The sequence below is a fragment of the Anser anser genome (genome assembly GCF_964211835.1).
Source record: "Anser anser genome assembly, chromosome: 2".
Lineage (NCBI taxonomy): Eukaryota > Metazoa > Chordata > Aves > Anseriformes > Anatidae > Anser > Anser anser.
This window is the reverse complement of record NC_139721.1, coordinates 151782872-152359587: the sequence shown is the minus strand read 5'-3', so window position 1 is coordinate 152359587 and position 576716 is coordinate 151782872. Positions and strand designations below refer to the sequence as shown.

The following is a 576716-nucleotide window of genomic DNA, read 5'->3' as shown; positions in this document are numbered from 1 at the left end:
AAACTGAAGAGAACATGCACAGAGTTTTCTTGCACTTCCAGCAAGTAAACCATATTTGGGTGCTATGCTCTGAGATGCATAACCAAAATTTTGTTTGAAGAAGGTTTACAAGAAGATCACAGAACTTGGCATATTGATGCAAATGCAGAAAGTCAGAGTTCTGGGACACACAGGAGACAAAAGAAACCGCTAAAGCTCTTGATTGTGGCCAACTGTCCAGATTGTAAACAGAATGACTACAAGGTTGCAGACAATATAGGACGTATGAATAGATTTCTTCCTCTTAACACTCTTCATAACCCACTTTGAGGGAAACACAAACACACAGAGCATGAATAAAGTTTCTGCTGTCTTTCATCTTCCCACTCTTCAGAAACTGGGCAAGCTTTCAGCCTGTGGCTGCCTATTACTAACTTTAGCTTGTTTAGTTGCTTGTTTGTGCCCAGCTAACCGATTCATCATGAGAAATGCTCCATGCTGGCTCCAGAGCTGGCACCTCTGAAAAAAATTACTTCCCTTTTTCTTTTGTTATTGTTTAGTCTCCTCTATTATTGTCAAAGTCATATTACACACAAGAGATGGGCTAGTCTCCCCACTGAAGTATAAGATTGATACAGGAATATGCTTAAAGCACATCTACTCAGCACTCTCAGAAGCAGATATTTAGAGTACTGATTTATATTTTTTATTTTTTGGTCCTGAATGTAGCATTTATTTGCTTGGATGTGAGAGCTATCTTGAACTCCTTCATATACTTATCAAGGCCCAGTTACTGCACAAGTTGATTCTGTATGAAAAAAAGCGTGTAATTGTCAATGAGGTCCCACCAGCAGGTTTGCTTTGTTGACTGGGACCTCATAGTTTTTCTTAGTAGAGCAGAATGTTTTCAAGACTCCTTTGACCCTATGAACTCAAGTCTGTACTTAAAAATATTGTAATTGATGTAATCGACGCAATAGATTGTTTTCTGAAAACCAAGGATGTTAATATTTAAGACAGTCTTTTTGCAGATTTTTTGCTAAAAAAAGGAAGTTCCATGTGATGTTCATTAGAAATGGCCCAAATCTACGTGATTTGATTTTCGAAGCAATGTGAACACAAATTTGTTTCTAATCTTCTGTGAACCTTCAGTTCTGGAGCATGTAACAAAGTTTTGGATGAGATATTCTCATTTTAAATAAGAATCTTACTTTGGATGAAATAATCTCATTAAAAAAAATAAATATAAGACCTTACTCTTATTTTAATTACCTCATACAGATCTAGAATACGTGCTCTGATATAAGAAAAAAAAAGAGATTTTCTTTTCTGGAATTGTAACTTAGATCCAGATTTGTTCTTAAAAGTAATATATCTGAAACAAGCTATCTGCTTTCTCCTTTTCCTAATCTATAATATCTAAAATAATACATGAACAAACAGAGAGAAAAGGTTGCAGCTGAGGCAAAAAGATTGACTTGTTTATCTCTAAGGACCGTAAGTGACATAGACCACAATCTTTGTGAGAACTGCACAGGCCATTCAGGAAATTATAAACATATTATGATAGAAATATAGTAGATACAGTCATGGTAGCTCAACAATACTGCTGTAAATATTTTTTTCCATCTGAACTGTGTTCCATTTCTTCTTTTCAATTCCTTCTCCCTCACTTCACTTTAAAGAAGCCTAATAGAAAAGACAATAGAAATAATGGAATTCACTCAACTAAAAGGAATGTTTTCACAGAAAAATAAAAAAAATATAAAAATCAAAAAAGCTATTAGGATGAAAGAAAAACATCTCAAAGATGCCCTTTATGATGACCTCAATCATAAAATAAACACTGAAATATCAAGAATGTGAAAATGAATTTTCAGTCAAATAAATAAATAAATAAATAAATATCATGTCTTTCCAGATTGGAAAAAGGAAGAATGAAAAAATAATCCATTCATATTCGAGCCATATGGAACAAAGTGAAATAAAGGATGTATCTTGACATATTTAAGGCCTAAAACCACAGGAATTTCCACATTTTTCAAGACAAATGGCATTCAGAAGGAACTTAGCCCTGGAGCAGGGTATATATTTATAGTTATTCCATAGACTTTTCCAGCACAAAATAAAACACTGGACTACTTTCTTCATTAGCAGAGCAAGAACTGATGCACTTAGGGCTGATAACAATAATGTAAAGACAGAAAACCCCTGAAAGAAAGTGGAAACAAGCTCTTTGGCATGCCAGTCAGTGTGTTCAGGTGATTCTGTCTCAGCTCTAGGCTCAGGGCTTATTCATATATAATGTTTGAGTGACCACAGCAGAGGCAGTGATACCACCTTGGATTTACTCCTACATAAGCAAGCAGGGCAGAGGACCAGCTTGGCTGAACAGGGAACTCCTATTGAAACTTCGGCAGAAAAAAAAGGTATATGATCTCTGGAAGCAAGGTCAGGCCACAATGAGATCACAGAGCTGCAGTTCACATTTGTAGGGAGAAAACAAGAAAAGCCAAAGCTCAACTTCAGCTGATAGTAGCCATTGTGGTGTCAGACAACCAAAAAAAAAAAGGCTTTTTTAAAGCATGTCAACAGCAAGAGGAGGTCTAAGGAAAATATTAGTGATGATGAAGATGGTCACCAAACAAGTAGGGATGAGGAAAAAACAGTGGCATATAAAGCCTTTTTTTGCCTCAACTTTTAATATAAATGATAGATCTTAGGTTGCCCAGTCCTCTGATTTTGAGGACCATGACCGGGAGAACAGTGATTTTCTATTTGTGGTCACCAAAATTGTAATGGGCCAGTTTTATCAGATGAATGTTCATAAGTCCATGGGGCCTGATGGGGTTAACCCCAGAGTACTGAAGGAGTTAGTGGATGTTATATAAACCTCTTTCAACAATTCCTGCTGGCTGGAAGCTAGCCTGTTGATCTACAAGAAGGGTACAAAACGGAGACCCAGGAAACTACAGGCCTGTTAGTCCAGTCTCAGTACCTGGAAGTTATGGAGAAGATTATCCTGGGTGCTATGATCTTACAGATGGATGGGACTTTCTGAAGCTCTTCTGTTACTTCTCTGACCTGTCTGGACATAAACTTTCTCCAGGCTGGAAATCATTTTAGGAGAGCATACTCCGGCAGGCTTTTAGTGCGGCTGGCCCATACTGACAAAACCCAGGTCTTCAGCTCATCCACACTATACGTACAGACGTACTTTCAGTCTTTAGTACCAGATCAGAGCCTCTCCAGAGTGTAGACACCATTTCATTTTCATTCTCCTGCTCCAAAAATAAGGGACTCTCAGACCTGGCCATTTCTGCTGAAAAAGAAAGGGAAGAAAGCATGAGATAATCCAAGTCAGACCAAGGGAGTGATAAAACACAGCAATGGAGAGCTGCCTGCCAGTAACAGAAAAGGTTACTACTGCTTCTGGGGACAGGAAAAGGGGTTACCAGAACCCCTACCTCCTGCCACATACCCAATGGTCCATGCAGCAATGACTGTATTTTTTTCAGGGCTTCAGGGCAGAAGTAAGCTGTGGGCCTACAGTGGTTTTAGAGAATTTTATCTGTGCCTAGAAATTACCCTGCCCAGCACGTTACCTGCAAGGCCAATTCTGCAATGGCATCTGCATACCCTGATTTCCACCCACTAGCTGCGTGTGACTGTGGGGCTTGGGCACTAGTGATTGGCAACAAAAGCAAGTCTTCTGGGCTGCATATGAATATTTGCAGGTAGAGGGGAGGAAGAATGAGCTCTTCATTTCAAAAAATAGTTCCTCAGAAGGATAATCTAACCCTAATGACTTTCAAAAATTAGTATTGCATATTGCCAATAGAAGAGGCTAAGAACTTTCTATGGGCATTCTAAAGTGCTACTTAGCACTATAATTCAACCAGCAATTCAATTTTCCAAGGTATAAATTCAGGCTATGATGTGTAAAAAAGACACAATTCAAAAGACATATGAATGGAATTGGAAATGTAAGCATGTGTGATTCATTCTGCCAGCATCATCAGCTTTATAAATGCAGGTTCGAAATACCCAAGGTCAGTATTTCTGTCAGAAAAGTGAAAGGAAACCGCATTCATGAAAAACAACAACAACTTCAAAGATATAATGAGGGATTTTGTGAGAAGTAATAGTTTCTTTCAGAAATTAGTTCTCCCCATGGCATAAAATGTAACAAAAGCAGTGCAAAGATCTGAGTGTCAAAATTGTCAATGGTTTGTCTCAATCTGGATTCTCCCATACAATCAGATGAGATCTAGAAATAAACAGCTTTTCTATTACTATTTCTTCATCCCCTTGATATTCTGTAAGTTTCCCCCACACATTGCTGTACCACAAATTGCTTTGCTCTTTTCCATATTTTCTGTCAGGTATTGATACCCCTGTTATAATATCTCCATTGCCTAATTCTTAGCGCGTACTGAAATTAGTGCACTTTTTGAAAAGTCTACACTTTTGTTATAAATTCATTTATGTTCAGTATTTACTATTTTCCTGAGGCATTTACTTTTAAATTTGTGGAGTCAATCATACATAAATGTTGAAATAACATATTTGAAACAAAGATTAGTTTGATCTTGAGTTCCTAAATTTGCAGAGACAAAATTTCATTTGATTTAATGAATAATGCATCTGACTTCCCAATTCATAATATCATGATCATCTGATTATTCTTTGTATCTGCATGTTACAAATAAGGTACATGAAAGCAAGTTGTTGCCCTCTAATGGAAAGCCAAAATTAGAAAATATTGGGTGCTCAGTATGCTCAGTATTGTTTTTTTATGACTGCTTATTAGCCCATCCTTTTTTTTTTTTTAATGATTGAAACTTCTATTTTGTTTGCCTGCTAGCTGATTGTGTTATAAAAGAGCCGTATCATTAGCAAAACACAAGCAATGTTCTGCTGTCAGACTATTCTGTTCACATTTTATGTCTTGACTTCATCTCCAAATCTTACAAATTCAGTGCTAAACACCATGTTGAGAGAACCTCTCTGATATTAAAATCCGTAGTGTGCATTTTAAATATTCATTCCTGTTTGATGAATCTTTGATTTGTCTTCTATGGCTGAAAATGTGTTTGAAAAGAGGTTAAAATCTACCCTGTTCTCACTAAGCTTTGTCTTTATTCTCTTAAAGATATTTTTGTAACATATTTTGGTTTATTAATTCTGTTGTTGATCTTTTCTCAGTTTGAGCTTCATAATTTATTTAGCCGTTATAACTTAGAATAGTATAGATGAATATAGCAAATCTTGTTATTTACTACCACCTCTTCCAACAGTTGTATCAATTTCCTTATAACTCATGTAAATCCTCTTGGATTGTTCTCTACTGCTTATATTGATGTGATTTTTATTGATTTTGCTTCACATTGAAGAGTTGTGGTTCTGTTGAAATTTTTGGAAATGTTTTTGAGAAAAGAATGGTTATTTTGGCTAGTTTTGTTTTGTTGATAGAGGTCTGTATATTCTCATTTATATATGTGAGGGGATTACTTCTGTATTTAGACTGTATTTTTTCTAGAATTTATGATACTGTCAAAGAGGAAGGGCTTGAAGATGATATCCTGTGATAAGTCAAGACTTTCTGCATCTCAATCTTTTTTTCAGTTTGAAATTGCTGCAATAAATGGCACTATTCTTGGTCCATTGCAGTCAGATCTGTTTTACTTTTTGGGATTTTGTTTTCTTTTATTTTATCTCCTTTCTTATCACATATAACTTGTTATATTTAGTTATGATGATCTGGATATCCAAATATTCATGTACACGTTTTCCTATATATATATGTACCTGATAGCTCTGTTGGGAGAAGTCCAAATTTACTTTATGAATATCTTCATGAGGAAACAGATATAATTCATGGGCCTCTCTACCAGAAACAATTCAGACATCTATGCATCATTCTGTTTTGGAAACTCATGCTATATTTGTACATTTATTTCTGGTTGTTTTCCCAGCCACTGGGTTTGAAGTTCCTCATTAGCCAGTTTGCTGTAGGCTTATCTAAACAAGATGAGGTTGAAGCTTATTTGAAAACTGGAAAAGTTCTTGCCTTTATTCTTTGTTTAGTTCAGATTTACTTCTTCTTGCTTTTTATTTCTTTGTTTCTTTTTATTTTATTTTATTTTCTAGTCCTCAAAAAGTTTCACACAGTTAGATTTAGACCTAGATGTTATTATAGGAATGGAATGAGACACAGTAAGACGTTAGATATTTCTTTAATTATGTTCTCAATGTCATTGAAAGTACATTTTTACTTATCTATAACAATTTTAAAAATATAACTTTTGTAAACAGGAGTGTGTGCCGGTAAGAGGTGACATGCCTGGTGTACTAGCAATCCGGGTTTAGTTTCCAGTAGATCCTTACTGCATATCCTTGCTGTCAAGTTGTGCTTAAGCCTGCAAAGTAAACATTAATCTCTACTTCACAGGAATAACCAATGTTTCCAATTCTACTTTAAAACATACGCTTTAGTTGAATTTAGAGGTAAACCTTACTTTCCTTCTAGCTAGGGACCTAGCTAGTTGCTATAAACAGAGGTAGATGGCAGAAGTACCATTCCCATAACCATGTTATTTTCAAATATTTTATAACTTTTTTTAGTACTATATTGTTGATATGAACTAGGGGTTAGTAGCACATGTTTTTGTTTTTCTTATCTCTAAGTGACCAATTTTCATCTACTGCAGTACATGATAAGAATATATTGCCATGGATTGAATAGAGTTAAATGAGAGAAAGTGAAATTGGAATGAGACCTCTTAAATTCAGTTATGTTCACCATATGGTAAGAATGATTATTATGCAATTTACAAAGGTAAAGTATTGTTTTAAGATAAAACATTTAGAAAAGCCTTCCTAGAACTCCAAATGCCTTTAAAAAATTCATCCAAATTCCTAATCCCTGAAACGCCTTTTTGACCATTAATCAAGCCATACTGGCTTTTGCCCTTCACATTTTTCTTCCGACTAATCCACAGAAACAAGCAAATAAATTACACATTAAAATTTATGAGTACAAGTTTTTCCTTCCTTCTAACTGATGTGTGTGATTTTCCCTGGAGAAATTCCCTCCTGCATAAGAAATTAAAGCTTTTAAGCAGAGAATAGTTCCACTGTCAGAAAGAAAAACAAAACCATTGCCATAACCATGTTATTATAATATATTTCATAGTTTTGAATACTATGCTGTCCATATGAATGAGGGCTTAGTAGCATATATAACCAGAGTTAGCTCCTGACTGTTGCAGTATAATACAGGTCGAAAAATCATTTTGTAGTTTAAATGTTTTTTTTCTGCCAGCAAGAAAATTTAGTGATGGTTTATTGTGCAAAGAAGCCTCAAAAGAAACAAAACTCTCAAAGCAGCAAACCTTTCAGTTCTTTTGCTCCCCTGGCAGTTGAAATTAACACTTGCAGAGTCTGCAAAGACTTTGGTTTCCAGTCCAATCAACCGCATTTGAACGAGATTATCTGTTTATAGTGAAAGGACAGAAAAAGACAGACTCATGACTTGAGAAGACTGTCTTGATTTAGAGGAAAATTTTCTTCAGTTTCTGAAGACTTTTCAAAACCCAAAGATAGGTTGTTATTTTAGTCAAGAGTAACACTTTGAGGTCAAAATGGACCTTCTGAAAACCACAAAGACGAAGATGTCTGTGGCATTGTAAACTCCTGCTTACCTGACAAGTTACAATGGTATTGCTGATGGAAGTTACTGCAGCATACTTGCTAACATCATTTTTGCATAATAAGCTTTTCAAAACCAGATTATTTATGCAGAAAAGTGAGGACTTTATCTTGGCTTCCAAGAATATATCCAGTGCACAGTTATCTGCTACACTATAAATACACATTTTTGCAAGTGAAAGAAAGCATAATTGTCTACTGCCAGTAGAGCTGATTGTGAAAAAGATAGTGATTTTTTTTTTGGGTCACATCAAGATGAAGCCTTGATTAGTTCTATATTAAGCCAAACCAAGCTTTGCTTCAAACATTTCAGCCAAGAAAGCCTTAGTTTTAACATAATGTATGTAAGAATGTTATCTATACATTCCCAATGTCATTTCTCCAGTCATAGAGTGCTACAAAGGAAGGACAAGGCCATGGCTGCTAAAATTTCACCTGCTGCGCACCCAACATTTTAAGAATGTAAATCTGATTGTAGGCCCCTAGCAACGAGCTTTAACAAAACAGAAAGCAGCAGAGTAACATTCTGTTTGCAATCAACCTGTTTAACGCAATTATACCTAACAGTTGCTTAGGTAGGTTCATTCTTCTAAATGACAGAACAAGGGGCACTACTTTTTATTTGAATTACCTGGCAAACAGCTTTACTGAGATCAGCTGGATATTATTCATAGAAGAAATAAAGTTTTAAAAAAAATCCTAATTATAGATTAGGTTTGAGTCAGCCCTGCAATAAACTGGCAAATAGTTTTATTCTATACAGCACAAAACAAGAAAAGTTCACTTTTTCTGATCAGAAAAAAAATAAAAATAAAAAGCATGAAAAATACAATATTAGAAGTTATTAGAAAGCTTGTATTTTCTCATTTTATCTTCAAGACATCTTACCTGGAGGACTTGACTTTTCCAAACTAGGGGGTATTTTAAGACTGGATTATCAGAGGAATTACATAGACTTTTATTTAGCAGCCAGACACAAAGGTATTATTTAGAAGAGAAATGCAATCTGTTTGTAAAAAGCACTTCTACTGAGTCTTAAAACTACAGTATTCAGAATATAACTCCCACTTTGGCCGTGGCTGCTTAGCTCCAACATTTCAATTTCAAGGTAAATTTGATTTTTCTTTGCAAAGCAAAGGTTTTCCATGTTCCGCAATGTTCAGAAGAGAGCCTGCTCTGCTCCAGAAATGAGTACTGATGCTTTCACTGGAACCTTCAAGTTGTAGTCAGTGTCTGGATAAGTTGAAAAAATGCAGAGTCTGTCTTGAGTTAGTTGCTGAGCTTTCACCCAGAAAGAGATTTAATGGACCCAAGAGATAGCGCAGCTTCATGCATTTTGAGGGAAAATAGTTTTTTGGAAAAAGGGGCTTTGTTTTTGAAATAACTCAGTGGCACTTCAGGGCAGGTTGGGAGTAGAAAGGTCTTTCATGTCAAAAAAAAAAAAAAAGATAGAAAAAGGAATGGATAGCCAAATAATTGCATAAATTTATTTGACATATCTAAATTCTCAACTTGACTATAGACAGATAGAATTGCATATCTGAAAAAAAAAAAAAAGTACATTCATTTTCTACCTTTTAGTCTTTCCAGGTCTGCTTTAAAGACTGAAAAATTTCAGCAAAGCCACCAAGATTTTGGATGTTTAGTCTAAGCCAAAATTTACTGCCAAAATGTTGATTCCTAGCTCACGACAAGTATTGGAAAAAAAGCATGACCTGAATTGGTACTACTTGTTCTCATAATCTAGAAGAGGAAGGTGGGGAGGGTTTGTTATTTTGCTTTGTTTGTTTGTTTGAAAACTTAAATATGAAAATTGCCAATGACTATGGGAATGGGTACTCATAATAGCAGCATTTTGTATTTCTCTTCACAAGCCTAATCAAAGTATCTGATTATAACCCTTCCCTTAGTACTTCATGCATTGTCTCCTTGAGAGCACAATAGATGTAATTTTACTCTTTCAGACTAAACGATTTTCATGCTAATTTCATTGCCGTTATCCATCCCACACGTGGTGCTTTTCTATATAAATGTGTCTGACCCATGGCTTCTAACTAGCAGTCTGAAAAAAAGCAGCTTTCAAACACAATAAAAGGTAGAAGTCATAGCAAGGAGAGTTAATAACAGAAAGTACAGATATAAAGGCACATCTTGGACAGCACAAATTTGTTAAACAGAAGCTGAGTTAGAGGAGGATTACAAAACCATACTTGATTACTCTTCACTTGAAATAATTCTTGTAAGCATATCATATATATTAACTCCTGCTAGATAATTCTGCATATCAACAATTTCATTTACATAAATGTCTGAGGTGTCACAGGTGTCTCTGTGTCTGAAATTTGTGATTCACCTTTGTCTCTGCTCAAGTATTACAACTATGGAAAAAAATTATAAGGTAGCTGAACATTAAGAGAGCACATCCTTGGAAGGCAGCGGAAAACAGCAGTCCAGTTGAAGCATTCTGATGGTAGTCATGTAAGAATGCTCAATGTTACTGCTTAGACATAATCACAGAATATCTCTTTCAGTACAAACATTGACTTCTTCTAAAACGTAAAGACGATAAAGTAGAGTGGTACAAAAACAGTGTGGAAGTACATGGCAAGTTATAACATGCATGTAACAAAACCAATTTTGTTTGTTTATTCACTATTCAGCTATGAAAAAATGAAAGAAAATTAAGCTGGAAAGGACCCCAATTCTAGAGGAATTCAAAAATTCAGGATCCCCTTCACAACACATGAAGTTCCTGTGGAGCAGTTAACTTTTGCTTTTCCCCAACAGTGTGAAGCATCACAGCTACCTTGGCATTCCCAGCTGGGACCTGTCTCCTGCAGTTAACCACCTGTATTTATTCAGATCCTTTCTTGTAAGAGAGACCCTCACCTGATGGCAGCCCTCCAGTACATAAAGGGGGCCAGGAAAGTTGAGGAGGGACTCTTTGTCAGGGGGTGTACATGGAAATGCTAAAAATAAAGCTGGCCAGACAAGCTTGATAGTTTTTTAGGCAGAAAATCAAAGTGAGGGAGTGCCACGGATATACTTGGATTTCAGACAAGCATTTGATAAGGTAGCATATGATAGTCTAGGGAGAAAATTAAATCAATTTGGCTTAGACAACAACATAATTAGCCCAATCAGAAACTGGTTTGTGAGCTACTGACAATGGAAAATTATAAATAATTCATTAAGGAGAGAGAAATTGGCTGGTAATGTCCCACAAGAATTGGTATTTGGCTACCTGACTGATGTCTGGATAAATATACCTAGAAAATTGCATAAAGAATAAGGAGTTTTCCAAGACACACTTAGAGGAGAGAACAATTTGGACTGATTCACTAAAGTAGTGACTAACAAATATGAATCACCATACTAATTGCTGTGAGTAGTGTGTGTTGAGGGGAGGCTGATGAGAACGCATGACCAAATTTTCCAGCCTTTCCAACCCAAACACTTTGGGCTTTTGCCTGCCAGTGCAACCTTTATGCAGGTAAGCCTGATTTTACATGGCTCCTTCCAGCAGAATTGGGATAATGGCTCAAAGAACTGGGCTTTAGTTTTATTGGATGGAGAATCAAAAAAATCCTTCACTCACACTTTTCTCACCTTCAGACCTACATTTCCCAACATTTCCTTCAATATCAACCATATTGAGTAGCAGCATAACAGCAGGCCAGCACAGCAGGTCCCTGGGCTGGTATCCAGCCACGTTAGAGAACACACAAACCTCTTCTCCATTATCAGGTAGCTCAATATATAACAGCAACTTTATTCAGAGGTGTGAACATGCATGATTAAGCTAGACTACTGCTAGGAATGTCTATAACAGAAAAAGTAATTATTTTATTTTACCCTCTTAATAACAAGAATATTGTTACTGTCTGATCTCCTGTAGTGACACCTTTACTGCAGAGAGCACAGTGCTAATAAGGTATTACACAGAAACATTTAGGATGGCTGTAGTTATTCAGTCTCTCACACTATTATTAATCATTGAAGTCATCCAACTTTTGCAAACATCAACTTAAAATAAGCACCAGCAGCCAAACTTATAAATACTTCAGAAGTCAAGACTTGTTTATATTTGAAAATGTGGTGGAATAGTCAGAATAGCTGTTTCAATGTAAACCCTCAAACCACTATTTTCTTAAACAGCTATTTCACTTAATTTTTGAAGATAGGCAACCTCTGAGTCATCAAAATTGTCTCCCCTGTCACTGAACGGGGTTTTTCAGATAGCCAGTTTTATTTTAGATCTTTTCCTCATAGTCTGTTGATTTATCTATTATTCACGTAACTGCATCTTCCTCTGTCCTTGAATTATTTAAACTGTTGTGCATCTGGAAAAACACTCTTTCCACTCTTTCCAGTCAGATCCTATTATAAGTAGATATTTGCGTCTAATCACAGGTATTAGTGAACCTAGAGACTTAATATATCTAGTATTATGATCTTTCTTGGATGCAAAACCCCATCAATACTATTTATAAAATACTTAGAGCTTTCAAGTTACATTTTATTTGGCAATAATTTTTTCCTTGTTGTTGTTATGAAACCAGACTGGCTGTGCTAAGACCAGGTTCTCCCACAAATTGACCTATAGAACCTTGGGCTGAAGACAAAATTTATATTTGTGAATTAAAACTGCCATCTTAATGAGAATATTATTGAGTTATTACCCTAATGCTCAATAACCCATTTCTTGGAGATATTTTAAATATGAATCAATAGCTGATTCCCCTGAGATCAAATAAGTTAAGGAACTGAATGATGCAAACAAAATCTATTTCAAATTAAATTTGGGAGGCGAGTTGGTTATCAGGACACAGAGCTACCCAATGCACAGCCTCTGCATTAAGACCCTGTCTCCTGGAGGACCAGGACCCATCCATCTCTCTACTGCAGGCAAGTGGGCAAGGAGCATCCTGCTCAGCACATGCTCCTCCAAACCCACCTTGCATGAAGAAGGGGTTCTTTTTTCCTAGTAGCTCTGAAGTTTTAAATTCCATTGCACTGAATCAGTCTCATAGGGTTTGATGTCAGTACATAGGGGGTCAGATCTGCATGCAGTACTCCAGCAGGGTCCCAGCCACAACCTGCACAACGTCATTAAAGCTACTCTGTCTCTAAAGAAAGTACACAGCCTACAGCAATCCTACCACTGCCTTTCATTTCTGATGGGTGCACCATAACAACAGATCAAAGTCATTCTATAATCAACTAATTCAGCTAGATTTCTTTTTATTTCAGTGCAAAGAAGAGATAAACAACAGCCAGTGAACTCGTTTGTATTATCCATATTATACCTGTACAGTGCACGTTCAGCTCTGCTCCCAAACGTGCTACTTCTGCACTGAAAAAAGCAGTTAAAAACCTCAGGACCACTGCAACCAACCTACACAAAAATCCAAAGCAGACTGAAGGTGAAGGCTACACAAAAAAAAAAAAAAAAGGTAAAACAAGAAACCTTATTTATAGCAAGTCACAAAGTGCAGTTTATTGTGGTGTTTTATCCTCCTATGCCACACATTATTGTACATACAATAGCAATGTGCATGTAATAACGTAGTTTATTTATAATCTCACAAAGGTGCATTAATGTAAATGAACTGTGAAGTATTAGGAAAAAAAAAAGTTAAATGTACTAAATATTAGCATTCCATTTCCACAGCCCTGGATTCAAAGGTGTTCGGATATTTTAAGTAGAAATATAAATAATTCAGTGTTGTATAATATAATACAGAAAAATTCTGGAGGAAAGTGCTATTGTGATGTTGCTTTATAATTAGGAAAACATTTTGAAATTAGCTTCCTTTATGGCATGAGTAGTTGTGAGTATGAAAAGAAATGCATTTTGGCTTTCAAAGCAAATTATGCCCTCATCTTAGAGCACAAATTGATGTAGGTCAGTCTGCAGTTCTCACGCACTTGTGTGATTCTCTGAGGTATGTGTATCCAGCATGGCAGAAACAGGTTTAATTTCAAAAAATATTATTGTTTTCACTGACATTTTCAAAAAGCTTGGAAGTATTTGTATCCTGAGTAGTCCATTTTAGGAGAAAATCTAAACCTCTGGGTCTTAACGTTGCCTGAAAACTCTCTTATCAGTGCCTATGTTACCAGCCGTAATCCAACCAGAACTTTCACTGTTGAACTAAAGAAGGAAAACAAGGATTTCTATTTTAAGAGATTCATGAACCTTGTTGGAATTAAAATACACTGCAAATGTAACCCCTGAAGTTACAAGGAGTCTTTTAAATTGCTTTCTGAAGTTTTAATGGAGCTGCAAATATGAATAAACTTACTGAAATTCTGTTGAGTCTTTTTAGCCTAAAATTCAATTTCCCTGCATATTTTTTTTTTGCCAAAAGGGTAGAAGGTGACAATCAACACCTGAAGAGAGTTTCAAACCTGAAGGCACTCACAAGTCCCCTGCCAAGTAGGCTTACAGCCAACAGCACGTTATTTTTAGCAGAGAAGAACCAACATCAGACTTCTGCTTAAAGTCTGAGTTTTCCCAAATTTGAGGCATACCCGTAGTTTTGCTCTGAACTTTTCATTCCTCCCATAATACAGAAAGAACAGTTTGCTTAAGTGCCTGGATCAGACTGAAACTGAAAGTTTTTACCATCTTGCAGTGAGAAGAATGACACTGTTACTAAATACTAGTGCTGTGCTTTAAAAATGGAACAAAACCATCAATGCCTCCCACCCCAGGAAATTCAGAAATGAATGGTGGGATACACATTTGAAACAGAACTGTCATTGCTATAAAACTTCATTTCAATTTATCAATTATGCTGGAAAGAAGAGAATCCTGATTCCTAATCTGTGCTGCTTGTTTCAAGCTGAGCAGCTTAGTTTTTGCTACTGGAAAATCTTTCCTCATTGCTTGTGACGTCTATGTTCCAGAATAGTAATATATGGGCAACAATTTGCCCTAACCAGCTTTATTCCTGGTGTATCTGTAACAACATCCACCTCATCCTTTTCAGGCTTTTTTAACTGCATCCAATGAACAGTTAAGCAATTTTTCCTTTTTAGGCTGTCTCCCTAAAGACAGAGATAGAAGACAGGAGAGACAGGAAGGATGGAAAAGAAACAAAATGAGGAGAACCTTCACGGAAACACGATTGCTCATGTGCACCATATGTGAACTATGGCATAAAGTGAATGAATCAAATTTTGCGTTGCCATATTATACTTCATCAAGAAGCATCGCACACTACAAAGCGTGGCCTGGGAGGAAACAAGAGTACATTGGTTCATCGTAACAGAGCAGCTGGGGCAGTGCAATGAGAAGCAAAATGAATTAGAAAGTTCTGCTAAGGACCCAGAATGGCTCTGGCTCCTGCTGTCTGTCGCCTCCAGGAAGAGTATCTCCATGCTCTGCAGTATGATTCAGGATACAGTATTTGCTGTGGTCCCATTTTACAGGTATGGAGACTGAGCTCTGGAAAAGCTAAAGAATTTGCTCAGAAACTTGACCCATTCCTCAAATCTTCCTTATGCTTCCTTATCCTCATTTATATATTCCAAGAGAAAGCTGACAAATTCTGATATGTTTTTCCCTTTATGCTCATCTCACCACATCTTGTCCTCTTTCCTGTGCTTTTCCCTAATCTCTAGTTCTTGACTTCAGTAAATAAACCCTCCTACCTTTCTAACTGTTCCTTCAGAAAGTTCTTCTGTGAATCTTTGTCCTCTTCCATCCCCCTCTGGGGATTCCCTACAGCTATATTTTCTGTGTACATCTTATCTAAGTAAATGTCATCTACAAACATAAATTCTTCCCTTGTTCCTATGCCTCACTTCTACACCTGTATTCTGTCCCTATAGATGGGATTCATATCTACAAATATAGATATTTCTGAATCAACAAAAACAGGCTCTCTGTGTAGTCTGAAAATCAAGCCAATAATATTCAAAGAACTGTAGGGTTCACATCATCCTACTGCTGAAGAGCATCTCTAAGATAAAGCACCTGAATGATATCCAAAATGTCCTTGTTTTTGTTTACTGTAAAGGGTAATATCTGTATTGTAGCTATATAAATGTAGGTGAGATTAAATTTACTCTTTTTTCCAAACTAAAATCCTAGTCTGTCTCTAACACTTTGTAGATGCTTAGGTTCAACATGGCTAATTTAAAACTAACATTCTCCCTGGTATTTTTCTGCTTGTTCTTGTGGACAGACATATCAAGCATTTGGTTACACAAGACCATAGCCTGACCTTCATGTTCTTGAGCACTCAGTCTAAGCCTTACAGTGTCTTTCTGTCTGCCATCTCTAAATACACCATTTCTGATTCATTCACGCAGCTAATATTTCAGTACTTGAAGAGGACTTATAAAAAAGATAGGGAGCAACTCTTTGCTTAATCAGATAATGACAGGATGAGGGGGAATGATTTTAAACTAAAAGAGAGGAGATTTAAATTAGAAGTTAGGAGGAAATTCTTCACTCATAGGGTGGTGAGGCACTGCAACAGGTTGCTCAGAGAAGCTGTGGATGCCCCATCCCTGGGGGTGTTCAAGACCAGGTAAGATGAGGCCCTGAACAACCTGATCTAGTGGCATCCCTGCCTATAGCAGGGAGGTTGGAACTGGATGGTCTTTGAGGTCCCTTCCAACCCAAGCCATTCTATGATTCTGTGATAAGATTGTCATCAGATTCTTCTCTCATGAATGTAGCATGCTTTTCTTGGGCCTGAGTAAGTCCCTTGTCTTGCATATATACCAAGAATATCTTTGCAAGGATAATTTTTCAAGTCTGTTTATCGATGCCACTAGTCTCTTTCTGTCTCTCTCTGAAGTTCCTCATCTCTATCATATCCAAGAAAGGCTTTTGAGGACCTTCCCAGCCAATAATATCTTTTTTTTTTTTTCCTTTTTCTTTTTTTTTCTCCTCTGAAGCCAACTTCAATCTTTGTTCAGAGGATGTGGCTAGCCTGTACTTGGCCAGATTTTCAAATAGCAGCTTAGTGCTTTCTTTCCAGCTGCAGCTCGTGTTTGAGAGCAGCCTCCTACAAATATGTGCAAAACTTACCAATTTATCTTCAAACTCTTTCCTAAACTTTCCTTTTCCACTATGATTCAACAGACCTTTGGTTATTTTGGTAATTTCATGGGATCACCATCCTCTGCCTTGTTTTCATGCACTTAACTGAATTTTATTGATCTGCTGCCTCTTCCTGCAGGTTAGATTCCAAGTTTTCAGGGCTTTAACCATGTTTCTGTTCTTTTATTATTATTATTATTATTTTCTGTACAGAGGCTACAACATCAAAGTCCCAGCATGTGCATTCAAGTAGACCACATAAGCTCCTCCAACTCAGCAAATGTGTCAGACTGCAGACAATTTTTCTACTAGAAGTATTCATCAGACACAAGGATTTTGACCAACATGTTCATGAAGCATCTATATTATGCCATAATTGATTTATTTATACTTATTTCTTTTCCCAGCAGAAAACAACTTACCCTTGCAGAGCATAAGAGACTGTCAATTTACAGAACAGTTTTAAAAGTATAAATGATTTGTCGTAAGACAATAGGCAATAAGGGAAAGGATATTTATGTATTAATATGACTGTCAGGCACAAGGGAAGGAAAGGAAACCCCACTTGTTTATTTAATTATTTTTACTTGGCTTTATATTGCATTCTTAATTAACCAAATCCAATAACAACAAAAAGCCCCTGTGAATATTCTCCAGTTAGGTTGGAGGTATAAGGACATTTTGCAGGTGGATTTTCTAAAATAATTTCCCTTGTGGAAATAAAGCTTTTAGTGCATAGTGCATTGAGGCAAAACAAAGATAGAGACCGATGCTTTTAAAGTGTTTCTTAAGTGGACAAATGGCTTTTGTTACACAGTAGAGACTCAAAGTGTTATTTTGTAAAATCTGTGCAAAAGCTGTCATCCAACCTTACCTGGGGGAGCTGGAGTTTCAATTCCCTCTTGTGTTACCAATTCTGGGCAGCAGCAGGTTCTGAAAAATACAAAGTGATCCTCACACAGAATCATTAAGGTGCTACTTCAGTGGTGAACAAATGCTGAACATGGCTAGTAAAAGGAGCTAATTGAAGGTGAACTGAATGATGGAAAAAAAATAATAAAATCCATTCCTTAGCTAGCTCCAACTGTTGAAAGTGCTAGTTCAAACAATCAAAAAAATTAGTAAGAGACTAAAAGGAAGTATTTGTAATATTGGCACAAGAAAGACACTGTGCTTCACTCCTCCCTCTGTCTACTTCAAAAGCACTATGCCTTGCTAAATCTGTTTTATTTCTCCTCCTGTGCTACTTGGAAAGGTCTGATTACCAAGTAGACAGTAGTTATTTCTCTTTCCTTTAGTTCTGCAATGTGTCTATACAGGTGTAATGATGCTTTCAGCCTCATTATTTCCACTTTATCTCAAGACTTACTGCTGAAAACAAGATGAATTCAAAACAAAGAGGTGTCCTGTTCTCCTCTACAAATGAAGCACAGATGATAAACTGAAGCGATTGTAAGATGAAGGCTGCTATAAAGAAGAAATTAAATAAAATTCCTTTTAAAAGAAATCAAAACATATTAAGGCAACAAATGTATGGCAGAAAAATATAGAACTAAAATAACCATATGTTTGCCTGGAAGGAAACTCACAAAGAGGAAATATCCACTTCTTCTGAAATACATAATCTAAAAAGTACGAATAATAAAATGCTCCTGACATGATAATAGGGCCATTGCATGTTTTCACAGTAGACTAAATTTACAATTGCCCTGGTACACTAGATGCCATTTTCAGATTTAACTTGTTTAGATTTTTCCTTACAGTAACCTTTCTGAGCCCTTAAGTGGAGGTAAGTAATGATAACCTAGAGTACTGTGTTCAGCTCTGGGGATCCCAACACAAGAAGGACATGGACTTGGAGCAAGTCCAAAGGAGGGCCATGAGGATCACCAGGTGTCTGGAACACCTCTCCTACAAAGACAGGCTGAGGGAGTTGGGGTTGTTCAGCCTGGAGAAGAGAAGGCTCTGGGGAGACCTTACAACAGCCTGACAGGGCCTAAAGGGGGCCTACAGGAAAGCTGGGGAGGGACTCTGTGTCAGGGGGTGCGGTGATAGGGCAAGGAGTGATGACTTTAAACTAAAAGAGGGTAGGTTTAGATCACCTTTAAGAAACTCTTTACTATGAGTATGGTGAGGCCCTGGCACAGACTGCCCAGAGGAGCTGTGGCTGCCCCATCCCTGGCAGTGCCCAAGGCCAGGCTGGATGGGGCTGGGGGCAGCCTGGGCTGCTGGGAGGGGTCCCTGCCCATGGCAGGGTGGTTAGAGCTGGATGGGCTTTAAGGTTCTTTCCAACTCAAACCATTCTAGGATTCTAGGATTCTACAAAGTGTTTTTTTTTTTAATCACAAATGCAAACTCCATGTTCTTAAATTTAGCATCATATTCAGTGGGCGTGGGTAATAATGTGAATATCGGTGCTTTAAGAGGTGTAAAAACATGCATAATGTCAAAGAATTTGAAGGTTATTTGGTTCTGATAAGAAAAGACGGACAATTTTCAAAGAGGAAAATCAATTACGATAATTTGAAATTGAAAGCAACCTTGTGAATCTAATAGCTCAGAAAGAAAGGGTGAGATTAAATGTAATTTTTATAGTGTAATTACTATCCCATACTCTTTTCTTGTTATACTTTTTGTTAATCTTATTGTTCATGTGCAGGTATTGAAGTCTGACTACATTCCCTGGATGCTGAGAACCAGTTTGAATCCAGAGAAATTAGCCCAACTCTGAGTTGAGCTTCCAAGTCAGCTGGGGAAATGTTCTCAAGTGACTACATGGAGGTACTGTGGAGAACCACAAGTGTAGCAGTAACCTGAGGACATCTCAATTATGAAGAGAAAATATAACTTAGATAATTCTAACCTCCTTCAGAAATACTGCTTGGTGTTTACTGTTTCTTCTCTTGTGTATCAGCACTGCAACCCTTTGGAAAAATTAATGCCCAGAAGATTGAAGGGATTTGAATTTGAGCTTGAACCCCAATTCTGTTTTGAATCATTCATAGCTTGTTCCTGCAGGTCAGGACTGAGTTCACATTAATTTCAGGTAAGGAGCTATCTACAAAAGCCCTCTGGTGTTAGATGTTATGTGCCAACTGAATAAAGATTAGACAGACATCCAGCAGGGAAAGACCTACAAGTTCATTTATCTCTCCAGTGGCAAAAACACTTTTACATGTGAGGGCTCCACTGGGCAAAACTTGAGGATGCCTTCAGGAATCAAAAGATCTCAGGAGTTAGATGGTTTCTTGGTAGACCACTCAGGAACTCATAAACACATGAGTTGCGCTTAAGCTCCTTTGCGTGATATACCATCACTGAAGCAAGGAACCAGAAAAAAATGAGTCTGGATTAAATGATGATTTTCAAATCCCCAGTCCCAGATCCAAGCACTGGAAACCTTCCCATCATGTAAAAGCAGAGCCCAAAACTATAAGAATACACCAAACTACAGCAATAAGATGCAGCAGGTGGTAAGTCTCAGTTTGTTGTTCCCCTTTCATTGAATTGTTCTTATCTATAGGCATCCTGTATTTAATGGGGGTGTTTCTTTTTACAAACACATTTGTAATTAGCCTCTCAGTAGAGCTCGCGTTGACACCCCAAGGTTGTAGCAGACTATATGTGACTTCAGTTCTTTTATATTATCATTATGAAGCAGAGTGGCAGGAGGCCAGCAAGTCGTGAATAGGTGGGCAATAGAGCTAATTACAGCTAACTGCAAGCTGAGCAGTCAGCAGAACAAAAATTCACTTTCATGGCTGAGCCCCATCCTGAATTTCACTTCAACCTGTTCTGAAAAGCAAAAAGTTGGAACATAACAAAGTCCTTGCCAGGACAGTTCCTTGTGCATCATTTTACTGACTTTTCTGATTACAAGTTTCATGCATTGGTGCAAATGACAGGACGTACAGTATTCTGCACACCTCCAGCTGACATCCTGGTTTACTACCCAATACAACTCTCCTTCATTGTCATGCATATTAAATCAAACACACACCCAAAAAAAAAAAAAAAAAAAAACCTCTATGCCACTAATTTTTCTCTAGAAGAATCCAGGGGTTTATTATTACCACTGATTTAAAAAAAAAGCCCTAAAAAATAAAATAAAATAAAATAAAATAAAATAAAATAAAATAAAATAAATAAAATAAAATAAAATAACATAAAATAAAAAGCACAGGATAAGGATAACAAAGTTATATCTTGGGCCAATAGGCACAGAAATTGCAGATTTGCTGGGCTGGAGCCTCATGCCACAACCCCATCCTTTCCTCAACACAGAGCAGGGTCTACAGCAATCCTGCCTGCTCAGAGGAGTTGAACCTCCTGGTGAACCCCCTCACTGACATATTCTGGCTCCAATGCTCATGAGTAGGCCCCATATTTGATAACCTAGAGGACTGGGCTTCTTTCAGTAGTTTTAAAAACCACGGGAATCCAGAAACACATCCTCTATTGCAATGAGACTTCAGGGCTAGAAAAACACTGCACAGTTTTCATCAAAAATCTTTAAAAAAGACGTGTCATTATTTGGCTTCCCTCCTACTGTCCTGAGTCCCTTTTTGAGGCCTCATGGGATATGTTTGCCATGCTTTGTGTTAAAAAAGTAAAGTCATTGTGAATATAAGAGGTATGGTTCAGTATCTTTGGTTGGTCACACACCCATACACATATTACATACACACCCATACACATAACCATATTAAACCAGTTATTGCAGTGGTTACAATGGGACTATTGGCTGAACTAAACCTATGAAAATGACTATTTGAGACCATTTACAGGAGAACAAACAAACAACAACAAAACAAACAAAAAACACCAAAGGGAATGAATGCATATTCACCTTCTTTGCTATCTTTTAGACAGGCAGTAATAGCACATATAACAGTTTGACCTTGTAGTATTCAACCAAATAATGTGCTTTTTAATGATCAATTTTTTTTAACATCAATCAGTGTTTCAGGCAGAAACAGAATATTCAGTGAGACCTGATTCAGGACATTTATTTTTATGAGCTTAATACCAGAACTTATCTGATTTTTTTTTTTCTCAGAAATATTCAAACAAATGGAAAGCAGAGAATTCAATACAACTTTACGAAAGAATCAACGTTTATCATCCTCTAGACATAGTTGACAGGACCCTGGGAAACAGGACACTGCATAATGCAGTAACAGTGGGCACTGAAAAAATTACAATTTTTTTTTTGTGGTGAATAACCTGTAAATTAGTCCTTTCTTATATTAGATATGACTGTTATAAGTCCCTGGGGTATTTTAACTTGAGCTTTTTCTTTTTTTCTTTTTTTTTTTTTTTTAATTCAGTGCCCTCTAGGCAGGATAACCGATTTTTCTGGAAAGTTTTCATTTACCTTTCCAAACAGAAACAGACAGGGCTGCAATTCCACAGCACACATTTTCATTTAAATAGTGTGCACAGGACTTTGTTAATAGAAGATTGCTCTTATTATTTCAAATGTTATTCCAGGTGAATTGAATCATTCAGTAGGAAAATTTGCATTTGTTTTCCTCCTTTTGGTGTGCTTGTCTGACAGGAAATGGCCATACTGCCAGGGTAGAATATAGCTTTTGGAAAACAGAGCAAGAAAGGAAAAAAAATGCTGCAGGTCTGGTTAGGAGTCTTGTCTTTATGAAAACTGAATCAAAATAACCCTCCATCTGAATGTATCACAGAAGTACAATGAAGTATCATTCCCTACATTTTTTAAGCTACTGCTATATATAGGTAAAGAAAGGGGAGATTACTGGGTTTATTTTTCTGTTTATCAAAAACTAGATAAAATACTTTACTGAAAGAGCTAGGTTTCAAATGTAATCAAGAGTAAAAATAATTGTCTTCGTTGAGAAAAACAGGCCTTTTTTCCTCTGTTTTGTGTTGATGAGTGCATATGAGATATTCAAAGACACAGTTAAAAGGAGCAATTTTCAGCTTGACAAAAACCCACTACTGCAGGGGCAGATGGCTGACCTTGGCCAGTTCACCTCTTAGCAAAATTAGGCCTTTTTTCTATACCATGTTCCTTTCAGATAGCACCTACATTACTTACAGACAATAAAAGCTATGAAGAAACTGGTAGAAAAGCAGCCTATTTGCTTTTGAATAATCTACCATGTTTCCACTTCATCTTTACCAACAAATATATTTGAACGTACTTCTCTACATATTCTAGGATTTAATCCTCTTTGAAATATCTATATAAATTAATCACATAAATAAACAGCAAATATAGCAGTAAATACAGCTTAGAAACCCTGGCAAGGGATTTAAAGAATATTTATTGACTCTTTCTTGTTACCACAGGGCTGATGCCCAGGCTCAGTGAATGAAACAAGTAAATGTAGCAATAATAATAACACTCATGGATTCTCTTTTAGCTCCCCACAGCCCAGAAAAGGAAAATAAAGTAACCCAAGACTGGTTTATATATGATTTAGTTGTACTGAAAGATGTGTCATGGAACTTGGCAAACTTTCTCAGGTCACAGACTTTGTGACCGCAGTGCAATGTGAGCGGTTTAACTGATCGAAGTAAAAATAATCATTTCCTATCATTTAATCATAAAAAGTTCCTAAATAGACCACAGATAACTTCCCCAACATACTACAGAAATGCAATTCAGATTTTTTAAGCACGTGAAGTAAGAAGGCATACAGCTCTGTGGTTTTTTAGGATCAATTTGTATTTCCAAGCACAGCATCAGATTAGGTCATTCACTTCCATAAACTAAAGAGGAGAAACCTGGAGATGCTCCCTGGGCTGTGGAAAGCTCTTCCCTAGCAGTGTCATCCCTACCTTGGGGCTCTGCTAACCTAGTTTCTAAACTAAAGGAGGAAAAGCCACCTGGAATATGTTGGAGTTTAGGCTACTGTCTGGATTAATCCCATTGGAATAATGAAGTTAAACTGTCCTGTACACCTTGAAAGATGTTATTATCTCCGCAGATCCTTTCTCACTTTGAGAAGTCGATAATCATTGGCGTAATCACCTCACTGTGATTTGAGGACAGGTTGGGATTGCAGCTGCTTGCAAACCATGTAGAATGGGAAGGCTGGGAAAATTCATCTGGGCTTTAATTACAGACAAATTACTGCTAATGTTGAAAGACATTTAGCAACAAGCTTATCTGATGAAAATTTCTAGTCTTATTTATTTATTTCTAACAACTTTAAGTATTTCACAAGCAGCAGGATCAGTTCGGCCTGCATGTAAGAGTGTGATGACGGCCCTGTAAATCATCCAGAAATCATCTGCTTGGGACATTGATAAATAACAGGCCAACTACCCAGCCAGCTCTTGGAAGCAGAGCCCCTGCTTTGGAACAGTGTGAAACCACAAATACTATCCATGTGCAAACAAATGTGACTTGCAGTTTATCATTTATATTCGAGCCGCCCTGAAAATGTCTTTCCTCTTCCTGAATCATTAACTTGTCTGAAAAAAAATAGAATCAGACACATATTAGAGGAGGTCAATAGAAGAAAGTCAAATGACAAAAATTAAACAAAACAATAGGCTGTGTTATGTTTCCATGGAAAGGCAGCAAAGGAAAAAAAAAAAAAAAGCCAAAAAAAGAACGCTGAAAGGATTAAACAGAACATAACCAATATTTCAGTAAGCAGTGGCATGTTTCGAAAATGTTTTCTGTGTCAATAGCTGCAGATCTTAGGACAGGCAAGCAGGATGTGCTGGGGAGAGCTCACCCTCCTGAGGGCACCCCCTCCCCGCTATACAAAGATGTATTTATTTTGCAAATGGATTTGAAGATAGATTTTTTCATTTCTGAGGACTTCTGCGTGCATTCAGAATTGTGTCAACCAAAGAGAAAAAGGGTATTTCCTACCGGAGTGACAGACAACCACTGCTGTCATTACAGCCAGAGGCTGCACGTGCAGCGCATGTCCTGAGAGACTGAAAACAGCTAAGTGGGTGCTTGCCTTTACATGGAGGCCTTGATGGAGCATCTAGGGCAGATTTCACAAAATATGTTAACCTGGTGTTTGCAGAAGAGGCAAACAATCTGCAACTGTGAAAACAGTATCAGTAGGCAAATATGAAAGGCAACCGTTGAACACATTGTGGTATCGAGACTGTGTGAAAACTGGACCTGACGTGACAGCATTTACTGTGTTATAGGCTTGTGCTACCCATTCTGGTTACACCAGGAAATCCTTTTTTTTTTTTTTTTTTTTTTCCCCAAGGTGCTGCTTTGACTTTGTATGTGGCATTAACACAATTATATTTTGAAGACACAGAGCACAGTTTGCATTTTTTCCACATGCACTCAGTTTTGGGGGCTATTTTTACCAAGAATTAAAGCCATAAAGTAAACACTATTCTAAATATTTGTAAAAGATATTTTCCCATGTTGCATTTATGTATTTTCTTTTACATTTGATTTCCATTCTGCGTTTCCCGTTCAGAAAAGGAGCTAAAGGGAAGAGAGGATGATAAAAAGCAGATATCATACAGATTGTGGTTTTCTTGCATTCTATTTTCATTTGTCAGCTATGCAGAAATAAGTCTGGCAATGAAGATTTGTCTTCCTTTAAGAATTACAACAGAAAACCTGGTGCAAGTTTGCATAGAGGTGATGTCTATTTCTTGTGGGTTGTTTTCCAGCAGGTAAAAGAGATGGGGCTTATCTGCTGTTCTGATAGCCTCACAAAAATATGCGTCCTGAAAAAGAGAAAATTGAGTGTCTCTCAGATCAGGATGCATGCTGTAACTATAGGAGCTATGCCCAACATTATTCTCAACCCGCCGTTACTAAACTGCCTCTGCTGCAGTCTTCGCAAGGGTTCTGACTCCAGCCTGGGGTCTGAGGACCAGCCCCTTGCCATGGTAAATGGTCACAGCCTGCTGCAGTCAGAAATGCTTCCGTAAGTCACACAGCCTGGCCTTTGGTTTAAAGAATCTTGAAAAATATGTACTTTTTTTCAGTAAAATAATACAAATACCCACGTGGAAAACCCTTGACAAGGAGGTTGAATATTACTGTCTGATCCACAAAAAACTTCCTCCAAGGCTAAATTAAACAGCTGCTCTTAAACATTCACTGTCTAAAAAGATGAGCATGACTTTAATAAATAGCAGGATAAATTAGCATATATTCTATATGGGATATTTGAGTTTATAATAAATGTAACAAGCCCACAGATTTTACACTAGGCACAAGATCATGCTTAGGAGTTGCTGTATAACTTATCAGAGCAAATTCATCTGATTGCTCATCTCAGCAGAGTAGGCGTTGGTTTCCAGGATTCTGCCAGCACGGAAAGTAAGGAAGTCTTTTCTGGGGTAACATGGGAAGTGGTCACTTTTCAGTACTGTGGGAATCCTCAGATAATCATATTTGTGTTACATCTGTGGACCAATACTGGCACGTCTGCTTTCTGTTAAAGGAGATCTTTTCTGCTGTCAAAACCCAGAGCGCCATGCATAATGCTGTATTACAACTGCAGCAGGCTGCTGGAGTTACTTTCCGAGAGCATTTCTGTAGCAGGCCATGAGGGACCGGAAGAATGAGAGGGGCTGTTTCTGAGAGGTGCTGCCAAGAAATCTCGGCAATCATGAGCTGTCCAATGCGGCACCTTGCATGAGAAATTCAGCATCTTGGACCCGTGGTAAGGATGCTGTGAATTGTTCAGTCATCTAACTTCTGAAACAAGGTTTGTACAGTGCCCCTGCCAAATGCCACCTAATGATAACACTATTAACTTTAGGGTTTTTGGGGAAAAAAAATGACAAAAACCTCCAAAGAAATCACAACTTCCCTTTTTCTTTTCCACTCTTTTCCTTATGGGCACAAAAAAAGCAAAATGCAATCCCACAGAGTAGCAAAAGACATACATTATAAACCACCTGATAAGTGTAATCTGACCATTTTACTGTTTTTACCACGATTCAAACCTGCGTGAAGCACACAAAGAAATCAGCTGTTGTGCTGGGAACCCTCCTAGAAGAAAGCAGAACTTGGAGGAGTTTGCTGTGAGGAGAGGTAACACAGCTCCCAATGTTAAGTGCCCGCCCTATCTGAAGGAGTTGATTTCAGGGTATAACAACTGGGGATATTGCTGCATTTTAAAAGCACAGGGTGGTTTTTTTTGTTTGTTTGTTGTTGTTGTTTTTCGTGATTTTAATCTAGATAGATAGCACTTTACATGATTACAGCTCTGATAGGGACAGAAAAGATTAATATTCCTGTAATGGTTTTCATGATCTGTTATACTATTTTTCGACTCTGTTAATCCTAAAAAGCAAAGAGGCATCTGCAAAGCTCCAGCAGCCCCCCTTCCCCTCCCAGGAGCGCCTGCAAGCCCTGACCCCCGATCCCCACACCAAGGATGGCTGGATGGGGCTCCAGGAGGAAAGGGCTGCACCAGGGCTGCTGCCCCAAGAGAGGTGTGGCATTAACTGGAGACAGCCCCAAGGCACCTGTACACATGCTTGGGATGACCCACACTCAGGTACCAACACCCTGACACAAGATGCTTCTAAAAAACTAGCTGAGGCAGTATGTGTAGTCCTTCATTTACACCAGCGTGCTTCTCACCAAAGCACCCCAATGAGGCTGTCACTAAGAGCTCTGTGGTGGTGATGGAGCCTGCCTCGGCCGCATGGCTGGGACCCGGCATGCTCCTTGCCTTTTGGCAGCATCTCTCTGCTCTCTGTCTGCTCTTTGCCCTCATCTCACAAAGCAGAGAGGCAGTCTCTGGTTTCAGCACTGCAGAGCCCAGCCCAGCTTACCCTGGAGGTGCCTTGCTCTCACTGCCGCAGGAGCAGCCAGCCCAGACGAGCAGGGTTTCCCTCAGGCCACATGCAGCTGTTTAAAGAGAAAATAGATGGACAAAAGGTTTAAGATGCAGCCTTGAAAAAGGAGATTGCTTGTTTATCCTCTTTCTACAGAAATGTTTTCACTGGACTTTCAATTGTGTTTTAAATTATGGTAAATAATGGTTTTCAAGAAGAATACAGCTCTATAAATACCAGGACTTTATCATGGGATATAGTGCTACATGCTCCAGTAGCTGGTAACTGCCAGGAGGCTGAGAGAAGCCCCAAGACAGGTAACCACCAGGTCACTTTCTTTAAATATATTTTTTTTTCTCTTTTTTTCTTGAAACTAACTTGCTCTAGGCACAGAACTAAGTAAAACTGAGACCAACCCATAAGGACAATACAAATGCATTTGATCCCTCTAGTCACCTGCCTCATAGGAAGGGCTCTGCTTTGGAACACAGCCTTCCTGTCCCTTTCAAGGCACCGTGTGAAAGGCAGTCACACTGATAGAGAGGAGTGCTGGATGCCTTTCTTCTCAGCCCCAGTCAATGCTGGTTTTGAAATTGCCACAGGATTGTACCGAGCGATGTTGCAGATGTTCGTGTTCTCTTCCTCTAGTCCAGAGCTCGGCCTTGTTGCCATTCCCACATGGCCTGTGTGAGAAGCTGGTTACTTCATTCTGTTTTAGATTTTAAAGTTTAATTAACTTTAGACATACTTTAACTGAGGTGCTCGTGTGGCATCTCAATAAAATAACTTATTATTTACAACTGACCACCTCCTTCAAGAGCTCCTGTCACTGGATGATCTATGTGTCAGGTAAAAGACCTCCAAGTTAATAAATTCTGACATTAAATGTTTTATCTTGGAGAATGTGATTTACTGCAAAGCTCCAGTAATAGCTCAGAAAATAGTTTATTTCTTCAGTCTCTGTGATCTTTCTGAAGTCTTGAAATCAACTTTGAAGGAAAGAAGAGAGTAAGGAATGGGATGGGGGAACTGCTTGGCACCCTTATGGGGCAGAGACTCTTCACTTCTTTGGGCTCTTCAGTCTGCTGAGATTTGAGGTTTTTCTTTTGAAATCTATGTATGCTCCAGATGTGCCTTGCCAAATTCAGAATAAAAGGTATCTATAGTCTGGATTCATACATCTTAGGAAACAGACTGTAAATAAAATGCCACACTATGCACACAGTAAGAACATGAGAATTTTAGGGTAGACCTGTGTGGTGCCAGGAGTTGGACTTGATTTCCTTATGGGTCCCTTCCAACTCCAGATATTCTATGATTCTATAATGCCTCCATGACTCTTCTAGCTCAGCACCTTGAGGCCAGTTCCTATTGACAGCAGATGCCAAGGAATGACTATGGGAACAGGGGCAGGCATAAAGTGCGTGCTCCTGTGATGTGCTCTCCTCCCCTCCAGCATGCTGCTTTTGGAACTTGTTGACTCAGATGTTTTCTGTGCCATCAAAAGGCGTGGCTTTTCTTTGGGACATTTGTTCCATTGCTTTTTGCTCTTTAGGCATTCATAGTCTTGTGACAGAGTCATATTATGTAGAAACAACAACAACAAAAATCCACAACAATTCTTTGTACATGCTGAATCTGTCATATCATATTACATGAATTAGGGGCATTAATGCAACTAAGAAGAAAGGTGAAAAACAATTTCCTATTTATCTAGATTTCATGTGCCCTTCCTGATTTCATATGCTTTTTTAGAAATGTTTTTCCAGACTGACTAACCCCGGTTCGTTTACTGATTTCTTACACCGGGACCATTCCATAACTCTGAACATGACCCTCACATTTCTATGTCCTTTTCAGGCAGGGAATGTCCGCATGCCTGAAACCAGAACTCAAATGATAAAACACCTCAACAGCTGCAAATTCTCAGGAATGAAGCTGAAGAAGACAAAAACTGCAGTAACATCACTTTCTTGATTTGTAGTTTTTCTAAAAGCTTTAAGGTTTCCCTTTAAAATCCACTAATTATAAGGCTTTTGCTCGCACCCATCTATGGAAAAAAATAGGTTGGAACAATGCATGGAAAACCATTCATTCATAATGGAAAACTGTTGTTTTCCATACATTCATTCATTTATATGATGAAAAACAATGTACGTTCTTTAGATCAAATGAGAACTTTTCAGTTTATATGTAGTGCATAACATGTATCATAAAATATTATTCGTAGTCCAGTATTATATGTAGCTTAGTATTGTCTTAGTACTTGTCTTTCTCAAGGCCGACTATGAACTTTCCACCTCTCACCTGTAACATTAAAGATATTTGGTTAAAAATGTCTCCTGACAATGGAGGGAGGAGTAGGGGTCAGCATCTGTTCACTCCTGCAACTCTCATTCATACAGGGGAAAAATGAACTAACATTTCTGGATTCTTGGTCCATCATAACCTGGAGATCATCATCCAAATTAAGAAGCTTATTTTTTTCTGCAGGAGCTGAAAAACAAACAAACAAACAAACAAACAAACAACAAAACAGATATAATCCCTTACGCACTAATTTATTCAGTGAAGTGCTTTTCTTTTACCTATTAGTTTTTTTTCCAACACATCTTATTTAGACCATTGCCTCTAGTCCAAGAGCCATCTGTGACTCTCACGAATAACAAGTGAATTCCCAAAGAATAAATAGGAAAGGGGTTATTCACGACAGATTTTTCAATCACATTCATTTCACTTCCAGGCTTCAATAGTAACCTGGAATTCAACTGATGCTTCTATTAACTTACCCCTTCATATTATATCAACAAAGCAGTTATTATAATTTTAACTAATAAAGATAATGGACTATGGGAAAATAAAGAACAATCAGAAGAAATATGTAATCTATACAGATGCTAAAATAAAGTTAAACAGAGAATATCTCTTTTCACAATTGTGAAAATATTGGGAATGGGTCACTGCAGAACCTGTTAAATGTTACCTGTGGAGATGAGGGGTCTAATAATGGATGAATCTTAATGGGTTACTTGCTCTTAAGTCCTTCCTCTTCTTGTTTCTTTGTCCTAAAACAAACCTGACAGTATTATTATCAGGTTAATGAAAGATGCATGTGTTGTGAAGGTCAGATAAGGTCTCTGGTTAAAGAATTTTCAACACAAAAGCTTGAAGCAACCTGAATTTTTCTTGTGCTTCTGATTTCCTAATACATCCACTAAAGAGGCAGTTTGACAAACACAAAGCACTCAGGGCTTTTTGTCCACAGTTGTCAACTGCTTTTTGCTCAGTAAAAGCCCAGCAGAAATAAAGGGCTTTAAATAGTCATTTTGTTAACATAGAATTTGGATTTAATATACATGCATCTGTACCCAGTGGTGCTTTTTGCACTCTTCTTTGTAAACTGTAAGTCGCCCATATGAGGAATTTGCAATCTACGCATGGGAGCTCATCCACCTTCCCCTACTGTTTTTGCTTTTTATAAAAAAAGCTTCTGTTTAGCAGTCATTAAGGGGAACACAATGTGCAAAGGTTTTTAAAAGAAAATAAGTAGATTATTTGAAGTATTCATACTTGCATTTTCCTAATGAACTTTGCATTTCTGAGTGTATACATTAACACATCTATTTTTAAGTTTTATTTAAAAGATAACTAGGCCTGTCTGCCAACATGCAAGGACAAAAAAAAACAAAAACAAAAACTGTAGCTTCATGAACATCATTTAAATCAATGGTTTTACAGAACTGTCAGTAGGAAGAAAATAACTCAGTGCTTTATTCCCTGTTTTTTTATTATTATTATTATTATTTTTTTATTTCAGTCTTTGTTCCCTGGTTCTATTCATGCAGAAAAGGATACATAAGAACTGATCTATCAAGTAAGAGTAGTGGTTCATAAACATACCTTCCTGTCTCTTCCAGAGACAAATGTCAAAAGCTGGCATAAAAACCCAAGCCGCTTAATTATTGATTTCTTCTTATTATTTTATTTTATTTTATTTTATTTTATTTTATTTTATTTTATTTTATTTTATTTTATTTTATTTTATTTTATTTTATTTTATTTTATTTTATTTTGTTGTTGTTGTTTTTGGTGGTATAACCAACTGCTGGGGAAATACCAATTTACTTACACACTTCATTGGCATCTAGGAAAATGTTCAGAAACTTCCCAGGGGCCCAAGACAAAGTTTGTAGGTTAAAGACAAATGGCAGGCAGTGGATGGGCTTTGGAGACAATTGTCCTCTGGGCATAGGGTACAGTAACTAAGATCCACGCTTAAAGGATTAGGTATTAAATTTCAGAACAATGATTTCCACACTGTGGCAAAAGCACTGCAGAGGGATGCTTTGCATGGGCTTGGTATGTGCAGAACTTTATGATTTTCGGTGGTTTAAAATGATTTGGTTTTGTCGTTCTTCAATGCAAATACCTATCAGGATGGGCTCTGGCTCTGGCACCTAGATCCCCATTCAGGGTGGCATCTAAAACCCTGTCAAGACTGCAATTGGGCAGTGGCTGTATTTTTAATCCCAGTCAAACCTTATTTTGGCAGCAAGATGTGAAATCCTGGGGAATGAGCTGGCTTGGGAGGAATCCATAGTGCTTCCCAGGGCTTCTAGACGCAGAGATTTGCTGCGGAAAGACAGCATCTAAAGTCTTGTCCTTGGAGAGTGAAGCCCATCATTATAAATGAATTTTAGTTAAACTGCCACCAGGCAAACACATTTTTCCGACCCACATCAGCAGGACTTGAAGAGGTGTTAGAGGGGCATTGCTAATCTCTGTTAGGAGAAAGAGAGTGAGGTATCTTCTGATCATTACAACAATTGAACTTTTACATAGAAATAAAGACTCAAAAACTGTAACTCGACTTTTAAGAAAAACTGCACTGCTGAGTCCAGCTGTCAGATTGATTTACCAAAAAACTTAAACTATTAAATGCATTTTCTTAAGAGAATGCTTAGTGATGGTTCACAATTCTGACTTTGCTTCTTCTGGGATTGCTAATGATTCATTCCCTTGTTTTCCAGAGGAAGTGAATTTTGCAAGAGCAAATGATTGAAACTGGCTTTTAGACCTTCTACCTCTAGTGCCATAAGGGGAAGACGGTGATATCAGGTCATGTCAATGGATGGTGAATCCATTGTTCTCAAATAATGATGGGGAAAATCAAGGAGTAAAAGTCTATTTGGGAAAAAGGAGAGAAGAAAACCGGCCCAATCTCTAGATCTCTAGATCCGGTCTTTCCTGCATAGTAGCTCATTATACCGACCTAAAAAGTGTGCACCAGGATTTATTCTTATTAAAACGTGTCCTAATTTGGGGGCTTTTTTTTTCCTCTGATGTTTTTTTCTCTCCTTTCTTCTTCCATAATTCTGATCATATTACACAACCTCCTGATAGTTCCTCACAGCTTCACATCCTCTGTATGTTTAATTAGCATTCTTGCTTTCCATCCTTCCACAGCTAATAAGGCCAGGCTCTGAAGCATCCCCCTTGATTATCAGCGCAGAGTACCTATTCCCAGACTGTTTTACACCTCAGCCTGTCAAAGTTCTATTTAGAAACTTATTTTCAAAGCATGCTTGTGAAAATGCTCTATAAAGCATTGTCAAAAGCCTTATTACAGGCACAGACAGGGAATCTTCTACTTCTCGCTCATTCACAGAGCTGCAGAAGGAAGTTTGAAAGGTCTGACATTATTTGTTCGTGCCAAGCCCACGCCAGCCATCGCTCAGCTCTGTATTCAGCTCCCCGCATTCCTCCTTTTACTCTGGCTGCTGTGCAGCTGCTCTCACCTTTGCAGCTTTTCTGCCAGCAGGCTCTGGTCCCTTCCACTGACAAAACTGTTTGCTCTCTGTGGGATCCCCCTATTACCCCTCTGATTTACCACCTTCACATTTTGATTTACATTTTTCTCCCCCTTTTCCAGATATATTAATGCTTTTCTATCTGTTGCGACAACTTATGAAAGTCTCTAATTCTTTGCCTCTAATTATATTCCACCTCTCAGGCTGCATCCTCAATTTTTTTTCTCACTGCTGTGCCTATGTTTTCCCCTCTGCCTCTAGTCCCTCAGACCACCCTCTGATTTCCCTTCTTTCTTCTCTTTCAAGAGCCCCCACTGCTATTTCTATCATCTTTTCTTGCCATTCTTGCTAGTTCAAACCAACAAACAAAAAACTCCTTTCACCTCATCTGCATCAGATTATGCTCCACAACTGAAAACTGATAGATAGAAACCTTTTATGTATCTTTCTAACTTTTGAAAATGAAGAGGAAAAGATTAAGCCACTTTTACTGATTTAATTTGGGACCCATGAGTGTTACGGTAATGCAGGATTAGATTCGCACAGTTGTTTTTTAAAGTACATAACAACATTCCTTTGTGTTTGTCTGACATCACAGTAACATAGTCATAACTTTTCAAAAACTGACAATGATCCTAAGGCTTCTGCCTTCTAAATATAGCCATTCCAAGTTTCCAGCTCTTATAAAGTAATTATGTTTTGTGCTACATTTACAATGGAAATGGATGAATTCAGTCTAAAGAAATACGCCTTTTCAAAGGAAATCAGATGGAGGGAAAGTGGCTCTGTAATCTGAGAATTCACACAAAGAAAGCAGCTGATCTTGCCTACACACACACTGGGAATTTCTTTTAAAAGGAAAGGTCTAATTACAACTGGCACTTTGAAGCCAAAGAATTCTGCTTTGCTGAAAAGTGACATAATTTTTCTGACACTGGAAGTATGAACCACAATATGCAGTAGTCCCCATCCTCTCACCTCCAATTCAAAATAAATAAAATATAATAGGATTTCTGTTTAATTTTTAATGTAAGAATTTCAGCATTTCCCTCTACAGCATTGTGTCAGGGAGAGGGTTTAGAGAAAGATCAGGCCAGCCAAACTGATGGAAATCAAAGGGCTTGTTTAATTCCCTACACAGTGGTCATAAACGCAGTGCAACAGTATTTATGCTTTAAAAGTATCATTTGAAGAATTTGCAAGTGGTATTTTTAAAATTTGACAGATGACCACCAGAGGTAAATCCACTTAAACAAATCATATCCTCTTAAAACAAATGTCATTCTCTCTACTCACAGCAACATGCCCCATTCGCTTATCAGCACTTTCTCTAGCACTCCAAAAACTCTTCAGCTGATGCTGGGATCAGCAAGCAGTACGAGTGGGAAAGCAGACGATAGCTGTATGCTCTGAGAGGAAGGTTCCTTGTGGAAACATGAATTGGACTTTTCAGATCATTTGGGTGGGAATCAGTCAAGGGCTGCCTACCTGGCCCAGTCTTAGGACAGGGAAAACCCCAGAGTACCAGCTATGAAAAGCAAGGGTAACAAAGCCTACCAGTGTATTCATGATGAATGGATGAAAAAGGATCTGGGTAATTTCACCCAGGATCCTTTCCTGAACTTCCTCTAACTCCATATTAAAGCCTGATACCTCTATTTAAAATGTGTTTCTTATCCCAGTGAGGTGTGACATTTCTCTCCCTTGCTATTCCAGACTTGAGTACCTGATTTTCTTCCCCATTCATCTCTTTCCACAGTGCCACCATATTTTATATAAAAAAGACTTCAACAATGTTTATCTGTTATATATGAATTTAGAAGTCTCCAACCCTATAGAACAATGAAACTACCAAAGTACAGACTCTGAAAAATGTTACTCCGCTGTCCTACTCACTTTCCAGCACCCAACAGCACGGAGGTAAACCTCGAGGTGCCTCTGCATCCTCTCTTTGCACTTGGGTTCTTCACTGAACACTGGCTTCCATTTTACGTTCATCATTGCTTCTCAGTTTAAAGCAGCCTGAATGGCAGAGTCAGCCCATCTCCACAACCAGGCTGCCTCTGAGCTGACTGAAAAGCAATCAGAAGTACATTGTTTGCAAAAGTCCAAGCTTTAAAATATCTTTTTGGTCCTTGACAGTCAGACCGTCAAACAGCTGCACAGCATTTACACAAGAGAATTGCGAAAGTTTATATTCTTTCAAGCTGATAATAATAATCAGTTTCTTCCCTGTCTGCCAGATTTATCAGTCATGAATGACAAAATGAGAGAGCAGAGGGAAAATAGGGTGAGAGAGAGAAAGAGAAGGAGACCCAGCTTCTCTCCGTGTATACAGCTCAACCAATTTATTTCATGGTGTGGCTCACTCCACCTGTGCCAGAGGCAGTGTGGCAGGGCATTTCCAGGAGGGACTTACTGTTACTACTTACTGCAAGCCCTACAAACAATTGAATTTAAATGCCATACAGAAGCCTCTCAGACAGGTCTATATTAAGGACCAGTCCCCTTGCTGAAATGGAATACGTCTATATATCAGTTCAGATGCCACATCCCCTTAGAGGCAACATAACCCTTAAGTTTCCTAGTTCTAACCGAGGAAACTTTTGGAACTAAATTCTCTAGATTCCAAAAGCTGCAGAGCCAGAAAGCCCATATGTGCTTTGTCCATGCCCAGAAAAACATGTCTCAACAGTGCTGAGCAATTAGGTGTTTAGCTGATCACAAAGCCTTGAAAATATCTCAAAACCCTCCCGAGGTCTGATCTGGAAGTCCTGCAGTGAAAACCCCAACCCAGCTGGACTCCTGCAATGCTCAGCTATGGAGAAAGAGCATCCATACTGCAGGGTGGGAGGTGAAGGAACACTTCTCTGACAGGGCATTTGAACCCACCTCTTCCGTAGAGAGTCCTAAATCACTAGGTCAGAAGATAGATGAGGATTGTGACCTGTCCTGTGGATGAAGTGCTTTATTGCATGAGAAAATTAGATATGCATTCACGCATATGATAAGGAAAAGAGGAAAGAGAAAAGAGGAAAATGACTTTTCATCCTCACAGTTCATCTGGGACCAAGAATATCTGTTATTCTGTCCCTGTTCCAAAGAATATCCACATGTTGTTTCAAGATGCTGTTGTTCTGGCTTGTAATAAAATGTGATTTTAAACCCAAGAATTGTTGGACTACACAGTGAATGTGCACTTAAAATTACTGCATTTGGGATACGATCATTTTTAAAGAAGATAACATCTATTTGAAAGCTGAACAAGAATTGAGCTCATGGGTTTGCAGGAACTTATTAAATAACATAAGACAGATTATCTTTCTTTCATACAGACTTTGCTTGCTTTTTTCTTTTTTTCCTTCTTTGAAAGGAGAATTACAAGCACCATGAGAAATGAAGTCAAAGGCTGCTAACACTTCCACACTACAAAGAGTGTTTGATAGTATTTACAAGATCAAGCCAGTATTAGTCGTGGTGTATCCCCACTGAAATAACAACCACGCAATTTTTAAATAGTATATATCCCTATATCATTGCATCTTGTCTCTGCAGCCTTTGCTAGCTTTAGCTCTGTCTGTGTTAGCAGAAGTAGTGTCTCTACACACAGCTGGCTGCACCAGAATTTCAGCCTCCTCACTAAGGTATTTTTTAAAACTCAGAGATGTTCATTTCATATCAATACATCTGTTGAGTTTTACAGGTGTGATGTAAAGAAGGGGGTAGCATAAAGGTATTTTTAAAAGACTTCCACTAACAGTGAGAAATTAGTTTCTTCTCTTAAGCATGTGATGATATATTTTGTATAGTATTTTAGGTGAGAACAGTCTAATCATCAGCATAAAGTGGTCAGTTTAATGTGACATTTTGAAGACAAAGATGGGTGAGACTTCTGTTTAGGTGGGCTGTAACTCGGCACCCTTGCTGCTTGGAGCACCACAACAAACCCAGAGCTGTCCCAGGAGAACAGCATGCTAGGTAGGCCCCGAGGAGGCTCAGGCTGATGGTACAGGGAGGGGACGCAGCTGCCTTCCATTGGCAGCATGGGGTCTCCTTCTGGAAGCCTTGGAGTCATCTTTCTCTCTCTATTGACTATATAGAGAATTTACATATTTCATTTATGCTCACGAGAAGTCTCAGTGTGGGAGAAAATTGGTTACTTAAGCAGGCAGATGGATCCTTCAGTAGACTCCAAGCCTGTTTTTTTTTTGTTTGTTTGGTTTTTTTATGTATTCTTTCCTTTTTCTTTCTTTTTTAACCTTATTTCTTTAGTATTTGCACCCAGAATATTTTTCACAAATTCAGTTGCCTGCCTGTGGATGCTTTTCCCTTCTCTTAGGTCAGTTTGCACCAAAATATCAGAATTTCACTATTTTTGAGGTTTCTCCCTCAGTAGTCACAGGGACCTATGACTTTGATGTGCTCAGCAGAGAGGTGCACAATGACTCCCAAATACGAGAACAACATTAGCAGAATGAACATCCTTCCAAGGTCCAGGCCAAGCAGAAGAGGATGGGATAGGGAGAGGTGGTGAAAGAAGGAGGGCAAAAGAGAAAATTGATACAGTCAAGCCCACAAAATAAAACTTCTGATAATCACCACACTAGAACACACTTCAGTGCCGGGGAAGTTCATCACATTCATGTAGTAGCACAGTGATTCTTCATATTGTATAACAAACACTGTCAGCTGTATGAAGTGACCACGTCTGCAGCTCTCAGGGAGAATTACACTGTTTTCTCATCAGAAAGCAAAAATATACATCGGACAAGAACAAACTGTGAAACTTGCACGTATTTATTTTAATTCATTAGTGTTATCTTATGGAGCTTAAGAGATTTTCTATATAAAAACAATAATAAATGATAAAATAGATATGAAAAGCATTTTTTTTCCTGCTAAGTACTTTTTACTGCTAAGTTGTTCTGCTAACAACATGTGCAAACAAATCCAAGAGTTGCTTTTATTTTCGTTCTATCTCAAAGACAAGCCTCTCTCCTCTGTCAACATGACTGGCAAGACCCAGCAAGCAGATTCATTTTTTTCAATAATGCTGCTCTTGGTTGATTAGTTTGCTGAAGTTTTAGTGGTATGTTCCCACTGAGGACTACAGGCATTGCAGTTTTTCTTGTACAAGTGTCGTATTAGGTTATATTTTAGCTCTTTCATGAAAACTTTTGTACACTTGAGTGTTTGTGCATTAGAGTCAGCCATGCAAAAGCAACGCCCAGCATTATTCAAGGTCATGCAGAGCAACAAAAGGTACTACACACCTGCCAATACTCTGAATAAAGGAAATGCTAAAATCTTTAATTCAGATGCAGAAAAAAAGCCAAGAAATTCCCCTTCTCTGAACTACATGCCCTCTGCCTCTATTATTTAAGCCTCTTCTAGCCAAGGGAACTAAGCTATCCATTTCATAATGTTTTATGAAGGCAACTTGTTAGCTTTGTCATAACTGTGTTTAATGGCAGTTTGCCATTATTCAAGTTTTGAAGGATCCTAAACTACTTCACAAACCATAACACAAACTGTTAACTGGGGTTACTCTGTTAAGCAGCTACAGGCATCTGTTCCTAAGGCTGTCTGCTGTTCCTTCTCTTCCATTATGTCTATTTTGGCCTAACAGGTGGGTTATTTTTGTTTGTTTGTTTGTTTGTTTAATTATTATCATGATTCTGAGTCTCAATATGAGAACACTCCAGGCAGGATGAAGAAAATTTTGCCTCTAAACATAAGATTAATATGAACTACTCTAATACTGTATCTTGGAATGCATGACTGGAATAAAATGTACTTACCTGCTAATATAAACACCAGAAAGTAGTGCTCCCAATACATCAGTATTTCCCAGAATAGAGATAAGAGAATTAAAGTGTCAAGAAATCTCTATCCACATGTTGTTTTTAAAGCAGTGGGTTTGGCCCATTCCACTGGCTGCAGACATTGCAGACATTTTTCTTTCATCTATGACTTCATTAATATAGTACTTGATTGCCAAAAGGATTACTTAAACCATTTATCTTTTAACGATAAAAATACAACCTGTTTGCTACATCTATGCCATAGAGCATATACAAAACCTTCACAAATTTCACCTCTGCAGTTTTCCAAGTAGCAACTTTGTATGTTGAGAAAAAACAGGTCTGTAGCTCCTACCCATGCTATGCTTCTACCAGCTTTCATTAATTATTACTCGTTCATATTTTTTGATCAGAATTATTTACCTCTCATTGTCCTTTCCAAAGCAATTCAAAATTCCTAAATTTCTAGTGCATTGCAGTCACTCTGTCTAGTTACCTACTACATTACCAAACCTTGCCACTTTAGCCAAGTAACCTCTCCATTTTTGACGTATGATATAATTAGTTTCTAGATAGTTACATAAGTGACTGGAAATGTCGTCATGATTCTCATGAAGCTGAACCCATTAAATTATTTCTTAAAGGAGTGAAAAGGTCACACTGTGCCTTGTGGTAGCATTGTAAATGGAGCTAGCATTGTAATCTTTCTAGGCCCTGAGTTCAAAAAAAGTAGCCTGGCATTGGTCAGGTATTATATGCCACCCATTAACAAAGCATCAAAACTCAGGTCACCTTTGAAAAAAAAAGGAAAAGGACTTTATCTTTGCCTAAATAACTGAATTTACAGCTAAGAAGGTGTATATCTGTATATATAAAACATACTGAGGTGTATCAGTCCCAAGCAAAGTTTGCAAGTTGTTCTAAAAACATTTCTCCTTGTAGTGCACTCTGGACTCCAGTTCTCCTGCTGAGAATGTCTGTAAATAACATTTATTGGGGTCTGAGTCATCACAGGTCCAAAAATTTGTCTATGGAGCTGATTGAGGACACAAGGTATGGGAAGTCCATGCTTTGGACAGCAGAAGGTAAAGATGTACTGTGCAACATAAAAATACTCAGAGGCAACTGAGAAAAGTCTTGAATTGAGCACCTGTGTGCAACAGAGAAATAATTTCATCTGACGCTCTCAGTTTGGCTGATTAAGCTTGTGGTGGCTCTAAATCCCCTTCTTTGTCCCACTTAATATTTACTTAAGGCATAGCAATTTAGGTGTCCATCAAAACATTGTAAATTTTTGGTGCCAGATAGCAAACATTAGGAGTTGCAGCACTGAATATTTCATTGGGTTTTTGATTCCTTTCCCAACAGAAATCTTAGTTTTGCTAAAGGATGCTGTGACCAGGAGTCCCATAATTAGTCCCCCTACAGTTGTCAGCTCCTCTAATACATAAATACGACCTAACTAAATAGTCTGCTTGAGCCTTTAATCATCTGTTTTGATTCTGTGATCCTACCGCTCTCTCTATGGTGATTGCGTATTGGACCCTACAAGTTCCCCTGGCTGCGTGCCATACCAAGAGAAGGGATGGTTACTAAATTCTGTACAGCTCCTTGACCTCTCTGAGGCTACCAGCAAATTACCGGTGCAGCTGTCAGCTGGGTGGTTTGTGTTTGGCTAAAAGTGAATGTCAATAATCATCAGCATCTGTTGTGGGTCCTACACTACTGGGCACATCTTCAAGTGAGCAGCACAGCTTCAAGCGAGGGCACTTATTTAGCTGCCTAAATATGGATGAGGAGCTCCCTTTTTCTGCTGTTGATGTGTTTTTTTGTCTGTTCCTACCACCTTGGAATAGACTTGACTAACACATGGCTAAAAGGAAAAGTTATTCAATGAAAAAGAAAAACTTCTTGTAACTTGAAATTTGAGATAGGGACTTGAAGTTTCTATTAAAAGGATTAAGTTTTAATCCACAGTGAACTCCCTGTCTTACATGATGCTGAGTTATGCCTGATCGTTATCTGTCCTTTTCTGCAGAGCGGGTGAGGTCTCGGGGAGAACTAACTGCGCTGCTTATCCCTCAGTTAATCTTTAAAAACTCATAAAATTTTATGGAATTTCAGACTACAAGTAGCTGTTTTATCAGTTAGTCTGACTACTTGTATAGCACTTTTCACTGAAGTTTTGAAGATATTAAGGATTGAAATCAACTTTAGAAAAGAGTCATGGCACAAAGGTAACAGGAGACACCAAAACACCTCTGGCCTCCACAGTGGCAGAGAACCAACTGGGTCAGATCTGCTTAATTGATCCTGCAGGCCTTTACACCTCATGGTGAGGACAGGAAAAACCGATGCTCACATCCAGACTAATCTTGAGTGAATAGAGATCTGTAATTAGGGGAGAGAGGGACAATTTCAAATCTTGCCAGTTGGGCCTTAGGGCAGAGATAGTCTCCTATCTCATGCATCTGCCACCCCACAGCATGAAATTAATTTTTTTAAGAGCTGGAAACCTCAGGAGAACATTTCTGGCAAAACAGAACAGTTCTGCTCTCCGCAAGAGCTGAGAAGAGAGCAGACAACTTTCACAGATAGCCTTCACTCTCCTGCATTGAATAATTTCTTCCAGAAGTCTGCAAAAGCATTAAAAAGAATCTCTAAAAAACATCTCTAAAAAAAACATCTTTAATCTGATGTAATGCTGTCTACTTCACTAGCACTTTTGCCTCCCAGAATGTCCCATCATGCAGGGACATCCCAGGTTACTTCAATCACCCTCCAGCAATACACTCACCATACACCACATTCACTGTCCCAGAAAAGATATCAATCTCTAGAACATCACATTTTGCAAAATATACCAAGGATAAAGCTTCTCTTAGGAATGTTTAGTAGGAACTATTATAGGAATGAATGATTTCTAGAGAAATTCCCTCTGTTCCTGTGAACTGCCTTTCACCCATGGAAGTCCCAGTCAATGCAGTATACATTTCTTTAATCTCAGTTTCTGGTGTCAGGGATAAAACACTACTACACCTGGACATAAATGGAAATAGAATACTCTTTAAACTCAGATGGATTGCAGTGCTGGAGGAGTACTTTGTGCTCGCGCACTACTCACTGCCAGGATTTACAGTTATGTAATAGACCTCAGGTTGCTTAGACAAGGATTCCTGTGATATTTTTAGCCTTTTTTTTTCCTCATTTTTTTTTTCTCCTTCTTTTAGGTCAGAGATTCAGAACTCCTGCAGTTTTTAACCTCTGTGTAGGTTTCCTCCACATGTCTTTCTCCTTTAAATAAGAACATTTGCCTTTCTTTCTTCCCTCCTGCCTGTTGAACCGTTCCTGTTGATAGGATATGTTCTCAGCAAAACAGGAGGCTTTTAAAGCTCTTGAAGACCTGCTCACAGCTAAGGCATTTTGCTCATGACAAATATAGTTGAAATTCTTTGAAAATTGAACATCTCATTCCCACAGCCTTCTTCAAAAACAAAACAAAACAAACAAAAAAAAAGAGCGTACAACTGTTCTAAACATCACACTGTGCTGAGTTCATTCTTCCTACTGCACACTTACTATACAGGCTCAGATACAGCTGCATTGCTAGCCTACAAAAAGAACATGAAAAGCAAAGAAAATGACAAGTCATCCAATAAATATACACGACCTGTATTTCTCAAGATAGCTGAAGAATCACCATCCTATCAATATTTTAATTACAGCTAGACCTCAACTTCCTCCCATTTCAGCTGTTGTTAAATTTTATTACACTGCCATTTTTCCATTGCCAGTTTGACTGATCACCAAAAATATAAACATCTCCAGATTCATTTATCTGAGCCTTCAAAATCAGTGTAAAATTTTAAACAGGAAAGTAATAGAAATATCTATAGCTGGCTCTCCATTAGTGTTCATATACCACCCACTTCAGTTCCAAAGGTATTTGTTATGATCTCTGTTATTACTGAGAACACCACATAAATTAAAATAATAAGACAGCTAAAATAAAGTGTTACCAAATCTTAATCTCTAAAAGTGTTATGAAATATTTTCCAGTAAATAAAAGCAGAAAGAAGTAATGATCTAGAGCTTTCATCCTATTTCTGTGAAAGACTAAAATAAACCTAGATACTAAGCTTTGATCAGTGATAAAAATGTGTGGTCTAGAAAACAGGCAACATAATGTATGTATATGTTGGGTTCCAGCTGAAAATGGGACATTTGTTATTCAAATACTTTGGGGTGGGATTCACTCTGAAGTTTGGGGGGCTCCTTGTTAGCTTCAAAGGAGATGTAGCTATTTCAGTTTGTTATTACAAGAAATCATTCATAGATCTAGACTTCTTTGGAAAGAATTCTAACAATTTCAAATGCCATAGGGCAGTACTGATACGCTCTTTGGAAAAGAATCTCATTCTGTGTAAAATATAGAGTCGAGACCAGTATTTTGGCAGCCACAAAAAAGGTGAAGGTCTTGAGTAATTCACAGGTGTTTTTTGTTGTTGTTGTTTTGGTTTGGTTTGTTGCTTTTGATTTGTTTTGTTTCTCTATACATAAGATCATTGTGGAAGAATGAGTGAATTCACCTTCCCATCAGACAGAAAGAGGAGAAGCATTTGGTTCATGATGAGGGTTTTGGACCTTCTTTTAAAGTCCTTCCTTAGCTTTGCAGAACGTACAAACTCAGAAGAGATGATGCTTAAACCTTGGATGCTTGTGACAGAAAGAAGGCACAATTTTTTAATCTTTTCACTCCCTATTTACGGTGCAAGTAAAAGTCACCCCATAGAGTTTTTTCCTAGGACACAGTCAGATCCTTCCTAACATCCCGATCAGCACAGTTAACTCAGAAATGGTGAGGGAGAGGACAGCAGGGTGATTTTCTCCAGGAAGTTCACCACATCCATGAGGGAGGTGCTGGTGACCGCTGTCGCAGAGGAAGTCCTGCAGGAGGGACCGTGCTGCTTTATGCAGAGGAGCACATTGACAGTCAGGCTTTATGGCCCACAGGACACCTTCAGCTGAATGCAACGGTTGGGTTTGACAGTCTCTGAGGCAGAATGCTCCTGAGCAGCATCAGCATCACACCAAATCTTCCAACATCAGAAAAACATCAAACAGCTGACTCTAGTGTCAGCTGTTGGCTGGAAACATGGGGAAGACAGGGCAAGGGGAAGTCCAGGTGACATAGTCCAACAAGCCATCAAAGTCACTACAAGACTATGCCTAAACCTCATCTTAAAGTTAAAAAAAAAAAAAAGTGAACTATAAATTAAAAAAAAAAAATTATTCTTTTTCACATTATTTTCACATTAAATAGTGTCAAGTGTCTGAACATCACTTTCATACTGCATTCTCAACAGGTGGTCAGCCTCTGTCCCTAGGTACAAATCTCTCAGCACTCAATTCAGCTGCCTGGCAGTCACTTTGTTATGGGATTTGAGATGGGGCAGGACACCCAGGTCACCTGCATGGGGCTGGGAAGACCTGTGGGGATATCCATGCCCTTCTGGAGCCAAGTGGGTCCAGGGCATCCCAGATGTCACTACACACCTAAGTGAAGGCAAATGAATTGAACATTGACTGTCACTGTTTTAGACACAATGGAAAAACAAAATAATTTTTATTTTTAAAAACATGGTTTCAAAATATTTTTCTTCTAAGTGTTGCACTGAGAGTCTTGGAGGGTTTGTCTGATGTCAGTGATGAGCTGAAAATCTCAGTGAAACAAATTCCTTCCCTTGTCCCCTTCAGTCACTTGCCAGTTGTTGCTGCCTCGCCAGATTTTGTACGTTTTGCATTTGTTCTTGGCTCAGTAGATGAAGATGAGTTTAGAAACAAATGAAAGAGGAGTAAAATACAGATGCTAAATAAAGTAATGCATGTTAATGGGCATCCTACAATTTCTCCTACTTTAGCCAAAATTGTCTTGAACGGTGAATGAAAGGAAGAGGATGGGAAGCAGCTGCTTCTACTGTCTGTAACGATTGATTGTAAATTGGCCTGACACTACCCCCAAAGATTTTGTCAAGAACATTTGATTCAGTGAATCAGTCCCAAACCCGGAGCTGAACACCAGAGTCTCAGTCCTTCAGCCAAAGTGACCAACCACCTGGGCTTGCTGGGGGATAAAAAACAAACAACCAATCAGATAAAATATTTCAGCTTTACAGAAACATATTTCTTTTGCCAGAGGCAAAGAATTAAAATAGTAAGATAAACCTTGTGGGATAGCTACATCTCATATGGGTAGCCTTGGAACTTGTTGATCTCCATAAATCCAGTTTAGGCTTCAAACAGGGGTGAAAATAAAATAAAATAAAATAAAATAAAATAAAATAAAATAAAATAAAATAAAATAATAAAATAAAATAAAATAAAGTAAAGTAAAGTAAAGTAAAGTAAAATAAAATAAAATAAAATAAAATAAAATAAAATAATAAAATAAAATAAAATAAAATAAAATAAAATAAAATAAAATAAAATAAAATAAAATAAAATAAAATAAAATAAAATAAAATAAAATAAAATAAAATAAAATAAAATAAAATAAAATAAAATAAAATAAAATAAAATAATTTAAAAGGTTTCTCTAGAATGTATTCCCTTATAAAGTAAAACTACCATTTGGGAGTACCTGTCACCTCTGCCCAGATGAGGTACAAGACAGGAATAACAGATCCCACAAACCAATTGGAGGGAATGTGTTGAACTAAATGAAAGAAGAAAATGAAGAGGAAAAATCAGTTAGAATTTAACTAACATTTAGATTTAAAACTGCAATTTAGTCATTAGTATCAGGTTTTACTGAAGGTGCAGAAGTCTTACAATGAGATAAAGGTACGGTCTAGGGTTAGATCAGAAACAAAAGGTATAAAATAGAATAAAATTATTTTAATGCAACCAGTGATTTTAATTTATAGCAGTGAAGATGTACAGAGACACTACTTCAGTTTGTCAGGAAAACAAGTTGGAGTAATAGTCACGTTTCCCATAAGGAGAACCTAAATACATGCACCCACAGGAAAACTAAGAACCATATGTCCATATTTTGAAGGATGAGGAAAAAGCAAAACAGCTGACAAAAGGATAATAGGGAAAACAGCACAACGAGAAAAAATAGTAAAGAAATGTGTTATTAACTGTATTGCCAGAACGTTGCGCAATGGTCACTTGTATGAACAAACAGAACTGGGACTTGCTTTCCAAGAAACTTCCAGCGAGTCAGGGCTGTGACATGGCTGGAAAGGAGGCTGGTCTCTTCCCTCTGAAGCAGAGGAAAAGTGGGAACTTGTTGTGCTCTGAGCAGCAGGCATGCTCTGCTAGCTTTTCAAGCCAGCCTCGTGTTCTGGCCATTTTCTGTCCTCGCTGGGGAATTGAGCAAAACACTTTAAAGATGATGGAACTCCAGACTTCATCAAATTCAGCTTTCTAGAGAAATAAATAATGCATTTAATAGAGTCTGGAAGTATATTTCTTTCTCTCAGCAACTCTGAGCATTAATTTGATGTTGGCATTTTGTTTTCCTGCATTTTCCTGGTCCCTGTTTCTTTCTGAACTGAGATAAGAGGGAAAAGAGGGACTCCACAGGGGAAGGAAATGCTGTTCTTCTAAATAAAACCAGTGCAGATCAGTGTGTGCCATGCCCTGAGGTACAGCCACTGAGGGAACTATTAGAAAACCAAAAGAAGATTAAGGTCTGCTAATAAAAGCTTGCAGCAGTTCAGTCTCCAACCAGTGGGAGAAGAGAGAAGAGGTACTGCTGCTGCTGTGGGTGCAAGCACAAATTCTACCAACTCCTGTCCCATCTCCCCTCCTTGCAGAAGAACTGCTGGCTGGAAAAAAAAGCTCACCGGTGGGCATCAACCTTGCGGCCAGTAATTACGGGATGTTCCTGGGCAGCAATTTAAGGTGGTGCATCGTAGTAGTCCTGGCTTGAAGGCCCCCCACCCCGTGTGCTCCTCTGCTTGCACCAGCACACCCCCATCTTTTTACATGGACCATGTCAGGAGAGCTCCTGTTGAGGTTAGCATTCCCCAAAATGCGGGTCACAATGATGGAAGAACATTTCTATGAAGGCTCAAAATATGAAGGGGACAGTGAGTGCTGGGCTAGGGAAGAGGTGGTTAAAGGAAGACAAATGTGGAAGTAACATACCTTATCATGTTCTTCTGGCCTGGCTGGGGAGCAGGATGCTTTCTCATTTTGAAGAATTTCCATTTGCACAAGTGCTGCTACCCACAGCAGCCTAGCAGAAAGCATTAAATAAAACAGGTCGTTGAGGTTATGCCTGTGCGTGTAAAATAACTGGTACGTCTACAGCAGTAAATAGCACAGACCGCTGCTGGCTCCAAGGGCCCAGTTCAGCTCTCTGTCACCTATCGGAGAGCTACTACCAGCTGCATCCAGTTCCCTCAGCGGTGAGTTGCTCTGGTCTGCATCACGTCCTACACAGCGCCTGGGCTTCTCACAGCCGGAAACAACTGGGAGAAGCTGCAGTCATGCCAGGCCAACCTTTACAGCACAGTGTTTGGAAGAATTGCATTGCTGGGTTCCTATCCCCTGGCCCTGCTTCATTAGCAACAGAGACATAGCTAACAAGGCTAGAACATTAAATTCTCAACATGGTTTTGACTCAGCACTCTCCTAGGCAAGGTGTACACAGTTCAGAGGACAGGAAAGACCGGTTGCAGTTAGCAGTATGGACCAGCATGGGCCAGTATGTGCCACCCTTCTTCAGGGCTTAATAATGTGCTAATGCAGGTAAAGCAAGTGCACGAGCTTGCACTTCCTGCGCCTGGAAAACGGACGGCTCAGAGATTACTGCAGATGGGACTGACTATATGGGCTCCACAAACTTTGAAAAAGACACATTTTTCACAGCTGCTCCTAGGGAAGCAATTGTCCTGCAGAAGTAAACGTTTTAAACTTATTCTGAAGGCTGACATGGGATGAAGTAAAACACGTACATTTTACACCTTCTACAAAACAGCGATTTAAATTCACAAAGGTATGAGTTTCTGGTCAAGCCACTGAATAGCAAGATACTATGTTTGGAGAGAAAATAGGTCCAATTGCAGCAAGAATAGTCTATGATGGTTTATTTTACAAGAAAGTTCAGTGAATTTCTATGACTAAGATTACACATATGTTAGTACTTTAATCCAGATCAGAATGGTGCTTTGTTGACACCTCCCGTGATTCTATTCACTTCACACAGAGGTCTCTGAGAACATAAAGACTTTCCTTTCAATGAAACCAGAAGGTGACTCCAAGCACATTCTTGGGCTCCAATCCACAGGGGCAGTTCAGCCCAACTCAAAACCTAGTGAAGTGTGTATGGTGTAGGTTTACGTTACTTATCTGCTCTCAGTATCTACACTACTTGCAGGTGTCAACATAGCCTATACAGCTTTCATTCCATACCTTATTAGTGTCTTTTTAACGTTTTAAAAAATAGGTTACACAGGTGAAACAGAATTTTAGTATGTTATTTTGACATTTTGGAAAGAAGAAAGCCATAAGCACTCTACTACAAACACTTAAGAAAATCCAGTCCTTTGATTCCTTTGGGTTCTCTATTATTTTTTATACTTTTTTTTTTTTTTTTTTTTTTTAGCCTGAAACAGTAGATTTGGTATTACATCCAACCAGCATGTTGCCAAATAGTTAGCTTTACCATTCCAACTGACTGTAGTACATTTGGCTTAGTCAGATACCCTGGCTGTTTATGCATTATTTGTGTTGAATGCTGCCATCTCTGTGAAGCATTCGTGGAGTACCCACGGTGCAATATTTAATTTCTGCAGATCAAAGTGAGGTGTGATACAGCAGTTTGTGAGGTTGTATAAAAACCACAGAGCTTAGGGTACTCTCCATCCTAATTTCTTCATTATTTAAATATTCCCACTAAATAGTAGCCAAAAATGCTTAAAATCTACCTAATGGACAGTGGGAGAATAACTCTTGATCCCCCGTGTCACACATGAGCATCTGAAATGACAAATCTTAGCGTTTTAGGGCATTTGGAAGTCTGGAGAGGAGAACAGAGCAGGCACCCAATGTGTATCCCCTGTTTCAGCAGCTGCAGTAGCTGGTAGCAGATTCTTTGTGTCAGCGCAGGAACCACAACTTAGAGTTTCATAAATTAGTTGTTAGCTGAAGGAAGAAAAATATTATTTTTTCAATATCAAGGAGTTCCAGCTGTAGAAATGAAGCCAGTCAGAGTGGTTAAATATTATTCTCTGGTGACTTTCTAAATACTGGCGAATGCATCACTGAGCTTTACTTCTGTACAAACAGGATACTGGCTGAGCATGGTACAAGTGAATCCACCAGTTAAGCACTTAAATGCTTGCAGAATGCATCTGTCTGTGAAGAGAGGCATTATGTACTATTCACAGGCTATAAAAAACAAGAACTGACTATGGAGTCTATTATAGTGCCTCACGGCACAGTGGAAGCATATACTTTTTTATAAGGGCACAGTAAAATTTGAGATAATGATGACATACAGTTATTAATGCTATATATATGTACAGTATTATTTTTCACTTTTTATTGCTAAGCAGCAAAAAAAATAAAAAAATAACAGTGAAGGGTCCTTTGCTCCCTTTGTATCTACTCCTTTGAGTATTTCCCCATATTTACACTTGCAGTATTCAGAGTCTGGAATCAAACTAGAGGAGACTATGTCTGAGAAGTTGGAATAGTCAAAAACCAAAGTCAGATATAACCAAAAATTTGTATCTGGAACGGCAGATGAAAGGGCAAGAAGTGCAGACACATGAAACAAAGCAGAACAGCAAGGCTGGAAATGACTTGAGGATGAGCAAAGTGCACAACAATCGAGGTGTTGAAACAGAAGACCATACAGCATCTACAAGAAAGACATCCTGTACACAGGACGTTGAAAGAAATCAAATGAGCATACTAAGACAGACTTGGGGTCTACTTTCCAACTGATCTGTATGCATATTTCCTAGTAACAAATGACTCTGAAGAAAGAATATACCCTGGGCTACATTTTTTCCAAACAAAGGAGACAGCTGAATGGAAAACTGGAGCATGGAGTGAATCAGGGATGGCAGGGAAAAGAAAAGGGAAAACAAAACTGGAGTAGGCAATATGATGAATGTAGTGCAAAGGAAGCCTGATTAGAAAAGTCCAAATGATGCCAGATGACTTATTGAACTAACATGAATGCAAATAAAAACCAAAGTCATTCTTCAAAATATTGACGTACATATCTGTTGCATTTATGTTCCCTAGGTGGCGTGCTATAAATAGCCCAGAAAAGGTAGTTGGAGGTCAGACCTGCTGGAATCTTCCAAGGGCAGGGACGAGGCTGGGAAAAAGCCAGGCTCTGCAAACTAAGGAGAGTTGAACTGGGGTAAACACAGGAGCACAGTGTAGCATCGGGAACACCCTGCTCACAGGAGGGAGAGCTACAGCTGCCCAGCACCACTCTGGTTGCTGTGTCCCCTGAAACTTTCTCACCACCAACACAACAGGTACAGCTATACTGTGTGTATATATATACTACAGCTATATTTCAGACTTGAATTATTGGCGGTATGTTCCTGTACAGATGTTTTATCCATAATTCGAGTTTGGAGTATTGTCAAAGTAGAGTAGACAAGATTTTGATGGTTGTTTTCCTATGTCCTGGATCCATTCAAGAGATCTTATGCTGAGATCATTTCACGGTTGCTTTAGGAGTTCTGCAGATTATTACACAAATATTTACTCTTCTGAAGGAGAAACGAAGTGCATTAGACCCAAGTCTCAAAAGCTTTTTTTCTTCCAGTTTCTTCCTGTGAGGGTTTGACAGGCTGAAACAAATGAGAAAGATGAAGACAACACTGTGCATGGTGCTGAGTGTCATTAAAAGGTCGGAGCATCACCTAGGAGCTGCAGGGCTGCAACGTCCCAACAGCCAGCAAGGAAATGATGCAACTAGGAAATGCCATATGGAGGTCCTCTCTGGCCCCAGTAACTAAGAGCTATTTACAGCAGTCATTTGGAAGCAGTCTTTAGCACCGACCAGTTCAGTCCAAGTGAGACTCAGATGCACGTTCCTCTGTAGGGAGATACATTCTGATCCGTGGTGACGTGCCTCTGCTTTTCCACCTCCTCGCAGGAGAGCAGGGCATGAAAATGTTCAAAATCACTGCATAGCTTAGGAGCCAAAGTTTCACCTTCAAGACAACTTAAGATTTAGAAAAACAAGGTCCAAGATCTTCTATCATCTCAACAGCCTGAAAAATGTTGAGGAGTGCTCCAAATTGGGGTTGGAGTAGATGACCTTCAGAGGTGCCTTCCAACCTCAACCACTCTGTGAATTTTGGGAGTGAGAAGCTGGGCACCTTCACATCACTGAAGACAAACAAATGTAAGCTCTGGAAAAGCAGGTCCCATTAAAGCAACTTGAATTTGCTCAGGCTCTGAAAAATCTCCCATTACTGACTGCTTTTGAAAACTTGTGGCCAAGCTGCTGTTTTCTGGCTGTAATCATACCTCACATAAATCTGGATCACAAAACGATATCCTCACCACACAGAAAGAGGTCAGTCTGAACTGACTCCAAGGGCTACATTTAGGCATTTCTTTTCATTTAAATCATATGCAAACAGTGTGATCTCAGGTTGCTATGAATAAAGGCAACTCAGAGCACACAGTAATGGATGTACAGGAGAAATGTCAGCTGTTTTTCTTTCTTAGGTAGACGTGCTTTTGTAGTTAAAAATAGATAAGACAATTAAGTAGATATTATTGGCTGTTAGAGGCTATGTAAAAGTCATTCTCTCTTGCTATATCAATACTTTTCCACGGCAGCCACATTTGATTCTGCCCTGTGAGTAACAGTGTCAGGTACCTGTCAGTGTATTACTGAGCTGGAGGAAGTGAGAAGTCCCAGTATGGCTTTAGGGGGGTTCATAGCGTTTGCTTTTAGAGGACTAACTTTCAGTTTGAAATGTCAACAAACTTTATATGGAATGATCAAAAGAAGACACTTCCCTCCCTCCCCCCCCCCCCTTTTTTTAAATTCTCTCTGTTGATTAAACTCACCTTGCAAAGTTACAACGTTCTGCTCTATGTCTCCTCTAAATTACTTCTCTGCAGAGGCATAAGAAGGTCACTTAAGGCATCCAACAACTATAGCAACAGAACAAGTAGCATCTTCCAGGCCAGGATGACTACCTTACTAAGAAACTACTGGCAACAAGGGTGACTATCTACCATTGGTCTCAGCAGTTATCTTTTCAAGAACCAGCAACGCCAGACACTCATTTATATAACTTCACTGACCTGGATATTGAGGTTTCCAGCTTAGCACATGCATTCTCTTTATATGAAAATACTGATATATTATATCTTAAAAATAGCAGTAAAATATCACCCTACTTTTTTATTAAGAAGATTGCAGCCACATCATCTTGTAAAGCTACACTCCTGACACCCACCTTTCAGAGCGTGGTGGAATAGCAGAAAGAGCAGAGCATGGCACTGACTTCACGTCTGCCAAATGCATGCTGAGATTGCACGGATTTCCCACAGAAAACCCTGCGAAGAGCTCCCTGCCAGAACTGCTTGGGCTGGAAAGCCACAGTGTTGTTTTGATTCCCAGCTAGAACAGAAGCACAAGAGACAGAATTCACAGGGCTGAATTCAGCATAGAGAGACGGACTGTTACTCTGTTGGCTGTGAGATGTAAATAATTTTTGCTTTTCAGAATATCCTTGCTGATTCTGTCAAAATCCATCATGTGCAACTGCTTGTTCAAGCAAAAGGTAATACAAAGTAACACTAAAAAAATCCCCCAAATGTATAGCCTAACAGTGAATATCTGAATTTCAGTCTGTTGTTCTCATGACACCTTTGCAAAAAAATACTGCTTTACCAGTATCAAGCTGTCGTGCACAATGCAGTAACACAAACTACGGTTCAAATAATTAATTTTTTTGAAAATGAGAGGTCCAACTTCTGGTATCCCTTACAAACTGTTCATTTGAACAACTGCACTAGCCTCACAAAGCAGGTTACCTAATTCTTAATTGCAATCAAGAGTGCAATTAATCTGCTCTCCAGGAGGGTGACTACATGCGGGAGTCTCCCCTCTGCCTTTGCAGGGGTGGGGAAGGGAGACAAGAAGCAGCAACAAGACAGAGCCTTGCCACATCACCATCTGGGACATCTGCCCTGCGAAGGGCTCCTCCAGCTGCCAGAAGAGCAGAAGAACCTTCTGTGTAACCTTCATTGTCACCCCCTGACAGATCCCACAAGGATTTTAAATAACAGGGGACCATTGCCTTATGTGAGCCCAGGCACATGTGGTTCAAGAACTGTATTTTGTCCAGGTCTTAAGCACAGTTTTCCCCACTTTAGATTCCCAGACTGATTACTGGGAAAGCTGAATTTGATTATATTTCAAAGATGCGAGGTGGTATGAGAACACACACTGTTGGATGCTTTCAACGGTCCAGTCCAATGGAAGCTAGAAGGCTGGACACCTAGAGAAACACTTCAATCTCCTGAATTGAACACAAATCCAGAAGCATGTACAATAATATACATACATATATAAATATTCTGTTCTTTTGGCTTTCCTATCACAGCAGGATACCTCTAGCAAGAGTATGACTGTGAGTTGTTCAAGATCATTGTGGATTCTCTTTCATGGAACATTTAGATTAAACATTAATTTCAAACTAAAAGTAGGCTCCCCTGAACCAAATTTGGATTTATTAAAGAAAAAAATAAAAAGTTACCATTAACTGAAAGGTGGAAAAGCTATGAATTCATATTAGATTCAGAGACCGTAACAGTTTTAGTAATAGAAGAAAATAAATGCACAGAGACAGTGAAAAGCAGCTAAATCTGATAAATAATTCATTGGAAAGATAAAAGACAAAACTTAATCTGAATATCTGTTTAGATATTAAAGTTGTCAAAAAAAACAATGCCTGCTTTAACAGATAAACTGTGTTCAGACATCACTGTGGTAATGTATACAGAACCAAATAGTCTCCTAGATATCAGGACTGAGCCTGCTTTTCATCTTCTCTTTTCCATTTTTGTCTTATTGGTTTGTGCCCCAGATTATCTTACCCTGTTACTGACAGGCTCTGACAGGGCATCTTTACAGAAGCTGTCTAACTTAACATTTTGATCAGTGATACTGAATGCTTTCTTTAATCTTGTACCCTCAGAAGGGAAGCAACTACCGCATCCCATGGCAGCAGCAAAGCAGCAGCTGTCCAGATTAAGTGTGATTGCTGCCATCAGATTTCAGAAAACTACTTCTATCCAGATTATTTCTTTCATAATTTTCCTCAATGTGCAAAGCATATTCATATGACCCACGAATGAATTCAGACTGTCACTTTCGATTATGAATATTGTTGTACTGTTGTTGTACAGTCAGAAGTATGGTTATTTTTTAAACAAAGAAGCAAAGAACCAAGCAACGTGTTCTGACTCACAACATATTTTCTTTTAGGGAGAAATTAATTAATTAATTATAATTAATTTTAGAGACAAATTAATCTTTCCTAACCAGTCTTGCTGTATGTGCTTCAAGCACAAAAGTTAAATCAGACTTAAAACTCAAATCCTCTTGCCTGCTCAGTCATCGCCTTAATTAAGCATCCTTAGCTCCCCTAACCACTGACTCAGGCTCCCTAGCTGGGACCTGCCCCAGCTCATGTAACTGATTAACTCTGAGGTTAATAAAATTCTTTAAAACGGTTTCCAGTACCCTTCTAATTGCATTTTGATACAATCGTGCTTACCCAAAAAAAAAATGTGTTTCCATATGCTTCCTCCATGAATTTAAATATTCTTCCAGCATTCAGATTTCCCTTATTCTGTGTTTTTTAATAAACTTGTTAAGGCTACACATTACAATCATATTTCATTTACAGACTACACATTACAATCATATTTCATTAACAGCTCTTAGATTACAAACACAAACATTTTTGTCACTAAGATTGTTAATACCGCAGGTGATGCTAGAGTTTGGCACAGACTTTGGCACAGAACAGTTCTTGCTGCATAAAATTAAAACAATTCAATCCTGTTGACTGAATTCCAGAAAAATGGATCCATCTGCTGAAAGGAGAGGCTGTGTTGAGTTTGCCAGTGTTGCCACAGGTAGCTGCTATTTGCTGCTTGAAAGGCCAAATGTCATGCAACTAAATGATGTGGGTTTTCCCCCTCGGATGATTAGATTTGCCCTGGGAATCAGATTCTTTAAAAATAAAAATCCAGCTGGATAATCCTTTTCAGTTAGTGTTAAACAACCAGATTACAAAATTACTCTTGTTCCTAATTCCACCAAGGCAAATCTACTTAGCCATGGATGAGGTGGTGGTGGGCAGGCAGCTGGAACCACAAAATTAAGCTTTAATGAAGCCAGAGTGTAAGTAATCACTTCATTCTCTAATGACAAATTAAAGTTTGAAAATTAGTATTTATTATGGATTTTTTTTTTTAATGAAGTGACAGTGTTTATACTGGTATTGTAGTTAGGAGCTCCAGTTAGTTTGTCAGAGATTAATCTAGACAGAGGTTGCATGGTAATTGATTTTAGACACTTCTGGATTTTTTTTTTTCCCATTTCAATAGCCGGCATGAAAGACTACAGTGGAAATCAAAGCCACAACAGTAGTAATACTATACCACAATACAGAATGGGCAGAGAGAGCACACTGTGAGCTTTTAACAAGGGTGACCATTTATTCACACAGTTGTGCAGGTGTTGGTGGGGCCATTTGCACGAGGTTTCACCCATTGTTCTCACTAGAATTTCTGGGGCTGGGGGGCAGGAAGAAGGAATGGCAGCACTGGGTGAGACATAATTTTGGGAGTCCCATTATAATGTAGCAGACTCATTGTGGCAGGTGGAGATCTGATGCAGAGAAGCTTGGAGACACGAATGAAAAAAGCCCTTTTTAGAAAATCTTTGCCATTAGCCCCAGTGTGAGAAACCACATGGATCTTCCAGAACGAGTTAGAATCATTCAGGTTGGAAAAGACCTCTAAGATCATCTAGTCCAAACTTTAACCTAGTACTAAAGTCCACCACTAAACCACGTTACTAACTTCTACATCCACACGTTTCTTGAAGACCTCCAGGGATGGTGACACAACCCCTTCCCTGGGCAGCCTATTCCAATGCTGCACAACTCTTTCAGTAAAGAAATTTGACTCAACTCCCTCCGTCTCTAGGTGGGGTCAGGGATTCAGAAAGAAATCCCTGTATTAAGTTGTACACAAGTTCCCAGTATTAAAGCATGTAAATTTGCTCCTGAAGGTAACATCAGATGAGTGTTTGAACATGGGAGAGCACTAGGTACAGAAAGAGGGAGAGAAGGAGAAAGAAATGCCTCTGTTGTCTCAGGCAAAGCTGTCTCAAACAGTGTTTCATCTATGCTTCTTCTGAACAGTGGAACTTGGAAAAAAGGGAAAAGCAAACTGCTTGGTGGATTGCTTTGAAAACTGTGGGCTGCATCGTGGTTCTGGGTGGAGATATTTGAGGGTATCCCCTGCAATCCCAGTTCCCTGCTCTGGATATCACCAGAGCTTGCCAGAAGGGCTGGTTTTCTCCCCATGGAAAGCAGAGGACAGGGACAGGTACGGGGCTGCGGCAGCATACTGAACCCCAACGTGCCCTCCAGGCTGCAGGCTCAGACACTCAGCCCCATGGGCACAGGTGGATCGTGTTATTCTCACTTTCAAACAGCACTGCAGAAAACAGAGCTTAGCCTCAGGTTGCCGATATTTGCACCGTATTTTCCCTCCTTCCTTTGTGTAATTAAGCACCTGCAGGGATCCAGCCATTATTACTTACCCTGCAGTGCAGGTACCACAGCATCAAAACTACACAAATGAGTTCTTGCTGCTTCTGTTGCAGTTGCCTTGCAGTAACACGCTCCAAACCAATAGCATACCCCACAAAGCAAAAGATAGCCAACTGATGCAACCTGTGTTTTACATTTAATAACAATCTAATTAAAACATTAATTACATTTTTTTTCCTTAGTTTAAATATGCAGCTGCAATCAGAAATCAGCCACTGTGAAAGTATCACTTCTCTGCAGTTTGCAATGAAGAGGCCATCCACTTGCGCACCCACGTCAAATCAAGGAGCTTCAACTTCATCATAACAGTGCTCAGCATTTCCTGGTTTTCTTCCAAGTGTTGTGCAACCACTCACTAATTAATCCTCATAACAATGAGAAACAGAAACATAAGATTTACTTGGTGTTGTACAATGAATGAGATGGCAAGCTGGCAGTCGGATTTCTGGGGAAGTGGTTCTTAGCCTTTTCCTCAATTAAGTTTCTTTTAATTTTCCTCATATAATTCATTTGTTAATTTTGCTCCCAATTCTTTTTCTTTCATTTTTTTTCCCCCAGTAATTACTATCAGCTGGTTTAGTGCCTACAATGTTGTTGACACTTTCCAGACATACAACCAAGAAAAGTAATTTTTACAAGGCTGTCTATAAAAATACATCACATGTCTGAGATCGTTTTGAATTAGAGAGGCTGGGAGATTTTAAACATTGGTATGTATAATGTATTCAGCATAACTATGTAGATAGTTAACAACAAAGTTCATTTTTTACTCTTGCTTGAAGTGACTGGAACTTGTTGCTCTTCCAGTTACTTAATACAAGATGACAAAAGTTAGTGAAATTGGAGTTTCCCTAACCATGGAAGCTCTTAAAAGTACATCTTTTTCCCCATTTCATAGATTGATCCTAGACTCACTCAATCACACCTTTCTACCTGTATAATACTAAAGACTGAAGAAACTACCGCCAACTTACTAATGTAAGTAGTTTCTTCAATCTTTAGCATTGTAGAAATGAGAGGGAAATATGAGTCAATTATTATATATATATTTTTATATATTTATTTATTTATATATATATATTTATATATATGTCTTTCTCAGGTTTCTAGTAGGGCCAATCAAAATTTAAAACCAAATCAATTTTCCTCATACTTACCAGAAATATATATCTCTAAATGCATACTATAAATATATATATATACATTCACTATGTACATATATTTTATGCTTATATTTAAATACTTCCAGATGTTTATATATTTTAGTAGATAAATATAGAAAATACTTTACAGAAATATCAAAACTTGCTGCTTCTCATAAGTCAGGCTGTCAAGTTGTGTCTGCAGATGTCTGTTCTCTTCTGCCATCATGCGGTTATTATTGAAGTGCATAGTTACAGCAGCCATAAAAGAGGTACCCCACACCTCTGGGGTATCCTGGGCAAACAGCTGTAGCTGCCTTTTCATTTCAAAACTATCTGGCAATATGCATGAAATCTGTAACTCTTTTCCATAGCCTCAGCTCTTTTACTATCTGAGAAATAAAAATAGCCAACCACTTTTCTGCAGAAGTGTCTTATTGGAATACAATGCCTTTTGGGATACCTGATATTCAGGGTGTTTCTTCTAAAGCAGCCCATGACCTGAATCCCTCCAGGGATGTTCTTAGTCCCATCCATGCCTCCAGAGCTCCATTTCACCAGACCCTAAGGGATGTTATATGAATATGCTCTGAACATGTGCCTCTCAGTTTAGCTTATTTAATCCTATCTCCCTGTGATTATGCTACTGACAAAATATATCAAATAGAAGATGTATACAATACAGCTACTTTAAATACAGTATCTTTTGTCCTTACAACTAACTAGCTGAACAAGGAATTTTCTATCGAGCTCCTGTCTCAAGGATGTTCTGCAAGTTTGCACTCCTCTAGTAATCCTAAAAAGGATATTTTATTAAAATTGTATCTATTAAGTATTATTTAAATGTCACCATCTCTCAAGAATTCCTGTACAATGGCATTCAAAGTCACTACAGTTTTCCACATAACTGGTAGAAAAAAAGAAAAAAAAGCATCTTCTGGACAATGCTGAAGGATTGTTAATACAGTATATGGGCGCTTTTAAATCCCGCATTTGAAGATTCAGAGTGTGGGGATTTCACCCTCGCATAAACACTAGTATTCTGGTTAAGTGCACATTTTGTCTTTCTATTGAAAATAACAAAAAAGGAAAAAGTAAACTTACGTCTTTTCATTAAACAAGGGATAAAATAATGCCTTAGAAATAGGCTACAGAAGTGTTTTTTTCTTTTTTTTTCCTGAATGTATCCTAAGTTTGTAAATAGTTAATGTTTTCTTTAACACCAGTTAATCTATAAATATCTTTTTGACCTCTGGATAACAGCAGGCTTAATACATCTGAATGTCAAACACCGCAAGTTTTACTTTGATTCACCCACTTTAAGATAAGCCATCATGTGTGCCAGACAGCTGTTTTCTCTCATAGCTTCCCACATAACTAAATCTTCTGCATAGTTACAAAGCAAAAAATGACACCAGAATCACAGAGATATATGTGCATTACTCAGGACTAAATGGCTTCTGCTTACTTGCTTCAGCCAAGTGTAAACCATGAAAAAGTATACTAGCCTAGCTTCTAAAAGTGAATTTCTCATCAGTGTTTCGCTCCAGTAGTAAACACTCCATATTCAGATTTTTCCTCCTTTGCTGAGTGTCTGAAGTAAACAGCAGAAAATATGCAACTTTTATTCAAGGTGGTAAATACTATTTGCACTCATAGCTCCCTCTGTTACACAGACTGCTTTCCACAACGTGGATTGTCCAATATAATCATCACATATTTTAATGCTAAATAATTGGCCACAAAATTCTCATGGTATGTAGCAGAGCCCTCTATATCTATTCTTACATATCTGCAAGCACTTCACAGACCTTAACACATTAACATTATGAGAGTTAATATTTTAACACCCCTTAAAATAACACAGATAAATGATTGCCATCTTACAAATATTATGGACAAGAAGACACTCTGGAGCTTGTGTGCTTCCAATTTAGGTCTTGCAGTGCCTAAAAATTAGGTGGCTGGAGTCAGAGGATGATTTAAGAGAGCCAGAGGCTGGTCTGCACAGTCGATGGGAAGAGTGGAACCCTTCCAAAGGTCAATGTTCAGTGACTGAGAAGAATTAAGTCCCTTGGAGGGTGTTCCACAAACAGTGCTTAGAGCTAGACAATAGGAAATTATTGAAAGAAATCAGAAGGAAGAAGAGGTATAGAGAGCAAAGATTGTGTTGAGTGAAGAAGCACAACTTGAAAATAATTTGGCTTCTGGTAGGTCTAGGAATGTGTAACAGAAGTAGGAATTACTTTTAACAATGCAAAAATAGTTTGTTAGAATGAGATCATGTCCCGTAATACCTAAATTTGGGTGATCAGGGAGTTTAAGGAAGACTTTTGTTAGAGCGTACAATTTTGAAAAGATATCAAACCCCCAAAAGTTTGTAAGCTCTTCAAGACCTACATGATGTTAGAAATCCAGCAAAATGCACATAGAAATGAAAAACAAAATTATTCCATGTGTACCATGCAATATATACAAATATATACATTAAATGGTTTGGATTAAAAACAGGTTTGGCTTGTTGGTTTTTTTTTATTATTTTTTTTTTTTTCCCCTTAGAAGTTTCACCAAACTGGTAGGTTTTACATCTGTTCCTCATCTTGTTCTGCCAAATACGTGGAATGCTTTAGAGGATGGTAACTGCTGCCAAGGTTTGCTTAGCAAAAAATGCTTTGCCTGTTTTAGAAATAAATAATGCTCAGTCTGCTGCACGTTTTCTAAGTAAGGTTGTAATTTCCTTTCATCTCAGTTTGGTGAGACAAACCAAGAAATATTAATAAGGGTTAATTAATCCCTATATAATCTCAGCAGAATGTAAAAATCAATAGGAAGCCAGAAGCAGCCTCACCAGAGAGCAAACACTTTGGTGCTACTCGCTGCCAGCATCTTAGCTCATGCATTTTACATGCAATCAGCACTATATAAAAAATACAGTGACTAGGAAACACAAAAATAACCATTGCAAAAAGAACCGTAAGGCCAAACATTCCCTCAAAAGGAGGCTAGAGTCAGTTTACTCATTTTTTTTCCTTTTATTGTGCATTTCTTGTGTTTGAGATTATATCATGGGTCAATTTTAAGGGGAAAGTTGTGTTGTGAAGCTTCTCCCATGACCTGGTGATTTGGGCAGGCTATGGGCAATCCCTACCACAGGGCATCCCAGCTTTCTTGGTTAGTCTGTGGAACCAACAAGGTCATTATGAAAGAGCAGGCAGTGGTGTCTCCTCTGCCCCTCTTCTGGAGAGGAAACAGAGGCAGCGTCCATGTGTTGTGCTGGATTCAGGCACCCTGCTGTGTACTGGGATGCTAGAAGAAAACTTTAGAAACCTGGTCTTTGATGGAGAAATGTAGGCACCTGCTGGTGTGAATCACAGCAGGGACCAAGGCATCTGTTTACCCAGAGGACTATTTCTGCAATTACTGAAATGTCAGGACAAAACATGCAGGACATTTGAGAATCTCTGAAGCACAATTTACCAGAGCCTTTTGTGGATTTTGGACGAGAACTACTGTGGGCAGCCTTTTGTTCCCACTTTGAGTGATTTGTTCTTGTTAACAGAGTTAACGTTGAGTTTGGCTCTCTCCTGAATTTCATGATCATCTTTTGCTTACTAGGCTAGATACCTTCTTCATTTTTCTTACTCAAGTGTAGTTTTCCATGATGTCAGCAAATTGTGGGGAAGCTGCTCTGCTGATCTTCTCCTTCCAGGACTGAATAAATAAGTGGAACTTGCTAATGTTACATTATTATTATTTCTACAACTCCCAGAGCTATTGGACCTCCTGACAGCTCACGCAGAGCACAAGGCTATTAGTAGTTATCTTTCAATATAATATACTAATGAGAAAATTTCTCATCAGATCTCAACAAGTGTTTTTGTTCCTTATAATGTAATGTTGACATATTTGTGGGCTGCTGTTCTGGGCCTGGACGTCCAAGCATATTAGGCTTGTACATTGCATTCATGAATTTGGTTGGTAAAGAAATAAATTAACACTTAACTTATGCAGTTCTAGCTGTTGATTTGGCATTTTCAGTTCCACTGATATTATATTTACAACCAAAAGTCAGGAAAAATATTGGTATAGGTCAGTTAAGGTCATCTCCCTTATCTGAAAATCACCAAGTATCTCAAAATCCAGTGAAGGTTCAGAAATGTATTTGAAAACAGGCCAAGTTCAACTACAGATTCTTATCCCAACTCTTTAATTTATTAAATACCTGGAAAAGCAATGACCTCAGTTATTTCACTAACTATACGGATTAAAAAAGGATTCATTCTGACTTTAGACTGGCAACTGTGAATGTTTTAGCCTTCATTCATAAACTTGTCGGAGTTCTCACGTCTTTTCACCCTGGGTAGTAACAACTGCAAGGACTGAGCATGAAGTTCTTACCTTAAGTGTATTTATTATGTACATACAACCCTTCACAAAAACAAAGAGTACATAGCACGTGGTCAGTCATGTACATGGTAACTAAAACCAGGATCTACTCTGACAGTAATGAATTCTGACTGTGAAGCAGTAGTTATTTCTGTCCAAAATGACAAACTGCCATGTCCTATTATCTGGAATCTTTAAGGCCTGACACACTCTATTTTGTCTAATGATAACAGTTTAAAACTAAAACAAGTTAGCATATGCCAGTAGGAATGGATATGGAGCTATGTTTCCCCAGGTAGCCAAGAACTAAATACCAGTGATTTTTCCAACCATGGCTGTTCATTTTATTTCAAGGTGTTCTTAAATTTCAACCAAGTACTTGAATTAGCATCCCAGTAACACATTACTTTTCCCCAAAGATAGAAAAAGGCTAAAGTTATCACAAGGAATTACCCCTAGCAGAGCAAACACTTTACCAGAAATATGACAACCACAATTTATTTTCAAAAAAAGAGAAAGTGAAAGCTGACACCTTGTTGCTTCTATGTTAGGAAAGGATGGTTGTAAAGCAGTTCAAACTAGGAATGTCCTTGTAGAAAAACCTCACAAGACAAGAGAGTTACCCTTTCCCAGGGGTAATTCAATTTAGTAGTTAGCTCTGAATCAGCCTTTTGCCTCTTGTATTTTGCATTTTCCCTGCTGTAAGGGGATGTCTGCATTTTTGCTTTGGTTTTCTGCAGTGCTTGAGCCATGATTAGGGCTCCTACAGCAGCTGTCACTACCACCACTGCATACCCAGACATTCAAAGCCCCCTTTCCAGGGTTTTCTCTGTCTGACTAGCATTTCCAAACTTCAGCACACAAGCAAGAATTTGGCTCTGAGACCTAACTTCAACACTGTTATCATAAACTGTAGGAGTACAGCATGCCCTGGAAAGATTATGTGCCCTGGTTTGTCTTTAAAGACTCACACTTTTAATGGAATTCTATCTTCCCAAACATTTTGAAATTTTTTAAAAGGAAAAGTACTTATTTTGGGTCCCTGGAAATAATTCATTAATTTGTACTTGAAATAAAGGATTAATGTTATAGTAACTAACTGTCAAAAAAGGCTGCTTGCTAGAAAGGCTGCATTCTTGAAAGGCAACTGAGGAGTTGCTTGAATTAACAACGCTGTGGATATTAACTTCTTCTATACCAAACTAACAAGGGCCAAGGACCCAGAAGTGTGGCTTAATGATGGGACTAAAGCTTTATAAAGCTTCACATTTTTCTTTTCAAAATTGCATAAGCATTCCTTGGGGCAAGAGAAGACTATGAATCCATTGGGTGGAGGTGAACCCCACAACTGCCAAAAGGAAAGTTTTTAGCATAGATATCACAAATGAGCGAAGTAATTATCAGTTACTAGATGGACAGCCTTCAGGTAGATGACCAAAATTAAATGGACATGTATGAGAAGGTATTAAATGCTGTTGGAGGGTTCAAACTGCAGGCAGAAATAAAAAAAACATCCAGTTCAGCTCTTTGTGATAGGGCCCGCCTTCTGTTACGCACCCACCATGAGGTTGCAAAAAAATTGTCTGCAGAAGCGAAGAAACAAACGCTGTTGTACACTGTAGCAAAAGATAATCAACACTATGCACAATGGGTATCTACCTCAGTAACAATCAATTGATTTCATCAAAATTTATTTCATCATTTAATAGTCTCAATACAACCGAGCAGAGAGCCTAAATGCAGCAACGCAGCATGGCAAACCACCAAAACCATAGTAACTACTCTAGTAACCTCTAGACCTTATCTTGTGTGTTTATCTGTATTAGAAAGAGCAAAAAGAGGGTTCACAAAAGTGTAGGTCCTGCAAATGGGATGAACCAGATGGGCCAGGAATACCGGACGGCCAAAACACAAGTCCTCGTGGTAGGATACAAGTCTTCAAACTGGAGAGGTTTGTTTTCCTTCATACATAATGGAAGGGGTAAATTCTGCCTGTCCAGGCCACAACTTCCAGAAAATCTAGAAACATTTTTGAAAAAGCATCTACTACTTCAGCTTTGCCTTTAGCAAGCTCTACACATGACCAGGGTTAATCAAAAGGTTTCCTTACAGAGAAGAATCTTTCCATATTCCTCTGTCCTCTGTGTTCTTGTGTTATTGAGATATTGAGTAACTCTCTTCAAAAAGCACTTTGTCTTTGATTAGGCGTTTTAAGAAAAAAGTGTTTTGTTTCATTTTCTAGATACCAGTGGTTTTTTGTCTCTGCATACAGTATTTCTGTTTCTATCTATAGATACTCTGGCTTAGAACAAATTTGGCAGTAATTCTGTGGAGACAGTGTTAAGGTATTAGAGCACTGAAGTATAATATACATCCTTCGCACATGTCACAACATATGAATTTGTAGCTCTCAGGCTCTGCTTGTTTTAGTTTATTTCCAGTGCCTGGATTTGTATACACTTTCCTGGAGGGCATAATAATATAGCGCTCTGAATCTGCAAATAGCTTTACTAGATTTTTTTATTAGGTTTTACATTTAAACTAAGATTCTCTATTGCATAACTCGTATTGTTTGCCATCTGCATGTTAATTGAATAATTCAGTGCCCTAAAATTGCAATACATGTGCGCTAACACAAAAAGTAACACAGCTGCTAAATGCACTATTTATCTGAAAAACGAGCCTAAGTCATAACATTTACATCCAGATCTGCATTCCCCTGTTTTTTTGGGTGATGCAGGGCTCTTTTCTCGGAGCGGGGCTTGCTGTCAGCCCGCATCAGGCTCGCCGCTCCCTCCCTGGAGCAGCCAGGCAGCGCCGCGCTCTTCCACTTGTAAACTTGCTTCCGATGTGATGGGAAACAGTGAACGCTTTGGCTACAAATTTAGGCTCCTCGTCCCAAGAGGTCCCATCCGATCCCAGACTCGGGGACAAATCCTGGCTCTTTTTTCATGTCCCCTGTGTTCCAGAAGGGTAATTCAAGACATATGCGTTCGCCCTCTGAAAGCCATGAGAACAGCTGCTCTGTCCCTGTGCAACGTGAGCGCTGCTTCCCCTCACATGGCTCGGAGGCTGTAGGACTAGCTGAGGACCAGGAGGGAATAAATGAAGGATCAGAGCATGTATGTTATTATTTGCTGCGTGTTGCTCTCACCAGTTTGTTTATAAGGCTTTGGTCTTCCCAGATTGTGTGTAAATACAGCTCTAGGTATGATAATTGCTACAAAACATATAAGAGATTGCCTGTAGCCTAACAGACTATAAGAGTCTGAGAGTCCAAAGGTACATTTCAGAGAGCTCTCCTGGTCTCTTTGGACTGTCCAGCAGCAAGAAATCGACTGAGAAACACCCTTCAAAGTGCCATTACCAGCGGATATATTTATATTTAGTTAATACCATACTTTTGCTTTTAAGCCCTTTTTCTTTGTTATTTCTTATTTTAGAAGCGTAACTGAACTTAAAATAATAATAATAATAATTTTCAGCTACTGTTGTTTCCAGGAAGGCCTGCAGTGCACCAAAGTTTGCAGAAACAGCAGAAGGCAATGTGCTTTGAGACAGCACATATATGAGATTTTTTGTAAAGGAAATGATGCATGGTGTGGAGGGAGGTGAGGGAGGAGATGCAGCCCAATCATTCTTCTGCCCAGCAGATCATTCTGCCAGGGTGACTGTTTGAAAAAGACAGCCATTATCTTCTGAAGAAGCAGTATGGATGGGAGAAGTCCAGAATTATTAGAATTATTTTTTTTCCTCATGAAACTGAATGATAATGAGGACTATCAGGGCAGGAATACCACAAAAATAGCTGTTTCAATGTCCTCCCTAAAACTGTGCTGTTTGCACTGCCCAGGAAAGCAAGAGAATAATTATGAAGAAACCAAAGGGAAAAAAAAAAAAATCACTAAACTTCTTCCAACCAAACCCAAACCCAAAGATATGAGCAAATAAACTTATACTAATAAAGCCATGTTTTAACCAACATCAGTTCATTGTCAGACAGGACATTGTTTGTATCCTGGTTTCTGAAGCAGCTGGAATAAATCACCCAAGTAGCAACTGTTTGAAACACAAACAAACAAAATCTTCTTACAAGTTGACCTGATGTATTATGACAAGAAATATTTTGGCTTCTGCACTCATGATCGCTTGAGTTTACAAACTGTCAGCTGCTTCCAAGGTGTAAGCTTATTACCTCCAGAATATTAAAGTCCCAGAAAAAGAACATGTCTAAGATGTTTTAGCAGAATATTTATAAAATGGATTGCTGGCAAAGTTGCTGTTGTTAGTTTTATGCCAAGGAGGTTTATGGGTGAAAACCTGTCTAGTTTCTGTATATATATTAAATGAGAAAGATTAGTTAAATGTCCCTTTTAGAGATGGATTATGTGAACTCTTAAACATTCTTAGTATTCATTTAGAAAAATAAGTCTGACATAAGCGTGCCATTAACATTGCATTTCTCCAGGCTTGCTATACACACACACACACACAAAATAAAAAATAGAGAGAAGGGAAAAAATAAATAAAAGATGTATGATATTCAAAATCACTGCAGCAGTAAGGTTAGGAATTTTACCTTTTCAAACATTCACTAGTTCATCAGTGTTCATACTTCTCACTGGTGGAGTGTTTCTACCAAGTAACCTCAGAGTTATGTAGAAGCAAATCGGAGCAAAACATTTTAAGGAAAGGAGTGGATTTGTCTTGCCAGGCATCAAGACAGAACAAGGACCATTTCTCAAAACTGTGTTTAAGCTCCTTGGAGCTGAGCATTGGTGGAAATCTTTACCTCAACAGCGATTACCGCCTGTTGCCACTTTTCCCCCCTAAAAGAAATCTGGTACTTGTCTATTACTGCTAGGCAGGCCTGAACATTCAGGACCAAAACCCTTGTAAATTTGTTCTGAGAGTACAAGGAGTGAAATCCGGGGTTTGGCACAATGTCTGTGCAAGGAGGACACACACATACCGCTGCGAAGTCCTTAGCAGTGCAGCCGCGAGCTTACAGGGTTTTCATATACTCATGCGTGAGGAATGCAATGCCCTGTGAATTCAATTGTGGGTCAGATTTGTCTTTTGAGATTAAAACTCTCACTAATCTGCTGGGAGCATATGATTTCAAAGAGTGGGTCTGACTATGATGAATGCCACTGCTACGTGCTGAGCACTCCTGCCGCACACTTCAGCAGCATGCATCTTGCAGACATTTTTCTTGTTCTAAACCCTCCCTGAGCTTACAGAAATCTGCCACATAGTTAGTCACGTTCTAAAAGTTTCTTGAACTTGGAAAGATTTTGCTGGTTTGAAAAATATTCTTTGAACAATCTTCTGGCCCCACAGGTGTTAACAGGAGTTCTTTCATTGATTTGAGCAAGGCCGGAATTTCAACCCTGTTAACTGACGGGATATCCGCAAAAAAAGAAAGTATTTAACCTGTTAACAGTTACAGCTTGCACTGATCAGGTCTCTGTGTGGATACAGCCTAAATCTACAGCCTTCATTAAAAAAAAAAAAAAAGATTTAACTTATAAGGACTTGGTTCCTGCAAAGGTATTTTCTATTTTCACCAGTGAAAGTATACAAAAATGTAACTTATTTTGTTTTGGGAATTTTATTTGAATATGTAGTAAGTGAAACAAATAAATTTGAACCTTAGATTTTACTTCATGTGAACTAAATGATATTAAGTATTGCTCTATTTTTCCAAACACCATTGCAGAGTTTCTTCAGCAGAGAAATAGACAGTTTTCATCAGGGGAAAAAAAAAAAAAAAAAAAAAAAACCTGTCCTGAGAGCTGCATGAAAACTTGAGGACTTTGGGTGTCCCAAATATAAACCCTGCCTGCCCTCTTCAGCATCTCTGTATCTCAGAAAAAACTACAGGTGAGTGAAGGTTATTGTTTACTGTATCAATACTTCACCTATGAGACAGTGGCTGTGTCCTGATGGTTAACAAGGGAAATACCTAAGCAGATCTGTACACAAAATTCAATGGTAAGAAACGTCACGCTTACTTGCAGCATGGTCTTCGTTCTTGTGGAGCTTTCACTGAGTGCTCTCCACAACCAAGATTTGTGTTGCAAATAGCTGGGGAATAAAAAGTCTTCTTAATCATACAAGATGCACCTGTTAGCCCTTCAAACGAGGAGCCTGACACTGAGGACCCCCATATACAGAGCATGTTTTGTTCTTAGAGTTGGTCTGACTTCAGGGTTATAATAACACTTTTTATATGTGATTTGGCTATCAGTAAGCATTAAGCTGTAGAAATAACTTCTTGTGTCACAGTAATGCTTGCTCGAAATTTGGGGTTAGTAGGATATTTTGCCTTGAGGCTCTAATATTAAAAAAAAAAAAAAAAAAAGAGCACTCAGAAATAGTGTAGGGGTCCCGATTGCTGTTGACTACTTTCCCAAACTCCCCTTGAAACAACCCCTTCCTTTGTAACATCTTTCCGAAAGAGTGTGGAAATGAAGTTAATGTCAGCTACAAACTTCATAACATCACTACCAGGAAACTGGATTGCACATTTTCAGGGAAAAAAGATTCAGCGTATATTGCATTTTTCATCCTGCTTTTCATCCTTTTTCTCCATGGAAAATATTCTCATCTTGGCTGCAAACTTAGATAAAGTTTCAGCATGCTAGAGGAAAATAATGTGTTTTTCTTTTTCTGCTTTTTTTCTTTCTATTTGGGTTTCTTTTAATCCTTTTTGGACAACTGATATAATCTTAGTTTCCTACATTTTTGCACTTGACTCAAAGATCTGACTGTGATAAATGGTCAAAACGAAGCTCCTTGGAAAGTCTGATGGTATCACTCCTACCTCTATTGGAGAGCTCCTAGTTTGCAACAAGGATATAAATGCTTTCTCCTGATGACTCCAGCTCCAAGAAGAGGAAAAAAAAAAAAAAAAAGGAGAGAATTATGAAAGAAATGTATTGAACTTGTTGCTTCTGTGCTTAAGATTTGTTATACTATTTAGGTGCATTATTACTTTTACATGATTCTTCACTTGAAAACGGCTTTATGAAGAATTCAGTGCAGCTAATCATTGAAAAGTAACTGCAAAAGCATAACTAGCTTGGTGACAACAATTTCCCACAGAAAGCAGAGGAAGACGGAAAAAAGCTAAACAGTAAGGTCTGATTTATTTTTGTGATTAACTGCTGATCTCGGTGATACATTGGAAAAATTCAGAACGTGCAGAACCAGCACTGACAGGATAACTAAATGCAATTAAATGATATTCCAGTGCTCACAATGAAACATTGCACACTGTTTACAGCTCATGTTAGGTTTTCAAACCTCAGAAAGAGAGAGGAGTGATTCAAACGCCAAGCTCTTTTGAAATTGTGATAGACACTCGGACTTAAAAAGATGCAGATTTTGACTCAGGTTCAGCTCCCATCAATAGGTGTGGGTTTTGAGCCTGCCATTTTCAGGCATTTCTAACATCCTTTGACATGCATCTTAACAGAATGTAATGGATTCAGAAAACCTTTATGAAATACAGAACATTTATGTAGAGGGAGATACATATTTATATGTATAGAGAGCTAACAGGGTGCCCACAACCACACAGAAATCTCTTGGAGGTGGTGTCTGTCCACCTTCCTCAGAAATTGAGCTTTACCTTGCCACCCTCTTCCAATACCTTACAGGTAGTTATAGAGAAGCTTCTCATTCTTCCTAGGATGAGAAGAGCTCACCGTAGATCTTCTCTAGGATGCACAGTAACAGGACAAGAGACAACAAGCACAAGTTGTTCTATGGGAAATTTCATGTGGATTTAAGGGAAAAAAAATATTAATTCTGAGAAGAATTAAACACTGGTATAGGCAGCCCAGAGAAGTGGTAGAATCTCATTTGCTGGAAATATTCCTTGGCTAGACAGTGCTCTGGTAAACCTAAGCTATGGCCTGGCTTTTGGCTGGTGGTAAGATGATCTCTAGAGGTCCCTTCCTCTAAGAAGATGAGAAATAAGATGAATAAATTATGTCCATAATGTTCAGACAACAGATGTTCCCTGGAAGTCAAAGAAAGATATTCACCCCTCACTGGGGCGAGGGTCTAGAAATAGCAGTCTCCAGGGCCGTGTCTATCCCAGCTGAGCCCAGCTGAGCATGCTGGGGCAGGTACAGGCAGAAGCAAGGAGCTATGTAGTGAACTGTCCTGTTCTCCAAAAGAAATGCCTGCTAGAAAATGTTTATTTGGGCTGGTCCCTGCCCGGTCCTCACCACAAATGGTCCCTGTGCAGGGTCTGAGTAAGGTAAGTGCTACCATTACAGGCAAAGCTCCTGCTAGAGAGCGTGCAGACAGCTTATGTGACAGATAATGGTTGTCCAGGGTGCAGAAACATTTCTGGGCAAACTGGGATTTACAGCCTAAAAGTACCAAAAGCATAGGAGTAAACAGGCCCTTATTCTGCTGCACATGGGCCAGCAATTAAACATTGTCCATACAAGGCACAAATAGCATAAAATGTCAATTCTTTGCACTACAAAAGCACTTTTAAAACAAAATGAATACTTAACTTGTGGAGCAGATGTGATAAAGGTATTTTATAAATATACAGAGTGTAAAATTCCAGGTTTAATTAGTCAAGGGAAGGGTGGGAAATTAAACAGAAAGAATATTTGTGCTGTCTCGGATGAGATAAATTGCTTGCATGAGTACACTCAGTGTTACAGTGCAGCTATGCTATCAGTTTGACTTACCACCCTTTTTTCCCTGGGACCTGGGTCATTGTTAACAATGCTACATAACATATCTGGATATTGAGCTAGATATTCCTGAGAGGAAACCTGCATACTGGTTACAAAATAGTCCCCTCTGTGGTCCAGAGAGAGCATATTCACATGTGGCCACCACATTCCTCTGGCACCACCACAAAGGTCCCACTACTCCTGATGTACAGGCACCCCCAAAGCTGCAGAGCAGGACTCTGGATGTTCTGAGACAAATAAATTTGCTATCATCATTAACACAGGGGCAGAGTCATCCTTGAAGGCTGGACATCTCACAGAAGCCTGTGAGCAAATCCCCTTCATCCCCAAGATGAGGAGGCTGCCCCTGGGCCATAGGAAGGCACAACAGCTTAGTGCTATCGAACATGGCCACAGCACCAAGCCATTTAAAAGCCACTCTCAATGCTACTTAAAATTCAAGAGATTAAAAAGTGGCCTTTAAGAAAGCCAGGTATGCCCAGACAGGGTCTGGTGACACATCTGTACCTCATGCCACTCCATGGCCTCCAAAGCAAACCCATTGGCAAGGTTCTGTTGTACCCCGAGACATGTTTGTACCTTGTGTTAGAGCACTCCACTGCCTCCAAAGCAGACCTGCTGTCATTTCAGGTCGGTGGTCTCAGAAGCTTTCAACCTCCTTGACCATTAAAACTTCTGGAGGAGCTGTGAGAGGGACCATCTTTCAAGGTTTCACCATTGCCAGTAACATGATGGGAGAATGTAAATGGACCCTGTGCAGCATGGGGGCTTTCACACAGAACTTTTCACTTGGCCATGCTCTTTTCATCTGCCTGTTTTACAACTCATTATCAGGCTCAGGATACTAAGGCACCCTGTGCCATGGCCACCGCTACCATGAAATGAAGACACTTCCCAGCAGGTAACAGACTAACCTCCAGAGAACTTCCTAAAGGTCTGGGCTCAAGAAATGTGGGATGATGTGCTGGGCCGATTCTTTACTGCAAGAAATTTGAATTTCTTACAGGCTCCATGTACACTCATTAAGGCATCCCTCAATTGTATGGGGAATTGGTGAGACCCCGTACTCACGTTGGACGTGTTGTGAGCATGGAGCAGAGCTCTGCACACCTTGTTCAGCTTTAACTCCAAGAGGTCTCATAGACAGCAGCTTGCTATCAGCCAGAACGCTCATCCACAGACAAAACCCCTTCAGGGAGACAGCAATGAGACTGTCAGGGTCTGAAGGATGTATAGGTGGGTTTGTGGCAGCATTTTGTGGCAAGGGAAGCAGGGTGTGCAGATACAATGTGTGTTCATACAGTGCCATCTTGTGACAGGCAAAGGAAAAATTTGTGCACTCCGGATTGTTAAATGTAACAGATGGAGTATTTTAAATAGTAAGTATTAGTAAAGTGTTAGTATTTTAAATAGAAAAGTATTTTTAAATAGTGCTTACAAGCAATTTCCAATAACATGCTTCTGAAAATTACTGCATGTGGTCAGCCTGCTAATTAGCCACATGTCCTTCATTACTTTTAATTTATTCCTCTGGAATTTTGGAACTTCATGAATCACTGTAATTTTGAACATTCCTCAAAGAAATTCAATAACAATAACTGTCACATAGTCTTCACAAGTCTCCATATCCCATTTCAGACAAGGGTCCAGTCTGGGAACAGTAAATTAACTTTTAAAAAGCCATGCCAATTAAAATTAAAAAAAAAAAAAAAAAAAAAAAGAAAAGCCATTTAACTTTTTGGTTTGTTTTGTCTTGTGAGGGGGCAAAGCTGGCAGAGTTTGAAGACTTAAATGCCTTTCATTTTCTGAAAAGGATCTTTCAGAGTGCTGCTTTTCTCATAAAAGATCAGGCTCCTATGTTCAACAGATCTCTTGGTAGTTTCTTTGGACCTTTCTAGCTGCAAATGCTTTACTTCCAGCTCTCTGATGCTAGTCTCACGCTCTGTATTGTTCTGATGGCACATTGCTGATTTAATAGTTTGAAATATAATAACTTCCTTCTTAATGAAGGTGAGGGGCCTGAGTCTTAGACTGGCTGTTTTGAAAAGTACCACTAAAACCTTAAAGTGGTGTTGGCTAGAAGCCAGAAGAGGGAGTATAACCTGAGGCTACTATTCTTACTGTAACGTAAGCCATGGGAAAGGCTCTCTATCAACTTCTCATTCAAATTCAAATACCAGTAACCTGTTTCAAAATTTTCAGCAAAACCCTAGCAATGCTGAGATTTGAGATGCTTTAGATCAAAAAAAAAAAAAAAAAAAAAAAAAAAGACTAATTTGAACAGCAAAAACAAAACCAGTTTATGAGATTACTCAAGCCAAAAATCTATAGCCTTTTGCAGCAGCTGCTAACTTCTAAGCTATTTCACTCTACAGGACAGTATGCCTGCATTCTGAATCAGTCAAATTACCTGCAAGGGCAAACTGATACACTCAAAATCAGATCCTTTCATCCGTTCACCTGGATCTCTCCAAGTGATTAGATATGTCCAGCCTGTAGCTGTTCTACAGCTGCTGCTGCTTTCTCTGAAGAACTTCTTTTTTTCCATTGCCAAAAAGACCTAGAGATGCTCTGCCATGAGACAGTCAGCAATATGTACTGTCCCATCCCAGAAACTCAAGTGGAGGGATAGCAGGTTGCTAAACGGAACTGGGGAGGGAAGGAGTGGGTGAACAACAGAGGACTGACCATTTATTGCTTCTTCACATTCCCATTTGGAAGGCCATTCTGGATAATTAATACAGAAGTCTCCCTGCCTTAATGAGTTCCAAATAGAAAATTATTTCCTCTTTATTTTAGTGATTTGTGACATCTTTATTTCGAGACCTAAAATGGTAGAAAACATACCTTTAAAATGAAGAAAGAAAAAAGACTTTTCTACTGATCTTCTCTTTTCTACATATCTCTGGTAATATAAATCCTTATTTCCATGGTAAACTTGCATGAGTAATCAGATGCATCTTCCTAGCATTTTTTCTTTTGCACTTGGATTTGATGTATAGTTTAAAACTGAAAGAAAAGAGCAATACCACATCTATACTTCATATGTGACTATAAAATTTCCAGTTATATTGATATAATTAATTTGTAAATTCATCTATATTTTTACTGGTTGTACATACAGTGCCCAGCTTTTCCTGATGTACATTTTCGCAGACCTGAGTTGTCTGACTCTTTACTGCTGCAGTATATAAAGGTAAGCTAATATCTGCTATGGCAGAGTTTGGGATTTGTCTTTTCCCACTCTCCCAGAAATCTAGAAAACCTATTGGTCCCTTGATGTCATTTGGCTGTAAAATAAGGAACATACAGCCACATACAAAGTCCTAAACTTTCAATAGAGAATACCTCAAAATAAGAAACTAATATTCAGGATTGAGGTATGGCATTCATCTCACCCAACTTCAGACATCAATAGCGTAGATATTCACAACTAAACTAGTCACTCCAGAGTCTCTTTATAGGTTAAGAGGTACTGTGGGATGCCATTCTTCCGATATATTTCAGCTATCTACCTAAAGAAAGAGATTCATTTCCACCTAGACCATACCGACAAAAGTAATTACTTCTCCATGGACTGAGGTAACTAGCTCAAAAGAAAACCAGCCTTTAGTTAGATGAATGCCATCCTCACTGTACAAAGACAACAATGCATTAACGATGTAGCAAATTAAAGAACAACTCTCAGACATCTTTTTAGTCAATATTGTATCACTGTAACATCAGTCATTTTTCTCAAGGCTTGTTGCAAGGTTTACACTACCTAAATTAGTTTGTCTGATAGACAGCACAGCCACATTCCTGGATCTTTTTCAAAAACTTAATTTTGTAATTTACAAATGTTAGCTAGAGTCAATGCATGGTTTTACAACATTTGACTGTATCTCAGTTAACTCAGAAACAGAGAGGAATTTTTTGCATGATGTGTTATCTGCTTTGGTAGGTTAAAAATCTAACAAAGACTTTTATTTCTTAATGAAGAACTCTGTCTCCTATGGGTGGGAAAAGTGTAAGAGAGCATATTTTCCTCATTATTTGGGAAGAAAGATGTTCAAGAAGATAAATAGTTGAAAAAATAGTCTAACCTCCTCTTGATCTCATGTATGTTATTAATATTGTTAGCTGGAATTTGGTAGGATTTTAAACCATAGTAACTGGTTCACAGAGAAATATTTAGAAATTCCTGCAGAAATGTTCTGCCATAATATACAGAATATCAGAGGCCAGATGTGCAGTGTAGTGGATTTTTTGTCTCCGGAATATGAGGCTTAGACTTTACCAAATTATTAAAAAAAAAAAAAAAAAAAAAAAACAGCCTCAGAAACACTTCCTATTCCCTTGCCTTGCCTTGTCTTCATTTCCGTTCCGTTGCCTTGCCTTCATTTGCCTTCATTTGCCTTCATTTGCCTAGCCTTGCCTTGCCTTGCCTTGCCTTGCCTTGCCTTGCCTTGCCTTGCCTTGCCTTCCCTTCCCTTCCCTTCCCTTCCCTTCCCTTTCCCCATTTCCTTTAATTTCCTTTTTTTTTTTTCTTCTTTCCTTTTTTTTTTTTCTGGAAACTCACTCTATTTTAAATAAAAATCCCTTCATCTGCCATTATAATTAATCTAACGCTGTTGCAATATTACGATTCTCATCTAAAAAATGATCAAAATTGTCCTCACAATTTGTACAGCACAATTGTAATTGTAGTGCCCTTATAGTATTTGATATCCAGTGCCGAATTTCAGTTTATTAGCAACTCCTACCTTTATTGATTTTCTCTGTGGAACCTTTTGACCAGCACTCTGAAAGCTGAGCAAACATAATTAATTTAGTCTCACTTCTCACTTTCAAAATTAAATCGAAATACTAAGCAGATTCTAGAGACTGAAAAACTGAAGCACTAGTGTCTCATCTTTGCAAGAATAAAACTTGAGTTCTCATAATATGTTATGAAGTCAAGCTAAATAACATAAGGTATAATTCAAGTCCAGACAGTTTGCAACCTTGACATGAGTTTGCAGGTCAACATAAGTTCCTAGGTGCAGCTTTCACCCGATCTATTAATTGATATGAAAACTGAAAATAGAGTTCAGCTTTCAATAGAATTTAATTGCATCTTAGTTGACTCAATTAACTAAAGCTAAAATATTTTTTCCCTGGGAAAAATATCACCTGGATTAGTTAGGAAAAAAAAAATAATCTGTAATTCAGTTTCAATTCACTTGAAAGAACAGGGCTTAGCAGTCTAAAATGGTTAGTCAGAAATCCAAGACAAAATTAGGAAGATTCTTTCTGATTTCATGAAATCCAGCTTTTGCCTTAACCTACGTGAATCTGGCATATTACAGCACCTGCTGAAAGGTTTTAGCTGAAGTGTTACTTTAAAAAAAAAAAAAATCAATAACTGAACTGCTGATTACGAAAAAAACATGGTCTCATCTAATCTTTCAGCAGCCTGCTTTCCTTCCATTGCACATGGCATTATCTCAGTAGCGCTAAAGGGATTTGGAATCACAGAGAACATACCTTTCTTTGAGAATGTGAGCTATTAAGCATCTGCAATTCTCAATGCCCTTACCAAGAATTATCAAGTTTGGGGTCTTAAACACAGCAATTTTTAGGTCACATATAATAGCATGTTGTGGCAGAAAATCTGGACTGTGAAAAGAAAGTGGAAAATTTTAAAAGAGGTCTAAGCTTACAAGTTTTTATGTATGCATGGTCTCTATGTATGCAAGTAGCCACACAAACTTGAAGACTGCATAGTCAGGCAAAGATCAAGAAGAAAAATAATAAAATTAAATAACAGTTAAAAAAAAACAGTAACATATTATTATTTTTTTTTGCATTTTTTTTTAATTTTAATTTCCCCACATTTCTGTTCGATGCCTCTTTCTTTGAGCCTCATCCAGTAAGGTCTCCCTCCCACTCCCTCCGTCTGGGATATGAATCTAATTCTTCATGTACTTTCTCTTCCACTTACTTTTCAACTCTGTCCCCAAAGCTCCTGAAATTTCAGTGATTAATTGAACAGAACCTGGAATGCCGCCAAGCCTACCTCGTCCTCATTGGCTTGACAATGTTCCTGTGCTCTGGTCATTAGTACAGCATGACCCTGCAGGACTAACTCAGCCATGAAGCAAGTTAATCAGTAAATGAATAGAGTTCTTGAACAGAGAAGTTTTATCCTGAGTTCACCAAAGCAATTATGTGTTAATTAATTCTCTGCCAGGCACAAAGTAAGACAAATATAGGAAGTATGATCTTCAGAGAAATAATTTTCTGGGGAGAAGGTCAAATCCAAAACTGATGTAAACCGTCATAGCCTGCTTTACTTCCATTGAGCTGTTATCATTTATACTTTCTGAGGATCTGGCCCTATTATAAGAGGATTCACTGTTTTAATTTTATTCTTAATCCTAATAACCAATAGAGATTCAATGCCAGCTGAGCCTTTCTTCAAAGAAATAATGAGTTTCCTCTGAAAAATTGCTCATAGGACTTAAATTATAAATAACAAATGTGGTATGTCTCCTTTTTCTATATATGCATAGCTGTCTCATATCAGACAACATATAAATACCCTGACTTTTTTAATGTTCAGTTTCTTACAGATTTATACATGTAACTTGCTAAAAAGAGACAGCATTAAAATCCCCGGGAATATGCAGACTAAGGCTTGAAAGAAAGCTTTTGTATTTTGGATTTTGTATTTTCCTATATTTAAAAAATAATTCCTATGAGCATAACTCAAGTAGAGCATAGTTCTGAATGCTGAACAAGCAAAACTGCTTGCAAATCTCAAATGAAAAATACATCAATTTTCTTGTTGTTGTTCCTATTTAAATCAGCAAGATTTTTACCATTGATTTAAATGGGAACCAAGGCAGGTTTTAAACTGAGCAACATCTTCATTATTTCAGAACATTAAAAATGCACACTGACAAGGGTATCCTAATTTTCAGATGTCCCTTTTGTGACACTTAGAAGGGATTTAATGTTCAGAGAATTCCAAAGTTTAGTCAATAAAATCTCAAGGTGCCATTATTTGAAGTCACCGGAAAGAAGAGTCCATCTATCTACCAGCAAAGCACCGACTGTATATGCCTTGTTCATCCTATGGATAAGAGGCTAAGTAAAAATTGGTCACTATTAGATATTCTTCAAGACAAAAGCATTTCATACACTAACCATACCAAAGGCGCTGGTTGATATGTTTGTCCATGCACTGTACTTTCTCAGGAAGAAAGATGTCAAGTGTTTGTGCTCCATTTCCATCAACATTCAGGCTTTATTGCTCTTCCGTTGTGCTTTCAGTTCTATAAACATAATTATATGAGAGTGAGATGAGAAAAGCATTACATACTGGACTCAGCTGAATAGCAGAAGTGTAGCTGAAAGCATACCATTTCATGCCAGAACTTCATATAGGATGTGCCTAAGGGCTTATGATTAATAAAACCTTCTCAAAAGTGTAACACTGAAATGTCTTCACCGGAAAATTGATTATAATTCCTCTAAGCTAAGCCAAGTCAGACATTATATATATAATACATAATCTATTTTTCCTGTAAAATCTGTAGTTACCTTTCAATATTTTTTGCAATCTGGACAGTCAAACATGTACAAAATAGTCATGATAGATGTGTTTTCTCAAAAGCTATTATTACTTCCAAGCTCATTGAAGTGCCCACAGAAGGGTGCTTTGTAGATTCTTATCTCTGTAGAACAATGGGGATGGTATTGTTTGCAGACACAACAGGTTGAACAGTCAAAGGTGACACAGAAAGGTGTGTATATGTATATATGCCTGTATGCAATCACAATTAAGTATCAGTAATAGCCCTGACAATATACCTGTTACAATTATTTGGATTGCTTGTGATGATGTGGTTATTTTACCACTCCTGGTGATTTTCAACACGTAATATTTATCTAATATTATTCTTTGTCCTTCATTTGTGATTAATCTCTTGTTGAAGGATGGTGTTTGCTAAGGAAAATTAGGGTGTTCTAAATTTTAAGGAACAGAGAATTACTATAATAATTCTGTCCTACTGCATATTTAGATGCCATAGTTCTTTGTGCAGAGTAGGTAACTGCATTTTTAAATAGCCAGATAGATGTATGAATGATCATTAAAACTACAAATAGATGTTATATGCTGAAACAAAGTGCCAGAAGAGTAGAAGTTTATCAGTATGCACAAGCAGTTTGACATACAGCAGAGCTGCTTCCTGTGGCCTTTTGTAAAAACATTGCTCCAGTGTGTAATAAAGGGTTCTGTAGACCCTTTATTAGGCTCTACCCATTTTACCATATACTTCCACAAAACTTGTAACAACAATTTATTTCTCTCCTGTCCTCTCTCTCACAGAAACTAAACGGGATCATGTCTCATTTCCGTAGGAAACAAGGGTGAAAAGAGCAGTTAGGATTTAGTATTTGTATGAGAAAGTAAGAGTGAAAAAGGGTAGGAAGTACCCAAAAAGCACATGAAAAAGAAACCATTGTGTAACAATATAATGAAATGATAAGAATAGTTTAAATATAATTCAGCATAATCCAATTAAAATCTAATACAGAAGTTGCTAAATTAATATTTCTATGTACATAATAAAACTTTTCTCCCTGCCTTTTCTGTGTCTGACCCTAAAGATAACAGAGTAAGATCTTCAGGGAGGAAGAGCATTTTTCTACATATCCTCAAAGAATTTAGCACAATGTGGACCTAATCCCTTTATGGTTTTGGAGATTTAAAATAACACATAACTCCTAGCTGTCACTGTAGTAAAATGAACTGAAGCCAATGAAAAGACTAGAATATTTACAGGGACCGTTGTGAATAGGAATCGACAAGTTTCTTGGGGTTTGACTTGTTAATATGTGCCAAAATGTCATGTTCCTGCTTGTTTATAATTTGCTTAACATAAAATAACTTCCATTATTTTTTTTCCAAAAAAGTTCTGAAGTGACGTGTCTCTTCTGTGCACAAACCAGCCTGCTTTTGTGATAACAAACTACTGTGGTAAAGAAATGAAATGCCAAGAAGACTTTCTTCCAACCATATAATTTGTCTAAGTAAAGGTAGTGGAAGATTACTGAAACTCACTGTTACTTCCCTATAACCCTGTTATGCTGTTAAAATAATAGTATTAATAAAAAATAATAATAATAATAAAAAAAAAACTATTTTAGCTACTCGCCTACATATAGAGTAGGTTAAAATATGTTTTAGGTTCCTTTTGCTCCTTGACCATGCCATAAGCAGGCTTTCACAATATTTTTTTCAGAAGAAAATGCACGTTTCTTCCAAAAAATGTCAAGTTTTCTCCTTTAACAGATGGTCAAAGTAGTTTTTATCATATATTCTCATCCTCTAAATTCCTAGCAAAACATTTTGGCAAATCAAGAGTTATAAACAAAGATTCAGACGTTTATTGAAAAGCACATAATTGAAATAAATCATATTTATAAATGTCTGGCTGAGCAGAAGAATTGATTGCCAACACATCCCCTTTGGGCCTGGGTTTGTTATCTGATGTTTATCTCAAGCTGGAAAACACAGTGCTTGAATCATTTATCCATTTTGTACTTTGCTTTCTCTTGCTTCTTAATATTTTCCAAATGACTATTTAAAAATAAAAAACATTTATTTGAAATATACTAGCATGCCCGTTGTTTGGCATGTGGGAAGCTAAATAATTAAACCATAGTTATCAGCAAATAAATGATTTGAATAAACCCTCACTATATGCCCCATTCCCTCTCCAAATAATCATATACAAAGAAATTCTTACATTGCAACATGGAGTTTTCAAAAACTTGTATTTTTCAGTCCATCAGCAGCAGGCTGCAGAAACAGGACCCCTCTGCTGAACAAGTTCTGAATTCCGTTCTGTCAGGTGTAACGCTGGGAACATGCTGCTCCAGCAAAGTGGACAGAAGCAAATGCCATGAAGGAACACAAGATGAGCAATGATCTTTCAGATCACCAGACCTGAGACGATTCTGAGTCTGTAAGCAACACTGGCAAATTCAGTAGGTGCTTTCACATTCTCAGCAACACTGTCATTGTATCTGGATTGACCTTGATTACGTGGTTCCCATCTGTATCATCAACCGATCTAGTACAACATTTCCAGGGTCTGGACGAAACAGAAGAAAAACAAGCCACATTTTCAAGATGGAGGGTAAGATCATTGCACTGTCACTAACAGTAGCTTGCAGGATAAGCAGTCTGTTGGCCTGAGAAGAAATTTCATATAGTCCTTAACTTTCCTGTGTTCTTTCAAAGACAGGAAAAATAATCTTACAGAGACTGTACAACTACCTCTACGAGGTATAAGAAACAAATCTTCGAACCACATAGTGACCATCTTATTTTTATAACTTCAGTTGTAATGAAAATCAATAGGAAAAATGAGTAGTTTTTGAAGATGCCCATGCAATTAAGGTGCAGCTAGGGTTTTGTTTCTTTCTTTCTTTCTTTCTTTCTTTTGCATTGAATGATGCATGTTAAATGACGCATTCATAGATGGTAAACTCATATATCCTGATGTGCATGTTTTAGTATCCATATCAAGAATTGATTTCCTTCTCATTTACATTTAGATATGTCTATTAAGTGGATGGAGTATACATTTAGCAATATCTCAGGCTGTTTAAAAACTTTATGTTCTGTTTCCATCTTTGATATATACCAAGTCTGAAGTCCTTTTCTATTACAAAGCTTTCATAACTGCAATTATGAGTGTCTCCTTTCTTATCTCCTCCTAAAGTCCCCCTTCATCACCTCCTGCAATCTCTCATTACATAATAGTTTTTATATAAGTATTGCTACAGAAAACTTCAGTCTTTCAAAAATAAAAATTCTAGTTGTTGGTGGTTTTTCTTCCTTTTCCTTTTTTTTTTTTTTTTCCTGCTGTCTTTCTGGAATAGTTTTAAAATTTATTTCAGATAAGAGCATTTAAAATAGGATCTACTTCAAAATGAATGTATTGCCATCGGTTGAAGCTATTTCAATACTGGAAGAGCAGCAATTTTCTTCAATATTTAAATCTCCAGCCAGCAAAATTAAATCACATTGTTCTCACCTTCATGTTCCCAAGGCTGAAGAAGAAAATGTTGAGTATGCCCTGGGCGGCAACAAATTTAACCAACTTCTAAAGAACTTTTCAACAAAGATTTTTTTAAAGAAGGCCTTTACACAAAGAACATCACTAGAAGCTGCTCTCCTTGGTTAGCAAACTAGTCCCACACTGAGCTGTAGCACAGATGGAGGAGTCACACTCTGGTCTTTACCAAGGAGATCAGAGAAGCCACTGGTGTCTTATCCTTACTGCAAATAGCTCAGGTAGTAAGGATGCTGCTGAATACCTTTCTTAATGGATTTGAGTTGTATGGTGAATTATAATAGCATAATCTCATGTACTGGTTTTGGCTGGGATAAAGTTAATATTCTTCACTGTAACTTGCATGGTGCTGTAGTTTGGATATATGATGCAAGACAGTGCTGAGAACACAGGGATGTTTTAGTGGTTGCTGAACAGTGTCAGGGACTTCTGTGCCTCCCGCACTGCGCTGCCAGCAAGGAAGCTGGCATATTCCATGTTGTAGCATGTCACGATCAGCAACAAAATCTGTGAGGAGAGAAGGAGGAAGGGGGAATGTTTGGAGTGATGGTGCTTGTCTTCCCAAGTAACTTACATGTGATGGACCCTGCTTTCCTAGAAACAGCTGAATATCTGCTGCTGATGAGACGTTGTCAACGAATTCCTTGCTTTGCCTTGCTTGTTGGTGCAGTTTTTGCTTTACCTGTTAAATCGTCTTTATCACAACCCAGGAGTTTCCTCACGTCTACCCTTCTGGTTCTCTTCACCATCCCAGCGCAGGGGAGTGAGCAAGCAGCTCTGTGGTGCTCAGCTGCCTGCTGAGGCTAAACCACAACATCTTAAAACGAAAAAAAAACTACTCATTGTGATAGAAAAGTATGCAACCATTCACAGACAGCATAATCAGGTCAGATTTCTATTTTCAGTGACTCAACAGGACATACCAAGCATTTGTTTCAAATGTAGACCTGGTGACAGTTAGTCATTCTTCAGAGCCAGCTAGGAGAATGATGTCTTAGACTACATTCACTAGGAGCACGCGCTTTAAGGACATAGCTATGGCAATGAGCTCTGTTTGTCCTTATTCTCTGAAGTGCTCCTTCTTTTTAAAGAGCTCCTTAAAAAAAAAAAAAAAAAAAAAGTTTCCTTTTAGCTGTTCTTGAGTGAAAGTCTTGTGATTTTCTTCCTATCAAACTCAAAGAGGCTTGGACAATCATATTTATGTGCAGGGAAATCGAAAGCAATGGTTTGAAAACAATCATCAGTTTACTGTGGCAGTACGTATTCTGTGTTTGCCTGCAAGGCATCTGTTTTACATTTTTCAGAAATATACAGTGTTTTGTGCAAAAGGCCTAGACCCCCATAAGAACTGATTGTCCACCTACGGCCTGTGTGATGGAAGACTCACATGGTCAATGGAGTTAAAGGAGCAATTTGAAGAGTAATAACAATAAGAAATAAAATCGAAAAAAATATATATTAACGGAAGAAAGTTGTTGAAAAAAAAAAATTACTCTACTGATCTTTCTTTTTCCTTGTGTACTTCTGTTTTCTCTGCAGTTGCTGATCTGTAGCTGAGCAGGCTCTCGGGACCTTCTTGTCCTCACCTTACTGGCTGCCACCAATATCACTCCATAGCAGATACAAAATGAATACTATTATGTCTCAACATATGTTTTCTTCTTAAAGACTCGCTCCCCTGTTCTCATACCACATGGGCTAAGTACTGTATATGCTTTGCGATCTCTTCACGGTGTGAGTCACAGGACTCTCTCCACACAGTTTCACTGGAATACAGATTAAGTTCTTACTGTAGCATAGAGTGGTTTATTGCCTCTCACATTCATTCAAGCAGTTACAAAAACTTCCCAAGGTAAGAAGTAGGCCCCAGCTCATTTACAACTCAGAAATTCAACAAACTTTGGAGCTTAGGAGAACTGGAATGATTTATTGAGTCTGCAAGAAAGAAAGAAAGAAGTTTCCTGTTCTGCTGTGCTAAACCACTTCTATAAAATATTAAAAGTGGGCTCCTATTTCTCTTTTGTATGCATGCCTGTAAAAAAAAATCCTGCAAAACCATGACAGCATTTTTTTAGGTTTCATTGTAAACAAAAGAAATAGAACAGCCTTTCTAAAGGCCTCACTCAACCTAAATTTTCTTAACTTCAAAGTGGCTTCAAAGTCTCTCTGATTCAGGGATATAGAATGCAGCTTCACAGAGGGTCCAACACTACAGATGACATGGGAATATGAAAGCATAAGGAATCATACATGATTCATTGTTTTTGACTCTCAGAGTTATGCTTACAAATTTTGGCATTGCAGGGACTCTTACTACATTTTACAAAGAGCATTCAAAGTTCTAAACATTTACCAGTGGTTCTCATCAGGTAGTGGAAAGCATTTTAGAAACTCATTGTAACTTGAATTTTCTCAGTCTCTACATATATACCATGTTTAGGGGTTTGACATCTCAGTTTCTGGCCAAAATGTATATGTGATTCCTTAAACTCATATTTTTATACCTTTGTTTAGACACCTAAGTAGTACAGCCTTTATGGATTTAATAAATGTCAGATGGATATACCCTTACTTGATATGTTCAGACCAAGTTGTTGGGGATCAGTTCCTTCTTTTCCCATTGCCCCTATCACAAAATCCAGTAATATGAATTTGTTGTGCCTTCTCACTGAGTATTTAGACTGTGACAAAAAAATATTTTTCCAAAAAGAAACTCTGGAATAGGAAACAATGAGTAATACTTCTGTGTAAAGAAATAATCAGTATGATCTGTCTTCTATTGTTAAACTGAAAAATTCACAAATATGTTCTTGTAAGCCACATGCGTGATGTGGCTTACAGCAATCTTTCAGTGGGTGTTGGTGGCTATTACAGTTTGAATACGACAAACAGCAGTACAGTTTCCCTATTACTCTCTATTTCATAGAACCACAGGAGGAATACTACATAATCACAGCAAGCATTTTTATTATAAGCCTCAATTTTAAAAATCTGTAGCTTCTTGGATGAAATCTGTCATACCTGCTTCCTTTCCAGGGCAGTTCTAGAGAAAAGTTTAAACAAGAAAAGTTTAAACAATTCTATCTAGCCCTTTTTAACATCTGACAGAGACAAAAAGAAATATATGATAGCTGTTGCTATTACTACAGACCCTATTTTTTTCCCAATTTTTCTAATTGTGTTCTTAAAAAAAAAAAAAAGGTTTAAGGACCTTAAAGTTGTATCAACTTTTCTTACTTATGAAACTTATTTTTATACTTTTAACATCTCTAATGTTGTTAATGAAGGAAGGCTGTATACTTATGCTTAAATAAATTATTCAGATATTATTGTTCTTGCTAACTTAAACATGTCTTGACAAGTTAAGAAAACTTGTTTAAGAAGTAGTTCCTACTAGCACATTCAAATTACCCTCTTATTGCTTGCTAGATTTGTAGTTGCTTTATAGTTTGCTAACGTTAGCAGTAACAAGTTTAGTTTTTTAAGGCAACAGTTACAGGAAATCTGCTTTGATTTCAGGGTGGTCTGTGAATCAACTTATTCTGGATTAAGAATTGAGCTCACATAAAATTGCATAAACTGGAACATGCAGGTAGTATAAATAAGAAACAATGTCTATATACTGACAAACTAAGCGCTAAGGTCCAAGTACATGGTCACCAATTTTGTTAAATGGTGAAGAGAAGAGAAGAGAAGAGAAGAGAAGAGAAGAGAAGAGAAGAGAAGAGAAGAGAAGAGAAGAGAAGAGAAGAGAAGAGAAGAGAAGAGAAGAGAAGAGAAGAGAAGAGAAGAGAAGAGAAGAGAAGAGAAGAGAAGAGAAGAGAAGAGAAGAGAAGAGAAGAGAAGAGAAGAGAAGAGAAGAGAAGAGAAGAGAAGAGAAGAGAAGAGAAGAGAAGAGAAGAGAAAGGAAGAAAGGAAACAAACTCACAAACAAACAAAAAGAAAAGCAAAACTCAGGGACGGTACAAGCCAGACACAATTCCTAGTGGGCTGTTCAGATGAGGACATTGTTTTTTGGAGGTGACGCAGTTTAGGAATCTAAATGTAAGCCATGCTGTGTCAGTTGGTTTCAGGGCTAGAAAACAGGGAAATTATTTTATTTACTAACACAGACATAATGTTTTTGGTATGATCAAAATAGTAACCCCAACTTTTATTCAAAGATTTTGTAGAAGGCATTCTGCTTTTCACTAACTCTTTTTGAAGCCTCAGCTGCGACAAATTCATTTAGCTTCTCATCAGTGACTACGTACACCATCTAAACCTTCAGTCAATGGTGTAACAGCATTTCTATAGACTTCCAACTCAAATACAGTAAAGGGTTTTTGTTCCTAATTTCACTTCTTACTCTTCCTCTAATCCATTCTACTTTATTTATTGCAATAATATCCTCCTTTCATTAACTACACAAGTTATCCAGTTCAACTAGTTATCCAGCACGAATGCCAGGTCCTTTTAGAGTTACTAAACTATTGAGTCACAACATAGATTCTCTAGCCTTATTACTGTGATCTGTATTCCTTGGGTCTGAAAGGAAGAATGATTTATTTTATATATTTTTTTTAATAATATGAGGTCACCTGTCAGGAAAGTTGGAAGAATCTCTTTACAACACTTCTGGCGAGCTTGTGAGCTTCCTCATTTTTAAGGTCTTTCTTATAATTTTCAGTATCATACTTGATCAGGTATTCCTAGAAGGATAATGAAATTACATTGCTGTCATACAAATTGTGCTCAGGTTTGACTTTTACACTCCCAGGAACACTAAGCTAGAATTCAAGAGCAGAATTTTGTCAGTCTGTATTGCATCAAGTGAATCTAGTAATATTACCCAAACCTCAGAAGGTACATCTCATTATATTTTGTTTCTGTGAAGACGTTCAGACAAACTGCCACCATGACTTCACGGCAAGGTAACTGCTCCCACCTCCCACTTTCCTTGAGCCTGGGAATTCCACAGGACTGAATGAAAATGCTTGCAAATAGTACAATTTTACAATACAATTAACATTCTGCAGGAGTTCTGCAGATTATATCTTTTTCCTCCATGGGCTTCACATTTTAGAACTGTATGCATAACTCTGTTATATTTTATCTTTTTTACCATCAGGAAGACTTGAATGCTTTTGCTGTTGTAATGAAAAGGCAAGAGAAGTTTGCTGCTAGCACTCTGTCAATCTATCATCTGTGTGGACTTACTACACAAATGTGAATACAAATTTGGGATACTTTACCTCAGAATTCACATATATTAAAGCACATAACAGCCATGCCACTATCAGAAAAATACTCTGAGTTCATCCTCTAGTCACTGAAACTCCCATGACAGGAAATATTTTACTCTTATAACTCTTGATTGAACATCTTGATTGATTCATACACATTGGACAGTACTTCCCACCTGACAGAAAGTGTTAATTTGTTCCTTCATGTATCCCTACATCTATATAAAGTTTGTGGAAAAAAATCTTTTGGCCGTTTGCAAAAAACATTTTGTCTTGGCCTTAGAGTTTTTGGTGGTTTTGTTTGTTTGTTTGTTTTTTCTCTCCTAATATTTTTCATTTCCTGTTGAATCACTGTTCATCACTGTCCCTTGATTTCCAGAAGACATGTACTATCCTGTTTCTTCCTCATATGTAAGGTGTTCACTCCCACCTTTTATGATCATTGTGCAGTAGTAGGAAGCAAATACAACTTTGTAAGTAAATCATCACCTGTTCAGCAAAATATGTGATACAATGTTTTGTTTAAAATCTCTGCAAAATTTTCTTATGGACACAAGGAATAAATTAGACCAGAAAAAGAATATAACCATAGGCTTTGCTGTGTGTAGATTTGCCCTGTTCTCAAGCACTATGAATTTAATTATAAAATATAGCATATTAAATAAGAGGACAGGGGGAAACTCTGCCCCAATGTCAAATAAAGAATGAATTTGGCAATTCAAATGCTTTTCCAATAATAATATAACAAATTTTTACAATGCTTTGCTGCTTACTCTTTATTAAGGGATCCTCCTTGAACTTTCATGCAAACATCTTGAAGCTTCCTAAGTTTTTACCAGCAGAATTGTGCTATTCTGGAGTATTAAAAATATTCTAAACGTAAGGAAAAGATGACTGTATATCACTATTTCTCTCCAGTGGTTGCAGTTTTCAAACACAATTCTGTTTTTGGCATTCCACAATTTTTGTGCTTATGTCATCCAGAGATTTCAGAACTACCACTGTGTTTTATTCTTGTCTAAAAAGTAACAGAATTTGCTTAGACTCAAATATGACTCAATATATACCAACACTTCATGTTTAGCTTGATCTTATGCAATGCAAAGTATTTCTACTAGTCTAACACTAGTGTTTCTGCGATTTTTAGAGGAGCTGAGCTGAGACATAAAATGCCTTAAGACCTGTGCAACTACATCGCATACAATGGAGATGCAGGGGAGATGGGAAGGAATCAGAAGAAAAATTATTTAGGATTCCAATGATTTGGAATTTCTTGGTCCAGAGTAAAAAATTTATCCAAGTTCTGATCCCAGGGTTACTGAATTCGGTGGGAGTCTTTCCGGAGACTACAGTGGGCTCCATTCTCAATTTTGCATATAATGATAAGCTTCAAACTTGAATGAAGAAAATGGGAGCATTTTGTACACACAAAACTTAATAGTTTTATATATCCTTTTTAAGTTAGAAGCATGAAAAAAGTGCTTGCAGGATTGGTGGCTACAGCTTGTTCCCTTGGAACAATATTGAACCTTCATCCATCTGTATTTGCTGAGGGAAATATTAAACGGCAGAGATAGTCCAAGGAGACAAATATGTTGGATTCAGTATTCTGCTTTTGAGCCACAGTCTTCAGAGAAGTATAGTACATATTTCCTAACTTGAAGTGTTGCTGTTGTTGTTGATTTTAAAAAAAAAAAAATTAACTTGTACTTTAGCAGGATTCTTTAAATCTTTAGAGACTTCTGGGAGAAAGAAGGAGAAACTGATGGCTGTATGTCTGTGCCAACACCTTGATGCTGTGCTAAACTTCTCAAAGGCAACTTGAGCAAGTTTAGCAAAGGCAATTATTGCCTAAATGAATGTAATAATCATTGTCATCTAAAAGTTGTCATCTATGACATTCACGTAAATAACTGAGATGAAAAGTATTATAACCTAGAGCCAAGGACTGTAACAGTTTAGGGCTAGGGATAAATCTATTCTTTTATGTAAACAAATAAACAAAACTGGCAGTAGCCCAGCACTAAACAGAGGCTATAAAACATGCAAATACCGGAAATAAAATATCCGGGTTTATTTCTTAGCATGAAGAATTTAGTAAATGCAGGTATAGAAAACAAAATGGATTATCAAGATTACCATGAGTGACACACACTTTTTATGTGACACACACAATCTTTTGTTCAGCATGGCAAAATCTGTGTTTTTGTTTGTTTGTTTTCTTTCATTTTTGTTTTTGTTTTTAATTTATGTTTTTAAGATAGAGGAAATGGAACTTTTTTAATTCAGCAATTGGGGATATTCAAAGTTACAAGTTCAATGGTAACTGTTCTTTATATAACCTCTTAATAGCTAACCACGACTTTTGAATAGTATGCCTGGTTAATATAGGAGATAAGTTAAAAAAAAATTATTGTTATTAAAGTTAATAGGATGTTATTAAATTCCTGTTTTAATATTTCTTTTAAGTGATTGCAGTGGCATCTGCTGAATGTAATGCAGCTATTGGGTAAGATAAATAGGAAAGTACATAAATAGTATCTATTAATTCTTGTACATATTACTTACCCTGCATTGCATTTAAGATCAAACAATATATAATCTATTTGTCCCAGCACTCTTTTCAAATCCTATCTTTTCAAAGAGTCGCATTTTAAGTTCTACTTTGGTTACTTGTCATGACATTCTCTTCCAATTCTGTCAGTGTAAGAAGGTTGTTAGTAATAGGAAAATTAGACTTGAATATTATGATTGGTTTTGAGCAGGCATTTCCTTGCACCTGCTCAAATTATTGAGCTTCTTCCTGGCAAATTCTTGCTTCTTTCTTGCAAATTAAATTGGTGATACTGGATCAGAACTAATTTATCTTATCCGTCATATTATCTTAAAATCTGGATTATAAAAGATGTTTTCAAATAAGGGGTCAGAACCACAGAATGACAAATGTAGTGTTGTGTGTGTTTTTTTTTTTTTCCCTACATTAGCTTTCATCTTGATCATAACGGTTCAAAACTGACATAAATGTTGCTATTAATTATGACTATCCTGTGCAGCCAATCAGTGATATCACGAGGAGGTTTATTCAAGATGCAGATGACATCAGGCTACATCAAAGCTGCAAACACATCATCGTGGCTCCATGCCAGGCCAGCTTCAGTCTGGAAGGGATCTTTAGCTCAGGCAATGTGTTAGATTCGAGAACAGTTCTGTTCCAGAAACAATTTTACCACTTTTGCGTAGCATCACAAGTGGCTAATAAGCTGTCTGAGACTGGAGCTAATGCCATGCAAAACACTGAGTTCCTGGAAATTGGAGCTTGGGAAAAAGCTGTACAGAGCCACAGCTGGGTAGCTCTGCATATGATCAGCTTGGGTCCAACAAGGCTTATTAGCTTCAGTTCAGTACTAGTGATAACACATTATCTCTTTCAGAAACATTTGGATGTCTCAGCTCTATACACCACAGAAATGTGTTTACTGGAAAGGCTTGTTAATCCCAGTGAAGTGCCACATGAAAGGCTGCACCAGCTTGGGTCCAGCACTGTGTCGGGGCTAACAAGCCAACTTTGAGCAGGGAAGGCTTTGAAGCGCGGGGTAGAGACAGAGTAACCCTGCAATAATTAGCTCAAAGCCAGTGCTGGACCAAACTCGATCAAGCCTGGCTTGTCATGAACTGACTCTTGTGGGCACTTGGAAGTCTCTGCATGCTCCTAATGTATGCTGTAATAGCTCCTGTACACAGGTTTTTTCACTGTCTGGCAATGGGAGACCCCACTTACCTGGAATAGAGGATTTTATTTATTTATTTATTATTGGCAATGCTGGCATTTAATTTGATGCACAATGTAATTATAATTTCCCTGCAGTTGTGACACTCATGTCTCCTTGCTTAAAAACTCCAGGTTTATAATTGCTTTTAGTAACAAAATATAGCATGTATTTCCTCACAGTGATAGCTGTTTTTCTGGCATGCTACATCTCCAGTCACTGCATCCTCATAAAATAAGAGTAGATCCTATTTGACTCCTTTTCAATCTAACAGCAAATTTCATTTTTGTGCATTTATTTTGCATATAAATAAATTATGTTAGATATTACACCAAGAATAGACAAACCTGTGTGAGATAAATTCCGTATACACTTTGAGGCATACATTAAAGCTTTTTTTCGTGTCACATGTTACAGCACCTGCTCCTGAATCTAAAATACAGTAGCCAGATGACACAAAGTATGAAACCGGTACAAACTCACTCTGTTGTTTTGAATTAGTGAAAAAATATTGAGATAAGTTTCCTTTGGCAGACTGTATGCTGAATCAGGCATACAGTTTTCATGAAGCATAATGCTGGCATAAACATGTGTCGTGTCATATGTCATAAACATATGTCAGTTTACTCACAGGTAAACTTTTTAGGATAAACCACTATTCCCAGCTGTACATGAAAATCTAAGGAGAGAACACAGTGAAAAAAAAAAAAAAAAGTATTTTGTATCTTAATCTACATCTACACTTGGCAGGCTTTTCTATCTGAATTATTACCAGTGATAATACCTACAAGGTTCTCATACAAATATAAGACTGGCCATACGAAGTCAGACTAAGGTTCACCTCTCCATCAAGTACTGTCATCAACAAACACCCTAACTTCTGACTCTTCCAGAAAATTTTTTTTGAAATTCCTCCTGTACTTTCCCCCCCACACCTTTATATTTGCACTCTTCCTTTCTCGTGCCCCACTGAGTCACAGAATTCCTCACCAAGCTCCGAGAGCCGCACCTAGCAAGCACTGGACAGACATTCTGCATGGCCAAGGGCAAAGCCAGGAGAAGGAAGCCAAAAAGAGAGGATCCTTGCTGGTGCGGGGTCCACTTCATTCCTCATCATATCAAGTCTGTAAGGCCAGCACCTCTGGGTAGCATGTTTTACCCTGGGATAGCTTCAGAGAACAGCAGACATTGCTGGAGGTCCTCTGCTCTGTGCCCTCCTCCAGAGACTGCTATTTTCTTTTCGATGCCCAGGGAGAAAAAAGGAACAGTATAAGCTTCTCCCTATGACTCTCCCATCCTCCAACTGTTTTCAGCTCAGTGGATTTCCTGAGTCTGTTGTTATTAAGGTTTTGTTCCCTTCCCCCCAACTTCCTAAACAAAATGCATTGCTGAGATTTTTACTGCAAAGAAAACTATGTTGCTAAGCTTTGTTCTGATGAAAAATTTACACTAATTTGCTGCATTAATACTTCTCCGATCACAACACAGCACAGACCTGCCTCTCAGGAAACACATTTAAGCTATGTTTGTTTCAGTGTGGCTGGGAGCTGAGCATGCACTAAAGTGGGTTGGCACCATCTGCAAGAGGCAGCTCTCCTACAAAGATCTGAGCACCTAATGGGTAGCTTTGGTTCAGTCAGGAAGACGGTAGAAAGTCCTGGAGGAGAAGGTTGGGCTGCACGTTTTTTAGCCTAGCACATGGTCCTGTGCAGGGAGGACACAGCAAAACCCTGCTGTACCAAGTGCAGCATTCAACCAACATTTTCACAGTGCTGAGCCTGGTGTCTGGAACCCTCCAGGTAAGGTGGACTTTTTTCAGCCATGTTTGTTGTACCACTAAAAAAAGAGCATGGTAAAAAAAAGTGAGGTATGAATAAAAGGTCCCATCCACACATTGTAGCATTGTCCAGTACTAGCACTGAAAGCAAAATGATCTCTTGAAAAGGAATAGTATTGTTTAAAAGGAAACTGCAGGCAGCAGCAGCCTTCTTGTGCCCAGAACGTGTTCTGGCCATAAGAAGGTACCTCAGGAACACAGCACCAGCCAGGCACATATGTATTTGTGCCCACTAGTGTTGCTTCAAACTGCTTTCGGCTCAGGGACTTCCCAAGACATGTGGATTGTGTGGCTCCAACCTGCAGTGGATTTCTTTTCCACGAACCTGTCCAGTGACCCCTTTAACTCACTGCAGCAAATTACATTCTTAGGCTGGACACACGTGCTGGCAAAACTGTGCTTCTGCCTTCTCAGCTTCTTCTCCTATCCTCCAGTACTGCCTACAAGTGAAACAAAGCCGACAACAATGCTGCAGTAGACCTGACCAGCACATTACTGGCACACGTGTAGCCTGATGTATTTCTATTGTATGTACTTTTACTTGAAAGGAAGCAACTTTATTGTGTTTGCTTTCTAACACTGCAGTAGTGGTGCATTTTCTTTTTCCACAACCAAGTAAGAAAAGAGAGAGATGTCTGGACCCCTCACAATTACACTGCGAGCTATTGAGTTTTGACAGGTAAACTCGTTCCCAAACTGAGCTCCTTCAGCCTGAGACGAGCCTGTCCAGCTTCACACACCCAGCTCCGCGTTCATCCTTTCCAGGGACCTTCGAGGCCGAGGAGGGAGGAAATGCCTCAATTTCCCCCGGCCTCCCTTCGCCTCTCGCCCGCTTCGGCAGCCAATCCTCGCCCTGGGGAGGGGGGGGCTGGAGACGGCCCCAATCCAGCGTTTGTATTAACAAACATTTCCCAGCGCCTATGAGGAAACATACTGCTGCCCAGTGCTGTGGGAGGGTGGGATTTCCTTCCTATTGTCTGCCTGTCTCAGCCTGCACGGCTTGGTAGTGGAGTTGTGCGTTAACTGTTTAAAGCTCTTCGCTCGCTTTGCCGATGGAAAGTTAATGGCCAAAAGGGCTCCGCGAAGCGTGCATGGGAGATATCACACTAAACGCTGATAAATGCAAGAACCGAGGCTAACCAAGACCAGCTGGAGTCACTTCAATTCTTTATCTGAATGAACGTAAAAAAAGTCTTTCCAATACAGTGAAAAATAAATCAAAATGATTGGGAAATGCATCATTTTTATCCTTCAATATGCACCACGAAGGCGATATAATAAAACTGGCTAGCTGAGGGATCTAAAGAGGATATCAAAGCCTTTCAAAACAAGGCCCACCAACACCCATATATAAACTATATGCCTGTTTCTCTACAGTTGATTTAATTCAGTGCCCATCAGCTCACACAAGGTAAAGTAGTTATGGTTGTAGACACTCCCTAAATGTTTGCTTTAGGATACCTTGTTCTTTACAAAATCAAATATTTGTATCCTGAAACAAATATTTGGAGACGGTCCAGACTACCCTTTACAAATATGTTAACTACAACAAATTGTTGGCAAGCAGTGGATTCCAGGAAAAAAAAAAAAAACCCTGTAAGGTAAGGCAAACCATAAGGATTCAATCCTGCATATGCTTCCGCGTTCGTGAAACTGCGGCCTAAATATTTATTTGACAGCTCTCTATGGGACCTGAGAGATAAAGGGCTAAAACCTTTTTATACTGAAGATAGCTGAACTTCTGCCTTAAGTAAATATTTGTATAGGTAAGGAGAAGGCACTGTGTCAGAGTAATGAATCTTCTCACTAAAGAATCAGAGAGTGGAATTGGAGCTTTGTCTTGGATGTATGCCAAAGAATCCCCCCAGCCAACGCGGTTGTATGGGGTATCTGGCTGGTTTAGCTGAAGAATTAAAGACGGTTCTGTATGCTGCTGGGTACCTTTCTCTCCTCTTTGCTTCTGGTTGCAAAAATTGGTATGCCTAAAACACACCTGCTTGAGTAGACCTGCCAGCTTGACTGAATGGTAGAAACCGTAGAAATGATAAGCACCCAAACATTTTCCTTCGTATATAAATATAGCTCAGATACAATTTGTATAGGGCAGGTTTCAGAGGAACTTAAGGCAGCCAAGCCACCAATATCCTCTGGAAACTTGGCATATATTTCAATCAAGCGTCTTTTGAAAATTACAAGTCTTAACAAAATCTGAGCCAAACATCACAACTAAATGCTTAACATAAGGTAGCCTTTTTGTAATTACACTGACACTAAATCTCTTCCTGAGTGTCCTTCTTACTTAAAAAATTGCCCATAAATCTCATTTGCTTTTTATTAATGAAAGCAATATAATGCAGTTAATAAACTATAGTATCACTGTTTGGTATCTGCCCAGCCCCTCAAGTACCCTTTGAAAACAGATTACCAGCACTTTCTTTCCTATCTATTTATTTTAGATAATGTAAAATGTTCTTTCATATTTAAATACACAACATAAGTAAAGCTTTATCACTGCCATTCAACAAGCTCTTATTTGCATTTTATTTTTTAAAAGTGGAGGTGAAGTCCTGATGTAGCAGTCTCAAACAAAATGTGGTTTTAGACACTACTAGAAATTTTATTTACTAAACACACTAGAGAAACCTTCACTGTTCAGAGTGTAAATTGTGTTAAATTCTTTGACTGAACAGGCAGAATGGATGCATCTTTTTTCATTATTAGTATTCCAAAACTATTTTAATAATACTAGTGACTACTCAGGTGAGTAAAATTATTTGCATGCATAAATTTTACGGGATTAAGCTTATAGTGTATTTTAATAAAGTATGTCACAGTGCTAGTCGAGTTTAATCAATTATAAAATGTGTTACTGTTCCATTATTTAATTCCTTGAGTATTTCAGAAACTTTAGAATGCATTTGCTTAGACATTTATGAATAATTAATATTTATCTCATAGTCTATGTAAAAATAGTATTAAAAGTACATGTTTTCCTGCTACTTACATATGTATATATATATACCTCTACAGTTTCATATTACCTAGATTTTCTAATCCTGCAGTGAAAGTGTGGACCCATAATTGGAACACATAGCCAATTCTGGGACAGAACACTGTTTCTATATGCTTTAGTTTCTGTTGCCCAAGGTGTGTATCCACTTTTAAAGATGTTTTCCAAACTGGGTTTCACGATAAGAGGTCAGATAACTGGTAATTTTTTCCTCTGCAATAAGAGAGGATCCAGATCTAAGAGTGTGATAAAATACATATATAATAAATAGTTAAAGATCCGTTTCAAATGTATTATTAAAAAAAAAATAATAAAAGAAACAAACAGCAACTCCAGCAGACACCACTAGAGTTCTCCTTCTCCCAAATATCCCTAGCACCATCCTAAACCCTGTTTACCCCAGAAACCTGAACTGTGGACAGACAGAAGAGGAGAGAGAGAGAGAAAATTCAGACACAATAAAACTCTGAGGGGAAAAATATGTGGAAGGAGGAGGCAGCAGCGGCCTGGGGAAGGGATTGAAAAGTTTCCCCTGGCTTAACTTCTCCCCCCCTGCAGCAGCAGAAGCAGCGGCAGCAGCACAAGGTGAGAGAGACTTTTAAGTCTGGGGAGGAGGGGTGTGTGTGCGGGAGGGGGGGGTTGAATTTACAGCCCTGTGGATATTTCTCTGTCTGCCTTCCTGGCTTTGGGGTGCGAGAGACACCGTGTCTCATGCTGGGTGGATTTTTTTTTAATATGATGGAGGATTATAAACATGGCGCCTTAAAAAAACTACAAAATCATGTACACACTGTTCCAAGGAGATGGGGGAGAGGGGACAGGGGAAGGGCTGGGCACGAGGGGAGGGGGCAATCCTGCCCCGTGGGGGAGCATATGGGGAGGGGGGAGCAATTATACTTAATAATAAAATGTGTGGGGCTGCGGGGGGGGGGGAGCGTGGGGGGGGGCCGACGGGGACGGAAGGCGGGATTTTTATATATATGTATATATATATATATATTATTTTTTTGGAGTGGGAAGGATTATCTCGCAGCCCGCTTGGAAATCGAGAAGAAGGGGGCCGGCGGCGGGGCGCGTGTGATTATTAACGGCGATTATTTTTGTCCTTACACGCCTTCCCCGGCCGGCTTTCGGCTTCCAATAAAAAAAAAAAAAAAAAAGCCGGCGGTTTCGCCAGACTTTCAGCCCGGGCCGGGATCGGGTCGGGGCGTGAGGAGGCGGTGGGGTGGGCAGAGGGGCAGAGGGCCCCCCCCGGGGGGAACGGTGCCCTCAGCGCTCCGCCGGGCCTGCAGGGCGCGGGGGAGCCGGGGACTCGCGTGAGAGGCGAGGCCGAGCGGGGTGTGGCGCAGCCCGGCCTCGGCCCCGCCGCCCCCCCGGCTCTATTCTCACAAGCTTTGCTCCCCGCTTTTCTCCCCCCCCCGCCCTTTTTTTTCCTTTCTCTCGCTTCTCCCCCGCCGCCCCCGCGTTTCCTCGCTGGGGTTTGGGGGGGGGGGGGGGAATGTCTGCTTGGGTCTCGGCCCGAGTAATGGCAGCTGCTCGACAGCGCCGAGCCTCCTCCGCAGAGGGGAGACGGCGGCTCCCCGCAAGCCGGGAGCGGGGCCATAACTCCCCTTCCCCGCAGGCGGGCAGGGAGAGGGCCGGGGCTGGGGGTGAGCTTACAGCCCCGGCCCTCCGCCCCCGGGCGGGCTGCGCCACCCCCGCGGCGGGGACGGCCTTAAAGCGCGGCTCTGCCGCGCCGGGAGGGCAGGTTGGGGGGCGGCCTCCGGCTTCCCCCGCTAGCGGGGTGCCTCGTCCTCCGGCACGGCCCTCGGGCTGCCCGGGGCCGGGGTGAGGGAGGGGTCGTTGCGGGGGGCGCCTCCCGCTCCCTCCAAGAATAGTTCACTCGCTCCCCCCCGGGCATGAAAGCCTGGACTGCTGAGTCTTTGGCGATGTGGGTTTTTTTTTTGTCTTACTTTCCCCCCGCTCCCCGCCCCTCCAAGCCGCGTCTCCGCATAACTCCCTTCCGTGCACTTTCTGAGGCGTTGTCCTTCATCATCCCCAACCTCAGGGATTGTCCAGAGGCCTATCCATCTCCTTTCTTTCATGAGGAAAGGATGAAAGCATACGTGGGGGGTGTCCTGTGGCGGGGATGGTGGGGAGCCTTTCTGTGCTTCCCTGACCTTCCCTGCGTTTCAGAGAAAAGTCCTCCCATAAAATATTGATGTTACAGACTTGGAAAACTTTGCACATCTTTTGGGGCTTACCCTGAAAATGGCACGCTTAATTTTGGAATTTGTATTATTTATTTATTTCTGCAAATGTGGCAAACAGAAGTTTGCGAGCGCTGGAGCGAGGGGTGACTCAAAGAGAGGAAAAGGGATGAAAAACTCTAATGTGGTGCTGGTTGGTTTTATAATTGCATAATTTGGCATTTTAATGTCCTGGGATCATCTACCACAGTCTTTGTATTGTAGGAGCAATGCTGTTTGTTGTAAAATAGTTTTGAAAGATCTTACTGCAGTGGAAAGGGACAAATGCAGAAAATGCTTTCTTGTCTTAGTGATACTGGTTTTTGTCTTTTGTTTGTTTTTGTTTTTCTTTTATTTCCCCAACTTTGTTGCTGTTCTTTGTAGGGAATTGTTTAATTCTTCCAGGCTGATCACTGAGACAGGTGTGGGGGGGTAGAGTGGGAGTGGAAATGCCAGTGCGTGGTTCGGGTTGCAGTCCCTTGGGTACTTCTAGTCCCTCATCCTTCAGCATGAAGGACCTGGCATCTCTCCATGCTTTTTTTTTTCTTCATAATTTTCTTATCAACCATTCTGAGCATGCTACAGAAAGCCTTTAGGGAAGTAGACTGTTTGCTGACTGCTGTTTTATATAAAAGTGAGTGTATCTTCACGATAATTCCCTTTGTGAATTTTTGGTTAATGCCAGCTTTTCCATGCCTAAACAAACCTTTTCTGTTTTGACCAGATATTTTAATGGAGAACGGGATGGGGTAGGGTAGGACTGCAGGGTGCACCTCATCTTTCTGATTGTGAGTTTGGTTTTATGAATGGGGAAACGAGTTGCTGTCTTGGTTGACTGTCCTGTGGGTCAGTAGTCTCTGCAGTCATGGAGAGGCACCTGCGACTTACACTTGGTGTCAGGTTCAGCCCCTAAAGGACAAAGAGGGTCTCCTGGAAAACTCCTTTACCCGTCGAAAAATGACTCTTCTAATGAGCCGGATAGTGTGGTGGAAATTACCTAGGGATGAAGTCAGCAGTAAGGGAAATTCTGAGTGTGTGGATGTTGGGTTGAGGGTCTTAAGATTTTGCTGGTGAGCTAGGAGAATGTTCCTATTCCACGCTTCAGAGCTTTGTCATGCTAATTTGACAGAGAAGTGCTTTTTGTGGATAAGTGAAAAGAATCAGGCTAATTCTGTCCATGATTTTTTTTTCTCTGTGTTAGTAAACCAATTTAAATTGGCTCATTCATTTTAGTTTATGGATGTACTTCACGTATCAGAATACAGGAGTTTAGCTCTGTTGACAAAATTACAACTGGTTGAGTTTTTCCACCTTCACACACTGCTTGTTAACGTACTACACTACTGAGTGTAGTAAGTTGGAGTGTGATCACTTCCATGCCATTGTGAACAAGAAGTGCAGGGTGCTAGAAGTGTCTTCCATTGCAGTTAAACTGGTGTATTTTTTTTTCTCATCTAAACAAGTACTTTACAGATTCTTATTTTTTAAATTTGCATTTAAAAACAGTAATTTGGTCCCCATAAACCAAAATTCTTAGTAGTTTGTCTTATCCCTTATGTATTGTGAGCTAAGGCAACATTTCTTAGTTCTTCGGGAAAAATTGAATACTACCGAAATAACAAGAATTTCATGGCTGTAATCACTGTGCTGACAACAAATGTAACTGCTGGGTTGTTTGCTGTGATCTGTGCTGTGTCCATTCTGTTTGGAGGTAGGAGGAGGTCTGCATGCAGCTAGTGTTCAGATCCCACCTGCCCTTGGAGCAGAGAGAAGAAGGAGCTTAGAAAGGACTTGAGGCTTCTGTGGGAAAGGAGCCTGGATCATCTTTTCTGCCTAACATCATCTCAAGAGCAAATGAGCCAGTGAAAGGCTGTAAAGTGTGTTCAGCATTTGCACCTTGTTGAGATGTACAGCCCACTGGGTGCAGACATGGTGCTCCTGGAAAAGAAAATGCGGTGGATGGACAAGGAATTTGGCCTGAAACTCCCCTGGAAGTGGCTTAGGCTACATGTAGGCTGTTGTGCATTTCTATCAGCAAACTGCAGCATGGGGACCTCTGAACTGTGCTAGCTGCCATCTCTGAATTAGGATGAAATACTTAGGTAGATAAAAGACAAAATTTGAAGATGTTTTCTTAATTTTAGGCATCTAAACCTCTCTGTAATTGTCTGCATTGTCTAATTCATTATAAAATTCCAGTGTTTCACACAACTTGAAAATCAGGGAGAATTCCAGAATCAGAATCGTTTCGGAATTAGCTATCTAACTCCAGTTGTGAGTTCACAAACCTTGGACATAACTAACTATTTTTCATAGTTACTGCCTTCTACTGTTTTACAGAGCGTTTAGCTCTCGGAGTCTGTAAGGACTTCAGACAGTGAATCTCTTCAGGATAAAAGTCCTGAAAGAGGAACAGTGTTCTAATAGCAAATGTCTTATGGGAACATCAGATTTTCTTCTTAAACCGGTTGAAGAGTTTTTAGCTAGATTCAGAGCAGCATAAATATCAGCAAAATAAGTCTTTTATCCCTGATGTAGGTTGTTACAAATACTAAGTTGAACTATAAACAAAATTAATCTATCCAAAGTATGTGTGGCTCACATACCAGTGATAAACTTGGTTCACAAAATGCTGAGCTGTTTAAAATCATTGGCCATATGTGTGTAAGTTTACTTTTTAAAAAAGTCTCTGGATGCGGTGAGCACTCCCATAGAACTCGTGTAGTACTTGGAGCGTGGTGCCCTTGGTAGCTGGGCAGTGCAACATACGTCATCTTTTATGTAGCTCTTACATTTTGGTCTGTCAGAGTTGCTTGTGCTAAATGTTGTGAACAAAGATTGTTCTTGTCAGGTTCTGGATGATTTTCGATCAGTTGAATGTAAATTTAGCCCATAATTGGGTTATTGTTCTAAGGTCTAATCTGCCAGTTGGGAGAATATAGCCTGCAAAATAGGTAGTTTATAAGATGAGGTCATGATTCCATTTTGCAGGAATTTCTTAATAAGTTAACTCTTACATTCCTAAAAATAAGTTTTAAATAATCTTCAGTGTGTTATGAGGATGCAAATTCAGTAGCAGTGAAGGAGTATCTTGCAATCTATACAAAATGCAGAACACGTTTCAAACTTTTTTTTTAATACAACTCAAATTTGTCTTGAAACCGTGGGGGGCAAAAAAAAGTTTCTCCAAAAAGCCTTACTTCCTAGATGTAGTGTACGTAACTGGGAGTGGGCTGGTAGGTGCTGGAGTGGCCGTGCATGGTATAATAAACACTGTGGCCTCTGGCTGAACGTGTGAACCCTTATGGCACACAGAGCTCTTTGATTTCAGAGGCCTGTCTGCATGCATCGCTCTTGGAGAGCAGGGCTGTGTTGGGCCATTTCTTTTTTTTCAGTATATTCAATTCTGGGCTTTAAACATAGCTTTATTATCTGTTTAAACCAATGTCTGTCATTGAGCTAATTGGGCAAGTCTGAACTCTGTTTGTTTTATTATTTATTTATTAACTAAGCCATGAATATTGAATCCATGCAAAGAGATGTGTTTTAGTGGTAACTAAATAACTGCATAGTGGATTTCTAGCGTTATTTGTGTTCCAGAAAGAGTAAATAAGCTACTTGTTCTAGCTATGCTGTTTCATCGAGTATCTAAAGTCGTAACACGTGCAGTTGCAGTTGATTTGATATGCATCGATACAAGATGGCTGCAATCAATTTCTTTAAATATACAAGTTATTAAGGGGTGAACTTATTTGAATCATAGAACTGTACAGTCCTAGAGGCTGACGTTCCTTACGTTTTAATAATATTTCATTCATATTTTTTTTATGTCCCTGTTTTGTTTTCTTTCCCCCTGAGACAAACAGGATCTTTTAGTCTTGTTGGCAGATGACAGCAGGCACACTAGTGAGGCACTGTGACATGTCCATGAACCCAAGCTAAAGCTCATGGCATCTAATTTTAGGCCACACAGCTTTGGTAACATCCCGTCAGAGCCTGACCTATAGCTCTACCACGCAGATAAATCCAAAGCGTTGTTATTGAGAGTTTTGTATACAAAAGACTCTTTGATTTTTTTTTTTCCAATCTCTCATTTTCCACTCCAGTCACTGAAGTGCAAAAGTTTCTGCTGTGCAAGTACAGAGACATATAATTTGAGTTTAAAGTACATTACTGGTTAAAATGGCAGGACCATAGTATTTCAAAATTACAAACGTATTAAAAATTGTAAGTGAAGTATTGTTATTAGTGCACCAACAGAATAGTTTTGAGTATACCTGTATACTATATTCAATATTTTATTCTAAGGTTAAATAATTGCAGAATAAACATTTTAAATCAAGGATTATGACTCTACATACAATTTTGAATTGCAGTATGGTATAAAACAAATTCTTAACAAATAGTTTTAACACCAGAGGGTGAAACCTTAAGTGTTATCCACTTATTGGCTAAAAAATAAAGTGGAGTATACCTGCCAAAATACCAATAACATCCCATTCGCCCTTTCTGTGGGAATTACATTTTTGCATGCAAACAACTGGTCTTGCTCTGCTAATTCATTTTTGTCCATAATAGGATATAACCAATTTAAGATCTAGTTACTTAAAAAAAGTTAAATATATTGGTGTTTACCCATTTCTCATGTTTCATTTCCTTTTCCTTTGTTAGCATGTTAAAAATAAACATGAAACCAACTTGCCTTATATTCAAATATATGATTTTATTGCAGCTGACTTAACTAATGTTTCAGCTACAGACTGTAGGAGTCTGCTAGTAGGTGTAGGGCTCAGAAGTGGCATTTTGGAAAGTGGGTATTTGTACTTTGATCTCGTGCACTTACAGTACGGCATTATTATCTGGTCTTTTAAAGATAGGTGGATGGGAGTAGCAGGCGGTGACTCATGGGATATTGTACTTAGTTCACTAATTTTAGCAGAGTGATTCTTATCTTACAACGTTAGGTTTTATTGGAACCTTCTGGAGCGGCGATGAAGTGAAACAAAATGGAGTTGTGGGAAAATGATTAGTGGAATCCCAAAGTAGCTAGAAATAATACACAAAGAAAATTATGTTGGATACGTTATTGCTCAACAAATCTTTGAAAAGATCGGAGAGACGAGAGCTTTCTTAGCAAACTCTCATCGTTTTCAGTTAAGTCTCAGACACCGTTCAGTATTCAGCAAGAGATCCTCTCTTCTGCAGATACCTGTTTGCAATTACAGATGTTTCTCAAGTCAGAAGCCAAGTGACAGCCAAGCCTGCCCTGACTGTTTGTGCCTTGTTGCTGTTTTCTTGGTGTCGTTGCTGGTAACAGAAAACTTCCAAAGAGAAGAGTGTCCCTCGCTGAGCACCATTGCAGTGCGTGCATTCACAGACACAAGTTAAAGTGGAAATTTGACCTTAGAATGATGGCTTTTTTTTTTTTCTCTGATTTTTCCTTTTGGTCGATTGTTAATCTTGAGATCGGTACCTTCAGAGCCATTATTGACTCTGGGGGCAGCTTAAACCCAGTGTTTTTGCATAAACCCCTCTCCCCAAGCAATTACTTAAGATTCAGGTTCAAAATTGTACAAAATCAAAACAAAAGAATTGCTATTTCATAAAGCGTAATCACAGGCTACTGATTGTTCACTGATGAAAATTGATGATGTTCACTGCAGAAAATTCATTGTTATCGGTAGATTAATATTAATATAACGATGGAGACTTTGGTCATATAAGCATTTGTTTCAGACTGACATAAAAATGCATAGGCCTTGGAGCATGCTGATGAATCAAGCTTATTTTTCATAAAATATGCAAAAATTAAATCTTTACGTGGAACTCCAAATATCAAGGAAGAGCACAGTTGCAATTTGTTTTGCCTATATAATTTTTACATAATATTTGGGATACTTCGGCTGGAATACTCGATGTCATGTTGGCATTTTTCATGCCTTTTGAATATCAACTGAATGAGTATTGTTATTTTAAAAAAACATTTTTACATGCTAAATTTTACATAGATGATTGCTCCTATTGAAATTAAGACAATTTACTACATGAACGCCAGTTTTTAAACGAATTCACAATATCCAAGAGAAAAACAGAGGAAATCTGGATAACATTTTTCTGTTAGTGGCTTTTTACATTTTTTTTTGTTTCTTACAGTCTGTATAGAACAGGAAGAGTTAATTATTAATAAAGGAAACTGGTAAAAGAAGAAATGTAACTGTTATTAGCTGTTTTCACAGGAACCAGACTGGCACCATTTTTAGCTTCATATAAATACAGTCGAGGCTCTAGGACATTCCTAAGAACCGACTGCGTGAACCTTTTCCTGGGAAGCTGGATGTTCCAGTGTCACTCATCGTGCTTGTCAAGTGACATTTGAAGATAATACAGCACACTGAATAATACAGCGTTGATAGTAACGTTCTCTGAATTAAAAAAAAAAAAAGAACTTTATTTTCACCGATGAAAATAGCTTTCTGAAAACTTTTCTTGGTCTTGGTTAAAGGTGGGGGTGGATGAGAGGGGTTTTGTGCTTTAATCAGCAGTAATTCCCATCGATCGTCTGACCTCTAGAATGTAATGTCAGGTTGTTCAAAAGTAGTCCTAAGTATTAAAATCTTTACTTTTTTTTCCAAAAAATTATTTTGCTGACGCATCTTTTTGAAGGAGAGGTTGCAATTGAGCTGGTCCTGATGCATACCTGGGAGCCTTTCGGACCTGCTGTGGGAAAGCAAGAAACCTGGCCGCTCTCAGCCTACTAATTGCATCTTTCAGTTCTGTACCTTTGTCAGCCTCTTCTTACATTGACCTGGAGTAAATAGACTCACAGGAAATACTTGGTGTAAGAAAGATTCTTCCTTTTCCTGTGCACTTTCCACTCCTCTGGCTCCCAGGAGGCTTCTTTATAAAACCTTCTAATTGGAAGCATACCCCTGACTCCTTTCGGATTCCAGACCTGAGAGCTCCTCTTACTCAACTCCTACCTTTTAGAAAGCAGGGATTAGCAGTCAAGTACCTCCAGGTGTCAGTTTTATTAGGTTTTCTAATCCACATTGACTTTCTTTATCTGAATAATTTTAAAGAGAGAGTTCTATAAAAAATAACCCATTTACAAATCGTCCAAGTGCAAGCCTAATTTGTATCCCCAACTTCTGAAGACGTGTGGCTTTCAATCACATGAAAAAATTCTTGCCCCTCGTAGTGGCACAGGAAATGCTGACAAATAGCAGCTAAAGGTAACCGAAGGCTCAGATGCTTTGTGTCCTGGTGCACCAAGGAGCAGAACAGCGTTTGCTTTGCCAGGTTTGTGGGTAAGCCCTTGCAGCCTTTCCTGGGCCAGTGGGAAGGAACGGTGCCCAAATTCCCACTTGGCTCCTCTTACATGCCAAGTGCCTTTCTTGATCAAACTAGCATGACATGTAATCCAGAGTCTGGCAGTGGCTGGAGACAAATTTCAAATGTCTCGTAGAAAGGAGCCAAAAATCACCAATTTTCTGATGTAGGAGGCTCTAGAGAACATTTTTTTTCCCTCCATATTGGCTCCCCAGCAATGAGCATTTAGATGTTGGTTTCTGTTGTTATGCAGAAAAATAGGTTTTTATTCCAAAACTTTTTTTTGAGAATATTTAAAATTCTCTTTCATATAATAATTGAACATTTGCGCTAATAACATTAATGCCTGCTGCTTTTTGGGTCAAGCGTATTCTTCTGTCCTCTCCGAATGCCTTGCAGCCTTTGTCTGCAGAGCTCTTTCTCCTCTGGTATTTATCTAGAGCTTCCTCCCCAGCTGCAGGAAAGAGCCATGTGTACCTGCCTCTTCGTGCGCTATTTGATGGAGATAAGAGATGTCGAGGTGTGAGCTAATGAAAGCCCGTAGCGGTTGTCTGTCGAGTGCAAATAAGAGCTGGGAAACGCACATATGAAAGGAAGAAAGAGAAAATTTGATGTGAAATGTGCATTAAGTGTAAGTCTGGGTACACACGTCACAACGTGTGTGTGAGAGGGCCAGTTACTTTGCTAAAATAATTTGGTGACTTTAGTGCAGCAATATTAGTTTACACCTGCAGAGAATTTTCTCCTGAATGTCTGCGAATGAGAATATATAATGAAGTGTTTGTGTATGAGTGACAGAGAGCGAGCGTGTGGCAGTGAGAGTGCATGCATGCATTTTCAGGCCTGATTGATTATATATATATAAAAAAAAAAACACCTAGAGTTGAAAGAACATTATTTTAAATTAACATTCATTATCTTCATGCGTGATGTAACAGTTCACTTTGGACCAGATCCTAGCACCATTATGTTTCTTGAGCAGAGACTGTGTTTGCCTTGAATGAGGTTATTCAGTATAAGAATTGCAAAATGTAGGCTGATTTTTGACACTAAAGATACATTGTTTGGTCACCATATATTAGAACTGCATATATTAGTGCTGCATTATTTCTGATAGGAAAACGTGGATTTTTTAAAAATAAATAGTTACATTTCTTTGAAATATAAAATAAAAAGCAGGAGGAACCTTTCCTTGGGTCTCTAATCTTATGCTTGGAGATGCTTGCAGCCATTTTAATTTGTGCTGCGTGCATTGATCTAGCAGTTAGATTATTTACTCACATTGTGGCTAGGTCATCTACCTATCAGACACTGGTAAGGAGTTAATATTGTTGGGCTTAGTGGCTTCTAAGTGGCATATCTGCAAGAAGAAAGGAAAAAAAAAGGCAAACAAAACTAAATATCCCAGTTAACTTATATACAGTATAAAGGAAAACAATTGAATTCATGGTCTTATCATGCAGGATCTTTTTTTTTTTTCTGTACATAATTTAAACTGAAAAAAAAATGCATACCAACGCAAACAAAGGGGAAAAAAGATTTTGATCTTCTTTGGCAGTTCTGCTTTTATATACAGAGTTTTGCAACATTAAGTCATGTAATTAGGCATCAGCTTGCTGTTACATATTTTCTCAGGATACATAGCTTGCAAGCATGAAAATGAAAGCCACGTTTTTAAAATGATGACCCTAAATAACTTTCTAAAGCTAAAAACAAAAATTCTAAAAACAGCTTATTCTTTAATTTTAAATATCACATTAAAAAAAAAAAAAAGTGGGAAAAGTATTTTATGTATTCAGCAGCAGGAGGAAACTAATTTCCTGGACTGTAAGTGCTGCTATTGTCCTATAGCAGAAGGACAATGATCTAGATTTATAAAAAGAGAGAAGAAATGTGGCAACAGCTAATGTGTGGCAGTGAAGAGGAGGAAAAGCGAGACGTGATGCTCTCAAGTGTCCGGTATTTTCTGAGAGGGAGCTACTCACAGTGGAATAAACCTTTTCTTGGTATGCAATAGGCAAGCATATTGTATAAAAAGAGACGGTAAATTCTTTGGCAGTGATGCAGTTGGCAGCAGTGGTTTTTAAAGGGTCACCCTTGCACTTCTCAGTTAATTCCCTACAGAGATGAAAAGAAAAGTTCATGCTCTTCTGAGGTGTTGTTTTGTCTGGCTTAATGCAGGTGGAACAAGAAAGTAATGTTTCATATGAAGATGGACTCGCTGCACAGGTCTGGGATCTGTATTTCCCACTTGTTAAAAGAAAGCTAAGAATCCAGAGATGCTAATTTAATCTGTCTGCATCCCTTGGTGTATTTCCCTATGCATTCCTGATGTACACTCAAAGCTGAGTCAAACGACTGGATATGATCATGTTAAGTATCTCTCTGTTGCTGTACCTTCATCAGAGATACTCTAAATGTGTGTGTGTCAATTGTTCATCTTACTTACAGTGTGTTCCTAATAAGCACAATGCTCTTTGGCTTAACTCTCAGACTGTTTTAATAGTTTTATTATATTAGTTGATGACAATTTTGGTACGACTTCTTGTTATACTTTCCTCTGGGCTCTCTGGGTAGTGATTCCTTTCTGTAAGTATCAAAAAATGATGTACATACACGAGGAATCTGACAGTAGAGGAGGAATTTGACGGAAGGTTTTATGAATGTCATCCCCTTGCTGGGCAAGAGCTGTGTCGCAAGGCACTTTCAATGGGGATGTGATACTTCTGCTCGCTTCTGGAAGAGCATTGCATCAGCTGCAAATTCGGACGGATGTGCAGTGCCTATTCTGTGTGTTTCTTTGCCAGTAAATGGGAACTTCAGTCATGGAAGACAACTCAGCAAGATAAATAAATTGCTGCTGAAACCCTGCTGCAAGACAAAGAAAAAAATTCAACGAGAATCGAGTGATAATAGAAGCAAAAAGTCTGTTTTAATGCAACATACTTGCATTTTTTTTCGGGAGCTGAAGATGTCTGCTGAAAAAGGCTTGCAAACTCTGGGTGGCTGAGTTAGGGCTTGGGTGCCTTCAAGGGAATGCCGGTTTTGCTGCCGACCACGTGGGCTGGAGCAGGAGAGCTAACAGGTGTCAGCGGGATCGCAGCCCAGCCTCACCTTCTTGTGGGTGTAGTGGCCAGGTGGCTATCAAACAAAACAATAAAGTGCAATACGAGGTTACAACGGGTACCAAACCTATTCATGTCTGCCTTACTAAAGTTAGGAAGCAAAAGAGCTCTTGACGGTTTGAAATTTCAGCCCCATCTTTGAGCATTTCTTCGGAGTTGCACTTTATTAATGAAATTAACTGAGCAGTTGGGACTGGTGGAGAGCTGCCTGTTAGCCTTCGTTACGGGAACATCCCCGGCACGATGTTCTGCTTCGCGATGCCTTTGTCTTGCATTTCAATGATGACCTTCGCTTCCCGCATCTCAGCCTACCTCCAGCTGCCGTGGGAGGTCATGGTGGGAAGGGGTTTGTTATCAAGGCTGTAGCACCCTCGGCAGGTACATAAGGTAATTAGGTGATAGATTATGCTGTACTCTTTTGATACTCTGTTGGAAGTGTGTATTTATGTTATGATTTTGACTAATCCAAGCCATTTTAGTGATCCACCGTCACTTTCTATGAGAATAGGTGTCCTTGCCCTCTTGCCCCAGTTCCAGTTTGGGTAGCTGCATTCTGGCTACCTATGTTTTTATAGTTTCACCTGGAGTTTGTTACTGTTGTTTATTTACATAATAATCCTTGTGTACATGGCAGTTTACAAATTAACAGCACAGGCTAAGCAAGTTACAAGAATCCCTGGTTCAAATTAAAATCAGTATTTGTTTGAATGAACATGGTGTGGCATGATGCAGTACAGAAAAAATACAAAGCGCTATGTTAAGTAATATCATTGACAGAAGAGGTGGGTTTTCAGGCTTTATGAAACAGAAGAGAGTGCAATCCGTGAAGTGCAAGTGTAAAAGAAAAGAGCAAACGGGTGATGGAGAGAAAGGAGAGGTGAAAACTGCATAGATCTGGGATGGATAAGAAAAGAACATGGGATGAGGTATATATAGTTCAAGAATGCTTTGTAGAAGGCACTCCTCACAAAGCGGGTACACAATGGGTTAAGTTGTTGAGTAGTGCACACTGGTATACATATGATGCATTGTGCAGCAGAAACGGATATAATTCTCTGGTAGGAGAAATAATACCTGTCTATATTGTGGTTAAAACTATATATATATTTATTTTTGTTACAAGGTTATTCTAAGAAAATAAGATTCAAAACAGTGAACAGTGGCTTTCTGCCCAGCATGCAGTTCACTTAATGATAAAGGTTTGATTCACGGCTTTACAACATGAGGTTGGGCACCCATTTTATGTGTGTATCAACAAGGGCAGAGTCGATTGGGTGTATGCATGTGCCTAGGATTTAGTCAATCATAGATCTGCACGTGGCAATCATTTACTGGTGCAGAAATGTTCCTCTTCTACATATGAAGGCACATTTTATCACTGGCCACTCGATGTCTCGGGATCCTGTTTAAATTGCAATAGGAACAACTTGCTGCCTGTTACTGTGGAGTAACAGGTAGGTCAAAAAAAGAACTCAAGCCACATCCTGTTGTGGAGAGCTGTTCTGTAGAAATATGAACTTAACGAGCTCTGAGGCATTAAAGCTGTGAGCTGATTCTTAAAAAAACAATATTAATAATCAATTTTAACTTGGAATGGATTTCCAGAGGAGTTCAGAATAATCCAAATTAAGCCATATAGCATAACCATATCAGACTAATATTTACAAGAACTCTCCCAATGGTCTTCCAAAAATACTTATGTCTGCTCTAGAGGTGCTTTGTCCACAGCCTGAATGTACTCCATTTGCCACAGACATTAGGAGTGCATGGAAAAAAAGTTGTAAACAATTTTCATCTTGAAAATGCTTTCAAGAAAAATGTTTTTGAATAGCACTTGTGAGTGAAATCATACTCATCTCGAATAAACTGGCTACAAAAGGAGATTTTTGGGTTTTGTTGTTCTATTGTTTTTGAGAAATGGAGAAAGGTTTTGGAAAAGTATTTTGGAAATATCTTGGAATTTGCATATTCACACTGGTGTTTCTTACTGTTATTGTTCTTACATGACTTCATTTGCTATTAAAAGCAGTACATAATGTACTGGATGAGGGTATTTGTGCAAAAGACTTCAGACGATGCATGCACTCTTGAAAGTTGTAGTTCTTTCTATTTTTATTTGGGGCTTTTAAACATTTTTTTTTGGGGGGGGGGTATCTTGCTTGGCAGTATTTTGGAAAGAATTTCAACAAAAATATTACTCACTTTAGGTCATGCATGCACAATAGTACCAAACCTTTAAGCTGTTATCTAGCAGAACTGTACTGATTGTTTATTCTGTCCTCCTTTAGCTCTCATGTAACCCAGCTTAGATAACTTTACCTGTTTCTCCTGGACTGGGCCCACAAAAAATTCCATCATGAGCCTTAGTAACAGCAATCAGTCTCTGTCATGTTTACTTGAAAGAGTTGAAAACCAGTCTTTCAGCCATGTGGGGTAGACAGATCTTAACAATTTAGCAGTCTATGTCTAGTTGGCTCTTTTCTGTCACTTTTTTTTTTTTTAATGGAAGTAGGCAGGAATACTTCAATGATGAAAGCTATCCATCACCCACATGCTGCCCATTCTGGGAACGAAATCCATGTGCTTCTTACTATTTCTTTTTTCTTTTGTATCATTCATTAAAGCTGTTATGGAATATTTGCATAAGGCTAAAAGAGTTTGGACTCTCAGTCCCAAAAAGGTTTTGGGCTTGGTGCTTAATACTTGTACTTTTATCAAGCTGAGTCCCTCAGAGGCTTTTGAAGGAGATACGTACATTCTCTTGAGTGAACTTCTTAGTTTTTCTGCCTAAAATGGTGGCAGAACTATACTTTTTAATCAGCAGGTTTTATTTACTCTCCTGTCTTTTGCCTCTGCAACAAAACTTGATTTTTACACTTTTATGTCAGGAGGGTGTCTACTTCTGTATCCGCACATTCAAACACTTCAGGCTATTCATGTGTGCTTCTGAAGGGTTTAGCAGCTCAGCCATTTCCACGCAGACTGTCAGAGTCGATTGGAGACTGTGTCAGAATTTGCTATTGGACTGTTGAGATGAATCTCCTGCTGTGACTACAGAGGCTAATTTTCCAGAGCACATGACATTAATGGCATTGTTATGAACAGTTGAGTTATTCGAGAAGATGTTATCTGGGCTTCCATCCCTACCTTCACCATGTGCTGTGGCATCACTCAGACCTGTATGCTGTTAAAGCAGTGCTAGAGTGGTTGGTACCAAAGACTCCAGGACCTCGGGTACTCAGTGGTACAGGTGTAGTTGTTTATGTCACTGTGCTAAACTATGCTTGTGCTCTGCTCAAAAAGAGGAAAAAGACGTGATTTACCAATATGCAAAGTTTTGGTATGTGTAGTTCACATCCATGCTTTCTTCTTGACTGCTTTGTTCTCCCTCAGAATTTCTAGCTGTTCCCCGAGTTTTATGTCTATCGCTGGGAGGAAATGAACAGTCTTTGCCTTATACAATCGCAGTGAAAAAGCATGTAAGACTAGTTTTAACTGAAAGAACATATATGTACCCTGTCAGTTTGACTGCATGTGAAGAATTCATATCTCAAAGAATTCTGGTTACTGGTAAACGACCTCTCTTTTTATTTTAACTGTAAATTTAAACTTTGACTGAACAATGAATGTGCTCGGAATAGTGATGTGCTTATTAGATTGAAAAAAGAACAAGCTTTTAATAGGAAAAAATTATCACAGGGCAGACAGCAGGGGATTTCATTAGCATTTATGGATTGCTAAACTGCAATTTAAAAGTCACATTTCCGCCTAAAATTTTTTTCCACAATAGTCATACAAGGAACATTAAAAAGTGTCTTTTTAGTTTGTTTACTTGGGGTCAAATTTTCACTGGTGTTTAAAGTGATTAAAGTTGCAGAAACTGTCTGCACAGGGTACACTACATAGCTACCATTGATATTAATGGGAGTTCAGTATATTCGATAAATACTTGTCTGAAAATCCTACCACGTAGGAACCTAACCTCTGTCTTTGGACATCCTTGAAAATCTGTCCCTTAGGACAGTTAACAGCATTCCCTAAGTTTTTTTGACTGGTTTTCACTTCTCAGTTCCCTTTTTACTCTGCTTGGGAAGGTCCATTGATTCTAGACAGGGTTTTGTAGTCATTCCTGGATGTATGGTTCATACCTGTCAAGAGGCATAGACTGGCAGAAGAGACTTTGCCCTGTCTTTTCACATGGTATTGTAGTTCTTTTTTATAATAAAATAAATAGTTCTTAGATTAATTCTTTTCATCCATAAACGTTTAAGTGCTACACAAGGATTAGTGTAATTAGTTTTGCATTTGGCAATAGTAATACAGAGATGCGCAGTGACTTGCCTGAGGTTAACCAGCACAGGAAGAAGCGGTACCAAGTTAGGAGCCCTAGCGCTCAACCTACTTTCTTCAGCAAATGCAGCTTCAGAGTGCTTGATCTATCCCTACAAAATACCCAAACCACAATCTTCTAACTGCAATGATTTGGTGCTTAAGCAGTGTGAGTCATGTTCTGGGATGCTGGCAGTGTTTCTTTGTGATATTTCCGTTTCACATTCAGCTTCAGGGGCTCAGCGGGGGCTTTTGGTCTGGTTGCCATATGAAGTTCATCAGGGGTGACAAGCAAAAGCAGCTTAATGTGCTTATGTTATTTTCGTCTATATTACAAGTTTGTGATGGAGACTCTCTGTTTTGCATAAAGATACCAAAATAATGCGTTGAGCTGCGAGCCAACTGGAGATGCCCTGGACTATTCACAGCAGAATAGACTGGAGAGTGTTAGTTGTTGGATAGAATTATTCTGATTTCACTGGGACGGGCTAAAAATCACGTGTCAGACTTCTGAAACCACAAACCTTGATAATTGTGATGCCAAAGTTAGGTACTTACACTGGGCCTTCTGAACACAGCTGTTTGTGTATTGGTTCCTTGACTGTAAAATGAAAAAAAAAAAAAAAAAAAGGAAAATGAATCTTCTAAAGTGCTGTCAGCATAAAATGTTCAAGGCTGCAAGATCCTCAGCTGAGATGGCTTGTGGAAAAAATGCTAGCAACCTTATCCAGCTGCCACTCACTGTGGTCTTATCACTCTTCTGTCCTTGCTTTCTCAAAATTGGCCTTAGAGGAGGGATGCAGGGCCACACTGGATGTGTGTACTGTAGGTGGTACAGGAGATCTGGGCCCAATTTTACTTCCCTCTACCCCATCACTTACAGTGGACTACAGTTGATATGTAGTCTGTCTCCTTTGAACTGATTCCTTCACCTTGCCCAGCTGAGGTTTGTTCCTGATCCCAAGGCCGGAGACCATTTCCTCCAGGGATTCAGTTGGCCAGTGCTTTCCTCAAGAGCTCCCAAGCTTAGCGTACATCTCTCCTTAAGATTCCTTCACTTGGGCACAACAAAAAGGCTCCCAGAAAAGACTTGGGATACTTCATGTTGTCTTCAAAGTAAGATTCTTGAAATTCCTCACAGCGTACTCAGTCATTCCAGTCAGAGCTTGATTTAGGGAAAGAACGTGTATCTGTGGGCCATATAGGTATGTTAGATGAGGAAACAACTGGTTGAAACTTGAATGTCATCTTGCCGAGGCAGTAAAAATATCTAACCTTTATTACTCCTATTTGTTGTCTGCTTATATTAATTAGCTAGGATTTAGATTTGTTATGGATTAGATGTTGACATTTCTGTAGTGTTCCAACAGAGAGGCGGAAGCTATGTTGTTACCTCTGTTACCTTCTCCATGTTTAGCACATGGGTGTCCCATGTCTTTGAGTAGATTCATGTCTTACTCAGGGAATTCAGTAAATGTGTCTTCAATCAATCCCTATGGTTTGTATGATCTCTATAAATATGTCTAGAAGGAGGTGACTATGAAAGAAAAGTAGAAAGCCACTTAAGTCACAGAACAATATTGATGTGAAGATAACTGTGTAGAGCCAGTCTGAATAAATGCTGTCTGGAAGTTAGGTGTAGTTTCTAAGCATTAGCATTTCTGATGTCTATATTAGATGTGTGTCATGTCATGGCTGTTTTTCAGTGTTTACTGTATTGGGCAAGCGTGGCCAAACTTACTCACTCTGTGGATTACACACTAAAATTCCTATACGAGAGCCAAAACCCCCATAACGTGTACTTTGGAGAGCTGAGGGCTCCTGAAATGCGGGTTTGGGCTCGCCTAAGCATTGAGTGCTAGGTTGATGTTTGCTTCAGCAGCCCTTGTTGACTTGTTTCTTCCAAATCCAGCAACTTGAATGTATTCAGCCACTGCTGCATCAGCATGGCCATGCTGCCAGTTACGTGACTGGCATTCTCGTGGAGCCACACCTGAGGTATTTTGAGGCAGGACTGGTTCAGAAGCTGTGCACTGGCCACCACTGCATTAAGAAGCAAGGCATCTGCAGCTCTGAGTCGTGAGTGGGAGAACACCTCATCAGGTTTTGTGAAGTTATTTGCCAGTCATGCCTTCTCACTTACGTGCCTGTAGCAGATTTTGAATGTGATTCTCTATGGCATGATTTCCTCCCTGTAAAGGAGCAGCAGCACTTTGCTATGTCATGAGGCATTTGGAGTATAAATTAGCAGGGGAAAGTTGCACAGTGCTAAGGCAAACACTTCCATTTTATTGTGGGGACAGGTTTGCTTCTAAGGCCTGAAGCAACTGAATGTAAAATACCGATACTTTTAACACTAGAAGAATAGAAAATTAGAAGTAAGAATTGATGCATGCTATTTTGTGGGTGCAGTGGATGGAAAGAATGTGGTTTTGATAAAAATGAATGCAAGGGCAAAAGTAAAAGGCAAACAGATGTAGTACACTAAATTGTTTACTGGCTCTATAAACGTGGCTGGAACCAAGCTGATGGTACCTCTGTAGCAGCAGGAAATTGTGCTTAAGCCATAGAAAATGTGAAAAATGCTTGCTACTATGACTTTTTTATTAGTTTGTAAGAATTACATTAAAGGTAGCAAGTTTTTTACTTAGTAACTAGATAGATGTTATTTTGCAGTTGAAAAACTGCTAATAACCTGAAGAAAGAATGACACGAGAAGTAGCATCACCTACCTCCACAGAGAAATACGCCTTAAAATCCTCAAGAGGCAAAAAATCTCGCTAGCAATTTCCTTACCAGTAATCTATTACAATTTCTTTATTCAGAGTGAACATCATCTCTTCTCTGTGAAGACTGAAACATATTTCAGTCTTCATTTGGATACAGGCCATTCAGAAGTTTTGTGCTTTTTGCCGTGGCGTCAGAAGTTCTGTTGTCATCATGAACTGAGGCATTCACGGCAATAAAATCTGGAGCTGTCCTAATAGCTTTCCAGAGAACTGCGTATTGCTGTTCTTGCAGGTCAGTTGTCAGGTTTCAAATGTCAGCACAGAGGGTGTTTGTCCTATAGAATGAGACCCACACTTGTATTTCTTGAGTGATGTTAAACAGAAGTGATATTAAACACGAGTGTCTTCTTCAGTTTTCACTCATACAATCTGAATGCTCAACTTTCAAGTATGCCTAGAGAGTATTATCATCAGAAAGTATGTTGATTTTTTCTCCTCAGTCTTACAAAAGTGGAGACAACTTACGAATTGCTAAAAAAATAAAGCTTTGATAACATTTTTTAGCTGAAGTTAAGAAACTTTCCTTGCGTCACAGTAAGTCTGTAGCATTGCCGAGAATTGAACGTGGCCGTACCTGCAGACAGACCTTCTTAAACAAATTTATTTGCTGCACTGTTGAAGCTGACCGTCAGCTACTAGCCATGCATTGTCATTTCTGCTTAAAACAGATCGGACTGGCACGAGAGGCAGGAGGCTTAGTACCAAAATAGTCCGTGCAATCTTCCTGCAGCTCAGCTTTTCTGTTTCTTAGACTTCTAGCGGATTCTTCTGGAGTGTTTATCAGGTCAGGCAGTCTTTTTTAATTCTTTCTCAAAGAATAGTAGCGTGGATTTTACACAGGCTTTTCCCTTTCTGAAGAAAAACAATAACAAGAAGTAGATAGAGGGGGGGAGGGAAGAAACAAACTTTTTTGTCTAAGCATGCAAATTACTAAAAGTAGTGATTTAAAAAAAATTTTTGAATAAATGAAGACAATATAATTCCTCTTTATACTTCTTCATGAAGCTCACATGAAACAGCTAAAACACTAGCTAAAAAGAAGTGATAACAGTTTTAAATAATCAATTTTGCTTTCTAATACGTACTTCTGTTGCTTTCTCTTTTCTGGCTGCAAACTGGCAAATTGAAAACACAAGTCAGTTTATTTTTCATTCCTTGTAATTAGCATTTTCATGTTCACTGTATGCACTAAAGCCTTCACGGAAGTTTTTAGATGATTAAGAAATATATTTTTAATTTATTCGCTGATGCTGCTTTTCAGAAAACCATTGGCCTCTTTCAGGTGCTGACAAATGGAGCTTCGGTTCCTGCCCTCGTGGGGGGAAGGACTTTTCGTACCCTTTCCTATATCTCTACCCCCTGTGTATCAAAAGCTGCTAAACGTGAAGATCAGAGGAAGTGAAGACCACCAAGAACATCAGGCAGAACAGAGATGAAGTGCCCCATGTCCCTTTCCCACGATTACAGGAAACAAGATATAATGAGGAATGGGGAGGATGTCAGGGGGGTGGCCTATAATCCATGAAAATTTACAGCAAATCAGCTGGACAACCAAAGGGGCTCTTGGTGTGGGAAAGTGACTGCAGAAACTGAAGTCACCAGAGAAGTACACAAACTATGGCAAAGGAGAACAGCAGTGAGCAGTTTATGGATGTTAGAAGCGTAATAAAGAGTACTAATAATAAAGGGTACAGAAGTCTCATCCGTGTGAAGGATTATCTAAAGGGAATTAAGCGCCCCTGATTCCCCCCCCTCCCTTTTTTCCCTTTTTTTCTTTTTTTTTTAAATAAAGATATCCAGAAAAATACCTAATTGAGTAGAAGCAAAATCTGTCAATTTTAATTACTAGAGAAAAATGATTAAGGTCCACCACTCCCATATAGGATGAGATCTAAGAAAGGTAACCCCAAATTTCATTTGCAGTTTTTATAGTGATAATGTGGCTGTTGTGGACGGTTCTGAATGTCTTTACCCTATTTATAATTAAAGTAGGTCTGCATCTTGTAGCATCACAGTCTTGTTAGGAAAACATACCATAATGCAACTCACATCTTAGCTGTTAGTGCCTGCTTCAGTCCCTTTCAAAGTAACTAAAAAATCCTTGAATCTTCCAGCTAGTTACCTGATACCAAGCATTTTTTTTTATCTTCCAGAGAAAGAAAATCAAGTGTTTCAATTTTCTGTACACTTGTGTTTATCATATAAATAAGTCCAATTCAAAATACATATCATCCTTCATGTCATATTTCTGATTTCACCATCTACTTACCACCTTTGCTATAAAAGTGCAAAGTCTCTTTGTTAGACACTTTGGATACTATTTTCAGATTGAGCAATTCAAAGTTACTATGTGAGAGAGAAGCAATTTTTGTGACATGGCTATGTTCTTAAGCTCTAACAATGATAAATTAGTAACAGTGCTTTACAAGTTTGTAGTGATTTTGCTTTTGATATGATTTGAAAAACTGTATTCCTTAAACTTTTGTTCTTCACAAACTATTTGAACAGAACCACACTATTAAACTTCTATTTTTGGCTGAATTATGGCTAGATTTGTTCTTTAGCCTGGTTTACTGGAATATATTAATGTACAGATATCAAATATAATTTATTTCCTTGGCAGTGCTGAACATTTGTATTTGATTTATGTTTACAGAGCCAAAATCTTTTAACAAATAATAAAAGCAAACTACTTCCATAGCTTGCTTTTTGATCTTTTTTCTGATCTGCATAAAAATTACTGCAAGTGCCCAGGGTAGTACCTGTGGTAAATAGATGTTTGATGTTATGTATTCCTCTACCATCTTACCCACCTGGTTATCTGGCCACAGAGTCTGGTGTCTCTCTTACAAAACATGCTTATTCATAGGAGCTACTAGTGTCATGATATAGACTTGAGAGCTGTTGACAATGTTGAAATGTGAAACTTCAAACATCTTTTTTTTGAGATATCCATCCACCTATTTTGCTGCTGTACCAAAAATAGTGTTTGTTTGTCTTTGTTATTTTGCAATGAGTTTGAGTTTTTTGTAAGAAAGACTATAACTGGTATTGAGAATTGAACTGAAACTGTGCTGTTCTTAAAATCAAATTATTTAGAACACATTGAGAATTTTTTATCTTCCCCCCCCCCCCTATATGCAGTCTTTTAAAATAATTTCTGTTACTCCAGTTGGTATAAGGCTCTGGTGCGGAATTGTATGTGGTTACAGTGGAGCAAGGGAAGAACAGGAGGAGAGGTTGAGCTTGGAGATTTCTCTCTGCTATTTACACATACTCTGATCTCCTACAAGCCATTTAACCTTTCAAAGCCTTAAGTCCCTCTGCTTTAAACTGTGGGCAGGATGTGTATCCAGTGTTACGAAGTTCTTCAGATGATCTAACAGAAAATCCTACTTCTTTAGGTACTAGGAATTGTGCTAGAGGAACTGATTTTCTCAGTCATCAAGTCTTAGTTTCTCTTCTTGAAAGGTTACCTATGAACTTTGGAAATTAAATATTTCCTTGAGGGTTTGATGATGCTTTGTAACTCAAAGTTAGCTCTGCATCCTAGGACAAGTCCAGTACGAAGTGCATTGGCCAAATACATCCAATTATGGTTAGAATTGTGGATTTTGTGTTGGAAGTGGCTTGTGGACACAAGCTGCCTGATGCAGTGGTGGAGGATAACATTTTTGCTTGAATTTAGCTTGTACTGAGTCATCCTTTAGAATACTTCTTCTGCCAATTTACACCTATATGCAGCTCCTGTTACCATCCCCATCATCACCAGCTTCTTGAGGACAGTCACGCCATGGTGTCTCCAACAAAACCATTTTAGCACTCCCTGTCCCACGGGGACCTACCAGAGGAGCACTGTCCATGTCGTGCCGTGTCATTGTGAAACCTTTCCTTAGGCAGAATAAGAGCTTTTCTTTTCACTTTTGTCTTTGTGCTTTAGCACGGTGATGGGCATCTCACAAACACCTTGTTCCCTCCCAAACAGGTTTGGGCATGCCAGCTTTGGTCCAGGCGTAACTCAAAACGCCAGCCCTTTGCACTGCTTGCACTGCTTTCTTGCAGTGCAGTCATGAGAATTGTCACTTTTTGCATTTAAAATGTGATGAATGCAGGCCGTTCACGTTTTTGCCTTTAACAACGTATTTGAAGTAGACATCCAAGCGCTAGTGGATAAGCTTTTTAACTAATCCAGAGCTTTGTGTTAGTAATTAAAAAAATGAGTGGTGCCAGTTTTCATCAGAACTGAAGGTCACCGGAGGCATAATTTATTAAGAATATGTAGCATCTAATTTCCCTCCTCCAGATTCTTTTGTGAAAATTGGAATGTGTATGTTTTTCACAAATACCTGGGTTTTACCAGAATTTTGCTTTGTTTGATTAAAAATAAAATTAAACATGTAATTTTAATACTTTCTTACTCAAGCATGAGGAAAAATGAAATGCCAGATGCAAACCAATGGACAATATCACAGTGATGAATGTATTTACAAAGCAGTTTCTATAATGTACTGGGGAGTTAGTTTCTCTTACCTAGTATCATCTTGACCTTTTCTGATAAGTGAATAAATGAGACACACACACAACAGGTTTCTAACCTTAGGGAGAGTGCAGCCATCTAGGACATGAAGATGTGAATCACGTTAGAATAAATATTTCCTTCTTCAAACAAGTGGAAGGAGTCCAGAGGGGCACCTGAGCTCTCCCCAGCCTGGGCTGTCCGTCCGGCACTGGTGGGGAACATCTCCTTGCCGTGGGGGTTGTCCGAATCCTGGGTAAGCCGTATTGTAGTCAAGTGCCCTGGCGAATTTGGGTGAAACCGCTCCATACGTTTTCAACATTAGGTGCCCCAGTTGGCAGGTGCTTTTGTACATGTTCACTAGGAGAAACTGCGGGGCTTACAGTGTCCAAGTAGTGGCCGTAGGCTGCGTCTATGCTACTTCATGAGAAAAATGTCTTTGAAGTAAAAGGAGGACTGGGAAAAATCACACCTTGAGAACCCAAATCTTAAAGGGTCCTGTTTTAATTCAGGTAAACGATTGCAAATGCTCAGCCAGAAGCTCTACAAATATTTATTCTGAGGTGTACATCTGTTGGTTGTCCTACAGCAATCCATAAATGCTTGTACAGAATGTAGATGCACGTACACAGTTGTTAGTCACTTTGTGTTGGCTATTTGGCAATCAGTTAATTCAGTCACTGAATTAATTTTATTTTTTATTTTAAATCTCAGCCATGTTTAGCAGCATTTGTATGACGTACCTTCATACCCCTGAAATGTGGCCTTAACTCCCACTGCACTAGGATCCACCTCTAATAGGGAATAACTATCAAAACTGTGTTTACCTTTCTGACACTAGAATTGTAATGAGGTTTTAAAATATTCTCTGTCTTCAGTGAAGACAGGCCGTGTGATAAACCATTACCTTGTTAACAGACTTCTGCCATTCTGTCATGTTTTAATGTAGGGACAATAATGTTTGTCCAAATTCACCACCTGTAGAGGAAATTTACCCTGGTGCTGTGTTTAGCTCAGCACTGTGTATGCAGAATATTTGTGTGCAAATACACCAGATGCAGTTTTCCAGTGTTACTGTACAGTACTTCAAAGGATTCCCTTGTATCGTTTCATGTAGCACTTAGTCATAAAAAAACTACTTGAATATACATTGTGGGAACCTCAGAAGAGTGTTAATTGTATTCTGCTGCAGTGGTAGCCAGAAGGTCAGACGCTAAAATTAATATATTTCTGAATAATTAAAATTTTGTATCAAATTTGATTTTTCATGGATGCTATTCAAAGTATCATGCTAATTTATGGGTAATACATTACATTTTTCCCTGTAAAAACAATGAGGGCCGCTCCCCTCTCCTCACAGGCAGAGGCATGTTATATAAACATTTTATACCTTTAAAAATAATTGAACATATTGGTAAAATCTTGGACTAACCTCAGATGTGTGCAGAAACCCTATAGAATTAAGAAAACCTTTCTCTTGAAAGGAATCTGCTAGAGATCTTTAGGTCAGTTTCATTAACTTTTATTCATACTATCAATATGTACGTCTGAAATAATTTTGAAAGAATCTTTAAATAGTTTATTCCTTTAAGGAAAACACTGTATATTAGCTGAGTTCCAATACATTTTTTTGGAGAACAGTTGAGTATAATTATCTTTGGATTAATCAGTTTTTGAAGTCTTTTCCAATGATATGTACAGAGAGGATTAAGAGAGAGATTACTAAAGCATTAAGAATTTTTTTTCTGGTTGTTTTTAAGAAGTAATCCTGGCCTTAAGTCAATTACAAAATGATTTTCTCATAAGAAACTGTTGACCAAACTAAAAAAAAAAAGTAAAATCACCTATAGCTATATTCTTGTGTCCTGTGGCTTGAGAGGAGATGTGCAAGCAGTGAGGGCCTGTTCTCATCATGCACCTTCTTTTCTAACTCTTTCTTTCCTGGTTACATGTTAAACTGGAGTTGTCTTTTCCTTTTCCCAATACAAATGTTGAAGTTCCTCTTCTCTGGCTTTTCTTCTGTTCAATGAGGAGCAATAAAGGAGAGGAATAACATCCCTCCTCACATCCACTGCTACCATGTTTCACTGGGGAATAGTTTTGTTTTTCTTGTGCTCATTTTTCATGGGTATTAACTTGCTCCGTAGTGTTCTCTACAGTTTGACCTTTATTTTATGTTTTGCTTTGGAGTTCATCAGAGTGCTGGTACAATTTAAATGCAGTTCTGCAAGATTATTTTAATTGAATGTTTGAGTAGCTCTGTGTGCTGCTGTAATGAATGAAATTAACTTGATCTCGAGCTTGGAAGGACTGTCCCACGGACGACTTCATAATCAAAACCAAACAAACAAAGATCTCTAAATGACTATAACATTCTGTTGAACAGATCTTGGATCACAGTTCATTTGCTTTTGGCTTTAGGGAGCCCAGTGCAGCCGCACCCTGAATTCCTGCTGCTCAAGTGTTTCTTCCAAGCATCCCATTGCAGCAAGAAATGACAAGTGACGTAGTTCGTGCTCGGAGAGCCACAATCTCACCCTCTCCTATAGGAATGTGCTTTTGAGTTATGGCTGTTTCTTCTTCTTACCTGCCTACTGTAATCCTGGCTTAGCACTGGATTGTATCACATCAGACAAGCCTATATGGATATTGTTTGGTAGATCTGTAATAATACCTCCATTACTTTTGTGCCTTCAGGGTTTCTTGTCTGGGTTTGTTTTTTTTTTTTCTTCTGCTTTCAAATTCATTGGAGAGGCTGAAGAATAAAGGGCTAAGCGTGGTCTAGAAAAGTTACACCGAGTTAACTTTGCAGGGTGCTGGTGTGGTCAATGATTTTTATTTGCTCAACAAAAAGAAGCTCTGCTTATTTAAGCCTTTTTTTTTTTTTTTGTTAGCATGACTGCATCCATGTTTGCATATGAGAAGGAACAAGCCTGCTGTTGTCATTACGCTTCCACAGTGGTGAAAGTTTCTATCACAGATCAGTTTTTGTTGCAGCTTTCCAAGAGCAGTGCTCTTCTCATCTCAAGGAAATACCACCCGCTAAATGACACAGCGTGCTGAAGCAAAAGCTGGGTATATATGAGTCCTGAAGCCTATAAAGGCAGGAAGAAAGAACAATCTGTCATTTGAGACATCAGCCAAGACTGATTTTTTTTTTTTAAAGGTCCATTGGACTTGTTTCGAGTCGTAGCTGATTGTAACAGAGGGCCTTAGCCCTTGTCTGTAATTCATAGCTCGTGACAAGTAGAAGGGAAAAGCAACTGCTTTAGGTGAGGTTTGCCCATGGGTCTAGCCAAAAACTAGATACAGCCAGCCAAGATGGTTAGCAAGAGGTAATATTTGAGCTGGGTCATAAACCTTGGAAAGGCAGCCATAAATCATAATTAAGGTTTTTCGTTTCCTTGGTGGTGTAACTCCTCGGAGACGGAGACTGTAACTGTTTACCAAAGCCCATTTTTTGTCTTCGGAGAAGTGTTTAGGAAACCTGAAATGGGGTTTATTAGGCATATCTGTGCGAGACAAAAGGGGGAATTGTTGGTCTCCAAGCAGCAAGCGGCACTGACAGGCTGACTGGTGTGGTCAGAAAAGATATTTCATTTCAAAGGATAAACTACAAGATTCATTTTTTTCTTTTTTATCTGAAGTTAAGCTTATCTGGTTTATGCCTTATCTAATTTAACTTATGAGAATTGTAAATTCAGCTATGTTAAGCAAACAATTTATTTTGTTTTAATTCCAGCTTCTCTTTGTTTTAATAAACCTTGGTTTTTGTTAGGATTACTGTTGTGTGGGTAATTTCACACAGATGTCTTCAAAGAGTAAGGAAAAATCCATAACTCTTTAAGGGAATAGCTGAAGGGAAAAGGATCTCTGGAACTGCTTTTCATTCCTGTGCAGTCCTAGTGGCAGGGTTTGGATTAAAGCGGTGTATCAGGAAGTTGTCTGGCTGCAGCTGGCGAGCGTAAGGGACGGCCCGAAAACTGAAGAAGAGACAAAGAGCTAATGGTTTGGGCCTATAAAATCTAAACTTTTAAAATTGTAGTCGTATTAGGACTGCTAAATGGTATAGAGAAAAGTAACAGGTCCTGTTTGTGTTGTGATGGGGGGGAAGATGTATTTCTCTTTCCATTTTAGAAATGAAATAGTTAAAAAAAAGAAAACAAAAAACTGTTTTGAGATACATAGTAATATGAAATGTGAGGTGAAATGATCAGGTTGTGTTGTTCTCCTCCTTTTCCAGCTTCATAAAATAGTATCAAGAAATCAGCTATTTAAGAGTAGCTTGTAGTTTTAGAAGGTATAAATATTGTTCTCAGACAGCGTGCATTTGGCCTGTAGACTTCGCTGTGGAGGTCATCCAGTTAAATATAGCGGTTCAATTTTCACAAAGGGCTTCATAATATAAAGGCTAATAACAGTGGCAGCAAGGCATGCTTAGAGACGGGTAATCAAATCTCGTGATTTAAGACATAAGCACATTACCTGTGAGCATCTGCAAAGCCCTCATTTCTCTCTGTCACCTGCAAAGCCTTCTGCAATTAGCAAGGTTCATCGTGGGTATTTGTAGTGTCTAATTTCTTTGAAGCATTGCTGCTAGCCATCGTTCGGGAGAGGATACAGCCTTCTGTACTTCATCGTATCGTATCGAACACTTCCACCGAGCGTGGCCCTGCTTTTCTTGGCCATGCTGGTGAGTGACACCAGCATGGGCTTGAAACAAAAGAACCCAGAAATGTGGTGGTGCTGGCCGCAAAAGCACAAAGTTGCCTGATCCACCAGCAAATCCAAGTGAACTTGAGCTGTTTTTACATGCTACTTTGGGATTTAATTCAACTCTGTATTTTGTGAATCAGTTGAAGTTAAAAGGATCCCTCAATTTATATGCAGTAGTAAGATAAGAACTGAAGGCATGGGAGTAGACAATTTCTTTTGAAATAAAAATGGAGGTATTTTTTATTTCAAAATTTTTGCTCTTTTATTTCTGAAGTTTGCTCTAAATAGCAACTACTGAAGTTAAAATATTTTCTAAAAAATACAATATGAGGAGCATACACAGAGTTGTATCAAACTTGAGCTCATCATTTGCAAGTGAAACCTATGGGTAGGAATTCAGATAGTTTTGTGTTTTTTTTTTTATTTAGCATGCTGGAAAACTAACATGTTTTAACAGGTAGAACAGCTTGCTGTTTCCTCTAAATAACTCATAGAAAGAGACAAAAGCAGCTTCCAAGGCTGAAGGCTTGAATTACACTGCTAGATTGATCCAAAATGACTTGAACGGCTTTTCCAGCACCCTGTAAACAGGAGTCCCTGAAGGGACCGGGGTGGCAGCCTGGGGCAGGGCTGCTCCTTGGCGCGCTGCTCACTCCCGTAGCAAAGCATCCCCTACAGCTCCTGCTGGTGGGGAGGCTCTACCTGGGCTTTCAACATTTTCCTGATTAATTTTACGTCCCATTTTATAACTTTCTGCGAGCTCCATAAAATTCAAGGTCAAACCGAGGGAACCCTGGTGAATAACGGGAGGCGTTTATTTCAAATTGATAAAGACAGGGACATCAATATTAAAAATTTCCATTACTTACATGTTTGCAGCTTCATTTTATTGTACTTCTTAAACTGGTCGGAAGTAGTCATGGGAAGTGCATGTAGAAATCAAGCTCGGACTAACTGAATAAATTTGATTAGCTGCATGCTGAGAAAGTCAGGAGGATGAGATTGCATTTCCAGCAGTGATGCAGTATTTAGGTCAAAGTCCAAAAAATTAGAAAAAGGGATGAAAAATTTGTACTTTTATTTTAAACGTAGCGACTACTGATCTGAAATCATCAGAAGCCTTGTGACCCACGAGATAAAGTTAGCAAAAGCTACCCTCCTAAAGTCGGTACGGATATTTGTTTTCTTCCTTAGCTTAGCTTCAACTTGATCAAGGTATTATCATAAAACACTGAAGAAAATTCTGCAGTTACGCTTTCATGGTTTCATTTTGCCTGGCTAGATAGCTGCATTTATAAAATTACACTTCTTGAAAGAAAAATGAAAAAAATCTCTTACACTGCAATTTTTCCTTAATTAAAAACTCAATCTGTCAGGAAACAATTAATTCAAAATATACATTATTCAAATTGAAAATTAGAATATATATCAGACGTTGCCATTAATCAGTTGCCATTTTACTAGAATTGTAATGATATTACTAGGGTTATAATTGAAATGTCTCTGTTTATTTTTTATTTCTGAGGAAAAATATGCAGTTATTTAAGCCTTTCTCAATGAAAAACACAACTGCATTTCTCGACCTTAAACAGATGGGGTAAATAAGACATCTTCAGCTATTCAGAGATGTCCATATGGAAACTGAAAACGTATCGATGAAATTTGTCATCCAAGAAAGGCAAAGTAGCAGGAAAAAAAAGCAATAATATGGTGGCTAGAGCCCTTAGCTGAGATGGAAGAAATTCAGTTTCAAGCAGGACTTTAAACTGGGTAAGCATAATTGCTGGTGAAAAAGGATGGCCTTTCTGAGTGGAGCGTGTGTGATTTAACTCCAAACGTATGAATTGGACATCCTAAGCTCACTTTATCTTCCGTGGAGAGAAATGGTTAATTTCAGGGCTTAATTCATCTGACCTATTTGCGATGTCTGCTCCACAACAAGATGAATTGTCGCACTGAGTAGATCACATCAAGTGTGAAGGGAGCATGGAGTGATTAGCTCAGAAATAGATGTCTGCATTTAATCAGTTTTTTTTTTTTCTTCCCCCCAGCCTCTCTCTCATGTTGGAGGTTACATTAGAAAATAACAGATTTGCTATAGGACAAGAGACAGATGGACACTGCCTTTATAACTCTGCTTCTACAGCTATGCCTATGATGCTGGAGACTCCAGGTCAGGTGGAGAGATGTAAGAGAGATTCCCAAGTACATATCAGATAGGACTGGTGTATTTCCACAACCATTTTGCTACCAATAAAATTGGATTTTTCTAAGGAAAGAGCTTTATTAGAAGAATTTCAACTCGATGTTCTTTTCTATTCTAGTGTGACTATCTGCTTCACTGGAAGGATCATAAAACGTTTGGACTAGGAGGAATACACAAGCATTCAGCAGCCTTTCCAAAAGTAAACATTTCTTGATTTGCGGAGATGAAGTTTCAAATGTCCTCCTTTTGAGCGATCAAGCTATGGAAAGAATATCAGTTTGTTTGTCAGCATTATTTCCTGTTCTTGAGTTGCTTAATATGTGCTCACTTTTGCAACATCGAACACAGGGAAAAGATTTCTTGCTCTAGCAGCTCTCCTCTTTCTTTACTACAGAAAGCTTTTCTTTTCAGAAAACTGAAGCCCCAACAAACACCCAGTTGTAGGTTGAAAACACCCCTCTGAGCATTGCAGTAGGTTGAGGGGAGAAAATAAGTGTGTGCTTTTTTCTTTCATGTTTGTGTATTTCAGTATTTCCTGTCTCTACCTAGGAGACATTGCCATGCAAAAGTAAGTTTTAGTGAAGTTTATGCTTTTACCTTTGAAAACCAGATTTGCAGCCTTCCCGGCGCGTTTTGGGATAAATCACGGCTTTCTTCTCTGAACAGGTTAGGTAACTTTTGGCCACATTTTTTCCTAGGTAATTATACTTTAGGGGCCCTGCATTACAACTTCTGCCTTGAATTATTTTTATAGAGCAACTGGCAGTGCTGCTGAATAAGGTTTCTTGGTGCTTTCCGTTCTGGTGCTCTTTCCTCAAATGCTCGTGCTTTTGTTAAATGCTATCTGTTTGGCCGTTACCTAGAAGAGACAAATGTTTTATGCTGTTATGTGGTGGACTTTTTGCCTAATCCTTAATGTATTTTTCTATGTGAAAAGTGCTAGTCAGAAAGTATTTTAGTTGTTTTGCCTATATGAAATAGTTGAAAGACCCATATAATTGTTGAAAGACCGTTCATAATGCAGTCATGAAACCTATTCAAAACAGGAAGCACAAAGGAGGGGAAGAAAAATGGAAGTGCAAATGTAAATGCCTTTTTTTTTTTTTTTTTGTCATCCTCTTGTGGTATTATGTAGATCCCCAGCCAGATGGCTACTGGCTATAAGCTGTGTGTGGATTCACAGGATTTTAACTCCTCTGTTGGTTTCCCATCTGTCATAAACTCAGAAGCTGCAATCCAGAGACTGACATGAATGTCAGTGGCTTCTGTAGCGCTCTGAAACTGTTAAGCCCGAAGGCTGCAGAAGTAGCATGAACTCGAAAGAGGACAGGACGTTGTCCCTTGTAACAGCCACGCTGCTAGACTCACAGTAAAGTTCCTTGTGGTCAGTTTAAAGTGGTGCTTTGAACCGAGTGCGACTGCTGCGGTGACAGCAGCCTCAGACAAACGTTGCCTGAAAAGTCTGCCCCAGAAGGAGGTTTTTCTGTTGTTGGAGCTTGGCGAAGGTTTTAAACCCACAGTCACTTTTGGTAGGAAATCTCATGTCTTAAAATAGAACAGCAGACAGTCTTTAACAGAGAGGAGGTGCATGGAAAGAATAGGCCTGAAACAGCTAAAAACATTACTACAAGTCATTCTTCACTTTAAAATGACCAGTTTAGGTTTCTCTACTTCTTTCCTTCAGCATATGTCACCACTCAATGAGATCCACTCTGTCTTTGTTAGTGGAGGCGAAAACAGCTGAAAACTTCTCAGATTTCACGGTGTACGGGAGAAAAAGGCACTGGTCACTTAGATGACGCATTCCTACTGGGGCCTCATTACCACTGAAAACAATTAAACTTGGCTCCTAAGAGTAAAAGAAGCTCTCAGAGTCTCGCTTTAGGTCATGCCATACTCTAGAATGTGAAATGAACAATTAATTTGCACCTTTATGAAATGGGCAACAAAAGAAATAGTGTGCTCAGCCCCTGTTTCTAAACCACTTTAGAATTAATCATGGCGGGTAAGCCTGTCAAAAAGAAACACGTGCGTAAGTCTGTAAGGAAATCACTGTTACTATGAAGTCTGCCCAAACTTATACTTGTTTTTCTTTATTAACATATTTGACTTATGTGAGAATAAAAGTTACATCCCCCCAAGAAAATAACCGCTTTCCTAAGGAGTAACTGTCTGAAGTAAAGCAATCCGGTAGTCCAGCTTCAAAAACGCAGCCATGAACAAACGAACCTTCCCATTCCACTTCAGGCTCAGTTCTGTAGGATAGGGAATAGCTGAAGCAGGTCAGGCAGTGTCAGGCTGCGCGTCAGGTCCTTTCTTTTGCTTGGTGAAGTAGCTGGGAGTTAAACACCCCTTTCAGCACTGGGCATCACAGCCAGAGCAGGTATGGGCAGGTGCTTCAGCGGCACAGCAGACTCTGCATCTTCTGCCCAGGTGTCCCCATGACAAAATAGGATGCTGGTTGGAAGACTTGCCCTGCATTATAACGCCATAACATTACAATCCTCTTGCAATTTTTTCTTTGTGTTATGCAGAGAAGATTTTCACAGAAATCAGAATGGGGCTGCTATTTCATGAGTGATACTTTCTGAAATTTATGTGAGATTGATGGTAGAATTAGCTAATTGTGCTGGGCTTTAACTTTGGCTGGTAGCCACAGCAGTGGCACGCTATTCAGTCTTTTCCTGCACTTCCCTCAATTTCCCTCCTCCTCCTGTGGGGTTGTCTCTGTGTCAGAGCTCATTCATCTGCCTCGAGGTTAAAGGAGTAGAGTCACAGCCCAACCAGATGTTGGCAGAGGAATAACTGAAATAATCTGAAAATGAAGCCTTACTTCTGCTGACAAAATTATTAATCCTATGTTTCTGTGCCCGAAGGAAGTGGCTGAGAGAAGATCGGTATGGTCCTGTTGCCTTTAATAAACCTCAGTCCTACATAATGATATAGCAGGAAGAGCTCTTGAGTGTTCAGGAAGTAATTTCCTCCCTAAAGGGCCTTTGTAATCTGCTCTATATCATCGCCATCATCATCAGTGCTTGGAGAAATAGGTTTCAGGTGCACCTGCCACAGGAGAGGGAGAACATAATTTTGCAAGTGAGAGGTGTCATAATCCTGCAGAGCTGCAGAGCACTTTTGTCTCTCTGGCCTCTAGCTCTAGCACACACCATGGACTTGCATATGAATATAATAGCAAACCATTGGTCAAAGTAATAAGTTTCCTGTGGAAGTAATGCAGAGCAGATATAAAATGCAAGACTCGTGATGAAGTGAAATGGATTTTCTGTTACAAAAAAGTGCATAATTTAGTTCACCTACAAGTGGTCCTGGAAGAGCCTTGAGTCGAATTCTCTACATTAAAAAATAAAGACACATGTTATAAGTTGGCTTCAGGTAAGAGAAGATGAGAAATATGAGTTGGAAGCATCTGAAAGTCATAGGTAGTAGAAAATATATCAAAAGAGATCACACTGGTTCTCCCACCAAAATCTTTGAAAGAAACTGCTAAAGAAATTCAGGATTGCAGTCTAAGATAGCATGTACTGTACTGGGGGGAAAATTGTAGAGTAGAAAAAGCCATTTGCCAACATCAGCCACACCAACAGCTGGTTAGAAAATGAAGGGATATATTCCTCCTGCCCTCACTCTGTCTCTTTTGAACAACTTGTCGGAAGGAAATGCTAACTTGTAATGGTAGGACAAAGTTTTCTTGATGTCAGCTGTTATCTGGGTTTGCTGAGAAGCTGGCATTATCAGAGGTTCAACATGTGTTCATCACCTGACCAGTTTCTTTGGTAGATCTTTGTTTCTTCAAACCATTTCTTGACTTTTAAGTTTCTCTTTATAAAGTCTGTGTTTTTCAAAACTTCCTTTTTGTCATTTTTCCACTTGCAATTTATCAACTTCTGCAACAAAGATAAAAACACAAAGGTCCTTATTGTACTCAGCTGTTTTCCACTTAAGGATTTGTTTACTTATGAATCCTGTTATTTAGTACATCACTTTTATTGAAAACTGTTCTCACATGTCTGTAAACTGTCCTCAAGGCAAGCTTCGTCCTTGTCCAGACATGAACGTTTGGGACTGGTGGGAGGAGTGGGGTGGAAATTGAGGGCAATCTGAAGTAAGTACGTGCAAACAAAATAAATTACTCATTTTTTGAGGTTTTTTAAAAAAATCAAAATGTCAATGGAAAAAAAATCAAAATGGGTCTTTGAAATGGATAGGGATAAAGGCTTCACAAAGGAGTGATGATATACTTGGTTTGGGGCAGGATGAGAGGAAAGTTGAATTGAAATGTATATAATTAGTGAGCTTGGGTAATGGGAAGGACAGAACATATTCAGTTAGTGTACTTCAGAGTATACTTTTAAGCCAGATGTTTATGTTCAACATAGGAAATTCACTTTAAAAACATAGAAGAAAACAAGCGAGTTGGGAACTTGGGGAAAGGCTTCCGGTTGTACAATATATTATTCTTTCTGTTGATCTTGTTTTGATGAACTGTCCCACAGCTGGGGGGAGCATTGCATGAAACTTTCAGTTCCATTATTTCTGACATTCGTCTTGAATTTCAGAAGCAGGATCTAAAGCCCAGATTTTACAATTTGATCCTCTCCCTGCCTTAAAGTTTCTTTTGATTAAAGCTGTAAAAGCCTGTAAGCTTTGGCACTGTTTATCTTTGGCTCATCTTACCTGCATTACAGATCAATGCATTTTAACTCTGGAAGTTCTGAGCAGATTTCAGCAGGTTTCCAAGTTTTGGGCTTGAATTAGCTTCAGTTTGGAAACTTTAACTGGTTCAGAATGGCACTCGTTTTCTTCATATAGTATCAACTCAACCTGAGATGACTTTTGACAAGAGGGAGTCTCTTCTGGGCAAATGTTATTCATGGCCTGACTTCTGGAGCAAAGTGCTCGCACATGACTAATATGCTGATATTCAAATAATTCAATATCTGGACAGTTTTAGAAGTTGTGTAGTTGTGCTTTTATTTATGGAGAGGGAGAGGCCAAAGAGAATAGCTTGGAAAGAAACAAGTTCAGACAGTCTTGGTTTTTGTTAAGGAGCAACAAAAATTGATTCAGCTGCCTTTTGTCAATAAAAATGCAGCCTGCTGGAGGAATAGTTTTTACAAACATCTGAGGTTTAAGTCATGCTGCTAGCAGCAGAATCACAATTTGTACTTTAAAGATACTGTCAGTTACATGTAGTTCAGAGAAAGAGTAGGGAAGAAAAAACAGCAATTTGAAATCTCACATTACATCTGCAAAAAGTCAACATCCACTCTTTATTTTACCATATATCTTGCATAATCTGAAATGAATTTACATTTTTCCGTGATTTAGCTGTTTTCCATACATTCCTAATTCTCTGACCTGGGAAACGTGTCTCTTTCTCTTCTGGTTTAGTGTGAAACTGACCTTATGTGGAATTACATTTCCTGGTAATATACCGTGAAAAATCACTTATTTATTTATGTCATCATACCTTATTCATTATACTTTACTTACTGAGGGGGAAAACGTATTGCATCAGTTCAGCTGAAGCTTACAGAATAACCAAGCTCCTTAGCTTTTAGAACAGCAAGGAAGATGATGATCAAAAGATTGCTGTTGGAGGAAGAGCTACTCTTCTCATTTACATTTCTGAGCATTTTCTGAGATGTCTTCCACCTCTCGGTTTTAGCAGAAAGAGTTGCAGAATCAAAGCGGCATCTATTTTATCATCCAAAAGAAAATTCCAGCCCTCACTGTCAGCCTTCTTTGGCCATGGTTTTTCCCCTTTTATGACCAAGTGAGCATTAGAGCCTGTCAGGATGCACATAGCTGCATTAATCATCTCCGCTGGCTACAGCCAAGCGAGTGGACAGGAAGTATCTATTTACTAAGGGCTTGTCTACACGGGGAAGTAGCTCTGCTCATTAAGCGTTAACTCCTTCTGTGGATTCTCCTGGAGCACCTTGCCGTGTTTTAGCTCTAGGCTGCCTTGAAAAATACGGGATTTGGTAGCGGGTGTAGTTAAACTGCAGAAAGCCTGTATTAGCATGCAGCGTGGGTTCAGACACACGATCCTGCCTGCCCCCATGTGTCACCTAGTCTTTTGTAACTGACCCTCTTCATGCTCGTCGTCTGTGGCAAATGGAAGGTAAGATGTGTCGGTTCAAGCCTCTTACATCAAGCCAAGGTGATTTGCTTGTGTGTTCATGCTTCCCTGCATTCACAGAAACAGCATCATTGATAGCGATTTGGGTGCTAGCATTACATTGATTATTCCCCAGTTAAATAATTTGGAAGAGTACTCGTTATTTTTTCAGCCATAATAGTGGACAAGAAGCATGCGGGACGATAATCCACACCTCGCATGAACCATCTATTATTTAGTGATGTTGAAGTTAGTTGGGTTGAACTGCCTTTTGTATAGAAGATTTCTGTGAACAAAGATGAGTAGTCTTTTGGAGAACAGTCTCTAAGTGTGCAACGTAAAGGCTGTTCATACCAGTGTATCATCATCCTGGAAATAAGGGCGTTGTTACCATGGCAGCTAAAGCTTATCTTCATGAGAAAGTTGCATCACTTTAACAAGAGCCATATTTTTAAAAGGAATTTATACTAGTGTAAGTTCCCTCGTGGAAACTATTTAGTGTAGCTTAATTTCATTAAGCAAGCCTTAGCTAAACCGCACTAAACTTTTTTAATTGAAATTGCATTAATTCAGAAGTTTGCTGAGTACATTAACAGTGTATGCATTTTCAGTGGTGGTATTTTCTCATGCAAACAAAAACTTCTGTGGTTCTACTCTTGATATTCACATTTAGCTGTTAATTTTGTTACTAGCTGTAAAAAGAATAGTCAAAATAATAGTCTGTAATATTAAGCAAAATACCGTTTATTTCAAAAGACAAATGTGGAACCAGGGCACATGAAAATTATATTGAGACAAGTGCTTATCAGAAAATACGTTATGTGCTTCAGCTTGCCTGAGCACATTACCTGAGTAAAAACATACCGACCATTCCAAAAAAAAAAAAAAAAAGTAGTAAACTGAAGGAAGGTGATAGCTACATTGCTAGTAAGTGAAAACTTTTTTTGCTTTCAGCTCCTTTGACTGCATTGCATTCTTTGGCAGTTGTGTTCTTCTCTTCTACAAACTTACATTGCTAGATAAAGTTTTATTCAGTGAATTCTGCCAGATGGGAACAAAGGGTCGTTTCCTCCAAGTTTTTAGGACGACATTTGCTATTGTGTGTGAAATTCCAGACTGGGGTTGGCTTGAGGGATAGCAGAATGCAGGATTACATTTTAGCCCTGTACATATATTTGTACTAGGTAGCAAACAAAACGACTTTGACAGCCTTTATTTGGGGTGTATGGCTATTATTCTTTCTCAGCAGCTGTCGTTGCTGCTTCACCTCAGGTTTTGTTATACTCTGTTTACGCTGACTTACACTTGCACTTTCTTAGAAATTCTTGTTGTGTGATGGAGGCCTCACCACTTCACAATTTTTGTCGAGTTCTCTCTAGCAGAGTGAATTAAGTAAACAAGAAAGTCCAAGTTTGGTTTCAAAAGAAAGAGTTCAACTATTTGAACACTGACAGTTCAGAATGTCTGGGCTTAAAAATTCAAGTATCCTGTGCCTTAGCCTCAGTGAAAGACACTATGATTTTGAAATGAAATACAATAAAAATGAACTAAATGCAGTATCAGGGATTAAAATAGAGCTCACACATATGTGTAGTGAAAGTATTCTTGGGGCCTTTAATTCTGTAGTGTCCTTGGCTCTGCTTTCTGCAGTGGCTCACTGCCATCTTGGAATGCCACAAGGTAAAAGCAAAGGCTTTCTTGTGTTCTGCATACTGAAGTTGAAAAAAATTAAATTGCAAAGAGAAAGAAGCAGAACAGCGCAGTTCTGTACTCATGTAGTCCTGCTTTTTGTCTGTACTGCACTTTTTGGAGCTATGCAAAACCTCAGTCAAAAAGTTGTATGATGTCAAGGTTACAAATTTAGCAATCAGGAAATGCAGAAGTTAGGGCCGTGCATAACAGCACAATTATTTCACTTGCACATGAGAGGTAGCTAGGATAATTATGCTAATAAACATCTTTTTTGGATATACTGTGTGCAATTTAATATAACAGTGAAATGAAAAGATTTTCATGAGGAACAATACACATTGAACATCCCAAAATCTTCCCTAGTCTCATAACTTCCAAAATGGCAGCATTACGACATAAACTAATCTCTTACTACAAAAAAGAGCACTGAAGAACTCAGTAATTTTCCTTAATTTACAGTCTAATTTTCTATCTACAGATAGCTTAATTAACAAAGAAATTTCTGCCTATTTCAGCCACAAGTCTTTGTTACATCTTTCAGCTTCTTTAATGTCATTGAACACCTCCCTAAGTTTTTCATTGTGAGGACGTAAAAGAGCAGTCAGCAGTTAAAAGTTTACTCCAAAAATCTGGAAAGTCAGCAGAAAGGCATTTGTTGATTTTAGTGGATTGGGATTAAGTCCAGTATAAATATCTAATGATACCAAAACACTTGCTTATTCTTAAACATTTGCAAATGAATTCATATGCAAAATCTGTATTTCTGATTATCTCCAGTTTTGTAAAGAGGGTCTTCTGCTACTAGGTGCCCAGCTAATCGTTAGGCTATGTTTGTAATATCGCACCCTCAGGAAGGCAAGTAAATGATAAAGCAAAATCTGGCATTGCCCTTGCAAGAACTTTCTTCTCACCCCAGCAGCTACTCACCATGCTTTTGGATCACAAGGTTTAGACGACAGACCTGCAGTTAAATCTTCTCTTTTTTTCCCAACATACATGACCTCCACTGCTGCTCAGTCAAAACATTTTCACATTCACATTCCATATGTTAAAATAGGGTAGTTATTACATTTGCTCTCAGTTGTCCTAGGAGAGGAAAGACTGAAGAGTTTACCCTCCCACTAAACTGGTGATGAAAGATATGTTTTAACAGCAGTTTTAATTGTAAACTATAAACTCACAGAACTTCAGAGTACAATAAAGATCTGTATAAAATCTACTGACCCCCAACTCTACATCAGCTCCCAAATTTGTGATCTGGACTTTAGTAGGAAACTCCTATTTAATACAAGAACAAAGAACTAAACATTTGGAACTACTTGTACCACTGATGTATATGGTTTTATACTTACTATAAAAAGTTAGCCTGTAAGAAATACTAGAGTACATCGCATTATAAAGTGCATATAAATATCTAGTGAAGTCTGTGTCCAAGTTTCCTAACTGCCCAAACTCAGCCAGTCTCACAGCATGAAAGCCACAAATACCTAGGATTGAGCCTGGCTTCTTCCTTCTGTTGAGCCTGAAATCTTTTCACCGTGTAGCAAAGATGAAATAATAGCAAGCCCCAGGGATGCGGTGCTGAAAGGCAGAAGCTAGCAGCTGAGCAATGGCAAGGATCAACTCCTTAAATTGTCTTTCCATTGCAATTAACTGCATACCAAATCTCAGCCAAATGGTGGCTAATAGCAGGGATGAAGTTTAACCTGTTTGACTTTGCACTGAAAGGGACGAGCGCCACAGGTAGCCTTGCTTACGGTGAAGTACAAGCAGGAGATTTAACAAGCTACTACTTGTCAGCTCTTAATTAGCAGCTCCCATCAGAGTGGCAGCACCCAACTGCAGCGCCGTCTGCTTCAGTGCAAAGTCCAATTCATTAGTTAAAATTTTCAGAGGCGTAGTATTTTGCTTGGGTGATGGTATTTAACAGCTAAAGCTAAAGATTTACCTATCTTTCAGTTGTTTCTGTCAGTAGGAACAGTTTCCAGCTAAACATAGTACTTGATGGTATCTGCTAAATTGGACACAAACAGCGGGTCAGGAGGTTCCCTGCGCTAAAACGCTAGACGTGTTGCAAGGTGATTTTTGTTTATTTTGTTTTGACTTGCAGTGCAGATTTCCATATCTACTACTCTTTCAAGACGGCTGTAGAGCATTTGATTTGGCCGAGTGTGTCTCTAACAGCTAGTAGCGGTGCTGTTTTGACAGTTAAGTCTGGTTTGCCTCCGCTGTAACTTTGCCACTGCACGGCAATGCATGCTTTGCTAGGGGCTTTGCCGAGCTTGAGAAGATAACCAATGCTGTGTGTATCCACAAGATAAAGAGCAGTTTGTTGAGCCTGCCTGTTCACCCTTCCTGGTTAGTAAGAAATGTGGGTGACATTTAGCTCTTGACTAAAGTTGTGTGAAATAAAGTGGTATACTTTTCGAACTAGCACATTCAAGAGGAAATTAAAAGATAGTAAAACCTTACTCAGATTACACCGAGGAACAGTTGGAGAGTTGGAAACTGAGAAAAATGATTTGCTTCGGGCCCTGTTGTGAGTGTGTGATTGAAGCGTGTAAGCTGGCATGTCAGCCACACAAAACTTCCTTTATAAGGAGAATACTTCCTATATTTTCCAGGTCCCATGGATTTCTGCAAAATCTGAGACACATCCTGCTGATATAAATTCTTGGATTTTTAGCAATCCTTTAGTTTTCAACCTTTTTCCAAAAAGCTGTATCCTACTGTAAGCTTGTTAGCAGAACATGACAGAAATGGCATGAAACAAATACATTTGTATGGACAGCTAAAAAATCATGATGGCTGGCAAATCACAACTGGAAAATTAATGTTTACCTCAGTTTTTAGTTTTTCTTTCCAAAATATTGAAATGAATGCTGTAGTGAAGGAGGGGGATGAGAAACATCTTCAGGCATTTCTCTGTAAACGTACATTTCTTTTTTGTAGTTTTAAAGAATCTTTGGAGTTCAAACTTCTTGAAAACATTGCATAGATGAATCGGCCTCTTTCAGCACTTAACCTCTAAGCCTTAGATTTGTGTACATACTTACACGCACTGGAGTTTATGCTTGTTGTCTCACGTGTGTACCCACTCATAAGCAAATAATCAGGGGTGATAAATACAGTTTTAAGAATGTAATATGGCTCCCATTAAACTTCAAACTATTATTTGTATGAGGAAGTTGTGCATACTGTAGTACTGCGAGCATTTTCTATTGCTTGGAGGTAGTGCTATGCAGTATTTTATTAACTATTAACTGTCTGATAAAGGTTATTTTTCAGATTTTGTAATAATATAGAAAACTGCTTAAATATATTTGCAGAAATGCAGAGAGTGTACTGTTCTGGTTGGTTTTACCATGTGGGAAGGGTGACAATGCAATGAACAGGAATAAATATGCCACAATCTTTTTTATCTTTTTCTTTAATGCCAAAGGCTCTTTGTATTTCTTTTATACCATGCAATCAAAAGATGAAAATAATGTTAATAGTCTGGGCTTTTTGGAAAACAAACAAACAAACACACATCCCGTTTTTCTATTTTTGTAAGCATGATGTACGAGACCCACTGTTGTTATGTTCTTGTAAGAACCTCTGACGTTCTACAACACTAGTGGAGCGTCAACTCAGTGCTTAACAAAAGTGCCCTTAAAGAGTAAACCAGAGATGTAAAAATGAAACATGTATATTATTTGAAGGTAGAATAGCTCCTAAAATTATTGTATCACATGGGTGATTGCTGTATCCTGGCAGAAGGACATGGTGTTTACATGCTTCGATCACATAAAGTGTTACAAGGGTAGGTAGAGGGGCGGCAGGAGATTTGTTCCAAAAGTGTACTCCTGATCCCAAATAAATGCTTTCTTGCAGCCATCCAACTTATTATGTAAGGGACACTGGAGAAGGTAGAATAAAAATGGTGGGAAAATGTCCTCCTCCCTCAGCAACAGGCAGGGGAAGAACTCGGTAGGGCCTTTCCAAGGAGAGGCCTTCCTGCCCCCCACGGGCAGCCCTCTTAGGTGCAGATCTGCCACTGCACAGCCTCAGAAGCCTGCAACTACATCGATCCTTTGCTCTCCCTCTCTGTCTCCCTAGGACATCAGCTTCTTTTCCTGCCCTAGGTACACAAGAGGGAGTTTGCTAGTCCCGAAGGTCAGGCCTTGCTCAGATGTGGGGCTGCATGGAGGGTGGGTTCCCAGCCCTGCACTGGTGGCCCTCAGGCCGAGGCATCGCCGGGGTTTGTTTGAGAGAAAATCCACCTCCTTGCCCTTCTGCCAGAGCACTGCTCTCACATGGGCAGCTATATGGCAGGCCGCCAGAAAAAAATAAATAATAATAATGTTATTTTTAAAAGAGTTGGGATAACAGGAACCATTTCATTTGTTACAAAATAAAATGAGAACTGGTCTGTTGTTTCACACTGTTATCAGGGTTGAAGAGGATGAGTGTTTTCCTCCTTGATCCTCACATGGTACTGTGTACAAGGCTCCGTGTCCAGCCTGTCTGCTGCAATGTTGGCTATCAACCATTAAAGCAGATACTTAGGAGAGAGCTAGAGTACAGAAAACAGTTTCATTTTTAGTCAGTTCTGCATTAAACAAGGAGTTTTATGCTTCCTTTAAGATAGTAGGGCTGTAAAGATTGTCCTTTATATTGTTAGTATCAAACCCTCTTTGTTTGTTTTGGAGGTCTATTTTCCTTAAGAATTAAATTCTACAATTAATCATATGGTTCTCTTACAAATTAGGAGGGGTTTCCAACTTGCAATGTCCTCATGTTCTGTAATATGAATGCAAAGGAGGTCAAGGGGATGCAGAATCTTTTCTCCTGCTATTCCCAACAGAGACTTTCTCTGAATCATTCTTAGGTGATGGTATCTACTAGCTGTCATTCTTTGTTGTATTTCTGTCATATTGCCTCTTACCATTCCCTCAAAAATGTATTCCTAGCCTTTCTTTTCTGGGAGGTCCATCCAGTTGCCCTTGCGTTAAATCCCAGAGGGAAAAGATTTCTAAAGCAGAAGCGTTGGGCTGATGAGACCACACTGTGTCTGTGACAGCCCTGTGCACTTCAGCTCTTCTCTGGTATCTCCAGGAGCCAGAGGTGCCTCACATACAATTGCAGCTGGACATACATATCACTTCACATGATCTTTTTTTCCTTTTTTTTTTTTTTTGAAGTGAAGTACGTAATAGTGCTGTTAAATCATTGATTCTCCCTAATATACCGTGCTTTATTTCATTATACCTGTAGAGTGTGTGAGTGTTGCTGAGATAGTACCAGATCTTGAAGCTTGACAGTCCTCTTAGACAAGTCCCTCTTAGTCCCACAGACCTCTAAATTGCATTTCTGCAACTGGTGAAATACTCAAATCTGTTTAATTTTTGTGAATTTGAGAGGAGGGACACTTTTAATACTTAAATTCCCATCTTTAGCATTGCACAGATGGTGTAACGTTTTTGCATTTTTATCTTATTTTGGGTTACTGAAGTTAATATTCTGCTAGTTACAAGTATCCGCATGCTCACCACAGAGTTCATTTTGAGGACAGAGCTCTCGAATAAATTATACATGTTGGTAGCAGTCATAAATCAGTCATTTTTTCATTCAGAAAGTGGTGGCACTGGAAGAAAGTTCTTCAGTGATCAAAATGCATCGTTAAGCTTTTAAAAAGAGAGTCTATTGCCTGTTGTAGAGCCGTAGGCGATTTATGGCTTATCTGTACTTATTGCCTTGAGCTTTTGGAAAATTTGTAAACAAAGCCAGATGCTCATTATGTTCCCATTCAGGGTTGGTTAGATGGTTAAATGCCATCAGAAGAACTTTGGTCCTGTTGGGTTTTAGGATGTTACAGAAAATGGAATTGCTCCAAACTATTTTTTTTTATATTTATCATCCATGAAAATATACTTCTACTTTCTGCATTTTTCTGGATTTTTTTTTTTAATTGTTGTAAGCGATAAAAATCTGAAATTAAAAATCTGAGAACTATACTGTAAACTAAACAGTGGGTACAGCTTTTTCTCTGTGTCAGAGTTCGTACTTACACAGAATGATATAAGTCAAGCGCCACTGGCCCTTTTTAAGGGTTTAGAGCAATGCAGGAGTTTGTTAACACCTCAGACTAGGGTGATTTATGCTTATGCTTTTTACCAAATTATAGGGAGTAGAAATGTGAACTAAGTGACTTTTCATAGCCAATTTGATAAGTCATTTGCTATTGGTTTGATAATTTTTACTGCTTACCTTTTGTCTTTTGTATAGATTATGTGATATGGAGGGAATTCCGGTAAACTACCTTTTTGCTTTTTTACTGCTCTTTAAGCATAAGAAAACATGATGCTGTATACAAATTGGATTGCTGTTAAGAATTTTTTCCTTGTATTTATTGTAAGATGATCATGTAATCCATTTCATAATTCATGATTAACTTTTTGGTGTATTTTTTTTTATTTATTGGCTGCAGCTGACCAAGTAAACAGGTCATGGCACGCTTAACGAAGAGACGACAGGCAGATACAAAGGCTATCCAGCATCTTTGGGCAGCTATAGAAATAATCCGGAACCAGAAGCAAATTGCTAACATTGACCGTATTACAAAGTAAGTGATCCATTCAAAAAAAATCTTAACGAGGAGAAAGTTTGATGATATTAAAAGCCCTGAGAAACAGAGACATTAAACTTTATGAGAGATTGTGAAAAAGCTACATGAACTGCTGAGTTACTAATTATAACAGAGTACCTAAAGATCCCAAAGTGAGATATAATCTATTGAGATGAGATTTTGTTCACCCTGTATTTGTTTTGTATAAGAGTTTGTAGGAAATATGCAATCTTTATAGTACTTGAACTGAATTTATTGTGTTAGAGTTACTTGCTAGCTTGGCCAAAAGAGAAGAGGTCTGTCTTGGGACCAGTACTGTTTAATATCTTTATCAACGACACAGACAATGGGATCAGGTGCACCCTCAGCAGATTTGCAGGTAACACTAAGCAAAGTGTGTACTTGATACAGAGTGGTGCACTTGATACAACATAAGTAAGGGATGCCACCCGAAGGGATCTGGATAAGTTAGAAAATTGGGACTGTGTGAGCCTAATGAGTTTCAACAGTCTATGTGTAAGGTGCTGCACCTGGGTCGGGACAATCCCAGACATGAGTTACACACTGGGAGAAGAACTTATTGAGAGCAGTGGAGAACTCATTTCTGGAAAACAAAGATAAATAGGAAGTCAAACTGCTTGGTTGCACAAGCCATATTAGTTGAGATGGACATAGGATGCTATTAAAGAAGACATGGGTGTATTATATCTATAGTTAATACTATTGTTAATATTAAAGTATTCTTCATGATGTAGTAGGTGCTATATATACAGAGAAATATTTATTGTTTATTCTGTTGAGCTTGCAGTGTTCAAAAAGGTCTAACATATTAAAATAGCTTTTTGAATAACTTGTACTACTCACTCTAATAAAAGCTGAAGGTTTTGTGCCTCTCTGCTTTGTCTGCATTTCCAGGCCAACATGCACATCACATTCGTCCAAGTAATCAATATGAATAATTTAAAAGAGCAAAACTAACCAGTTGGCAGCTCTTCAGTTGCTAGAACCGATGTGAACTGATAGTGAGGGCAGAGACCACCAAAGGGGAGAGATATAAACAGTGCAGGTGACTAATGAAGTGAAAATCAGTATAATATGGTCCGCTGACACAGTTTGGAGTCTGTGGGGTGGAAGTGACAGGCAAAACTGGCTTAATAAGTAGAAGTGGAACAGTTTAGGTTGTCCAAGCATAGCAAATAATAAACAGGAAAAAGGAAAAAGATGATGTACCAAGTGAATTAGTATGTACTTGGCTCTTAAAACAAAAATAAATGCACTATTAAACCAAAAAGTACCTTCCTAGAGAATTCCAGGCAGGCTTAAGAGGGAGATTGTATTTTAGGAAATTTCATTTTTGAGCTTGCACTTGAGCTTCTGAATGCTGTAAAACATTATGTATATTAGCATCATGTCTACAAGGAGATAAGTAGGTAAACTAATGCTATACACTTTCCATTTTAACGTTTCAAATGACTCGCTCCAGGCCATATATTAGCTGAATTTGGTAGCTGTTTATGTTTTTTCCTATGTAATAAAGAGAGACAGGCACGTCTGGCGAGGGATTCATCCCACTCTTATAAAAGATGCCTATTTTAAGATGGTGCAAGTAACATTTAGCTGGGTGAAGTTAGGGAAGAGAAATCCTATCATTACAAGGTTGAGAAAACAAGTAATTAAAAATTAGAAAAAGGGGTACTGCTCTTAGTAACTGAAGGGTAGCTTGATGGTTTTTTTAAACAGTCTCGATCCAGGTTGTATGACTCATCTGTAATCAGAAGAAAAATACCTTAAATGACTAAACAGAGATACAAGCAGCTGTAGTACTTTGAGAAAGATGAATATTATAAAAGTTTGGAAGATCATTAAGAAGTTCGAAATGGTTTGTTGTCTCTCTGGTGCAAGGTGTTAACAGTAAAGAGTTATCTAAAACATGCTAGGACACTGTAAATGCTCTACATGCACATCAGTGACAGAAGTTATTTAGTTTCGATTATGTGATATTTTAAAGGAGATAACATTTGACAAGGTAGGAAAAGACAGAGGTCTTTGAGTTGCTTTCGACTTCTAGTTGTTGATGGAGAAACACAGATGAGTTAGAAAATGAGAATGCATATCACATAATATTCAAAATAAAGTTCTGAAATTAGTGGGGTATCAGAATATCTCTTCTGATTAGAACTGAGAAACTGATGTATTCTTCCAGGCTCAAGGATCATTTGGTCAAGTAAAATTGCCATTCCTTCAGAGATAAATCAATGTCTTTTGTTTTGTTTTGGTTTGGTTTTGATTACATATTTAAGGTAAGTGACAGGCCTCCTACCATATCATATAGCAGTTTACAAGCTGAACAGATGATTCATAATTTAATTTTGCTGTTTGCTTGTGGTGGTTTGGGTTTTTTTATTTGTTGCTGGAGACAGGTTCTCCTGTATATTTAGTGACTTGCTAGTCCAAATACCATTAGACCATAATCCATGCTGCTGGTTTCTTCATCAGATAGTTCGCTACTTTTAGGCATATCTATTAATTGTCTTTTCTTCTAACTGGAAACTCAGCATGGGTCTCTCTCTCTCTTCCTATTTTTAAAAGTTTATTTCATTTAATTCTTGCTTCTCCTGGCCTTCTAGTGCTGAATAGAAGTATGCCACTGTACATATTAGACAGCATTTACTTCTTATGATCAAGGAAGAAATGCTGGTAGTGTAAAAAGAAGATTCATGGTTTATAGATAACAAACTGTTTCAACACAGTATAAAAAAAAGATGAATCCATGTAACACATTAAAATCATGTAAAATGTAACCTGTGTACTTTATATAATTATTAAAAAATACCTGGGGTAAAGAAAGACTTCCCTAAGATACTGGTAATGGGAAGGAGGCAAGAAAAATCTATAGAATTAGACACTCATTTTCTGTAGAGAACATAAGAGTAGGAGGATGGTGTAGGAGGAGCCAAGAGCACTAGAAGGTACTTCTGATATTGTCAGAAAAACCTATAAGGAAAGAGGCCCTTTAATTAAAAGTCAACTAAATCAAGTACGCTTTGCTATTTAAATTGATGAGGGGGAAAAGCAAGAATAGAAAAATGCATGATTAGTAGCTGATTGAAAACTGTCTTACATTGAGGAAAGAGTTTTCACTTGGAAAATTTCAAAATACAAGTTAGAGCCTTTAAGCAATTCATTATTAAGCTTATTGAACTGTTGGCGATTATTTTGATAAGTTCACTGCATACAGAGCAGTATTTAGAAACAGAAAAATGTATCTGTTTTTGAAGGAATTAAAAATACGTGTGGAAAAAATGGCAAGAAGATGACACTAATAATTGGAGTATTATATAAAAACTTAAATAAAAGGATTGGTAGGAAAGAGACCATATTGCACAGACTTGATGTCTCCAAAACAATCACCAAATCATTATATGAAAGGAATTCTGCAATTTTAGTGATTTTACGTAGGGGTACATTTTACTTGGGAAATTACTTCCCATTGATAGGACATAAGTGTTCTGCCGTAGATTGAAAAATAAGTGAAGGACTGAAAACCAATGCTAACAAGCAATAACTGCAGTAAATTTGAAGGAATTAGTACGAAAATTGCAAACTGCCTTTTGAGAAGAACTTTAAAAATATATTTATATGTAATTTCTTCTGTTGGTACATAGGGTCCAGTGTGTTCAGTGCATTTTTATTTAAGGGTAAAGCTCATTTGAAGGCAATGGTAACATGTTTGTACCAATACGCAAAATAAATATTCTGACCCAGCGTATATTGTCATAGTTTATTTTGAGTCATTCAATTATAATCATTTAAAAATCTAACTACAAGAAATATCTGGCATTTCTAAACTGCCAAATCACTTACTAACAAAATGAAATTTCTAAAAGGTATTTATCAAGAAATGTGACTGTTTTTCTTTCTAGGCCTGGTATTGCAATAATTTAACCTTAATATGACTATTATTTAGATTAGTATTATTGGGATTAGTTATGCTGTAAACACTAGCAGAGAAATAGCTTCCCATATCTTACGAATTCTCTGTCAAGAGCGCAGCTTGACAAATTGTTCATCCTAAAAGTGTGTTAAAAATGATAATTATGCTTTGACTTTCTCAGTTTTTTCCTCATTATCTTCCATCTGTTTTGGATTTGGGGTAACCTCAAAAATTGATTCTATGGAATAAAATGCATTAAAATACACTGGAAAAAAAAGGCATGCATATTTAAATGAGTAGGATAAATTATTGACAGTCAGTTGCATAGCAGATTGGTAAGTATTTCTGTACACATATGTTTTTAAAGTTCCCTTTCTTTGGCTACTCTAGGCTTCCAGTTTCTTTTGAAGTATTTTCTTTACCCTGAGGGTGACAGATCACCAAATCAGGTTGCCCAGGGAGGTTGTCGAGTCTCTTTGTCTGGAGATATTCAAAACCCGCCTGGATGCCATCCTGCGCAAGGTGCTCTGGGTGACCCTGCTTTGCAGGGGGGTTGGATTAGATGATCTCCAGAGGTCCCTTCCAACCTCAGCCATTCTGTGATTCGGTTATAATTTCCTTACAGGTAATCGGACTCCTAAGATTTAATTAACTATTAATTCCTTTTTTGCCCTTTTTCTCTCAAGGTATTGGGTCCTCGGTAGCAATTTATGAACATTTTGTGATCTTTATGATTAGTTCGGAGTTCATTATCCGTTAAGGTAATGTTATTAAAATACCCAGTTGACAATTATGACAAATAGGAGTTTGCCATTGTAAACAGAGAGTCCTTCTGGTTTCTAAACCATTTTATGGCTTCTTCACTAATGTGAAGAACCAAAGTGTAATTCTTTTCTTCCATACTTCCTTCCCCATATTTTTTTCTCTCTCCCTTTGATGTGATACATGATTTATTTAGTTGATTCTCTTCTCTCCCTGTCTCTTGTAAAGGCTCTGTCTGTACTGTCTTTGTGTACTGTGACAGGGAATGCCCTGGCACCATCTGGAGCAGATATGATGTGACCACACTGCGTTGCCTTTGGCTCATAGAGTGTTTCTTTGGCTGTGACATATTCTTTGTTTGTTTTATATGTGTGTGTGGTTCTTCAGTTCTAAGCGCCAAAAATAACACAGCCCACAGCAACGCTATTCTTGAAGCTGGAGGCTTGTGTAGTTTGCCATCGGGCATGGCATGAAGGCATCTGAGGACACATAGCATGCTGGAACAGTGCTGGAGTGCCCTGGGCAGAAGGAGTCAGTCTTGGCGTGATTTAAGTCCATGTTCTCTGTCTGGAGCAAACTGACCTCTTGGCCATGCTTTGCCTTCTTCCCAGAGAGAACAAGTTGGCTTTCTCCAGAATGGAGCCTGAGAATGGTTTAATTTGGGAATGAGACAGAGTGACTGTAGTCCCCAGGGTGGAGGTATCCCAACTTTTTGGGAGGATGAAGCTGATGGAAAGAATATTAGCTGGGATAATATTGATATGCTGTAATTGGAGAATTTTAAACTAAAGCAAAAATGAAGTTTCATCAGTCAGAAAGCTGTTTCACAACATCTGTGATACAAAAATGTATTTTCCACAAACAGGTACATAGACTCTCATCTGTTTTTTAATTGACATACAAATGTCCAGTACCAGGTCCTTGAATGGACATAACCAGTTTTGCATATTTGTGCTGTGGACTCATTTTTGTTACATTCTAATTTGATATAAGTGCAGCTAAGTCAGGTCATCTAAGAGAACCGAGCAGATTCTAAGCCTACAGACAGTAGTCTCTGTGAGTCCCTTGTTAGCTTTGTGCAGACTGACATTAATCAGCATTGATGGAATAGCATCCCAGAAAAGAATTACTCAGTATGAAAGATTACTTTAAAATGATGAGATTTTTCTGGTCTCAGTTGAGGTGGAGTCACTAGCAGATTGAGTATGTGACCCTCTTGGTTTGACATTTAGTCCTATGAGGAGGATTTCTTCTCCAAATATCACTGTATGAAATTTCGGTAGTCAATCCCTGAGGATATTTAAAGTTAAGGGCCTCTCCCATCCATAAATCTGTTTCTGTTGCCTTAATTCTCCTGCTGTTCTCTTTCTAGGCTGTCTGCTTTAACAGAAATCAATTTCTAGAAGCACTGATTAGAGCAAAGATGAGAATGAGCAATTTGAACAGGTAGAGAATAATCATAAGAGAGTATAAATAAGAAAATGAGCAATTTGAACAGGTAGAGAATAATCATAAGAGAGTATAAATAAGAATATGTAATGCAATAGCAAGAAAAAAAATGTAAAATCAAGATACTTACAGTATTGCTTATTTGAAGCTCAGAAAGTTGTTAGAAAAACTTGTCACTATTTATAGTACATCTGATGAGAATTTAAATCCCCCTAGTATTTTGCATGTTGCAACTAAATAGTCATGCATAAACAAAAATAGTAAGCCATAAGAATGATTAGGAGAGCAGGATTACTCTGGATTTAGAACTAGATAATCCTGTTTTTTAACTTTACATGAGCAAAATTATTGTAGCACCTGATATTTCTTTGACTGAAATGGAAACTTAGATACGTTTTCCTGCTCTGGTGGTTTCTTATCCTTTGTCAAGCCATTCCCTGCCTTTTTGTTACTGAAGAGTAGGCTTATCTGAAAACAATGGTTCAAAATAAAGCATCCTCCTGTTAGCCATAAAAATGCAGTGGCTGCTTGAGTTCACTTCTAATCAGTGTTACTGGCTCCTTTTCCACATTTTTACATTATCCCCCTATATGTTTAAAATGCGACCACATGGAGCAAATAGTGTTATTAAGAGCAACTTTTCAGAGTCCAGTATGTGTTAATCAAACCGTGGCCAGTTGTACTGTGGTGGAACAGGTGAATGCTGAAGGAGGTGCTCAGAAAGCTCACATTTTACCAGCTGAGAAAGGAGGAGGAAGAACAGTGCAGTGAAGTCTTTTCCGTGCCATGCAGTGTAATAGCAATTCCTGATTATGTGAGGGTAAGCTAAAGTGTGGAGTCCTACACTAAGCAGCGTGATGCTACTTCCTCAGCAGCCCACAAAGCTGCTTCTAGTGATTGTGGGTCTCTTGAGTATTCACCTCAGAGAAAAGCAAATTCAGTTTGTGTTGGGTTGGCTCGATTGTAGATATGTGCATTACAGAAAACAAACACAGAAACACATCCCCAGGTGATGACAGCATGGAAAACTCTGTTTTAAATACTTTAAACTTAAACTTAAAACTACTTTAAAACAACCTTTTAAAGTAGTTTTAAATAATACTTCATGTGCTTTCTGTTACAGTCAAAGACAAGTTACTTCTTTCAGTGTGATTCCACTAAGTCAATCTCCCTTACTGGGTTTCTTTTACTGCCCTTCTCTCTCTTTTACCCTAATAAACTTCTTCACTTCCATCTTTTAGCCAGAAAACATTGGATTTGTTTGTTTTTCTGTTTTTATAACACTTCTTACGTTAAACCAAGAGAATACACCAAGTCTGGAGTTTTAAAGCTTGTAAATCTTTACTCGTAGATCATCCTAGAAAAAAAAAAACAAGTATGTCCTCTTTTGATCAGGTTGGTTAAAAATCATTATATTTATAAAAGAAAAAAACAATCTAAAATGGATAATTTAACTACTTCATAACATAATTTTCAGTAAAATTGCTAGTTTTGTCATATATAAAATCTCTGCATTATGTCGGTTACAATCATAGCAATACATTGCAGAGAAATACCAAAGACGTCAAAATATTTAACTTACTGTATATATTATTTTTTATATTAGTGGTTTTGCATTGAAGTTAAATTATACATTCAGGTTGAAATTTTCAGAAATCTTCAAAATGTCCAGATAGATACTATGAAGTAAGAAAGAGAACTGTCAAAACTGCATATATACAGGGAATGTAACCATCTTTTGCATCATAACTGATACACAGTTTTACTTGTAAATTTGTACGTAGGGTGACCATTGAGGTAATATTCAGGAAGCTAATAAGGAATTTTAACATCCAGATTCACAAAAACACTGAAGAGAAGTGAGGAACTAAGTAAAACATATTTTGTAAGACCCTTAAAAAGGAATGACGAACTTTCAGTAGTTGCACAAGGAATGTTCACAATGGGAGATTTTCATTATATTTCACCCTTGTTACCTGTAGATAGCTACAGTGGTCATAAAGCTTTTATCTCTTTGTTAATATTGGTTTAGTCTTAATTTTGCTTGTGAGTTCATCATGATTTTCTGGTTTGGATGGTATGTGACATTAATGTTAGTGGTAGCGATGGTCCAGTTTAAGATCTGCTTTTAGATGTTTTTGACTTAAGGAGGGTGGAAGCAGGGATGACAGGAAAAAATTGTAAACTTGTCTTGGATAAAGGCTGTGAAGAGCATAGCTACGTTTGCTCTGGGTAGTAGGAAAATTAAAATTGCTGAATTAGGAGCTTTGGTTAAAATACCATCTTGAGTTTATAATACATGTTAATAATTACTGTTTCCCATCAAGCTCTTCCCTCGATAGACACCATTTCTTGAATTTGTGATTTTATTTTAATTACATTAGTTAAGGTGTTTAAATAAAGACATAAAAAAATTGACTGACCCAGTGAAGCAGATGGTGGACGGATAGTTTTCTTTTTTTATTTCGAAGGTCAGTGTTCTTCATTGGGTCAGTAGGTGAAGTCATCTCTGGTCTGAGCAGAAATAAAATGATTCGTTTTAACAGCTCAATCATATGGTTATTAACAACAATGATACTCCATGTTTGATGCTTGCCAGTGACTGCAAACTCATTTAAACTTTATTTACTGTGCATGCTGCTATGAAAATTGTAATATTCGATGTTTAACAGTTTTCCTGGATAATACATGCAAACTATTAATTCCAGTGTAGCTATTCAGAAGGAAAGTGGTAGAAGTATTTCTGACCTGAAAATCACCATCTCCGCTTTCATTTATACACAATATTTGACGTACTCCATGCTTCTGTTAGTATTCCTGTTGAAGTTGTGCAAGCTTACACAGAAGAATACTTAACAGACTATCTTAATTTCTAATTACTAAAAGAAAGCCAATTTCCTTTTTATGTCACAGGCAGTATTGATTTTTGCTTGAATCATAACATCTTTATAATATTTAAAAGGGAAACTTCTAGCTTTTTTTTTTTTGCTGTAAATAAATGCGGTTTTCTGTTAGAAATGAAAGATAAAAATGAGTGCGATATGGCTATTTAACAGGTTGTTATCTGGTCTAAAGTGCTCATCAAGCCTTTCTCTGTAATCAGTGGGGAGAGAGTGATCTCCAGAGCACTCCTCATACCAACTATTTTAGGCTGCAGTTTCATATTTCCATTCATACAAACAATATCATCACCAAAAGCAGCAGGCCTGCCCTGATGGCTTTTCCAGCTGTTGTGCTGTTCCCTAGCTGGTAATTATGTGAACATTTGTGTGACAGTGTGATGTGTTTGAAACTCAGATAAGAATGGAAATTAAATTAGATAGAAAACTCTGAAAAACCGAATCACAAAAGCACTTGAATGTGTATTTTTTAAGTGTGTTTTGAATTGAGACGCTCAATATGAGCTGACTAAATATTTCATCTGCAAGGTATCAGCCAGGATGTTGTATTCTGAGTCATGCATTATTTGTTTGTCTCTGCAGTACTTCCCCAGGAAAGTGCTGGCTGGCGCTGTGACCGCGTGTACACGAGCAGTTGTACATATTTACGCAACGCCACGGACTGGTTGGTGCTCCTCCTTGCTGGTGGCGCTCAGTGCGCACGTGTGTGTACACTACCAGCGTATCACATACAAGCAGTTTTTTGGGTCGGAAAAGTTGGAGCAGAGCCCTTTTTTTAGATAAGTTCCTCCTTAAGAAGGTGGTGGTAGTTTTGAAAGGGAGATTATTCTTTTTTTGATAAGGACTGAGTAGCTCAGTACCCTAATTACTTGCTTTCCATGCTCGTGTTGGTGGGTTACACAATCTTAAGTTGTATAAGAGAATTTAAATTACTGAAACAAGGAATTACTTGAATTGAAATTACAATGTTTTTGACAGAAATGACCCAGGTGATTAACGTTATAGGAAACTGCATGGTGCCTGGGGTATCTAAAAGCATGCACAAACAAGATTACTCCTTAGCTTTGTTGCAGCAGGAGCAGAAACATCAGGCAGAGCTGAGTTTTCCTGAACTGCAGTATTTCATTGGATCACTATCAAGTTTGTGTGTTCTTTTTTTTTTTAAAAAAACGTTGTACAAAATCAGTCTGTATTCACGCAAATGCTATATTTCTAGAATATTAAGGAGAGATGAAATTTTAAAAACCCACATCCTGCTTGGGTAGTGTATGTGCCTTCAAAGTGGGTGTTGCAGGCACTGGTGTCAGAAGGAAAAGAAAATTCATAATTTCTGTATAGTTCAGTTTCTCTGTGTCCCCCATTTGGAATTATGGACTACACAAAATGTAGATAATCTAAGCAGTGTTTCCTTGCACTGGCAACATCTCTGTCAATGGCCATGTGGCCCATGCAGGGTGCTAGTGCAGTGTGGGGTGCCGTGGAAATCAAACGCAGCCTGTTCCTATACCTGCAAGTCTCTTTGTGGAGTGGAGGTACAGAAGAAGGACATGATGTTTTGGTCGTATTTATCTTAGTGAATTTAATCCATAATCAAAACATCCATAACCGTAAACATACCAAAAAGTAGTTTAGGAAAAAAAAAAAACAAAAAAAAACCAAAAAAAAAACACAAGTGTGCTGCTACATTCCCAACGTAAGCAGTTCTGCTTTTCTCCATGCGTCTATATTGCCTTCAGCTCTCAGATCAGCTCTCAGTTTCTGGCAAGGACCGAATATCTATTTCAAATATGTGATCTTGAAACACAAATACCTATAATGCTTAGCCCGTGTGTTGTGAAGGTTGATTTATAACACAGCGCTCTGTCTGGGTGTAGCAGGCAACCTACACTTCGGAGCTGAGAACTTGAGGTACACAAGAGAGAGCAGAAATCTTCACCTGGCTCTCCACTCGGATAGCTGGTAGGATTCCTGAGATTTGGGCTTCAGCATTTTAAGTTCTTATGCTGTGTATTTGTTAAGAGAAGTCACAGCCATCTCTTCCGTTTTTACTTTCAGTATGACCAAGTGACCTATTCTTTCAAATTAAAAAAAAAGTCTGAAAAAATGTGTGTGAACCCTCTGTAAAACTGCTGTCATGCTCTGAATCTAAAGCAAAATATATCACCAGAAGTAGGAACACAGTATAAAACTCAGAAAGGATTTTTGACTCTTTCCTTTCATTTTATGTGTTATTCCTTAAGCTCTGTCCCTCTATCTAGAACATTTCTATATACCTGCAGGTAACCTGTAGTATAAATGGCGGTGTTTCTGTTGAGTTTAATGGGATCTGCCGTATTTTATCAGATCTCAGTTGGGAGATAAGATTTCTGTGTAGGACAGCCCAAGACCTCTGTTTTTTCCTGGATGAGTTGCTTAGCTGATGGAGAGCTGCTGCCAGCAGCCTGCTGCTTGCCTTCGTACGGCGGAGGGTGGAGGCACCCACCATCGAGATAATTGATCAGACCAAGATTACAGTGTTTGCCACTAAAATTAGCATCTACCTACACTTGTCACGCTGTGTTATTTTACGTAAGGCAGCTGTTTCCTATATGTATTTTACTTTGGCCTTTTACAGAGATGTTTGCATTTTTCCAGTACTTGCCGTTTGATGAGTTCAGATGGCTGAAAATACAATTCTTTATGAGTCCATACAACTGAATTTTTATTTATTTTTTAATACCTTGCCAGCTCTCCTCCTGAGGTAACCTTCCTTCCTTTGCCAGCTTTGTTTTTTTGGGCCACGGCAAGGGGCCACCCATGTAAACCAGTTGCTGCGTCTCAGGAGACAAAAGCTGCCTTCAAGAGGGCTCTTCGAGGGCGAAGTTCGCTATTCCTGTGCATTGCCCTGTGGCCATGTATATTAAGCTCTTTGGGACAGCGTTTGGCTTCGTGTTGTGTCTTGTACGGCACCGGGCGAAGGAGCTGTGAGCTGTACGACAGCTGTAGGCAAAAAGTTCTCCATCTGATCCCCTGCAAGTGCCAGCTACTTTTGTGTCTGTGTTGTGCTCCCATGGTGATGGCAGCTTTAGAGTCTGCTGCCTCCCCACCCCTGGGATCAAACCAGGCCTTTCCCTCAAGTTTTAAGGTATGTTTTAAAGCATGTGTATGAGATGGAGGCTTTGGACAGAAAGGCATGCTGAAGACTGGCTAGTTTGAGAAAAAAACGATTGGAGTTCTAAGCCTGAATTGCTCCTGTGCAGACAGACCATGTCGCTTATGATGTCTCCTTTTGCACATTGAGCAGGCAGGTGGATTAGAGGTGGGTTTGGGTTCTTCTGTGGTCCAGTTTGGATCAGTGAAGGGAAGTGTCAAGATCCAGCTGCCACTTGGTTGCGGCATGGAGCTTCTGTGGTTTGGTGCTGCAAAGGAGAGGCCACGGGATGGCACGTACCAGGTTCCCTGCATCTCAGCCCTCCCCCGTCGTTGCGACACGGCTCGGGTGGGGCGTGCAGCAGGTAACTGCGGGGTTCGGGGTGCTGCAAGGCCTGTGAGAACCGCTCGAGTGCCAGCCCTCGCCTCCGGCTCTGCTGAGCCTCTGGGCTGTCTGAGGTGTCGGGGTGATAACTAGAACAAGGTACATAAATAAAAGAAAATGATGGTTTCTTGCTGCTAGTTTTGAAGAAAAGTCCTGACTTCTGTTTATGCGCAGTCCCAAATAAGCTTAAAAATTATCGTTTCACATTTTTATAATTGGTATTTTGGGTATTAAATTTTTGTGTACTATTTCAGTGTACAGGCGAGTGCTCACACTCACGCACGCACTATCTGCAAATAATTAATAATTATCCTCCACTGTTCTCCTCTCAAACTTCTCTTTTGCTATCAGGTGTGCACGTACGTTAGCTGTGTGCACGTGTGCGTTTATCTGATTCTTTTGGCAGAGGCTTGTTTCTGAAGGTCAGCACATTTACATTCAATGGGGTGATGTTGCGGAGCTTTCTTTAAGGGTGGTAACGAACCACAAACAGGCTGAAGATTCTTATCCCTTGCTTTCCAAGTGGTGTTGCAATAATTGAAAACACATTCTAGCGGGCTCTCAGAAGTTGATTACAAAAATTGTAATTTTGCTAGATACTTCTATGCTAATTTCAAGGAGGTTTCTTCTGCCAGTTTGCGAGCAGAGAAGAAAATGACCTGTAAATACTGTAATACTGAGCGGCAGTTTGAAGATTCGTCAGTTGCTTCTGTGTCCTGCAGACTGGCAGCCTCATTTGGTGAGATTCGGAATTTAATATTCAGATTATCAGGCCAAGCCTCCTCTTCTCTTCAGACAGGCCCTCATTTTATAGGGGAGGGATTAGCACAGTTAAATTGTATTCTGAAATGGTTGTTTCAGCCCCCTTGCTGATTAGGGCTGCTTTGCTGATTTAGGGGATTTCACTTTGTCTCCACCCCATGTTCTCTCATCTGAAAGCATATTTGCTATATTTGCTTTACTTCTCGTGGTTGGCTACATAATAGCAGGGTAGGGATTGGATTACACCTCCCAGCCTGGCGATAGGGAGGACTGGGCAGGAGCATAACAAACCAGTATTGCTTCAACTCCCCGTCTCCGCGGTAAGGCTAATCAGCTCCTGTTGAAAACAGCGATCAGGAATTTCTTTATCTCTCTCCTTTGTTTCTTAACTTCTTGGTGCCACACGCTTCAGTGCATGCGGTGCCAGGAGAAGACTTGCACTCCTGGGATTCGTACTGCCACTTCTGCACAAAGACATGTCAGTATTGTTTTTGCCCTGATCCCGTTGTGAGTCTGATGGGGGTAGTTAGGACCTCCAACATCATGTTTGCTGTCTCTAGGCTAGAGTTTAACTTTGTTTTTATATTCGTCGTGTTTCATACCTTGTGACAGTTTCTCACATTTCATTATTTAAAAAAAAAAAAAAAAAAAAAAATTCTGATTAAAATCCCGTGCCTTAGTAGTTTCTTAGTTTCGCTGCTGACTTCTGGCTGAAAAGGAACAGATATGATTTCACCCAGGTCCTGCCAGTGTTGTTTTACAGTCTGTGAATATCTCTTCCATGTACACCACGCAGGTTTTAATAAAAGTGAAAATTCTTTGGGGGTTTAGGGGCGGAGCACTTTTCTAACAGCAATTCTACCCTTCCAAGTAAAAACGCTCTCTCTAGCCGTGTGTGCTTTGCTGTGAAAGCTGATAGCATCATATTTAAAAAAATTGAAAACATGGCCCTTTTGGATCTCCAGACAGCACAGTCTGAACATTGACTAAGTACTCTACAAAAAGCCACTGGGGATTTATTGCTCCTCATTTATAGCTGAGGAAAATGAAGACAATGTTTGGCTGGTGGCAGTACTTGCACTGTGGTCGAGAACACAGAATGGATTTGAGAAACTGGGGGTTCAGAGCCTTGTCACTAGTGCACACACTGCCACAGTTAGAACAGACAGATTAAACCTCTTAGTTGACTAGAGTGGGTTTAAGGCTTTTTTTGTGTGTGTGTGTTGTATGTCTGCCTGTTCAGGAATGCAAATGAGAAATATCACAAAACGCATTGCTTACATTCAAGAAGTTTATTGGATTGTGGTCCTGCAACTCTGGGTGCTGCTACGCAAAATAAGTGGTTTCTTCAGCAGGATGCTCTGGAGACCACGGCACTGGGTTAAGACTGGATTTCTGTTCCCACAGTTTTACCAGCCTGCTGTATAGCTGTAAGAAATCACTTCTTTGCTCAGTGGCTGATTTTCTTCCATCAGTAAAATGGGGACAATGATAGTACCTATGTTCTGCGTTTTGGGAACTATTAAAGACTTGAAGAAACTGCAGAAGACAAGAGTGCTGTGGTTCTGATTGGGAAGTTATTAATCCAATGTTAAAATGGAAATTTGCTCAAAATCCAAAAGTTAGCAAACATTGACAAAGATAATTTTCACTTCAAAGATCTCCTTGCGTGTATTTGCATAAATAGGTGGGTATATGCACATGCATGAAATGCATGTAACATGAATATATAAAGAGTTGAGTTTTTCTCCTTATTTCAGGCAGTTTGGAAGCTTCAGCGCTGTATTTCTCAGCATACTGATGGTGTTCACTTGCACAGTGTTTGAAAGTGAAGTAATAGGTTTGAGTCTCTGTCTGTTTACACCCTCCTTGGAATCTGGAGACCTTGGAAAACTCATTTGTGATGTTTAATAGCACTTGAACAGGTTCTTCTGTTGAGTTTCGATTTCTACAGAAGCAGAGAGTGATCAGGTTGGGCAGGTGAGCATCTGCCCAGCATGATACAGAGCTGAAGTGCTGTGCCTGGCATCTGAGTCATTGCTTGGCCCGGGATCCGTGTTGGTAGCCAGCATAAGATTCGTGTGTATTAGCTTGGATCGCAGACTCGCACTGTTGTTCTTTATCTATTAATCTCTTTTATTATTACTTATTTTTGTGTAGTGGCAACATGTACAAACCAACCAGACTTGGACCACATTGTGGCAGATATTCTGAAAGCATGTGAAGTAAATGGTAGCATCTGCCTCCAAGGGTTTTTACACTAAAAAACCTCCCAAGGTCCTCCAACATGCTACATTTACTTAAATGCCTCTGATACCATGCAGCAACTTATCAATTGTCCTGTGTTGCTCTGATTATTGTGTGATTTACTACACAAACATATACTTCTGCTCAAACAGAAATTTACTATATGATTATATGCATTTAGTTTCCTTTAGAGAAAAAAAAAATAGGCTAAACGAGTTCTGAGCAAAAGCTTGAGAGAGAATGCAGGACTAGAAAATATGTTTATGCATCCAAACCAAGAACAAGTTAGAAAGTAACATGTCCTCAAAGGGAAGGGTTGATTGGAGGGTTCACCACAAGGAAGGTCTTCATCCCCTTTTGTGAGTTTACAACTTCTAAGGCATTAACAGTTCCTGTCAGCCCTATTACTAAAAAAAAAATCTGAACTGATGTAACTATTTTTTTTCATGTAATGCTACTGCATTAAATTACGTTTTCCTTAAATTTACTCATGATATTAAATAATTATATTTTGGTGAAGATGGTGGTGATGACAGTCACAAAAGAATCATGGTTGCTGGAATTCATCGTCAACCATGGAACTGAGGATACTTAGCTGATGGCTTTGTGTTAAAGCAAGCAAATACAGATTTTTTTGCTAGGAGATAGTTAAATACAGAGCACCTAGAGAAACCATAAAAGGGAGAGAAATTCAGCTAGCTCTGTAACTGTAAGAGAGCTATGACTAGAAAAATATGTTCACAAAACAGATATTTCCAATTGATTCCAAGTCAGGACCCAGTCAATTCACTTACCTGCTGATTGCGTGCAATCACAGCTCTCTTTACTTCTCCACGCGTAGTGACTCAGAGGTATGTTCTTGGGATTCTGCTAAAAATGTATAAAGTGTAATGATCTTAAAACAGGAAGGCTGCCTTTTTTTGAGGGAAGATCGCTGTAGATTGTTTATTCCAAGTAAATATTTTGTGTTGGTCTAGAAGCAACAAATTATACTGGGTAAAGGCCAACATTTCGCAACTGAACCTCATGCATATACAAACATTAGGCTGTGTATGTTTTGTTCTCAGCAGTGGAGTTCATCATAGTGTGGTCACTGTAGTTGTCTCAAGAAAAGGAGAAAAAACACCTAGTGCTGTAACTCTAGCTGTTGGGTTTCATACAAGACGCACGAATTTCACATTCTTTATAAATGCGTTGTACTCACAGTCACGTCGTAGATTTATTGGCACATTTCCAGGCTCATTCTATAATGTGTGTGCTACAGGATATAGCATTGTATAGAAACATTAAAGAAATTCAAGTTTCAGTGAATTTATAGGAGTGCAAATGTAGGTGGAAGTTTAGCGAAGACAAGTCCAAGCAACATGCATGTCAATCTTGGGGTCTGATCATTTTCTCTGTAGAAGACTTACTGTGCAGTAAAATCCTGTACATCATAGCTTCAAAGAGGTGAAAAGATGATTTTGAATAATGGGGTAAGTTATATAAATATTGAGAGTTTATAAACAACCTAAAACTTAGAATGTGTGCAATTTTACATCATTTAAGAAGAGTATTTATTTGCTGATATATTTTATAACTTAATGCTAACAGTTAAGGACTTTTGTGCTTTGTGTGCAGGTATATGTCTCGAGTCCATGGTATGCATCCAAAAGAAACCACACGTCAGCTGAGTTTAGCAGTCAAGGATGGTCTTATTGTTGAAACCCTGACGGTGGGGTGTAAAGGGTCAAAAGCTGGTATTGAACAAGAAGGATATTGGTTGCCAGGAGATGAGATTGTGAGTATAAAATCTTTGAGAAAATAGATCACGATTTCTGATATCTTAGCATGAAACTTGTTTTAATTTCTATTTGAAGTTATTTACAGATGCTGTGTTGATGCTTGTGAACAGGGAAGTAATGCACTCTTAAACCTTTTTAACCTTTTCTGTTCCATAGGAGCTCTTCTCAAATTTGAGTTTTCTGCTGTGAAAAATTGTCAAAGTCTTTTGCTCAGTCGTGCCTAATTTATGTAGTGTTACCTCTTCTACAGTTGCACAGGAAGATAGTATATATAATGCTATTGGTATTACTTGAAATCCTCAGACGTCCTTGAATCCCAAAGATGGTATGTTTTGAAACAGATCAAATGAAGAATTTCTGATTAATATTGCTTTAATCTGAATCTGAGGAAGGAAAAACTACTCCATTTCAAAAGTATTCGCTTTCAAAAGTTTCAATATTCCTCCCTTTTGAAAGTACCACAAAATGTTGTACATTTTGTCATATATAAACACACACAAGAAGATGTGTTTTACAGATATCTGGAAACACCAGGGCATTCATTTAGGAACAGTTTTCACAGTAAATTAGTTACAGGCATCCAGACATTGTTCCGCTGGATTTGTAAAATAAATTTTTAAATCCAGTTCTACAGGTTGAAAGTTATGTATAGGGAAGAAAAGCATTTTTTCTCAGTCCCTACATAGCTAAGTTGGAAAGTACGTACAGTGCTAACTGAGAATAGTCTAATAGACCAGGAACAAAAGTTGCACAATTATTTTGCCATGTTCAGAAGCCTGCTCTCTGTATTTACAAGACCATGTTTTCCTAATAAAAAACAGTTTGGCAAAGCTTTAAAATACTTGAACTAGGAACTGTTGCTTTGGAATATAAATTGTATTAAATACTGGTGAAATGGACAACAATGTCCAGACATAGATAAAAATGTTGAAGAAAAACAGAAAAACTCTACAGGAAAATTAATTCTAAAAGGCACTGAAATACTCATTGCAGTATTGAAGCCATCAATAAGATCCTGAAAGAGAAACAGTAGATTATTTTTTCTTCTAAAGTGAGAGAAATATTAAATATCTATAATAGAAAGCATTAAGTTTAAAATTAGCCCAGTTGTACTAATTTAGAGTATTGCAGTATGTACATTATGTCCCTATTAAGATTTTCATTCTAATTTCATTAGAGATCCTCAAGGGAGCTTCCAAGGTGTATTTAGTTTTGTTTTCGCAATTCTCCCTGGGAGTAAACATTCAGAAATTCCAGCTTAGCTCTTCTAGGTATTTCTTATGTCAGTTTTATCTGTTTAGAGGTGATGTTAATTGTGTAGACTCAACATGATACAGTCTGAGATCTGCAGTTATCTTAAGTATTCAATGTGTTTGTTTCCTATATTACTAAGACCAAAAAAAAAAAAAGAATCAAAATGCCTCACAATAGTTATTTCTCAAAGAGTCTTTCAAAAAATACCCCTAATACTTATAAGCAACATTTATCTAACAAAACTTAGAAGATAATCAGTATGTAAATTCCTGGTGACCCATTAGAATTAAGTCATTATTTTATCTCAGAATGAAAAGAGTTGTCTTTGATTTAACCTTAAGTCATGTTATGAATAGCCCTTTGGTCAGAAATACTGTCTGTATTTACAGCACGACTGCTAAGCCCTGATGTTGTGCTGTGTCCATACGTCTGATGGCCATCTCAGTTGTTCAGAACACCAGTGCACACTTGACTTAACAGCTTTATGCGTTAGTAGGAATCATGTTCCAGTCCAGGCCATGCTTCGACAGTACCCACCTTCCAACTTCATGATCCTAATACTGAATCAAAACACTGCAGACACATCAAGCAAAATGTATTGACTTGGTTTTAAATCATTCTGTTTGTTCTTTTATTCAAAAATTTTTAACGAGCAACAAAGTGTCATTGACATCAGATCAGTTATTTTCCATTCTCCAATAACTGGCTCAAAACGATGACGTTTGGTGTGTTCTCTACGTTGGACAAACTGGGTAGTGTTACATGTGCTTTTTACTGGGTCAAGATGCAATTTGTAGTTCTGTGTAATCCAGATCTGGTATTAATGACTGTTGAACCATAAACTAAAGTTACATTTCATTCAGGATAAACACACGGGATTGTTTTCAGAGATCCACTTGTAGGAGATGGAACTCTTGAAATACGTCTGTAATGTTTGAACAGCGACTTCAGACTCAGCAAATTTCAGCAATTACAGACAAATCCTTGACCCAATTGGCAAACTCAGTTTGGCTGGTACTACAAAAGCTTCAAAAGCTCATAAAATGAAAGACTGGAGGACTGATCCCCCACATCAGTGCAAAAAATGCCATTAGCTCGTTTTCTGGCACCATGCTCAATGAATAGCACTAAGAACCACCTGTTTCAAGGAGTTAGCAAAGGGAGACATGTTCCTCATGTTCCTCCCTAGACACTTTTTATCTGAATATTTGCTTGATGATTTGCTTTTTTTTTTTTTTAATTATTTAATTTTTAAATTTTTGAAGTTTTGGACCTTAATCTTAGCATTTTAAATCCATATTCAAATAAATGAATGAGTTGTCTGTTCAGGTACCGCTGAGCACCTGTTTAATTTATGTAGGTACCTGACTACAGGCTGCCACAAGGCCTGAAAGTACTGGTTTTAATGATGACTGTGGATTGATTGCTCAATGGTAACAATAATTAAAAGCATGTGGATTATGAAAGCACAGCTTTGTTCGGGAAAGATTCATTAGATAGTCCGTGGTGGTTGCTTATGTATTTCCAAACATTTGCCCCTATCCAGTGGGTTGACATCATGATAGATTTATGCAGTGAGGACATGATCTCTGACAGGGTTACTTTCAACCTTCACAGGAAAGTGTTAAAAAAAAAAATGCTGTTTTGTTATCATTGATCTATCAATATGTTGAAGAAGCTGTGGTTTAAAAGAAAAAAAAAGTGAAGAAGAAGCGAAGTATCCTGTACTTAGACATGTCATACAAAAGAGCTAGCTGATGTGCAAAGATAAAACAGTTTGGGGGCATCAGGAGGAGGCCCTTTCAAAAGGGACAGTCATGTGAAAATGAATGTTCTGAAAAACTGGAAAAAAAAGAATGATCAGATTTAAAACAGCATAAAATTGTCCTGTTTTTCTCTCAGATATATATAGGAGAGAGATTTTTATATATGTTACTAAAACTAATTTAATGTATGGAATCAGCTGCCAAACATACTATATTCCAACAAATATTGAAGGGTTGGTAGCTATGCAAGAACTTTGCTGCAAATATTTTACTTCCTGGGCTTGTGCAGGTACTCATTTTGTTTGCTCATTTACCATCTGTACAGTTGTTTTGCAAATTTTCAAAATGTGTTCTCATCTTACAGGCTGTCTCATCTTGCAGATGATTAATGCATTTGCCACAAAATAAATGAGAGAAGAAATTATTTTCCATTGTTATCCAGCATTTTAGTTAGTAATTTTGCATTTTCACTGTTTGTCAATGACATTCTTATGCAATTCAAAAAAATCTCTGCAGCTTCTTGCCTTGCAAGGGAAATGTCAGTCCTGAAATCTGGTAATGGACGTTTACTTTTCCTTTCTAAAAGCTTTATTTCTATTTCTCACAGAACTTTTGGAATTTGGAAGTGTTATTTATTATCAACAAAAAAGAAATGATCTCTTTGCTCTTTGGGTTTAGAAAAAAATTGCAAATAAGTGTTGTTAATAATGTTGTCAATGCAATGATAAATACAAGGGGAGTGTAGTTGTTGAAGAAAATAGTAATGAATGCCCTTACCTATTCATTTATGTTTTTAGTCATGCCATGATTTTTATGTACTTCTATCTTTGTAAAATAGTGGTCAGTCTAATCCTAATGAAAGAAACTGAATTAAAGCACCAATGCCGTGTAGCTTTATGGGGGTTTAGCTATAGTTCTTAGTGTTGGTATGTCTTACTCATTTACATATTTTTGATTTTTCTACAGACAGTGTGCATGGAGCTATTTTCAGCATTTAATGCGCTAATTCTTCTCCTCATGATTAAAGTCATAAAACTGCAGTGACCCAGCGAGAGGCATTATGAATGTATAATTTCAATTTACACGTGTTCATAAAGCCAGACAATATTGTGTTTTTCTAAAATGGAGATCTGTTAGTAACACAAGTTCCATTGTTTGCATTTGAATGCAACTTATCTCATAGCACTGCTGTGGTTTAAAGTTCGTAGTGGCCAAATTCTCTACTGAGATGTGAAGAGCATGGCTTCACACTTAGTTAAGGCACTTGGAGCTGTTTCTTCACTGCCAAAATAAATCAAAGGTACTCATGTTTTTGAGAGATCGCTCTTTTATAGAGGTCTATTTTCTGATCATTTAAATGATTGCTTATGGAAAGAGCCAGCAACTCTTGTGGCCAGTTAAGTCTGACTTTGGGCTTTAGTTGCAATTATTTTTCTGTGCGCTTGGTCCTCTCCAAATCTCTAAATTGTTGTCTCTCCAATTCTTCCCTTGTAAAGATTTTTTAGTTTAGTGGAAGAGCATGCGATTTGGAGGGGCAGTTTGCTTGCTTTCCTGTTCAAAGAAAACCTTAGAAGAATGTGATTTTCCCCAGTCCTGTATTCAGAACTTGCTAACTCATACTGGGGATTTTCTGATATTTTGTATTTAGAAAGTACTGGTGCTTGCTCCAAGTAACTCCGGATACTTTCAAGTCTCGAGTCTGTGTAAATAATCCATCTCTTCACACTGTCTGCTTTATCATCATTTTAACCTTTGTCGTAACCCACTGCTAGCACCGTGAGTTTTGTAGGTTATTTTGTTAACCCTAGGCACACACTCAGTGATTATTGTGATTTGATGTGCTGCCGCTTCATTTTTGCTGGGATCAATCTACAGGAAAGGAGTATTTTGTTTGTTATGTTTGTGTTAATGTAAGTTGCTTTAGATTGAGCAACGTCTGGGTTTCTTGCTTGCTATGCTTAATTGCTTTTGTAATTGTATTGATTTTTCTATGCTAGGTAGCCAGAAGCTGTTTTGAACTGGCTATGTCATCTTGAGTCTCTCCATAAATATGAAGATAATTGTGAAAAGCTTAAGAATGGTCACTGTGAGGGTTTCAACCTTTTCCGGCATCAATTCCACTTTAAATTTAAAACAAAACAAAACAGCTACATAGCTACCAGTTATTGCTAGCATACGAGGGGCTTCTAACTAACTAGGCTGAGGAATGATTTTAATGTGCATCCCATTCGTTTCACTTAGGGGCAGAAGGATAATATGAAACAGCAATAGTGACAGCCAGTGGTTTCATCATGAATGCTCTTACTACCAGAGAGCACAAAGAGGAAGAACATGTCATACCAAATGAAGAAAAATTTTCTTCAATATTTAAAAAAAAATCTATTTGTCTTCTCCATCTGTATTGCCTTGAATCTGAAGTCCTGTATGAATTCACTGATCCAAAGCCAAACACAGCCCAAACCATGACAGTTATTGTTCCTCTCATGTTGTAAGCAATTGGGGATTTTCCAGGCTGGAACTTTCCAGAGAGATTCTTAGTTATTTTGAAAGAACCAGTGTTCTTTACATCTGCTACGCACTGATCCAAAGAGTTAATGAATGTAGTTTAGGGAGAGAAAAGTTCAGACTGGCTTCCATCTCTTATTCAACACCTCAGGGAAAGTATGAGGAGACTTTGAGGCTCAGGGCACCTATCAGTATGGTCACACAAGGGCACTCAAGGGAAATGAGCATCTGGGGTTCTTTGACTCTTTCTTTGCTGTCTGTCTTTTCATCCTCTTAAGGTCCCATCATTCAGAGCTTATTTTGCCAAGAGAACAGCATCATATCAATCACGGTGCACTAAAAGCAAAGGATTTTCTAGGAAATTATTATCATAAAGTGCACTAGCATAAAGTTATACTTATTACTGAGCAAAAATAAGTGTCCACTAATGTAATATCCTGGTGTGGATTTGTGAAAGTTCAGAAAAAACAAATTTTTTCAAGTCATCAAATCAAAGCATAGACTATTTTGTCTTTGAGAAGCAAAGTGGACCTCCGAACTCCCACTTTATTGATGAGAAATATTATACTCTTGTGTTAAACCCAAGGCCCTCTTTTGTCTTTACTTTAAGACTATTAGCATGTAACGCATGAGAATGGCTTCACTGTCCTTCCAGTGGCCTTTCTTTCCCCAGACAGGTTAAGAATCATGAACAATTCTGTGCATTCCTTTTCCAACTTTGTTTTTCTTTTCCTGTGCATTCAGGAGTATTTCTTCCCTCCACTCTTCTTCCCTCCAAACCCTCCTTAGTTTTCATCCCCTAAAAAGAGAGTACCTGTACCTACCGAATGTCAGTGCAGAAGCTCACATTGTTTGAGGATCTTCACACTACCAAAGATAATAGTGAAAGAGTCCACCTAATTGCATAGCTAAGAGATGATACTTCTTTTAAACTGGTGAAACAATCCCATCAGCATCTTCGCTTGCATCTCCCAGCTTTACCAACTTGACTGTTAAAAATTCAGTCAGTCTAGTGCTGTTTTCTTCTTTAAGGTTTTCACTCACTGCTCTGTAGTTGAGATACTGATGTTGTTGTTCACAGATTTCACAAAATGTTTTTGCTGCCTGAAAGGGTGTTCAGGAGAATGGTAGTTTACTTCCAGGTTTGAAGCAGACTAGTCAAACTAGTGCACATAACGCTTCCCCCATGGGACTCAAATTATTTTAATAGATTAGATGACTTAGACCAGCCCATCTTGAGCTTGTTCTGAAAATGTGCATTTTGTGTTTTTTGTTTGTTTGTTTATTGTTGTTGTTATTCACTTCTTTTGTGCCAACATGGTAGCATTGTTTTCATTCAGTTTGTGGATGCAAACTGCTGTGCATCTCTGGCAGTTACGTTGGTTCTTGTGATGCCATGCTGGTCACTGAATGAAGCTTTGTTGAAGCTGATTAACTTATTAACATTCATGCTTCATTCACAATAAATGCAGACCTCATTCTTTCATATCACTCACAGCTGGAGCCGTACCAGCCACACCTATGACACAGGGGAAAAAGACAAGAAGTTGGAGTTATGTAGGAAGTTTTGTTGTTGGTTCAGATAAAAAAGGTTGGACTATTGTTTGAGGAAACTGTGTGTGGAGAAACATCAACTAGAAAAACAGTACAAAATCTCATGGAGAAGATATGGCCAGGAAAGCAATGTAAACATATGCTAAGAAAGAAGAGTGGAGGGCGAGCCCTTTTGTGCACAGTGCTTCTTGGAAAGAGGCTTGGAACTACAAGGAAATAATGGTTGGTTTTTGTTTTTTGTTTCTTTTTTCCTGATCTGGATTCATCTTGTGTCAAAAAAGAACAAAACCTTCACATACATAATAAAAATATGTGGAAATAAAAGGCACTGCACCTAATAAATACTTCACTCCATCACTGATTTATCTCCCTAATGAAAACAGCCTACAAACCTCCTCTTGGTTCAACCTAAGTAAAAAATGGTGACATTAATAGCAGAAGTGAATCCAGTTTCTGAGCAGATAAGTTGCAAGTTTCTATTAACCTTGAACTCACTTGGAACGCGAAGAAGGAAAAAAATTATTTTCATTTAAGATCATATTCAGTTTCTAATATCCTGGAGGAGAATGTTCGCATTGCCTCACCTCAAATAATATATACTACTGCTACCCAAACATGATCTTCTGGGGAGGGAAACTGAGATTTATTCATTGCTTCAGGAACACAGCTCATAGGCTGAGAAGATAAACACAGAGGGATTTTAGCAGTTGTTTTGGCTGCTGGCATGCTACTACACTTCTTGGAAAAAGTTCCCGTCTTCATTAGCTCTGGGAGTTAGAGACAGGCTCTGTACTTTGGAGCCAATCACCTTGAACTGGCCAGAACATAACTACAAGATAGGAGAGGGAATAAAAATCTACCTGTCGTGGCAGGCATCCAGAGAAGATTTCGGCGGTTTCTGCCAGAAACAGAAGACTTCTAAGACAAACTGGCAATAAATTAATTAGACAAACTTGGGCTTGCAGATTAAACTCAGTGAAAGAAAGCCAAAAGAGTACGGAGAGGCTCTGGAATTCACTGCAGAACCTGAGTCTTCTTGCATGTGTGCATCAGAACTGGAAGCAGTTATCAGTGAAGAAAACGAAAATGGATTATCACGAGCCTATAAACGCATCTGTGTTTAATACATATTACGGAGAAAGAGATTTTGGTCTGTCTCCTGACTGATGATTTTATGTTCTTTTCAGGATAAAAATGATCTCTAAAGTGAGAGAAATTAAAAATAATGGAACAAATTAGTTGTTGGCTGATATTCTGAAAATCCGTATAAAATGAGCCATAATAAATAAATAAAGTACTTGAGGTTAAGCAAGATGACTAGGTAGTTGTGAGGACATGTGAAGTCATTATTGCTTTGGATTTCTTTTTGTGATAAAGTGTAAGTAATGAATACCACAAAGTGTCCTACAAAGTCAGTTTGTGGAAATCCATTTTAAAGATGAAGCCCAGGTCATCAAAGGAAAGGATCTATAAAAAGGCAACTGATTTGCAATGGACAGATTATCCTGTCTGTAAAAGCACAGATCATTGTAGCTACTTGCTGCAGTAGGGTTTTAGAAAAGGAAGGAGAAGATAAAGTGAAACAATTTTCATAAAGGGATTCTAGCTGCTGACATCTTTTTGGCTTTGAAGGAGAGATGGATGCTTGCTTATTTGCTGAGCACTTCTGATGAGCAAAAGCAGCAGGAAAAAAAATACCAAGCAAAACAGGAGCCAATGTGTTTAGTAAATACATATATACAAGGAAACTACTGGGGAGAAAATGAGCTTACTTTGATGCTGAATTTACTCTAACATTAAATGTAAAACATGGGATGATCTAAGAAGCTTTATCACTGTAAAGCAATCATCCTGATCAAGTATGGATCCTGTACAGCAATGATAAAAGGGAAATACTTTATTAAACAGCTAGCTCACTATTTATCTGCTGCAGAGATGGATAAGTCCTCGGAGCCATCAAGCAATTAATCTTGCCTTCTTCAGTTCTGAGCCTTACTCGTCGTTGTGATGAAGAAAAGAGAAGAGCAGATTCAGTGGGGTACTGAATGCAAGTTTACAGGAGGATTCTTGCTCACTGAGAAATAGATGGAGCCGAGGATGTTGTGTCATGAAGAGAAGGCTGACCCAAAGGGCAGGAGGAAGACTGCTCTCACAGCAGGCTAGGACCTGTGGAGAAAAACATATGCAGTGTCTCCACTGTGTTCGAAGACAATGGGAATGGTGCTCCATGACGCGTTGCATTTGTTAGACCCAGGTAGTATTTAATACACTCTACTGTCTGACTGAAAACCAAGACATCTGCTAGTGATTCGTGGTAAGATTTCTTACTGGGGACTGTACCCAGTGAGATACAGCATGCTTAAAAAAGAGGCAACTGTGCGTGTACTAGGTGCCTAACTGCTAGTCTTCCTCTGAAGGAAGGAATACGGATCTGCCTTGTCCAGCTCCATAGATGAACAGGCACATTTTGTGAAACTTTTATTACAGAGCAGTCACTTGGAAGTTCAACAGCAGTGCAAAAGCAGTGGATAGTGGGAGACACTTCAAAATTGAACGTGGTTTAGCATTTCCACAGTTCTTAAGGGCTCTCGCACCTAATCTTGTCCGTGCTTCTTTCAGAGTGCTTTAGTATGGGACACAGTTTCAGATATTTATGCTCTGAGAGAAGTGTCGATGAACAGACCAATCATTTAAGGGTGTAGTAGCTGTTTAGAGCAAATGTATAAGTAAGAAGCATTTCCATCAGGTTTTGTACCGGAGGACAGGAGTGCTGTAGATAGTGCACCCCTACAGTAGTTTATTACATTTGTGAATCATCAAGACTGAAAAATGCACTGCAAAGTTTTAACAATTACCTGTAGCAAAGCTCGTGTAGTCAAAAAGCTTGGATAGGAAAAGCTCGGATGCTGCCTGAAAAAGACAGAAAGGAACAGGTAGATTAACAATGGAAAATTTGTTTAGAAATAGCTATTGCTTTGAGGTTTTGTTTAAAGTGCAGCATGCCCTGGGACCTCTTAAGGAGAGGACTCAGATACTGAAGAAAAGTTCGATTGAGTGATGGCATTGTAGATACATTCATGCTAGAATGCAGTACCACCTCTTGCTATCATAACAAAGGCTTTCCATTTGCCTCAGGAAGTTTGAAATATGAAAGATTAAGTACAGAAGATAGGAAGTTCTTCCCACCAGCAGATGATGATGGATATAGGTTGCAAAACGCAAGATGTGAAAAAGGAATGTGTAGTCCTTGTGGGAGGCATTTCTTTTGATGTATCTGTCTGCTTGATACAGACTGGTAGTCAACTTCTGTTTGATTCTGGTGAAGAGTTACTGAAAGCCAACTAAGAGACGTGAACAGCAGAATCCAAAACTTAAAAAGCTTCTCCCTTAGCTGAAGGAATCAGAGGAAAGAAGTGTTCCTTGTGACTGTTCCTGAATCCTGAAATACACCTGAAGAAACTGAATCCAGAACATTTGCCTCGGGAATAGCATCTTCAAATTGAGCATGGCCCAATTATCTCATTAGATGTCAGAGGAATCATAGGAATTTATTCATTGAGATTCTTTCCAGTGTTTAAAGGGTTACAAAATAATCAGGAAAAGATTCCACTAAAGTTTTGGATTGGTGATTTGAAAATGTCTTGAAATAAATATAGCATGCTACTATTTTCAAATAGGTTTTATTTTGGAAATGACTTCTTTCTGCTAGCTTGGACCTTGTTGCCATTCTAGATTCCTGTACTGTGACAGACCAAAAGTGTTGTTATGATACAGTCTGGGTGAAATCTTACAGTGTATCCGCTAATACTCTTCCTCTAGACTAAATGTTAAAAAAAGGCTGTTTTAAGTTCTTTATTAGTTAGACAGCTGGAGTTGTCGGGACTGTTTAAAACGCAGACACTGTACAGGGCTGACCATGACTTTGTACACAGGTAGGTCTGAATAAATATGCAGTGATTTGGAAGGAGCTGTGTGTGCACGGGTGTGTATGAGAGTTATAGAGAAACACCACAGCAGCACATAGGTAAGCAGCAAAGAAACTCTGGAGAAGCACTTGAAACAGAACACCTGGAAAAAAAAAAAAGTTGAAAGAGTGCTATGGGACAAAGTGCCACACAGGAAAAGGCTGGGAACCATGAGCTCCATGGAAAATGCTTTCCTTCGTTTGCGTCATACTGAATTTAGGACAACAGAACTGTATGTATGTTATTCATGAATAAACATGATTGCGCCAAAGAAATAACTGACTTATAATTGTTTTTCCCATCTATGTGACCCTTTTTTTTTTTTTAGCTTACTGTTTGGGTCCAAAGGATAGCCATAATTTGGATGGCTTGGGAAATCTAGTTCAACAGTGTGAAACCAGCAAATCCCCATAAAGGGGAGTTTCAAGAATAGAGTTTTGCCTTTTTTCCCCCTCCCTTTTCCTCTCTCCACCTGATAGTAGAGTGACTTATTACCGAGTATCTGGGCTACCATTAAGGGACTTGGAGAAAACAGATTAACAGGTAAGAAATGAGTTATGTTAATGGCATATGCATTATAAAAAGGCAAAGTGGTCCTTTTAGACAAAATCTAAAGAGGAGGTTATGTTGTTTTCATGTGCTATGACTACTTAGAAATTATAGGAAGATAAAAATGTACTGTTTGTTTTTCCTTTTTTTTTCATTTTTCTTCAATAATTACGGGCTTGGTAAGGTATGGGAGTGACCTAATTGTTCCAGTTGTGACCTCTAAGTTATTGTTAATTTCACTGTCAGTATGTGCTTCTACATCTCCTACTTAATGGTATGCTAATTGTACAGCAGATTGTCACATTCTCCAACATACAGATTCCCTATTTCAATTACAGCTAAGTAAATCTCCATTACTAATGAGTAAGCATTTCTTTTCCATGTACATTTGCATTATAATGGACATTTTCTTTATGCACTAAAATTATTCTTTCCTTGACAACAACTATATATTTTATTTTACAGTAAAGGCTACGACATGATGATTCATTCTTTTCTGTTGGGTTTATCTGTATTTAAATTGTCAAATGTTCTGGATAGCCTGACATTTTTTGTCCCGTGTTATTTTTCTGTATTTCCAGAATTAATTTATGTATTTGCTTTAAGACAACCAACTTAAGACAAATCACAGAAAAGTAAGCTTATGTGTCAGTCATCAATTAAGCCGTATTTCAGAATTGTTGCATTGCTTCATTCGTGTTGCTGAGAAATTTCAACTGCTGTTCGTGTCAGCGCAAAGTGACCTTTATGATACCGTGTTTGACTGATTTGAATGTAAAGAACAAGTGACCACAAGTGACCCATATCACCGCCAGATCCCACTCTGCTTAACAGAGCATAGCTCTTTGGCTATCAAATACAATCCCCCAAACAGACATTTGCTGCCCTGCTAATGCATATATCTACAAATGCGATGGACAGCTGAGTAAAATGAGGGGGAAGGCCTCCTGGTACATCCGAGCTATGCAGCTCTGCTGCCAAATCCGCGCCCTCCGGAGGGTTGCAGCCAGTCGCTGGGTGCCGCTGAACTTGGGCAGCCGGCTCCTGCCGGCAGAGGATTCCCTTCGTCCGCCAGCACCGTGACCCAAGGGGCTTTCGCTGCCCTTCCTCGGGGAACGAAGGGATTGGCAAATTGAGCCCCTGTGGCGGAGATCCTTCCTTTGTTCTGCATGGCCCTGGGAAAATGTATCACCTTTTGTAAAAAAATAAGGACCGTGAGTCTTGTCGAGAAAGCGATAATTTAATTCTTGTTCGTATGCATTGAAGAAGCATTGCTTTGGTTTTGTTGGGGTCACTGCCTACACAGTAAATTACATTACAGGGGTCTTTTTTAGATGCCCAGCGCAGATTTATGTATCAAAGAGGGTGCGTTAATTAACAATAATTAATATGATTGAAGATTTTTAAGTTGGCCTGGTGGTGGGTGTGCATATGGGGCAGAAGACGGGGTGCTGGGTTCTTTTAATCATGTAAGTACGTGGGATGTTGAAAAGAAACAAAATTTGGTTAAAGCATTAGGTAGCATTCAAGAAGTGCAGGAGGAAATGTTTGCAACCAGATGTTAGAAGTAACAGATTGATTTCCTGGTCACTGTGCATGAATTCTTTCTAGCCTTGTGTATATCCTGATAATCGGATGGATCACAGTATAGATACAAAGTTTGTTTTGTTTTTATTTTGAAAGGCCTACGGTATGCAGCCTTTTTCCCAGACAGCAGCAAAAAACAAGGTGAACAATTTTTGCACTATGTGGTTTTGAATTCTGTCATATTTTCTATTACGTTTCTGTCTTCCATTAGGATAGCTTAGTTTACTCTATTAACCACCACCATCATCCACATCACTTCCAATTCTGAGTTTAGTCTACATTATGTATGTATATAGTTTGCTGATTTTTTTCTCTCTCCTGGGGGCTGGAAGTGGTTACTCACACGTTACAGTTCAAGATGTTGTTACAATGGTTGCCCTTTAATCAGTCATTTTTGGAGTGGCTGATGACACCTGGTGGTGTGTTTCGTAAATGCAGACTTAACCGGGTTTGCAGCTGGCAGAGAATTTTGACCTGGCCTAGCCCGAGCACTGGCAGTCAGAGTTTGAGCTATTTTAATGAATCTGACCTCCTGCATGAAAAAAAAATAATAAAAAAATCTGTTGGGAGCACATTCTCCTCCCATCCAAACCAATGTAAACCAAGAGAAGCAATAAGATTGCACCGCTGTTGGAGCAAAATTAATGCCTCTGACCTTGCTATTGAAGTCAATAGTATAGTTTCTCACAAGGGCTATGTATCTTTTTTATTTTCTTAATTAACTTTACCGATATATTGCATAAATGAATGTTTTTATATATATTTACGCACTAAATATACTGCATTAAACTAAAAATCTTTCCTGTGAAAATCCTAGGTGATTATATTTAGAAATAATGATGTTTTCAAAACTTTGGAGTGGGAATACTGAGGGAAGCTTCTTCTGGTGTTTTATTTAACGTCATGGTTTCTGGCTTGAGTGCATGATTTTTCTTGCCAGCAAATATATTTCCGTATGTTTATTAAATTCCACATCTCTTTGCCAGTATATTTCCTAACAATGGAATATCTGGGATCTACCAATAAGTAACTAGTACGAATAAAAAAAAAAATCCTGGAATCCTGATTATTTGGTAAAATTCCTCAGTAGCCAGAACCTATTGGGCTCTTCACCACTTGATTTTTATCTGGATAAAACTTTAATCAAAACTGATTCTCTTTCTTGCTTAATTGGCCTTTTATTGCTATCTGATTTTTATTATTTTTTTTTGTGTAGTTTCATAAAGAAGATAAGTGTCACACTAAATATAAAAGAATTATAAGGCAATACTTTATCCTGATTTTTTTATCAGCCTACAGAGAATTCAGATTCTACAATGCAGTATCTTTAGTTATTTCTAAAATATTGCAAAGAAAGGATTCCCAACATGTTCTGCCACCGGACTTTGTGGAAGGGGAAATATTTTGTGAAATGAGAATACATTCTTTATAGCCAAATTAAGTGGTATTGTTCTACCATTCTGAAATATATAGAATTGACATAAAATTAAATGAGAAAAAAAAATGGTAGAAGAGTCAAGTTACACTGTTAATCTGAACAACAAAGGAGGGCAAAGTTCTGAGTTAAAAATCATAGGTTAAGGGGTTGTTGTTGTTTGTTTTTTTTTCTTATTTCCCTATTTTTCTTATTTCCCTAAGCTTACTGCCCCAACATTCATGGTGTATAAACTTTAGTGTAGGCAATTTGGGTTGAGACTGTCCTGAAATCTCATTTATTTGTGGGGGGCTCTGCTCAGACAAGTTACAGGACACAGCTGCTCCTCAGCCTAAGGACTGGCAGCTCCGCTTCATGTCGCTCTTACCCCAACCTAGGTGACAGCACTTGCCAGGCATGGGAAAGGGAGAATGGCACAGATGCCTGGTCTGGCCACTGGTGGGAATTGCTAACTCCACCTTTACAACATGACATTAAAAATACCTTGGCCAGATTTTTATCAAGATAATTTAGTGAAGAGTAGGAGTAATTTCTTTCAGAGATCTGAACCCATTGAAAAGTGACATTTGACATTAAAAGGCATAGGGAGTTTTATCTGAGATATGACAGTTATTTTGTCTTCCAAGTGTAGGGAAAAGTGTGGCATTTCAGATAACACAAATATTTAACGGTGGCCACTGGCAATTCTGTCTGGTTTTAGCGCTATAGATTCCTAGAGCAAAATTCTTCCTCCAAATTATATGCATGCTGCTCTCATTTACTTCAGCAAAGCTTATGCACATGTTTCAAAGGTCAGAATTTGGCCATTGGGGCTGAATTTTCAAGAAAGAGTGTATTAAAGACATCTGTGCATCAACAGAACCATATCCTTTGTTTTGTGTAGGACATTTCAGGAGCAAGCCTAGTGCTGTTGGGCACTGCAAGTGAAACTGTTTCTATTTTTTGAATTGTATTGGGATTGCTTAGCAGAAACATTTCTTGCAGTAATAGGTTCATGATTTCATTTATTCATTGTGACTCAACACTTTGATACTGAAAAGTTGTCAGTTTTAAGAGAGTAAAGACTGGAAGGGGCCACCCTTCCGAATATTGCAGTTGACAATATACTGTAACAATCAAAATGAGGGGAAATAGTCCAAGGAAGTAGGTATGGTCTATTGAGGTGCACAGACTTTTGTTTGTAGTCTAATACAGAGAGGTCGACAACAGTGTTTTACACAAAGGTAGAAAAGAAACCCACTTTTCACTGTGGACAGAGCTCATATTTGAAATTATGTTACTAATCAGACACTTGAAAAAACTAAAACTTGGCATTCACATGCTATTGGAGTTAGTATGTATTAAATTGATGAAGATCTTTAAGCATGTAGATTTTCCCGTTTTTTAAACATTATATACTTCTTAAACTGTTTATAATGTCTAATTGCTGCTGGATTTCAAGACATATCAATTTTGTTCTTAGTTCCTGCAGATTTTGACAGAATATCATACCAAAATATTTTGTATTTTTTGTAGGACTGGGAAACAGAAAATCATGACTGGTATTGTTTTGAATGCCATTTGCCTGGAGAGGTGTTGATATGTGACCTGTGTTTTCGTGTGTATCATTCCAAGTGTTTGTCTGATGAGTTCAGGCTTAGAGACAGCAGTAGTCACTGGCAGTGCCCAGTTTGCAGGGTGAGTACCTATGAGCTTTCATGTGCTGATTAGAGGATTGATATTCATTAATAGTTTCATTAAGGTGTCCAGATGATCTGGCCAGGTTAATGGATAAAGAACCAAATATTTAAACAATGGTACATATCTAGAGCATCTGTACAGAGATACCAAAATATGGTGCATGTAGCAGATGGTTATTTTTGAAGACTCCAGCAAGTTTTACATATGCATTTGAAAGCACACAGTATGTACTGTGTGGGTATGTGTGTACGGATGTATGCAATGTATGAATGCAGGATATTGTGGAAATCTTCAACACAAGTAAACAAATTGCTGTATAAGATGCTACTGTTTTTACTTAACTTCATTTTAATGAATCACAATGTATTTTTTTATATTTTGATGACTGCATTCTTAATATTTCATTGGAATCATATTTCACATTACAAAGCCACAATCATGTTACTGACAATGGCAGTATCTAAAGCCATGGGGTGAAATCCTGCCTCTCACTCTGTGCGTTGTATTGGCACAAAAACAGCCAATATGGATTTCACCCATAGCATCTGTATCTATACTGCTTTTTCTTTACAATTGCTGTTCTTACAAATGTGGTAGGGAGATAGTTATTTCATATATACCGTAGAAGAATGAGCAGGTATGTTGTCTACATGTTATTAGAAGACTAGACATTCGTCATGGTAGTGCTTGCTGGTACCTGGCCTTGAATCAGCCAGATACATCTCCTTACGGCTGTCATCTCTGTGTAACCTCCCACAGTGCACCACATCTCTAGGCCTCCTTAAATAGGGAAAAATGCATACGAATGATTAAAATAAAATTGTTGGTATTCAAATGCATAAAACTCTGCCAGTTGCCCTTTGCCTTGTCTTGCTGGAGGGAAAGGAAGCTCCCTTGGAAAAAGCCTAGATCTAGCTGTGGAGGACTGACCTCTGCGCTGCAAGCAGTGTAAGGCTTCGGGTGCTTCCTAGTGCAGAGAAGCAGTTTTTTAAAACATGTGGTTTGTTTTGTTTCAAAACAATACTTTCTGACTGCTGTTGCCTTAGAACCAGTTGTAAAAACCTGACACTTCTGCCTCAGATTGGGAGCTCTCAGGGTTTAAGGAAATAACGAAAATAAGAAAATTGAGCCTGCCTCAACGAGTGGAAGGGAAGGAAGAAGTAGTGGTGGCAGGGAACAGTTAAGAATAAGGAGGCAAGGAACAGTTAAGAATAAGGACATGTACTGTATCTTCTTGCATTGAAATACCATCATTTAATTTAGCTACTCAATATTCCCTCTGTTAAAAACAACAAATGGTCATATATAGGTGAATTGCTTTTAGATTTTTAAATAAATCTCTTTAATAATTGTTGGTTCTCATAATAAATATCGATAGCTCTTGTAAATGCTTAGATAAACCAGATCCTGTCTCCATTCTAGTTTACAAACAATTTTAGATGACATCTGGTGAAAGGAGAGACTGTGATTTAAGCCACCTTAGGTGGTGGCTTATAACATCCATCTTGTAAGATGGATGTCATCAGGGTGGAAGAGCTGAATCACTGCACGCAGCATGCACAGATATGTAGAGGGGTCAGCTTTGAGATCGGTTTGGCTTTCATACCTAGAGCTTTGAGATCCTCTATGGCAATGATATTAAACAAATGTTTACCTTTAAGAAAAAGCTATGAAACTTAGGCCAAAAATCAACGTTCCTTTTTTTTTTTGCATATTGGTTCCCTTTTTATTATACAAAGTCTAAGGAGAGGTTTGGGGGTCTCTTACATACTTCCTGCCCCAGAGACCTTTGGCTTGCTCAGTGCCTGAGATAATGATCAACCTACTTATAAGGATATTGCCATCCTGAATACCATGGCATCCCTTTTCCCTTTGTGCTCATATCTCCTACTCTCCTGGTAATTAATCCAACTCATTTGAAGCCCTAATTTTGCAAACTGGGACTTGCACAGTCCCTGGAAGCAAGGAAGAGGTCTTGTTGGTCATGGGAATTAGCATCCTGGTGTCAGGTTGCAGTGTCCTTCCAGTACTTTCCCTCCACCTTCTGAGGAGCTGACTGCTCTGGTTTTATTTTAAAAGAGATAGAGAGGCCTATACTCAAAAAACTATGGTAGTTTAGAGAGCTCTGGCTGATATCCAGAGGACATAACAGAGCTTAACTATCTTGCATAAGGGCAATGGGATTTACTTTGCATTATCAGCAGTAAATACGTGTGTTCAAGAAAAGTAATAGCTGGGACAAAGAGATGCATATATTTTTATAGTTTATTCTTGTGACTGGACATAGCACATTTTACCAGGGGATCTCAAAGCTCTTTACTGAGGTGAAGCAGAAGTATGTTTGAAACCTAATATATTGGGAGAAATAGTCTAAGAACACTTCATTCTTATGTAAAGATTGCTTCTGTAATGCTGCCAAGGTCAGCAAGCCTTTGGGTTATTCGTTTCACAATTGCTGGTTGTACTGGTTCAATCAACCTGTGCAGCTTTATCTTGCACACTTGACTACTCAGAAACACTGTATAAAGGACATTGCCAAGGATTTGTTCATAATTTTGAAATATTTTTCCTCCCATACTGTTTATAACAGTTCATTGCAAGCTGTGCTCTGAACTCTGTTTCCCTGCTGGCAGTTTTTCTACACTGCATCCATAAGCAAGAATGTCTAATTCCTGGCTTTTTTTTTTTTTTTTTAACTTTACCATACCAATCTGAATATTTTGTACCCTACATAACTCTCAGCAGGAGGCAAGAGTCAAACAAAGTTCAATTCAAACCACATTGCGGTGATTGAAAGTTTTCCCTGGCTGCTGACTAATCGTTGTCTTAAGTTAAATAAATTGGTATTATCAGCAAAATTCCTGGTAGACAGGTCACAAGAGGAAAACGGTATCAAGGGAGCTTAGAGATTGCATTAGACTTTTCCCACTACTGGAATGGTCCATTTAGTACAGGTTTAGTCTACTGGGTCTCTGAAGGATGCAGGAGACTTGTACATTTATTGCTGCTCTTTGGTTAGATAAAAACAGAAAATTAATTTTCTCTAGTTGTTAATTTAGCACCTCAAAAGTGCAGAATGTACTGCAAAAATGCTCAATTTTTTGCTTGAGAAAATAGATGTATACAAAAATTTGAATAGGAGAAAACTGATCCCGTGCTGGGTGACTCAGTATGATTATTTCTTTAAAAAGATAATTAAATAATTTTTTAGAAAAGAAAAATTCTGCATAGTTATTTTGTTTGACCGAGAGGAATACATTTTTATTTGTGAAACAGAAAGTAAGAAATATTCATATGGTTTCACTTGACTCCTGGTTAATTTTTTGCAGTCATCTGCTCACGCATTGATCTCCCATGCATGTGCTTTACAAGGAACTATAACCAATTTATCTATTGTAGTGGGTGGTTCAGTATTTCTCTGTTTTATGTATATGCAAGCGAAGTAAACCGTAGATCTTAAGATATCAAATGCTGTGCTGATACATATTCTATAAATAGGTTGTTTCTGAGTTCTGGTACTGTACTGAGCATTTCATAGGGTACATAAAAATACACCATCATGCAGTTCACAATCAACATTAGACAATGTGACAAGTGAGAGTGACAAACAGTGGAAGGTTACAAATGTAGAAATATGAAGAGTACTTAAGTGAAGCAGATCAAATAGATGGGGGATCAGTCAAGATAGCTAATATAAAATACAAGAATGGAAGAGAGAATATGGAGAATGATGTTGACTTTATGGGGTGTTACGGAAGAGGCAAATTCTCTGAGTTTGTTAGATAACTCTTGAGGGTTGACCTCTGCAGGCAGCTGAGCCTTGAAGACCCACTCGCCTCCCCCCAGTGGGATGGGGAAGAGAATTAAAAGAGCATATGTGAGAACACTTGTGGGTTCAGCTAGATACAGGTTCATAGGTAAAGCAAAAGCTGTGCGCACCAACAAAGCGAAATAAGGAGTTCATTCACCACTTCCCAGCAGCAGCAGATTTCAGCCCTTTCCAGGAAAGCAGGTCTTCATCAGGTTTAACAGAAGGCAAACAGCGTAGCTCTGAATGTTACCACTTATCCCTTCCTTCCCTCCAGCTTTTACTGGTGAGCCTGATGTCCTGTGGTGTGCCATGTCCCTTTGGTCAGCTGGGATCAACTGTCCTGGCTGTGTCCCCACCTGCTTTTTGTGTGCCCCCAGCCTCCTCACTGGCAAGGCAGCTCAAGACATAAAAAGTCCTTGACTGCTTACATTGCTCAGCAACAGCTAAAACATCCCTGTGTAACCAACGCTGTTTTGGTCACAAATCCAAAACATAGCGCCACAGAGATACTATGAAGAAAATGAACGTATCCAAGCCAGACCCAGTACAAAAACTGCATGACGAAACATATTCCGTGAACAGGACCTGGCATTTGTACACAACAAATAGCAGTGAACTGGGTGGTGAAGGGAGGGCCTAGTACAGGACCGATGGTAGCACCACCTGGTTCGGTGCACGGAGCCCACCTCTGAGGAGGTGCCAGTGCTCAGCAGGCCTCTCCCGTCCACCTCACAGCCCCGTGCTCCCTGAAGTAAAACAGGGAGCCAGCAGAACTGGACACTGCGTGGGGCATATTTACTGAAGTATAAAGGAATTTGTCCACAGCAGTGGGAAAACTGGGAAGCTTCCACTCTGTGCACATAAAAGCATATTTACTGTATGTGGTGCTTCTTACTCAGAGTTACTGAAAGCATCGTACAAACTAACTTGTGGATTCAGCTGTAATGTCTCCAAAAGCACCTAACTGTCTGAAAAGTCTCATGTAACTGCATGTAGTCTTGAAAGAGGGAGGCCTTATGCTGTGTTCTTCCCAGGCAGTTGTTTTGGTGATCAGGCTGTTCCCTGTCAGGGCACTGGTTGCTCTGTGACCCGTCCTCTGTGTCTGCATAACTTTGTCACTGGTGCAGAAAACCTGAGGGCCTGACTCAGGGCAGAGAGTTTGAGAGGATGGCAGAGAAGTAAAGCTTTCCATATATAGCACCGAATTCCTCTGTAAATTTAAGCCCTAAAAAAAAATAAAAATCCAAGGGCCTGTGGGGGAAGCAGGGAGTTTGTAAACAGCAGCGATGGATAAATGTTAGATTTGTACACATAGCTCTCTTCTGTGGATGCAGGCCTGGAAACCTGAATTGCTTCTGAAAATGGAACTGGTGACTTAGTAATGTGTATCTGTCATTGAGCAGCCTTCACCTAATCCATCACTGAACTTTTTCTCACCCATACATGGAGTTCTTCAGTGCATGCACACGTGACAGTTGAGAGAGGAAGGGAAAAAATTTGGTTAATGGGAGACTGTAAGGCAAAAATGTCGTTGTGTTGGTTATAGCTAGACAGAATGCTGCCACTAACTCTGCACTTGTCAGACCTATACCATGCAGTCTCTATTTTTTTTCCTTCTCGAAAGGAAAATTGCAGCAACTGCAGCATAGTGACCTAGTCACCCCAGCAGTTGACAGCTACATGCTAACTCGGGGTGCAAAGGACAGTCACTTCAATCATAAACAGTGCTCCTGCAGGACAGTGCCTTCCTTGGGAGTCCCCCTAGCTGCTACGAACCTCATGTAGTTGGTAAAGTCTTGTAGTAAATTCCTGCACTATAAGCATGCCAGAAGTGACTGTCACTTACAGTCACACCTGCACACTGCAACATATTGCTACCCTCTTTAACAGCTAAGCTGTATTATTAATTTGGTATATTGAATACCAACAGCAATGTAAATCCAACCTTCAGGTACCAGCTTCTAAGAAATAGATGGGGCACAGCCAGTAAAGCATATAAAAGTATTTCCTGCACCCACCAGCAAGGGTAGGTTGTAGCCGTGGCCTTCCACCTACAGGTCTCATGAATCTTCTACATGAGGATTGCTGTTGTCAAGTTTATGGCTTCACTCCTGCATTCACTATGTAAACATGCATGCCTGACCAAGCCTTTCAGTTTACTGTGATTCCGTGGATTTCTCTAAAAAATTGGTGTGATTTAAAAATCCTCCTTGCTGGGGGCTCTCCCTGGTGGGCAGCTAAGCACCACGCAGCTGCTGACTCTCTTCAACCCCCTCTGTTCCTCAGTAGGGTAGGAGGAGAGGAAAGGAGGAGTAAAAGCAAGAAAACTTGTTGAGAAGTGGAAGAAGAGAGAAAATAAAACAAGGGATGCAAACAAAGGCTGGCTGTTACCAGAGCAAAAGATGGCTAACATCCCTAAACAGCCAGTTTTCTGTTTTTATTGCTGAGCATGATGACACATGGCATGGGCTATCTCTTCGGTTAGTTTGGGTCATCTACCTGGTCGTATCCCCTCCCAGCCTCCTGCACACTATTCACTCAGGAACACGGTGAGAAACACAGAAGTCCTTGATGCTGTGCAAACACTGTTGAGCCATAGCTAAAAGATCAGTGTGTTATCAGCATTGTTTTGGTCACAGATCTGACACACAGCACCATACCAGCTGCTGTGAAGGAATTTAACTCCACCCCAGCCAGAATAAGTGCAAGCCTTATATTAACATGGTATGTCCACAAAGAGTATATCTGCAAGTATAAAGATCCTGAAACTTCTGTTTGAGTTGAAACGAATCTTAGCAGCCTCTTTGAAATAAACTTGTACTTACACAAGGGTTGCAGTAGTGTGCCTTAGTAGATCTGACTGGGGGAAAGGATGTGCAGTGGATCTTACCACTTGTACAAAATTACAAGCCATCATCATTTGCTTTTCCCCAAAGTAGGAAATTAAAAGACCTGATTTGCATTTGTACTTGCTTTTATATCACTCTGGCTATAAAGGGGCCCAAAAGTGGGTACATTTTCTTGTGTCAGAGCAAAACAATTAGATTTTATGTAAATCATATGTCCCATCTAATGTTGTCTATTTTCTTGCTTGAAGTTTTTCTAGTTTGACTTCCCCAAGAACACTTCAAGTCTTCAAAATACATAATTGTTTCATTTTTTATTATTTTGTTTTGTTTTCTTTTTATTACACATTTTCAGTCATAGCTTCCAAACAATGTGTTAGTGGTACCTCCTAGAGGGCTAATCTTTGCTGAAAAGTGAATAAGATGGTTTTATTATAACTTTCTACAGAGGGTGGGTAACCTTGCCATAAAAAGACATTTTGCTTGCTGATGGGCTTCTATTCCCTAAATTCATTACCTTTCAATATTTAGAACCTGAAGATCGATTTTTTCTTAAAATATATCAGTACAGGGAATTGAAAGAAAAGTGGAGAAAATCAAGTTTGCCCGAATTGGCAAGCTAATTATATAATTTTCATTGGTGCTTAGGACGATATTAATTGCTGACATCAGTAACGATACAAAAGCAGCTATCTTTCTTTCATTACGATCTGAAGGATAAATCTGTAAACCATCTATCTTAACACATTCTCTTACAAACTGTCTTGCCCAGCAGGCATGAAAAAAGGTTCACATGAATTTCGAAATACTTGTAAAGGATGATAAATTCAGAGCCGTGTCACAAAAAGAGGACTAGTCTCTGCAAGTCAATTTTATTGAGTCCTAATAAGTCTCAGTCTGTTAAAATGCTGTGTCATTAGCAAGCATACAGCACTCTGTTGTCTAAAATGACAAAATGGCAGTGGCATTTCATAATGCAGAAAATTTAATGCACCTTTGGGTTTCCAGTTGAGTAGGAATGTTGTTTTATGCAGAACTGACTAGGTGAACTGAATGTAAGCATCATGCACGTTCTCAAGGCAGACTGCTGCGTGCCGTGTTTACTTTCAACGTGAACATACAGAAGGTAATTCAGACATACGGCACAGAGTAAAAGTCTGTCTCATTCCAGAGTTTGGGCGGAAGGTCTGGGAATGATTAACAGCGTGAAAATAATGCTCAAATGTGATAGAAGTGTTAGAAAGCCCTGCTGCTGGCCCTTTCCACAATACTGCATTTTACCCAATAGTGGCAGTGTCCTCTCAGGAACAAGCTATCGTGGTATTCTGCATGCTGTAGTACCCGTGTAGGTTCATCATTATGGGGCAGAAGCAATTAACAGTACAGCATATGCCATGTTATGGTGAGGTAGAAATATTTCAGCGCAGTTTGAAATGATTCTATGCATACCGTTAAGCAATTGAATAAACGCCTACCTTGGTAGTGCTATGTGCGATTTTGATTTAATTTTAAGAGGTAGTAAGTACAATCCTGAGATGAATAGCTTACACACTAGCTGTAGCACAAAGGCCAACCTGTGATTTCAGGGTCGTCAGTGTCTTTCATGAGGAATATAAGCAGAAGAGATTTGGTCAAATTTCTTTTTTTTTTTCTTTATTTTTGTATTAGTGTGTAACTTATACTCTGCTAAGAAAACATGTAACAGTAGCTGCTCTGTACTCAACATATCTCCTCCCTCTATATGTTCAGGGTCTGATACGAATGCTTCAGTTAAAAGTAACACACTCCTAGTGATAAAATAGTTCATAAGCCTCTTACCTCTCTTAGCTACCTATTAGGACATAGTAAACTGGATTCTGTTTCTTCTTGTGCATCATAAATAATATTGTTTGCCAAGCAGCATCTGCGTAAGTGTGCAGATCTTGCTAAAGACCATGCAAATCTGAAGAGGCAGGTGTGGCAGAAAGAGTATGGTCCCCACGGTTTGCATACAGGTGGTGATGTGATGCATGAGAAGGGGAGAACTCAGCTTGGCACTCAGTGTATTCAGACGTGTGAGGAGGAGTACACATTTTTGAGAGAGATTGAGAATGACTGCGGGATAATAAGCCTGGAACCAATGCTGTTGATTCACTGCACTTTTGTTTTGGAGAACTCTTGTAGGCAAGAGCAAGGAGGAGATAGCACTTCAGCTAGCTGTTGTAAGGCCACACAGAGCTTTGCACACAGCCCCTGTGACCAGAGGTTGGAAAGGCTGGTTTGTAGCAGCACACTTGGCATTTGAGAGCCACCTGCTTTTCAGCAGCATGTTTTCTGCTTCCCACTAGCCTGGATTGACTTTGAAGGGTGGGGATGAGACTCTGTACTAGTCCAAGATGATGAAAAGTTCTGGATTCTGAGCTGCTAAAAACAAGCAGTCTGTGCTCCAGAATTTGGGTTAGATTTCGTGAGGGAAGAACCACAAAAAATAATAACTGCAATATTTCTTGAGCAGTAGAAAGAGTTTTTACTGGCTAGAGCAGTATTTGAGTCTGTCCTAGACAGAGTCTGTTTGCCTAGTAAGCACATAATTTATAGATAATAATGGATGTTCTTTTAAAACTCATTTCTTACTTTACTGAAAATAATAATGCCTTGCTAATTAAAAAATAATAATTAAAATACTCCCTAAAATGCCTTTCTTCATTACTTTATTCTAATACATTTTTTTTACGTGAGAGGTTTTGACAAAATAGTATGAATATAAGTGGAAATAAAACCTGTAATTCTATAGTTGAAGTCCTCATAATTCAAAGCAACACGTATGATTGTTATGACGTGTTAGTGTTACCGATTTCCCAGAAGAGATTTTCCCTAAAAACATGTCTGATATATACTGTGATCCAAAGTTACCTTTTCAAAAAATGTTGTGACACTGATAAAATTTTTGGTAGATGAATTTTGAAGTCAAATTTAAAATAATAATATGATCCTGTTTTTCTTTGACAGAGTATCAAGAAGAAAAACACAAGCAAACAAGAGATGAGCACATACCTGCGGTTCATAGTCTCTCGTATGAAGGAGCGGGTGAGTCTGGAACAGGAAAGTTTATCCAAGTGTTGGGTTGCACTGTAGGGGATGTAACTGCAGTTGGTCATGTGTGACTGTGCTGGAATGAAGGCTACAAGAGGGTGTCATTTAATTTCCCTTGTCATAAGCAGTGTGTGTATTTCAACATACGTTTATCATGTCTCATTGCTTAGAGTAGTATCATTCTGGCAGGAATAGCTTATGCCATGGGCATAAACTCTTCTGAAGACATGGGTCAGCTCTTCTGAAATGGACATTTTTCAGGTTTGAGATGCATGTAATGTGTAAGATTGTAGAGGACTAGTTGTGCTTTGTGTGTTCCCCACCTGAAATATTCCAAGCTATTCCAATTTTTTAATCTTTTGTGTATGTTTTAAGCAGATTCTCAATGCAATAACTTGCAGTGTCTCATGGTCCTTTCAGGCTATAGATCTAAACAAGAAAGGGAAGGACAACAAACACCCAATGTATCGGAGGCTGGTGCACTCAGCTGTTGATGTTCCTACTATACAGGAGGTAGAGTGATTTGCTTTCTAACTTTCGCATTGTTTATGGTGTCTTTTATCAGTGAAGATAACCTTAAGGTCTAAAACAAACACTAATCTTGTTTAATTCTCCTCATGATGAGTATTTCAGTATTGTAGCCAGCATTGAATATGGGATCTTAAAATATCATGCTTCTCCTTATGAATAGGTAACCAAGTGAAAACATCTTGACTGGTGCCTAGTTTTCAGACACAGAATGTCCTCAATCCATTTTGTAGTAAGGTTTTACTAGGAGCTGCAGGTAGCTGAAATCTTTTTTTTTAAATATGCCTTATCTAAGTCACTGAGTATGGGCTTGAGTGCCTGTGTTTGCATATCTGGCCCAATGTTTTTGACCATATTCCAATTTTAGTCCCTGAGACATTGTATAGATGTCAACTGTATAAACATATGAATGATTCATAAAGAACCAATCATTTTGTTGATCACAAAAAAAGTCTTTTTTTTTTTCATGTTTTGCATTAATGGTTCCAAAAATAAAGTTCTAGTAGATATTTTTTCCTTTTTTTCTGAACTGAAGGTCTGATGGTGACTCATGGAAATGAACTATATATGACCAAAATGGATAGCATATTCATCTTGTTCATTGCTGCAACTCGATTGCTATGGCATGCTAGTATATATTGTCCTTTACAACTACAGGTGTAAAAAGCCTTTGCTTTATTATTGTTATTGAAACATATGGATAAACAATAGCCACACTGACAGTTTTGGAGACAACCACTACTGGCTTGCTTGAAGTACTGGCAATACTGGTTGAACCTGAAAATTGGTCAGGCTTCCCTTTCACTGTGTCACCTTCACCCACTTCCACAGAAGGTCTTTTTGGCCTTGATAACATCCCAGAAACTGAAGATTTTTTGTTTGATGATTGGAATTCTCATATATATTCTTCACAGAGCATAACTGAAAAGACTGCAATCCTTACTAGACCACACTAAGAAAATGAACTGCATGGCTCCCCGTAGGTTTTTGTTATGAGTTTGGAAGACTAAAGCAATCAGCCTTCATCAGAAAGCACTCACTGTCAAAGGAAGATCTTGGAACTATAAAAGCAGTCAACATTGATTTGAAACTAGCATGTAGTTTAAGGTATAAAATCTTTACTTCAGGAAATATACTTTCATATGAATAAGTGTCCTAGGTCACATCTTATGATGAACCTGCTCAGACTTAGCCCCATTATAACTGAGAGGATGTAGTGTTTTTGTTTTTTTTTAACTTAATCAAACATGAAAGCACCTGTTTTACTGCTAGGCGTTGCATAAAGGAACCTCTGCAGCCCGTGTTCAGGTACTACCAAACCATGTCAAAGAGATACGAGTGTTACTTTTGTATGCAGGAAGGGCAGCGTCTGATCTGTATTGCATAATGCAGATTTCCATGAAGGCTTCTTTGCATAAAACAAGTACAACACTTTGACAGTGTTTTCACAGTCTTGTGTTTTCTTTTGTATAGAAAGTAAATGAAGGAAAGTACAGGAGCTATGAGGAGTTCAAAGCAGATGCTCAGCTGCTTCTACACAACACAGTGATTTTCTATGGAGGTAAAGTGCTACATTTACTACTTGCATTATTTGATTTATCTTATTATAATATAATCTTAAGTGTAGATAAAGTCATCTGAGAGCCCTTACAAACCAAAGTAAGTTGCAAGGGAACTTGACTTACTGCAGGGTTTGCTCTTGCCCACCTGCTACACTCCTATTTTCGTCCTTTCTGGCTAAGCCTATCAGTGGGAATGTACAACTTTGACATCCTGTTTCTTCTGCTAAGTCAGTCTACACTACAGATTTCTTCCAGTGTACATACATTGTTCTAGAGTGGAAAGAGGTACAATCTCTAATGTGCTGCATCAGCAGAAATGTGCACTACAGGTGTGTGTTTTTTTCACTTGTGTGCAATATCTGCCTTAATGCAGTAGCAGATACAGCTACATCCACACTAGAAGTGCCCTGCTGGTGCCATCAGGAAAGGGGTCATCAGAAAAGCTGCCAGCCGCTGGGAAGGTTTTAAGTGATTATTTGATAGGGTGGGACAGTCTGGCTGGAAGGGAAAAACACCACCACTACTTCCAGAAGCTATATCCAGGTCCAGTAACAAGGTTCTCCAGAGCCATCATTTCAGTAAGGATGTGGTTCTCCCCCACAGACGTCTCAAGGAAACTGGGAGGAGACTGAGATCAGGCTATTCCTAGTGTCAGACAACCCACACTGTTGTTGGCAGGGAGAGATGTGAATGTGCTAATAGAGAAATACGCAGGTGTAAAAGGAAACCCATAGTGATAAATACTTTCTGAAGCATTACTTTGAGCAGAAATTGACTGTACAGTGATTTGAGCAGAAATTGATTGTACCTGTGTTCCTTCAAGTGGTGGTAGCAGAGAACCATGTTTTAGGGCAATTGTTAAGACATTAGCAGAGAAAGAAACTGGATCCTTATTAAAAGCAACCCTGTATCCCTGCTGCTGCTCCTCAGATTTATATTTGTATTGTTCAGTTTAAAAGCTCCCAACAGTATTTTTGCATATAAACATAAAAGAGCAAGCAAATATAGAACTGATCATTAGAAAATTTGAAATGGAAGGGTTATCCAAGTGGCTGAATTATGTTTTGTATTCTAAAGCAAGACAATTGCAGCATGAAAGTCATAGCAGCTGCAAGTCTTTTTAAGCATTGTGATCGTATTGTGATTGTTTATAGTCTTTATTTTTAATTTATAGCGGACAGTGAACAAGCTGATATAGCGAGGATGCTTTACAAAGACACATGTCATGAAGTAAGTAGTACCAAATAACCACAATATAGACAAGCTATTTGTTTCTTTTGTTTCAGAATCTAGGAGGATGATTCCTTCCCATTACAAATACAAGAAGGATGTGAAATTCGTGAAATTCTAACTGCTGATTCAGAATAGCTTTTCCTTTTTTTTTTTTTTTTTTTTAGTTTTGAAATAGTCTAGTAATACACGATTGGACTAGAAATAATTGTACTTGCTAGTATAATTTCAACTTGAAGTGGGATTCCTACCAAATTCTGTAACTGGCGTTGAAACATTTATCAATGTTCAGAGGAGACCAAAAATATAGCTAGGGGCAGCTGTCACCCTTACTCTGTTTGTACAGTTGAATTATTTCTTTCAGAATCTGCTTTAAATATTGATGAATTTAAAGAACTATGCTTTGCATTTTAGCTTTAATAAATCATTAGGAATTCAATTAGTCCCTCCCCCTCCCTTGTTTTTCAAAAGCATGAATAATGTTTGTGCAGCTTGTCTTTCATCTGCTCTCAAGTCACTGTTTCACACCTCATTTACGCAGACAGAAGTAACTCCACCCAATTAGCAAGCAGGACTGAAGAATTCTACCACTTAAGAAAGAGTTATACTAGTGAGGTCGTAGAAATAGGATTTTTGGAGCTTATTTATGTGTTCTTGTTTTTCAGCTGGATGAACTGCAGCTTTGCAAGAACTGTTTCTATTTGTCAAATGCGCGACCTGACAATTGGTTCTGCTATCCTTGCGTATGTTGCTGACACAGATTTTTATTTGTTTGCTCTTCTCTGTAAATACCTGCAGTTTTGGTGTCATTAATGCATTGAATATTCAATTTCTCTAAGCATGTTTCAAATATATAGTTAAGACTCTAAGTCTAGATATTTTACACAAACAAAATGTTGATTGAAGTTCAAAGCTGTAACAATGCAGATAATAAAATTTAGTTATCAGGCAGTTAAAATGCTTTTACAAGAAAATAAGGAGCTTACAGAAATAAAACTTTACTCCTGCAGAAAGCTATGAAGAAAGACAAGTTTAATTTTGGGGCGTTTAAGATCTCTGCTTTCAATAGACAGTTACACCCTTTTCAGACTTTGTGTTTTTTTGACTTTGATCCAACCAATATATCTAACAGGCAAACATGTATTGTAAGAAAATAAAAATGAAAATAAGCATTAGACATAAACGGCAACCATGTTCTTAAGATGCTAGTATACTATTACAGTAAAATATTTGTGGGAGGAATTGGTGTAATACTTCATATCCAATAATAAAAACAACATTTTTTGCAGATACCTAATCATGAGTTGGTTTGGGCCAAAATGAAAGGCTTCGGGTTTTGGCCAGCCAAAGTCATGCAGAAAGAGGACAATCAAGTCGATGTTCGCTTTTTTGGCCATCACCACCAAAGGTAATTTATTAATTCCATGTGCTGCTTTTTACAAACAATACTTAAAAGAGTTTATCTCATCTATCATGTTGTAAATCCTGGCTTAGCTGGTTGCCAACACTAGAAAGACTGTGTATGATGCCATAATTGTTTCAGAAAGTTTAAAGCTCAGTCTAACACATTCGAAGTTGCCAAATGGCTCAGAGATTCCCTTTCCACAGTTGCCATAGGGATGTTACTTAATGCCATTTTAATTAAAGAAAGCTAATGAACTTCTGTCCACAGAACTGTTTTGTCAAATCAGTAGCGGTCTGCTAATCCATGCCAAGGTAAAAATTGGACAGAAATGTACTCCTACTACCAGCACTATTGACTTTGTGCAATGTTCTCTTCTGAGCAGGCACACTACAATTTTATGTTTTAGTAACATAATACCGCACTAATGTTTCAATCTCAGTGCTAGAACATTGATGGAGTTCCTGCTGGGAGGTGTTGTGCACTTTCAGAGAAAAAATCTTTGGATTGGAAACTTCACAGCTTTTATTTCCAAATTCAGTTGCCATTTGTTCAGTGTTTGGGGAGGGTTATGGTAGTGTTACTACAGTGGATGTACTGATGGTTTGGTTTGGTTTGGTTTGGTTTTTCCTGTTTGATTTATATGCTTATAAAGCAGAGGAGATATTTGCAAACTAACTCATGGTTGTTGGGAAAATGGTGTATTTTGGGGCATCCCAAAAGAGCCTAGAGAATTCAGTAATGGTATTATATGAGGCTGTTTATTTAAATTGCCTTTAGCATAACTTGCACGCTATATAACACGTTTTCATTTGCTATGAACTACCAAGATTTTCTGATAGGCATAAAGTGGGTAAAGGATCTTTATTTGCGTCACAATCACAGAATGTTTTACTTTGAGTCTGTTTGCAGATGCAGTTTCCCTTATTAGTAGTTCTGACATTAAGTTCACACAGCTTCGAACTATTAAGTAACATGACCATTGTGGGATGAGGTGCTTGCAACTTTTCTTAAATGTGTGCTGGTAGAAAAGGCAAAATACCTCTTACTAGAGAGTCATTGCTTATCTAATGCACTGAAAAATGAAAGGCTGAATTCCCAGTTGGTATACATTAGATCTGTTTCTCTAACTTCTCTGAAGTGATATTTATGTTACAAGAACTGAGAATCTGACCACAGACATTTAATTTGTTACTGTATTTACTCTGTTATGTAGATGTGCATGGCAGTAACTCTTTTTCTTTAATATCCAGTGCTGCTTAGTATAACCTTTCAAAATGTCAAGAGCTGCCCATCTAACTCTGTGAGGACTCTCTGAAAATATTTAAGAGGACAAAGTAGCTTTGGAACCAAGTCACTGGCATGAATTCAGTTCAAAAGAGCATGACGATCCCTGTATGAGCTCTGTCCTGATGGACAGGATCAAGCCACAAAGTATCTATATTCAAAGTGATAATTTGGTACATACCTTGACACTTTTAGGAGAGAGGTCAAGGGCTAAATCAGATTAGCAAATGAACCTTCAGTAAAGATGCTTCTGTGTCTGCCTCAGGGCATTTAGCAAGAGAGCAGGGAGATGGGAGTGCTATTGGTGCTGGGAGAGGTTTGTGGCTCATCAAAAATGAGAGAGAATTTCAGCCATAGCACCCACAGCTAGTAAGTGCTTATAATAACACAAATGTCTCACAGTATGCAGCACATTTTTTCAAACATGCAAGACTCCGCAAATAGGAATTGTCAGCTATTTTGAAGTCAGTTTTTAAAGTCAAGATCCCTCATCTGTATTTAATGTTTCTGAACCTGACTGTACTGTGTATTTAAAAGGGCCTGGATCCCCTCTGAAAACATCCAAGATATCACAGTTAACATCCATCGGCTGCATGTGAAACGCAGTATGGGGTGGAAGAAGGCCTGTGATGAGCTGGAACTGCACCAGCGTTTTCTTCGTGAGGGAAGATTCTGGAAATCAAAGAACGAGGATAAAGGGGAAGAGGAGGCAGAGTCAAGTATCTCCTCCACCAGCAACGAGCAAGTGAGTGCCACCGCAATGTTAGCAACCGGGGAAAATTTATTATAGGGTACAAAAATGACATACATTTGATTAATCTACTTTTATATTAGCCTTGTGCTCTGTCTGTGGTTTTATGGTAACTGTAAGAAGGTTCAAAGGCTTATTTTCCCCATGTTTTGTAGCTTAGTAATAGCAAGAATATAAAGTTTTTCTCTTTCCTCATTTTCTCAGACGACCTCTGGAAGGTTTCAAAATCTTTGTCACCTACAGCACCTTGATGAGACAGACCGAGATTTCTAAACTTAAACAGGCATGTTCAAGTTAAATGTCACGGATATCAGATGGACTGCAACACTGCCTTCTTGGACTCTCATCAAGGGACAGCCCCGTAGCTGTTCAGCCTTTTCACAGCTGGAGTGTGTTCCCTTTGGACTGTATTCTGTGTTACAGATCCTTGAGTAACACCAACCATGACATTTTCAGCCAGTCCAACTAAAGTTAGGTGCAACCATGGCACTTCAGGAGCATGTGACCAGCAACTGCTTAAAGTAATTCAAAAATAATTCTGCAAAACAATAAAAAATTATGATGCTTTAACAAAGGTGAAGAGCACAGAGGCCCAAGATAGAAAACTTTGCATTGCCACATGGAAATTCCCGTATCAAAGCTGGTCCTTGCTAGTCATTCATTGTCCAAGAGCGTGTTACGTATTCACTATCGCTGGCTTGGCAGGAAGATTTTCGTAACTTGCAGGATGCTTCTCAGTATTTCTGGCGACCTCTTCCCTGGCAACATCTTTCTTCATTTAAAAACACCAGCCTCTCTCTAAGTCTGTATTTTAAAAGATCAGTGTGTTTTGACCCACTGCCTCTGCCCTTTGGTCCAACAGGTCTATCATCTAATTTGTGGCTAAAATCTTAGAGTTTATTAAACTGGATGTTGCTTTAAGGGGATGCTTCTTACCAAATCTATTTTCTCTTTTTAGCTTTGTTTGCTTAGCTAGCCTTTTGTAGCCCCTCTTATTTAATGTTGTGCATGTAGTTGTGCAATACTGTAGAATGAAACGGGAAAACAGTCACAAATAGCATTTATGAAAGGTAACAGTTTTGCCAGTTTTTCGAGTGTCCATTTGCATATTTTCTATCCTGTCGCACCTGTTCATCCTTCACTTGGTTAATGCTTATACCTTTTCCACTGGTTTCCCAGATGGAGGAACATAGGAGTAACCATCAAACTCAGAGCTCTAAAATAATCTGCAGTGTTCTGTCACTAACACTAGCTAGTACTGGATGCTTCAAAGTCAGGAGTAAGAACTGTACTGTAAGCAACTGTAGGATAATATACCATTCACTTAGATCTTATCCTTGTTTCTACTTGCTAGAGATTGGCTTTTTTCTAAGCCATGACATTTAATGACCCTCCATGTATACAATTACAATAAATTATAGCAAGTCTAGATAATCTTACTGTCTTTCCTTATATACATTTTCTTTTTGATCATTGCTACTTTCTGGCTTCAACAAGATCTGCTACCTAATTATGAGTTGCTGATATCAGAATATTCCAAAAATCAATTGAATTTGCGTGTGAAATGAACACAAAGAACAGTTAAGGATATTTTAGCAAATAGATATTGAATATTAGAACTTGTGAATTGTATTCTTTTATCAGATTATAGTCATCACTGATAATGTAGAAGGTTTACATGCTTCTCATTTAATAACTGTATTCAACTTTGTATTTGCTAAATTAAACAATTGCAAAACTCACAAAGAAAATGTATATCAGTCATGTTACAGTGAATGCTACTCATATGAAGTGTTGTTTGGAATGATTCAGTATTCTTTTCTTAATGTTCACAGCTGAAGGTTACTCAGGAACCAAGAGCAAAGAAAGGACGACGTAACCAGAGTATGGAACTCAAAAAAGAAGTAAGTAACCTCAATTGCATGTTTGCAGAGATAGCAAAATACTAAAAGTCTGAAATGGTAATAGACGCTCCTTTGGCTTCTGTCACTTTTTACTGGTTTTATAGTATTAGTCTTAGAAATTCCAGACCCCAGAGCTTGGTCCTCCTTGCCAACAAACATAATCATACCTGCTACACGCAAGCCTCTGGTGTCACTGTGGTAATATTCTGTATCATAAATAAATCAACAGTCAGCTTACAACTTTTTCTTTAGAGCAAATTCAGCTAGTTTAGTAACTAAAACAAAAACAGCAATTTAAAAGTGTCTTGTGAGATCAAGAATATTAAGTTCATAACATGTCATATCCAAACTTGCCCACAGAAATTCTTTCCTCATCTATCCAACTCACAGACTGAGTGAATTGGGGGAAACAGTAACCTATGATCATGTAACTATGGAACTGTGTTATTATGCTTGTACACAAGAGGGCAGTTGCTGAGACAGCCATAAATCTAGCATTTCCTAACTTTTGAGTACATTTTCCTGGCCTTGTTTCAGCTGCATTATGAACACTAAGAAAAAGTTGCACATATGCACAGGACTCGGGGCCCCACTACAGAGTACAGGGCAGGCTTCGGCTATTTCAGCACCAGAGCTATGTGGGATTGCCCTTGTGCCTGAAGTACAATTACTGCCACTCCTAGCACTTGCTTCCCTGTCATATCTGATGCTGCGGGGCTAGCTCTGCAAGGCACCTTCATCAGTGTGGTGGTAGTGGCACACCTCCCTTGTCCGTAGCTCCCCAGGGCACAAACTATATTTGAGTGCCAGAACAACTTTCTTGGACTACACTTTAGGATGTCTCATCATTTTAATTGCATTTTCTATCAAGCAAATTCTGTAATTTGCTTCATATATTTTTGCCTTAACGTTTGCTTTCTTAGCCCTGTTTATGTTTGATCAGTGATCCAGAAGTCATTCAGAGTGACCTATTAAAGAGAAAATAGTTGTTGCAAAAGGGAATACACAGACTCTCGGTTGAGGTAACAAATGCCCCATCACACAGACTGCAAGTTAAAGGAAACAAACAATGTATACCAGTGTCTTCAGACACATCAGATATCACCAAGAGTTTGCAGGGATATTACTTCTATCTGTTCTGAACAGCAGAAACAATTGATGTTACACTGTAATAACATGAGAAGCTAAACTCGGTACAGTACACTACGGTAACTATGATTTCTTTCTTGATAATTGTGTAATTACAGAAAGCTTCTGTGGTCATCCAAGTCTAGTTCTATATTATTGGAAGCAAGACCTAGACGCTCATTAGTCTTTCATCTTCAAAGCACCTTTGAAGTACTAATCAATCTTTGCAGCAGTTCTATGAAATAAATGGAATATTGCAGACTCCAGCAGAGCCTGTTGGGCCAGAGTAAGCCCAGAATTTGCCAAAAATGTTCAGGCACCTTGGCCACACAGTTACAGTTTCTTCAGAAGTAATGGTAGGGGGGAAAAAACTGTGGAAACCCTTTACTGGTGCCACTGGGTCTGCAGCGATTCAGCATAGCCTCTGGTATTCTAGGAATGTGGTACTTTTTGTTGAGGTTGGAGAAGTGAGGGTGGTGAGTGTGGCATACTGATGCCATGTGTGTGCTTTCTTCAGGAGAGCTCCTAGCCGAGGTCAGAAAAGCCTGACCAGAGCCTCCCCAGTATCAACAAACACCTTTCACATTAGTTGCTCTGTTGTTAGTCAGATAACATTTTTTCTCCGGGGCAGCTGAGAGTTAACTTGTTCAGTTCTGATTTGCAAGTTTGTTCTTTCTCTGTAGGAGCCAGAACCTGAAACTGAAGCAGTAAGTTCAAGCCAGGAAATTCCCACAATGCCTCAGCCCATTGAAAAAGTTTCAGTCTCAACTCAGACCAAGAAGTTAAGTGCCTCTTCTCCAAAAATGCTGCATCGGAGCACCCAGACCAGTAATGATGGAGTGTGTCAGAACATGTGCCATGACAAATACACCAAAATCTTTAATGATTTCAAGGACAGAATGAAAGCTGATCACAAAAGAGAAACTGAGAGAGTTGTGCGAGAGGCAGTGGAAAAGGTAATACTTGTCGAACGCTCTGGTTTGAGGAGAGGAGGAGTGTTTTTTGTTTTTTATTTCACATTCCTTTTTGCTTTTGTAACATCCACCCTTCAGAAAGTGGGTAAAAACCCTTTTTCAAAGAGACCATATAAAAATAGTCATCGATATTGCTTTTCAGGCCATTTCTGTACCAACAGGCCTTAGTTTAAACAGAAAGCTTTTGCTTTTTTTTTTTTTTTTTTTTTTATTCTAGTCCAGTGGAATTAGTTTGTGATCCAGAAGTGAAACTGATTGTTCATTCATGATTACCCTTTTCCAAAGCCTTCCTTTGTCTCCATTGTCAAGTGTGGTTGTAAACAATGATATTGTTTAAATCCTATTTGTAAATAATTTTTCTGTCAATCTTCTGACCTAAACGTTAAACAGATTGGCTGAAATTTGCTTGAATTTTCTCATCTAATGATAAACTGTCTAAAAATTTGGTACCTAAGTCTGAACTGGTCACCTTTGGCTGGAGAAAGCAAGACAACTCAGAGGATGATTTATCTGACCTCCCTTAGATGCCTGTCTCAAGATGAGAATTTCCTCGTGGAGGAAGGACTATGAAATGAATGTAGGGGGTTAGATGTTAATCCTGTAGGACTAAGATACCAAACTTTTACATACATAAGCAGGGGCAAAGGAATCCCACTGACAATGAATATTAAAAAGGTACCTCTGAATTGAGGCATGTTCCATTTTGTATTTTCTCTTGTGCCCTTGCTGTAAATTCATATGCACTTGTAGATTTAGAAAAGACAAAGTATTTGAGATAAATAAATGCATAATTTTTTAAGCTGATCTTTAAGAAAATATACATGGAACCTGTGTAGCTGTTTTTGTAGTTGCCTTGCAGAATAGAACTATAATGGCATTTTTATTGTGGACGTCTCTTACGGGATGGAAGTTTTGTTATAGCTCTAAAGGAGATAACTTTTTGCTTTCTAAATAGAAGAAATCTCTAATTATGTTACCTCCACCCACATCAGAAACAGAGGTTTAAAGATGATAGGTTTATTCCAATAGCTATGCACTGACTTGCTTTGCTGAATTACTTTCTTACGGCAGCTGCGTACAGAGATGGAAGAAGAGAAGAGGCAGGCTGTAAATAAAGCTGTGGCCAATGCACAAGGTGAGATGGACAGAAAATGTAAGCAGGTAAAGGAGAAGTGCAAAGAAGAATTTTTAGAAGAAATTAAGAAGCTAGCAGGCCAGCACAAGCAGCTGATTTCCCAGACCAAGAAGAAGCAGTGGGTAAGTCTCAAAAATTTATTACCAGACAGTAACTGGAAATGCATAATGCAGACTGCAGGCCAATTGAAGGTGTTTTCTTCCTTACTTTTAATGGTGTTGCCTTTTCACTTGTTTCTCAGCTATAAGTTTGGTTTTTTTTCCTCTGTAGTTCAGCTTTCGAGTTTTCTTCACCTCCAAATTTGAACTCCAGGTTCTGTTAACTTTCATCTTACTTAGGTAGTGTTGATAGGACCATCTTCTTGAGTCTAACCAGTTGTTTGTATCAAAATATTTTTTCTAAGTGTTGCTAAGCACATGTAATTGTACTCCATGTCAGATAAACTCTACATTATGTTCACACTACTTCGATCTCACGGCCTGGAGAGTACCTAGAAAGTACAAACTGATTCCCCTGCTGAGAATGCTGATATTGATATAATTTTGGCTTTTTCCTCACCTAGCTTTCTCTGCAGCTCTTCTATGTTCTTACATATTTAAAACATGACTTTCTAAAATAAATTTCCTTTCCTTTCTCAGACTTAAAACCGTATCTGTGGCATTGCCTGCTAAAAGCATGTTTTCATGTCCTTTAGAAAAGTGAAACCAGGCATCCAACTTACCATTCTGCAGTGCTACATGCCACAAACTTTTCCCTGTCTTTTGTTTGTTTTGTGATTTCTTTTCAGCCCCAAAGTGCGTTCTCCCAGATGGCTGTGCAGCATCTGGGCAAACACTGCAAGTACTAGAGCACTGTCCTGCTCGTCTCTAGTAGAGTATGAATGGAAACTCTTTTTCCGAGGATCACTGAGCCTGGCACACGTACAACATTGTCTATTTCTTCGATAATTTTCAGAGAAGAAGGAAATTAAAGCTAATGTTCACACTGCATTGTAATAGCTTTTGAGCTTTCGTTTTGCCAAGTGTAGCTGAGAAATGTGCCGGTGCCTTGCCACAAGATGGCACGCTCAGCTGAGCACCGTCCCAGCTGCTGCTGCTGCCTGGGGACAGCCTGCCCTGGCTCAGGTCTGCAGCACAGTTTTTCTTCCCCTGTACAGGGCTGTTTGTGTTCAGCCTCGTTACTCCTTGTTCTTACAGAAGAAATGATGCCCCCTGCAGAGAAAACTGTGTTCTGTAGAGGAGTGAGAGAAGTACTGAAGTGAGACAATAGCTTGCTGCCTATCACAGTTACTAATTTATTTTTTTTAATAAAGAGAAAAGAAATTACTTCAAATACCTTTTGAGCTCCTGTAGAGTTTTCATTTCTGTTCCTAGGAGAGTTTTACTGGGTGTGTTACGATACGGCAGTGCTTGGGTCTCTCAGTTAGCAAATTCCTCCCTACGTACCTGTCTCTGCAGACCCCAGAAGTTATTTAGGTCTCAAACTTGATCAAGTTACTGTGTTTAATTAGTCACCAGCCCCTGGTGTCTGTGTATGTGTTTTTGCTTGTGATACATGAGAGGGAAACTGAATTGGCTTTGACCACTATAAAACGATGTTAAATCTGCTCCACTCTGTGTGCACACGGGAACTGTTGCCCCGTTCAGCTGATAAGCAGTAATTCAATCACAACAACTTGATTGTGAGTCCGGGCTCTTTACTATAGCTGGCTTTTGGTTTTGGTTTTGTCTTTTGAAGGCAGAATTTAGGAAGGACACTCCTGAGGCTTCCATTTGTCTTCTCCAATGTGTCTTTACCTTGTCCTTTAGAGTGCCGCGGTACCACATCACTGCGTCTTGTGATCATGTGCGTGATGCCTTTTTCCAAGCAAGACAATTAAAGATACAAGGAGCGTTTGACGCTCTCACCTTTTCCTGTGGGCCCAGAGCTGTCAGTTACCACCTTAAATGATCGCCTTGTACAGGCAGCTGGTTTTCATGTGGTGGGAGAGGGAGGGAAGGATAAACACCTTTGCATTCAAGCTGATGGATCTGCCTGCCAACACACAGCCTCAGGCGGCTGGAGCTGGTCCAATTACACAACTCCCCAGCGATTTGTCCTTCGGTGGTACTAATGACAGTCCCTGGTGTGTCTGTGGTGACAGTACCACTGTTGTACGCTGGTATTATAATAATGATACCTCCTTACTAAAATCTCATGTAATTAACACGTACTAAATGAGTTTTGGTGGCTTTGCTTTTAATTAGAACCAGAGACCTCTGGTTTTGCGTAATGCAGATGTCTAGGCTTGGGAATACAGCTGCTATTATTCATACTCTATCTGTATACCTAAAAAAAATAAATCTGGTCAGAATAAAGGGATCATTTTGTTGGTGCTAGACAGGCACACGAGCAGACGCACTCCCAGCCCTCAGGAGCTAACGCACGGTTAAAGAACCACATATTCTGTTTCCCTAGCTGGTCCCAGTCCCCTTGGCTTAACCGAATTTCATTTTTAGATCTTCAGAAAATTTGGACTTCATGCAGATGCCTCAAGTGAATAGCAAATGAAAGGAAGAAACGAAAAGGCAGAGATAATGGTCATGAGGTTCTGCAGTGTGATGGTCTACAGAATGCAGGCTGGAGTGCTGCTCCTGTTCTGTTTCTTTTGTAGTTTCTCCTGGTTATTTTACTTGCATATAAGCACCGCTTAAAAGTGGTGCATAGCTCATTGTTAACCACTGTCTCTTCCAATAAGGCTTACATGTATATTTATTCTAACTTGCAACAGGTTGTTTTGAAGCGGATGAGTTTGTCCGTGAGGGGTGCTGTCTGAAACAAACCCCCAGGTGACTGATAACATTTAGAAAGAGGAAGATTCAAAGGGAAGGAGGCCTGAGGCCAGCTGGCATTTTGCCTTCTCTGCCACATGTGCTGGTACCAGCTTGGCTGACACTTTATTTTCCTTTTTAAGGGGAGATACACATCCCACACGTATGGCCAGCATGTGTAAAAGGAACTGCAGGATCTGCAGATCAGTTGTCCTCTCCTGCCTTAGCTATTTTTTGATCTCTCCAAGCAAGCAGATGTGAGCTGGTCTCGGGGCTGAGGCCCGTGCTGTGTGTAATGGAGAGGTGCAGCTGTTCCCTGCACCTTTCCAGCAGATGATCCTAATGGCTCCCACAGGCTCGTGGGCAGCCAGCAACGTGAAAAAACAGGAAAACAGGCCTTGAGAGGACACTTGTTTGCAGACATTTGTACATATAAACTTCCCTGGAGCTCAGATATAAAAACAAAGTGGGGAGGTTCCCTTCTCCTGCAGCTCGGGCAATCCCTTTATCGCTTATGTAAATAAAGTTACTGGTTTAGTCAATGTAAAAGCCAGCTTTCTTGTACCTTTTAGTAGTGTGTAGGTTTGCTAAGTTTCAAGGCAATTGGGTTTGTTTTCTTTGTAGCACTCTGTTTTATTAATGCTGTAGCTAGACTGCAAAAAAAGTAAATTCTGTGTTACTCCGTGGTGTGCACACAGCCTGCACATTTCTCCACCCGTTTCCCAGCATACAGTGGGTGTTTCAGACTGGATTCTTAAAAATACTCCCTGATTCTGCGTGTGACAAATTCCGAAGGACAAATCTCAGATCATTAGATTCTGTTTTTCAAGGGTGCTGAGTTTAAGCAGCTCCCTTAGCAGTCACGCTACCCAGATTTATGGGTTTTTGTCAGAATGTTAGTTAATGCTTGTGCAGCACTCCTTTAAGTGGTATAAAAGCAGCTGGAGACAGAGCCCCTTGCCCGTCTGGGTGCCGTACTTCCTCGTGGACTCCCAGCAGCGTTGACCAGCACATTGATCCCCTTGTTTAGTTCCCCAGAGGCCACAGGGTTATTTTCAGCTACCAGGGAACTGGGGGCACTCTGCGTGTCCCAGGGTCTTTGCCATGGCACTACCCAGAGCCAGGTATTTCTGCAGAAATCAGGGGCTGTGCAGCGTGTCTTCTTACAGGAATTTTGTACTATGCAGGCAACCATGCCAAGGCCCAAGAGCCCGTGTTCCTCCTGTGTTCTCCAGGCCTTCCCTGGCTCCTGAAAGACGTGAAGGTCAGGGCACTTCCTTGCTATTCCCAGTAGCACCGGTGTAGCAGGAGGTCTTGTTTTCACCAGACTGCAGCGCCATCATCAACCTCTGGACAAATCAGGCTTGTAACAAAACCTCAGGAAAGCAGATCTTGAAGTCTGTGCAGAAATTGCTTGCTCCGGGAGTGCCTGTTGATCTATCATAGCTTTTAAGACCTAGATCAGGATGCCACTATACAAATGTAGAGTGAAAGATGGTTCTTGTATTATGCAGCTGAAAAATCTCAGTCCACTGCCCTGAGAGGTAAGTTTTCTGAAACGAGAGATGGATTTTTCAAAAGCAATAATCCAAAGTATGGAAAATATGAAAACATTGTGACTGTTTGCTACAGATTGCTGCTTTTCTCAGCATGTGTGAAAAGTGCCCTGCTGTGTTTGGGTGCCCCAGGCATAAGTACAAGAGAAGTATTGTTCCGTGGGCACTGGTGAATCCACGAGCAGGTGAAAACACGCGTGTGTTTTAAGAAGGGGTCCTGCGAGGGCAGTAATCTCGTCTCGTTTGTTCTCTCCAGTGCTACAACTGTGAAGAGGAGGCCATGTACCACTGCTGCTGGAACACTTCCTACTGCTCCATCAAGTGTCAGCAGGAGCACTGGCATGCTGAACACAAACGTACCTGCCGCAGAAAAAGATGAAAGAGCTGTTCCTCCCCTAGTAAACCACCCCGATGATTGCTATTCTCAGACACAGCGGTTTTTGTTTCCAAGAAGCCAAAATTGTTTAGAATTTGCTTCCCATTTTGCACCAGCCTTTAAACACTTTTCGTAAAAGAAATTTTGCACAGTAATTTCAATCTTCTGTTTAATGCTCCTCCAAAATTTTGTCAGCAAAATGAATTTAACATCTCTGGGAGCAGGTTACTTTAAATAATTTTAAACTAGAGAATTTGTTGCATTTTCAGCAAATTTTAAAACATTTTTAGGTTTTACAGAGATTTTAATCTTTAAAAGCAGCAGATCTAAAAAATAAAATACCATGCAAGTTTAACAAAAGGAACATTTAAAAACTAGATCTGAATGTAAGAACTACAGGACTGTTTCAGAAAAACGAAGCATACTACCTTGTAACATTTATTTCTTAACCTTGTTGAGCTGGTTTTGTTCAGCTTAATTTTACTGTTTAAAGGCATTATCTATTGGTTATACCAGTGGGTACATGATTGAATTTAGGGAACAGGGTTGACACAGCAGGTGCTAGTCCTGCGTATTTTTTCTTAAATATTTCCCAACTGTGTTTTATTTTCATTATTTCTTTTCAATATATAACTTTTATAACAAAATATTAGCTTTGATCTTGTAGTTTAAAATCACAGGGAACTGGGGTAATCTTTTACTGAGCTGGATCTTAGAGAAAAATGAATATTTAAATTTTGAAGTTTGCACATTTCATCTTTGTCCTAACATGAGTGCTTGTAACAAGAATAAGAAAAGCCAAAAAAAAAAAGAAAAAAAAAAAACCAACTACCTTTATTCATATGTGGAATTATGAGGCATACAAATTTCTTTATTGCGCCCCCTTCAGCCTCCCCAATCCAATGTCATTTGACTGCCTATGATCTGGTGTCACCTGGTCCATTGTAACTTGATAATAAAAGGAGAAAAAGCACTTAAGTTTCACAGAAGCCGTTATGTTTGTAGTAATGGGTCATTGCCTAATAATGAGCTCCATCACTGTACTCAGAATGAAGAATAATGCATGTTAATTTTCTTGTATTAAAGATGCCGTGATTTGTAAAAAGTCTGTATTTTGCGGAATGTCTGGATTAAGAAGCATTACCAATAGGAATGGATCGATAGTTGAAAAATGATTTTTTTTTTCGTTTGTTTTATATATAGATATATGAATTGCATCCATGTTCAGAGACAATTTTTTAAATAGATGTAAAGCTTACTTAAATAGCTTTTCTTTTAAAGTGTCTCCGCATTTTAGTTTCTTTCAAAGATTGGTCTTAGACTGAGTCATATGCCCATTAATCATCCAGCTATTTTTTGAGAAGTTAGAGGAATAATTTGTAAATATTTATTTAGATCTTTGATATTTATTGAAAGCAATTACATGATGGAACGATGGAAGCTGAAGAATCAGGAGGAAAGCCTTTAAAAAAGTTTTCTCTAGGATTTGTCAGGGTCATTGTAAAGATGAAAATATAACTAAGACTTCTGTGAACTGCCATTGAAATCCTGATCTTTTTTACTTACAGTGGTGATATAAGTTAATTGACTAGATACTGCCAAATAACGCCCAATATGTTGCAGAAATTAAGTGGTGAGCTGATTGGAAAAGAAAAATAGTAAGTAGATGGTAACTTGTATTACCACAGCTACATTATTGCCTGATAAATGTGTAATTAACTTTTGTCGCCTCTGTGTTGTGACTGTAAAACACTTCACAACTAAAAATCAATCTTGTTCGATTACTTTACGAGTTCCAAAACTTCGATCCACCCCTATGAAAGCAAGTTATTGTGGAAATATTTTTGGTGTAAAATCATTCCAGAATATGTAATATTTAACTGATAGCTGCATGAAAGTAAGATTCGTGTTACTTTGGCTTTTTTGTCTCTGTTGACACGGTTGCACATTTCCAAGTTACTACAGTGTGAAAACTGTGTGTTTTAAAGAAAAAAAAGAAAACAAAAAAAAAAGATTGTGGCCTGGTTTTGTATAAGTTTTAGGTAAAATTACAATTGATTGTTTTAGGAATCATGATTTAAAATTAATTTTTCTGCAAATCATAAAGCTATATTAAAGTGTTGAGCTTAGCCACTATGCACATTGTAATTATTCATTGTGGCTGTCCAGTTTATGATGCATTCTGGCATTTTGTAAGCTGCTCTGACTAGCAATATATAGAGTCATTTAATGTGTTAACATTGGGTAATAAATGTATTTAAAAAAAAAAAAAAAGAGTTGCTGAAAGAGTCTGTTAATTCTGGCCAGTTGTCCCAGGGTCCTTTGGCTGCCGTACGCTGGGCCGATTTTTTTCTTTTCCTCTCCTAGAAAGCTGTGGCTTTTCCTCTCCTAGAAAGGGTGGCCGTGTCTGGGGTGGCTGTGCCTGGGCTCACGGAGACCTTGCTGCTGCCTGATTCAAGGACCACCGGCAGGTCCATGCAAGGGCTTGGACATTTAACCACAGCACTTGGCACCAAAAAAAGAGTTTTTTTAGCCCATTCAGGGTCAGCAGCCTTCAAGGGCCGTGTCCATCAAGTGCTGGTTTTAACACCATCTCCTTTGTGCCTGCAGCTCACCGACCCCCTGGCCCTGCTCTGCCTCTGGCCCCAGCCGCGACTGCCGTGATCCCGCACCTGGGGCAAGAGCAATAAAGCAAGTTTACCTGGAGGGGCTGAGGGGACTTCCAAAGGTCCAGCCGTAACTTGCACGGCAGCAGCACTGCTTTCACAGGCGCAGCCCTGAGTGGGAACATCTCGTGCTTGCCTTCAGGACCAGGACTTGCTGCCCAGCAGCCGCACAAACTATGGCACAGCCCCACGGGTGCTGCTGCCTGCAGGGCATGGCCACGGCACCCAGCAGAAGGGGTCATCCGGGGACAAGGCTCCAAGTTGTCCTAGAGTCCCCCTGGGGCTTCAGGGCTGCAGGAGGGGTGCTGAGAATTAGGTTCCCAGTGTTTCTCTGTGGGAATCAATACCTGGCAAGACCTGCTTGTTGCAGGAAAAAACAAACATACAGAAAAAAAATCCACACTATATTTTAAATATTTAAAGTTACCCCCAAAAAATCTCTTTTATTGTTTTGCTATCCAAACTTCTCTGTTCTTAAATGCGTCCATTTTATGGAACGTCCTACCATTGCTATTCGCATTACTATGCGTCCTACCATTTTACCCAAGACTGCAAATTTCACTCATTCGAATTGCTAAAAGTTATTTTATTTAAAAAGTTACTAAGCACAAATAACCAACATAGCTCACGTATTGCAAATTAAGCATTTGTACCAAATCAAAGCGACAAAGCGAGATCAGGAAAAGGCAGTAACCCTCCCCCAGCTGCCTTTTCCAGGCCTTTTCCCCTTTCAGTAGCTGCCGTCGGCCTCCGAGCCCAGCACCAGCGTGCCACTGGCAGAAATCCCTGGTGGAAATGCCGCTGGAATGAGCAGGGTTGCTCCGAGCAGCCACCTCCTCACAACGGCAGGCAGAGCTATGCACCCAGCGCTCCCGGAGCATCACTCTTGAAGGCATTATTTCTCCTTTTATTGGCGTTTTCCTGTTATTTTATTAATTCTGGCTATTACTTTATTTTAAATCGGGAGTTTTCTGCCTCCTGCTTCCTTTAGGTGGAGCGAGCTGCCCGGCTCAGGGCTTGTTTGCTTTTCCAGCCCTTAAAGGACTATGTGAAATATGTTTGGGATTTGTTGCCGGTAGTTAGGGGCTACCCGGCCAATTTTAGCCTCACTGAGTGAGTGCACACACTCAAGCTATACATGTGCTTTCCAAATGTGTTCATAAATCAAACCAGGGGCCTAAGTATCAAAAGCAGAAAGGCCCTTCCTTCGTTGTTTAATGTTAGGGAAATTCAACTGCAAGTGGAAAGGACCATCCTTTTGTGAGAAAAGTAGAGTAGCGTTAGGTTTAAGTAGGGGATGTTCACATTTAATGTAAAAGGAAAAACAAAAAGACGAAGAAAAAAAAACTATCTTCCAAAAACTCTGAAAAAACTGCCATATTTTATCTTACTAAAACCTATTTCCAGAAGTCAAAAGGATTAAAACTACTTTATCCTCTGACTAATGCTCCTTCAAAAAGAACTGCTGGGCTGCTAAGCGTTACCAACTGGGCAGTCAGAGCGAGAGGGAGAACCCCGAGAAAACAAAGTTTTGCTTGGCTCTGCTGCTCCCCTGGGGCTGGTGGCTGAGTGCTGAAAGATTGCTTAAGGCAAATGGTGATGGACGGGCTGAAATGAAACACAGGGTTTACTTCGCAGGTAATTTTCACATAAAAAGAGACCAATAATTCATAATACAGAAGAAAGGCTGAGGAACTGGGGAGAAGGAGAGGGAGAGAGAGAGAGAGAGGAAGCACATGCCATGCCAAAAGGGCAATACGTGTGTGCTCACAAAGCCACCGGCCGGCTTCCGCTAACTGCCTCGAAGTGAAAAATAAGCTGGCGTGAAGCTTCAGTGGAAATAGGATTTGTCCCAGAAAGGCACCTAAAAATAGACCCAAATTCTGCATGAAGACACTGTGGAGCTGGTTGTGTGGAATGCTTTAGCAGTGCTTGGGCAGGCATTTCTGCAGCAGGAAACAATGCCTGTTAAAAAGCCAGAACACTATTTATGTTTTTAAAACTCCTTCGCTGACAGGAGAAGTGCCTTCAGCAGGCAGCTCGCTGCCCCGAGGAGGCCGCACGATGCCACACGCAGCCTTGGGCCCTGCCTCGCCTCATGAGCCACAGCACAGGGGGCACGCACTCATCCCTTGTGGCAGGGCCTGTGAGGTGACAAGTGGCTTCGTTACACACGTGGACGAAGTCAGTGCACTGCCTGTGGCAGCTCCGAGCCCCTGCCGGCAGGAGGGAAGGTGCCTCAGGCACCCTGGGGTGAGCCTGGAACAGGGCTGAGCTGCGGCCCTGCCCGCTACAGGCACCCAGACCCTAGGGGATCGCTGGGGATTTGAGCCTGAGGCGCCACATGGGCTCCTCCTTGAACAAAACACACAGCCCAAAACTCTGCCATGCATGGCTCATGCACTAGATCAACTCTTTTTTTTTTTTTTTTCCCTGCGCTGTCACTTGACCAAGGGACCGAGCCTTTCTCTAACTTCTCACGATTCTGTAAAGACCACAAGTGCCACGAAGCCGTTTACTTTTCCCCTGAAGAAAGGGAGGATCAGCAGATCTTCCCTAATGCAACTGCTTGTGATTCTGTCCTGTGGCTGCCATACCAGCAGTGCTCCAGCTCTGGGCTGGTGCCACCAGCCACCATGGGGCTGCAAACGGAGCCCTTGGAGCCGGCACTGGGGTGCGGAGCTGCAGCCCCAAGCCGATCACTGCTGACACCAACAAGCACCCCATGGCTGCGGGAAGGAGCTGCTGGGAACTGGGAACAGCTCCACACCACCGAGCTGCTCCCCAGCCCAGCACGAAGCCCCCACGACCACCGTGCCCACACACACCTCCTAGTCCAGCCCCAGCCCGCACTGCCGAAGGGGTTCGGTGTGCTGCCTGCAGCCCTGGGCTTGACGAGGAGCAGCAACCACCCGAAGCTGTGCCACCGTCCCTTCCCCTAAAACCCTGCTCTGCCTGGGGTGGGCGGCCTCTAGGGGGAAGACAGAGCCGCTTGCTGTGTAGCTAACAGCCTGTTGCAGCCCCTCCCGCGCTCGCTCCATCACCCTGCCTGGGGTTTCGTGAGGCACAGAAGCCATGGCCCAAAGCAGAAGGTCCCTGGGGTCACTCCCTGTGCAGAATGCGCTGCAGAGATGTAACCAATTCTCTGTCTTTTCTGGTTACAGCTTCTTCCAAATATACTGCTGCTTCACCCAGTTTTCCCTTCTGGTCAGCACCTCCCCAGGCAGGGGTGTGCTCCCGTCCCTCCTGCCGGCTGCAGCCACTGCTTGGTGCAGCAAAGCAGCACCCAGAGGGGCCTGTCCTGCAGCAACCCTTGTTTAAAAATAAATGAATAGATAGACTAATATAAAGTCTGAATCATTTCTGGAGGTTAGGGCTCAACTCCTCAGAGCAGGAATTGTTGTGACATTTTTATGTTGGTTTGAAGTCTTCCAGCTTGCTGACTGATGAGCCCTGCGAGATCCTGAGGCCTGGAGGATCTCTGCCAAAAGGCAGCTGCTGGGGCTGAAACACAAAGCGCTGTGTCAGCACCTGGAGGAGGAGGAGGAGGGGAAGGAGGAGGAGGAGGAAGGCCGTTTTGATTTGCTGCCCATCCAGAGGCTGCAGCAGGCAGATGGCAGTTCAGCACACTGGTGAAGTCTGTCCTTTTACAGGCCACTGCCTTCAAACTTTTAACAGACATTTTTAAGACACCACAGCAGTGGCTGGGGGCTGCGCTTGAGCAGGACTTGCAGCTCAGCAGTGGGGCTGCTGATCCCCTTCAGGACACTCCTGAGCATCTTTCACACAGGTCTGCTCTGTAATCTATTAACGTGACTTCACTGGGGCTGACTGTACAGAGAGAGTGCAGAACTGGACCCAAAGCAGTACCAAGCTTTTTGTTTGGTTGGTTGGTTGGTTTCTGGGGGGAGGGTTATTTGCTCTGACATTCTTTTATCCTCTGTTTTTTTATCTTTTCTTAGCAACCTCTTAATCTACCGTTGGGTTGACTTGATCCTCTGTTCAGAGCAGGATTGCTCCTGTGCAGCGCCACTCACAAAGGTCAGGGGAAGTTTTCCAAAGACTTTTGTCAGAGCAATGCTGCCCTGAATGGAATTTCAGCCAAATTTCTTGCTGTTTGCTGAGCTCAAGTTCATTGCATGGTCACGTCCCTCCAACCTCACAGGTCATGTATGACCCCAAGATCCTCGTGTGCCTCCTAATGGGAGCTGTGTGGCCACTGAGAGGTGGCCACACTACTCTTGCTGCTCTCTGAGGACCCTGATGAAAATGCTCTCCCTTTGGTATATGGCCAACCTACACTCAGGTCAAATATGGGCTCAGTTTTATTTATTTATTTTTATTTTTTTATTTTTTTTAAGGGTAGGTCTTGAAATGTAAATTGCAGGGAGCAAGTGCCTTCAACAATTATTGTCCTTTCTGCGGCTCAGCATTTCCAAGTCAAAACTGGATAAATAGAATGCATTTATTATAATATTTACCTAAAATGAAGTTGAACTGCCCATGAGACCAATTCTAACTTGAATATGTAGATGCTTTCTCTGACACTTACACTTTGTCACATCTCACTTGGGCGGATGCATTGCATACTGACTTTCTTTTCTGCAGATCTCTTGGCTTTAATGTGCTGTAGAAGCAAATGACTCCGTTAGTTATAAGGAAGCTGAAATGGAAGTGCACGTGTCTGCATGCACATGCAGCAAAACTGTGATGACGCTGTTTTCACGGTGAGGCTGCAACCCTGCTAGGTGAGCCGCTGAAAAGGGAAGCATTACAACGACAGTTTTAAGAAAAATCTGGTTTTGTTCACTTCATCTATTTTTTTTCTTCCGGTTTGCTAACCAAATAGCTGCATGGGAAGGGAAGAGAAGGGCCTAAAGGAACCGTCCTCCATCCTGCTCGTCAGTGCTATTCCTTGGGCTGCATATTGCCGCTGCTGCTCTATACGCAGCAACCCCAAAGCCACGCTGTGTGTTCCCACAGCCACGGGGCCTTGCAGCCACGCAGGTACACATGAGTGCGTATCCTCACCCCGTCACGCAGCACATGTGTGGTGGGGAGAAAAGCATTCATGCAAAGAAAAATCCTACTGTAGATTTCAGGACACTATCTAAAGGCAAATGCTTGTGGGAAGCATCCTAGAGATGTTAGTGAACAAGTGGGTCTGCAGTGGAAAGTTTAATTCCTTTGTGTGGCCGCCGATTTCCCCAGGGCAGTTGCTGGCTCAAGCTCTCGCCCTCCTCTGCTTCCCAGCACGCTCCCCACCTGACCTTGCCTCACGGAAACGTTATTTGTGTCCTGTGTGCAGCTGCTCCTCTTACCCTTGCCTTCTCCAAGCACGTTCCCTCTTCTGTCCTTTTGCCTGATACAGGGATGGGTTTTCAAGTTTCCTGAACCTTTTGGATTGGGATAACTGCTGTACTTCTCTTGCACAGTGTCTGTCCTCCAAACCCCATGCATTTCCTCTCTTTGTTCCTGTCTTAATCTCTTTGTTCTTATTTCAAAACCCCTACATGGCTGCGGTCAGCACGTAGCAGTTCATCCAAGCCTCTGGGCTGAATCTGAGGTTAACACCAGGGCCGGGTGCAGGCCCCTGGAGCTCCCTGACTTGAATTGTACCCCTTGGTGAGAAGATCAAACTGTGGGCACCTCAAATTACGTGCCTGAATCCACCAGGTCTCAGCTGCTGGACCCTTACCTCCACCAGCACCACCTTCTCTTCTCTGGCTCTGCCTCCTTCTGCTCTGTTCTACACCTCTTCCTAAAGCTGCCCTTCGTTCATGGCTCTGTCTTCTGCTGTCTTCTCCTTTAGGGAAGGCTCAGTGCAGCTCCTCGCTCCTTGCCTCCCGGAACCCTTCCCACACGCTGCCACCTGCAGCTGGAAGCCATTTGGTGGCACCTGCTTCGTCCCCTCCTTCGGACCCCTCCACCGGACACTGCCTTGCACGAAGCCTGCCACCAAAGCATGAAATTAAACCAAGATCAGTTTTCTTGTTTTTGTTGTTGTTGTTTTTAACTATTATTAGTTGCATTATGGGATCTCCTGGGACAAAGCCTTTTGGTTTCCCCGGGTGGATCATACAGATCACAACAGGGCTTTGGCTTTGAAGAAAGCTTGGCTGTGTAGAGCAGAAAGGAGTGTGAGCTCTCCTGGCACTGCTTTTGAGGGGTGGGCAGTGCTGTCACCTGCTTGGGGAATCTGTGGTTGCTCTGAAAGGCCACGCAGGATCCAGCACTGGGATGTGTGCTAAAAAGGCACAGAAATGAGCTGCTGCGGGTTGCTGGGTGAGGAAAGAAGAGCTGCTGTTTCAAAGATGGTGACCTTCATGAGGTACAGCACAAGTGAGGCGATGCCTGGGAGGCTTCCTGGAAGAGCATTAAGGTGACAGTTCTCAAAAGGGAACAGAAAAACCCTGGAAAGAAAAGCCTAAATCTACCAAAATGACAGCAAGGTGAATGAGGGGTTTGGGGAAGGCAGTCTGCCGAGGAAGCACCCAGGATCACACCAATAGCTCAGGCTGAACTCTTTAATTTTCTCCCCAAATGAAATAAAAATAGAAAAACAGAGTGAGGGCCGGCTCTTGCCCTGGGGACAGGGGGTCCCTGCCCATGGTGACTTCAGGCCGCCCCTCCTGGGCCTCATCACCCGGCCCTGGCCTGCTCGGCGCTGCACTGAGGCCTCTGCCGGGGCCTAACAGCGCCTTGGGCCGAATGGGAAAACCTCTGTGGGAGGTCAGCCGCATCCCCAGAGCCTCTCGTTTTGTTTTTGAGGAGCCTGGTGGGAGCTTGTTGATCTCTGTGCTCCCCTGATAAGTAAAGGTGGATGAAAGAGGTGGATCTTTCTGTTGAAACCAAGCTGCCCAGCGTGTTGTGGAGCTCTCGTGTGCTGTACCGCACTCTGGCAGCTCAGGCCAAGAGTGCACAGAAGAAGCCGCAAGGTCTTTTATCAGACTTTTTTTGTTGTTGTTGTTGTTTTTGCCTTAATACTATCACCTAATAATGAATAAATTGTACAGTTCTTACCGTGTAGGAAATGATTCACAGAACCTTACTACATTTTTTTCCTGTTGAGATTCCCCACCAGTTTTTCAAGCATTATGGCATCATTTGCCAAAATGACTTCTAAAATGTGTACTCAGAGCATTCTGACCTTTTAAAAATCCTAATCACCATCATCATAAAAACATCAAGCCCTTGTTTTTTTGTAATAAAACGCTTTATAAAATTGAATCAGGAACTAAGTACTTGCTGTCCAGCCGTCCTCCCCTCCCACCCTCGACTTGCTGCCTGAAATTTGACCACCGGAGCTTGGATTTTATACCCTCGGCTTTTCAGATGGGCTACCCAACAAACAGGGACTCCGAACCTCACCCTTTGAAATCACACGTTGAAAACCAGGGCTAGGTCCAAAGCTGTTCTCTGTGGACACTGCTGCTACTGGCTGCAAACCAGAGAAGCCCTGAAATCATGTTTGTTCGGTTGGTTTTGGAAAGGGCCAATGGAAATAAGTGGATCACACTTCCTAGTGTTTTTGTCTGGCCAGCCAAAGCGTCTGAACTGATAGAGAGGTTCAAGCCCACGTGTGACAAACCAGTTCCCCATGCATTTCCACTGGCAGAAAGCTCCAGCAGCAGAGATGTAGCACCTGGATCAGTAACTTAAACGACTGATTAGAAACGTGCCAGTATCAAGACTTTGCAACAAAAGTGATGTGACAAATTTGAGGAGTTTTACAGTACTAATGCTTGTTATTGCTTCTCACAAAATGTTACCAAGCTTACAATAATCTTTACACTTTCAGCAAAAATGTGAACAGTATATTTGAATATATTAAAAAGAATTAAAAAAACATTTCACAAAAACATTTGTTGCCATATGAAAGTCTTTCAGCAATAAATGCCCACACCAGTATTTAAACATTGTTAAAAGTATCATGATTTGTACTAATAAATTATGCAACAAGAGAGGTAAACAAAATAAAATTACAGTATAGCTCTCAATGTTCCTCCACTGAGCTTAGGCAGCTCTAGGAAGCTCAATTTTAGATGACTAATTAAGAAACTGATATTTTCAGAGCAACAAAAATAAAAGCTTTTATTTGTTCATTTGAATATAAAACAGGCGTTATCACAGATGTACAAAGCGTACTGGTGGTTTAACATACAAGAAGGTTGCTGTCCTTTGCACATAAAAATTTTTGTTTGAAACTGTGATTGGCTGAGTTACATGAATTTCTCTAACCAGTCACCACACTCTATGAAATAACGCTGCTAACATTCAACTGATAAAAGGGACAGTCTTCCCTTGGGTAAAGTGTCAAGCAGGATTAAATATATATAATAAACAAGCACCATGAGGAATCTGCTCCTGTTTGATTAGTTTTGTGTTTAAATGTTCATTGTGTACCCTCTGTTTTGTGCATGTGCATCAAGTTGATTACATGGTTTTGTCTGACTTCAAAAGCACAAGGTCACAAGACAAACATTTTATACATTCTCATGAATGGTTTATCTACAGTACGATTTCTAATACAGAACAATCCTTCTTTATTGCTCAGTCTGATGGTGCTTAAATGTTTCCTTTCTTTTGCTTGCACAACAAAACCAGAAACTCAGTTTATCGTTTCTCTTAACTCAGAATTTAACAACCACGGATGACAGGTTGCAGAAGAGAGCTGTTATTAACTGCGCTTCACAACTGCATTGCAGTTCTTTTTTTTTTTTCTCTACAAATGCAAAGTTGACTTCGTGAAGGTTAAAGTGATGCTTTAAATGACAGCTAAATTTGTTTTGCAGTACTGAGATCAGCGATAGCAGGACTTCACAAGTTAGTTCACACACTGCAATTATGTTTGTAATCAATCAACATCTTGTCTGAAACCTTACAGCGACTTGCCATTAAAAACAGATTTTATTCTTTTTAAAGGGAGCAGAAAATGAAGTTGACAAAATCTAGGATTGGTCTTCAGAGCATGAATAGGGATATTCACAGGACAGTGAAGTCTGAAAAGATGATTTGAAATAAAACAAGTCTGACATGGTGAGATGCTCTGTACTGTACATGCAGACTAAAATGTCCCCACCTTTTAAAAAGATTTTAAACAACCAGCATTGAGACTCAGAAGCCAAACAAAACTACTATCGTTAGCAGGGGTCCACTTCTTGTACAGCATTCTGCAAAGGCAGACAAAATATGTCCCTTATACGTGATATAAACGTGATTACGTTTGCCCTGCAACAATCTTAGTCATGCATACCTGGTAATGAGAGCCAGCACATGAACGTAATTTTGGACAATAAGAAAAGCATTCTTGGACTGCAGCTGGTAAATCCCACTCTTGACCACAACCGGGTCAATTCAGTTACAACCACATGAAGAAAGGGGAAAGTTTTTAAAAAAAGGGGTGTGGGGTGCAGGGAAGACAGCAGAATTGGGAAATCAAACCTCTCCTTTATCCAAAGGTAGTAAAATGAAGGCAGCTGTGATGCATGTTTTCCTACTCTTCTCCCACTGACGGCCTCAGGTCAGAGACCCTGGGACTGTGGATCTTAAAACAGGCAGTTCAGTTCCTCTGATGTTTTAATTGGCTTAGGGACTAGTTAGCAGATGCACGATTTGTGCTGAATTGGTTGTAGTGACTGTACGCTCCTCTCCGTTAAGGAATAAATTAAAGACCATCGAAACAATCGTTTTCTGTAAATGTAAACTGGATGCCTTGGCCACCGAGCTATGTGTCCTAGCTGAGAGGCAAATTGATAACTCTGTGCAAATAACCCCAGAAGTTTTCCTTATAGCAATAAAAACACCAACTAAAACAATGAAAAAATTGTGCAACAAAGTTTTGCAGCTAGACAACAGTGCTATTCCTCAACCTGCCTTTTCTAAGTCTAACAAGTGTATGCACATGCCAGCACGAATATTTATTGTTGCCTCCATGGCAAAGAAAAAAAAATTATTGTAGTGCATTTTTAGTCTTAAATTCATTCACTGCCTTAAAGGCAGCAATAATTCCACTTGCTGGTATCTAGAGGATTCTTTTAGACAGGGATACTTAGCAATCCAGGATTGCTTTTTTTTCAAAAAATTTGTGAGTAACATTTGATTATCTACAGTGGGAGACACCATGCAAGTGACAAGTACTGCATTTTAAACTTTAAAATCTTTTGTCATTAGTGAATTTATATTTCATATATATATATTTGATGTGATACTATCCACTCAAGATAATACAACACTTTGTTTTTATATTAGCAAACATTTCAAGAGTTTAATATTCTTGAATGTTTCTTCTCTTTTATACTTCTAAAGAGATCAAAATAAATTAAACGTTTTTGTACATAATTACAGAAGAAGTAGTTAACTTATTTTATCTTTTTAGTTTAGTACAAAGATATTTGCAAGTTCATTGCCGAAATACACCTTATTTATAAATTTCTTCCATTCTAATGCTAACAGCAAAGGCTCTTTGGCCTCTGTGCTTTCAGCATCTCTGACAGAAAGCTGCTAGATTTCTAATTTAAAGGTGCTACTTTGGGTATTCTCCTCGTACCACTACATAGTTTCCTAAGATGTGGGACCTAAAATGGCTTACGTTAGTAACAGATTTGTGTTCATCATCCTTTTACGACATATTAAAACAAATGAAGAAAACAATTCTTTGTATTAGTATGTAAATTGTTTTAAAAGAATCCATTTGGAGGGCAGAATAATAAAAAAAATCTACTTCAGCTTACTTAATGTAAAATACAAAGCCACATTTACTCAAAAAGCAGTATTGTCCAATAAGCAAAAAAAAAAAAAAAAGTTTAAAATGGGCTTTTCCAACAAACTGAAGGGCCTTACCCCATAGTCCTTCTTTTCTAAAATTTAGTGGTAAAAGAAAACATTTCACATTTTATTTCCTGCCAATCGTGACTGCTTTGAAAAGTTCCAAATAGAAACAGTTCCGTTCTGATGAGTGTCAGCATATTATCTGCACATTTTTTTTTTAGTGGACACCAAAAAATTTTATACATCTATAGTAAAGTCCATGGAAGCTTTAAGGTACAAGACTACATGTTGTAGGCCACATAGATGGGATCTAGCTGGTCTGCCAAAAATCCATCTCGTAGGTGCATACGTTGTTTCTCTCCACGGGAGTTGATAGGAATTACACCAATGTCCACAACCACCACCACCCCTACAATCAGATAGTGTTCCTCCAGGACCACGTTGGTGACCAAAGGAACCAGGTCCAAAGCTTCTTGCTCCGATCCATCCAGCTCAACTACAACGACCAATAAATTTGTCCAGGTAAACACCGCACTGGAATCAAAGAAAAAGAAGTATTAGTTGCTTGTTTTTTTTTTAAATCCATTTCATCCCAACTTGATTACTGCTTGTTTCAACCGCGATGCTTCCTTCTGTATGCTGAGGCACAAGGCCTAAGTGGCAAGAGGGAACGTGTCTGCAGGCAGGGCAGAAAACCAGCCCCCCTAGCTCTCACAGTATCACAGTATCCCAGTATCACAGATTTCTAGGTTGGAAGAGACCTCAAGATCATCGAGTCCAACCTTCGACCTAACACTAAGTACTCCACTAAACCGTATCGCTAAGCTCTACATCTAAACGTCTTTTAAAGACCTCCAGGGATGGTGACTCCACCACCTCCCTGGGCAGCCCGTTCCAATGCTTAATAACCCTTTCGGTAAAGAAGTACTTCCTAACATCCAACCTAAAACTCCCCTGTCGCAACTTTCGCCCATTCCCCCTCGTCCTGTCACCAGGCATGTGGGAGAACAGACCAACCCCCACCTCTTTACAGCCTCCTTTAAGGTAACTGTAGAGAGCGATAAGGTCGCCCCTGAGCCTCCTCTTCTCCAGGCTGAACAAGCCCAGCTCCCTCAGCCGCTCCTCGTAAGACTTGTTCTCCAGACCCATCACCAGCTTGGTCGCCCTTCTCTGGACTCGCTCGAGCACGTCCACGTCCTTCCTGTAGCGAGGGGCCCAAAACTGAACACAGTACTCGAGGTGCGGCCTCACCAGAGCCGAGTACAGGGGCACAATCACTTCCTTAGACCTGCTGGCCACACTGCTTCTTATACAGGCCAGGATGCCGTTGGCCTTCTTGGCCACCTGGGCACACTGCTGGCTCATATTCAGCCGACTATCAACCAATACTCCCAGGTCCCTCTCGGCCAGGCAGCTTTCCAGCCACTCATCTCCCAGCCTGTAGCGCTGCTTGGGGTTGTTGTGCCCCAGGTGCAGGACCCGGCACTTGGCCTTGTTGAACTTCATGCAGTTGACCTCAGCCCATCGCTCCAGCCTATCCAGATCCTCCTGCAGAGCCTTCCTGCCCTCGAGCAGATCGACACACGCACTTAGCTTGGTGTCGTCTGCAAACTTACTGAGGGTGCACTGGACGCCCTCATCCAGATCATCGATAAAGATATTAAAGAGGACCGGCCCCAGTACCGAGCCCTGGGGGACACCACTAGTGACCGGCCTCCAACCAGATTTGACTCCATTCACCACAACTCTCTGGGCCCGGCTATCCAGCCAGTTTCTAACCCAGCGAAGCGTACGCCAGTCCAAGCCCCGAGCAGCCAGTTTCTTGAGGAGAATGTTGTGGGGAACTGTGTCAAAAGCCTTACTGAGGTCAAGGTAAACCACATCCACAGCCTTTCCCTCATCCACCAAGCGCTTCAGTATCGCTGCAATATTAAGACGTGAGCTAAGCTTGACAGAACCTCGAGTCTAATCCTTGCCCGTTGTGTGAGGAGGCAGAAAGGAATACTGCAGTTCCCTCTGAAGCCCGGGAGCTGTCACAGCACGGCCGTGCTCACGCAGGCATGCGCTGTGTGGGTGGAGGCGTTTCCTCTAGGTTTTTCTGAAGAGCAGCCCAGAGGAGCAGAGGAGGTCAGAAGAGAAGACAGCGATAAAGCACTGTACGGCACACAGCCCAGCCTGGAAGACCTTTTGGATAAACACTGCCTAGGATAGGGGTGCAGAGCTTCGGGAGCATCTGCACGGCACGCTGCGTGCGCAGAGCTCCCCGGGGGCTGGGGAGGGGGCGTTTGTGGCTGCACGGTGCTAGGCCGGTGTGCTACGCGCCTCCTGCAGTGGGCTGGCCGCGGTCCAGGCAGGTCAGAGCTCGGTACAAAAGAGCTCTGGTTTTTCTGGACCACTTGGTTTACACAGAAACCATCTGCTTTATTTCGGTTGTGGTTTAGTTCTGTCGGGTTTAAAGGGACAGGAGTTTTTACGTTCCTTAGGAACAGGTGAGACGGTCAAAGAAACACCGTTATCACCAGCGTCTCTTCTTCACTGAACGAGCTTTGAATAACCCCAAAATCCTGGCTAGGCCTTTGAACCAAAGCAGGTAAGTTTTGGTTTCTGCTACCAGGCATCTTTCTAGCTAAGGACAAGGTCTTTGTCCTTCCACATGGAGGCTGAGAGGGTACAAAAGCCTGGTGTATTCTTCCCTCCACCCCTTCCCCACTCCTCTCACTTCTCCACAGCCTCTGAAGCCTCACAGGTCAGCAGGGTTGAGAATCCACAAAGAGCAGTCTCGTTCCTCTTTGCACATGTTTAAGACACAGACCGTGGTTATTTCTTGCTCTACCTTATTTTGTTGCATAAATAATTATATTCTACACATGTAACTCTTATATCAAACCCTGTCCTCATTTACCTTGTAAGATCAGGGGATAATTTTCCATAACTATCTTGAGCAAAAGCGTCTGAAAGTTAGACCATATTATGTATATAAGCTAACTTCAGAAAAGAGCTGCTTACACTAAGGTCAATGCTGGACTGAGACCGAAGTGCACTCTTTTGATCTACTAAAATTCTGAATATCCGTGTACTTTGGAAACACACCTTTGCCCAAAAGTTAGCTATGAAAATGTGTTCTAAGTTGATGCTTAGCAGACTTTAGAAGAAAAAGTACTTATTATTAAACAAGCATATTTCTTTTTCAGATTCTGCAAAAGTAGTTTGACAGAATTCTTATGAGCTTTTGTGTTTATTGATCTGGAACACTAATGTGTACTCAGAGTAAGGTTGTGGAGGCTCCTTTGGACTTAGTACTGCTACGAAATGAATTTTATTTTGTAATCTTGTTTTCACAGAAGTTCTAGTGAGCTGCACAAGCATCTAAGTTAATACTAAATACATTTTAACAAAAAAGCCTGGGAGGTTTTATTAAAATATTAGATAGCAGTTGAAACCATGCCTTAAACCCACTGTTAGCTTGTTATTTTGGAAAACTATTCATGGAAAGTCTCAGAAGCAATGCCCCTAAAACACAGCTTGGGAGAAGCTGGTTTGTCTGAGTCCAGCAGACTGATACCCCAAACCTTCATGAAGCTGCTAGTAATTCCTAGCATCATTGGCACTCTTAAGAGGGTCTCAATTTAATTTGAAACTCATAAATGAAATTAATTAAAAATTTCAAATGTCATGATTCCAACTCAATGGTGACCACTGTAAGTACAAAAAAAGACTGTCCTTTATGTTCCGACCAGTTGAGATGAATTTATACTGGCCAGCATGTATCACTTATGAATATATTATACTTGTAGCCCTGGGAAAATAAATGAATAAAGAAACAAACCTAGGCACCATTTTCTCAAGAAATCACAGTCACAACCAAAAGATGCAACACAGCCAGTGCACTGAGCTGGGAATGGCCCCTCTTGCTGCTTCCATCCCACTAACTGCTTCAGCAAAAGCAAGGAATTTGTTGAAATACCTCCAGAAATATAGGCCCATAGTAATTTCCTTCTCCAAATATCTTGTGTAGCTTTACCTACTTGTCATTACGCACAGAGAGAAAACCACTTCTTAGCAAATTCAAGGGAAGTATGTACTGTTCCTCCTCCAAGGCTTTGGAGCTAACATGAGCCAACAATGCGCTCTAATTGAATTACATACACACACGTTATTTCGCATTATTAAAAACACTTTCCAAAATGTTTGGTGCAGTTATACATCACAATGAAAATGTACTGTGTGCCGTTCTGTTGCTCATTACATATCAAGACACAGGAGGTCTGAAGTCAGAGGTTGCTGATTTTGTGCTGTTAAAACTTTTTAAGAAAAAAAGAGTTAATTGTAAATGACCTTTACAGATCCTCAATAACAGAAGCTGCACAGCAGGATCACATATCAGTCAACAAGTCCCTGCTTTCCTCAGTAGTGTTAAATGTTACAAAACGAGCATGTTTCTTTGAAGCTGAGACTGTTTTTACAATTTATGGACTGGACATAGCCAGTAGCTTTTGTTTGCAATAGGTATCAATGCCATTAAGTTAAATCCTTAATGGGTCATTGTAACGTAAACAACAGTGTCCTCCAACAAAAAGAAAGAAACCAAAGAAAAGCATATACAAAGTAAATATACAAAGAAAGATTTTACTAGATATTATTTTGTCAAGGAGTCTTTCCCAAGGACAAGAAGAGGATATCCAGGAGAAGCTGAGTGAGAAAAGTCAAGGACAGTCAGGACAATGACTATAAAAGAAAACTTCACGCTGGTGACTTGAGAGAATGATTAGGTGGACTACTGGGTAGGAAGAGGTTGGGCACTGTAAGCAAGCCAGATGTTGCTTTGAACATCTGTGTGTCCATTTTCTGCAAGGACAACATCAGAAAAATCTACCTCACCAGAAACTTCTCCTCCCTGAGGAAAAGACAACCCTAAAGACTTTTAATGTTTGCCTTTGAGCAAAGTGTAGTAATAGCATCACATAATGTTTCCTGAAATCTTGTTCATGTGTCTTGTACCTTATTGCCCAACTACTGGGAAGAGTTAAGGCACTAAGAAGTATTTGCATGTACTCCGACCTTCTTGCAGATATCCAGCGGCCCATCTCTTTGGTCCTCCCAGCTTATCTCAACCCTTTTCGAGTTGCTCCTATCCCACTCAGGACTTCCACGGTAATAGAGGGGAAGGATGGAAAGGTATCCCCAAAGAGCTCTCAGTGGTCTTGAGAAAAAGAATATAATTTAAAACTTTTTTGCCACTGAAACCAATGATGACCATTTCTGCAGTATATGGCACCTTCATTCACTGCTCATGAGCTCACACTTTGAGGACATACAAATCTCTGACCAACAGGTACTGCTGAACACACGGATTTATGAATCTGTGGCCATCTTAGAGTTGTCCCTGGACATCTTGCTATCCACTGATGACAAGAATATGACACATATGAAAGGAGCATTTCTCAGCATGCTTTAAGTGTTTGTACTGGTCTGTATGAGGACCCAGTATCTTCTACCCCATGTAATGGTTAGCCAGCACAACAAGACTGTGTCACCAGTGGCAATGTGCTAGGGAGCCTACAATCAGGTAAAACCTCAGTTACAGTCAGCTGAGCAATTAACTACCTCAGTTGTAACAGATATTGAAGAAAAAAGCAAAGCATTGTGACTGTAGCAACCAGTATGGTCCTTAGGCTTCCTTAGTAAGTTTACTGCTGCAGGCCACACCTTGCAGACAGGACTGAAAAGCAAAATGGGGAGTCATATCTTATATTAGCTGAATTGTTCTACCTGCTATGACAGGTTTTTTTGGTTGAAAGGAGAAGGCTGAGCTGAGGTTAGATCAAAACAAAACAACTACCTGATTCGGTCTTCTGATGCAAGAATAATGAAAAGCAATTTGTTCTCAAGATGGCCTCAAGAAATGATTACCTGCTGTGTGCGTTTGATGATGTGATATGTTAAGACAACATCACTATTAACTCATTGATTTACTGCTTCAATTTCCATTGCTTGATTTATTAATAACTAATTCAAAAGTAACAGTGTGTTCACTAATAAAGTTTATTAGTGTGTTCATTTATTTAAAATGTTTGCTTGCTTACTCCTTCTAATAAAAACACTCTTAAAGCTTGAGCCTTTTTTTCCTGGTTAGAATATAAATCTCAAACTCCAAGAAACAGCTACTGACCTACCTGAAAGCTGCTTGTTTCTCTCAAATTTTCTAAGTTTAACCTTTCACTCATACTTAAAAGCACACAAAAAAAGGAAACATATTGAATGATAACAGAAAACAGTCCTTCCTGATTAAATTTTCTAATGAAAACTTTCATCCTAAAGATGCATTTACCACTGAGTTATAAATCCTGTGACCATCCTGACAGAGCATTTCCTGGATCAATTGCAATATCCAAGCAAAACCCCAGACATTATAGATATTTCAGCTTTATATAAGAACTGTGGTGTTATATAATCCTTACCATTCTGTGATGCTCTTGTGTGCTCTAATTACAGAGGTCTCAATATCGATTGGATGATATCTCATCCCTCGTAACTCCATGGCTTCATCTAATGCACCCACAACATAAAGTGCATCATGGCGTTCTGTTTGTAAGGGGAAAAAAATAATAATGATTCTGTTCTCTAGAACACTAAATCACAAAAATGTTCACATTAATAAGCAAGTACTATAACATTTATAAATTATCCTCAAATTTATGAAACCCCTAAGTAATTTCCAAACTAATAAGCAATCTGCATTGCTGAAATACAGCAGAAAGCAGGAAAAAAAAAAAAAAAAAAGGAATGCAGAAACGCTATTCCCATTTGACAAAGAAAGGCGGGTGTCTTTACCCAAATACAGTGGGACAAATTCCTTTTGTCTTGAAGGTGGATACAGAACAGACTCATTCTTTTTTTAAGGCAAAGTCCTAAGTAGACAATAGACTTCTTGCTTCTCTTTTTTTATTTTGAAAGAGAAAGGATGGACCTGACGCTAACAGTATGGAATATGTTGTTCCAGTAGCTTTGAGAAGGTCAGTTCTGCTGCTTAAGGTGTGCCACAAAGGTTTGCATCCATAAGCTAGAAATACTTGCTATGTGCTACTTAGCAAATTGGTCATTAAGACAGATGGCAAGCTCTGAAGTATAATTCTCTTGTAGTATGAATTTTTATTGACTAAAGAAATAAATGAGGCTGAAATGAGACTTTTAAAAAGATATCAGGTTGATAATAAGCTTTTGCACGTCATCCATAAAGGAAATAATATTTGCTAATAGACTTAAAAGCGGATAACTAATTCTTTTTACGTTAACTCAGACAGTTGCGCAGTGGTAATGTAATGGCAATATTACTTCTACCAGTAATACAGGGCAGAGAACTTTCTGCACAGGAAGCCAGAAGTGGGAGCAGAATGGAGATTTTGCAACTCTATGCCATGAGAAGATTTAAGCAATTCACATGCTTCAGGTGCTGTATTGTCAGAGAATCCTGCGTTTTCCCAAGGGTGGGCTGTCAGTACGAAACACAAAAAGGCTACACAACTGTGCTCGGCAAAAAGCCATCCTAAAGTAACGTTCTCCCAAGTAGAGTCCCGTTGTGTGCCTGGCGGTGCTTGGTTGCTTCCATGTGCACACAAGATAAGGGATGTCAGAAAGAGATACAGTGAAATCCTGTATGTTCCTGACAGGAAACCAAAATGCCCCATAGCTTCTCCTGCAGGCTCCTGCTGGCACTGCATTTCGGTAACCTTCCCCGGCAGTTCTAAAGACAGAGACGTTCAAGAAATGGGCAGTTTCTGTAAGTAAGTTTATAACCGAGGAAGAAGGTGGTCGTTGGAGTTAGGACAGGGCCCAGACTCACACCAGGGCTTTGTGTACACACACAAACATATCCCTGTGGATCCTGCAAGAACAAATGATGATATTCTGAAGCACTGGGCACATTAACAGTTGCAAATAGTCACTGGTGGAGGGACTTTATAGCACCCAAGGTATGGAAAAGGAAAAGCAACAGTTTCAGCAAGAAAAAAATGTCATTTGCTTTATTTTCTGATTGTTTAACTAAGTCTTTTTTTGTAGTTCTAAGGGCTTCACAGACTGAACATGTCAGATAGCGCAGGCCAAGAGACACAGTGTCAGCCTCAAACTAATCCAAATGTTGTGCACAGACCCTTAGCAGATGAGGAGAAGCCTCTTACCTCCGTTTGCATCTGTGAGCTCTGTTCTTCGCAGGAACCCCAGATAGCCAGTTCGAGCCCAAATAGTCTGTGTGTCTCCAAAGCTGAGTCTTGAATTAAAGTGATCCGATTGCAAAGATTCGTCTCCATATATGGTAAAATACCCACTGGCATTGTGAGTGCTGTGAACCCATATCTAAGTTAAAAGCAATTATACTGGTATTAATTAAAGTAGCTTTCCAGAACAAAGCATTATTGAAAATTTTTGATGCAAATATTTTTAGTCATAGCTAGATAATACATATAACATCAGATAATGCCTTTTAACTGTTTCTGACCCATTTGCAGGCACAGTCTAGACCCAAACCTGACCTCATCGAAGTCGGAGTGTAGATCTGAGCCGTGCCGCTTGGAGGGGAATGCAACAGCCACAGCTCCAGGGACACCCTCCTTGCAGCCCTCCAGCCTCAGACCTGCACAGCCCCCTTGAATTGACTGTGCTAGCTCCGAGCTCTACTTGGGCTATGGCAATTTTCAGAAACTCCTACGGACACAGTGCTCTTTCCACAGTTCCCCACGCCCGGTTCAGTGAATTTGCTCCAGCAGGGCATCCTTCACGAATACCTCCAACAGCACCAGTGCAGTGGGATTGCTTACAACATTAGAAGCAGGACTGAAATTATTTTAAAGGGAGAGGCCAGGCACCTTTACCTATGGAAAAGGATTCACTTCATTGAACTCAAGGTATCATGGAAATATTCCAAATTCATAGCGATGAAATCTTCCAAATGAATCTCACAAATCAGATTGTAATCTTAATTATGACTAAGCAAATCCTTCATTTTGTTAATTAGATCTTTAATTGCTCATTGAAAATAACATTTTAAGTTTTTTTCTCTTTCTAGAAACATAAAATAAATTGGAAAAACATATAGCCTTGCTCAAATCAGCTAATGAGAGCACTTCAGTGCATTGAAGCACAGTGATTATAAAGAGAATAACACTAGAAACCCATCTAGCTGAAATTAGACTAATCAATAAACTTATTTTTTCATGTAAGTTTTCATTGGAATTAGTCAAGCACGAAGTAGCAAATGTAGTTAGAGAAAGCAGATTTTTTTCAAATTCTTTAATAGACAAGTTGTTATTAGTATTTATCGAGTATGTAACAATTTTAATAACGATACGAATATCATGCTACACACTTCATACACTATAAAGGTCTGCATCATTCACAATCTTTTAACCTGGCATTTAATAAGATGTATTACAGTAAACCACTAGCATACATGACGACAGCTTTATCCCTGTGATTTAGTTCCGAGTATAGAAAGGTGAAGTTTTCATGACTCACCTCACCAAGATGAGAATCTCCTAAGGGTCCCTTTGTTTCTGGATTAGCAATAATGATACGTACTCCTGGCAGGATCTATTGAAAGAAAGCATGCAACAGTGAGAAAGCAGATACTTATGCAAACATATGCTAACTATTCCTCACGAAAAACAAACAAAAACACTTTGTAAGAAACCAGAAAACATCATTAAAAAGTTAAAGTAGACATGCAGAATAAAAAATTAAAATAGCCGATCAATATAATAAATTTTGAGATATTTGGGAAAGGCTACAAAACCTCTTATCTTTGTAAAAGCTGTTACATCATTAAAAACTTGTTAGAAATCAAATGTTCATCTAAAGCAGAAAAATCCTACCAAATGGCCCCAAGTCTTTCTGACAGTACGTACCAGAACAGGAAAAAAAAAAAAAAAAAAAAAAGCCCTGTTCACATGAAACTTTGGACTGAAACAAAAAGAAAGCCCTGGAGGCACCATGTAATCGCTTAAGAACGAGGCTCTTGCCAGTGACTTCATGTAATGGGCTGCAGAGGTGGACAGATGTTAAACCCTCAACGAGAAAAGGGACAGCCTGTCCCCACAACGATGCTGCCCACCACGCCGGGTCCCTCTGCAGATGGTCAGCAGCCATCTGCAAGTAAACAAGCGAAACGCTGACAATCTCAGACCAGTTCTCAGTGGATCCGCATCGATACAACTGCCTGTACTAGTGGCGCACTCGTTGCCTGTTTCTAGAGCGAGATGCAGAGTCTGGGAGAGCAATAATAAATCAGTTACTGCCACTGGGCTGCAACTCCAGCAGCAAAGAAAGGTCTGCACAGTTGATAGAGCTTTTCTGAACACTACATTCATTTAAAAAATGAAAAGAAACGGAAATTCACTGAAAATATTTACCGTGAAAGAGAGAGATGTTTAAATCTCCTTTCAGTACTTACTTTTCCTGACTCCATCAGGGGCAAACTATGCGGAGATCCTCTTTCTACTAAACGAACTCTGTAAAACACATGTAAAATCATATGCATAATACATGGCTGCATTTATTTGCTTTCCATTAACATTTATTTCTAAAAGGAAGGGTTGATGGTTGCAGAGATTAATGCTATTTTTGGAACAGATGAAGCTTATATCCTCTAGAACATACTCAGGCCCAATATTTAAACTTAGTCAAGACTTACGGCTGGGAAAATAATGAAAAAAAGATGTGTATGAACATTTTCTTATATATTAAATCCTTCAAACGTAATTGGTGCCTTTTATTTAGTTTTGATAGACTTTTGCAAATGGAATTCCAAGCAGAAAATTATTCACAACAAAAAGGATCTGAAGTATTGAATTCCCACAAGAACATCATAAATGTCAGGGCACAGAAACAAAAGCATGCGAGCTGAGTGAGCAACCACATTCCACGAGTAGCTAATAGTTAAAATCGAAGTCATCTCTAAATAGCTCATAACCAGGCCTCAGCCTGAGATCTGCCTTAGCAGTCTTAGAATTATTTTCAACGGGCAGTGCTTGGTAAACGTTTTAGTAACAAAAAAATAAAATATCAAATGAAAAATGTCACTACTGTCGAGGTCAGACCCTTTCTGAGTGTGACTCTCTGGTCTGCTCTTTTCCTTTCTTAGGTAACTCATTTCCCCACTAAAGCAACAGCAACGGCAGCTCTCCTGGGGTAGCAGGATGGTCTGGAAGGAAATTCCTCATTTAACATTAGAAAAATACTCAGCAGGTTAGAATTAAAGAGACTGTAAGGTCCTAAAATGGCTGATCAGCTCAGCCAGTAGATGGGAAAGAAGCTTTTGGTAACATCTAGGCATTCCTTTGTCCTCAGGGAGGTAACTTGGAAGCTCTAACAGCCCACGAAACCTTAAACTTCCCATTCCTGCACGATTTCATAATCCACTTAACTGATCTAAATCTGTGCTTCCATCAAATGAGCAGTTCTTACCCCTTTCCTCCCCTCAACTGGCTGAATGTAAAGGAAAAAAAAAGCCTGAGATACCACAACCAAACCAAACCAACCAACCAAAAAACACAGAAGAAATGTCAGTTCAAGACAGGGCACAGGGAAGGCACAGCTACGAGTAGATGTGAAGAAAACTGGATCCAGTTAAAGTGATCACAAACCTGTAGTCAGTTAGGAGCAGTCAGGATAGATCTTTTTTGGACTGTTTTGTCATCTTTTTATAGATGGAGTACTGCAGCACTCAGTTTGGGGAAGGAGGGATGAGACACAGAGACCTCAGCTAAAGGTCCCTATGGGGAAGAACAAAGCTTTAGCAATTTCAGCCCCTAAACATAAAGGAGATGGAGAAAGAGATGGAGAAAGGTGTTCCTTTTTTTTTTTTTTTTTTTTTTTTTACTATTTCTTTGCTCCAAAAATTATCTAAAAGCTGGGATTGTCAAGGTCAAGGCAGGAATAGTGAAGAGTGTTTTATCTGCGGTGCGGGGGAGTCTCTCAGCCTTGATGGATGGGGCAGGGCACATCACTGTGAACAGTTCCTCACACTAAAAGCAAGAGATACGCCCCATGTTCCCAGCAATTTCAGAACACTTTTCTAAGTAATTTTGAGATGAAATGGATGCAAAGTGCCCTATGAGGGGTGCTGCCTGGAGCAGGCATGGTTAGGCAGCTGCAGCCTGACCTGCTCTCCTGAGGTGCATGCAGAACACAAACCCCCTTCCCAGCTCCCAGGGACACCCCCAGGGACGGTGACCCCACCACCTCCCTGGGCAACCCGTCCCAACGCCTGACTGCTCTTTCTGAGAAGAAATGTCTCCTCATTTCCAACCTGAACCTCCCCTGGTGCAACTTGAGGCCCTTCCCTCTAGTCCTATCACTGGTTACCTGTCAGAAGAGGCCGACCCCCAGCTCCCCACAGCTTCCTTTCAGGTAGCTGTAGAGAGCAATGAGGTCTCCCCTGAGCCTCCTCTTCTCCAGACCAAACAACCCCAGTTCCCTCAGCCGCTCCTCACAGGACTTGTGCTCCAGGCCCTTCATCAGCTTCGTAGCCCTTCTCTGGACACGCTCCAGGGCCTTGATGTCCTTCTTGTAGAGAGGGGCCCAAAGCTGAATAGCAGAAACCCAGGAACTTCACTATAAGGTGTATGTGCACGGCTTAAGTCATGCTACTCTATAAAGGGCATGTCTACATAAGACACCTGAAATGCTATTCAAACGGCATGCCAAGCCTTAGGTGTTTACGAGTATGCAGCAAATGGTTTGAAAATAATTCTATGCATATTGAAAAAAAAATCAAATATTGCAAGAAGCAGTTGTTAATTAATGCCTACATTTCTGCCTTCACACATATATATATGTTCTGTAAAATCTCTATTAGTGTAGAAATGAAAAACACCTTTAACTGAACTCTTCTGAGCAACTGACATCTCTGATTTTTAGATCTGTAGTTACAGACAGGTGGCTGTTCTTAGAAGAACTAGTCACCATCCCAGACCCTTGGTACCTCCTTTAACAGAGTTACCTCATTCATTATTTACCAAGATTCGACAAAGATTTGATCTTAAAAAAGAGACAATTCAAAAAAACCAGCCATACGAAGTGGTAAAAAGGACGGTGTGACCAATGTCAGGGAGTACTTTATTTGAATTTGAGATTGGTTTAAAAACAATTCCATTTTGATAACAGGAGCAAAAACACTCTGGGACAGGAAAATCATATCTGAGAGCTGTCCAGTTTTGTAGGGATTCTGCTGGCCTTTGCTCCCTTTCTGGCATCAAGACGTGCCTCAATGATGTGCTGCTGAATTCCAGGCCCAGCAGGAATCACATACAATAAAGCACGTATAACAAAGCTATACATTTAAAGACCAGTGAGTGACTACTGGAAATGAATCAACATTCATAATTCTGACCATCCCTTTCCCCTGTCGTTTCAGCATCTGTGTCTCCCTCCTTGTTGTTATTGCTAGCACACTCTTCTAGCTCCCTTCTCCAGCTATTTCCTTTAACCTTGTCTGAATTTTAGCACATGAAGACCCAGAAGGTGCAATTTCTCGGTTTCCAATTCTGTTAAAGCTCTCCCACTATGTGCTTTCCTCCTCGTATCCCTTCAGAAATATCACAGCAGTGCACTAAACATAGAAACATTTCTTGGAGGTTTTCTGCTAGGGCTCTGGTAGTGCTCAAGAACTTAGACTCCATTTTAAAAAGCTTTGGCTAAGCTCACAATACATTTGGGAGCATGCTGTTAAACCTCTAACAACTCTGAAATAATAAAAGATATTTTGCCACAGAGAGATTTAAAAAAAATAGAAGTGCAACATTAGATTCTGATGTTACTGTCTCCTATGTGCATACTTAATTTTAAGTGCATAATAGTCTTACTAACTCTATGGGGACTAGTACTGTGAATAAATTATGGACATCATGCGATAGTTTTTTAAAATTAGTTTTGCTCTGTCTCATCTTAAAATAATTCAATTGTTCCCACTCCTCTCCCTGGAGATTTCCATTTTTGCACTGACAAACAGACAGCAGACATGACTGAGAACTTCTTCACCTTCCCTCTTGAGCGAGCAGCACCATCCCCAAGCCTGCCTGGCGGGCAAGAGGTAGAGCGCAGGGCTCCTCAGACCCAGGAGAAATACCACCTCTGCATCACACAGATGATGCTGGCAAAGGAACTCACGGCTCCTTATGACACTGTTTCTCAAAATTTAGAGTTCACAATGAATCATAACGTGCTCCCAGGCACCAGAGCTGCAGGAAGGGCAAGTCCCGTTTCTCTGCAGTGCTCCAGGCTGTGAAAAAAAGTCTCTTATAAAGTGAGTGTAGAGCCTTCCCACTGTTTCGTATTGCCTTCGAGTCATGCTGGGAAGGGCAGAAGAGAACATGGCAGCAGAGCCAGCCTGGGCAAAGAGCCCGAAAATCAAGTGGATGGGATGAAGATGCTGCCCTTGGGCGTGAAAGCTAGTTTTGCACCTTCTGGTGGTTTGCAGCCAAGCCGAGAGGGAAAACATAAATGAGTGACCAAATGCGGAGAAAACATGGGCTTTCTCTCCCACCAAAATGTCTCACTGGGGAGGAGAGGCAGAAGATGTTTAAGAATCATTGGACTGTTACAAAGCTATAAGCAATGATGATGCATAATGAATCTGTAGTATTTATATAGTAGGGTATGAGAGAGTGTAATTATTAAATTTTTCTTCTCTGGTTCCTAAGAATTAGTCTTTTTTTAAAAAAATAAAAATCTATAACTGGCGATGTGCAGTTGAGAAAGCTTCTTATGTTTCAAAGCCTGGCTAATGGGATTTAATATGAAAGGCAGCTATAGCATTAATATGTGCTTACATTCTTTCTTGTTCAATTTAATATATTGGATGGATTTCATCTCCTCGACTCTTACTATAGAAAAATAGGACTGAAATCTGACTTCAGAATGAAAACTGGCAAGCTATAACCAACTGGCACTGTAATAATCGTGTAATGAAGGGGATACAGAAATACAGTAACAATGTCTTTCTGCCTAACTATTTACATAAAGCCACAAATTTTGTTTTCTATCTGGTGACAAAAACTCTCCAAAATGTGTTCCACAGCTTATTGGTATTCTCTTTAATCAACGAGTTTGTCAGCAGAGCCATTAAAGAGTGCTTTGCTAATCAGGAGTCTGGAGCGCGCAGCGTGGTAGTAACCAACATTACGATGCCAAAACTGGGAAAACCTTCAAACAGGGCTGTGTTACTGCACTGAGAGAGACTTCGGGCTCTGTGATTCTAATAGAGATGGAAAGAAACTATTAGGTCATCCAAGTCTCGCTCCCTGCCAAAAAAAGACTGCTCCCTGCAGGGCACTTTCGAATGCTTTGTCTACTCCGGTTACAATATTTCGAATGATAGGGCTTCTTCCACTTCCCTTCAGAGTTTACTTCTCAGCTGAATGTTATTCATAGTCAGGAACCTTTTTACCGCCCTGTTTGGCATGGACTTTTTCTATCTTCCTCTTGGTATTTCTAACTAGCTCCCCACATACAGTTCAAAAGATTTTTCCACTTTTCTTGTTAAATATTTCAGCTACAGAGGTTGCCTTCTAAACTAATACTTGGCAAAACCCCACACCTTCAACTTTTATCTTTCCTTTAGAGCCATTCCCGCAGGCCGAGCCATGGCAACTGCCCTCCACCTCCTTGCCAGCGTGCCAACATCTTCTGCTGTTAGCCAGCCTCGTGCACTAGCACGGCATCTTCCATCACTGCCAGCTCTCATCTCCCTGTTTAGCCTACCAACCCTTAATTTGTCTTCTTCTTCCTATCTTGAGTGGTCTGTTCTCACACCATGCCGCCTTGCAGTCATGCCAGCTTGGCAGTCCAGCTCTTTGGTTTCCTTAATATTACCTTTTCTGCTAGTATTTTACTTTTTTTCAGTAGCTGACTTGGAATGTTGTCATGCTTGAAAAACTTCCGCAACAAAAACTAAAGGAAACCAGATACGATACGATGTAAGTACAGCCTAACACATATTGAAAATACACTGAATATATAAAAATATTGATATTTGTCTCCTAGGCCCTTTCCTTGGCCACAGCCTTTCTGTGGCAGGAAGACACAGCTGATGGGCTCCTTGGTTTCATTCCAGACTTACTCCTTAAGATTTCTTGCTGATTGTCATCTTATGTTAGAAATTGAGGTTGTGGGGAAAGAGTGGATATTTTCTTATCACGCAAGAAATTTATGTTTTGAAAAATTCTGTATACTGAACTGGAACAAAGAGGAGAAATATGAAGTGAGGTTGTAAACTTAATCTGAAAAAAATGCTGCAGGCCAAAAAAAAAAGAGGTTACTTGAGTTTAGTTTTTCAGTATTTGTCTTTTAAGTTAATTAAGTCTCCAAACTAAAAATGTTTTAACAACCATCATGAGCAAAAATTCAAAAGATAAAGGAGGATATTTTGACCATTTTGAAAATTTTACCTTTTTTTCTTAAGCTGTGAAAGATCTGTCAAAACTGACTTTTCTAATTTCAACAAAATGGTCTTTCCTGGTGGAAAAAAACCTCTTATTTCATCGGAAACTTTAACCAAAACCTAGTTTTAAGACATTTGATTTCAGAGGGCATGCACTTAAGTGTAGCTATATCCCATAACCCAGCTGTGATTTAAATGGCCCTGTATTAATGCCATCATCAACACCTTTCAGACACATACCGCTACCTAAAAGAAGTCTTTGGCACTCAAGGCTTTCAGTGCATCTTCTCTTTACACAAACAATAAAATATTTGTAAATAAACTATTCCAGAATTTACACGTCAATGAGCTCATTCTACCCTAAAATGAAAATATCGATCAAAGCAGAAGATAAGCTCTGCCTTTCAAGATGAAATACCCTGTTCAAATAGTCAGATCAGAAAAGTAGGAAGATGGCACTGCTGAACACTTTGGCTGAAGGGAAAATCTAGATAATGAAGAAGACTTTCCCTGCATCATCCTGGTTTCCTCAAAGCACTTTTCTTCTCATTGCATGACAACTTCTGATAACAGATAAAAGACAACTGAGAGTGAAAAAGGGAGTTTTTGGGTTTAGGCAAACTTTATCTAACAAGATGAACAACCATTAAATCTTCTGTATGTCTAGGGCATATTTTAATCCTGTTAATTCTTTAATCAACAAGTTCAGTTAAAAAACAGCAATAAATAATTTCCATTAATTTAAAGACTTTCTTCATTATAAATCTAAATTGTGCTTCATGTCCCAAGCTCGCTGAGGTCGAAAGCAAACCAGTTCCTATCCTTCAGATGCCTGAATAAAGAAGCAGAAAGGGTTACACAAGGACTTAAGACAATGCAGAAAGCTGTAAAGGAACCAAAATGAAGCAGGAACTCAGGTTCAAGAAACGAGTATTCCAAGCTTCAGAGGATAAAAAAAAAAAGAGTAATTTTATCATAAATGGCTATGGGAATGTGTAAAAATAAATTCCATATTTATGTCTGTTTTCAGATTTAAAGTACTGAAAAACGTTCAGATTTTTTTATATGGGAATTACATTTAATTTGTTTAACTTCACAGATTGTGTAAAGCGTAATGTACAACCATTTAAAGTCAGTGCAGTGGACTGGGACTGGAGAGCCCCACCTGCCCCCTGGCTCTATCTCACACCTGTCGTGCCCCAGCAGGCACAGCATCGCATTTCTCTGTGCTTCAGGTTCATAACTGCAAAAACAGGCATAATGCTGCTCTCAGCTTTTATCTTTTTATTTAGATTACAAACCTCCCAGGACACATTGTTTATTGCTAATTGTTTTTACAGCACTTTTCATAATCACAATTGGGAGCTGATGACTCTGTTTGATACAACGTGCTTTTCCTATTTTGTAATCTTTTGTCCTCCCAGTTCTAACTGGGAAAAAGAGACTCCACACAAAGGGAAAACTTTCATTCTAAAAAATCTGTGACATTAAAATTTTTTCAAGGAATAGAATTACCCTATTTATTGTTAACAAATGATGGAAATAATTTTAGCTTCCCCGATGCAATGTTTATATTCTACATTCACACAGTATTTTGAAAGGTGAAATTTCTGACATCAAGTGCCCCCTATAAGGCTCCTTCTCTTGCTACAAGCTTCAGGATTCACACCACCAGCTGACTCATGGAGTGGGCACCCTGCATTTTTGGGGAAGAACGTGCAGAAAGTTCCCTCTCCTTACCTACCACCAGAGACATTTCCAGTGCATGAAGTTCAACACGTGGAGACACTTGTTTAGTGGAATTAAAACCACAGATGAACAGTCTGAAGAAAAGGCAGTAGTGCAATGGACTGCAGTGCCACGTACACCTGAAGTCACTGGAGAGGGACCATCCTTCTTACAGGAGGCTCACTGGGAACCCTGGCTGAGCTGCATAAGGCTCTTCACATAAATAAGCTCATCATCTGCAAACAGATGCTTCTAGGATATGAAATCTTCAGGAGGATATGCGAGGCTTGAAGCAGTATATTAAGAGCTATTGAATACAGCCATTTGAAAGGACATTGCATCTCTAACAAAGTTAGGGAGGGATCCTTATAAAAATATAGGTCACTTTTACTGTTTTTCTGAGCTCTCCTTCCCACACCCGAGTCATTCAGTATTCATACAGCCACAGACTCTGCTGACAACAGGAGCCAAACGAGTGCCTGAGGCTAGCACAGCTGGAGTGGGTCACAAAGGTGACAGAGCCCAATTCCCAGGGGTAACCACCAGCACGGCACCCACTGCTGAATTATTCATGGCAAATAACCGTCAGTGCGTGGGAGAGCAAAAGCCCTGTCTGTCCTCCTGCAAAGGCTGGCAAGAGAAGGGGAGAAAGAAAACATGGATGGAAGGCACTTAGGGAGCTACATCTCTTACGCACATCTCTCATACGCATCTCTTACAGCGTACCGCAGCTAGGTCTGCAGAATTTTAAAGGCTTGCTCCAAATTTTACAGGTATTCATTAAGCATTTTTCCTTCCAAAACAGTTGTTTCTGTTGTGAAATGCACTCTAAGGCTGCAGTATGGGAAAACAGCACTTTTTCCTGTACTGCCAAAGCCGTAAATGTACTCTAGGTCAATGACTTCTGGCAATTTTAAAGAATCACTGTTTAGTGGTCCATTAGATCACAGAATCACAGAATGGCCGAGGTTGGATGGGACCTCTGAAGATCATCTAGTCCATCCCCGCTGCTGAGCAGGATCACCTAGAGCATCGCGCAGGATGGCATCCAGGCGGGTTTTGAATATCTCCAGAGAAGGCGACTCCACAACCTCTCTGGGCAAGCTGTTCCAGAGCTCTGTCACCCTCACCGTGAAGAAGTGCCCTCTCATATTCAGCCAGAACTTCCTGCATATACCACAATGAGGAAAACAAAGCAAAATATGCTTCAGAATACACTGTCTGTAAAAATCAAATACAAAATACATGTTATCTTCAAAGAAAATGGAAGAATGAAAATTCCATTTTTGGGGGAAGACTTTCCTCTAAGTGTATGGCTAGACTCATGGCAAATTCCAAGAGAAAGAAAGAGAGAAGTATGGCTTTTAGGAAAGGAAGTGGAAGAATTTTTAACAAATCCTCCTCAGAAAGGTAACCTGCCACCTTGTTATATCAATTCCCAGCCTCCAAGACTGAAACGGACCTGGAACACCAAGAGAAGGTCGGTACATGCTGAAATGGGCAATCCCTTTTTTTTAGATAGCATCAGATATTCTTCGGGAATAAAAGTGTTGGTTTAATAAGCTGGAATGCTATTGGAAAATTCAAAAATGGTTTGTAAAAACAAAAATTGAACATTTTCCATCTAGTTTTATTGTTAATGTTTGAAAAATGACATGCAAATGGCACTTGCAAACAATTATGTAAATGTTCAGGTGCAGTACACCTACTTTCCTCGAAAGCTAAGGCTTTTTGTCTTCTCTTTGTCTTTGTCTTGGTACGCACTACAGTGTTTCCCAGCCCCTCCATGGAAATATAACTGGAATTTCTCCATTTATAGTTAAGGTATTCTAAACCACATCCTCTTTCAAAAAACACCACTAGAGTCAAATCTTGTTGTGCTATTCCACTAAAATGATAATATTCTGTTCCCTTGAAAAAGACTATCAAATTAAAAGTAGACTCAAGGGAGCAAATACCTCAAGGGTCTGTTCTTATGGAGCACAGGAATTACTTTGTAGGACTCCCATCTAGGTGAGCCTCATAACTCAGCCCGACTGGGACAAGGGGGGTGGCTTCCCATCTGAAAGTTAATGGATGTTTGTCCCTTTCTCCCACCCTGCAACTGAAGATGATTTATGCCTGGAAACATAAGACATCTTTCAAAGCTCTTAAGACAGGCATATTTATGATTTTTGTTATAACTCTGGATCCTCTTATATAAACAGTGCAATCCCTCAGACAATGTTCTAGACAGTTTAGTTACCCAGGTCATCAGCTGATTTCCAAATCAGCCTAGTCAGCTGCACAGAGGCTGAGCAAGGCTCTTGGTTCATCCCCTGGTGCCGGCAGCAACTGCAAGAGAGGACCTTTCCTCCAGGTCAGGCACACCAGGACTTTTCCTCTAAGCCAGAAGTTGAAGTTTTGCTATTAAACTCATCGTCCAGAATGAACTTTTCTTTCTGGGAGATCTGTTTCCCAGAGATCAGAAATAGTGCCAACAGGATTTTTGAGACAGAAACAAAAATATAATGCCGCTAAAAAGCCAAGGCTGGATTTTCTCCTGAGCAAATACGTGAAGAACAAGGAAGGTTTTGCCAGTACCGTGACAGACAGCTTAAACTCACTAATGAGATTCTACAAGTTAATGGGCAGAATGCCTAAAAGCCATACACTTCTCCAAAGAATCCTCAAAATCAAACTGCATCACAACTTAGCCTACTTAAAACTTAGAGGGACTTAAACTTTATTTTAAAGACCTCAACCCTTCCTCCTCTCAATGGAGAATGAAAGCCTTCTACTGACTTTACAGGGGTAAAAGACTTTTCATTTTTCCATGACAATTTGTTTCTGTGATAATAGGAAGAAAAAAAGAGAGAAGAAAAAAAAGCTACAGCAACAGACAATCTTAAAAAAAAGCATAGGTAATGTGTGACACTTGGAAATAAAGCTACCTGTACCAGAAGATCCCTGAAGCTCAGGATGACTGGAATGGCACTGCTGGAGGTGGCACTTGACATGACACAATTCGTAAAAGAGCTTATTGCTTAAAAGCACTGATGCTTTTCTGAGGCCGGTGATTTGCCAGGTCGGTGTTTTGAACAGTTCCCCAGGTATCTAGCACTCCAAACCTCAACACACTCTACACACGGTGCCTACTGAATCGCAGTGTAAGGCAAAAGGTGGTGAAGTGTCAAAAGGGACAGTAATAGATCCGTATTACCCCTTCAGATCTCACACAGAGTCAATAATTGAGGACTGGGATTTTCTGTAATCTGCAAATGGATTCTGTACACGGTAACCCATTACAGGAGCTGGGAAAGGCACTGCTCCCCAGAGCGTTAGGGAACAATTTTCGAAGTTTCTTTTCTGTTGCCATTGGTAAATTGCTTTCAAGTATGATTAATCAATTAATGCTTCACAAAGGTAACTATTTTATTGTCGCTTGCCATTAGCATGTCTCTTTCTGACATATTTCCCCCCAGTCTCTTTTCTCTGCTACGTGACCATAAAACAGTTCTCCTCCATGCTGTGACTGTGCTACAGAGCACGGCTGTGGCTGTAGCTTAGATAATTTAGCTAAGTAGTTCTTTTGTCTGGTAACCCTATAATAAGGGTATTTTTCAAGGTAGATGGAAAAGAAGTGCTTGAGAATTAGAAAAAAGCTCCCGTGGTTTTGTTGCTTGGTATTACTCAAAACAATGTATACACAACATGAAAGTTTCAATAAAATAGAGTGCAGAATGATAAACAATTGACAGCCAGGATAAAAGGCTATTTTTCTTTTCCTGCATGAAGTCTGAACTGCTGGAATACATTAAAATGAAGCCAAAGCCTTAACTGATTTCCTTTGACAGAGCCTGTATTTGAGACTGGGCTCAGTGTATAAGCAATCTATAATAATAAATCCTAAGTAACTGTTTTCACATATCTTCAAAACACTATCACTGTTCTTTTATTTTCTTGGGGAACGAGACTCAGAATTTCCATCCTCAGAAATCACCATTCTCAGGGGAACAATGTCTCCCAGCAAAGCTGACAGACGTTCAGAGCTCTTTGAACACCCCAGAAGACCACAATGAAAAATCAGATATAGCACAGCATATAAATACCTTCCTAAGACGTAAGTCAGCTAATGACTTAAGTAATACAGGGATCAGTTATTTTTAATTTTGAAAAGATTCACTAATTTACATATTCCCAAAAAGATGTCTGTGACCCCATAAGAAGACAAGACACCTATTCTTACAGACCTGCCAACTGCTTGTTTAATAAATACAGTGGAAAATCAGACTAAAATAATTTGTTTTAATGATGGAATGGGAATATTTCAGTGAAAGGCTTTGGATACCACATGCGACATCATGAGTACCTGTCAGAATAAAAAACGAGTAACTTGAACCAACATATATCCCACTGCCTCTACCTGGCCACATCCCACAGCTGGATTTGACTCCCTGTTTGGCGCCAGCTGTCTCACCGTGTCTGTGACCATGAAACTATCCAAGCAGCTCACCATTACATGCAGCTCAAAGGGGAATGGAGTAAACCACAAAAAGGTTTAATAATACAATTCTTCTTACTGCACCGAAAAAAAGCAGCCAGACTTAACTTGATGAAATTAGAATAATTTGAATGATCGTTTAATGCAACTATTGTTTCACTAAAGGGAATACTGGAATTTAAAGACAGGATCAGAAGGATTTGAGTGGTAAGGATGCCTGCATTTATGAAAATAGAGATAGCATAACAAAATAATAAATGAGAATAGTGTTTATTAACACTGACAAAGTCTTCATTCTTGCCCATTTTTGGTACAAGATGTGGATATAGTCCAATAAGCAGCCTAAATGCAACTTGTAGCCAAAATCAGAGCAAGCTGTCCAACTGCATGTTAAATTATTATACCGAAATCATTATAAATACATACACAACTCGATCAGTGGCTCTCTCCCCACTAGAAGTCTTAGCCTCCACTCTAGAGTTCACAAATTGTCACTATCAGCTACTGAACAAGAAAACCAGGGACATCTTTGCCTGCTTTTGGGGGTAGACACAGATTGAACTGAATTTGTTTTTTTCATTTGTATCCTTTTGAAACAAACTCTGATTTCAAAGTAGGTCTTTCACAATGATTTTCATAATTTTGTCTTCTGTGTTGATAAGGTTTTGCAACAGGAAAGAATATCAGGATGCAAGGCGATGTTTATCTTTGCAGTGGCTACAAGAAGTTTCAGTTTTAGAAGATCAACAATCTCCTTCAGGCATCACTGGATGATCCTTCAGCCCACTAATTTCTGCAGAAAACTTCTATACAACATTTTAAATACAAAAGGTACAAAAATGCAGGAAAAAATGAATTTCCTATATTAAAATTTGGGAAAAATTTCAAAGCAGTCAAAATACCTAATTTCAACATTTTTCATGATGCTTTATTTCTTATTCATACCAACTGAGTTTCAAATTTATGGCAATTTCAAAATTTAAACTAGCAGGTTAAATCAGTAACATTTTGAAAACAGTTTTGAGCGATTTAATGATAAGTATATTTTAGAATATACGTAACTATACTGAAACTTTTGAAAATCTGACGTCCTAAGAGCATTTAAAAATACTTTTTCCCTGTCTATGTGAAAGGAATGTTTATTTTGGAACACACAAGTCTCAGTTTGATGAAGTGGCCAGTTTTGCCAATTAAATTATTTTTCTACTAAGATATAACTTGCTGTTAAATTGATTATCTTGTACATTTTTAACGTTACACATGTGTGTAGATATTGTTTTACAGCATCCTCGAAAAAAGGGATGCTTGGTCTTGAAATGTACATCTTTCCTGTCATAATAGCATGGAAATATTAGAAAGTGTACATCTTTCAATATGTGGTATTCTGGTACAATGAGAAAGGGATCTCTGTCTCTTCTTCCAAGCACTTCTCAGCTTTTAGCATATTTAGGTATCTTGTGTTTAACCATCTGAAAAGCTTTCTGAGGAGAACATGACTGGTCCAAAATGATGATGGAAGGATCTGAAAACCAGGGGATTTCAGACAAATGTGAAAAGAATATATTTGTTCTATTTCTCTCTCTTTTTTATTTTTATTTTTTTTAATATAAAGTTGTTTTCCCAGAAGCATTGGCAGAGAATTGCAGTCAATGGCACGATGGGGTGCTGATGCCTGGAGTTTTGTTGCACACACACGTGCATGTTTACATGACCTGGGAGGCACAGTGAGCAAGTTATTGGGCCAGCGCAGCCTGCCAAGAGGCCAGCTCATGCACAGTGAAGCATTAATCCACCTATTTTGCTTTTTGGATGTGAGTTAACCTCTCTAGTAGTGCAGGGACATATACATCACCTGCTAGGCGTCCTCTCTCTTTTTTTAAATTATTATTATTACTATTATATTAAGTGGCATAGGTGGGACAAGTCTGTCTTTACTTCTCACTCTTTCTGACATCACCTTCTGGGGACACTGATTTTTAGAAAATCGGTGGGATGACCAATAGAATGATATTGATGCATTACCCCCAAGAGCAAACTGGAGTGGGATACTCTTGCTGTTAGGACATTACTCAGTTTCCCAGACAGAGGTGTCTAATGCCATCTGGTGCTTGGGCCATCTGATTAGTGCTACCAGATACAACAGGCAAGGCCTGATGGAGTAGCTGTAGCACCTAAAATTCCACTGGATGATCACTGTTAGGCAATTTAATGCTTTTTCTAGTACCACAACTGATGACTGCTAATGACTGAGTGGTTGCACCCCTTGGCATCAGCTTCCTGAATCTCCATGTGAGCCCAGTCCCAGGCACTTCCCTGACCTGGCAGTAATATGGCTAGAGCTCTAGGAATCCAGCAGCTAAACCTGTGGGCTGAGGGCTAAAACACACACACTCAGGCAGATTCAAAAGGTGTTTGAGAACATCTAACCTAGCCCAAGAAATAAACCATCAGAATCCAGTGCAAGCTGGAAGGAAATGTCTAGGCTGGTTGACCAAGCAGCTCTAGATCTCAGTCTAGATCATACACGGCACAGGTATTTTGATCTAAACTGTCAAAGCTACTTTTTGCAGTAACTAGAAAGCATTATTATGCCAAGAAAAAGCAAAAGAATGATGTTCAGTCTTTTTCAAATTCTGGACAATATCCTACAAAATATAAAATACAAAAAAAAAACACAAAACAAAACAAAAAAACACAGAATCACAGAATTGTAGGGGTTGGAAGGGACCTCAAGAGATCATCGGGTCCAATCCCCCTGCCAAAGCTGGTTCCCTAGAGCAGGTTGCTCAGGTAGGTGTCCAGATAGGCCTTGAATATCTCCAGAGAAGGAGACTCCACAGCCTCCCTGGGCAGCCTGTTCTAGTGAAATCCCTCACATTAAGTGTACAGTGTAATTTTTCCATATTGTTGGGAGACTGGCTGACCTGTGAAGATGCAGTCGGTTGTTACTGTACACTCTCACAGCTACATGAAGCAATCTTTCAGTTGCTGCTAAGTGATAGTGACATTCAGTTCCACTAAAATGGTTAGAAACAGCAAGTGTGAAGAGACTGTGCCAAATAAAGTTGTTTTGTCCCCTAATTTATGACCCATGGATCTGATTCTAAATTCCCCAGGATTGAGTAAATGAGGCACAGCTTTAATCCATCAAATTAAAATCTACATTACCACAATGTGAGAAGGCAACTCCAAAGATCATCTTTCATGTTCTGTAGAACTAGTCACTAAATATAAATTAACACACTGCAAAGTCTGGTCTTGATAATGATGCCTACTTCTCAATGACATGGTAAGGCAAGGAAATAGTAAACCCATGCCATATACAGCTTTTATGAAGCATGATCTTATTTTCCTTATATAAAGATTTACAAATATAATTTTATTATTTATAATTATTATTATAAAACTGTAAATATTCATTTGTCTTTATAAATATATGTTTCTATATATTTTCCTTCCAGTAAATATTACATAAATTTACTTCTCTCAGAAAAATTAATTTAAAGCTATTTATATTTGCTTTATTCTCTCCCCTCTATAGATATAACTTTAGCTCTTTCTCCTGCACTTGAATGATGCTTACTGATACATGCTTACATTGTGTTCAACTTAGCTTCAACCATGTTAGAGCTATGATGTTAGTTTAAACACTATGGGCAAATAAGTCTCACCATAATGCTTCTATTAAAAAATAAACATTTGGTTTAAGTTAGTTGTTTAAGTTTCCTTCCTCATCAATAAAGAAAGAATGGTACCTTAACTGCAATTCATCCCATGCTGATGCATGTCTGAGATAGCTGTGTTACACCAGCGTTTTGTGTCCTTTTTCAATGACTGCAGAAGGAGCCTAGGAGACTGCTTTAGACTGGATGAGATTTATCCTGCTCAGTGTTTGTTCTGCTCTTAGAGACAAAATTGCTCCACTCCTCACCCCCTTTTTTTACAAAATAAATCATTCAACTTCTCAGGTAAATCCCCTTTCTTCGGTGCACTGCAGAGATGATAGGCTCCTGTAATGATAACATCAGGACCTTTTTTCCCTGGGCTGAGTATGAGCATGTCTACACAGTACCGTAGTTGCTGGGCCAGGAGGTTCAAGTTTTCTGAGGCCGGGTTATGCAGGCAGCAGTATAGCAGAGGACTGATGAAACGTGAGTATTACTGTTGGTAATATAGTGTGTAAAAGGAAGAGAGAAATGGTGAGAGTGTCAAGTATCTTACAACTCCTTCCTTCCACCTGCCACACTCCGTGTCCTGTAAGAAGACGCCTATATTTGTATTTGACTTAACTATTCTATGTTCCCTTTATAGTTAATGGAAAGAAGCACACAATTTTGAGTCCATTTAATGTTTCCTTAAGCTGAAAACTTACACGAGAACAGGTAAATCACATCCTAAAACTTCCCATTTGCCTCTTCACTAAATGGGGTCTAGGCAGGTGGCTCTGAGCTAGATGTCTCTGCACGTGCAGGACAAATCCCTGTTCCTCTTCAGCCCCTCACTGTGACAGAGGAAAATATACGAAAGACTTGCTGAGCAGGTCCAAACTATAATAGACTGAAGGTCATGCTCATTTTAGAATTTATGTGTTGTCCAAAAAATATGAACCTGTTATGACTAGCATTTATGAAGTACTGGGAAATGCAGGGGGTAATGTGGGCAGAGGCCAGCACTACCTTGAGGTTGGTACCCTGCACACTGACCCAATCACTTTGATATAGCTAAAGTCAATATTTGCCTAAGGTGAACAAATTCTCTGCTGTTGAGCTTTTATGAAGGAGAGGGGAAAAAAAGACCAAAAAAGAGTAAGAAGCCCCATTTGGATAATGATTCTTTACGGCACCAGCAGTGGTGAACGCTGTCAACTAAATGTTCACCACTTCCAGAGTTAACAGAAAACTGTTTTGTTAAAAGAAAATTCTACAAAGAGACTACCTGCTAGCATTTTGACTACTGTATTGGAAAACTGAAACATGTGCATGGGTACTTTCTAAAATTACACATTAAATTACAAGTTTCCTTCCATCCAGAAGATTTCATATATCTCCTTACAAACACTACATGTAAATTTTAGTTGTTACTTGTTATATGACTATTTAACATTAAATATAAAACTAGAAAACATCCAATGTCAAAGAATGTGGTTGCTCACAATGGCCAAAAATCGATAATTCTTCACAGTCTTACAGCATTAAGAATTACAGCAAAATCTCCCCATCATCTCCTCGCTGGCCTTGCCCAACAAGGAGAAACACCTCTGTGAAGCCAACAGGCCCAACAGGACTCCATTCCTTAGGGACTGGCTAGGCCGTCCCACCAGAAACAAGCGTCACAAAAACCCTGAAAAGCTGGGAATCTTGTTAGTGAACAGACTTGCTGTGCCTGATGCTTCAGGTTTATCAATAGTAACATTATTTAATTAACCAACTAATAAAAATAACTACTTCTGCTTGCAGGTAGGAGTTATCACAAATTATTTATGAGGATTACAAAGGCTTTCAGGGTGAGGTGTGCTGACTTTTTTTTGCTAGAAACTCTTAAGTGCGTTTGTTATAGAAGAAAAAGGTGGTTCCAACCTGTCATGCCTCAGTGCCCTCATATCAACATAGACTGTGGTTGGATCCGGTCCAGATGTCCCCTGTAAACAACAACATCAGTTAATCAGAACTTGAAGGCTGGGAGGAGAAAAGAGATTTACCCCCCGAATAACTGAACATTCATTTCACTGCTAATTATACTAATCAAACGACAAGTTATATTTAAGCTGTTCATCAAACAAAGCTCAGCTTTACAGAGTCAGCTTTACAGAGCACCTGAAAACATACCTACCGTCAGGTACTTGTTACCTCGTGGTTGGTAAAACGCATCAAGCGGCCATACTATTTAACCAAACACATGTCAACAGAGGTTTTATTTGCTACAAAAGGCCAAGTATTCAGCACGTGGATACATACAAAAAATGTTAAACACATTTTGCCATATAAAGGAATGCAGAAACGGCAAGAGGAGACATAGTTTAATGGCAGAAGCACATGGTCAGGAATGTGAAGCATGGTTTACTGAGAATCTTCCACACATGCAACAGAGAATATATTTGAAGCTAAAGATATTAAAGGTAGCACGCATGACACGAACCAGTGTGGACTGAAGATCTATAAGCAATTATTCTGTTCCTTTTCGGTCTTCCACTGCATAATTTAAACCCTCGTTTTATGTCATAATATTTAGTTACTTGAATAATAGTAGGCTAATTCGAGTTTCCTTTTATGCAGAGATGATAGAGTCTTTTAGGCCTTTCCACCCACAGCTTTGCTGCAGTCTTGTAACCTGCTATGATTTTCCCTTATCCAAGACTTCAAACTCATCACTATACAACTTCATTGGAATTTTCAGTGCTGTAATCTAAGGCTCTTTTCTCTGCTGCATAGCTCACATCACTGCTAAACAGAAAGCTAGAAGAAAAGCACAACTTCATTTTTGAACACTGGAACTTTGGAAATTGTTTTTTTTTCTTTTTTTCCATCAGATAAATTCACCTAGCCCAGGTAGTGTACAAGTGCAGGAACTCCTTTATCAGTTATTTAGATCTTAATTATTTAAAACAGCAGACAGCATCAATTCCCAGTGATTTCGGTCCTGTTTGGGATATACTAGAGTACAATTCTTCACATTAAGTATGTCTGAGGCTAAATTTTGTGTTTCTGCAATGCTGGCCAGTAGCTCCATGATTCATTTAGCACTAAAAATTGTGAGAGAATTCAATGAATACATAATTTTGTATCTAAAGGGGAAAAGAGCTACCAGTACCGATTGATACTTACTGTACAGACACTGATAGTGACCCACCACCAGAGGAGAAAAAGAGTAATAGAGCTGCACATGCATGTTAGCCTCTTTAGCTTGTTATACACAATACAAGATACAATATCCTCTCTAGCTATTAACGACACGATTTTGAGTCTACTAGTAAACTCAGCAGTGTAACAGACTAGTGCTGAGCGGAGAGCTTATTTCAAATATATGCAATGTTAAAAACAAAAAACGAGAAAAAATTGTTTATCGTTAAAAAATAAAACTAAACTTGAATTGGTTTATAAAATAATGAAAATCAAAGACAATCACTATGGTATTTGTTATTTTCAGTGTGAATGGAAGAGTTACAACAGACAACTAATATTTGATGAAACCTGCATCCAGATAAAGCTATAATGGACTTGTATATAATTTCATAGGATCTGAAAATCCCCAAATCTCCAGACTCAATTTCTAGTCTGTCCCACTGTTGGAAGCTGATAGGTGGGTATTGAGGGAACATGAAAATCCCCTACCTGCTCGGCCAGCTTCCCCAGCCTGTGAGGCTATAGCAGCAGGAATAGCAGGGATGAGGGAGAGAAGGAAAGAAGGTAACACAAGACGAAAATAATAGTAAAAAATGGGAATGAAGGGTGGGAGAAAAAAAAAAGAGGAGAATGCAAAAAGCAGGGAGTAAAATAAAAAGAAAAACAATGTCAAATACAGGAATCTTACAAATTAACCATTATACCATTAAAGGTTAAAAAAAGTAAAAAATGAGGTGTCAACATTTTAGTAGAGCAACAGAAGAGACAGCTGTAGACTGCTAACCTTGGACAAACAGACTTAAATGGTTTTAGGACACTACAGACAATGTTGTTAGTGGAAAACATGTGTCTAGCATACTGATTTTTTATTTTTTTTTTTTTGTGTGAATAAGTCAGTAAACATTATGGCCCTGCTATTTTAATGCACATCCATTGAGACAGGGGTTCCAAGTCTGCCATTTCACTACTAGAAGTTTGTAAGCAATGTCCTGTAGAAACCATAAGTAAGCTCTCTTTTGGGAAAAAAGTAATTAGTATACAATGGAGAAAAGAGAATGATACTTACAACTTGTTTCATACAGATTAACCTGCTCCTAGAGTGAAATAAAATTAAGGCTTCTTCCACAATCTAATTACTATAAGACCATAACTAAATGGAGTAACTTCATAGTTCAGTAACTCTTCATTCTTAGTCTATTTTCTACTATAAACAATGTAATACTTATATAGAACAGTAAAATTAAAAACCAATAGAAACCCATCAGTTCTCCACCACGATCGATAATGTAGTGAAGAGACAAAACACAGTCATGACTAGTCGTAAGTTGCTACTGTCATGTTGAATTCCTAACCGCAGATGGTTGCTGCGGGACTTAACCCTACAACTTGCGAAAATAAGTAGCTCTGAGTGCACTGCCATTCCACATCCCGTTTGTTAAACTTCTGAATTCCAGCAAAGTTAAAAACTACAGGAAGCCGCCACAGCAGCATATAAAAATAGATATATTTTGGATGCGGGGGAAGATGAAGCTTTTTAAAATATAGGATGGATCTGCTTCTTACACTGCTACCCGAAAATAGAAATCTTACTAATAATCCAAGTTGAACACTGCAGTGTAACTGCAACAAAGCAGGGGAGTTGATGAAATTCATCAGTTATATAATTCATTGCTTGTGACTATTCTGCAGGTCCAGAGAGGTCTTCGAGTGTCTGAGCCTCGTACTGATTTTATCTAAAGCCTTAACAAACAGCAGTTGAGGTCTCAGCATTGTTTTAAAGAAGCAGGATCTTATCCAAGACCTGAGTGACTGACTCAATTTGTGCACATTTATTTTGTGAGACAGAGATGGAGCATATCTGTAACACTGGTAACAGGAAAACCACAACAGAACCTCTGTTGTGTCTGATACTTAGTAAGGACATGCTAGGCAGTGTTGAAGGAAATAAAATGGGCTAAAAAGCTTTTTCTGCCTGAAAACTCGTACATCATCAGTCATATCCTTTGGAATAAATAAATGTCTTGCCCACAGGATGCCACCAGGGAACCATCCAAGGCCGATGCCAATCTCTGCAACATGCCAGGCATTTATTCTCTGAGAAAACTTTGCAGGTCAAAACCGCACCAAGAACCACCATACCAATTAGGAGAGATGACAATGTGCCAGCACTCAGCCTGCACCTAATCTCCACTGCAGTTAAAGGCCCAGCTATGTGCTCTCCTCTCCTTCCCTCCCCAAAGTTAAAAACCAACTACCTGGCAAACAGAAGTCCGAAGAATTTAAAAATAACTGTTTAGCTTCATTTCATTTCATTTTGCTGTCTGGGCTTGTGGCCTCAATGTTTATACTTCTGAGACTACTCCTGCTCTAGTGATGCTCAGAGATAAGATTTTTTGATGTACACTTCCCAATCTCACATACGCAAGCACAGCAGCTGGAGCTGTGAAAAGAACTTCAGAGCATGACTCATAATAAAGGTGGGGGAACAGAATCTGATGGAGCTCACCCAGAGCTGCAGCACGGTGCTAAATGTGAATCATCCACAGAGTGCCTGTTGCACTCCTCTCATAGCAAGCTCTTACTACTTTTAATATGGAGGATCCTCAAAGAAGTGCAATCTATCACTAAGGATAAAGTAATGTTATCTTTAACCCCTAAATTAACTGACAAAGTTCCCTTTGCTAGACAGTGACGGAGGGATTCATTTCATATAATTTCAGTCATTAGAGAAGAAAGTGTGCAGTGTAAGGCAGGAAGTACCTCCTGATGGTGATGAATCCCAAGATGTGCACCTGAGATCGGCTGAATGACACTCTCCTTGGAACCATTTCTTTGTCTCTACTGCCTATAGATGGACAATAGATAACTAACTTTGTCCTAGTGTCTAACTTCAAGGCGAATTAAATGAAGCCAGATGAATCCTGCTCCCCTGCTCTAGCTTGCACATTTTCAGGGATAACTAAGGAAAATGAAACAAAGTTTATCCTCAACTGAAATTACGTAGCAGGTTGAATAAAATTCTACTATTTATTTCGAGTGTTTAAATGGAAATTAGCTAAAATCCTAGAAAACCATCTGTGCTGCTGTAAGAAAGGGGCTACTTTTCGTATCTATTTCTCTCTCTCTCTCTTGAGAATGCTAAGATGCTAGTTAATGAGAATTAGAATACGCTGGATGCAATCTTTTCATCTCAGAAATAGCTGGACAATTATCGGTGACTGTACTGTCATAAAAGGTCAGATATTAATGGTATTTAAGTCCCTAAAGATGGAGAAAATTATTTATTTTCAAAAGCATACCTCTAAAAATCTAGTCCAAAGAGATTACATCAAAAGACACATAGCACATTTGCTCTAAATTTGAGAGGAAATGAATACAAATGACAGTACATTAGTCTGTCAGTGATCCTAATCCTGAAATTATAATTCATTTGGTAGGCTAAGACTCTTTTGTACCAAAGAGATTATCATAATGATTTCCTTTTCAAAGTAATCTTTAATAAAAGGTCAAATTCTGCTGTGAAGTTGTATACACATACACACAGATACATCTCTTCTTCAAATAGGGGTGGAAAACAGTAAAAGCTTTTTGAAAAATCAGTGTACTTTCCCCTTGAAACACCTGAGCCTTAATTTAACCAAAAAAAAAAAAAAAAAGGAAGTTAAAAAGGTATCAAAAACCACATCCAATTTGCATTAGAGGCAGTCCATGGAGAAGAAATCCTGGACAGGCTTTTTGCTGGTACGGGGCCGCAGCTGAACAGTGAGATACGTTTAGAAAAGTGATAAGTAGGTATAAGATTTAGAATGACACTAGAATAGGCTGGATCACAGTTGTTGCTGTGAAAGATGGTGTCCCAGGAAACACACGCTAACCTCACAGACTATATAACTTGAAAGAAAAAATGGAAAGGCAGATGCTATTGACTCAAACATGTTTAGAAGTATTTTTATGCGATGTGAAGCATACAGAAATCATGAGCAATTTCTGGAACATACTGGAGACAATGTTAATTTAAGGAACATTGTTGACCAAGGATTAAAATTCATTCTGTTCCTCAGCCCAGAAAATGGAATAGCCCCCAAGCTACTGTGGAGTATCACTAGCCATAATCTTCCAGAACATTTGGAAAGAGCATTCAGTCTAATTCAGCATTCAGTCTTTGGCAGTGCCTACTACCAGATGCTTCAAAGGATGCAATCCTGTATCTTTCTTTATATTCTCTGTCAAAATGATATGTTTTATGGTAATGCTCATGAGCATTATTACATCTTTAGTTATATTTCAATCCCCTTTAGAACTTGCCAAACTACTCCTGGCTTAAAATGCTTCAAAAAAGCATTCTACTTGGAAGGGTAATGTTACCAAATATAGACTGTTCTGAAATGGCTTTTTTTTTTTTTTCCTTCTAGCCACACCATTCTTTAAATTACATATGGCTTTTAGTTTGTCCTGTGAACTGAAATGTAAAATCTTAGTACAAGTAAATGAAGCCTGACACTAAGCTATATGATCAGCCAGGCTGTTAATCACCTCGCACTAGGATTGAGTGCTGTTCTTAAATTCATAGCCAGTATTATCAATAATATTCCTTCAGAGAGTTATCCAATTTTACAGTTTGTTCCAATATGCTCCTCCCACCCTCTTTTTTTATTGCTGAGCATGACTTTATCTGGTGCGGAACATCCCCTGGGAATGTCCTAGCTGTGTCCCCTCCCAGCTTCTTGCACATCCCCAGCCTTTTTGCTGGGTGAGGGAGGTAGGCAGAGTGAGAAACGGAGAAAGCCTGCCTGCTGCACGGCACTGTTCAGCAATAGTGAGACCACTGGTGTATTATCAGCACTGTATTAGTCACAAATCCAAAGGACTGCGCCAAAAGTGTTGCTGTGAAGAAGTTAATTCCACCCCATCACTGGCAGACCAGTACAATATTATTTCCAGTGAGGCTTACTTGGAGCCCTGGGCATTGAATGTGGGTTAGTGTCATTCGCCTGATTCTATTACTTGTCCTGAAAAAATGATTTACCTCCTAGGTGAAGCAGCCACTACTTATGAACAGTCCAGACTCCTGCAAGTCTGAAAAGGAGACTTTCATTAGTGGCAAGCAAACTTCTGCCACTGATCTGTCCTTGTTATCTTCATCCTTGGTCCGTACATGAACCAGAAGCCAGTGGCAGGTCATGGTATTTTTCAGAAAAAGCTCCACCTCAGCTGGCCAGGGAAGCTGGTGGACCCCGTCCTGGTCTGTCCGAGAATTCAAAGCAGTTGGCCATGGATGTATGCCATCATTTCCCTCTTTCCCTCCTATGCTGGCATTTCAGAATGGCTAACGATACAGGAATGAATTAGAAAACTGTTGTTACCAAGTAACCAGCCCATCTTTCTCCTCTGATCTCCCTTTATACTTGAGGGAAAATGAGAGTCAACCACAGGCGTCCTTGCTGCCTGCAACACTCCTCCCAGTGAACTGTTTCAAGTTGCTTGGATTGCTGACTGGGAAAGCACACCAACCCACACCTGCTAACTGGCCTAAACTGGTACCTTCCAAATTATGTTGTCTCAGGTCAGAGTGCCTGATGATTTCCTAGATGTTTTCTGAGTTGTTCTCTCTGCCTTGCCACCATATAGCAGTCTAGATTTGGAGAAAGACACAAAGAGGCCTGTATCCTTGCAAGGAAACATTCAGTAGAAGAGAATTCAAAACTTGGGTCAGCATTTTTTATTCCAAACCCATGACAAAAACATGGGGAACATAGTGCTCTAGTCCACTGAAGTTTCTAAAAAGATCTAAAAGATGCATTTTTCTCTCAAGACTATTTCTCATTAGGGAAAAGATACATCTGTTTTAAAGGATCCAAGTGCTGCTTTTGAGACAACAGGAGACTTTCTTGAATTTTTATTCCTGGAGAATATTTATGGCAGCAACTACAAAATGTCAAACTATAGAATTCTATGTCTGGGACACAAAATGACTTTTAACCCTGCTCAACTGTGCCTTGTCATCTGTTTGATAATAATAATTAAAGTTACCGTGGGCCGAAGGGATATTGTGCTGACAATCAGAGAGAAAGCAAGTAGTCGTGGAGCTGTGTGATACCTTCTGTATTTATCTTCTGATAGCGTGCTAAACAACAAGGTGACTTTTAGCCAAGGCCTGATGAGAGCCATGATTCTTCAGTGATGTTGAACAGGGCAAGAGGGTAAGGCAGGCATAACACACAGACATACTTGTTCTGTGCTAAACCCATCACCTGTATTAGTCACATTTTTTTTGAATAAAATAAAAAATCTTTACATGGATGACAATCCAAATGCCTTATTTGTAGTGTCACTGAGAAGATCTGTTCTGGCTTCCACACCTAAGCAATTATGTAGGTCACATGCATAAGAAATTCCTTAATGTAACCCAAATGGGTATGGAACTTACCAGACTATGCAGTTGCCAGTGCAGAAGATTATTTCTGCATGATTTTAAAGGATTAATAAGTTGGAAATCATATTCTATCTGAGTAGGACACCTGTGGTAATATTATAGGGATAGTATGTAAGGTTCTGATACCAGATTTGGAAGGACGGGAAGAGATCAGGAGTCATAAAAATGAGAGACAGATCAGGAAAGAAGTCTTAAGATTCTTTATCTATTTATCAAAGACTAAGATTTGTATTATAATCATGAAAGAAATGAGATTCTTTATTCCAGATTAGAAAAACATACTAAAATAAAAAATGGCTGAGTCTAACACCACATGAATTTAAACTAGAAATAAGGCAGAAATAATTAAAAATTGAACACCTTATAAAAAGGGAAGTTTACTTTCATCACTTGGAGTCCTGAAAGATAAAATGATATGCTATAATTCAGCCTAAAACTATTTGCTTGGTGTAGCTATCACTGGGTGAAAACCTAGAGGCTATTCAGATCAGATAGTTACAGTGCTCCATCTGTCCTTAAAATCACGATTCAATAAAGATTCCTGGAGGTTAAATCCCATATTATCCCTGGGTACTTTCTTCTGATTAGTGGATCAAAACAGAATGAAAGATGCTGCAAAATAGTTTTTCATTTTAAGCAATAAATTGCATGCAGAAAAAAAAATATATAGTTAATAGTAAGGGCTGGAATTATTTTCTAAAGAGAAGGAATCAATTTTGTACCATATTAAAAGTAAGCACTTGCAAACTGGATTTTACCTTACATAATTCAATAATATTTTTGGAGTACAGAGTACACATTCTGCCACTACCATCCACTTTTCTGAATTACTGTATTCATGGGCAGGATAAATGCTATGAATGCAACATGAGAGGGATGAATAGTGTTCACTGACGAAGTAACAGAAGTTACTGCCTGTATATGCAAGAAGAACATTAAGTACTACATGCATTTTCTTAATATGCCTACAGCAAAGCTGCCAAAGGGAATACAATGAGTATTTCTTAGTGGAAACCATCTTCATTTGAGCCTAAGTTAAAAATCTTACCTGCAAACATATAGCCAGGTTAACTCTACAGCCAAGTGACGTGCTGACTGCCCGAGGATGGAGACCAAGGTCTTTAAATAATTTTGAAAATGACTGAGTAAGAGCTATCCGAGGTCGTTCTTCAGCCACTACTACACATGTCCGTACTCGTGAGAGGTCCAGTCCCCTTGCCTAAAAGGAAGATAAAATGTAACAAAGGCCACAAAAGGGCAGACTTAAAGAAAAAAGGTCAGTAGCATTTAACTGCAGGTATAACGATTCAAGACGGATAGAGGGTAAGGTGCCAGTATAATTTCAATCTTTCCTGGAAGCCGGATGGCCAGATGACAGTCTAATAGCTGTAGAAGAGCAGACATACTTGCTTGGCATTTCAGCAGGAGCATTTAGGAAGAGATGGGTATGCTCATTCCGAAGGGAGGCAATGCTATTTAGCAGTATTAATTCAGAATGCCACTGAATAACAGCAAACAGGAAGCATTGACTAGCCTTGGAAAAACTGATTAGGAAATTATTAACTGAGGATGGTAAGGACTGGAGACATCATAAAATGTTAGTATCCCAAGATCTAATTTATTTCAGTAGCATACTGGAAATTCTAGATGATTTCAGAAATGTAACTGGCTACCTGGCTTTTAATTCTGAGTTAAAAAAAAAAATATCCAACCACCCTCCTTCCCCTACAATGAGGAAAATCCAGTTAAAGCAATATGGTACTTCTCAGTATGTGATTATTTAACTATATGGATCAAAACCAAACTAGTACCTCATATAATCATGGAATTTATAAAACATAATATACAAATGTATGTCGTATATTGGGTATCTTGGACTTTCACACCTCTGTTTTCCATACGCCTACTAACACAGACTGTAACACAGATCAGAAAGCTTAGTTAAATAAAAGCATTTCCTTGATGTTTAAAAGCCTTGTGATCTGAAAGGGAATGATTGATATTAATATACAGCCTCTGGCAAGGAATAATATCAGTTCTGTGGAAGCTGCCCTTGCCCTCTGATGATTTTCTCAATGCATACATTTAGCATAACCACTCCGGGCAGAGAAGACCCAAACACTGTGCAGATTATGCAGAAGGACTGAATTACTTACCTTCAGTGACTCCGTTTGTGAACCCAGTCCCTTAGTACAAAGCTCCATGACTGAATACGAACAAAAAGTGTCTCTCACTTTGTACTGACTCACAGCAAGAAGCCACAGAGCAGGATTGGTCTCCAGTTCTGAGGGAGGAATCAAAATTGACTGGTGTCCTGAATAAACGCTGTAAAGATACAAGATTTGTTAACACATGCTAAATGCTTGTGCCTGCAGATGTTTACAAGCTATGTGGTACTAAAACATAAAGATTATCAAAATATGCACTGATCCATGGCAATGTCTTACAGTTCTCTACAGGTCCAGTAGTTTAACTTCAAGGGCCAAATTCTGCCTTTTGCTGTACATTTGGAATCTATGAGGATACAAAGAGGAATGCAGGCAGAACATGCTCCTGAAACACTACATTACTCAAAATGCCAGTGTGCTTTGCTGTTAGAACTTGACTGAAGAGAGCAAAATAGCTAGGTTATTGATGGTGCTAATAAACACTATTATAATATCAACAAAAATTATGTGTTGCTGACAAATAATTAAGATTGAGTAATTACCATTTTAAGATACCTTGATTAAAAGAGTTCTTGATTACTTAACATGGAAATAACCTCTCTCCTGCTGAGGCAAGCAAGCGGTTTGCAATCATTTTCAGGGATGTAAATCTGGCCCCACTTCAACAATACTTGGGGCTTTACATTTCTGCTGTGAAAGTTTTTTTTCAAAAACCAAATATCCTACATCTTTTGTTTATTGGATACCCAGGGAGCACAAGTATTGAGAAAGATACTCACTAGGGTCCCTGAAGGAAATAATTATGTCAGAGCTAATTCCTTGCTACCCAAGACTCTTCCCCCAGGGAAAATGTATTCCCAAACTGAGGTCTTTATTTCCTGTGGGTCCTATGTTGTTCACTCATCTCAGACAGCCAGATTTACCATCATTTTTACAGTCTCCATCAGATCTTAATCTGTGATTTGTAGATATTTCAGATCAGAACAGTCATAGCATAAACCTCCCAAATCACAGAAGTTCTGAAAAAGGACAATAAAGCCCCAGAGATTTATGATGCACAGGAGAGAAATTCATTTGTCAGTTGAAAAACTGAAATGCCAGCTTGCTAAAATAAAGCTGACGCTTTCACATTCAAGTGCCCTAGGTAAGACACCAAATGGATCTTTGTTTTCAGGAATGTGAGCATCTCCATAACATTTGATACTAGGAAGAAGAGAAGATACACACCTGGAAATTTTTGAAGATGTGCTGCTCACACAGTTTCCATCCTTGGTGAATGAGTGCCTCCTACCCCCCACAGCTGAGATCAGAGTGCTTGCAAAAGCTGTGCTATTCAGAACAACGTGCGTGTGACCTGTATATCTTTATGTGGTATGGTAAAGTCCAGCCACAAAGGCAGTTAATAAACCAAATAGTTTAGGTCTGCTTTGGAGTAGGAGCCAGAGGATGTCATGGAATATGTATGAAGTACAGTTCAAATAATTTCATTTATCATACGGTAAAATTTTATTTTGTCCACATTTGCTTGCCCACATTTACGCCACTCTTGGCGATTCATAAGCTGTGACTTGCCATGAAGAGATGTGTTCTCAGATGCAGTTAACATAACTACTATAGCACTCGATAGTCAAATGAAGCATTATGCTTTCATGTTGCTTTTATGGAATCAGAGTAAAGTATGGCTGAACCAGGAGTATGAGCTTCAAAAGAGTGTGAAAAGAGATGCTGGCAAAGCTACCAAAGCCTGAAAGGAGTACGTCCTGAGTTCAACTGACAGATCAAACCCAGCAAGGGAGTAGTAACAGATTTTACTATAAATATTACTTCACTCTTTCTTTCTCAGCCAGTTCCATTAAGTTTTTCAGATTCAGTATCAAACCCTTCCCCCATCCCTGAACTCTTCTAGTTGATGTGACCTCTATCAGGAGAAAAAAAATCTGCATAATAAGGAACAGGCTGCCAAGGGTCAAGTATGGGAGAATTATCAGATGATTCAGAACTGCATTAAGGTCCCTTAAGTGCCACTTATTCACCTGGACAGAACATCCCAAAATAAGAACAGAATCAGAACAAACTGTATCCCTGTACTGAAAAGTGCCCACACAAACTGCGGAGTACCAACGGAGGAAAACACTTGTTACCTGTAGTAGAGGAATGGAACATTGATTCCAAGTGCACTTTACCAGAAAATAGTCCAAAATTTGGGAATACAAATTCACAACAAAGACAAATCTTCCCTCCTCAGGAACACTAATAAGAGAGGGTGAACTGTCTCCCCCTCTTGACCAACTTAAGCTAAACAAGTAAGAAACGTATTTTTGCTCTCCCTCATGATCCCACCAAAAGCCATGCAGCAAAGCATGAGGGAGCCTGGATTTGGACGCAGAATAACCCCATCTTCTTGAGACTGAGGGAAACAAACACACTTATGATCAGACTAGGCAACAGCACACTTTTACCAGAAATTTCACTCTGATTAGATTTTTTTTTTCTGATTTATTAGATAAATGAAGATACTGCTAGTACCTTTTCTGAGTTTTATAATCCCTCAGAAATACTGAGAAGTTTAGAACCGAAATGCAGAGCAGCAGGAAATACGGAGCAGGAAGGAAACTTTGTATTGTGCAGAACCTCAGATGTGTGCTGTTCTTGCCTACAGTACATAAACCTAAAGAATGAATACCATGCCTGGAAATTTGATTACCAACACAGCCTTTGCCTACGTAGCTGTGGTCTAATAAGCCATGTGCATCATCTGATTTGCTAGAGTAGTTGGTGGAGCTAGGAAAGGAACTACAAAGACACATTTCTGGGGGGAATGTGCCAGTGCCACAGCTGAACTGGTTAATGTAGCACCTGGCCACCATGATGTCAGCCACGACTTGGCTCACCTTCCTGAATTAATCTCAGAAACATTGAGCAGGTTTTGTGAATCACTCCAAGCAGCAAAACATTCCTGGAAGCCTCATATCCTTGTGCATGTTCAGACTTTATGCTTCTACATTAACCCCACAGAAGCTGTATGTCACCAATGCTTCTGTGGAGAGAAGCTGAGAAATAAAAGATACTCCCTTGTATGGCTGGTTGAAATGCTTCTACCACTCTGGTGATTTCAAATCACTGTGAAATGTTACAGGGTGTTGGCTTAGCATGAAAACAACAATTGAGCAGAGTGCTTGAACAGACTGCAGTTGTGGAAGTATGCTTTGGAGGATGCTGGATAAAGCTGTATATGGTCCCAAACGTATAGAAACTTGTGTCAGCTTTGCCTCTGGTACATCTAGATATGGGACATTCTAGGTATGGTAGAGTTAATCCTGAAAATGAGGAACTCCAGGTAAATAGTACTATCTCACCTTCATGAAAGAAGACAGTCTTCAAGAGATGGTTAGCTTTGCTAGTCTCATACTGGAAAACAACACAATTGTGGTGAACACTGGCATCAGGGTGATCATGTGGGATATTAAGAAAAGTTGGATGTTTAAATATAAATTCTGGAAGCTAAAATTACCATTCTGAAATTGAAACAGTACATAATGTATTGGAGTCAGAGCAATTTTAAAATTTAGTTATGTAAATATTGGGAAGAAACTGAAACAAGACCCTTTCTTCCACTTCTGTAGAAATCTGTTGCCACAAAAGTGACTTTCCCCTGATACAAGCCTTATAACAGCAGTAGACACAGTGTAGAACTGCAGAGACTGACAGTCCTGGACATCTCTGTCATGTTTAGGAATAGGCAAAAAAGAAGACAAAAAAGGAGACTGACTTCAGAGCACCCCTGCACCTGTATCCGGGCATTTTTACATTTGTAAAAATGACTTTTGGGATGCAAATGCAGAGTGAAATGCTGAAGTAGCTGAGGTAGGAGACCCCCGGTTAGAAATTATGTCTTCCTTCAGAGGACTGAAAAGCAATCTGGGGGAGAAGTATTCAGGTGATGGACAAAGCCTTGGATTTTGGCAGTAAGTGAAAAGCCCTGTCTGCCTGCACTGAGCAAGGGCTGCCCAAGGACAGGAATACTCCAGGTAAACACACCAGAATGTATTTTGGTACGACGGTGCCATCTGATCACAGCTCTGGTTCCACCGCCTGGCAGGCTGTTCTGGCAGCATACGGCGATGCCTGGAAGGACATCTTGGCAATTAACTGTTCCACTGAATCAAAGATTTACCCCATGTCGTGCTAAGGCAGATTAACAATAAACTCTGAGGTTTTATTATAGTTCCAGAAATTTTAGCAGAGCAATAAATGCTGACAAACGGCAACTGCAATTTGGAATTGCATTCTGGCAGGCTGTTAACACGCTGCTGCCCTCACTTCTGGTGTCCTTCTGAGATGGTATTAGCTGCTTTTCTACTTAGCTGCTGGAGGCAGGTAGCTACTGCCGGGTCTTATAAGTATACTCATCTAGTTTCTGCATTTCTACAGGTGATATTTTGCTCTTGGTGATGAGGGACAGCTATGGGTACTTGGCATTTGGTTAGGCCCCAGATAATTGAGTTGTTTTGCACATAATTCAAAGTCTGTGAAGGGAGTCAGCAGGCCAAGGGAATCTCAACAGGGCCAAGCAAAAGCCTTCGCAATCATCTGGACCAGAGCTGGTAGAAAGGACAAAAGAGGACATAGGGGAGACTGCTTGGACATATGTCTCACGTAAACATCACAGGACTTGGGCCAAAATGAATCTTCAGTTATCCTGAAGACCCATTACATGCACTAAAAGGGGACTTTTGGAGAACAATGAAGATGAAAAAGAGCGTTCCTAACCTGGCATACTATGAGCACTGCTGCACATGGTGAGCAGATAATCTATCAGTACTGGAGACGCAGAAGTATCTCACAAAGAAGTTCAACCAAGAGCCAATGTAGAGAGCAAAAGGGAACACTGCGTAGAGCATGCAGGTCTTCCAAGAAAGGAAAAGACATCAACCATAAATTTTGATAGGCTTCTAATGCTGAGAACAGATCCAGACTTTGCAACTTCCATATCAGAGTACTGGGTGCCAATGAGAGTGGTGCCATAACCCAGGACCCTGCTTTAACTCGAGCTCTGGTGTAGGTACTCTAATCAGACAAGCGTATGCCTTTGGTTAATGCCGAAATGCCAGTACTGCCTGCTGGGACCATGCTGTTCGCCCTGAATGACAGCTAGATGTAACTCGAACTTCTAGCTACTGTCATTTCTTCAAAAGGCTTTAACCTCCCCCTTTCAGAGAAATGTTTTATCAAACTCTAACCTTGTAAGGGATGGTTTTTAACATGGCTCTAGATTGCTATTGGGCATTTCTGAACTGGTGTGTAACATCCCTGGAAGTGTGTTGCTGACTGCTCCTGAGCATCCTACACAGCAGCATCAGGAGTGGAAATCATATAAGGTCACTTGAAACAATTTGGGGTGCTTAGCATCATTCCAACACGAAGACCCTTTATCCAAAAACTTCAAAGCAGGCAACCAAATCAAGGAAGCAAGTTTTAAAATTTTGGACACTGTTTTGATTTTGTTTTGGGAAAAAAAAAGAAAAAAAAAAGAAAAAAGAGAGAGAGACAGCAATCTTGCTCTGAACTAATGGAGTTTTCTACAGACCTTTTCTGATGCCCTAAGACCTTGCCTAACTCCCCCAAAAGTCTGCAAACAGAACTTACAATTTGAGATTAATTGGATATTATAGACAGCAATGTCACTTCTATTGGTATTGGCATTCAAGTCCTCCTAAGGTAGGCAAAGGTTAAATATTTCCAGCCTGTTAGTGCCTTCAGTCAGCTACAGAGTCAGCGGAGTTAATCTGTTGTATTCACATATTGAGGTAACTCAGGGCTTTCGGTTGCCCTTGAACCTTCTAGACTGAAGGTTCAACAGACCTATTGCAAAGTGGAGAAAATGCAAATTGCCTCTTCCACAAATTGCTACTGGCCATGGGAAATTGGCATGTTTTTTGTGTGCAGCACTGCTACATTCTGCCTGAACCACTTGTGCACTGTGCAAAAGATACAAGAGAGCTGGCTATGTCCGTATCTTGCATTTCCCATGCCAGAATTATTCTTTTCTGACGTGGCATTTGATCTTCTTTATGTAGCCCTGCCTTTAATTTGCTACAGGTGGGCTAGAAATTGGGTGAAGTGCTCATGCCTGGCAGGTATCTTCAAGTCAACCTAACAGTAATTAATGATTCTAGCACAGTACATTTTTGTAAACTGCAACTGTCATGCTAATGCTGCGATTCCTTCCATATATCTTGCACAACTCCACCCACTTGCTTAACAAGACACCCCATGGTCTCCTGCTGTAGAAGCTACCCACCAGCACCACTGGGTGCTTGTGGCTACAGAACAGAGACAGCCGAAGTGGAACAGGAGGAAGCCACTTCATCACACCTTACCTGGAAAGCCTTCCTAGGACAATTACACAGCATTCACCATATTTATTAGGTGGCCACTGGGCACTGGAAAAATCTAGTTTCTCTGGTCCAGTTTGAGTCTTACTGACTTGCACCATTTTAATCACAGCTTCTGAGAATTACTAAAATATAATTTAAATCATCGATTTTGTTAACTTTAATTTCTACAAGGACAATTTTATCTTTCAATGGTAGAAGCAGAACTATAATATGGATAAAATGGAGGGAAAATTCTTAGTGTACTGCATCACTTAGCAACTATCAATTAAGAAAATCCTCATTAATGAAATGTAGAACTTTCTATTCTGCCCCACAGTGATCGGCATTAAGACAGGGCCGTCTTAATTTCAGGAAGCATTTTTGAACAGTGGGATTTAGCATCATTTGTTTTTAAACTGGAGGACACTTTCAACTTGCCTTTTTTTTTTTTTTAAAGATCATGATGCGCTTTAAAATGTAATGCGATGCAAGGTAGAACACTGATCACCCTCTCATTATTAAAGAGAAAAATGCAAAAATACATTTTTATTGAGCAATCAGTAGCAAACTGTTACAATTAAGAAGTTTGGATTTATAAACTCACATGGGGCTGATGACTGCTGCCACACCAAGGATGTGCTGTTCTATGACAAAGGTTCCAAGGAAACCCTGCTGGAGCATGCAGCCAGTTTAGAGGGAATGTGATAAATCCATTTTTTTTTCATGTATTGCTCTGCTTTGCAAGGTTTCTTTTCTTTATTATTTTATACCCTTTAGGCCATAAAATAATAAGTGAATTAAATAATAATAATAAAAAAAACCTTTGCAAAACTATGCAATATATTCCAGACTTACCAAAGGTCTGGCTCCATGCTCTAGCAGCTTTCCTAAGTAGTTTGACCTCATAGATTGGTGCATTCTGGGGCACCACAGTGGAGCAGGCCAGAACAATGTTTAAGCACCTACAATGGGGATAAAAAGTTAGTTTTTCTTCCATTGCTCACTCAATGCCTCCTTTAGTCTAGTTAATAAAGGGATTCAAACGTACTTGTTATTTTAACTGCACTTCTGTACAGGGGCTTGCTTTCTCTTCCTGCTGGGTTCCTAAAACAAAGACTTCCTATTTAACTCTCAAAACCCTACAGCTGATAAAAATTTGAAGATCTAACTTCATTTCCATGTGCCATTAGAAGTATTAATTTGGCTAATGGGGCTGGTGACAGACAACCCTATCTTTCTAGCAGAATCCTCTGAGGTAGAATCTGGGCTGAAAAATGTTGGGAAGTATTTTGGCATGCTAAACTACAAAGAGTAAAATGCAAAGTTGCAAAGTTTTAAAGATTCTAATAACCTCCAGGATGTATTTTTTGCTATTACAGAACACATCAAATACTCCTCATTTCTAAAATAGTAATGAAATGGAAATGAAGTTTGTAAGTGGAATTAATGAAGCTGTTATCTGATGTCAGCTCTCTCTAAATGGCAGTTGCAATTCAAGCAGCCTGCAATCTTCCTGGTTTTATAGGGACAGATATCAGTGACAAAGAAGAGATTGACACAATGGCTCACAAGATTAGAGTTGTTGTCCTGATCTCAGTTCCTTCAGCTCCGTCTTTCTCCTTCTTTTCTTTGAAAATGGTATAAAATTTTCTACTTTATAGAGGTGTACAGACTGATTCTTTCTCCCAGTGGTCTGCTGCCTTGTTCAATTGCCAGTCATAAACAATCTTCTGCAACAGGCTGAACATTATCAGTATTGGGAAGGATCTAAGGGCAGCAAATGCCTACTTGTTCCAAATATTATTTTGGAATAAATAAAAAATTGTTAATCTGGGAGACTCATGGGCACCACAAAATACCTGTTTTTTGGACGTGTCAAAATTTATCTCTATTCTGTGCATCTATAATGATCTTACATAGAAGTTATTCTTGTATGCCCCATGTTCTACACTACCTGATACAGAAATAAACTCCTTAACTGAATTTTCCCACAGTTCTCTACAGTCCTTCCCTGGTCTTACCTCGCTGAATATATCACAGCAGATTTAGCTTAGACAATGAATTTGACTACCCACCAGAGCACAGGCTGAACAGTGTTGACACATAACTCTATATAATAAATATGCAGATGACTTAAAAATATCAATATTTAAAAAAATTACGGAGTGGTTTAATTAAAATTTCAACATTGCTGAAATGTTTTCTGAGTTTTATAGAACTAAGACATTGAAATAACACTTTCAAAACAAAAAAAAATAATATTAGGGCAAGCACAACTGAAATAGAGAAATATTGATCATGAATGAATAGGATAATACTGTTAATCTTTGGCCCATTTCATATTTAATAACAAATATTTTAAAAGGTAAGGGCAACAACAGGCCAATAGAACGCTTTTAAATGAACAGTACTTGCTGAATACAAATTGCTGCAACAGTTTTTCTATAATGTTTCCTTCATGTATTTACTAAATTGGTAAAATGCTTATCCAGAGCTGCAGCATCTTTATTGCCCCTGGCTTATCTTAATTTCAGTAACTAAAACCAGCACTACTGCTAATACCAAAGGGCTTTCCATAGAGAGAGTACAGATGCTGGACTACTCTGACTCTAATATGTCTTCATAAAAATGTGCTCCATTAACTTTCCCATAGCTCTTCCCCTTTGCCTCTACATCAACCCAGCTATCTTAAAAAGAAAAAATCAGAAGAATAAGCACCAAAAAAAAAAAATAATCGATGGAACTGCTTTCAGTGTTGAACTGTAACTTCCCTGGAGTATAGAGATTGACAGAATTGTTAAATTTCTAAACTTCCTATTAATAAAAAAAAAGCTGATTCACATTTCACTAGAAATGTTTGTGGTTTTTTTTGTAGTTGGTGTTTTTTTTCCTGATAGCTTAGCTACTGCCAGAGAAGTATCCTTCTGTAACAAAACATACTTCCATGTCTGCAAAAATCACATCCATATGTCCTGCAAATGAGAAAGTCCCCAATATCCACTTGTACTTTCAGATTAAAGAATAAAAAAGAGGAAACCAGGAAACCACTTCCTCAAAGTAATCTTGGTAAAGTGCTGCCTTCATCAAATAAAACTAGCCAGACTCTGCAGATACAGCAGTGAAACTGCAGAAGTTAATGAACAGCCATGCTGACGCTCTGCACTCATAAGCCTTAAATACCTATGGCCATGTTTCGAGCAACCTGGTCTAGTGGAAGGTGTCCCTGCCCATGGCAGGGGGGTTGGAATTAGATGGTCTTTAAGGTCCCTTCCAATCCAAACTATTCTATGAGTCTATATCCCACTCAAAGCAAGTGTACTCTCCATACAGCATTCTCCGTATAGCTTCTGGCAATACCAATTGCCTGTGTTAGTCCCGGAGGTTCTACCTGTTACTCCCATCCTGTTTGTTGTGGTGTAGTACAATGGAAGTGATATTTTAAAATGCTGAGGAGAAACCTCACCTGCAGAGGCACCAGAGGACAAACCCAAGTCCACAGTACGGGTCCAGACAGATAGCGACTTCTCTGGAGGGATAAAGCTCACACTGCAGCTTAATAGAACGACAAAAGGCACTAGTGGCTGCATGAGACATCTGAAAGACAACAGCAAAGTAATTAAAATGATCAACTATGTCATTCTGAAGGCTCATTCCCAAACTGCGCCAAGTGTTTAAATCAGTTACAGGATAAGAAAACAAATAAATATTGACTTTGTGCTCAGTGTAAATACACATGTAATTTATAGTAAGGAAACACAATTTTCCTTCAAGAGGGCATCCAAATAGCCGTGAAAGGGAAGGGGAGACATAAAGAATGATAAGTTTGAAGTGATTTAGGGAGAAATCTGTGAGTGTTTTAAAGACGTGCTCCAAGCTGTATGTGAAGCTAACGATAATGAGCTAAACTTTCTGGAAGAACAAAGGAATGAATGACTGCAGGATATGAATCTAATTTGAAGTAGTTTGTTGATCTTCAGTAACATATTTCAAAGTACATACTACTTTATATAATAAAGAAAGAAAATTATCAATATACTTTTTAAATTAGAGAGGATTTTGTGTGCAAAATGGTACTAAGGACCTAATCATTCAGCCACAGGGATCCCCAATAAACTTTGTAAACATGCTGAAAATGTCTTTATGTTAACCAGCTCCTAGCTGAGAAACATTTGTTTTTTGTTTTTGTTTTTTAAATCTTGGTAAGGAAGCTCTCAGAGATAAAACCAGAAGAAAGTAGAAACAAAAAAGAAATGATCAAAAAGATGCTTTTCCCATTTTTTTAAGTCATTTTAAATCTTCTTACTGACAACATGTAAATACAGCTGTGTCAGGATGTTTCCCACAAACTCACCCATCCTGACTTAGAAGTTCTAACTACAGTGGGAACACAATTACTTCTTTTAATGTGTCCTCTCTGCTAATAACAAGAAAGATACCTGTATTAGAAAGACAGCCTGAGTAGGACTTAACTCATCTAACCTCTGCTCTCTGCCACATATTGGCCTTCTTGCCTTAAATATGATTAAATAAATATGATTGCCTTAAATACGATTATAGTTAGTGGAAGGGAATAAGCACCTGACGTAACATTTATTTGATCCTCAGTAAACAGGATAGAGCTCTAGAAGTGATTTTTTCTCCACTATGGATTCCATAACCAAAGCTGAACGTGTTCCAAGTGATGCATAAAGACCAGCTCAAAACAGGTGTCCGCACTATGAAAGTCTTCAGTTTGAAGAGACTAATTCTTCTCTAGCTGAATCAAGACCATTTTTTGTCATACTGGATTACTGAACTCTGCTGGACAAGAACCAGTGTTATTATGTGAATTTTGACACCTTACTGGGTTCAAGCTAGTGAGAAAGTTGAGAGTTAACCTAAGTGTAGTTTACTACTTCTGAAGTGTCTATGAAACATTTATCAACTTTTCAGAAGCCATGTAAGTTGTTTAGCCATTGTTTTTAATCGATCACTGCTGCATTATGACAAGCCTTGTGGCCTCTGATGATCCATTTGCAGTAATTAATCACTACTGGTGATCTAGTAGATGGCACTATCTACATTGACCTGCTGAGATAGTGATCTGGAGGCTTTGTGACCCAGATACCTGAAGCTAATTAAGAATTCCATTAGTGATTTATCTGGATTTCCCTTTAGCCACATTAAGTAAAGGTTCTTTGCCTTGCCCTGGCTTTGACTATCTTTGAAGCTCTCCAAGTACTAACTTTGCATAATTAGTAGTCATTTCTACAAGTCTGATAAGGTAGAATTCAGACCTGATTTAATATGGATGAGCGTGTCTCAATCATTTAAGGTTTCCTGTAGAGGAAATGAGGACTCATTCAACATTCACCCCATTCAAAAATAGATGTTTCAAACAAGCCAGAAGAATTACACCCTAAAAGTCTCTGCTTCTCTCTGTTGGTTATTGAGGAGCACTCTGACTAGTCCACATCTAGTAGGCATGTAGCTCATCATCTCAAGTTAGATGATATGTGTCTCCTAGGAGTGTCTGATTGGCAATCATAAGCCAGCCCAGTCATTCAGCTATTAGCCTTGGGCAGGTCATTTCACCATGTTGCGGATCAAGTTCTCCATCTGAGAACTGGGTAAATAATACTTTCTTTGTTTATAAAGTATGCTAACAGTTTCTGAAAATAGATGGATGATGCCAAAGAGGATGAGGAATTCAATATAAACTGTGAGTGCGATACTTCGGGAAAATTGCTGAAGTCTTTGGATATTCAACGGGTAAGAGCAAGGAAGTAATAGGTAAGAATAAGAGGGTGATTTTACCTCTGCCTGTGCATTGCTGAAAGCACCACTGGAATAATAAGTGTGTTATGAGCTAGAAAAATCATCTTTGATAAACTGTGGCTAGAGTGTTGGAGTAAAGGCCAGAATAGAGATTTAAAGAGCTCAACAAACCTAAGCTTATCAAACAAATCTATGAAGAAACATTTTGCTGATTACATTAGTATTGTACCAGGTAAATATACCAGAAACATTAGCAGTTCCCTTAATCACATGAAGAAGAGAATATTGAAAACCAATGGCGAGCAGCTGAGCTGCAATGAGGAGCAAACAATAAATGGGCACTGGGACAGGTAGAAAAGGATTAACCAAGTCTCATTTCCTTCATAAAATGGAAAGAATAGATGCTTCTTTGAAAAGAATGCCCCAGGCAGACAAGTTACTAGGCTATCTGTGTGTATATCAGAGGAGGAGAGAGGCTAAACTCACTGCACTCAGGACACCGGTACGGAATAGCTTATTTAATGTTAATGCAATCAAATAATGACTGCAAGGGAAGTAGCAATTCAATTTCTACTAGCAAAAATCGATAGAATTTACAAATAAAGAGCAATGCACCACCTGCCAGCTAGGCGTGAGAGCAGGAATGACAACTTTAGCAAGAAGCCCCTACCTTTACCCCCGCTAGCATTCCAGTTGTGGAGACACTGAAGTCTAGGTAAGCAAGTGTTTCAGGGTTAGAAGGTTTGTAGATCTGTGCAGGCCGCTTCTTTGGCAAGTCGTCTAGTGAAAATAAAGAAAGAACACGGGAATATTACTCCAGTGACAGATAGACCTCCGAATGCTTGACAAACACAATAACAAATGAAGACAAAACAATCCCCTGGCCTTGGTATTTACCTGTATCTAGTACTGGAGGCCACGTTCTGACATCCACTGCTGCTGCTGCCTCTCTCGACCGTAACAATTTACATATTAATTGTGTAGTCATTAAGCAGGCAGAGCGGCTCACCTAGGAATTCAACAAACAAATAACACAATGGGATACTGATTAATTCTCCTGTGAAAATGAGCAAGACCATGGTTTGCTTTACGCCAGAACAGGACACAGGTAAATTAGTCTTATGTTTTCTAATCAGGAGGTGAAAAGATCCATGAAAAATTCAGCTCACAAAGCAGACAAAGTCATGTGAGTTTTACAAATTACATGAAAACTGCACTTCGAGTAGAGTGTTGTAATGAAACTAAAGGCACGTCAGCAGTGGGAATATGACTTTTCCAACACATTGTATCACTTATCAACCCAGGATGCCAGTACAGAAGACAGTGACCAGAACATTTCCTATGTGATGGTACTATATCCTGGTTTATAAATAATTCTTTAACATAAACCAAAACCCAGCCTGACACTTACTTGAGCAATTTTACTAACTTAAGCCAATTTTATGTTAGCCATATATTCCTGATTCTTGTGCTTAGTGATAAAGCCTTGGGAACTCGTCTGTTATTGTCTAAAGCAACTCTAGACCAAAAATTGTGCAAGTGACACTAAGAAATGAAATGGTGAATATACTGCAACTGCCATCTGTGCTGATGATGCATGCTCAAGGTATTCTCCTTAGATTTGCTATTTAAAAAAAATATGTAAGTAGCAACTACAACAATATTTTTACTGATTATAAAAACTTACATATTTAAGGAAATTTTCAGACAAACATGGACACTATTAATCACTGAAGATAGTACAGAGGAAAAGCTGAAAAGGCGGCACCATTTTTATTTGCTGTGAAGTCTGAGAATCTGTTTACAGAAATATTGCTAACAATACTTTTTTTTCTTCCAGGAATTTGAGACATTTGATTGCACATCGACTTCCCAGTGTTTAACAACCTAAGGAAATCAGTAGCCATATATACACTAAATTTTACCACTTCAATAACAGAATCACAGAGTGGTTGAGGTTAAGGAAACCAACCAGGTCTAGTTTGCCTATTAGACATGAAAGTAAAAACAGTATAACACATTTTACATCACTTCTATAATTTTAACAACCAATGCTTAAAAACAGTGATTGGCAAAATATTAGATAACGAGAATCCTGAAGACAACGAGCCAATTTCTCATACCTCTACTGACATTTTGCAGCATCTGATGCCGTGAGCAAAGCAACAAATTATAACTATCTCTAGTACTTATTGCTTGAAATTATCAATAAAATCACATTTGCTTCATCTTCTGTTATTTCAGAGACTCAGAATTCCATTCAATAGATTAGGAACTGTCAGATATAAAAGGTTATCTTTTTACAACAATTTTATTGCCATCAGTAACATGCAGAACGAAGTTATTTATGAGCAACAAGGCTACGTATTATCAGATAAAGCCAAAATGCCAACCTAAAGCGTTAAATGAAAAATTCAAAATAACACTGCTCTGGATGAAAATAAAACCATCAACCAATATCTTCCCAGCAGAACTTTGAAACTGATTCAAACTGCACAACAATTAGGTGAGCACAAAGCACCAGCAGGCCAAGCTCAGCTTTCCATTGCGATTTTTCTCAGCGTCGAGTGTAGTGTTGCCGGGTGGGGAATCCCACAACTCCTAACTAAATATGAGAAAGCACTTCAAATACATTTCCTGGATGGTGTAGCACAACTGCAGTAAAATGTGTCAGCAGAAGTCAGAAGGCTGCATGCTGTCAAGGAGTGATGACTGCAACACATTGAAGTCGTGAATCTTTGGAAAGAATACAACACTTTAATCTACAACACCACTCATTTAAGTTACTGTTCCTAAAGACCATGCAAGTCCACTGCCCATTTCATCTGCTTTTGCACTTTGAGAGGTTTTGTCTGCTCACCTCCACGATCATCTTCACTGTAGGTAACGTTGTCGCTATGTTCTGGGGATGTGGAGGTCGAACTGTTATTGGCACACAGCCTGCATACAGGCAACCGTAAAATGCAGCAATCAGGTCTATTCCTGCATGAAGAACAAAACAAAAATCCTCCCCTGAAAATCAAATCTTTTAATCACAGACACCTATGTCAGCATAAATATTATTTGGGACTCAACTCAGAAGGCTAAATTAGGAACTAAGTCCTGTAACAGACATCTTTTTCAGACCCTTGTCAGGATTTGTTCAGCTTCACTGATTCCTTTCAAAGACGACACACAAAGCTGCAGCCAGATATCATCATTTAGGTAAACACCACTTTTATGATCAGGAAGTAACTGGTAAAAAGACTGATTTGTACAGATTAATTATCTTTCTAATGAGAGTTTCAAGAAGTGGGATGTCCCAGCAAAAGGATGAGGGAGCACCATGCCTGTTCCTATCAGCTGTACAAGGAACATCTGGAGGTTTTAATAGATGATACTTTCTTTCTCGTGTCATTTTTAACTTCACTTATGCTGCTTTGACTCCTCTACCTGAAATTTCACAATAAGAAATGGAGCCATGATTTTGAACCCCTGTTCCTACCATAAAACTAAGTGTTGCTCTGTATAAATATTGACTGCAGGTGACAGATTGTGGACACTTCAGCCCATGTAAGGAGGCTGAACTGACAGCTGCACAAAGACCCTGTGACTTTGGCTGTTTGATGGTTCCTTTGTTCTGTACACAGGCTGTGCCAAGGTAACAATGGGGACTATTTTACTCTTCCAGTGGAAAAGGATCTGGAGTACAGGAACAGTATTGTTCCTTCAGTAAAATGATTTATCTTTGGAAAGTGAAATACAAGAAATAAAAACTGAAGTTTAAAATACTTGCCCTCTTCTGTGGGAAAGGTTTTCTCATATTAACCACTGTGAAATTACACCTATAAATTATCAAGATTTAACCAGTATCTTGCAGTCCTTACAGCCTAAATATCATAATCCAGACTTTAAATCAGACTGCTTATTTCACCAAAACACATGAAATGCTTAAGATAAAAGCAGCACTAGATCAGAAATAATTTTAAGCAAATGTAAAATAAGTTACTGGTTAACATAAGCTTAAAAGCCCTTATGTCAAAGGACAAAAATCCAAACCACATAGTGGGGTAGGTTGATGATCTACAAATTATAATAATTCAGTATTTTTTAATTATCTGCTACTTATTAATCATATTTCTACTCTAAAAATGGATTACTTTCCAGGTATTGTTGCTTTACCCTCGTGAAATGCAGCACTTCCAAAAGAGAATTCAACAGGTGAATCTAAGAAGAACACTCAGCAGATGGAATATTTTAACAGAACCATGTGCTCATAAAATAGTATGTCTCCAGCAAATTAAAAGAAAAGCAGTAAATCAGTGTTTAAATTTGACTGATTATGAAAGAGAGGTTTTAAAATCACAGGTTAATCTTAATTTGAACCCAGAGAAATAATATGTACATACATAAGGAGAAAATCTTTTAAATATGTTTGGCTAAGTTCAAAGAAATGTATATATGGCAAATATTTCGTGTGTTGCCAGTTAACAAGGTTTACAGGCTGGTAACAACACCGGTACAGCACCATTCTACAGGTCATAAAATTTTGAGAGCACCAAGGTACCAAACATGGTGGTTCTTTACCTGGTGGGTAAACCAAAGCCACATGGTCTCCGTCTTGCAAATGCCCCCTTTCCATCAACATGACAGCTATCTTCTCAGCTCGCTTATGTAGCTGGACACACGTCAGCGAGTTGGCTATTGTTCCCTGCACAGGAAGAAAGATGAATGTCACAGAAGATAATGCAGCGTGCTGAACCCTATATTCTCCTGCAGCTTAGAAGTTACTGGATGAGGTGCTGCAGTCTTCTAAAGCCACAATATGTCACACCAACTTAAGCAAGGAAACCTTCAGCCTTATGCCAAACTGTAGTTGGAAGGAAAAAAGATGTTTGTCAAGGAGGGGATCATTCTCCATTCCCCTCTCTGTAACTTCCGTCCTCAGCAGTGCTTTCTTTCTAACCAAGAAAGTCACAGAAGCATGCTAGAGTCATGCACATGTAACCTGTACTCCTCTTGCTACACACATGGCATTCCTGCCTTTAGGGTCTCCTGCAGCAATCTGGAGAATCTGTGGAGAGCAATCCTGACAATTGCACTTCATTGTCTGCATGCTGGAGTGAAGCCAAATGGCACAGTGGAAATACTTTCAAAGGCAAGAGACAAAAGACACCAGAGAAAACAATACTTTGTGACAGGCGAAAAGAATTAGTCTGGAACGAAAGCTAAGCACATGCATATGAATGAAATAGAAAAGAAAGGCATTTGTTGAATTTGAGTAACTCTGGTCAGCATGGGAAAAAAAAAGGAAAGTGACAATACGCTACTACAGAGTCTGTTTTTTTGAAGCAATTCAAGTAGCACTAACTCAAAATTATCAAACAGACATAGTGTTTTAAATTGGATGAGTGTTATGGTTCTTGCATTCCCTAAAAATATGTTCGTCTGTATATATGCACATGCACAAATACACATACAGAGAAATATGTATATATGTTGTTATCACAAAATTCACTAACAGGGCTGACAGCTCAGAAGAGATGATACCCCTGATACACAGCTATGATACACCTGGCACCTATCACAAGCACTGAGCTCATTTAAAAATAGAAACGCTGAAGAAACTGCGGGAAAAAAAAAAAGGCAATATATACTCTTAAAAAGATCAATGCATCAAAAATGCAATGCAATGCAATATCATTTAAAATATTGTATCACTGTTCTTATTAAGAGATAAAGTAATAGGGTCTTCTGTTTTACAGGAGACCACTATATATTCTTTAAACTTTAACAAGGCAAGAAATAATAAGCATTTGGATTGATTGCTGATTTCCATTCATTATCACTATCCTTCACACCACTACAGTATTGATTGATCACAAGCTTCAGAGAGGAGAGAACAGTCTGATAAATGTCTCGCACTGGAAGTAGGGACATAGGGTGTTATCATGTATGTATCACTTGGCATTTACAAATTTTATATGTCAAACACTGTCAAGAAAGAGCACAAGCTAACTGAAAAAAAAAAGGGCAAAGTCAGGGTTTTGCTTTCCTCTTCACAATGTTCAGCAACCACACTTAGTGAAATTCTCTTCAGGCAATTTTAGTATGTCTTCAGAATTGTTCTACCAAGAAAACTTTGTCTAAGGACGTGTGCAGCTATTGGGGTTCTGGACTACAGATGGCTTCCATGGTCAAAGTGACCTGAGGTCTGGGTGCCTAGTCACTGCAGACGTAGCAGTAGGAATGTGTTTGAACTCAGTTCCTTCTTTCAAGAAATTGCCTGTCTGCATACTCGTGGGGAGAAGGACCCTTCATTTCCCCCACATACACCAGAATCACAGGCCCCACAGACACAGAAAGGAAACTGCTGCAAATCATGCATATTTGTGCAAAGCCCGTTTAAGACCTCTGGCACTTGCTGCAGGTGAACCAGCAGAAAGACAGTGTTTATATGAAGTGCAGAGAAGAATTCTGTTGTTGGACAAGAATCATTGGCAAGCAAAGGGAAACATTCCCTTTGGGTCTCATACATGAACAGTCTCACAATGGGAAGGTGTTGCAATCCTTCATGAAACACACTAAAAACAAGGCACTGTGCTAATTTAGAAATCTTCCAAATTCTCAAAAGGCTCGGGTTACACAAAAACACTAATCTCGGCATGTATCTATTAGACATCAACTGCAAGAGGTCTGGATGTTTTAGAATAAAGTGTACAGACAATATGCAAGAAAGACAAAAAGGGAAAAGTTACAAACCAGAACTAAAATTCAAGATGGGCAATAAAATTTGCTTAGGCTAAAACCTACCAAACCTGCCACACCTTTCTATTAGACATTAAATGTCTTCATAAAACTACAAAACTCTCAAATTTCATACGATGCCATACTCTATGCTGAGAATATTAAAGGAGCAGAGAAATTGAATTTCAAAATTCAACTATTTTTCACTTCTAAGGAATGACAAATTGTTTTGTTAATCCTCACTCTCCATATTGTGTCCTTCCCTCCCACTGTTTGAACCCTTCTGTCAGCATGGGAAGTCTGGCTTTATCTAAAGTTCAAAAGCAACAATCTGTGTGGAGGAGATGGGACAGGACGTGTCACTGTCTCTTTCTCATAGCATCCTTGCTCCTAACTTACAGGTCAGGACAATGCACTCATTTAATGGTGTAATAGTGCATCCGTGTACAGCATTGCCTCTCAAATTTTCTGCTTTGCTACAGACAGCTAAATAACTACACCACTGTCATCTCTAAAGTAGCAAATGTTCATATAATGCTGGTTGATAATCTGAATGAAAACAAATTGGTTTCACGACTCTTTGGTAGCCTCAAACTGAACTTTGGTACCAGCACTGTGATATGGGCTAGGGAAGCATATCCGGTAAATACACTAACCGGTCAATCAGCAAATGTTCACTGGAGGTTTATGATCTCATCTAAGTTGTTTAAGTGCCACATGGGCTGAGAACAAACACCAGCTATTCCAGGTGGCACAGGTGAATATTCTGAGCCCTTTCCTTTCCTTGAGAACCTCACATACTAGATATGTTTCCCAGTTTTGACAGACATGCCTTAATGTGCTGAGGGGGGCTGGTTTGAAATCAGGTTTTTTTGCTCTGCAGTGGTCTTGGGAATTACTGGCTTGTCATCTACAGTTGTCTAGGCAGCCTGTAATCACCCACTCTTAATAAACTCAAGTTCTGTACCATGTGACATGCAGTAAATCATTTTTGATTGGCAATGAAATATTGTGCCAGGCTGGCACTTCATGTAAGCTATGCAGAGAAATGCATTAGTGATCCTTTGCAGACCTGGCGAGATTTTGGACATACCTCTTCTTCTTTTTAATTCCTTTTCCCATTCTTTCACCTCCCATTGGCTGGTCCAGTCTTAAACCCAACAATCATTGCTGTATTTACAAAAATGCTTTCATTTTGTCAAGCCTGTATTTTTCAAATTAGAAATTGAGACTGTGAGCAGTACTAAATACCACTCTTTGGTATCAGAACAAGCAGTAGTGAAACAGATTTGCAGTGTCAGCTCATCCTCAACATGTATGTGGTAGAAAATGAAATGAGAAATGTAAAAGGTGGGGTGCCTGATACAGAAGCAAATTTTCTTTTGGCAACTGGCAATGATTATTCTCTTTTCCTCCCTGCCACAATGAACATTAAATACAGCAGCTGAGTATTAATGGGAAAAGAAACACAAAGAGTTGTGTTCAGCCACAGTGTAAGCAGGTGCAGTTGAAATATCAGCGTGTCATTTTCCATACTGCAACTTGCCAGCGTACCAGTCTGCTCTGCTTACCCTGCAGTTAAGTAGAGTGTAAAGCACGTGGTCAGGAGTGGTCTGAGCTCTCCATTGTAAAACTTCTGAGAGGAAGAGGAACTGAAATAAAGCAGAGTGATAGTCACGGCACTAAATAACTTTTCAGCTTTAAAAAACATACAACTATGTATGTTTTTAAACATGTCGTTTTTAGTTGTATTCTGTATTTTACATCAATAACTATGAAGCACTAAACCTAAATTAATTCTCTTGTCATCATACATTTTTACAACAACGTGCTCCTGTGCAGTAAAAGAGGCCTCTCTGGAAGTCAAGCCACTACCGGAATGATGATGCATTACTACATATACTTTCAGAACAATAAAATAGTTCTTACTAATCTCTCTGAATTTAAGCACAATTTTTATTCTTCAGCTTCCTCTCTTTATCTTATTATAAATATAGATAGTTAGAGCTTAGAAATTATTCATTTAATTACTCGCATAAGCCTCCAAAGAAGCTGAACTGAAACATAGTTTTACAGAATCAAAATAAAATAAAAAAATAAGGTCAGGACCATACAGGCAAACAAAATCTCCTGGACTCTACTTGGCCTACTAAAAAGATATAATAGAGAGTAATTTCCGATGAAAGCCCCATTAACACTTTCTACCATGTTTTTTCTATCGTCCCATGTATCCTTGTAAAATAATCCATACACATGAAATGCAGCGATTCCCTCATGTCTATTTCATATTTTCCTGTGAAGAGGGTCCTGAAATAGGTTTGTTTGAATTAAAATGCAATCATCAAATTCTGAAATAACAATATAATCTATGTACTGCTAAGTCTTCTGATACTAGCTAGCTAAATATAAGCCATATCAGAAAAGTTTAACTCACCTTTCTGGCTTGATCATTATCTTCTATTTGCCCCAAATCTCTACCACTGGCCTGTGCAATTCTTTTTCCAGAGACCAAGTTCCCCACCATCACAGAGGCGGGGCCAATTTCTAGAATAAATCAGAAATGTGTTAAATGCAATAAAGAATTATTTGCTTGTGGATGAAAGTTATTTGCATTTCCTTTTGAATCACAAATTTTCCTCATTGATATCATTTGCTACAACACAAAACCTTGAGCACATTTCTGTTGACACAAACTTTGGTTGATGGACCAGAAGTAGCTGAAAGATATATAGGCCTGGATTCATCTCATCTTAACTATATATTTAACTAAGCAGCCTGTTTAGCATGGGCTTTCTAGGGTCAGAGACACATCTTGTCTGTCCTGATGTGAGGATTCCTATGAAAATTCATCTCCTAATTTAGGCATGTCCATTCCTAGATGAGATGTGTCCAGCCTTCAGGAATGGGGTTCCTATTACTCTCTTCTGTTCCCAGGGATAAGTTGCATCTGTGTTAGCAATTCTGTAAGCACTACAGACATGAAGTGACAAGAATTAGGAAGGCAGATGGTGCATATGATAAAATATATGCAGACCCCCTAACACACAGTAGAAACTGAAGATAACGTAAATTCAGAAGAAAGGTAAATGTCAAGACTGACACTTCTCCATGAGGCGGATTCCATTGATGTTTTGTTGACTGCCATTAGGGAAAAATACAGATATAGAAATCCTTGAAATTAATCTCTGTACTAAAATCTGCAATTGGATTCAAAGTAAAAAAAATGCAATGTAAAAAAAAAAAGCAGGTTCTTGTTCACTGGGCATGAGCAACCAGAGATGGTACTACAGCAGGCTACAGAACCCTTCTTGGTCTCTTGAGTCCATGCCTCGCTGTACCTTTTCATATGATATTCTTCATAAAATGCAGGAGAACTGCAAAAGAACCATCTTAAAACCAGTTTAGTTTTCCCCACAAATATGTATGAAAAATCCAGAACCTCCCTCCTCAGGTAAAAAAATTCTTGGTTTGAATTTATTCATAATCCGTTTTTAACCATTTGTTTTTCTTCCAACACTGTTATTTAATGTCAATGGTCTTCTACATCTTTACTTCCATTTTACAAATTCAGCCTCCAAATAAGCCAAGATTTTCTCTTTCTGCTTGAGTCTCAGTCCTTGCACTTTAAACACGACTGACCGGGAATTTGCAAGGAACTTCGATTTGTGCATTTTAGAGCAATAAAAAGTTCTTCATTTTTACTATTGAGCAAGCATTTTAGAGCAGTTTTCCTTGTGAAGATACTCCTCCTACCTTCCACCAGAACAGATCATGTCCTTAAAACACCTATAATATTTAACATGAACAGCTGATGGAGCTGATTCTCACCTGCATTAACGGTTACTTGATTTTACCCTGTACAGTGCCATGAACACACAGTGTTAAGTCACTGTCCTTTTGCACTCACTCATCTTACCTGGTTGTTTTTGCCTTGGTTTAGGCAGGTTTGTTACGCATGTGTGGGGACACATCAGCACATTACAAGGATGCAGCGATCCTTCCAAGAAAAGCTGTTTGGTTTCTGACAGGTGTATTCCTCCCAGCGGTGTCTTGGGAAGCGTGTTTGCTGGTACCAGTGCTAAGCAGTAGACTCCCACTTGATGAATACTGTCAATAGCCTAAAAAAAGCAGGAAGTCGATTTTAATGAAAGGCTAATTTTTCATCATCATAATAAAAACATTATTCTGAATTGCTGCATAAAACAACCCTAATAATTAACTGGCAGTAGAAAGACACTTCAGCAATGCCTGTGATAAGGAGGTTCTTTTCATTGGGAACAGGTGGGTAGAAGTTTAACATTGATGTTGTTACACTCATCCCAGAAGAAAAAAAAAAAAGCAAACAAAAACCTCGTGATAAATACATGGAAATCTATTAACAAATGCTAAACAGGCATTCTTTAGGTACATGATAGTAGTAAGTATCACAGACATTTATTACTAAGATGGTCTGGGAGCTCATGTGAAACTGATCTTTAACCTGCACACTTCTCTGAATTAAAATTCAAAGGATTGCTATCAACTTCCAGTCCACCTTGCAGAGCAAAGAAAAATTTTAAATGCTGCACGTGTATCACTGTACAGCTACTGATGTATGTAGCTTATGTTTTTGTTTGTTTTTGTTGTCTTTTTTTTTTTTAAGTTCAAAGCTGTTTTGTTCCCTGATTACTGTGTATAAGATCCTCAGTCAGGAATGAGAACAGATACAATCTAAGGGAAAACTACAAAAGTACTGACTTGAAAAAAATCTGTTGAATGCAGACCTGAAAAATAAGGATTTTTGAATCATATAGTAACCCTGTTCATTTTCTGTTAGTGGAGTCAACTGCATCACTTTCGAAAAAAGCAGTAAGTTCACTATCTATGTAATTTATTTAGTTAAACATGAATATATATGCACTTAGATTTTAATTCCATACACATTTTAACTGGTTATTTTCCTTGCAAAAATTTGCAGTAAGTGAGTTAGAAAAACAACTTTAAGACATCCAAGCAGACTGAGAAACAAATTACAGACGGCATCTCTAATGAGAAGTCAAATGTTAAAAATATAATTTACTTAACTTGCATTTTAATTTTTAACCATGAGAAAAGTATATGCATACATTTGTTGTTTCGAAGATACAATCTATATTCCAAGAAACAAATTATTTACAATTATGTACTTAAGTGTAGACCAATAAATTACCGATTACTTCTACAGAAATTCTAAATAATATTTGTCTTTTGACGTCTGTTTGCTTCATTTTTTTTATTTGTTTGTAAAATTTGGTAAGAAAGAATAATAAAGCAGTAAGTTGTTTCACAAACATTGCAGTTTAAGTAGCGGTAAATTGCATGGCACTACTAGAAGACCTCACTGCTGGTCTTTTTACACCCTACATTAAAGACCAGCAATAGCTAGATATGCGTGACAGCCTACAACCAATGTCTCGTGTTTCTGGCAGAAATATGAAGTGTCAGACCTCATAATGATAATGTTATTTGTAGGTTTCTGAAAAGTAGTGATAAATCATGGGATCCTCACCTAACATCAGCTTGAAGAAAAACTGTTACAGTGTAAGTAACCACTCTTATTGAAACATATCACAGTGGCTCCTAAACATGAATGGAGAGCAATGCCCATCTCTGGTGGGATTAGGGCTGTTATATAGGCTGTTATATATGAGTGACTTCCAAACTGTCTTCTTTGATAGATACCTCTGTGGCACAATGCCTGATAAAATGTCATGGACCATTCAAAATCGTTACCTTTCCCATTTTGGAATTCAGCACATTGCTGAAGCAGGTGAATGACTTTGTTTCACAAGGATGAACACTGATGAACCAAACCTTGACATTCTGAGAGAAGGGTACCAGTCAACTTTTAATACTGCTGGCATTTATGCCTTTTGAAGAGATGGCACAGTTTTTCAAAGACATAACCTAGCCAGTAAACAGAGTACCTGAAATCTTCATCCCTCTGTTTCATTGAGAAAACCAGAACTTGCACAGAGCCCAGACCTGCTACATTGTTCAAGATAAGAAAACATCCTATTCTGACAAAATTCTCCTAGCAGACACCCCCTGGTTCTGCAGTAGATCTCCTAGCTTTGCCTAGCCTTGCCAAGTCCTGCCAAGTGTGTTGGCACTGGTAAAACCAACATCCAATCTGCCAGGAACAGGAACTATATCTCTGCCTGAAGGGTCAGATCTGTTTAAAGCAGCCTTGGGAGATGAATGAGTATCTAGGATTTATCTGACTAAACTCAGGGGACCTGGGACCTTTGCTTGCACTGTCACTAACATATCTTCCTATTTCACTACTCTCAAGACACTCTGTATTCAGCCTGACAAATCCCTCCCAACCATGCCTCTGCTAAACCCACAGACACAGCCCGACATAGTCTTGTACATACAGCAGCTCTATTGTCCTTCAGCCCCTTTGCTGAGGAGCTGGAAGGATTGGGGAGAGTGAGAAGAAGGTACAACCCGCTGGAAAGAAGTCCTGAAAATAGATACAGGGAAGAGAAGTAGAAACATAGCAAGCCAGGTGGTGTACAGAAGGACTGGCAGAGGGCAGCACATGGAGGGAGTCTTACAAGTATCAGGAGAAATGAGGAACAATTTGTTACAGTTTGTTATCAAGAGTATCCTTGAGAGTCATGACACAAGTGTGATATTGTTATGTTGCTCTTCCCTAGCAGATGATTCAGATACACTTGGTTACCACTTCCTGACATCTGTCATTGAAACTCTGATTGGGAAGCAGGCACAACGCATCCTGCATGTTCCTGGCTTCTGTTCTCCATCTCAGCTCTCGGCTGAAGTGGAACCAGAAACATCTTGTTCACATAGTGACACGTGCTAGAGTTGCAGACTTCATACACGGGTGATGAAAGCAGCCACACAAACGTGTACTTTAATGAATGGCCCACCATTCCTAGACACTGTGGTGACTTGTTTATAGTCAGAATAATAAGAATTGCCTTTTGGCAGGAGCAACTTGACACAGGACTCCCACAGAGTCTGAGTACCGAGTTCTACTGGCTATAATGGTGTATGAATGATTTCTGTGGAAGTCACAAAAATGTGCAGCTGAAAAACCAGGAGAAGTCTAAGTCCAGAACTCCAATCTCTTCTTCAGGAGCTTGTTTCTTGATAATTATTTTCAAAGCATGGACAATCCAAAACCTATATTGTGCGCTTCAATGGTTTTCTGTGTGATGGACAAGCTAGATGTTCTAGCTTTTCTTTATAACAATCTAGGTTAATTGTGAAGATGAGATGCTTCTAACTGTATAAAAAGTAGCTATCTTCTAAACCAAGAGAGTATACAAATATGTCTTGAGATGGATGAAAGCTTATTTGTTCAGTTTCTTTAAGGATATGGCAAAGATTCCCTTTCTTACTCAGCACAAGGCAATACTGAATAAAAATACCTTATCTGAACTGTGTGGGAGTTCTTTAGCTCTTGGGTAAAGCTTGGGTAAAATGTATTTGTAATATATTTACTTGAGAAGGAACCTTGAGGAAGGACAGAAAGAGGGGTAAGCAAGGGAAGTGGAAGTTAACAGGTGCCCAGCCATAGAAAGGTAGCAACAGACTGACTTCATTTTACTACGTCTCTGCTAAACTATTACTGTTGAGTGAGAATTGGCTTAGCCATGGTGATGGAAAATGACTTCTATCCGAAATATCTGACTTTTATTGTGTGGACATTCATGCTGAAAAACCTTTGAGTATGGTAATGGTATTTGTCTTAACTTGGACTGCTACATGTAGGAAGAATTTTTTAGCATACAGTGGCTTCTGTCTTCTGGTCACAATGTCAACAAACCCACCAAGGTGGATTTCATCATGGTGGTATGTGCCTTGCGTGATCCACCAGACAGCTGGAATGGGATTCCTTGCAATAGGCGTCCTCTATGCAGATAACCTTATCATAGATGCCTACATCTGAGCTAATCAATCCCTTCCCGTTACTTCAGTGGAGAGAAATAGGTATTTTTAGGCTGTGTTTCATTCAGTTTACTTTAGGTATCACCATGGTGCACTAGAACACACCTAATTCTCTCCCATTGATTAAAAAGAAATCTAGAGATCTAACTCAGATATGTATGTCTGCTTTTGATGAGGTCAACTCCATGCCAGTGCCAATAACTGTTTAGGAAGAGACTTTGGTAGCATTTCACAGTAACAGTATATGCATTCATTCATTACCCTTTTGAAGTAATGAATGACTGTATGCTTATGACCATACGCTCCTCTCTTCTTACTATTGCCTCATTTCATCCCTGTTTTCTTACAGCATTTTGGATAGGGAAGGGATCGCTCTCTGGATACGGGTGGCCTACTCAGAAGAAGCTAATTTTGTGCTCATTAGGTAGGTGGAAGTGTGACTGAAACTGTACTTACAAATACTCAAATACAAATGTTAGATTACTTAGGGGGTCTAAAGGATTAATAAATAAATATATATATATATATATATATATATATCAGGAAAACCAGCTTCTAAATGTACATAAAAATCATTACCTGGAGAACTCTACTCATCCATTGAAAACTGTCTTCCTCTGTGGAATCTGGCCTTTGCTCAGCAACAATAACTATCCTTTCATCATGCAGCACGCTCACTGAAAACACTGCTATTCTATAGAAGAGAAGGAAAGAAGAGTATTTAGTGCCAGGACAGGCGAAAATATGATCCTGTCTTCTAAGTTAACCCTCTGTAACCATGATTTTGCTATTCATTACTTCCATGCTACCTTCTGAAAGCATTTTGGGTCACTTACCCCTGGTCTAAACAAAATAAAGATTTCTACTCAGTATAAGAAAAGAAGGGTCCAAACCTGCCCCTGTAGACAAATTTCATCGGTTCCACTGCCAGCGCTGTTGCTACAATGTCATCAGCATTATGTCTTCTTCCACTGACAACCATCAAACCATCCATTTTGCCGATAACAAAGACGAGTCCACCTGGTCCTATAAAGCCTAGGAGTCCAGTCCTTATAAAAGGATATTCAGTGATAGGGCCACCAGAACTGGTCATAGGAAACACCTGTAAGACACAGAAACACAGGTCTTCAGTGCTGTACACTGAGATGATACTGTTAAATATTTCAAGAACGGCCTTTCAGATGGCTCTTCTGGAATTAAGTGAATAGGTCTCTGGTGATGCTCTTTGCTTCACTGACCATAAAAGGAGCATTGAGAAACTCCTAGGCTATGTGTATAATTTTCAGTACCTGAGGTTCATCAAGTTCAATCTCGTTCTGCCTACCAAACACATTTTCCCTAACTATGGCTTTGTGAATCATTTCTGACCTGAAAAATAAAAAAACAACATAGACAGTATTGAATAAAATAACTTCATGTTTTGCTGAGCTAAAATAATCCGAGTTGCTATGTACAGGGTACTTTGGTGATTAAATTGTAAACATTACAGTTCAGGTTCTTTTCAGTATCTCATGCTCAATTTCATTATACTGTAGAGAAATAAACAGGCTAGAAGTAAAGCTATTCTAGGGTATTGTACCTTAATGACTCTTACAACTGACCATATTTTTATCTATGTTCAATTAAGTGCTCACAATACCCGTGTTAATGCCTTATGTAGTATGTCTAAAAGCGACAATACAGTCCTACACAAAGACTCTCTAAATGTTTGAACACCAGATGCATACATGACTTCCACAGGATAGATTTCTACTCAGGTCAATTTATTCTGCTTCCCTTACCCCGCTCAGCCCAGTGTTATCCTTCTGGCACGTGAACTGCTTTGAATCACATTCTGACACAAGCACACTTTCCTACTGTCTCTTAAACTGAAATAGCTTAAATGCAAGTTATTTAATATAATGGCAAGTGGAAGACCATGACTGTATAGTGCCCTTCAAAAAGAAAAGTCAAATTCTGCTGCCAGATGCTCATGGGTGACTCCTATTGAACAGGTTTAATACTTATACATCCTCAGCCATAATTCATCTCAGCAACACAAAACTCTGACTCTATTACCAGCAGCATGAGTAACACACTAAAATAGAAGAGAGTCCCTCATGAAAAGGGTTCTTAAGAACATGCTTAACTTTAAAAATGAATGATCCTGCTGACTCAGTGGCAATGTATTTGCCATTAGGAATAACTCCGAACGTGCTGCTAAACTGCAGATTCAGTTACAAATTATGAATGATTTTACAATTACAGCAAGTACTTCAAATTGAACATAAGCACCTTTCTAGCTTGAAATATGTCAAATCTGGGATTATCTTTCACAATAGCTACTGCTATTTTTTTTAGTAGCACAGTAATCAGTGATCTATAAAATTCAGATCACAATAGCACAGTAGGTTTCCTGGCATCAGTAGCATGATGGAGAAATGTATCTACCAGCGTCCATTAATTATTTCATGTATAGTGTTTACAACATTTAGATCTGTATAATGAAAGCTGAAACCATTTTGCAGGAGGTATTAGCTACGTGTAGCCTATAAAATATGGTAAGAATATTTGATAAGGGAAGTGTAAATGCACTTTTCTTAGCTCTTCCTCAAATATTCAAAGAGAAAATGATCATAACGAACAGAAATCTCAGCTAAATATTTTCAGTATTTCTTGGATTTGTCCACCATTTCATACTGGCTTCAACAGAAATTAATGATAACAAGTGAGCAGGTACAACAGAGTTATCAATACAGCAGTCTACACTGGAGCTGAAACATACTGGAAAACAAATTCCACAAAGCAGAAAAGCTTTCACCTAAGGCAATTCAAATAAAAGCGAGGGTGGGAGGATAACTCGGAAAAGGTATCTTTGCTATTCAGATAGCTCTTGAAGACTATGTCTGTCAGGTTTCTGTATAAACGCAAGACTTTAATGCTGGTTGTGCTGTGGAAATGTTGGAAACTGCTTTTAAAAGATGCACAGCAGCTTTCCCACTGTTTGCAACAATCAAATTCTGCATGTAGCTAGCTCATATACTTGTACATTATCACCTTTTGAACTTTTTCTTTCTTCCTGCTTTCCCTCTGACTGGTTCAGCCACTGGTATCTTCTTTCAAAATTATAGTAAAAGCTCTTCAGAGCCAGAACTAAACCCACATAATGATCTGTTATTGCACTTAATGAAATGGGCTTCGGTGAGGATTGTCTGGCTAAAGTACCTAAGGTCCCAAGCCACAAAAGCACCAATTATTGCTGATATTCTAATACTGTTACTGTCAATATTCTATGTGAAATATTATCCTGAAAAAGTTAAAAAGGAAGTATTTTACTTAACATTTTCCATAGCGTTTTTTGTCAGCTTACCTCAAAAGTATTTTTGGTCATGCCTGAGAGTCCGTAATATGATGTACCCGTTGCAATAGCACATACACATAGTTCTCCTATTTCATCTGTTTTACAGAGCTGTGGAATTCCATCTGGCTTCACTGAACACATTATAGCTAAGGGAAGAACAAAGGACTTTAAAAATATTACAAAAATAACTATAGGATAATACAAATTCTGGAAGAAACACCACGGTGGAGTTGACATAAATAAATTACATGTAGACAGTAATCAACAATCTGCTTCTCAAACCCTTAGGTGCTCAACGTTAAAAATGTTATTTACATTATATATCATATTTACAAAAAGATTGCAAAGATCTGTACATAAACTAAGTCTTTAAATTGAAAACAAAACCTAATCTTTTTGTATCTAAAATCTCAGCTGATTTGTAATATTTTTGTGGTGTTACTATGTTTCCAGTTTTGCCTACTGAAGGCCAGATCTGCTGCAGTCAGAGCAAAATGAAGTATCTTAATGGTGTTCTTGATAATAAATATACTGCTAGAGAGGCAGTCGAGCAGGAAATCCACCTCTCACTAAGTGGCAAGTAACACCATATGAAAGATCAAGACATTCTAGCAGACTAATACAGTTGTTTTGCTAGGAATTTATCAGAGCTCAGACTCCCTCTCACTGGTCTTACAGGACTGTGGAGACAGTAGAAGCTAAGCAGAAAGGATTAGAAAGGACTGATCTGAGGAAGAAACATTTTGTGTGTGAGCCATGTGAATAAAAATCAGGTATGCTGCTACAGCTTCAATTCCTGGAATAGGAGTCCAGCAAGTGTAAACTTAGCAGTTGGGGCCCGAGGTTATGATGAACAAGGGACACCAGAAATGAATCAGCAGCATCTCTTATAAGTACAAGTGTAAAGAATCTAGAAAGACCTTTCTCTCACTCCAAGGACAAACAAGAGTGTGTACTTTTTTCAAAACTATCAGAATATAGTATGAAGTGCAAGATGGTACATCTATAATAGTATTTTATATGATCACTTAGACAACAATCAATCTTATCTTTATTTTAAGTTGCTCAACTGAAATTTTATAAGATGCATAATTTAAGTTTTATTTGGTGCATAACAAACATTCTGTTATGAAAAGCTACAGTACTACCCTTTTCTAGTCTCCATAACATATAACTTAAAATACAGCTCTTATGAAAAATCTTATCTTCATCTTTAGAAGCACTGACTTCAGTCTGAATCTATCAACATGAACTGTTCAGTCGTGCCTCCTCTTTCTGATGACTGGGTGATAGTGCAGTATTTTTGGAAAAACATTCTGCAAGCCTGCAGATAACAATATTGTTGATCCTTAGCATAGGTTATATAAACTTTTACCACAGAGTTTCACTTGGGGCAGACTTATAGCCTCCAGAATAAAGTCTCCAACTTTCTTCTTTTCTATATCTGTATCTCACAGTTAAAAAATTGACATTCTGCTGTGTTGGGGGGTTGTTTCAAGCATGCCACTAATGCAGGGAAAGAGAGCCACTGAAGTAATTACAGAGAAGAAATCTTGAGGTTTCCAAACCATAAAGTTTTGTAAGGTAATGCTTTTAGACTAAATTTTTTTCACGTATGCACAGTCCAATCCTAAAGCTTTCTATGACTTCCTAGAGAAAACTAATTAAATTGATTAATCGATTTATAGTAAGCTTCAAAGGAAGTTCTTTCAATCCTTACCTCCTGGCATGACCAAGCCAACGTCCTGGACAGTCAAAACAGACAGCTTTTCTTCAGAGTCCACTCGGATCACTCCATAAGTGAGACCATGCATGGACAGAACTCCTCTGCCTGGTGGCTGATTGCTGTCATCTGTTGGCCTGAAACCATGGTTTATAACATCACCACACTATCAGGCAGATGTAAGCATTTACTTAATGGACTAATATTGCAAATACCCCTCTATTTGAGAGTTTAAAATTTCATCTTGCTCTTTTTTTTCTAGCAGATCTGACAGAATCCCATTTTCAGTCATTTCTGAGTAATTATGTCTGCCAACTCTCCCATTCAGTAGTCACCCACATACACGGTGTTGCAGAGATGAAAGTAACACTTAACATTTACCTAACACAGCTTGTATTTGATTTTCAGATAGATTTATAAAGATTGCTTGATTACCTAAGTAAAGGGCTTTTGCCTTATTTTAAAAATACTGAAAGGCAGTGTAAATGATGTGGAGGGAAACTGCATTCTAAATATTCAGAAATGATTAGTAAATAACTTGACAAAGTCTCTTTATGTTACTTAGGGGCAACCTAGAATTAGGAAACCAAGTTCAACGGTCAGAGTAAAAGGCGGTAACATTACCAAGATTAAATATTTATTACCTGTGTTTAAATCACGGATGAGATTTTCCACTCAAAATATTTAAGCACTTAGAATTACTGACCAGAAGAAACAAGGTTTTAATAGATTCACTGCCAAGTATCCGTAGAAGCTGCACAGACTCCACCGCTTTTATTTTAGTGCATATAATTTAATTATTCCTACTTTAACTTACGCAATGAAAATTAAAACAAATTACACTTTCATCAGCCATGGTCAAAATGTTGTGGATGCAGCCACTTTGTAACACCTCGGTTTGCTCAAATTCACTCCCAATGTTCTTTACAATTTCACAGCATCAGCACAAGCTGTCTGTCAACTTGTTTCAAGATAAAACCCCATGCTGTATCAGTGAATACATTTATACATATATAGAGTCTGGATTGAGCAAACAAATGTTGATCTACACAAGCTATTAAGTCAGAAGAATATGTCACGACTTTTCATGTCTTGAAAGATTCTTACACTGTCCTGCATTTTAGAATGCCAAACTGGAGGCTAACGTAATGCTGATTTGGGTATGGATAATGCATCCATGTAGAGCAGCCAGATTCCAGCTATCTTCAAGATCCATAAACCAGCCAATATTCACTGCAAGATTCTGTATTTTTCCTAACTAGTCCATCATAATACAACTGTTTCTTCACAGATAATGTCCTTTTTATGACATTTCTCCTGTACAGTACTTGAAATATTAGATGGGCCTTAGCCCATGCTAAGGCACATAAGCCTTGCAGTGATCGGCATTATAAATTTCAATTAATACGTTTTACAAGGCATAATTCTCAAGTGACATTGTCAACGTAGAAGGATGTGGGCACGCTTGAAAATGCATTAGAGCATAACAAATGGTGCTAGTAAACAAGCAGCTGTGATAAATAACATTCCTATCATGTAAAAGGAACTTTCAGCCACATTAATTGATCAGCTTCCTCTCACCCTTGCTCCCCAAAACACACATTTTATTGCTCAGAACATTTTAAACATGAAGAGAGTGCTCGTCTCCTACAGGCAAACACAGCTGCTCACAACCTTCTGAGAGAAGAGACCACGTGTACTTTCCTCATACCCATTTTCTTGAATTACTTATTACATCTAAAGACTGCTAAAAAAATAATAAAAGAGTGGGCATAGCTTTGAAAGACACCAGCTGCGTAGACAGGGTGTGCAAGGGAAAGAAAGTGGAGGCACGAGGCCAGTTAGGGTTGTTTTGGGGCCTGTTCAGTAGAGAGGCACATGGTGTGCCCCCGGTCAAGGTAACAGCTTTGCCAGGTTAACAAGAAGCACAGGACAGGCATTTCAGAACTGTTCTTTCATACTACTTCTGGTATGCTGGTAGTCTGAGGTGGATCCTAGAGAGAGTCACCAGTTAACTGTGCTGGAGTCTCCTCTAGGAGGCCACACGTTAGCTGACACCAAAGGGAATAGAGAGGGCCAAGGTGCAGGAGTGAGGTGGGGACCTAGGCAGCCTGGCAGCACAGCTGCACCCACGAAGCTTCTTAGGAAGCATCTTGTGAGCCACAATCCTGCAATATATAGGATCTTATTTTGTCCTGCCCATGACATCCACATGGGTACATCCCTAACAGAAGTATCTCAGCCAAGCACAAGGACTTGGAAATCACTTGGGAAGGAGATGAGATACAAATAAACCCATTCTAATGTATTTCTAATTTATTTTAAAGTTAACATTTAAACTTTTCTTTACACATTCAAGATTCCCCATGATGAATTTGGAATTCTATAAGACTACCTACTAGATAATAATAAAAATAATTTTTTGATTAAGATGGGAGCAAATAAACAAAGGTATAATTTCACGTACTTCATATGCTAACTAAATTTAGCATAAACCAGACAAACCTATCCCTTTAGTTTCCTCAGTTATGCAATAGGGACAATGCTTATCTACTTCAAAGATGATTTGTTCATGCTGAGGAACTGTAGAGCATTTTGAGAACAGTTACCACTGCCATTTAGAGATACAATCTACTCTACCACTACTTTTTGTCATTTGCTTAAATGGGAACAGATTTGTACTTAAACTTTTGCACTCACTTAAGCAAGTGGGTTCAAATTCATATGCAGTAAACCAAAAGGAAATACCATAAAGAATTATTTGCATGAGACATTCCTTTAAGTATTCGGTCTTAGGATTCACCTCTAAGGTTAAACTACCCATTAGTCTAATATTGACTGTCTTTTTTCTAAACTATAAGAATATTTCAACATAAAACTAGTTTTGTCACACTTCCTTGCAGGAAGATCAGTAAAAATACACCATAGATTTTGAAAGAGCCTGAGCATTAACAGGGAGTTCTCTGGATCTGTGCTCTGTAGGGAGTCATTTTAACATATATTTCAGCTGTAACTCCTTGGAACTTGTATGATAATGACTTTACTGTTGCTGGAGATGGCTTGAATAAAATGAAAAATACTAAAGCTCCCAAGTTCAGCTGGTATTACCCTACCATTACACAGACTTCAAAAAAGCAGATATGTGTTCAATAACATTTGCTGCAATAAGAACGTCTCTGTAATTACATAGTGAGGCACTGAAGATAATAATGCTTTTTTTTTCTGAATTATCAGCTATTTTATGTGCTAATAATATTTTTTTATGTAAGCTCTCAATGCTAGTTAATTTGAAAATGAATCTCTAGTGCTTCAGATGGTTATAAGCATAGAGTTTAAGTCTAGAAAGGGCAAGCCAGCCACTGCACGTTGAGATGCAATGAGTTCTTCCACTTCAAACCTGAGAGCTGGGGCAGATTTTCCAGAGCTAATACAGGAAATGAAAACTCTCTCCCATTAATCAGAGTTCAGCTCAAACAATGTATGCTGTCTGTCCACCTCCCCTCTGCACTTCACAGAAACAGTTAATTTGAAGGTCAGAGGGAGTGAAGGTCTGCACAGCCTACAGCAGAGAAACCCAACACATGAGAAAAACAGCTTACTTCTTGGGATAATTCTGTGAATGGGGGGGAAAGGCTCATGGAATGAGCCTCAAAGGTATGAAGGACTCTTTGAGATAATGCAGTTTACGGAAAGAAGACTAACCTCGACAGGATACATCACTGATGGTCAGATTTCAGACATTTTAACTTAATAACATAGTGCCTGAAAGACAACCACATTGTGTCTTTGCATTGTGTCTTTCTGCCTGTGGTATTTTATTGGAAAGCTAATTGAAAATCTAGTTGAATTTCACTTGTACAGTGTATTTTAAACTTTGCAGCAGGAAGTCTTGTACTTAATACTATTACAGTCCTTTACAGTCATGTTTCAACATGTGAAAAAAAATTATAAGTGGCTGTAGAAATCTGAACTTAAAAACAAAGTGCCTACTGTTCAAGGTACAGCTTCTGAAAATTATGCCAAAAGAGACAAGTTATGCTATTTACTATGTGCTACAACACCTCAAGACTCATGACTGCTTCATAAGGACACTCCTGTATATAAGGCTTAATAAATTTATCAGAATTTATCAATTTTATTCCTAGGCACAAATCCCACATACTCAAAGGGCATTTCCAGATGATTACTGAGAGTATACAAATGGTTAGAAAGCACCAGTTAGCCAAAATCAACGTGCAGAATGCCACAATTCTCTTTAAACTGGCCAGTTTAAAGCATGATTTTCCTTAATAGCAATTCCATTTAAATTCTGACATTTTAACTAATTTTATGGTGACATTTTTCCGCTTCTTTTTATAGAATTAGCTTTTGCATTTCAGCCTATTTAAAACTAGATGAAATTACAGGAATGGGAACTATGTTATAAAGTGCTCTTTACTTAGGTGTTAACTAGGAAGTCAATTTATTACTCTACAAATTCTTGTATGACAGCTTTGGAGACAACAAAAAAGAAAATTAAAATGTAATTCAGGAGTTAAGTTGGGAGATTCAATCTTGAATACATTTTGCATTTCTTTTTAAATTACCACATATAATGTACAGTGGGTCTGTTTCAACTAGTGTAACACGGTACCTTCGAATAGCCACAGTGAGAGCTTCCGGTGAACTAGCACAAGGACAAATGACCTCCTGTCTTAGACCTTTACTTTGGAAGACATTGAGAAATGCATCACAGGAAGAAATAGACCCTGGGGTAAGAAAAGAAAAATTAGAGGAGAAAAATAATCTGATTTCTGAAGTGACACTATTCAAACTGCAAACTTACTGTTGAATATATAGGGTTTCCAGGAGGGAAAAATTAGGAAAGACCCATGTTCACTAGGAAATAAGTCATACCTGATACAACTATATATATGTGTGTACATTGGTATACACATACAGTATATAAAGATTAATTTCTGAGCATGAAGTCCTTTCATTATGCTTATGTAGAAAAGCCATTAATGCTAGATTTGTAATGTGGATTTCCTTTTTAGGATGAGGCAAATTAAAGATTTAATTCAGAAACTCAAAGCATTTTAGTATCACAGTATCTTAAACAAGGCAGAGAAACAGTTTAGAAAACTAATTGTCATGAAGTGATCCAGATGTGGTTCTCTACAGTAGTGTAAGTATTCCCCCAAAATTCTCAGTTAATTCTACATGTGAATTCTGCATCTGCATTCTGCATCATTCAGAAGAAATGTTCTAATCCTTTCTACAGCTTAAGTCTATTTACTTCACTTTTTATGCATGGCTGTCATGTTAAACAAAACTGGATTTACTGCAACTTACGTTATGTGAAATACCAAGTTTGCTTCAGGATTAGCTAAAGAAAAATATATTTAAAAAATCCAAAATTAATTACTGTTTCCATAAATATCAAATAGTTTGCAGTAGACAAACCTTATACTTTGTTAAATATTTTAGCTAAGATGGTTGAAGACTGAAAATTTAGATGCAAGACAGCAGACACTCCTTATTCTCTGCTGGACTGCAGAAGGATCACTTACATGGGTTTGCACCATCAGCCACTATTAGCATACGCAGAGAGGAAAGGTTGATGTCTCTTTGATCTCGATGTGCCACCAATGCCCAGTGCATGTCTCTAGATTTTACACAGGCAACTTTTGCTGCAATAGGAATAGGAAGATTACTAATGCACCATATGAAAGGTATATAGCTGTATCAACAATTTGTTCTTTTGATTTTGACTTGCAAGCATACTTTCAAATGTTCTTGTTCCTTACCTTTGTATTGACAGACTTTTTGTATCCATGACAGTGGATTCACTTTCATTAAGGAATATGGAATACTTATAACATGCATCATGTTCATGACACTCTGAAATTAAATAAGATAAATATGTTTTATACAACAATAATGGGAATTATATTGTTTTATGGACAGGGTATCTATGTTAGTCTCTCTATGCTTGTTTTATTGTCAATGCTAGCATTTATCTTTCCTTGTTTAGGTATCTACATTAAGATGAAATGGAATCCCCATCTTCTGTTTTAATTAATGAATAAGGATTTAGACTTAAGCCCTACTAAAAAAAAATTAAACAGGTTTTCTTCCTAAGCAATTCACTTTAAATGGAAAAATAACAGAAAGCATTAAAAAAATATGTGCATCTACAGGATGAAGAATGCCTGCATGTTTGCTGTGTGGGTTAGTATTATCCCTAGGCCTGCTACACTTCAGTACATATGAAGACTCTTTTCTCAACATATCTGCCTAAAAAAGTCCATCTCTGTGAAGACTGAAAAAACGCTAGTGGCTATTGGTAGTGGTAAAAAAAATATTGAAAAGAGAGTAGACAGAGAAACTGGAGTCATAGATTAAGCAGGGATCAATTTATCTTAATAGATTAAAAAAATGAACTATTTTATTTTTTTTAATCCTGCTTCAGGTAGACCAGTTCAAGTGCTTTCAACAAGGTTATGAGAAGTTGCAGGATTTTTAGAAAAAAGATGCTGTCATTGGCTTCACTCAGCTAACAGATCTCCTAGTCTCAGGCAGTCAATTGCTTTAGCGATTTCTCATGGGTTACTGCTAAGCAAAACAGCCTGCAAATGAGGTGCTGTATTGCTTCTGTTACCATTCAGAAGCATCTCCTGATAGCAACAAAGCAGCTTGGGTTAAATACACCATTTGTTTTGGAAAACTTAGGTTTAAGAAAGTTGTTCCTGACACAGGTAAGTGTCCCACTGGGTTAGTCATCCAATTGGTTGCAGAACCACAAATGATAGTTTTCCATTTAGTTTGCCACAGGTTTAGGTACAGAAAAAGTACTTACAAGCAAGTCAAGAAAAAAAATGAACCTCATAGGAAGGTTAATAGCAAAGGAAGGCATAAAAAAGCTCTATTAGATGCTTTCTTTCAACATCAATGATAAAAGTTTTTTACCATGAGATATTTATGGACATTAAGACTAATAGGCTGCTCCTGCTTTAGAAGTGTTGTTACTGCCCTTCGATACTAGGAGCAGTCTAACATTGAATGGGAAAAGTGTATCAACTCCCTGGGAAACATAACATGTATGACCTGTACATCCTGGGACTCCCAAAAAAGTGACCCTTCAAATCTTGTCATCTGTTCTTAATCAGCAAATAGCATTTTGTCTTACACCAACTGCAACAGCACCTTTGGAAGCAATTTTTAAAAATACAGAAATCGGCTCCTATGTCAATTGACAAAGACAGTCAAACAGCAAGGAGACAATTTATGCAACTTAAAGTATCAGAAATGTTTTAATGTTAGCAAAAGCCCTTGGTGGTGGAAGTTTTGATAGAGAAGTTAGTCAGTAGCAATATAGCTATGCCATTGGACCATATTCTTGCACAGGCAAGTACTAATGTAGGAGGAACAAATGAAAATCAAAGTCTGATCTCAAAAACATGCACCTGTAAGATCAGGATGAGGTAGTACAAATGGTTCCAGAGTACTTGACATGAGGAATAAAAACTCTGACATCTTCACTGTGCTCATTAAGGGGAAGAGCACTAGCAGAGGACTGTGGGTTTAAGTCATACATTTTTTGCTTTCCAAGCAGAAAAAATTGTATTAGAAGAAACTGTAGGACATCTCAGTTTGTAATAGTAATAAGCATATTAGGTTAGTTTATTTTCAAATATTCACACAAAATAAAAACCATACTTACTGTAAGAATTCCATGCCATAAACCAACATCCTTCTTGAAATCTAATACATTCACAATTGTTTCAGCTGTCCAATAAAAACAAAACAGAGTTTACTTTTTAGAACATGGCATTGACTCAAGGCAAACCCCACTCAAAGGAAGGAAATAGAGTAAGCTTCAGTGTAACATGACTGATGACCTCAAAGCTTAACTTTCATAGTAAGTCTCCACTGCAGGATTTGTTTTGGCTAGGACATTATTTGTCTTCTCTTTGGTACCTCTCATAATGATATTTTAAAAGTGCTTTTTCCAAAATCAATGAAAAAAAAAACACCACAGTTTTTTAATCTAGAAGCTTTTAACACAGATCTATGTAAAACATGAGACAGAAGCACAAGGTGAGAAACAAATTACAATTCACACTTGATTTTAAGGATGAAACAAGGGAAGTGTACTCCATACCTTCTGTGTATCCACATGCCTGGGTCAGAGCTTGGCAGTGCGTCAGCAGCGCAATCCTTGTCACAGTCACCCCAAGCACACTTCCATCTTTACATGTTTTGTACTAAAGAGAATCAAGCAGAGAAACTCCATATGTAATGGCTGCCCTATTTCCATTATTTGATAGTTTACAGTGTTTCCTATGTAGGTGAATGCTGGACACATTCAATGAGTATTTTAAGAAGGCAGAAGTGCAGAGAAGGTCGGAAGGCTTTCTTAAGATGGGATCTCCCTTCTTGGCTGAAGCTTCTCAGGCTCAATAACAGAAATCCATCTCTTGTTTGACTACAGGCATTGTCGAAAAAATAATTCTAAGAATTCTGACCATGTTAACAACTAAAGGGCTGGCTAGATTTAGCAGAGAATAACGTATCTCAGTCTGCTCACTGTTCACGTTAGATTTTATAGGCCAACTGATAAATCTGAACTTCTCCTTTCTGTGTCATGCAAGGCATGGGATAAGAGCTGATTGCAGAACCACTGCTGGGTGCTGTTATGATAATCTATATGTATACACTCTGAAAGACACAAGCTCTTTGACTGCAAGAATATGAGAGTCATGAGAAAATAGAATAAAAAAGCGGTAGGAGATCACTGCTGATGATCACGGTAATTTTTGCAACTTTATGCAAGAGTTTGAAAACTATCAGTGGCAATTAAAGTAAATTAAACATTTATCTTTCTCCATGATGAAGATAATCAGCAAGATTGAAAATGGAGTTATTTCTGTTCTCTAGCCCAGTGTTCTGACTGTGCAAATACAGGAAATATCTTTGCTCCATTCACTTGAACTTTTTCCCTTTGGATAATCATTTAAATTCAGTACTAGCATCACTGAATTCAAGGCATTTGTGTCTACATAGAAGTGGGAGAAAAAAAAGGAAAAATAATAAAAGAGAAAAATTAAACTTAACAGCATTGCTAATTTTCCCTTCCTGATGCTGGTCTTCTGGGGGTAGTGTGACTCACAAAGCAGTAAGTGACAGACAAGCTTTTGAACAAGAAGTTCCTTCTCTTTCAAAGGGTCTGAAGGCTGTGATATGAGAACTGAAGCTTCATTGTGAAACTTGTCTCATCTCAAGGCTAGTGGGCAAGCCCACACTGTGAATGAGACCTAGGTTGGTCAAGGCAAATTTAATGTAATATTGCAGCAGTGTTGTAGATGACATAAAAACATCAATGTTAGAAACCCCCAAAATACAATTTAACATTCCAGTAATTTTTCTGAAATCAATATACAGTATAATTATTAGAAAATATTACTTATTAATAAGCTAAAACAGGATGTTCTTTGCTTCTGTGAGTAACAAATGAATAATTATGTTTACCTAATCCAGAAGTGCCATGTGCAATGATTCAAAGAGAAGATGCATCTTCATTAACTCACCTCAATGTAAGCAGTGTCATTGTTTGCATCCTTGATATGTGGGAACCAGTCACGAGGAGGCTTGGAGAGATGTTTAGACTCAGTGACAAACCACAGCAGCTTTGGCCAGCCTGATACAGCCACAAAGAAAAGACAGTTTTTGTTGAGCTTCTGCCGGATAAGACACAACAAAATTCTTCTCTGCCAAAGTTTTTTCCCAAATGCCTGTGTCACCATTATCTAAACATTGCTGCTTTTAAACCTCAGCATAGCGTGAGAAAGAAGATTTTCCAAAACTGCCTTCTGAACACAGCTATCAAGTACCGAAGCCTTCTCAGCCAATTCCTGAAGAAATGGCTGTGCAGTTTAAGCTGTTATTGACCCAAATAGTTCATTACCATACTCCTATCAGAGGTTACTGTCCCTACCTCTTAGCTATAGGACTGAATCATCTGAAGCCTTCTCATCTACTACAGTCCAACATCTGTTGGCTTAACATAGTTTGCAACTGAAGACGACTTTAGTAGCCCAGCTGAGCTGGCTGTGAAGCAGCTGGACATGGGGAGCAGCAACGTCTAACAGTGATCCAGTAATACACACCTGGGGCAACAGCATCCTGATAGCCATGGCTGCTCCCGAGGCACCTGTTCTGTCAGGGTTCTTGAGTCACCTCAGCTGAATCTAGCATTTAATCTCACCTACTACAAGTAAACAAATACTATGACTAGTGTCATAGTAAATTACATGTGTGATATCCACCATAACCAAGGGGCAGCTTACCTTTAAACTGTGGTATCTCCCCTGTGGGGCTCTTAGGCAGTCCTTTATGGCATGCATCACTAGTCAAGGCCACAGTAACTCCACAGCTTCCAAGCAAAAAGCCTATTTGTTGACTTCCTGCATCCTGATAGACATCAAAATAAAAGCAATACATAACGTTGGTTAGAAGTGACTACACAACAAAAATATTTTTGTCCTTTGGCATATTATCTTGAGAGGAATACAGTCTCTTTCCTTGAAACAACTTAACTGATTAGCAAAACTGATTTGTAAATTCACATAGGAATTCCACAACCTAGATATCTTCTCACCTGTAACAACATAAATTATACAGAGAACTGAAGTTATCAGTTGGTGTCTGCTCTCTCAACTCTTCAGAAATGATGAGAGCCTGGAAAGAGTGGCTGATACACCCGAGAGTTGTGTTGCCACCCAGAGGGACCTTGACGTGCTGGTAGGAACCTCGAGGGATTCAATAAGAACTGCAAAGTCATGCACCTAGGAAGGAACAACCCCAGGCACTTGTATGTGCTGGGTGGGCATCCAGCAGGAAAGCAGATTTGTAGCAAAGGACCTGGGGGTCCTGGTGGACACCAAGTTGAATATGAGTCATCGACGTGCCCTTGTGAGAAAGAAGGCTTAATGGTATTCTTGGCTGCATTAGTCAATGTATTGCCAGTAGAATGACGTAAGTTATCTTTCCTCTCTACTCAGCACTGATGAGGCTAAATCTGGAGTACTTTTCATTTCTGGGCCCACCAGTACAAGAGAGGCATGGACACACTGGAGAGAGTCCAATGAAGGGCCACAAAGATGATGCAGGGACTGGAGCATCTCTCCTATGAGGAAAGGCTGAGAGAGCTGGGACTGTTCAGGCCGGAGAAGAAAAGGTTCGGGGAGATCTCATCAATGCATACAAATATCTGAAGGGAGGGTGTAAAGAAGATGGAGCCAGGCTCTTTTCAGTGGTGCCCAGTGACAGGACAAGAGGCAATGGGCACAAACTGAAACACGGGAGGTTCCTTTTGAATATAAAAGAACACTTTTTTACTGTGAGTGCTAACTAAGCACTGAAATAGGTTGCCCAGAGAGGTGGTGGAGTCACCATCTTTGAAGATATTCAAAAGTCATGTGGGTAATCTGCTCCAAGTGTCCCTGCTTAAGCACGTGGGCTGGATAAAATGGCATCCAGATGTCCCTTCTAGCCTCCACCATTCTGCAATTCTGTGGTTTTGTGATGATTCTAGGAAATAATACGGGTTATAGATACTTCCTCTTGGAGAATGCTTTCAACTTTAGAGATGTTATGGTGGACATACAGTGGTGACAGTATCACTGTTTATGCTGATCTAATCTAATTTGTCAATAACCATTTCATTGAGTAGTTGTACACATAGTTCAGGAGCACTACAGATAGTCAAGTGCCCATTAAAGAACGCACACTACATTTTACCGTCATCAAGAAGAAATGGGTATTGAGGCTAAAAAGTCATGTAATGATTTTCAAGTCTAGGCCATAGCTGTTCCTTGAGAGCTGCTGTGCTTCCACAGCATTATGTCTGCTTTACTTATAGTGTCTTGTCATGATTCTTTCATGAACTTTACATCTATCCATTAGGCTCTTCAACAGAGAAAAGCCCTGGACATAAATACACACAGAAGAATTAACTCTTTCTTCACACAATGATTCTAGAGAAAAAAGCCTACTGAGTTTCAAAAGATCAAACTAAAATATCTTTCAAATCAACCATAATGCATACTTAACCATGGGAGCAACCAGGAATACAGAACAGTTGCCTTAATATATTGATTCATTCAAAGCAAAACTGCATGATGAGCCTGAAAACTTATCTGACTATTTTCAATGCATTTTTTTTGTAGTCAAATAAAGCAATTTAAAGTGGAGAAACAAGGAAATCAGAGGAAAAACCAAAGCTTATTTGTTTTCCATAGCAACACAAAATAGGCATATAGCACCAATTATCAGAACTTGGATAGCTGACTAAACAATGCGGGACGATAACCTGATCTATCAAACCTACGCTATGTAACTCCTTCAATCCATAATCACTGCATTTGCTTTTGCTCTGTTGCACTATTACCACAATGAATGTAAAACCAGGAAAAAATGACAAGGTACTTTTTCAGGAAAGCTTTTTAACATTAAGCTTGTTCATTTTTTTTTTTCCCAGTAAAAATCTAAATGAGAGCAGTAGCCTTTGAACAACAGAGAAAAGACTGGTATCCATCAACGATGTTTTGGGGAGCATGTTGATCTCACAGTGCCTTCACCACAAAGATAAAAATGGCTTTGTCAAGCATTACTGTTCTCAGTACAAGTGCCGGGACAAGTGCTTAGCCTGATCAGATACTGATTCCATGTGAGGATGAGACCTGGCTGCACTCCTGTAGCCTTCTTATCAGAAGTATGTGTGGGTGCCTGGACACTGCAGGAGCACTGGTCCTTCCTTGTGGGCCCTCATAACGAACAGCAGGAAGATGAGGACTGGAGTGCTCCAGAAGACAACATCACTTCTTGGGCAAGACATAGCCTCTGAGATGTGCTACTCTGCCATGTATAATGGAGGGCCACCAGTTTCTTAAGACATCCTATGTATACTTCCATTACCCCAAATTTCCCACTAACTACCAATTTTTTTAAACAGAATTGAACATAAATTTCACAATCAAATGCAGGAGCTGCATCACTCTGAATTTTAAATTAAAGTCAAAATCTTGTTTTAAGTTTATGCCCTGTAAAAGACTGCTAGCAAGCTGTTTCACCACTGCACCAAGAAAATGCACACTCTCAAGTACTAGATCTAATTTCATAGAAGACCTTGCAAGAAAGTAACTTAATAAATTCCCGTTTAGAAACTTAACACATATAAACCAGTAGAAACTGTGGACCTTAGAGCATCAGCATATCACAGCCCTGGAGGATGCATCATTTAAGAAGTGATCTGCCAAGCTCTTCTCATAACAAAGCAAAACAACAGGAAAAGGAAATTTATATCAACAGTTCAGGTTTTCTAGATAACACAAGAAATAATGACTGTGCTTTCACTTAGTGCCACACCAATCCTTTGGAGCACGTCCACTTAAAAATTATTCATTCATTTGTAGCACTCCACACACAAGCAGGGAGAATAGCGTATAGATTATCTAACATAATCTACCCACACATCATAGACTCTTATAACAGACTTAATTTTAGGTCAGGACAACCACATTTCAAATCGTATTAAAACCTTCAACCCATTTTGTTCTGTACAGTTATTTCTTTCATTTAAGGACAAAATGGTTAAACGATTACGTGATGCACCTCTACCACAGGAGATAAGGAAAAAAATCCCCAAGCACAGACAATAGCCAGGGTGGTTTTCAGACTTTCATTTTCTATGACATGCCTTTGGTTTCCACGGTAAATCCTGCCTTGCAAGAAAAAAGTAACTCAAGATGCTGCAGGAGAGGTTCACGATAGACACTGTTCTCAATAGCTACAGGAACTCCAGTTGAGGATCACACAACATGAACACTATGAAGCTTTCTGGTGTTCTGCTAGCCTGTGTCGATCGTTCCCACTTCCAATGTCATTCTCACACCTTCTAACTAATTATCACTGCCTCCTGCCTGCTCCTGGTGGCTTCATCCCAACTTAGAAGCAGAAAGTATTGCAGAGAATAGAGAGATGGAGAAGGGGTGAACATTCCTCTCCCCGCGTAGGTGCCCCAGTGATACCTGCTGCCCTGCAGAAGCAATCGTTTCTAACTACCCAAATGGTGGGAGGTCTGAAACCATCTGAAGCCGAGAGTGTTATATATCCCACAGACACACTGCAACCTTACCTAAAACACTCAAGTATGTAAATGTGATAGTCTTTGCTGTTCCTCATGCCTCAGAATGAGCCAGAGTAGTGAGTGCCTTAGGCAAAATTTGTGAGTTTGAAAAATGAATCATAGAATCCACTAGGTTGGAAAAGGCCTTCAAGATCATCAAGTTCCACCACCAACTTGACCTCCTGAGCCCCATCACTATACCATGTCCCTTAGTGCTATGTCCACACATCTCTTAAATACCTTCAGGCATGGGGACTCCATCACTTCCGTGGGCAGCCCATTCCAATGCTTGACCACCCTTTCCACGAAGAAATTCTTCCTGATGTCTAGTTTAAACCTCCCCTGGCACAACTTGAGACTGTTTCCTCATATCCCATCACTTGTCACCTGAGAAAAGAGACCTACACCTTCCTCACCGCAACCTTTCAGGTAGTTGTAGAGAGTGATGAGCTCTTCCCTCAGCCTCCTCTTCTCCAGACTAAACAGGCCCCGTTCCCTCAGCCTCTTCTCATAACCCTTGTTTTCTGGTCCCTTCACCAGCTTCATTGCCCTTCTCTGCACATGCTCAAGCAACTCAATATCCCTCTTGCAGTGAGGTTGGAGTTGAAAACTGAGTCATTTGTGAGAAGCAGTCAAAGCTTCCATATGGCAAGGAAAGACTTCTGACTTTAGGAGTATTGATTCTTTCAGATTTCAGAGACTAGCTATTGAGCTATCGGCATCCCTTCTGAGTAATGTAAAATGAATGTCTGCAATGTTGAAAACTGCTTTGTAAGTAAAAAGAAGAAATCAAATCACCTACTGCTGAAAAAAACCCACAACCCTCTTCCCCATAAATAAAAGCACCCTCTGCCCTTAAATGGAATATATTTTCAAGACATACTGTTTTGTTAGCACCGTTATTTGCTATTTTGGTAGATTATGCTAATCTGCTACTTTGACAAACCCTCACTTGCCACAAACACTTTATTTTGCTGAATTTTGTTGGGGTGGAAGAAAACCTCACGGCTCCAGCAGAGACCAGGTGAAACAAACGAACGAACGCAGTCCCAGGTGCAGATGGGGAGAGACTTTCCATTGATGCTCATTGTCAGAAGCCTCCACAATTCACAGTTTGAAATGACAAGTAGTACAGGTGGAAGGCAAAAGATACAGCTGAGGTATTGTAGCATGAGGTTTCAGATGAAATGCTGACTTTGGAACTACCATTTTACATTTCTTGAAGGCATCGCACTTGCTGAAGTATGAAAAATGAGGTCTGCATAGCTTTAGACAATGTCTGCACACACCTAGAGAGATCAATCTTGCAGATGAAGCGAGCCAGAAACCCTCTCTGCTGTAGGTAGCCATTCAAGGTTCTCTAAAGACTTTTATTAAAGGTCCCCTAAAGGTTTTCACCACTACCTGGAGGCAAATTGTCTTCTTCCTGCTGCAGAGAGTGATAATTCATTGTCAGGATAAAAAATCCCACGTGTGGCTGCATTTCAGCATGCTGTTAATGTCATTTTTGTAATGCTTTGTGAGAGTATCTGTGTGAAGGAAAACAATTATGTTCCCTTCTCTGTGCATGAGAGTGCATAGTCTTCCACCTAATATGGAAGGAAGGAAGAGACAGCCAGTGCAAAGGTTGGGCTGGTAAAGGTTACTCCTGTCCATTTCAAGTCCCAGACTGGTTTCAAATGAGAATTATGCAGCAATACCTTGCAAAATGAACTATTTTTTTGTTGTTGTTGTTACAATGCTTATTTGAGCTCCATTTGCCTTTACCCTAACAAACAGAGCAACCACCAGACGCAAAGCCCAAGCACCAGTACCTTTAAAACAAACGTGAAAAGGAATCAAGGAAACCCTCTGTTTTAAAAATACAAATATCACAGATCTTAATAAAAATAATCAAACACAAAGCAGATGCAATTTTCACGACCAGCTTTATGAGGAAGAAATCAGCTGTCTCATCAGAGAAAGCTTTGGTATCTGGTTGCAATTTTCATGTGAAACACGTAATTGTGAGCAGTCTAAATGTCCAAAAGTCTTAATGAAAGCAGGACAACAGTTATTTTTGGCAGGGGACACTGGACGAAACGCGATATTCTCTGTAGGAAACTACCATTTCCTAAACTTGAAAACACAAAAACAAAATGTAGACTGTAAGGGACCTGAGGTTCACGGTGACCAGCTGAGCAAAGACCTCCGCTCAGTGCCTGCGGAGGGGAGGGTGGGCACGGCGCTCACACGGGTCCGGCAGCGTGTGCCAGGGGTTCAGCAGGGCTGAGGCTGGATGACTGTGCCACCAAAAATAAAATATATGGCATTTTATGCATGTTTTAAATCTAGCGAAGAAAGTTCGTTGTCAAAAGCTGTTCAAAACTATGTCAATTTCCAGTGTTGCTGGAACTCTGTGGATGTTTCAGTGTATCAGGTACAGCACAATAATGATGAAAGCAGGAGGGAAACACAGCTTGTTTTACCTCAAGCTCTGAAGATGTCTGAATACTAGAAAAAGTGTCGAGGTGTATTTCCTTTGGAATACAATTCTGCCTTCAAATGGCAGAAAAGACTGGGACAACTTCTCTGTTTTTTAAAAGATGTATCTCTCTGGCTACTGTTAAAGCTTTAATAACCTAACTTTTCAGGATTTAATAAAAAGAGCTCCTGGAAAACACTTTTTACCCTCAACAAAACATCCATTTGATATTTTTTTTATGTGTCCGGGAGTGGGTATCTCTGAACTTCCTATAGAAACACACAAGAATATTTCAAAATCACATTGTCAAAGCCAGCTTCTGGGAGAGTACAGAAACACTTCCAAGAAGCACACGTAGCATTAAGTCTAACAGGGTAGGAAATAATGATTGAGAAATAGTTTATATGCTTTCATGTCATATTCTGTTACAAATGTTCGCCTCCTATGACAAGAAAGCCATAAAGAGCTATGTGGGATCACTGTTCACATATTCACAGAAAGTGATTGAGCATAACTACGAAAATGCTTGGAGGACAAAAATGTTATTTTGAGATTCAAACAGATTAGCTCCCCTGACTGTATCAGAGCAAAATAATAAGAACTTTCATGGTGCCCATCAAATGGAAAAAAATAACCTACAAAATCTGAAGAAAAGGAAATCGAAAACATATTTTAAAATCTTTTCCTAAGGGGAATAGTAAGCCACTATTTGAACTAGAACTTGAAATGTCAAAAATCCTGTATCCGCTACTTTGATGGCACGTTCTGTGACACCTAGTTTGCAATTCACATTGCATCACGTATACAATGCGCCAATTCAGAATACTCCAGCTTCTGATAAGATTAACCAAAGTGGCAGTTCTGAAGGAAGAGATGTCGCACGCAACACACTAAAAAGGGACCCATACTCATCTACTAATTTTGGGAAACATAAAGAAATAGATTTTGGGCAGAGGGACTATTGTAAAAAGCATAGCCCGTAATCTAAGGGATGAGGATTAGTTACAAAAAATTTTGGAAGCGATCACGATACACATATTTCAGTGGCATTAGTGCAGGAAAAGAAGATGAAATAAAACATGCTGTTTATTCTATTGTGACAATGACTGTAACTGCTTCTTCTAGAACAGAGTTAGCTCTGATGTAAAAAAAAAAAAAAAAAAAAAAAAAAGCTTGAGGTTTCAGTTTTTAACTTTAGATCTGATTTTCCCAATCCAAAAAGCCAAAACCATGCTGACATGAATGCCCGGTCCCAGGTCCTTGCTAAACACCCGAAAGTGTTCTCAGAATACCAAAAGTGAAGAACCCTGCACAGAATCCAGTGAACCCATCCCAATTGCCATGCCAGACGGGTCTCTCTAAGTCCTCTGGGGAAGTACAACAAATTCTAGGTATTTTGTCAATACAAAGATGAGATACAGAAGGAAGATGAGACGGACCATCACCTAATGGATCTACCAGAAAATAACTCTGTCAAAATCTAAAAAAAAAATACACTCACGATACAAAGAGTAGAGAATACACACCGAATGTATGGGCTACTAAAACAGAAGCCTTTACTCCCATACATGCATAGATGCCTGCAGAGTAATACCTAAGCCAAAAGGCTACCTGGCTGCAAGTATTACTGTTCAATTTTAAACTGCCAGGCACAATCGGCACAGAGCTGTGAAAAACTCCTCCTTATGAAAATGCAGAACAGTATTAAAGCTGCTAACACAAGTTTTTAATACTAAAAATGTGCTGATGAATACTAAAAATGTGCTCATGAATTCCCTGAAACAGCTCATCCTGTATGAAGTTGTTATTCTGTAAGTCCGTATTAGCCTGTAATATAATTGTTGGTCTATTTGTTAGTTCACATCTCTGTCTTCCAAAAATCAAGCCAAAAAAAGGTATGCTGCCAGAATTTACTGAAGCGTGAAGAAGAGAGAACAAATAATGGTAAAGCATAAAAGAACAGCCTAGGCCATCGTGAGATGACACAAATGACATCTTCCCACGGATGCCAGAAGCAATCCGCTGCCATTTGACCAAGCAGAGGTATTCCTTCTGGGACTACCCAGAACATGATTTTCATCTCATTGCTTCCACTCCAGTTCCTTCTCCATATAAATAAATGCAGAAATATTTGCAATAGTATACGCTGTGAGATTGCATAGTTTTATTTATAGATCATAGATCATGTTGCTTTTTTAATTATACTGCTGACATCTCTGTTATTGTTTTATCAGTGCAATATTTAAACATTTGGGAATGATCTTGGCAACAGTTAAACAGTCTGAGCCTGTAGTTATTGCCTTTTATAAATATATATATATATGCATGTGTAAGTATATATTTTTATATATATACATACGCACACATAAAAAAAAATCAAGGTTCAGCCAAATTAGGGTAAGTTATTAACCTGACATAGGGTATTTACTTGGACAGCTGGATTTTATAGCTTACTGGATGGATATGGTATCAGATGTTCTAAAATAAATCTGATTTATACCTATCCATATACTTTAACATGCAATTAAACCTTGGAAAATAAGCAACAGGGAAAGACATACCAGATTTTTATTTTTTTTTTTATCCCTTAAAGTCACATTGCCTCTTTTTTGTAAAATGAAAGTCAAGTTAACTATGCGAGCGTTCGGTATGATCTTACAATGTATATAGTCTGTTTGCCTTATTTTGGTGACACATTTAAAGCAGAAATAATGCATCGCTTCATGCAACTACTTCAAACTACCTTAAGGTACTGCACTCACATATGAAAGCATGGTGACAGCTTGATGCAAATGCAGTATATTTCTACTAAAATCATGACACTCATTCCAGAGTCAAGTCCACTCCTCAGTGATCTCTAATACAACACTTAACAAACAAACTAGCATGAACTTATTCCCCAAAGTGGATTAAAGAACACATGTTGTGTGGACAATTCCAGACCAAATACTTAAAGTAAGGCATTATTAGTGCTAGCTAATAACAAAGGAATTATATAAGGGGACATTTGGGAGAACCTTAGAATGAGCATTGCTGCCAGCCATGCTAAAATTAAGGGGATATGGCAAAAAGAGCTTGGAATGGATAAATACGTTTCATTATATTTACAGCCTCAAAGGTATGCATCCTCAGAAAAAAATGCATGTTCAGCGGCATCAGTGTAACCTTCCCAGCTGTGGCTCTCCAGTACCACTGAGCCCCCTCCCCTCATTGCCCCCAAGTATCTCTTCAACCTGAAACTGTTATACCTGTCTACTAATATTTTCCCAGAAACCAGTGGTGGAATCTGCACCAACACTGCATGTGAAATGTTTTTGATTAGCCATGGTCAGTTTCAGCTACGAATGTATGCTCCGTGGCAAGAATTCACAAACTAGCTTTGCTCAAAGGCCATCCTTAGCAGAGATGACAGTGGTGACGGAAGCTTCAGGATACAACTGCACATATAAACACAGGAGAAGGCATTTCCCTAACTGCTTTGAAGTAGCACACAAAGCACTAGGGGCATTATAACATAGCTTTGGTTTCAGGGACAGGTGGAAAATCAGCAGTTGCTGCCAATGAGTCATTGTCAATGGCCAACATCAGCACGCTTTGAGAGGCTACAAAGATAATCCATCTAGGGCAGGCAAAGCTGTTCTCTTGCAAAATTTTCCTCTCCTTTCCCAGGCAGACCTGCATTTGCTGAAACTGCAAGCACATCTTGAGATTTGCCATCACAGAAAAGAAGGAACTATATATAACTCACCACACAGGACTATCTTTGTATCTGTAGATTCAGAGCTAGTTAACCACAAATGTACTCAGAAGTTAGATTCAGTTGTGATTCATTCTGACATAAGTTTTAAAAGGCAGTATAGAGAAGAAATTCTGTTCCCTACCTTTCTTGTAAGTGGCACTTCAATAGGGACGGGGACAACTTCTGCAAGCAGGCAGCCATAAAATGCTACCATGAAAGCAGCGGGATCATTGTTAGGGAACACGAGTGTTACCTGAAACAAAGAGACATACGTTTTAGATTTTCTGAAATGCATGTTTTATCACAGGTTTCAACTAACAATAGCTGGAGTTTCTATGCTTCTTTTGGGAGAGAGGTGATTACAGAAACATTTCTACAATTATTACTCAAATACCTAATAAAAGATGAATGAGGAATCAGAAGGAATTTATTCTGATACACGTTCCTTTTGTGAACATTTTCACTTAGGTTGTAGTTAAATATTTTCATGCTGCATTGTTTCCTACGTTGGCAACACCTTTCATCTGATTTTCAACTTACTGATTGCTTTGCAGATATTAAAGAACCAAACAAATGGAATTAATAGAATTTTACATTCTAATTTAGTATTTGCTTAATGTTACTGAAAACAAAGTGGATCTGCGACCAGTTCAGATTATGCAGACTTACTGTGTCACTATGTCAGTCACTAACAATTATGTGTTGTCTCCGTATGCTTTGCCTCACACAATAATTTTATTTTAGGACTGGACTGTTGTCCAAGCATAGTCTGAGAGAGTGAACACAAATAGCTGATATCTACAGAACTAAGTGTCATGTCCAGAGCTGGTAAGATAATGTGAAGCTGGTAAAAGGGCTGGTAGGCATGTCCTGTGAGGAGAGGTCTGGGACATTTGCTTTGTCTAGTTTGGAGAAAAGGAGGCTAAGGTAACCTCGTTGCTCTCTAGAATTTTCTGAAGAGGGGAAGCAGAGAGGGAGGTGATGGTTTCTTTTCCCTGGAGCACAAAGCTGCACTAAGGGAGGTTCAGACTGGACATTAGGAAAAATTTATTCACCAAGAGTGTGGTCCAACAATGAAACAGGCTTCCTGGAGAGGTGGTTGATGCCCCAAGCCTGTCAGTGTTCAAGAGGTGTTTGGATAATGCCCACATTAATATGCTTTAACTCTTGGTTAGCCCTGAAGTGGTCAGTCAGTTGGACTAGATGATCTCTGTAGGTCCCCTCCAACTGAACTATTCTATTTCTATTCAATTCAATTCAATTTGATTTAATTCTAGGTCTGGACTTGCTAAACTTCACAGCTTTAGGGCTAGGGAATTATTTAGATTAAAGAATGCCAAGAAAACATAAGACATTATAGCACATCACCTGTATGCTCATGAGGGGCCTTTCATCCCCAGATGTGCTGAACTGGGCAGCTTACTTCTATGGGTGCTGCAATCTCTTTAGATCATCCAGGGACAAAACAGAAGGATAAATGAGATTGCATGATCTAGCTGAGGATCCAGCAACCTGGAGAGTCCACAGCTCTCCTTGCCATCAATTAGTGGTTAAAGACCTCAGGGGCTGGATCCTGTCTGTATTTTTATTTTCATTCAGTCAGATGCATTTTCTCAACTCATGTCTTCAACAGCTGTAATGAAGCCGGTAACTCCACCTCAGGGCTGACAGAAGCGGCATGCAAGAGGCGTTCCACGTGACTTCTAACTTAACTTCTTTGCGTTTGCACACAGGATCAGCGTTCAGCACCATAAAGTTTGCTGAAACTACATAATAAGTCTTCAGTTTTCACTGATTTGACATCCTTAGGAGTTACACATTTCAATCTCTTGGAGCAAAACCATCGTGTTTTATATACACTTGCCAAGATTCAGTTACTGTAGATTAAGTGTACTCAGTGTTTTCATATGGCTTCAAAGATGGTTCCCTTCCATAAATTAAATTGATTTCTTCAAACTAGAAGAAATCTAACTGTGTCCAAGGGGCTCAAAAATATCTCTGTTTTTAAGCTGAAGACTTAAAACTTCAGGAACTTCATAGAAAATATACTGCTATCATATCTGTATCCTAGCACAAGAAACAATACAACTGCACGAGATGGCTGTGCAGTTTAGTATATATATTTTCTGTACGCATACCATAAATATCCACAAGGGAAATGGAAGGAAAGGGTTTTTGCTAGGTACACTGCAGCGATAGCAGTTTGCTGAGCCCAGCACACATCTGAAAGATGTTGAAAGATCCCAAAAGGTACTTTGAGGATTGTTATTTTTTGTGTTGCTCTTTGTTTACATACACACAGAGAAGGTTTAGCTGGGAGTCTTTTCAAAGGAGCTGACAGAGGTGAAAAACTCTCACTGAAGTCCAGTGGGAATGAGGCATTAACTTCCCCTTCAAAAGACATTAATCACTAACAGACCTGTACCAAATAAACAAATAGCGTGGTAACAGCAAAAAGGGATAAGGCTGAAGGAAAACGAAATATACAGTGCGTTGATGAGAATCTGTTTATCTGGTAGATATATTAGAGGCAAGCTTAATTTCCAGGCAGCTGTCTGGGATGACACGAGGTTAAATTTCTGAAGATACTATAGAAGGCAAATGCAGTTCTTCGAGTGTTATAATTATATCAGAACCAGGGACTCGCATACAGGCACAATCACCTATTCTTTTGTCTCGGACAAAGAAACTAAAGAGTGATGTAATAGGAGTCATGAAAAATAGAGATTGCATTGATAGAAGATGCTTTTAAAGGGGGAGAGCCCTTTCTGAGTTTTATATCATATTAACTTAAGGAAACAACTACCCTCTGATTTAGAAAAGATCACAAATATGCACAAATGTATTTCATTTAGCATTTCAAAAGTACCTTTAACTGTTGTCACACAAAATACATTATTTAGAATAAAAAGTCATCTTCAAAGAGGTCAGAAAGCTTTTATGTTATTATAACAGGGGGATAACAGCCAGAATAACAGCCTAGAACATCAGTACAGTAACACCTCATCTTCCACATGAAGCGGCTTTAAAAGATTGTGTTTCTGTTACACAGAGATGCTAAGCAAGATGTTTTTACAGCACAAGCATATGCTTTCAGCACTCAGCCATAAACATTTGTTTCGCTGTAATCTAGGTAGACTTATTTTGGAAGGACTGCAATTTGTTATGTATGTGTCCTGCACTAGCTAAACTTCCAGCTTTCAGACTGAATTATCCACAAATCGTTTCCTAACGTTAGGAGATGTCAGTGGTTGCTGCAGTAAATTAATGCAAAGATGGGCAGTTAGCAGACAACAGGGAGAGAGAGGCACACACACACTGCCTGTATCTGAACTTTATTCCATTTAGAGCCTTCTGGGTGGATTCTCTTGATGCACACACTTGAACAACTTGCTGCTTCTGCTGTTGCTTAGATACACACTTGTAAATCAAGTAAAAGAGATTCTTCAGATGGCTGAATGCCATTGTAGGAAGCAATTTAGACTAAGGATCTTGAGATCCTTTAGTTAAATGCTTTATGATTTATTTCCAAAAGAAACATAGAAAGGACTGTCAGGTTTCTTTTTTCTTTTTTTTTTTTTTAATTCATTTTTTTTTCTGTGAAGCTTTACTGCATGCTCTCATTTTTGAAGACGTAAGAAAAGCGTAATGCATATCAACACATTTTTCACATATGGCACAAAAGGACCAAGTAAACCAGCAGTTTGATAATTGCTTTCACACTGGAAGAGGAATCCTTAATTTCACATTCAAAACTCTAATCACAAGGTTGTGATTAAAATGTGCATTTCTGACAGATCTGTTCAGGAATCTCCATTCCATGACTTAGAGCCAACCTGGAATGGGACCTGTGGAAATTTGGATACACACTCTGGCAGAGAAAAGGGGTAGCATGAAGGCAGCAGACTAGCTCTGTAACCCTTGCCCTCTGTGGATGTTATACATTCACCTAGATACAGCCTCCAGCAGTAGCTGAATCAGATTCAAGAACAAGGAATGGAAATACTCTCCACATTACCAGTCAGTGTAATTTATTTATTTAACTGGCTGCCAAAATGTGCTTAGCTTGTTTGTGTTTGTCCTCCACAATGCTCCTCTTTTTTCTACCATCTCAACAACTACAAAGTCATTAGTAAGTACGTTTTACCCACACGACACCTCCAGGCTCTATAAGCAAGCTTTTGCTAAACAGACGGCTGTTCCACGTCCAAAAATCACTTTCCATGGGAACGTTTATTGCTGATGTTGCCACAACTTCAAGTTGCTATTCAGCGAATACTAGCTCAGATTATTTAATATGCAATTCAAAACATCTGTCTGAGTGATCAGCCCTTTTCTGAGTAAAAGGCAGACTTTCCTCCACCCCCAACATTTAACTTCATTAATTTCCCCTGGGCACCCAAATACCTCATTCCTTCTTTGTCAACCCAGGATCTGAATTATTCATAATTAAAAACCATTGAGATACTCACCCTGTCTCCCGGTCGTACCATTGGTTCTTGTTTTGTGCCTAATTTATGTAGTATATTGTAAGCAACCTTCATACTTCTGGTCCAAAGTTTGCCTATTAACACAAAATTTGTAAAATTAATTTTAAAATTCTGCATGTTTTACAAGATTATTAAAGGGAAAGAATGCCTGAGCAGTGGAAGAAATACTTGGAAAATGTATATGAATTTTCCAACTAAATGTGATACCACTCCTGCAACTAATGGAAATATTTAAATATGTATCAGATATTTTCTTTGAACTTCAAGAAAGCAGCATTTTTACGACAAAAAAAAAAAAAAAGAAAAGAAAAAAAAAAGAAGTAGTTTTCTTGCTTTGCAGTGAATTGGATCTGGACTCCAAAAGTCAGCTGTTAGAAGTGGCTGGAATACCAGGAAGTCCAGACAGACTATTAGCAAGCTGCAAAAGCTGCCTTTCGGTCAGACTGTGCTGTGCAGGGGTACTTCCCTCCAAGGGTATGATGCAGAAATCATAATGGCACTTTCCCTACTCCAAGACACCATGGGAAAAAGGAAAGGAGTCCCAGGAAGGAGAGACAAGGAAAAAAAAATCAACAAACAGAAAACACCCCACAGCCAAAGGGGCACACTGAAGCAGCAGGGACCCTCTGATCCTTAGCACACCTGTAAGACGAGTTGCACTTTTAATTCTGGACCTTCTTCGATTTAATTTGGCTTTTAGTTCTCCCCCACTCCCACACAGTCCTTTCTCTCAGTTTCATTTCACTTGCATCCAGGTATCCTTCCTTTTTACCATCTCTGTTCTCCCTTGCTTCATCTCTCCATCTTCACTTAGTTAATCCTCATGAAGACCTTGTCCCAATATTATTTAAAGAAAAAATGATCTCATCAAGATGTCACTGGCCACATTGTGCCTTTCATTAATCCTTTAAGAGATCAGCGTATCCCGACTATGCAAGCTCTTTCTGAGAGCCTTTGTTTACAGTCCTTGTTACTTCCATTCGAATAATACCTAGCATAACAGACCTTGGTCTTGGCTGGCCCTCAGCTACTGTCTTGAAGCAGTATTCAGTCTGACAGTAACAAATCTTTAATTCATGCCCACCTATAACTTAAACAATAATAGGTTCTGACAACGGATTACCTATGGGGTTCAGCAGTTCAGGCTCCCAAACAAGCACTATTGCTATTTATAACTACGCCAAGCAGTTTTTATAATAAATTCCTCCACATTCTGGATATGAAATGCAATGCCGTATTATTTTAAGTGCCAATCTGATGTAAATGTAACGTATAATGAGAAGGCCAGATTTTCTGTTTTAACTCTTAAGGAAAATTGGAAGGTCACTGCTGCTTGTTATTGAGAAAGTCCTAAGTGCAATTACTTCTTATGAAAATGGTAATATTTTATCATCAAATTATATTTTGTGAAGTTTTTAATATATTTAAAATTGCTCCAGTATTTGGATGCTGAACTGCCCTGATGTTTAAAAACAAACACAAGTCAATTCTGTTCCACTGAAAACCCAATGTGGATACAGGAGTACTTCTGCAGAATTGACCATCATAACACTGCAGTGGAACTACCTGCCTTTATTGGGAAAAAGTCTTTAAAAGCATCCCTGTTGCAACAGTCAACACTTAAACTTGACCAGCAAGTGGGATAAAAACAAGGATGCCCTAGAAAAGCAAACATTCATTTTCTTAAAGGTTTCCAACATTAAAGTTTCAGTGGCAACAAACTTAGAAGAGCAATTAGTACTGATACAGAAATTTGGAGAATGGAAATGAAAAGCCTGGTGAAAGTTCTGAATGCAAGGAAGAACCATCTTTACACAAAACACTTTCATGCTTATAATGAACACTGAGATTTTGATCCCTTTTCTGAGAGACATAAGGGGCTGCTGTGAAAAGTTGTATTGGAACTATGGAGATTAAATCTGTTAAAAGTCTTAAATTTGCATTTGTGACATATTCATACTCATTTTTCATATATCAAACGTGCCATCTTGCATACAAAATTTTCTTCAACATTTGAGATCTGAAGCACTATTCATATTAAAGGACTTAGATGCATTCTAAGTGTAGTACATGGGTACACACTATAACTATCTCCATGCCAGTGTAAATCAAAGTAGATGTAGAAATAAAGTTCTCTCAAAGACTAATGGGTTACTTTCTGGTAAGGTTGTAAATATTTAAGTCTAAATACATTTTGTCATGATGCTCCCTTACTTCCAAAATTTTACTTCAGCTTCTGAAATATAGAGCATACCAGGCTGTCTCACTACTTCCTCACCTTTCTGTTTCAACACACCTTGAACTGCACAAAGTCTGTAATAATTTCTAGAGGTCTTTTTCCTTCCAGGCCCTCTCCTGTTCTATTTACTGTTGGAATACCAAACTATGTCAGCTAACTGAGCTACCTGTATGTGCAAAAGGGTATGAAACCATGGAAAACTGGAACAAGGTAGGCAGTTTGCACTGAGCTCTGACAGAGCAGGGACACAGGGTCTCTCCTGCATCCCTCAGCGCTTCCATCTCTTCAGCCCAGTGCACTCAGGCTCTGCCTGTCCCTGGCTGCTGTGGCCTCTGCTCCAGTGCCAGCAGTGAGGAGCACTGCTGTGTGCAGGCCGGCCTTCTTACACACTGATCCCAGAGTGAATCCCACACAGATCTAGACCGGGGCTGTGCTCAACAGCAAGCCCGCCATTTATCTTCTAGGTATATAGCTTCTTTCCAGAAAAGCCAGAGCTGTGAAGCGAACAGCAATGCGGGAGCTGGAGCCAGGAAGGCATGAGTCACCAGGGCCAGGCCTGCGGCTGCTGGATGAGGCGCGACGCGAGGCCGACTGAACTGTGTGTTTATTTTGCCACCTTGGCCGTTTGGCCTGCCAACGTCACTGAAGAACACAAAGGGCTCCGTGACTGTGGGATAAAAGCCCTCAGTAGCAGAGGATGTTATAAAGAAGGAAATCTTTGAAGTGTTTCCTTCCTCGGTTCTGCCTAGGTTGCAATTCAGTGTAATTCTTCCTTTGTAAACTTGAGAGATTAGACGTTGCTGGGAAAAAGCTGATTGCTAAAATCTCTCCCACAAATCCCGATGAGGAGACCTTGCCTTGACCTCAATTCCGTGCACATCTGCCCAGGGGCAGAAGGCAGCCCGGTGGGGGAACCAGCTGTGCTCCATCCAAGGCTTTCACTCCGGGATGGGGCCGATCCTTGCGTGGGGGAAACCTGCTACGAAGGAACGTGAGCTGCAAAGGAACTTGCGCCGCTGGGGGCTGCTGAGGATATGGCCCTTTGTCCACAATTCAGCACAGGTCTTCCTCAGATAAACACATCGCCATCCATCTTCTAGTAAGTTGGCTTGAAAACAGAAGGGCAGAGGTAGGAAACTCAAGCAGCAGTTTCAGGAAGCAGGGGCTGGACCAGCCCATGTTTCTGAACGGCGACAGATCTCCTTTTGTTCAGCAATGCCACTGTAGCAGAAAATGGTTTTGTGCTCTCCTGTAGCGATGGAGAGCAAGCACCCACCAGCTAGGTGCAGCTAGCCCCAGCACCACTGCTGCTCCCAGACCTTGGGGCCCTTCTCATCTTTGCTTCCCTGGTCCTGTTCAACTGCCCTCCCACCTGCCTTGCCGGGGATACTGGATGCTCGCAGTACTTGTCCCTACCTGACTCTGTCATATGTGAACTAATTTCTTGAGTTTGAAAATGAAAGCTTGGTAAGTCCTTTAGAGAGATAAGTCATTAGAGAGAAATTTGCATGTCCAGTGGCATTTTGGGCACCGGGGTACTCTCCAGAGGGGGGCCGCGCTCCTGCAGATCCTGGGCTCTGTCAGTCACACACAAGTGTCCTGGGTAACTCAATGCCTTCAATAAGGACCTGAATTTTCCAGTTTTCAGGTCCAAAACTCTCTCTCAAACAAAGAAAACTGTTCAGTATCCAAAGAATTTCCTGAGTTGATTTGGGAAAACAAACCAAACTGGACAACATTCAGTTAACACGTACCTTGTCACTACATGTCACTACTACAAATTGTAATCTTCCTACCCCCCGTCAAACTGCTTATTTTGGTGTTAGTTTCCGAAATCTTTTATAACTCTACCAGATACAAAGAAATCAAGGTTTTCTCCTCCGTATCTGTTATAGACCAACACACTTCTAATTGCTGAAGCATTTACTGAAATAAATCTTCTAATGATGATCAAATCTTCCTTAGCTGCTCCTGCCACTTGTCGCAGATATTCCCACCAGACCTGCAAGCCCTAGTAGTGTGTTCCTGCAGTGAGGCCAAGTCACCTTTAATGCTCTTCCTACACTGGCAAACCAAGCTGAGCATTCCCAGTGCCCAGCAAGTATCAGCAAGTGTGTGGTGCAGCAGCTATGTCTCTGAAGCTGAGCCATGTCCTGCAGGCATCACACACACACACACGTAGTCAAGGCAGGAGCAAATGAAAAATGTCACCTCACATTCTGGCAGCCACGACAAACATTGCTAATGCATGTGTGGGGCAAATATCTGTGGGTTTCGTTTGTTTGTTTGTTTTCTGCTGGAATTTTGATTCAGTTGTGTAGTAGCAACTCTACAGCACTAACCACATATTCTAAATATCACTTGTAATCAGTATTGTTCTATGCTAACAGCCTATTCAGAGGGCAGTATCTTTTTCCTACAAAAATTTGCAAGCTAGTGTGAGTGAATAGCCAGTCCCATCTGGTTAAGCAACACATTATGAGGATAAAGGAAACCACCAGGTCTTAAAAAGCATACAAAAAGGGATCAGTTGGTAAAAATATATGCTTTCCACATGACACTGAAGTAAATCCCCTTCCCCTCCACAAATCTGTACAAGGACTATATGTTTGTGTTGAATGTAAAGAAGGTTATAAGAGAAAAGCTGCATCAGGAAGAAAACTTAAAGACAAAACAAACCACAATCAATTCCCTTATTGAATTCTGTATGCTTTTAAGAACCACACAGCACTAACTCAGCAAAACCAAACCTGTGGTCGCTTACCAATCTCCATGCACAGCAATTGCGAGACTGCCAAAACTTAACTGAAAATAATGTTGTCAAATATTCATTCTTTCAAGATCACAATATATTTCTTACACTAAACAGAAACATGAAGACTTTAAATCTGGTATAAATGGCAGACTTCTTAACATGATACAGGTAAAGGGGCACCTTTTCTGCATCGCAAAATAATAGTCACAGTTCTGCTGCTCTGCTAACCCTTTCTTCAGAAACATTTGAGATCCACACTGAGCAGCAAATGAAGCAGGTGTCTTATTGGAAAAATATCCAAACAAACTAACAAAAATGTTTTATTGCAGAGAATAAAATACCCCAGACATACACAGAATAGAGGGAATGTTACTATTACAGTACTTGATATCCCAGTCTAAATCACAATTTTGTAATATAGATTTTTAAAGCAAGCAATTTTCTTTATCTTTATTAAAGCAATAAAGGTTGAAAGTATTAACCATATTGTTGATAGATGTCTAAGGACTTAAACCATGATGACTTTTACCTCTGCAAACAATGATTTATTTCAGAGATAAGGACAATCTGGTTATTTCGTTACTTGGTTATGAGAAGACTCTCAGTTCCCTTTACGCTCCTGGTAACTGTGAAATTCCTGGTCTAGGAGATCCTGGACGCAAGAGGATGTAGATGGCTGTGGTCACACGCCAGCTGCAGCACAATTTGGGGGTGGCTATTTTCTGTCTGTTGAGTGTCAACCATTTCAGGCTATCCCCAGTGTAACACTTCTGCTAAGACAGCATGACTTTGGCCTCAAGATGTTAATGGCTGCATTATGTGTTATTTTTTTAATGGACAATTCATTTGAAAAATGATTTCTTTCTCCATAGAGTCAAAATGGATTAAAAAAAAAAACAACAGTTTACTATCCAAAGAGCCTTTTCTGCTCTTTTCTCCTAGATCTGCTGTTTCCAGTGGGCCTCTGATGTGTGAAACAATACACTGGAGCTACTGAAAATGGTTTAAAAAACTGATTACAGAAAGTGTTAGATAAAGGCAATGTGAGATTCTCTGAATCCGATGCAGTTAACTGGTACTCATTTCGTTGGTTTTAATAATGGTTGCAATAAAAAAGCTCAAAACTTGCTTATTTCCAAATTGCTTTCAGCTTTTTACTTTTTCCCCAGCCTTTCTGATCCTTCTTACAATAATCACTCTACAGTAAGAAAAGTAGCTGTGATAGTGTAAGTAGTATATTGGATTTAATTATCCTTTATTCATGTTTCTCCACTAAGAAATCACTAAGCATTTCATTTGTAATGCCAACAATACCAAAATCAGCTGCCTGACTACTCTGATCAACTTTGTTTGAGCAAGAAATCGTCCTTCTTTTCCTCAAAGCGTGTTAGGTTTCTAGTCAGAGTTCAGACGTATGTAAAACCTTATAAAGACATCTTTCCCTCCCTTATCTCAGACATTTCTATTTATGCATATTCAGTGATTTGATTTACAAAGGGATTGTGAATAACTTAACTAAGATGCTCTCCACTTAAGTAAGTTCCCAGAGGAATAAAATATTTGAGAAATAAGGAATATTCATAGCATTTCATTCACTCGAAAGAGTTTAGGAGATTTGAGTAACAATTACAATTGGGACAGTGAAAACAACTTGAAGAACTGAGAAAATATTTCAAAAACTTGCTTAAAAAAGATCAAGTGTAGAAGTACAGCTGTTCATTTCTTCTGTCTTATTTGTTAATCTGAGACACATGGAGGAAGACAATCCTAACATGCTATAGAAGACAAAAAAAACTTGAAAAACATGCTGAAAAAGTCACAGGAGATATAAGCAATTACTAATTAGATGAATTCCTGCAGGGGAATGGGAAGGCGGAGATTAGGCAAAGCTGTGCAGAGGAAAAGGATCTGGGGGTGCTGACTGATGCTCACCTGAACATGAGCCAGCAGTGTGCCCAGGTGGCCAAGAAGGCCAACGGCATCCTGGCTGGTATCAGGAACAGTGTGGCCAGCAGGACCAGGGAGGTGATCGTCCCCCTGTACTCTGCTCTGGTGAGGCCGCACCTCGAGTGCTGTGTTCAGCTTTGGGTCCCTCGCTACAAGAAGGACATCGAGGCCCTGGAGCGTGTCCAGAGAAGGGCTACGAAGCTGGTGAAGGGCCTGGAGCACAAGTCCTGTGAGGAGCGGCTGAGGAAACTGGGGTTGTTTAGGCTGGGTAAGAGGAGGCTCAGGGGAGACCTTATTGCTCTCCACAACTACCTAAAAGGAAGGTGTGGAGAGCTGGGGGTCGGCCTCTTCTCACAGGTAACTAATGGTAGGACTAGAGGGAACGGCCTCAAGTTGCACCAGGGGAGGTTCAGGTTGGAAATGAGGAGACATTTCTTCTCAGAAAGAGCAGTCAGGCGTTGGGACGGGTTGCCCAGGGAGGTGGTGGAGTCACCGTCCCTGGGGGTGTTCAAGGAAAGGCTGGACGTGGTGCTCAGGGACATGGTTTAGTGGGTGACATTGGTGGTAGGGGGATGGTTGGACCGTCGATCTTGAAGGTCTTCTCCAACCTTAATAATTCTATTAATCTATGATTCTGGGGGGCCAGAGAAAGGCTGATGTAAGAACCAAGACTGTGGTGACAGATGGGATGAGATTTAGCTGTGTAGATGTGAAGAAAAGTCTGTATTTGTGGAGACTTGCCCCCAAAATTATCTGCAATGATCAGACACAGAATGGCTGTACAAAACTAAAGAAACGCCTGGGTCATTTATCATACTGCGGTTACAGCCCAAGAGACTGGCAGAATGGCAATATTGTCTACACTGATCAAGAAAGGAGGAGATGAAAATGCTTGGTGTGAAGGGAATAAGTACTCTTTCTTAGCCGTGATGTGTTTTAGCTGACAGCTACAAATCTGTCACAGGAACAGCCCTGGAACTCCATTTGGAAAGAAGGAAAGAGATCTGGAATAAGCAGTTAAACCTGTGATTCCTCCATGCAAAGACAAGAAAGTAGAAAAGATGTTTTGTATGAAAAAAGTAGGGAACAGAAGATACCATGCAGGATCCTGCTCCTATCCAGAAAGCTGAATAATGAGGATTTCCATGCAGATATTAGAGAGGATATGAGAAAAGATTGAAGCAGAAACAGTAAACAGAGATAAAATACTGAAGGCAGGGATATAATACATCAGGAGTGAACCTCTAGAAATTTAGAATTATTCTTTAAAATCTTGAATATTTGTCAAAACTGTGAACATATGAAAAGTCCCGGAAATAGTGTTTCCTTGAATTATCAAAGTACACAAAAGGAGCTGTGAGATACAAACTCAGAGGCTACTGGAAGTTCTCAGTGTTGATATTTTAAAGTTTTGGTCATCTGATACAAGGAAATACACACCACAAGGAAAGGAAGTGTCATATTAATGCCATGTGGTAGGATTTGGGGGCAGCCTCATCTTTCAAAAGTTCATTACACTGGGGCCAGGGGAACTAAGCAGGGATAAAAATTCATGCATATGAATGTCTTTGTTGATTTCAAGGCTTAATTTCTGTTAGTCTTCAACTTTTAAAAACGCCATGCCCACAATTGCTAGGAAATAGTAGAGCTAAAAGGTGGTATAGTTACAGCAAAATCATTCATAAAGTCACCAATCAAATGGCACATCTGTAAACTAATTATATTTCAAAAGCAATCATTATTCATGTAAAGAAAACTAGTAAAGGAAATTAGTAAAGGAAATTGTGATGTGTGTTACATCAAAATGGATTTACTTATCCCATGAAGAAGAATGTACACTTGAAATCTAGGTAGCAGAGAATTCACTCCATCTTCTATGAACTGTGGTTTTGTAATTTATTTTATTTATTTAAAAAAAAGGGGGGGGGGAGGGAGGGAGATTTGATTTTTTCTAACCTTGGGGAACTACTGAAAAGCAACAACAAAAATCAGTGTAGCTAAATGATAATAATGAAGAAAAAAAAAGATTTAGTCTAATTTTTCTAAGGATTTGGACAATTTAGAAGACGGATTCAAGAAGAGTTAGCTTAGGAAAGAGAAACAGGCGAGGTGGCTTCATAAGCCCCATGGAAGAGCTCCTCAGGCTTTGTTCAGCTTACAGCTCTTCAGGAGAAATAGGACATATGCTCGGACTCTCTGGACAGAATCCCACATTCAGAAATGGTCTGATTCTTACTAACGTCTTCATTTCCTGTCCTGTCAAATTTATTTAGGGCATTCAGTAGATGATATGAATTGCTCTTCTGCAAACATGTAATTGCAAACATAAAAATTCTTCTCTAGTTCCAAGTAAATGTCCTTAAGGAAGAAAAACATCGATCAGTGGTGAATCATCTTTGCTCCCTAATTTAAGTAACTTCTTAACTCTAAGAAGCACCTGAAGGGAAAATGTTTCATGCATGACCTTCAGTTCCTAAAGTTCTGTTATGCTTTAAAAGCCTTTAACCGTATTTGCAATCCCAAACTTGCAGCAAGCATCTTTTCAGCCAAGGACTATCACTCAGCCTAAATCCTGAACAGAAGGGAGCATTCAGCACTGAACAATGCAGACACACCTCTGTATCACAGCATATAAAAATATTATTTGCACAGGACTCTAGGTCCCTGAGAAGGCAGAAATAAAAAAAAGCAAAATCATTTTTATATTCATACCAATAACATAGAGAAATGTTCCAACTTGCTTTCAAAGTTTGATGGTTATTCAAAATAATTCATTTGAACATCTCACAAATGCTCTCTGAACTTCTCAAAATTAGAAGATATTTGGGAGTTATTTGACAAAGATATCCTTATGTTTGTCTCCATTTGGCCTCTCTCAGTGCAATGAACTTACGGAAATGAATCGACATACAAAAGATCACACAAATATATCCTGGCAAACCTATTCCAAGGGGGCATATTTGTTAGCTGTACAACTACATATCAGGAGGAATAATTCATATTACACTTACTGCAATGCCAGTAAACTGTAAAAACATGAGAAAAAATCCTATTTTAACTTTTCAGGAAGCTGGTAAATTTTGTATACCAGGTTCTCCTTTTTCAGAACAAAGCCTGGGAAATATCCCAGGCTTAACAGACTTTAATCTTCAGAAAAGTCTGTCCTAGTATGTATTTCTATTTAAAAGGTGGTTTTAATTTATAATCTGTGATTCCATAGGTATATCAACCCAGCTCTTTTCCTCTTTGTGAAATAAGTCATGCTATAACACCTCAGAAATTCATATTTGGACACCAACAACTTCAAATTTTTTTTTACCTTATTCAGAAATGGAAAAGATGCATTGTTTTGAGTGCTTTTTCACTATACACTTATGTATTTCCTATACATACAGACGCTATGTACTATACATAAAATCACAAGGAGTTTGAAGAGTGCTCACCGTAAGTGAGAATATACAGTGGTTTTCCATTAGTATCCATAGTGGTTAGGCAAGGAGCTTTTGGTGAGATGGTCCCCCATCGCTGCAAAGCTGCTTCCAGAGAAGGCGGCCAGTTTGTAACCACACCTAATTGTTCCCCACGCATAGCCAACATCTGAGCTCCTTCTGGCTTTGGCTGGTTTGGATCTGGCTGTTGAACTTATGATTATGAAAAGATATACAGTTACCATGTAAATTCTATACCTTGTGTACACCTGTGTAACCAAGAGAATAAGTTACCTTTGCAAAATATCCTGAAAATAATGACATGTTAGAAGGTATTGAGAAGCAACGGAGACATAAAACAAAATAATTAAGTTTTAAGTTTAACAGAGATGAGGACACTGAAACATCTTAGGAATGCATGTGCTTATATTAACACTAGTTCTACAAGCAGGGAAAGAAACTGCTGAGGCAGCATGCATATATTTATCTTAGAAATAATCGATCTTCCTTCATTCCTAAAGAGAGATGGAGAATACTTTTTCTTGCCAAAAATGCAGTAATACGATGAACTGCATAACTTCTGAAAAATTGTACTCCAGTAAGTCATTAGTAACTCATCAATTTAAGTCATGTTCTGTCGCAGTGCTTTCTTATAAACTGCTACAAGGACTAAACCACCATATCCTGACAAATCTTAATTCCCAAAGCACTGGCCTCCTTAAAAACTAATTTCCATTTATTGACTTTATCCATGTTTCTATCTTAGAATCAGTGTGTTTTTTTGTTTGTTTTGTTTTTTGTTTGTTTGGTTTTTTTATATGTTCCTTTGTTACACAAAGGATGTATAAAACATTTAACATGCTCCTTCACTGACGTTTTTTTTTCATATTGATGTTCAAAAGAAATGGTTGTAACGCACTGCTGAATGTTCTCAGAGAAAAGCTTTTTCCCCCTCTCTTCTGCAGTTTCATTGCAAGCAGAACCATGAGCAAACAACAAGAGACTTTTGATTCTACCGCACTACATCCAAGCCCACTACAAGCAGATTCCACTGAATATCAACACTTTTTGGTACTTGCCAGTACAGGGAGGGCTTATTTAGCTTTCTAGAAAGTCAATGTGCGAGACAAACATTTTACAGAGTTTTAATAAGAGATCCCCAAACCTTTTGAAAAACAGTCATTTTACCTTCTAACAATTCCTCAAAGTCATCTACAAAGAACTCTCGTAATGGTGGTCGTTTGGGCCGTTTTAGTGTATTGACCAGCTGCTGAATCTTTGCTGACACTCTGCTGCTCACTGGTACTCCTGCAGGACAGGGATCAATGGAGACATCAGTTGACTGCTACGCTGAACGCCACCAGATATTAATTGGGGTAAGAAGAAGGCTAGGACTGCAAGGCCACCACAACTACAGTTTCATGCCATACCATGAGTGTGACTCGAGCATTCAACATTAAGACATTAAGATCATTTCAGCAAAAAGGAACAATGATGCCTAGTGTAAATAAAAACAATAAATACAATAACATCAGAGTGAGCTTGCAAAGTTAGAGGGGAAAAGCACGTAGACTGGGGGAGAGATGCACAGTGAAAAAGCCCTCCCTACAGTGAGTGTTGGCAACCTTAGAGAACTCTTCTAGGTGGCATTGGTGATGGTCATTGAGAAGACGGGCATCGGCTCTTCCCATGATCACTGGCTGTAGTTCAGCAAGGAGCACGGGTCATAGGCTCTGCCCCATCATTTATTCTGGATTGCTCTTTACACTGCAGTGGATGTCTGTCCAGTATCCATCTTAAACATGGCTGACATCTTTGTATTACTTCAGCATGACCCTGTATTCCCCAAACATCCCTACAGCCAGTTCCATCAGCCAGCAGTCTCCAAAGGGAGCATGCTTGTCCACACAGCACTTTGAAAAAGACAATTATGAACAGCAGTGTGGGGCAAGGGGCACTTTTGTAATATAATCCCATCAAACACCTCCCCCCTCCCTTTCCCTGGCAGAGTGCAAAGCCTCTGCAACATTCATGTCATCTGATCCTGAACTAATAACTTTCTGTCACTGCATTGCAGAAATTTCAACTTCCTACCCTTCTATACGGTTGGCTCCAACACTTCTGCCAAGTGGTTTTTATAGCTGAAGCTGCTAAGTTTAGATGTGATACACTTGGTCAACAATTCCACACCCTGCTGAGGTATCATTTAATATGTTTTAGAAAAGAGGAGCAGTAAGTAAGAAAGGGTTTACAAATAACTGTTTTTCAAAAAAAAATATACTCAGAAAATAAAACTTTAAACATGACAGTATTCAAGATGTAACCATCCTCTTATATGTCGCATTCCCTGCCATTTAAAAAAAAGCCTAGCTGTAACCAGACAGCATGATAAAAGCAGAAAAGCAGATCTAGAGAGACTTGCTGCTTCTATTTGCCAAACAATTTCTACAGGGAATCAGCTGGGCTGATTAAGAAATATTTCTCTATGTCAGCTTCATGTATACCAGTTTATTTGAGGACTGCAAAGATGCTGTAACTACGTAGGTGTTTATAAATGACAAGTGCCCAGAAGAAACAAAGAACAGATGCATACGCTAACTACAAAAAGGTTACAATACTCAAAGTGAAAACGATTTTGCTTTTTGACATACCATCACCAGTTTCCATAAGTTCAGCGTTTCCATACTTTGGTGCCACCCGTGCCGTTGATCCTTGTGGTCTTTCTACTTGTATTGAGTGTTCTGAGGTGTAAGTGGTAACATCTGGAGGGGCAGAATGATTCTCTGTGAAAAATAAGTTTAAAGGTTTAACCATGTACCTCCAGTGTTGAAGGGCATAAGAACAAAGGGGAGAGGAAAGAACACCTTTTGACTTTTTTTCAACATCCAAACAGGCAATGAAATTCACGCACAAAATGAATGTATACAACTATAAAGTACACCATAATTTTAACATGTTTCCATTGATTACACCAAGTACCATATATCTGCAAGAACATAAGCAATAGGCTAAAAAAAAAAAAGATAATTAGATTGTTGGTTCTCCGCTGATATTTAATTTTATACCAAGTTAAAGTTTGTGGACAGCTTCAAATAGAAGAAGACCCAGACAAATATACTTCTCACAGATTACTGCTTTAGTTTTATGAAATAAAGAGAATATGGCATGTTGCCAATCACTTGCAAGTGCCAATGCATATCTCTTTTATATTTTGAATATGAGAATTTTACTTGAAGAAGGAAATCATTGTTTTATTAAGAAAAAAATCAATCACAGCAGGGTTGGAATCTAGGGGAAAGAAATAAAATGTAAAGAAACATGAACTTTACATTCTGCATGGACACTTGCTTGTCTACTATTTTTAGACAGAGCTATTTCAATTCTTCTGCATAACAAAGATATGCCTTCCAGAAGGCAAACACAAATCCAACTGACTTATTCCAGCATTTCTAAACAATTCCACAGAGCTAATCTTTCTCTTTCATAGCCTGATAACTCAGCATGCTCTGGTTTGTTTTCACATGTTTTCAAGTCTGAGTCTGTATTACCTACATATTGTATACTATTTTTACATTTTGTCTCATAATTTTATTCCACATTTTCATAAGCATTAGGGTAGATGGAGATAAATACCATGAACAAATAACAACTTCTCTCTTTATTGACATAAAAGATCCCCAGGAGCCTCTGAGATAGAAAAGAGGACAAGTCTTCATACTGCTGCCACTGAAGTGACAAAGAATGCTCTCCATTTTACAATAGGGAAAGAATCTTTAGCAGACAAAAGTTCTGGAAAAAATTTAATTTTGTTCCAATATTACTTTAGAGATGCACATTTTAGTAAATATGTCCTACAAGTATTATGATGTCGTAAATCTACTATAATACCAACTCCTACAGTGGATTTCACCTGAAATGTAATTATCAAGCATTTCCATGAGTCTTGAACTTTGGACCAATGTAATTCTTGTGCGTTCAATCCCAAATTCATGTACTACCAACAGAGAAAACTAACTTTATGGCTATAAATACAGTATATGGATGCTATATTAGATGACTATTTTGCATACTTCTCATTTGAATGCAGCATTTGACAGATAATCATCATGAAAAATTAAGACATGATATTAATGTCTATAGTTGTTATATAATGTTTATATTCATGAACGTCATATAGACACCACTGTAACTGGTTGAAGAAAACATGAGATGGCTTTTATTGTGCCACTCAAAAATATCTTGCAACTTGCACATGTCCAGTTGAGCCTTTTGATTCTGATCACATCCACTCTTACCATTCTACTGAAATAAAGACCTTATATTGTGTTATAAGTGACCAGCTGAAGTATAATAGCTTGGACAATGAAGCTTTTACTGGTAATTATTTGAATAATGTCTTCGTTTGAGAAGTCTTGTCATTTATCAAGTATTTTAGAATCAGCACAATTTTTGCCCCTTCTTTCTAAGTGGCAGCTTTTTATAGATCATGATTGAATTACCCAATAACTAAGTCAATTAAAAAATGCTGATGTTTATCTTTTTATCTCTTACTTATCATGCAGTTTTGCTACGCAAATAGGAGAGGAGGTCATGACTAAGAAAATAATTGTACTTAGTCAGCTATTAGTAACATGAGAAAGTATTTTTTTAGCTATAATTGTTTACATCTATTCAGCGAAATATTTCCATCTTTCAGACTTTATAAGACAAATTGAATTTGAGTTAAAGTATCTCCTTTCAGGTTTTTACATTGATATGACTTTTTTTTAATGTGCGGGAGAGAAGATACATGACTCAAAGCACCACAGAACAGAGATGCTTTCCTTTCGCATCTATAGATTTGAAACCAAATACTTCTTTGTAACACATGGTGCAGAGCAGGGTGAAATAGAATGGGAAAGAAGCTTCCTGCTTTTTTGTAAAAGGGCTTTCTTTTGAACAACCAGCACTGGCACTTGAAATTACCCAGAATGAATTCTCTTCCCTATGTGGTCACCACTGGCTGGTCAAAGAGTGCAGTTTTATCACACCCTCTGCCCACCTGCTATTTACATTTCTATTAAGAAGAATCCTTATCCAGCAGAAGATGAACAGTAAGGCTCGTCTTGCCCTATTTCTTTGTAGGATGTTCTTAACAGATGTCTTATCACGGCCATATTTACAGCAGTAGGTTTCATTCATTAAATTTACAAAACTTCAGTCAGTTCCCTTCTCGGGCTTGGAGAAATGAAAGTCACTCAGACAAAAATTCGGTCCAAAAGGCTTCTAAAGAAAATGTTAATTCTTATGTTATGTGAAATTCTTATGTATGTTTTTTGTGTGTGTGTGTGTAGAAAAGTAATCCAGGCATAGACTATGAATACAATCTGTATAGAGCTTCTTGGTCTTATGTCTGGTAACTTGAAGTACTGTTTGAGGTTTAGTTAAGAATAATCATCTTGACACATCTGTTGATTAAAAAACAGAAACTGTGACAGCTGCATGACTTCAAAGAATTTCCTCCATCAAACACATATCTGCATCACCTCTTCTCCCCATCTCTTCCAATATTCTTGCATTAGAAGATCACAGACTGAACAGCTGTTTCCAGTTAAGACCCTTCATTTCTGCTACTGGAGTGATATAATCTACCCCATTTCATGAAAATGAAAAAGAACCAACAATTCAGAGCACATTCATTTAGGGACAGAGGGTGTGTTTTGACAGAGCACCATGTTTACGGAGAAGTAAAGAGGTAGAGGAATACTTTTCAGTGGAAGATAGGAAGCACAAATAAACACTATGCATTTGGAAATTCTCCAGGAATCCAAATAACATCCTTACAATACTGCACTTGATGAGAATATAGCTTTTTCTCCCAAGCAAGCTGGCTCTTCTCGTCAGGGATGGGAAATCCAGGGTAAGAGCTGTAGCTTTTTATATCAGCCAGGTTTCGCCTGTATTAGTATCCAGGTGACAGAGGCTATTTTAAACTAGTCAGTCTCCTGTATCATAAGTTAATATTGGTCCTCAGATCACGTTAGAATTTTAAGGTTGTCAGAGAACTATCCATCATGCCTTATGGCACATGTTTCTAAATTGATTTTATTAGAAACCTATGTAGCCTTTGATTCCAAGAGACGCCTTTGATTTCCAAACAGAAACATATTTGAAACATATAAAGGAAACATTAAAAGCAGCTACAGGACCAAAATTTTATACTGAGATATTTAACTCATTAATCTATCTAAATTTACAATCACAGGTAAGTGTTGTGTGATTATTATTACATGAATTTCTGAGCTCTGGGATGTTTTCGCACTTTGCTTTTTATATATGTATAGGTCCAAAAAATGTAACACAGACAAATGAAAGCTTGAAGACCTTAGAAATATATAGAGTACTGACTCAAAGATGTAATGAACGTTAAATATTTTTTAGAGATTTCACTGTTTTGATATCTAAGTTCAAGAATTACCCGACACAATTTTGAAACATATGCCAAACTAGAAATTCTCTCTGTAGTTTCATTCAGACATCTGTCTTATAGCTGAGAATAAATACTTAAAGGAAATATATCCTCTATTAGACCTTTGGCCATAATAAAGCAGCAGCAGCCATGAAATTAAATAAACAGTGTAAGATAATAAACATATAATAGGTTATGCAAATAATCTAAATGATACAGAAAGCTGAACTTTGATTATATTATGGCCAAAATGTTTTATCAAATTCCTTCTCAGGACTGTATTACAGCACTTACACTGGAAAAATCTCGCTTTGATTCTGTGATGCACTCTGGAAGTCAAATCCTAGTGGATGTCAGAATGGAGGGCTTTTTTTGGTTATCATTACAGGTCTTCCCTGTTGCGCCTTAAATTTGTACTTATCAAAATTGCATCTCCAGACTATGGCAGTATATCCTTACATACTTACAGATGATTTGCTTCTTGAAACTGATCTGGAGAACAACTCCCTGGACCAAATAAACATCAAGCCATGTGAATATATCTCAGAATTATCATCTGTGCAGCTTCTGTTACTTTTTCCAATGATCTTAGCAACACAGACAGTAACCTTAAGATCACAGTCTGAACCTGTTAACAGATATCCGTCATATTTTGTATCCAAACAAACTTTACGTCACAACTACTGTCCAACTAGAGTTGCTATTTAACGTATCTAATTGTCAGAATGAAAATATATTTACAATGAGGTAAGCTTATCTGCTTTCTTCAAAGAAGAGATTGTTCCAGTCAACAACAAAGGAGAAAAAAAAAAGTAGTATTTTTCTTCTTCCACACAATACTGTCATCTTAATTTAGCTCTAAAAATGCTGTATTATTTACCGCAAACTCAGTGAGAAGATTTACTGTGCCAGATTTAAAATTACTGAAATGTCACGTTATAAAGAAGCTATATTTTAAGACAGATAAGATTTGGTGTGTGAGTAATGCAACCTTTTAAGAGTTTGGATAAATTTAATTCTCTATGCTATAATTTCCTCTAGCATTTCAAGATGAAGTCACAGAAAATAACCAAATGCAATGATTAATGTGTTCAGAAGTGTATGTGTTTCTAAAACAAGGTTCTAAGCTATTCATTTGGCATGAATTTAAGAATACAATACAAATTCTTCCCCTGCCTGCAATTCAGCAATTCCGTAGTGTGGTAAGCGGATTAGTCATCTGAAAATACAGGTGTTACATCAAGCTATACCAACAGCAAAAGAAAAAGGGACACGGACTACTGTTCCAGCATATAAAATCAGGAACATTTAAAATGTTTTCATATGTCTCATTACATATACTTGAAACGGAATGATCAGCTGAGGAATAGTAAAATAAACATGTGTGCAACAGAACTGTAGCAAGGTTGCTTGATCTGTTCCAATATAGGCTCCAACGTATTTTAGTGAGACTACCCAATAAACAGCCACTGCAAGAATGTACCCAAAGCAGACACTTCGTATGATTAACAGCAGTTACTGGAGAATGAAGGGAGCACAAGCTTTGCTTTCTACGTGCCTAATCATTCTAATAGCCATCTCGTTTAAATGAAGACTAATGGCAATAACACTATATCCAGAAACAGTTAATGTTTGTGAAGTTTAGGTCTGTAATGGAAAGAAAGCCTTGACTTCCTGTGATCTATCCAAGGAATATAAACAAGCTATTAATAATAATACCAGCTTCCTTTTATAAAGGTATATAGTAGTCTTTCTCAAGGTTGATCATTGTTAGATATTCCATCCAATTCTAGATTCAAGTAAGAGGACCTACTCTTAGCAGAGAATTACCTAAAATCACTCAAACCGTGTAATTAAACTATTGCAGAAGTAGAAACTTGCGTGCAAACAATCCCTAATGCTGCATGCACTGATTTTCTTTACTGATGGATCCTGAAGAGATCGCTTTTAGTGTTAAGTAATGGAATTCATGCAAATAAACATTTCAGATATTTGGGTGCTAACAGCTAGACTGTTAGCCATAACAGAAGTCTACCCGCAAATTTTAATTGTATTTTTTAATAAATCTATTATTGTAAGAGTAGCTTTTAATATAAAATATGCAAAATGAGAAAAAGAAGAAAAAGCACAAGAAAACCTTTTGTAAGGCTTCAAATAGCAGCATCAGCTGAATGTGAGACACAAAATTCACATTAAACTGAAGACACTGAAAATGGTGGTATACTAACCTATATGTGTTTGAGCCATAACATCAGCTAGCCTGTGTGCAGCACCACTGCCTCCACTTTGTGTTGAGGAGGAGGAAGTGGTTGACGTGGTAGAGCCATGGATCGCTTGACTAATCCAATGTTCCATGTTTATACTCCCCTGACTTGAGGTGGGAGTTCCCTGGGAGTCACCCTGCACAGAGCCTTCATCTTCTGAACCAGAAGAAGTATCTAATAATTAAAAACAGCCTGTTAGTTGCAGTGCTTTTGCTTGTTTAAGTAGAAATAAGGCATGTTCATGTTATAAATCTAAAGAAAACTGTCATTAAGAAAAACTCACAAAGGCAGGCAAACACAATAAGAAAGCCTGTAATACCAAGAGCCCTGAAACTAGAGACAACTGCTAACTACATTGAGAGTGCTTTCACGCACTAGTTCAATGGCTTGTATATCATTCTACAAGAAAACAGATAAGGATAATAGAAGTTTCTTCCTTTCTAATGTGGCTTTAGATCTTCCGAAGATCTCCAACCACATATTAACAGTACAAAATAGCCCAAATACTTTCCCAAACACACTCCACAAAGTCTGAGAAAAACTTTTCCAGCTGTAAAAAGCCTACCCCTCAGTGAGAAATTGAGTCCCGCCTAAATACGGTGAGTATCAGAACGCATAAGATGTGGAGTATTTTCAGTGTAGTAAGTAGGTAAAAGAACATAAAAATTCATAAAGAGCTGGCTGGTATGACAAATCTTAAAGACAACATTCCATTGCAGAATTAAGGAATAAACCAGAAACTTGAACAATACCTTGAGTCACATATTATATGACAACTTCACCATACTTAGAGCCTCATAAGATCAAAGCGATTAACACTAGGTCAGGTACCACCAAGGGCAAAGCAGTCATGGAAACTGCCCCAGTTGACTTTCCACCTTCTTCTCTTCCAAGATACCTCAATGTTATGTTCAGTGTGTTTCAAATATCATTTCTGTTACCGTCCATTAGACCATTAGTTCATAGCAGCACAAAGAACCATTTAAAAATTTTCCATAAAATGCACAAACACAAATGCTCACCTGGAGGTGTGTAGGCATCCATTGATGTTTGCACCACCAACGAACGTCGTTTTGAGGGCATGGGGACTGCCATTTTCCTTTCTTTATGTTTAGCAAGGGCTGCCTGAACTGCTTCTGTGTGGACATCTGGAAGAAAAGAGAGATTTCAAGCTAGTGTTCAAACAGAAAAGAACTGTTTGTGTATTCAGTGCATCTGCGTGCAGGTTAGCTTGTGCTCCAGTGAGGCTGACAGTGCATATGAAATGACGGAATGCACGGGATCTCAGAGGGACTGCACCGGTTCTCCTCATGCTAGAAAAAGAGGCAATAGTGAAGAGTGCTGTACCAACAAACTAATCCTTTGAGCTGTACAATTTTCCCAGAACACTGTAGCAGTATTTGGAGAGTAGGAACCCTGCTTCCTTAGAGTAAACCTCCATTTAACAATGTTTTGAAATGAGCTGTTGCTTCAGCAACAATTATTGTTTTCAGTGAAAGTGTGGTGTATTAACAGCACCTGGTTTTGAAATGAATGAGGTTTCTAATTTATACAAAAGTCACACAAACCAAGTGAACAGGAATGCTTGCTCGAAAGGTAAGAGTTATGAAGTGTCACAACAAAATTGCAGTGGGTCCCCCCATTCCCAGATCCTTCTCCCGCCACCGTCGCTTAGCTTTATTCATGAAAAAAATATTATGACAGTTGGCCCGAGGTGGAATGGGAACAACAAGCACTTTAGACATGAGCCTTTTGCTTTGCAGGTGAGTGTTACACCCAGCTTAGACCTGTTGGCTCTAACATAGGCAGGTCCACTTCTCAGTGGGGACATCCCCAGAGCACAGCTTCTCTACTTTTCACATGTATATGCAGCTGTCTGCTTCCCCAAGTTCAAAAAAGTCCATTTATCGTGTGTAAAATATACCAGCAACATATTTTGATAATTGCTTTGTTTTGTGCAAATCCTTTAATGACTACCACAACTATACACTGAAATAAGCCTGCCTTTAATTTAATACCTTGCCCTATCTGCCTGTGTATTCCTACGGTGTGGGGAAGGATATGCATGAGGAGACAGCATGCACAACACATGGTACCCAATAAAAGTCACTTGTGGTTAAAGAAGATGCCACACACTGACCATCTGGAACACAACTGGAAGCACACTAGATGTTGCCTTTCAACCAGCTGATGCTAGCGGTAAAAAATGCAGCAACAAATTGTGTGCAAAACTCAGCTATGCCCATTTGTGAAGTAAGAGCATAGTGAAGCGGGTCTAATCCAGAGTGATCTTGCTTCTCCTGCATCTGTTTGAAGACTGCTGTTGCAGGCTGGGTGGGCAGCATGCAGCCTATTTCTTGCTCCTGGTGGTGGCAGCTCTGAAGAGGCAATATTTCCTGAGAAAAGCAACAGAAAAGAGGAGGGTATAATGTGTACCACCTTTATTTAATGAGCTGTTGGTTGGAGCACATCAGCGTAAGTGCCCTGTTGTACCTAACAACTGGAAAGGATGACTGGAAGAATTAGACGACACCTGCTGCTGCTCAGCCACAATGCCTCGTTTTTAAGAATAGTGTTCCCTACCTTCTGCCAGGGCTTAAGGACCTCTCAGTGAAAGACTGCAGGGAAGTGTAAATCTAAGAAAAAGAACATCATCGGCTGCTTCTGTGAGTTGTTTTTCACTTCTATTTTAAACTGGGAAGAGAATGAGCACATCAGGGAAAGCAAAGCAAGAAAATTGACAAGAAACGCAGAAAAAGCATATGATAAAAGAGCCATGAAGCTGAAGGACCAAAACAGAGGAATACTACAACGCTAACATCAAACCAGAAAACAGTTTCTCTTCTGTGAAGTCATTATTTTAAAGTAGAAGGTTTAAATTCTTTGTTATAATTAATACCTGATGAAAAGTTTTATGCAAAAAAAAATCAGACTAAGAAAAAAAAATAAAAAGCAATGTAAGTCTTTACCTAACAGCATGTCCTCAAGATAAATTCCCACCTGATCACTCCACACCAGTCCTGTTCATGTACACAGGACTGAACATGCCCGCTGACAGTTTGCTTTCCTTATCCAACAAACAGGGAAAATTCTTGGTTTTCACTCAAAAGATAGAAATTAGGTATCAAGCAGTAAAAAAAAAAAATGACCTTTCCTATCTTTTTTTTTGAAAAGCTCTACAGTAATTTTCTGAAGAGAATAAATTTTGTTGATCAAGACAGGAGGAGTTACTTGTGTTTTACTGGATTTAGGATTGTGTGGGTTTTTTTTTTGCTACAAGCATTAGGAGGGAGATGAAGTGTAACTATCAAGTTCTTCAAAAGTTTTTTTTTTAAGGAGGATCACCAAAAAAAGTCATTATTAAAATGTTTAGTGACAGCTGGACACTGAATCCTAACTTGCCAACTCTTGGATTTCTTTTTTGACGCTTTTTTGATGGAAGAGGCAAATCCCTCAGCATAATTAAAACACACTTTGCAGTGTTTTCATTTTCAAATGAGTCCATGGGAGTCCAGGAATTGAATTGTTTTCTTAGTAAAGCACATGCCTGATATGTTTATTTGTAATGGCTTACTGTGGAATAAATCAAACAGGATAAATCAAACTCTTAACAAAAAAAGCAGGAAAGACAAAACAATGGAAAAGATAAGAAACTCTGATTCAACAATAGGGAAGCTGGGCAGAAGGAATATGCACACCTGCTCCCAGGCAGCCTGCTAGGTTGGCTGTTCTGAAAACATTGCTCAGTCAGCGGGCTACTAAACCAAGACAGGAGACACATCTAGAAAAGGCTGAAGACACCACGCAGGGATGGTCCAGGAACCACCACCAAGAGCTTTCAGGCTTTTGGGGAGAAAGGAATAAAAGGCAGCAGGAACAGTCCAGCTTGGGTGAAAAATCTTTTGAAAATGTTCACTCCCAGGAATAAAAACTCTGCTGGTGAAATGAAATGTACCTAAGTACATAAAAGAAGATTAAGGATTAGGTAGAGGGAAGGAGACAATAGATTGCATGGTCTTCTTCTTGAATAAAGACCTATTGATGGGTTCTGAAGATACTCTTCAACCCATCTTAACATTCTTGTATACAGCAGGACTTGTTAACAAACACTGAAGCCATTCATACCCAGAGGCTTAGTCTCTTAGCTTAAACCTAAACTGAAATGTACATATCTGACCAAAAGGAGACTCTGGTGATTCCCTTCTCATCAATTTGAGCAAGAGTGTGGTAGTTTGTTGCCGTTAGCTTGGTGAAAGATTGGCTATGGTGCCCGACATGTTGTATGTGACCTCTTCTTTCCCACTGCTTGCCTACAATCTGTCCCTTGCAGCTACTGAAGAAAAAAAAAAAAAGAAAAAAAAACCACAAAGAGACTTGTAAAGGGAATGCATAGAATAGCAGCTAGAAGCTCCTTGTTCATTAAAGAGAGGAAACCATAGCTGTGATACACTCTGGGGAAAAGTATAATGAGGGTAAGAAGCCATACATGATTTCCGTTGGGACAGGAAACTGTTTACCCTACCAAATCCCCTCAGCAGAGAGCAGTTTGTATTCTCCACATATCACACACCGTATCAGCAGTGAACATCATCCTAGCATTTTGAACTGTCTCTGGCAGGGTGATGCCCCTCGTCTTGCAGGTCTGACAAGTGTCTGGACTGTCTTCTCAATCTACCCTGGTACGGTCAGCTTAACTGAACTCATCAAGTTAGGATTGAACACTGCTTTAAAATACAGATTTCTTGTTAATTTTTCCTGAAAAAAAAAATCCTTCAGGTATGAAGATTTTGAAAGCCACACAGCTGTAAGCTTTAATTAAAAAAAATAAATCAACTAATAAAGGACTTTTCCTCTCTTTCCTCATGGTGTGGCATGCTGCAGTTTCTCACCCTTTATAAACTTCTGACAGAGGTTCAAACGCAGATATACCTTGACGCAGTTGCACTCAAGCCCTCTAAAAAGCTCCAGGTCTGTATGGAAAGAAAATGCTTTTAGGTGAAATGTTCTTTTATGCAGAAGTCTGTGACATTCTAACTGCACTGTTCCAGCTGATAAAACGACTGCAGGTCCTGACCCTTTACAGCACTCCTATAGGTAGCAAAATTCTCACTGTTCCCACCTGGCTTTTCCACAGGAAAGACTCAACAGAAAATCTAAAGCAGTCTTGGCTCTTGCTTTCAGTCATTTGTTTGTATCTGTTTATTCTCTCCCTTTGCTTTCTATGACAGGACAGAGAAAAACATACTTCTGTGAGCAAAGTCTGTAAGTGAAATACAGAGGAAGCACAACTGTAAGAAGAAGCACATGGTGGAGAAGAAGTTTCTCTTTAGATAGCTGACAATCTATTGAATAAGAGACAAGGCCTCAGACCAAAGACAGAGAAATTAAAAACTGTGTAGAGGAGGGTCCATGAGCTCAGATTCCCACAGGGATGACCCATGGCTTTGGCCACAGGGCTCCGTAATCAGAAACTCTAATCTACTGCAACCAGCAGTAAACTCTTTGTTTTACCAGCAGGACGAACTGTCCAGGTCTCCCAGGAGGTGCTTGGCTTAGCACAGTCATTGTTCTCGTCTGGTTTATCTTGTAACCTGGCACAATGTTCTGGTCCCTGTTTAAATGAAAAGCCTTAGAAAAAAAACCAAAACAGCACTAAAATACATCAATGCCCAGCACCAGCTCATTACAAACAGCATGTTCTTCACGGTCTTTCCCAGCCTTATCCCTCAGTGGGACCTAAAGGCTGGGTGTTCGACACACCAATGCATTCAATTGTCTGTGGAAAAGGAAACAAGCCCACCTCCTGGGATCTGTGGCACCAGGTGATACCCTGCCTGAGCTAGGACACCACTCCGATGTTACACCACCGGCAGAACAAACCAGCAGGAGACTGGACTCAGCAGCCAGCACACAACCCACAGAGCTGAGCCGAGACCGCTCATGTTAAATGCACGGCGATGGGGGAGGGAGCAGCCGGCTCTGAGCAGGGCGAATTGGGTGACAGAAGATGCCAGGGACACACCTGTGGTAACTGCTGGTAGGTGGGTAGTGTGAACAGCTACAGGTGTTCAAAGTTAAATAATAACGCCCAGAAAACTAGAAGCAAATGCTGTGTCCCTTAGCCATTCATCCCCTAAATTTTTGATCACCTGACGTCATTTCTTGGGATTTGGTGGGACAATATTTTATGTAGTCAGATGTTGGGTTGGCGTACAGGAAGAGGGGCTGGCCGGGAGTTTTAGTCTGCTTTATATTGGCTCTGTGTAAGTCTCTTCTGAACTTTTACTTAAGTCTTTCTCCCATTCTTGCACAGAAGTATGTGTACTTATAAGTGGTGTGATTCCTCTGTGACAAGCTGCCCTCTCCAAGCTATTTGCTCTGGGGAAGACAGTACGTATGGTCCTTCCAGGCTCAGACGAGGTCTACAAGCAAATCAGCCTTCCCTTCCTGAGGCAAGAAGGGAATTGTTGTGTGATGGACAAGTTCACCCACATCCTGGTCCACACATGGGGCAATACCACAGCTCGTTTCTCTTCTGAAGTGTGCATCTTCATCTGGCATGGGGCATCATCCTGACTCGCCCTTCCCCTTACACTTCATTAACAGGGACACCTCATTCTTTACTTGGGCCAGACACAGTGCTCCCGAAAGCTCAGAGCTGCAGCTGAAACATGTAAAACACACTGTAAATTCCTAGTCCCAGACTCACGCAGCTTCCAGCAGCAGAATTTGTTCCTTTTTGTTCTTCTCTTTTAAAAAGCAAAATCTATTCAATAAGTTTCAGTTGCATTCTTCCTTCATGTGGAGGGGTTTTTAAACTTTTTTTTTTTCCTATGCGTGTTTCACATGCCTCAGTGGCTTCCTCTGTTCAGTATTAGCTGCATTTGCTCCACTGGCATGTCAAACACTTGACGTACTGTAAGCAAAGCGATACCTCCTCACGGGTCGCAGATCTGGGTGTTAGTTCGGCGTGGATCATGAAACAGGGCGCTCTTCCCATTGCAAGCGTCAGCTAAATTAAAAATTTTCACATTATAAAACTGTTCCTCACACCCATTGCACAAATGCCTCAGGAGACAAAAGAAAAACGGTGTCTTCTTTTGTACTTAAATCAGATCTTGCAACTGTGTGTCAGGTGGTTCTCTTGCATCTAATTCACCACTCAGCCCTATTCTTTCTAAGACAAGAAATGAGACCAGCAGACAGGTGTGCGTTGCTAGAATCAAGATGGCAGAAGTCTGTTTCCATCTACATTTCAGATTACATATATTACTTCAATTGTCTTTGCTCAAGTCTTTCATTTCCCAGTAATAATAGAGCCTTGATGTTTCTATGTTACTCTGCTTGCTTTCCTGCTATGAGAAAAAAACGGTATTTTTGATACCCAATCACCAGATGTTTAAGAAACACAAACAGGGGAGAACAAGCTGTTGCCTATTTTTTGCTGTACAGATGTAGGATTCTGATCAGAACAGGATCCTGATCATCTCCTACAGCTTGGTTTTCCAGTTCTGAAGTAACGACACTTTCATCCCTCCCTTCAGGGAACTTACCCCTGAGAGAATAAAACTGCCGGGAGACATACCTTACCTAGGTGTGATCTGAATTCATGCCTTTCATCTGTTTGTCCCCCCCCCTTTTTTTTTTCCCTTTGGAAACTCTTTCTTCCTTTACTTTAGTAGCCAATTCTTGCTAAGGTGTTGATACGAGTGGGAGCAGGACAGGCCCAAGGACTCCGAGAAGGTCTAACATCCTTGCTTCTATGGGCTCGGCCACAAACGTAACCGACTGGCTCACGGCATGGCAGATTATTAGGATCAAGAAGGTTGATGCTCTGCGCTAATGAGTTTAGAATGCCAACCGATTTTTAATAAGAGGTTATTTATGTACATATAATACATATTTATGTATTATTTATACCGCGGTAGAGGATCAGCCCTGAAGTCAGACATTTAACGAACGAGTAAAAACACAAATACGTCTCTGTTTCGGAGAGGCCAGCACCTGGGGCCGCATCAAGGGACACAGCTGTAGGAACAGGCAGAAAGAGGCAGCTTGCAGGGGGCAAGAAGAGCAAGGGCAGTGGCTGCTGCACCACCACACAGTGCAGCAGACTTGTAAGAGCTGAGTTACTACAGGGAGGCAACCGATCCTATGGGAAACGGCCTCCCAAAGGCCACCAACACTCGCTATCAAAGGTGAATTTTGGCTGAAAATTCTAGATAAGGCAATGCTAAGTATCGCAACAGCATGCTGGTAATTATACAGGGGAAAGGTTGGCAATTGCTGCCTTACAGGAAACTAGTATTTGAAAGCATGAAAGTCTCTTATGAGTTTAATCAGACCTTTGTTGTAGCTACCATGGAAACGAAGGATATACTGAGAATTCATTTCCTAATACGTGGCCTGTAAATACTTTGAGTAGAGATAATTTGGTAGCTACATCTACTGGAAATGCAATCAGGACACACTAAATAGGGTAAGACACGGTAAATGTGGTATCATCAGAACAGATTACAGTTAGGCTTTGTCTTTTGATTGTCCTGGGCTGACAGCATTGACTCTATTTTCAGGGCAAGCGATTTCATAAAAATTGCTGTGTTTATCCAACACAGATCAGCCCTTGGAAAATCATCTCACCCTAGGAATGTGAAAGCGAGTGAGTCCATATAACAACGGATCTTTGCTGTGGGTGATGCTATAATGAAGCAGTGTCAGAATACTTTCACAATATCTCCGGGCATTAGGACAGAAAAGCACACAGCCCGAACAGTGTGACACCTAATTTCTCTCCAGCTGCAAGCAGGTGTGCCATTAATTCTGAAATATGGTATTCACAACACGGTGAATACCCAACTGAATGCAGGAACATCTGCTCTAATAAGACATTTATATGAGGGCTGTGGAGGTTACGAACAGAAATAAACTGTTGCTTCCATGTCAGGAAACAATTTCAGTGTGTAAGTTTCAGTCTTTGGGATGTTGTAAACCCATTATTAACCCAGTTAATAGTGGGTCTCTCGTTTTACTAGGAACAGGAGATACATGGATATGCAAGGAAACGTTCTGATGACTTGCCATGAATTTGGGTCATGTTTTGTTGACCTGCACAATTTTTTACGATGAAATGTCAGCTTTTTAGAAAACATCTGCACTCCCACGAATATGCCACGAAAAAGACCTCGCTCTGCTGGGATGCTGCAGCAAAGAAACTTCACTGGTGTGGGAAACTTCACTCTGGGCACTCTGCAGAGGGCTGCACCATGCTCATGCATCCTTCAGCTGCTGCTGAATAACTACAGGCACATACGAAGCAACTGGAAATGTATGTTCTCATGCACTCAGAAACCTTAATTCTGAAGACAAAAATCATGGCTATCATTTTGCAGTTCAGATGGCAGTAGTGGCAATCCACAGTTCTGGGTGAAAGGAAGGTAAAAGCTGAACACACAGTTGGGAAAGCTTTATGGACAGACAGTGAAATAAACAAGTTATACAATTGAAGCAGAGGATACAAAAACTGAACTAAAAGGCTGAACTCTTTATGACTCCTCTGCTAGTTTTGCTGAAAGGCACAGTTTTTGCTTTGGAGTCTTCAGGTATTATAATAAAGTTGATTTTAAAATGTTTTTCTCTAAACTCTGAGATTTAAAATTATATTAACTCTAATCATAAGTGAAATAAAAAAACATGCAAGACTCCCACTAATAATTTCCATCCCTCCATTTATTTATTATCTCATTTGTAATGCAATCTGGAAGTCAGCTTCACATAGTGACTTCATCTCAGGCCCCCTTATTATGCGATCTGAAGTAAATCAACTTTCTATTTGTTTCTCTCTGGAGATCCTTGAGTAATTTTCCTCAAGAGTTCTGCAATTATCCTTACAAATTTTTCTGCTGGGTCAAAAGCAAGGACATGGTCATATAAATTACATCTTTGCAAAAATTTGCTTTCAACATTTATTTTTTTTTTTGCCCTGATTGAATTGTAGGTTGAAATTAAGTTTATAAGCAACTTAAATCAAATGGGAGATGAATTAATTCCTGAGTAAGTGTTCCTACAGACAGGTTCATTAGTTAACTTTTCCAAGTATCCCTCACTCATCTGAAGGGTTAATAAATTTTTGGTTTTATGATAAACGACCTTAATATACATATGCGGTCCTGCCTTGAAACATAGTACATTCATCAGATTTTTGTCCCTCCTTATTCTCTGGAGTGATGTTAAATGATAATGGTTCAATAAAAATAATTGCTCGTATCTTCTCATTCCATCCTTCTACCATACACTGCAACTTTTACATTCTCTTAAAATAATTGAGTTTTATCTGCTATTTTCACTTTTTCCTTTTCAGTTCTAGAAAGACTACAAAATGAGATCTTGAATACCCTCTCAAAAATGCAAATATAAGCTATCCATATATTTCAGAATCACTGTGAGGTAAGCCGTAAACATGCAAAATGTCAGCAACCTTTGCTATAGGTCATACCCACACTTACCTCATGGTCAGTGAGGACAAACACGTGGTAAGGCATCTATCGAAGCTGACAGAGCAGAGCAGCTCAGCTACCCAGCGTCTGCTGCCAACTCCTCTTCTAGGACCAGGGTCTATAGGGAACGTTGTTTCATTGCTAGCTCCCTTATTTCAAATGCCCCTCGAACTGATCTTGGGATGATTTGTTTTGAAGTTTAATGATCTCATGCTCAGTATAAGCTGTTCAGTCTTTTCCCTGTTGAAGCACAGTGTGGGAAAGGTGGCTCAGGAATGTGAGCTGGGACAGAGCTGTAGTTGGGATGCATTTGTTTTGGCAATTTCTCCCCAGATCTCCTATATTAAGATGTCTTTTAAAAGAAGTGCTGAGTGAGCTTGGAAAATGAACTGTTCTCTGCAGTGGTGGAATCTCTGGGGCAGGGGTTGGCAGCCCTCCAAGAACGGTGCACTTTTTCTTTCTCACCTTCAGAGGTTAAATGCATGGGGAAAAATTCACCACAAGCGGGTGGAAGAAGGGAGATCCTCGCTCCCAAGAGTCAGGGTACCATAACCACCTCCCCAGCAGTATCTTTCCTCTATGATACCAGCTGAGAGGTGCTATTTCACGTATGGTCTTTCTCAAAACACTCTGTTTCTCAGCTCCCAGCCCTGTGCTCATCCACCGTGTGCCTTTTAAGCTCTGTCCATGTGGTGCACGTAGCACATGTGCTCTCGTTTTCTGGTCTTTGCTCCAGGATAACGTGCACCCTGAGACACAGGAGCGGTGCAATTTCACCTACACTCCTACTTCCCACATCATTTCTGACATCTGCAAAAATCAGTTCTCACTGGTCTCATTTTCCTTAAGTGCTAAAGTTGCTCCAGGTGATGCAAAACACTGGCCATCTTCAAGGCCTCTTGGAGACCTCACAAGAAATAAGGGACTTCATAAACTTGGCCCAACCCATCTGTCATATTCCCATCTCATCAGAGGAGAATTCTACAGCTGAAATCAAAGAGCCAAGAGAGGCTATCTCATTCCTAACACATACATGTGCATTTGAACATACTACATAACTTTCCCTATCATTTAATGATGGAATTTTTAAATTTCTAATTTTTATTGGTGCATACCTTTGTGTGCTTATGCAATATTTTTTCTGTTTCTTCCTTGACAAACAACAGCTGTGGACACTGTGAAAGACAGGTTCTGGCACACAGGGAGGTGCCTGGTTTTCAGCATTGGGATGGAGAACTGAGGATTTTTGCTCTGGCATAATCCAAAGGCCACAGGGGAGTCCTTTGTAAAAATGAAGTTGTTAAGGACCTGACCGTTTATTTCTCCATGTACTCAACACCTGGCTGAGGGAAGATAACACACTTGTTCTCTGGAGAGGATTTAAAATAGGTGCTGAAGGTCTCTGCAAGAGAGTTGTTCTCTGAATCATGTCAGCCATGACTGGCTGGAATACGCAGAACTGATGGAGATTTCTCGCGATCAAGAAAAGCTTTTCTGGTTGAGAGGATCTGCCCAGTTTAATTATGGGGTATTTCATTACAAACTGCCACAGCAGCAGATGCTGCTGTACTGAGCTGCAGCCTTTATGTGGCAGTAGAGCCAAGCTCTGCTTCAATCAGCACAGAAAGCCACTGACACTGGGTCAAACTCAAGTAGCAGCATTAATTCAGGGTTACGCTGTGGATAGCTTACAGATCACCACTTTAAGCAGGACGTCAGCAAGACCATTCCTCTAAGAGCAGGACGGCCTGGATGATGGCTTTTAAACAATGGAGGCAGAAGCTCCAGTTCCTCCTGTGAGAGACTGCAGTGTTAGAAGGAGCAGGTTAGCCGATGTTAACCAGGGAACAAACAGATCTCTAGTGACTCTAAGATGGACATGTAGAGCCAACATCCTCTGTAAATCTCAGTACACTACTGAGTTAGCAGAGTTCATTTAGACAACACAGTAAGACCATGAAAGTTAAGCTATTGAGGTTTCTCACTTGTCTACTCCCTGTTATAATTCCTCCTTCCTAATCTCAACATACCATACCAAACCCATGGATATGCAGCTTCCAAAAGAAGCTGAGAAACCCTGTTTCTAAACTGCTTTAAGGAAATAAAGCTGTATGTCCAACCGTGGCTATATCTACACGGCCATTACTAACTTAGTACTCTTTATACACTGGGGAGGTGCTGGCCTCTTCTCCTTGATAACCAGAGACGGGATATGCAGGAACAACACAATGCTGCACCAGGGGAGGTTCACACTGGACATTTGGAAAAATTTATTCACCAAGAGGGTGGTCCAACGCTGGCACAGGCTTTCTGGAGAGGTGGTTGATGCCCCAAGCCTGTCAGTGTTCAAGAGGTGTTTGGATAATGCTCTCATTAATACGCTTTAACTTTGATTATCCCTGAAGTAGTCAGGCAGTTGGACTTGAAGATCTTTGAAGGTCCCTTCCAGCTGAACTATTCTATTTCTATTCTGTTTCTAAATCTGTGTCTGATTTTGCAGAGTCACGTAACTTGAGCCACATCAAACCAGATGCCTACATCTATTCCGCAGATAGAGGCACAAGTCAAAAGAACAAGTCAATTTTCCCTTGACTGTTTTTTCTCGCCTGAAAACCCACTGGTCAGAAAAGCCTTTTGGCAAAAATTAGTGATCCAACCTACATGAAACGTTTGGCTTCAGTGCTAGCTTGAGCCCCCAGATAGTGTTATAGTACAGGCATGGGCTAAGGAACAGCAGCTGCTAAGAGGAAAACATTGCCATGTTCTACGTCTGGCAAACCTTTTCAGATACTGTTTCTGAGTGAGTAAATAGTGAATTTTTGTATTTAGTAGTAAACAAACCAAAAATCTTTTTGAAATAACATCAGCTAAACTAGTTACTGTATTTGTATAAAGTAAATAATATAGCTGAACCCTGCACTGATTCAATTACTGAACTTATGGCATTATCTATTTCTTTAGGCATCTGGAAAATGATCAAAGAAGATGACATCCTGGAACATAATGATTTCAGTATCACTTTCCATATATGAAGAAGGAGCAAGGAATTTCTAAAACTGTCTGGTTTTAAGAAATTAGACTACATTCCCAATGTAGGTTGAATTCTAAAATCAAATCATCTTAAAACACAGAATGTGCTATGAACATTTACCAACAACATAGCTTCCACAAAGTCAGAGTCAATTTTATTTAGAATAGAAAAATCATAGAAACCAGGTTTTCAAAATTATAGTGCTAAAAATTCTGTTACAACATTAATGAAATAATAATAATAAAAAAGACTGAAATGGGAAAATAGGTAGGGATTTAAAATGTCACAGTCTGACATTTTCCATAATAAGAGAGCATAAGTTGAAGGTGATATTAGTGGCAGCAATGATTTTGAGTCTCCAAAGAGAGTTCATTAAACAATCTTTGCTGACATCTAAATTTATGTAAAAAGCAAAGACATGGAAGGAGAGTTGGATGATTTTCAGGGATGTCAGACTTCCAATTAGGAAAACCTTAAAAAGAAGAGACAGAAAAGGACTTTGATCAGAGTTTGAGTAGAGGATTTGTTTTCAGATGTTAATTGAAATAAATTGTGCAAAAAAAATATAGAAGGGAAATGTTTTCCTAGAAGTGAATTACTTATTTGTTAAAGACTGCACATTCATTTTGTTTTGGGGCCTTTCCAAGAAGATGTGCCAAATATGATAACAAGCACTGGAACTGGGTAACAGCTAGGATTTAATAATCACAGTATGATCAGAACAGAGATGCTGAAGTATTAAGCACAGCAAAACAACAGGCTAAACAAAGGCTTCGAACTGAAGCAAATCTGAGTCTGAAGACAAGACAACCAGAAGGAAATCTGACTTACAATTTTCTAACTGGCAGTAATAGAGTCATGAAACTAAGAAAGAAATGAACTTCTGATCTCAGAGGGGCAATGCATAGAAGGGGATAGTATAATTCAAAATAGGAGCATTGAATTACATCTTAGCAAGGCTCTTCAAAAACTAAATGTAAAGATGACGATTTGATAACTTCTCACAACTGAAATGGAAGTTTACATTTACTCGTGCTGACATTTGCTATGTACAGTTTTCTTTTGAGCAAATCAATTCTTGGTAGCTGTTCAAACCGATTTGTTGGAGAGCTTGGTGGTTTGCTGAGGAGTCATGTTATACAGCAGTCAATGCAGGAATTCAAAGCCCTGACATAAGCCCCCAAAATACCATCACACTTTCCAGTTTTAACACCAAGGACATTTTCAGAGCTGCAAAGGAGATCTGAATTTACAGCATAATCCTCATTCTCCTCACGTTAGACTCCTCCAGTAACAACAAGCAAGCCTTCATGCTGAATTCCATACTCTTCCTTTCAGCAACACAACTAATATATTCATTATTTACCTATATTATCACAACACTTAGTCCTAAATCTTATGTGCTATTCAGTGAGAAAACCCAGAATAAGATTTTAAATTCCCTAAAGCTGGGATTGCTTGAATAAAGACAACAGCTGGATAGACAGGTAGCAGAGAAGGAAGGCTTTCCACACCCTCACAAGCACATCCAAAACAACGAGACAGAACTGATCAGCACGGCAAGCTGATCAGTGTGACGATCAGCACATCAGGCATAGCTGAGCTCTTCTGAGGGAGAAAGGTTCGGAGTCCCCACAGCAAAGGAGAGTTTGGAAGTAGCATGCGAAAGGGGTAATGTGCTAGCTTGAAGAGCAGTTCCCAAGTCTGTGTTTCTGAACACATGTAAAAACTGAGAGGTTTGCTCAAAAACATGAGGAGTAGCAGGAGCAGGGTAACAAGAACGGGTCAGAAGGAGGCAGAATTCAACACTGACGGGGACTGACAGATCATATGTAAGATTGGCAGATGATCTTTTGGCCCTTCCTCTCTAAGCTACTTCCCTAAGCACAGATAATTAAATTATTCTCTCACGCCTTCCCTTTAGGACAGCAGGCAGCGACTGGAAGCAAGAAGAAGCAAGAGCAACTCAGAGCACTCCTTGGGTATCAGAAGAGGCACACAGAGAAGATGTGCGTGATGTCTCCTTGCCCATCCCCAAACTGACTCATCTCTTAGTTTACAAATTGCAAGCACAGCTCAAGCAGATTACTTCCAACACACAGTCAAATACAAATGTTTTTAACAGAACTCCTCTGAAGAGTCACGTCGTGGAGGTTTGAGGATCATGGGTTGCACACCCATGAATTAGACAGTTCCAAGAACAGAATTTCTACCTGCATAAAACCACTGTGTAGACAATTTTCAGTATGACGTGGGAGAAGCTTCTAGAAGTTTATATGCCAAGGAGTTATTATGCAGATCACACAACCATTATTCAAATAAAAAAAAGTGTTGGCATCTACAGCGTGAACCCCAGGTTTCAATGAGAAGGGAGTTTTCAGATTTATCGGGATGGTCTGGATATACATGAAGTTCTTTGCTAACATTTATCATTAATTTTCCTTTATGTCAGACTGGTAAGCTTTTCGACTAATGGGATGAACTAGTGATATGTTGAAAAAGGGTTAATAAGGAGGTCTCTTTAACTTTCCAGTTTTGTCAGTACAATGAGTCTGACCGTGTCCGTATCGCACTGGTACTGGGGAACCCAGCACCTCACATGTGCCTCACCATTGCTGAGCAGAGAGGAAGGATCACCTCCCTCAGTCTGCTGCCAGCAGTCCTCCTACTGAAGCCTTGGAGACCGTTGGCCTTCTTTGTCACGACAGTGCATTGCTGACATGTTTACTTTGTTGGCCACCAGGACTTCTCTGCCAAACTCCTTTCTGGCTGGTCAGCTCCCAGCCTGTCTGGGTACCTGGGATTATTTCTCTCCAGGTGCAGGACTTTGCATTTCCCTTTCTGAAACTTCAGAAAATTCCTGTTTGCCCATTCCTCAAGCCTACTGAGGTCCCTCTGAATGGCAGTATCCCCATCTGGTGTGTCAATCACTCCTCCCAGATTGGTATCATCTGCAAATGTGGGAAGAGTGCACTCTTATCTCACCTTCAAGGTCATTAATTAAGCTATTAAGCAGTAGTGGAGCCAGTATTTATCCAGAGAACACCACTAGTGACTGGTGTCCAGCTAGACTCTGTGCTGCTGATCACAACCCTTTGAGCTCAGCAGTTTAGGTAGTTTTAGGTCCACCTCACTGTCTTCTTATCTAGTCTATACTTATCTAGTCTATACTTCACCAGTTTGGCAGTGAGGATGCTACAGGGGACACTGTCAGAAGCCATACTAAAATGAAGGCACAGAACATCCACTGCCCTTCCCTCAACCTCCACGGTAGTCATCTTGTTGTAGAAAGCTGTTAGGATAGTCATCATGGCTTGACCAACCTAACGAGGGAACTTCATAAGGTCATGCTTACTACTCCCAATCACCTCCTTGTCTTTCGTATCTCCCAAAACAGTTTCCAAGATTATTTATTCCACCGCTTTGTCAGATACCAAGGTGAGGTTGACTGGCCTGTAGTTTCCCAGATTTTCCTTCTTTCTATTCCCAAAGGCAGGAGTGACACTTGTTTTCAAAGAATCAAGAGTAGCTTCACAATGACATTGGCCTCAGCACTTGTGGGTGAATCCCATCACGTCCTACAGCCCTGTACATGTTCAGTTTGTTTAAACATTCCCTGTCCTAACCCCCTTTCACAGAGGGTAGTTTTCATTCCTTGAGACTTTCCCACTGGTCTCTGGGGCCTTGGATTCCTCAAGGCGAGTTTTACCAGTAAAGACCAAGGCAAAAAAAGACATTAAGTATTGTGGCCTTCCATGTCCTTTGTCACCCAGCCCTCTGCCTCATTCAGCAGTGGGCCCACGTGCTCCCCACTCTTCCTTTTGCTACTTACAGGCCCACGGAAGCCCTTCTTGTTACCTTCACATTCTTTGCCAGATGCAATTCCAGATATGCTTTGGCTTTGCAACTCCACCCCTGTACATTTGGACAGTGTCTCTGCATTTGTACAATTAATTTTTCCCATGTGTAGGTATTATAAGAGTTTACAACAGAATTCTTTTAAACAAGACAAAGCAAAGAACCAGCCATTTCTATTTTTCATTCCAATTCTCTAGTCTTCAATTCTACTTACCCGATCTATAGCGCTCATCCCGTGACCCTGAGGACCTGCGACGGTGATATCGAGAGGAAGAGGACGGAGTAACAGGAGTTCGACGTTCTTGTGGTAATGCCTGGTCCACCCCTGCATTAATAAAAAAAATAAAAAATGTATCATCCTCATGGAATTCCAGAACCTTAACAGTGAGGAGGAGCTCAGACTACACTAGAAGTAGAAAATGACTATTCAGTGGCTAAACCAGGTCATGTCAATTGATTAAACAGTACTTGGCACTGCTCAGCTTTTCTGGTGTGCTTATATCCCTGGTTCTCTAATAAGATAAGCTTTATCCAAGATCATACACTACATAAGAAGAGCACACAGCCTGTAAGTTTGGGGAGGATTTTTTTCCAAGCAGGTGACCTTTCAAGAAGTAGTATTCAGGAAATATTTTAATATGCTAATAAAGGCAGACACTATTGCAATGGATCTGGAAGCTTTCCTGCAAAATGCTTAAAAACATTTCCTAAGATTTAGCCAGTGTGTATAATAAATGCTTCTCTAAAACCTCATCCAGTTAGACGGTATCAGTTGGCGACAACACAGTATTAACCTATGTAAATTACATCCTTGGTGGGAAGAGTACTATTCAATATCTATGGACATTTTCAGCTACCAAGGGCCAGAAAGTAAGCAATGACTGTTCTAAATACAGGCTGAAATAGTAATATGTTCTGGCAAAACAATTAAAATAACTCAGCCTTATAATACATACCTGCAGCATCTCTGCATGCCAGGTCTAAAAAGCCAGTATGTAAGGTTCAAATTTTGTATTCATCCCTCTTCCTTAATTTTTTTAATAGGCATTTTCTTGAAGGATCCTTCAAAGATAGTAGTGCTATAACTGCAACAACATTCTTTATTCTCTATTCTGGTCTATTCTCCCACGTGCCTGGTGACAGGACGAGGGGGAATGGGTTAAAGTTGCGCCAGGGGAGGTTTAGGTTGGATATGAGGAAAAAATTCTTTATTGAAAGGGTTGTTAGGCATTGGAATGGGCTGCCCAGGGAAGTGGTTGAGTCGCCATCCCTGGAGGTCTTTAAAAGACGTTTAGATATTGAGCTTAGTGATATGGTTTAGTGAAGGACTTGTTAGTGTTAGGTCAGAGGTTGGACTAGGTGATCTTGGAGGTCTCTTCCAACCTAGACAATTCTGTGATTCTGTGATTCTGTGAACATATATATACACCTCCAGATATAAACATATATAAACACCTCCAGAAACTAATTTTCCTTCACAACTTCCTGAGAAAAGTGAAGTGAGTTACTTAAGCAGGATAATTCAAACAAACAATAGGAAAAGAAAGCAAACATAAATCTGTAATAGTGGCATAATATGCCACCCTGTTCTCTCACAGAAGAACCTGAGTAAACAAACACAGTAAGCTATGCTTACAGCGTAGGTCTAATAAAGCAGAGCATCAGGCACTATGATTCACAAAGAGAAAAAAAATAACAAAAACAAAAACAAGAGACCATAAATAAATGAAATTCATTCTTTTGCCTTTTATTTTTGGCTTATTATTTTTTGACTTTAAAAACCAGTTACACACCATGTGTTAACTGTAGGAACAGAAGTAAAAATGGCTCTTGCACTTAGGGTTGATGGTAGGAAAGATCTCTTAAAACTCATTAATTAAATTATTAATAATTAAGTTCAAAAGAATGATTAAAAAATTGAAATTGGATTCAAAAAAAAATGCTTGGGAAATATGTTTATATTTTTCTACTAAAACAATGTAAAACCTTTCCATTACTATTTCTGAATTGTTCAATGCTTGCTTAGTGGGGTTGGATGTGAGTTGGAAACAAGAATTTTTAGGTAGAATATAGACCAACAAAAAATGTTACGTTGTTACGTTGACTTCAATGAATCTTAATTGTTTCAATGGACTATTTTAAAAGCATTTTTTTAAAGTTGGCTTTGTACACTTATTTCTTTGTGATGCAGAAACAGAACTGAGAATACAGCTTCTCTCAAATCTTTAGGATATCGGAAACGTTAAGTCTGCCTTGATTCTGTGGAGAAATACCTGGTTGGCTAGAAAATGTACTTGGAGTAAAATCTCATAGATGCACAGAAGACAGAGTGAATCCATAAATTTTCTTTTACTCAGATTGCAATTAATAATTCACACTCTTACTTCAAAGAAAATGTCTTCATTGAACTGCTCTGTCTCCATACTACAGTACTGTGTAATTTCACTACAGTAATCTGCAATTTCACTTGCTCTCAAGTCTTTATATTCTTGAAAGTATGTGAATGTAACTTCTGAACATTGAAATAAGCAGAAGAAATCTGTGGTGTTTTGTTTTGTTTTGTTTTGTTTTGTTTTGTTTTGTTTCTGAATTTTCTCCTCATTTGTACATTTAGTGTTTTTCTTTCTTTAGCTGGTCACCACACAACCACCAATATAACACTAACAACAAATATTAAAATTATCAGTTAAACTAATCTTGATTGAAAATGTTCAGAAAATTATGCTTCAGTCTGTACAAGATTATAACCAAATCTCTGTCCTTATCCATATTGCCAGTCTGTTTTTACGGCAATGAGATACGTTCTGAAAATCACATACACTTAAAAAAATCCTGAAAAAGCACAGCCAAATCATGCACCTAAAATTGTTACAGGGTTTAGGTGAAGAAAGCCGTGCCAAAACTTCACGTGGCAAACTGTTCGTGTGGGGCAATGGCACGTGGACAAGAGCATGCAAAAATCCATTAGGTGCTGCTACTGAAGTACAGCATGACTATAAAGAAAAAGTGGATTAAATACATCCTTCCAGCACGAAAGCTGCAGGCCTTAGAAACACTGAGGGGAATTAAATTGCGAGGAAAAGCAGCAGGGAGATGCGCAACTGTAGCAGGCAGACCTTGCAGGTAGACCTGTTGGACAAAGTACGTTGAGGCCTTTGTTTTCCTTCTGCTGGCCATTTGGCTATGAGACACCCCAGTTGCCTCAGGCAGCGAACAAAGCCCTCTTGCACCTCACAGAGAAGGCAGGGCAGGCAGGGTAGGCGCAGGCTCTGGGCCTGGTACTGCAGCTGGCAGCAGGAAGCCGGCCGGCCGGCTAACACCACAGGCCGAGCCGCTCTGGGGTAGGCTCTTCCCTCCTCCAGCTCCCCACAGAGACTTGTCCTTACTACAGACACACAAATCTCTCATCTAATCTTAAAATTCATATACTTTACATTAGTTTACCTTCATCCTACTTTGTATGTATGTAGTATATTTGTAAGTGAGTCTCTTCTGATAGGACCAGTGACAGGGAGTTAGTTTCCTTAACAGTTAGGAAAGAGACAGCACCAACATCCTATGCTGGTATTCATTTAAGGCCACAGCAAACTACATGAGAGTAATAAATACCCTCTACTTTTGTGAGGTCTGGGGATCATTTGGTGACTTTACTTCCCACTTTCCCATAAATATAAAACCAGCAAATAAACCTCTAGCCAAACACAGAGCCAGACGTGTACTTGGTTTTCCGATTTACCCAAGTTAACTCTGCAGTGACAGGTAGAAGCTCTGCATTAGCCACCTGTGGGGAGACCTCTCTTTGTATTAAATTCCCTGACGTGAGAGAACACAGAGCATTTGGAGAGACAGTAAGAAACCTGGTGACAGCTCCTTACTGAAAGGGCTGGAGCAGGACTTGCCCAGCACCGCAGGGACCTGCACCTTCTCTGTCCTGCACCTGCACCGCCGATGGTGCAAGACAAGGTATGCAACAGCTAGAACCTACACGCTGCCATTTCTGAGTGATAGGTAGGAGTGAAAGCCATACAGGCTAATGGATACCATCAAGTCAGTAAAGCGTTGCCATAAATAGCGACGCGGTGTTAACAGCAGAACTGTTCACCTCCATGAAGGCTCTGGCAATACAGTGCAGTAACAAGCATCCTTTTTTCACTTGGAATTCTGAACATAACTAAAACCCCCAAACTGATGGCTTTCACAGCCAGCACACAGGTTCCGTGAGTTAGGCGCTAATGCCTGTCGAAGTACAGCTTCAACAAAACGTGTTTGGGGATCAGTGGAAGCGGTGGCGTAATGGGCTTTGAGAATTCATACTTGGATCGATTCCTAAATTTAAGGAGGCAGCAGAGCAATGAATGACTTTCATTAAAGAAAGGACAGTATCACTCCAGTGCCCTGTAGACAGACACAATCCCAGTCACTGTCAAACTAGCATCATTCTTAATAATGCCATAGTCCTCTGCAGCCTTGTGGATAGCAGGACTTTGAAAGGTAAGTATAATTAGCACCACTGAAAGAATCAATACTAGTTACGAAGAATTTCAGCAAAATATATAGTAAAAAACACATGCCCGGAACACAGTTATTTTAGATAAAAGGATGAGAAATCAGTGCTTTGTGCTCTTCACATTACACATAAGCATTAGAAGGTGCATTGGAGCTAACAGCCATACTCTTAATGTAAGTATTAGTTCATTTATCTAATGCCACTAATGTGGGATTCAGCTTGCAGATTAAGACACCTATATTTAGGTGTCTACGAGACGGTGCTTAAGCTAAGCTCCCATTTTGAAAAAGAGACCTAGGCCAGGACACAGGACTCTAAACAGAGGTGTCCAATGTCTTTTTAGATGTAGAGTATGATGCCTGCCTTGATCAGGATGGCTTGTGTCCCCTTTAAGTTGTTTTCTATGTGCTCACTGTGCAGATGCCTCTTCTACTTTAGGAAATCTTGAGCAGTATTAGACACTTATGGTCAGGCAACTCAGCGAGCCTAGGGGGGCTTGAAAAGCTGTGCAAGGGGTCAGCAGAGGTATCTATCTGCTTTCGAATAAGCTGAACAGCTCTCTGGGTTTCATTAACTGAATTAACTGTGTCTCTTCACTTAAGAATGGCAGTTTAAACCCCAGGTTCATAGGCAGACAGCTTAATGCAGATATATCAATCTGTAAATCCTAACATGCAAGCTGGATCCTATCTTTGCTGCATTTATCTAAAAATGCAAGAGCCACAGTAAAGCTATTTAAGCAATACCATTGCAAGCTGGACAATTTTATTTTTATGCACACGTAAGGCACAGAACTGTCAGCTGGAAACAGGCCTCATTCACCTCCTTCCTTCATTTTTTTGCCTTCACGTTTATGTTCCTCTCTTCCAGCCTTTACTGCTTTTGTAGTTGAATTGTGTTGCTGTGTTTCAGCAACGTGGCAATAACTGCATTGCCCTCTCCAACAGAGGACAGTTGTTTCCTCAGTGACAGCTGCCAAGTTGCTTTGATGCATCTCTTATTCCTATGACTGTGTCAAAAATTTGAATCTAAAATTGCTGAAATGTCTAATTGACAACAAATGGAAGGCATTCTTAGACACAGGCTACTTTCACTGTTCTATAACTAAATTACAGTGTATGACCCCAGGAGAAAAAGCTGTAGAGTAAACCCAGCAACTCCAGGGCTGGTGGGAAGGAAGGCAAACAGTATTTGCAGTGCAGTTTTAAGAACAGTATTTACATTCAGTTCAAACTTCCCTGAGCTTCTATGCAATGGCTGCTGGCTCTGCTTTAAAAGCAAAGCCAAGGGATGAACACACCATATATTTTGTAAATAGGTTAAATGTCACACCACGGAACTTGTTCCCTAGCGTGGCGCTTCACTCTTCCCACCGGATATAAGTAATAAATTCACTAGATCCAAGCAGTCCAAAGGAGATTTAAAAGGTGATGCTCCTAACCAGACAACCAGGAAGGGGGAGCCACTTTTTGCTAGATAAACCTGGAGAAGATGGAATTTCTGATTAGATATGTTTCATTAAAAATCTTTCTTTCACAGGTGATCTTTGACACTTAGTCTTGCACATGGTTCTAATTTCAAACAACGCGCGTACTTCAAATGTATCTTCTTCTTTCCTTATTACAATCTTGAGCTTGCCTTTCATCATTTCCTTGTAAGTGTTAAGCCTTCGGTTCAAACTTAGCAGGGCTAAAAGAATCATAGAATCATTCATAGAATGGTTTGGGTTGGAAGGGACCTTAAAGCCCATCTAGTTCCAACACCCCTGCCATGGGCAGGGACCCAGGTTGCCCAAAGCCCCACCCAGCCTGGCCTCGAACACCTCTAGGGATAGGGCAGCCACAGCTTCTCTGTGCAATGTCTTCCAGTGCCTCACCACCCTCATAGTAAATAATTTCTTCCTTGTATCTAATCTAAAGCTACACTCTTTCATTTTAAAGCCATTGCTCCTTGTTCTATCACTACATCCCTGATAAAGAGGATCCCCACCTTTCCCGCAGGCCCCCTTTAGGTACTGGAAGGCCACAGTAAGATCTCCCTGGAGACTTCTCTTCTCCCGGCTGAACAACCCCAACTCTCTCTGTCTTTGTGGCAGAGGTGCTCCAACCCTTCTGATCATCTTCTCGGCCTCCCCTGGACTTGCTCTAACAATGTTTTTAATGTTTCTAATATTTTCCTTTTTTTCCTCAATCTCTTAGAGATGGTGGCCATCACATTACTGCTCCAATTCACTCACGATGTTTGATTTCCTTTTTTCTCTAGGTAGTCCCAAAGCTTCAGTGTTAGATTTGAAGATTTTTTTAGGAGAATATAAAGAAAGAGACTACCTATCCCCACAGCAAACACATTCACCAATGTGCTGGCCAGCTTACACTGCCAGCATTTTAACATCCTTCTTTCAGCCTTCAACAACAGGGATTTGCAGCAGACCTGTCCATTCAGACAGCGTCGTGAATTCCAGCAGTTTTGTATTTTGACAGCTGCACCAAGCTCTTCACATGCCTCCATTTGCTCCTTCTCCTCTGTCCCAGCATACACAAGCTTTGTTTCAAGGACTGCAGTGGTGCATTTCTTTTCTACCCACCATTGCTCACCTCTGATTGAACCATCTTCTCTTACCCATTTGTCAGATTTTCAGGCAAACATCTTGATGTCTGGTCCTATGTTCTTACGTTTCACAGATGCTCCCCATGCACACCAACAGATATTTAATTGAAATTCTTCAAATTCTTTAAAAAAGATTCTGACTCTGATCTGTACTAAAAATATCCTCCCTCCAAAAATCCATCATGCTGAGTGGTGAAACCACTACCAGCATCGACAGCTGATACGCTAGCTGATTTCATCATCTACTCATTTCTTCCCTGACACCCATTCTTTGTCTCATTAACAGACAAATTCCTTCCTTTGAAGGAAGATACCTTTTTCTCTGTGTTTGAACAGCCTTTGATGTTATGAGGTCTTACTGCAGGATAGGAAACAGAGGTGCCATCATAAAACAAAGGCTGCTTAAAATAATAAATGGACTCTCAGTCAGCATGGCAAAAGCAAAGCAGTAACACAGCTTCCACAGATGGTACCAAGGGGTAATTCTCAGATGCTCTCAGAACGTCCCTTTTTAACCAAACTGGGCCCTGCGAGGCATCGACCAATTCAAACCAAAACACTTTCTAAAGCAAGACTTACTAAACTCTCATCTATATGCCATAGCTTCTCATCTGTAAAACATCTTCATATTGTTTTCAAAAATGTGGCCATGAGTTGTACAATGCATACGCCTTGCAATGAGATAAATGTTCTTAGCCTGCATCTACACTTTGAAATGCTCCGCCATGGTTATCCCTTGCTAAGATCTTTGTGAATTAGGAAGGCAGATGTGACAGGAATATTACCTATTGTTAATAAAGTGAATACATGAGGGATTTTTTTCAGTTCTAGAATCAAGTTTTGTTTAAACATTTCCTTGCGATCTTTGCAATCCAAATAATGTTACAATCCAAATAATGTCTGTGGAAGAGAAAATGAAATTGTAATCGCCCAGTTTACTTTCAGCGCCCGAAGGGCTAGCAGCAGGAATAGTTGAAAGCAAATGGCTGTGCACATATGCAAAAGTATGCAAATGTATGCACACATTACAGATATACATAAATTTGTCATGTTAATAACAGAGGATACAAAAATTGGTTCCTGTAATTCTGTAGAAATTTGTTTCATGAGGTAAAGGCATCTTCTGTGAGAAGGTGTTATCTGCTCCGCACTGCATAGCTTGAAATTTCCTCCCTGCACCAGTGCTGTTGGGACTCCGGCAGCAGGAGATCCAGTATTCTGTCTCTAGGCCTGCAAAAGGAGCAGCAGGTGCCTTTTAAGCGCTGCATCTCACAGGTTTATTAGCCATAATAAATAGAGCACTGGTGACTGGTCTACATGGTTACGCTACAAATTGAGCTACATTGGTGGTACCAACGATGGGGAATTACAGAAAGTAATCCAGTGTAGACACAGCACTTGATTAAGAGAGAATGAACCACCCATGTCTAAGCTGTTAGAAGCAAAGCTTAATTGATAACAACATTGTCTCTCTGTTCTGTGAATGAATAATCAAATTTCCTGGCAAAAGACTGCAAGCAAATTGGGCAAAAACACAGCTTATAGGGGATGCAGGTAATTTAGTTATTTTTCTTCTAGTGAGGGTTTCTCCTAATAGCACGCATGCAGCTGTCTGCATGTTATCGTACCCAGAACTGACTGATCTAATCAAGATAATCTTCAGAAAAGCATTCTGAAATGAATGCCTGTTTAAGTGGTTATTCTTTCAGTTCTCGGCTGTCAGGGCTCCTCTGCAGAGGCAGCAAGAGAAAGGTCACCGCACAAGAGAGATCAGGAAGCATGTGCAGATATAAAGGTCCAGATTCACTATTATTTTTAGATGTCTGACATACGGACACGCTAAGAAAAGAAAAATTACTCTGCGCACAGAACCTCTCCAGCTACAAACTGACATCCTGGAGAAAGCGCTTTGAGGAAACAAAGCTGTAATTCGGTCTCCCTAAGTTAAAGCAGGTGGGAATTTAATGGAAAAGAAAAAGGGGGCTCCCCCTATCCCTTCTCCCATTAACACTGCCAAACGCGGCATATCCGTTCCGGATTTCTGAATGTTCGACAGCCTGGCTGGAACGGTACAAATGTCCTTTGCATATGTGCAGTCTGTGCAGCATCTGGATGTGTCAGACCTATTGTGCATGCACCGCGGAGCCAACTTGCAGATGTGCAGTGGACCCAGCAAGTCCCCCATGTGTCAGGCTCACTGCGCATTTGCTGTGTAGCATATGTGACAACACACTCTCTGGGATTTTCTTGTCCAAAATAGAAACCCTAAGAGTGAACTCCCACGTCACCTGATGGAGTATCAACCACACGGCTGCACATTTTCCCCTTTCGGATTAGGATTATACCAATTCCTGAAAAGTAAGTGCTCTCCCTTTCCAGTGTGATAGCATCCCAATAAGCACAACAAAAAGAACTCTGTTATACAGTTATATGTATGTGTTTTTATGTATGAATATAGCCAATGCTTCTACTGCCTCCATTGAGCACTGAAATGGCTTTATATAATTAATTCTGTTAAAACCAAATTCCAATTTAAATTTAATCATTTCCATTTTATGGAAAACTCAGGCAGAGGAAGATAACAATGTCAGACAGAGGGAACCTGACTTAGCGCAGCCCCACGTAAAAGGAGAAACACAAGCAACACAATCAGGTTTTGATGCAGATTTCCTCTAGAGTATAATAGCAAATTTGTTTGAAAATGAAAAGGGCATGGGTGTCTCAAAGGGGTCATCTTTTCCCAGGTTTGTCTTACCCTGACAGAACAGCAAATCCCATGGTCCTTCTAGCCATCTTACACTGTGTCTGGGCCGCCTTGTGGGAGCACGGACAAGCACACAGTGAAGAGCGCATGTGTCCACATGGCTGGCAAGAGAAAACCCATTGTTGTGGGGGCCTGTGAACCCTCTGCAGCCTTGCTACAAACTCAGGGAGTAGGAACAGACTGTCTGCCTGCCACCAGCTCCAGGACATCCCCAGAAGGCAAGATGAGCGTCTGCTGCAGGGCACAACTGCACTGGCACGGCTTGGGTCATGCCTCGCCTGTCTACGCTGTGGACACGTAGCCCTGCAGGAAGTTCTTCCACCGGTCCGCTCCACCAGCCTGATGCCTGCTCCTAGAACTTGGTCTGCTTCTGAAGGGCCTGGATGCAAGCTGAGTTTCTGCGCTGGCCTCTACTTGAAAATAGCATGGAATTAGGGGTGCTTAGACTTTTACAGCTTCCTCCTGATCCTGATGGGCTTGGACCTCTCCAGAGCTCTGTAAAAAGGCAGTGCCAAAAAGGGAATTAGAAACACATGCCTTCCTGTGTTTCAGCAGCTTACTGTACGGAACCTCTTCCAAAGGACCCATGGCATGGATGCTACACATTAACATGTTCATATGTTACTGAAACTGATGATTCCTTCTCCTTGTCACCCCTCTCTCAGGCAGACAACAGGCGGTTACAGCCTTCCAGATACGGCTGTCCTGCCTTGTCACGGGCAGCTCCTCGTCTACCTTATTGATGCAGGTGTCTACCAGAGGCTTCCAGATGAGGCACACTTACAGACAGGTACGGACTGGAAAAGATGCATTCGTGGTGCTCACCAAAACGAAAATAAAAGAGAGGCCGGTTTCCTGCCGTGCTGGCTGCTCTCTCTCTAGCGGCCGCTTCCCGGATGTCACAGACACCAATGTTGGCAGTGCGGAGCATTCTTCTGGCAGCTCCTTCACTGTGTTGCAGTCTACACCGTACTGCGGCAGCTCCATTCGCTGCTGTAACAAGTTGAAAAAAACTAATTAATTCACGTTTAGTTTTTTTACATTTGTTACAGCAACGAATGGAGCTGCTGCCCCCATGCAGTACAGCACACACGCACACGCACGCACAGACACTACAGGACACTCACGGAGCCAATGGGGTCAATGTTCCACTCTGCCAACATTGGCGTTAGTAATGTTAGCAAAGGTGCAGCGAGAGGACTGGGTGTCCAAACAGAGGGGAACTGCCTTTGGATTTCCTTTAGCTTCTTGAGTGCGGTCACAGAATGAAAATCCCAGCCCTTCCCCGATGCCTTCGATCCCAGCAGAAGAGCTGTGCCCATTTCCATACTGTTTGAAAATCTCTCTAAAACTTCTCTTCCTCTTTAATAGCAAGATCTAAGACCAAAGCTTGTAAGTTCTTGCAGTTCCCCGTGAAAACAGATTACAACAGAGAATCAAATGACTAATTTGGTCATCTGCGTGATTGCTCAGGTATTAACAGAGGCTTATAAAAGGCAGCCTCTGTTTTGCTATGCTAATTCTTCTTAGAGAGGATTCATCTCCCCCTTCCTGGTGAGCAGGGACCTCAAGCCATTCAGGTGAGTAAGGTCTTAGAAGGAAAATACCAAATTGCACTGTTTCAGGTTTTGTCCAGAAGGTAACACAACAAAACAAACAAAAACTACAAAGACAGCAAAGACCAAGCACAAATAGTATCAGTTTCTGGAGGAAAATACTTAAATACAGTAGAAGCTAATGTCTTTAGCCGTCAGCTAAATGACTGAGCTTGATGGATGTGCAAGAAAACAGCAGACAGTATTTCAAAATTCCTTTCCTCTCCATCCTATCATAATCTTCTTTCACTCATCCATGTCCCATATTCCCAGTGCAGGATTTCCTGGGAACTGGTAGAGGGGTAAACATTCACCTTGTTTCCTCCCATCTTTAAAATAGCGCTAGATCAGCTACATCCTCAGTCCTGACCTCTTCAGATTATTGAATGGATCCCACTATAGGACTGACTTCTGTAGATCTCTCTGGAGAGATCCTTTCCTTTACGCTGGAAAGCTTTAGTATCACACTAGAGACCTTGAAAGATAAACCTTGGAGGGTTCTCCACCTTCTCTCCTTCATCATTACATGCATGATGAATCCCCAGCAGTCTGAGACAAGGCTACAGTTCGACCAAAAGACTACGAGCTCTCTGGACAAAGTTGTATTTTCTTCTGTGAAGAAAAAAAGGTAAAACTAACTGTACAAACAAACACTGGTACCAACCACACCACTGTGTGGAGGATTACAAGGAGGTAACACTCTCCTCATAACACAGTTTATCTAAGTACGTATCATGAGAACATACTGTGAAGACTACCGTATGTCTGATAGTTTGGTCAGACCAACGAGTACCCAGAAATCTAATAATTGCATCTCCGGGATTGTAGCTTTGTTGATTTGATTAGTTTCTTTCTGTTATGGCTCACAGTGGTTAAGAAACTTCACAGTCACCCTCAAATCAGGCATTACTACTTCAGAAAAAAAGATGTGTCTGTAACACCCATCTCTTTTGTGGAATTTCCATCAGTGGAGAAGACCAAGTGAAATCCAAAGGCACCAAAATACCATTCTGCTACGGAGCTAGCTAATATATATATACCTGAAGAAGAGAAAACAAGGCAGTACCTCTACACACAGGTAGTTTAAATAGAAAACTATCAACACCATAAAGGAAGAATTTTGAAAAAGAAAAAGTGAACTAGTTCCCAGGCCTGCAATAAAAACAGGGCTCAGAGGACTGCCAAGTGCAAGTGGAGCCTCCATAAGGTCAGTGAGTCTGCACAAGAGTGTGTGGCACGCTCCAGTGGGACCGACACAAAATAAATGCCTACAATTATACATAAAACCAAATATTCAGCTTCATGATTCTGTGCCTGTAAAGCATGAACTCTAAAGAGTTCTTTTCTTGTTTCTGATATAAACATATTGGAAATAACTTCAATGAAGCAATAAATTATTTGACATTCAATTTAGTTTGAAGATTTTCCTACACTTTTTGGGCAAGTACATGCAACCCATCCCTGAATACAGAGACCAACTGTCTATAAAGGATCCGTTGCTTATTCGCAATAGGACAAGCTGAAGTGCAGGGATGTTGCTGCTCTCTCTAGTGTCTTCAAAACAGAGATCTGGGCAGGAAACCCAGAAATGGAGGAAGGCACGAAGCTATGAGGTCCTCTTCTTCCACTCTTGTGGATACATCTCTTTAGAAAGCTTTACATGGCCTAGGTCTTAATGAGCTAGGACACCACATTTTCTTCTGTAGTTTTGTGTTACTTCTAATAAACAATGCCTCTCTAACGAGCCTAGCCTGATGTTATTTTCCAGACATGACTGCCAAACCCACAGCAACGTATGTAAAAAATGTACACACACATCAAAGCGGACATATATGTATGTAAATATACATTAAATGGATGGAATAAGCTTTTTCTGCATAACAATGGCTTTGTTTCTGTCACATAAATTTCTTCAGAGCTGCAGATTTTTATTGTGGCAACTATCAGTACGCTTGACATCTTCATATATCGCAAGCACAGATAAACATACCAGGAGGTTGTGGCAGGTAGGCCCCAATTAATTTTGATCTCTTCTTTTCATATCCCTTCTGTGTGATGTCACCTGCCAAGAAAATAAAAGGAAAATCAATAAGACGTGGACAAAGTCAGAGTCTGGCTTCTTCATGGCTGCACCAACAGCTTAGCCACCACTGCACTGTTCGTCTGTCTTGACAATTATAACGAACAAATGAAAGCACAGTATGATCGTTCTACCCAGAAAAAACTCATTTACGCCAGAACCCTTCTGACAAGTAAATACCCAGCCTTGATTTATTCCAGCACTGGAGTCCAGCAGCAGAGTTTTAAAACCATTTTGATATGCTGTCACACAAGCTTTGAAAAGCTACAATGACCTTCATTAGGTTAATAAACAATGGATTATATGGAGTGCGTGGGCCCATGGTGGCTGGCAAAACACATTGCTGATTAGCATTTTTTGTCATTAATGGGATTTTCCTAATCAAGCATGTAAGGCACAGCTCTATGGCAAATGCTGCTCTATCATTTCTGCAGTATAAATGTTTAGCCCACTTCTAAGCAGCAATGAGAGCAACAGAAACATAACAAAACAAATCTACCAAAGATCCACTAGAAAATGGTAGCATAAAGACTTTTGTCTGACTTGCCAACAGACCCTCTAAGAAACCTTGAAGGCAAATGTTTGAATTTCTTAATTTCTATTAATATGACCCTTCGCTGTGTTTGCAGTTTCTTCAGGTCACTTTTTTTGTATAATGTAAGGATTAAAAAATATTTTTCTGTTAACTTTTTTCTAGAAGAAAATGATGGATACTTAAATACATAGAACAAAACATATACTTTTAGTCTTACTAGAGTTCAGGAAAGGCCTGATCATTGGCTACAGTCCTGGCTCTGGAGCTCAAGACCTGTAGCTAGCAGTTAAAATACATGTTCAAATGTAATTCAGATATCCAGATTCTTCTTTCCAAATGCATGAGTGCATGTGCACACACATATGTGTAAATATTAAAATCAATACAATCTCCTCCGGATGCTAAAAAAAATAGACGGGTTTTAAAATCATGAGATTTTAAAAATAACAACATATTCCCTGCCCTTTCTGTGAGTGTATCTGTTTTTGTGAAACTTAACATGCAGTTAAAGTTACAGCACCGAACTTGTACATTTGTAAAAAGCTGAGAGCTTAGGAGGGGAGAAACCACGAAAAGAAGTGGAGCTTTGGCAGTAACGTCCAGGCAGACACAGCAATGTGCGCCTGCTCAGGCTCCCCCATCCCAGTGTTCAACCTTCGCCTAAGGAGACCATTGCTAAGAGGACTGCATACTCATTTCCATCCCAGCCACTCTGTTCTGGATGCCAAATTAGCAAATGTATAGAGAAAGCTTTCTGTGGGTTGGCCTGAAGTCGCTAACTAAATCTAAACACCTTCAAATGGTAGCAGTTGTTCCTTGATGAAAGATCCCTTCTGGGGGATGGTTCCAACAAGCAAGAAGGAGGCAAGAGTCTCCCAGCCTCTCTGCCAGTGACCCGAGCCAACCTCTCACCCCTCATCAAAAAGCAGCGTTTAAAATAACACCTACCCTGTTCGCCACCATATCTCAAACTGCTCTGCAGTAGAAGTCAGCTAAAATATCTGTGCTTTTAAATGAGGAAAGTGAGAGTGAAGCACCTCAGATGATAACTGTCCCATATTTACCCAAAGAAGAAGTGGTAGACTTGGCAAGAGGACCTATGTTTTTAAAGTTCAAACCCACTGTCTCTTTAAGCACAATTATTCCCTTCTTGAACATTTCTGGCATATGTTCTAACCAGTGAAACAAGCTCCCTCTCCATTACAATCTTCAGTTTCTCACAAAACAGACAGTAACTATAGATACCACTTCATTAAAATGTTGTCATTAAAAATGTGTTTATTTCTACCTGAAAATTATAAAATATGAACAATTTTTTCTTTTCAGGTTTTGCTAAACAAATTACCATTCATTTCCTGTGCTCATCAATACTGAACGCTTATGTATTTCGGGCACATCTTAATTTGAATAAAAATCTGTTATTATTATTTTATGATTGCTTTTAAAGGAGCAGAGATACCCTAAGGAGAATTACAGCTCCGTTTGAGTATGTACAGGGTGGCAATGCCATTTTAAACACAAAGCTATTAACAATAGGTGCTCGACTATTGCTTAGTCTTCCACACACGTGGTAGTACATACACATGCAAATCGATAGCTTTCTATAATTGTGCGCATCATTGCCCTGGCAACCAAAGCTAAAAAAACCCGTGAAAGCAAAATACAAAATCAAGATAGAAGGAAGTCTACTGCATCGTATAGTCTGGGGCAGTACACAAAACCACTTTATCAAGATTGCGCTTTGTATTTTTTAGGTAGACTGACTTCATAATGTACACAGTAACTGATTAACCATAAAAATATTATCAATATATATATAAAACTAATGTATTTCAAAACTATCTTGAATTCACTTTGAAAGCTCTACATATATACTGAACACAGATCACCAAAAGTTAACTTAGCTTAAATTGTGCTCTTATAAATTGTTATTCACCCAGTTTTCTATACAGAGTATTAACACCCTTGGTCTACATCCTCCATTCCTTCGCAAATTTATGCAATAATTTTACCTCTATCATATGAGAAGTATTCCCCTTTTTAGTTAGGCTCACCAAGCTCATGTTCTTCCACAGTATCATATCATGAATTCAGGCTTCGTTCTTGGAGAATTTGAACGGGATTACACGGACTAGAGTTCCTTGCCATAAGAATACGTACAATACCTTCCCATTTTTAACTAACTCTTCTTTTCTCAAAAAGCCAGTGGCCCCTCAGGACTTTGCTGCATGCTTGCAAAGTCTATCTCCAAAGAAAGAGGGCAACAGCATCTCATCCCCAATGTCTTAACATTCCTCCCATGAGCAGGCAGTACCTGTAGGTTATTTTATTTACTACAGGAACGAACTCTTCAGAGGCCTGTAGACCTCCTCATTACACCAGCACTCTCTAGCATTCTTCTCACGGCACCTTCACCTGCGTTTGCGTGGCATCTCCAAGCCGGGTGGCAGTGCCCAACAGAACATTGTGGAGAGGCATGCCAGTAGTATGAGCAGGAGACGAGACTGGCAGCAGGTTGAAGGGAAAAGGCCAGGTCAGGGATGGAGGCAGAAGGAGAAGACTCCAGCGTTAAGGAAGTGCAGGGGCTGAAGGAGCATGTGGCTGCAGGGAGCTCTGGGGATGGCTCTCCCTGGGACAAGAAAACCCCTAATTTCTGGAAATTTAGCAGCTGCCTTCAGCCCTCTGCTCTGCCTGCCTCCTTCCTTGGCTCTCGCCTCCCTTCAGGCCCTGTCTCAGCTCCCGAGTCCCCTGCCCTGCTCTGCTTCTTCTCAGCTCCATCCCACGGCCTGTCCCCGGGCCCTCTCCCATCCTCGCTCCCTTCCTCCCAGGCTGCGTTCACCTCAGTGCACCCAAGGCCTTCGGCCGCCTGTTCACATCAGCATTTTCCAGGTTCTTCCTCAGGACATGCTGCTCTCCTCCTCCTCACCTGCACTGGTGATCTGTCAGGTTTCTGCCATAGGAGGGGCACAGACCCTGGGGCAGGAGCCGGAGAGGAGCACAAGCCTGGGAGGAAGCTGCTGGGGCAGGCCTGAGCTCCTCACCGGTAACCGGGTAGTACATTTTAACCTGGATTTTTTTTCCCCATCCGTATTTCAAACTGACTGCCAGGGACTACTGAACAACGGGCATGCAGCACGCCGACCCCAATCCACAGAACGAGTTCATTTGTTATTTCAAATCTTCCAGAGTCTTTTCAGGCACAATGGGAGAAAACGCCAGCTCCGAAATGCAAGGGGCAGCACAAATGGAGGGCCAGCCAGCCCGCCAAGGAAGAAGATTGCCCGGTCGAGCTGAATACAGGACCAAGGCTTTGTCACTCCATAATCCTATTCCCACCTCTTTATTTGTGGTTTGTGCCTCGGCACAAATTGCAGATGGCAAAGCTCTTTTACACGGGCACTCACTGATAACAAGTATTTTGTAGCTATATTTAGCAAAGCTGCGCTCTATTGTAAGTTCACTCGACTATGCTCCCCACAATGGTTACTGTTTGCGTGATACTCTCCATTTTCTTGGAAAATTTACGATATTTACTCTTTCCTTCAACAGTGTTAGATTTCTGCCCTTTACAAAGATGACCAGGCGCAGCTGGGGGAGGCGGGTAGAGGACGGTAAGGACCGCACACCGTCATCACCAGCGAGGAAGGAGCTTCAGGCAGCACAGAGATACTCAGGGTATTCCACACTGCACGAGGCATTCTCAGGAGTAAGATGTGCACGTAAACGTTGAAGTTCCTCCCATTATCCTGTCCCCCCTCCTAGCTCCTCAATGAGACAGCTGCCCCTGTTTACACTGCATGTCCTAGACTACAGACTGGTCATGGAGTTACAGCTTAAACTGAAAATAATTAAAACGTGCACTTTAGGTAATGGGCAAAATATTGACTTTTTAATATTTGCTGGGGGAGCAAACATTTCATTAAACACGAAAATACTTCCACGAGAAAATATCTATATATTAACATCCTTCTTTAAAGTTTTTTAATGTTAAAAGCTGACAGCAGCTAGAAACACTCTCAACATCGACAAATAAGATGCTACAATACTTCCAAGAAAGTAGACTGCCTAAAGTAAATAGCATAGATATATACTACTAGATATAGTATGAAAGTTTCCTTTTCAACTGAAATGTTTATTAGTTGATCTGTTGTCACTTCCTGAGCACAAACATGTCCAGTCTTGATGGACTGTTACCAGGATATACAAAGTAAATTTATTCAAGCAAAAGATAATTGCATTATGCAGAAGGAAAAAGAAAATAATAATAATAATAATAATAATAATAATAATAATAATAATAACAACAACCTAAACCTTTCCTTTTTCCAGAAAGTTGCAAGTACTTATTACCATTCTCAGTCTTTTTGGACACAGCACAGGTGAAAAGCAAATGATAATAACAGGAACCACAATCACCTTGTTATTGCAGTGAACACTCAATTTAATGTTCAGTGATCTCAAAGCCTGACTGATGCTGACGGTTTCCACTACACACGCATGTTTTGAAATGAAATTTCAGACTGGGACTTTGAATTACTTTTAGGCACTTATGAAAAATCTGCCACAGGAAATAATGCAATCAATAATGCCTCTCCAATACACCGACTGAAACAGGTCGTTGGTGAGCGCCTTTCCTGAGCCCGTGATTTTCTGCCCTCTAAAGATTCAATTTTCTGTAAGACTTGTTTATTGCTGATGACTCAAGTTCAGTGTCAGCATCTTGGCAAGAGGGATTTGAATGAAACAAAGCTCCTCATAAAGAGAACTGTGACTCATTTACTTCTCCCACTCATGATGCAGTCTCCCTGTCTGGTCTCCCAAAAATATGCCCAGAGACAAAGGATTTCATTTTGGATGGTGGAAGTATAGAGATATAAAAACTGCACAAATCTATTTCATGCAACTTGTACATGAACACAAAAACACGTACGTCAGAAGCTGTTTTCTTCTCCAATATCTTTTTTAAAAGATGCTCAACCTCACTCACAGCTTAAAAAAACAATCAGAATTATGGGGAAAAAAAACATCAATTTATGGCACTGGTCAGGTAAATTAATGGCATTTGCATGTTTTCATTGCAAGCAGTACCATAAATTACACTCCTGCTCAAATGTCTTTAAGAGGAATACACTATAGCTTAAAGGTTTCAATGATAATTTCACCCACATATAGCTGAATTCTCTCTTTCCCTAAGGATACATTTTGTTCCTGTACGTTGCAAGCAAAGCAGAAAATGGCTGAATTTCAATGACAGCTAAGGAAGGGTGTCTCGTGTACTTTATAGCTTATGTTTTCTGATGTGGCTTCTAATTCAGGAAAAAATGTTTAAACAGGTTTCTCCATTAACAGACACAGTAAACTATATTAGCACCGCGAAAATAACACAGAAACAAGGTATTTTCAATTTCAAAAGTATTCCTGTTCAAAATAAGTACTTTCTTCCCATTCTGTGGATATAGGAATTAAATATCTGCCATATAATCTATCCGGTCTTAGTTTTAATTTGAATTTGACATAATTAAACAAGCAAGGCAGTAGTAAATCATTTTACGCAGAACATATTTTTTTTTAGTATGTCCACCTTGAATCCCCAAAGATCCCTTAATCACCTTCCCCACTTACTTTCTGGTCTCAAAGTCTTCAGCACATTTTTCCAATACCCAAAATACGCCTGGACTTCAGAAGAAAGAAAAAACCACCACCGCCACCAACAAAAAAAGCTCCAAAAAAGAACCCCTAAAAACCCAGTTCAATCCAACGAAAACAACCCCGCTGGATTTTTTTCACTCCAACCCTCTGCTCTTCTGCCAACCCGGCCGCAAGCAGAGATTGCCAGCGGCATGGCGCGCCGCCAGCGACCTGGAGGCCTCGCTGGAGACCCCGTCTCTTCGGAGGCCACAAGTGTGTGGTCCCCAGCCTCCGCCGAGCTCCCCAAGAATGGCATATTTGTGCAGCGCGACTTTTATGGCCTGGATTATTGTAAAGTAAACAGAGACCGGTCTAACAGTGAAGGTTTCCATTCTCAGTGTCAGAGTTTATTTCATTATTTAAAGCTTTAACGAACACTTTATATAATGAAAGCAATCCTTGCCATTTTTGGAATTTTATGGCTGTTGGGACCCTTCATAATGTTGTTTTCCTTCCTTTATTGCTTTATAAGGCTTATAGGGCACCCTTGAAGTGTATATCCTTTTTGCAGCTGCTGGAAGCTCATCTTTCATCTCTCCACTCGCTTTCCTGTTGCCTATGAGGCACTTGCCTGTTCTAGTTATTCTCCCTGCCTCTAACGCAAACCTTGCAGAGTCAGATCTCGCTGAAGATGAAAATAAAATACAGTTCGGAAAAGTACGCCTAAGGAAACATTCCTGATAAATGTTATTTAATAGACAGGCTTTGTATTTCAAGTTAGAAATGTTCCCCGAGGAAAGATAATTACAGCAGTAATTCCACTTATTGTTATTTAGAATTTACAGTTCAGAGAGAATCAGCCATTTCCATACCGAGTGTGCAGCACTGTGCTGCCTACTTCACAGATCTCTGTCCTGATTCTTTCCCAGCCCTGAAAACGTCTTGGGGAAAAAAAATACACAGGAGGAGGAGGAGAAGGAGGAATACTAAAGGAGGAACGCATAATAGCTATATGAAAAAAAATAGCAAATACATTATCTGAACCAGTCTGCAAGTATACTTCCTCCTCTGTTCAGATGAATACAGCCAGGCTTTCCAAAAGGGAAAACCTGCAATATCTGAGTAAAATTTATTAATAAGTAAATTTCTTTTTTTGCTACATCTCTAGGAAGCAGCCTATGAAAGTAACCCTCCTGGTTAGGACCTTGTATTTTTAACTATTTATTTTTTCACTACTTTGACCATTCTTAACCTTAACCAAAAAGTCCAAATGGATTTATCTTTGGAAGAGAGTGCAAATCTTTCAAAAAGCAACAGATTTCTAAACCTGTCATCCACAAATTTGCTTCCAGTATTTTAATGCAACAAAGTATGACTTCCGAATATGCTGGGAAAAAAAAAATATATATATATATATTACCTGATATATTACAACTTTCTCCTTTCTGATTTGGGTTCACCGTATAGCTTTTGCATTTGAGATTACTTACGCTAATCAATAATAGAAGTGTTTCAGCACTAATAAAAATCACTTTATTTTTTCCTACTGAGGGTTAAAGACATTATGCTGATTTAAAAATAGGTATTTACAGCAGTTGTACTATTATATTTGTATGCCAAAATGTCCAAATCTCTTCCCACAGTTTTTGTAATTATAGAACCTCTTCTGGGCAAAAAAAACCCTTCATGCAAACACAAATTTCCACGTACTTTGACAGCTGGACGCAAATGCAGAAATGCACAGATTTCTTAACTACCACTGGGAAACTGAAGTAGGAACACTCCTTTTCAAACTATTAGAAGACCGCTAATGGTTGTGGAAGAAAATTGAGGAGTTGTAAGTAGTTGTGAGCAGGGACTTGAATTACCATAACGAGTGACCATAACAGCTTGAAAAACACATCACTGGGGAGATCATCAAACTCAATAGTCTGTTCTACTATTTCAGCACACCATGTTTTGTTTTATGACACAACGTGATTTTGAAGAATTAAAAGAAACCATCGTTTATAAAGCAAAAACAAATGTTTTCCATTTCAATATTCACTTTTTCTTTTTTCTGTTGAAAAGCTCCAAAAGCCCAAGTGTAATAATGTGAACCATGTTATATGGTGTTCTAGAAAACCTCCCTAGATCTACAAGGTCCAGCTAGCAACTCACCTAATAACCTAATCCACACCCATTTTACCTCAATTCCAACTATTATGTTATGTTATGTTGTTTTGCCAGTCAACAGTAACTCATTTTTTTTTTCAAGTTTCCGAGCAAGAGTAGACCAACTTTGATTTCTTTGAAAAAAATAAAAAATAAAAAAAAAGTGAAGTACAGAAACACATTAATTTTCAAAGAATAAAAAAACCTGAGAGACCTCCTCAGACACTCAATCCAACATCCTGCTATGCAAGAACAGCAGAGATCAAAGTCAGCAGCCTTGCTCTTAGTGGAGAGCATCTAGTAACAACATTAAACAGTCACTTACATCTTCTCTTTTGGTCTCAGCAGATTTTTAACTACTCTGGGCAAAACAAAACTGCCTTATTTAGAGATTTAAGTCCCCTCCTGAGTGCCATCTGAGACACAGTTATCTAAGGATTTACTTAAAGGGTGAGATGTTGGTTCAAATCTCCTCTGGAGGAGGAAGCAAGTTTAGTTTTATGTGCTTTAACATCTAGAATAATAAATAAAGGCATTTGCTTCAGTGCTATTTTGTGAGACAGGCTGGAGACGGTCCAAAGTATAGAGTAAGTCATCTAAATTTCCCCAAACCACACTTCTTTCTGAAGTATTTCTTCTTGGCTTATGTTCTTGCTAAGATGTCTGTGATGGACCCTAATGTTATTTTACTTGGGAACATGGGTTTCACTAAGCAGCAGAGCACTTACAACTTAGATGGTGCAGGAATTAACATTCAGGTGCATGTTCTAGATCTAATCAATATTTTCTAGACCCACATCCCACAGTCCAAAGAACCCAGGACAGTTATAAATTTGTGTTACTCTTCTACCTCTCATGCAGTTGAGAAGTAATTCAGATATTACTGCTAGACAAAGAAAATGCCACTCTCAGAAATTTCTGAACTGTAGAAATGCAGCACATGCATATTTATGCTCACTTTTCTGGGCAATTAGTTTATAATTTTGTTCCTCAGAACTTCACTTTAGCACAGCATTAGACACTGGCTCTGAAGCAGATCACCTGAATTATTACTTCTGTCCCAGTGCCAGTCAGTGACAGACTGCTGGCAGGGGAGGCAGAACAGGGAGGCTCCAGGAGGAATACATGGGGTAACATCAAAGCAACGCCTTCACTGAAGAAGCATCGTGGAGGGATGGGTTATTCATAAACCTCTTTGTTCACTTTCACTTGAGGAAATGCTGACCTCCCATTTTACTAACCTGATCCTTCAGAAGGTCTTAAAAGGTGTCAGACAGGCACAGGGAAACTTCTGGGACACTAAGTCCAGTCCCCTGTATTGCAGGAGAGCATGTCAAACCCTCTCATAGAATAATTTAGCTCCAACTTTTTCTTCCAGCCTGTTATAGCACCTTCTTTACCTTTTTTTTTTTTTTTTTTTGGGGGGGGGGGTTATAATTCATTCAGATAGGTCTGTAAGAATTATCTGACTATCTTTCCCATTGATTTGAGTGAAAGTAGCTTTTGCACCTCTAGTTTACAGAAATTTCAAGGCACTTCTACAAGCCAGATGATGATCTTTTGAAACTGCAAACCCCAACTATAGCTCTACTTCAATTGTTTGGCTATTATATTAAAATAATCAGGTAAAATGAGATCATTTTTTACAGCCATGAGTTCTTCATGACTTGCCAAAAGTTTAAAAATAGTTGTATGTTCTGTTCAGTCAACAGGTGGTGATGAAGGCTGCTGATGACCATATCAAAAAATATCTTTTACTACCCTAATTAAAAACCATTGTTCTCCAAACTGTTTCCAAAAGTTAAAGGCTTCCATAAATGTACACCTCCTGGAATTATTTATTTTTCTACTAATCTGATATCACAGAATCACAGAATGGTTGAGGTTGGAAGGGACCTCTGGAGACCCGACCTCCTGAGGGCTAGCCTTGGCAGTGAAGACTGAAGCAAAGAAGGCATTCAGTATCTCCGTCTTCTCTTCATTCTCTTTTGCCAGGGTCCCTGACCTCTTCAGTAGTGGGTACCCATTTTCCTTAGTTTTCCTTTTGTTATTTGAAGAAGCCCTTCTTGTTATCCTCAACATCCCTAGCCAAATGTAATTCCAAATGGGCTTTGGCTTTCCTTTTCACATTTCTGCATACTCTGACAATGTCCCATTCATTCCAAGTGGCCTGTCCCTGCTTCCACCTCCTGTACACCTCCTGCTTAAGTTTAAATTTTGTCAGGAGTTTCTTGTTTGTCCATGCAGGTCCCCTGTCCCCTTTGCTCAATTTCTTGCCCATAGGGATGCACCGTTCCTGGGCCTGGAGGGATTGATCCTTGAATATTAACCAGCTCCCTTGGACATCCCTTCCTTTTAGGGCCCATTCCCATGAGATTCTTCAAAGAAGGTCCCTGAAGAGGCCAAAGTTAACTCTCCTGAAGTGCAAGGTAGCAATCTTATTGCCCTGCTTCCTTCTCACAGGACACTGAAGTCCACAATCTCATGGTCACTGTAGTCAAGGCTGCCCACAACCTTCGCATCTCCAGTCAGTCCTTCTTTGTCAGAACAAGGTCCAGCAGGACACCTCTCCTTGCTGGCTCCTCCACTACCTGTGTCAGAAAGTTATCTTCCATGCTTTCCAGGATTGTTTGTGCCTTGCTATGTTGTTCCTCCAGCAGCCTTCAGGGTGGCTGAAGCCCCCCAGGAGAACCAGGGCCTGGGACTGTGAGACTACTTCCAGCTGTCTGTAAAAGGCCTCACCTACTTCCTTCTGATCAGGTGGCCTGCAGCAAGCACCCACAACAGTGTCACCCTTGTGAGTCTGCCCTTTAAACCTTACCCGTAAGCTCTCAACCCACTCATCGCCCTCCCTGAGGCAGAGCTCCAGACATTCCAGGTGTCCTCACACAAAGGGCAACTCCGACACTTCATCCTTCGGGCCTGCCTTTCCTAAAAAGCATGTAGCTATTCATGACAACATCCCAGCCATGTCAGTTATCCCACCACGTCTCTGTAATTGCAATGAGATCAAAGCCCTGTGACTGCACACACATCTCTGTTTCTTCCTGTTTCTTCCCCATGCTCTGTGCACTGGTGTACAGGCACTCCACAGAGGTATTTGAACATGAGGAAACTAAATATTCACTGTAAATAATCTGCAATTCAAAGCAAACAGATTTTTATTTCAGATCTTGACCCATATCTGGGCCTCAGCGGTAAGGGAGATGTATGTGGAATGAATTAGAATAGAATAGATCTATCTCCAATTATAAATATTAGAATTTACCTGTCCTGGTAATGTAGAGTAAATTACTTTTGTCTGTGGTCTTAAGAAATCAAAACAATTAATCCTTGTTTTACAACCTACAAATGCAATTTAGGCTGAAATTTTAAAATACATTTTGTTGACTGTTTATTTGGTACAGCAGCCTGATATGATAAAATGAAGAGCTAGTTAAAGGCATCTGCAATACTGGGACTGCACTGTGTTAATAAGGTACCCAGATCACTTCATATTTTCTGTGTAAAAAGTTACACTTGAAAGCTGTTGCATGAATTGAACCCAAGTAATAAAATTCCACTTTTAAAAGAAATAACCTGAAATGTATTCGTGCCATTTTCCCACTGCGTTCCAAAAGGACCTCAAACAGCAAGATGAATTAAGCACACATCATCTGGTTACTCAACTCACTTCCAAGTGTGTTACTAAAGGAACAGAAAAGCCTAAAAGCAGCTCACTGTTCTCCTGGTATGTGGGCAAAGTGTTTATGAAGTACTGAAAATATGCATCCGTTGACTTGAGGACTTCTATTACCAAAAGGCTGACTCAGATCCTACTCTCTTAAGCCAGCAAAACAACTCAAAAGGAAAAACAGTTGCACACCTTCAATTACCTCAAGACACAATCAATGTGCCTGTTCTCTGCAGCTTTCACAATATTTGACAATTCCATTTTTTGCCTGCTGTAGCACCTCTGAAGGCTCCTAAAGGTCTGTAACATTTTGATAGACCTGATGTGACAGCTCATACTGCTGTTAGCACGCAGCAGCTGTTCTCATAGCCGGCATTACCCTCTAGTGACGGGGAAATACGGCACTTGGAGATCTGCAAGTTTCTGCTAGGTTTGATGCACACACTTCTATACAGTTTGGAAATCAGATTGCTGTACTCTAATCTTTCTTTTTAGAGATACTTTTTTTTTTTTTGATAAATTTCCAATTTACAACTACTCTTGATCAGGATAAAGAAATTAGCTGTGGTAAACCGGATGTGGAAGCATTGTCTTTTCTTCATGAACTCTGAGTTCATTATTAATTTCACATGTTAATGAGGTTAGTCTGTGATTTCTGTAGCCTATTACCTCAGATTTCAAAAATAATAAATTTTACAAAAAACAAAGAAACTGCGACTTTTACATCCTTGTTACATTCTCTCATGCAAATGCAGATCTATTCAAAAGGAAGCCGGAACTAAATCATAGCTATACTTTAAATAAAAGTAAGCAAACTTTTATTAGAAGCCAAAACTAGCAATGCCTTTATAACAGGCAGATGCTAGCAAATGTCATTTTCCACGTTGATAAAGTTCAGCACTTGATTTTGGCTTTCACAGCAAGCCAAAAAGCTGGTGGTTTGAAGTGGAAGTTTTGGAGAAAGACTGTGAAGAGATGTTTAGATCAATATATCAAAACAGATACTGCTCTGCTCTGCTTTTCAATTGTCATGAGCTGACAGGTTGCTAATTATTACCACAAATGTTTCTTAATTCACTGTTTTGCACATATTCCTATTGTGGCTTACCTAATGTTATGACTCAGCAGGTAGAACAGCAAACATGCCAGCCTGACGATCAAAGGAATACCAATAATGTCCCTCACAGAAGCGACCAGCCCACTTATTTTTATAGTTAACCCCGCTTTATACTTTACAAGCGCCCATAAGGACTACTTAACCCGTGGAAAAGCAACAACAGATGTCATTCATATTTTGTTGTCAGGTCCCAGCTGGGAAGTGGACTAGCAGAGCGCATGAAGGTGGGCATGCTTTAGAAATCAAGAATGCCACAATTAAGGTAAGATTCACAGGATATGCCCAAAACACTGACCTTCTGGCATAATTCAGCTAGCAACTACTTGTAGATTGTTATGGACAGAAATGCACGTGACCTGCATGCCCACATCAGTCATCAGCTTCCAAACCTTTACATGGAAATTAAAGATCCTCAGTCCTGCAACTGTGCCTTCAAGCACCCGTTTGGCAGCTCCCAGCAGGCGTGGACAATTGTCCAGCTTAAACTCGACAAAGCTGAAGGTGAAGTATCAGCTGAAGTGGTGCTTTTGCTAGCTGACCTACACAGCCAGACCCGTACATCCACAGACCTTTTCTCACCCTAAGTCCACACCAGCAAAGAAATACGCCCACTCACATCAGCTGGTGCCAAGGTAATGTTTACAAATAACTCAATAATCCTGAGGTAATATGCACAAATCACGCTTTTATTTAGTTCTGCATCGTTCTTATTCATCCTTGATTTATCCTTTCCTCAACTCTCCTTCCCAGTGGGCTCTGATTGCTGTAAGTCTGTGTCTGAATCACATTTTCAGGGATTTTCATTCTTTTCTTCTTCGCAAACCACCAGCTTCAAGCCAAGGGCGGCCTCACAGGCCACACTCAGAACTGATGACTCTGCAACTGCATAGCAAAGGTCTTTAATCACCCCTTTGCTCTTTAGTACTCATAAGGCTTATCATCTATTTTAATTTACCCTGATTAATCATCTGCAATCCCAGATATTGCTCATCCTAACATCTTCATTGCTATCCCTCTAAAGCCTTCTACAGGTGAGGCTCACATCAAACCTCGTAGCTGCTCCACTACAACACAAAGTCTGGGATATTTCACTGGCTGGCCCCCATAGAAATGCCTCACAGTTTTCATCTGACTTCAGAACTACTGTATATTTTACTTGTGAGATGGTAAATTTATGGTTTCTTATCACGTTAGTACCACAAAGCCTGACTCCCTGTCTGAACTTCTCAGTTCTCACTACAACCTTCATTTTTATAATTCAAACACGGACAGAACAACAAGAATCAGATGCTTTCGCTCAGTAACAAAGAGGTGATTCCCACACTATTTATATAATTCAAGTACTGAAAGGCATCTGAAAACCTTTACATGTCAGATGGGAAGATGCAGCATCTTTGCGCATTCCAGAACAGAAATAATGGCTTTTACCACTTCTCCAATAATGTCACGCTTTGGACAGCTGAAGAGGTAGTTATTAATTTTTATGACTGTTTGCAGGACTGGAGAAGAATGTAAGAAACACGGTAACTGTCACACTGGATCCCGGCCAATGTTCTTTCACTTCTTTCAGCACTTAGGGTGCTTGTTAGAGGACAGAGTAAGGTAAAAAGTTTGAAGTGGGAAATGTAAATAATCTGCCCTCATAGTGTCACTTGATCAAAAGCTGTTGGAGGCTCACCTAAGCCCAGGAGCACATTACAAAAACTTTTCAGCAGTAACTGCTACAGTTCAGAGTGCCTTTTGCTGCCCAAATTAAACTGGAATCCCATTTTGAATCTTGCCAAAGTCTTGGCTGAAGTCATGGCCTCAACAACTTTCTGCGAAGAATTAATTCCACAATGTAATTACACTCTGTGGATTTGCCAACTTTTAAGTTAATTAAATATCCCCTTACCCTCTACCATGAAAAGTTCATGACATACCTTCTCTGCAGCGTTCATTATTTGACACACTTTGGCCAATTCCTCCTCATTTGGCTCCTTACAAGGTCATTAATTCCAGACTTTCAACACTCTCTAGATAAAGATTTTTTCCATGCCATTCACCGCTCTCACCCTGTTATCCAAGTGATAGCCTTGTTCTCCAGAGGTGAGGGTGAGGGGGTGAGTATGCTTGTGCCCAGCACGGTGGTCCCAGCCCTGGCTCCTCCAGTGCTCCCCATCCCCAACATCTCCCACCAGCCAGACCTGCACCAAGCCACTCACTTCACCAAACTATCAGCACTCATGTTCAGGTCTCTCTTCTCACCTGCTTGCTTCCACCTAAAAAATAAACCTAAATGCAAACCTTTTTCCTAGAGTGAGTTTTCACAGCTTATTAAAAACTCCAGAAAGCACAGATTAATAATAGTTAGCTGAGAAAACCTGACAGATCTGATTTTATACTAAGGTTAAGACTCAGGTGATCCAAGCCCGTAAGTTTAAAAGAAAAAAAATACAATTATTCATCCTGACACACAGATTTCACACAGAACATGTTCTGAGTGCTTCACACACCAGCACAAACACAAAACTTCTCTGTATATTTATAATACATTATTTAATTCTGTATTATATATATTTCTTTATTAATAAAAACTTTCCTTATGGTGCTTTTGATTTCAGCAGGATCAATATTATATCATCATTAGGATTTTTTTTCTTTTTTTCTTTTTTTTTTTTTCTTCTTTATACTACCCCCTCTGTTTTCCTTGGCAGCCTAGTTCTGACTTTCAAGAGCCCTGATGTAAAACCACTTTTTCTTTAGGATGGCACATCTTCTTTGGACCTTTTCAAACATTCTGTAATCCCAAAGCACTCTGTATTGAAGCAGAGTGGCTTGAACACCCATTTCAGTCTAAACCTATCTTTTATGAAGAGTATAAACAGAAGAAAGAATAAGAGGATTGAAGAGCTTGTGAAGACAAAGGCATGTTTTTGCTTCCTCAAATTTACAAAGATGACTAGCTAATAAAAGAAAGAGTTCTCTTTTGCCATGTTTTTTGTTAGGATTTAGTTCCAAATCTTTCACCAACAAAAATAACATGGCATACATCATGCTCTAATTAACCCTTTCCCTCCAGTTTCTCAAAAAAAAAGTGGTTAATGTAGTGCCGAATGTATAGGTATTTCTAAACATCTCAGTATTCTGTGATTTTAAATCTGATAAGCACACGCAGTTTCATTTTTTCATATTGCCCCAAAATGCAATGCCTGAGCCTCCTGCATATACTACAGAAACAAACTCAGTGAGCAATGTAGGAGCAACACAGAGCAACATGAGTCTTCTCCCCACTGGCTATCAATTTATTGCTTATTTAAGAAGCTGGATGAAACAATATCAGAGAAGTTTCATTTAAAACAAAAAAAGCAATGTGTCCAAGCCTCCACAAACTAAATATCTGCTGGTTTCTTTAGACATGGTTGCTCCTACACAAGAGTTCTGCACAAATACAGGGTTGCTGTAAAAAAAAACAATTGAAAATGTTGTTTCAGCAGTGTGAACTTTTTTTTTTTTGGTTAAATTATTATAATTTACAACACTAAGAATCTGACTTCTTCAGTCCAAGGAACTATCATGTTTCAGTGCTGTTCTATTCTGTATTTCCGTGTGCACTGATAGAGCTGTAGAAGGTCACACGGAGCTCAGAAAAACCCTTTTCTCTGCATCTTCTAAATATCACCGTAATATAAATAATGCATAATAACAAACAACACATTTGTACCTCCACTATGAAAACACATTTGCCATGAGTTTTATAAATCAGGCTGGGTATACATTTTTACTCTTTAACCTTTGCAAGCTGTATGTCAAGCAGCCCCTTTAAAAATCACAAGTTTTTGCAAAGTCAGGCACTGCATCATGGCTTATTCCACAACCTACACTTTGCATACATATGTATGAAGAAATTACAGGGAAAAAAGCAGCTCAGCTGTTTGTCTTTTGGTCACCTAATCAAAAAGGTGATTGGATTCATTTTTACTGTACCATTGAAGCCACTGGAGAGAAATAACTTTTTTTTTTTTCCATGTGACAGATGAATGACCTTCGCCATGGTCAACATCATGCCCATGTTCCTCCCAAGTACACCAAGGCCATGCATGGTTCAGCTCTGCTTACGCACGGGGGGAATACCAGATGGAGCACAGGAGCACACTCTTTCCACTCTCAGAGTATGTAATGAGGCTCATTTCATTTCCTTCTGCTGTAGGGCACAGCTGATCAGGAAGACACAGGCCGGAAAAGGAGGTGAGATAAGAAGGACCCCTGCTATGCATGACTCGAAGGAGATACAGCAACACAGCCTTCCTTTCCCAAGGCAAGTCACTGCCCTGCGGCATCCGAAGTCTCTCTACACATCGAGATTACAGGCTGGAACACAGGCCTTAGTTAAGATACATGAAAAACAAACATGCAACCCCGAAATCCAACTCAGTGATTTTGTTGACCACAGTACAACCACGGGTCTGTCACGAGCCTTGTCACAGCCCTGCCTCCTCCAGAACAGTGTGTGGGATACGTCCCTGGTCTGTGGAGGAGCTCTTCCCTGTCAGGCCCAGCTCAACGAGCTTCCTTCAGGAGTAGGCCACAGCGCACCCACAGCTCTGCAGTCCTCTCTTTTTGGTCTTATGTCTTTGTCTTACAGAGAATTATACTGCTTGCTTTTACCTCAGTTTGCAGTATCAGTGCTGGAGCTGGGTCACAGTGCCTTTACTACTACGGACTACACAGGACGTATTACATATATTACACATTAACTTCCACATGCAAATCTGAAGGCAGGCACTGCTTTGAGGAGCAGGGTTTCACCATGAACCCGAACGTCTGCCACCTGGATACGCTTTGTGTGACCTTTTCTCCTCTTCATCTGGCCTCTCAAGGAAGCACCACCACCAGGCCTGCCTCTTCAGGCAGCAGCGGTAGACATGGCCACCCACTGCTGCGGCTTCAGGGACGGGTTCACCAGGTTTGTATGGCTTTTCCAGCAAATCTGCTAACTACGGCAAATCCCAGAAAGGTCTTCAGGTGAGCAGGCTAAGCACTGACAGGGCTACCCCATGAACACAGCATTAACAGAATCTGGTAGAACCTGTGGTGCCGCCTCTTGCAAAGCTATGGGCTGCGTTTGGCTACCTGATAACTGTGGAAAGTAATATAATAACAGAAATAATAACAAATCAATACATTATTATAAATAGTAAATAATAATAAATGGAAATAAAATAATGATTGAAAGTCCCTGTTACAGTTGTTGGGCATCAAGGATGGCCAAAATACAGAGATACAGTAAACTTAAAAAAAAAGAGCACTACTATTGTGTTCTAGGACAGGGTGGAAAGGCAACCGTAGATGTAACCTTGCAACCCAAATGACATTTAAACAAACTACTGCTCTTTCTTTCAACCTCAACCTACGCCTTTCAGCTGCAGGCAGACAACCTTCAGTGTTTCCACTGTACTCCAAGTGCTGGGAGATGGTAAGGGCAGAGTGCTGCTGCTGCTCCCCTCGTCAACTTAAATCTGGTTTTGTCTGAGAAAATTGGGCTGCATGGGTAGAGAGCTTAGGAGAGCAATGGAGACACACTGCAGATCTATGAGCCTTAGCAAACTACACACATACTCTTTTCTTTATGAAAATTCAAGAGGTTATAATGCTTTAGTAACAATGGTACATCAGACAACCTGGAAGCTGGCTGTGTTCTCATTTACACTGACCTAATTTACTGTTAAATTTTCTCTTGTTTCAGTGTAGTCTCTCTCTTTTTTTTTTTTTTTACGAGCACAGTCCCAGTACTGACTCAAAAAAGCCTTTAAAAACTCAGCTTTCTGTGTATTGCTTTGTCGTAACTTGCATCTATAATTTGCTCTCACAAAAATAAATACTAACGTGCTTGAAAAATAGGATTCAATTTTCTGATATGAGTTTTCTTATGTAAATCTCTCTGTACAATTTGTATGTTATTCTTTCTAAACCTTTAAACTACTTCTTCATTCTAGTTCGAGCTCCAGAGCAAATGCTAAGATTTATATTCAGATTTTAAAACATGGCACAAGGCAACTGCTCTAACTTATGCTCCTGACTTTGTGGACAAGAGAAGTCTTCTGTCCAGATTACACTCAGCACTCAAGATGGATGCAAAAGAGCCTTATTAAATAAACTAAACTAAATAATTAACTGGATAGTAAATTTAACTGCATAGTAAAAAACCATTTCTGCACACTTCAAAAGCCCACTTTAAAAATTCTTGGTCACAGGTGCAGACAGCTCTGACATGTTACTCATCATGATTGTTTCTCATAAGAAGAAAAACAAGGAAGATGATTTATCCCTAAACTCCTACCTCTTTGGCACCCAAGCACAGGCAAAGTGATGGCAAATCACCATTTTATATAAATGTTATTTCAGTTGCTCCAGAGAAAGAGCAGGACAATTCAGAATTAACATGAATTAAAAAAATATTAAAATCATTCTTTAAAGCAAGGGACTATACTATAAATAATTATAGATACTCATTGCAGAAAGCAATAATACATAAGCACAACTTTGCAGAAGCAATAGTACTTGAGATTTTAGATTTTGCCTTCCTAATAAAAGCAATACAGAAAGTATTTCCTTTATCTGTATTTGCATGCATTTACAATACAGAGGTCCTGCTAAGTGGCAAAGCGATGGAGTTTTGATGAAATTGCTTCTCAAAGCACATACCACCCACATATTGCAAAAGCCTTGGAAATTGTAGGCTCACCACATCCATCTACCATTTATATGAGCTGCCTGGTACACAGTAGCCCTTGCCTCCTTCAGGCTGAGGCAAATGCGCAGGATCATTTTCATTGCTCTTCTATAGAAGACTGCAGCAATATCTCATTTCAAATATTTCCATTTAAAGTTGTGAATGATGTATCAACAGCATCAGAGCATCACATCCTCTTTTTATATTTATGAGGAAATAAAGGAAGTATAACTTGCCAAAAAACATGTAGGCAGTCTACGGCAGAGAAGAGAACTGAACACAGATCTCCAGCTAGTATGCTACCCATCCTGCTAAACTACCATTTAAAAGAAATATAGAAGGTCCCTAAGAAAGTGATGTTTTCCTTCCTTTATGATTAAAAGGATCCTGTGTTCCCTCTTTCTAGCCCTGATAGGTCACCTGGCTATGCAAACAGGTTGTTCCATATTACCAGAAAAACCACCCTAGAAAACGTACGCTGAATGTGGCTGGACTGAGGTTTTATATCTTTGTGCAGTATGGAGGCTGACAATTGCTTGGGTCCCACTGACCTTTCCTTCTTACCTACAAGGTTTTTTTTATTAGTATCTGATAATGCTCTTCCATGGTCCTGGCAAAGTTGGCTGCCAACCTGTGCCTTTCTTGGGGAAAAGCTACGGGGTGAATAGTAATACCATTAATAGCAGAGATTCATATCTGCTCTGAAGAAAGGACGCATCAGTACCAAGAGGCTGCATTCAAACCTCTCCTCCACAGAGAACAGCATTAAATACCAAGCTCTAGCAAACACCACAATCTGGCAGAAAAGCATTAAAACAACATGAAAAATCATCACTGCTCTTTTATTTATTTATTTATTTATTTATTTTTAATACAATAAACTACCTACTGCCATTCAGGAAGAGAGAATTGTGTGAATTATTGGGATTACACCTGTGAAATATAATTAGAAATAACCAGAAACCAAAAGTAAAGAGATCTTAGGAATCATTAGGAGAGAATGGGAACCTCATACCTACATCATACAAACTAGACGTATGCTCCATCCATCAGTGTGCTTAGTGCTAGTCACCTCACCTCTGAGAAGATGTGCCCGGGAGATAACAGCAGTGAGGGTGAGCAGACCTGCAGAAACATTTCTGTAAATTGAAAGTCAATGATGACAAGTTCCCTAAAGCTTGATAAAATGAAGACTCCAGGAGATGTGATAGATTTCTATAAAATGAATAGCAGATACATGGTAATACAAGTGTTTCCCATTTAACTAAATAGAAGAAATGGTACCCCAAGGAAACTATAAAGCAGAAGATTTATAAGAAATAATTAAAAAAACAAGCCTTTTTCTCCAAAGCGCATAAATCCTGTATGGAACTGATTGCTCCAGCATGCTCTGCTGGACAAAAGCAAGATGAATTTCAAAAAGGGATACTCACATTTTTAGAAAAAAGGAGGTCCAGACATATGTTGGACCAGACACAAAATGACTTACGTCTCTTATTTTCAGAAACTAGCAGGGTATCTGAGGGGAAGAATCACATTATACCTGACTTGTGCTGTATTTTTCCACTCACCATCCATAGGCGATGGAGGATGGATCTGAGGCAGGCCACTGACTAGAAGAAGGATTAGAGTGATGCAGGATAGCTCTTGTGGTGGAGTTCTCCCATTGCCTGGCTCCTCTCCTCTACTAAATCTATTTTCAGCTATGGGCACATTTTGCACCAGCTAATCTTCTCCTTAAAATGGATAAAGATCAGACAGCCACCGAGCGGGGAGTCTCAACAAGAAGCCTGGAGCCCCTACCAGATGTGGACCTCGGGTACCACCTGGGGCACCTGAGAAGGCTGTCACCTGGGTCACTCCTCCCTCATCTCTCCTGAGCAGTGTCTGTCAGGTCACTAGTGAGAAGCTATGGGTCAAGTGGCTGCGTGGACACCAAGGCCAAACCGCCAAGATGCAGTTTAAGAAGGAGCAGGAACAAAAAACAGTCTGTTTTCTCCAGGGCTTCTCCATTACAGAATAATTTCTCTCCTTCACAAAGAGACAACTGAATTCAAGCCTTCCACCCCGCAAGAAGTGGATAGTTTGGAGGGATGAGAATTATCAAAGAAGCACGGCTACGTACGTTGTTCTGGGCAGAACTGTTTCATTAAGAAGACATCACATGAACTGGGCACAGGAATTCCTGCTATATTTGTATGATCTGTGTTTACGCATGTAAAGCACCAGCATGGGTATTTGGGGCAAACGTAGGAGAATATAAATTAGAGTGCATATTAATCAAATCATTGTGCTTGCAATCTAAACTAGCAGGTCTGTTTATTCTATATACGAACATACTCTTGAAGCTGCACGATACTAATTTAAAAGACAAGCAATTCAAAGCTTCCTTGGTTGACACTGCAGGTAATGAGATTTTTTTCCCTGACATTTTGTGTTTCATCTTACCTCATGACTAAATTATTCAGTGCATTTTTAAAATATATATATATAAGCATTCTGAACAGTAAGCTGTGCACGTCCTATTTATTTTGAGTTTTCTTTTTAAAAATAGATATTCCAGAAAAAAAATATTTCCTATGCAATTGTCAACAGAAGGAAGTTTATTTAATCCATGAAACAAAGACTTGTGAAGGTGAGACACACACAACGGTAATCGTGAGATCTTTTGAACTGTACTACTAATTCTGAGAAATGAGATTTCAATTAAAAAACAACATTTCCCGTGCGACTCCGTCAGTTGGCAAAGCAAATGACAGCTTCAGCCAAACCCGTGTGGCTGCTATGACAGGTAACCCCGCAAAGGATGTTCAGTGTGCAGCTCATGTATAATTGGGTTCATTCTAGGTATTTGCATATATATAAAACGCAGGATGATGCGAAGACTTGATCAGCATGAAAAGGAGATGACTGCAATCTTCACGCATGGCCCGAGCTGTGGGGACACTCAGAGGGTTCAATGTAATGAGTGCTTCAAACGCTTTTACGACCTCTGCTTAGTGCACAAGCACTTTGACTGACGGGACAAGAATGGAAGCTTTATCACGATCGGATTTTAATACCACTACCTATTTACAATGCTAGCAGAAGCCCACAGCTCCACAGGCCCTTCTTCCCTCCCATTAAAAAAAAAAAAAAAAAAAAAAAAAATCAGCTGTGTCAATTATAAAGCATTTCAAGGCTTTACTAAAACACGCTGTTGGAAAACCGTCAAAGTGCTTAAATTTCAACAGGCTCCTCAAAGGCCCTTTGAAGTCTGCGGAGGAAGTCTGCGGAGCCTCCACTGCTGAGCCTCTGAAAGCCCGCCCGTGGGACATGCTCTCAGCACTCGGGGAGGAAAACCACTCTAAGAACTGGTCAGGAGATTGAGAGAAAAGCAAAAAGAAAAGAAAGCGGTTAAATGCAGTGGGTATCTGCTCTAGAAGTCCCCCTTTCCATCACCGCTGAGCTACAAGACGGCTCAGGATAAATCCCAGGCAAGGGCAAGCTATTTCTGAAATTCTCACACAGGATTCCTTCAGAGGAGGCATCCCATGAGAGCACCTCCTTGCTGCTTCCAAAAATAAGAGAGCTGGGAAAGCCCTTCTCCAATGTACAATTTCTGCTTAAACTAGAAAATCTCACAACCTCCTAAGTGTTTTTCTTGGTTTGGGAGCAGCCAGCATTGAGGAAGGTGTAACTTTCCTGAGAACGTGTATGGATCTCTTCAAGGGGAGCAGAAGGGACTGCTCGTGTAGTACTGAATAAAGCTGTCAAGGAAAGGAAATCCTCCCTTTGTTGTTTTATAAGATCCACTGACATTGCTTTTTAATTTTCTGGCATCACACACACATTCAGATCCACGCACAAATGGACACTGTTCCTGTGCATTAAGCACCAGGCAAGAGTCCTGCCTATGGCAACGCCCACATCAATGCTACTTGACTTTTTAAGGGCAGAATTATTCAAAAAAGGGAAACAGTTACACACAACCTGACAGCATCGTATTGTATAATTTGGACTGAGAATGTTTAGAAAGCAAAGATGCTTTCTAGAGCCACCTGACACTGGAAATACCAGCACCAGGAGCAGTTAGCAATGAAGTGAAGCTGCTTTCACTGGCATTACAGCACTTTTCTGTTTCATTTCTGCCTCCTCCCCGCATGTAGGGTAGATGGGGTTGGATCAGCATGAAAATTTTCTGCATTAGAGAACTTGCACGCGATGTACCTAACGAAGTCCATAGGGCCTGGATATTTGTAGAATATATACATTTGTTGGATACTGCTTGCCAACCTCTTTTATATTTTACTTAAAAACTAAAGCAAAATGGGCAACTAAAATAAAACGAAAACTAAAGCCGCTGCCAAGTTCAGGAGAGTTGGATTTTGAAAAATAAAGACAGCAAACTGGAAGCCCCTCTCTGGGCTCTCTTGTGAAGAAAATGAGTGATTTTCCAGGCTGCACTGGAGTTAAGATTTTAACAAAAAAATATGGCAGATAGCAATAGAAAGGAACATTACAGTCAGGAGCATTACAGTTTTTGAGCAGGCAAAAAAAAAAAATCTATAAACCATTACCAAACTATTTGTCTAGCACATTTAAAATGGAGAGCACGCACTTATCAGTCGCTGAAGCATGATCCACAGCCTGCACTCCAGAAACCAAATGGCACGTGGTTCCAGAAAGCCTCCTGTCTAAGACCTACTGAGAAACAAAAGGTGAAGCCATGCACAGGGATGTCCTTCCTCCGTGCATCTCTGGATCAAAAAACTGGGGAGTTGTAATAGAAAGATTTTGGATAAATGCACAATTAAAATAAAGGCTTGAAATAAACTTTTTTGAGTCAATGGTTTTGGAAATGCAAAGTTAAATTGCATTTCAGAAATGGTTTGACCTCCCCCAGTTGTGTGCAAGACACAAAACCAGAAGTTTATGGCTTCAGGGTTCTCTCAGAAACATTATTTTACCTACATAATTTTAGTCCTTTTATTGCATGGCAATAAAAACAACCCCCTATATAGCACAAAACAAGAGTGCAGAAGTATTTCAGACAGTCACTAAACCTTCTTATTAGCGGTTCGCTGCAATAAAATTTTAATATGGGAATGCATGATGCTATTTTACAGGATGAAAAACTGCACAGCTGTCAGCACCTCCTGCAGACAGAGATGAGCCAGGAGTTTTGCTGGGGAGGAAATCGAGCACTGCTCACAGAAATCGGTGGGCAAAAGCCCACTCCTCGGGGAGGAGCTGAGCACCACGGCTGCTCAGGGCAGCGAGCACCAAGGGGAGCAAGCGCCTTCGCAGCACGGAGCTCGCCAGCAAAGGCTGGGTGGGAATTCACGGTCGTGTCATGGAAATTTCCCACAGCAGCTTTCACCACGGGGTAACAATAGAGTCCTATGAGAAATGAAAGCTTATTTTAACCGGGTGATGTGCCAGCTCGCAGCACAATGGACCTTTTTAGCAGAGGCAAGGTGTAGCTTGCAGCTTTCTGCAACCAGGAGGGATGGCCCTCCCTCCACATGGACGTTCAGGGGAAGGCAAGGTAACTCGGAGATACCAACAGCCCGACGGGGATGTCAGCCTCCCTGCAGCCTCAAAACACGGGCCAGAGAGATGACAGCTTCTGCGATTCTGTGAAACAATGCCGCCTTCATCACGATAGAACCGACAGCTCCCCACGAACAAGCACACGTTTTTTTTCTTCCCCGTGTCGCGTGGGACAGAGGCGCAGCGTGCCTCTTGTTCGCTCGACCTTTCCCCAACAGGAGCCCAGTCAGCTCGCAAACCTCTGGGGTCAGCTGCCTTTGCTGAGGGCATCGGGAAAAGCAGCAAAATCAATCCAAACCCACTGCAAGGGTCTGGTGTCACTCATGGGACTCGACCGGTGCCTGTCCCTCTCTGCTGCAGCTTGAGAAGGCTCCGCTGTGGGGTACAAGCAAGTGCACAGGCACGGAGGATGCATGTACAGCAAGAGGCGACTGATGCTGTGCGCTGCCTTACACTTCTCAGGCAAGGAGAGATGAAGAAAATCAGAACATCCTCGCCTCCAAAAGCCTCCGCAGAAAAAATCCCAAGCTGCCAGAAATGTATAATGGAAAATGAGATGAAAGAGAATGATGTGGGCATTTAAACTCTGTTGGAAGAGTCCCACCTTCTCCGGGAGCTTTGATGGGAACCGACGAATCGTCACAGGGGTTCACTAATGGCTTTTCTGCCCTCCGGCTTTTACCTGTGCTTTTGGCTACCAGGAACACTCCAAGACTGGGATCTGGACACCAAACAAATTGCATTTGCTTATCTTGTATTTGCTTTTATTTCTCCTAGATGTGTTGCCATGGCTTTCCCCGTCGTACAGGTAACAGAGGCAGGGAGAGCAGGGACCTGACGGGCAGGTCCGCGAAGATCTGCCTCGCCACCAGGGCACTGGGCACCAGCTCTGCTCCAGCCCACCTCGCCTGTACAGCAGACAACAATTCAGTAGGATTAAAATCATGCAAAGTCTTATCAGTGACATGCAAAATCTCTCTTACATCATTTCCCTGCACACTTATGAGCTCTAAACGCAGGCTAGGTTAGCCATGGGTTTGCAAGCCTTTCTCATCCTGAACCTGATTTATTCAAACCATGCTACTGCAGGACTCTGCGCTGAAATCCTACAAAAGCTGCAAAACTGGGAGAGTTTAAATTCATGTTCACTCAGTTCCAGAGCAGAGCAGTGCACAAGAGCGTACATGCGATGGAAATGATTCATTTCCAAACCTCCCTGCCAGGCCGCGCGTCCCTTCGGCTGGCTCTGCTCAGAAGCCCTCGGGAGCTATCACGACCAAAGTGCTGATGCGTGACCCCGGCGCTGGCGTCCTACAGCAGCACCAGCCGACTTCCAGCTGAAAGGTCTTTTCAGTGCAGCTCTTGCCCATGAAGCAAACCAACAGAAAACAAATTAACTTGCAGCAAAAGAATTTAGAGAGCATACAGACAAGGGCGTTTGTCAAAGTCGTGTCCCAGTGCCAGCAGTGCCATTGGAGCAGCGACCTTGACATCCATTACGCACTTGCATCTGCAGCTGAGCATGCATGACATCCACACAGGTCAATTATTCAAAGGCAAAATGCACAGTGCCTCTGTTCTTCAGTCACTGTTTTGTTTTACAGTATTTAAATATAGTACACTGTATTTCTGGGCCACCACCAGTCCCGCTTCGAAGGAATCTGTTCTCCATTTGCAAGAGAAAGATGCATGAAAGAGAGCTGCAGTCTTTGGTCCTGTTTTCAACCTGGTTTACTTTATCTTCGCAATTTTAAAATTCTATTTGTGTAATACAAGCTTAACTAAGTATTATTTTAGAAGTCACAACTGAAAATTTCATTTCTGTATTGATTTTAAATCCAAGTGTTTTGATTTCTTCTTTTTATTGCAATGCATTCTTTGTAACAGCTATTTGTCTTGCTGCTCCTTGCTCTTTTTGTGGGGGGTACCTCAACTATTTTAACGACCTCAGTGTCATGTATATTCAAATAGGCAGTGATAAGCCACACACCTGTAATACCTGTGCCAAACCAAACAAACCACGTCTGGCCTTGAGCCAAAGATCTACTTGGTCTCCATAATTTACTGCAACCATCGTTTAAGTTCAGCATTCTTTCATCAACTTATAATTGTTTCTTTCTCTTCACTCATGCCTTCAGCTGCAGAGGAGGATTCATCAAATTCAACAGTGGTTGAAAAGACATGGAATTAATGTCTCTTGAACTTCCAAGTGCTAAAAGGTAGAAAACATTGATACTTTGTGTATTTGTCTGATTTTTCATATTAGCATATCTATGGGGTGTTTATCAGTTTTTCCATTGTGCTCATTTTGCAAACATTCTGTGCTTGCTTAATAGTTTGTAAACAGAGGTAATTAGTTGATAACAAACATGATTGAGCTTAAGCATGCATGAAATTATTTTCAAGATCAGGATCCAAATTAGTTAAGCTTGATTCAGGTCATTGTTAAATAAAATTTTAAAACCTCACTATTTTTATGGAAGACTTTGAAATAAATTCTCTCACTTCTCTTTGATCTTCTTTGTTCTCTTCACCCTACTGCTTTACGGATGACATTCAAAAGCAGAAGTCTGCATTTTTTAGGTAGCAACACTAAAATTTATCCACAGCTTTCTGTATTGAAAATTATTAAAATGGTTGCTCAGAACTTATTACCCTCCCTTCCCCACAAAGCCATAAAAGACTTTTCCTCAGAGTAGCAGTATAAAAGCAATACCTATCTTTATTTCATCACGTCGGCAGGTGCATATATGTCATTAGACTGGTTAAGAAGAGATTCTTGGGAAAATGGTAGCAATATATTTCTTTATTCTATATAGCAATACTTCATTACAGCAGGACAACGCTGTTTTATCTGTGTATGTATCGCTTCTTTCCAATTTCTACCTCTCTCTTCACACCACTTTTCTGTGTGCATGTTTATTATATTTGGGTTTTGCATAGCATTACTCAGTTTATGGCTGCCTAGGCCTGTATAGAGGGCAAGCAAATGTATTATTTAAGGTCATATTTACAGTAGCAGGAGTACTGAATTTATTGTTTCTACTACCAAGGACAACTTGTAAAATTTAACAATGAAGTTATCGTCCCACTAACCACTAAGACATTTGTGCTCCAAATCTTTTGACCACTTAAAAAGAAAGGAATGATAATCAATTGCAAGTCAGTTATCATATCAAGTGTTCTATTAGAAAGGAAAAAACGTAGGCATATCAGAGCTGAAAGAACAAAATGGGCATCAGGTGCCATGTCCCACAGCCCGAAGTATCTGTAACTATCTATAGAACAGATCTTTGATTAGAGGGGTCTATAAAACCCATAGTCTGCTCCTTGCTCGTTCATCAGTCCCCTGCACGCTTTTTAGCCTCCTTGGCCTGTTCAGAAGCTCCCACTTCAAAAGCCTCTGCCAAGCCCTGCTAAAGGACCTTTGGCAATGAGAAGCAGCAAGTCAATGCAGGTCTTTCCCTCATTATCTGTACTGCTACTTGTTTGCTTACACCTCATACATTTCAAACATAAAGAAACCGTTCTTGAGGTAGTTATATCTGTTTTATTTTATTTTTGAGAGGAAATCTGTTAGGAAGGGAGCCAGATTACCACCTGGGTGAATGGGCTCTTCAAACTGACTTCCCAGTGCTCTCCCAGCACCCTCTTCCATCTTCTCCCTTTCCTTTCTGCAGCGCAATCGGCAGACAACGACAGCACCACAGAAGAGACTGGGCTTAGACAACAGTAGAAAATCCATGCAAACACACTCTTTAAGATATTAAAAAATTAGATGTTATTTTTAAAGGCATTAGGGTGAATATTAAAAAAGGGAAAGTATGTGGAATTAAAGGACTGCCCCTCATTCATGAGGCTTGAAAGCAAGTCTCGTATGACGGTAGGCTGAGGGAGTTGGGGTTGTTCAGCCTGGAGAAGAGAAGGCCCCAGGGAGACCTCACAGCGGCCTGCCGGGGCCTAAAGGGGCCTACAGGAAAGCTCTAGAGGGACTCAGTGTCAGGGGTGTGGTGATAGAACAAGGAGTAATGGCTTTAAACTAAAAGAGGGGAGACTGAGATTAGATGTTAGGAGGAAATTCTTCACTCAGAGAGTGGTGAGGCCCTGCCCCAGGCCGTCCAGAGAAGCTGTGGCTGCCCCAAGGCCAGGCTGGATGGGGCTGGGGGCAGCCTGGGCTGCTGGGAGGGGGCCCTGCCCATGGCAGGGGGGGAATTAGACAATTTAAGGTCCCTTCCAACCCAAGCCATTCTGTGATTCTATGAAAAAGCCCCTTTCTCAAGGCTAGGGAATTGTTTTTATGGTACAGACGCACTCATTGCACAGAGAAGCAACATGTGCTCCTTGCTGAAAGCTGCTCTTGATAACTGCATGTAGATCCAAACACTTCCACAACTCTCTGCAGCCAAACCAAACAGCTCCAATCGGAGGATTTCAGATACGGCACAAGAAATCTGTGTATACGGATTCGTCTGGCCAGTTTTCCCCCCAGTCATTCCCACTTCAAAATACATACAAATCTCAGATTGATTTTTTTTTTCTCATTATAATTTGAAGATTTCTTCCCACATCGAATTTTCAATCAAATTTGAAAATCAAAATGAATTTTCACGTGGCTCCACATTTGACCGGTGTATTGATATTTACAATCGCAGCGCTGTGTGTCCCGTCTCTCATGTTTCCAAGCAGCTTTAAAAGCAGCAAACTAATTCAGGAAGCTCTTTAAGAACAGTACAGGTGTCAGTGAAGAAATCTTTATGTTTACCCTGGTGCTTCAAAGCCACGGTGGCCCGTGCTTTAGACCCACCCAGCTCCGCTTCAGTTCCATTTGACAGGCCTCTGATGTTACTCACTGTAGTGTAAAGTGTACAGCCGGTCAGATAATGCTCTGCCAGCTGGGAAAAACAAAACTGAAACTCTATTTTTAGTGGAAAACAGAAAGCCAAAGAAACGCGTATTTGGAAAAAAAAAAAATATATATATATATATATATACTTTTTTAATCTGCTTTTTTAGATCTTTTTGAGCTTGAACTTTTGTTGGAAAGCATTCTGCCCCCTGCAAAGCATGCACGACTGCCGTGTTTCCAGCGTGCTGAAACAAACCCAGCTGATCCCTGCTTATCACCAGGCTGGCACCCTGCAGTAAGGCCGGCACGGACAGTAGCAGCGGGCACGGAGAGCAAAGGGCCAGAGCAGCCACCCCTGGATGAGGAGGAGGAGGAGGAGGAAGAGAAGAAAGCAGAGCTGGGGGCAGCACCACCCCTCATGCCCCAGCACACCCCCTATCCAGCACCTGGAGAGCAGCAGTCGGCCACATTTAAACATACTCCTTCTCCCCCTGTGCACGGCATTTTGCAAAGACAAACCTGCTTGTAACCTCTTCCACATTTTTCTTCCCATCCCTGCAGTGCAGCACGGCACGGCAGAGAGGAGCGGGAGTGGGTGCGCGTGGGAGGAGTGAAGGCTTTGCCCTTTCCCCGTGCTCCCTGATTTGGTCTACCACATACTGGGATGTCAAAGCCGGTGACATATATGTAGCAGGACAGCTTTCTCCAGGGGTTCGGTCCTGCTCGCAGCATTCAGCAGTCTGCAGGAGAAAATCAATAAGAGCTCGCCCTCATCTCTTCTCTCCGCTTTCTTCCTGCATTTCTCCCTACAGCGTATGTACTTATGCAAAAAGCATGGCACTCTGTACGATTATTCCCCCCACGACAGCCATTACAGTATCTAAACAGTGAAAGGTGACATCGATAACTGACGCCACAGAAAGAGCTTTCATAGCTCCACAAAATAAATATAGACAAACCAAATATTTGAGCTAAGCCCCATTTCGTCATTCCAGGTTTAAAACGGTGCCTGGGCTCTTCTGATCATACCACACCGGAAGTATTTTTACATTTCCATGTTGCTAAATTATCAGGTATGCATGCCTGAAACCCCAAACACCCTTTTCAGTGTCATAAACACAGCCATCATCAGACAGGTCCCCTGAAATGCCAACACCCATTCCTCTTGTTCTTTCCATTGCCGTTTCCCATGCCGTAGTGTTATCTGCTGGGACAGCTCAGTATTTTTTCCCTACAAAGCTAATATTGTTTACTTTGTACTTTATCTTCATCTTTTTGAAAACAGTTTCTTTCCATTCAGCATTTTTCTATTATAACACTCTCTCTTATAGCCATCACATGGTCAATAATAGTATTTTTCTTGGTCTTTTTGGCAGTCACGTCCTGCTTAGATGTTCCACATTCAATTAACACTTTCCTATTGCTCTGTTGGTTCTGGCATCAGGTTCTCCATGTACTCCTGGGAACACATCTGCTGCAAAACGACACAATTCCAAGCAAAACCTGTTCAAAGACACAAATTGCTCTTTGTCCGCGTGTAATGGAAGGCAAGAGGAACCAGGAGCTGCGGGGTTCGTGCTCACCCTGCAGCAGCAGGCCCAGCTAGTGAGACACGTGCTGGCTGACCACATGCCACGGTCTCTGGGCAGCCACCGAGGCAGGTGGGACAAGTCTTTGTCCCCGTGATACCCCAGCTCATCCCACCCGTCCCGGTGCCTCTTTTTGTGTTGGACTTTCCAACGCAGCCCTTCTCTCCAGAGAGCCTCTTTCTAGAAGTGCTAAAGTAATCGAGAGGAATGGAGAAAAGAACAGAGAGGAGATTGTCCAGGCTCCATCCCCATGTCAGATGGGAAAGCAATGGATGAGACCCATGAAAAGTCCCCTTACTTGGGGCAGTGGCCTGGCAGGCGCAGTCCCAGAGGCTGTGCACAGAGCCCTAGGGCTCATGGTGCAGGCTGTCCATGCAGCCTCTGGAGTGTATTGATCTATTGATTTCATATTCTCTGAAGCGAGCGTGCATACACATACAAAGGGAAGAGAAAAAGCAAGCTAAGCCCTAGCACGTGTTGTATTTTATCTGCTAAATGACTTTAGTTCAAACTATGGGTTTCTTGTAGGTCTGTGCATCGAAAGCGAGTCATCTGCTGATCTCTAGAAATTATACTTGAATTACTTGTTAAATTTGGTAAAAAAAACAGTAAACTATAAGGTGCTTTAATTTGCACAAAAACCCAGCAAAAGGAGCAATCTGGCAATATCTAATAACCCCAACAGGGGGAGGAAAAAGAAGTTATCACTTGTAGAGTGAAAGCATTAAGCAGCAAAAACAAACTATAGTCTTGCTTTAGCATTGTGTACACACAGACAAAAGCCAGATGTTGGTACAATAAACACTGCAATCACTGGAACCAGCAGCAGAAACATTCCAGTTTCGATTGAACTGACAACCTTTCATTGCATCACGCAGGTGTTTAATTTTCCAAACTTTGTGCTGGCTTCATTTTGCCTCGGAAAGGCCAGAAATGCTAAAGCATGAAAGCTTTTTGCACTGCCATCTTCAAAACACGCGTCTACAACGCTCCCGTTACGCAAGCCTTAGGAAACCTCATTTCCTTGCCAGCACGTCGCCACTTAAGCAACTTAACCTCTCTCCCCCAGCTACACGAGCGGGCCGCAAGACAGACGTGGCCGGGCCCTCTCCCAGCTCCTTGCCGTGCTGCCCCTTGCACAAGCTCTGAGTACAGTGCGGCGACAAAAAGCCACAGATCTTGAGTTACACTGGGCTACTTTCAAGTAACAAGACTTAAAATGTGCCTCCACCTCTGCACGGGTTCATTACCAGAACATTCATGGTCCCTCATGAAGAGAAATCCCGTATTTTACCTTTATTTTGAGCCTGTGATTAGAGGTGGTTTATACAAGTCCAGAGACTTAATTCTCACCTCGGCGAGACTTTAGCTTTTCTTTAGTAACGTCCGCAGCCGGTGAGCTTCCTGGCAGCACACACTGCCTCAAAACCGCCACGCTGGGCTCTTGAAACATGTCAGAAAGGCTGGGCCTTTCTCGAGCCTGGTTTTCATTCCTGCCTGCTCGGCGCACGAGCCGCCCTTACCGCCCCCTCCTGCTCGCTGTCAGGCTTCCCACAGAGGAAGCCAGACAAAGTGCAGGTACTTAGAAAATGTAAGTAATAATTTTAATTCAACCCAAATGTTGCTTTGCCACATAACTTCCTTGAATAATATGTCCTAATGTGCCACTTTGTTCCTCTCTTACATTATTTACACTATAAGGATTCTGCTGTGGGAGACGCAGAAAACCAAAGTGCAGTCAAGTAACTGAATTTTGCACGCGGAAGGCGTACTGGGTCAGAGATGCAATTTGAGCAAGCCTTGGCCATTTTTCAGACTCTATTTTTTAGTCAAGCTATTCTGGTACATTAGTTAACTGCTCCAGAAAATTAAAATAAATTAACTTGGGTTCAAGTGAAAGGGCTGTTGACTTGCTTTGTGCAGATTTCATTTATTGGTTTCTGAATTTGTAATTGGAAAGTAAAATTGGGTTTTATGTGCTCAAATTATGATGCATTGTCAAGACAGCAAACAGATTTTATAGAATCACAGAATCATTAAAGTTGGAAAATACCTCCAAGATCATCTGGTCCAACCATCAACCTACCACCAATGTCACCACTAAACCATGTCCCTAAGCACCATGTCCAACCTTTCCTTGAACACCCCCAGGGACGGTGACTCCACCACCTCCCTGGGCAACCCGTCCCAAATCCTGACTGCTCTTTCTGAGAAGAAATGTCTCCTCATTTCCAACCTGAACCTCCCCTGGCGCAACTTGAGGCCATTCCCTCTAGTCCTATCACTAGTTACCTGTGAGAAGAGGCCGACCCCCAGCTCCCCGCAGCTTCCTTTCAGGTAGCTGTAGAGAGCAATGAGGTCTCCCCTGAGCCTCCTCTTCCCCAGACCAAACAACCCCAGTTCCCTCAGCCGCTCCTCACAGGACTTGTGTCCCAGGCCCTTCACCAGCTTTGTAGCCCTTCTCTGGACACGCTCCAGGGCCTCGATGTCCTTCTTGTAGCGAGGGGCCCAAAGCTGAACACAGCACTCGAGGTGTGGCCCCACCAGAGCAGAGTACAGGGGGACGATCACCTCCCTGGTCCTGCCGGCTGCACTATTCCTGATACCAGCCAGGTTGCTGTTGGCCTTGCAAGGGACACTACCGCCTACCACTGGCTACATGGAGCCCATTTGAATGGAAGCACCAAAGCGTTCCTGCCACCTGCAAAGTAGGAAGGAGGCTTAACGAAACGCGGCAGGCGGGAGAGCAGAGAAGGCCGTGGCACACAGGTAGTTAATGGCAGAGTTTGAGCTTTAAAGTTTGCTGTGGTAATTCTCTCTGCGTAAGCGCCTGATGGCCCGCAGGCAATCCACGGCGTGCATTTGTGCCTTGGTGCCTTACAGAAAAAGAAGTATCTGTGTTGGAAACAAAAAGCACCCAACAAGGAAGAAAAAGGTTTAGTGCTTATGAAACTATTAAAGGCATTCAAACAGCCATCAAGGAAAAAAGCCGAAAAATCTGGGTTTGGTAGTAGTCAGAGCAACTCATTTCAAATGGCCCTTTCAGTTCTATGCGATATCAAAAATACGGTGACATGGTACTACAAAAAATTATAATCTCACCCAGAAAAGTATCTTGGCAAACATGCAAATAGATATATTAAATGCTACCGAACTGCAGGTTCTTTCCCGAAACTCTGGAGGCAAAGGTTGCTCATAAACACTAAAGCCACCGGTGAGTGGCAATCCCATGTTAGCTGCTGCTGCATTGTTAAGTGAAGGGACACCTCATAAATTAAAGAACAAGGTTAAATGCTTGGTGAAACGTGTACTGGAAGTGACCAGTGCAGATCCCCTGGGCTAGAGGAGACGGGAAGCAGAGGGCTCTCTGACACCTATGTGGGTACATGGGATATCAGTGCTTTCACCTGTGGAGTAACTCTTGAGTTTGGCCTCTGTTGCACTTCCGAAATGATGGTGTTTGCTTTTTTCATTTGGTCCTGCGATCGGACTCATGATACTTAATTTTAGCCATAGATACACTTGACATTTATTCTGCAGTAATGATTGATGCTTCCTCTGGAATCAGCAATAAGAGACAGGCACCTTCAGTTGGTGATTCATTGGGTCCTAAAATAGGTTTATAAAACAGGAATCTCCAGGGATGATTCAATCCACATCCAGTGACTAGGACTGAATTTAACAGCTAAAGTTAAATGAAATAAATCCTATTCTAACCCACCAATCATGGCACATGAATATTTGCCAGGCAGAGGATAAGAGATAAAGCTGAGGAAATGAGTGAAAAAGCCTCATTTTTTGGCATGTTCCATCTGTTCAAACTTAGGCTTTTTGGAACCATGCAGCTCCTCTCCATGTAGAACAACCACATGATTTATTTTTATTCCGATAAACTGCCAGTACAGCTTCAATTTTCTTTCTTAAAAAGCAACCAGTTCCTAAAGAAGGTGTCATATTCCTTACTACATTTTCTTCCCAAACCCAGGTTGATCCGGCACGCCTGTGTTGTCATCCTGACCTTGGAAGAAACCACACCAGCAGCCATCCTTTCTCTGGGAAACTGAAAAGGCATGCGCAAACACTCAGCCTTATGTCTCTCCATCCACAAATTTAAAGGTGCCTGTTTAAGTTAGCTAGTTTTATTTCTCATAAATTGCAGTGGCAGATTAAATAGACCTCTAAAGAAATTAATAAAATAAGAGTATTACTAAAAGTAGAATATATTCAACTGAAGATACACAACTCAGCGATCAAATTACTCTTCATTTTATGTAGCAGGGTTGAAGATTTCATTAAGTAGGTTTATTACATACAATTAGCATTTATTTTCTCTTGAAAAGCTAACTCTTAATCACATAATTTATGTAAAAGGCCATTGGATAGGTTAAGAAAATAAGTAACATAAGCAGATCACTTAAACATAATGCAGCATATCCATTTTAAATATTCATTTCTAGAGATACAGAATTAAAAACAAAGCCATAAAAATTGTACAACTCCTTAAAACGCTTCTGTACAACTGAAACAAATGTGCAGAAGAGTGCCACAGACTGTAATTTCAGGGGGCTTGTTCCCTACAGACGTCCATGCAGAAATCAGGCACACACACAAAGTAACACTAAACTCTTTATTTCTGTAACTCCAGGTCAGATAGATGTTTTGTTTTGTGTATTTTCACTATAAACAAATCAGCTCTGTCTATAACAAACTTGCACTCTGTATTTTCTGAAATGTAAGAAGGCTGGCAGATTAACAGATTAAGCAAAATAAAAGGAAGCATTAAGTATCATCAAAAGAGAGGAAACAGTCAACAGCAATATTGTGAAGCGAGAGATTGTTCTCCCCGATACTGGCGATGGTAAACATCCACCATCAATAAAAGAACTCCTGGGACCTACTCTCACGGCACTGATGGAAAATTAATGGGCCTTGCACAGACCTCTCATCTGCACAGGCTGAGCATCACAGCAAAAGATCTTCATTCCACAAACAAGACGCATCATGCAGACTCAAAGGTCTCATTGTATAATCTCTGGCAGACAAGACCTTCACGGATATTTTTTTTAATATGCACAGAATGTTTTACAGAATACGCTATCGGCATACTTCTTCAAAACGCCACGAGACAAAGCGTTTGGAAATGCGCAGAGAATTCTGCAACTCCAAAAAGAAAGCCAGATGTACGTAAGAGAAGAAAAAGAACGTCCAATACAAAGATTAGAAGGCAGTAAAATATGTATATAATGAAGTTACACGCTTCTGGAAGGCAGTTGCACTCCGCAGCGGGAAGGATTCCTCCCCATGGGCCCCCATCAGCCGCCTCCCTCCCACCCTGGGAGGATCGGGACCTAGCGAAACGTGCCCGGCAGCATTCTTCGAATGCAGTGAGATGTGGCCAGATGGCTTGAAGGCATGTCCAGGACCTGACAATGCTGCTGGAACCAGAAAAAACCCTCTCCTGAGTAGTACATAGCGATCTCAACTGACCCGGAGACCAGCAGAGAGGCCGGGGTGTAACAAAAATGTTTTCCACCGCTTATTACTGTGAAACTCCATGGTTTTTTTACACTTTGGAAAGCACTCCTCCGTTCAGGGGGTAACGTGGCAGCTATTGGTGACATTTGACCGCTGTGATATTAAGATAATAGTTTTTGACGTAGCCATACTAAATGTCATTCCTCATTCTTCCATGTCAGTACCAGTAAATCAATCGCAGAAACTAATTTATTGCTGGCAGAAAAGTCCTCCTGTCTTTTGACTGACATAAATTAATGAGCTAAATAACATCAAATTATCTGAAGTCAACTGCTATTTGCATTAGTCCTACAGAGGTCACGGAAGCAGACGGCGTGCATACCTGGCAAAGTCCCATACCAACAGTGAAGTTTAGTTTACGTGTAAAATATAAAAGGGGTTATTTTTGTTACCACGAGTTTTACATTCCTCTTCTGCTCAGAGGCCTGCTCTGCTCCGGCCCTAGCAGCGATGCGCTAACACCGTTCAGCGACGGAGTGTTGTGCAAGGCACAGTGGCAAAAACCACGCGATGCAGAGCTAATGGCTGACCCTGGAAAAAAAAAATCCTAACAGTGCATGGGATCAGCGGTGCTCTGCTCCAAGGGATCGGCAGCACTCTGCCCAACGCGAGCCGCGGCTCCCAGCTGCAGCCTACACCACGGAGCTGTGGTGTCAGGAAGCCACTGAAAGCTTTCTTATTTCTGGGGGGGAGATTAATGGGGAAAACCCATTTGCACCTCCCCAGAGCTCCTTCTCCCCTCCAGCAGCTCCACTGCCCACACGGCCACCAGCCATGGCCCACGGCCGAGGACGTTGGCGTTACCTCAGGCGCGATCCTGCCAAGCAGCTGCCGCAGGCTCGCCTTCAGCCACGCCGTCACCTCTCCTGTCCTAGTAAACACCAAACCCCCTCCCGCCAGCCTTAAGCAGACATTTTTGGAGACATTTTGGAGGAGCGTATGCCAACCTCGGCGCTCTGGAGGAGTTTTGATGCCCACTGCCTGTCCCTAAGGAGGGCAGGAACGAGTCTGTGCCGCGCGGCCCCGCTACACCAAGCCCTCCCGCCTGAGGTAGACAGCACCGCACACAGATGAAAGGGAAATTCAAAAGGCAGCACAGTCCTGGTTTCCTACTTGCACCATCAAAAAGGCAGGAAGGATGTCAAGGAGCAGCGGCACTTGGAGCTGAGATCATAACAAATATACATTTTTTTTCATAGAAGACTTAATTGACCAAAAACTTCTTGGTTCCTTTCAAGTATTTTGCTCCCACACAATCTGTTACATCTCCTTCCAAAGCACCTCCCCAACCTTGTTTTTCTCCATGCAAATTAAGAACAGCTTATAGAAAATTCATCAGAAAGATTATTATTTTTTAAATACTAAACCTTGGACTGAGGGATTTTAGCATATGAATGCACGTTACAACAGAAGTATAGCAAACAAAACTGAAACACTCAAGCTTCAGTGTTGTTGTGTAAGCAATTCTGCCTAAATAGAAGAAGCTACCGCCTTGATTTAGCAAGCAATTGTCTCCTCTTTATTAAACTACAGGGATGCCTATGCAGAAAGGTTTTTGCATCCAGAAGAACAGCTTGCTCTATCCAACTGTATCAGTTGGCCAAGCCATGATGCCCTTGGTGAACACAGTCTTTGTTAAAATACTTCACAGCTGTTGTCACCTGTTCGGGCAGAACACCACCCCAGTGAGTGATGGGGCGATTTGTACACTTTCACAGAGTTTTCACATTTTTCTTTAGCTGCTCACTTCACAGATATTATTTTAGGGAGCTAGCCATGCAGCACCTTGCTGCCTCTGATGAAAATGTTGGTTTTCCAGTTTCCCTCATGTGCCATAGCTTTGGTTTTCTTCCTTTATGTAACTCAGTTTTCCATTGCTTCCATAAAAGACAACTGGGAAGTGAGGGGTTTCTTCCCCACATGGAGCTCGGGGAACTCGTGCCACCTGGCCCGGCGCAGTGACAGAGCCGGTGCTGAAGGGGAAGGTGGCAGCCCCCGGAGCGTAGCTGGGGACTAAACGTGGTTCTTTCTGGGAAGGGAGAGGTGGATGGGCTGGAAGCCTCCACAAAGCATTAGCTTTCCGATCCCTCGCACAGATCCCACACCCCATTGTCTCCAAAACCCCTTCCAGACAGCTCTCCAGCCAGGATTAATGGTTTTTATTTGGAGCAAATTAAAAATTAAAGCTGAGAGCACTGCTGCATGCAAGCTCTGAATACAGGAAACGCGACTGTTACTCACCATGGCTTTTTCAACATCAAAAAAACATTCTGTAGATATTCAACATGGATCTGCAAAAAGATCTAGTTTATTGTAGCACAGAAAACGTCCATCCCAAAGCAATCACGCATTCCTCTACTGCCTTTACTCTCCTATTTGCCTTTTTTTCCAGCTTTCATTGCATGAACGTAGCCCTAATTCCCCATGCTTCCTGAATGCCCCATTAAATACAAGTTTTCCTACAGCCTTAACACATCATGTAGCTTCGAATGTCATTAAAATCAAGAGTGAGCTTTCTCTACTGCAGTCTTCTTGGCTTTATAGGCTTCAACAGAAATGTCAGCTAGGTACCACCGAACATGTGTATTAATAAATTTGTTCACCAAGTGTTCAGTTTAAGAGCCACGTACCGAGCAGTACCAGATGCATCATTCATTACTCCAAATACAATTATTTACAGAACTCAAAAAATACGTACAAGACTTCTGTAACAGATAGCAGAATATAGCTTATTTGCTCTTCATGCTAAATTAATAATCTATGCAATTAAATGCTTGCAATTAACAGGGGTTTATGATTTTTGCAGTGTATTTCTGTAATTGCTAATGTAGTATAAAAATCTTGAAAGCCATCTGGGGGTTCATTCGAGGGATTTATTAAAATTCCACGGAGCCTTACGACAAGTACCACCACAATGGCACAATGTCTACGGGAGAAAACTACAGACAGTTAATTACTGAGCAAGGTTTTAATCAAACCTCTCTATTTTCCTTCACAATAACAAAAGAGATCTTTGGGCACTGGGCCAGGGAAGTATCTGTAAATTTACATGTTCTTTCCTTCTTCTGAAGAAAAGAGGTTAAAACATCATTTCTAGCTCAATGTAGTAATTATTTAAAATCTCTGACATAAACTGTTGAAACGTTAAATGTATTTAAAATTTAAACGTGAAGGAAGAGAAAAAAAAATGGGATAACAATGAGAAAGGCCATTTTTCAAAGCACCAGGAGAACTGATTCCTAAAATACAGTCAAGGTTTGGGATCTTTTTCCAATCCCCACCGGCGGCTACCTCTCTGTTACCGGTCCGCAGACATTTCAGCCCATGAAAAGCCTTGACACGACTCCGCACACTGCCGAGTTGCAGTCAAGCAGTCTTCAAGTGAAACGTAAAGCTTTTTGGATTTCTTTGGTTGCACGGCAATTTAACTCATTGGCGAGGTTAAAGAAAACTTTTAGATAGCGGCAACAATCTAAACACTGTAAGAGATACTGAAATCTGTGACCATCTAAGTTATCTGTTGAACTTTTAAGTACTTTTAGTCATCCATACATATTCAGCCACATCTGGCCTAAAATATTGTATTCTTCCATCTGTAGTCTCTGTTTAAAAAATGTATGAACGAAGCCAACTGCAAAGCACTTTCCTGCAGATACTGCCAGCAGTTCAGAATTTCCCCTCTCCCACATGATGGTTGTAACCAGTGCGGGGCATGGAAATAAAGTAGAGAAGCTTTCCAACAACCAACCTGCTTCAAAATTAATGCTGCTCCACGTTTTTTCAAGTACACAGATTTAGCCTAAGTACCCTTCACTTCTTCCACTGTTGAATGACCAAGGTGATGTTAGTCTTTTTTTTTTTTTTTTAAACAACAAAGTAAACATTTTTCTAAGGAAAAAAGTGGACATTTTTCCAAGCAGGGTAACAAGAAGGAAAATTTTAAGAAAAACAAAGGGAAAAATTTGCCTAGCAACAGAATAACTTCAGTTTACACACTCTTTCATGATCACTGTGTACACAGTCATGAGAAAGATTATTTAAAAGAAGTCAAATAAAAATGACGTAACCCCAATGCAACGAGTATTAAGAACACAGCGCTTTGCCAATGACCTTGAAAACAAAGCTCCGAGCTGTAACCTGAGTTCTGAAAGAAACGAAAATCAGCCGAAGTAGTATTGCAGCAATTACGTGTGCTGCATTTACATCTCCCAGAAAGCCTCGGCGGTTACACCCGGGGCAGTCAAGTGAGTTATCTTCACTCTCTCCACTAAATTACAGATGTGACTGAGGCTCTCTTGGGTGGGGAGAGTCGTTCTCATGGTCAGTTTTTCCCCCACTACTGCTCATACATCAATGCAGGAAACAGTATAACCCTTAGGAAAGGCAATCTGTGGGACTAAACCCCCAAACTGGAAATCTGTAGTAAAAAATGAGTGGGTGACCTCAGGAAGCCCGAGCGGCCCTGCAGCGCGCCGCCGAGTCGCACGCTGTGGGCAGCACACGTCCCTGGGTCCCAGGAGATGCTGCTCTTCCTTCAGAGAGCCTTTGCAGCTCCAGCCCTGACTCTCCTCTTCATTTCTTTGTAGGAACGCCATCGTTTGACTGTTCCCGTGACCTACTTACTCAATAGTGCGTCTTTTCACTCTGAAAGCAACGTAGCACTCTCTGCTCATAAAAGGCTAAAAGGAGATAGAGGATGCTCTGCACAGACTGCAGGCGAAAAGACATTTGGAAATAGAGATAAGACAGATAATGGGAGTATCCTAATATGTCTGCAGCAAAATGGTGTTTGCCTACCTTCACAAAACAGGAATCTGGCTGCAGTTTATTTTAAAATAACAATACCAGAAAGACAATAAGAGATGAAGAAGGTGGAGGGCTAAACGAGAAGAGAAGGGTTAAACCTGCAGTGCTTTAAAAAAGCACACGTGAGCTGCCAGCCAGACGTCCTGACAGAGGCCACGGTGCTCCAAGACACCATTCCAGCTCCCGCCCTGGCACCAGCAGAGAAAGATGCTTAAGCAAATGCTTAACTTTAAGCCCTCGGCTGACCCCAATAGCTGCAGTTTATCAGTCCGACAAGCTGCCATCCCAGCTCAGCTGACAGCAGCCAAGTACAAGCACAATATTCACATGCTTAAAATTAGGCGTGCCCGAGTGCTTTGAGGTGTTGGTTCCATTCCCCTGCCCATCGATTAATTTAACGACCATGGTGCTCAGCTCACAGGTATTTCGGAGCACTGAGGAAGGTCCCAGCCCATTCCTCACTTTCTAAAGATACATGCTTCAAATTGCCAGTTTTGAAGAACAGTTTTGAGGCATTTACCACTTGTCACCATTTCAGATAGCTGCTGTCAACTGGGCCTAACCGTGCCTGCCAGCCCAGCTGATAGCGCGTACCGAGGCAGCACAGCACACGTCTTCGCGCGCCGGTATGGATGGCATGCGGTGCCTCACGTGGCTGGATGGGACGAGCCAGAGCGTTTAAAGGTGCTAAAAGTTAATACCTTTGTCAGCTGTCAAGTGGGGGTCTATCTGGCTGGCTGGTCTGCTGGAAAGCCACCTCGCCTAAAAAGCGCTTTGGTTTAAAGTTCTGCTTTTTACCTTGGCACAGTCGAAACTCCTACAAGCTCCTGTTCGTGCCTGTGTAAATTTATTCCTGCAAGTTCAGAAGACACAGATGCCTGGTAGAGAGGGAGATAAGCACAGTCTAAATTAGAGCTCATGACTGCTGCTAGCACCGGATCAGGAATGAGACGCTATCAATCATGAAACCTGCATGCTTCAAGTTAACCTCCGGTAGTACCCGGTCATCTGCTCCTGAGCGGGCAACAAATCAACAACCCCACCGCCTGCATTTCCCTGCTTAGAAAATATCTCATCGAAACACACTAAATCTAAACAACAGGGTTTAAAGGCTCTACAAGAGCCGTTGCTGTTGGAAGAGAGGTGAAATTAGATCAGAGCACGCTGGAGAGCTGGTTGTGGTAGGACTGTGCAGCACTGGCTGTGTGCAACCATATTCTGGTCATTTTGCCTGCTTTCTAAACTCCACAGAAGGGTTGGTTGTTGTTTTTTTTTTCTGGTTTTGTTGTTATTATTCTAACTTGAAGTATATTGATAAAGTTCACAATATGATTTTTCAGTTGAGGAGAACGTAGAATAGTCAAGTGTGTGCTCACTTTGTGTAAGAAACCGGAGGGGTTCTTAAGTTTAGTAAATTTTACTAAAAAGATATTTTCACAGAAAAAAACATATGCAAGTGAAAAATATATCTATGATTGTTTCTTAAAATTCCTGTACCCGTCACATACTCCTCCAACAAAATACAACCATGTCTTGTCCAAGCACTAATTTACCTTGTATTTCTACAGCAATCACTGTACAGACGTTGCCTATTCAACTCCTGACTGTGTTTTGCCTGGAATAAATACCAAAACCTCCTAAGAGTTCAGTTTGCAAGCACTTTGTGCCCATCCGCTGAGATGTGTGGAAGATGATCGGGGGGGCTCTGCCCGCTGCCCCCAGACGTCAGCCCCATGCACACCAGGCTGCGGCGGCACCTCTGGCCCCCAGGCAAGGGGGCAGGCACTGGGCAGACCCAGCCTGCACCCCATGGCCCCTCAGTCACTTCTCAACTAAAATCAACAACTAATTCTCATGCTGGAAATGCATTCCTTGGCTTACGATTACACTTCTATTTGAAATGAAACACGAATTTCTTTTCTTCCATTGCTAAGCAACGTTTTAGCAAAAATTAAAATAAAACAAAATAAAAATAAAATAAAATAATAAAATAAATAAAATAAAATAAAATAAAATAAAATAAAATAAAATAAAATAAAATAAAATAAAATAAAATAAAATAAAATAAAATAAAATAAAAACAACAAAGGAACCGTATGGGGAGCAGGAAAACTGGCCACAAATATTTTTTAATTCCGGATCACCTTAAAGATCAATGGAACATAAATTATTTGTGAGCCTAGCTATTTCTGTAAACACCGCTGAAAGTTACATCAAAAGCAAAGCACAAAGCCCATGAAAAACAGCACTGAATAATTTCCCCTAACCTACTTCAGTCACTGACTGCCTGGGTGTTACTTCTAATGGAAACACAAATATTTCTGCGTGCGTCACTTCAGAATTGATGCTGATTGCTTGAAGCAGTCACTTCTTCCGTATTAAAGGTAACTCAAAGTGTAGTGGGATCTTCTGAATATGCCACAACACTCAGGCAAAGTGTGGTATATTAAAAACAGTATTTGTGCTTTCATCTATTGTATCTTTACGTCACTTTGGTTTAACATTACTGCACTTGTTTCTGTATTACAGGATGCTGTTCATGGACATATCCAAAGCGAAGAAGACAACTTTGCAACACAAACTCCAGGGAGAAGCTCTCAAAATGAGAAGCAAAGAGGGAGCCACTGGGCTGGTGTCTATAAAATAATGATTCGAAGAGAAAACAATCAAAGTACTTGAGGAAAAAAAAGAAAAAAAAAAGCCTGCTCTGTGTGCAGCAGCTTTGACGTGGCAGAAACAAACACTCCTTTCCAGCCCCCAGGCAGGGCTTTGCCTGCGCGGCCGCTGGGCCTGGAAGGCCCTGGCAGCGGTGAGCGGGACGCGGCTCACTGCCGGCCGCCCCACAGGACACGAGGGCTCTGCCCGGTGCGGCCGCTGCGGCAGACTGACGTGACGTATCGAGTATTAAACTGTCCGTGTTACAAGCCTATTCTGGCCAAAACAACTTTAAAAATAACCGGACACTTGTAATCTGAATGAAAAGAAGGCCAGTGACCCCGGAAAAGGGATACAGGCCCATAATTTCACACAGCGCTGTTCTCTGTGGAGAAGCGCTCAACACACTACTGCTAAAAACGTGAATGTTGTTGTTTATCTGCTTAGGACACATTAAAGCAATCGTGAAATAATCTTTTTTTTTTGCAATCAGTAAGAGGCAAAGCGTAGCTATACTGGATTTTTTTTCCCTGTGGCTGGAAAGGAAAGCACATTTGTTTTTAATTAGGCTGGCCTTGCTCAGGACTCGCTGAGCCAGCTCTCATCCCCGTCCCGCTCCAAACCCTCCGCGGCCCAGCGAGGGCACAGCCCCGCGGGGAGCTGCAGGTGGGGCACCGCTCGCCTCCTGCCCCTCTGGTGACGGCTACAGAAAAGCCACGATCTCGTCTGTTACCCGTGATTCAAGGAAACAAGGCTTCATAAATGTCTGTGAGTCCAAATTTTACTTGCTTTAGAGAAGATGCAAAGTTAATTCTGTTGTGCTATAAACTCTATTAAACTGCAAATGGAACCGGAGCCCAACGCATGGCACTGAGTGTGGTGGGGTTTGCCTGCATTTCTCTGACAAGCAATGCATTACAATTCTGGCTGTTGCCATCTGGCAGAACTGTCTGAAGTTAAATTTCATAAATCACTCTCGTTCTTCATTATTTGGGGCATATTCTGCAAGCACACGACTTATCACAGCTAATAATACAATTTCAATTAGATTTACTGCATTGAGAAATCTTGAAAATCGCTGCAGAATTCAGGTCTTTACCACAAATCAGTATGTATGTACCTAGGATTAGGATAAACCCATTTTCTCTACCAACTGCTTACGGTTATTTTCTATTTAGCTTCACTGAAAGTTTCACAGAGACAGAAAAGTTGGAGCTGAGCACCACCCCTCACCTGCGGCACGCAGACGACCGTGTCAGCAAGGCCGGTTTTGAACAATAAAAACTTCCACGTATTCTGTGTCAACATGACATTTAATAAAATTAGATACCAATATTAAACAACAAACTCCATTTGTACACGTGTGCTGCTATATGAAACTATGTCTGCTGCTCTTCTCCGATATTAGAGCAACCGTGACTGCCAGTGTCACAGAGCCGAGGAGCATCATTTATTGATACAAATCAAAGCCTGATGAGTAATTTTACAGTTGTGTTTGGAGTCACTGCTTGGTCAAGCAAACATACCCTTCTCTGTCATGCTCCTGCTTGGAGGAAATGTGACTTGTCATGATGTGTGCACACTTTCAAGTGTGCACGATTGCATAAGTACCATTTTCAATTTCAATAAAAGCACGCAGATAAGGATTACTCTGTTATGAGCACTGCAGTGCAGATCTAAATAACTCAGTCTGCCAAACTAGTGTTACTATGGGAACAAAACTAATGTGCTGTGACCACATCTCTTACTGCATTACTTAAGACCATCTGGTTAAAACAAATATTTCCGCGGCATAGTATTTGTTCATAATTGTGTACTGATCATTTTCCTTCCTCCTTTTTAAATAAACAAATACATTACATTTTATATATGTTTATTTTTGTAGTACTACGCTCAAGTTTTTGCTGTATGTGGTCTTAGTCATATTTAACGCGCTATGAATAGATCCGCTTGTCTCCAAGTTAACCAGGACTGGACTACGTGAAGGTACCTGGTCTGAATTTCTACCAGTGGTCTGAATTTCCACGTTCTTCTGAATCCCATTTCGGATGCAGTACTTTTTTCATATTCCTGTATCACAGGAGGAAGCACTTTACACCATTTGTTCTCCACTGGGAATGCAACCATGTCGAAAAGTGAAGCAACGAGGCTCTCAGCCCCCAAGCTCTGGTTTCTTGATTGCACTGAATGTGAAAAGCACCTTTCAAGTGAATTGGCAGCTCCCCCAGCAGCTCCCTTCCAGCAAGAGGCAGAGCACTTTCCAACTGTTTTGTAACTTAGAAGCATTTTTCAGCCTCATAACTCATCCCCTGCCCCTAACAGCTTCCTGTGCCTAACCTTTACAAGTTTAATATTCTGACTCGAGATGTGTCATCACGGATACTACTCCGATAAGAAAAAAATGCTTTTACAGCTAAACCAGGCCATCAGCAACAGCACCACAGAAGTGTGAGGGCCACCTTTCCTATCAGTTTCTAAAACTGGAAATTGGTTTCGCTCCAGGGAAAACAGAGTAAATTTATAAACAGTTGAACTAAAAAAACAAGTAGATCCATTTCTCGTTTCAGTGCTTCTACAAAACTACAGTATTCAGTTCCTACTTAATATGGACTGCATATTAAATTGTCCTTTCCAATTCAGATCCATTAAAATGTTTAGCTGTCCACAAAATACAAGGGAAAACAAAAACAGTGCAATTTCCTCTGGTTTTGAGAGCTCCCAAAGCTCTACAGAGTACCCAGGTTTTGCACAGACAGCCTTCCTGGCTGCATTCCTGAACTGCATTATCAGCTTGAGGACAGAAAGCTGAACACATTTGGTTTTCCAATGATGAAAGGAGCAAAACGTTTTCCATTTTGACAACTAAATATTAAAAGCAGAACATTTCTCTTCCTTCCACAGTCCCTGACTGGAGAAGTTCATTTGCTTTTTTGGGTTTGGCCTGAATGCTCCTCAACAGCGTGACTTGGAGAAGAAAATTCACTGGGGCATGGATTATCCATGCTGCTGGAGGTGTGAAAAGTGAACGGGTTAATACTGGTTAAATGACCTGCAATCTTCTTTAGGCAGCTTTGTTGCATCAAGTCTGTGAGAGCTGAAGTCAGGAAGAAGCAGCTTTGCCCAGGGAATGCAATGAGCCAGCGCTTCCCTTCCGGCTGTAGGAACCGGTGCTCCGTCCACACAGCTGCAGGGGACTTCTGGCAAGAGCTTTGGTAAACGCACAGCAGCTTTAAGGAATCAGGGATGATACTTTAAAGAAAACTCAGAGCAATTAATCTACCACTACATCTGTCTGCTTGCATTTATATCTACACACTTTACCTAGATGGACTACCGTGGCATTTGGGAACTTGTAAAGCCTCAGTTAGATGAGCTCTTCTATACTGGTCTTGAAAACAGCAGTGGAAAGTTACGAATTCAGCTGGGGCCCCCGCCATTTTATGAAATATATCCCTAGTGGAACTATTAGCGTCCTAAATTATGTGCTTCAGAATGCCACCACTGGAGATGGGAGAAGAAAAGCAGCTCTCAGTACAGAGCTTGTGCAGATCCCCCAGGGCACTTCTTTCTGGAACAGTCTTTACTCAATACTGCCACTATTTCACTCTTCTTTTCTGTTTGAGAAGAAAACTGGGAGAACATTATCCTTTTAAAGAACACAAACGTTAAGAAAGCATAATTTTCCTAGTTCCTAAATACAACTGAGTATCTGATTGCCGACCACGTATCAGTCAAGCATTTCTCATCATTAAGAAATCAGTAATTGCAGCAGGAGATGATTGAAGGAAATCAGCCCATGTCTGTAACAAAAATTGTATGTCACCATTTATCAGATGGATATAACAAAGTGAGCATCAAAGTCTGGCTAGAGGTTCAAAAAAAACAGCTCGGGAGCAAAATGCTGTGTAATTGAGAGGTGATTACAGAAGACCTTTACCTACAGCACGGCATGCAAAGCACCCCACGTCCCCGTGCTACACACGGATTGTCCTTCTGTCAGGAGCTCCTCGTTTGGCTGCTAGGAAGGTATTCTGGCCGGGGACATCTGCAAGGTGATCTGCCAGCAAGGAGCAGCGAGCATCCTTCTGCCGCGAGCACGAAGCCGCGCGGGTGCCTGCATGCAGGTGGGCTCTGGGGGTCTGTGCACGAGCTGCCCTGGCCTCTCCTCGCTCTGCCTTCCTTCCACTTGGGTAAACTTCAAAGAAAAGACGAAAGCAAACGTGCTCCTCCGTCACCGATAATTAATGATGGAGCTGCTGCCATCTGATGGCTTAGTACAGAGGCAGGAAATAGGAAAGAGGTGCTTTTCCTACTCCAAGGCGGTGTTAAAAGAGGAGTTGAGCTTGGCTGGTGGAACAAATACAAAAGCAAAGTAATTTCTGTGGTATAGATGATCAGAGGGTAGATAACTAAGAGGGTCTTACTTCATAGGATGGGGAAAACGTCCAGCAATTTTTATCATCTTTGCAAGGCCACAGAAATACCCAAAATATTTAACAGAAGAAATCCTGTTGTACTTAACTGTTTCCATTAATGACCGACATAGTTTATGCAAGACAATGGAGACATAATTACATGTCACCTCTTGGTGTGATCCTCACAAAATTAAACTACAGTCAGCATCCCTTCCACTACCACCAAGCACAAGCTCCTCGCAGAAACCTCAGAAGCCACCTCAAAAGGAAGGAAGCTGGGAACAGCCGGCATCTGGGCTCCAAAGAAGATGATCTGGAGGAGTTACTGTGGGATACAGCATCTAGATGTCCAGCGTGGCAGGGGGAGAAAAGCAGGGGGAAAACCAGATGCTGACGTTTTGCTGATGGTGGTGTAACACCAGTGGGCTGGAAGCTCCCCAGTGAAGCTCCCTGCTCCCAGCCACAGCAGGGCCCCAGCAAGGCAGGCTCACCTTAAAGCTTAAATCTGTGAGGCCAGATCAAGTTTCTTCAGACTCAGAATACCTCACAGGTTCCTCAAGCCCATTAAAAATAGAATTTTTAGCATATTGGAACGCAAATGTTACAGTATTTACAGTACGTCTTGGCACGCATCCCAGGTAAAGTAACCGGTGTTGTCACAGAAATCAGATCAGCTCTCATTTCTCCTTCTGACACTTCAAGGAGCACCTGTATGAGCAGCTCCGGTATTTCATGCTCTCAGGTGTTGGAGGTGGCCTCCCCAGCCTTGAGGACAATGACAAGAAGACACCCTGCTGGGCAGGGCCCAGGGTGAGGGTGAGGCCTGTCCTGCCTGGCTGCCCACGGCCCTCCTGCCACATCCTCCGCCGGGGAGCTCCCCCTTCCCTGCCGGTGATGGAGACAGCCCTTCCCGGCCTTTGCCCAGCTGCTCCGCCGCCCTCCGTCCCTGGGAGCCCCTGAACCCTAAAGATTTCCCCTGTTCTCACAGTAAATCTTGCTCCCAATTCCTCGTATTGACGGACAGTATTTCAAAAAAGCATCACGACTCAAACATCTTCGGGGTGTGCAGGAAGAAGCGAGCACATGCCCGTGTGGACAGAAACGCTGCACGACTTCTGCATCTTTGCCCGCTCTCTTCCCTTTCTCTCGACTGCTGCTTCTCATTATCTAAATTTAGATGGCCAGCCCTTCAGTCCAGACAGCATGTCTTTTTATGTCTCTGAGACAAACTTATTTCTGTCCCGCTTTTCATTTTCGTGTACCTTTCTTCCTCTCTGTGTACTCTCCATGTACACGTCAGGGCCAACAGCTCAATAACTCACTTTCCAGCCACATTTCTTGCTAGGGATAAGGACAAGCAACACAATGAAAGTTATGGAATGGCTGCACTAAAAAGTCCTTTGTAAGATTAACGTTACTGGATTTGTTCCTGAATGTTTTGAGACAGCATCATATTAAGTTTGCTTTCTTTGCAAACTAAAAAAAAAAATAATAATAATTTTCACTCAACAGCCAGCACCTAGGTCTCCTCCTGAACCCTTAAGACTCGTCTTGTTCCTCCACATGCTACATCGAGGACAGGGCTGCAAGCACAGAGCACCCCTGCCGCCCTCGAGTTACACAGGGACATCTACGCTGCACTAGGGGTTTTTAATAGGATTGCTGTGGTGTTCCTGGGATTTAAAGAGAACAGTCACACGTGAATAGCTTGAATATTTGCAGATAAATAGAAAGAACTATGAATTCTTGAGAATCAATTCTATGAAGTATAAAACTTAATAGGCAAAAACCATGGGGTTTAAAAATTACATATACATATGCACAATTTTAGCTCCCCTATTTCCATTTTCTTAGGTATATGCAAATACCTGCAGATTCATAACTCTGAAAATCAGTCAAAATCTCACAACCCAGTATATGGAAAGTTTCCTTATTTAATAATACAGTGGGAACACAGAATTTCTAAGAAGTATATCTGTAAGTAAGTACGGTAAGTACAGTAAGAGTCTGTTTTAGCAGAAAAGTCTGCATACCCTAACTCAGAAGCCTACACTTGGACCACCCATTATTGAATAACATCTCTTTGGCACATACTGTTAATTCTTGTTAAGAATACTTTCTTTAAAATAGAAAAGGATTAACAAAAAGCTAAATCTTCAGTGCTTGACACATACGAAGATCACCAAGGAAACTGCAGTTATTTGAGTCAAATAGTACAGTGGTTGGATTTAAGGAAAAAGCATGCACAGGATTCTTAGGGAGCTTTATTTTGTTTGCATTAAAATGCAGCGTGTTCAAACCAGTCTCTCCAATTTCTAAAATGCATTTGTTAGATACTTAACATACTTGTGCTCTTCAACACATATGACCCAAATGGGTAGGTACTAATGTAAATCACTTACAGTGGTCTTCCTAAACACAGTTTCTTCCACCCTGCACAGTATCTGGGGCACCGTTTGTTCACTAATAAGGGGAAATTGCACCCCAGCAGTTTGGACCTGTGCCCCAGCTCTGTCTGATTGCTCCAAGGAAAAACCAGCCCCACTGGTCTAACTTACAGCCTGGTATCTGTATGCGTCTATATTCCGCTGCATACCACTATGTTGTCTTCTAAAATAATAATAATAAAAAAATAAAGTTCATTTTTCCCTTTTCTTTCAAATAGCACACTTTCCAAATGGATTGTGAATCTCAAACCTCTTCAGGCCTACCCAAGTTTTATTTCCCTGTAAACTCTTTGGTGTTAGGTTGACAGTTTAAGTGTATTTTTTACAGAAATGTCACTATTTCAACGGTTGATGCTTAAAAAATTGCACATACTGCACTTTATATATAAAAAAGAGAAAGTATCAAATGTCTACCCTTAAACCTCCTAGTTAAATCCCAGCGACACACCCAGGGAGTGACTTTCCTGAAGCACGAAACACAATTTGGGTAATTACAGACATGTCCAAGTGTCCAGAGGTATCTATTTCTGACTGTTAACATTCCACAGAGCTTTTGCTTTATTATAAACTCGAGCTCTGCCGCATAGTTACCAGTGCTGCAGCACAAACTATTCGGTATCATAAACTGCAACAGCATTTTCCTTGTGCTAGAACGGACTGAAATGGCTCCAGCAAACCTTGATGTACGGTCCATTAAAACACAACCAAAATTTTCATGTTGTCCTGAATGAGGTTTTGAGCAGACTTAACAGGAGACGCAGATACCTGCCCCTGGACTATCTCCATTGTTGGAATACCTACATGGCTCCAAGCGCTAACAGCTGCAACCCGTTCACCCCTACGTTAACAGAGAAGTCCATATTTAAAACATGGGAGAAGTCCATATTTAAAACTCTAACAGAAAGGGTAGAAGCTGATGGCAGAATTAACGGAAAGAATAATGGAAAGAAAGTGGAGAAGGGGAGTAAAATGACCAGAAGAAATAAAATTTAAGTAGATAGAGGTAATTGCGGGCAATATTTTTTATAGAGACTGAAAGAAAACACTCATATTACTTACTTTTTCCTGAACTGTTCTAGGAAAAAAATTTTTACTCGATACTTGTAATTCACATACACTATCTAAAATATTCATGTGATCATCATTCTAGCATGTAATGTTAAATGTGTCCATGTGGGTGTTTGTCTCAAAGCTTCTTCCTCCGTGGAGTTGAGCAACCTCACCTACTTTTAGAAAAAACCCTGCCCATTCATTTCTGCAAAGGAGATCAGTTATGAGCCCCAGCCGAGGGAACAGCTGCTAAACAGAAGGAGCGGTGGTGACAGAGCACTATGCCTATAAAAAAGGGGACGGACACACAAAATCAAAGAGGTCACATTGGCGAGGAATCAGATTTACTGATAAGCGACTTCCAAAGGAATCTGTTTTTGCTAGACGACACTTAAAAGGACTGGTATTCACCCAAGAAGAGGGAGATTGAACTAGGGTGAGGGTGTCTGCACACCCAGGATGCAGAACTGGGACCTCTGATGAAGATCCAGGACCTGATTCTCAACCTGGCAGTACGACGGCCATGGTGTACGCACTGCACTTGGAGCACCTATCACCAAGCATGCAATACGCCTACAAAAGGAAGTGTTTCCCTAGAGTTATCTGTCTCACTGAATTGAACTAGGGCTTTTTCTTACCGTTTGGAGGAGATTTGTGAGGAGGGAGGAGAAAGGTAGAGAATTAAGCACCTCTTAGTTGAAAAACAGATCTTTTTGTATGGTCACATGGCCAAATTGGAGAGGCAGGGACTAGGGAAGAGGGCACAGTGGGTGGCAAGCTGACTGTACGGCTGACTCAAAGGATGGTGACAGAGATACAAGGTCCAACCGGTGGCTGGTTTCTAGTGGTGTCTCTAAGAGGCTGATGTTGTCGCTAATACTGTTCGATGTCTATTAATAATCTGAAAAGTGGCACGGAGGACACTCAGCAAGTCAGTGGATGGTACCAAGTTGGAGGCCGATAATGCTGGAGAGCAGCGCTGTTATTCAAAGGGACCTCAAGAGGCTGGAAGAATGGTCCGATAGGGACCTTCTGAAGTTCAGTAATGACAGAAGTGAAGTCCTGTGTCTGGTATGGAATAACCCCGTACAACAGCACGGAGAGGGGACTGACTGGCTAGGAAGCAGCTTTGCAGAAAAAGACCCGAGGGTTCTGGTGAACAAGTAGTGACACGAGTCAGCTGCATGCTCTTGTGGCAAAGACGAATGACCGCACGCGGCCTGTATTAGGAAGCGTAGCCAGCAGGCTTACGGAAATTATTATTTTCCTCTATCCAGCTTTTCTGACAACAATTCTAGAGTATTGTGCTCAGCCTCAAACAAGATTGTAAGATAAGTGTCACGGAAGGCTAGATTGAATGTGATGTTTTAATCCCCTCAGCTTCACTGTATCAATATTCCAGTCTACAGACCTGTATCAGGAAGGAAGGTGGTAGTACGGAAAACACAGAAAATAGTTCTGGGGGTACTAAATGCTCAAGATAGCAATTAGAAAAATCATTTAGAAAAAAATTAGGAATGTTTGTTTTGAATTCTGCAACACATTTAATTCTTCAATCTGGAAGAAAATGGAAAAAGTATGGAAAAGTATTATATTTGAATGTTTGCGCAAAGCAAAACTTGACCTGATGGTTTCTCTAATCATGGAGCGCAAGGTGTTGCAGAACAATCATCTGATCAAGAAAGAGAAATGACACGATATTTCTGTGATCAACCATATAGCCAGTCTTTCTAATCATAAATATTGACCAGACTATGGAACAGGTGCAATGAATTATTTCTGAGTTATTCCCAAGATTTAAATTATGTACAAAACAATTAAAAGTGGCAGGCAGGAAAGGAAAACAATGAAAATATTTTGTTCCTATAAAATTTCTGAATACTAAAATGGCCTGAATTCTATTAATTAGATGTTCACAGTAATTCCTTCATGCAAATTGATTCATAACAGCGTTGCCAATTCTTTCAGCCACAAGTGGGTCATTCACATAACAGCAGGGTTCTGTTTAGTTTGGCCACCCCACCAGGACCAGAAGCACAGGCAGTACAGCCAAAAAAGAATGGGGATTTACACATTTTATTAGGGAATCTTTTTTTTTTTTTAATTTCCCTAACATCGCTAGTAAGAAAGCAATTATTTTACTTTACATTTTGCAATAATGCTACTGTCAGCATTAAAATTAATCTTAGCTCAAACCTCCATCTAATGAGACTGATATATAACATGCTCAAGTTCCCCCTCCCTTCCTTCTTAACTTTTAGCATATGCTGAAGTCACATTTTCAAATGTATCTCAACATCTTGAGGACTATTAATTTACTCAGCAGAGAGAGAGAACTTAGACCTGAGTACAGGGAAACAAACCAAAATGGAAAAGCCAAAGGGTCAAGCTTCACACCTACTGAAGTCACCAGTCACTTGCAGCAAGGGTTTCACTCCAAGCAAAATCAGGAAGGTTGGCAACGTGACAGTTAAACACAGAAGCACTCTTCATCCTGAAAGATCCTCCATTACGTATCTTCCACTCACATCTACACTCAGTCCTTCTGTTAGCCACTGATCTACAATAACTGCCTAATGGCACAGAGCAGCAGTACATAATACAAAGAAGAGGAAATAATTAATTTTCTGTGGCTCACTGAGAGTTTTGCCAAAACATCACAGTCAGTACTCTGTCATAATCACTACTGTGCAAAAAGCCAAATGGTCCATAATGACAAAAAAAAATCAAAAGCCATCTCATATAAAGAACACAAATAACGTATTTTAAAATTATTTTTCAGCTCTAGTTCAAAGATTTGATTAAAATGGTATTTCTCTGTAAAACTGAACACATGTACAGGGTTTGTTGCATTGCATTTGTGAGTTCAGCAACATGTGAGGACATTGTACGGTGCGGCAGAAATCGGAATGCAAGGAGAAAAGGAAAACTTGCATTTTTCATAGGGCATGGTCTCAGGCAGTGAATTCACATATGAACGGTCTACACCCTGGCTTACCTTTCCATAGCATATGTGTAAACCTTAGGTGTAACAAATAAAACGGAATTAAATGAAGACTACCTCCAGTGCCTCCTGAAATGGATGCCAAAACCCTCCTTGAGAATGGACAGGACTAAGCCTTTTTCTCACAGCTGACCCAGGAAAGGCTGGTACTAAACTATCAAAACTACTTCAAACCCCCTTTTTTCTTTTTGCATGAACTTTTTTGTACAATTTTAAGAAAGTCACTTAAAGTCTTCTTTGCATTTTGCTCTGTCTGTGGATAATGGCATTGTTCCACTACCTATTACCTTAGTTCTGTTACAACGGTAATTACATTATCACTTGCAAGCTGCTCACATGCTAGCGATGTGGGCCAGCAAAGCAGCACGTCTGGGAGATGGCTGATGTGCTCACAAAGGAAGAAGCCACCTCTGCCCCTAAGAAGTAAGCTGTCATTGCCACAGACAGAGTCAGGAGTCACTCCAATTTCTGTCCAAGTGCCACTTTTAACAGTAATGAAGAGATGCTGCGCAAGGCAAATGAGTTTGATATTTATTTGCTCATAATTAGAAAAAAAAAAAGAGTTATAAAAATATGTGATTGATATTGGAAAAATGCATTGAAGCAATTTCTGGTAGACATCAGAAGAATCTGCCCATCTGGCTCTGGCCCCTCCAGCGTGTTCACCGCTGCCAGGAATCCAGAGCAGTAATTACAGCTACCCGGTGCATGCAATACCCGCATGCTTTTGCCTTCTATTTTCCGTATTTACAAACCGAAGCTTGTCTCACAGCTGGATGTTCCCTTCAAAGCCCAGAGAGCTCCATACCATTTAGGCAGTGGACATTCAGAGACCTTGAGGAAGAGAGCGGAGTTGAGGCTGCTTGGACCTTCTCTCCTCTCCTCCAGGCCTGGCTGGTCCTGGTACATGGTTGCCTCTGAGGGCCTGGCTCCCAGGAGACCTTGTTCCTGGAAATCCAGCACCATTTGAGAAGACAGCCTGTTATTTCAAGAGATGCAGTGAGACTGTAAGAGGACAAATCATTCCTTAGAGCTGGGCAGCCTGATGCCAACAGCGTGTGGCAGGCGCAGCCATCTTGTGCCGTGTGATGAGGAGCGCTGCAGCACTCTGACCAGCCAGCACACAGCCAGCTATGACAGACCTCGGCTGTCCTGCTTAGATTGACTGCTTCTTAATAGAAATACAAGTATATAACTTACAGCGCAAAGCACTAGAGTGAGTGAACCGACTAAGGGATACAATTACTCAGTCATAAAGGACTGGCAATAAAACTGGGTTTTGTACCATACCATACCTAACACAGAAGCATGGCTCCTTGGCAACACCCCAACTTTAAAAGCAGTAATTTTAGCATTATCAGGAAGGTAACTACATAGGTGACACCAGCTCACCTTCCTCTCCTGCAACTGGTGGCCCTGCATCTGTCCATCACTTATCACGTAAAGCTTCCAAACCGCTCTGAAGAGTCCCCTTCCCAAACAAAAAACACACAGCTCGGACCTCATCTAACCTTGAAATGTGCACCAACTGCAGGCAGTAGAGTATTTGCTATAAACCAAGAATTACAGGAGACAAATTTTGCATTTCCCTGTCTGGGATTATCAGTGCAAATAGCCATTTTGCTTGTATACATTCATAGTTGGAACCTATGCAACTACAGCAGGTGTCACAGGAGCACTCCAATATCTAGATGTAAACTTAGACATTTCTGATTAATGAGTGTATCTGGTAGTCCTCAATTCTACATCCCTTTCCTGAAAATGGGTGTATGAGATGAAGAAGCCAGGAACACAGGCACTACAAGTGTTATTGCTAATGGCTTGGAGAAATACTCCTGTCTGGGAAGAACAACAATGGATATCTGCAAGATCTCAAGCACCTATTATCACAGGAAAAAATTCCTTCTGTTGTCAGATTCTGCAGGAAAAGTGTGGTTTACAGGGGAAGTTATTTCAAAAGAATGCAGCAACTCATGGATTAGGAAAAAGAAAATAACAGCAAAAGTAAATTTCCCACTTCTGTCAGCAGAAAAAAATGGCTGTTGTATTTCATTGCAATACGATCTGCGGTGTTTATTATTAATTCTGAAATTTGATTATTGCTCTTTGCATTGCCACCACTTCACAGGTTGTATCAAAGCCCTAGTCTGCAGGACAGGTAAATGTTAAGAGGCATCAAAATGGGTAAGGGAAAAAACACAGAAGTCACAAGTAGGAGAAGAAAAGCAGGACAGTCACTACAAGGACTGGTGTAGAATTGTCTTGGCTCATCAGTATTAGCATATTTACAAAGATCATTCATATATAACCTTATGTGATGTGTGTTACAATATCATATTTTGTAATTCTAAGGTTAGAGAATTCCTGGTTTCAGCATTACATCAAATAAAATAACAATGCCCTAAAATAAAAATCCATTCCCAATGTTCCTAAGTGTGGCCACAAGTGTACATTTATTTCCTTCATTTCAAGCTTTGCAGAACAATTGCTGCAATTTTCTCAGTGAAGAAGTAGAAAACAAGGAATTAGTATCAAACATTGGGAGATCAATTTTCACAGACCCTATTGCCTGATAATTCAAATGATAAGTACTGCAGCCAATTAGTCTAGACTGGAGTATCTGAGGGGGTCAAAATTTAGGTTAACAAATACTCCACAACATTATCTGAATAATACGGAGCAGACTTCCTACAAAGATGATTTTGTATCTGCCCATTATATAAAACAGGTGCAAAGAGTGCGTGGGAGAGGTAAATTCATCCCTCCCCTAAATGGCAGCATAAAATAAAATTAGGATATGAAATTTGGGGGTGTCTCACAGGGCAGTTTTTAATTATATACTTAGCAGCATCTTTGCATATAATCATTACCTCAGCCTCCTCGTTTGCATGTATATATTCTTTTGTGCCATGATCAACGAACAAAGGTTAAATCCTACTGAAACTCTATTCAAGCAGTGAAAATTGAAAACAGCTATTTTGAGGCTTTGGGCTTTTTTGTATTTTTCAACTGTCTGTATAATCTGCTTAAAATTCTGGTTACTTATTAAATCATATATTCATAGTGTGACACATAGACAGTTGCAGAACACAGGTGAACTAGCAAAGTTTTAAGGAGGAATGTAAAGAACGTGTGGCTTCCTTTCAATGGGTATATCCCATGAAACAGGGAGAAACAAAAAGAAATCTCCCCCTGAGATACCGGCTGTCTTCAGGAGCTCTCCCAGAGCTGCACACCTCCACTCTGTTCCCTCACCCAGTTTTGTTTTGCAAGGAAAGGCTTGGTAAAAAAAAAACCCTTTATCATTCTCCAGTGCTCTGTTGCAATACTTAAAACACACAGACTATCTGGACAGCCCTGGGTTAGCATCCAGCCTCAGTGCTCGGGGCGGGCGAGAAGGGATGCAGGGTATAGTCATCCCCATGCCAGCTAAGAAGGCTGAGACTGTATCTGCTAGTTCCACAGGGCACTTTTTAACTACCCCCTTTCCGCTTGAGAAAATTCATGTTTTGTGGGTTTTTCTCCTTCCTCATTGAGCACCCTGTTAAGGCCGGTTAGGGCTGCTGGCTATCTGCATAGGACTGGGAAGGCCTCCACGTTCACTTGGCATTCCTGAAGTTTCAAAGGGATGAAGTTCTCAGTACATGGGCTATTTCCACTGCTAACCCTGAGCACAAACAGAAACATGAAAGAAATGGGTTGGGGGTATAAATGTATATATTCTAATACAAGGCTGAACGTTATTATCTACTTTTATTATTTTTGCTTGTGAAAGACCACGTGAACGAATCCCTCTTGTCACCCAGACTGCTGTCTTGCTCAGCACAGGACATGGATTCAGCCAGCAATATCTGGAGCAGAGACCAGACACCTTGCAGGTGAACAAGAGCTTGACTTTCATCATTGCGTGAAAGAGAAGAGCAGTAACCCAGCTTCTGCTGAGAAACGCAAAGCAAAGTGATTCAGATCACAGGATTTCACTCATTTTCTGTTCCAGTTAAACCCGCGCATTCACTCCATTTAATGGCCTCACCACCCGTGACAGCATGCTGAGGACTAACACACGCTAATAGGGGAAAGCCATCACACAGAAATAATTATTTTCCTGTCCTAGTTTCATACATCACTTCCCACAACACCTGTGTGTTAATTTAACAAGCTCCAGGGAAGTGGGGGATAAGTTTCGAAGTTGTACTTTTATCTCTGCACAGAACACTTCGCAGAGAGGTGCAGTCACAGCGTGCAGGCCGCCAGCAGGCCCGGCTACAGCGTGGGGCGGCCATGCCTGTCTACACTGCCCAGGGCCCTTGGCCAATGCTCGGCCTTCTCCGTACGTTACCACAATACAAAGACCAAAAAAGAAAATAAAAAGCTTCAGAGAAGGTCCCTAAAACATACAAAACAGATTCTTCCTTACACCAGCAACACTACAGCTGCACTACGTCCTTTATAGACTCTAAAACACTGCCAGCCTTTGGAAGAAGCAGAAGTGACTGTGAGGAAATTTCGAACCAGACTACCGTCACTGGTTGAGGATACAACCAACGCTTCCACTGACATCAGATTTACAAAATGTGGGGTTTGATTTAGGTAATAGTTTGCTCCTGTTTTTATATTTATTTTTAATTTTTCTTAGTAGAGGCTGGCAGGATCTGACCTATGGTGTAAAATTCTAGAATAAGATCTGGAGAGATGAACTAACCTGTAAATGAAGCCCTACAAGGTACATGATACGGAAACAGCTCCTCCCATCAATTAAACCTGCAGAGATGCATTTCTGTAGCACTTCCAGCTGGTCCTTGTGATATATTGCCAAAGAAAAGAGAATGGTTAGATACAGGTTGCTGACATAAAAATGCCACATTCGCACAGGTGAGAGCACCAGAAAATACTTCAAGGTTCATCTAGACACCAGATATCTAACTTCGTCTACCACCCCAGCCTCCCAAACTGGCTCAAACACTAACTACTGGAGAAAACCTCTTCCTTCTTCTGAACATTCCTGAAGCAACACCCACCTAAGGCTGGGTGACATTTTGTTCCTGGGCTAGTAACCACTTTTCAATAAAGAAAAATCGTACCGGTTAAAACCATTTTACTTCACAGCCCTGAAGGATTTTTCTGTCACTGAAAAGATGCCATTTCGGGTCTTCCCTCCAACCTTGTAATGATCTGAAATAGTGGAATGAAAATTTACTGTCCCAGGCGCTCAATCTTTCAGATCAGTAGTGAACACCTAGATAGACCCTAGTTAGTTTCAAAGAAATAAAATGAAACTTAATTACTGCATGCTTACTCTTAAACACATTAAAAATCATTACAAGAAAGCTGTAGGGGTTCCCCTTACTTCGAGGCAGCAGAAACCCATTTTGTAACTTCCAGAGGTCAATTCTGTCTAGTTCATTAATACACATAGAGGGGATTAAAGGGATTTCTTTTATATTTAATGTTTTGCAACTCCTCGCCAAAGCTACTATAAAGCCCTGTGTTCTTTCAATAGTGGCAATTAGCTGTATTCAAATTAGGCCAAATATTTTGCTGTACTTTAAGTAGATTCAAAATCTTTCATTTTTCTGTAGCTTTTTACTGCTCTTTATTACTACTTGATACCACAAGTCTTCAAAGTACCACCTCATAATGATGGAGCAATGAGAGCTCTAATAAAATTTTCTTTCAGTGAGGATTTGCCAGCCCTCCTTCTTAGAAACTGTTCCTTCCCCTTCCCTCATCTCGTAATTTCCATGCCCTACTAGCCATAAAACAAAGATATGCTGAATTCCCAAAGGCTGTCAACCTTTCCAGTCACCAGAACTGAAAACCTCAAAATAAAGGAGTTTTATCCTGAAGAAATACTGTTCAGCCTGCCAAAAAACTGCATAGTAGGAAAAGTAGTTCTATATAAGCCACAGTCACATAGTTTGCTGAAATACAGACTCACTCACAATGACCAATGATATATTGTAGAGATGGAAAAAAAAGGAGTCTGAGCCAGATCAGAAGTTAAAATAATGAAGATTTACTATTAGGAGTATTTGACCATTTTAGTGATTTCATATATGGTTTAAGACAGTGTCTTTCCAAAAAAAATTACTTTTCTAACCATTGCTTGTATTTATGTAGACTTATAGAAATATTTCATAAGAAAGGTTTATTACTCTACAAACACAGGAGTGTTTTCATGATCATGAGTTTAGATTACAGCAGAGTTCTTGGCACCCCAAATACTACTGCAGTTGTGCAAGCATGTTTTTCAACTGGAGAAGACGCAGAAGCAACCCACTGGTGCAGCATGTTTGGAACAGACCTGTCTAAAAAAGCAAAAAGCAAAAGCCACCAGCGTGCCCTCAGCATGGATAAAGCAAACCATGCCTTGGGCTACATCAGGAGGAGCAGAGGCAGCAGATCACGAGAAGATCCCCACTGACTCACCCCACTTTGGCCGCGTGACATGATGTGTCCATTTTCAGGCCTCATGGCTTAAGTTTGCTACAAGACTTATCTGAAATTTCAGTTACCAAAGGGACACTGGGATTTTCGTGAACACTTAGTTTTTTCACACTGTGCACACATTAAAAGCTACATGGTAGGTGAATTGATGGAAAAATATTATAGTGCAAGAAAAAATGCAGAGCCTATTCAGACATGTTTTGTCATGTTATGCTGGAAGTCCTCTGGATAGATTCATTCGGTGCAGGTTTATTCTTTGTTAGATTTGCTAGGGGTAAAGCGAGGATGATTCAGGAGTGGCACTGTGAGATGCACTGCTCAGCTTCAGGCCCTTCCATGGTCTTCCTTTAAAAGAGAGTTTGAGAACAAGAGTGTGCAGCAGAGAAGGAAACCCAGCCGGATGTAAAATACAAGGTGAGGCTCTCCTTCTGTGATACTCAACATTAACAGCTTCTTGGAAAGAACGAAGAATGTGAACAACATCCTATTTCTGTCATGCTCTGCCAAGGTACTATTTTAGATGGGGATGTTGGAGCAGTTCTTTTTACTCCACCAACTCTGTCCTCGTTTAAGAAATGTTTCCACCATATGGGAGAAGTTGTCACTTACAGAATCACAGAACAAGTCATCTGGATATTCAGTCAGCTGCTGCTTTCAGAAATGATGGAATCCACAATCTCAGGAAGTGGCTCATGGAAAAGCACTGAAAGGAGGGTTTCACCTGCAGTTCCAGAGATGCTCTGGCATTCTGGCCTCTTCAAAAGACTGGCTGAAACTAGTTTAAAATGTTCAACTACAAAACTGTGTTTGTCCCTTCCTGTTTAAATACCAAAAATCTGATCTTTAAAATTAGTATGTCCACATTTAATCACAAACCTCCAACAGAAGGAGAGCTGCAGATGTTCAGCAACATCTGAAAAACAATCTATGGAACAAGATAAAAATTACCCTCGAGGCAGCGTGCTGTGCACTACTGGAGTACTGTCACTGTTTTTCATACTGCCGCTTGGAAAACAAATGGCTGTAAGTGTTTTTTCCTCTTTAACAACTATCAGTAGGATTTTTCTGTCAGTGACCAGAAGGGCATGCAGGCATGTCTCCTGCCTTCCAACTCAACTCCTGTGATTTAGGGTTTGCTATGCAGCACCCCTTTAAAGCTCACTGAATTGCTGCTGTTTCCTTGAGAGCTTGCCTCCTGTGTTCAGATGAAAAGAAACTCAACTGCAGTGCCCTGTAGCACACAAATGTTATACGACTAGCTAATTTTATATAAAACAGCTAAACATACACACATCAAAAACTGGAAAGAATAAAGCCAGAGGATCCGACACTGTAGGAGGGCAGAAGTACACAAAATTACTCTTCTCTAAATAAAATTTAAAATTTAACTCCTTGCATAAAGCATATATGAAAAAACAAAATCACTCACAGTGGTACATGCAGTATAATTCGAGCCTGATGTTGCAGACACTAAAAGATCAATGATGAAGCAGATGCCTTATGTAGCCGTGCTTCACTGTCCTGTACATAGAAAGCAACTTGGAAAAACAACCTCGAGATTTGCACTTTTTCCTCCTCATGATGGCAAAACTTATATTTCAATGCTCTTTTATCATTTCAGGAAAAAAAAAACAAGTGTCAAAAATGCCTGGTATCAGGAAACTAATTATAACTTGTACCTATATAAAAAACAGAAATAGATCTCTTTAATAATTGAAGGTGTTTCAAAAAGCCAGCTTTTCTTGTCGTTATTACCCCAAATCAGATTACATTGCAGCTGAGATTAATATTTTTAGTATCTGAATGGAAACAAACGTCTATTAAAACTGTGCGATGGCCTAAGGCTTTATAAATAACCATGTCACCTCCTTGCCAGTCGCGGCGATGACTGCTCATTCCGAATGCTAAGTTATGCCATCAGAAGCCACGTGCTCGCGGGCGCACTGCAAAGGGAAGATGAAGGTTAAACAGCTACCGCTAATTTCTAACCAGGAAGGTGACTGCGTGACCTTGCAGCTCCGACATGCTCTAACTGAGGAAAGTATAGGCTATGAATTATCCAATGTTGCTCATATTCTTCATAGGAGGTGGTATTTTTTGATGGGGTACAAAGCATTTCATGTTTAAGAGGCCAGCTAGTCAACAGTTTGCATACAAAGGTGTGATATTTTTAAAAGGCGTGGTATGTTTCATCTCTATTGACATTAAATACAGACACTTTACCCCAAAATTACTTGCTCGTGCTCATCTCATATGGAAACCTTTCCTTCATTGGAACCCTAATGCATGCAGCTGCTAAAAAGACTTGCTTTTTAACAAAAAAAGTACTTTCCTTAGAAGTATTTTCATTAGAAGTCATGCGCTGCTATGCAGTATTTCCCTAAAAACCAGCACTTTTATAAAGAATGACTTCCTGATGCGAACTGATTAATATTCCAGCTCCCTTTTCTATCCCAAACTTTGCCTGGCATTTCCTCCCCATTTAAGTTACACTTAAAATGCATTTTCATAATCCAAGCACGAGGGTGACTTCTGCTGAGCGGATGGGAGGGAGACTGGAGTCTTCTGGGGTGCCGTTTCCCCCTGGCTACTTTCAGATGCCGGAAAAGAAACTTTGAGAGGCTTTGTCTTACAGAAAAAGCTGAAGGAATGAGGCCAGGACACTTCATAGCGGGATTTTCCCCAGGTTTAACACCGTGTATTCGTCCTCAGCTTCCCAGGAGTCGAGGTATGGCTGAGGCTGCCTGCAGTGTTGCAGGTCTGGCAGCTCGCTTCCCTTTCTCTTGCTTCCTGACCCAGCCCTCTCATCCAGGCAGAGTCAGTCCTTCCTTCTCATCGCCCATCTCTGACCTCTGACAAGTGGTTTTTTTTTGCCAAAATGACACTTCAGGACATCTCGTTATAATTTGACAACCTTAGTTTCCACCCAAATCAACATTTATTACATTCCTAACAGCATATTGTTGCAGCTGGGGGTGGCCAGTGCTTACATTCTGAGCCTGATTTGCTCTGCTTTCTGAGCTGTTAGAAACGAGGGCTGCCAAGGACCTAAAAATGTTATTGTTTGTTTCTAAATGGTTATCACAGGAAGAGGCCTCAGATCACCCCAACCTTAATAACTGCTGACAAAGCTGTTTCCACCCGCTAGCAGTTGTCAACAGGTTGGTTTTGCTTAACTGGCGGCCTCACTTAGCCGCACTCAACAGCATCTTCCTGGAAAAAACAAAGTTTGCAAACCTTCATGTGAAGTAAATTAGCACAGCGGCTACCATAGCATGCACTTCGGAACTGAAATGCAGTTCGCTCACAGAACCTCATCTTCGGTCTGCTACTTTTTTAGTAATTGCTGCTAACCATGTATTTGTGTTGGCAAGAACAATCAAACCAGCATCCTGGGACAGCAGATTTTTGCATGAAATCCATAAATAAAATTAAAGTGCTGGAAAATAACTTGAATAGTTTTTATTTTGTAGGTGTAGCACCAACTCTTTTTCTAAGCAGATCAAGAGTAAGCTGACAGAGCAGATCTTCCTAAGGCAAAGAGGAAAACAGTTCTTCAGAAAGGAGAAGAACTCGAATAATGCCAACCTGCCCCTTACCTGCTGGGCTATTTCTTTCCTAACCAGCACACAGAGCTCATTTCTCTTCCTGTGACAGAAAGCTACTGGAAAACCTATGGTGATAGTTTTTTTTTTTTTTCCTAATTAATGCCAAATTTGAAACTGCATTGAAATTAGAGGAGGATGAAACCTTCCACGCTGGTGGAGGTACTCCTGCCCTCTGCCCCGCTGCTTACAGGGAGCCCTCTCCCTGGCATCACAGAAGGGCACACGTTTCTCTCAGAAGCCCGCCTGAGTGATGTGTTTTCCCCTTATATTCATAATAGGGATTTGTTTGCTTTGGTTTTGGCCTCATGAACAAAGATGGGGGTGAAAAAAGGGAAAGATTATGTGGGGGAGGGAGGTTTGGGGTGGTAAGGGGGTTTGATAGCTAAGCCACTGGTATCTACTATTAGTGTATGCTATCATTTTTACTGAAGATAAAACAAAACCTGGCAAGTAACACAGCAGCTACGTGCCCTGCCAGTGCTGGAGGCACCTACCCAGCTCCACCAGCGTTTGTGTTCGGGCTCAGAAGCAAAAGAGCCATAGTCCCTTCCTTCCTTGTGCTTCACATGCGTGGTTTCTTTACAGAAACAGCGTCTGCAAATGAATACTGGTTGCCAAAAATGTGATAAATTCAAACAGACAGGCTCTCATAATTACCAGAGAAATCTGTATACAAAGAAGGAAAGTGAACTATGCTCTTGATGTAAAAAAATAACAAACAGCATATATGAAAACAAGACAAAGGAAGCTGTTGTTGAAATGAGAATTGCCAGTTCCCAAAACATTTGATTTTCTCTTTTCCCTTAGGCTTTAAGCGTGTAACTGAATACCATCTTCTGTAAAAATAAATAAAATCATTCATTTGGGGAGAAAAAAATAACAATTAGGCCCTCCTCCAACCCCCACCCCCCCAAGCAGCACGCAGGAACCTAGAGCAAAGCTAACTGCCTCCAGGAAAATACCCCAAAGCAGGGGGCAGTAAGCGCTGCACAATTACTGAAGACATGGAGTTGCCCTACCCGTATCATCTAGGCACCCGAGCAGTACAAATTAATAAGGAAAAACTTCATCAGCTGTTAATGCCAGCTGCCCCCACATCACTACAGAGGGCTTTCGTCCTGCTGGCGTGGAGAAGCAGAGCTGCAGCTCGGCCTCAGAGGCTGCACTCAAATCCTGGGTCTCCCGGAGCTGCTATCTGTAACCAAAAGACACCGAAGGGCTGGCTGGGGATATTTTGATTATTCTCCATAGCATTCCTCTTCAGAGCGTTTCAGGTTTGGTTTTTTTTTCAGTGGTGGGGACATCCTTGCCATGGGATTTGGGTGTCCCAGCCGGCAGCTGGGACGCTGTGGGGACACATCCATCTTGGCAACACTTTCTGTGCCTCCACGTTTGCCATTTGCCATCTTCTCTTCAGTAAATATTGAAGAGATTTGAGAAAAAAAGGCTTCTTCACCTCTCGGTTCCTCCCGGTGTCCGTCATTAACGGCACCTTGTTTAGTTTCTGACCTCACCCCAGCTGCTTTTTTCTGGGAGGTGGCATCTGGAGTAACCCTGAATGCACAGCTACCTGCACAAACAATCAGGTGGCCATCGATCTCTAGTGGGGTTTTCTATTTTATTTCAGGTTTGTAATTGCAATTTTTGAGGGGAGACCGTTGCATCCAATAGATACATGCAGGAGTTTGACAGGCCTTTTTCGTTATAAATAATGTACCTAAAATACCATTTCAAGATCATGCTGCTAAGCCAAAAGAGCAGTATCATTGGAACTTTGAAATGATTTCATAATGCGTTAATAAAAGAAACTGGATGGCAAAAAATGTTACTGCTCTTACCTGTGAAAGTCATTCTGGCAAGGCCTTCTGCCTGCATTCAAACAGCATCACATGCTCACGGGAAACCTTTCAAACACATTGGCTACTAATAACAAGCCTGCCTGTGCCAACACGTACCACATATTAACCACAATGATTTCCTTTCCTTGATAGAAATCTCTCCGCAGAAATTTGCTCTGCGCTAATGCCTAAAACTGATTTTTAATGGCACAGACTAGACATAAACAAAATGAGTTTATCTTCTCAGAAAAAAATAATAATCTCAAGGTTGAACCAACAGTTTTAAGATGCATTAGGAAATAAACTAATCCTGTAGACACAACTCCTTTTACTTTTCTGAGATTTTCATTACAGGTCAGAGTAATGCTTTGCTGATATTTCTAATTTGCCCACCCGTTTTGTAACTAGCTTCAAAATGTGTAATCTGCCACAAAAACCGCCCCTCTAAGAGGCTGTGATCTTGCAATTCACAGCAGACAGGCAGCTCTGAATGCTCCGGATTAAAATATTTACACACTTACTGGTAAGGTCTGCAGAATCTGGAAATCTCCTAAAGGACAAATATTGCCAAAGAATAAAAGTTCTTTTTACACTGATTACATCATATATTGCTCAAGCTCCGTAAATTGGCCCTGAAATGCCACATGTAATGAGTTGGGAAGAATTATTTTTAAGTCTATGAGCCTTGTAGACTGAACAACAGGCGTGCAGTTTTCTGGGAGCATAGGCTGGTTAGTAGCACTAAACACGCTGCTTTGGAACATTCACACAAGCGCATCAAAGGTTGACTTCATTTTTTAATACTTGAAGGGTGTGTTTATTAAGTTGTGTTGTTAAAATATTTTGGCACATATATGGCAGAATTTTGAGCTGAAATGCATAACATTGATGTAACAAGATTTTCTGTGAACACATAAAATAAGCTGGCACGCTCTTCCCTCCATCATGCAAAAAGAAATTCAACTGCATTATCTGTACTGCTCTGTGAATTAAAAATAAATGTTTGGAAAATTTTTCTTTTACAAGTTTAAAAAAAAAAAAAAACAAACAAAAAAAACCCAAGAAATCCAGTTTACATTGCCAAACTCATAATGTTCAGTTTGAATGTATTTTCCATTTCTCTTCCTAGACCCACAGTCACAGATGATAAATAGAAAACAGAAAAAGAATAGTACAAGGTACATGTGATTGCAGAATGCAAAGCAAGTATCCTCCAAAGCAGGAAACTGAGTCCCCTGCAAGGGGTTACTTTGATTCTGATGGTTTTCTGCGCTGCAGAGCTTTCCATTTTTCTGTTCTTTGATTTAGCCTTCAGAAGCTGGTGTGGGAGGTATTATCTATTTGATGGAGATTTTTCGCCAGATTGTAGCCAAAAAAAGATGACGAGAAGGAAAAAAAAAAAAAAACTCATGTAAATAGCCTCAAAAGATTTGATTTACAAAAGAAAAAAACCTGCCAGCCACAAACTAAATCACACTTTATTTATTCTGAAACAGAATTAAAATGAATAGCGTCATTAACTGCATCTGCTGAGAAATTAGCTAGCATCTGTATAGCACGAATTTCTGCTAAAGAAGCCTCCTTCGTACTCATAGCTCGCCCATGGAGGCTGTGTAGTAGAAGCACGTGCCAATTACGGCTTCTCCTTTCAGACAGACCACTGAAGAAAGCAGAGGTCAGAGGGAGAAATGCACTGAAGAGGGTTCACCACGAGAAAAGATACGATTTATATGCTCAATGAAGAGGGATAAAAAAAAGGAATGAAGGCATTAAACAAATGGGTCACACATATATATATAACATATATTATATATAAAGATATATGAGAAAAAGCTCGCCACTTCAAAACCCAATAGTAAACAACTCGGTCCCATTACATGATATTGCTGGGACTGCCAAGCAAATCCACAGATATTAACAAAATTATGTAATCGATGAGGCTGGAACGAAACCTAGCAATAGCTAAAACGCTTTACAGATGGGATCTAAGACCATTAACTAACAAAAGACTGACCATGTGCATACGAACAAACAGAACAGATGTTTCACGTAACTTACTCTTAAAAGCTGGTACTATAAATGCCACGCAAAGCAAAGAACACAAATCTACTCCCAGGTTGCTGGGTGGAGAGGGAGAGTAGGGGTTATCTCTGCCTTATTCCATTACTTGGGAACCACGTAAACAATCCATAATGCTTTTTAGTTTTCAGTTACATACGACTACTGCAGCATGAGAGAAACATGGAGGCATCGTTGAACAACAACGAAGCTGCAGCCTGTACTTACTCGACGTCTGTGAGATACTGAGACCAAACCAAGCAAAGTAAGAGCATCTTTGACAAAAAAGGAAGAATTATTTTAAATTCAGGGCCTGAAATTTCAGTTAAAAATATGGTCAGACAGAAGGACAGAGTGCATTTCTTACATACTATAGAAGACTATAGGAAAGGGACTACAGAGAACCAAACGAACTACTGAACATGTGCTTCATAGAGGGCGGAACAATACCTGGGTGTCCCAGCTGATGAATGACCCACACAGACCTTTCTCTGATTTTCCTTAGCAATAGCTTATTCAAGCTCCTCTTTGAATAAAGACAGCTCGTCAGTCAAGGGGTTAAATCCTTCTTCTCATCTTCCTCCTCTACGCAGCTTCCCACACAAGACCAAACCTATTTCATAAATGAGAGCTGTCCTCCCACGTAAGATTTATAGTAATGAAATCACTCTTCTAGGATCACAGGCTACATCTCTACTAATACATTAAGCCGTGCCAGGGACTGCTCCACCTCCCCTACCGATAACGCATCAGATGCTCCGTGGCAGCGCCTGGCCCCAAACCCAGCAGCACCCTCCCGAAGGAATCCCCGGCCCGGCTCAGGAGCTAGCTCTGCCCACCCGTCTGTCTGGATGTGACCACCCAGCTCGGGGGCTGAGCGGCTGAACGGTGCTGGCAGAGCCTCTTCCACGCCGCCGGCCCCTGAGCTTTTGTTCAGAGTAGGAGCAGACTTCACGCACGGTATGCCAGATCCGGATCTCCCCTCGCACTGTTGACACCTAGGTGTCTTTAACAGCCTGGTGCCTGATGCACACACATTAGGGAGCAGATCCAGCTCCAGCAGTACGTAGTTCCCACAAGGGGGCTTCTCCCCCAGCTACGGATGTGCGCTGCCATCAGTGCTTCCTGCAGACGGTGAACTGTAACCTTGGAGCCTGATCCCCTATGGTCCATCCATCATCAGCCTGGAAGCATTAAAGGCTCGATGAGTTTAATTCTGGAAATATGTTATTTTTCTACTAGTTAGTATACAAGTTGGAATTACATAGAGGTAAATTGTTATTTAAAAAGGACTTCAGAAGGCAGCACGCATGCTGCAAGTATGTCTGCCTTGCACAGCTGCACCAGGAAGGCAGACGCTGAGCTACAGCAACAGCATTAAAAACGCCTAGGTGAGAACTCTTTGAAATGACAAATCAAGCTCCTTTTTTTATCTTCCTGCACCCTAAAACACTTCACTGTAGACAGGAAAGGTCAGACCTGCCATTAAATATGCTACCGGACTCGATTCTATTATTTTGATAAAATACAAACATTTGTGGAGCAAGGCAGGTGTGCTGCGGGCGCTGCTCTCCTCTCCTCCCCAGTGAATGTTCCACGTTGAGCAATGGGCACGCCCCAAACCTGCATCATTCCTAGGTCTCTCATCAGTCTCCCGTCATCAGAGACGACTTCAAAAAGTAACTGGAGAAGCTTCTGTTAGGTCTGTCTTTTCCAAGGACTTCAGGTAGCTAGCTTGCATACTGGCTGCGGTGTGGCTGTGCTGAGCCAGGCCACGGTATAAGCACCAGGGGATCCTGGGCTAAGACAAATGAGCTGCAAAAATTTAGGATGTTCCTGCCAAGTCTCACCATTGTTTCCCCAAACCTTTGTTTAGCCCTTCTGCTGGTGGTGGTGAAAACAACCATGCGTGTTCTCCAGCCGCAGGCAGGCTCAGCTCTTCGGAGCACCTCACCTGGCCTGCCCGGCCCCGGTGGCTGCAGTGGTGGCAGTGCCTAGGTTAGCTGGTTTAAAGGAGACCCGCATGTCTCCTACAAAAGCTACGCTGATGGAGAACGCTGCCTCTGTGATTAGATTCAGTGATGAAAATGCAGCTCTCAAGACAGAGGACAATTAATTACCAGAGTCTACTCTGCTGTTTCTAAGTATCACACCAAACATGTATTAGCACCTTTTCCTTGACACTATGCAATGGAAAAGAGAGCACTGTATTATATATTTTGGGTTCAGAATACTCGATCAATACAAGCAAATGACAAGAACATTAAGTAGAAGCAAAGATGACTTGAAAAATATGATCTAAAAATCAAACTCAGAGTGAAATGGAATTTTCATCTTCCAGATGACCGGCATAACACGAAGTGACTTAACTCATCTGACAAGATGGATTACAGCTGGCCCCTTATCTCTTGGCCTGCTTAGCAACATGAAAGGAAAAGAAAAACAATGCATTAATTGATGGTAGAGAACGTTTTTTCTTCCTAATGGTTTCCAGCCAGAATTTTTGAGCTTGAGCCATTTCCCAAATAATGTCTAGCATTTGTGTACACATTACTTTCTTTCATGTGACAACGAAATGTAATTTTTCTTTGAAAACATACTCATTAAGGAAGCAAAACCCTTCCCCCCCTCCGCAGAAGCCTCTGCACCCCATTCATAAGCATGACACAGTATAATCCCTCCTAAGAGTCTGCAGGAACTGCAGACCTTTTGAAAACTCCCACAGCAGAGACACTTTCTGCTGCCCTCTATTAGCTCAGGTCTACCCAGTATGTTAAGGTTATTTGCAATGCAATAACCATCACAGGTCTCAAGCAGGTTGAGTTATTCTAGGAAATACAGAAATTCAAAGAAACTAATGATTATCACAAATAAGTGAAAGAAGCAGGCATCGTTAATATAGTCCTAATATTACATAGGTTGATTATATGCTCAGGAGCCATTTGGAAGTATTTCTTTTCTGACAGAAGCTTTCCATTTCGGTTGCATAGGGTTCTTTCAAGAAAAGGAAAGCACACAGGGAGTTGCTAATGATTGCACGCTACTTCTTACCAGCCTGAGTGCATGGCGAGGCTGGAGTTGCAGTGATGGTGGCAGATGAAATTCAGTGTGGGTTAGTGAACAGCAAAAGGCACTGGCTGAGAAACCTAAAATTCTCCTGTACACTGTGAACATGTAGATCCCCAGCACACAAAGCCAATTGCAGAAATACCTAGTGAAGGTGTCTATCCACTGCGTGCTATACCTATTAGAAACAGGACGTAAAGATTTAGCTAAAAAAGAAAATCAAGATGGTGTGTCACCTAACTTTGTGCCACGCTGTCCATGTTGGGCCTTGGGTTAAACAAATGTATCTGCTTGTGTCTCATTTTTCTATCCACCATTGAGATGCAGCTCAGACAGTTAGCATTCATGAGAACACATAATCCGCAAAGTGATTATATGAAGGTGCTTTATTAGGTGTCGGAAGTTAGGGGCATGCCTGCCCAAATCTAACTTCGTCTGATTTGTTCTCTTAGTTCTCTTTTATCTCCTAAGATATTACATATGCATTAGGTTTCACAACTCATCTATGCATATTCATTTCCTAGCCCCGCCTAGCCTCGCTTCGTATGCTGATTATCTTATCAGTCCTTCTGCGCTTGCGTACTACTCTCTGGTGGTCGTCTGGGTGGTCGTCGCGATGAAGTACGATGTCTTCATCAGAGTTGAACATTTTAACCTTTCCTTCTCACGCATGCTCTCTGAGCCCTTGGTCTCAATCCAAACCGCAAGGTTGGTTTGATCCAGTTCCCAGGGTCCAAGAAGCCCCAGTTATCTAGATGTCTTGCAAATTGAGCATTCTTTTAATCCTCCTTACTCCTCATCATGAATTGGTGCATTCTCATGTTACCCTTGCACATATATTTTGTATCTTCCAAGCGCAGCCTCGAACAGTACATCGCAAATGTAACATATTAAACAATATTGTATTATTTCTTCTTCTATTACTAACAAGACCACAGAGGTCCAGTAGACAGCACGGTATCCAGCTGACCCAGGCGCCTGAGCTGGCGCCAGAGCACAAGACCAGACGAACTCGTGATTCCTTCTGTCAGAGCAGAAACCGCGTGGTCTCCCTCCTTGGGCTGCACCCCCGGAGAGGCTCACTTAGAACAGATGGCAATGGCGATTGAATTCCTTGCCCGAGACTAAAGCTGGAGCTCGGTTTTACAAGGCAACAGACACTTGGTGAATGTGCAGGCATACAAGGTTCATTTGATCTCAGCCTGGAAACACGGGACCGAAAGATGTTGCACTGGGGAAATGCTCCTCCCGGTGAGGCTGGTGAAAGCACTGGGTGCCGGGCTGGCCGGGGGGGCTGCTGCCCTGCCAACAACGACGAGGCCGATGCCGTAGAGCACGGCCTCCTCCTGGCAGCCCCGGCACTGACAGACATGGCCGCCTGTGGCGAGGCGCACCTCGTGACGCTCAGCTGGGGCATGGACGGGCAGATTTCTGTCATCGCTGACGGCTATCGAGTAAGGCCGGAGGCAACCCGTGAGGAAAAGGAGCCAAGCAGCCAGCAGCTCTTCCGTCGTGTGTCACCCAAACGTGGGGACCCAAACCCACGGCCCTTTGCTGCGGGGGGTGCCACAAAGCACTGCGAGCTGGGCAGGCCTCTGAGGCCGCCCCGTTCTCCAGGTGGTGGCGAGGTATCTAAGAAACGCACTCGTTCCTGTCAGCAGCTCTCCAAGATACTGAAAAGTTCATTTTCAAGAGTAATAAATATATTTCATAACCATCCCAAGGGAGTGTTTCCTCTTCACTGAAGCTACTGTGCTTGGCAAGCAAGCAGTGTGACATTTTTTCCCCAAAGGCTTTGGAGTGATAAATGGAAGCTAAAATGAAATCTCCTCGCAGGCTCACAGCCTCTGCAGAGCAGGCGTTAGGAAGCAAGGCCTGGATTAAAAAGTCCAAAAAATTTAGAAATCCCAAAATTTAAATGTTCAATGATTTGGAATAGAGCCAAGACTGATTCACGGCGACCAAACTGTACCGAAGCACACTTCCAGGCACTTCTTTGGCGCACGGCAGCCAGTGTAGCAGAGACATCCTCTTACGGCCTTTCACACAATGAACTGCTCTCTGAAAATGCACCACAACTAAACAAATCCAATTCTGTAAGAAACCAACATACTTCATTACTATTTAGCTGTATTCAGACATGGAAGTAGCGTGCTTCGAATATCCTTCAGACCACTCTAGAAAAATTTTTATTCGTGAATGAGCTCACTTGAGGAACACACAGAAATAGTAATGAAAATCATGGGTCTGAGGGGTTTGCCAATCCAGAAATGACTAATTTCTTTAAGTTTAGGTCACCTAATTATGATGATTAAAAAAGAAAATCCAACTGATTTATTTCTCTTGAGGTGTTCAACTGTTAGCTCTACACTTGAGTCCTGTTTTCAGAAGTTTTAATATAAAAATTGTTTTGTTTGTGATGGAAACAGATACAATCGCATCACTCACGAGGCTGGCTAGGTGTTGAGAAAAATGTTCCAAAACTTCACAGTTAACTCTTCTTGACAGCTTACTGTGGAATTTAAACATATTCAAAAACTGCACTGACCCGTGATAACCTTATTGACACGGCACCATTTATGTAGTCTAAGTTCTGGTGAAGAGAAGCCTGACCTACATGCGCTCTGAGCTGCGTTAAGTTCACTTGGGCTCAGCTTATTTCTGGATGGGGATTCTCACATTTTCTTAGAGAGTGAAGCCCTGGCTGCAAACCGAAGCTGCCCAGTCAGTCGTTTCTAAAGGGCAATGGCAGCTTCCCATAGCACCAACTGGAGCAAACTTGGGAGGTTTATCTCCAGATCGTCAGGACTACAGAGCAATGTGGAAATTTATCTTTTCAGCACCCCTTAAGTGAAACAACAGGATGTACAATGATTGATTATATTGGGAAATCGTAATTTTTAAAACATGATAGCAAAGGGTTGACTTAAATGTAGTACTTTTTAAACCTACACAGTGAATTTACAAGAGGTATTATCTTCATCTGTAGCTACTGTAGTCACCAATATCCTGAACCGCAAATGGAGAAGCAAACAATTGGCGAAAGAGAATTACTTTTTTTTTTTAAATCACGTCAGCTAAATAGAGTGTCATACCACTATACACAAAGTAGAAAATACTAACCCATTTTCTGTTCCCACTTGAACAGTATCCGAATAAAAAGCCAGTGCCCCTAATATCCATTCAGATTCATTTAATGGATATCTCTTCCATTCCCACTCCTGGTGAGAACGCTAGCAGAGCTCAGAAACTACTCAAATAAGTGAAGTCAAACGTTTTCTATTTTGCAACCCATAAACATCTGCTACATTGAAAGATATTTTCACAGGTGACTGAAGAGCCAGGGGAGCAGTTAAGTAGATACAGAGCATTTCACCACTCGATCACCGGTACAAACATAATTTGGTCAGGTATATTTAAAATAAATAAAAATTAAAAACTACCCCCAAAAGCCCAATCCTTCCAGCAGCTGTTCAGTAGTATATATTATACTCCCTACTTACAACCAACTATTTGAACAACTTCCTTGTACAACATGCAGCATTAAAATAACATCTCGGCCCAAATTACTAACATTTCAGCCAAGATTATTCACATGCCTACAGCCGCCTATCTTGGAAAATCAAGACCAAGACGTGTTTCTTCCCAAATGGCTAGACTTCTACACCAGAAGCCACTGAACTTCAGCAACACTGAGCCAGTAGCCCTCTGCACCCTTCTATCAGAGCTATAATCCATAATTTCACATGATATACATAATGAGATTCTCACATGTACAGCAAACAACAGACTGCATTCATCTACAGTCAGGCTGACGTGTCTGGTCCTACAAACTCCACTCAGAGAAAAGGCCTAGTAAAACTTCACGTCAAATGTTAAGACTACTCAAGGAAAGGAGACAAGGGTGGAGGAGGACCTGAGTGTCAGGAGGCTCTGCTCACTTGCCTGGTCACTGCACTGGCTCACCTCCCTTCACTGTGGTCCCCATAAGTTAGTGATGATGGCACCAAGGTCTTCCACACAGAGCTCGGTTGAGAATGAATGTCCCTAAGTAAGTACTAGGCAGTGTTCTACAAAGCATGGAAGAGAAAATACACTTCAATCACATTTTGGTATTGCTGAGAGCAGCAAAGAGTACCTGAGCACAACTATATAAAACAGCAGTGGAGCCCGTAAATTTCTGTTGGGGCTGTTCTGGTAAGAAAAGGCACAACAGTTCTTACTCCTGAACAGGATTCCCATCATCCCCGGAAAGGGACTGAGGCTACACAAAAAGAAAATGTCTGATACTTGACACTGAATTACGGTATTAACTTTATGATGTATGCAAGTCAAATAATGTCAGAAATGGACTGTAAGTATTTCACAGGAATGGACGTGCACTGGGTATGGGGACACGAATGGAGGCAGCCTCCACAATATCCCACCACCACCTCGAAACTGGGTTTTGTTTGTTTGTTTTTCCAGGAGCTCAGAATCATTAACTCAGCTGTCTCTTTTTGCAATCAGCCTTAACAAAGGCCTTGGAAGTGTGAGCTGCCTGTTTAGCTCAACCCTTTTTTACCTGGGATTTCAAGGTAACATTTACATGCCCTAAATATGAATTCCTTGCTGTACTTAGAGCACAATTAGGTAATCGAGCAAAGCTACAGTCGTGAATTGCAGCCAAGCATCCATTAACTATTGGGAGCAGCAGCATTAACAGCTGGGAGTTTATTTTATAGCACAATGTTAAAACCTATCTCTTGATCCATAAACAATTCCATTGGAGTGTATACACAAAAAAAGAGAGAAATTCCCATTAAATGGGAAAACACAATGAGATAAAAAAGATGAAAAGATGCGACATAAAGAAGCAAAATTTTAACCTGAAGATAAACAGACTAAACATGGGAGAGAAGATGGAGGCCTAAAGATTATGTAGAATTCTTTATAGAGGACCAAATGCCTTTTGAATAGTTACATTTTAATGAAGTCAGAAATAACCAGATGAAATTCCATGACCTGTGTGATACAAGAGAGAAAACTAGATGGTCTAAGGTTGCTTTCCAGCTTTCAGATCTAAAAACCTATGAACAGAAAAGGAAAGAAGCTGGAGGGATAGCAAAGGAGACAGAGTTATGCAAAATTTGTTATTTCAGGCAGAGAAAACACACTGCCAAAAATAGTAAGAAAACATGTCTGACATATGCATATACATGCTCTGTTCTCCACTACCCACACCACTACTTATGCATTCTACATATAATTTGGCAGGACAAAAGACAACAGAAAAAGATACAGTGGGTCGCAACTGAAGGGCTTCACAGGTGCCTCCTAACTTACACCGTGTGAAATGGAGAGGAAAATTCTCAGCAGCTTCAGCACTCTCCAGACTGGAAATAGAGAGGGCACAACCCCCAAGTTCCTTGGACTTAGAGAGTTATCTTCCTCACCGGCCGCAGCCCTGCCGCGCTATGCACAGGGCATGCGAAGAGCCAGGAATCAGCAAGGAAAGGACTGGCCCGCGACCAAATTGCTCCAGCTATTCACAGCTGCTGGATAATCCCTTGGGGATCCACGGACAGCTGGCACAGGTTGGGCAGCCCCCATTTCTCAAACAAAGAAAAATGTCTGGGGGAAGATAAAGATCAAGATTTCGAGCAGAATCACAGCCAACTGCGCAGCAACAGCAGCAAGCAGCCGGGTGTTACATAAAGCAGAGAGGAGCAGCGAGCAATTTTCGGGAGAGTTTGAACAGGGAAAGTGCTACACGAGAGCGAGCTGTCACTGCCGTGTACCTTCAGTTGGGTATTTTTATCACAGATTATGAGGAAATTTATCTCTGAAGTTGAAAAGAAACACTGCATGCAAAGCAACGCTTTAAAGCTATGTTGCTGCTGGCGTTAATAACAACTGCAGTGGATGTGTTCATGGAACAAAGAACTGGGCTTTTTGCGGTGTACTCCAAGGCCTCTAAGAGATGTTCCTGTAGGGCTAAGATTGAAGAAGACCTGCCAGAGAGTAGAAGTGTACACCGAGGTCTGTGCCCCAGTAATTTGCCACGGGCAAAACCTATCTGCTTTCACCAAAGAGCTGTGCTACACAGCTGTGCTGTGCCCTCTCTTTTTTTGTTTAAGATAAAGTCTTCTGCTGCTGTGATGCTTTTATAGTGTGTGACCACATGCACGAGGCACAGACACTTGTGCACGGGGCAGCTCAGACCACTTCCCAGTGGGAACCAGTCATGGATGTGCTGCTGGGGTACTCCAGGAGTTTCCCATCACCCGGTGACCTGGGGATCGCCTGCTGCTCTTGCCTCTCAACAAGTACCCACAGCACCCACCTCTCAGAGAAACCCAGGCACCAGGGCTCCTTCCGTGATGCTCCTGGCGATTTCCTACAACACCTGCTGCGAGGCGTGCCATCGCCTGTCCTAAATAAAGCAGCATACATAATATTTCGGAAATGGCCCAAAAATATGCAATAAAAGAGATGAAAATTGTCACAGCGTTTTCTTTATTAAATCAAATCCTTGGGGTTATTATTGTGCAGTTCACCATATAGCAATTAAAAGCCTGTGCTCTGCCTGCACAGACAAATATATGCAAAAGCCTGAGACACATGAAGGTACAGTCAGAGAAAGAAGGAAACAGAACAGAACCAGGAACCCAACTCCCACATGTTTGCAGTTTTCAGCTAGTCTTGTCAATAATAGCCCAATTGTTTCCTTATAGAGAACTGCATGGAGAGTTAATTATCAAAGAAAAACTTAATGCTTTTAAGGCTGGGGAAAAAAAGAAGGAAGAAGAAAAAAAAAAAAAAACTTCATTTCTTAGCTTTTGGCACAAGGACTTAAAAATCACTTACAAAACAGAGATTTCTAACGAAACCTTTGGTGTCACTGGACATTTGAAAGCTATTGCTCTGCTTTTTTCTTTTTTCCAGATCACCCACCCCACCATCACGATAACAGACCAGCTCCCAAGAAAAGAGCACAGTCATTTCTGAATCACTGTCCTAACTTTTCATAAAATAGGAGGGAGGACATGAAAATCAAGAAAGAAGCCTTGTCACTCTGACTGAAAGTGAAGAGTACTGAAATGGAAGTGCCACTCAGACTGCTGGTCTCATATCACTGTTTCTGTTCCTGCTACAAGGTAGGAGCTTACTAATTCCAGCAGTTACGGACAGAATTTGAAGTCATCCTGTATTTATTTGAGTATGACGGAGAGTGGAACAACGATGTGGCAACTTCAGTTTCACATTTGGGCTATAATGGGCAAATCTGCACGGTGGTGAGCTGACACAGGACTGTTAGCCTGCATTAATGCAAATGAGACCCAAATCACATCAGACTTCAGAAACTCTGCAATAAAATGCGAAAATATGAAGTTTCTTTTTTCCCTTTTGGTTCCAGATTTAAAACTATTAAACTACAAAGCCTGCAGAGCTGGGATGCTGACTTACCAATTATACCCTTGCAGACTCAAGAATGTACATAGGCTTCCAAGGCTGAACTGCATTTAATTTCTTCCCACATGTCAATAGCTTTGCTGTGATATGTCATACTTAAAGAAAAAAAAAAAAAGAAAAAAAGCAGCAGATTTCTACTTTTGTCCTAGTGGGGGAAAAAAGAAAGAAAAAAGAAAAAACAAAATTCTTTCCCATGCTCTGAAGCACCCCATTTACAGAAATGCACAACTAAATAGGAAAATAACTGTAACAGTAGTAGTCTTAAAATGATTCATTTATTTATGATGAATAAAACATGATGGAGAGCTGTCATAAAAAAAAGACAGAGATCTAATCTGCTAAGACACGCCAGTGTATTTCCTGTTCATGTCAGTAAGAATAAAGAGCCCTGTACAAAACCCAATGAATTTACCAGGCTGTAAGTGCCTCTGTCATATAAGAAAAAAATGACTTGTTGATGATTCTGTTTCACATATAAAATGAAGAAGAAAAGAATAAGTAAAGCCAGAAAACATGAGGAATATTCACAAAACTAAATGAAAATTTAGAATTATACTCCTTTTTTTAACAAGTTTTCATGGACACATGAAAAATGAGTATCCTTGACCACACTGTAAACGGCACAGAGTACAGTCTTTCTGATGAAAAAAAAATGATTCTGAAAAAGATCTCTATTAACCTGCTTCCAGCAAACAGGGAATTTAATGGGACATAAGTGGTTATGGGGAAAAACTGGTTTTCTGCAGTATTATTGATTTCATGCAATTGCAAAACAGCTAATCAACACACTAAGGACATACAAACAAGTGTTTAACTTGCATCATACCCAAAGTAATCCTTCCGCGTTGTTCAGTTTTGATAAAGCTCATGTGAAAGCTGGTGATCAGTCCTGGGCCCTCCAGGTTAACTCAGCACCAAGTAAGACGTCTGGAGTTGTCCAACAAGGGATGGCAGAGGTCTAGAAAACTTGATCCATGCACTGTTTGCTGGCCTGTTACAGTCTTTAACAATCATTTAAAAACACATATGCAGTTGATCCCCGCTGAGACAAAGGAATGAACTGGACAATCTCCCTAGGTCACTCCAAACCATATTTCTAAGAACAGTAAGAGTCAAAATAAATCCATTTCTGCAATCCCAAGTGAACTGATTTTGACCTCAGGAGTGCTTGCAGTTTAAAACTCAACAAAGACAACTTTTTCTATCACTACTATAAATTCGGTGTTTGGGTGCACTATACCTGCCTCAGGATCGCAGCAAACACCAGGCTGCTGCCAAAGCCTAACTTCTCAACATGAGAAATCAGCATGTTGCGTAAGAGATAATACAGAATTGCAAATACAAATAGAAATTTGCAAATGCAATTACAAACATTTTCTATCTATGTAAGTAGTGAGATGATTGCTGACATCTGAACATATTTTGACAAGCAGTTCTATCTAAGAAAACAGAAGCAGCAATTGTTTTAATACATTTTTTTTGGCAGAGGCAAAGAACTATTTTCAAATTCATAGTTAGCAAAGCCACGCTTTATTTGCGAAGGTTTTTGGGAGGTGGGGAGTTACCAGCTGCAGGAAAACCAGTCTCATTGTCTTAACAGCCTGCTAATGTTCAGAAGAGTGACTATGAGAAAACTGCCCCTTCTTAGCAGACATGCTCTGTATGTGACGTCCATGTTAGCTCTGGTTGCTTTAGGGATTGAAATTGTTTTTCTACTCATTTACAGCTCTTTGCAATGCAAAATCCAACACGGAATGGAAAGCATGAACGAGATTGTTTCTGGCTCATACATCATTAGACTCGTTAGTTGAACTCCAGTTGCAGAACAACTATTCCTGGTTGCTGTGTGGGAGCCATGAAAAACATGGCCTGACATCCAATTTACAGGGTTGGCACCTTGGCGTCTGGAGACAGGGAAAATTATTCATAGATGATGCATATTTCAGCGAGAAGTCATTAAAAGGTCTCGAATAAGGAATTCCATAATGCCATTTCCAAAGACCCAGGAATCAGAGCTCTGTCACACATGAAGCATTCTTTGAACCTACAAAATTCCCCCTGTAAGTGGTTTTGTGTTTTGTTTTGTTTTTTCCACAGTCCTACGTTCAGTTTCTAAGCAGCAACCAAGAAAATACCTTGTCCAAAATGCTGTACCTCTACAATAAACCGATGACTGCTAAAGTAAGAAATTGAATGCACAGCTCTGTAGACCCTGCTCTGCAGGACACAGGTCTGTGAACCTAAAGTAATCTTTAATATCAAAGAAGGATTTTGTCAGATAATTAAACTTCTTACTCTGCACTAGTAGAAAGAGACTCGGTAAGAAATCACATCCGGAGCGTTGTCTACAGGGATGTTTTAAAATAAATAGTTTCTGAAGAAAATTTACGTGCTTATTGCACTTACAAAGGGTTGTGGTTTCCTTAAGGACTTAAAACATTAAAAGATTTCCCCAACTGGTTCTAGTTTCCATTATTTTTGACTGCTCCAAGACAATAAACAGGTGACCATGCTCGTTCCTCCAGCAGGGCGACACCATCAGACTGACCAAATATTAATAAATTACAAAACATTTAACTAGGAAGAAAGAAGTCAGGAGCTGTCTTTAATTGGGATCACTGCATTCGGTGGAACTGAAGGAAGGCTCTAACATGCGAAATGGCTTTGAGAAGAAAGTACAAAGGAGCCAGTATCTGGCAGGCAAATGTGATGCACATGTGGTGAGGCAGTCTGCTATCCATCTTCCTAGACGGAGGTCTCTTTGTTGTTCTGCTGGGAGGGCTGTTAGATGGCCGGCTTGCAGAGCGTGCCACTTCCGAGACAAAACTGTGGCGTATCGAACAAAAATAGTTATGTTTGTAAAATGTGAAGAGATGCGGGGACCAGCCCTGAAAACAGGGATGTTCTTGGTTGTCAGGGCAACACGATCACCCCAGACAACACAGACGTCAGCAGCAAGCTGCAATACACGTCGGATACCTAAGCATACAAACAAGTCGTTTTGCTTCCCCGTTGTAATTAAGCCAGTGGTGTAGGTAACTGTTGCTAAGGTGTGGCTCGGTGTTTTACTCTATGTTATCAGGCCAGGAAGACCAAGAATATGGCTAATGCTTCGAAAACAATCTTACTGGCTTTACCCATGCAACTTTCTAACGTAGGTGAAAAGGCTCGACGGACAGCAAAAAAACTGAGCGAAAATGTACGGAACGATCCTTTTGTTAAACGTAGCAGTGTCCAGCAAACGTGGGCAGCTCTCCCAAGACACAACATACTATTCTTTCTTTTTTCTCACGTGAACTCATGCAGCTCTTTGCTTTCACCAGACCCGACTCGTGTTGTGTACCCCCTCCCTGTGCGTTGTCTGCCGCCTGACCTCCGCATAAGCACATGGCCTCCTCCATCGAACCAACTGACTTCAAGATCTCCACTCTGCTGCAAATACACAAAGATTCATGTGTGCCACAGAACCAATAACCAGATGAACAAGTTTTGCTTGCGTGCCTTGCTCGTGAGGCCATAAAACAAATAAATTGAAGTCACATAGGTGACTAAAGCAAAAATGTACGATTTTTAAGGAATTATTACTGAGGGAAGTAGGTGCACTTCCTAACATTTACCGATCCCACAGCGTTACCATTGTGGGTTTATATATTACTCTTCTCTCGCAGTCTACTCACTCGGTGCTTTGGATAGATATCTCCCTGAAACCGTTTTCAGAAAGCTATCCAGCTGAGAAGAATTCCTATGGAGTAGAGAATGTTAAAGATTTTGAATTTTGAATATTAAAGATCATAAAAACAACCCCATGATTGACATCTTGTCAACATTGCTGCTGGTGTCTTCTTTAAAGACTATCTTCCTAAAAATATATATATATATATTTAAAACCCTTTGTTTAAATCCCTCTAGTCATTAGACCACATCTTTAGCACTACGTGGAGATTAAAATGTTCCGTCATCAAATGGGATACACATTAGTGGCTGGAGAAAGAAGTAACATGATTTTTAGAAAATTCAGGCAAAACTGGGTTTATTTTTTTCATTTTTCTGATGTTAAGAGAAAAATTATACTCAGCAAGAACAAGTGGGAGGGAGAAATTAAAAAAAAAAAATGGAGGAAAGCCTATGGAAAAAGAGGGAAACATCACTATTAATTTCCAAAGTAGCAAACTTTACAATCAATTTTGGTTAAAATCTATCATTTTCCTCCCAGCTATGGCTGGGACTGATCATTTGCAGGCAATTTTGCAACGCAATCTTTTCTCAGCTGGTGAAAGATTGTGCTTCTTCACATCTGAAGCTCGAGAGATTTATTTGTACTTGTGTCTTTTACTCTTTCATCCCTTGAACCGTAATAAATTGGCTGGTTTACTTTTAGGGCTGAGAGGTTATATATGACAAATAAGAAGTCTTTCTACAATAACTTCACAGTCCATACTAAGGTGTGAAGTGAACTCTTCTCTTTCTGTTCTACTTGAAATGAAATTGGTGTTACTAGTGTAAATATTTACTTTATATCCATAAATACACATATACCTTCCCCCCCCACATGCCCCTGCAATCATTATGTAGCTACACAAGCTAGCATTACCAATCTACAAAACAAGGGATTTTTCAAGTTATAACTTGAAACCCCCATTTAGCAGATGCAGGAAACCAACGACACGAACCATCGGCTGGTGCGTCTCAGAAGCTACGTAGAAAACAACCCCACAGCTAACATCTCGATCCACGTAATTTACAGATTATTAACAATCTCGGCTCCGCTTCATCAGTATGGTAACGACACTTCCCACATTCAGGCAGAAAACGCTTCTTGCTCTTCTGGTTTGTCAGAACCCAGGAGCGCAGCAGGGGAGGAGAAAGCCAGCCCCGTGGCGGTGCTGCCGGTGCCGCATCCCTTGCCGCAGCTCCCGCCGGGCTGTCCTGGGGGAGAAAGCCCCTGGGCCTCGTTAGCATCGCCGCACAACCCGGCACGGAAGACTCGAAACAGCCACGAGCCATAGATGGAGCGTACAATGGAGTTTAAACCATAGATGGAGATAGGCAAGTCAGATAAGAGATCCAAGTCGCAAATAATACAGCTCAGTTTCTGTTTTATATTGATCGCTATACGCATTAAGGGCAAATAATATAAGAAATAATGTATCTTTCACATGCTGCATGTTAAAGAGCTTTTAAAGTCTGTTGCAATTTCTGCTCTACCCTGTGATCTAAAATATGAACCAGGAAAGGCCAAGCATCACTTTACATTAAGTTTCCAATCTACATCAAATACCTCTGCAGAATTGTTTGTCAAAAATTATACCATTTTTTTAAACACCATTTTGTTTTCAGTTCCACAGGACTGACATCTTAGAGGAGCTCCACCGTCATCCAGCACGAAGGCGGGGGGGATTGCAGACAATCCGAACCACGCAGAGCTCAGGATGTCCCCAACATCACAGGAAAGCAGAGCCGGATCTCAAAAACACTCTGGATTCCAGGCTGCCCCTAAGACTTCCCATCCCAAGTAAAACTAGACCATGTCTTTGTCTCCACGCTTGGTTACACAAAACAAAATTACTCCAAAAGCTTAGTAATTAGAGAATACGAAAACTTTCCACTTCTTAAGTTCTTCACAGGCAATAAAGGTGACTCAAAATCTAATAAACTTAATTCCTTAACTGGGATTTTTGCTGAGCTTCCCTGAAGTTGCTTCTTTTTTCTTTCTTTTCCATGGCAGCACACCATTTGAGGAAGCTGAAGTTTATCTTCAATCTGCCTCAGTGCGTGCAGGCTGCTCGCTCACCAAAGGGGTAATCTCAATATTCACTTGTGAGCAAGCTCAGATATGACTGTCGTCTCTTCCTCAATTTTTAGATACTTATTGAATTACCGCATTAGAATGCACAGGCTGTGACAGAAATTTATTGAAGTCAAAGAAATGAAATTTAGACATATTTGAAGGAATATGATGGTTACGAAGCTTATACACAGGTTCCATGTTATAATACACAAAATGATTTTTGTGACTGTTAAGTAAAATTCCCAGCCTTCAGTTTAAGGACTAATCCTAAATAACCTACTGCAGAAAGACACCTACTCATAACCAGAAGAAAAAAGTAAGTTCTGTAAGCTTGGACAGCCATGGAACTCAGGCCAGGATTAGGGTAAACACATTGGTTTAAAAAATATCTACTATGAAATGTTGATTTTCATCAATCTTCACTTCCAAGAAATTCCCATAGAAGTCATTCCTTGAATGATCATATCTGGCCAAAATCCCATGGATATCCACTAACTGGCTCACATGACTTCGGATTCCTCTGTGCATTAGAACTGTCCTCAACTGCCAAATTTTTTACTCTTTCCATAAAAAAATTAGCCCTGGCACAATTGGTGGTAGTGACCCTTTGTATTTCTGTTATCAGTTGAACACGGCTACTAGTTGGAGAGCTGGAAAGAAAGCAGAGCCTGCCCCTCACACTGCCCTGGAGTTACAATTTTATTCCACAGCTGATCCCTCTTTTTTCTGCCTGCCAGGTTTGACTTTCTCTCTCCACTATGCGCTTCGCACCTTCCTGTTTTTGCTGGTTCTTGACTACTCAAGGGTCCTCATGTTCCTACTAAAACCTCAAGTGCAAAAACGTAATTATTGAGAATTATATTTGTGACATCAGGGTTTTTTATTCCAAGTATTTATTCCATTTCTAAATAATGATCAAGGATGATCTCTGCCTCCCCCTTTCAAATACAAAAATAATCAATGCAAATACATAAATAGTAGTGACAAAGCCATTCATCATTCCTGATATTAAAACTAAGATCTCTGCTTTGAAGTGAGGAGAGGTTATACGACAGTACCACCCCTCCAGTCATTATGTCCCTTTCATGGCAAGTTTTCTGGTATACAGCAGCTGTTTTTATTATTATTAATGCTGCACGCTGACTAGAAAAATCCGACCTGAATGGGATAAAACCAAACCAGCTGTTTCATCTCCTTTCATCTATCCATGTCTCAAAGCAGGCTTTGTGCACTATCAGTTTCCAGCGAAGAGCTGAAAAATCACATGTCACGAGGGGGGCACGCCGTATGTGGGTCATCCAGCAACTGCCAGGCCAGAGCACGGTCAACAGCAATTCTCGGCCCACCCGCTCCTCCCCCATTTAATCTTACTAGGCTAAACAGGCACGAATGAATGCAGCAATTGCTTTTCTTAATTTCTACGATACATAAATAAATGAACGGGCCAGGCGGCTTGTGCAATCGTAGACGCTGCTCTGAAAGCCCAGGTGAGCAGTAGAATTGGAGGGGTAGAAAGGTTTTTTGTGTACAAAATTAGGAGAAAAATAAAAACAAACAAAAAATCCTGCTACTTTAGTTCCATTACATTACTTCTACACAAGACATAGCAGTCACTCCCTTTTTCTACCACAAGGAAAGTACTTCTCCCAGTTGTCTCCCTCCCAGCCTCCTTACTTAGCCTTCAGTTCTGCATACGGTGCTTCTGTCCCCAAAAGAGACACATCAGTGCTGCCCACGGACTCAGGATGACACAAGCTCAAAAATAGAACATTTTAATTACATATCTCTTTTAATTTCACTTGTGAAGAATAATTAGAGAGTAAAAGAAGCCCACACAAAAAAAACAAAAACATCCCACAGGAACTGAGTGGAATTCACTGCGATTCGGGCGCAGCACCCATCTAATGAGCCCAGATGTGGTTACTGCTAAGGCTTGGAATTAGACAGAAGGACATAAGAAGAAACTTGGCTCACTAAGACTCTGCAATGGTTAATTAGTACAGCTTTGACTTGAGATGACATTGCTAGTACCAGAAAATTACACATGTAAAGTATACTTTAAGGTATTATTTAACCGTGACTCTGATGTGGCTGACACTTTTCAGGGTTCCTCTCAAACCCCAGTAATTACCTTTTTTTTTACAAAAAGCTGTTCGATATGCCACTTTTTGTAGCCTAATCATTCAAATGGATGCTTATTTCCAACAGCAGTAGCTGCTAAGATGGAATGCAAAGAACATACATGAGCGGTATTATAAATGCTTCTGTGTTTCATGTATTTTAAGTTGCAGCTATAACAATTAGCAATATGGTACCTCGTATGTCCTCCACTCTGATAAGCAATCAGTCAACTTTCTAACGGAGCACAGCTGTTAATTGAAGATATTTGATGTATCAGTAAATTGATGGAATAATTCGAGAGTCCAGCCTTATTGCCAAGGCCATTAACGCGCACGTGAGCACGCACCAGCAGTGCCTCTGTACAGATGTAAGGTTCTTCTCTGCTGGTCTGCAGCAGAGCACTCCAGCTAGCCAGCACATATACTCAGGGCTCAGAAACACATGGCCGTGCTGTGGATCAGTTTCTGTGAACAGCCAGGGCTGCAAATCTGGCCGCCCAGCCCGGCCTGGTGCAGCCCAGGCCAGGCCAGGCCGCGGGCATCGCGGAGCCCAGCGTCGCCTGACGGTGGGGACACGGGGCTCGCGTTATGAAATTAAAATGCACCCGAACACAGGCGGGTGCATCCCTTCTTCATGATTTCTCTGGCAAGTCAGCTTCGTACAAGTGGCCTTAATATAACCAGTCTGCCTCAGGCCATGGCGAAACTCCGCACTGCCTGAGATCTCCAAATTTCAGGGCCTAAACGCCCCAAAGGCCTGCTCTCACCTCTGGGGAAGTTGTACCAGGGCTCCTCTGTCCTTCACGGGAACAAGCTGAAGCACAACAGCATTCAGACTTTTAATTAAAGTACTTCATGAACGACTTAGTGAGCGATTTATCAGTTGCAGCACTTCTGCGAAGTCTCTCATCTCAAGGTTGTTGTTAATGGTTCAGATAATAATTGCAAAAAATAACTTATTTGGAAAAATTACATTATAAACATTATGAACAACTTCTTCGTGCTGCATCTAATACTCTGCAAAGACTAATCTCCAAGGAGGGAAAAAACAAAGGGAAATAAAGCAATGCACTCGCACAGCCCCATTTGAGCAATTCCTCTGCAGCAATCACTCTTTGCAGAACCGAGGATTTAGTGTTACAACTCATAATGTTCTATTAAAGCCTTGGAGACAGCAGAAACTCTCCAAAATATATGTTGTTATAAAAATTTCAATGTTGTAACTAAGAAGAACAAATCAAAAACTAGTTGTGTGCCACAGATTTGAATTTAATGTGAACAAGCCACAGATCTGCATCTGGCTGTGGCTAGAAAAGCCTCGTTTTTAGCACTGTGTAGACAATGAAGGTGCCTAACCAGCTGCAATGAAATCACAACTCAGAATTAGAAACAAAACATTTAAAAGTATCATGAAGAGAAGTTAAAGTTTTGATGATGAATATAGAGATAACAGTAAATAATTTCCAAATTGTCAGAACAACTCAATCTGTTATGGAGATTAAATAGCTGAAATGTTTATCTGCACATAGCTGTATTGCCACGTAACAAAAAAAAAAAAACAACAAAAAAAAACAGGGATAAGAATTTCTAACATCCAATGATTTCACTAGCTACTATTATCTTACAAAAAATAATGCTGTGTAATGTGGGGAAGCATCAAAGATGAAATGCATGGTCCTTCTTCTACAGGTGGTACCATTTAAAAGTTACATTTTCATAGCTCTAATAAAGTATCAAAGGGGAATGCAATCCAACCACCTACACGCGCACACGTTTCTGTCTCCAGCCTTCGCTAATCCAAGCCACAGCCACAGGAAATGGGGATTAAAGATCAAGGCAGCCTCCAGCTCCTGCTGCAGACAGGTGGGCCGAGGCTACGGGTGAACCCTGGCCTCCAGCCCCAAAGGTGCTATCTCACAATGTGCAGCCACCAGTTCTTCTGCAAGCCTCTACGCAAGTATTTTGAGCAGTAAGCACATTTGTGAACAACTTACATCCCACCCCATCCTTCTTTCAGCTCTGCTTTAAGCCTTCTCAGCACGCCGCTGCACTCCTGACTTGCTGGCTGCCCAGGCTCACCCTGCAGGTGACGGCAGCTGAAGTGCACCTCCCTTGGCTACCAGCGGCCATCCAGGCTGCACGTGCTGGCAGCTGAAGAACACCAAGCCTTGGCTACCTTTGGCCATCCTACCTGCACGTGACGGCAGCTCAGGAACACCTGCCTTGGCTACCTGCGGCCCCCCAAGCCCCGCTGCCCAGAGGCTGGCTTTGGAGGAGCCAGGCCCCCTCGGGGTGCCGATCCCCGATCCCTGGGTACACACGGAGGCAGAGGTGAATCACCCTTGGCAGGTAGCTCGTTCTCTATAAATAGAGCCAGAATGACTAGTTTGGTGTGAGGCAGCCAGAGGCTGGACGTCCGAGTTAGGGCAGATGAATCCTACTTGTCATCTCTGAGTCACGGATCCTCCCCAGCTTTTCACCTGAGGCTGCCCGGCTATGGAAGTCTATGCACAAGCAGGACTTAAAATTACATTCTGGCCAAGAGCAATCTGAAAAACAGAGGAGACAAAATTTGACAGCTTTATCATAAATAACCCCTAGGCCTTCTAAAAAGAAACCATGCGGGGAAAACAATTACTGCCAGATAACTGTATGTTTTAATGGGAGTGCAGATCTCCTCTGAAAATTAACTTTAGAGTGATATTGTGGGGCTATGTTTATTGCTCCTCAGCGATAAAGATAAAAGCAGCACTTAATTCGGCTGCCAGGGCTGAAGCCTCCATCAAAGAACCAAAGGAAGAGTTGTGATCCGTCTGGTGTACGCAGCCCGTCAGCCCCATCGCTAACGCGGCGTGAGCTTTGCAGTCTTAAGGGAAGTAAAAGTCGGGCTAAAAATTGCTTCAGTGACAAAAATAAGCAGATGATACTTGAAGTTGCATAGAGAAAGCAATTCTGTTGTAACGATTTTATGCTGTCATTTTAACAGACTATAAATAGATTTAAAAATATTTACTGAAGGCCAAACTCTGCAGAGTTGGAGCCAACCAGCAGTGTTATGTAAGAAGGGACTGCAGATCTGAGCGCTGAATTAGGCTGATAATACAGCTCCAGAAATAATATATTCCGTTTTCAGGCAGTCTATTTTCCCCTCAAATTTTCAGACTGATAAGTTTACCCTGATATTTTTCTCTTCAAACGGTATCCACAGACCTGCAGGATCTGATGATTTGAGTTGGAATGAAAATTGGCACTCGTGGCCCCTTCGTGCCAATCTTCCCTCACGCTCTCAGAAAGAAAGTTTTGCCATAAACTGAAGGAAAATCATAAAACTGCAGCTTGAACTGCTCTTCAAAGACAATGAATCAAAGTCTTTCTGAATTTCTTATGTCATTCTATTTTAATTTCAATGAAAATATGCACGGTACTTGAAATATTTTGGTTATTATTAGTCATCTGCTGCCGTGGCATGGAGACGAGCTAGGTGAGAGGTTTCTCCTCGCTGCACATCGCCCTGCTCTGGCACCAGTGGCTCCTGTGGTCACAGGCTGCTAAAAGAAAATCTCATGTTTGTCCTGCATACTCAACCACAGTGTAGTCAGCAGCACTGACAACCATCAGCAGGCTACTCTTGCCTACCGCAGTTCATTTTTACATGAAGACAGTTTAAATGAAGACAAAGGCCCTTGTTTTTAAGCCTGTACCTAAGCATATTGCAGCTCCTTTAATAATAACAGCAGAATATATCCAAAATCAGCAGAAATTAGCAATGGGAACCCTGTGGCACAGATCATTTTCCTCACAGCACAGGGAACTTTCTCCTCAGCCACACACTGCTTCCCACCAGAGCAGAAGACATGTTCAGCAGCACAGACAGACTTTACTTCTTCTACATCCACACATATCGGAGCAGCAGCAAGGCAAGGGCTAACAGCACTGTGATGCTCAGACCACGGGAAGAAGGCTCAGCAAAACTTGCCCAAGCCACAGGATCCAAGATGCTGCTACTGAGAGCTCCGCGGGGATCCATGCAGTTGGTCTGCTGGCCACATCCACCTCCCCCTGCAAAGCCAGAAATGTCTCCAGCAGAGGAGAGGGGAGCTCCAAGTCTCAACTCTAAGAGCGGTTACAAATCTTTCCCCCAGAAATCTCATCTACCCCTCAAAGGTGTTACAAACAGTTTGTTTCACGTGCCTACAAGACAGGAATTTGAACGCTCTCCATGAGCTACACTGAATTGCACCATGAATGACCACAGCCTTCTGTTTCGTGTCTTCGAGGGGAACAGCACCGAACTCAGAGCTTCCTCAGCTGGACCGAGAACCTGTTCTTTGCTCAGCTCTGACAACGTGCAGGTAATTGCTGAAGTGCAACCACCTCTCTAGAGGCCCTGAGACAATCCAGTTTGGGGTTTTGCCTCCAACAGATGAGCATTGGGTCCTCTGTACGGTGTATCAAGTAGCTGCAATATCGAGGTCAGACAATGATGCCAAGGAACATAATAATAACCCCGAAGTATTTCTAAATCACTATTTCACACAACAGCCTATTGAAAGAGGATATAAAGTCTGACTCACTGTAATCTTCATACATTTAATGGATTTTTCCACACTCCAGTTGGGCTCCATACCAACAGGAAGAAGGTTATTTTCCTCAGTAAAGATCATTAACAATTCATATGCAGCAGTTTCTGCCATATGTGGCTAATCAGCTGACTGCCTTGATCTATGAACCAGTCTGGTGGTGGGCTTCTTCTAGCTTAAATGAAGAGCACATTACTTTATACTTTTAATAATATTACGGAGAATGATACTCGAGCCATTTGCTGTGAAATAAATGTTGATTTTATTCTGAAACATAGTTGTTTAATCATCCTCTACCTAAACGCGTTGCTCACTTTTTTCCCTTTCTCCTGTGTGCTTGCGGGGGAAGAAAGAGATGTGGGAGGACATTTGCAAGACATAAAAAGCTTCAGAAATTTCCAAATGGTACCATGCACTGATAAAACCTTGTTTCAATTGGCTAGAAAACAAGACAAGAGAAAAAAGGGGGAACATTCATAGTAAAGAACAGTTTTCTCACTTCCTTCCAATCCCTGCTTCGTTTGCCAAAAAAGGGAGAAAGGGGTGAAAAAGCCTGTTTCCAGCTACACAGAAAGGGCTGGGTTTTAATCAAATACTTATTTTATAAAATTTACGGATTTCAAAGCATTTTTCCACAGATCTCAGCACTCTCTTTACTGTACTTCCTCTCTGCACTAAATCACCATTTTCTAAGAATCCAGTTTTTGCTTAAATATGAGCTATTAGAAGGAACAGAGCAGAGGAGGAAATTATGATTCCATGCCAGCTTTATGCAGAGTTACAGGTACTGAAATCAACTAAATTATTTTTGTGTGCAATGAGACTAGAACCTACATTATGTGCCCAATCTCAGATAAAGGTAGAATGGGAGAAGAACAGAATATCCCAAGTTGGAAGGGACTCACAAGGATCATCGAGTCCAACTCCCGGCTCTGCACAAGACCACCCAAAAATCAGACTGTATGTCTGAGGGCGTTGTCCAATCACTTCTTGAACTCTGTCAGCTCGGCGCCGTGCCCACTGCCCTGGGCAGCCTGTCCCAGTGCCCGACCACCTCTGGGTGCAGACCCTTTCCCTACCACCCAGCCTGACCCTCCCCTGTCCCAGCTCCATGCCGTTCCCTCGGGTCCTGTCGCAAACAAAACTGCAAACTAATGATGGTTCCCACAAACCCACAGCCAAGCACATGCTAAGGTATCTGCAACATTCTGGCCCTGTTGTTGATATAGCACTGATATCAGCTTTTTTTCTAATACGTACAAATTATATTCATTTATTCAATGAAAATATGCACGTAAATGTGCACACAAAATCTGTTTGTCTCAGAGTCCCCGACTATTCTATATTCTGTATTGCACAAGCAAAATCTACTTTGTCAAGGAGATTAAAACTTCTGCAAAAGAAAGCACAAACAGCAAACAATGCTTCCGTGCAGTAAGATGGTTTGGCCCAGAACAGCCCTACTTTCAGAAAACAGGGACAGAAACATCCCCTGCCAATAGGATCAGCTATGACCTTCAGTTCTTACGTCTACCCTCCAGATTCCCAATCCCACTCAATGAAACCTACATCTACTTCAGAAAGAAGATAAGCTGAATTACTCCAAAACCAGTGTTTAATTGTGCTGACAGCAAACCATATGAGTTCCTAAGCTATATAAAGATTCTGCCAGAAAATAAGAAAGGGGATTTTGACTGTTGCCCTATAACAGTCAAACAGCCAGAAATACAAATCTTACAAACATAGCGATGGGCCATAGGGAGCCATTTGTGTTGGGCTTGTTTTGAAAGGAAACTGGGTTTAAAATCATACTTCGTCGCCCACTCACAGTGAGAAAGACGAGGAAAGGTATAGCTCAGGTGACTGCAGGGCCCTGCCCCTCCCCTGCCATCCAGTTTGGGGCCGATCTTTGACCTTGGCAGCGAGCTGAAAGCCCCCTGCTCTTCATTTGCCTGCGGGGATGGTACGCAGCTGTGACACTGAGGTGTGGCAGGCAGCACTTCTAGTTCGAGGGTGCTCTGGACAGGCAAAACCAGAGTTTAAGACCTGAGTTTAAGACTTCATTAAGATGTTTAAATCATTCTTCTTAACATGTTCAAGAGAATTGGTCTGGAGATTAGCATGAGATAGCTTTTCTGTCCTAGATACCAGCAGATTTGGGTGTACCAATTACTCCTGTGGGGTGTCGTTCTCACACTTGGTTTGCACGGTCGGCCGACTTAACCACCTGCTTCTCTCAGGTGTTATTCTTAGACGGCACCGACAGTGAGCTTGATACATTCCTAAATGGATGTCTTCAAAAGAAGCAAAATAAATCCTGACAATCCTGGGAAACCGAGCACCGTTACGATTACCAAGACTTAAGGAATTTGCTTTCTGGTACAGAAATAATGTGGCATCTTGTTAGCAAGATGAAAACAGCTTAGTGGTCACAGGAACAGAGGTGAAATCGAGTAAGAGTCTTTCTGTGAATGGAAAGGATGACTTGACAAAGAGAGTAATCAGGAGTTATTTTGTAAATGGACTGGCTGATGCTTTGGAAAACATCAAAAAGGCCTCTGCTATTTAAGAAAAAAGATTTTGGTAAATAAAAATCACACTGTTTCATTTATAAATCATTTCCCCTCAATTTCATTTCTAACTGAAGTGGATTTTATAATATATATTTAACATATAAGAAAACTTCCTCTGGCTTAATTTGTAGAAAATGTAAATCCTGCTCTAGTCTTAACAAAACAAATGGAAGTAAGGTTTTAGCTGCAGTAAAACATTTTTGATCTGTAAAAATGGTAGGCTTTGTTTGCCTTTTCTCTGAGCACTGAGATTTTTAGTTGACTGAACATTCAAGAAACGCTGAAGAAAGTATTTCAGTGGCCCTGAAGGAAAGAAATTAGCCAAGAAGTGAGGGCTAGCTTCTACAGCAGCTTCATGGGTTTGGGATTTCCTTTCTGATTGCTTGATGCTGATACGTTTGGAACTCATTTAGAATTAATTAAGCCTTTTCTTCGCCCCTACACATCCGAATACCTTCAGGTATAACAGCCGTCAGCTTCTGAGTCTGAATGAGCACCAGGGAACGGCAGAAGAGTATTCTGATCATGCAAACAAAGCATGTTGAAATCACTAACATGGAATCAGTACAGTAAAAACAGAGCAATGTGAGCTGGAGGAGGCAAAATGTTTACAGGTAGCCGACCTCCAGAAGGGAAATGCCACCCTGAGGTCTGGTGTTGGACAGTGTCCGATACGTAACAGAACGAGGCTTAGGAGTTGTCCTAGAATCCTGCAGCCTCCAAAGCAGCACGCAACATTTACAAGACCCGATTCACTGCCTCCAAGCACAACCCCCTGCAGCAGGGCTCGCCGGCTGGAAACACATCCCTGTGACAAGCCGAGAGCCGGGGGAGGAGAGCAGCAGCACCCATCTGGCCGTGGGGCAATGCTGAAGCCCTCCTCCGAAGCACAAACATGCCAACGCAGGAGAGCGTGTTTTGTCTCAGCACCACGGGGCCTGTACGTGTGTGTCACCTTGAACGAGGAAACTGAAACTCGAATGGCATTAGGTGCATGCCAACCGCGTTAACACTCAGCTAACTTTTTACGTTCAGCAGCGACAATATCATTTCTGCAGCCTCCTTTATTGCTCGTGTGTGTGTGTGTGCAGGCTGGGGAAAAAGAAAAGGTTATTTATCAGTCCGAGTGTCTCTCTCTGCCGGAGCAGAATCGATGACCGAGCCGAACCTGCAGCAGCTCGTCACTGTAGACATCCGTTGTGCCTTGGACCAGGGGATCCGGTGCTCCTCCTCCGCAGTCTGCTCGTGGTACGGCTGGGGTTGAACGAAACATTCCTTCTACAACTGCATTTGTCTAGATCAACGCTGCAGGCAGTTTATATTAATTTCACCACTAAAAGCAAAATAATTAGCCACATTTATCACGAGCGACATCACGCACTGCGCGTCCCAGCAGTTGCGCGGCCGTTTCAGTCCCTCTGCCTCTGCCTGTTACGTAAGCGCCGCTCTGCAGCTCCGGGTGATGGAGGGAAAGCCCCAGCCCGTGCCGCTTTTGAAGTCTGCATTACAGCACAGAGACAGAGAAAAACATGACAGGGAAAAAAAAAAATCACGCCAATCACCTGCTACGGTCTCGTCAGCCACTTTGGGCAAGGAATAAATGGCTTCGGCAATCGGAGTTACCCAAGCGTTTAAATGGTCCCTGGTTAAAATAAAACACAATTCTAACAAGCTCGGTGTGGTTGGTACTTGTGTGACTATTTCATCCTCACCAAATACGATAATTAACTCACATGGTGAAATCCCAGCTGAAACGAAACCAAGAGCAATACCTCATTACCTTGGGGCCATAGTGACCTTTAATTCTCCTATACAGGCTCCACAAATCCTGTTCAAACCGAGCCTCTTTATTACGAAATTACAACAAGCACATATTTTTTTTCGGACTATTGTTTCTAGAAATCAGTTCTGGAAAACAAATCCAACCAACATAGTCTTTAGGGATTGGCAGGCTCACAATTCAGCACTTCCCAGAGAGCATAAAATCACAATCAACAATGTTCAGCTGGCATTTAGTGCTAGCTATGCGGGGACAAAGCTGTTGTTTAAGTATTACACAGCTATTGCTGCATAGCTATTAAAAATTTTCTTGTGTTTAAGACTAAAATACAAGATTAAAACCTGGTATTTTTTTTACCTAATCGTCTGTCCTGGCAATTTGTTCTGTTTCATGTGCATCGCAGTTCCTATTATTTCTTAATTTGGTAATCTCTTGCTGAATATGTTCACGGTATTCATAAATTCGTATCAATTATACAGCATAATCAATGGCAACAACAATTCTCACTGGAAAATCAGACCGCAGCTCTTTAGTATCTAACAGATCCCTTCCCCCTTCCTTGCCCGTATCCCTGTTTATCACCCGTCCCACCGAGCTGAGCACTGAATCAGGACCTTGGTGGGCCAAAGCCGCTTGCAAGAATAGGATGCCAAAGCGGTCATTAGCGTGGCACTGCTGTGCGCGGGCTGCTCGGGGTGGGGGTTATGTGATGTGCAGGCACAAGCTGGCGGAGGAGAGGCCACGAAGGCACCCCAGGAGCCAGCAGTGCTGTAGGCAGCAGCGTGGAGTCGGGCAGCCGCCTCACGGAGTGCGTTCATCCCGTCCTGTCAAGTGCCACAGCCTGCGTGGGTCGCTTCGAGTGCCGCGCCGGTGCATTCTGGGGTGAAAGTCTCATTTTTCAAGGCAGATTAGATACACTAGGCCTCACATTAATTACAGGTTCTGGGCACTAATCCACAAAGACAGGTGCAGAAAACACAAGTTTACTGCTGTTTCGAGACTTCTGCAATGGTTTGCCAGAAGCAGCACGCCCTCCCTGCCAAGCGATACGGGTCTGTCTCTGAAAAACACGAGAGCACCAGCACGGCAGAGCCAACATGCAGCTCTACGAGACATGCTTCTGCTACAAACCCAGCTTCTGCCTTTCTTGCTGCTCCTTTGCATTTACTGCATATATTCGTTTTATCACGAACATTAGAGGTGAGCTTTGCTATTGAAATGATCCATCTAAACACGGAAGTTTTGAGAGAAAGTTCCTTTCAGAGAGTCAGAGCAAGCTAAAACAGCCCTCATACTACTGAGTTACATTGATGTGCTACAATAAAAGTAACTTCCAAGGCGTACAGCAAAACTTTTCCTAATGAGAGGCTCCTTACCAGTACACTCTGCCAGATGAAGTTTGGAGAATCGTCTGAAGAGCTTCCTGGGCTCTCTGTTCTCACCACCGCCCCTGCACGGGGTTAGTGGGGAAGATCTGAGCTGACCTCCTGCAGGCTTTCCTGCTTCTACTGACTGAGACCCAACTGTATGGCCACGGTTGAGTAAACACAACTCCCTCGGAGGCCAAAAGCCATAATTGGGATCATTAGGCAGAGGAATTGCTACTGAAGAAAGTAAGATGTTTCTCCCCTCCAGCAGCTGAGCCCGATGCCCTGTCGCCAGCCTTTGCCAGCTCAGAAAATAACACCAGTTTCAGGTCTGACTGCCGGGCCAGACACTCAACACAGGCAAAATTTCTTCAGACAAGGCATACATGAAGTTCCTCGGCACTGCCTCCATCCACGCCTGCAGCATAAAAACATCTGGGATGGGGGATAATGAGTGTTTCTGGGGAAACATATGTGAGGTTGGATAATATCTATGTTTACACTGTGCCAAAGAAACAAATCCCAGATTTGATAATATATCTCCACAATAAATCTCCCTTTTTCTCCATCATAATACACTCATGAATCCTAGGCATCTACATCCCACAGCTTTTTCCTATAACCCAGTGGGATCTGTCTCCTTCATGCCAACTTTATGGGTGCTGTCAGCCAACTGCTAGACACCTGAATGAATCCCCACGTGCATCTGAAGGGCCAAAACCAGTTACCAGAGGGAGAACATTTTTCATAATCACTACATCCCTTTTCTCTCCCTCCTGACCCACAAAGGAGAACTACGAAGTACCTTCAAAACAGAACAATACCAGCACAAAAAATAAAATGAATTATTTTGACCACTAAAAGCCGCACGTTGGCAAATTATAATTTCCCATACTCCCTTCCCTCAGCCAGCCCCTTAACATGTTTTTAATCGTGTAAATAATTTCCATAATTAAGTTAAATTCAGTACATTCTTTTCAGCTGGTGAGAATTAGCATTAACTATAGAAACTCTGCTGTCACGATGAGTTCATTTCTGTACGCTCAGTTAAGGCAACCCCCTAAGCCTCTTTGCTTTCATTAGCTTAGTTTGATCCATCTAGGGCAAATCTAGGGCAAACCCAAGTGTAGTTTGGGACCTGAAAGGCATTCTGAACCTAGCATTTCCACTGGCACTTCAACAGCGTGGTTGGAGGGTTCAAATATACAAGAAAAATATAAGCTTATGTCCAAAAAATCTAAACGGTATGCAACCACTACAATTTAGGCATAAACAAATCACTGCGCTGCAGCGCCTCCGATTCCAACCCTTCTTTACAGGAAATTATCTAACATTTCTTCATCCCAAATATATTCTCCTACTCCGTTTCCACCTAACCGTGCCCAGCCCACTGGGGCTGCAGAGTTTACGCAAACCTCACAAGTGCTCGTAAAGCGCCAATTATAATCTGGTCTTTCTGATTTCCCCCGTTCCAGTCCTTCCAACTCATTTTTAGGAGATGGGCCAGAAGCTCTTAAAAGGGATCTAGTTACTACACAGCAGTCCTGTTAAGTCAGGAAGAGATACAGATGGCCTTCGGCGATTTCTTGTGTTCAAGTGATGCCAGCTCAGAGAACAATTGTGAATGGCTGCAAGGCTGACTTAAAAACATCTTGATAAACAAAGAAGCCAATAGCCCTTGCAGGATTTTGTTTGCCGATAAGCAAACGCGTTTAGCTTTCCAGAGCTGAAATGCCAAAGATGCAAACATTCGTTAAAATCGAAAGGCTCTATAATCAATACAGGATGCGCCACCAGCTCAATCAGCACACTCTAGAGCTCGAAAGGACGAATGAATCTAAGGATCTGAATGTTTGTTTGAACCGCACGGCTTGTTCGATTCAGCTGCTTACAAGCCAAATGCTGTGTGCCTCTCTGATATAAAGCAGTCCCAATGAAATCAATACAATCATTTCTGTGACACAAATAATTCGGCCTTAAGTTAACATAACTTCTCTCCATCCAGGGAGAAATATTTTTTGTTAAATGCCATGTCAAAATATAAGTTAAGCAGTGGTCTGGTGGCTGCCATGTAGTTTACATGAAGAGAACTAGGGTTTCTGTTTGAATGCCAAAAAGCCAGGGTGCCTTCTGTAGACTTGAGAATCAGCAATACAATACCAGAGGATCAGTATGACTTACCAGTGAGTAACTGGTACCTCAAGACAGTGCCGATATTACAGCTGTGCTCAGGAACATCTTTACAAGTACCTTTCCAGGGCAGTAGGCTTTGCTTTCAATGACAGGAGGCAGCAGCAAGGTATTACGTGCTCTCTGGGTCCCCTGCTGTACCCCTAAGAGGGCTAAAAACTTGAAATGCCTGTGACCCTCCCTCGGCTCCACGCCTTACACTGCTTCTGACACTGAGGTCTCTGCAAAGGAGCAAGATGCCAGCCCTCAGAATAAAGGAACAGCATCGGTGAGAGTATAGCTACTGTAGGACAAGGAGCCATCTTCTCCCTTCTGGTCCCCTCAGAACGGATCCCCCCGCAGTGACAGGTCAATGGCACCCGTCTGGATGACAGGGGTAAAGAGTTTCCGCTGTATGTACACAATACAGGGTTGTTCTCCCAAATTAGTCATCAAAATGAGCCGCTAAGAACAGGGCAGCACGGGGAACGAAGGTCAGTGGGCTCTCGCTGTAGTGCTGCTTCACAAATTGGTGATCCCACGCCATCCACGAAGCAGACAGAGATTATTGCTTGCACTGTGATGAAAACATCCCCAGTGCCCAGTGGGGGAGCTGTTAATTCGGTGAGTTGCACTCTTCTATTCCTTTCAGCATCTTCTGCGTTGAGATCTCTTGACCTGCAGCACGTCTGGCTGCAGCCAAAAGCAGCGATGGCACAGATAGTGTGGTCCAGGTGGGAAAATAAAGTACAGTCCTGGGGTACATCTAGCAATTTCTTTTTCCCCAGGGACAAGCATGGCCCCAGAAAGCAGGGGCGGTCTCTCTGACCAGCATGCACGTGAATACCTTGTAAGAAACTTCTGTTCCTGTAACAACAAAATCCCAACCCCACCAGCCAAAAAGAGTGCAGTCCCTGCCTGCCTGCAGGGAGCATCCCCAGGGGCACCCAGCAGGAACACAGCCCGAGTGGTCACTTCCAGCAGCCTGGGGACCGAAACAGCTCCTAGTGACTCTGGAACTGGGAATATGCTGGTCCTTGGCTTTTCTTTTCTGGACATGTCAGGAATTTGGGGAAAAAAATAAAAAATAAATAAATAACATACCTGGCAATAATCCCAGACATGGGTCAGCCATGAACAAATACTCTGATTACTGTCATTTTCTCCTCTGGTAAGCAAGTGCTGTAAGAGAATCAGCTCTGATGCAATACTGTCCATGTGATGCAGCTATCCACTGACCATCAGGGGAAGCTGGCTAACTGTAAAATCTGTAATGCAGCTTTTGGCCCCGAAAGGCCCCTGAAATCCAAAGTAAAAGGACTTACTCCGACTATAACAAACACGTCTTATTCCAGTGGTAACAAAAGAATCCACTGTTCCCTGCGTGAAAAGCCATACATTCAAAAAAAAAATCCTTCTCTACTTTGCTGGTTATACAAACAGTACTTAAGATAACTGTGACTAAATCCACTTAACAAGTTACTGGGATTTCTGCAATACATAAATGTTCCGATCAGAATCCACGTCCCATTGTTCCATTGTCTGGCCATAGAAAGAGACACTAAGTCAATCCTCCTGGGGCCTGACCAGAAACCTGATTACAATCCCTAGTGAGATTCTCTGGTTAAGATATCTCAGTTTTGTCACATGAAACTACCCCATAATTATCTGGTCTTTACTCTTAGACAAGGGACAGAGACAGGCATTCCTGGACCATAATTCATTTTACCCACTGGATGTCTAAAAAAAGCGATCAGATGAATTGTGTCTAAGAAAGCCCCTATCTCTCCATCGATTACACAGGGATCCCAGTGTGATATGACCAGAGCTAGACATCTAACTATCAAACTTTATACGTGAGTCACAGCTTTGGTAGACTTGACAGACCCTACCCCAAGACCCCTGTGCAGCCATTAGCCAAAACAAACCAAGATCCTCCATTCGGTTGCCAGGACCCATCAGCACTGGCCATCCCGTGGGCTGGCAGAATCTCCTCCAGCTCCACGGCTGAGGCAGGGCTGAGCTGGAACCCAGCTGGAACTGCAGTGCTGTGTCCTATGGGAAGTACGCAACAAAAAATCCGTGGTGTTCTTGATCAAGAAAGCGTTTCAAAATGTGATATAGAAGAGAAATGCCAACTAAGAGAAATGCCAAAACAGAAGCATTTTGTTCCACATACCGTTTTTAAAAATGAAATTCCACTTGGAATCCAAACGCTAAGGTCTTGGAGGAAAACTTTCTGGCTGAGTAGCTGACATACATGGAATCCCAGCCTGTGACAACCCACAACGTGGTCCCTCTCCACTGTGTGACCTGGGTGAGCTGTTGTCCCACGGCAGGGCAGCACACGGGCAGGCTGCCCTCGGCAGGACGGGCAAGCAGATTACCTGTGAAGCTAAAGCAGCCTGCCTACATTTTGCTAAGAGACTCACCAGAACCTATGCAATGTGGTCTCCTGGTTACATTTTTTTTTTCTAAATTTGTTAAAAATCGCCCTTTGTTTGTTTGTTAAGCGTTTCTTAGCTAAGTACTCTATCTCATCCTGAAATAAAGGTGTAGCAGTGGCCCTGAGCAAAACCATGCAGAGCATACAGCCCGAGTACAGCAGGCAAGAATACACATGACCAAGAGACACGAGGCACAAAGCCAGTGAAATAAATACAGCAGACAGTGATGACCTCAGATCAAGTTTGTCAGGATACTGCTAATGGGACCAACCTGGGGATAGCAGGAGCCTAAACGCTGGCTTCTTTTCATCAGCAGTATAAACGTAAGTATTTTGCTTTCCTTATCGATGCTTTACACAATGTTATCATGAACTTTTACTGAGTTTCAAGTCTAAGCCCAAACTGATTACAGAAGTGACGCAGTTTGCTTTCACACAGTTAGCTTCACACAGAAGGCTACCTGTTCTCATCAGGCAGCGCTTCTGCGCACATCTACACGGCGAATATTCCCTCAGGAAGCTTACCCCGTTATGCTTCTGCACTGTGACAGCAGCCAGCAGGCTGGTCGGAGTATGGCATATTTACATGCACTTCTAAGAAACAGGTAAAAGGATGAACCCACATTAGATAAAATAAGTAGATCAACAGAAACCACAGCCATAATTCTCCATTTCAGTCAGTTTAAATTAAGATGTGAAAGATGCTGAGCATCTGTATTTCTTATCAACTGCAGTGGAGCTAGAGTGCACTCAGAAGACATTCATCACCTGGTGCAAGAAGGAGCGCAGTCTCTGCATAATGACCTGAAGAGGCCTTATCCTGCAAGACGCCAAGTGCTTCCTGAGGTCTGCAAGTGACTCTTGTGTAGCCGTGAGATCTGTCAACACTGCTGTACATGCATCTTACTTCCCCTGCTGCCTCTTCTTGCAATCTCTGCTTGCCGGGAGTTTTTCTGAAGCCGGGATGTATAGCCTTTGGGGTTGAAATTGTTTCTTTTTATATATTCGTTTAATAAGTTGGAGTAACTAGATCCGATTCTGACTGCAACACTAAAAATCACTGCTAAACATAAGTTAATATCAGCACTGCAGATTTATATGGCTCCTTCATGAGAGATTAATTAGAGCAGTTCAAATTATGGCAGGGCTCTAAATGTCTCCTTCTGTCTCACCTCCAGAGTTACTGAGATGGCTGAAACGAGACATATCATTTTACTTTTCACCCTACCTGTTCATACCTGGGGGAAATAATAATGCAACTCATGTACCAGCTTTCATTTCTCACGTCTATTTATACTGTAATCAACTATGACAGCTATTGCCTCTTACTCTTACTTTCCACAACACACAGCAGCAGTGGTTTGAACTATATGTGACTGTAATTAATTAGGAATCTACACCATTTATTACCTCCAGACCAGAGAAATGCCCAAGATGGCTCCGCAAGAGGTCTTACACCCCTCTGGCAGCCTAAGCCAAGAGAGTAAACAGCCTAAAAAAAAAAAAAAAAGATGGACCAAAAGGACTAGGGGAAGGAAACAGCAGGCCTGTGGAGCACACAGTCAACCCCAGTCAGCCTGGAAGTCCCCCGAAGGAAACTGTTGGCCCTGGTGACAACAAATGCCTCTCTGCTCCCAAAGTCCTGACAGAGGTCAAAGGAACCCAACACTTTTTTTCTTTCCATTTAAATTCTGAAGTTGCACATAAAACTCAGCAGAAATCTGAGGACTTCTATTGGCCAGGAACACATTTGTCACCGTACAACAGGATTTGACAGCATTAAAACAAGAGATCTTGCACTGGCTGGAATACATCATAAAAGTAACAGCTCCACTTAAATAATGAAGTGTTGTAATACCCCTGGAGAAACACTAATCTATGCAGTGAAAGCCAGGCACAAAGACAAATGTGTCTTACCACACAGTAAATAAATTTCAAGTGTTTAGTAAACCTTTATAAACAACAGGATCTGAACGCCAGAAGAAGCGGTAACAAGGACGGGGTGAGGACACGCGGCCCACCTCGGCGCCCCCGGGCTCAGAAGCTGAACATCCTCTGGCTTTGCCCTGTCCTGATGTAAGGGGAGAAGATTAGGGGGCTGGGTGGGTAGAAAGCCCTGGTCAGAGGCCTCGTTCCTGCTGCCACCTGGTACAGGGCCTGAGGGGACGGCCTGGTCCGTGCTCCGGTCACGGTGAGCAGCGGGAGCGTGGCCGGCCCCTATGGGACAGGACGGGACGCGATGAAGGTTGTCGGGTGGTCCAAGGGTAGGAAGAAGAGGCTGGGACACTTGCATCAAGGCCTACTGCTCGGCTGCCTTCAAACCTAAAAGCCATCGTTTTTCGTGACAAGGAACCAGTCAAACATGCTGGCTAAAATACAAGGGCCCCTTTGCAACTACAGATATAATACATAAGGCAAAAATGGCACAGATAACCACATATAACTGTAAAATCATGGATTTAATTGATGCAGTGATCAAAGAGGTAAAAAATAAACATATTTCAGGTTCCATTACATGGCTGCAGACGGCTCTTATCCGTGAAAACCTGTAACATCTCCGTTTCTGATGCCAGAGACCAGACTAGCTCCTCAGCTGTAATGTCTGGCCAAAGACCTTACCCTGGGTGCCAATATGCAAATCAACTGTCCCTTTGGTAATGCTATACAAATGCTAACTGGCAAGCTAGCAATAAAGAGAATTTGATTTATATCTGTTAAAACACTGCCACAGTACGCATTGTTTCCCCCACACCCGCTCCCAGCTGGCAACTGTGTATTACTTTTGCACCATTAGATTTTTGAGACATTTCTTTTTTGCATGGTTGGCAGGTCTGAAAAATGTATTGGGACATAAGTTATCTTCCCCACGTGAAAATTAGTTATTTGGGCTACTCAAATAAGAAGTCTGATTAAATTAAGTTTTAATAAAAACATGCAAAATGACAATTCCTGGGCATATTGAAATAAAACACAACTACAAGCAAACTCTATACTGGAGAAGATAAAAGATTCTGTGAAGAGATTTTACCACCTTTTAGGGCATTAAGTGTTTCTTTATCTTACAACTATAACATCCATGTGAAAAGAGAAAGACATATTTAGGTCCTACTCCTAAAGTTATCTATCAGGATAAAGCAGCTCTGATCTCAGGGTGTATTTTCTGACTTGTTCTTAATTCAAACACTTGCTGACTTGCCTTTAGATAAAGCATCCATTCCACCTAGAACTGCAGGTGAAACTTCGGGCCCCGCTGCCTCATCTGTTCCCTCCAGGCATTAATCAGGAAAAGGAGCAGTCACCATCGCCCCTTTTCCATTCACTTTGACTCAATTGCTGTAATACGAAATTTCATGCCTCTGCTTGAGGAGCTCTGACACTTCTGGCCTTTCTTAATTACCACCTATTTTCCAGGTCACTAATTAGGTTTTGCAACACTCAGTTCTTGGCAATGCTTTTTCTAAGATCAATCGCTTTCCACATCTCCTGTTTCTTTCATATCTGAGCTTTAATGAATCAAAGTTTTCCAAGCTTTCTTTTGAAACCATTTTGCTGAGAATACATCCAAAATGTTATTACTAAATTTTGAATCCTTTCTAGAGTTTAACATAATATGGTAAACCAATTCTCTTTCTTTAAGCAGTGTAAAACCAAAGGAGGATAACATACCTCCTGATGTGTACTGTCCAAAATATTTAAGTTATGCCCAGCATAAAGGAAAACACAGGAGATTAAAGTATACGCACTTCTAAATTAGAAAAAAAGAAAGAAAAAAAAAAAACATAACCAGAAACTTAATGCATATTTACAACAGAGGACTGAGAATAATTATGAAGTGGCCAGATCTAAAAATGAAGCTTTTAAATCAAACGTTCGCAACAGCTATGGTTTTTGTCATAAATCAACCTATTTAAATATGCAGCATTACTTGATCGAGACGGTTTACATTCAACTTAAATGAAATGCAATGCATGGGTTATGTTTTTAAGAGAACACGCTCCCCTTCTAAGCGTAACAAACCGAACCCAGGAAGGCATTTTCAGCTGCCTTCGATGCCTGCCAACTGCAATGCCCACGGTTAGCTTACCCATGGGCACTCATTTACGACAGCAGGAATCCTCACATGTTTAAACTTAAGCAGGCTCGAGGCTTTACTGTTCACATGTAATAGTCAGAACATAAATCAGAGCACACTAAAAAAATCCTGTTACATTTTTCACTTCTGCCAAAATCGCCTATCACTGCAGACTGCTGGCCACAGGCCCGCGGACCTAATCTGCCCCAGATCCAGTTGCTTTTAGGCCCAAGACTTGTTTCAGGCACACAAAATGATTCCAGTGTGTAGCATGGACAAAGGCAGCATTTGTCTTCCAAACATTGTTATTTAAATACGATGTTGAATATATTCTTAAGCCCATATATATTCAGAGACACTTTGTTTACGAGTATAACCAGAGAAGGAAAGTATAAGTCAGTAGTCAGTATCAAAGGAATTTGACATTTGACAAACTGGCATAAAAAAAAGAAGCAAAGCTATCCCGTTTGGGACACTGGCACTTGTGGCAGAAGGGACCGAAGTCCCAGCAGTGCATATCTTAGCAAAACACGCAGGGTGGGTAAGGAAAGACTTGCTCCAACCCTGACCCTTTGCCCTGCTATATGCAAAACCGAAGCGGCCATTGAAGGAGCATAGAAAAAAGCCCCGTATTCTGCACACCCTGCCCTCGGGAAACCCTGGTCCCAGAAAGCACCAAGTGAGCAACAGTTGTAAGCACAGCAGCGTGAAACAAGAGGTAAGCTCATTCTTCCTTCAGCTCTGGACTACCAGGGAAGTGTCCCTGTGAGCACATCTGGGCATCCCAACCTCAAGATAACCCGTTTGAAAAAAAAATGCTAGGTGCATTTGATTCAAATGTGTCTTCTACTTTACTACCACAAACTGCTCTTGCTTTGTTTTTAGACAAAGTAACTCTTCAGTGCACAGTCGCACAGTGGCTTAATACCCAGATAAGATTTTGAGTTGGAATATATTATCACTCACTAAGAACTACACTAATCACTGTAAGTAAGACGCTATTTAAACAATTATTTTGGTATTAAAACTATTTTGCACAGCCTTAGTTTCAATGCTTTTAATCCACTGTTAAGTTCCTCTTACTGAACAAGAACAAAAGTTTCGTTGAGAAACTTCTTAATCACACAGTAAGTATTTTAGTTGTAATGCTGACATCAAAGTTCTTAACAAGAAAATCCATTTCATTTATTTTGGATAGCGAGGAAACTTTTGACACCACTAGGTATTACTGGACCAGTTACTACTGTGTTTTGCAAAACCCAAAGAATCCAGTGCTAGTCAGCTCCACCTGTGTAACCACTAGCCAATGTGTGGTATTGTACATACATAAACACAGAAAGAAGAAAGGCCACAGCTTCTTACTTCTCTGCAGAAAAGACAGGACTCAGTTGTGCTTTGGCCACAGGGATGCATCAGGCAGCAGACAGTGCGGAAAATACTGGATCAAATGTGCACATCAGTCTGCTACAGTACCGTGTCTTGAGGAGCAGTAGGTGAGTTTGATGTAAAACCATTAGCCAAGAGCATCATAAATCTTTCCTTGTTTTCCTGGCATTAAGCTAGATTGAAATAGACAACGTAATTTCCAAAGTGTAACTAATACCAAAAGGAGGCGGCAATCAGAGCATTTTGATATCTGAGTTATTGACTCCTCCTTCCCAACGCAGCCTTTCAGCCTACAAAGCGCATTAAAAGAGTGCACTCCTTAAATACTGATGGGTTCTGTCTCTAGTTATATTCTTATTAAAAGATTACTGCAATAAGCTTTTCCACATTGAATTTTACCTTTGCTGAATGCAAATGAATTAGTCACACACTAAACAGCATCCAAAACTCAAAGGCTATGGAGACTGAGACGCTATATAAATACCTCTGCCACTTTCCAGACCCTGTTGAAGTCTCCTGGCTAACTAACTCCTTTCCTTTTGCCGTGCACACCACATGCTTTGGACAATTTTAGCCACATTATCTTCAGTAAAGTTCTCCATTGCCAGTGAGTGGCAACAAGTAATATTCAAAAGACTGAAATGTTTATGCCTTCACATATTATAACCTTAAAATGCAAGAGCTATTTAGTTATATTACCTTTGCGTGTAGCTTCTGATTCATGCCTCATGACTGCTATTAGAGGATCAAAAAGTAAGAAGGCAGCAATACTTTTAATATACCATATATGCCACGAGTAAAACACAATTATTTACACCCCCAACCTATTTAACAGGTCTTTATTAAGTGCAAAATGCCATTCAGGAAGAATTAGAACATCATTTTCTAGTGGGAGAGCAATATGTACAAGGGTAATGAAAAGCAGAAAGAACACTGGTTTTATTACAGCTGCCATTAATATTCAGGTATAGTTGCAACCTCCTTCATCATGTGTTGTGAGTAAACTAACCCCTGAGGGGTCCTACTATTGTCAGGCTTACAAAGAGCAAAGCAGAGGCTCAGATAATTTTAGGCATTAAGCAAAAGTGAGCTTGACATCCCTCCTACAGGGATGATACACAGGATTTTCTTGCATTTATGAACTGCATTTCTAACACTTGGGGAAAAAAAGAAGCCTTAAATAATGGCAACCCATTGCTAGTTTAAAATGAGAAGTCAGTTTAATGTAAAAACTAGTTAGCAATATGCCAGTAATTTCCATCAGAGCTGGAAAGTGAGTGTGTTTGGTGGATGATGCATCAGTCATTAAATCATGCATACCACAAAAGAGACAGCACTGCTTTCCTTGAAGAAAAAATCATTTTCATCATGATGACTGATTCTAGGCTTCAGCAACTTGCATCCCTACGTTCAATACACTCAGTAACACGTCCACTTTTACTTTCAAAGGGCAGCACGATATGATGAACTTCCCCAGAAAGGTGCACTGACAACAAACCTTTCGGTTGCATTAAAACCCCCACCACTTAAATGAGGCGTAATCCTTCCAGGTGGCCGCAGAGCAGGGGGTTAATGCTGCACAGGAGCCTGCAGCAGCCGCAGAGAGCCTTCCTGCAACCTTCCCACTTCAGGCTGCTCGCCGGTATTGGCAACATGCATTTGGTAACAGTCCCACCGCCTCTACCGAACAGTGTTAGTAAGGGGAGGAAGGGGAAGAGACCAAACTGGGAGAAAATGGCATCATTTACATATTGCTGAGTGGGAACACGATCCTTTGCATGACATATGAAGTCATGGAGGGGGGGACACAGCAAAACTGTTACTCTTCTATTCAGATGTTTACAATGCTACCCAAAGCCCAAATCTGTAAATCCCGAAATAGAAACAGCCATGGATCTGCAGAGTTTTGTTTTGCAAATCCCGGGAATGACATCAGTGTGACTCACAGGGCACAATCTGAAGAGGCAGCAAGACAGCTAAGAAAAGCACAGGGAGGTGGGAGAGAGCAGCCATTCAGTAATCCTCCAGCTCCGCATCTCAGAAATCATTTACACATTTATGTTCCCCTGTCTCCATTTTCAGATGAAGAGGACGTGCTATATTTAGCTCCAATCTTTCTTGTGACATGTTTTAAAGTGTTGGTGGCATGCTGTATGGAAAAGAGGTGTAATTAGAAGTTGGAACTTTAAATGCAAAGCGGCTGTGAAAACACACAAGTCAGCATGCTATAGATAAATACATCAGTTTTAGAAAACCCAGTTGGCTCATGTTAACCTTGTGAACTGACCCTATATAGAATTCATCTTGCTGCTTAATCCCATGCTTCAAAACAATCTTGGAAGCATAACTTCATTTTCTAGATACAGCATTCCTATAATGCGTGGAAGCAGTAACTGGAGTTATCTCACAAGAGAGGTCCTCCCACTAGTTCATACATTCGCACGATCAAACATTTCTTACAATACTTTTTACCCTGATAAAACAGAGTAGTCATATCTCTGGCAAACTTACGAAGCATGTTCTTATATTTAGTCCTCTGTTGTGCCATTTAGACTCTCTGAAGTCAATTAAAAAAAAAAAAAAAAGAGGTAAAATTAACTATAGAGGAAAAGGCTGCAGCATAAACATTTGTTATTCTTTAGGAAGAATCAGCAGCAGGGTTAAATAAAAAATAATAGGATCCAGTGATCGGAGGGATAATGCACCTATTACAACGTACACATCACTAAAAATGTGTACGCTGAAACAGCTGACACATATGGAGTCCTGCACTCATTCAAAACCTTCAGCATAGGAGAACGTTGTTTTAAACATGCATCTGTATCACAGCTGTAAACTAGCTGACATGCAGTCTTAATTAAAAAAAAATGGCTATCTGAATGAAATTGCAAAGTATAATTGAATTTGAAAAGACATCAGATACAGTTCAAATATTGCATATTCCTTCTGCCTACCATTCTGAAATAAGGTATAGCTAAGCACTAAATAAACCACTACGCTCGGCTAACCCTGACAAAATCATCTGGGGGCCTGGGGTGGGAGGATGATGAGAGGCAGGAAAAGGAGCGATATGTTTCCTCTCTCAGACTTTCATCAAATTTTCCATCCCAAAGTCAAAAAACAAGAACTAGGACAGTTTTATTTGTTTATGATCAGACAGCCATTAGCTAAGGCTCATTCAGTATAACAGATATTCCATCATATGTGGAGGGTTTTTTTTTTTATTGCTTTGTCAAGATCGTGAATAGATTTTCTACTTTTTCAAAACTTCAGCACCAGAATATCCTTCTCCGAATAAGCCTGGGTATTTTTTAATAAGAAATAAAATCATCTGCTTGGAAACAGGCTGCAGCAGAACCCAAACGAATTCCCATTGCTGCTGAAATCCCCTTGGTACCTGGTTCTTAAGAAAGTGCACCATAAAAAGTACAGCAATAAAATTACTGTTAAAATCATGGGGAGGAGCAATGCATCATCTCTGTTAAAATATATTACAGAGAAGAGAAAGTAAACTGTAAAATGTTCAACTCCCCTTTTCAGATGAATCTGCTCTTAAATCCTGCTTCCTAATTTCCTGTTCTCGTTTTATTCAGTCATTCTGGAGTCAGAACAGAAATAGCTAGGAGTACATATCTCGGCTTTTTCTTTTAACCTTTTAGATATTGTGCAAATGCATTAATTTCTCACTCCACCTCTTCACATCTCAAAGTAACTGCAGAAAGCTAAAGAGAGCGACAATATACAGAGGAATGGGAACGTTTTATTTCTCTATTGTTCAAAGGCAGCTTGGATATATCGGGCACAGGCCCTGAGCTTCTCAAGCCTTACCTCTCTCCTAGCTACTCATTGCTTTTGCCATCTTCCCAGATACTGTTGCCCACTGAGCAGGAATGAGTGAGCCACTTCATTTGAAGATTAGTTAAAGGCGAAAAAACAAATGAGTATGAACTCAGTCCTACAGGGATACGAAATCAGAGCCTGGAGCTTCACAGTTGGCTGAAACACCATGTTTTTGTACTTAAGGGACTCCACAGGAATTTCAACCCAATCGTTTACAGGAACAAACGAACTATCACACTGGATGAAACTGAAGGTCCATCTCCTTGCAAATGTTTTCTCTAGCAATCTCCTATTTTCTCGTACTTTTGGAATTATTATTCCCTTTCCTGTAAGTGCAGAAAACTCAAGGGGAGTCAACTAAATTAACATTTAACAGGTTTAAAAAAAAAATAAATCCAACTAAATGAAAAGGAAGGACTTTTCCACACAAACAAAATCATTAAATTGTGAAAATCCATCCTGCGGAGGCCAGAAGTCTAAACGGTTTTATGGAAAAAAAAAATCAGGGGAAATTAGCTCGCCGCTGACTACTGAACACGATGAGCAAGTTAATGATGTAGCTCGGAAAGTCTCTGGCTGGCCAACGGCAGGAGGCTAGGAGGGCTCACAGGGGAAAGGGCTGCCCTGGCCTTGCCCCTCTTTTAATATTGTTACTGGCCAGGATCAGGCTGGGCTGGGCTGATCCAATACAGCCGCCCCTACAGCTGAGAACAGCGACGAGGAGCCTGCGTCTTGGAGGACTGAAACCCATCTCCATTTCACACAGTCCCAGGCCATGACCTCTTTCCCAAGCTCTCTATAGCTAGCCTACGGTGCTAGGATGGCCAGTTTGGCCTTTCGCAAGGAACGGCGTCTTCATTCGTCCCATTTAAATACAAAGCCCATAATGGATACATATTCAAAAATATTTCTGTGGGGAGAGCGTCTTATTCTGGAGGAAGACGATTCACATTCTGAAACTCAGGAAGAATTTTCCCCAGCCCTATTTAAGCTGAGTTTATCAAATTGAGGGAGGACCCTCAAAGTATGTTAGGAGTGCCGTACAAACAGGCTGCATCAACACGACCTGCCAACTGCCTACTGACATCCTCGGAGAACTGCTTGGCTTAGATAAGGTCTAAGGGAACGACAAACAGCCGCCTTGTATCAGTTTGGGGTCACAAAACCACTGGGGTGAGCAGGGTGCTCTGGGGATCATCCAGTCCAGCCCCAAAGAGCGGTGCCCTGGGGATGCCCCGTCGTGGCGGGCAGCTGCCGAGCAGCATGATGGCAAAGAAGGAAGGGAGCAGCACGAGTCCTTCCCAGGCAGAAAGCTTAGAGCGGCGCTCGTGCGATGCTTGGAACACGAGGCAGTCTGTTAGGGTGAAAAAACAAGCACTACCAAGGACTTTTAACATCCCCAGAAGACAAACTATTCGAAGCAGAAAGATGAAATTACTGCTATATGGTATTTTACTTCTCCTATAAACTATTTATAATACAGTCCTACAATACCACACAGTATAAAATTACATCAGGCTTTTCACAAAAATAATTAAATAAGTAAACTATAATTTAACTCAGTACCCTCCAGGCACTCACATCAGAAAACCCAGGCTCTCCATCACAGGCCTTTACCAAAGCATGTTCTCTCTCTCACACACACACATCCCTCCTGAACTTGCCAGACCCTCGCTCGGAGAAGCTGTCTCCTCACACAGATGTTTAACCGAGTCACAGTTGTGTCCCAGTGCCTCCCCACACCTTTTTTTTTTTCCTATAATTCTACTACTGATGAATGGCAATTAGTAGTGAGACATTAATGTTGTCAAACATCCATTATTCTTCCTTGAAGCGGTAATGGGAAAGATGTTTTCCAGCTGTTTCGGGGCAGATAATTTTTTAAAACTGAGTTCCTTTAATCAGCCAACCCAGCAGTCAAGCACAACCTTTCTGCACCAAAGTGCAGCCTCGGCTTTCAAAGGTACAAAAGGCAGCTGAAAGATGGCAGGTGGCAAAAAAGCTACTCCAGACCTTCAGTTCCAGCTCCTCCTCTTTACCAGCCCAAGCTGCATATCTGTGTTTTTCCAGCAGCATGAGACTACTTGAAAACTCAAAAACGGGCTCTTCCTAAGACCACTTAAAGATATTCCTTACTTTTATTTTGTGGAGAGAAATACTGCAGCAATAGTAGGAATGAAAAACCAGAAGGAAAAAAAAAATGGGAAGTTGTAAGAAGAAACCAAAAACACAATTGGCAAAAAGAGGAGAAGTCCAGAAATAAGAGAAGCTCAATAATACAATTACTTTTTAAAACTTCATTTACCTCCAGAAAGACCAACAGAACTATGATCCTCATGACAGTGGTGAGCTGAATCTTGCTTTAAAACCCGGGGAAATAACAAGTTCACTCCCTATAACGAGACAGCTTCCATTATAAATTGTCACAGGGTGTCCAAAATTGTCATTACCCTTGCACAATGAGTTAGACCAGCATAAGATTTTTTTTATTCAGAAATAAATCTTCCACTGTGAAACTTCTAATCTGTTAAATGCGTTTTGTAAAGCGGGTTTCTGTGCACAGGACATTGACCTATAAACGAAACAAACTCGATCAGAAAGGTACTTCTTGCCACAAACGCCAGGTTCTGCGTCTCGTTTCAGGCCAGTCCCAAGGGCATTCCCGGCTCCCAGCCCTCCCCGCCGCGAGGTTTCGCTGGCTAAACATAGCCCGGCTGTACGGCAGCACGGGGCGCCCGGCTGGGCTGCTCCGCCGCCACCCCAACAGCTCCCACACGCAAAGTGCCCGGGATTATAAAAAAATTCAGTGAAATGTCACGTTTCTGGAAGAACCCGAAAGTAAGGCAGCTGAGCTAGAAAAGTGGCATAAACATAGCTACCGGGGTGCTACGCCAACCGAGTGAAAAAATACAGGTATCTGGGCACACAGACAAGAGCTCTGACAGAGCTTCGTGCTTGCCCTTGGGATTTCCAGGCACTGGGTAACACTTATGTGGGGAGGATGCAGAAGCAGACGATTTATTCTTAGATAACCTTAATCCTCTCCTTCGGAGTAAATGAAGACTCTGTACCACGTAATGCAGCGCTGGATTTGGATGGGGCACCGGGAGGACACTAGCCAGATACCTTTATTCCCTTACCAAGTGTTTTAAGGCAATATTTTTAATAACTACAAATTTTGAAAGACTCCTTCTGCCGTTAGCAACTGGAATGCGAATGGAAGGTATGGAAGCAGCTGAGGTAACACGAGTTGCCGAGTGATACGGCTTGGACAGGATTCAAGGCACCTAAAATTGGTCTCTCTGATTTTACATTCTTGGCAGGAGAAACTTGATTAAGAAAAGCAGTTCTCACCAGCTACTGCTTTTAATAAGTAGCCTGCTACTTGTAGCCTACAGAAATCGGTATAATGACTAAGAGTGGGTGAAGCAGAAGAGAGCGGATGACTTGCTAGAAGTTATTATTAGGTATCTGATGTCAGAGCGATGACGGATCCCTCCGAGGAAACACTGCTCCCGCAAGCTCCGATGTTCTTCAGGAGTTCACCTCCTCCAGATCCGCATCCTCAGTCACTCCAGGGAGAGACGAGAGGGGATGGAGACATCACCGGACCACCCCTCTGCCCCCCAGGGAATATAAATCCTCTTTGTTCTCCTCATTTTAAGGCAATGTTCAAACGACACGGGGCATCGTACCCACGAGGACACCGCCACGGGACGGTGTGCCCAGCGCTGCCGCAGCCCCATCCTGCACAGCCCCAGGTGGTTCAGAAGACTTTTGGAGGGTAGCCTGGATACATCCTCCCAGGTGCAAAAACACACCTACCTCTTTGACATCCTCTCACATTTGGCACCATCTGCTAACATTTATTTGCCAAATAATTTTTTAAAGAAGCCTGACTAGAGAGAGGAAAGATAATTTCTCTTCTAGGAGAAAGAACTTGATCCTCTCAGACACTTGAGAAGCTTCCCGAAGATGTAAGAGCAGCAGGACGAATGGCCTGTTAGACAGCCGTTATGCTGACAGAGACCGGCTGAGCCTCGAGCACAGCACACGAAGCCGGAGCTCAGTGGTCTGTCAGAAACAAGTCAGCTTCTGGAAACGGACCCCAGACAACTCGCGACAAACCCATTTTTCTTTCATACACAGACCAGGATAAAGTGATTCTTGGCAATCAGTGCTTCTGCACCGGATCTTTACTTTTGGAGGGGAAACGTGCTCTGCTCAGAGCACCGGGGGCAGTACCACTGCCCGTCTGCCAGAGCGAAGCCAGGCCCCTGGACGCCGTCCGTGTCCGTGCACCTCAGTCCCCGTCAGAGCCAGCCTGCAGTGCACATATGTATCCCCCGGAGCCACCCAGCTGCACCACAGCTCCCCCACCTTCCCATCCCTTTTGCAACTTTCCCCCGCTTCCCACCCCAGAGGATGAACAGGATCCGTCGGTCAGCACGCACTGAGTTCGGCAGCCAGCTTCGCATTTCATCTGCCGCACACAATCCCGCGTCTGTCTTCGGCTGGAGGCACGGGGTGAGGCCGAAGTCAGGAGGCCGATCCCCGCAGTCAAACAATCGAGATAATTTTAGCTCATCAACCCGTGGCCAGCTCTGCTCCAGCGGACTTACGGCAAACTTGTGGGCCCTTGCATCAGACAGAAGGACTGGGCCTGCCCATGTCCTCATCTCCTCGTGGGATGCCGGCGGCCCGAGGAGCTGTGACGGGCCACGGGAGCAGAGGGCTGGCAGCAGCACGGAGTGCACCGCCAGCAAGCTCGTGCTCCAAAGCAGGAGGACTTCTCCCTGTTGTTTGACACTGCAAGCAGGGTTAGCTCCCTGCCTCACTTTTACGAGTTACCCAATACTTCAATAGCTTAGGTTCTATTAATCTGCTGGAGTCGTTTCTGGCGAGTCGCAGAAACACTGAATCATCCCACATTATCCCAGAGAGACTTCATAAATACATCCTTCTATCCAAGAAGGACTTGCTGAAGGTTTTTTATACGAAGCAAACTATTTTGGTCCTGTAAATAAGTACCAATGATTCAGCCCGATAAACGAGCCGTTTGCTTTTTTCATGCTGATCTTTTCTAGAGAACGACAGGGCCGATAACTCTGCTGTACACGGGCAGATTTCATTCATCCCCCTCCAGCAACCTACCAAAAGAGGGAAAAACTGGCATAAACTTTTCTTCTGCAGGTTTTCAACCCACCACTGTGTATCCCTCATTTTTATTTGAAAAGCCTCCCAAAGCAGAGGTGACTCAGCAGTCATTACCTCAGACTTCAACACAGAATTAGAGACTTTATAACAATTATGCCAATTAGATTAGCCAGACATCTTTAGCGCTCCTGATTATACCCAGATATTACATTTCAGACTAATTTGAATTGCAATCATAGCCCATATTTACATCTTAGATGAATGCCAGACAGAAACATCAATTAATTTGTATATATTGTTTGAGAGACCAATTATGATCGTCAGGCACAGTGCTAGACTGGATCTATGCAAGTGGTAAACAATCTGATTTTTTTTCCAACGGACAAGTTTGCCAATTTCCTTCTTTCTAACGCATTTGGAGAATTTTTCCTTAGTTATTTTGAAGGTGGAAAAAAAAAGGAAAATATACTTACTTCAGTAAAGGCCTTGGAATTATTAAGATTGTCAAAGAAGCTCTCAAAAGCCATGAGCCTATAATGTGCACTGCTGAAGGCACGTAACTCTAATAAACAGTCTTTATTAGCAACTTAAGCTGTACAAATTTTGCCAAAGTATAAAAGTCATTAGACAATAAGCATCTGTTGTACAATGGTGCACTACATCATGCACAAAATCTCAAATCCATTCAGTCAGTGATAAAGATCCTGTCCCTCTGTCTGTGATAGGATTTCTGAGCAATGAATGGGGCTTTCTCCTCCACATAATCCCTTCCTAATTTAGTGTCAGGATTTTACTGTGTAATTCTTCTGTTCTGGAACTGAAACAATTTCAAGTCTTACTTAGTAAAAAACAAAGTACCTATAATTCTATCTCATTGACATGGGAGTTTTGTAAGCCTTCAATTGCTTTTTCTTTCCAAAAGACAATACGAACAGACACTTTCTCTTTGCCATCTAATGTCCTTATATACTTACAGGGGTAAAGAGCATCTATAAAATTGCAGCTGACACACAAACACCACATTGGAAGATCTTACACTCACTTGGAGCTTGTGGAAAACTAGCCAGCCTGTCAAGATGCTTAGTGGCAAATTGGATATCTTATTGTTCTGAGCAGGACTGAAAAAGGAGCCGTACTGTTGTGCAGAATTGGGAGTGACAATACCCATTACTCTATTTAAAAAGGAAGAGAAAAATAACTGGGCCTGAAAATACAAATACCTGAAACACAAATGTCTTACCGAAGAACCTCCCAGGAGCAGAGGTAGTTTTTCCTCCTAAATACATATTTTCTTTTCCTATATAGGCATGTATTTTCTTTACACGTATGCAGGTAAGGACAAAACCGCAACTGTGATATTCTTGTAGGAAATGACTTGTTAAAGAGTAGCTGGGTGGAAATACTCCCTTTATGGCCTGAAGTCACGGGCATAAAACCTCTCTCCTCTAAACCCATAAAACATCACTGCTCTCCCCAGCGTGCGAACCGCTGCCGACTTGGAGTTGGGAAGGCGCCCGACTGCCGTGCGAGGGCCCACTCCTTAACCGGGGTGGGGACAACCAGCCCTCCGCACACACAGCCCAAACGACCGCCAGCAGAAGCACAACGGACATTTTTGAAGTTTCCGCACGTGAAATAACCAGAAGTAAACAAAAAACACCCTGAAACATCACTACTTAAACATTTGCCAGCTTCATTCCCATTTCTGCCCCTGATGCCATGCGGATGACCTCTCGGGGTGCAAGCAGGTGACTGCAGCTAAGCAATGCCCTGCACACACGTTTCACTCTGCAAACACGTTTTTCACCTGTTTTTCTACATAAGCTCAATGGCACGGCTTCACGGGTGTAGCTATACATGAGCACAGTCCTGGATACTGAAAATACTGTTTTGTCACGTGCCGTTTTAAGGGGAACGAGATCTATTTTGACAAGAGGACTGGAGAGCGGTATTTTTAGAATTCACACACACTACGGCATCTCCGCCAAAAAGGGAAAGCAGCAAAATATTTCTCAGCTGAAATATCAGTGCATTTCTACTCCATATCCTCGACTCATTAAAACCCCAAACTGCTCAACGTGAATCTTCCAAGCAGTTAAACAATGCTTTTTTTTTGCTTTATGCATTTCTCATCTGGAATAAAAACGCTTCGGTTCATGTTCTTCCTGTACGAGCCCTAAATAACTTTTTGATTAAAAGCAATTTTCTGCTATCACAATTTGCACGGCAGTACCTTTCTGCTCAGCCTGTTGTCTGCTTGTTTTTTAAATAGATGTCGAGTACCAGATCGGGCCAGCCAGCTATTTGGTTCAGTATTCGATCCCTGACAATGGTGACATATAAACACTCTGTAAAGGTTCCAGAAACCATTATACAGTAGCTTGGTCTTGTGGCAGTTTCTCCAAACTGCTTATTCATTTGCAACTAGTCATAGCTCCAGGGCATCGGAGTTTATATCCAAAATCCTCACCACTTACTTTACTTGCTATAATTGATGCCTCTTTTTGCTGACTCCACCTGAGTGTTATTTCCACTGTGTTCAGTACGTATGCTTACTTGAAATAACTTCACAGAACTCCAAACGTAATTTTGGAGCATTTCTTTGCTGCTTCTTTGTTAAGGTTGCACACACCTTTGTGATACTTGTGATACTTGTGGGATTTGGGTGCTCAGGCAGATCTAAGGGATGCCTCTGGACAACCGCCTGGCACAACCCAGGCCTTGGTGCACGCACATTTGCCACCAGGCTTAAGCAAAGGTTGAACCATGCACTGCTAACGAGGTACTGCACAGATGAACTGCAAACTGCCCATCATTAGCTGACCTACCCACACTGCTCACACGCACAGCACGCAAGTGCTGCCTGTAGCATTTCAAACACAATGGCAAGAAATTCAGTGACTCTTAGCTCTTGGCTCTTCCCAAAATCATTTTAAATGCTCAACTGTCCAACCATGTATAAAATGGCCTGGAGGCTGCAGAACAATTGATGACATGTAAGTCAGATGAGCGGACGATATTGAATGCGATCCTTTTGTGGCAGGGGCTCTTCTGAAGATACGCCACATGCAGTTCAGGTACAAAGCGTACCTTTAGCTTGGAAATGTCCGAAACTCATTTTCTACCTTGTACCCGATGTAAACAGCACACTGAAAAAAGATTTTCACTCACAGGTTTATGAGTGTGAAAGTCGGGTATCTTAGCGTGCCTTTGTATCAGGCAAAGCAAAGTAATAACAAAAATACCTGGAGAGTGTGACTACACCTTGCTTCCTTGGGAACCGAGCCTTCTAAAGCAAGTGAAAAGAAATCAGGGTAATTCCAAAAATGATAACAGTATCTTCTTCAAAGTACTAAAAATGTCAACCTATGATCCATACTTTGGCATTGGATATGGAAGATAAAATGAAAAATGCCCACGTAAGGGAAGAAGTCGGTGTTTAAGCAAATTTCACCTCTTCACCAAAAGCATGCAAATAGAAGTAATTAAGCAGACCTCATTATCAAGGTTCCCTCTAATTTATACAGTCCTGCATTCAGTTTTTCTCTGAATCTGTTGAAAACAAGATCAAATATTGAGGTCAAACTGAAAGATTCCAGTCTTTTATCTACAATCTGTTTTTCAGTAAAATTAAAACAACAACAGTGCTATGTTTGATGACAGTCATTATAAGAAGGTCTAAGAGTCCACTGACTCTGTCTAAGGCCATATTCTAACCCCAGTTCCTCCCCAAGTACTGAAAAATTCATCACCAGTTGGTCTTGAAACATAAAGTACCGCATGACTCCTCCTCAGCAAAATGCCCGAATGTTTTCATTTCGGCTATTAGGCCCAGTAACTAATGCAACTGGAGGAAAAAATCTCAAGTGCTTTGAAGTGCAACAGCTCTGTTTGGGCTTTGATGACAAAGCTCTTGAGGACATGATGTGTAGGGCTACTTTCTGCTTAATAAAGTTACAAATCAGCTGTAAACATGTTATTAAAACTTCACTCTGAAGCAGTTTAACGGATTCTTTTTACAAATTTCTTCAAATTTGTAAAAAGCCTAGGACTCGGAACAATCCATGAGGACTGTACTGGGAGTCAAGCGGCACGAGGCACTCACTACATCTTACGTACTCTGTATCGGGCCGGCCAGCTTCTCACTAGGACACTGTAATTGCTCACTACAGGGAGGCACTATCTCTGCAGTCTCTACACTATTGTTTATCCTTCCTCACCTCGTTACTGCTTTCCAAGTAAATACAGAGCTTTGCAGTTCTGCACACAACATATTTGGTTATTTCCCCAAGCAATGCCTCACTATGACACCTGCTACGAAAAGCAAGCGTGCAGCTGCTGCTTGGCAAACCTGTGATGGACACCAGAATATCTGCATCAGTTGTGCATTCATACTTGGGTTTTCCTCCCACTCAACCACTTCAACCTTCCTGCTAAAAAGCCAAAAACAAAATTGCAAGCTCAGAGCCTTTTAATGAAGGAAGAACTAAAAGTTCAGTTCACTCACTTGATTAAAACTGACATAATTCTCCCCTTAGAAGCTTAATGGTGAGACCGGGAATGAGTCTTTTTCTTAATTTAGTTCAAATTCACGGAGAACTTGAAGCAGATCTCCAGGAATCATCCAAGATGAGTTCTGGAAACCATTACTTTCTATTGGGAACACATGTTTAACAGGGGATTTTGCTGGTCAAATCTTGCTCTTTGCATCGCTTGACTTTACCCATTACTTCTGCAGCGCTGAAGAGCATAACAAATTTTCAGAAAGAAATGTTACAGTCTTCATAATCCCGTGGTAATGTCAATCCTTGATCATCAAACAAGGAGAGATTTTGCGCGCAGCAATCTGCAGTTTCAAGTTCAAATGTTCCAGTTCTTATTTGGAATGATTGCAGGCTTGTTCCTCACGCAATTATTTGCTCTGTTAGGCTCAAATTTTCGATGGCTTTCTAAGACATCGCAGTCAGCACTTCACTTGTAAGGAACGGCAATGTTGCCTAAGTAAGAAACACAGAAATTCTCTTGGAGCAGCTGGCAGAAGCGCACATTATACACTCAAAACCCCGATGTTTTCAGTGATCCAGAAACATAAGTGCGAATCTCTCGACTCAGTCTTCCCTTTTGAAGCAATGAACTGCTACAAGGACACTTTATGAAGGCTTCCCACTGGACCTCCGTCCACTCTTCTCTTATCTCTGGCCAGCTCAACCACACTCCATATAGCTCCGTCCAGCAGAGCAAGCCTGCTTTCTAGTTTCCCATTTTCCAAAAAGCAGACATCCAATTTTGTCCCCCACAATTGCATCTCCTCCTGTTTCCTGCTATTCACTATGCACCCAGATTTTAACACTTGTTTTCCAGCTCATCTCTACCACCTGAACATGAAGCTCGTGCATCAATCCCTGCCTCGTGCTCCCCGTGAGGATGAGGGAGGCAGCTCCAGGACCTCAGCCATAAAACAGCACGTCCTCGGGAGCTGGAGTCTCCCACAGGAGACTGCTGTATTTTGAGCATCTAGCTCTTGGGTTTGCAGCGGCCTGGGGGAGGAAACTTCTCTCCCTCTTTCCCACTTTCCTGTTCAAATCCATGTTCAAACAGTGGGCGGCCAGAGCCAAACTTGCTCTTGAGAAGCCTTGAATTCAACCCATGGGCTGTAAATGAAAGCCTTCATACCATTATGAAGGAAAACAAAAGAAAAACCACCCCGAACTATCCCTCCACTTTCCCTGGACAGAGCAAAGTGCCGCACTTTGTCTCCAGGCCCTATTCAGTCCTGTTCCATGGGCACATGCTGAAAGCACAGCCCCCCGTGCCACACACAAATTCCTGACAGAATAGGCTGTATTTAGGAAAGGAAACGCAAAGAGAAAACGCATTTCTGTTTTTAATGGGTTGTTTTTGAAATCTCGGTGAGGCATCTTAGCTTTCAGCCTGAGGTTTAAACCTGGATACATCGCCGAGCAGAAGTACGGTCCTGAAATGTCAGAGACAATTGTGCAGCTGGCCCCTGAATGAATGTGGGGAAAGTAAAACACTTGAACCCAAAGTCTGCTCCTCAGAAAACAAATCCGTTATTATTCCTTCCCAAACTAACCTCGCTTTGGGTTCTGGCGAGCACAGTCACCAGCACCCTGCATCTGCCAGCTCCACTCAAATTAACACAGACCCCATGACAGTGACTAACAGCAAGCATGGAAACTGGCCCGAATACTGAGCCGCTCACAGCTTTTAAAGAAAGGGATAATGGGTAATTTGTAGGAGTGACTTGTCAAATTATATATTTATTTCCTTGTATGCACACCAATAATAGGTTTAAGCCTGTAACTTGCACTTGGAATAACGATTAAAGTAGCGAGCTTCGGAGGTTTTTGTCTGCAGGACTCTCAGCTGAACTTCTCCTCGGGTCACAGCAAATCCTCGCAGTCTGTCTTAGGACTGGACAATATGAATCACTGCTTTTTTACAGCGAGAAGGATAACGCACATTGGCTACATTTTTTTTTGTTGTTAAAGCTACGATCTGACATAAAGCAAAATCACTGCTGACCCAGGAAGTCCCTGACACAGCCACTGATGAGAAAATCTCATAAAACACATTCGGTGATGTTGCAGCCTTAACTCTGAACGATTTTTGGCCGTTCTAGATGACAAACGGAGCTACAGTTTAAATCTTACCTTGCACAAATAATTTCTGAAAGTTCCTGAAAACATAAAGACCTACCTCATCTTTTCAGTGATCAATACCACGGTATTACACCAAAAACAATGCAGAAGATTTATTAAAGAAGTTGATGCAGAGTTATTTGCAAGTCTAAAATGGTGACGTGCCTGGATCCTTCTGAGAAGGAAATTAATACTGAGGGGTGATGTAGCACGCAGAGGACTGGTAAGGCAGCACAAATTAACGCCCTTAAAGAAAAAAATGACTAAGTAATTTTCACTTCCATAAATCTGTGATTCATAAAGTGGAGCCCAGAACACCTAAACCATGCAGTGAAAAAGGCAAAAATTCAATCCTGAACCTAATGGTTGGACTCGATGACCTTAAAGGTCTTTTCCAACCTCAGAGATTCCGTGATTCTAATTTCAGCCTTGTCCACACATTAAAATTGTATTGCGGTCATAGGATTGGTTTAGAAAGAGCAACCAACAGCGAACACAGAGAAAGTGTTTCAAGAGATTTCTATACCAAATTACACCGTGCTCCTCCAGCAATTCGGTGGCCATACAAGTGATTTTCTGCCTGTTTTAAAGACACTGGGTTTTAACCCAGCTTCTAACTGAGGCTCCTGGTCTGTCAGAGCCGAGTAAAAGCAGCGTGCTGTGTGCCGGGGGCTCTCCAGCCAGCTCCGACCCGTGTCCTGCCCTACGGTCTTTCACCCTCTTCCACCAGAGTGCAGGAATCAGCGCCCAGACAATTTTTTCAATGGTGCACCCACGGACACAGTACGCAAAGCACACGAGAAAACCAAGCTTAAGAGAAACAAACACAGGTGATGACAAAAGTTTTGCCTACAAAAAGCCTCTTCCAGAGGGAACAACCAGTCCTTGGAGAAATGCAATCATCAAATTAAGCTTTGGTTACTTCGCATAAACAAATCTATTCATCACAAAAAGTCAAAAATGTAATGCTTAGCGTTAGGAATGAAGTGCGAATCTTTGTATGCTACTAAAGCATTATCTTTTTCACAGCATTTTATCCATTTATTAAAAAAGCCACCATTTAAATGCTTAATTTGCTAAAATGGCAAATGGAGCCAGGCTTACGAAGGCATACATTTTTTACTGTTACTAGTTTTGTCACTTTTAAGTGCAAACATTTTCAGCTTGCAGCTAAAGAACGATTTATGTGAAAGGAAAAGTGAACAGGAGGAAGAAAAACAAATTATGCCTTTTTTCTTTAAAAGACATTTCATACCTTTGATATTCAATTCATATATGTAACAAATACATTTTTGATCACTACAAAAATATCCCCACTTAAGCGATTTATTCTAACCAAACAAAAAGGTTAATTATAAAGCTCGGATAATTAAACCAAACAAAATAACAGACAAAATCTCTTTTTGAATCTTTACGATGATGTCTTTGTTGCAGACTAAGAAATGAACCTTGTTTACATCTTACAAACAGGTATGTGTTTTTTTTTGTCAATTGTGCTGAGACCTTTATGATTACAGCAAAGAACTGCTAACATAATTAAGAAGCTACTTTGTTCACAGCAGAAAAAAAAACAGAAGAGTATAAACTATTTTCATCCTTCAGCCACAGAGGTTACTTCAAGGGCATTACATGTAAGAGAGAAGTGTATGTTTTCATCAGAAACTCTCCACAAAATGCATTCAGTACCTGGAATTAGACTTATGGCTGCCTGACACCATTATGAATTGAGCAGTTGGCTTATTCCAGATTGCAGTATTTTTCACCTCTCTCTGAACATGAAAAAAAAAAGGCAAGCAAAACTAGGTATGTCACTGAAACTCTTGACATAAATAGGTATTTGTCTTTACTTATTCAGAAGCTTGCTTTTGTTTACCTTGCCATGCAGGCATTTTGTCCCAAATACTCCACATGGGGCTAGTCCAGCCATGCTGATTCCAGTGAGCTTTCTCACCCTTTGCTGAAAAGCTTGGTACTCAAGAAATGGTGACCTTGCTCTAAGCCTTACACCTCAGGAACGCTACCAGTCCCCTTTGTACAGCGAAGCCTCAAGCTGTGGGCATCCATCATCTGCCGACAGTAAGAAACTGGAATCTCAAAGCCTGGCACCACAGTAAGCCAAACTGCAAGTGGCCTATCACGGAAGATTGGCTTATGCAGGAGACCGAGCAGAATGCCCACACGTTGGAAGTCCCGTGACTCTGCCACGTAGCTACAAAAGCCAGCGCCGTTCAGCGTTGGTTCGGCAGCGGGACCTGAACAGGGAGCACACAGGCTGAAAGCATGCTGCTGCCCAAACCGCAGTCACCGTCCCCTTCAGGACGCACCTCCAGCTGTCAGAGCTAACACAATTTCACACTGTCTCTAATCACATTTTAATTTTAAAATAACCCATTTTCAACGGTGCATTTCTGTTCCTTCCCATTTTACACAGGATTTGCATTTCTTAGAAGCAACCGGCTTCTGCGGGCTCATGCACTTCTTTTGAGTCATGCATCAAAACCTGCTCTGCTGTTAAACAGCCATTCCCTTTTAATAGGATCCACTGAGAACCAGAAATACAAAGGCATCAAAATAAAAAGGGCAGGTTTGCATCTAATTTGATACAGATATAAAATAACGAGCAAATATAAATGCCTCAAAAAGTAGCACTGAAAGCCACTTTTTTTTTTTCCAAGTCTTAGCTCTTATTTGGCTGCACTTGATTGCTTAGAAACTATGATAAATGAAGCTCCGTGAATACAATACCCAGCAAAATGACTGCAGCGCAGAACAGGTAATTTGCATGCTATATTTAGCCCCTATGCATATGTTAGTGCTGACATGAAGAGCTATTAGAAATGCCTAAAAGCATTTCAACCTGTGCTTGGGCAAAGAACTTTTCCATGGTAAACACTAGATAAAATATTTAATACATCAAGTTTCTATTTTGGAGGGGCTTACATCTCAGCCTGTTCATCACAGCTTATCACAAGTGCACTACATGTTTCATCTTAGTAGATGAAATACCTCGAAGCTACCAGCTTTAAAGAAATGCATAAGTGACTATTTGTTCGTACTCGAGGCGCAAGTGGGCACACATTCCTAGATTGGTAGATTAGAGATACAAGATTAGACCCTCTCGCCTCTCTCTGGAGTGGGGAAGAGAAGCAGGCTCACTCAGTGACAGACAAATCAATACCACATTTAGGCAAAAAGGGGAAAGCAGTGAGCTTACACTGGTAAGGAAGAAGATAAAAAATAAATGTAGCTAAATGTACACATAGTCTTTTTTTCCTCACATGCACCTAATCTGTAGAGATACTAGGTTTCCACAAACTTGGAAATCAAACTTTTAGAGATGGAAACCTGCCAGTACTCTAGAGCATACATAAAACAAGAGACAGTTGATATTTAATGGGATCACCTTGGTAACAGGTACAACACATGAATAAAAAACTACCCGTATTTCTATTTCAGACCGGTTGTACTACTGCAATCTCTTTATATGGCTGCAGATTCTCCCGGTTTCTGAAGGGCCCTCCACATGGTGCCACAGACCAGCGTGGCCTGAAGAGGACACCGACTGGGACTCGGCCTTTAGCTGTCCCCTACATGAACACTTATATGGTCTAAGGACTCTCCCTGTGCCTCCCACAGACTGCTGCATTTATTTCTGCTCACTGCCTCAAGCGAAGTGGGGAGGAGGACGGCCTGTCACCGCCACAGCAGCTGAGGCCCGACCCGAGCGGGCTGGGGAAAGCCTGGGAGGCCCCACAGCCAAGGGAAAGGCCTTGAGCAGGACCTGATGGTTTACCAGCACATCTTGAGGCCTTTCTTTCCACATCATTTGTAAAATCAAACCTAATACGGTGTCAAGTGCATAAAGAGAACAAACAGGAGAGGAAAAACAAACAGCTCAAACACCTTCCCCTCATCTTTTGAGCCTATGATAATCCCAGACAGCGCTTAAACAGGCACGCTGTGAACTGAACTCACTCAGCGCTGAGATGTAGGATGATGCCTTTCGTTCAGTAGGCCCTTCGACAGAAATCTTCCGATGTATTTTCTGCTTAGGTAACGTGTTGTCACTGTCATCAGCTAGCCACACCATTCAGAAAACCCCGCTTCACGTTTCGAATTCATACATCCTGCCAAAATGTATTTGAAGTGTAGGTGTGAGGAGACCAAAATATAACCTTATATATAAGGAAAGATGAAACAGGGAAAATGTGACTTAAACTGTGGAACATAATTAATCAGGTTCGTAAGAAAAAAAAAAAAGAGAAAAAAAATCAATACAATCAATTTTCCACAGAAATCTGGTTTACTTTATACAAAACAAGTCTGCCAGACTTGCTCCTCCCCTTTGCCTTCAGATTTGCTACCAGCTATGGCTCCTAAAACTAACGAAATGACAAGAAGAGAAACGTCATGGCCTAAATACTTTTTATGGAGGAAGTAATATACAAAATCAAGCATGAGGTTTTCACCGTGTTCTCTCAGAGAAGCCCCAAGCAGCCTGCAACCCTTTACCAATCTGGCTGGAGCGCCCCATTGCTACTGCTCACAAGAAAACCTCTGCCAAGTGCACGAGGGTTGCACCAGAACTGCAACGGTCCTTGCACAGCAGTGGAGACCCGACTGTGCTTCTGCCCGAGTTCCTTTGCTATAAAGAGGTCGTCTGGGATCTTTCATGCTGCCAAGCAGAGCCCAGTGCTGACAATGTGAGGACTTCTGGACTAGTGGAGCCATTTTTCTGAGGGCAGCAGGTAGAAATACTAACATGTTTGTGAGTGCTGTCAGATTTAGTGACTGACGCCAGCTTAGTGCATCCACAGAAGAGGCAGAGCAACAACCGAATCACCGTGGTTCCACTCAATATAATCACCTGGATTAGACAATTCAGAAACTGTGCTTGTGCTGTCAGAGTTTTGATTTTCACTAATTGGAAAGGTTTATTGGTTACACACATCATGATACAGATCCTAACAACCTGACAAAGAAATTCACTTGATTTTGTACACATCTTGCTTCAGACATTTTACCTTCACTTAGAGCAGCTGATATAAATCTAGGAGCACCTACAAAGTATGGGTATGAATCTTCCCACTCTGACAGGCAGAGCTTGAATTTAACATTTCCACAAGGATTTTCTTATTCCACCATGATCCTGAATAAACAGCTCTGTCAGAGCATTCTGCTACTAACTTCAGAAGGTAGCACAGATACTTTACCAACGAACAAGTTACCAAATCTTCATCATCACAGCATCTGAGAAAAGCAGTCATTAGTGGAATTTCTACTAGCAATGTTATACTGAGCTAGTGAATGGAAAAAATTACCACAAACAAAAAAAGCCCTACTTCTGAAGGAAGTCCACAGCTCAGAAAGGAATTAAGACCAGGTTTATGAAGGCTCTCTGTCCATGGCCTTTTCCAAGAAAGCAATCTCTTTATGGAGTATGTGGATCCCGTTTATGTTCTACATTCATTGAGGATGCCATCTTCAGAAAGAAATGGTAGCTTCAGCAAGGCACAGCAACAGAAATCCAAGAGTTCATTCTGCCTGTCTGTTTTGATCTGCTTAGAGACCCTATGATGCATGGGGTTTTGTCATTCTCAAGTTATTTTAAGTAGAAGCAGTATACATTTTCCGTAAGAAAAACAATCAAGAAAAAAAAAAGTTGTGTATTTAATGACTAATTAAGGTAACAAACTGAAGGAATTTTCACACACCATTGGGCCAAGGGCCTTGTTCAGAACAATCCCTGAAATTTTTATTTATACTGATTAAAGAATTGTATTATCCTGTTAGAAAGTCTGTAATAGGAAGTCTGGGACTCTGCAAGTAATTGGTAATAGCTTCAACGCCAGCTAGTAAATAATGGACTTGGAGTTCTTCCTAACTGCTGTACCTCGTGCTACAAGGAAACCTCCCTGCTCATTTCTGAATCATTTGGGCAGAGCCACTGAACCCCCATCCTTTGGTAGCACTGGTACCAACAAAAGTGGCATGTGACAGTGCATATAACAGCTCGTTACTGATGTTAAGGAAAAGAAAGATTACAGACCCAAGTCATTATTACAGTCTCCTATTTACAGGAAAGGAAAGGGGGCTATTTCAGAGTTGCAGTGTGGTAGAACACCAGTATCACCCTTATTATTAGCTACACACACAGATTTGGCTTGGATTATTTCCATTTTCTCCTGTGACACTCAAATTGCCAGAGACTGAACCCACATCAGCACAGCTGGGGCTGCTGGGTGCTACCAGGAATACTCAAGTTCTAACAAGTGCTATCCATGTGGCGTTAGGACTTGATGTATTTCTTCACTTTAAAGACTTACTCACAGGGAAATAAAGGAAGGATTGCATTTTCAAATAAAACGTTAGTAATTACAGCACCATTGAGCTACATACACTGAAGTCCTGTAAACATGCTATTGCATTGTATGTATCTGGAAAAAGAACATATTCACAAGCTTTCTCCTCCTATTTTGCATAAAAAGTAAAATACCTATGGAATTCTAAAACTTTGCAAACTTATTTCAAGGCAAGTGAATTCAAGGTCCAATCTTATGTTTTAAGTATATTTTTAGAGGCAGAAAACTAGAACTGCAAAGTAAGCTAATTCATCACCACGCAATGTACAGAAAAAGATAATAAAAGGATGCAAACCACTCTGCAAAGCTATTCTCTGCCTCTTTGTTCTAGCATCCCAGCCCTGTCTTTATAGCTCATTACACAGTGTTTTACTCCAGTATCCACTAGGGTGGACTGGGAATCATCCAGCCACGGACAAGAACTCCAGAACTACCAAGGCAGTGCAAACAGTGGAGAGCACAAAAGGTACGCAGGATTACCACCTGCAACATTTGTTGTACACCTTCAAAGAGGTGCACAGACCAAACACCTCTTGGAAGTAAGAGCTGCAGCCAACTCAAGAAGGGATGTAAAATGTGGACCAAGTAGGACTGAGGCATCTTTGCATCCCTTTGACTGCAGAAACCAGCTTTACAAAGGAGCTGCAATTTCAGATACACTGCTTTGTTAAATATATATATATATATATATTTATTGTTTAATCAATTAAGAACACTATCTGTGGGGTAAGATATAACAAGCAATCAATATATAGGATTTCTGAATTCTTACTTAAGGTCAAATGTAAAAGCAATTTTGTCCCCCATACAACCACGTTGCATATGAAGGTAGATAGCTCTGGTTCTGCTCTCAGTTGCAGGGCTCACGCACCTACAAATGACGTGCTGTCATGCCACAGGCTTTGGGAAGTTTTTCTTGATTTGTTTGTACGGTTATTTCAACCAGCAAAGACAGCAGCATTCCCCTACAGGAGAGAGCAATATAAGCATATGCACAGGAAACAATGCTATGGTAATTGAGCCAGCTAAATGAAGTGCTTAATTTGTAAATGGACATGATGATATTTTGCAGGATGTACTCCAAAGGTTACCAGATCTTCGTTATGTTCAAACTCAAGTATCTGTTATACTTGTAATCACACACTAGAGTCACTTGTTTGCTTGACTGCACCAACAGCAAAGCTGTTAACTAAATTAAGAAGATGTAAAACAGCATAAAAAGCAATAGGAGGAGTGTGAGAAGAAAGCATATTTTACCATTTCTGAATTACGAATGCATGCTGGTTTTTTTGTTGTTTTTTTGTTTGTTTGTTTGTTTTTACCATAAACAAAAATGAAATTCAGGTTAGAACCTAACCTTTTATTTATGGACTGATCTCTTGTTTTATTCACAAACGCTACTGTTTTTGAATAAAACAGTATGTTTTTGCAGTCGTCAGACATAACCAAACTCACAATTGGACACTAACTTCAAGTCACCGGTCTCTGTAACTTACACTACGTGTCAGTTTTGCTGAAGGAGTTAAGTTTCATTAAGGACCATAGCAATACCACACACAATCCGAAGGCCACAGAGATGAGGCAATCAGGAATTGTAATATTTTCCCTAAACACAAGGCAGAGGATTCCTCTGGCAAGCTTAAAATTAACTAAAATGGGACCGGCTTCACTCATCTGGTTTGTGGAGCACAGTCTCTTAGGAGCAGAAAGCTTGTTGTATCCTCTGCTGTTTTGTGAAAGCACCAAGTTTCCAGGGTGGGAAAATGGAGCACAGCCTTGAGAAAGGCTTCCCCTGCAGTAACACTTAAGCATTAACATACAATTCCCAGAGCTTTCATTCTGTCAGATAAGAAGTCATTATTAAATATTGTCAGCTATCTCTGTAGGAAATGCTAAAGAGTAAACTAATAACTCAGGTTCAGCCCGAAAATAAGGAACGGAATCATAGAGAGTAATTCAAATAATTGATTTCTCCTTACAGTGTAATGAGACATCAAAGCCAAGATTCATGAAGAGTTAGGAGGAAAATTAAGCTACATAACAAAGATAAGATACCCCTATGCATTCAGCGAGCAACTGGCACATTCCCTGTGCAGGGTCCTCATACGCTGAGATCCTCCTCTGCTCCTGAGGGACAAGGCGCACCGCTGCTGCGTGTGACGAGGCAGTGAACGCTGCTGAGCACCAGAAAGGTGCCCGCGTTCCCATTTTGCACACAGGGAAGGCAGGGGCAGAGCCACCTGTCACAGGCAGCCTGTAGCAGAAACTCAAACAGAGCTTTTCTACAGCCTAGGCTAACGTCCCGGGCACTGGAAAAAAAAACCCTTCTTGTTAGGGAGGCCTGTTACAGTCGTACACAAATTCCTTGCATCGCATTATCTGGGGGTTAAGATCTCTGCATATTACAAGTCGCTTCAGTTTGTACTTCAGCCCCTTTGCCAGAACAGATTTATTTCCTAGCTAACACCAATTAACCCAGTTAAACAGAATTAAGCCATTATTTGGGGGAGAAAAAATCAAAAGAAAACAAAATGCCCTCGAGCATTTTCTTCTGGGATGGAGTCTTCCAAGGCAGAGATGCAGGATGCACCCGAGCATGACAGAATCGGAGGGAAGGAGGCCAAAACATTAGCCACAGCATGCTGATTTAGGAAGACAGGTTATGATAATTGCTTTTATACAGACCGCTGTGGCATAATACTATTTGAGACTAATGAGTGGAGATAAGATTCAACAATATCGGTTTCACCTGTTGCCCTGCCCTGGCTAAAACACGCATCTAGAATAAGCAGTCTCAAAATGCACCAAGCACCGAGGGGAAAAAAAAACAGCCTTGGAGGTCTGAAACGGACAAAAACAAGCTGCAGACAGAAAATTGATCTTCTGTCCTTCATCGGTTTGACTGAAGACAGAAATTGACTTCCTGCAAGTTATTAATTAAACTTACTGAGCAAAAATTAATCCTTTGCGTGTGGCTATCACATCTTTCTTTATTCAGAAGCCTGAAATCACGCTGGTGTAACTCACCTCACCCTCATTTCCTACGCCCTGGGAAGGGGGAGTACTGAAGCACTGCCCGCCCCAGCCCCAGCCATTAAGGGTGGCATCAATTGTTGCTGCTATTCTTGCTTCTGGGCTAATTCCTCCCAGACGCAAGGTCCGGTTTTCTTAAAAGCAGCCATTCATTAAACAAATCCAGACAAAGCAAAAAGGACTTCATTCACGAGGTAAACACAAATAGAGCACAGACCAGCGCTCGGACTGCATCATCTCTAGTGAAATGAAGCAACAGCAGGAGCTTCGAAAAACAGGGGTGCAGGAGATGGCTCCTGAGGACTCGTCCTGGTGGCAGTCAGCGGGCTGAATGGGGCCACGCGTGGTGCTGGTCCCGCCAAGCCTCACCGGGTGCCTCGGGAGCAGCGGGGCTGCAGGCGGTGCTCAGGGGCCCTTCCCCAGCACGAGGGGCTCGGGGCCAGGGCACCTGCAGGGTAGGATGGGCAAGCCACCAGGGAAGGCTCACAGAAATGTCTAGAAAGAAACGGGCAGATTTTTCAGAGATGAAACTCAAAACCTCTGCGTCCTATACTACCTACGAAGACATCCGTAAGTCCCGCAGACTTAAGGCACCTGAGGGCAGTGTCACGTTCCCCTTTTGCCCAGGCACAGCTCCACGCCCGCACCCTCCAAAGGATGGCGTGCCAATCACTCGTGCTTGCACACACACTTCTCTTCTGCTGGCACAAGCCGGCTACATGCAGCCACCTTTTCCACGCATTGGTGAGTGCACAGACAGTTTAACAGCGTAAAAACACATCCCTGACATCAGAAAACAGACTGCAATAAAGCAAGGACTGAATAGAGCGATTATCTCAATATGTGGTTTTAATTACCTCTAACTCGTGGCAGTCTGTTCATCTGCAGCTTTCAGATGAGACCTTAAATATCCATACCCCATGTGCCTGCCTTGGACAAAGAAGATAGCTTGGGGCTTTCTGGAAAAAACACAGATTCCTGCCTCGTTGTCCTTGGCTGCCACAGTCCTCCGAGGTGGCTGCAATTCAGCAAAGCAATAGGCTCGCAGCCTGGGAATTGGGATGGAAATTGTTATATGAATGCAAATATCCTTCTAGATCTTTTCTTTAAGTGTCAGCAAAAAAAAAAAAAAAATTTCCACAGAATCCTGCCAAAAAGCACCTGTCTAGCCACCAGCCCTTAAAAGTGGAACGAGGCTGTAATTAAATCACTAACTGATAGGAAAAAAAGAAAAAAGAAAATCTGACTGGAGCAGCCAAAAAGACCTAATTTAAGACAAAGCAGCTCGAATGACTGTGTAACCATTTAAAGCAAAATCTATCTGAAAAGCAACCAAAGGAATAAAACATAGATAGTAGAACTGAAAATGGATCCAGGGGAATTATGAAATTTGTTTATTTAACGAAAACACAAAATTACATTCTTGTTGGCTCTTTGTAGGGCTTCCTAAGAGGACTGCCCCCCGCTCCTTCTGTGTGGCGGCCACAACCCGGCCCTTAAAGCTTCACCACGACCCCAATCAATTTTTATGGGAAGTGGCAGCTTCCAAATTGCATTTATGGCATCTCCTTACTTGGTGTACAACACACAGTCCGTAAGCCATTCCATGCTTTTAAGAACATCAATTCCGAAGCAAGAGGTTTAAATGCTGTGGGTAATACTGCACTGTTGTTTTTAAACATGTGAATCAGGTATTTTAAGCTACTGGTAAGGCTCTGCTGTAGCTTACAGTCAAAATGGGATGGAACAAGACAGTGTATCCGAAATCCTTTAATTTTTACCAAGATGTCATTTCCTGTCAGAGCTTCCACAAACACATCCCCCCTACCTACCGCATTTGCAGAAGCCCAAATCCTTCGCCCTCACCCAGAGCCGAGGCCAAGGCCCTGTCCCAGGCCACAGCACGAGGATTAGGACGGGCGCGAAGTAAGCCCATTACTTAAAGCCGAAAGAAAAACCACTTTTAATTACCGGCTTTAGCTGCGGGAAGAGGCAGGCCTGTACCACCATTAGGGGACACTGGCCCAAAGACAGGCTCGGCCCTACAGCGGCGACGCCGGGGTGATCGGGACAAGAGCTGAGCTGCGGCGTGCCACAGGTGGGGCAGGGACGGGGACAGGGATGGGGAGAGGGCATGGCTCAGCCCTGGTCACAGGCCGTAGGTGAGGAAACCAACTGCAGGTACCTGCTAACAGCAGCCCCAGCTCCATGGAAATAAATCTTCAGTTCTGTACTAGGAGCCAACTCCATTTCCTTCGCACCGGGAGAAGGATTGCCGCGCCGTTTCGTTTGGGATTTTTAGTCACACACCAGGAAATAACACCGGAGAAGGTGGGGGGGGAAAGGGGCACAAACAGCTGTAAGCGGTTCTAAATAAATAACAGCGCTGAATAAAATGCTAGCAGCCGGTGAAGTGAGAGGGTAAGAGCAGCGGGCGAAGACACGGGCTCCAGAGCACGTGCCCAGCCTGACAGTAACCGAAAAGTTTGTTTAGGAGCGAAGTGGCAAAGACGGTGAGCTCCCGTCCTGCTCTGACAGGGAAAGAAGGCTTATCTTGTTTTGGCTAAAATGCTTTCTTCAAAGGATAAGCAAATTCCTAGCACATCATTAAGCCCTCTGCCACAGTTTCCATGAAGAAAGTCGGCAAACAATAGAAACATCCTACAAACTTCACTTGGCGGTAATAAGTGCAGTACAGAAATCGTTTCTTCATGCTAAGTACAAAACACCGGCAGGGCATTTCGAACAGGACCAGTAGCCAAACACAGTACTTAGCACCTGCCACTTTACCAGCTATCTTTATGTAACTGGGCAAGCCATTCGATTCAATAGACAGTTGTGAAACCCTAACAACTTTTGTGACTGGCATACGTATCTCTCTATTTTATCACATTTTAGGGTTATAATTTTGAGATATATATTTTTTTTTTTTTTGCTATAATTTTGCTGGAATAGAAGCTTTAGGTTTTTTGTTTGTTTGTTTTTAAAAAAGCAACACTGCTCGAAATTGAAGAAAAAAATCAGATCTACACCCCCCAGTTCCAAGACAAGGCAACGAGCACCTCCCTCCCTCCACAACTGCAACCTGCTGTGCCTGCTCCGCAGGCACTTCCATAGCCAAATACCCGCCCGCTCCCGTTTTTAGCTAAGGCTGCAGCTGGTCTCCGAGAGGTTCTAAATTAAGGCAGGAATGCAGCACAAACTGCGTGCGCGTGGATTCAGAGCCCCCCACACCCACTGCTGCGCATCTCCAGAGAAACCAAAGGACAGTACAGCAAGGGATGGAGAAAGGGGCACTCGTGCTACATGACACTGATCTTAGAAAACAACTGCTACATGTGTTCCACAAGTTAACTAGGCTGCCTTGGCAACACTCGATCATCTTTGATTGGTAAGAAACCTGGAATGTTAAATAAAATAAATAAATAAAATGAATAATAAATAAAGTGTACGCTAAATTACAGCTCAGGTTCTTTCACGGAGCAGTAACATCTTAGAGGAGTTCAAGAGAGCACAACTGGAGACTGCAAATGGTGTTGCTAATTGTATTTGTAAATAAACTGAAATAAAATAGAATGGTCTTTTAAAAGGCTGTCTCAGAGAGAAGTGGAACAATGTTCAGAAACAGACCAAAGCTACCTTTGAACGTCTTTGCATGCTGGGATTTACAGATCAGATCTGTGCTTGCGTACTGTATGGGAGGACAAACCCAGCGACCAGCACCCAGCTTCTGCACTGCTTGTGAGCTCTCAGTTTTCTTTCTCAGTCATGGCAGTAAAACGAAGCCTCCCGAACCTAACATGTACAGGCTGTGCAGTTCCTGCGGCACACGCCGTGGACGTCTGCCTTCTCACACTTCCAACACACGCAGAACACGGAGCAGTGCGTGGCCTTAACGTGATGGGAGATGGAGCAAAGCATTGCGCAAGCCACCCACCAACTGACCGTGTGTCACAGCCAGGGCGCATGATCCCATTTGCCTTTGCCAGATGCTAACCTTCCTGTTCGCGTGCCTTCCACTCATCCATTTCTCTTCCCCTCTTGCTCCCGTTGCTGCCAACGTGCCCCCACCTCGCCAGCAGCTCGGCCGCCCCTGCTGCCCGCCGCACAGCGCTGGCCAGCTCAGCAGAGCCTTGCCGCTAGCAGGGCCAAGCACCGACACAGCCGATCCAGCAGTGGCCCGTGCAGAGCAGCCCAGCAAATTCTCAGCTCCAGGAACATGTATTGGAACTCTGCAGCTCAAATACCACATTTTAAAGCTTTTTATTTCACGATTAAACCTGGGTAGGCACACTCTGGTGTTATTCATTCAGCATATATCCCAATCACCATTTATTTCTCTGCATATACAAACTGGTGATAGATTGTAAGAGTCTGGTCCTTTTTTTAAAAAAAAAAAATCCTATTAAAAAACTAACAGTGAAAAATTCCCAACTTACTAAGCCATTCTACAGTCTGACTGCATAATTTTGAGATATACAGATTTAATGACGTTACTTGGAACTAAAACTAACTGGTATGTTATTGTGTGTTTACAGAAAATAGAGGAATTAGAAATCTAGTAGTACAGGTTAATCAAACTGTCAACAAACCTTCTTTGCTGTATAGCACCATCCATACAGCAATCTGCAAAAATGCATTATAGAGCATTTAACAAGCCAAATAAATTCAGCAGATTTTGTTTTATAAACCACTCTCCAGTAAATAAAGCACTGCTGCCTGTAAGGCACTACAACATTATTTGTCAGGACAAGAGGGAAGAAAGTCTCCGCAGTAACATCAGAGATGGCGCTTTGATTGGGATGCTGCCGCACGTGTTGATTGGGGCACAGACTGGGGCAGATCCCAGACCTCACCAGCAAAGCCCCAAGTTCCTGGTGTGGGATGAGAGGACCAGGAGCGCCGCTAAAACATCCCTCCTTGCACCCACGGTCTGAGCGCAGACACCAGGCTGCTGCAGATCACTGCTGGGGCACAGCTCGCAGGCGACGGGACCAGTCAGATCTAGGTGGGTATTCCAAAAGAGCTTTTTACTGGCTTTCTCCTAATGAAGTTGTATGGAAAAACTCAAATTCCTTTCAGAACAGAGGGAGCAGGAACTCAGCAGGTTAAGACTGGCCCCAGTCACACATCTGCTCACTTCCATGACCCAAAATGTCTTCTACCAGCATTTACAGCTTAAAATTAAGAAAACAGAAGATTGCAACAGCCTGGTGTCAAAAGCTGCCTCCTCCAAGGCGTTTCAAAGACGTGCAAATCCTTACAGCCACTACAGTGCACCTCTTCCTGACCCACACCAACAACCGCCCCTGGAACCGGGGCCTGCAAGGCTTGTCCCACAGAGGGGACGCTGATATTCTCTAAATGGGGGTTCAAAGACATTGCTGCAGTCCCACAGGCTGCTTTTATACCCTCTCCGGTCTTGTTCGGATGGCTTCCTGACAAAACCACAGTACTAAGCACTGAGTGGGCCGCGAATCAGAGTGCGGTGGCAGTTTTTCATGCAGAAAATGCACGATGCGCTGATCCAACATGCTGAGCTGAGTAGATCCCCGTCCTCTAAGGTAACTTAGATTATTAGCTTAAATGAAACTTTACCCTCAAGGCAATAGGCTCGCATTCAGATAATAACATAGGACCTGGCTCAAGCGCCATTGCGATCAGTGGAAAGATTCAGAAACGCTTCCAAAGGCTTTGGGCTGAGCTCGTGGAATTCCCCACCCCAGTGCAGCCTGCTCATCGCCCACCAACGACCTGGGGGGGAGGAAAGTAGAAAGAAGGGACTACAAAGGACTCAGATGGCATCGCGGGGATTCAGTCCCAGCAGCCTGTCATCTGGGCCGCACAGCGCTGAGTACGTGTCCTCTGCTTGGTCTGTGCAAAAAGCAAGCGTTTCTGCAGTCCTTACCTGGATTTACAGAGAGTGGGAAGGGCACCTCCATCTAATGTCAGGCACTTTATTACCAAAACACACAAATTCATACCTCTCACATACAAACCTAACGCCGCTTTCAAAGTTTGGCTCCACAAAACTGTGCAAATCTCTTCTCCTGAAAGTTGGTGACACCTGGCAACATCACATCACAAGAAACCTTGTCCCAAACCCACTAATATATATATATATATATAATTCTACCTATGCTCTACATAAATTGGAATTAACTGTATGCATCTTATAGGATGAATTACAGCATCTGAAGAAGAGTGGTTTAATCTGTTCAACATTGTTGCATTCTCACCTTAAAAAAGTGTGAAGTGGAAGGCACCATCCTAAACACCCATTTCTTCACTGGAATTATCTACTGCTCCAACAAAAGTACCACCCAGAGACCTAAGCAGGCATGCTGCATTCTGCACCTTCTGCAGCAAAAAGAAGGCAGAACGGAAAACAACAAAACATTGAAAATGTGTTACTAGAATAAGACATCATTGAAACCCAATGCATGGGATTTACTGAACAGTATGACATTTTTCTCTCTGTGCTGTAACACAGAAATACTTTGTTTTCCCCAAAGCTTAATCTTTTCCCTTTGTCAGATTTAGATTCATTTTTTTTCCTTGGTAGCTTACCTGAGTTTAAATTTGAAATGTGCTAACCAAATATTTTCTTAGATTTTAATCTTTTAATCTACACCACTCAATAACAATGATGGGGTAGCGGGGATACAATTTGGGCAGATTTTCTCCGCTAGAGTCTTGCAGAACTAGATTCCTAAATGCCGAGAGATTTATCATTTTGTATCAGATGCTTCTCTCTTCCCGCATCCTATACATTTCTGAGGCACCAGGGACACACTGAAGGAGAAGTGGAAAATTTCACGGAAATGAAAATTTAGTTGCCATGCAGGGGGCTCTTCTGATGTCTCTGGTGAACAGTGAGCTACGGTGGTATCCCAAACACCTAATCCAAAGAAAAAGTTTTCAAGATGGATTATTTTCTCAGCAATGCATTTCAGGCACAGCCTATGTTTTGTCTTGGTTTTTTGCTTCTGAAAAAAAAAATCGATTTAGGGATCAAAAAAATTCCAGTCTTTCAAAAGATTAAATTCACTCTGCAGACTCGAAATTACAATATCACGGGTTACTAAACAGTAAGCCACTGTTTGCTGGCTACACCAACAGCATACAAAAAAGGCCCACTGCCACTTTGTAAGAGCACATCTCACCGTGAAGCCACACATGCAGCATACAGCATTTTCAGGATGCTTGCCTGGTTTGAAAACAAACCATAAAATCAATCTGTATGACCTCAGACCTCCTGAGCACAGGCTCCAGAACGTCATGCTGCCATTTCTCAGTTAGGGTGGTGTATTTTTAATATTATTTGAGAACAAAAGTAAGCAGGTTTCTTCACTAAGAACGTGTGATGACATTGTCATGGCATTTTTCCCATAGTGTCATCACTATCGCATTTTCCTCTTGTCATAATAAATAATAATAATAATAATAATAGTAATAATAATAATAATACCAGTAATACAGGTGATTGTGCCTGTTAGAATTTGGTTGGCAGTTTATAATGTCAGAAAGACTCCCATTCCTTCACCTGATGCCATCTGATAAAGCCCCACAGATGTCATTCCAGTGTAACCTGAGGTTTTCCTCTAATAATTCAGGCTATGATTAGGAAAAAAAGCAGTTGATCTATGTTAAAAATTCTGTATCTAAATGTGTAATAATGTAATCTTCATGTGAACGTGCACTATTTCCGTGCACTTCAAAACAGGCTTTTTACTTAGCCACAATATCGGGGAAAATTGTCCTTGCGTAGAGCGTCTATCGTTAGAAAAACAAACCGATCTTTTAGAGAGGACAAGATATTATTTCAAAGGAGTATAGCAGAAGAATCAACAGATTTGAGTGTGACTTTGGAAACAGGGTAAGGTCTCACTGTCACGGACCTGCAACTTGCAGAATTAAACGTATCAGGAGAGCAAGAAGTGGGGCTGAAGAGGACTTCATAGTGAGTTCTTCATTAGTCCTGACCGCATCTTAGAATTGGTCTGAACAGTCATCGAGTTTCTTCAATATATTAGCATGTGTTTATACGATTTAAAGGATGTGCAACTGTGGCATTTTCAGGATCTCTTCTGATTAAGGTCATTTTGGGAAACATTCAAAAGGGAGAGGAATCAGATGAGCTCTGGAGTTAAAGCACACCATAAGGCAACTAAAGTCTACCCTAGAATGGAGATATTCTGTTGAAGTTTGAGAGATTTTCCTTCAGAATAATCTTCAGATAATATCATCTTTTTAAGACGACTGCCGGCCTGACTGTCTGCTCTCAAACAGCGTCGGTGCTCCCGCAGCATCCAAAGCTACAAGGGCATTCTTTCAGCTGGTTAACACCGAAACGTGGGCACAGAGGGAGGCTTCTTCAAAGGAAAACAGCTGTATCGATAAAAAATAGTTGGGAACAAGAATCAATTTTCTCAACACAATTCTCTTTAAGCTGAAAGGGGAGCAATCCCTCCAGCTGAACAGGTGCTGCCGGGATTGCGGGCAGACAGGGAACAGTTCGCCCCTGCTTCCAGCCAGCCCGCCGGCACAGCACCAGGAGCTGCCAGGGTAGGGCTTGGACTAGTGGGGACGTGGAAGCCAAGAAGCTTCCCGGACATAGCTGCAGCTGGGAGGATGAATCCCTCAGCATCAAGCCTGATAGCAAACGCGAAACACACCTTCTCCGGTGAGCGGTGCCAGGGCACAGAGGGGCAGACGAGCCCGGCCTGTGCTTCTTAAACAGCTTTGCTTTGTTTAAAGCTTTCTTTCCTACATGTGAGAAACTAACACATAAAAAAGGCCGTAAATAGCTGTTCAAGGCATTAACTCTTTTCTCCCCTGCTGTCTTTAAAAGCAGTGCAAACTATAAACTACCCCATAAACGTACTCTGAGCTTCCTGTGACAGCTTCGGTGTCAGCCCCAGCCTTGCACAATGAAACAGTTTTCGCTTCCCATTCCCATATTGCCCACGGATCTAACCTCAAGTGCAACCCATTTGGCAAGTTTGCTCTTTTATGAAGTCCCTGTTCCTATTATCTCAACGTGACTCATTTTATGGTATTGAGTATGGCACACGGCATGCGAAATGGCTCTTGTCATGCAGCACCTCCATTTGCCTTTACAGTTACAGGCAGGAAATCCTGCCAGGCTACATCCCTGTTCTAAACGGTGCGCTTTCTTGCACAGACAGCGTAACAGATATGTTTACGGCACGTTAATTACAATGCTACCTTTTAATTAATGCTTCCCTCCTCCCTACAAAAGACTCTGCACTCACAACTGCCCGTACGTATTTATGTAGCACAACTGCACGTTATATCCACAGCGTTTCAAAGATTACGGCTAAAAAAAAAAAAAAATAGTATTAACATAAGCAGTCATGCAACACAAAAAAGAAGAGCTACTTATTACTTAACAAACATCAAGATCACAAGGACCTGGCCAAAAAGCATGTCACACCAACAAGTAACAGCTGGAGCTTCTACTGCGGAGCTCTGCCTTGCCTTTTTTTGTTTCTCTGTACATACGTATCTAGCACCTTCCAAAATCATCTTAGCGAGACCTTCGAATCAAGTAACACCATCAGTTGTATCACTGCTCAACCGCATTTATTTTATATTTCAAGTGCTGTTATAGTTCCTTTCGGTACCCTTGCATTGACATCACCCAATCTGCCCGCTAAGAGCCATGTTCTGGGGGAAGCCCTGCTGCTCCTTTCTTACAGGCAAGGCCACAGGAGCGGAACAGCATCGGCAGCCTTCTGGGGGGGCAATCAGCAACCAGCAGCCAGGCGCTGCCAGATTTTTATAGATCTAGCCATTTTAAATAAAGCAAAAAAAAAAGGGAAAACAGATTTGCAAGCCTTGGTCTTCAAGCACAGTAGCAGATGTTTACTGTAACTTCTTTAAGAGATCTCCGAAATCTGGCAGTCCCACTTCCCTAAGTCTCCACAGCCATCAGGAGCCTGGAGCACAAATACAGAACAAGCGAGCAGAGGGAGACATGCCGCTGGTGTTAATGTATGCGTCTTCCAACACGAACGCATTATAATTCTGGCCGTGTGGTAAGGCGGCGAAGAAAAATCTCTCTTGAATAATAATCCATTTAGTGACATTCTCACATTGGTTTGCTTTTGTGATTTAGGCATTTTTTTTTTAAGTTGGTAAAAAAAATTGATAGTGACACAAGTAACAATTTGTTCTCCATGTCCTACAAAAAATTCTGGCATTTTGTTAAATGAGCATTCACTTTTCTAGATGAACTTGAGGTTTAGTAATATCCATATTCGAGCACCAGAGAAGGCTGTTGCATTTGAACCACACTTCTGCTGCATCCATCATGGTGCGCCCAGCACCCTGCATGCCTTCCAGGCTGCTAGTGAGAAACTTCAGTGCAAGCAGCAGTAAAAGCAGCAAGGTTCACATCAATTCCTCTCTGTTATTACCCAGCAAACTGCTGGGATCAAACCCCGGCTCCATCAGAATGGATGGAGCTTGGCCTTGGCTTTGGCTGGGTTCGCTCTGAAGTTTCAGGCAGGGAGAAATGCAGCCTAAAAATCTTGTCTGAAAGGGTGACAGTGTATTTTCATCTGTTCTTTCCACTGGCGTCTGAGCCTTGCATTCACCAAAAGCAAGGATGCTCCCTAGAGCATAAACATTATATAATTCAAAAATACAGTTCAAGTTTCCCCATACTTCTCTATTCTTCAAGCAAAATCCACAGATGTGAACCAGGTAAAATATCTGAAGGTCGAACTGATTTTTACAAAACACTTTAAGCCAACTGAGTCACAGAAGGTGCATGAGATCAGTAAGACATACAAAGCTGATTATAACCTTCCAAAAAGCCTCAAAACTTTAGGCTGGGTGACACGAACATAGCGTTTCACACTGTAAGCAACTTCCCAGCGATGTAGGCCAGTTTACTTTTGCGCTATGAAGGGATTTTTGCAGCTCTAGCTACAAGTAACTGCAGTGGTTATTTAGGATGCACACAACTTCTACTTCTAGAAGGCACCATGCGAGATCAAGAACTTCTCACTGCTTCTAGCAAGCAACATCAAACACAGCTCCCCGGACACCTTTTGCAGAAAACTGCCCGGTTTTGTTTTGAGGACGGGATGAAATTATTTGTAGCATTGTCATATAAAGCATCTGTGAAGCCAGTTAAAACACATACTCAAAAAAAAACAAACCAAAGCAAAAACAAACAAACAAAAAGTCATTAAGAGCCTAGGAAAAATGAGAATTTACTCGAGTTATTCTCTGAGCAACACAGTGGGAGCCAGATTTTCCAGTAACAGCTCCTCAGTATTTCCTGGTATTTCTCTCCTAGGTTAAGCAGCTTCACCTACCAATCAAATATGAATGAAACCTTTGTCTTTTGGGGAAAAGGATGCAGAAACAGTAACTTAACAGAAGTATTTTTGTATCATCCAACATAAATATTTAATCACGTCCATTGTTCTCCCAGTCAAGCATTTCTGAAGACATTTTCAATACTCCACTTAAGATGGAAAATGGGTACAGGTGTTCCAGCTTCTCTGTAAGGAACTTCCCTCTGTGGATGGCCAAGGCGTGCTTTTAAAGTGGCAGGCTTCCATGTTAATGAAATGCAAATTTCACCTCAAATAAAATCCATGATAAATGGTCCAGAGTTAATGGCAGTACACCCTCATTCCTTGAGCAAACTTCTGCTCCTGTTCAGGCGTCCTTCTCGTGGCTGGTTGCAGCCAGATGACTCCAGGACCATCAGGGACCTCTGACCTGCCCTGCTTGTGGAGCCTGCACTGTGTCCAAAATGCCCCAAACACATTCAGTTTTGGGGTTGCTTTCTGAGATGAAACTGACAAAATGGATGTGTGTGTTGGTAAAATTGTTTTCTTTAGGATTTTCTTTAACTGAAAAGTTTGAGAAAAAAACAAGCAGATTCAAGCCTTTCCTGGGTCATTAACTTTGACTAATTTGAAGGCAAGTCAAATGAATGCCAGCTTATCCCAAATCTTTAAGGGTTGCTCCTTTAGAAGCTGCTGAAGCATCAGCTAGCAGATGCAACAGGTGTGGAAATTCCCCGGTCAGTGCCCAGGGTGTCGGCAGAATGCAGCTCCAAAAAACGCAGGAGTGTCTTTGATGCTTTCTGCATCACCCCACCACCTTTTCATCTTGGGGCTATCGGTGGGGTTAGGACACAGCTAAATTTACCTTGTGGATATGCCCTAAGCAGTAATCTATACAGGAAAGGAAAATAGTAAAGTGGAAGGCAGAAGGCATATTTAGCACTGTAAGAATTTGAAGACGTACCGAAAAAGGAAGGAGCTGGTAGAAAGCTGTGTCACAGCAGCTCTTTACAGAGCTAACCCAATGGAAAACACTGTTGCCCACAAGAAGCCTGGAAAACATGAATGTTGATAATTTTTTCCTTCCGTATTTCTGGCCTGATACTCTGCGGCACTGCTTCCTGCAACACAATGCACCACTCATTCCCGAAGACAAACACTGTCCACTGAAAACTCCCACATAGCAGGAGCACTCTGCAAGACTTCAGCAACGTAACAATGAGGTTTGGGATTGTGTCCTCTGGCCACCCTGGGTCTAGGTACTTTAAGGCCAATTAACTACCTTGATCTTCCAGCATCAGAGCCAGCCTACGGTTTTTATTTCGGCTAGAGAAGCATACACGGATGCTGCTAGGAGCTACCGAGAAACACGAAGCGACTGCCAGGGTACGCTCTGCTGCTAAAGGTGCCGCTGGGCCAAAGGCATTTGGTAATGTTGCAGCATCTTTGTATAGCCAGGATAAATGTTTGCCAGTTCATGCACGTAGATGTGGCAGGAGGTTATGCACAGATGCGGCACGATACCAGCAAAACGCCTGAGAGGCAACCACACCCAGCTGGCGCTGGGGACACGAAAAGAAAAATCAAAGATACACTTAGGGGATGCTCAGCTTGTCACTCAGCCAAATACAAAACACACATGAATTTTTGGCAGGACGCAGCTCATTATTGACTTTATTTATCATTTTACAAAGCATACTGTAACAGTTAATAAAAGGCAAACAAATATCCAGAATATCTGAAACCACACATCAATAATAAAACCCCGAAACTACAGCTCACAGAATTACACTCCACTAGGCACACTGGGGCCCCCAGTGAGGGGCCCCCATTTAGAAGGTGAAAGAGACTCAAAAATATATTTGTCTATGGAGAGGTTCAACGTGAGCAACTGGAGCTAGATTAATACAGCAAAGTCATGTAACTCCAGGATAAGAATGGAAAACAGACACATTTTTCCGCTGCTTTTTTTTTTTTCTTTTGAAGTCAAGCAGAAAAGATCCGTCAATCCCAACACGTACACGTGGCAGACAACACCGAACAATTCCGTGCTGTTGTCCATGCTCCCCAAAGAACCCCGGCACTGCAACTGCACTGCCCTAGGGTGAACGAACAGAGCACAAGCTGTGTTTGATGTGACAGTCATGTTTTGATTTAAAAATCATCATTATACAGGACAACTTTTAAGCATGCTTAAATAATGTCTCTGCTATGAGTGAATGTTAGCTCATTTTATTGAATCATGTCAGCTAAGAGGCAGAAGAAACAGCATGTGGTAAAACCAATTCTCTCTCAGGAAAACTCCAAATCTATCTTCTAAAACTGCACTTGCCACTTCCACTTTGGTGTTACTGAAAATAGAGCAAAAATCAAAATGCTGGCCCCTACGTAGTTTCAGAAATTACAAACTTAGTTTGCTACAGTAGCTGGGATCCAGTTATACTGAAGCAAAGTGGCAGCCACCTCACTTCTTTTAGTTTAAAACGGGGTACAAACTAAGAAGAATGCATCAGTGCTATGAGGCAGGAGAAATTATGTCCACAAATATTAATATTATCAAACCTTAGTTGAAAAAAATATTCTAAATAATTCCTCAAAGCTGAAATTACTGCACCTTTCTATGACAGGAGTTCTGTTATTTACTAATAACCTTGGTTACAGTTATTTCGTTTAAAACTGTTGTGAGTGAGACTTCACACCTCCCTGACGGCAAGCATGAACTATTAGTCATGTCTCTTTCTCCACGCCTTCCCCTGGCGTACTTTCACCCTTTTAGAGGTAAGTATACGAGCAGTCTGATAGCCAGGTGAGGTACCTGAACAAAAGTCTTATCCCCCAAAAAAGAAGCCATAATAGAAAGACCCGTATGTCTAAGAGTGCTTGTGCATCTCTACCAGTGACGCATTGGATAGCCCAGGGTGAATGCATTAGGGCCCAGAATCAAGAGTTTCCTGATTTTAATAACCTCCTAAATCAAAGTACATCCCTGTGCACTGGTCATTCCCCTAAAAGCCTTAAAACAGGAGAGGTTTAAACTTCAAACCGTGCAGATACTGTGACAGAACTTCTCTTGGCACTCTGAAATGAGCGCAACAATCAGATGGGTGTAAAGAAACGCAGGAATGAATGCAACAGAACAGCCCTTTCTTCATACGCACGGCATTTATTTGGTTTGGAAATTAGGCCCAAGGACCTGTAGTTACAATTGCAATTTTTCTTTGACTCCAGACACGTATTCAGTTGTGTATTGTCTCATAATTTGTACTCTAATAATCCCCAGTTTGCTCGGTATTTTGCAAATAGTATCGCAACAGTTGAATTGCCTTAAGCTTTTTGTGATTTTTTTTTTCCAACATGACAATTTTGAACTACCCCCAAGGGTCTGGCTGGCTCAATTTTTACTGCAAGCTATCTTCGTGCTTTAATAACAAATTCTAAATCCTAATGAAATTGAAAAATACGGTAAGAACGTGCAAGAAGCTGGATTAAAGGGACTTACTTCATGTATTTTCAGAGACATGACAAGGGAGAAAAACGGGAAAGACAAATCAGAAAGAGGAGACAGCATTTTTTAATCAATACTTTTCCATACCCCACACTTCTCCCCCATATTCCCAAGCTTTTTGAAGTCACCATGCCACATACAAACATCAAATTGTAGTTTCCACAAAAGAGTACCCACTGAAGTCACAAATAGCTTGCTTTTGGTTCGACAGCTTACACTGCTTAAAACTGACAAGATTTGGTTAAGAAGGGCCATTTGCTTACTGCTCTAAGATGTTCTGGCTTAAAACTGCGATGTTTTAACATCATGATGCAACCTAAAGCAATAGTTCAGAAACTGCATGGTGGATCCAGTGATGACATCAGCTGGCGGGAAAAAAAAAAAAAAAGGCAAGGAAAGAAGAGAGAAAAAAAAAGAACATTTGATGAAAATAAATATTGTCAAAACTTAGAACAAAGTTTTATTAGCACCTCTGCTTAAAAGCAAACACTTTTGATCTGGAAACTGTTTTGCTGTCAGTTCTGTTTTCTTCCTCCTGCTTCTCGCTGCCAGCCTCTTCCCAGCAGGAAGCCGTGGCCATCTTCACGCCAAGCCGCCAGCTCCGCAGGCTCCCGGGCTCTGAGCTGGCACCAGGCAGCGCTCGGCAGAGACGCAGCAACAGCGAGGTTCCCTTCGTGCAACAGAAGGTGCGAATGCCGGCACCCGAACCCCCCGCATCTCAAGGCAATGCTCAATTTATCACTGTCCTGTCCTTTTGTCAGAGAGAACTCCTGGCACATGTGTGCTCTGTTGACATACCCGTTAGGGGAGAAGAATGGCAAGGGTCCCAGCAAAGCCCCCCACGTGGGACAGCATCCAGGCTTGCCCGCGTTCTTCAACTGACTTTCCTTTCATTGGGAAAAGCTCCGGTTTTAAGGCCTTTGTTGTCTTCTCTGAAACAAACATTTTCATTCACGGCTGAGACACCCAAGCTGTCTGTGCTGGGGGACACAACAGGGCCAGGGCACGGGGTCAGACCCTGCCGCACAATTGTGTTCAGCACTCGGCGCTCTCCTTGACACAGTTCTGGCCCACGGCGGCCAGCGCTGCCCCAGATAATGCCCAGACACGGCTGAGGGGACAGCACGTCCCGCAGGCTGCTCACAGCAGGCCACTGCTCACAGCAGGCCGTCTGGCTATGACCAGATGCTGCAAAGAGGTCTGGGGCCGCGCGCGGGAGCCAGGCTGTGCCACTCGGGCACGGGACCGGGGAGCAGCCCCCGGTGCTGGCTGACCGCCTTTCTCAGTGCCGGGCTGATCGATGAGGGCTCAGAGCTTCAGGAGCTGCTTTTGTCTCACACAAAATAAATACACAGCCTACGCAGGAGATTGATTGGAAATTGTGCAGGAAGAGGTCTCAGGAATTACTCAGTCAGGCATATATCACTGATGTACCTCACGCAAACTTGAGCTCTGGAATAGAAATCAGCTGCTGTATGGGTAAACTGTTACCTGATTTCTGGATACTGGTTCTTTATAGCTGGCTGAGGTGGACAATTCCTCAAAAGCAGATGACAAGGCTCTCTGCGAGATGCTACCTGTATCAGCTGCCTGCAGACAGGTCTGTCTGAACTGCTTTTCATCCCCTCCAGCATGCTCCAAACCCAGACGGTGGTTTGTTGTTGTTATTTTGTTTTGTTTTTGTTTTTTATTAACAGAACAACAACTAAAAGCTACGAGAACTCTAAATGGTCCTGAGCCATGAAAGGCTTGTGTTAAACTACCATGACTAAATCTGCATGATCAACCATGGTTTTTTTCTCGTATTATATCCAGCATGAAAAATCACCCCCTCAATGAGGTTAACCTAGAGATGGGCTTTAAAATCCCTGTAGTACGGAAGGGGAGACTCAAATGAGCATCTCTGAACACCACGCCAAACGTTCCCAATTCAGCCGCAACTGTTTTGGTAACGCTATTTGCAGAGGCATGCGTTCATTCCAGCTGGGATTCAGCTGCCACCACTCCCCTCTGAGTGCAGCCACAAAAGCCGCTGTCCCCACGGCAGAGGTGGCAGAAGTCAGTGCATGCCACCAGGTCCTTCAAATCTCAGGCCAGGATATTAATCACGGTATTAATTAACGTACGACGCTGGGAATTCATGCGGCGGGGCAGCAGAACGCATCTGTGGGAGCCCCAGCTTTGCTGACAAGCGCAGGGAGCGTGCGGGCGGCTGGGGGCGATGCCGCCCCGAGGGACTCCCAGCGGAGCAGCACAACGTGTCTGAAGGTGAACTGAGCCTCTGGTGCTGAAGAACAGATGCTTGCTGCCTCCTTACTAAAATGTTCCAACTTTGTGTTTTTCCTGTTGTCCACTGGAGGTTATTACTGTTTTTCCTTCGTTGTCTGTGCCAGATATAAAAAAGGGCAGGAGGGAATAAAAAGAACCATGTGTTTCCAAGACTGTAGTTCCTGCCTCTTGAATGAACGTTTTAAAAAGTTTCAGCTCCATCCAGAACGCTATTTGTCCAGCTTTAAGAGCAGGAACATTTAGTCCAATAAAAGAAAAAATTTAAAGGACCGTCAGGCTTGTTACTCTTTAGGACTTCTCTTGCAGTGTACAGCATTACAGTATTATCATCAAACATTGTTTAGATGATTTAAAAAAACATGAATAAAATTATTCCAGATGTGAAAGTCCTTGAGGCTGGAGAACTCAATACCACGTCAATAGTGGAGAGATCACGGGGCTTAACGCTGCACAAGCAGGTTTTGTGTCCACTTCAGTTTACTTCTTCTACGATTTTTTGGGTACCCTTTCTTTTTGACATCCCTTCTGGTTCTGTAATCCAACCCTATTCAGCGGAGTCCTTAACCACACAAGCCCTAAGTCTGTGCCCACTTCCAGCCGCATGTTTCAGTTCTAACCGACCTAAATATGACTTAAACCCACCATAAAAACATTTCCATGCAGCTACGTTTGTACCTACACACTACTACAAACAAATAACATAAACTATCGTTGCCCAACGTCACAACAGTACTCTGAGATAAATTCCTTCTCTGTGAATGTCGTTCTGCAATTTCCAGTCCCGTCGTTTTTTCACAGGCCCGTGCACAACACAATGCCCCAGAGCCTTGTAACAGGAGGTAAGGAAAAGTGTAAGCTCCTGCCCTTGGCTTTAAGTGCTAGCACGGTGCTCCCACAGTAGTGATTGCATTTCCTAAAGTGTAACGGAGTCCAACTCCAATACACCAGGTTACGTTAACCTCAGCTCTGTCAATACTACATAAATTCGCGTCCAAAACCAATAGTTTTTTAAGAAGCCACGCACAGCTTGGTTTCCTAAACAGCAGAGCGCCTTCTGTGACCTGCGGATGAATCACGGCTAGAGAACACCGGGCTGGGAACAAAGCCCAGCTCTTCCCAGCACAGGAAAGGATGGCTGGCCGTCCAGCAGGCACTGCAGGTCACCCCCAGGTTACCAGGCCTGTAACTGGGAGAGCCTTTCGTACGTGTGTGTGATCAGCAGAAATCAGGATTTTTTTCTAACCTAAACAAAAACCTCAAACGAAACAGCAATCGACCTATGATTTCCTGAAAGATCTCAGTGTAAATAAATCATTGCTCACGTCCAGAGCCACGGACATGCTGCTACCTATACGCTGAACCACCTATGCACATGCTGGTGGAGGCACGACTTGAAGGGCACGTGTTCTCCTGGAGATGCTGCAGGAGAAACGGCTCCAGGTGTTGGTAAATGGAGCTGCCGTCTGTGCAGCCACTGCTTCAGGTGGTAAAAACGCTGCAGCCTTGCTACCGATTTTGCCTGTGCTAAGGCCCTGAAAAGCTAACACTGCTTCTGTCCCTGCCACGAGGCTTGGGAAGTGCGAGCGTGTGCGTGCAGCAACCGCCCCGAGGCCGGAGGAAGGGATCCTGCCCAGGAGCAGCGTTCACCTCCCCGACGGTTCAGCATTGCCCAACGCTGTGCAGAAGTCTTTGAGCCAGCTTTGGATTTCAAAGCTCTTTTACTTGCATCCAAAGACTTTCTGAATATTATGTCCCTGTCTGCCAAATTGATCTTCCCTCTCTCATTATTTTCCCCCACCAATTATACGGGTCTGAATTTGCTCCAGTTTTAAATTCGGTTCAGTGAGAGCCCGAGCATTTTGTAACAAAATGCCCCTACAGAGATCACCAGATACTGCAATTGGAAAGGCACAACGTGTTAAAATAAGCCTCAAGATATATACAATGGGGTTTTACTTTATTCACTGTGTATTTTGATATACCAAGGGTTATTACAGTTAATTGTTCTGAGCCAAAAGACATTGTTGTAAACTCAGCAACAGCATGTAATTCACTTCATGTGACTGAGCAGGAACGTACACCCCACAAAACTAGCTGGAATCAAGATATTTGTTAAGTCAGTTTCACAACAAAAGCACTGGTGATTCATTAGAAAGGGTGTGAGCCACTATAAAAGCCAAAACACCACTGAGAAGAAATAAACAGAACAGGATTAAAATTATCTTCTTGTGCCAGACAGTTGAGACCGAGCATCACAAAACCCCACATATTCTGCCTTCGTTTCAAAGGCCTCCTAGTGACAGTGAGCCGCCCTGCGTCCTTCCTGACCTCAGCAGTTATTCCAGGAATTGGAGGCATGGTGGGGAAGGGGCTCGCACATCTGATCCGCAACGCGGGGGAAAAATCTGTGACTCAGGATGTGGGGAGCTTGCGCGTGCCCAGCGCTCCGGGAGCTGCTCCTGCAGATAACATGCCCTTAAGTGGGAAGGTTTCTTCACTGAGGAGTCAGCCCGTGAGTTTCTTCCTTCCCCATCCTCTCTGCATGCGTACTCCTTTACATCGGTAAGCCTACCTGCACCGACTTACACACTGCCTGTAGAAATAAGGAGGTCAGTATTGTACCTGGTTTTTACAATTTAAAAAGCAACTTCCTTACAAAATAAAAAAATAATAAATTAAAAAAATAAGTAAACCATTGCCTCAAGAGATGTTTCTACACCTTACTTTTTAGGTTCTGTAATGTATCCCATATAACTGAGCTACTGGCTTTTGTATGGCATACACAGGCCTTGTCCAGTTCTGGTTTTATGCCTCAGTTTTAGTTATTCCATCACCCAGAGTCGCTTCTCACCCTCTTCACGCCTTAGTGGTGGGTACAAACAAGAAGATGGTTCCACTCCTTTCACTGCACAACCCCAAAGTTTCTTTTGCTATTCAGAGCAAATTCAGAGTAAGTGTGGGATATTACAAGAGGGCCAAGCTCCTTGGAGCTGCTACATTGTCATACAGATTAATGAAGCAAAACAAACAAGCAGGAAATCAGTGATGCTTCAGGCCAAGTTCAGTAGATCACAGGTATGATGAAGACAATAACACAATGGATAGTAAAAGGAAAATGAAAATAAAAATGCAAAACACATTATAATCACTTTCTGTGATCCTGAACGGAATCTTTTATTTCATATGTTAAGAGAAGAGAAGAGAAGAGAAGAGAAGAGAAGAGAAGAGAAGAGAAGAGAAGAGAAGAGAAGAGAAGAGAAGAGAAGAGAAGAGAAGAGAAGAGAAGAGAAGAGAAGAGAAGAGAAGAGAAGAGAAGAGAAGAGAAGAGAAGAGGAGCACAGCTCCTGCGACTCAGCACCAGCACACCACGAGCACCCTTCACCAAAGCGCTCACTGCACCACTCTGCTGGCACTCGCTGCCCTGTGACGCACAAGGAAATGCTGCACACATTCCTCCTGCTCCTCTGAAACCGGGGGTTACCCCTGGCCCCTGCAGCACAGGATTTTGGCTTCCTTGTATCAGCCTGAGTTCCTGCTCTGGGAGTCAAACCTGCAGTCACGGCCTGTAGCCGGGAGGCGACAGCAGACACTTCAGACCGACGGTGCTGTTCAGGCAGCCGGATGCCTCCTCCTGCACCCAAGCACAGGCTCACACACTGCCGCAGTCTGCAACGTGGCTTCACCTGCGCTGGGTGACTTTTCAAAAAAAAAAAATGAAAGGAAAGTGGGTGATACAATTCTATCCTGGAGGATGTGGCACAAAAGCAAGCTGAGCTGGGTCCTCTGTTCACACCTACAGAAATGAAGAATGTCATCACCCAGAATCTCTTAAATCTACGTATTCAGTGAAGCACAGAGAAAACACACAACATGAGAAGCAGCTATCAGCAGTTCCGTTGTTCCTCATCTGATGACCTGACAAGGCTAAGTATATAGTGGAGCATAATTAAAAATAAATAAATAATGAATGAATTAATAATGCTGTTAAGATTCCTACCTTTTCACACCATAGTGGGGGGGGGGGGGGTGTGGAAGACTGTCGATCCCCCCATTGCTACTCTTTTTTAATCAAGCAATGAGAATGACAACGATTTGCTTTCCTGTGCAGGGTCGTGATGCTGACCCCAGCTGTGCCGGCTGGGTTTAGGTCAGACCGGCAGTACCGATGAGCCTGAACACATGCTCAAAATGCTTTGCTGAATCGGGACCGTGCCCCACATAACTTCCTCTTGCAAAAGCTATGGCCAGCTGCTCGCTGAGCAGGCAGGAGACAATGTGGATGTGGAAGTTCTTTCTATTTAAAAGCTGTGTTCATACCCCAAAAATGTAATCCAGCTCTCTTTGTACTTCCCTTTTAATAGAAAGAGAAGGCCTGGTGGCTGGGGAAGAATTAATAGCGTGAGGCCTACCATTCCCAAGGCCCACGGCAACCTAGCACTTTTCATAGGAAGACCTTTCTGGGGGTCTGCAGTGGCACAGTCATGAAGATCACCTTCTAGCTTCGCCTGGAGGGTTCCCTTCTGCATTACTGACTTGGGAAAGATACACAGTATTTAAGTGCATGGTCATAGCTCCATGTGACTCTTAGCACAGGTTCCAATAAAACTAATACGAGAGCTCATGACCACTCCAGATATTTTCATTTCTAAAATTAGTGCTAATGAGGAATCAAACAAACTGATTTTCAAAGCCACTGAGTTCTCTTCACGTCCCTGCTCCAGCCAGAACCAGAGCAACTATTTCTTCAGAGATAAAAACAGATACATCCTTTCATACAGGTAAAAACCAGGAATCATTTAAGGGACAGTCATATACCTGAGCGATGGTCATAATGGTGGCATTAAAATCACCAGAAGCAACCTCACCCACGCCTGAATCCCAGTCATTTACCTAAGATGTAAATTCACCCCCATGATCAAGTTTTGCATATAAAAATCAGTAAAGTTATTCGAAGTGAAACGATTTCAAAATCCAATCCCTGCTTAATGCACCGTGCTTCACCTCCCACACTGCACGCTTCTGTTGACCACCACTATTATGTGTGTGGCATAATTAAAACTGAAATTTAAAAACTTGGTGCTATGAAAGGTCTCAGATGAGGAGCCACCAGTAGCAGGCCTAAACATACCACAGAAAAGCCTTAGGGTGTCATTCCAAGGAACACATACACTGCGAAATTGAAGAGAAATGTACAAGGAAGTGCAAAATTCTGTATGTATCAGTGAAAGGTGGCCATTTTTGAGGTGCCTCAGAGTGGCTGAGGCTGGCAGCACCTCTGGGTCCAGCAGGGCCACCCAGAGCAGGGTGCCCAGGACCACGTCCAGGCAGCTTTCGAAGCTCTCCAAGGAGGAGACTCCACAGCCTCTCTGTGCTCCTACTCGTGCCAGTGCTCCATTACCCTCACAGTAAAAAAGGTTTTCCTTAGATTCACACTGTGTGGATACATCCAGCTTTTTCCTCGGCAGCAAACCTGGATTAAGATATTTCCATACACGTCCCTTCCCGATGCGTCCATCCTTCCCTCCATCCCCGCTGCTCATACCCCTGTTCTCAGCAGAATGCACTTACCACGCTGCACTATGTAGCAAACTGCTCAACTGGCCCAACTTTAAAAATAATCAAAAAAACAACTTTCACAGGAAAAAAAAAAAAAACTCAAAATTTTCTTCCTCTTGTTGTTCCTTTTGGTTTTGTTTTTAAATCCATAGGCAGAATGATGACCCCCTGCACAGGCAGCATCTTCCACTGGTGTTGGGCTACTGCAGAGATAAGGCTCCACACCGGACTTAAGAGACTTCCACGGACAAATGATCTCGTTTTTCTTCACCCCGCTAACAGTGGCACAGGACAAGACGAATCGCAGCACTTGCCACTGCTTCCATACCAGGTGTGCTCATCAATATGCAAGGCTGATTTGAAGATAGTTTCTGATCCATGCTGTATGCCTGAACAATTTAAAAGGCTTTCATCATGGAGAAAGCACTGCCGGCTCCTTGCAAGTAGTTCCGTTGTAATTTTAGGCTACATAAACTGTATTTTTGTTTAGCGTGGGTTTCACGTGAATAAAAAGAAAAACACTGTGTGGAGGTATTATCAACAGAAACGCATTTTTAGATGGAGACTAAATGGCATAATGCCGGATCAGATTTCAAGAAATTGAAGATGCACCTTTCTCTATAAATGCCTCAGACTGCGGGGAGAACATTTTCATTTGGCTTCAAGTAAATAGGATAAAGTAGAGGTAAACAGCAATGACAAAAAAAAGCAAACATCCACAAGATTGGCAAAATCCACGTACCTCAGGCAGTGTCTACACAATCTGAGTGTTTTAGGTAGTTAACAAGTTTGTTACTCCAAGTCAGGAAGTTGTTTTAAATCAACTTAAGAATAAAGAAGATCTGAGGTTTGGTCTGACATTATTTCATAAGCCCTCTTTTACAGAGGAAAAACAAGAAAAGTTATTGCAAAATGGCATAACGTGAATAATTTACAACGTGATATTGCATCTAAGTCTGCTGTGCTGCTTGGGAGGAGTGGTGGAAAGACAGACAACACAGGAATTTTGCTCATGGACTGAGGTACAACGGGTGGGATGGTGACTTACCATTGTCTGCCATACTAGGGCAAGATTCCTCTGGAGAGAGGCCCCAAAGGTCAGAGATAACAACGGAACAAGGGGAAAGAAAGAGAGCAGGGAGGTGAGGGGAAGGAAAAAAATAAAGCAGGAGTTCCTCTATCACAGGCTGGCTTTCTCTTTCTCTGTCGCATAGGAAGAGGTAACACGGAGCACGTGTTACCTCTCACGGAGCGCCAGAAGTGTTACGGAGCGTTTGTGATCACGTAGCTTCCAGCAAATTAGTAACAACTCCTTTAAGCACGGACTGGTTCTCCAGTCATCAGCGGGTCTGCATTTTCTCACTGGCAGTACGCTTTGGCCTGTTGTTCCACGCACGTAAGGACTCCGTGTGACACGCAAAGCGTTCTCCAAGTACCAAGGAGGACGAGACACAAAGCGAAGAACCGGCATCTGTGAGGTTCGTGCGTCCAACCACAGCCCCTTAAATATCACAGACTGTTTCTGACTATTCGCAGGCATAGCTTTAAGTGGAACTACACCCAGTAGTGCGCTCCTGATGCCAACATAACTTTTGCCATTTATTTTTAGGTAAACTGGACTTCAGTCTGAGGGAAAAAATAAATACAAGAATTTCTGTTGGCAGGTCTCTTAAACTCCCTCCTTATTTAAGCCCCTGTAAATAAAGCTTCTGCTTTTACAGCAAGACTACTGCCATACTTATATTTTGATTGTAATTCCTGTCGTAATTTTTTTGTATTTGTACCACAAACCCGTATGAGCCCAGGTCTGGGAGGCACAACTGCGCTATCAGCCACGCTGGGCTCGGGAGCGGAATGCAGAAAGCGATGCGGGCGGTGACCCAGCCCATGACAACAGTCACACAGGATTTTCAAAAGGAGGCTGGAGAAAAACAGATGCTACGGTATTTCAGAAGGGTATGGTGACTGAGATGCTTCGTTCTCTCTCTCTTAACCCTAACATACCCACGTGAGCAATTTTTTATGATGAAGCATACATAACGCCTTACTACGTTAAACAACAGACACTTACCACCTTATCATCAGTTACCTTCTCAAACCATTCTTTTTCACAATGCCCCCAGTAGCAAAACCCCCCTATACCTAGCAAGAAGTCTGGTTAGAGACTTCTTTGGGCACCTGAGTTACAGCAGATCTATAACCAAGGTAAAAGGACTGTGGAACTTTCAGATCAACGTGATCTTCATGTTAAAAAGTTAACTGGAAAGCAGAGCTGGCTTCCTTCTTCCTAGTTGCAGCCTAACTAGTCCTAGATACTCATTCTACTAAAAAAATAGGGGAATATGAGGCCTGGAGTTATTTCTAATATATCCTGAGGCAGAATGGCTCATAAAGGAAACTAAATCTGAAATTGCATTTATAATTCACAAGAGTTAACCAATTATAATAATGAACAAAGTACATTGGAAGCAACAGAAATATGCAGTTTGACATTCTGAGGGATGAGTAATAGACCTAGTGCTGCAGGTGACACTTCCTTATCAAAATACATCAAAAAGCGTTCTGTTGCTTTGGCAAAACCAGATCACCGCCTAGAAATAATAAACAACCAACAAGAGGACTTCAGTTTGAAATTCTTTAAGCTTCAGAGGTACTGCGGTCTGGGACAACATTTCTTCAGTAATACAAAGAGCCAGTGCACGAACCAGCCTTGACCCCTCCCAGGAGGGCAGAGAAACTGGCACTGAAGAGAAGAAGCCCAGTCTTCCTGCATTGGTTGGTCTAAAAGTGCATTGTGGAGGGAAAACTGTTACGGACCACATTACCAAAGTTACTAAATGTCTCTAAACGGTCCAGCAGTCCATGACAAAATGTAGTATCATTGCGACTATTTCTGGCTCCAGGCATCCCCCACACCCCTTCTTCACTTACTTGCTACAAGGTGACCCAAACACCTCGCCTGGCTCCACAGCATCCTTCGTGGAACAAGAAGCAGCCCGCAGCCTGACCTTCAAAGCTGAAGAAAAGCTATCAGACTTGCCAGGAGCGCCAGCCTTCCTCAGAAGTACCACCAGCAGACAACACTGGCTAAGGCATCCTCGTGCTCGAGAAGAGAGTACCTGGGCTAGGTAGGAAGTGTTTTCTTTCTCCTACTGCAGACGAAGGAGTAGATTCCCTCGACGTGCAGGCTTCTGCACTGCTTAGAGGGAGGGGACTGCCTTACTTTTTCACTGTGCTCCAGCAGTGATTGCATCTGCAGGTCAAAGATACCAGCCTTGCGAAACTCTGAACGAACAAATATGTTTCACAGACAGCACAATGCGCCACAAACAAAGACAGATACACTTCCAGCGCTCCTAAAGCCTTCACCTACTGTCGTGACACAAGAGAACAAATCAGAATTACCAAGACAAACCAGTTAGGAAAAATCAAAGACATCAGAGCCAAGAACTGGCCATCTCGGCAAAACCTTTCTATGAAAACTGGCTTTGCCTTCTAAGTAGGAAGGGTCTTCTACTTGGTTGTAACTTAATACCCTGAAAAAACATGGACTTAGGTGCATTAGAATCACGTATGGCATTACAAATAATAATAATAAAATAATAAAAACCACTAAATGGGAAGGAAACAAACAGTATACACAGGTCCATATACTATAAAAGGATACCTAGATATATATTTACTGCATGAAAGCTAAAATAAAATGTATAACTAAACCAGGAAAACACTACCTGTCTTGTTCCAACTCATTTCATTGCTGAGTACATACCTCACCTCCCTGAAGCATCAGGGAATAGGATCTTCAGAGGAATTGATCGTTTTCTTATTCTTCATCTAAATTATTAAGAAGTACAATACCTTTACATAAAAGCCAACAATTAAGCCACCTATGATAAATATTTAGGGAGCTTTTTAAATGTTATTGTTCTGCCACTTCACGCTTACAGAGAAGTCACCTGAGCTGCTGGTAAAACCCACAAGCAGTCAGTACTGAAGCAGGCATTATCACGGACTGTATGGGATCTCCTCTCAAACTGTAATGTATGTACATCCTTACAGTGTTCGGCATCGATTTTCAAAAAATTACTACTGCAAGTAAATGTCAAGTCTGCACTGCTGAAAACACACAAAACCTGAAATTCTCAAGTACTGATGTGTTTCCTCAAGTTACCAGGACAATACAGTTCCTGATACTGGACTAAAACTTTTATAAAATGCCATCACAGAAGTACTTACGGCACTGTGTATTTCTGGTCAAGAGTGCACTCAGTGGCTTATGTACACATGCTTCTTACACTCTGTATTTCTTAGAAAGGAGTCTTCTATCCCGTCGACTAGTGGATTCACTTTTTTCAGAAAGCCACTGAGTCTTCTTTTATTTGTAAGTGTTTCAGCGTTTATCTAGCCTTAGTAATATTTTCGGTCTTATCTCCAATCTGAATTTGTCTAATTTCCTTTCCCAGGAGCTGGAACTTCTCATGTTTTTAACGGCTAACATAAATAACTTTCTGCTATCAGAAAATACTCCTCCTTCCCCAACACAAGATTTGTCAAATAATCCAAATAAACTCTCCAACTTTCTCCTGGCTAACAAGGTTGATTAGGATTGCTTTAATCCCCTATGTCCACGTCCCTACTCTGGGTCACTCTTAAAGACCTCTTCTTAACTCTCCAACTCTCTTTGTCAAACTCTCCAAGTCTGTGGTACGGATACTCGTCTCGCCAAAGTCAGAGCTTGTAAGAGACAAAGATAAAACCTTGGGAGTGGAATGTGTCAATTGCATTAGCAGTGTAATATTCATAAACACAGATTGCAAGTCATTTTTTCATCATAAAAAAAAAAAAAGGAAATTTCATTCCTGCTAGCCCCACTGCTGTTGCTCCACACACCAAACCAACTTTCCCCATTGCAACACGAAGCTGATTAGAAGTAGAGCCAATTAGAAGTATTGCCAATCCGTTAATTTGCCCTCTTAGAAGCAAAAATCACTCTGCAGTCCAACAGGATTTTTTCATTTTTTTCCCAAAAAAAGCTAACCCCTCATTTCACAACACTTCGGAAAAAAAGGATGCCATCTTCAAAACAATGCTTTAGTTTTCCTAGACTAAACAAATATGGCAAATGAAACCAGCCTCTTCCTGAGGACTCAGCACAAGGGTTTGCTGTTGTCATTAAGGACAGGATCGGGCCATTTCTACGTTTTGCTCTTTCACAGTTTAACTGCTGTATGTTCATTCTCAGGCATCTGTCAAAGAAGTCTAGTATCTGAAGTGCAATTTCCATTTTAAGAGTCTTTACCACAGTTGAACTGTTCACGCCACTGTAATGCCATCATTTTATTTCATTTTGCATTTGAAAAACATTTCTTTCAACAAGGATAAGGGAGGTGTGGCATGGAAAAACCTAGGTTTTGCTCATTCTCCTTGCAATTAACAATGAAAAATATGACTTAATATGACTAAGGGTATCCCCCGCCCTCAGAAAAAAATAAAAATAAAAAAGCTACGTTTCATTCATTTCTACGATCTTGGAAGCGTGTAGCTGCATAAGACTGTAGTTACAGAGTAAATGGATTTCTGAAGGAAGCTATTTTTGTAAAATTTCAGAACCGTTACATATGAGATACCAGGATCCTGACGACCAGCTCGGTCTCTTTTTCCATTGAACAGGAATAGACGCTCTAGCCCTGTCATCAGCCTGCTGGTGCCCCGGCACTTTATCCAGAGGGGCCACGCAGAGTGCGCAGTCAAGCCCTGGGGCGCTTCCAGACCCAGCTCTTCTGAAGGGGCCTCTGCCAGGGCCTCTTTATTTTGCCAGGCTGTTTATGGAGGCCCAGACAGCCTCAACATCCACACACTAGGAAAAAGGCTGTCACTACACTTCTTTTGGGTCTCTAAGCCAAATCAAAATCTTTAAACCTTTCCTAGTCTAGGCAGGCCTTCAACCAGCAGCCCCCCCAGTGAAACCCCAGGCTCCGGGACCCACACTTACACTTCACTAGGTGTCACAGAGTTTAAGAAACATTTCCCTGGCTTCTGAACAGCTCCTACCAGACCAGACTTACAAGATCTTTTTGGGTTTTGATATTTTAATCTTACACACAAATCAAGCCAAGATGTAAATGAAGAACTATCAGATGCCATGGTTAATACAGAGGTATGGTTTCTGGATCCAGACAGCAGTAAGACCAAACACAGGTCCTAATACTCCCTTTCATTCCCATAATAAGCAGGCAATATTTGACGAGTCCCTTCTTCCCCTCAACTGCCAGCATTCTGTAGACCCACCTGCGTGAGTGAAAGCAAGCGCTCCTCCAAATACCCTGAAAGCTGGCTCATTACTGGTCCAGCTCAGCCTCTGGAAAGCAAAAAACACTTTCACACCTCCACAAGTCACAGGACATCCTTCCTTCCTATCCTTGTTATCAGGATACTTTGTAAGAATTCTTTCATTCATCCAACCATTTAACATGTGATATTCTTCAAAAGACAGGGCTGAGCTGAGCCATTGTACACTTTTCAATGTTACCTTCTGCTGCAAAACAATGTGACAACTTTCCACATGCTGGCACTTAACACCGCCATGCCTATCAAACAGCCGAGAGCCAGCAACTGACTGTCCTCAGAGAAGGGACCGCAAGGAGCAGCAGGACAAGCCTCCCTCCTTCCTGCAGGAGCCATCGGGTTGCCCTGGCGAGACCCCACGTGGCTTTGGCACCAGCCTTGGGGGGCTGCCAGAGGCTCCAACCACAGCCGGCCGGGGCCTTCCAGGTGTCTCTGTCTGGAGCTGAATTGCTCTGAGTCTTCCTAGCTGCTGTTCTTTACTGCAGGACATCATGTCACCGTTATGCTCTGTACTTGTTTTACAGTTGTACTTAACCCTAGTGATAAATAATACTCATAATTAGAAGCCCTAGCTAACATTACTGAAAAAAATTAATTGATTTACACGGGCCTAAAATGAGTGATTCCCTGACACATTCCACCAAGTGGAGTGAAACGAAAGCAGTTCCCATTTTGTAAACTTTACCAATAGAAGGAAAGACCAGAAATAACTGCAGAGAGCAACCGTGTTTCAGATCACACCACCAGCACCGCGGTCAAGGAGAGAACCAGGGACCACCCTAGGCAGCCAGACAACGCACCCCACCAGCCGGGGAAGATGGCTGCACCCAGCCTCAGCTGGGTGACTGCTGCCTGCACCTGGGTTCCCAGGAAGACAGAGCAGAAAGGAGGCAGGGGACGACAAAAGGCAGAATGGGATCATCAGGGCTAAGGCACAACTGATGCTCACCCACTGGGAAGGCAGGGAAATATACACGCATAATTTTAAACGGATTAAGAGTTTGTGTCAAATCTGTTCTGTGCTGGGGTGAATCTTGCACTGCGGTGAGTCATCTTGTCTGACAGTTGCCAGGGAATTAAAGCAGTTATTTTTAAAAAATTATATGTCCTGCTTGACGCTTTATACAAATAGCCTCTTAAAAAATTAAAACGCAGTCAATGCATTTTTAAGTATAGAAGAGCTACGGTACATTTAGGATTCTCTGCATCACACCGCAAACATCCATCCTGGGCTATGAAAACCAAAAGGAGTTTATTGATGTCCCTTTAGAGAAACATTGATCTTCCTGCTGCTCTCCACTCCCAGGCCAAATCCTCCATCAAGGATTAGTTTGTTATACCTGCCTTTCGTATAGCAGGGAATTTTTTTGCCCTGAGAAAAACGAACCACAAAGGGAAGAGGTGTGCTGTATCTGGATTTCTTCAGTACGAAAGAATATTTGGTTTGCTAGAATAAAGTCTATTTGACTCGAAATGACGGTTTTCACCTTACAAAGGAGTAGCCCAGGCAGGTCAATACCTTCAGAGAAGGACAGCATGCCGACCCACAACCACGGGCACACGGCGAGCTGTCGCCGTGGCAGGGAGAAGCAGAGGCTTGTGCTCCCTGCGCTGTGCAGCACAGTCAGACAGCCGTTCCCTGAAGCTGCAAAGGGCAGCTCCTCGCAGCGCGTGTCCCTGTTACAAACACGCCGCTTTCCGCCCGTTTTGCCTATAGAACTGACACCCCACCGGCAATTTTCACACATCCTTGGGAGAAGTTGTTCGAGTCCGTCTGCTGGGTAATACAGTAGAGATCATCGGAATGATCTATGACGTGTAACCCTTGGGCATCAGTGCTGCTCGACATCAGCCTGCAATAAAGGTGTATTTACAGTGTGCCTCCAGGACAGCTCTTCTGGGAACATCCCGGCGATTTGCATAGTCTGCTTTACAAGGCGTTACAACACACTTCAGCTGAATGAGTGACAGCAAGTCCTTTTGACACAGCAACGCCCCTTAAATGCCCTGAAGTCCAAATATCACAGGAAGATGAAGTAGGTAGACACACATCCAAAAAAAAAAAAGAACTTCAAATTCTAGCGCCTTTCAATGTAAACGGATATTAACTCTTGAGTGAATTTAACCTGTTTTTAAAACTACCAAGCAACTCTCCCTCTCCAGCATGCACACCATCCAAGAACCAAAGCAGCTGATGAGAGGAGGTTCATCTTGCAGAGAAAGAAAAACTCATGTTGCCAGCACTCTTGATTTTATCATAATTCTCATGGCATTTGACATATTTGCCTAAAACCTTAGATCTTGTATGTAACGTGAAAATTTCAGCTTTACGTATGTTGAGTAGGTTCGTCCTCTCTGCCAGAAAAAGAACTGAAAACATGAACCAACTGCGCCCTAACGACAAAAAAAAAAAAAAGAGAGAAAACAGCAAGAACCAAATGTGAATATTGAATTTCTTAGTTCACTTCTCACCCAAACTCGGGAAGTATTAACACTCTGTCATTGTGCGGGCTATACCCACTTGCTAAGCAGAGCACTATCTCTCAAGGAGTGAATTAAAAGGATGACTCCGCGTCCCAAATCACAGAGGTGTGTTAGTTATTGAAATTTTCACACTCTGAAACCTCTCCGCGGGTGAAGAGTCAGCTGGCAAATGTCATGCAGGAATAATAACCGCAGGAGCTGACTGCAGTCCTCTGGCCCCGCACCAGTGACTACATCCAGGCAGGCAGCTTGGCGGGGTCCGGTGGTCCTGCGAGGCACTGCCAACCACAGCTCCCTCCCGAGAGCGGCGGCCCTTTTGCTGACGGGATCGCTCTGCTGGACACGGGCTTCGCTGGCTCTGTCAGGAGGCATCGTGCACTAACGGGCACCAATAAATGACACGCCGTGCGCCTCTAAAATAATACACCGACCAGACAATGACCCAACCAACCCATGTAAGATGAGTGCATATAACCAAGCCAGCGGATGTAACCAAAGTTTAGGACCAAATTAATCACCTGAGCTCATGTCCAGTGCCTTTGGGAAGGAGCAAGCATCCCTTGAAGATCCGCTGATGCTTTTTGAAAGTGGTCTTTGGAGAAAGGCTCAAGCTTACCAAAACCTGCTATGCCTCATATGTTTAAAATGAGAGAGGACTGGACATATAGTACGGAATATGAGTAGAGTAGTTTCTGAACAGGATGTTTTTCACATTTTCCATGTGGCGTCTGTGGTTCTTTTAAGTGTTTCAGCTCTGTTATCTGACACTTGGATAAAATACTGGAAGAAATATAGAGCATCTTTTCCCGATTAATTTTGGTTCAGAAAGTAATTGGAAGGGCAATATAACCCTGTATAACCTTAACTAGAGGGGAAAATGAGAAAAATATTTTCGGGACTTTCTAATTCTTAAGTGTTTTTAAGAATGGAGGGGTTGTAAAATTACGTTTTTAAACAGAAAGACAACATATTTCAAGACTCCTGGTTTTATTAAATGAGTTCTTCAGTTAACAGCTCCCAAGCTAGTCTAAAAAAAAAACGAGATGATTCATCTATTTCCATCCAATACAATTTTATACACAGTTAGAAAACCGAAGCCTCGTAAAATTCTAAGCGGCCCTCAAGAACAGCCACTGCAGAGTGACATGTTGATTGCATCAGCCTCCAAAGGCCACAGTTTTGAGCACTGCGAGCATTAGGACTGTCACTGGAGCCCACCGCAGCGTCAAAGACCACGTAGGTAACAGGCCAGCCTCAGCCACGTTCACTCGAGCACAGCAAAACAAATGCCTTCAGAGTATCTGGCTGGATAAAAAAGATTCCACAACTCACTTCTAATACTCTTACCAGACTTAAAGTGCTGCTGCACCTCTCAGTTCTGAGAAACACGGAAGCATTTTCCCCTCCCAAAATGAAACGAAAACACCACCAAGAAGTGTGCTATTGCTGCCTTAAGCTGAACATAAAATTAAATACCAGCGCATGAACATGAAAGTCACTTTCAGCACTCATCAAAGTGCGAGGCTACCTACACAGCTCCCTCTCTCTCGTGGGGGTAGGCTACAGGCACACATGCTCGGAGGACACTGGTAAACATTTCTGACTCCGACTGATCTTCAGCCTCTAAATCAAAATAATGAAACTAACAAAATCTAAAATGGTTACCCTAATTTGCATCCATAGTACCTTTTAAATAGCTTTGTTTGAAACAAAAAAGCGCATTCGGACCACAACAAAGGAGAGGTAAAAGGCATGCGGCTTGCCCACAATAACCAGCGGGTTACAAGTGCCAGAAACAATCTTAGCAGTGCACAACGTAAACACCTTTCAGACAAACTCCTCTTCCCTCGAAACCAAAGAACAGTACAGAGCTGCCTAAACGCTCGCAAAAAAAAAGGCGCTTTGCCCTGTCGTCTAAAAAGCATGTGCTACCTACCCGGCAGCCACTGCATGAGCTTCTGCTGTCAGAATCGCTGCTGCGAGTCAGCCCCTGCCCAGCGTGCAGCCGAACAGGGAGACCAGAATTTGGCTACAAGAGGAGAAACTGCCACGGCCATATTGAAAGGTACAGTGACTGCCGGCAAAGACTGCGATGACAGCATCCGCGAGTGCCCGCTGTGCCAGCGCCCCAGCACCGCTTGTCTGGGCGCGCGGACACCGGCTACCCCATCCCCTGCCTCGAGGCGCGTGGCGTGGGGAGGACCCGCACCGCCACGCGGGATGGGCAGGACCTGGGGAGGAGGCGGCGTTAGCTCCCAGCCAAGAGGCCGCGTTGCGATAATCCTGCCAGTGCTCTCTTTGCACAAGGCAGCAACTTCTTTCAGAAGCTGTCCCTAAGTCTCCCCGGTCTACGAGAGGTTTTGGCACTCGAGAACGAGGTTGCCGTGGTACAAGTGGCAGCTGTAAGGCCCGCGGTGTTCAGAGGCACCAGAACTGGAAAGCCCGCGGTCACACACAGTACAACAAACCACTTCGGGCACTCGGCATTTGAAAAACATTTTCCTAGCAAGTCAGGTTTAGGAAAGGGGACGGAATTTAAGGCAGTCCCTTCGCTCCCAACGTTATGAATGAGACCCAAACACGCGTGTAAGCATGCAGTTGCCCATCTACTGCTTTCTACAGCTACCAAATCCAAGAAGGCGGCAGAGATGCCTTAACACATCATGAGCTCGACACACATTGAAACCTCAGTCTTGCAAACATTTCTGCACAGGCTGAAGCCTACCGCAGTGAACGGCACGCCACCGAAGCCAGTGGGCTGGCACACGATGGTCAAGTTACATGTAAGGGGCACACACTCGGGGCCTGAAAATGCACGAAGTTGCCTTGAAAACCACCAAACTCTGAGCCAGCGTGGCCAGATTACGACCAGCCTTCCACTGAAACAAAACCTTACGAGTTACTGATCCTACCCTACGCAGTCGTTAGTTTTGGGAAGAGGCCAGAATTTGCAACACGTGTGCCTGAAGTGAGGAGCTTTAAGCGGCAGAAGGTTGAGTTTTCCCAGGCACGGAGCACTGCAATTTACTTGACTAAGAGCACACCAAGAGTGGCTTGGGGGAAAGACACTGAAAGCAGGATGCTGGCCCCTTCTCCTCCCTCCTCCCAGTTCCAGCCAATCTTGATTTAGGTTGTCACAGTCAGAAAACACGAGCCATGCTGTCTGCTGGGTGTAACGTCAGTGGCACAGAAGGAAAGACATTGTCAGTGGGATAAATTCATTCCAGCTCTAGCTCCAGGGAAGGCACAGCAGTGCAGATAGAGATGTCCAATTGCAAACCACGTCCTGCTTCCTCCGAGTCTTCTTGGATTATGCTTGCGGCAACAGGAACTGTACCATAAAACTGCATTACAACTTCGGTACACTGAATTAGCGTATTTCTTACTGAGGATCTAAGTCAGTTTGATTTTGGCCTTCTGAAAGCATTTACTAACATCTGTTTTAATTAGCATCTTGCCGGTGTGCAGACAGTAGTGTGATAAACACCAAAAAGCATAAAGCAGGAGCACACCGTGGTATCGACAGCGCTCCCTGCTCCCTCCCCAGCACAGAGAAGGGCTGGTGGATGGGCACTACCTCGCTGTAAGGCAACATCGCATTGAACTTTTCTTATTTTGGGTTTTCAGGAGGAGAAGGCAGAGAAAGAAGAGCCCCAGGCTAATCAGTAGCTCCTTCTCCTCTTCCCCCTCAAAGCGTTAAAAGGAAAATACAATGTCAACATCAGCTCCTCCCTGCTGATGAAACTGGCTTGAGCGCATTTTACTTTCTGGCTTGGAGCCCTTACAAACCGTTACGAAAAGACGGAAAGACAGCTCGGTGTATCGAACACTTCCAATAACTGATCTGGGGCACGCTCGGTCATTCTGTCAAGTGTTGCAGCCTGTCAACAGTGAACAAACACTAACATTTGTCTTTTTTTTATTAAAAGAAAAAGCTCACGGCACATTTGCACTTGAGGAAAGAGCCAACTCTAGCATCAGCAGATAAAGATACTCCCCACTCCCTGCCTCTGCAAGGAACAGCTTACATCTGAGGCACCACAATCCTGCCCAACACTGACGGCACTCTGGGCGCTCGATCCCCATTAGGGAGAGATCCCGACGGGCAGCAATCGCTCCGTGCACCTCATTCCTCCGCCGGAGCTGCCACAGATGGAGACGGGGAGCTGGCTGCCGGCGGGCTGAGGTGCGGAGGGCGGGCTCGGGCTCCTGCTCGTCCTCCCAGCCACAGCCGCGGCAGCGATGTGCGGGCTGCACAAGAGCCTTCCCAACTGGCGGAGCATCAAAATCAACCAAGCCAAGCAAACCACCACCGCAAGCTTTCAATTAAACGGGAAATATATATATATATAAATATATATATATACGCAATTAACAACAAAAAAAATCCTTTCCTTTAAGTAGTATTTTTGAGGTGACCTTATCATGGAGTGTTTTGTTGCAAGTGCTACGCTGATCCCGAGGCGTGCACTTGACGGCAAGCCCCTCGATACAGCCAAGCAGCCTTTTCGCCCCAACATTATGTGGCAGATTTCTGTAAAACTGCATTTTCTTGGCAGGACAGGGATCCCTGCGAGCCAGCCCGAAGGATTTTTCCATCTTCCGTAATAAAACATGCGAGGCTGGAGAGCAGCGAGCCCTGCCGCCAGAGCCCCCCTCTCCAGCGGAGAGGGGGGCGGAATTCACCACAGGTAGAACAAAAAAATACATATATAAATAAAAAAATAATAATAAAAAAAAAAACGCCCGCCCGAGCCTCCGGGGGCGAGCACAAAGGCGCGCACCCGCCTGTCCCCTCAGGAGCTGAGGGAACGCCGAGGGGACGCGGGGCGGGAGGCTGGGAAAGAGGGGTCGGGGGTTGGGGGGGGGTTGTGGGGTGGCACCGAGGGGCTGAGGAGGGGGTGAGGGGGCGATGGGGGGGGTCTGTGAGGGACCGGGGGGGGGTAACGGGGTGCTGAGGGGAGGGGGTGCGCGCGCCCCGCCGCCCGTCCAACTGTCACCGCCACCGCCCGCGCGCGCGCACGCGAGGGCCGTGCCCGCTCCGCCGCCCCCCCCCCCACCTCCCACGTTTCCCCCCCCCCCCCCCCCAATTTTTTATTTATTTTATAATTTATTTATTTATTTATTTATTTACCTTCGGAGAGCTCCAGCTCCAGCTCGGCCAGGCGGGCCCGCACCTCCAGGGGCAGCGACACGCTGTCCAGGCTGCGGTCCGCCATGCTGGCGCGGGGGGCTCTGCCCTCCTCCTCCTCCTCCTCCTCCTCCTCCTCCTCCTCCCCCTCCTCCTCCTCCTCCTCCTCCTCCTCCCCGCTGCTTCTCCCCCTTTGTTCGAGGCGCGGAGGGGAGAGGAGAGGAGGGGAGAGGGGAGGAGAGGGGAGGAGAGGAGGGGAGAGGGAGGGAGGGAGGGAGGGAGGGAGGGAGGGCGGCGGGGCCGCGCCGGGTGCCGAGGTCCCTGCGCGCCGCCTCAGCGGGGCATGCGGGGGGAGGCGGGCGGGCGCGCACGGGGACGGGGCGCGGAGGGAGGGAGGGAATGCGGCGATTTCTCCTCTCCTCCTCCTCCTCCTTCCCTCTCCTCCTCCTCCTCCCTCGCCGCTTCCTTCAGCGGGGCCCCGCCATGGCCGCTGCTGCCGCCGCTGCTGCTGCCGCCGCCGCCGCCGCCCGCCCGCGATCGCTCCTCATCGGCTTCCCCGCCGCTGCCGGCTCCCTCCCGGCTCGCCGCAGCCGCCCGGCCCCGCTCCTTCCCCGGGCTGGGCTGGGCTGGGCTGGGCTGGGCTGGGCTGGCGGCGCCTGGCGCTGCGGTGCCGCTGCCGCGACTGCTGCCGGCCGGGCACGGCGCCGCTGCTGTCACGGGCACGTGACCGCGCCGCCGCCGCGCGCCCCCGACGCCGGCCCCCAGGGGGCGCGCACGGCGCGGCGCTGCCCCCGCGCGCGCTGAGGCGCTGAGGCGCTCTCGGGTTGGGGGGGGGGACGTGGGGGCCGGGGTTTGTCGCTCCGTCGCGACAGCCCTCAGAAGTGGGGCTGGTGGCCCTCACGGTGCCGCTGCGAGGGGGAGAGGGGTGGGGTGGGGAGGCCAGCAAGCCCCGAACTCCCTTTCCTGCCCCACCTGCCGAGCGGCTTGCTGCCTGCTCCTGTTGGCGGCTGCGTTCGTCCGGCTAAACAGTGGAAATGCAGTGCGTGCGTTACACAAAGTGCACATTCCCACTTACATCCCCGCTGACATCCCCACTTACATCCCCACTTACATCCCCACTGACATCCCCACTTACATCCCCACTGACATCCCCACTTGCTGTCAGAGATGAGGACGCAGCTGACACAGCGGCGTGCCCGTGCTCGGCGCCAGCGTGCGCCCACTGCCACCTCCATCCGGAGCACCCGCGCCCCAGTCACACCGCTCGTAACAGGGAAAACGTATAATATATATGTTCAGATCAACAGACACGTTCGGCAAGGAACACCTGCCTTTCTTTTTCTCCCTGCATACGTCTTCTCTTGTATATTTCGTTTTGTTTCAGAGCGTCCCTCACCAGAAGGACGGAGCAGGACACCACACCACCTGCCGTTCCATAAGCCCTCGGAAGTCAGTGGGAGAATTTGTCTCACAGGGACACAAGTTTAACTGAAAGAAAAAGGCGTAATCGTCCCCAAGTCAACCACGGCTTACCATTTCGGTTAGCGGAAGGAAAGGATGTAGGAGTTCCTTCAAGCGATGAAGCTCAGGCTGTGACTATACTGAACAATGTAATTTTTTAATACGTTGTGGAACAAAAACAAATGACATCATATTGCCAGCTGTGCTGGACTGGTGTCAGCACCGGGGCGATCCCTGCACTGTACGTGGTGCTGGCAGCTCCTCGTGCTCTGGCTGCACCCAGACACGGACCCGCTCGCGCCCGATGCCGGCGTCCCTTCAGCCAGAGCAGTGCCACCACCGCCTGGAGCACCTCGGCCAAGCTGCCAGGTGCAAGCAAGCCTTGAACACACAAGGTCCCTGCATTTCATGGTGCCGGTGTTTGTTTCATTGTCACTTATGCTGATTTCTATTAACCACCACCGGGCTACTCTTCAATGCGCCGCAGGATTGGAGCCATCTGTTTAGCCTCTCCGTAGCCCACTACTTTTAACAGCATGGCAACACGCATGCCATTTAGGGTATACAATGCATCGCCACCGGCACTGTGCTATATAGGGGTAAGACTTTTTGCCTATTGTTGAGCACCGAATGGCTGAAATACAGGCATTCAAGGAATTATCCACGTCTTTCAAGTTCCTTACATCAGGACCCAAACAATGAAAAGCAATTAAATCCAAATGTGCTCCAGGCTTCCTACCTGAGAAGCCCGGTTTTGTTTGTTTATTGTTTCGTGGGGGATGAAATAGGCTGAAAGGCTCAGCGCTCCACAGGAGGAGCTTTTTCCAGCACCGAGGAGGCAGCCACGAGGGAGGCAGCGCGAGGCTCTGCGGCGATCCAGCTTTCTGCACCAGCGTGTATCTCCGAGCTGCACCTTTGCTTCCCCGCTCTTTGAGCTGATGGGAGCTGGTGATTTGATTTGTTATCTGATTGTTGCACAATCCCTACCAGCGACGCTCACCCCGCTCTCCAAATTTTCCCTTTTGTGAAGTTACGTAAAGGGACCTAAAGAGAAAGAGCTGAACGTTCACAACATTTCACATGGAATTTTCCTGGCGCTTCCATGACAAGCCCCGTGTTTCAGCAGTTGGGTACATTTACTGAAAGAACAGTCACTTGCTGTGTGAATCCATCGGGCAGGAATGGAAACACCCGAATCCTGCAGCCTCCCCTTCGAGGTGCCCTGCTGGATGGCGGCTGCTGCAGAGGGGGTCTGGGGAGCCCCTGGGTGGGATGCAGCAAGGCAGTGGGGCTGGGGCTGCAGCAGGGGAACCTCTCCCCTTGGCACGGGGATGGGGGAGCCAAACCCCAAACCCCAGCACAGGAACATGCCTGGGGCCACGGCAGCCTCGCTCGAATGAAACATTTGTTCCAACAGGGCTCCTCTGCCTCATGAGAAGAGATTTCTTGCTTACCTCCGGGTTCCAATAATGAAATTTCAAGCATATAAATTTGCATGATGAATTTGATGAAACACTGAAATTAAAACAAAAAAGGAGCAAGTCAGGAGGTTTGACCTAGTTGGTCTTAATTAATGAATCCTTCCAGATTTGTAGATGAGAGTCTGCGTCATAATCATCCACCAGAATAAGCAGTAGGAATTTTCCTGACTTCAAGAAAAGCAGGACAATATTTGTGTTTTGGACCCAGTGATTAATTAAGAGTGTCAGGATTTCTAGAATCCCTTTCCTATAAAGACAAGCGTTTCTGCAAGGCATGACCGTATTTGCACGGTGTACGGTTTCATATGCGTTCAAGAGCAGAAACGAGCCTGCAACGTCCTTCTGACACAGGCCCTGATCTCCGCAGCTTGCCAGTGACTTTGTGCCCCAACGCTTTCGTTGACATGATTTGAATTATTTGCATGCGCTAACCTATTTGAACATACGTGTCTTCACAGAAGGAAGGAAGAAAAAAAGTGTGTTTGTACTTAAAAATGCTTATTGTTGCTGTAAGTTGTGAAGTCCTGCTGGAGATCGCCTTACAGTGGTGTCGGTAGCCGAGTAGAAAGTGTGAAGGACAACACAGAGTTGACCTTGACTAGATAAAAATTCACTTTCCTAGCTAATTCACAGCAGAAGATGTATCCAATTTTGCAGAGATTTAGCCTTTAAACCGGGTCTATACCAGAAATCTTCTCAGCATCATAACCTTAGGAAGGGCGCAGGGAACAAAAGACTTTTGGAGAAAGGAAAAGCTCTTGTATAGACGCTATCACATTGACCTAAAGCACCAAAAATTACATGTGGGTCTTCTGGACACCTTAATAAAAGCAACGGGACTGTGTCTGTGAGTGAGCTGGTTAGCTGCTCTTCTGTTTATGTGACTGGGGAATCAGGATTCAGCCAGAGTACCAAAAAATAAAAATGAAAAGCGGAAGGCATTCATAGAAAAACAACAAAAATAATCAGCTGCCTAGAGGGACTGATTTATAAGGAGAGATTAAAAAGAGTGCTTCTCAGCTTGCTAAGCAACAGCAAGGGATGGCCCAGATAGCTGCCCACAATTATCTGAAAGGTGTAAGCACTGCGGAAGTTAAAGGGAAAAAAAAAGAGCGGGTAGAAAAGGATACAACTTTGAATAATAGGCTGGAATTAAGAAAGGAAGCCGAAATAAATGTCAGGGAAAGCTTCCAAGGGATGAGCAGCGTTACAGTGCAAAAGAGACTCTCAAAGGAAATAGTGGAATCCCCATAATTTGAAACATTAAAAGCAGAGTAGACAAAGCAATCATGAATATGCTGTAGGAAATAATCCTACTGTGGTATTGGATGAACATGCCTGTCTGGCATTGGTTATGCGGAGATGTACTGCTTTTTTTTCTTTTTTTTTTCTAGTGAACTCAATTTATTTTTTACCCTTCACCTCTCCACTCCCACTCTCTCTATTTGCATCTGTCAGCTTGTGCCTCATGTGCAGGTTGGGAAATGCATTACGCTTCTTACATTTTTATCATGAATGTGGCTGGACGTCTACCTACTACTATACAGCAAATTGTACAAAATAACTGATGAGATGCATTAATCAAGTTATCTCTGAATGGAATGCAAAAGGTCCTATAATTATTTCCAACTTGGGTTCTAATTTCTTTTAACACTTCAAAATTAAACTCGGTCTCATCTTCTAATTCCTCTCCCGCCTATTGGGAAGGGAAGGGAAGGGAAGGGAAGGGAAGGGAAGGGAAGGGAAGGGAAGGGAAGGGAAGGGAAGGGAAGGGAAGGGAAGGGAAGGGAAGGGAAGGGAAGGGAAGGGAAGGGAAGGGAAGGGAAGGGAAGGGAAGGGAAGGGAAGGGAAGGGAAGGGAAGGGAAGGGAAGGGAAGGGAAGGGAAGGGAAGGGAAGGGAAGGGAAGGGAAGGGAAGGGAAGGGAAGGGAAGGGAAGGGAAGGGAAGGGAAGGGAAGGGAAGGGAAGGGAAGGGAAGGGAAGGGAAGGGAAGGGAAGGGAAGGGAAGGGAAGGGAAGGGAGATTAATTACGGAGAGCATGTGACAGATGCAAGCTGCTATGTATCTTGGTGTTCATTTCTCTACCCTAATATCGAGTCTGTAAACTGATGCCAGTCGCCCACTCTTAATTCACAAAGGTCTATTGAAGTGAATATCTGGGAATCCAAATGCCCACTGAAGACAGGCTGACCTAATTCCGTGCACAGAAAGGTGTGTGAACAAGTCCTGCACAGAGGAGAGGCCTTCAGCCATTTTCTGCCTTAGCCTGGTTGCAGACGAGCTCCAGTAGTTGGGAAACGGAGAAGTTTCCTTCCCCGCTGCGTCCCTGTGCCAGAGGTTACTGGCCTCGTCGCACCGCTGGCAGCAGAAACATAAACTCATGCCTGAGCTCCTTCTGCACATAGTTTGGCATCGTAGTTCACATGCTGATGAAACGGGGTTGGAGCTAAGATGCACAAAAGAACTTTCTTGGCCAGAAGTGAAGTACGACACAGGAAAAGGAAAGAAAAGAAACCCTAGGAAGCATCATTTCCCTTTGTATATTAGATATTTCCTTCTTCAACTCGCATGACCATTGTTCTTAAGGAAATAATTTGATTATTATCAGTGTAAAAGTATTGTTTAAAAAGGGATTTAGTGCATTTTAATAATTTTCATACATCTCTCTTTTTATTAAAAAAATAAAATGAACTTACGAGTTTACTGGCATAGTTTAATAAGTTTGGTTTGAAACTTAGTCTCACATAAGAAGTATTTATTAGGCTCCTGCAGTCTGGCCAAGCCTGTTTCCACAGAGAAAGATCCCTTCCACTGCTGCATTTGAGGTAGGAGTTGATAACACATTTCACAAGTTCAGAGAGGGAACTGGCATCCGAAGATAGGAAATGTCTTAATATTCTAATACAGGATTCCCAAAGCATCCGCACGCACAGCCTGTCTCTCACTACACCAGGCGTCTTACAGGGAAATGGTTATCCACACGGTGAGTGAGGTTTAAAATGCAGTAACACAGTTTTCTGGAAAGATTCTCTTCAATGAAATTTACTGAACTAGATTTAGACCATTTCTCAATTTACTGAAATTAAAATGCAACATTGAGTATTCTAGAGCAAATTTAACCTGAATTATTTTTTTTCTGTTTTCTATGATGTCATCTGAAATAAAACGTGTATAGAAAAGGAACTACTCCTTTTTTATAATTTAGTCTCCAGTTAATGCGATATATCATAAGTTTTAGCAAACAAAAATCAGATTGTTACTTTAAGATAATGGCACAGAAGACTGTTGGCACACTGTAAAAGACATATAAGCAATATTCCGTCACTTATCATGCCTCTCTGTGATCCCATCTTCACCTCTCCTAATGAACTTTAAAATTGTATCATGTCAGTGATCAATTAATGTACAAAAAATACCTCTAATACCTGGAAAACATCTCAAGATTCTTTCGGCTGTGATATGAATTAACACCTTGTTGGACGTGCCTTAATATTTTCATGGATTACACAGCAGACAGCTAAGCTAAGCAATAGAAATGTCTATTATAACCATGAAATTCTTTGGGAGGAAAAATGATTACAAGCTTTTGTTACCCAGCATTCACAAAAAAAAATGGATATTTAACCATTGAGCATTTTTACCAATCTCTTTAACTTGAGATAGACTAAAGCCATCTCAGACTGATTGTGGTCACCCAAAGTCAGGATTAAAGTTGCCATTTGCAATGATGATGGGTTGTAAAAATTCAAAGCATTCCTCTTCTGAATGTTTTTGATGTTTTAAGATAGTCCTGAGAATTTCGTGTTTTCTTGAAGATAATCAAGGAGATGCTAGGTTGTTCTTTGTTAATGCAGAGTACCGGATATATAAGCAAAACGTTTTAATAATTCTCTGATTTGAAGTGGTCACAGAACAAATACATTCTTCTCAATCTTCTTTTAATTGGTTTCCCAGCTGGAATGGGAACTGCTTTACTACTCGTAAGACTTGGGACATTTCCACCCCCCAAGATGCAGAATTTTTATCATCACTGATTCCTGGAAATAAAAATAATTAACTTGCTACCACATCCAAATGACCCAAATGAACAACAACGAAAATATTTTGGAGCACTCTCCCAATGTCTGCAGCACTGCCTTTACATTTTCTTTTTTCTTTTTTTTTTTCTCTTTTCTTACTTAGCAACGAAAAACAACAACAACAAAAAAAGCATCGAGAACTTTGTTCTGGGAAGCTCTGTTATAATTATCTCTCCAATCTGCTCCAATTGCACAGTGTCTTACATCTGACAGTCTACCATTAGCAATTTTGCACAAGTGGCAGTAAACGCATGACAATTACCGATCTCATAAACTAATTTCTTCTGCCTTTCTGGAAGATACAGAGCCCCTTCTTGTCTGAGGCAGTAACGTGACTTGTTGAGAAAATACTGCTGTTGCAGTTGCTCTCGGCATCACAATCCATGTAAGAACGTAACGGCCAAATACAAATAAATAACACTTAAACTGGGTCCAAATTCTACATCGGTGCCAGTTGTGCACCTCGGTACTGGCAGGATCCAGGAGGTTCTTTTTCCGGAAAGTGAGCGCCCGTCTCAGCCAGCCTGCTGCAAATGTGGTGCAGGCTCAGGGCTCCCTGAGGGATGCCAGGGCTGGCAGAGCTCCCCCTCGTGCTCCCTGCATCCCTGCCTCACCCTGGCCAGGTTCTTCACCCCTGAGCTGGTTCAGTAGGGAAGCTGGTAGGGATTTTTATTTTATTTTATTTTGAAAAAATCTCCTATTTTGATCCTGCCCTGAACCATCCTTACGTTAATCTCAGAAGGAGATTTCTTTCCAGTTTTACCGCGAAGCTCTGAAGGACGACTTCTGCCGTTTCTCCATATCGATGTTTCCAGCACCAGCTGCTCCAGGGGCTGAACCCCTTCACTTTGGGCTCGCTGAGCCTAGGTGGGACCTTGCAGAGAGCTGTGATAAAGCTGCTATGCAGAAATGCTTGCCCTGGGAGAGCAGGCTTGCTGCTGCGCTCTAAAACTCTACCCTGCAAAAACTCCTCTCACTGGGCCTTCGCACAAAAATCCTGCCAGGCCTTAAGTGGCAAGCGTTTGCTATTTACATAGCCATTAATGAAACTTTCCAGAAGTTTTCTTCTTTGCATGCCATTGCCTTACTTGGCTTTTGAGTGCAGAACTAGGGGTGGCCCGCTACCATGGTTTTGCAGGCAAAAGCTCAAACGTGAAGCCACAACCCCAATTTTTGCTTCAGGTGCATGACTCAGTACTACCTCAGGGCAGCACACAAGAGAAGAGGAGCTCCTCGTTTGTGATTTTGTGTACTTTTTTGTTGTTAAATCATTGCACCAAGGTTGAATTCAGTGCTGGAAACGAGATCAACTAGCACTTGCTCTGATTTCTGTGTGCTTTCCGCAAACGCCGAAGTCATTGATCTAGCCTTCACCTCGCTTCCGCAGCAAATTAATGAATTGGAGTATTCCCTTCGAGTGAGAAACCAGCGCTCACCCTGACACACATCAGAGCTAAAAAGGTTAACGCCGGGCTATTTATTCGGCTGTAGCTCCTCAAAGGCACGAGCTCAGTGGACCATTTTAATAACTCCAGACAACGCTCCCTGCCAGGGCTCTCCCTGGCCCTGCGAGCCGTTCTTACCAGAAAAGGCTGAAACTCCACAAACACAGAACCACTGGCCTCCAACCCCACATCACTCGTCAGGATTGACAGCTGGGAACATCAGTGATCCAGTACCATGCTTAAAATCGCTTTTTTCTTCTTAATACTTTTAAGTATAGGCACCAGAGTGTGTCTTGCTGGCTTCCAGGGACGTTGGAGCTGACAGTGAAATCATTTTGTTTCTCTGGGTTATCATCATCCAGAGAATGGGATTGCAAATAGCCTTGTCGAATGGGATAGCAGCTACCCGTACAGAAGCCAGGAAATATTTACTTACCTCATCAGGCATTGCGAGGACCAGCTATTTAATAGCACTTGGGCACTTCTGTGGGAAATACCGTGAATGCCGCAGATACCATGTTTATCTAATGATAAGCATTTATTTTGCAATAGAAAAGAAAAGAAAAGAAAAGAAAAGAAAAGAAAAGAAAAGAAAAGAAAAGAAAAGAAAAGAAAAGAAAAGAAAAGAAAAGAAAAGAAAAGAAAAGAAAAGAAAAGAAAAGAAAAGAAAAGAAAAGAAAAGAAAAGAAAAGAAAAGAAAAGAAAAGAAAAGAAAAGAAAAGAAAAGAAAAGAAAAGAAAAGAAAAGAAAAGAAAAGAAAAGAAAAGAAAAGAAAAAAGAAATTTCTATGCATTAAAATGCCTCCAGTAGCTCCTTGTGTTTTCAAGAAGAACGTCCTTGAGATTTACACAATTGCCCTTTCAGCATAATTAAGAGAGAAAAAAAATCACTTTCTGAGATTTAAACCTTAGCTTTCAGAGGGAGCAGGAGAGCCTTGTGTTCTCCAAGCAGTACTGCACCCCAATACTTGGTCTTTTTTTCAATCACATGCTTTTTGCCTTGCTTCGTTCTGTTTTCCTGCTCCATTTGGTACCATTTCTTGGTCTGTTTTTTAGCTGATCTGTTTGCTGATCTGTTTTCTGATCTTTTAAAACCTCTCCACACATTCTGCAGTATCGTGAGAAGAGCGCTTCAGGATAGCGCTTGCCTTGACTTGCCAAGTTATCAGATGTACGTGGAGTGCCGAACCACGAAGATTAACGGGGGCTTGCCTGTATGATAACCAGAGGTGAAATAACTAGTTTGGCCAAAATTCAACTCACTGGATGTTTTTGGTGCAAGTCTGCATATGAACACCTTTATGTTGACAAGATGTCTCCAGGTCCTGCTGGAGTAACTAGCAGATTGCTTCTAAGCGGCTTGAGTCAAAACCCATCTAAACCACTTTTACTTCAAATTAAACTGCAGTTATATCAGTTAGGAACAGATCTAAAATAAGATGAAGTAAAAATACCCCTAATCCAAAATAAGAACAGTTACAGCAGTTTAATTACATCAGTGGCTGTCTGTAAAGAGAAGACTTACCATCATGCACTCTTGAAATTATATTATTCAGATGAAATTCTGCCCAGGGGCAAGGATTGAAATCATTTCTTCATTTCCCCCAACCTTCTTTGCACAGACAGTTTGTTAAATGACCTGAAGCGTTGTTACTTGTTTTGTTATTGAGAAGATTTTTATTATTGGTAAGAAAATTCTCCTCCTACTGGAGCTAAATTCAGGTTTCTCAAAAAAAAAAAAAAAAGTTTGTCTTGCAGGAAAGAATTTGATTCACAGATTTTACAAGGTTTCACCTCTCACAGCTGTGATGTTGATTCAGGTCAGATGAGGTATCTCAAGACTAACGTTTTCTGGGATTCCATCTGAAAAATTTCCCAACGTGATAATTTTACACCTATAAGGGAAGAGGATTGTATAGCCCTTTAGCCAGCATAGTCATTCAACGTCTTGCCCGAGTGCATTTGCAGGATGAAAATAAACAGGATATATTTGACATATTCTTCGTGAAATGCTTCCGTTTAACAAACAGCTGGATAAAGTCTCTCACTTTCTGAACACACTGGAGACAACTTGCAGGCGTTCGGGGTCTCCCAAATCCCCACCTTCGTTTTTCAATCACTTCTTTAGCCTGATGCCTTCCTCTTCACTGCCACTGGTAATCGCTGCTTCCCACACCCACCGCGTGCCCTGGGACCCCTGCCATCACGTTAGGGACCTGCTGGCTGCTGAGACTTTGCCTCTGATCAGACCTTGGGGCTTGACATAGTGCCTTGGCCAGGGCTGGCCTAGTCTGGGCTGTGGTGACTGAATAATCTGTGAGCTTCAGGCGGAGAGTTTTTAGATATAACAAGATCCAACCCTTGATTTGTGCAGACATCAAAGGGCCAACCCATTGCAACCTGATTTTTTTTTTTCATCTATTCCTCTTTATAGGGTTTGTTGGCTATTGACTCACACAGTTGAAGGATCCAGTACCCACATGAGGCCCAGCATCCAGTGCCCACAGCTGGCAGCCACCCTGGCCCGTGCCAGCCCTTCCTGCTCCTTGCCAACGGCCCAGCTTGGGCAGGAAATCCTAGGCAAGGAGCAGAAGAGGGACGCAGGATTTTCATGGATATTCCTACAACATCTGGGAGGCCTGCCCTTCCTCTGGAGGCAGGAGAAGGCCCTAGGCCATAGCTGGCTTGGTGGGGCAGGGCTGGCGCCGAGCTGCTGGTCGGTGGGGAGCCCTGCCCGGAGCTGCGGCTCTCAGGCTTGGACAAGGCAGAGGCTGGAAAATGCTTCTGCTCCTAGGCACTCCCATTACCCGCCTTCATGGATGGTGCTGATGGCAAGATCTTGTGGCATCTGCTGACACTTTGCTTATGACAGCTGAATGGCTTGCTACCTGCCTGGTTATCTGAGCTGTCACTTTCCAGCCCCGTGAAAGCACGGACTAAACTTTTATCCCTTCAGGCTCACTTTTTGTTATGCGGGAGTAGAAAGACTTGTCTGTGTTGTCTTGTTTTTAATTACTGCAGGACAAGAGTGCTCTTTATGTAGCTTGAAAGCATAAAATAGATGTTGCAAAACAAATCATTGTTATTGTATGTAATGGATACTCTCCAGTGAAATAGCTTTTTTTTTTTTTTTTTGGTACTTCACAGTGTATTCACTCATGGACAGCTTTTTTTTATTATTTTTATTGGAAACTACTTCAAAAATGGTATAATTTAGGGAAAGACATAGTATCTGGGACACAAATACCATGGACAAATTCATGGAAAGGCATACATCAGAGAAAATGGTCTGTGCATTGCAGATATGATTAATTATTACAAGGATAGCCCATGAAGGGTAAATTACCAGTGTGAACAAAGTGGCATTTAAAAACTCTTGAATTATTCTGCTCTCAGTTCTACGATCAACTCAGAATTTCATATGCTTTCAGGATCATGTCTTGTTACATGGCTGTATCATGGAAATGACATAGAGTTTCACCTTTCCTTCAAAAATCTAGATTATTATTGTTAATAGGAGTGAGATTCTACGATGTTTTTGTTAATACAGACTTAAATGATGCTAGTAAACAAGGTGCTTAGTTCGCTGGCATGTCAATAAACCTTTAAAATAATCCATACAAAAAGCTAACTGTAACTAGTAGTATATTAAGAGCCTGAGTTTTTCTCAGGGAGACAGAATAAATACTTACTGTTTTCAATTGGACTTATATGTATTGTGGGAAGATGAACTAGATGACTACAGGGATTTTTAGTTTGCTTGGATTTATGTCCTTTTTCATTCAATATAAGACAAAAATGCACAATGTTTTTCCCCTGGTTGTTGTTCATATGGTAAATATATATTGGAATTGTTATATTTGGCTTTCCCTGCTGGAGGGCTTGAGAGGTGATGCAGAGACAATTTTTCATGTCTTACCTACCTTCGTAAAGGAGTGGAGCTTCAAGTCTTTAACAAACCCCAGGTTTCCTCCTGACTGTCCAGTCCCCATTGCAGGTGGAGGCCGGGGGAGCCAGGACTGTCCGTAACCTTAGCATGCCCCCTAGCTGCTCTCTGGTAATCTGGGCAGTCACTTGGGTCCCTTCCCTCTACACACTACCTATTTCCACGAAGTCTGTCGGACTCTAGTGTCTTCTGTTCAGTCAACATTCTGCAGAGAAAAGAAAAAAAAAAAGGCAAAAAGAATGTAGGTTTGTTTTTTTTTTTCCATTTTTCTGAGTCACAGTTAAAAAGCTAAAAGACAATATCCAATGCCAAAAAGGCTAACACATGAATAAGTGCTATTGGTTTGTGGAAAAATCATCATCTCATCAGTTTAAAATGTTCCCAAACTGCAACCATCAAATAGGCTTTCTAAATACACTGAATATTCAAAGACATTGTAGTTAAATCACACTTTAAAAGGCCACGTGAAGAATATTTGATATTGCCCTTGTATCAGGTAGATACGTGCATTAATCAAGACTTACATTGAGTCGAAATTCCTTCAGAGAGAAAGAGCAAATGTAGGTCTTACAGCAGAACTATCCTTGAGATGTGCAACGAGACGGTTCCCGTCCTTAATGACTGGGAATGAAGTCAGCCCCAGTGCAGCTCATACTGGGAGACAGCACGGGATGAGACAGGTTTGGGAAATGGAGGTGAGATACCCGCAGTAATGAAAGCGTGAAATGGAGCTCATCACAAAGCTAAGACAGAGATTAATATGTAGATTACCTTGGTACTCGTCCATGTCTCTTACAGAGGAGGTAGAATACTTAATTACTTAATATGGCTTTTGTCATACAAATTCAAGCCATGCCCAGCAGCATGCACAAAGTCAGGGAAGAAGTCCTGCAACCTGAGCATGCTTTGGCAGCTGGGGATGCCAGCACTGTAGGGCATTTCCAAACCCCCAGCGGCATCCAGCTAGGAAGTTACACATCCCTCTTTGGAGAACAACAGTCGTTAGATCATCCAGTGAAAAGGTAAAGACAGCTCATGAGGCACCCAGTACTGCATTTGTGAGCTAACAGCCCTAGTATCAGTGCACCCTCGCTGCGATTATCCTGTCAGATAAGGCTTATGTGGCATCAGCTAGCTCTTGTCTCTATTGTTCATGTGCCCTAATCACTTCACATAAGATGTGACTCATTCAGTGCAGACAGGGTAGGATTGCTTTTGGAAGATTGTCTACTCTCACTGATATGAAGATGCTGACTCAACATCTTAAGTAATTAGTAGAAGAAAACAACCTTGAACAGATTTAAAGTCAATAGATTCAAGCAGGCTATTTTCCAGAAGCGCTGAGCTTTTCTGGATCCCATTAAATCCCGAGAAAGATGCTGTATTCAGCACCGCTAGAGATCAAAGCAACCTTTAGAGACCTTTGGGGAGCTCAAACGCACAACTGAGCTACCAAGCAGCAGAGCCAGGCTCTTTGTTCTTTCACAAGGGTATATGTCCTAACCTACCCGCGCTCTGATTCTGGTAGATATGTCTATGCTGTCTTTAGGAAATCTGGATTCCAATTTATGTTCTCGATGCATAGAAATGGCATCAACTTCTAAACGCATTTTGATATGTGCCTAACAGGGTACATAGCTTAATGAACATCTGAAACAGTTCTCCAGCTTGCTTTCAGCAAGCAAGCTATATTTGCATCGGTACCATCTTGCATTAATCCTACCCACACAGCAGGAAGTTTCTGAGTATTATCAGTAAAACTGCACATAATTAACATGCAACGCCCACTGAAACCAGCACCGTGTTTCCTGGGCAGCGGGAAAACATCTCAACAACTATTATACTCCATCAGATTTCTTTCAAGCACTTCAAGCAATTAGCTCTAAGGACACTGGAACTACACTCAGATGACAGGCATCTTTCCTTCTTATTCGTGGCTACATGGATTATTTTTATATGAAATTCTTGAAGATTAAAGCAGCTTTTCCAGAGTGCTGTGTCTCTCTGACATTCTGGGAGCTATACGAGAACCGTAAATCCTTGTTTTCCCTTGTTATCCTCAGTAGGGTCAGTAATTAAGGAAAGCAGGCATTCGAAGACAGTGACCTTTGCAATTGTAGTTTCAACCTAACACAGGTGAAGAAAATAAATATCTGGCCAGAAAAAGGAGAAAAGAAATCAGGAAAAACTCTGGAAGGAGGCTTGTGAATTTTTTTCCATATAAGGCTGGGGAAGATATTGTAACGGAGCCATTTATTTACTTAATTTGGCTTCCAGCACTCACTTCCCTGAGGTCAAGGCTTGGTACTTCTGTCTGGTCCTAGAACAATATGAGATGTTGAGAAAGTGGTGTGAGTGCTAACTGTTAGAGATCAAACCACACAATTTGTGTTTTAAACCCAATCTAGAATTTTTACATAATGGTGGAAGATTTATTGAAGCGTGTTAGAATTAAGGTTAAGGTGTCTTTATGGACTTAACCATAATGGTGCTTGAGCTGCATCTCCAGCAGCGTGCTCCAGTGGATGGCATGCCTTTCACATCGGCTATATTGACAATGTTTACCCATGAAGCAGGTCTGTCTGGGCTCCCGGTGTAAGCACTTACCTCAGCACCTGAATCCCAGTTTTGTTGTCTGACCATCAGATCTGGAAGTGCTCTCTCTGGTGGTGACTTTGTGCTCATGAGGGAGCCCTCAATAGTGATGTTCTTGCAGGCTGATAAAATCTGCCCGGTAGTGGTCAGTTCTGCATGAAATGAGGTCCCAGGCATGCGTAGCTCTTTTTCTTCTATTGGAATTTCACCTCTGTGAGAGGGTCAGCTCTATTCTCCTGGGCCAAGCTGACAGCAGAAGTGACCTCTATATGCATACCCGAGAGATCCCCAGCAAGAGATAAGTGACTGTTACATATAAATATAGCCAGTCTATAGTAAGACCCACTTTAGTTCCCTTTTCTCCTGTCTGATTATGAACACTCTTCCATAGTCTCTCTGTCTCCATCTGTATTGCTTTTCACCTCTCCATCTCTGCCCACTTTTCAATTACCTCTTCTGGACAGGGACTCACTGCTGCTTTCTATCAGCAGTGGAAAATTTCAAGGTGATATTTCAGAAGGGAGTAACTAAACTGAGTATACAACCCATTAATACCAATTATGGGTGTCAGATCAATACCAAAAGCAGAGACGTTTTTTAGGAGCTTGAATTAATACTATTATGCTGCCCGGTCAACTATGGGCATTTTCAGAGACGATTCCCTATTCTCATTTGATTATAATATATCTTTTCTGAAAATTCCCATCATGGTGAGGACATGAGGGGAACTAATATTGATGGCATAAGGCCGTCACTCTGATAGGTGATAGCACTGCTCTGACAGGAGCACCTCTGGGATGTGGAGTGTCCTCAGGAAGGCTCTGTCTCTTTGTCTCCTCCTGCCAGGCTCACCACGTCCCTTCGTGCCCGGCCTCCTCCTTGTCCAGCTCCAGGTTCTCCTCGCCTGTTTCTGTTGTGAAGCAGAGAGTGTCAAGCACCAGGGTGGAGAAAAGGAATATGGGAGGAGAATTTGGGCTTGAAAATATATATGTTACAAAAACGGTTATGTAAGAAATAATAACTAATGCTCCTTGCTTCCTTTTTTCTTTCCAGACTGTGTGTGGGCTGAGATGTCTGGGGACTTCAGCCTCACCAGTTCCCTTCCAGCGGTCAGAAGGGCTGGTGCTCCCTCAGCCTGGTGCCCATCGGCAAATGTTAAACAGCCACGTCGCTCTGGATAGTTCTCAAGGGCTTCCTATTCTCAGACCTGCCGGAATTAAGAAAAGAAGGACTCTCAGGAGTCTTTTCCTAACAAAACAAGGAAAATATTATTGCTGCGTACACAGTACAGCGGTGAGTTTTCTTTGGGAACACCGCGAAGTGAAGCCCGTGCTGAGGAGACTCGCAGAGCTTGGCTTGTTTAGTCTGGCAAGAAGGCTGAGGGGCATACGATTACCATTAAATATGATGTGGGGTTAACTTCAAGAAAGGAGAAGAGCTATTTACACTAAAGAGTGATACTGGCACACAGTCAGGTGGGTATAAACTGATCGTGAATACATTTGGCATTGGTTTTAGGAGAACGAGCCTGCTTCCCTGGAGCAGTGAAGCCTTTAGTCAGAATAGTGGGGGGCAAAATATATAGCTAGATTTTAGAAAGAGTACTACACATTTATGAGGGGTATTTTATGCTGCAGTGCTGCCATGGCAGGGGAGTGAATTCAGTGACCTAGAAGGACCACTCAGTCCCATTTCCATGTTCCTCACAGTCTTTGTCAGAAAAGTAAATTGATAACAACATTGACACTAAAATCACCCTTCGGAGACAATATTCTGAGTCCGCAGCCTACTGAGCTGAAAGGTGGGAGACGGGGAGGGAGTTCATCTTTCATACTGCCATTGATTTAATATCTTGGCTCATAGCAGATAATAGCACTAGTTTGCACTCAGCTCACACTTGAAAGGTTTTTTTGTTGCTTTTTTTTTTTTTCTCTTCAAACACAGAGTCTAGAAATGATTTTGTTTAAAAATCAAAGCTCAGATTCTGCAGATGTTCAAGAATCTTTGATGGGAATAGGGGAGGGACTCCTGATTCATCAGTGATTAAACTAAAGTGTATTTGAGTAGGATATTATTCGTTCATTACAAAAGATAATAGAAGCAGGAACACCAACAGTAGCTTTTCTCCTTCATTTCATAGTACTCAGAAAGCAATGATGTGTCCCATTCAGATCTTGGATTTGTCAAGTAGCAGTATCAGCTTTGCATAAAGTCTTTTTTTCTGAACCACTTTTGATGAGAATTGGATATATAATTTTAGAGAGCCAGTCTAAAAGATTATCGTGTATCACACTTCATGCAATTTCTGGTTGGGAAATTGAGAAGATTGTTTTCCTGGCAGCCCAATTTTTCCTTTTCTCCTCCTATTTTTTTTTTCCTTAACTGTTTCATGCTTTAAGAATCAATTTAGGATAATAGAGTCTTTTCCTTTTTATTTTCTCCTTTCATGCTACTTTAAGGGAATCTGTCATTCAGTATTAAAAGGAAAATATTCTAGCAAAACTTGAGATTGCAGTTCCTTGATAATTATATTCAATGTGCAGAAATGTTGGAGTCTTTCATGGGATCTTCCCTATCAATTTGTTCTTTTTAATGTAACATCCCATGAGTCAGGCCTTTACGTAGCCCTATTTACCAATGGCTGCAGAATCATTTATACAAAGAGGAATGTAGTAAGTGCTTTCATTTGTCATCAAAGTATTGAATTCCACATGTGGCTAGTGTGGGAGCCTACACAGTTGAACTAAAGACACCTTTTGCAGTTGCACCATCACATACTAATTATTTTTTTTTCCTATTTCCACATAGAAGGCTAGAAAAAATAATTTGTGTTGTGTTGTAATTCAAGGCAGATGATTATGAATTAGCTCACACGAGAAAGGCTGATTTTTCATTGAAGGAAAAGAGTATTGTTTGCCTCATCAGCTCATTTTTTGGAGACATTAATTATTAAACTTGTCGGTCCTATTCATAAGAGGACATCTGAATCTTCCCTCATACAGTTGCAAATGATGAGTTAGAAAAAAAACAGCTTTACTCCAGTTCAGCTCATCTGGCTGAGCATTGATAACTGTGCTGGCTAATTAGATATAAATGGCAATCAATTGATTGAAGTTACAACAAAACCACAAATTTTTGTTTAGACAAATCCTGGTCAGCCTTGTTTGCTTCGTACATCATGCAAATGCTCTCATCAGCATTCATGTTTTCAGAGGAGGTAAGGCACAATACATGGGAAGAAAGAGGTAAAGCCAGCGGCCATGAACAGTTTGCAAGGAGCATGCAGAATTCACTCTCAGAGCACATTCACTGGATCGAAGAAAACTGACAAATTATGAAATTAGTGGGACGTTTCCACAGTTACAGAATGGAATTTAATATCACCTATATCCTGGGCAAATGCTCCATTCAGTGCATTACCGGCTATAATGAGAACTGCCTCCTCTTTGGGAAAAGAAAAACATATTTGCAATCTTTTTCTTTTTTCTTTTTTTTTTTTTCTTTTTTTTTTTTCAGTGCCTCACTTTTTCCTGGGGGGGACTCAGAACTAGAAAGCATAAAAATCTGAAGAAGGTACAAAAAAACTTAAATTACACCTTTATCTCACCTTAGTACTCGTACCTCCTGCCGTAGGTACCTGGGTGTCACCCAGCTCCCACCTGCAGGTAGGAAACATCTCCAGTCTGTTAGCTGGCAGAAGCCAGGCACAGCTGCAAACTGTATGCTCACACCTCCTTTTTTAGATATAGACCTCAGATATTGCTGTGGTGAACATAAGAAGACTAAAGAGGAAATTTCCTATATAATATATGGTTTTTTTATTTTTTTTTATTAGAGCAGAATATAAACAGTTTGCAGTACGTAACACATAGGACCATTCTTGCAATGCAGATAATGAATCATGAAATTGCGGCACACTATGTGAACGAGCTCCTCAGCAAGTCATCAGGACGAGTCTATCAGCTACTCGATCTGATAGGAATATCTCGTGATATCTAATGGCCCTTGGAACAAATGTGTGCTCGTACTGCATCAGGTCTATGCAGACAAAGACCCTGCCATACAGACCATAGGTACAGGTTTGGCTGCCTCTTAGAGGCAATAAGTTCTTTAATGGACTTTGCAGTGCCCCTGACAAGCAATTATGTCCAGGTCCATGACATTAAATGCACAGACATGGCAGCACAGATCTTGGAGGCTGTCACAAACTGACACTAAATAAATTGTCCAGGACCCCGGGTTGGTACAGCAGTTGATTTCTTTCGAAATATCATGAAGTTTTTTTTCGCTGCAGACTTGACTGGAACAGCAATGCAATTACTTCCTGTTAGGAGGATTAATTGACCTACGCTGTTACTTTGAGCCAGTAAAACTTAAATGGGGACATAAAATCTGAGCATTAGTCAGTTATTTAGAGCCTAACCAAGGACTCTTTGTTTTTACCACATCTTATTCTCTGTCTGACCCTGCTGCCAAAATGTAGCCGTACTTAAAATGACAACATGCGATTATGTGCTATGTATACAAACTGCATTGAAATAAAGTCGTTCAAGATTCCCAAACATAGAAAAGATAGGAAGCAGCAGACGTAAGAGTTTAAATGCATTAAGGTTAAAGTCTGATCACTTTCTAGCTTAGTTGCTGGACCAAATTTATTTTGCATATAATAATAAATCGGAAGAGGACATACATGCTGGTACAATACTTAAATCTCATGGCTAGCAACATGTGCCATGGAAAGAAGTACCATATTTTCAACGACTGAAACAAACCTTTAAAGAGGTTTTAATTTAGTTTCTTGTGACCTTAAAATCAAAACAAGAAGCTCAGAGCTACAAGCTGTACTCCTCTTGGAAATTTCTTGAGGTCGTAAACTAAGATCAATATTAAACAGAGTGTTACCGACTTGTTTCTCAACGCTATGGATCCATACCCATCTCCTGTACCTCAGAAAAGTAGATTTCTGTAGTCATTGCTTCACTGTGCACTACGTCAGCTTTTCTTAGTCACAGCTATTTTCTTGCCTGGCAAGAAAATTTATACAAGGTGCTGGAGGTGGATAGACAGCTCTGCCTGGGTCACTGAATTCACTTCTGTTTCCTGCTCATATGGGTAGCATATCACATCTCTGAAACTTACCAAACACCACTTTAAATCCAGAGATACATATTTTTTTAATCTACAATGATGCTTCTTAGCTTCTTAAATCTCCAAAAACATCTTGAATGAGTTAGAACAATAAAGTTCATTATGTGCAATGTCTCTTCAAATGGCCAAAACCTACCGTACTTCTAATAAAATGCCAACCAAGTTAATGACTGTTTCCCAAAGATTCACTTACCTCTGTGTAAGCAGGAGCAGCTTCTACAAAATGAAGAGGAAATGAGACTGATGCAGCTGGAATTAAAGACAGATAGATAGATGGACAGATAGATAGATAGACGGATATCTAAGAGATGGAAAAGCACATGAGAATAGCATGCTGGAAAAATAATTCCCATAGAAAAATCTCATTTAAATCGAGGACAGACTAATGTTTGCAGAAATGATAAGAAACACTACACTGGGAATTAGTCTTTCCTGAAATAAATAGGTTGCTTTTATGAGGCTGCAAATTAACCATAATTACTTTGCCCGTTTTTAACCTTATAGTTATTCTAAGCTTCCCCACTTTCAGAATGCCCTAAGAAAATATTGTGTCCTTTCTTCAAACTAGAGTCAAGCAGCATAAATTGCACTCTGCATGGCACTTGAAAATGATAAGTGGCTATGGTTAAATCTATATGGAAGGACAAATTTGGCCCAACAGCTCACCACATTCCCTTTTCCCAATGTCTGCAGTAGCAAGAGAGGATTATACCCTGGTGCTGAGCTCCCGGCCTGTGTTTCTACATGCCTCCAGCCTGTCTCAGGCAGAATCACCTGTAAACGTGACTTTCTGGAAGTCCTGGGAGAAAACAAGGAAAGGGTAAAACTAAAATTAGAGCTAAATCTGCCTACTAATAACATGATTTAGAGGTCAAGCTCTTTTTTTCATTCAGTGGACATAGAAGGACTCTCATAGCATGAGGAAGCTTATTTGTATGAGTAAATGCTCATCTCTATGAGTAAAGCTCTCAAAACATCACGGGGCATTTTAATACTTAATGACTTAGTGACTTAGCAATGACACAGTGGGAAGAGCGAAGCCTCCTGAATTGAGGCAGATGTACCATGGCACACCCAGCAAGCACTCCTGTCAGCCAGTCAGAAATACAAACTTTAAAACTAGGGGATATTAAAACCAGGGAGAAAATAAAGCACTAAACCCACCTGGGATAACTCTCAGTGAGAGCAGAGTTGCAAGCTGTGGTGAAAAGAAACCCCTCCGGCAGCGTGTGCCTGCGAAGTCCAGGGGAGCAGAGGTGCCTCCACACCTTCTTGGAAGCCATTGGGTCCTGATGAGGTTGGGTCTAATTTAGATAACACAGAAATGTCACCACATCCAGCCTTGAGGCAGGCCAGGGGATGTACAAAGCAGCCAAGCTGTGCTTCAGAGGCTGTTTGACGTAAACAAACCCCACGAGGGCCCTGCCTGGGGTTATAAAATTAAAACAAGCACCTTCTGCTGCTGCTGGCTACCTTGGCCAGAAGAATGAGGTGGTCTTCCCCGTGCCTCAGGCAACCCCATAACCAGCAACCCAGGTGCTCCATTATAAATTCCCATATGCCTTAGCCCCACAGGTTGGATTTGGCCCCTGGACAAGGGCAGAAATGCCCATCGGTCGGTTTTGGAGGTGGAGCATGACCAGCCACAGGACCTGGGTGGGCACGAACACATTCTCTGGGCTTCCAGCCCGGGTCTGCACATTGCCCTGCAGTGGTCAGTGCAGGGCACTGTTGCAAAAGACATAAAAACACCACCTGGGTTAGTTGTGTTGGGCAGGGATTTTTTTTTACCTGTCGTAAGCAGCCCTGCAGCCCTGGAGAGGCTGTAGCACAACCCACACACCCCAATGCTGAGGAAAGAAAGCTGGTGAAGAAACAGTCCAGAAAGATGTATCAAAGCCTTTTTTTAACAAATATGGTTTCTTTTCAGCTTGTGACTTTGCTAAGTCTGTCGAGGTACCTCAAGTATTTTAGCATCTGCTTCACCGAAAACTAGCTTTTTTTAATATCACAGTTGTATCTTTTTTCTATTATTACAGTGCACAGTGTCTCTCTATGCTGCAATCCTGTAGTTAGGCTTTCCCTTTGAAGATAATTAACTGTGCATTAATTACACTATGAACTGGCTGGAATTTATCATCGGTTTCCACACATTCCCAGCAATTTAGAGAATACTAGAATTATGTGATGGTTTGGGCTGGGAATCATCTAATTCCAGCCCCCTGCCATGGGCAGGGCCCCCTCCCAGCAGCCCAGGCTGCCCCCAGCCCCATCCGGCCTGGCCTTGGGCACTGCCAGGGATGGGGCAGCCACAGCTCCTGCTCTTCAGGGCTGCTCTGTATCTGTGCTTGGGATTACTTCTGCCCAGATGCAGGACCTTGCACTTGGCCTTGTTGAACCTCACGTGGTTCACACGGGCCCACCTCTCAAGCCTGTCCGTGTCCCTCTGGATGGCATCCCTTCCCTCCAGTGTGCCAGCTGCACCACATTTGTGACCAAACTGCCTGACTGTCACTTGGTTGTGAAAAGGCAGTGACATAAAACACGAGGGAGTTCAGCAGTGCCGTTGCGGCTGCTCTAGCATGGAGACGTATGCATGTGTCCACAGAATGAAACACAGATAGCTGAAAGCTACTTCTTCCCGAGGCCTGAGCCAGCTGACATGTCGCTCAGGGCCTTACAGCCATCCCAGCAGGAGCCATGTTGGCACGGGTGAGTCCTCGTTGTTGTGCTGTGAGCACACGTTAGATCCTTACCTTAGGGTGGAGTCCTTGGTCCCACTGGGATGAGCTGCAATGCAAAACCTGAATCAGCTTGTCACCAGCAAGGGTAACTGTAAAGCTCTGTGCCTGGTCCCAGCACGTTTGCACCAGCCCTGTCACGGGGGAGAAGCCATGGCCAGCCCCTCACCGAAGGGAGGCACAGCAGCTCCAGGAGTATTCAACAAATTAAAGGGTTGAACCTCTTTTGCTGGCAAGCATCCCAGTCGCTTCAGCGAGCTTGTGGTGAGCTCCATGAAACACCCCTACCACCGCAGAGATCTTCATGGCACGAAACAAGATGGATTTTTCTTTTTTTTTCACAAAGGGGGTCACCGAGCAGCTCGGTTTGCAAGGTGGTTGCGTGGGGGCTGCGAGAGATCTCAAGGCATCATGCAGCATTTCACTTCCTTTCCTGGCTGCGTCACAAATCCCTCACAGTAAATACAGGATTTTGTGGTGCACCAGGTGTCCTGAGGCACGCAGAAAACAAAAACACTGGTTGAACAAGGCTTTCCAAGCATCAGGAAGGTTTCATTCAGAGTTCAGGCTAAGGGGAAGATGATCTTGTACCTAAAGTATTCTGAAGGATTCAGGCAAGCCCTGGCTGCTTCGCAGGGAGCGGCAGGGATGCATTTGTAATCTTGTGGGAGGCAGTGCTGAAGGCCATATATGTAGATAAAGAGAGGCTCAAGAGAGAAGACTTTTTTTTTTGATTTATCCCTGCTGGCTCAGGCGTACATCTTAACCCTTCTGGTGTAACCCTCGCCAGCGCAGCGCTGTCTCTTTGCCCGAGCACCACAGCCCTGCGTTTCTTTCATCAGTTGTGCTTCCCTGCTGTTTACACAAATCGCAAAGCCAACGGCAGCACAAATCTGTGCAAACAAACAGAGGCTGCGTAAACGCATCCTGGGATGAAACAAAATCCCCAAGGCCCGCTGCCGTTTCCTGGAGAAAGCTGGAACAAAATGCAGGGCTGCGGTTCCTGGAGGACGTTCGCTTTGATGGCAGGGAGGTTTCTGCTGCTCCAGGGGGTTGTTTTGGTGCTGCCCTGCCCTGGCTGCCAGCTGGGTGCAGGATGGCTCTAGTTGCTGATGTGATGCCTATATGGGCAGGGTTCGCCAGGTCCTGCTGTGCAAGGAGAGGTCGGGGCTGGATACACATGAGGAGGAGGCAGCACCTCAACCCAGCTGAGGAAAGCCATTCTGCTGCCTCCATGAGCTGAGAGCACAGGGTGGGTACAGGTGACCGAAACAATAAGCTTCTTCTGACCCCTCCAAAAATTGCAGGCGGGGGAACAACGCCTATATCTGCAGAGGGGAGAGCCAGGCTTCACTGGCCCTCCTCTCCTTGTCCTTCCCTGGAGGCTGCAGGCACCGTGCCTGCGACAGGGCCCCTGGGTTTGGAAACGAGCAAGAGAAGGGCCAAAGAGGACTTCATTTCTGCTGAACCTGCTGGGTCTCTTCCACCATCGGGTCTCTTCCCAAGCGAGGTCACAGCAGCTTGCAGCAGCTTCACAGCAGCTCCTGGCCCCAGAAAGGCCTCAGTGAGGACACCCAGCACACCACAAAAGCCACTGTCTACAGGATTTTGGGCCCAGCCAGACCTCACAACAGCTTTCCAGAACCCCTTGTTTCTTTGGCCATGTCCATTCATGCCAGCCTAAAGGGGCCGGTGGGCTCCTGGTATGGACTGCAAGTAGCTGAAGCACCTTGTTCTTCACCAACGCCAGCTTACACCTCTGCTTCTCTGTGTGAACATCTGCAGAGGTGTGAAATTAATGCACCGTTACGTTTCCTGGAAAACAGTGCTGAGCATCACTTTCCAGAAATGCAGAAAGCCTTCTGCATCATGAAGGGTCCCCAGAATCACAGGGGTGGAGTGGGGGAAAGGTTGGCCAGCAGGAAGAGCTTGTCCCAGTGCCATCATTTCTTAACTCATCTTTCAGTGAAGAAAATTAATGCAAATAAAATCCTGGACTGGCAATTAATCAGAGAATAGAAAATAAAAAAGGATATTCCTATATTGCTCTAGTCATCCTTACACATGAATTAGGTCATAAGCTTCATAATTTTTGCTTCTAAATACAGGAAAAAGTAAAAGTGACAGCCTGATGCTCCATAAAATATAGGCATTATAAGCAAAAGCTGTGTATAAAAATCATCTCAATTTAAATAACAGTTGCACAGAATCATTCCAACATGGGTCAGTTTCCTGTGCTCTATATCTCTGTTCTGTGAAAATGGATTCAGTTCCATCTCCACCACCACTTTTTTTTCTGAGGTGTTGAACAGGTTCCCTAATTGCTCCATGCCTCAGTTTCTCATTCACAAACAATTGTACTTCCCTTCCAGCATTTTTTTTTCTTTGTCTTATAAATTATGTTCAAAAAAAAACAACTCAGGGTGCAAAAATTAGTACTACAAAGTTAGGATAGTAATGCTGCATTAAAATTGTCTTGATTCTGCCTCTTGAACTCTCTTTTTGGACTCTCCTTGAGGCATGAGTGGTTCGACAATTAAATACTGTAACTTAATGCAGATAGGGGACAGAATTAAGGTTGCACACTAATCATGCCTTTCCTTCATCTCAAATGCTTGACTTTGAAGCCTAAATAGAATTCTCCCAATGTATCGCTAAATGTCACTTTCTGTGTAATTTTAAATAAAGAAGTAAAAACTCAATTATTTTGAGTCTAACTATAATGTCCCTTTTTTTTTTTTTTTGTGCAGTCATTATGCCATATAACTTGAAAGAGCACGCTGGCTACTGAGGACCACTACCACCTGTACTAACATCTAGCCACACCAGCTGGTACCTGTGCATAGCTGTTGTATAGGGTACGGCTGGCAGGATGAGGGGACACCAGGGGACACCAGGGTACAGAAGAAGAGGGGAGGACTGAAGAACCCCAGTCTTTCCATTTCCACAGCACCTGATCTAGACAGAGCTGGTTGTCAGACCTCTAAGGGCCTCACATAGCAGGTAAGGGCGCTCCGGCCACCTTTACTCTGCTCACGTGGAGGTCCTGGTGGTGTCCTGGATGGAGCAGCATGTCCATCACGGTAGGTCTGGAGCCATCCCCCAGCGCCCCCAGCCCTGCTGCGTAGATGAAGGCATGCTTTGGGGCAAAGGGGCAGTCATGATCGATCAGTTTGAGAGTCCACTAGTAAATTCTTCCAGGAGAAGCATAAAAGGATAGAAGAGAAATTGTTGTTTTCAAAGTTCATAACAAAATCTGGATGACTTTTTATGGAAAAAGAAAACACATTTCCATAGCTCCAGGGGTTCCTTCTGCGACACCTCAAAGGCCTGCTGCAAACACCAGCAATACTGAGCTTCTCAACAGCAGAAAGTATTAGATAATCAAAATAAATGGGCTATGATTGGCAGTTGTGGTAATACTACAGTCCTACACCAACCCGTTTGGATGTCTCTATAATCAATGCCTCGGCTAGCACCAGGCTGCTGTGGCTCATCGTGCTTTTGTGCCTCTGTGTGCACGTGTCACTGCCTGCCCGCGTGCCGGCATGTGTCCCCTGGGCAGGTCTAATGCCTCTCTCCAGGGAGTGCTGGCAGCTCTTGATGCGGGGGGGGGGGAAATATTGATGACTGCACAATATGGGTCAGTGTAGGATTACGTGGGTTGCTTGTTTGTGTGTGTGATTTGTTTTGTTTCCATTTGGTATTAAACAATGGGGTAAGGAAGCCCTTGTACAGCAAATGCATACCCTGCCTGCGATGTTTGGATTGCCTGGCAACAGGCGGAGAGGACACAGCGGTATCAGGAAGCGAGATGAGCAAGAGGACTGAAAAACCTGCTGGTGACACTGGCTGGTGAAGAGCACCACAGCCTGCCTGGCCTGCCCGTGAGGTGGCGGGAGTCAGGCAGTGACCAAACTCCTGGCAGTGAGAGCAACCATGTTTCCTCTGCTGCACTCCATAGAGTCACAGAATCATTAGGTTGCAAAAGGCCTTCAAGATCATTAAGTCCAACCACCAACCTGACCTACCGAGGCCCATCACTTAACCATGTCCCTTAGCGCCACATCCACACATCTCTTAACTACCTCCGGGGATGGGGACTCCACCACTTCCCCGGGCAGCCTGTTCCAGTGCTTGACCACCCTCTCCATGAAGAAATTCTTCCCAATATCCAATCTAAACCTCCCCAGTGCAACCTGAGACCATTTCCATGCGTCCTGTAACTTGTCACCTGAGAAAAGAGACCGACACCCTCCTCCCTGCAGCCTCCTTCAGGTAGCTGGCGAGAAATGTAGTTTTGAGACAAAACGACAAACAAAAACATGTGTTTTAGTAGATGGTCAGGGTAAGAGTGAGTTAATTTGTGTAGCAGGGGCTGAGATCTGAGAGTGCCCGGCTGCTGTTGATGGAGCAGCCGACAGTAAGGGTAGCAGTGACAGGACACACACCACGATGGACAGAACACACAGGGGAAGAAGAAGGAGCAAATAGACCCAGTCCAGGAAAGTCAATGGTCTGAGCAGGAACCTATGAGCAGGGTGCAGTAAGGATGGCTTCTGCTTATTCAGAATTAAAATGGAAGTGATAACTCTTTCTAAAGAGCTGATTACAGAGAGGAAAGCAAGTAAAGAAATAAACAGAATGAGCAGAATGGGCCATTTAGCCTCCTTCAGATCCCAGGTTCAGGAAATGCAGAACAACTGTTTTCCGTATTACACTAGTCAGCTCCAACAAACCCAAGCAATAAAGGCATTTTTTGAGGCACCAACGTTCCTAATTCTTTTTTTTTTTTTTCAGATGTTTTCTGAAGATATATGAAAATAAGGCATTTCAAGATAGTTTTATTCCCTGATGTAACTTCTAGCATGACACTTCCATGCAAAAATGTGGCCTTCCATGTTTCACTGAGCTAGTAAAATCCAAATTCCTGAGTCTGTCGGCCCTCTAATAACAAATACCTCGTGACTGTCCCTCAGATGTGTTCGTGGTCAGAGATGGATAAACGGTGGCCGAGGCTCGGTGGTGGCCAGAGCTGGCTGCAGCTTGCCAGCAGGGCAGAAGCCAGAGCAGCCCCAAGGTTGGTGTGATTGATGCCTACAAGGGGTATAGGATGTTCTCCTTGTTCCTGTGCTCAGGCCAATGATGGAGGTTTAGTTGTGACTTTAAAAAAAAATACGTATCAATCCCAAATCCCAAAAGGAGCATTTTTACACCAGTATGCACCTGAGAGAGAAATAATAGAGTGCTTATTGGGTTTCAGCTGGGGTAAGCATTGACCTGATTGATGAGTTAGGAAGATGACCCATTATCAGGGGTCTTCAGTCAAAACCATTAATGCCATGTAAGAAGGGGAGAAACGGGGAGCTGTGGGTGCCTGGATCATCCACCTGGCTCTTTGCCTGCTTGCCCTCTCCCCTGGGGCTGCTCAGACAGGACAGTGAGCGAGCAGGATCAGTCATTTGGGGAATCTCCTGTCTTCCCAGTTCTTCCAGTAAAGGCTCAGCATCACATCTTCCCTGCCTATCTAGGCAGGCTTCCTGTTTGGATCACACCTCAAGCCATGGGGACATTGGCCTCATGGCTGTGTCACGGGGAGCCGCCAGCCACATGGCAGGGCAGAGCACGAAGCCTGCCATGCCTGAAACCACTACTGAGGAGTCCACAAGCTAGACAGAAGTCTGTTGCAGCAGTAAACACAGCAAATTCTGCATCAGAAATGGCCACTTCTGTTTATCACCTGCCTCGCTGTTCCCCAGGGTGAAGCACAGTCCAGGTACCCTGGAGGATGTTACGGTGTGCTGGAGGGAGCACAGAGTGGTGGCTGATGGCTCAGGTCTGAAACATCCACAGACCTCACCGTGTGAGAGGTGAAGGAGAAAAAAAGAAGGGAATCAAACTTCTTAATTTGGGAGCACGTATGTCCAGAGCTCTTTGCCAGCTGTCTCATTCCAGCAGCACTTGGAAACCTTCCCCTGTGCTGCACTTCTGAGCCCTGTCTCAGCTCGGTGTGCAGTGAGAGAGAAGGGGACTTTGTCACATTTGGCATGGACACCGCACTTGCCTCCTTCAGAGTGGGACCTTGCGAGGGGTGAACGTGGCTGCAGCATTTAGCTGTGCACTAGTCAGGCTGAGCGCAGCCACCACCAGTGCGAAGCCTCTGGCCACATGGGCATGTAGGGGTTACACAGTAGGTGCCCTGGTCCCTGGCCATGGCAGAGCTGTGCACTGTGGCAGCACTGTGAAAATCAGCCCAGGATTAACGAGTTCCAGGTGAGTTGTGCTTCCCTTGGCTCATGTGCCACACCACAGATCCTGAACCCCACCAAGAAAGGCTTTGAAAGCTGGAGAAAAAGCCACAAGGTCAGAGCAAGCTTTTCTCCCTGCCCCCTGAGCAAAGACACGATGAATTTTTGGAAAAAAAGAAATAGTTGCTGAAACTTTGTCTGTATTTCACCAGTGAGTGAAATACACTAGGACCCAGATCGACTCCGGTTATTCCTTCCTCACGAAATCTAAGCACCCGCGGGTAAAAGCACTGCACCCAGGAATTTCTCCACCGTGGCCATAGCAAAGGATGTAGTGAACTCAGATATTGGATTATTTGCAAATTGCAGCAGTGAAGCTCATCTAACCTTTCAGCAGCTCTTTTAAGTGATATTATTATTAGCCCTTGTTCAGAGGATGGCAGGCAGGCAGCCAGTAAAGCACTTAGAGTTTACCATCATCCATCTGCTCCTCTATAGATTTGAAGACTGTAGAAATTTTCCTTTTTAGGACTTACTTTGAATATGATTAGTGGGCCACTTGCCATGTTGCTGTACAAGCGTGTCTGTGTGCTGTAGCCGAGGTATGTGACAGGTATTTTATCAATGAGGAACCGACTGAACAGTGTTTCCATTCATCCCTCCACTTGTTTATTTGCGTAGTAAATCTGCCCCTGCTCTTCTCAAACACACATCCGAATAACAAACATTTTGCACCGCAACGAGGGCGGTATACACGTACACATAGCCTTCCAGCTGTAAAGGAAATTAAAGTTAAAATTTAAATTAAAAGGCCTTATTTTTAAATATCTGAATGATGTGGGTTTTTGTTTTTGTTTTTGTGGTGTTTTTTGTTTGTTTGTTTGTTTGTTTTTAATTTTTGTAATGCTATTTATCAAAACACTCAGTGGAGCAGTGCCTGGGGTCATGGGCAGACACTGGGCAGGGGTTAGCATCATGGCACGGAGGGTGCTGGGGCAGAGCAAAGAGCTAGCCCCCAGCCCCAAACCCGTACCGTCTCAGGAGCCATTTGATGCTGTTTTTCCTGGTTCCTCAGAACATAGCAGGGCCAGCTCCGACCCGGCAGCCCCGTCCCGGAGCTGGGGCACTAAGTCCTGGCAGCGACAGGGAGCACTGAAGGCAAGCTCGGTCCTTCTGCTCAGGTGCTGGCGACTCCGAAAGGTGATTTACGACAGACCTCAGCCTCCGGAGGGGGTTCAGTAGAAAGTCAATTCTTCCTTGAATTCTCCCAGAGCTCCGCATTCGGTATTGCGTAAATCTGGACAAGACCAAAGGTGTAATCACCTTAAATGACGCGAACGTGCCCGTGCCAGGCAGGGCTGGCAGCAGATAGGTCCGGGGAGCGCGGCAGACGAAAGCACCGGAGGAAGCCCTGGCTGCGCGATGAAGGAGGCCCAGCCGCCGCCCCAAGGCAGGGGATGCTGCCTGCTGTCGGCACGCCTGAGACTCCATCTGTGCCCGCTGCACGCCTAAACAGCAGCTGAATCTCTTCAGAAAACCCAGCACCGGGGATGGAGGTGCCCGGGGAGGGCCGGTGGTGCAGACACAGCACCCAGGAGCCCCGAACTGATTTGCTTTCACCTGCGAGCCCCTGCAACGCTCCTGCACCTTATCTATGCCGCTCCCCAAAGACGCGTTTCCAGAAGCTGTCATTTTTCGTTTGCTCTCTGATAAGCTCAGGAAGGGCTCGGAGCACAGTGTTCCCCTGTAGGCCCCTGGTGCTCCTAGCGATGGTTCTGAAATTCTCTCCGTGCTGGAAAGCCAGAGCTCTGCCTTCCCGGGTACAACCTGCACCCTGAGGAGGCGAGCAGTATAAACACATCTGTTTTGAAGCAGCCCAGTTCTCCCATATTGGGCTCTGGTTGCTGTAGCACCTTTTGTGCTTGCTTTCTAAACACAACTGCTCTTGTCAGGGCAGTGGTCTCAACCAAGAGGCAATTCCTGCTCCAAACAGATACACAGCTTTCTAACCTGGACTAGGATTTATCCACCACGTCCTCTGTCAAAGAGACCAAGCAGATGATTTCCAGGAAACCCAAATCACTAGGCTGTAGCTAAGCCATTTCTACCATGAAATGAATAAATGGGATGGGGGGAGAGAACAGTGCTGCTGCTTATTTTTGCCACGGACATGGAACCGTCTCATCGTGTGCCCTGGTGAGAAGGGAAGGCAGGGGCAGCCGGCAAGGTCAGCATTTGCACATGGACTTGGTCCTGGCACCCTTCTGCCTGCTTCTGTCAGGCTGGGACCTTGCCCAAACACATCGTGAGCGGGTGCCTGGTGACAAAATGCCCTGCCAGCCTTTGAAGATCTGTTCTGTGTGCGTTTCACAGGCCAAGCGCCTTGCACGGTGTTTCCTTGCGACCTCTTGTGAGGTTTGAGTTGGCACAGGGCACAGACAAGCAGGGAACGACGAGCTGACTTGTTGGTGCTGCTTTGGTACACACAGCCTGCAAGGAACACAGGAACTGCAAAAAACATAAATGAAAGACTATGGCTTTGAAAGCACTGAAGCATGTGTTTAACTCCTATGGACTTCAATGGCTGTAAGAACCTACTGAATAGGGCTTCTGATGAGAGTAAGTACTTGGATTAAACTTGGACAGAGAAATAACAAGCTCTTTCAGGTTCAAAAACACATCTCGTGGCTCATTAAAAGCGCTTTTCCACGAGGCTCCTCTGAGCATCTGCAGTCTGCGCCGTCCCTTTCTCCCACACAAACTCAACAAAGTCTGTCAGAAGGGTTTCCTCGACCATAAACATGTGCTCGTCTGAGAAGGCTGCTCAGCCTCCGAGGGCTGCTCCTGGCACCCAGCCTCCCACCCCCGTGGTCCCAGCGAGCAGACCCCTAACCCTGCTGCCAGTCTGAACAGCCTCCCACCTCCCAGCAGGACCCCAAAATCGGGCATCCCATCACTGATTCCCACAGGCCAGGCACTATTAGTACAGGTACTTTGGGAATTTGTGAGTATTTAAAGCAGCACTCATATATATTTTCTAAAATTGTATCCTTTGTGTTTGGAGAAGACGTAAAGAAGAAGGATAAAAGCTTTCAGAAACACCAATGGTGATAGATCACCCACCTGAAATGCTCTAACAGAGGCATGTCTTTTGTTTTCTTTTTCTTTTCTTTTATTTTTTTTTTTAAGAAAATATTGAGCAATCCAGTTTTAAAATCAGGTTTCTCTGAAGACTTCTCAAATCAGCTGTCCATACGTACCACTCGGTTTTTGAGCATGAAGGAAGTGAAGCTCAGCAGCCTGTTCTTTCTCTATATAGAACTGGAAGAACATGAGGAATAGGGGGAAAAAAACACTATTTTGCATAGAAAAATGGCAACTAGCAACTATGCTTAAGAAAATTGCAGAATATAACAAGAAATACACACCCTATTTACAAAGAAAAGCACTTCCACCGTACCTGCTAAGACATCCAAATTGCTGCAGAGGCAATTAACAAAGACAAGGTTATTACAACGGCTGTAATTCTGTCTTTAATATTGTATAGATTTGGCATTATTAATGAATAGTGACTGAAGGTCAACAGATGTGAACTCTGAAAACACGTGGGACTCAGACTACTTTAGGAAATCATTATTTTCAGACATTTTTATTTTCAAGAGGGCTTTAGGTGAGCCACGTCAGATACAGAAAAGGAGCACTGAACACATAAAGACTTTCTTTACTAAATAATTTAGTGCTCGTGAAAGGTGCCAGATGGAGAGCCTTGGGGACTCAAGTCTCCTTTTTATCTGCAAAGCTGCAATGGAATAAAAACCAGCAAATTTACCAGCCTCCTTCTCTGGGGGCTTCCCTGGCTGCCCGAGCGGTGACAGGTAGCTGTGGCCCCCGGGGGACAGGATGGCTTCGCCACCTCGCCCCCGTGCAGCCCTGGCTGTTCCTGGTGCCACGCGTGATGAGGGCGATACGTGGTGTGGGTGGCAGGGGACACCCAGCTCTCCTCCGGCAGCAGGGCTGACGTTTGCTCGTCCTTCATGGGTTCTGCCACCAACTTGCTTATAAAATCGATGGTGGGTCACCATGGGGTTTGGGCTGGTTCAACAAGGTGAAGTGGCCTGCGATGAGCACAGAAAGAGATAGCCCGCTGCCAGGGGCTGGGCTGGGTGATTTAGGAGGATATTTATTGTCTATCTCCTGGCTTTAACGATCCCGTAAGTAATGAACCATCCGAAGTCTTCTGAAACACTTCAGATTTATAAGGCCCAGTCAGTGTGCACGGCGCTTTGCAAACAAATAACCTGATAAAACTCTCTCCATATGGTCGAAGCCAAACCTGTAATAAAAAATGATACAATAAACAAGAGAAGGGCTAAGGAGAGCCATGGCTACCATATGCCAAGACACAAAGAGGTAAAAATACGTGTTTTCCTTACACATTTTGTTTTACACGGGACCAAGACAGAAGGCAAAATTGTTCCATTTGAGGTGAATTCCTCAGCATGAGTCTTTTGTAGCACAAATTTGAGCTGCGACTGTGTTATCTTTAGCAGTGGGACACTCAAAGGATACCACTGGTACAGTGACTGACTCAGGGGATACGTAAGTTAGCTCTATGTCTGTTGGCCTGTATTTTGTTCAGTTTGGCCTGTAAAAGCAGAAAAGAAGGGCTTTTGTGTTGATGGCACTCACACTTCAATACCACTGCTTAATTCAGTGATGCAAGTCACCTCCTGAAATCTCAGAGGTGATCTGGGCCCGTCTAAAAAAACCTTTGCTCTGTTCAGCCTGGAGTAGGATCGCACCTCCTGTGAAACAACTGTCTGTACAATTAGGTGAAGCAAGGACGAAAAGTAGAAGTGCTGACAAAGCTCTCATCGTAGCCTCTTAGCGCATGAAAGGATTAAGAGATAAGGAACCTCCAGCCCACAAGAGGTGTGTCCATGACTGATATATGGATTTATGCCCCAAGGACTTGAGATGAATGTTTCCTTCTCCAGCAGAAGAAACCTAATTGCAGAAACAAACTTCAGGTCCTGAGGAGAGCCTGGTAGGAAACCACGTCAGCTGCCCAACAAGGTCTGACTGTAGACCTGTCAGATGGAGATAAAAGAATTGCCAGTTGCTCCAAGCCCACAAAAGAGGAGGAGAGCTGCGTGTGCCAGCAGGCTCCGTGCCAGGCTACAAGCAATAAAAGGAGTTTCTGCAGTCCCAGGAGAGGGAATGTGTACAGGATCTGGCTCTGACGCTGTCCAGACCTTGTCTGCGCTCTTCCAGGAGGAGTGTCAGGACACCTGCAAAGGCGTTTTGCTTGACTGCAAATCCAGATCCCTCCTCTGGAGGCTAGCGTACGTCGGGCTGGCTTTTAACACTGAATCAGTGCCAGAGCAAGGGATGGATGTGACCAGCTCCGTCCTCAAAGAAAGGCAGGGGAGAGGCAAGAGAACCAGATGTAAAGAAGTGGGCAGCAAGAGAGGTGGTAGGAGAGAGGGGAGCCATCTTCTCGATGCCTGCATGCCTGATCCAATGGAAACGCCAGCCAGCTCTGAGGAGGCAAACCCCAGAGGGGTCTTTTCTCACCTCAGCTCTGAACCAATGATCCCAAAGAGAGCTAGGCAGCTGAATATGTTGTTTTGTGGATCTGAGCCATGGTGTCCTACAGAATCAAATTACAGTCTCAGGCCTGGGAATTAGAAAAACTCCACTCGTGTGCCTGTGTCTTGTGCTGGGAAGCTCCCCACTGGACACTGGCGCAGTCTCATAATTTCTCCACTCAGGACTCGTCAGAGCCACTTCCCCCGACCTGCTGGCTGCACTCCCGGTAACACAACTCAACATGCAATTCCAGCTGGGCTCTGGGTTCCCTAACCCTATCCCTACAGGCTTCAACGATGTTCCTCTGTTCCTGCTGGGCAGCCTGCCCCTGTTCCCACCTTCTTTGCATTCCCTTTCTACTCTGGAGCTCACTCTGGTTCTGTCTGGACCAGAAGCCCTTCCTTCCACGCAGGTGATGTAGTGTGGGGAGTGCCAGGAGTAGTTCTAATTCATTACAGGGCAGGTGAGAAATAAAGTCCATTTTCATTTACAGAAGAATTATATTTACAGCTACAGGAATACTGAGTTTTCTGAGGAGTGCCTAGAGTCAGAAAGCCCCGGCATCCCTCAGAGACGAAGCTGTGCCAATCTGCACTGCGGCCGCAGAGATTCCCATCTCTTCCATGCGATGTCTCGTCTTGACCAATCTTGACAGCAGAACTTCTGTACAAAAGAAGAAGAAGAGAAAGTCCAACCGAACCAGGATCACAAAGAGGTTTGGCGGTGTTGCATTTTTTATAAGGATGCTGCAGAAACGCAGGCTCTATTTGAGGAGTCTGGGAAGGTTTTCTCATGGGGAGCTGGGAGGCGTAAGAGCAAAAGCACCTCCAGTGTAGAAACAACCCGGTTCCAGCTCTCGCAGCCCAACGGGGCGGGCAGGCAATCTCACGTCACAGTGAGAGGCACGCCGCAAGAGCACAGCTTTGATGGAATATCAAAATTTTCAGCACAAAGATTCTGAGCAAATACAATGGGATGGGGTAAGTAATCTCCTATCATAGCAACATCTAAGATTTGAATTAACCTCCCTAGGCCTTAAATTACATTGCTTCACATGGGGCTAGTGTGTCTCAGGTTAATTGTGTGGACCTCTGGTAATTGGCCCAAATATAGCACAAGGGGATTTTCATGCTAAGCCAACATCAATACTGTGCATCAAAGGCTGCCCTGAATTCTCCCCCTCTGTTGCTCAGTCATCTTTGATCTAAAAAATGAAAGGAGTAAGGGATTTTGTTGTTATTTTTATTCCTTCTTCCCCACCTCTAGATTGAGGTTACTGAAAATACAAACAGAGGAAAGGTGGCAAGGCAGAAAAAAAAAAAAAGATGTAAAGAGAAGCAGGGATGATGGGGTGAAGTAAACAGAAAGGGGTAGGCTTGGAAAAGAAAAAAGAGTTGCTGATGGGAGATAGAGAAACGCTGTAGGCGTGGGATATGCCAATGAATAGGGCGGTGAAGAAAAGCCCAGGCTTGGTGTTGTGAACGAGGAAGGGGGATCAGTTCGTGACTTTTGCAGGGTGTAAGAATCAGGTCTGCTTCAGAAGTCACTAAGACCTCAGTGCACATGCAAAAAGGTCTTATACATTTGAGCCTCATCGGCAATCACCGTTATTTGGGAAAGAGATGTTACTGCGTGACCCTCGTACCACTCATATGAAAACCAAAGCGGGTCCATGCCACCCCCTGTTGCTGGCTGCGGAGGAGGAAAGGAGCTGCTCCATCCACTCGGAGCTTGGGAAAGAAAAAATAAGGCTCTCATGGGTGAAAGAAGGTTACCCACTGAAGGACACCTGGTTAAATGGAGCTCTGAGTGTGCTGAGCCAGGGAGAGGAACAGGTAGAGGGAGATGGGAAGCAGAAAGGAGAAGACACATGGAATTCAGGGAATTTGGAGATTTGGGAATTGAGGGTTCAACATCTTTGTTCTGATATTGCATCAAGTCTCCCAGCAGAGCTGAGTGCTTCCTTTTGGCAGCCCCACAGAATGAGCAACTTGCCCTTAGCGACACCAAGACTGAGGAGAGCTGCGCCCCAGGGTTATACAAGTTTGGCTCCAGAGGAGGATGTTCACAGGCTTCCCATTCACACGAGCGCCAGGCCCATTAATTACAGCAGGACAGATCCCCGGTGTGGCAATCTGGATGAACTCACAAAATGCACGAGGACACTCAGACCTTAATCCTCCAGCCTGGCCTCGCTCCTAATTTACAGCCCCAGGCAATCTGTTCCCAAGCCGCCCTGCCTTATCCTGCGCTGTTATCAGCTCTGCTCCCTGCACTCGCTCATTCACCTCCACAGAGGGCAGTTCGGGGGAACGAAGCCCAGCAAAGTGCTTCAGAGAACTAAAAAAGTCAGGAGAGGTGGATTTCCCTTGCCAAGGGAAATGTTTCTTCATGTCTGATGTCGAGCTGATTTCCTAAAGGGGTTAAAAATTAGCTCCCGATGAAATATTTGGGTTCACATCAGCTCCAAATGCATCTGGTTCTCAGCCCCTTAGTTTTCCAGCTTGACCACTAAAGTGGAAAACATGCTGTTTGCACAGCTCTGATTGTGAAACATTTGGATGCCCGGCTAGAAAATTATATACATATATATACACACACATAAAAGAACAAAGAAAAAGAAGAAGAGGGAAAAAAAAACCACAGGAACAAGCAATAACCAACCAGAGAGAGAGAGAGAGAGAGAGAGAGGGAGAGAGAGAGAAAGAATTAATTTCTGGAGCTGTTTGAGCTAGTTTGATAAAAATGTCTCCAGATTTTTTTTCTGTATTCAAATAAGACCTTACTAATTTTTTTTATTATTATTTTTTTTTTCTGTTTGGTAACCAAATCAAATACTGATCAAAAATACAACATTTCAAAAACCTGCCTGTGTGAATCATGAGCAAAAAAAGACTGTCTGTTTTTGTTAAAATTTAAAGATATAGAACAAAAGGACAAAATGGTGCTAGGAGTGAAAATGTATTTGTTCAGGCATCTGATGTGAGAGCGCATCAGGCAGCCTCACCAAGGTAAACAGATGAAATTTTGAAGCCCCCTTCTACACAGAAAAGCAGTGGGTATGTTTGACGTGCTAAAAATGCGCCTACCGCTATGCTGGCTTTTAATTGGACTCATTAGGAAAAACGGGCTTAGCAAACACGGCTTTACCTCCCCACCTTTTGCTGATGCGTTCCCACCGGTGTGCTCCTGCACCGCCGCCTGACCCTCAAGCCTTGTCCTGCTGCGTGGTCGGGCTCTCACCAGCGTGCCATCTGGAGCAGCACGCTCACGCAGAAACCACCCAGCAATTCCCCTGCAAGGCCAGCTAATGGCACTCACTTTCCCTTCTTCCCACTACAGCCTCCTAAGGGCCAAATCCTCCCTCGGCTTGTAATCCGGAAAGCCCCTTCCACCCGCTGATGTTACACTAATGCAACCTGCGGGCTAAATTTGGCCCCGAGTTATTTGTATAGTCGGATATTAACTTAATGTAGGCCATTTTCTGAGCTCGGTTCCTCTGTGCTCCAACATATCTCAGTTTACTGGAAGTGAGAGTATCCTTCCCAGCTTCCCGTACCACAGATACGCATTCCTGGGCAGAGGCAGAGCTGTCGTTTTGCCACTTACGGCTGTGGTGGCAGTAGGATGAGGTTGTCTTGCACTCAAATCCATTACTGTGTTGCAAATTTTGTTGGGGGTGGGGGGATATTTTAGGTGATGGGTTTCTTTTGTGTTATTTGGAAATCAGTCCTCTGTAATTTAAGGTTCCTTGTCCTCGTTGAATTGCTCCCTTCCTGGTGGAGCTGCTTTGCACGCCGGTTGGGAACGGAATGAAAACTCAGTGAGGTCCACGAGTCTACTGCGGAGATTTCTGGCGACGTACGACCAAAGTCCTCTTTATTCCCAGCCCATTGTTTCCCTCAGCATCTGCTCAGCTGATTAGTTTTAATGAGCGGTAGCTCCACTGGTGCATGAGGGAATTCACAGCTCAGTAGGTAAGGGAAAAGACGGCTAGCGGTGGAAAATGGCTGTGTGCAGGTGGCTGTCTCCAGGATGTGTACCTCTATAGGCACATCAGGAACAGCCCAGGAGAAAACATCCTGCTTGTACAGGGCAGCCGGTGAGAGACTGTCCTGCACTGAGCAGCACTTCTCACTGAGAGCAGCTCTCTGGGATCCAAAAACACAGACAGCAACTAAGGATACCCAGGGAAAAGTGAAATTACGACTTGGCACTGTTTTGGCTCTAAGTACCTGCAAGCCAAGACTGATGATTTCCCTAAAAATGCCGTGATCGCCTCGTACATGATCGGAGGAGGAAGTCTCCATCCTTGGGTTTTGACTTCTGCAGTTTCCTGCCGCCTTGCACGTTCATCCTGTGTTTTCCACTGGGACCAGGCTTCTGGCACACGAACACGCAGCGGGGCCGTCTGAGCCAGAGCCGCAGGAAGGCACAACTCCGCCGTGCCGTAACAGCACCCCGTGGCCAGAGCGCTTCCCTTCTAGCCGAGCTCGTGTCCTCCCTGTTACAGCAGCCATTCATCAGCCTGCTTCATCCCCGTGTCTGCTCCGTTTTTCACACCTGGGACACGTGAAACACTCAAAGCGCTGGGTCCCTGGCTGTAACAGGGCTCGGTAATGCCTTCCCATAGACCCACTGTCTGTCTAGCTGAGGTGCTGAAATGCCAAGGGAAAGCCAAGCCCAGACAGAAGCAAAGCTTCCCACTCCTGGCCTGGTGTCTGCCATCCCCCAGAAGTGTCTTCCTCCTCTCCCCGTCACTCCAGAAATCATTTCTGCAGAAGACTGCAGATGCCAAATGCTGTAGAAAAAAATGTCGTGGAAATGATAACAGTCAGGTGGGAATAGTTTATTTTGTGTAACCAGGCAGTAGTAGTAGTGGCATCAGCCCTGCAACTAGAGCCACTTCAGCAAAAACACATGGAAGTGATAGTGTTGGTTTTTTGTTTTTTTTCTCTCTCTCTTTTGGCTTTCCAAGCTGGGACGAGAGTTACTCAGCAATCCCCAAACTCTCGCCACCCCACAGAGGAAGTCCTGCACATCCATCACGAGGACAGAGTGGTTTGGGGTAAGAATCACCCCAAGTGGGTGAGGCAGGGGCTGTGACTGGTGAAGTGACTGCGATCAGACGTCAGGGTCCCATTCCCACCCATGATCCCCGTACGTCCCTTGGCTTTGGCTGTCCTTCCTCCTGGAGGAAGAAGAAGGTGGCCATGCTGTCATGTCACGCTGGAGGCTAGGGCTGTCCTAGGCATCGGGACCTGCTGCAGCATCCTCCCCTACATCCATCCCAGCTGCTGTGGGAGGCGAACCATCCCCGTCTTCCCTTCCCATGCACGTCTCTCTGGACTGGTGAGAACAACTTGCAGCAACAGGTCAGATTTGTGAGGTGCAGTTGATAAATAAAGGGGCGTTTGTTGTTCTGACCTGACTGAGAAGCCACCCAATGCACTCATGGTCAAGGCTGGTGGAGGAGTAAGCCCATCACTGGATCACCACTTGCCCTGGGACTACTGCTGCCTGAAAAAAGGCTGAGAGAAAAGATCCAGGGTATGTATGGTCAGACCGCACTGCGTACAGCCCATATGGAGCCTATCTTTAGCCTTCAAAAAAAAAAAAAAAAGAAACAGTGATGGTTGCTCAGAGATACCGATTTTCCTCCCCTTGAAGTCTTGCATAGAAGGAGCCCCTGGCACTGAGTTATGTCTCATGGAGGAGCCTCTTGGGCCAACCAGCACCCAGCTGCCCCACCAGCACCAGTCTCTGAAACACGAAGGTGATGAAGAAAGATTTCGTAGCATTTCCTAGCATTTCCTCACGCCCATGTCTGTCTGCCCAGTGCCCAGATGTCTCGCTGGCATCTCCTCGCTGGGGAACACCACCACCAGGACTGCTGGCACGGCAGGTCCCCAGCTCCCTTTTTTTTTTCCCCTGTTCATCCTGGTTGCATTTCTGTAGCTGCCTGGAGCACTGTGTTGTACAACAAGCCACGGTGACGACTTTCCTGTGCTAGAGATGCTGCGGCTGAGTTAGACCTAACCCTACGCCGGTGCGTTGGGCTGGACAAAACCTGGGTTAGTCAGGGCTAAGTTCATCCTGTGGCGTGGTCCCACTGAAACATTTACACTGTACCACAAAGGGATTTGGGGAGCTACAGTTCTGTAGGAAATACAAATCAAAGCAGCCCGTGCCATCCTCCTTCATGTTTCCACCTTATCAGAAGTCCCCTGGGCTGAAGATAAAGGAGTAGAAAGAACAAAGTCCTGTCCTAAAGAGCTTCCAGCCGAAGCAAAAAGATATGATGGAAATGTGCAGGTATTTTATTAACCAAAATATGCCATGGAGCAGTTTACGACCAGCCAAGTGTTGGTTAGTTCTGACAAGCAGTAAGAAGACCTGGTGGCTCCTGGGCTCCAGAAATGTTGGGAAGGGTGTGCCTTTGCTCCCTACAGTGAGCTCAGGACAGGGTCACACCGCTAGTTGCTTCCCTGCAGTGCTGGCAGGTACTAAAAAAAATCCTAATTTCCCTAAAGGTGTGTGTTATTTACTGAATAACCCCTTGTATTTACTGAACAACAGGTAGATTTCAGCCTAGGGGTTATTTGACCACCTGAAGATTCCTATGAGCGTGTAGCAATTGTTAATCACTTCCTGAGGTTTTCTTTCAGAAAGGCAGCAGTCTTTGCTACTTCACTGCAGAAGTGTTGTCTGTCCATGCGCAAAGAAGGCTCCAGGTGCAACAAACACCTTGCTGCTGTCCTCCCGTTTATCTCCCCTAGGGCCAAGACAGAGCATTGTACTGCTGCTGAATTAACCTCAGGATGCAAATATCAGCACACTGACATCGAGTTGCAGAATTCCTGTGAATCTAGGAACCACAGTGAGACATGTATGGGGGGGCTGGTTCAGCCCCAGTCTGCTCACATTTGGTCCTCCTGCAGTAAGATGTGCTCAGGGGTCTGACAGGCTTTTTCTCCAGTCAGGAAAGACCGAAACAATTTTTTTGTTGGAAAATAGAGTGCTCTTATTGAAAAGCTACATGTAGCAGCTGTAGACAACAAACCCAGTCTCAGCTACTCCACAAAATGTGTCCTGTCCAGTATAACATTTTACTTGCGCTTTTGGTGTCCTTTTTACTGTCAGTATATGAAAGACCTATTTTTCTCGATGGAAAATGGAGCAACATTTGTAATCTCAAAGTGCGCCAGACTGTGAAAACCTTTTTCAGTGCAGTTTCATCTGAATTTCAGTCATTCAGTTTCTCTCCACTACACACAACTGGCAGGCCAGTTCAGATGAGTGAGGGGTACACTGCACAGACGAACCGAATGACGAATACAAAGGAAGAATACTTCTAGGGTTTTTTTTTTTGCCAATTAGATGACTACTTATATTAGGTATGTTAATTACAGGCATTGCAAAGATCAGAAGAAAAATGGAACAGTCTCATTCAATAGAGGTGTAAACCAGTGAGCTGCTGTTCTGCAGCCACCCGTCCTTGGCCCGGCTCGGTGGGCTTCCAGCTCTCCTCGGCCCAGCACACGGCCGACGCTGAAGCCTCTGCAGCTTTCCCCTGGTGGCACCTCCTTGTCTGCAGAAGGCAACAAAGGTCCCTGCAGCGTCAGGGCTCCTGACCGAGCACGCGGTGCCGGCTCACATGCTCTTTTCTCCTTCCAACAAAGGCAGGTGGGGAGCCGGGAGATGGTGGCACGAGGCTTAATCCTGCGCGCCGCAGCCCGGGAGGTTCTTGGACAGCGTTGGCTCTGGCGTAGGCGAGCAGCATGTGATGAGGTGTCCGGCTGAGCGCGCCACAAAATGCCCATATCAGCATGAATTTTAATGAGAGATCCCTCGAGCCTGTTACGAGCTGGTATTTCCTGACTCTCGACCTGGCTCTGCCACCGATGTGCCCTCTGCTTACCTCCCCCATGCCATGGGGCTGCAAATCTCACCTGGCAGGCAGTCTCACTGCGAGAGAGAAAACCCATTTTCCATCACACAGGGCTGTTTCCCGCTCTGCAGAAGCCACAGATGCCCACTTTACGCTCAGAGCAAACGGCGGTGCTGCATCGGCGCTGAAGATGAGCACATAGAGTTGGTTTGCATTGTACTACATCTGAAATGCAACATTTAACTATTAAACTTTAATAGAGCTAAAGAGGCTGGGACATGAAGCCCTTGAAACATGTTCGTAATGGGCGGAGGGAGAAGCCTTTCAAGCCAGATTTATTTCTGCACCCTCAGATAGCAGCTGAGAAGAGCCAGGTCCCGGCTGGGAGCCTCTGAGCTCCTTTCTTCTGCCCTCTAGTGCCAGATAGAAACATTGAATGAAAGAGAAGGAGACCGCAATTACCTCCTCACAAGGCACTAAATAAAAAGAAGGGGAGGCAAAAAACATTATTTGTGTCTGCATGCTTCTATACCAGTTAAAGGAAAACATGCCAGGAAAAAAAAATATAAGTGTAACTGCAGCAAGGCCACTATCAGGCAGGGGCTGTGGTGCAATTTGGGTGTCAGCTGTGCCAGCCCTTTCGGGGAAAAGGGCTGAGGGCACCCAAGAAGGTTGGATCCAGGCATGCCTGGGAGGTGAGATGGCAGCGGTGGGGCTGGTGCTGGCAGGGGCACAGGAGGTGAGGGCTGAGCACCAGCTGAGCCAGAGCGCGGCTGCAAGCTGTGGTAGGGACAGGAGGGGATCTGCGGAGCTCCTGTGGTTGAACTGGAGCCAAACCTGATGAAAATGATTGAGATTCCCAAGCAAAGCAGGTACTTACACCTTTTCATACCATGGGATGGGACAGGTGTGTGCCTGTGCCACATCCTGAAGATGTGCCTGGTCCAGTCTCACTGCTTTGTGTAGATTAAAACCATCACAAAGTTTGGTGCCAAAATATTTACGCTTGGGAAGTGCCTGCTGTTTAACACATCGAACCTCATTTAATTCACACTTTTTCCTTAATCTCTGCTTCTGAACACCACCTCGTCAGTCTGAGTCAGATCTGTTACTCTGACTGCTGTCTTCCAAAAATGTGGTGGAAAAGGTCACTGCTCTGGGGAGGGCTGCTCTCGTCACCAGGTTTTGCTTTTTGTGTTCAGACAAGATATTATTTTTTGCTCAGAAAAGGTGTAAGGAAAAAAAACACACAGTTATAATCACAGCAGCTACTGTAAAAAAAAATGAGACCTCTCATATAAGTTCTGCTGCCAAAAGTGGATGAGAGCTCCAGGATGTCCCAGGTGCAAATGTCAACAGGAAAAGCTGCAAAAGAGGGACTGGCTTCGTCTGAACAACACAGTTCAACTGATACAACCCAAGGACCACGCTGGAAACTTGTTAAATGAGTGCATGGGACTGCCCTGAAGTGACCAATGCTAAATAGGCCTAATGAGAATGCAGGTGGCTGAGCAGGGCTGTACACCAAACGGGCAAGTGGCTCTCAAGGGACAGGAGCGTGCCCTGAGCTGTGGGGCAGGGTCTTGCTGGCCTTGGCTCCCTGCAGCCTGCTGTTTGGGAGATCTAACATCACTGTGATCCATAAAGCTTGTGCTGGGTTTACGTGGCAAGGTTTTGGTAGCAGGGGGCTGCAGGGGTGGCCTCTGTGAGCAGAGCCCAGCAGCTGCCCCATGTCAGAGCAGAGCCAGCTCCAGCAGGCTGCAAAGGGACCTGCTGCTGGCCAGAGCTGGGCCATGAGTGATGGTGGTTGGGCCTCTGGTAGAGCAGATTTAAAAGAAAAAAAACTGCTGCACAATGGCAGCTGGAAGTGAGGAGTGAGACCCAGCCCTGCAGCCCCCAAGGCGAGCGCAGCAGGAGGGCAGGAGGTGCTCCAGGCACGCAGCACAAGTTCCCCTGCGGCCTGTGGAGAGGCCCCTGGTGGAGCAGGCTGTCCCCCTGCAGCCCACGGGTCCCACACGGAGCAGATCTCCACGCTGCAGCCCGTGGAGGAGCCCCCGGTGGAGCAGGTGGATGTGGCCTGGAGGAGGCTGCGGCCCACGGAGAGCCCCCGCAGGAGCAGGCCCCGGGCCGGAGCTGCAGCCCGTGGAGAGGAGCCCCCGCAGGAGCAGGGGGTCTGGGGGGAGCTGCCGCCCGTGGGGGACCCGTGCTGGAGCAGTTTGCTCCTGGGGGACGGACCCCGTGGTACGGAGCCGTGTGGGAGCAGTTCTTGAAGAGCTGCTGCCTGTGGGCAGCCCCCGCAGGCTCAGTTCAGGAAGGACGGCATCCTGTGGGAGGGACCCGCGTGGAGCAGGGGCAGAGAGGGACCGTGAGGGAGCGGCGAGGATGAAGCATCAGGGACTGACCGCAGCCCCCATTCCCCTGCACCACTTGGGGGAAGGAGGTGGAAGGGTGTGAATGGGGGGCAGGTGGTTTTAGTTTTTTTTTTAGTTTTGCACTGCTCTAGCCTGTTAATAATACGTAATAAACTATATTAATCTCCCTACACTGAGCCTGTTTTGCCCATGTGATAATTGGTGAGTGATCTCCCTGTCCTTACCTCAGCCCCTGAGCCCTTTCCACTGTATTTTCTCCCTCTTTCCCTTTGAGGGGTTGGATCAAAGTGAGAGAGTGGCTGTGCTGGAGGTCAGCTGCCCAGCTGAGTAAAACCACCACAAAACTGTGCTCTGGGGGGCTCCTGACCACCACTCATCCCTCTGAAAGGGTGCTGGCCCAGGATGTGGCAACTCTCCCTTCTCACGTTTCTTCCATCCCCCCTACCCTTTTTGTCCTGGTTTCCTCTCCTGCTGCTTTGCCTTGCACCTGGCCAGTGAGGCGAGCCCGTGACCCATCCCAGGAGGAGATAGATGTGAGACCCCAGTGCCCGTGGGATGCTGTGGCTGTCCAACCAGCCCAGGCTCTGCCCACCACCGGTGGCTTCCCTAGAGCTGCCGTGGGCACCAACAACATCCCAAAAGCGCTGTGCCCTCAGCCACTTCCCATCCTCGCCCTTTTCCTCTGCACACCTCTAATAGTCACAGAGGTAGCAATTAGGAGTGACCAGAACAAAGCTTTCCCTCCTGTCTTCTTCACTTGATGAAACAAAAGCTTGAAGCCACATCCTCCCTTTGAAAAGCCAAGTGAATTGTGATTGCATTTTGCATAACTGCTCAATTTCAATTTCAAAATGCTTATTCTTGGTTTTGATCTATTTCTCCTGTGTATCCTCACCAGGATGTTTTGAAGTCTTGGTGTGAATTTGCTGGTGTATTACCATGGCACTATCCAGGACAAAGTCTCTCAACTCCCAGACCCGCCAGGCAACGAGCTGCTCAGCCTCACACGGTGCCAAGTTCAGATTTAAATTCCTGCTTCTCTCAGTCTGCTTGTTCCTTCAGTTAATGCATCACACCCTCCAACTTGCAGGACGCGTGCTGTACCAGGCACCAGGGGAGCTCTCCAGTGGTCATTGCCATTTCGGGTTGCCCACGGCCCTGCTAAAACAGGGTCCCCAGTCCTGTCCCACGCTACTGGCCTTGCTGTGGGTGTGTGATGTGGACACCGTAGCAAGTGCTCAGTAACTTCAAATGGGCCACGAAGCCAGGAGAGAGCACAACTTGTCAGATGTGTAGGCTTGCTGTGGAGGGGCAATGGATTTAAATTGAAAGACGGCAGATTTAGATTAGATATAAAGAAGAAAATTTTT

At 41.1% G+C, this 576716-nt stretch overlaps 2 protein-coding genes and 2 long non-coding RNA genes across 16 annotated transcripts; 2 read left to right on the top strand and 2 right to left on the bottom strand.

Annotated features, from left to right (window-relative positions):
- Positions 1 to 57135: 57135 nt before the first annotated feature.
- Positions 57136 to 60985, bottom strand: LOC310895535. The gene is made up of 3 exons (XR_014580769.1): positions 60046 to 60985; positions 58622 to 58722; positions 57136 to 57381 (listed from the first exon to the last, which is right to left on the bottom strand). It is a non-coding gene; the product is annotated as an uncharacterized lncRNA (long non-coding RNA).
- A 35613-nt stretch (positions 60986 to 96598) lies between these two features.
- Positions 96599 to 204207, top strand: ZMYND11 (zinc finger MYND-type containing 11). 8 transcript variants are annotated; one of them, XM_083823687.1, is made up of 17 exons: positions 96600 to 96817; positions 127589 to 127669; positions 141777 to 141911; positions 159103 to 159262; positions 172543 to 172587; positions 175397 to 175558; positions 185207 to 185284; positions 185711 to 185803; positions 187292 to 187379; positions 188555 to 188610; positions 189276 to 189353; positions 189900 to 190018; positions 191837 to 192044; positions 193886 to 193954; positions 195766 to 196038; positions 197128 to 197313; positions 201814 to 204207. In XM_083823687.1, exons 3-17 carry the CDS (start codon positions 141796 to 141798, stop codon positions 201934 to 201936), a joined length of 1854 nt encoding a protein of 617 aa, XP_083679813.1. In that variant the 5' UTR covers positions 96600 to 96817; positions 127589 to 127669; positions 141777 to 141795; the 3' UTR covers positions 201937 to 204207. The 8 variants fall into 8 exon arrangements, with proteins under 8 accessions (XP_083679816.1, XP_083679813.1, XP_083679815.1 ...); XM_083823689.1 differs by lacking the exon at positions 172543 to 172587; XM_083823686.1 differs by lacking the exon at positions 127589 to 127669 and having other exon boundaries at positions 96601 to 96817.
- A 3945-nt stretch (positions 204208 to 208152) lies between these two features.
- Positions 208153 to 213641, top strand: LOC310894019. Its single transcript, XR_014579493.1, has 2 exons — positions 208153 to 209326; positions 210412 to 213641. It is a non-coding gene; the product is annotated as an uncharacterized lncRNA (long non-coding RNA).
- On the bottom strand, positions 212667 to 531065 carry DIP2C (disco interacting protein 2 homolog C). 6 transcript variants are annotated; one of them, XM_083823675.1, is made up of 39 exons: positions 530353 to 531065; positions 360106 to 360177; positions 357346 to 357513; positions 346857 to 346967; positions 330283 to 330408; positions 329225 to 329434; positions 323200 to 323331; positions 321737 to 321856; positions 320564 to 320761; positions 310162 to 310253; positions 305832 to 305942; positions 295648 to 295771; positions 294889 to 294998; positions 293463 to 293565; positions 293022 to 293086; positions 291106 to 291199; positions 290869 to 290988; positions 289950 to 290064; positions 285314 to 285453; positions 283603 to 283739; positions 281147 to 281355; positions 280833 to 280947; positions 276229 to 276430; positions 274747 to 274856; positions 273884 to 273964; positions 270153 to 270276; positions 268447 to 268568; positions 266484 to 266595; positions 266257 to 266366; positions 263293 to 263423; positions 253441 to 253609; positions 252333 to 252503; positions 245341 to 245370; positions 243589 to 243650; positions 225814 to 225871; positions 224880 to 224954; positions 223547 to 223721; positions 221828 to 221951; positions 212667 to 215903 (listed from the first exon to the last, which is right to left on the bottom strand). In XM_083823675.1, exons 1-39 carry the CDS (start codon positions 530435 to 530437, stop codon positions 215651 to 215653), a joined length of 4866 nt encoding a protein of 1621 aa, XP_083679801.1. In that variant the 5' UTR covers positions 530438 to 531065; the 3' UTR covers positions 212667 to 215650. The 6 variants fall into 6 exon arrangements, with proteins under 6 accessions (XP_083679801.1, XP_083679802.1, XP_083679803.1 ...); XM_083823676.1 differs by having other exon boundaries at positions 323200 to 323310; XM_083823677.1 differs by lacking the exon at positions 245341 to 245370.
- Between the last annotated feature and the right edge of the window lie 45651 nt (positions 531066 to 576716).

Excerpts from the sequence above, each read along its gene's own strand:
- ZMYND11 (XM_083823687.1), top strand. The coding sequence starts at position 141,796 with ATGGCACGCTTAACGAAGAGACGACAGGCAGATACAAAGGCTATCCAG. Across the intron at positions 188,611-189,275 it reads ACAAAGACACATGTCATGAA|CTGGATGAACTGCAGCTTTG; the intron begins GTAAGTAGTACC and ends CTTGTTTTTCAG. Across the intron at positions 193,955-195,765 it reads GTATGGAACTCAAAAAAGAA|GAGCCAGAACCTGAAACTGA; the intron begins GTAAGTAACCTC and ends CTTTCTCTGTAG.
- DIP2C (XM_083823675.1), bottom strand. The coding sequence starts at position 530,437 with ATGGCGGACCGCAGCCTGGACAGCGTGTCGCTGCCCCTGGAGGTGCGG. Across the intron at positions 357,514-360,105 it reads CTACCTGCCACAACCTCCTG|CAGCGAATGGAGCTGCCGCA; the intron begins GTATGTTTATCT and ends AACTTGTTACAG. Across the intron at positions 266,596-268,446 it reads CAGTGAAGATGATCGTGGAG|GTGAGCCGCTCTGCCTGCTT; the intron begins GTGAGCAGACAA and ends TTGAATTCCTAG.